We start from the raw sequence: 542,192 nt of genomic DNA, 5'->3' as shown, positions 1-542,192 counted from the left end.
CTCATAATAGAATAAAAATTCTTGTGAGATGAGTGTACAGAACATCTGACTGGTAAAATTGCACATGAGACTTTTCTTCTATATGAACTAAGATATTCTATCAACAGAAAGTTACATGACCTCTATTATTATGTAGACACAGTTGTAGTATAGGACACTTCTTTTTCTTAAGCGTTTGTCCTGCGTGGTGGCACGGCCCACTGAGTGGAGTCGCTGTTTGCAATTTTGATCGATTGTAGGCCATTTCTGGGTGAAGATTCACAGTCTTCAGGTCATTGTGTGGGGTGTCGGCCCATCATTGCCTAGGTCGTCCCTTAGGTCTCCTTCCGATAACTTCCATTGTGTATGCTGTCTTTACAGTGCTATCATCCTCTGCATACATCACATGTCTGAACTACCATTAACGGGTTTCTCGCATTTTCTTCTGGGTTGGTACGACCTTGAAGCGTTTCCTGACAGTGTGGTTCGAAATGTGATCCAGTTGAGTGACACCACCTGTTCACCTAAGTATCTTAGTGTCCATGACATCCAATCGTCGTTCTGTGTCTTTTGTAGCTGGCCAATACATGGTGCCATAGGAGCTACAGGACAGATGCGAGTGCAGTAGATCTTTGACTTCAGGCAGTCCTTAATCTGACGAACACAGGTAACACCTGTTGTCGTTCGCCACTTCATACAGCCGCCTGCGTCCTTGCATTGACCTCATCTGCTAGTTGGCAATAGCTAGAGATTGCAGAACCGAGATACTTAATTTTTGTTACTATTTGTAGATCTTCCACATCAACGTTGATGGTTTCAACTTTTTTTTGTCTGAGCCACAGACCGTGTCATGTGAGTCTGCCAGTCCACTCTTGTGAGTGGTGCTAGAGGTCAAACTTGTTCTCCAGAGCCAACATGACATTGTCATCATAGAGAAGTGTCCTCATTAGTGGCATGTGTATATCTGATGTGACAGTGTCCATCACAAAAATAAAAAGCATTGGTCATAAGGTCGAGCCTTGGTGGATCCCAACTATGAAGCTAAACTCATTTGACAGTTCTGCAGCTGCTTGGACACAGATCCTTGGTTCTACATACAGAAGCTGTACCTAGTTGACAAGGTACTCTAGAATGCCATGATTGCCAAGTACTAACCAGATTAGGTCATATAGTCCACAATCAAAAGCCTTGTCCAGGTCTAGAAAAGCAAGGTTGTTCTTTTCGTGGTATTTTTCAACCAGCAACCACACAACATAGATTGTGTTATGGGGTAATTCACTAGTTACAAACTGCATGTCCAGACAGCAGAACAGAGCCATCAAATGTTTTCAAGGATTGTGTTCTGGAGAATCTTGTAAGATATACCATATTTTACAGACTATAAGACACTATGGACTTATTTTTAAGCACTTTTATTAAAAAATAACATTTTTGCCATTTTCAATATTAGATTGCAAAGCCAGACCAAAAAATTGTTAGATCATAAAACCGAACTGCCGTTTAAAACCAATGAATATCGTCACCTTCCATTTTTGGTCATTTTGTATTCAGTCTTCTATTCGCACATTTAGTCTTCCTCATTTTTGTCAGTTTTTCTTTACCATCCCACCAATTGCGAATGGTTTTTTCAGTTGGTGTAGGATCAAAATGCTGCTCAGCTGCATTGTTTCCATGTTCTTCTACATATGCTATACCTTTCAATTTATAGCCCACATCACAAGCATACCTTTTATTTTTTTCCATTGCAAAAGTAGCTTCCAACAAAAATAACATACTGTTACCAATAACGAAAATCACTTTCAGTTCCTGGCACTGTAGACTGCAGTGACACATCATAGGCTAGACAGTGTTCTTGGTTTGTGATCTCAGAGCAGGAGGGAGACAGTGTTAGCTAGCTTGAGAATCTCCACAACTCATGTTCATTGCATTGGTGCACTGCTACTGCCAGTTGAATCAATTGTTGCCAGATAAGGGTAGGTTTCCCGCAGCTTCGAATATATGGCCATTTTTAATACTAGTGGGAATTTTAAATCAAACACTGAAGATTTTTATATTAATTTCGAGTATAAGATGCATCTGAATTTTGGAGGCAATTTTGCAAAGAAAAAAGAGCGTCTTATAGTCGAAAAAATACGGTATTTCAGTCAACTCAATATAATGACACTCCCTAGTCTTTGCATGTATACCTGCTTAATAAATGACAAAGAAAATATACAGATATTTAATCCAAGAACGATAGTACATATACACAGTACTAGAAGCAACTGCATATGAGACATACCGTGTTAAAGGCTACTATTGATACATAATAGGCATAAATAACCAAGACTGGAAATAAAAAACAAGCTTCACACAACCAGTAAAAAACCTCACTCTACGTAAACATAAAGTAATATTAGAGGTATGGCTTAAAATGCGGCACAATATTCATGAAAGGAAACTGTAAAAGTAACATGAGGGATGTACATAATTAGGGAAAACTTCTAAGTACTAGTAAAAAAGAGTATTGTAGCTGTGTACTTATTTAAATCACATCATAATGTACTTTTTCTTTCAAGTAAAATGTAAATATACCATCATAGAACATAAAGAAAGTCTGTGCAGATCTGTTGTTAATAGCAGATATATAATGGAAGAGGTCATATATTTATTCAAATATAATTTTGTAGATTTGTAATGAGATATACTAGAAAGCAAATTATGTAATTAAAGTCACCAATTTGTAAATATCTTAAAACTGTGTATATTTCACTAAAAGCTGCATGTACATATGTAATTTCAGTTGACAAAGCTAACTGCATGGGAAACATGCTGAAAGGCTAATAAAACAATGTAGTTGCACTGTTGGCCATGCCTGATGAGGCAGAGAAATATAAAACTCCACCTTTCGATGGAAACAATCATAGTAAGAGGAAATTTCGAATTGAGATATTTTTACATGAGATGGATCTGATGAACTTTATTCAAATGCAATATTCTGAAATGGTCTTATATGGGAAGAACGATACGGCAGAAGTTTTCACAAAGAAAGGCAAGCAGTTCACAATATCGAAGCAATTGGACAAGTCATAGTCTCAAATCAGACATACAACTGTGGATAATTATCTGGAGTATATAAAGCTGATGTTAGCTCATTTGATCTGCGCTTGTTGATGTGCAATGTTTATAAGCAGAGAGAAATGGAAAGCCATTGTTAATTTGAAAAACATCGCTAATGATGAAATTTTACTGAACAAATAACTTGCTTACCGATCGTTTTCTGCAATTAGAGAGATGCAAAAGAGAGTTACGATGATTCAGAGCCAAATCACAGGGCTAGAAACATTGTAATCAAATATGTTGAATCTAGTTTTCTTGAAGAATCGTCTTTTGGAGGAAAAAACAAAGTGGAAAATTGTCAAGGAAGACCATATTAAGTAATCAAGTGTTTTATTTTTGCTGAATTGGGATGTACAATGAAGTCTGCTAACAATATAGGTTCAGAAAACATAGGTATTAACCATTTATTGTTTGTGTTATAACTGTGGGCTGGAACACCACAAAACATAGATTGTAGGAGGGGGGAGGACAGAAAACGCAGCTTGGAAACGAAAACACGTTTATGCTGGCGCTGCCTTTGATGATCAAGATAGGAAAGAGAATAATTGCCGTTTCCCTGCAGCTAGACACAAAAATTCTGCAACACGAAATGATATTAAGTGGTATTTGTATTTGGATTCTATATAGCATCTAATAATTAGTAATATATGGTTGAAAAATGAGAAAAGGTTGTCGTAACTAATTATAAATTTACATTTCCAAATCTGGAACATCTCTATGTGCAAAATGTGTTGGGGGAACTGAAGTTTTAAGTGAATAAATGGCAAGATTTGAGACTTTTATTTGAGTCATTTTCTCAGTTTCAAGCCTCAGCTATAGCCTGCTGTAATTGTGAACCAGAAGGTCTGCGAGTAGTTTCTGAGGACTGTAGAGGCATTATCCATAAGGTTAATGTGATGTCTGTCACTGTGTGGAGAATTGAGTCAAATGTGCACATCTAAAGTGCACATTCGTATGTCCATATTCCAAGTTAAGTAGGCCACGACCTTTTCAATGTGGTTTTCGGGATGTAAATTTTCTTGGAGTACCAGTACTGTGTTATCTCATGTTTGGTTCTTTATTATGGAATAATGCCATATGTGCTAGAAGTTGAAAACGTGCACTTGAAATGCAACGGACAGTGTGTGGAATTAAACACTTCGTTCCAAATCTCAGCGGAAAAGATTACTAAAAGAAAATTTCTTTAGCAAACTGACAAAAATAACTTCATTGTTCTTCAAGGCATTAATACTTGACTGTCAGAAAGGTGGAAATCAGAAATCTGTTTTGTTTTCATTTGACGTGAGAGCAGTAAACGAAGAGGAAACAGCAAAATCACTAAACATAAACACGGGTCACGTTGAGACTACCCACTTCCCCACTGTAACTCAGACTGCTCTGCGCATCAGCCCCGGATCTATGATGTTTCCAAACCAGTGCAATTCCCCGCCACTCCCTCGACCGTTTGAGATAGGACGTCAATTTTTTTTAAAAAAATCGAGTTTTCAAAAATACGTTCATTTTGTAGCGCACATCTTTCTGAAGAGTCTGATGCATAAAACATATGTGTTTGAGGAAATGTAAGACATGTTATTTGGTCGTAAGTGTGCCAAAGGGCAGTGCCTCGCCTCCTCATGCACCATTCTTCTATCACATGTCACTGTACTTCGTTCCGTGGAATTGAAACGTGTATATTTTGTACTGGATGCCATGAAACCATATTCAGGACAGTGGAAATTAAAATGTCCTGTGGTGCCTCTCCTTCTTACAATCGGCCGGTTTGATAATCTATCCCTCATTTAAAAAAAAAAAAAAAAAAAGAACTCTTCAGAAAATTTACACTCTTTATTCCCTAACAGCTAACAACTTGCTGCTTTGAGTGATATAAAATTAAATATAGAATACATAAACCCAGTAAAGACATGAGACAAGCAAGACAATACACATTTCTTCAATCCTTAGCTCCTAGAATTTTTTTCTCTCTAATCTTGCTACACCTTTACATGGCGTGCTTTCATTTCTGCGAAAGAATCTATTACCTCATCAAAGTTCGTCAAACGTTTTGCGACATGAAAAGTCGAAATTTCGTTGTATAATACTCAAAAAGCTGATAATGCAAACAGGGCCCAAGGCCGGTTTGGTTACCCGATCTGATTATGTCTATTTTGTCACTGTCTGCTAGGTAAAACAAAATAGGCCTTTGTAATGCTGCAACAATTGTAATACACACCAAATAAACGAGACTGTTTTGGCACAAACGGTCTTTTTGTAACGACAGAATATAATTCACAAAGTACCAATATCAAACGCCTATTAGGCCTACTACAAGCAAAAAGCATTACGTTAGGAAATAGTTTCACACTTCATTCATACGCTCTAGTATCTCAAGTATGGGATCGAAAAGAAATAGTACGAAATTTTTATACAAACTTGGAATCGTCATATTGTTCCATAATTTGTGTGATGTCCCCAATTCTTCTCCTTCCTCGTTCTAACAAACAGTCTTGCTTTCACGAATTCTGTAACTATTCCTGCCAATGTCAAAGCTTATTCGCAGGTTAACTCCACTAACTCTGCCAGAATCACCGTTTTAGTTATCCTGCGATTATTCTCCGGTTAGGCGTTACTAAATGTTCGTACAACGCGTTTTCCGCGCTTCTTCCAGAATAGAATTTAAAGCGGCTGCTAGCCGGAGACTGTACAACTGACCCTTACTAGTATAGCGATCTGGCCAAAAATTTTCTGTAAAAATTTCATTATCTTGGATACACTGAGAAGGTAATACGTAATCTTTCTTATCTGTTATTCGTTTATTTCCACTCCTGTAGTCTGAATCTACGGATTTCGCTAGTAATTATAACAATGCTCATCATTCACAAACTCAATCAACCACACAATCAGACAGCGGTTGGCATTCATCTGTTCGGTCTTACTCTGCTCAGCTCGTATGGCCCCTTTTGTCTGTAGGAAAGTTTGTTTCTACATGCGATGAGGATTCCCCTGACAGAGACATCATGTACACTATGCACGTATTCACAAATCAACTTATGATTCATTCAGAAATCAACTTAGAATGTGTTCAAAAATGTTCAAAAACCGACAGGGATGCGTTTCAAAGTCATATGAACAATCGATAGACTAACGTGCACTGGATGCTAGTCGCTTTGTGAAACAAGGTTTTTTCCCCTCAGGGTATGAATTTGTCCCCCACCCCCCTCCTACAACTGGGCCTGCTGCGCAGCTTGGGCGCTCCAATAAAATTTTTCCCGGTAGCATCTAGCTGCTTGCTGCGACTGCTTACACAGCCAAAAGCCACATTTCTGTAGCCCAGGCTGTTCCAACCGAGCTCCAGGGAGCCGGAGCGCTCCGGAGCGTTCACTGCGGCAGCTCGGAGCCCGCGTGGAGGGGGAAAGCTAACTCACGGCCCCCTTGCCGCATGCAGCCGCAACTGACGCAATAATCCGTGTTCAATGACAGCTATGACTAGCCGCGGGAGCCCTGTACCTCTATTGGAGGATACCTCTCTGTTCATTGAGAGGGATGGTCGTCCGCAGTGTCTTGTATTTCACAAAGTACTTAATTCTGCGAAGAGGTACAATATACAACGACATTATGCACGTCTTCACGCAGCGCACTACGATCAGGTAGAAGGGGTTGCACGCAAACAACTGGTAGCCGGGCTTAAGAACGACATACCAGGAGGAGTAAGTTTAAGAACGGTTTCGTAATACGGAGGGTATCAAAACATGCAAAACAGTTTGTCTTCTGTAATGCGTTTATAATTTTCAGGTGAATGAGAGCGGGGAAAACACTACTGAATCTGCAATTCGAGTATGCTACAGGGTCGCTCACATCATTGCGACGAGTGGCAAGCCGTTTTCGGTGGGACCACTCGTAAAATCGTGCATGGTAGCAGTTGCAGAATGTTTGTTTCCAAGGGAGATGTATGCAATTGAAGGGGTTTGCCTGTCGAAGCAAACAATGTCTCGTCGAATCCTGGACATGGCAGCGGATTTAGAGACACAGCTCAGGAAAAAGGCGGAGAGCTTTTTTGCATTTTCGCTAGCGCTTGACGAAAGCGCCGACATATCGGACAGTGCTCAGCTTGCAGTCTTTGTGCATGGTGGCGACATGGAGCTGCAAGTAACTGAAGAACTCTTGGATGTGGTACCACTCGATTTCACCGCAACATCACGTGACATTTTTGAAGCTGTTTGTGAATCAGTGGACAATATAAATTTGCCGTGGGATAAGCTCCATTCTGTAGCGTCAGACGGTGCACCACAAATGATCGGGTGTCACCAAGGTTTTGCTTCTCGTGTGAAAAATAAACTCGGGACGAATTCGGGAATGACATTTTGACTCTTCATTGTTTTATTCACCAAGAGGCACTGTGTGCTGAAACAGTAGAGCTAGGTGGCGTAATGAAATATGTCGTGAAGTGTGTGAATTTTGTGTGGCGTCACGGTATGAATCATCGCCAGTTCAAAGGATTCCTGAAAGGTATGGAAGCGGAGTATGGGGATATACCTTACCACAGTACAGTTCGTTGGCGGAGTCGGGGAAAAGTTCTTTATGTTTTCTTTGCCACTCGTGAGGAAATATCCCTTTTTCTCGAAATGAAAGGGGAAGAAATGCGTTGTCTGAAAGATATAAAATGGATGTCAGACCTGGCGTTCCTATCTGACATAACTATGCATCTGAATGATTTAAATCTATCATTGCAGCGCAGAGGGCAGCTAATCGTTGACATGCAAGACCAGATCAAAGCGTTCATGGAAAAGTTACGTTTATCTGAGAGGCAGATGAGTAATGGACATTTAATGTTCTTCAATCGTCTTGCTTCTTTAAAACTACCTGAAGGTACTACTTTCGGCGATTACCAAGCAAAGTTAAATCAGCTCATCACATCGTTTGAAACACGATTCCGAGACCTCACTAGTTTGGAAATTGAACTTAAGGTGTTCAGCACCCCTTTTTCAGTTTCCCCTGATGACTTGTCGTCACTTCAATTGGAGGTTATTGATTTGTAAAATTCAACTTTGTTGAAGGAGAGGTACTACAACACGTTGGATTTGTCACGATCGTATCTTTCATTAGAGCAAAAACACTTCCCAAGCTTCACAACAATGCCGCTCAGATCATGTGCATGTTTGGATCTACGTATTGTTGTGAGCAGCTTTTCTCAGCAATGAACAGAGTAAAAAGCAAGGAACGATCGTTTCTTCAGGATGCAACAATGAAGGCTATCCTCCGCATTAACGCTGCGAAAACTTTGACGCCTCTTTCCGATCTTGTAATCAAAAGAAAATGTCAAGCTACAGAGGCCCAATAAATTTAGTACGCTATTTCTTGTAAAACAGTTGTTTCTTATTTATTTCCTGAACATCGTATTTCCTGGTGTAGAATGTCACCGCGTCTTAGCAGCTAAGAGTATGAGGTTGTCGATCTTGTAAGACGCAACTGGCACATCACAACACTTGCCTTGCCGCCTGCCTCAGCCAGCCGTGCCACGTGCCGGCGTGCCGGCCCACTTGACTGGTCACAGCGAGCGACACGGCTCCCTGGAGCAGGGAGCGCTCCACGGCTCACAACGGAGCCGACGGGCTGGAACAGCCTGCTGTAGCCAGAGGCGGGAGAAAGTACTACTCAACTGCACATGCGCATGATCCCGCTCGTAACTGCTAAAACGAATCTAATGTAAACATTTGTGACGTCACGCTCATCGGAGACAATTTGTTGTTAAGGAACACTGCATAGTCTTCCTAAAGCCTTTGATACATTTTGCTGTTGGCAGACGCTTGTATGAGCACTGTGTTTTGTTGCTGTATATGGTGCATTTCCTTTGCAATTTAAGTTTTATTTTCGTTTTTTCTCTTGTTCATGTTTTATTGCTGCAGTATTATTCTGCAGTAGCGAGATACAGTAATATCCTTTGTTAGAGTATCGGCTCTTGCCAGTCAAAATCACAAAAATTTAACTCAATACAAAAACAATGAAAAATTCCCGGAATCCTAAAAAATTCCCGGGTTTTTCGCGGTTTTCTCCCGGATGAAAAAATTGCCGGGCTTTTCCCAGATCTCCCGGTTGTCCCGGGTCATATACACCCTGAGTACACCATGTTGAACAGATTTGATGAATCATTATTTGTTGAATATTAATGGCTATTATGTTTTCTCTAAATTTAAGTTAATGAAAAAAGTCAACATTTAGTACAATACAAGATATTATTTCTCAAAGAATAACTTCCAGTTAAGCTCAACAGAGCTGTTACAAAGGTCAGTACTATGCCTGGTTAGACATAAAGCTGATTATTTGCTTCTGGTGCCAGGATATTGTTACTTAAATATTCGGGTGTGGTGCTATGGAAAACTGGCAAAAAACACAGAAGAAAGTTTCAACCTCATGAAATATTTACTCACAGAAGTAATTTACAAAACTGGAGATTCAATATTTGCGTTGGTACTTAGTAAACTACTGTGACATATGTTTCCATGTTAATTTGGTGTTCAGAATACTGTGGGTATGAATTATCATTTTCCCTGCATATGAACTGAATATTGGTTTCCTGGCAATATCTCCTATGGCGTAAATCTGGCCATCAATCAAAAATATACTATTGCCTGTGGTCAGGTTTACTGTAGCCTTCTTCCCCTGGAGTTAATGCAGTCCACAATTAACATATTTACAGTTTTATTAGGAACATTCTCATAGTTGCCACATTTCCTATCATTAACTTCAGCTCTGGTGGTCTAGTGGTAAAGTGCTCTACTGGAAACCGAAACGTCACAGGATCAAATCCTGACTGGATCTTGGATTTTTCAGTCTGCATTTCAATCTAGCCTTCGCCTCCTAATGATGTGAGGAATAGCCAGGAACGAAATGTAGTTCGGATTCCACATTGAACTGTAGATCCCCTGCCGCAGTTGGATAACTGGCGGAGGTTATGATACACAAGTCGCCGAAGTAGCACCCAATTGGAAGACATGCACCAGGTCAGTGAGCCGCAAGAAATTATTGATATTGTTATAACCTATACACAGCCATTTAATATTTTCGGATTGCGATCCAAAGGCTTGTACAATTACTGACATGCAAGATCGCCATTTCCACTGTTTTACATAACCTTCCATACAATCCATATGAGACAACACTAGCTACAGCACCTGTATCGATTGCAACCACCACATACATGTCCCCTATTACAGAATATATCACTGAGTGAGGGACTACCTGAGGTAGATTCTGACAACATACATTACAAGAACATAATTCTTCTCACATATCTTTTCCATTGTCATACCAGATTAGTCTAAATTTTTCAAGTACCCCTCTCCCATTCTTTGACCAATCATTCAGGGCTAGATGTGGTCCAGGTTAGTTTTCCAAATGAGTAGCCAGTGGTGAGTTAAGTACCCTCTTCCATACATTTTCGTTTGAACTACACTGAGGTGACAAAAGTCATGGGATATCTCCTAATATCATGTTGGATCTCCTTTTTCTGGGTGTAGTGCATGCAGCCACTAGATGTGGCATGGACTCGTTTCAAGTCCTGGGCAGAAATATTGAGCCATACTGCCTCTACAGCCATCTATAACTGCGAATGTGTTGCCATTGCAGATCTTGTGCACGAACTAATCTCTCGATTGTGTCCCATAAATATTTGATGGGATTCATGTCGAGTGATATGAGTGGACAAATCATTCTCTTGAATAGTCCAGAATGTTCTTCAAACCAATAGTGAACAAGTGTGGCCCAGTGACATAACATCATTGTTTGGGAACATGAAATCAATGAATGGCTGCAAACGAAATTTCCAGTCAATGGTCGGTTCAGTTGGACCAGAGGACCCAATCCATTCAATATTGAGATCTTCAGTCCATGAATTAGTGGGGTCTGTGCCACACTCTTGGACCCTACCATCAGGTCTTACTAATAGGACTCATCTGACTAGGCCACAGGTTACCAGTCATCTAGAGTCCAGCCAATGTGGTGATAGAGGGACAACGGAAGCAATGTCGTGTTGTTAGCAAAGGCACTCGCCTCAGTCGTCTGCTGCCATAGCCCATTAATGCCAGATTTCGACACAATGTCCTAACGGATATGTTCGTCCTTGTCCCAGATTGATTTCTGTGGTTATTTCACTCAGTGCTGCTTGCCTGTTATCACTAACGAATCATCGCAAACGCCATTGGTTTCAGTCGTTAAGTGAAGGCCATCAGCCACTGCATTGTCTGTGGTGAGAGGGTCTTTACCATGACCAGAACTCTCAAACAAACTGAAAAATCTGATCTCATCCATCAGTAAATTAATAATAACACAGATAAAGCACCAAGGTTTGCATCAAGAAAAAATGCTGCTGACATGCAATCAGTACACATTTACAAAAACAATCTTGTAGCAATTCTGTAATTATTATGGGACGATAGAATTACAATTTACTGATGTACCACTTTATAGCACCTTTAAATGGTGAATCACGCTGCGGCTGAGACATAATCTATTGCTTGATAGAAGCATTCCTTCTGAAAGAATATAAATATATTCGCATGATCTTACTGCTTCACTGACGCCATTCTCCTTCATTCTCTCTGGATTCCCCTTTTATGGATATTATCTCTATTTTGGGTTTTATTAACATTTAATATCATGAAGCAGACAGTGAAATTGTGTTAATATACAAGAATAAGGTACATATAAGGGTTTTAAGCGTCTCAAGAGGGCGCTAAATGAAGTAAGTCTCTGCTTATTTTGCAAATGGAATGTATAAGTGCAATATTCTGTCCTCGTCATCTGGTGTTGGTAGTAATTATTCATGGGTATCTCTGTGTTCAACAGTACTATGACAACAACTATCATACTAAAAAAACTGAAAAATTCAAGTGCAGGTTCTAACTATTCACTAACTATTAGCAATATTAGACTTCATTACTGGAAATCACGCCAGACAAGCTAATAAACAGTACCTACTTTAATATTTATCTACCACACAGAGAGATATAGTTTAAGTATTTCTGTATGCCATAAATAACTCATTAATTCTGATCATCCAAGGAATTAAAGCAGAAATTACCTAATATTAGATTTATTACACAATCAGATTACATCACACCTTTCGTAATGAGCATAAGAAGAAGAGTGAATAATATATTATTATAGACAGCATTATGTTATATCCAAGGAGAGCCAACCAGTTACACATCGTTAACACAGGAAATATTTCATGACTGTTCATTATATGTGCCAAACATCACTGTTACTGTGCACAGTGCATCAAATGTTGGGAGCTCCAACATTAGGCACGTAATGGGGCCTCTTAGGAACATGGCTGCCAAGGAGGGGAAGGAACCCAATGTGCATACCAGGGGGAGTCATTCTGGATCTGGAATGGGTGCTTCTGGATTCCATGAAGAGTACAAGGTGCAGGTGGTGGTTCATGTCGGTACAAATGACGTGTGTCGCTTTGGATCGGAGGAGATTCTCTCTGGTTTCGAGTGGCCAGCGGAAACAGTAAAGACTGCCAGTCTTGGTTGCAAGACTAAGGTAGAGCTCACCATATGCAGCATCGTCGATAGAACCGACTGTGGTCCTTTGGTGCAGAGCCGAGTGGAGGTTCTGAATCAGAGGCTCAGCCTATTCTGTGACCGTGTAGGCTGCAGATTCCTTGACTTGCGTCATTGGGTGGTAGGTTTCCGGGTTCTGCTTAATAGGTCAGGAGACCACTACACACAGGAAGCTGCTACACGGGTAGTGGGGGCTGTATGGAAGCGACTGGGCGGTTTTTTAGGTTAGAGGGTCTCAGGAAAGCATAGAAAAGCCGTCCGAGGAAACCATAGAAAGGCCATCCATCTAAAACGGGGCCGGTAAAACACAGTAAGGTAGTTGTAGAAACGATCGGTATTGTAGTTGTAAATTGTCGTAGCTGTGTTGGGAAAGAACCAGAACTCCAAGCCCTAATAGAGAGCACTGAAGCTCAAATAGTTATAGGTACAGAAAGCTGGCTAAAGCCAGAAATAACTTAAGCCGAATTTTTTTCAAACGATCTACCAGTGTTCAGAAAGGATAGATTAAATACAGTTGGTGGTGGAGTATTTATTGCTGTAAGAAATATTTTGCCTTATAGCGAAATTGAAGTAGATAGTTCCTGCAAAATAATATGGGTAGAGGTTATACTTGACAATCAGAATAAACTATTAACTGGATCCTTTTACCGATTCCCCGACTCAGAAGGTATAGTTGCTGAACAGTTAAAAGAAAACTTGAGTCTCATTTCAAACAGGTAACGCACTCCTACAATTATAGTCGGTGGTGAATTCAATCTACCCTCCATATACTGGAAAAATTATATGTTTAAAGCCCGTGGCAGGCATAAACCGCATCCAAAATTGTACTAAATGCTTTCTCAGAAAATAATGTTGAACAATTAGTTTATGAGCCCACTCGAAGCATAAATGGTTGCGAAAGCATACTTGACCTCTTAGCAACGAATAATCCATGGCTAATAATGAGTATAGTGACGAATTCAAGTATTGCGACCACAAGGCAGTTGCTGCTAGGCTGAATACTGTAACACCGGCAACCATCAGAAAGTAACCCAACGTATATCTATTTTAAAAAAGCCGATAAAAATGCTCTTAACGCTTTTTTAAGAGACAGTCTTTACTCCTTCTGATCTGATCACGTAAGCGTAGAAAAGCTGTGGAATAATTTCAGAGAGATACTATCGATGGCAATTGAGATATGTATCACATAAATTAATAAGTGATGGTAGTGGTCCCCCTTGCTACACAAAACGGGTCAGATCGCTGTTGCAGAAGCAACGAGAAAAGCTTGGCAAATTTAAAAGAACGCAAAATCTCCAAGATTGCCAAAGTTTTGCAGAAGTTCGAAATATGTGTACTTCAATGTGAGATGCTTTTAATAATTTCCAGAACGAAACACTGTTTCAAAATCTGGCAGAAGACCCAAAGAGATTCTAGTCATACATAAAGTACACCAGAGGCAAGATGCAATCAATACCTTCACTGTGCGATAACAAGAAATCACTGATGGCAGTGCCACTAAAGCAGAGTTATTAAACACCGTTTTGCGAAACTCCTTCTCCAAAGAAGATGAAGTAAATATTTCTTAATCCCAATCAAGAACAACTGCTAAGATGAGAAACATAGACGTAGATATCCTTGGTGTAGCAAAGCAGCTTAAATCACTTGATAAAGGCAAGGTCTCTGGTCCAGGTTGTATACCAGTCACGTTTCTTTCAGATTATTCTGATACAATAGCTCCATATTTAGCAATTATGTGCAACTGCTCGCTCACAGTAAGATCTGTACCTAAAGACTGGAAAATTGCTCAAGCCACACCAATACCCAATAAGGGAAATAGGAGTAATCCACAGAATTACTGGCCCATATTGCTAACGTCGGTTTGCAGCAGGGTTTCGGAACGTATACTGTATTCGAACATTATGAAGTACCTTGAAGAAAACAATTTATTGACGTATAGTCAGCGCAGATTCAGAAAATGAAGGAATGAGTGCTACCGACAGGGGATTTTAAAATTGATTCCATATTTTTAGATTTCTAGAGGATTTTCGACACTGTTCCTCACAAGCATCTTCTAACCAAACTGCGTGCCTATGGAGTATCGCCTCAGTTGTGCGACTGGATTCTTGATTCCCTGTTAGAAAGGTCACAGATCGTAGTAATAGACGGAAAGTCATCGAGTAAAACGGAAGTAATATCCTTCGTTCCCAAAGATAGTGTTATAAGCCCCCAATTGTTCCTGATCTATATTAACGACATAGGAAATAATCTGAGTAGCCATCTTAGATAGTTTGCGGATGATGCTGTCATTTAGCGTTTTGTAAGCTCATCAGATGATCAAAACGACTTGCAAAATGGTTTAGATAAGATATCTGTATGGTGTGAAAAGTGGCAATTGATCCTGAATAAAGAAAAGTGTGAAGTTATTCACATGAGTATTAAAAGAAATCAGCTATTCTGGAGTATGGGACCCTCATCGGGTGGGACTGACAGATGACATCGAAAAAGTACAGAGAAGGGCAGTTCGTTTTGTATTATCACGAAATGATACGTGAATTGGAGCGGCAATCATTAAAACAAAGGGATTTTTCCTTGCGATGGGATCTTCTTATGAAATTTCAATCACCAGTTTTCTCTTCCAATTGCGAAAATATTCTGTAGACACCCACCCACATAGGGAGAAATGATTATCACGATAAAATAAGAGAAATCAAGGTTTGTACAGAAAAATTTTAGTATTCGGTTTTGCCGTGTCCCGTTAGAGAGTGGAATGGTAGAGAGACAGCTTGAATGTCGTTCATTGAACCCTCTGCCAGGCACTTTATCGTGAATAGCAGAGTAATCACGTAGATGTAGATATAGAAATCTAAGAAACAGGTGGAACTTTCTTACAAGGTGACATACAAAATGTGTGCCACAATACCTTTATTGTTTGTAGTTCCCTTGCAACTTTTTTGGTCGTGATCAATTTAATCAGTTTAGGTTTTCCGTTGGTGAGATGGTAGATCTTATTCCCACTGAAGTTCTATTCCAAGCCGTCAACGATCTCTGGACACGTTTTTAAGAGCTGTTTTCTCCAGGTCTAGGCTGTGCCACTGGTATAAGGCCAAGATACACCTCCAGTCCCATGGGTATGTCCCTCACGCCAAGTTCAAGCTCGACCACCTCTATCGACAAGAAGTGAACCCATGTATCTCATCTAGTTCATGGGCCTCCATTTTAGTAGTGGTGTACAAACCAAACGACTTCCTGGGATTAAGTGGAGATTTTCTTCTTTTTTTCTTTATCTTCTTCTTCACTTCATGTATTAGGTAAATTGCTTGTTAAAGTACTCCATCACTCGTATGGTTTTCCCACATTTATTCTTCCAGTGCATTTACGACTGGGAGTCTTTACTGGAAATCTTTCTGCACCCATACATTCTACATGTTCCTCCCATTTTCTTCTATTTTCCTTTATTTTTCGTTTAGGTTACAGATTCCTAAATCTTTCCTTACATCCTTATTTATTTTTTTTATCTTCCATTGTACATCCTTCCAATCTTCTTAGAAATCTCATTTCTTGAGACTGTATTCTACTTTCTTAATGTCTTATTGTTGTACATGCCTCACTTCCATAAGTGAGGGTTGGTACCACTATCAGTTTATAAAACTTCTATTGGATATCTTTCCTGGCTTTATACTGCAAACTATTTACGATGGTTCCATGTATGGAAGTAAATTTATTTAATGTGAGTGATGTCACATACTAGATATTTAAAATGTTTTACTTCCTACATTTTTACTGTTCAAGACTATTTTAGATCTTACTGGCTGTCTGCCCCTAAATGCTATCACTTCCATTTTATCTACTGACAATATTAGGTTGTAATTTGAGGCTGCCTGTTGAAACATTTAGACTCCCATCTGAAGGTCATCTTCATTCTCTGCAGTCAGAGATAGCTCAATACATTTAGTCTAGTGTCACAATCTAAAAAAAAAACTCCTTTGATGATCAACATTCTCATTTTGGTGTTTCTGTGCAGACTCTCCACAGCATTTCTCAGGTTAATATCTATTTTTAAAAAGGCTGACAAAAATAAAACTAACAGCTATCGAGATGTAAGCCTCATGGATTCAGCCTCTAAACCCTGAATGTTATATTTAAAAAAATCATGGAAAAACTAATATCTGAAGAACAGTCAGGTTTTAGAAAGGGACAATCAATTATTGACAATGTCCTTACACTATAAAACACAAAAGTGACGAGAGTTCAATAGGGAAACCGATATTACTTTTGTGGACTTTTGTACAAGCATTCGATTGTGTGAATAGGGAAATGCCATGGAATATCATAGCTCAACGAAGTTATCCACCTCACCTGACAAATGCTATTAAAGATCTATAGAGAAACATCGAAATTGTGGAGATTGTATAGGAGCTAATTTTCAGGTAACGACTGACACTTATTCGATTCCACCATGCTCTGAGGACCTCTTTCAAAATTCATTGCATGTTACTCCAAAATCAATTTTTTGGAAGTGTGCTTGTGACTTCTTTTGGAACTGGACTCCAAACAAGTTCTCGTTTTGAAAACCTCATTCGGGCTCTACTGACACCAGCAGCTCTCTTTTGGCGTTTCTAGTTCTGTCATGTTGTAGCTATCTCGATGATATATTCGTTAAGGGGTCTAACATTTGCGCGCATCTCGAAAACCTAAGCTCGCCTCATGTGCAGTTTCAAGAAGTGTCAGATTTGTCAATATCTGTTTAAGTACTTGAGTTTCATTGTAAATTGAATATTTCCAACCAAACACCACGCAAAGGCCATAGATGGCATACCCCCATCACAGAAGTTAATAGAACTATAATCCTTTATGATCAAGGTGAAATACTACAGAAAGTTTATAGGGAATCTAGTGCAGATTTCACAACCCCTCAGCGCCCTCTGAGAGAAGGTTGTTTGGTTGCCTACATGTGACAATGCATTCTGCATGCATAAACAGGTGCTACAAAAGGTGCCTTGTTTCATGCCATACTTCCCCTCTCACCCAACAGCTTTCGTTTACTAAACGTTAAATAAGGCGCAACGGAACTTCCCAGATAGAGGAAGAGGCCCTTGTGGAGTACAAATTTCACATCTACTTCTGCAGTATTAAAATTCCCTCTAGTGATAAATCACCAGCCTTTCCTTGCTTTATTTGGCTCTTATTTATCATTGCCCAACAAAATGGAACAACATTTGCAGGAGTAGGACATATAAAAAGTCATCTCAGACAAACCAACACACTAGTACATCAGTGCATATGACCTTCCATAGCTCCTTGCTGGCCCCAACGCAGAATTTGGCCAACAGGAGGTTATGTCTATTACATCAACTCCAAGCCCCTGTTTGCTTTAAATGCTTTTCCAGCCATGGCATCTGCCATTGCTTCAGAATCGTGAAAGGACGCATGATGTGTGGTATCACATATCGATACAATCCCACAGAGTAATAATGTTGTTAATGGAATGGCAATTTTCCATCTGGCGCCGACAGCAGTCGTGGTGGATCTGGCAGGTCCAATGGCTTGCGTCCACAGAGCCACACCTCCAGCAACTCTGTACCACAAGCACCCTCTGTTGTTGCGATACAGGACAGCCCCTCACCTTACTTGCACTCAGAGCCACCTCGCCACGTGACACTATGAAGACCTCATCTAGTTGCGGTTCCAACACCATAGTTCATGTTTTGTACATTGGAACTCTTCCTTGTTGACACTGATGAGCTGGACTCTGTTTCTGGCTGCACTATTTGTAATGAGTTTTCGTTCGTTTGGAGAAATATAAGTTAGGTAATTTTTCTATTTACAGTGTTAACTTGATTGCTAATTATTTCTGCTCCTGACGAACCTTCTTATGACAACAGTTGCCACAACTTTCTAAAGCTCACCTCTTCTTACCATTGTGTACGATGTTGTACACTTCGTGATGTGCCAAAATTTCAAATGGGTTTAGTAGAAGTGGTTGGACCACCTGCCTCCAGGATCAAAACCATCGTTCATATACTATTTTGATTTGAAAAGCGGGCTGTCAACACAGGATGGTATCCACCTATTCACTCACATCCTTGCACTATTTCGTTCAAATCATTGAGATGTCAGGCAGATAAATACCTAGGCCCACTGCTGTGGTTACTGTCGACAAAGATATTGAGGTACTCGCCCATTTACATCCCAACCCTGCCACCCGGCAGACATTACCTCCAAAAGTCTTTTCATTCTGGCGCCAGCCTGCTGCTCCTTGAGAATAGATTCAAGTAAGCTTTGCAGATCCTTTTCTCAACTTTATGTGGCTACTTATCTTTGAATTGATCTCAGAGTTTCCATTTGCCACCAGGGTGTCTTCAGCTATGACACAAGAGACAATTAAAGCACTTGCACATGTGTTTGTCTGAAGGTCTACCAAGCATCATGGTGATTATTAACGCACAATTCACCTCTGCCCCCTTTTTAGCATGCAGCATCTCCCCACTATTCCTTTTCATCCTAAGTCTAATGGAGAGGAGAAGCAGTGGTTCAAACTTTTAAGGAAAAGATGACAGCTGCAATACAGTCTTCTTATAGTGAAGACGCTCTAACCGTTTTTTTCCCTAGTACATACAGAACAACGTTTGTCACATACAAGTATCTGGTGAAACTTCTGCCTAGCAGACAATCTCCAACCATCCTCCACCTCCTCTGATTGCAACAACGCCAACATCACCAGCTGTATTGAAGTAACTCCCATGGTATGGTATAGGTGCGGCCATTCAGATGGCCTCTGGGATGAGTCCTTGCTATCAGCATGGTCGCACAGCGTTACCACCTTTGCAAAGTGGACTCCAAGAGACTCCAGTGGTGGCTCCACCAAAACCAACTGCATTACAGGCCTTAGCCTGGGTCATCTTTCCGCTATGACCTGTGGCTGAGACCATAAATGTGGCACCTGGCGTTTCATCCTCCCTTGCAATCATCTTCAACAGCATCAGTAGGAAAACCATAGGCACCACCACTGCCCTGAGGGAACCATGAAGTTGTTCCCTGCATCTACATTCAAAACAGCTCCTCATATCCTGCTTGGCTAGCCATACCATGATGTCGTCGCCAAGCTGATGCAGGATAATGCCCCCTCCTGCAGCGTAGTCACAAGTAAGGTCATTTTCGGCCCTATATGCCATTTCAGGGTTGGAGAACTGCAGATGATGTAACCAGCGAGTCAGAGAGCGAGGCTATGTATTTGCTCCCACAATTGGCGCGTCATATAGTTGCCGCCGTTGAATAAGCAGCTGAGCAGCAAGTCGTATACTCCTAGCACACTCGTTTGTTACATAGTTTAATTCTTAATTTCTTTGCGTGTTTTTGGTACTTGCATTGTTTAATTCATAAATTTCGGGCGTATTATAGTATTTGAGAGTGTAGCATCGCGTTTTAGTACCTGAATAGTGTAATTTCGCTTAGTCTCCTTCCGCCGCCGAGCAGTGTCAGCAGTGCGCAAGTAGCAGCATTACTGCATTTACTAGGCAATCTTGTATTTTAATAACCGTTTAAATTTTGTCGATTTGTTTGCGCTCTCTGTAGATTAGTTCAGACGTTCTTTGCAAAACAGTTTTTAGCATGGATAGGGACTGCAACTGCTGTGTTCGGATGCAGGCTGAGTTGGCATCCCTTCGCTCCCAGCTTCAGGCAGTGTTGGCTTCGGTCACACAGCTTGAGGCTGTTGCCAATGGGCATCACTGTGGGGGTCCGGATGGGGGTTTGTCGGGGACGGCCAGCTCGTCCCACGCATCCCCTGATCGGACTACGACTGTGGTTGCCCGGGATACTGCCCGCATTGAGGCTGATTCCTCACCTGTGGTAGAGTTGGAGGTCGTTTCAAGGTGTGGCAGGGGGCGAACGACATTCCGGAGGGCTGAACGGAAAGCCTCTCCAGTTTGTCTGACGAACCGGTTTCAGGCTCTGTCTCAGGCTGATACTGATCTTCGGCCTGACATGGCTGCTTGTCCTGTTCCAGAGGTTGCCCCTCAGTCTGCAAGATCCGGGCAGTTGCAGAGGGTGGGCTTACTGGTAGTTGGGAGCTCCAACGTCAGGCGCGTAATGGGGCCCCTTAGGGAAATGGCAGCAAGAGAGGGGAAGAAAACCAATGTGCACTCCGTGTGCATACCGGGGGGAGTCATTCCAGATGTGGAAAGGGTCCTTCCGGATGCCATGAAGGGTACAGGGTGCACCCATCTGCAGGTGGTCGCTCATGTCGGCACCAATGATGTGTGTCGCTATGGATCGGAGGAAATCCTCTCTGGCTTCCGGCGGCTATCTGATTTGGTGAAGACTGCCAGTCTCACTAGCGGGATGAAAGCAGAGCTCACCATCTGCAGCATCGTCGACAGGACTGACTGCGGACCTTTGGTACAGAGCCGAGTGGAGGGTCTGAATCAGAGGCTGAGACGGTTCTGCGACCGTGTGCGCTGCAGATTCCTCGACTGGTGCCATAGGGTGGTGGGGTTTCGGGTTCCGCTGGATAGGTCAGGAGTCCACTACACGCAACAAGCGGCTACACGGGTAGCAGGGGTTGTGTGGCGTGGGCTGGGCGGTTTTTTAGGTTAGATGGCCTTGGGCAAGTACAGAAAGGGCAACAGCCTCAACGGGTGCGGGGCAAAGTCAGGACATGCGGGGACCAAGCAGCAATCGGTATTGTAATTGTCAACTGTCGAAGCTGCGTTGGTAAAGTACCGGAACTTCAAGCGCTGATAGAAAGCACCGAAGCTGAAATCGTTATAGGTACAGAAAGCTGGCTTAAGCCAGAGATAAATTCTGCCGAAATTTTTACAAAGGTACAGACTGTGTTTAGAAAGGATAGATTGCATGCAACCGATGGTGGAGTGTTCGTCGCTGTTAGTAGTAGTTTATCCTGTAGTGAAGTAGAAGTGGATAGTTCCTGTGAATTATTATGGGTGGAGGTTACACTAAACAACCGAACTAGGTTAATAATTGGCTCCTTTTACCGACCTCCCGACTCAGCAGCATTAGTGGCAGAACAACTGAGAGAAAATTTGGAATACATTTCACATAAATTTTCTCAGCATGTTATAGTCTTAGGTGGAGATTTCAATTTACCAGATATAGACTGGGACACTCAGATGTTTAGGACGGGTGGTAGGGACAGAGCATCGAGTGACATTATACTGAGTGCACTATCCGAAAATTACCTCGAGCAATTAAACAGAGAACCGACTCGTGGAGATAACATCTTGGACCTACTGATAACAAACAGACCCGAACTTTTCGACTCTGTATGTACAGAACAGGGAATCAGTGATCATAAGGCCGTTGCAGCATCCCTGAATATGGAAGTTAATAGGAATATAAAAAAAGGGAGGAAGGTTTATCTGTTTAGCAAGAGTAATAGAAGGCAGATTTCAGACTACCTAACAGATCAAAACGAAAATTTCTGTTCTGACACTGACAATGTTGAGTGTTTATGGAAAAAGTTCAAGGCAATCGTAAAATGCGTTTTAGACAGGTACGTGCCGAGTAAAACTGTGAGGGACGGGAAAAACCCACCGTGGTACAACAACAAAGTTAGGAAACTACTGCGAAAGCAAAGAGAGCTCCACTCCAAGTTTAAACGCAGCCAAAACCTCTCAGACAAACAGAAGCTAAACGATGTCAACGTTAGCGTAAGGAGGGCTATGCGTGAAGCGTTCATTGAATTCGAAAGTAAAATTCTATGTACCGACTGGACAGAAAATCCTAGGAAGTTCTGGTCTTACGTTAAATCAGTAAGTGGCTCGAAACAGCATATCCAGACACTACGGGATGATGATGGCATTGAAACAGAGGATGACACGCGTAAAGCTGAAATACTAAACACCTTTTTCCAAAGCTGTTTCACAGAGGAAGACCGCACTGCAGTTCCTTCTCTAAATCCTCGCACAAACGAAAAAATGGCTGACATCGAAATAAGTGTCCAAGGAATAGAAATGCAACTGGAATCACTCAATAGAGGAAAGTCCACTGGACCTGACGGGATACCAATTCGATTCTACACAGAGTACGCGAAAGAACTTGCCCCCCTTCTAACAGCCGTGTACCGCAAGTCTCTAGAGGAACGGAGGGTTCCAAATGATTGGAAAAGAGCACAGATAGTCCCAGTCTTCAAGAAGGGTCGTCGAGCAGATGCGCAAAACTATAGACCTATATCTCTGACGTCGATCTCTTGTAGAATTTTAGGACATGTTTTTTGCTCGAGTATCATGTCATTTCCGGAAACCCAGAATCTACTATATAGGAATCAACATGGATTCCGGAAACAGCGATCGTGTGAGACCCAACTCGCTTTATTTGTTCATGAGACCCAGAAAATATTAGATACAGGCTCCCAGGTAGATGCTACTTTTCTTGACTTCCGGAAGGCGTTCGATACAGTTCCGCACTGTCGCCTGATAAACAAAGTAAGAGCCTACGGACTATCAGACCAGCTGTGTGGCTGGATTGAAGAGATTTTAGCAAACAGAACACAGCATGTTGTTATCAATGGAGAGACGTCTACAGACGTTAAAGTAACCTCTGGCGTGCCACAGGGGAGTGTTATGGGACCATTGCTTTTCACAATATATATAAATGACCTAGTAGATAGTGTCGGAAGTTCCATGCGGCTTTTCGCGGATGATGCTGTAGTATACAGAGAAGTTGCAGCATTAGAAAATTGTAGCGAAATGCAGGAAGATCTGCAGCGGATAGGCACTTGGTGCAGGGAGTGGCAACTGACCATTAACATAGACAAATGTAATGTATTGCGAATACATAGAAAGAAGGATCCTTTACTGTATGATTATATGATAGCGGAACAAACACTGGTAGCAGTTACTTCTGTAAAATATCTGGGAGTATGCGTGCGGAACGATTTGAAGTGGAATGATCATATAAAAGTAATTGTTGGTAAGGCGGGTACCAGGTTGAGATTCATTGGGAGAGTGCTTAGAAAATGTAGTCCATCAACAAAGGAGGTGGCTTACAAAACACTCGTTCGACCTATACTTGAGTATTGCTCATCAGTGTGGGATCCGTACCAGATCGGTCTGACGAAGGAGATAGAGAAGATCCAAAGAAGAGCGGCGCGTTTCGTCACAGGGTTATTTGGCAACCGTGATAGCGTTACGGAGATGTTTAATAAACTCAAGTGGCAGACTCTGCAAGAGAGGCGCTCTGCATCGCGGTGTAGCTTGCTCGCCAGGTTTCGAGAGGGTGCGTTTCTGGATGAGGTATCGAATATATTGCTTCCCCCTACTTATACCTCCCGAGGAGATCACGAATGTAAAATTAGAGAGATTAGAGCGCGCACGGAGGCTTTCAGACAGTCGTTCTTCCCGCGAACCATACGCGACTGGAACAGGAAAGGGAGGTAATGACAGTGGCACGTAAAGTGCCCTCCGCCACACACCGTTGGGTGGCTTGCGGAGTATCAATGTAGATGTAGATGTAGATGTAGATGTAGACAATCCTTTGCACACATCATGTCACAAAAATAAACCCTTGGTCGCTGGTACAGGATAATAGTTTTCAGCCCTTCATGCTTTCCAGATATTCTCTGGGTATCATCCTTGTTCATGACTTATGCTGTGAACTTGGACTAAGCCTGGTGTTTACCTCTGGCTGGATTTCTCGTAGTATTAGGATGGTCTGTAGAATTTCGCAGTCATCATCCTTTGCGTAACTACAAGATAGTAGCTTCTGTTGTGCACTAAACTCTTAACCTGTACAGAACCTTTAATTTGTTTTTGTGTTTAGGTAACAGGAATGGAAACACAGCTCCAACAGAATGTTTTACCAGTCGGAACGTAAGTTTATTCCTGAGGTATAAGTTATAATGTGACCATCTGTTTTCCATTGTTGAGACACGATTTAATTCAACCAAAGGCAAAGCTTTAACTCCATACCATTTTAGTTCTTCCACCAGAATTTTGTGAGCTAAATAATCAGAATCTTGACAAGATCACAGTCCATTCCAAAGGGGCAAATGTTTCTTATTTAGTACACAAAAAGAAGTTATTCACATGAGTGAGTCACAAGAAGAATGACTGTAGCAAAACCGACATTCAACAAAAGTAGGTAGCATAAATGAATAGCAAAATGAAGTGTTAGTGAAAATTACATTAGTTGCAGAGTAGATAGTAGCAATTGAAGATACTTTGACATCAAAATATAAGGAAAGTGGACAAGGGATGTTGAAAACTTTCCAGAAATAGTAACCACAACAGAAATGGAGTTTGACGCATGGATAGAACAAACACATGAGCAGTTGATGGAAACGTTTGACGCAAATTTTAGAGGAGAATGGCACGAAATACAGGATAAAACGTTCTACAAGTGGAGAAAGGCACGAGCCAAAGAATTACATGATTTTCGAGAGGTGTTTGATGATTAAAAGACGAGAATGCATGTCAATTTTAAGAATTTATGAGAACACAAATATACAAAAGTAGATGAGATTTATGAAGGAACAGAAATTTTTCAAAGATGCAGTCACAATTGACAAGGGCAACGTGACAGGATGTCAGTTAAATTAAAGCCCAAGTGAAAGAAATAGTTGTCAGTACCATTAGAGCCAGTTATTTGATAATGTAATATAACTGGTCTGAATTGACGCTGCGTTTATGAAATGCCACAAATGGAGAAAACACTACAAGAAACACCACTGGCATGGGAATAAAATCACTTATAATGATGTACATGCTGAAAGATAGTAGGTTACAGTTCATCAGATTTTGCATATTTGATCCTGGAAGGGGTTTTCTAAAAATCATTCCGTGAGTACTGTCGCAAAACAGCACAGAAAATCAGAAGATTAGGTTTTTTGGATGTTATACGGAACGAGATGTTCCATTAAGCCAGAATTCGACATGTAGCAAATGTAACGCCACAGCAAATGGCTCGGAGCTGATACGTCAGTGACACTGTGTGCTGCTATTTCCACACACCCCTGCCAGAACTGTCGTGGCCCTGTCTTCAGTGTGGGGTCAGCTGAGATTATTCGTACAGATATTGGTGTTATCATTCAGTTTATGGTATTACAACTAAGCCAAGAATCCAGTAAGGAGAAGGTAAAGTACAAATGCTGGATTTGCAAATGGAATTTACGTACAACTAACACAGTGGCATCAGACAATGTAATTCACGTAGCACTCGTAAACAAAGACCCATATGTGCAAGACTTTCAGGTAACGAAAGCTGATTTTGAGTATTTGAAGACGTGTGATTCGAGTTCTATTAAAAATTCGATACTTACATTAAAGATGCAGTCCAGGCTCAAGTGAAACTAGAAGTGACACTTTGGCATTTGACATCTTGCGATTATATCATTGCAATATTTAGTCCTATAACGCTTTCAAAAGTATAATTTGAAAGTTTTTGTGTGATATGTTGGATGCAACTTACTATACCCTAAACACTGACTTAAAGCCTAAATTTTTCACTCTTGCAACCATCATCAGTTAAGATGATGAAATATTAAATTTATTATACACTGAATTCTGGTGCTATGATTCATGCAAGTGCACTAAAACCCACTGTAATATAGTTTATTTCATTTATTAAGAGCCACAGAAACCTTTTTATTTCCTTTCTCCAATTCATTAGGCAAATGTTCAAAGGGTATTGAAGGTTCCAGAACTAGAACATGATTATCTTAGTGTACTGCCAGTAATGCATAAATTTTCACCTCTTTAGAATAAAGTGAGTTAGTCTGAAACCACATATCACCTTTAACTAATTAAATAATACCTGCCTAATGACACAAATGTAATCCAACCGTCATATAATACAAAAACATCATAAACCTTCATGATGTAAATTAACCATAATGAGCTCATAGCAGCACTGGCAAAACCTTTATACACCAAAGTTGCTCATCCAACTACTGTAACAATCCACACTCAAAACGACGTATTACGGAAAGATTATTAATGCACTGTGCCACTGAAACTACATATTTTCGTGATACACAAGTGTAAATATGAAAAACATCAAATACAGCGTGTTAGCTTCAAGTATGGCTGCCCCTTCTAATGTTAATCGATGACAGGAGAAGGAAAGTGGCATTACAGAGCTAGAGCGTTTGTGGCACTGCTAAAAGTGATGCCTCAGGAATTTTGCTGTATCCACCAGATTGGTGACGGAACTCGAGTGGTGGCCAAATGGCGTCGTTTTTGTTGCACGTGGAAATCCAGCTGTATGGGCGATAGAATATTGGTCACAAAGAGTGCAATACAAGGTCCACAATGAGGTTTGGAATCCAGAGCAATACAATGTGCGACAGGGCACGTTTCGCACTTATTTTGAGGAATACTTGAATAAAGCAAAGTACGGCGAGCAAGGGATGCCACACTCTGATATTTTATGGACCCTGAAAGGTGTACTGCATTTTGAAATTAGTCAGTAATTGCTAACGGTATAAGATAACTATTTAGAAATTTTTTTAGATGGCAGAGACTTGCTCAGGGAAGATCACAATCAGCTGAATTTCTGAAGAAATTTACCAGTGCAAACAGCCACAGAGGCTGGATTTGTCCATTGCTGGGGGCTCCAACATTGGGCAGGTAATGGAGCCCCTCAGAGAAATAACAGATGGGTCAGGAAAGAAGGTCAATTTACATTCGGTATGCTTGCTGGGGGTCTTGATCGAGGTGTGGAGGAGGATCTACCAGGACCCACTGAATACATTGCGTACAACTGGCTATAAATAGTAGCTCATGTCGGTAGGGATAACGCTTGCCGCCTCGGTTCTGAGGTCACCCTTGGTTCATTTACAGTTTAAACGGTTAGCTGAATTACTGAAGACAAGCAATTTCTCCCGCAGACTGGAAGCACAATACTCTATTTGGAGCATCATACTGAGGAACGATCGCAGTCTTACGTTTGGAGGCGGATGGGAAGTCTAAACCAGAGGCTCAGACGAGTCTGCGTCGATCTCGGGTGCGAATTTTTTGACTTCTGCTATCAGGTGAAGAATTTTATGGCATGCTGAATCGGTAAAGTGTGCACTAGAAAAAAGAAGCAGCGAGTAGATTCCTAGGAACCTGTAAGTTACCGATCACATCCACATGGTGCTGTGTGTGTGTGAGCCTTTTCTTTAGTTAATATCTGAACTTGTTTGAAAGAAATTACGGTTGTGGAGGCGACAACACAGGCGCTCAAACAACATCTGTAGATTTTGCAGGTGAAATGAGCAGCGGTCATTGGCAAGTCAGTAAATAATTGATACAATTGGGGATACGTTGGATGAGTTGGTCGATAGGCGCGGCAGGTAGTTTTCATACTGGGGAAGGCGGCAACATTTATCGATCGGAATAATCTGGATCTCAGGTTACACCGCAGATCAGTCTGTCACCACACCCATTATTTCAGGACGGGGGGGGGGGGGGATAACATAGTCAGACTTTTACATACTGTATCTTCTTTCCATTTCATAATCAACTACTAAACAATATCAAAAGCTGACTCCAAGATAAAATCTACACGCAGCTTATTATCTCCCCATGTCACATTTACCAACAGTTTACCACAACAAATTGTAGTAAAAGCCGTGTTTTGGAGGGATAATTAACGTAGTGTGTGTCAGCTCCGTTGCATGCTTACAGTGTCCGGTATTTTCATGTCTGAACTTCACACATGTAACGTTTTGTGCCCTCAAACTGCGATGTTAATGACCTCGCAAGACGAAACAGTGATGTTTCCACGATGTCACGGATTTGTGCTGTGACTGGACGACGTGAGCAACCTGAGCAACCGGCCTGGAAATGTACCGTACCCAAATGTACAGATCGTATTTACACTTGTGAACTACAAAGATATGCATTTTAAAGTGATATAGTGCAAATACCCAGTCAGTTGCTTTGTGCATAGTTGTGTTAAAATTTTGTGTGCACTCTCGCCTCGATGTACACTGTTTTTGTTCCAGATTCTGGGTGCACCAATTCCTTCACTTTCATCCTGACTGCATGTTCCAAAATTTTACCTGATAAATTGCACACTGAATTTATATTGCGTTGTTTTCGAACTCGTGGTATGCTGCTGTTATTTGCAAGAAAGTAAAACTCACTAAACTCATGCGTAATACACTCGTAAAAAGAAACTTGCTAATAAGGCATGTTACACGTAATCAGCAAGCAAGGAAACTAAAGTAATGGTACGTATTTTGCGCAAGGGATGTATTTCGCGCCCTTTTTCCTCAATCATTCGCGAAACGCTCGCTAGGTGGTGATACGATACCATACTTGAGTGCACTCTGGCTTTGCAAACTCATTCCATCGGTGAATAGAATTGCCAATGACAGAAACGAAAACAATTGTCTAAAACACCATCAAAACAATAATATTAAACGTCGATTAAAGACGCATTAAAGCATAATAAGAGATATACAGAAATAGAGATTCGATAGCGAAGTTTCAGCAACTCTGTTCATTTCCTTTTGATTTAAGCAGTGGAGCGTGAAAATTGTGTTGGTTGGACACCCTCAGGCTGAAACATCCGAGCGCTCAGGACGTCCATAAGAGCTGTACTCCCAGGAAACCACGCCCCCAAACGTCTGCTTTGGCTTGCGCAGCATTCGGTGGCCAATGTACAGTGACCAGTTTTCGTCCAAAGTGCTAGGCGAGTTCATTCGTTTGTTCGGAAGTGGGGGCTGATAAGCGAGCTAACATATTGAATTTTTCCTTAGATATCTACTCGTCACGAATCTCGCTAAAACTGACCTGACGTAGTACACTCATTTGCGATCACGCCGCGCCAGCGATAAAGCCAGAGTGAAATATCCACAACATTCCTCATGTTTCATAAATTCTTTCAGATACCGAAATGAGATTTTGGCAAATGATAACACGCAAAGAGAAGAGTATTTTACCACATCATTATTATATAAAACTTCATTATCTACCATGTTATAACAATAACTACAAACTTTTTCGGTGAAAGAATATAATTTTTAAGAGCCATCGATAGCTGGTGATATGAGAAATGTTATGGATTTTGGAACAACATATGTGAAGACATTACACGTCTTTGTGTACCGAGGATGTGCTTTTTTATAAACTACTGGCTTTACCCCAGTTCCTCGCTTAATAAATTTTTTAAACCACTGATTCAGGATTTTCTCGCAACATGTTAGTGATGTGAGACAGTGTAAAACTGCACTGTGTTTTGACAAAAGAAGCAACTTTTGACATGGCAACCAGAGAAATGTGTAGGTTTTACTCAAAATTTGCCACTCATGATGCTTCTCTGAAAGTTACAAATGGTTAACAAGCCAGGCGAAAATAAAGAGGTTGCATTTTCGGCGGAATTCTTTTTAGATACTAACGAAAGCAAATGTGACAGTAGACCTTTTTGTGTGGTCACCATGCAAGTGTGGACGTGGAGGAGCACTACTTAATATTTACAAAATTGTAAGTGTAGGCTTCAGTTTAGAACGGCACTCTCCTACAGCACTCTGAGCAACTATCACTGCCATTCTCCTCGCGCTTCCCCAGCCGACTGTGCATCTAGCGTCCACTGCATTTTGCGCACATAGAGCTAAGCGAGATTTCAAGGCGCAGCCTTTAGACCAATTACTACCTGTTTGAAAACTATCACATATCAACAGTTCCGAAAACGTTGTTTAAGTCCATGTGGGAAATGTGCGAAATACTGGATTTCAAGGAGCAGCCTTCAGACCAGCTACTACCTGTTCGAAAGACATCACGTGACATCAAGTATGCCGGCCACTGTGACCGAGCGGTTCTAGGTGCTTCAGTCCGGAACCACGCTGCTGCTTCGGTCGCAGGTCCGAATCCTGTCTCGGGCATGGATGTGTGTGATGTCCTTAGGCTAGTTAGGTTTAAGTAGCTCTAAGTCTAGGGGACTGATGACCTTAGATATTAAGTCCCATAGTGCTTAGAGCCATTTGAACCATTTTGAACATCACGTATCAACAGTACCAAAAACGTTGATCGGCATTGTTTAAATCCATATGGGAAATATGTGAAATGTGATCTGATAACTATTCTCTAATACGTTATTGAGAAATGTATTTTAATATACATTCTGGAGCGACTACGCCTCAGAACCTTTAATTACTAGCCACACCTGCGCTCAAAGTATCTATGAAATATTGTGTGAGCTCTTGTAGCCTAAAATAGCAGTTTGTTACAATGATTGATGCCGAATGTCACATTAATTACTAAAATAATTGTTTTGTCTGATCATGTACTGGTAACTGAAAATAGATGTCTGCGAGATCTTTCTTGCCACAATAACGGCCCATCGCCAAGTTTGCCAACAATTCCTCTGGCCTAGGATTTGGATACAGATGTACATTAGCTTGAGCATTGATATGGTAGACTTAAAATCACAAATCCTTAGAGTTCCATTTGGCTTGATAATTACTACCATGGGTGTTGCCAACTGGCTTGATGATACTAGGGATATTAATACTACACTTTGCAATCTATGTAGTTCCACGCACAGTGAAGGGCACCTGATATGCTCTACAAAGCTGAAACTGCTGTCTGCATTAAGGATACATGGGCTTGGAACCCTGTGGCATAATCTAATGTAGGTTCAAACATTTGCTTATATTGTCTATATAAATATCAAGTTATTTGAATGGAATCATAGTTGAAACTAGATTCACTTGATCTTAAATTTGGAAACTAAAAAACGCAAAAGCATATAAGCGCAAAATATTAGCGTCGTCCAAGAGTTTACTACCAGCAGGGTAAATTGCAAAGTGAAATTTTTTTACTTTACCCAGTGAGGATACCGCAGCTGTGGCGAGGCAATGCACAGTACGTGACCAACTGGAATTCTGAGGCTGCTTCATCGATTTCCAGCTTGAGCTCATGCATTTCATCTTTCCATCTGCTGCTGGTATTGGCACCCACAAGATAGCGTGCAGTGCACGGACGGTTGCTGTGTCTTCCACTGGCCAAAGCAAACACTTGCTAGATGCCTGGTTTGCAGCATGCCAAATAGGTGAGGTCACAGAACAGAAAGGAGGTTGTTCATGCCTTGTGTCGCAATCTGGACATGATTTGATTGCACTAACTTCTCTGGTTCTCTTAGACAACGATGCAGAGGAAACGTTTGTATGAGCTTCCACTCACTTTAGGACATATCTATGGTGAAAAAAAACACTTCAATTGTGTGTGTCTACCAAAGGTAAGAGCGATGGACCGCTAACTACAGCTCCAAGTACTGAATACTGGTTGCCAGACTACCGGACGATCAGGTGCTCAGTAAATGGGATGATAACGTTGATTCGTTCTCATCAGTTGATAGCAGAACACGTCGGGGTCATTTACTATTAAGAAAATCGAGAGCAGAAGTATTGTGAAACATATCTCGAGCTGTTTTGTGAGCTCCGGCAATTTTTGACAGATAGCTCAGGATTGAATCAGATGATCTCAAGCCTTCACACTAGCTACCCTATCAAGGGCTAGATGTATAATAACATAATAGACTAATGATTCAGCGTATGATATACCACATTGTTTACAGGAAAAATCACACCTGCATTTCAAGCCTTGCAAAAAATGGTTCAAATGGCTCTCAGCACTATGGGACTTAACTTCTGAGGTCATCAGTCCCCTAGAACTTAGAACTACTTAAACCTAACTAACCTAAGGACATCACACACATCCATGCCCAAAGCAGGATTCGAACCTGCGACCGTAGCGGCCGCACGGTTCCAGACTGTAGCGCCTAGAACCCCTCGGCCGGCTCAAGCCTTGCAAATCAGCAGCCTATGTTGCATATATATCTGCTTACATTGCTTAACACACGAATTAAAACTGAGACTGGCAGATACTACATGCGTTTAGTGACGGCATTAGTTAGCAAACCCCAGACACCAGAAAAGTTCAAATTATTGGAGTCCATAGAGTGAGTGAAGTTTTTTACTGGAAGACAGTAAGAGTGCATTCTGACGTTCAGAATCCGTTATTTGACTTGTCTTGCAGCGATGAACAAAATGATGTATATAGATCTGCCAACACTCATTTGTCTCACTGAATCAAGCAGATGATTAAGAGGGTGACGATGGTGTTACAACTGCAGATTGCCGTTAGTTTTGCAGTAGTTTTAACAGCAATGACTCCTGCTGCAGTTGTTGCTGTTGGAATTCCCAGAGCTTTTCTTGGTCTTGCTGCATTTGCTGCTGTTGTAGCTGCAACTGTTGCTGCCATAACTGTGGAAACTCAGGATCCATGATTCACACTGAATAGCTGCCTGGCGAGAAAGTTATCATTGCTATTTTTCTATCCTGCTCGGCGTACATCGAACAGAATTTATGATTACACACAGTGGTAGCGACAAGGAGACGAATGTAACAGTCATGCAGTTCCTGACGTTAATGAAGGCAGTGTTAATGAATGGAATGGCTAACCAGAAGCAAAGTCCAGAATGCAGCAAAAGTTTTTGCAAGTATATGTATATAGTCCAGGGAGTGATCCGAATGGAAACACATAAACTCAGGCATTGTTGATCATTCTGCTATCACTAGTTTATATCAAAGGCTTCAGAGAACAGCCAGAACGATGGGCAAGTGCCCAGGCACGGTCACGTCAGTTTTTCACGCCAGTTTATGGACACGTGCGATATGCCAATGGCATCAACGGTGCCCTCCATGGGTGAAGCTGTGGGTGTGGCACAAGGCCTGAGTATCCATGATCTTTCCTCCATACCGATACTCGGTCTGCGTGAAGAATCGGAATCACTGTGGGATACTAAAGAAACAAATAGGAAGATTTACAAGTTCAGATGCTAGATAAAGAGATAGTCCCATGATATGTCCAAGAGGAACTCAAACATTTACATACTTAAAAACCTTGTGGTCACCTGCTCTCGATATATAGTAAAACATATCGATATATCGATGTATCGGAGGAAATCGTATCAACGTGCGTGCTTAATGCTTATAAAAATATCGGCTGCACATTGTAAAGATCCGCCAGTTTTAGAGCTGTATATTTAAGTACAAATTTATTATTAGATATTCTGTAAATCAACAAGCGAACAGCCTGCGTAGCACCGTTGAAGCAAGAATTGAAAGAAAATCAATGCACGTTCACACTTGGCGATAATCACTTTGCTAATAATGATAACTGCAAGTGGCACAATAAAAGGTGTACTACGCCTCCACATCGCTGGAAACGGGTTCTACACAACGCTGGTGACTACTTTGAAGGACAGTAACTGGTGCAGACATGGATCTCTTTTGTACTGGTTGTGAATAAATAGTTGCCACTATTTAAGTTCCATCCCTCGTATATGTGGACCTCGGCCAACATAACCTCATTCAAACATTAGTCGATTTGTGTCTGCATCATAAGGTTGTTCTTGATTGAAAATGTCAGTTTAGGAGCTTAATTCTTGTCATTTGCGGTAGGTGTTACTGTTTTGTTTCAATATGAAGAAAACAGCGGCTGAGTCTCACCGAATGCTCTCAAGTACGTGTGGTAAGCACGCTATTAGTGGAAGAATGTGTCGTGCGTGGTTTCAACGCTTCAAGGATGGTGATTTTAACGTCGTAGACCAGCATAGTGGTGGAAGAGAGAACGTTTTCGAATATGTAGAAGTGGAGACATTGCTGAGTGAAGACTCGCGTCACACTCAAGAAGAATTGGCACGATTATTGGGAGTGACACAGCAAGCCATTTCAAAACGTCTGAAGGCTGTGGGCATTACTCAGAAAGAAGGAACATGGGTTCCGTGTGAGCTGAAACCAAGAGACGTTGAATGGCATTTCTATGTTTGTGAAAGTTGCTTCAGAGGCAAAAACGGAAGGGATTTCGGCACCGCATTGTGACCGTGGCCGAAAAATGGGTTCATTACGATAACCCTAAACGCAAAAAATCGTGGAGATATCCCAGCTATGCTTCCAATCTTCCACGTCGTCGGCTAAAATGAATATTCACGGCACCAAGATCATGCTCTGCATTTGGTGGGACCAGCTCGGCGTCGTGTACTATGAGGCGATAAAACTAAGAGAAACAGTCACAGGTGCTTGTTATCGAACACAATTAATGCGTTTGAGCAGAGCATTAAAAGACAAACGTCCGCAATACAGTGAGAGGCGCGATGAAGTGATTTTGCAGCACGACAACGCTCGACCCCACGTTGCAAAAGAGGTCAAACGTACTTGGAAATGTTAAAACTGGAAGTCCTAAACCACCCGCCGTATTCTCCAGACGTTGCTCCCTCTGACTATCACCTGTTTAGATCAATAGCGCATGGCCTGGCTGACCAACACTTCCGATCTCATGAAGAAGTCACGAATCGGATCGATTCGTGGATCGCTTCAAACGATGAACAATTTTTTCGACGCGGGATTCGTACACTGCCCGAAAGATGGGAGAAAGTAGTAGCTAGCGATGGAAAATACTTTGAATGATATATGTGTAACCAATTTGTTTCATTAAAGCCTCAAATGTTGGGGAAAACGCCGGATTCAAAGTTGTACACCTTGTACATATTTATAGAGTCATTTTTTGATGAAATATCTATATTTCGATAAATCGATGTACCGATATTTTATCAATAGGCCTACTCAGCGCTAGTCGGTACGTATTGGCTGTGCTCAGTCCTTTTCGGAACTGCCAGTACGATGCAACGCTATTTCTTCCGACATTAGTTCCAACATTATTCGGACGGCACAACTTTCTTGAGTTCGACAGAATGGTAGTGTCAGCACTCTTTATCCATCGGTATTCGTTCGTGGTATAAAGGTAGTTCACTGGTGCTGTGGCGGCTTGCACAAAAATAGGCAGTCTAACGATCTATCTTTAAAGTTAATGGGTACCACAGAAAAGAAGGATGAGAATTCTCAAAATCTATTATGCATTCGCATAATCGATGGATGCCTCAAATTTGTTATGGAACAACATTAAAACACCATACAGAAAGACATTAAAGTTTTAGTTGACGATAAAAGAGCAAAAACTTACAAACGATCGACAGGCAATTTGTACGGGAATCATTTCTCGTACATCAAGGCAGGCATGGAGCGCACAATGAAAATTAGTGGTTAGAAGAGTAAATTTTCTGAAGTCGCACGCATCATTATATCATCAGCGCAAATATTTTTGATGAAATTGAACGAAGGGTATGGAGACGTTATGCGTGGTACTTATTTTAACTTGAGACAACTAAATATCTTGAAAACGACCATCGTACGAAAAGAATGAATGTTCTAGGTGAAAAGTTAATGTACTGGTATGTAAACAGGACATCTCTGTGCAAGAACTGTTCATCTACTAACCACCCGTCCTGCGTTGGCGGCGTAAACTTTCTGTTTTCAAATGGGAACCCATCATTTATAAAGCATATTCGGAGTCTACGCCAAAAAATACGTACAGTTCACTCACACCATTGTTTCCCATTCGTGGTAGATAGTACTGTAATCGACATATATCAAGTGTGCCTCATTTTACAATTAAGAACTGACGCATTTGATTCTATATTTCATTTACAATGTAAATGTAAACCTTTTTGTTTTGATGCCTGACATTTATGTTCGAAATCTGCTTTAGTGTTGCAAATTTGAATGTGCAGTACCATATGGTTAGCCGTTTTACTGTCTATGTAGAATCTACGTTTAACCTGATCCAGGAACAGCAACGTGAATGTAATATTTTTTTCTTCCCCTAGAGAAGCTTGATATCGGTGAGTTGCCTTGCGTCTCACCATTGGGGTGCTTGATTTCAGTGAGTCCCCTTGTTCCCGCCATTGGCGAGCTTGATTTCGGTGAGTATCTGTCACTATCAGTACAAGGACATTTTACCTGATCACAGTGGTTATGGCTTGTAATCCTCTGCGTAGCGAAAAGCGCGAGAACTACGGCGATTGGATGGAAACAGACAACGAAATCAGTCACCCTGATGCCAGGGTTCGCGGATGGCCATCGAAATCAACCATTCCGATGGTTTGGGTACTCACCACAAACAACCCCGTACGGAACAGAAAACTACGTTACCATACAAGTGGCTCTTTGCCAGAAGTGTCAAAGGCTAGACACATTACTTGTAGTGTACAATCACATTTGGAACACTCAAGTAACCTTTGAGCACCAGTATCAACCGTCAGCACACAATGGTTTACATTTACATCGTAAATGAAGTGTAGAAGCAAATGCGCAGAGTCGTAATTGTAAAAACAGTGACACTGGATATGTGTAGATTTCAGTGTCATCCACCATGAAAGAAAAATAACGATATCGGTAAATACTATGTATTTTTCGGCGTAGAATTCGAGTATGCAATAAAAATGGTGGGCTCCCATTTGAGAATACAAAGTTTACCCCGTGTATTCTGGAGAGGTGGTTTGGAGGTGGCCAGTTGTAGCACAGACGAATGTCACCTTTGCTTTTATTAACTTTTCACCTGGAATAGTTTTCTCGTACTATGCGTCATTTTCGAGATATTTAGTTGCCCGTATATTACTACGAACTACGTTGGTTAAGTCAAGGATCTTTTTCGAATTAACATCTGCTATTGTTGAATTTATGAAGGAAAAAGGAAAGCAGGAACGAAAATTAGAATGTCTGGGATCAACTCAGACCTCGCATCTGAAGGGGACTTTACTGAACACTGCCTACAGTTACAATTTGCGGGCGTGGGCATGCATTTAAAAAGAAAATCACATTGAGGAAGCGAAACTACTGATGGAAAATACCGTCCACTTTCCTACACTCACTGAGATTAAAGGCAATGTGAATATTAAAGAATTCTGGCGTTGAATGAATCACAAGAACTGTTTTCTAAACGCTTTGAAGACATGCGTTTTTGAGCTGTTTTCGAGACAGTTTGGCGTTTTCAGTTGAGAGCATTACTGTGTATGTGCAAAGGGAACTGATTAATCTGCAGTGTAATTCCCACTTAAAAGACAAATCCTTTTACACTTAAACTGTCGAAGAGCTCTTGGTTGTTTTCCTTGAAAATAATTTCCATGTCTCCATATTCGCAGTTGCAAACGTGATACAATGTGTTGTTCCGATTACGTGACAACCTGAGTGACGAAAATCTGCGAAATTGTCTGTATCTGCCCATATATCGACGTACGAGACATAAATTTTTATTGTCTTCAACCAGCCAAAAACTACTAAATAATAATGAAAATATTTTTTTTTTGTGATTTGTGTTGTTGAGAAACGTGAAATATGAAACGAAGCCACAAGCAAGCCATTTAAGTTTCCCCAGAGATTACACTGCCATGAAGAGTGCTCCAGTTTCTCTCGCTCTTTCTCGTCTTTCCCCTCTTCGTGTACAGCCAGCGTTGCATGATAGAGGAAGGGGGAGATTGGCGACAGCAATCCCGACAAGTGTGCAAGATCTTCGCACCTGTGCAGAATTTTCGGCTGTCCCTGATTTAGAAGAACTATGAATTAAGTCTAAAAGAATAGATGACCTTGCATTGGATAGATATGAACCTAATAGATGTACCTAATAGAACAATCCTTGGTATTTGATCACAGTTTAGAAACATCTAAAGATACAAAGACTACTGCATAAATGGTGTAAAACAAAGCATAGGTCTCTATAAATGGGTAAATATTGAAGGAAAAATGTTTGGTTGTTAAGGGGGCATAGCATGAAGCATTCAGTGACTAACGTAGCACAATTTTATCGAAAGACATGTGAATAAATCCAAAGAAATTTAGGTGATTCGTGAAGTTTGTTAGTGGCACGAAAGTTTGTGTCCACAGAATCATGGATAACCCAGGAACTGAAACTGAGGGCGGCAAAGCAAACGCGATGATTCAGCTTTCAATTGTTCCTTTACTAAGGAAGATACACAAGTACAGTCTTAGTTCACATCTTGCACCATTGTAGATATGAGCGATACGGATATTAGTGCCAGTGGCGCTGAGAAAGAGTTGAAATCGTTAAAAGTAAAAGTCTTATCGCCCGATGGAATCCCTGTCAGAGGCTATACAGAATTTGGAGTTTAGTTACCTCCTACTTTAATCACAATATCCCTTATATCCCTTGAGCAAAAAAACTGTGCCCAGCGATTGGAAGTAAGTGTAGACCACAATCGTCTACTAGAGGGGTAGCAAAAGTGATCCACAAGACTACTGTCCTATCTTATATCTGATGTGGAATTCTCGGACATACTCTGAGCTCTAGCTTGACGACATACCTCGCACAAAATGTCCTTTTTCAGTTCAGCCAGCATTATTTCCTAAAAGCTCACTCTTTCAAACTTATCTTGCGTTTTTCTCACATGACATAATGAAAGCCATGGATCAAAGCACTCAGGTGGCTGCAGTATTTCTTGACTTACCGAAAGCGTTTTACTCAGTAACACACTAACGATTATTAGCGAAAGTAAGATTATACAGGATATCAAACAAAATTGGTGACTGGACTGATTATTTCTTTGTGTGCAGGATGCATATGTATGCTTGGACGGAGATTCATTGACAGAATTGGAAGTAACCTCAAACCTGTGTGCTGGAGTTCCTGTTGTTCCTACTGCATATTGACATGGAGGATAATACTAAGAGCAACGTTAGACTTTTTGCATGTGATGCAGTTACCTACACTGGCGAAAAATTGGAATACCCTCAAGAAATGTGTTCAGTGGTACCACTGGTACCAGTGGTAGGTGCATACTGAGGGGTTGCAGTGTTAGTAACTCATCTGTGACTGCCAAATTGTACACAAAGAAGGGCAGTAAGAATGGTCTCAAGTTCGTTTGATTCACGGGAGAGTGCATGGAAGTGTTGAAAAACTTGAATCAATAGACTCTCGTTGTAGATAGACGCAAATTGTCTCACGATTGTCCACTTGGTACGAAGTTCCAAGAACCAGTTTTAAGTGAAGAATTTAGAGATAGTCGACGTGAGATTAGACTAACAATTACAGCACGCACAGAGTCATTTAAGTATTCTTCCTTCTCGCTCTCCACACGCCACTCGAATGGGAAGAAACCTTATAGAATGGTACCATTCGAAGCAATCCTCTGCCTTACACTTCACAGTGATTGCAGTGTAGGTATTTAGGTGTAGATGGAGTGTACTCACGGGAAAAAAGTTGGTCGAAGTGTGTTACTTTACAAGAGAAATACCTCAAACAATAAGCGCATCTTTGGAAAAAAAGTACTTCACCGGCAATCTGAGAACGTTTCACTTAGATCTCATTATGTTCCACACATCTAGTCTATCAAGCAATGCTTCATCAACATGCAAGAAAAGAAGTCTATGTTACTCATGTTTGCTGCTGCAAGTACATTGCGCGCTGCCCATACTGTCATCATAGTTCTCTTTCCAAGTATTGCTTATCGCATGCGGTGAGGCTGGGTTGCGTTATCTTCCTTTCCGCATCCTGGTCTCTTTGAAACGCCACAACTGTGCAGTGTCCAGCACCCTACACTACGTGTTTCCTCGTCGATAGGAGGCTTCTGTTAGAGATCAGAATGGCAAAAATATTTTCAGCGTTATATTACGAATATGTCTTTCAACAACAATGGCGGGTACGTAAGGAATCGGCCCTTGGTCTTGCTGAGTGAACCATTCCAACATCCATTTAGCAGTTGTGGGAATGAATGACTCAATCAAGATGTCAGGAATGTATTTGATAGCTTCTCCTGTCAGTACCTGTCCTGTGTCTTTAATACCGCGCCACCTTGGTGGATAAAATTTAAATAAAGGTTTTTAAGGTTCGGTACCGCAGTCGGTAAAACGGAGTCTTTATAGGCTCACTTCGTTGTCCCGTCAGTCTGACTGTCTGACACTAGTTTTTCTCAGGGGCGGGTAGACGTATTAAGTTGAGATATATGTCACACACTAAGGTCTACGGTTCCTTGGCGGTGCACAAAACTTAAGTTTCTAAGTCAATGCTGTCAAAAGATACGGCCATTTATGTCACATATTTTGATAATCGCGAACTCATTCACCAAAACCCTTGACCTTTGGTCAATTGCCGGCTGGAGTGGCCGAGCTGCTCTAGGCGCTACAGTCTGGAACCGCGCGACCGCTACGGTTGCAGGTTCGAATCCTGCCACGGGCATGGATCTGTGTGATGTCCTTAGGTTGGTTAGGTTTAAGTAGATCTAAGTTCTAGGGGACTGATGACCTCGGAAGTTAAGTCCCATAGTGCTCAGAGCCATTTGAACCATTTTTAAACCTGGTCAATTTATTAGACGCACTGCAGTTTTTAAGCAAATTTTGATTTAAGCCTAACGAATTTTTTTTAATACATGAATTGAGATAAAATGATTGTATGTAGTCTACTTCATAATTAAGGCGATATAACAAACAAATAAAACGTAGTATTTCTTTATTTGTTGAAAATATTTTAGTTCAATAATTACATCAAAAATTAAAATATTGTGAAAGTGAAAACATTAATTTTAATATCTTGTTGAGCCACCTTTAGTAGCTATGAGAGCCTTAATACGACGTAGCATACTGTCGATGCAGGGCTGTACTGTGTCCTGCATTTGTGGACAATGACACCAAGTATAGATGATCTCCAAAAGCTGTGTTTTTGTTGTGATGACATCTTTTGCCACCTATCTCTTCATTAGTTCCCACACATTTTCTGTGGGGTTCATGTCGGGACTATTACCTGCCCAGTCTAGCAGACTGTTAACTTTGGTTCTCTAGCTGGTCAACAGGCCTTGAAATCAATATCCTTTAACTTTTTGCGAACAGTTGAGATTTTATCTGTTACGTTATTGCGGATATGTTTTCTGGACAAATTCTTTTGAGAAATCTTTCTGACCTGGGGTTGAAAATTGGTTTTCTTCCTCATTTATTCTTCCTTCTGGGGCTCAGTTCTTCACCTGAGTCACCTTTCTTCTTTATGCGCCTCACGTTAGCTTCTGACTTTTCCAACCTTCGTGAAATTTCCCCATTGTAATACATCTTCGTATTAACAGGGACTTTGACTTCAGCTTTTTAAGTGGTGAAAATGTCCCCTCTTTTACCCATTTTTAAAAGTCACAATTAGTAATATCTGGCTGTTAAACAATCACTTGTGATGTCGATATTAAGAAATTGATAACCAAAGCGAACAAAGTACTATACCAATTACACGCGATAATGCCACTGAACAGGCCTTTCCTGTAAGCTGTACTCTGCACATTGATACCTACAATAAGTCAACAATCCAATGTCACGTAGCAACAACAGACAGAAAATTCAACAATGTAACAAATGCCCTGAATAATTGCCATAAATTTTCCGATTAATCGCATTAAATATAGTATTCAACACGTAATTATTACAAATAACATTAAAATGTGCAGTGCGTCTAATAATTTGGCCAGGGACTATATAATCATGAAATTTGGCAGGAAGCAAGGTATTACAATACAGCTAAAGGGAAAAGGTAAAGAATTGTTAATCTGAATTTTTATGTCATGTTATCCGACTGTATTTTTTGGCGGTTGGTCTGTTAAGACCTCTTTATCTCGTGATATCAAGTCGATATCTATGTCAGTAAAGTCAGCGGTCCATTTGCGGTGTAAAAAATTTAAGCTTGTGAGCAGTCAAAAGATACGGTCATTTATGTCACATATTTTGGTACCTGTCAGTATAGATATCGATAACAGGCACAAATCGTCGTAATTCTCGTTCCCGAAATGGATGAACTACCTATACACAAAATTAAGTTTGTGCAGAACCCTCGGTGTGCGGGTCCTAACTGCACTTACGAAGGTTTTTTTTTTTTTTTCATTTATGCACCGCTGTACTGGGGAACGCTAATGAAAGACAGTGACATGGGCTTCGAGCATGGTAGCAGTGCAAGAAGTTTTTTGTTATCGCTGTTTGCCTGTCAAGGACCAGGAGTTTGTGCAGTGCACATCATCGTTGCTTACTGTGCGCTAGTGACCCTGTTTAAATTAGAAAACTTGCTATAGTACCTAACAAACTGACACTGTTGAGCTGTTTCTCGAATGAGGAAGATAAGATCGCCGAGGAGCGGAAAATGTAATGGCAGTGGGTATCATCCGCCCCCTTCTCTCATTAAATCCACAAGCAGAACATTAAGCTAAACACGCACTCTTCACAGTCATTTGCGATAAACATGTACATTTCAAACACTACACTCACACGTCGCGAAAGAAGAAAGCTTTTCCAATTACGTGTTGGAACGAGCTCTCACGATCCTCCAATAACCCATTTCCACCTCTCTCTCTCTCTCACTCACTCACCTATCGTTGGCGCAGTTGCATAATCCGCACTCAACTGCTGTCTACATGGTGATTTGGGTTCCTGTAGCCAGACGTTTTAATGCGCTTGTTTTCGTTCCACTACACTCAAAACATGTACTCGTAACATAAAAATTTTTACAATTTAATCCCTTTTGAATTTGAAGGAATCATATCCTTTTGTTCAGCAACAAAGTTAAGAATAGCAACCGATGAATTTGTTGCAACATACATATTCGTATTTGTGTTGTGGTCTTGGTGCCCTCAGTCCGAAGACTGGTGTGATGTAGCTATGGAGAGCTGTCTATTCTGTGCAAGCCTCTTCATTTCCTGCGTAGCTACCGCGATCTACAACCACTGAAAATGAAGTGATCGTACGGCATTGCTGGCCGGGAGACCCCATGCGGGGTGTTCGGCCACCGAAATTGCAAGTCCTTTTTAGCTGACGCCACTTCGACGACTTGTGGCTCAATGATGATGAAAGACATACAACACTCAGTCATCACGAGGCAGAGAAAATCCCTGACCCCGCCGGGAATCGAACCCGGGGAGAGATCGGGACTGTATGAAGGATGTGTAAAGGCTTCCCAGCGAAACTTTTGCAGCTTACTCGGAACAACCTTGGTAACATGTAGTCACAAACCACCTTGGCAACACCGGACCCGCCAACACGTTGCCAAAGCTGCCCCCCCCCCCCTTTCCCCAAAAGGTGCATTTCTGAAATTTTTTCTAAGTATATGTAACAAGTTTTACGATTTTCTAAGTTTTTTTAGTGCTTCAGTACGAAGACTGGTTTGATGTGGTTCTGCAAGATACTCTATCCTGTGCAAGCCTCTTCATCTCCGAATAACTATTGCAACCTACATGCTTCTGAATCTGCTTACCGTATTCACCTCTTGGTCTCACTCTTAGATTTTTATGCCCCCCCCTCAAACACACACACACACACACACACACACACACACACACACACACATGCCTCCTATACTAAACTGGTGATCCCTTGGTATCTCAATACTTGTCCTATCATCTGATTCCTTCTTTTAGTCAAATTGTGCAGCAAATTTCTTACCTCCCTGATTGTGTTCAGTACCTCTTCGTTAGTTACGTAGTATACCCATTCAGTCTTCAGCAATCTTCTGTAGTACCATATTTCAGAAGCATCTATTATTTTCTTGTCCAAACTTATTATTATTCATATTTCACTTCCACGCATGACTACACTCCAGACAAATTCCTCGAGAAAAATCTTCCTAACACTTCAATCTATATTCGATGCTAACAAATTTCTCTTCTTCAGAAATGCTTTTCTTGACATTTCCAGTCTACATTTTATATCCTGTCTGCTTAGGCTCTCAGCCGTTATTTTTCTGACCAAATAGAAAAACTCATGTACTACTTTAAGTGCCTCGTTTCCTAATCTAATTCCTTCAACATCACCTGATTTACTTCTGCCGCATTCCATTATCTTTGTTTTGGTTTTGTTGATATTTATCTCACATCCTCATTTCAAGACACTGTCCCTTCTGAACAACTGATCTTCCAAGTCCCTTACTCTCTCTGACAGAATTATAATGTCATCGGCAAACCTCAAAGTTTTTCTTTCTTCTCCCTGAACTTTAATTCCTATTCCAAATTTTTCTTTGGTTTCCGTTACATACATTTTGTAAGTAGGTTTAATAAAAACGAACCACAGTGAAAGTAATTGTCCAGTGAGATCTGATACAAGAACTACATGGGTTACAAATTTAGGACAGTGATTATCAAAGGAACTTATTACTTGCTATGTTTTAACATATGTCAGAGTTTCAATCATAGCAACAAAATACCTAATGCAGTAAGATCTACAATCAGTGATTCTAAGATACTCAATACCCGAGCAATGCAACCAATAACTAAGATAGAGCACACATTTATTTATACGAAGATGCAACGTAGGTGAACAGAGTACAGCTGCCTATAACACAACGAACAACTCCTGTAATATTGTTAATCAGACACATAAGACTTATTCTTTAATTCTTTATTGTTTACACTGCAGATCGTAGCAAACGAAAGTTGGAAGCAGCAAAAGCTTTTTTTTTCCTTCAGTTTTCGCGCCCTATCTGTGCCTGCGCCCTTGGCGAAGACCTATCTCGTCCCCCCTCGCTACGGCCCTGCCCATTCGATTTCCATACTTTTGGAAACCTGAAGAAAGACATTCGTGGCTGTCGATTTGCTTCGTACGAAGAGGTACATGCCTGGATACGATCATGGTTCCGTAGGTAATCACAATTTTCCACGAAAGAATTGACCCTCTTCTCTCACGATGAGCTAAATGTATTAACAGCTACGGCGATTACTTTTGAAATGATACGCAGTTAACTAACATGTTTCATCCATCGCCTTTCATTTGACTGCCCTTTATAATTCTATCAAAATCACCTGATCCTTTCTACTACATTCCATTGCCCTTCTTTTACTTCTATTGATATTCATTTTTTATAACATCTATTCAACACATTAACCATTCCGTGGAAATGTTCTTCCAGATCATTTGCCTTCCTTGACTGCATTACAATGTCATTGGTAAACCAAAAATTTTTATTTCTTCTCTCTGAACTTTTATTTCTTTTCCAAATATATCATTCGTTTCCTTTACTGCTTGCTCAATGTTAAGACTGAATAACGTTGGAGAGAGGCTGCAATCCTGTCTGACTCTCTTCTCAACTACTGTTTCACTTTCTTCGAGTGTCAGAAATGCAGTTTGGTTTCCGTACAAATTGTAGAAAATTTTTCGCTCCCTACTAGCACCAAAATTTAAAAGAGTGCATTCCAATCAACACTATCCATCTAAGTCTACAAAAGCTACAAACTTAGGTTTGCACTTTTACGGTCTGTCGTCTAAGATACGTCGTTGGGTCACTATGGCCTCGTGTGTTCCTGCATTTCACCGGAACCCAGATTAATCTTCCCCGAGATCGGCTCCTACCAGTTCTTCCATTCTTCTATAAACAATTTGTGTCGGTATTTTGCAACTGTGACATATTAAACTGATGGGCCAGCCGATGTGGCCGTGCGGTTCTAGGCGCTTCAGTCTGGAACCGCGTGACCGCTACGGTCGCAGGTTAGAATTCTGCCTCGGGCATGGATGTGTGTGATGTCCTTAGGTTAGTTAGGTTTAAGTAGTTCTGAGTTCTAGGGGACTGATGACCACAGATGTTAAGTCCCATAGTGCCCAGAGCCATTTGAACCATTTTTAAACTGATGGTTCGGTAACGTTCACATCTGTCAGCAGCTGCCTTCCTTGGAATAGGATTTGTGACATTCTTCTTCAAGCCTGAGGATATCTCGCTTGTCGCCTGTCTGGCACATTTTGTTTACGAGATGGCTGGCTATGCCAAGTATCTCAGTAATTCTGTGAAAAAATCGTCCGTTCCAGGAGATTTGTTTTGGCTAAAGTCTTTCAGAGCTCTGTCAAATTCTTCTTGCAGTATTGTATTTCCCACTCCATCTTCATTTACTTCATCTTCTCAATCCACTCTGACTTTAGGTATACGGAAACAAAAGTAATAAAAATAAATTTATATAATATTATATTCAAATTCATTTCCCTTGTTTAGTCCGTCTGCCACACTCCACCCACCTCTGAGCACTCGTTTCAAACATGTTCAGTCAACAAACTGGTTACTTTTATGTTCACCACTTTCAAACATCTAAGTAACTTACATTCATTAACACAGCTTCATCATTAGCGATCTCTCTCATTTGAATTTTCCGTATTCTGTTTCCTGACCATACAAAAGCCAAAGAAGGTGAAACTCGATTGATGCTACAACACCAAGAACTCTACGTGGCCGAAATATCGGCCATTCCAAGCACGCAAAGTAATAACACACGAGGTACAGATCCTTATTTTGTTCCTACTGTTTAGTTCGAACATAACGAAAGGCATTCTAGAAAGTTTTGAAAAACTGAAGGTGAAAGTTATTTCCTTTTTTCCTCAGGCGTAGTAACTGTTGTCACGTTTTTCAAAAAATGGTTCAAATGGCTCTGAGCACTATGGGACTTAACATCTGTGGTCATCAGTCCCCTAGAAATTAGAACTACTTAAACCTAACTAACCTAAGGACATCACACACATCCATGCCCGAGGCAGGATTCGAACCTGCGACCGTAGCAGTCGCGCGGTTCCGGACTGAGCGCCTAGAACCGCTAGACCACCGCGGCCGGCTGTCACGTTTTTAGCAGAACATATCTAGCGCCCAACGGATTTTCTAATTCATCGAAAAGATGATCGATGTTGTTTCCGATCGCGGCCTTCAAAGTCTTTCCTGTAAATCTACCTGATTGTCTTCGAACTGAACTGCACTGATGCGCCATTACCATTTTGATACGTAATAGGACCGTTTCTACTGGTGACGGAATGTCGGAATTTTAGTATTGTCCAAAACGTTTTCGTTAATACCTGCTATTATTTTTGTATTCGTAGAAATGTAACGAGGCAAACACAGCGCAAAAATTGTACAAATAGCAGAGAATCCTATACTAAATGTGTTGGGATAAGGAATCGTTGTTAGGAAATGAATATTCCAGAGGTAGAGATCTTGAATGCATGTTGCATATGACGATTAGGCATGTGTCTGTAAACTGCGGAAGTTACGTAACAAACAACTACTTGCCACATCACTGTCAGAGATGTGTCTGCCGTGGAGGTACCTTGGAGTTCATCACTGCTTGCACGTGACGACCGTTTGCCGAATACGGAGCACTACTCATTACAAGAACGTGCAATTAAACTATGGTGCAGTAGTGTGTGATGACTGGAAAGCCGACGAAATGTACAGAGAAACAATCACCTCAGGTACTATTCATCACCCCAGCAAATCTTTCACTGCTCGACGAACCTGTAGCAATGTTAGCCACGCCACGTATGCCTTCTTGTGATCGGTAGCTTTAGGGCAACAGATCGTGAAAATCTAGCCCCATCTTCTCTCATTGGATCGTCTATAAATGATCTCTGACTCGAGTTGTGGCGGAAGTGTTCTGTAGTAACTGATAAGGAAGCATGAAAACTAGTTTGGATCTTCCGCTTTAGAATGGGACGCAACCTATCAGTCATTTCGGCGTGTTACAAGGAATGATTTGATTTGTTGCTTTCCTCATCTCCCACGCCAATGATGCGTGGATATCTGTTCCACCCAATTTTTATCACCCCTTCGAAGGCCACAACCACCGGCTACTGTGATGGGGAATTACCCTTATCTCTATTTTTACCCTTCCTTTACTATTACTGATTTTTAGTTAAATGTCTCCAACTTTTATGCACACTTTATATCTTTTAGATTAAATAGTAATAACCTACACAAATCACTAACAGAGCTGCCATTCTTCCACTTCTTTTTGTACTATCACATAAAAATATGAAGATGGTATCTGTTTCCCAAAGAACAGATACCATTGATGACCGTGCAGCTTCACTAGAATTAAATAATGTACATCAGTGGGGACAGCTGAAAATGTGTCTCCCGACCGGGACTCGAACCCGGGGCACACATTTTCAGCTGTCTCCATTGATGTATATCAACATCACCCCTCGGCAGCTAAAGGTTTCGATTTAATTATCATTTAATTCTAGTGAAGCTGCACAGTCATCAATGGTATCTGTTCTTTGGGGAACAGATACCATCTTCATATAGTTAAAATTTTAGACTACCCGGCCATTGACCTTATTCTGTGCGAATGTCTGGGGTGAGTAATGAGTGAATGGGCAAATATCTATTAGGAACACTACGAATGTAGGTTGTGGACAGATAGGAATGTGGGTCCCACGGGAAGCGTGCTAGGGATAAGTCCCTGCAGGCGTACTCTCCTCTGTGCTCTCGGTGGCTCACATGGATAGGGCGTCTGCCATGCAAGCAGAAGATCTCGGGTTCGAGTCCCGGTGGGGGCACACATTTTCAACTGTCCCCATTGATGTATACTAACAACACTTGTCGGTAGCTAAGGGTTTCGATTTAATTATCACATCACATAAAAAATGCGCACTATTTAACGAAATACGGGTATATCCGGACACCTATTTGTGAACATTACACTGAGGTGACAAAAGTCATGGCATAGCTCCTAAAATCATGTCGGACCTTTTTTTTCCCAGCGTAGTGCAGCAGCTCGACGTGGCATGGACTCCAGAAGCCGTTGGAAGCCCCTGCAGAAATACTGAGCCACGCTGCCTCTATAGCCGTCCATAACTGCGGAAGTGTTACTGGTGGAGGATACTGTGCGTGAACTGACCTCACCATTATGTTCCATGGAGGGCTATCTGAGTGGCCAAATCATTGGCTCCAGAATGTTCTTCAAACCAGTCGCGAACAATTTTGGCCCTGTGACATGGCGCATTGTCATCCATAAAAATTCCATCATTGTTTCGCTGCAAATGGTCTCCAAGTAGCCGAACACGACCACTTCCACTCAGTGGTCGGTTCAGTTAGACCAGAGGACTCAGTCCATTCCATATAAGTCAGTATCATTATGGAGCCACCACTACATTGCCTTGTTGACAACATGGTTCCATGGCTGAGTAGGGTCTACGCCACACGCGAACCCTACCACTCATCTGACGAGCCCACGGTTTTCCGGTCGTCTAGGGTACAACCGACATGGTCAAGAGCCCAGGACAGGCGCTGCAGGCGAAGTCGTGCTGTTAGCAAAGACACTGACATTGGTCGTCTGCTGCCATAGCCCATTAACGCCAAATTTTTCCGCGCTGTCCTAACGGATATCGCCGTACGTCCCACATTGATTTCTGCAGTTATTTCAAGCCGTGTTGCTTGTCTGTTAGCACTGACAACTCAACGCAAATACCACTGCTCTCGGTCGTTACGTGAAGGCTGTCGGCCACTACGTTGTCTGTGATGAGAGGTGCTGCCTGAAATGTGGTATTCTCGGCACACTCTTGACACTGTGGATCTCAGAACATTCGCTTCCCTAACCATTTCCGAAATGGGAAGGTCTATGCCTCTAGCTCAAACTACCATTCCGCGTTCAAACTCGCCGCTGTGCGGTCATAATTGCACCGGACACCTTTTCACATAAATCACCTGAGTACAAATGACTGGTCAGGGAATGCATTGCACTTTTACACCTTGTGTACGCGATACTACCATCATCTGTTGAAAGGTGGCTACACTGTACCACTGCGCCAGAGATTGCGCCAAAGAGTACTATTAAGCCGCCTCCACAGTGCTTGTTTAGAGATCGTAGAAGGCAGTGTGTGTTTAGAGTTCATGGCAGTCAGTGCTTGTGGAGAGATCGGAGAGGACAGTGGTTGTTGAGAGTTCATACCGAGATGTGCTAGTGGGCACTGCTTGTCGTGAAATCGGAGGGATATGTTGTAGTAAAGAGTGTTGTTCCATGTTGTATGCAGTTATTTGATGGGAGAGATAGCAGATGTTATTGTATTGTGTGCATTTCGTCAATATATATAAAGGTAAAACTTATAATGTTCCTTTATTAGTTGTGTATCTGAAATAATGTGTCACTACAGGTTCAGTCAACAAAGCATCTGGCTCGTGTTCTTGGATTAGAGTGTAATTGTGATTTTCTTGCGTAATTATAGTTTTTCTAAATTTCTTTTGTCACGTCAGTATAATTGGTATCAAAATTCTTGTCTTGTTGGAAAAGAACCGTGCCAGATGTGGGCGTTGGGTCACACTCCCACATACAGAACAGTTACTCTTGTGCTCATTGGTTTCGTAGATTTTTATAGTTGCTGGGGTCTTAATTAATTAACTGTGTTTACGGAAATTTTCTTACATTGTTCCTTGCAGTCAGATAGCGTAATAATTCTAGTCAGGGCCAACCGTTTACGAGACTTACGTAATCGGACAGACAGTTACTAAAATTAAAAATATTTTCAATCATTTATTTAATTAAGCCCCCATGCACGTGGCGACCGCTGCTTCGGATCGTCCCTTGGATTCTTCTGATTGTGAAAATTGTAGACTGTAGTATTGTTGTAGTAATTTGTAGTTCAGTAATTGTAGTCTGTATTGAATGTGTAGATTTGGTAATTGGCATTCTTCTAATGGTATTTTTCAAATTTATTTTTTGTTGTTGTCTTGTATACGCGTTTGAAAATCCAGTGCAATTATTTCAATTGTTCGATTGATCGTGTCTGAGGGAGACATTGCATGTGAATGGTATTGTTGAGATAAAGAGTCACCGTGTGTAATTTTCGTACAGTGACGAATTTTTTGTATATTTTGTAAATGATTACGCGATCAATGAAAAAGGCAAAAATGATGGATAGTAAGAATGACGAAAATGTTAACATGGCGAACTCGCCAACAGAGGAAAACAGTATGATGGATAATGAAGTGGAAAACAATGTAATAAGTCGGGAAAATAGTCCGGAACCATTTCAAAATTTTTCGCAATCAGATAATTTACAGAATACGAGATTAACGATAGAAGATTCTGAAATAGTATCGAACACAGATAGCTTTATGACCATGCAGAAGGAAGTTAGTTTTGCGGGAAATGTTCGGGGCGAAAAGAATTTTGAACCATTAAATATGGAGCAGTTGATGGGTGAAATATTAAATTTGGGATCTGAATTAAAAACAGTGGCAACACGTTTAGAAACACGGATGGGAACAATGGAAACACGAATGGAAACTTTAGGATCTGAATTAAAAACAGATATGGGAACAATGGAAACACGGATGGGAACTTTGGAAACACGGATAGATTCACGAATAGGGACATGTTTCAAAAATATGAAAGATGAATTAAAGAAAGAAATCAGGGAAGAAGTACAACCGATTCTGAATTCTCACAATAATAGATTAATTGCAGTAGAAATCAGACAAAGGGAACAGGATAGAGAACAGGAAGAAAGAGATCGCGTGATAGTACAGAAATTTTCAGAGTTAAATTTACAACGTGCACAAGACAAGGAAGAAATAATTGAAAGAATTGAGGAATCCGTACCAAATGACAGAATAAATAACTTAACGCAACAGTGTGAACACTTAACTACCAAATGTGTCAATACTGAAACCCGAGTCGCGACACTTACGGAAGACGTAAACAAACAGAAAGAACAAATAGGTGACTTATCGGAAAGAGTTGAGGAGATTTCAGATAAATTGACAAATATTAGTTTACATGGGGACAGAGATTCGGATGATACAGCCCCATTACCATTTGCAGAAACCGAAGAGTATCAGAACATAAATAAGCATGTTGAGAATCAGGGAAAATTTAATGAACGCGTGAAAAAGGAATTTGAGGCTTTAAAAAAGCACGTCAAACAAATAGAAGGCGAAATAGTAGGAAAGGACAGTAGAAGGAACTTAGAATCACAGATAGCAGAGGGGTTTGAAGAAAATAATTTGTTTCATTTACGGGATGCAACAAGAGAGCGCCAGGCGCGCGAACTTTACAATAATCGACATTCGGACCGGGACAGACGCGGTAGGTCTTTGTCGCCACGAGGCGAAAACTTTGATTATAAACACTTTTTGACTGTCCGGAAATTTAAGATCTTCCGCAATTCTAAGAATGACATACATCCATGTGCATGGTTAGATCAATTTATGTACGCACTTCCGCCAAATTTGCCACTAAGTCACAAACTAGAAATTATGTGCAGCTATTAAAGTCCTCAGGGGATTCACTACTCTAAGTGAATATGTGCGGTAGCGAGCATAGGGCCCCGAGCTGTAGTGGTGCTATTTCTCTTTTAGTTTTCTGTACCGCTACCTACTCTTTTACTATTCTTTGCATCTGTCAAACCAGCTCTTCGACTATCAATCTATCTAGTGAATAAATAAACAATAACCGGATATGACTATTTACGTAAATGAGATTTCGAAAATTACTGTTTGAACTTATTAATGTCCTCAGGGGATTCACTACTCTAAAGTGAATATGTGCCGTAGCGAGCATAGGGCCCCGAGCTGTAGTGGTGCTATTTCTCTTTTAGTTTTCTGTACCGCTGCCTACTCTTTTACTATTCTTTGCATCTGTCAAACCAACTCTTCGACTATCAATCTATCTAGTGAGTAAGAACAATAACCAGATATGACTGTTTTACCCAAAAGTGACTTTGTAAATTACCATGTGGAGTTACTGTACCTTCAGCAGCACTCATTCATAGTTTAAACGAAATTTTATCTGTTTATCTTCGTGACAACATTACTTCGTATGTTGACGACATTATTATTGCTAAACGTTCTTGGAGTGAGCACAACAAAATTTTGGATTCATTGTTACGTATCTTTGCAAGAGTTGGCATTACTGTGAACTTAGAAAAATCTGAATTTGGTCGTTCACAGGTGAAATTTCTCGGTCACATTATTTCTACAGAAGGTATTCTTCCTGATCCAGAGAAACTAGATGCTATTTAGTCCGCAATGACATTCTTTTTAAACGAAAATCGGTCGACAACTCCGTTTGGTTAGTTTGTATTCCTGATGAGTGGGTCAATAAATCGATTTGGTATACGCATTTCAGTTATGCACACTTTGGTCCCAGAAAATGCTTTCATAAATTACGAGAAAATTGTTACTTCAGTAATATGGAAAAACGTATTCGATCTGTTCTTGCCAAATGCAAATTATGTCAAATGGCTAAGCCTCCAACGATTTCTCACAGAGCACCGTTGTTTCCTGTCATTCCAGCGAAATTAAAGGAGATGGCTGCAGTTGATTTGTTTGGTCCAGTGGTTCGTTCTACTAATGGTTTTGCTTACATTTTCGTAGCAGTGGAGTTGACATCAAAATATGTGTGTTTTACACCGTTACGCAAAGCAACAGCTCGTTCAGTATCTAATGCTTTCATCAAACATTTTCTTAAAGAAGTTGGTCACGTTGTTAAGGTTATATCAGATAATGGATCACAGTTTCGTTCTAAAGTTTGGCTTCGTACTCTACACCGTCGTAAAATTAAACCAATCTTCATTTCCCTTTTTCACCCTCAATCTAACGCTTCAGAGAGATGGATGAAGGAAATCAATAAATTGTGCCGTCTTTATTGTCATCAGAATCACAGAACTTGGGATCAGTATCTTCATATTTTTCAAAACATTCTGAATGAACTCCCTAATGATTCAACTTCTTTACCGCCTACACTGGTATTAAAAAATAAAGCACCGACAAATCGCATTTCTGAAATCGTTCCTTTTCCACCTACACGGAAACTGCGGCATTCTGAAGTTGTCAACCTGGCTCTACAAAATATTGCATCTGCGGCTGCAAGAAGAGAGAAATCAGCTAAACGTCCTGGTCGTTTAAAAATCTTGTCAGTTGGTCAGAAGGTATTAATTAAGTCTCATCGTTTGTCGCACAAAGGAAAAGGCTTGTGTCGCAAATTTTTTCTGCTTTATAACGGTCCATATAGAATTCGCAAAATTATTCATGATAACACTGTCGAAGTAGAAACTCTTAAATCTCGACGCTCTAAAGGAATACATCATATATCAAACGTTAAAATTTTTGTGGAATAACATACTTTGGAGAACTAACAGCTAGATGTAAACATGCGGAGAGTACAAGGATACCGCGCTGTGTTTTGGCGGCGGCACATACTCAAAGCAACAATCAAGTCTGCGCGCCGCACAAGGCAGTCGTTGACCGCGAACAATTGCTTCCTACGTCACGCGCCTACAGCTGATCGAGCGCTCAGTGCGAATGCACTGACAGCCGTAAACAAATACACAGTCTAATTTCTCCGACTAAATTCTGTATAAAGCTATAAGGACTTGTTGAATTGTGTTATTAACATTCAGTATTTTGCAGGATACGGTTGTATAAAGTATTTAAGAACTTCAGGTAAATTCTGTGCGTGTCCGACGTTAAGACGACTTGCTATCGAGAAAATTTCAGGAAGAATGTAATTTCGAAGAAGAAACTAATAAACTAAAAAAGGGTAACTATTCATTGAGTTCATTTACAGGTAACCTATTTCCACTTAGGTACGTACTTTAGACGTAATTTGCTGCTCGCGATTACGTGATTCATACTTTGTGCTAATTTCATGTTCTATGGATTTACTTGTGAAGCGACGTGCTTGTATACATTTACTGATTTTGACAATTATTGATTAATGAACTGGGTTGTAACTTGTGTATATTATGAATCGCTTGGCTGCTATGCTTTTTCACTGATATCATATTTTCTTATTATGTGTCTGCTGTGCTTATTTATTTAAATTATAATTGTAACTTGATTTATTGTGCTGATGTGTTTAGGTATGTAAGTTATACTTTGTGATTTATCTGCTTGCGCCTTCATGTTTATTTATTAGGATGACATATGAACATTTATTTGCTTATGCTGATATGATGCTAATGACATGTTTACTGCTTTGCGTATGGATTGCATATTTACACATTTCTGTTTTGTTGCCATAACTGCTCTTTAATTTGGTGTGTAGAAATGCTGATATACTGTGTACAAACATAGAGTTTAGGTCACACTACTGTATTAATTATAGATTGTTCGCTTGGCAGAGCCTCGTTGTAGGAATTGTGCTGCATCCACTTGTTGACATTCTGTTCTCCACTGGTATATTTACTCGCTATTGCTTGTTTTGCTTACGCTCAGTGCCTTATATTTTTAAGATAAGAAAATGAACTGCTATCATTCGACGAACGACATTAGTACAAGAAAGTCATAGAAGTCACATGAGCTGAGGTTTTATGGAAGCTGTATAAATTTATGCTAATAGGAAGGAAGCTAACGACATGACATACCAATACTAGGTTTAGACCATTGACAGTATCACACTGCATTTTCGTGAGCAATTGAAATAGGAAGTGACACTTGACACAAAAAATACTCCACATGTTTGCTTCTGCTATGATTCTTGAAGTGGTGTACACACTGTGAAATATTATGATCATTCACACTCCGTAATCGTACTTAATTACTGAGAGTTATTCGAACTAAGTCTGTTAGAGGTCAGGTATGCATTTCTTTTATTTAATGATGGACAAGGAACCAAAATGTATCTTATAATTTATAATGAGTAGAAGATTGGGCTCAAATGGATTACACAGAGGTTGTGTGTTGACAATGTGTCTTCGGATTGTATGGGATGCTGACTTGAAGTTGCATTAGGATTTTATCTGTACTTGTTCGAGGAGACTGACTAGAGGAAAGAGTTGTGATGGAAGTGAGATGATATTGGTGCTGAGGTTTATATTTATCGACGTATTATTGAGGTATAGAGATTATATGAAGTTGAGTTGTTATGGAAGTGAAATGATATTGGTGCTGAGGTTTATATTTATCGACGTATTATTGAGGTATGATTATTGGAGTTTTTGTGGACAAGAGGTAAGGTAAATGATATTAATGATAAGACGTATTGAAGAGGTATTATTGAGGTATGATTATTGGAGTTTTGGTGTATAAGAGGTAAAGTAAGTGAGGAGCATATTTTTTTTGTTGGTCTTATGGAACAAGGAGGATGAAGATAGCAGACTAGAACACTAAAATAGAAAAAAGATAGTCTATACACACACTTTGTTAAATCACTAAGCAGTATATACTTTTTTTTGGAGAGAGGAAGTAATTGCATATCTTGGCTCACTGACAGTTGTTCAACAACAGTACATTTTGATCTGGCTTGGCAAACATTGGTCTTGACATGATGACTATGACGTTGACTAACTATTATTGACTGTTATACATTGCTGCCAGTACTACTTGATACACATGATGAACATCAGATTTTGACAGAATTACATTTACACAATTAACACTATTCAATTACACAGTAGTACTTAATGTGGATGAAGGATGAGTGAGTGTGTTCTGTGTGTTTTCCTTTACTAATCCTACCCACCTATCTCCTAAATATTATTTTATTTGTTTGTAGTGGCTTGCACTGACACCCATGAATATTATAGGTTTACTGGTATTTGTGTATTGTAATAGTTAATAGGATAATTATCTGACATCATTTGTGTGTTTGTTATGATTTGTATCTTACTGTAAAAGCATTTGTATGTGCATTCAAGCTATTGTTCATGCCTGAACTGTCTGATTAGTGAAGATAAATATTCTGAACTGTTACCTGCACTTTTTCAACATGATGTGTGACATTTAGTCATGTTTAATTTCTGCTGATGAACTGTGTGATCAGTGCTAGTGAATTTTATCGAACTGCTTCTGCTGAGAGATGTGACCTTTTGCTGTCTGCACCTACTCAACATTGCTGGGTGCCTCTGATGGATTGCTTCTACTGAACTAATGTGACTTGTTGCTGTGTGTACCTCTGCAACTTTACTGGGTGCCACAGATGGAACTGTTTCTACTGAAATAATGTCACTTGTTGCTGTCTGCACCTGCTCAACATTGCTGGGTGCAACTGATGGACTACTCCTACTGAAATGGTGTCACTTGTTGGTGTCTGCACCTGCACTCAACATTGCTGGGTGCAACTAATGAACTGTTTCTACTGAAAAGATGTCCCCTGTTGCTGTGTGCACCTGATCAACATTGCTGGGTGCAACTGATGAACTGTTTTTACTGAAATGAAGTCACTTGTTGCTGTCTGCACCTACTCAACATTGCTGGGTGCCACTGTTAGAACTGTTTCTACTGAAATGATGTTACTTCTTGCTGTCTGCACCTACTCAACATTACTGGGTGCAACTGATGAACTGTTTTTACTGAAATGAAGTCACTTGTTGCTGTCTGCACCTGCTCTCAACATTGCTGGGTGCCACTGTTAGAACTGTTTCTACTGAAATGATGTCACTTGTTGGTGTCTGCACCTGCTTAACATTGCTGGGTACCTCTGATGGATTGCTTCTACTGAATTAATGTGACTTGTTGCTGGGTGTACCTGCTAAACTTTACTGGGTGCAACTGATGGACTGCTTCTACTGAAAAGATGTCACCTGTTAGTATCTTTTTTTTGTATAAACTAATCATTGAAAGCATTTTATGTGAACATTTGTATGAACTGATTTTTTGTATATTGTATAAACTATTATGTAAGGTCACATGTATGAAAAGAAGTTGTATTGCTTACTGTATTTTATATATTAGGTTAGTAAAAGGTCAGTGCAAAGCCAAAATTTTAACTAATTATGTGATGTTTAGGTATTAATATTATCTTTTGTTTTTGTCTGTATTTTTGTGGACGAATTTGGTGGTATTTTCACCACCAATGCTGGCAAAAATACCATCAAATTCTGGCCTGTGGAGGAGGGGCATATGAAAGGTGGCTACACTGTACCACTGCGCCAGAGATTGCGCCAAAGAGTACTATTAAGCCGCCTCCACAGTGCTTGTTTAGAGATCGTAGAAGGCAGTGTGTGTTTAGAGTTCATGGCAGTCAGTGCTTGTGGAGAGATCGGAGAGGACAGTGGTTGTTGAGAGTTCATACCGAGATGTGCTAGTGGGCACTGCTTGTCGTGAAATCGGAGGGATATGTTGTAGTAAAGAGTGTTGTTCCATGTTGTATGCAGTTATTTGATGGGAGAGATAGCAGATGTTATTGTATTGTGTGCATTTCGTCAATATATATAAAGGTAAAACTTATAATGTTCCTTTATTAGTTGTGTATCTGAAATAATGTGTCACTACAGGTTCAGTCAACAAAGCATCTGGCTCGTGTTCTTGGATTAGAGTGTAATTGTGATTTTCTTGCGTAATTATAGTTTTTCTAAATTTCTTTTGTCACGTCAGTATAATTGGTATCAAAATTCTTGTCTTGTTGGAAAAGAACCGTGCCAGATGTGGGCGTTGAGTCACACTCCCACATACAGAACAGTTACTCTTGTGCTCATTGGTTTCGTAGATTTTTATAGTTGCTGGGGTCTTAATTAATTAACTGTGTTTACGGAAATTTTCTTACATTGTTCCTTGCAGTCAGATAGCGTAATAATTCTAGTCAGGGCCAACCGTTTACGAGACTTACGTAATCGGACAGACAGTTACTAAAATTAAAAATATTTTCAATCATTTATTTAATTAAGCCCCCATGCACTGTTTAGGAGCATATCGCCATTTCATGACTTGGCCAACTCACTGTGATATAGGGTGCGACCATCTTTCGCCTTTATGACGGCTTGAATTCTGCTTGGGACACTTTCAGTGAGGTGCCTGAATGTCTGTCGAGGAATAGCAGCCCATTCTTAGCAAGAAAGGAAACTAGAGAAGGTAGTGATGTCAGACGCTGGAGTCTGGAAAAAAGTCGACGTCCTCGCTTATCCCAAACATGTTCCATTAGGCCCAGGTCGGAACTCTGAACAGAATTGTCCATTTGAGGAATGCCGTTGCCCGCAAAGCATTCCCTCATAGATGTTGCTTTTGGTAGTGTGCATTGTCACGCTGATACAGTGATTGTTTTAGAACTATTCCTCTGCTGTAAGCAGTACACAATGCCCTAAGATGTGTTTATACCCTTCCACAGTCAGCGTTTTTTTTTTTTTAAAGTACAATAAGGGGACCAACCCACAACCACGAAAAACACCCCCATACTGTAATACCAGCTCCTCCATACTTAACAGTTGGCATTGCACATGATAGCGAGTAACATTCTCCAAGCATTCGCCAAACCCAAACCTATCCATCGGGTTGCCCCAGGGTATAGCGAGATTCGCCAATCCGAATCACTCCTTTCCAGTCATCCACTGTCGAGCGGCGTCGCTCTTTAAGCCACCTGAAGCGTCACTTAGCAATGACTACAGAAATGCGTGGATCATTAGGAGCTGCTCGAGCATTGTAGCCCATTCTTTTTAACGTGTAGTCATTGTGTTATCTGGAATGCTAGTAGCACTCTGAAACTTACGAGTGACTACTTCTGCTGATTCCATGCGAGTTTTAGAACCATCTTCCGTAATGCTCGATGGTCCTTGTTCGTTAGTACACGAGATCCGCCTGATCTTACATTAGCTGCCGTTTTTTGCTTCGCGTTTCCATTTCTCACCGACAGTAGACTTGGGCAGCTTTAGAAGGGTTGAAATGTCCAGTATGGATGTGTTACTAAGGGACATCCATTGACTAGTCCACGTTAGGGGCCACTTAACTGTCCTGACCATCCTGTTCTACTATTTCTGCTTCTCCATTGACAACGAAATACTGCTTGCCTCCTTTCATACTGGTAGATCCGTCTCTTGTACGGTATACTGGTTAATTCCATATTACATAGAGGTGTCCACATACTTTTGATCAGGCAGTGCATATGCTCTCCTGATTTTCAACAACTCCCGCCATATAATGACACCCACAGTCATAACATGTTAGCATTCAGATAATTTGTAGTTGACCCAACCACAGCTAAAATATCTCAGAGGATATTTCGCACTGATCTGTAGACAACCTAATTGTGAATTCCGTCAACTGCCTTTAGAGGAGTTATATATGCCAATGTACATTTCAGGTCACAGTTTCATTAACAGGGCATTCTGTCCTTATGTAAGGACCCTCATTGCGACGTCAACACATGGTAGTACTCCACTGTTGCTCTCCGCTGAGATTAGTCAGTTACACATGGCTCCGACTGCTTCTGTACAGCTAGCTGAAATAATACGTTTGCCTGGTCAGTTCGCTCATGCGTCTTCTGAATGAGTAACCATGCACATTAATCGAAAGAAAAATGCTCTAGATCAAAAGTCACCCATTCAATCCTACTTGCAGCATGGGACAGTAATACACTGTCCTGTCACATTAACGTGACCACCCGTCAAAATCCTGAATGACCATCTTTTGCACCACAGACCACTGCAAGACGTGCAGGAACAGAGTCATTGAGGTTCAGGAAGGTATCGACATGGATGTGGACCAGGCCGACTTCACTGCCATGGCCAGCTGCGCTACATTTCTTGGTTGAAGATGCATGGTGTGCACATCCCGATCGAGGTTTATATTCGGCAAGTTTAGTGGCCAGATGAGTACGGAAAGCTCAATTTGGTGCTCTTCAAACCATGCACGTACACTGTGATATGTTGCATTGTCCTCCTAGTAAATGCCATCGGGCTGAGGAAAAACAAACTGCATGTAGGGGTGGACATGATGTTCAACAGTAGAGGCGTACTTCTGTTGGTCCATTGTGCCTTCTAGAAGTCGGGATCACCCAGGAAATTCCACGAAAACATTCTCTAGGCCATAATGCAGCAATGATTGTTGCAAAGTGTTTCCTTTTAGATGTTTCACACAGCACACATCAATGGCCATCTGTCCAATTGAGCATAAAACGTAATCATCTCAAAAGGGTACATGTTACCTCTCAGTGGACGTCCAGCCTTTGTCGCTGATGAACAGCAGCCAGCATGGATGCATGAACCAGGCACCAGCTGCAGCAGCATCTGCTGAACAGTCGTTGAGGAGTCACTGTTGGTAGCCCCTAGAATGGGGACAATGACAGTCCTGGCACACTTTTGATAACAAAGTGAATGCTAATTAATTAAATTGGTCAATTATACCACCTCCCCCATCCATTTAACCTATTGTTATGATAAGACTTTTATGAACCATGGGGGTTGATTTATGATGCCCTGGGGATAGTCTGTCCTTCTGAGAAACCCACCACCCCTCCCCCTGCCCCTCTGGGAAAAGGGGCACATTTTGGTCACAGCCTCCCCAGTTCTGAGGGTCTTTTCCCCCTCCTGGGAACTCCCCCCAGCCTTCCTCCCCCCCAAGAAATCCCCCAAAACCTCACCTCCCCTTCCCACTTCCCTCTCCCCTCCCCTAGCTGTAAATTGGCTGGCAAATAACTGCGTATGTGGTGGAGAAGAAGGATCTCATGACATGTCAATAATATATTGTTCAAATAAATTTGCATATTCTTCATTTAACCGTTTTGCAGCAGACAGGGCTCCCCCACTTGGGTAGAGCTCATGTCTACACCACTCCTTCCTCCACCCCCCCCTCCACTTTGCATGATGTAATAAATGTAAGCACCAAGGAATGGAATGAAGTATGGTATATTAGCTGCACATGTCATCTGAGAGACGTCGGGCTGCTACTGAGGCTCTAATTCTACATGCCACTGCCAGCTGGCAGCAGTGTTCTCGTTGGATCCCATTTCTAAATTGCTCAATCTGTGTTAACCAGTCAGACATGAAGGATCTGAAGACAGAGTGCTCATGCAATGATGATATAAAAAGAGAGATGTGTTGTAGTATGCGTTTTGCTGGTATTTTAGCTCAGTTCGGAACTACGTTACTGGAGTGTCTTAGTATGTAGTCTTCTCCTGAAGAGATACTGACATAATGTGTTCAATTGAGGAGATATTGGGGTTGGACAGAGAGAAGTTTAGTAGGTATATTATCCATAAACACATAGCTGAGGACTGCATCTGCAGCCACATACATCAAGAATGGAAGGAGATGATAATGGATGAGTGTGAGGTGAATACTTTTCAGAAAATAATAGTGGTGCAGAGGGATGGGCTGAAGATACATTTTGCAACTCTTAGAGACAACTGCCTGGGTTGGAGCCATTTGTGTCATGGCTGGTCAGTCCACAGTGCAGAAGACAACTTTGTCCTATTCCACTACCTCAGACAGAATGAACCAGAGGCGTTCGCCTTAGTGTATGGCCCTCATTCAGTTCACGAAACTGCCACAGAGGACACTAGAAAAGGGTCCCCCCCCCCCAACTACCCTCGGGAATCAATAGCAATGCAGGATTCCCCCTTCCCCCACCTGAAAATTGGCAAGAGAATGTTACATCCAGTCACGTGATCATGACATCAAAGGATATAAGGCAGATGCAGTTTCAGTCATATTCAGTCAGTGGAAGAACCATGAAATGCCAAAGCAACTGAGATCGTCACCGTCTCCGCCTCGCAGAAGAAGCATAAAAGTAAATAATATGTTTTTTTTTAGTTCCATGTCTTTGTTCAACTCTGTGTCTTTGTATGTGGATGCTCATTGTTTCATTTTCTTTGTTCAGCGATTTCCAGCATCTCCAGACAGGCAATGACCTCCGGTGCATCCAGACCAGCAGCAGCCATGGCTGGTTGGTTGGGACGTGCAGCGACCTTCGACATGTTGAGGCCAACAGCGGCAGCAGCACCACGGGATCCTGTAGCGAACCTGACCGGCATGTTGGAGCAGGACAACGAGCTGCTATTATCCATCCCACTCCTCCGTTTGTGTAATGAAGACACCAAGCAGTCCCAATTCTCAGAAGAACTGTGCTTGGGGCCGTACACCACACGGTGCAGGTCAGTACTGGCCCTGACATACACACCGTCCTAGAACATTCCAGTGTTACTAAAAGGGCAGATTGTTGATATGGTGGGTGAGAAGCTGCCCTTTCCTTCAAGTGCTCTAATTCTTTTCACTTTAACTTATAATTTATCAGCTAGCAGTTCAAAGCACTTAAATACTGATGTAGAACCATCAATGGACAGTGACTGGCGTCTTTTGTTAGAGATTGAAAATGCGTCGTGAAGTGTTAAAGTGTGGTTTACAGAGTTGGTATGGGATGAACTGTGTCATGTAGAACCCTACATCAATCAACAGATGACCTCCGAGTGTTCTCCATTTTGTCCATCCCTGGTCATTTACTGTACTGGCCTGATGCTATCTGTAATATCATGCAGACAATGTATAGCACTATGTCAGTATAGCTCAACATAGACTGAGTGGTTTAGGTTTGGGAGTCACTTGGAACGCTGCTGGCACATGGTGGTGGCACATGGAACTAGAGCCTCAGTAGCAGCCCACCCTCCATGGCACGCAGATGGATGCTTAGCACTCCGCCCGGTGCCTGGCGGGCGACCCTATACGGTATCGAATATGTTGCACTTAATTCCATTCCTCAGTGCTTACATTTATTATGCCATGAAAAGTGGGGTGAGGGTGGTTTAGACATGAGCTCTACCCAAGCAGAGAATCCCTGTCTCCCGTAAATTGATTAAATAAAGAATACGCAAATTGAACTGAATAATATATTATGGACAGTGATTTGAATTTCTTGTCATGAGATTCTTCCTTCCCGATGCAGACTGAGTCTTTTTCCCACCAGTTTCCAGCTGGGGGACAGGTAAGGGGAAGTGAGGGAGTGGGAGGGGATGGTTGGGGGATTTCCCAAGAGAGGAAAAGAGGCTCAAAACTGGGGAGGGTGTGACAAAAAATGGGATGGCGAAGGAGGAGGGGAGGGGGTTTTCTCAAAAAGATAGATTATAGCCAGGACGTCGTACCACTTATCAGAACAATAGGTTAAGGGGAGGAAGAGGGTTTAATTGACGAATTTAATTAATTGGCATATCAATTTGATATCAGAAGTGTGCCAGACAACAGTTCATCTACATCTACATCTACATCTACAGTTGCACATATGTTCACCATACACATCTCTGCAGCTGTCATTCACCTCTGTTATCTACACCATGGTGCTCCACAGTTGCCTCAGCGCCTGTTTTCTATAGGGCCAGTTTGCCAAGCAAGGTACACTTTACTGACGGCGGCATGTGAGCAGTTTACCAACTTAGACATCTCGGAAATGCTTCCATTCTTGGCCCAAAAGACAATGGTCATGGCCTTTTGGACGTTAGATTAATCACTCTATTTTTGCTTTATGACAACGACTGCTCTGTTTTCCTTGTTCCCTTCAAAAAAAAATTGGTTCAAATGGCTCTAAGCACTATGGGACTTAACATCTGAAGTCATCAGTCCCCTAGACTTAGAACTACTTAAACCTAATTAACCTAAGGACATCACACACATCCCGGCGCGGTCCCGGATTAAAGCGCCTAGAACCACTCGGCCGCACCGGCCGGCTCGTCTCGCCCCCCCCCCCCCCCCCATGTTTTATATACTCTCCAGTACTAATGTTGCCACATACTGTCTGTTACCAGTTATTGCATGTTGACGTCGAACATTGGCAGTGATCACATTAATGTAGCCATACTGTGTCTTATGACTGTAGATATATTCCAAAAGCACAAAATGAATGGGTGTAGTGACATGTGATCTATTAACTGGGCTTGTTGTGTAAAAGATCAGGAATTCTGGTAAAAATTGTGTGTATTCGTAATGCATTTCAATATACGATTTATAATAACGATAAAAACGCACAGAGATCCGATAAGCATGAGACAATTGCCACATGGTTTGGAACACACGAAGAATATACCTACTTATTGCAACATGGTTTGCTGTTGCCACAGTGTCCTTAATGGCACACGGACCGGGCGTCGATAACAGAGCCCACTCTTTATGGAGACGGCTGTAAGGCACAAGTCGACTCCAACACTGCGTGTCTACGAATGAGAAACTGCACTATACCGAAAAGCACTGACCTTTCTTCAGAGGCTGACTTCAGGGAATTAACTGCACTTGCTCCTCCCAGGCTGCCAAACCAATTGGTGTCGCAGGCACGCTCCTTCCTCAGGAACAAAAGCAGAATTTGTCTACGTTAAGTTTCCTGGTAAGGTTTATTTTGTCAGAGGCCTGAGAGTGACTATATCTTTGTCTCCTTCGTCGAGTTTGAACTCAACAGCATCGCACTCGCTTTCTGTCCCACGAAGCGGCCATTGCACCACATTCTCTCCAAAACGCGACCATGAGCCATGACTCGCTAAATGTGCACCATGCCGTTGCTCTGTCATCTATGATAGTTTGAAATCGATAAATCTATAAACGCATGATTGCCTCAATACCACACATCAAGATTTGTGACTACGAATAACAACGATGACGATGCTGTGATTTCAAAAAGTATATCTGCATAAAAAAAATGTTGTAAAGGCAATGGACGGAATTTAATACTGATTTTTCCATTTACACTGAGATAACAAAAGTCATGGGAGAGTGATATTTACCTATTCGGACGACGATTATATCGCGTATATGTCGTGTGACTAGGGCCTCCCGTTGGGTAGGCCGTTCGCCGGGTGCAAGTCTTTCGATTTGACGCCACTTCAGCGACTTACGCTTCGATGGGGACGAAAGGATGACGATTAGGACAATACAACACCCAGTCCCTGAGCGGAGAAAATCTCCACCTAGCCGGGAATCGAACCCGAGCCCTTAGGACTGATATCCTGTCGCGCTGACCACTCAGCTAAGGTATAAAAGAGCTATGCATTGGCGCAGCCGTCATTTGTACTCGAGTGATTCATGTGAAAACCTGTCCAACGTGTTTATAGCCGCATGATGCGAATTAACAGGTAAGGAACGCGAAGTAGTACTTGGAGCTAGATGCATGGGACATTCTATTTCGGAAATCGTTAAGAAACTCAATATTCCGAGATCTACAGCGTCGAGAGTGCATCGGTAACACTTTCATAATTATGGACGGCTATAGAGGCTGCATGGCTCAATACTTCTGCAAGGCACTTCCAACGGCTTGTCGACTCCATGCCAGGTCGAGATGTTGCGCTATGCCGGGCTAAAGGAAGTCTGACGTGATATTAGGAAGTATCCCAAGACTTTGCTCTCCTCAGTGTATTTCACAGCTACTATAGCTACCACGAAACTTGTAATTCAGCGGATTCAAAAATTGAGTAAGAACACCTGTCCATTTATAGAGAAGTAAAATCATTATTCCCCATCTGATGCCGAAGTCTGGCGTTCTGTGCACCGTCACTGAGCTACGGCGATCATGTTATGTAGCAGTGACGATGAAGTCATTACAAACAGAACACAAGATGGATTTGGTGGTGATGAAGATTATGGACTTGAACAGGCTAAACACATATGGTCATCAGTCTTTTGTTCCTCCCCCACCTCTCCCCTCTCCCCACCCCCATCTGCCTGCGTCTAGATTAAGTCTCATGAGCAAATACTAAACGTTTACTAAATTTTTGCATAGTGTGTATCTGACGCAGAGCATGGGTACCAGTCCGGTATTAGGGTAAACAGAAAGTAACGTCATTTGTTTACATTAAACTCAAACAAATAAATTGTTAACAAGATTTTATTTTTTACACACTGATGTAATCACTCTCGTTATCAACTACCTTTTCCCATAAAGTTTGCATATTTTCAGCGCCGTAAAATAAAAATCAGTTGCTTTTTGAGCAAAATATCTGAAGATGGCATTTCGGACACCATCCACTTGGAAAATGTTTTAACGATCGGAAGAAATGGAAATCTGATGGCGGAACGTCGGGCGGGTATGGAGGATGAGGCAATGCCTCTCACGCCAGTTCATTAATTTTTTCCACGATTCGTCTTGCGCAGTTCGGTCTTGCATACGTGTCACAGAATGACGCCGTTTCTGTTGACAATCGCTGGGCACTTTTGCAATAAAGACTAGTTTAGCGATCCAGTTGTTGACAATAATGGCCTCCATTGACATTTTGTCTAGGTTTCAGCAGAACGATGCCGCGAATACACCAACCACACAAAAGCACCTCTCTGGGATGTAAAACTGGCTCAGCTGTATTTCGTGGTGTTTCATTTGGAGAGAGCCACTGCCTTTTGCATTCTGGACTATCACAGAGAATCCATTTTTCATCTCGAGTGATCAAGCTATCAAAAACGCTTCCATATTGTGCTGCTGAAGCAATACGAGGTGTGGCTAGAAAAAAACCGGACTAGTACTGGTGAAACAATAAAACGAATGCAATAAGGCTGAAAGTCGCGTGGCCTGTCACGTGACTCTCGCTCCGCCTACTGCTCGAGTTTCATCTGCCTCCTGCACTCAGTCTGCCCGTGGCGTCTGTTTTAAGTAGTTGACGTTTTGTCTGTGCGTCGGAAAATGTTGAGTGTACAGAAAGAACAGCGTGTTAACATCAAATTTTGTTTCAAACTAGGAAAATCTGCAAGTGAAACGTTTGTAATGTTACAACAAGTGTACGGCGATGATTGTTTATCGCGAACACAAATGTTTGAGTGGTTTAAACGATTTAAAGATGGCCGCGAAGACACCAGTGATGACACTCGCACTGGCAGACCATTGTCAGCAAAAACTGATGCAAACATTGAAAAAATCGGTAAACTTGTTCGACAAGATCGCCGTTTAACAATCAGAGCAGTGTCTGAGTTAACAGGAGTTGACAAGGAAAGTGAAAGTGTTAGGCAGATTCTTCATGAAAGTTTCAACATGAACAAAGTGTGTTCAAAAATGGTTCCAAAGTGTCTCCCAATTGAACAGAAGGAACGCCGAAGAATGATTTGTTCTAACATCCTGGAAAACATTGAAAGTGATCCCACCTTCTTACAAAATGTTATTACTTGCGATGAATCGTGGTTTTTTACTTACGATCCCGAAACTAAACGCCAATCGATGCATTGGAAAACTCCTGGTTCTCCACGACAAAAAAAGCACGAATGTCAAAATCGAAATTCAAGGCAATGATGATTGTTTTTTTTGACATCAAAGGGATTGTGCACATTGCTTGGGTACCAGAGGGACAAACAGTGAATCCGCATTACTACATTAGCGTCCTGGCTACCCTACGTGAGCGAGTACGGAGAAAACGGAACGATTTGTGGAGAAAAAGTCATGGATCCTTCACCAAGACAATGCCCCAGCTCACAGTGCGTTGTCAGTGAAGACGTTTTTGGCAAAACACAACATTCCCATCTTAGATCATCCACCCTACTCACCTGATTCGGCCCCCTGTGACTTTTTTCTTTTCCCTAAAGTCAAGTCAGCTTTGAAAGGAACTAGATTTGAGACTGTTGAAGCAGTAAAAGAAAAAGCGACGGAAGTAATGTATGGACTTACCGAAAATGATCTGCAGCATTGCTATGAACAGTGGAAAATTCGTTTGGAGCGGTGTAGAGACCGAGGAGGAGAATACATTGAAGGAGATAACATGAAATTGTAAATAATTGTAAATAAATGTTTTTCCCAGCATCAGTCCGGTTTTTTTCTAGCCGCACCTCGTAAGCTGCATGTGGTGAATCGGTTAGCTTTGTTTGTCTTTACCATTCTGCCGCAAAGGAAAACACAGACTAAGAGCAGTGTCTTAATCACTGACGGCCGATGTGGCCGAGCGGTTCTAGGCGCTTCAGTCCGGAACCGCGCTGCTGCTACAGTCGCAGGTTCGAATCCTGCCTCGGACATGGATGTGTGTGGTGTCCTTAGGTTAGTTAGGTTCAAGTAGTTCTAAGTCTAGGAGACTGATGCCTTCAGATGTTAAGTCCCATAGTGCTCAGAGCCATTTAAACCATTTTTCTTAATCACTGCGCCATGTTGACAAGCCTGGTTTAACCCAGACAAAACACAAGCCCATAATGTTTCAAGCGAACTAGAATTCTTCCTGGTGTAAATAGTAGGCACGCAACAGCATTCAGCCGTGCTCGGTTCGCCTTCGCTGGCGGTCGCCCGTGTTCCGCTGGTTGTAAGTCTTTTAGACAGCTATCCAATGGAGTTCGCGACCTCTCCGCAGCGGCGCCAAGAGTACAGAGAACATTCACCAGCCGTATGTTTTGGGTTCGAAATGCTAAATTCCTATTGTTGTTGACAAGAGTTATGTGAGTGATGAACTGAAATGAAGATCGTGGTGACAAAAAATATACGCTGTACAGCCAGAACATTATGACCGATTATCTAATAGCCGGTGTGTCCACCTTTGGCACGGGTAACAGCGGCGACGTGTCGTGGCATAGAAGCAATGACGCCTTGGTAGGTCTCTGGAGACGCTGACACCACATCTGCACACACAAGTCACCTAATTGCCGTAAATTTCGGGGAGGGGGCGATGAGATCTAACACAATGTTCAATCACATCCTCCATCTGCTCGATCGAGTTCAGATCTGGCGAGTTTGGGAGCTAGTACTTGAACTGGAACTCGCTGTGTTCCTCGAACCACTCCATCGTACTCCTGGCCTTGTGACATGGCGCATTATCTTGCTGAAAATGCCACTGCCGTCGGGAAAGATGATCGTCGTGAAGTGGTGTTCGTGATCTGCAACCAATGTATGGATGCCCACGTGAAAGTTCTCCAGAGCATAATAGAGCCACCGCCAGCTGGTCTCTGTCCTGCAGCACAGGTGTCAAGAAGCTGTTCCCTGGAACACATCGGATACGCGCACTCCCATGGGCGTGATGAAGAAGGTATCGGGATTCATCAGATCATGGAACAAACTGATACTGCAACAACGTCCACTGCCCATGGTTATGTGCCCATTTCACTCGTAGTTAACGATGTCGTGGTGTTAACATTGGCACATGCATGTGTCGTTGTCTATGGGGCCCATAGTTAGGACAAGTCGGTGCACTGTGTGTTCAGGCACATTTGTAATCTCCCAGTATTAAAGTCTGATGTTAGTTCCGCCACAGTTTACTGCCTCCCTGATTTACCAGCCAGTCCAGCTTACGACGTTCGACATCTGTAATGAGCGGTGGCCGCCCAACCCTCTACAACGTCTGGACATGGTTACACCATGGTTTCGGCACGTGTTGAAAACATTCACCACATCACTCGTCGAACACGCGACAAGTTGTACAGTTTCCGATATGCTGTCCCGAGCCTCTGGGCCATCACCAAGCTGCCCTCGGTCAAACTTTCTTTATTCTACACACGGACAGCACGCTCTCTGATAGTACACGCACCGTGCTTGTTGTGACTAGCAGTCACTCCTAGCCAGTTGACGCTGCAATCGCCTGGACGAGTTTATATCGATAGTAGCTCGGCGGTCATAATGTTCTGGTTGATCAGTGTAGATGTCATACGCGCTTGCGGGATACAAGAGATCCATAGCACAAATGCTGAAGAGAAATAAATATGATTGACGAGAAACTTCCGAGTCATCCAAAGGCGCCACTGCACACGTGAAAAACACAATACGTGCTACCATCAGGCAGGAAAGGAGTGAATAAACATCAGCTTTGTGTTTCTTTTGAAGAGCACCATCAATTTCCTTGTAAGCAAACAAGTACGACTATGTCTACAGGGTAATCAGAAATAGTCTGAAAAACTTTTGAGACTGTTGTCGGAGAGTTTCTACTGAGAATTAATTATTAAGAAAAAATTCGATACGTTGCCCCGTTTCCGAATTATACACCACTGAAATTAGCCAATGAGGTCATTGCGCGCTCAAATTCAAGCACTAATACTTCGGGGTGAAAGGAATGGAAAGAAAATGGAATGGAAAAGAGATGGGAGGTAAATAATGGTTTCCAGCCGTACAGAGCACTGCAGCATTGCAACGATAAAGAGTTGAAATTGTTGCCAGACAAAGACTCAAATGTGCATGTTCTGCTTCTCTAGAATGGTTGTCCTAAAAAGCCTTTTTTTTTATTAATGAAAGGCACTACCCATCTTTTATACAGCACGTACTGTAACCACTTTTTTATTTTTAGACGCTAACCCATTAGTCCCCTTTATTTGTTCTATATTTTTATAAAGAATTGAGTGTTCAGGTTTGAGGCGGTGGAGACATTGTGGGCAGGGGTCGAAACTCGAGGCCTGACCATGATGTCTCCCCCTTCCAAGCATGTAAGGGTTTAATTAAACAAAACATCTTTATTTCTACAAGCCTAAATGCAATAGAAAGGCCATCCTCCTGGCAGAAACAACATGAGACATTACACTCGAACAAGGCGAAAGTCACTATTAACAAGGTGCGGATAATAATAATGATTATGAAGTTTAGCTAAGAAGTGCGGGGCCGTAGATAAGGGGGGAAGGAGGAGCGAGACTTGCAGGCATCCCCCTGCTCGGCAAATGAGGCGTGGAGGCAGAGTGCGCAGGGGTCAACATGGGGCAATGAGCAGTGTGCTCTGGTATAGCGTTTACAAGAAAGAGGCGCGTGTCCATGCGCCTACTCTGCTGTGGTTTACGATATATAAATGTAGCGCGGAGAGTCTCAGATGTCAGTTGGGGGGGGGGGGGGGAGGAGAGTATCGTCCGCGTGTGGCACCATCCAGCTGAGCGGGGATGACGTACAGAATGCGCGAGGCAATTGGTGAAGAAGGTGCGGTAGCGAGGTCGTGCTCGACTTCATTGTGGGTGGTTTGTAAGTACTGCCAGAAGTCAAGGCGTGATTTATCGCCATCATTATATAGATAAGGGATTGTCCACCCCTTGATCCATACAACCGAATGATTTTTGGTGGCGGGGAAATAAGTACCTTGAGGATGTACAAAAGTCCATGGGTCAATCGAGCCCGGCGGAACGCGAAGGTAGCACGCAACGAACTGTGGACCTACTTTCCAGACGTCACTAGTCGCAGACAAGTCAGGTGGTGGGCGTCGCCATCCATGAGGTGGCAAACTGAACAAAGCGAAGAGTCCATTAGTGCGATGGCGTGAAGACGTTGATTTGTGGCGAATACGTTGGTGGTAAGAAAACGCTGGTGAATATGACGCCAAGCCGTGGACCACCGCGTCGATGGATGTTTGACTTCGACGTTGTTGCTGGATGTGTAACAAAGCAGTGGGGTGTAGAAGTCTTTGGTTCGAGGAAGACGCCGTCCTCGGTAAGTGCGTGTGAGCATAACTGAAGTCGACTATGAAATCAGAAATGTGTGTCAGATGGTGCGTGATCTGACCGACTGGTACTGGCGGCGACATGGTCGCAAGCTTAAGAATTTCCAGTGAGCTTCGAGTAAGGAAGGCTGCTTGTGCTGATGGACATCTACAAAGACGCCGCTCGGAGTCGCTCATTGACAAGGCCCAGGTCCCCCACTCGAGGGGGTCGGTGAACGTTTCGTAACGGACCTTCACGAGCGCACCGGCCGTAAGAAACTATCCGAACGCGGCCTGGATGCTGCGTCCAATAGTTGATGGGGAAGTGAGTACCCGCGCGATGTGGACCATTCTGGACGCCACATGTTGATTGAGGTACTTGGCCATCTGGATACGTTTTTCGCCAGACCCAAATTTTCTACTTCCCACTCGCCGCACCACAACAACCACCGCCAATTATTCCCCTACTTTCAGATTTCTGGTTCCTGTAGGAGTTCAGACGGTGGTTATGCTTCTGCACGGAAACCTTTCATCAAACAGCCTTCGCGCCCATAGAATGATCGATACGAGTGGTGTCCAACAGAACAGACACCACTCATCTCTACAAATACGAGCAACCTGCCGGGTGATATCGCCAAACGTGTAGTTTCTTTGGTCTCCTCAAACCGAACAAACGTAGCTTTTGCTCCTCTAGCTTAAATTTATAACTTCTGAAAAACGCACCTTTTAACTGGTAACAAGCATTTCAACAAGTGGTAACTCACGGACCCACAGACGTCTGTGAGTTGTCACTTTTTAGAGAGTGCAAATGCTTGAATTTACGCGCGCAACGACTTGATTGACCAACTTCATTGTTAAACAACTCGGAAACGGCGCAACGTATCGAATTTTTTCTTAACAGTTATTTCCCAGTACAACTTGCCCTGCAGCACCCTTTCAAACACTTCAGCCTGTTCCTAACCGTCCTGTATATTATGTTGATTAATATTAAAAGTATACAAAGGACATGATCATCCTCGTTGATGAGCTGCATGGTGGCTGTAACTATACAGTTGATATTTCACTGTTATATAGGAGGTTTAATGTAATAATCTAATAAATAAAAGTTGTTTTTCCGCTGTCACGCTATCTCCCCTTTTGAAAATTATACAGCCTAACAAAACAAGTGAAGCAGCAGCAGCCAGAAGATGTGGTCAGATGCCAATGTACACACTGTCAGTAGATATGTAAATGATTAGTGTTGCAATTCTCTGTGAGACGTTAAATGGCTACCGGATACAGAGTGTTGTCCGAGTCTAATGTTGTTACCAGTTCTGGTAGGGTATACAATAGGCATGAAGAGCGTCACATGTTGAGTGATCCCTGTGAAGGATACGGAGACGTCGCGTAATCGTGTGTGTAGATAGCGTTATCAGTACCTGATAGAGTTTGAAAGGGGCCTCATTGTGGGTCTCGGTTTGGCCAGCTGGTCGAATCGAGCAATAAACAGATTTATGAGGCCTGAGGTTGGACTGCATGGGAACTTGAGGGCAAGCATACTAGTCGAACTGTTATGGGCTACCATAATGGAGGGTCGCCATGTCATACATCAAGAGTATTGTAACCTCTTCACATCTGCACATGCCGTCGGAGAGCAAGTAACCGACTCCCAGCAATATTCTCGTCATCCTGCACCACTGATCGGAGACTAGCAGTATCCGGACTAGGGAATTACTGTTCCATACCTAGGCTGCCGTTAACAACGATTGTATTTGCGGTGATGTAGTGACCAGCTAGTATTGACTGCTGACGAATTGTGTCGTGTTATGTTCAGCGATGAATCGCGGTTCGGCACTACCCCAGATGACCATCGTCGGCTAGTATGTCGGCGTCCTGGGAAGAGAGCCCATTCTCCCAATTTTTGGAGAGGCAGAAGAGTGTTAATCTTGGAGTCTTGGTGCGGGGAGCCGCTTATGACCCAGGTCGCGGCCGGTAGTCATAGGGGAACTCTGAGGGATAATGGTGGGTCACAGACATCCTGCATCACACGTGTTACCTCTCATCCAACAATATCGTGAAGGCATTTTTTAATAGTGCAATGCTCATCCGCACGGCTCGTGTTTCCATGAACTGTCTGCATGATGTTGAGCTACTCCCGTGGCCAGTTACATCACCGGATCTGTCGCCAACAGACCCTATGTGTGACCAGCTCCGAGTCAACTCTGTCCAGTGCCAGTACCTAGTATATCAAGGAGCATCACTGCAGTTATGGCCCAGCTTGCCTCGAGAGACGATACAGCGGCTTTATTACACCCTTCCCATACGAACCAGCGCATGGGTGCAGGCCAGAGGGGTGCAACGTCATACAGACAAGTGGGCACACACTACCGAATTCTTTGTTAATTTGATTCGATTTTATAATTGCTGCAATAGCACGACTTACGCTCTCACTTACGAAGTTTCACTTCGTTATATCCTTTCTTTCGGGGTGTTCCACTATTTTTTTTTTTTTTTTTTTTTTTTTTTTTTTTGACACAGCATATAAAGTAGATTTTATCAAGTAGCCTCTGTGAGAGGTCGTATGTATATTGTTGTTTGCATATTTCACATCCCATTAATCCTATTTTATTGACATTGTCTTCCCTACAAGCACTTTAATAAAATCCTTGAAGCGCTTCGCATAGGTCACTTGAGACATCAGGAACTATCTGAGGTATAGCGGTTATTGAAATGCGAAATAATTGCTGACGTAATTGTGTCTCCAGCTGTTCGTAACAAGAGTGTACATGCTAGCCACTCTTCAGGTTATGCTGATCGTCGGTAATCATTGTTCTGCTATTATACGGCCTTCTCAGTCATATAAATGGAAATTAAGTCGCATGCTTCTTGAAAGAGCGTAGGTGAAAAATGTGGGAGACTCGCACCGCCGTACGAGGCAAGGTCCTAATGGAGGTTGTTTGCTGTTGCTTTCTTCCGACCGTAATGGGGATAAATGATAATGGAGATGACACAACAAGAGTCGGTCATATGAGGGCAGGTGAAAATCCTTGACTCTGCCGGGAATCGAACCCGGGATCCTATGCTCGGGAAGAGAGAACGCTACCGCGAGAGCACGGGAGGCTAAACTGAGAGATAAATGTAAGGAATGACTGAGCTGCAATTCAGTGTTAAGAGCGTTTCTACCAAGGGTTCACATATACGTTCAAATTTAGATAATTACATTCTTCCTTCCCTACGCCATTTTGCTTGCTTTGACCAAAACAGTTCGCTCGCCCTAGAAAATAATCGCATCTGAAAATCAAAGTTTATGTGACGATGATTAGCGCCAGAAAAAAAACAACGCTACGTTCGTAGGATTGGTACGCTATCTTCGTTTTCTCTTGTTCTCGTCCGATATCTCAAATATAAACGTTTATTCATACATACAACAGAACTGCAGTGAACACCGGAAAATCGTCTGCGAATGCTCGTTCGGTTGTGTTCGCTCCCATTAGCTCCTGTAAAGAAGATATAAGATGGTACCCTCAGTTGTTAGTTTCTAACTGCTCGAAGCTTTTCTCAAATAGGAAAAAAAGAAACATTCAGAACAATTTCACAAGAATCTCTGTCTTTCAAGCCAATTTTATTCGCATGAGTTACCCATTCTATCACTGGCAAAACAGTCTACTCCTATGAGAATAACTTGACCAGAAACTTACCCACGATGTGGTCCAAATTTTCTCCGAAGTGCTTTGTCATTGCAATTCCCGAGACAGGTGGTCTACAAGTTGAGGCCTCTCTAAGGCCCCCGGAAACGAGCTAACCTGTTTGTCGAATGAGCCCTTGTCTAGCAGAGGATTTGTCAAACAAGCCTGTACACGTACTAACAGTCTGTGAGTTTAACCTCACTTTGAAGCAGAAGCTGTTCGTGTTCAAGAATATTTTGACAGTAGTGAGAATGGCCACAAATGCCAGACAAAGCGGTCCTGGCATTGACTTTGGTAAAGTGTTTAAAGATGAAGAAGAAAAGAAGAGGCTAGTCCAGGGAATGGCTTAAAATAAGAGATTTACCCATGAAAATTTGCTAAATGGAATATTACTCTCAGAACCCGATAATTACATCAACTTTCTTCGCATAGACAACGAAACTTTTAAAAATTTATTAAGGTCCCTATAAAAGAGGAAGCTAGTCTGTCAAATTCGCTCTTATCTATCCATAGATGTGTCAAACAAGCCCGTACACGAACGACAAAGCTTGTCAATTTAACGTTACATTTGAAGCAGACGCTTTTCGTATATCCTGTATTTTGGCGCTAGTGGGAATGGCTACAAATGCAGAAAAGAATTGAGTCTGACACTGTGTTTAAAGAAGAAGAAAACAGGGAACATTTTAAAGTGGGAACCACACACATGAAAACCTGTTACTGGAAATGTTACGTTCAGAACCCAATTATGACATCAACTTTTTGCGGTTGGGCAGTGAAATGTTTAATAACTTGTTTATAGTTACTTCGTCCTCACATTGAAAGAGAAAACACATGTTCCGGTATCTGAAAAGATATTCTTTTCTACTTGCTCTGCTAATGACAGTGCATTAAATTACCACAACTCATCATCCATGGAAGCACCGAAGAACTACAATTTCTTTAATGTCATTGCACTCCTTCTCGGATGTTAAGCGTAAAATTGTGATTTTGCCCATAACGTCTTACTGCGTAATATATGGGTGAGAAAAAAAAATGGTTCAGCTCTGAGCACTATGGGACTTAACATCTGACGTCATCAGTCCCCTAGAACCTAGAACTACTTAAACCAAACTAACCTAAGGACATCACACACACTCATGCCCGAGGCAGGATTCGAACCTGCGACCGTAGCGGTCTCGCGGTTCCAGACTGTAGCGCCTAGAACCGCTCAGCCACCCCGGCGGGCTGAGTGAAAAAGATGTGCATTTCTTCCATTTGGAAGCTGTGCCAGCGCTCTTTTGTTTTTATCCTTGACCGTAGTGTCCATAGTTGTAGAAACTCAGGACACAGTGACATAAACTATAATGAAGCAATTTTTCACTAAACATATGCGGCAAATAATTGTCACAAACAACGTCCGTCATCTTGTCAAACTTTCCGTCAATCAAAATTCCTGTCAAATATGTCAAATACGCTCTGTGTTTGACAAGCACGTCAAACAGCACCGTGCAAGGTCGAATATTTGGCAAGAATAGTTGTTTGACAAAACGTTTGATCGTTTACAGGGGCCTTTACCTCTGACCTTACCTCCATACAGATTATTTCACATTGGGAATCTGTAATGACTACGCTAGATGTTATCGAGTTATTCATAGCAATATATTCTCCGCTCCTTTGTAAACGAATCTGCAAATGGAGGACGTACACCTTCCTCGTGACACACCAACGTGACAGAGATGGTCTCAGTAACCAGACATGGCTCCACATATTATTCCTAGTATTGTGCGATAGCAAACGCACGTGGCCTTTCCCTCACTGAGAGGTCTCTGTAGTGAACGCCCAGCGGTTTCCGCAGAAAGCCTCCTTCCTGCGCCGTTGCGGAAGTGGAATGACGTGTGGAAAGCCACACGTAGCGCTCTTCCCAAAAGAAGTCTGTCGTGAGCAGAGGACCAGTGCGATGCTACTGCTTGCTGTCGCGCTGTCTACGCTTGTCTTAGTCGGTGTAAAATCAGGTAACGAATTTTAATCATATCTATGAGCTCTCTTTCTCTCTCTGTGATGCGGGTCGCACCAGGAGAAATTTCGTGATAGATAACCCTCAAAAATAACGTTTCAGAGCAATTTTCAGGAGTTTAGAAAGGTAAAGCAGTCACCATTGCGAAGGTTGGTTTGAACACCACATTGCTTTACTAGGCATGGTTATATTGGAGATGTTACGCCCTTGCATTCTCCTGCCCTTTGGGCTGATTTACCCAGGTAGGTATAGGGTTAGCCCCACCTATGAGCTGACTTACCCAGCTAGGTATAACGTTGCCTGCAGTTTAACACGGGCTGAGAGCCACGGCACAAATTGACATTTAGCACATTAACAAACATTTCCAGAGGTGAAAGACGTGAGAAATATAAGGAATTAAAACGAATAATTGTTTTCGTTCGTCCTCTATCCGTTCCTATGCCTTATATGCATTTCTTCTGATTACGATGGAACTTTCGTGAGTTGTTGCGCGTATGTCCACGAATGTTTCTATGACGCTGAGCCGCTTATCACCCATAGGGTTGGGAGTGAAAAGTAGGTGACATATAAGCATAATTCAGGTATCACACACCACCGGTATAACTATCTGCATAAAAATAGTGTGGAAAAAATATTTCAGCCACCTCTAGAGTTCGGGTGAGCATGAGATAACGTGGCACGTAAAAATATTCGATAACGACCGGTATTGGTATAAAACCCCAGTTTTCGGGATCGCTATACTTACTGGTGACAGTAACAATGATGTCTCACCCGTGGTGGAAGGGGAAGGAGGGAGGGGGCGGACAAGGACATATCAGCATATCTCCGTAACAATTGAAGGAATTTATGCGGCGGCTTGCGGAAAAGTAATAGGTCAGAATGTTTTATTCTGTTCTCGATACCGGTTGAGGAATTACATGTCGTGCACTTCCCACCTTTCATGTCGTGCACTTTCCCACCTAGATGATGTAAGTTGCAACGCTCTGTCGATAGCTCTGTAGCAAGTAACATGGCGGTGTGCAACGTAACTTTGTCGGTGCGTGAGAAACAGCGTGCTGTAATTGAGTTTTTTACCGCAGAGTGCTGTAATTGAGTTTTTCATCGCAGAGAACGTGTCTCCAATTGGAATCGACGGAAGAACGAAAACTGAGTACGGTGATAATTGCGTCGACATCATTAAAGTGCGACGTTAGGTTGTTGGTGCTCGTAATGAAGGAAATAGTGGTGCTAAACTCAACGTGGAAGACAGAGTTCGGAATGAACGAGCGCGTACGGCAAAAAGACAGAGTTCTGAATGAACGAGCGCGTACGGCAACCGGTGAGACTCATCGGAATCAGGTTGATGAACTCATCAGAGAAAATCGTTGGATAACACGGACACGGCTCTATGGTAAATATGGCATGTCACGAGATTGCAATACAGAAAACGATCACGAAAACAAGAGAGTATCTATGGAATGTCGCCACAAAGGATCACCGACGCCAAAAGAGTTGAAGACCATACCATCAGTTGGCAAAGTCATGCTTACAGTGTTCTGGGATGTCCAAGATGTGATGCATTTGAAATCCATGCATCAAAGCACCATCATAACTATGTAAGTTACTGTGAGACCTTCGCAATGCTGAAAGCACGAATTCGAAGAGTTCATCCACACATGGAGCACCTTTACCTTCTGCGTGACAGAACCAGTCCATACACGAGTGCTGCGACATTTGTAACAATCCGACGCCTTCGGTTGTTATCGATCTTCCTCCAAGCAGTCTCGACTTGGCCCCATACAATTTTCATCGTTTCCAAAACTTAAAGAACACCTTCGAGGTCTTAATTTTGATAGTGATGAAGCGGTGCAAGCAGACGTCAGAGGTGAGGTTGTGGCTCCATCAACAAAGCCACGCATTCTACAGTGACGGTGTCAACAAACCGGTCTCTCGTTGGGAGAAATGTGTTCGTCGCCATGGTGGCTGTGTTGAGGAATAAATATGTAGATATGAAGAATAAAAAAGTAAAATGTTAATAAAGTTTGTTTTATTTAAAAAGCTTCAAGAGTTTCCACGTAAAAAATTCGGAGGCGCTACTTTTCAGCACGCCCCGTATCAAAATTAGCACACGTATTACTTGCTATCTGGGAACATTTATTGTGTCAGTAAGAAAACCCTAGCACTCCTATGGCTGACGGTTCGTGGTGGAATGGGGCGACTTTAAAGCGCAAATCAGGGACACCTGGAGCAGTTTCAACCAAATTTTACTATACATGACACAATAAAAATCCTGCAGGAGTGAGATATTCTTACTAAAGCTGGGGGTGGGAATGATGATGAGAAGGGGTGTCATATGGAAGCGTCTGAAAACAATGTGTTGTGTTCTACAATACATCAGCCACACCCTGTGAATGTGTTTCGGGGCTAAAGATCGTGCCACACAGCTGAACAACACAGATATATTTAACGTTTCTGTAAATGGGCCCCACACGCGAGCGACAGGTCGCAGCGATTCGTCGCATGCGATATCGCCTGCAATTGGTCGCTCGCGTCGACACCCCACACACGAGCGATTTGTCAAGCAATTGCAATCAGCATTACGAACGTCACTGTATCAAGAAGTTTATGGAAAAATGAACTATGTCTAGCAGCAGTTGCAGCTGATTTCTGTATGCCCACGAATACTTGCAGAACGTAAATTTAAAATACACGAGACTTATAACTTACCAAACATGTTTTGAAACACTTTTTTGGGACTTTAGGTTACTTCACAGCATATATTACAATTATCACTGACGCCAAACGGATTATTTAAACTTTTCAGTGCGTCTATAAAGCTCATGTCACGTTTATTAGTCCCCAATTTCTTTTTGCTCGTTAGTCTTAATGTTTAATGGCAAGTATTCAGGCCTACACAATTACCGCGATGTGTCTGTAGAGATGTTGTCAACAGCATCATCACTGATTACCGTAACTCTTGTTATAAATTGTATGAATGAAAATTAACGTATATGAAATGACAAGGACTGTATAAAAGATTACCCCTGAACAATTAAATTAAAAAGTCTCCTTAACATTGCACTAGGTACGTATGTTATTCTGTTTAGAAGCTAAAAAATTTAATAAACATTTAATTATTTGATAAATAACGAAAAACAATAAGAAGGAGCCCATTGTATTGCGACTATTACTGTGAAATTCCTATCACTTCTGCTTCTACAGCACAAGTTTCAAAATGCTGATCACTGCAAAATCAGAGGGTGTATTCTGAATTTTAGCAACTCAGGCTTCCACTTCACTTCTCAGAGTAGTTCATGGTCCTGGGCAACCATAAATTTTAACGTAAATTTCTTACTCGACGTGGGCAAAGCGGAAAGAAACAAAATTGCACAACCACGCTTGATAAACAGAGAAACGAGATGGAGTCTTATTGCCACACATCGCTGCCAACCAGCCAGGCAGCCATATTGCGTGCAAGAATCGCTTGCGATCCATAAGATTGCCTGGGATTTCCATGCGACCAGCAATCAGCGACCGGCTGCTGCGATTTTCCCACACACGTGCAGTCTACGAAGTGATATGTCGCCCATGCCATGGGCGGCTGCGATTCGTTGCTCGTTTGTGGGGGCCTTAAAGGCATGTGATATAAAACAGTGGAGAACCAGACAGCTGACGGCGACAGTCCATTTTCTCGAAACGACAGTCAATTACTGGTGTTTCCTCAGAATACAGCTGAAACTGTGGTGTAAAATTCATCAGAGATACAGGTGAAATATGTGCACAAACATGGGTCAGATCTGTTAAATGTATGCGAAATAAATATATAAGCCTGGAATGTATATGACATATGTGTACGAGGGCGAAGCCGCGGTCAGAAATCTAGTTGATTGCGCGTATTCCCATTATTTCCACCGACATAACATTTGATTTCTAAAGACTGCAGTACCTCATTCGATTGCATTCTAAACAACTATCACCAAGCCCCAAGGTCAATCGCTTCAAGTGTGTGGATTAAATCTGGAAAATCCATGGTTTTCACAGACCTCAATTACATGTTGCATGCTCGCGAGTGAAAAGCTGCAAAATTTATTTGTTTTTACACAAGACAGAAAGACTAAAACTATTGTATGACCCAACGCACTTGAAGAATTTTTTCAAATTTTATTTTATGCACCAAAAGTCATTGTCTTTCATTTATTTTGTGCATGTAAATGTGTCTGCTTTATGCATGTGTACATACTTGGAAGGAAAAAGACGCATTGCAACGAATGCCGGGCACAACTAGTGACAGATAAAAGTACTAGAACTTACAGGGAATCCAAACCGAGAACTTTGCGTCCGTAGCCTACCACTTTACCACTGTGCCACCTGTAACACAGCATTTAAGGTCGTATAAAATTTCCCTGTACAATTTATGATTTGTTGAGATTAAGATAAAGAAAACGACTGAAATCGTTAAGGTGTTCAACCGGATATGTTTACATCGCTGTACAGAAGTACATAATTTTTTTTTAAAAAAAAGGAGAAAATATTGCCATTCATGTTCAAGTAAATTTCAGTTTTATAAATAAATGTAAGTTCTGTGTGAACCTAATTTTAACACTTTTATTTTGTATGACCATGTAGCCTTTCTCTGATCTAGGATGGCGATCATTATAAACAAATTTACATCTTCAAACACAGCAGCCTGGAAACAAAAACCTCTATATAGGTTAATAATGTAAAGAAGACACTGAATAAATTGTAATAACTACCTCGCAATGCAGATAGGCGACTGGATACAAATAATGGATGTAATACCGCACAATAATTTCCATTCATTTAATTACTGCTAGTGGCGAATGAATGGGCTAATGCGTCTTATCCATTTGAATCGCTTACTAGAACTGAGTAACTATTATTGTTCATTGTCTCTATCGTCGAAAAAAATGAGATAAAAGACAGGACTCCACAGATACATTACTGTAATTACGATCTGCGGCCTGCGTAATCTTAGGTTGCCTTTACTCATTGCTAATAGCTTTATTTATTTCAAAATTAATTATTTGATCCACAGCCACATCGGAAACGGAAAATAAAGAAATATTAAAACTTCTGAATTTTCCACTAAAACGCTCGGGTTAACTTGAAGCTTCGACCAAACGTCGGCCTTGAGCTGTAACGTGGTAGGTAACGTCATTCGGTAACGAACAATGTCTCTGGTCGGCCGAGTAACGCGCGAAAACACTAAGTTCATTTAACTCTGGAATAAATATAAATATAGTTTGTTTCAAATATAAAATTTTTGTCCGGTGAGGTGATTCCTTAGAGAGATCGAATCTCAGTTCGTCTGTTGTAGTGATGTGACATTGATCCTTTGTCTTACTTTGTCTTGGGCTGCTGATAGCACTTTGGAACTCAAGAGTGATTCCTTCCGCTGATTTCATGCTCAACGATTCCTGTCCGTCAGTTCTACGTGTGGTCTGCGTGGACTTGGTTTAGATGTGGTTGTCTGTTCGCATTTCCATTTAACAACACATCACCAAAAGTCAACTTTGGCAACTTTAGAAGTGTTGAAATGCCCCCGACAGATTTGTTACCCAGGTGACATCCAATGACTAGTTCTCCCTGTTCGAAGTCTATGAGCTCTCCAGACAGATCTTTTCCGATGTTACTGCTTCTCTACTTACAGCACAATACTCCCCACCTCCTTTTACGTGGCTGGTCCGCCTCTCGTGACATAAAGTGGTCATTTCCGCATTACATAGAGAGAGGTATTTGAATACTTCTGAGCAGATAGTGTACTGAGAAACATGAACTGCATCAACAGTATTACCGAAATCTGAAACTTTAGCAGAAAGTTAGAATGACATTGATTAATGTCATAAACACACATGTTATATTTATTTTCATGTATGCACGTGAACTGTATATTATTTTCGCTTAATGTGACCGGATATTGACAAAAAATACGGGGAATTTTATACACTGAAATAATCGGTGTATTTTTTTAGCCAGATTCTTGTGCCGTTTTCATACAGCACGATAACACAGTCATTTCACCAGCATTATTTCCGCCGTAGTTTCCGTCTGGCTTTCCATATCAACCATTACTTTGTTGCCTCTACATGTGTAATAACGTCTTCAGATCGAGCGACATTTTCTTAGTCTGCAGATGCAGACTAAGAAACCGCGATAGTCTCATCAGTAATCATACGGTCAATTACGTCATTAACTCATTCGTCTGAACATCCTTGAATGTTTTCTAACAAACTGCGACGAGTCAACATAGTAACCAGTTTCTTCATTCAGCGTGCGAACTGCACCACTGGCCCCAGTGGTGGACACACATGGAGGGCGACTCCCCCCCCCCCCCCCCCTCCCACCACGGCCTTGCGGAGCCGCCGAGTTGCCACCGTCGCCCACGCCAGTAGTCAGCCCGCACGCTATTCGTTCGTTTCTTTCGTCAGTCGACTCAACAGAGTCGAGTTATCGAGTAGTTGTACTTTCCTATGTAGCACGCGCGTCCGCGTTATCGTATTTTATACGTTTCTGTCTGGCACATAGATAGCTAACACATACCTACGAGGAAAGTCGCGGTCATTCTAGTGATCTCGAATCGTTATTCTGTCCGGCATTTGTTCGAGAAATGTCGCGAATATTCTACTGTTTTCTTATACAGAGAACCTTCGATATGTAGCTTTATAAATACGGACTGTTCGCCGAATAGGAAGCTAGTTTACATTCAGAAGCAGATATATTTAAGACTGAAGAATGAATAAGGAAAAAGTCGTAGTTGTAGCAACTGCAAGTGTGAACATTAGTCGAGAGCGAGAGTGATCAGTTGATTGCGAAGTATTAATAATAGTAATTCATAGTAATTTTTCAATAAAAATATTGTTACAATACTCGTAACACTATTCTTACTAATAACGTAACTATAGTTGCCCGTACCTAACTCGTAATACGAGTTACCTATGGGAAACTTTGATGCGCACATCTCCAGCAATAGTGACTTTCGAGAAGATTCCTAAAAAAGGTGTTGGTTATTATATAGGTCCTCTATTCAAATGCACTAGAAAGGCACGGAATCGACAATAAAAGTTCCACACACATTAACTGCCTGATGACGTCATCATGGGGAAGCTCGTCCTTATACGTCGTAACTCGACCTTATATGTCGTAAGGTACATATTGTCTTGTTGCTTTCACAGTAGTGGCATAAATGTCCTTAATGATCGTGGTTCTGTTATGCAAGTGTTGTCAGTTTGCCCTAGAGCTGACTATCTCACTTTGCACGTGCTGTACAAAATATTTGCTTGTCTACTTTCATCTATAGCTACAGTAGAAAGAAGTTTCTCAACATTGCGGTGTACAAAGACATGGCTGAGGTCGACTGTGCAGGAGGATCAACTTAATGGCTTTGCTCTGTTGAACACTCACCCTGACAATGATTGTCCTATTGACGAAGTAGTTAACCAATTTGCCAGGGAGAATAGGCGCATAGAATTCATCATTTAAGGAAGAGAACTACAATCGTAACTTTTTTATATCGTAAGATGGCGTTGTATTGTATATGTGTATATTCAGTTTAAATAAAACTTTCTTAAACTTTGCATGTGACTTGATTATTTTTTATTACGGTAAAAGTAAAGGTAGCTCAAGATATCTTTAGCGCCCCCTCCTTGAGGTTTTTATGTATCCGCCAGTGCCTGGACCTGCAGATGGCTGGCCATCTATCTTTTTGTTACCGGATACTGCCACCTTAAGTCTGATGTCAGTTTTAGACTCTCAACAAACGGGGTCAATACAGTACAAATAAATGTTAACTTGTTAAGAGAACCGTGTCAAAAATCACTACACTAAAAAATATAACGATCCGAATGAACCGCAGATCCAGATTAATGAGGGCCGGATAAACGAGGTTTCACTGTATCATAGCTGCAGCGGTCCTAGAGCCATACCTTTAGATATATGTAACCCCTTCAACTAAAGTCTGTTGGAAATTCTGTGACGCGTTAATTGTACCTTGAATAGCTTAATGCACAGCAATATATTAATCAGTTTTAAACGATGGAACGAAGAATTGCTCTCTCATTTCATAATTAAAGGAACATGCATAATGTCATAAAAGTTTTCTAGGTATGGTACCGAGTTACATTATAAAGGAAACTGTTACTGGTGGCACCAACGTTTCGCCCACTGTTACAGTGGGCTTCTGCTGGGTTGAATAGACCCAGAAGAATCCCTCTGTATCTGTGACCAAAACGTTGGTGCCACCAGACATATATTTTTTTTATATATAATGCGGTATCACACCAAGAAAACTTTTATGCGAACTGACTATAACCGAGGAAGTCTAGGCAACTTAAACACGCATAATGCTTATTTTAAGTTTGGTATACCCTATGGAGTACCTTAGATATCCTGGGTTAGGCATGCCCTCCGAGAGCATGAACGAGTAGTTTCACTCAGAACGAATGAATAGCTCAGACAACAAAAACATAACCACCTTCCACACGGAGCACGTCCGGATCTCACCACTGACTTCTAGTATCGGCTGCACACAGTTGACGTCAACAAGTGTATGGGCCTGAAGATGACGTTGTTTTGTTACAACGTTGAAACTAGTTGCCAAAATAAAATCGACACCTTAAATACAGCTGGAGGAATTTCTTCATTTTTAATATAAAACAATAAATACCGGTAGTGTTTCATGTAAAAAGACGAATACATGATTCAACAGACAGAAAGACCACAGACTGGTTTCACCTGAAAAGAAAGAACGAGTAAGCGAAACTACAATAGGCTGTAACGGAAACTACAATAGGTTGTATCGACTACTTTACATTAGGTTTGCCCCACAGAATGGTTTCACTCGGCAGAAATGAATAAACAATAATCCAACCGATACGTAAAGCTAAAAACCACTGAATCGATTGTTTTCATTCAGTTGTTTCCACAGATTGGTTTCATTCTAACGAATGACTGAATAATCAACCGTTACGTTATGCTATAAGGACAAGAGGTTGTCTAGAGTTTCACACGGGGCATTAGTGAAAGGAGTACAGTCGAAAACGAATGGATAGCTTTGAAAGATCAAATAGCGAAGGTAGCAGAGGAAAAAATAGGTAAAAAGATAGGGCCTAGTAGAAATCCTCGGATATTACGGGAGTAAAGAGAAGCAGCTGTATGAATATCAAGAATTTAGATTGAAAAACCAGTTCTAAGCAAAGAAAGGAAAGGTGGAACGAGTATATAGAGAGTCTATACAAGGGAGACGATTTGAAGGCAATACTGTAGAAAGGGAAGTGGGTGTAGGTGAAGATAAGATGGAAGATATGATTCTGCGAGAAGAATTTAACAGAGCACTGAAAGATCTAAGACGATACAAGACCCTGGAGTAGATGGCATTCCGTCATAACTACTGATAACCTTGAGAGAGTCATCCGTGACAAAACCATTCCATCTGGTTTGCAGAATGTACGAGACTGACTAAATACTCTCATAGTTTAAGAAGAATATAATAATTACAACTCGAAAGAAATCAGGTGCTGACAGGTGTGAAAATTACCGAACTGTCAGTTAAATAAGTCGTAGTTGTAAAATATTGACACGAATTCTTTACAGCAGAATAGAAAACGTTGTAGAAGCCGACCTCAGGGAACATCAGTGCGGATTCCGGAGATATGTAGGCACAGGGGGGCAATGCTTTCCTTTAGAAGATAGGTCGAGGAAAGGTAAACCTACATTCATGGTATTTGTAGACTTTGAGAAAGCTGTTGACGACGGTGACTGGAATTCTCTCCTTGAAATTCTGAAAGTAGCACGGGTAAAATACAGGGATCGAAAGGTTATTTACAGCTTGTACAGAAGGCAATTTCTGTACTACTGCAGGTACGATCTACAACTTGGGGAAGACATTTTCTTAAGATAATTTGTTACGTATATGGCTCACTTTTATCATCAGCGATGTACGGGACAAAGCACAACAAAGCCGTGTCGTGGGAGGTCTATGTGAGGAACCTGTAACCTCCACTGCGTTAATGCAACTAACCGAGAAAAGGTAATTATTGATAACTTGTATAAACAGTATTATATTCTTACAGAACTGTGATAACAGTAATGATTTTTTGAAAATAATTTAGTTTCGTGACTAAAGCAGAATCGAATCGTTTAGTTTTTACCCCTCATAAAATTCCATTTTACCCCTCAGGGTGTAATTACCCCCAGGCTGGGAACCGTTGGAACAGAGGCTTTTGGAATGTGTGCTACAGAACAATGCTGAAGACTGGATAGGTAGATCACGTAACTAAAGAGGTGGTACGATATAGTATTAGGGAGACAAGAAATCCGTGGCAGAACTTGACTTAAAGAAGAGATCGGTTGATAAGACACATTCTGAAACATCAAGGTATCACCAATTTAATAATGGAGCAAAGTGTGCCTGCGTGTGTGTGTGTGTGTGTGTGTGTGTGTGTGTGTGTGTGTGTGTGGGAGGCAAAAATCATAGAGGAAGACTAAGAGATGAATATAGTAAGCATATTCAGAAGGATGTAGGTTGCAGTAGTTACTCGGAGATGAAGAGACTTCCATAGGCTAGAGTCGCATGGAGAGTTGCATCAAATCAGTCTTCGGACTGGAGACCACCACATGAACACCAACAGAATGATTCGATTGTTTTCCAGCAACCGACCGTATGGATTGTTTTCATTCGGTCGTACTCATCGCTAATTGCCATAAGTGAAAATAATTTTTTTGAGTCATGAGTTATCTAACTGGTTTGATGCGGCCCGCCACGAATTCCTCTCCTGCGCTAATATCTTCATCTCTGAGTAGCAAGAGCATCCTTCGTCTACAATTATTTGTTGGTTGTATTCAAAGCTCTGTCTTTCACTGCAGTTTTTACCCTTTATAGTTCCCCCTGGAGGTTATTCCCTGACGCCTTAACACATGTCCTATCATTCTGTCTCTTCTTCTTGTCAGTGTTTTCCATATGTTCCTTCCTTCGCCGATTGTGAGGACTGCCTCCTCATTCCTTATCAGTCCATCTGATTTTCAGTATTCTTCTGGAGCACTACGTCTCAGACGCTTCAATTCTCTTCTTTTCCGCTTTTCCCAATATCCATGACTCACTGCCATATAATGATTGCTCCGAACGTACATTCATAGAAATTTTGTTTGACACCAGTAGATTTCTCTAGTCTGGTTTTACATCCTCCTTGCTTCGTCTGTTATGAGTAATTCTGCTTCCAAGATAAAAGAATTCCTTAACTTCGTGACCCTAGTTTTGATGTTCAGTTTCTAGCTATTCTCCTTTATGCTACATCTCATTACCTTTGTCTTCGGTTTACTCTCAGTCCATGTTCAGAACTCATTAGACTGTTCGTTCCGTCAAACACATCCTATAATTCTTCTACACATTCACTAGAGTAGCAAATGTCATCTCCGAATCCTATCGTTTATATCATTCACCCAGAATTTTAATCCAACTCTTGAATCTTTCTTTTATTTCCGTCATTGCTTCTTCGATATATAGATCGAGCAGTAGGGACGAAATATTGCAGACCTGTCTTAACAGTCTTTTTAAGCTGAGCACTTTGTTCTTTGTGTTCCAGTCTTATTGTTTCCTCTTCGTTCTTGTACGTCCCATATACATTATAAATGCGAAAGCTTGTGCCTATGTTTGTTGCTCCTTCGCGCTGAACGGTTCAAATGGTTCAAATGGCTCTGAGCACTATGGGACTCAACTGCTGAGGTCATTAGTCCCCTAGAACTTAGAACTAGTTAAACCTAACTAACCTAAGGACATCACAAACATCCATGCCCGAGGCAGGATTCGAACCTGCGACCGTAGCGGTCTTGCGGTTCCAGACTGCAGCGCCTTTAACCGCACGGCCACTTCGGCCCGCGCTGAACGGCTGGACGGATTTGGAAGAAATTAGTTTATACCCTGAATAGGCTACTTTTAAAAGTGTGTAGTACGAAATACTTATTGATTTGAGGATATAATGCTATATGTGGAACAATAATTACTCTTACAAAAATCAACACACATCAAAAAAGTTTTGCATCACCTCGGTTCTGAGAGTGCTGGAACCTCTACAGAAAATTAGAACAGAGAACATCATAAACTTTATTTCCGCCATACAGTGAGACCTTTAGAGGTGGTTGTCCAGATTGCTGTACGCACAAGTACCTCTAATACCCAGTAGCTCGTCCTCTTGCATCGATGCACGGCTGTATTCGTCGTGGCAACTATCCACAAATTCATCAAGGCACTGTTGGTCCAGATTGTCTCACTCCTGAACGGCGATTCTACGTAGATCCCTCAGAGTGGTTGTTGGGTCACGTCGTCCATAAACAGCCCTTTTCAATCTATCCCAGGCATGTTCGATAGGGTTCATGTCTGGAGAACATGCTCCCGCTCTGGTCGAGCGATGTCGTTATCCTGGAGGAAGTCATTCGCAAGATGTGCACGATGGAGGCGCAAATAGTCCATGAAGACGAATGCCCCGCCAATATGCTACCGATATGATTGCACTATCGGTAGGAGGATGGCATTCACGTATCGTACAGCCGTTACGGCGCCTTCCATGACCACCAGCGGCGTACGTAGGCCCCACATAATGCCACCCCAAAGCAGCAGGCAGCCTCCACGTTGCTGCACTCGCTGGACAGTGTGTGGAAGGCGTTCAGCCTGACCGGGTTGCTTTCAAACAAGTCTCCGACAATTGTCTTGTTGAAGGCATATGCGACACCCATCGGTGAAGAGAACGTAATGCCAATCCTGAGCGGTCCATTCGGCATGTTGTCGGGCCCATCTGTACCGCAGTGCAAGGTTTCGTGGTTGCAAAGATAAACGTCAGGAGTGAAGTTGCGCATTATGCAGCCCATTGCGCACAGTTTGAGCCGTAACACGACGTCCTGTGGCTGCACGAAAAGCATTATTCAACATGATGGCGTTGCTGTCAGGGTTCCTCCGAGCCATACATAATCAGTAGGTAGCGGTCATCCACTGCAGTAATAGTCCTTGGGCGGCCTGAGTGAGGCACGTCATCGACAGTTCCTGTGTCTCTGTATCTCCTCCGTGTCCGAACAACATAGCTTTTGTTCACTCCGAGACGCTTGGACACCTGCCTTGTTGAGAGCCCTTCCTGGCAAATGAGGACGCGATCGACCCGCGGCATTGACCGTCTACGCATGGTTGAACTACAGACAACACGGGCTGTGTACCTCCTTCCTGGTGGAATAACTGGAACTCCGTCTAATAGGCGCTGCTCATGCATGGTTGTTTACATCTTTGGGCGGGTTTAGTGACATCTCTGAACAGTCAAAGGGACTGTTTCTGTGGTACAATATCCACGGTCAACGTCTATCTTCAGGAGTTCTGGAAACTGGGGTAATGCAAAACATTTTTGATGTGTGTATTTACTCTTTGTCTTTTGAACCATATCGTACTGTGAAAATATCTTTATTGTTTAATATTTCCCACATAATACGATCCAACGTAATGAATACAATACTCATACAATCCTCACAGTGTTTAATCCATACTTCCACAGAAGTCCACTGCATTTTAATCGCTGAACGTCAGACCTACCTTACAGCTTCTGAAACGCTTGAAGACACAACGACGGTGTCATTTAAATGCTGTACGCCAGAGAGACGTCATGCCTTAGCATGTGGAACGTGGCAGGCTAGTGAGGCTGTATTTGAAGATGATATGCGAGCGTATTTGCTGGTAACAGGCACACACGTAAGGGCAGATGACGTTGTTGTGTATACAGATAAACTGAAGCAAAAATCATAACACCAAAACATAATTAGCGTAGAGTAATGAAATTTCGGGAAAACATTTGTCTAGGTAACATGTTTAAGTGATTTACATTGAAAGATCACAGGTTAATGTAAGCTCGAGGTAAGCCATTACAAATGTGAAATTTTGGTACACTAATAACCAGTGTAACTGCCAGAATGTTGAATACAAGCATGCGAACGTGCATAGATTGTGCTGAACAGGTGCCGGATGTCAGTTTGTGGGATGGAGTTCCAAGCCCAATGCACTTAGTCGGTCAGTACAGGGCCGGTGCTGGTTATGGATGACACTGGAGTTGTCGTCCAATGATGTCCCACAGGTGCTCGATTTGAGACAGATCTGGTGATCGAGCAGGCCAAGGCAACATGTCGGCACTCTGCACAGCATGTTGAGTTACAACAGCGGTACGTGGGCGAGCATCATCCTTTTGGAAAACACCCCCTGGAATGTTGTTCTTGAACACAACAGGTCGAATCTCCAGATTAACGTACAAAAGAACGCTCCTGCTGTCATACGAAATCGCATCCCAGACCATAACTCCAGGAGTAGGCGCAGTGTGCCTAGCACGCAGACAGGTTGGTTGCAGGCCCTCAGCTAAACTCCTTCTCACCAACACACGGCCATCACAACACCGAGGCAGAACTAACTTCCTTCAGAAAACACAACAGCCCTCCACCCTGCCCCTACTGAGCTCTCGTTTGACGCCGCTTCCAAGTCGCAAACGGCGCTCGTTTGGGGTCAGCGGGATGTACGTAACAGGATGTCTGGCTCGGAGCTGTTGTTGAAATAACCTATTTGTAACAGTTCATTGTGTCACTGTGGTTCCAACTGCTGCTCAGATTGCTGCTGCAGATGCAGTACAATGCGCCACAGCCACACGCCGAACACGATGATTTTCCCTCTCGGCAGCACCGCGTGGCCATCCAAAACCCAGGTTTCTTGCGTCTGAGCCTTCCTGTGACCACCGCTACCAGCAATCATGTACAGTGACTACATTCCTGCCAAGCCTTTCTGCAGTATTGCAGAAGGAACATCCTGCTTCTCGAAGCCCTACTACACGCTGCCATTCAAACTCAGTGACGTGCTGACAATGGCGTCTTCATCGTCTTAAAGCCATTCTTGACTAACATCAACTCACCCTTTTATGGAGTTGCCGCGAAATTTGAATGGATATCATCTTCAAAAATGGTTCAAATGGCTCTGAGCACTATGGGACTCAACTGCTGTGGTCATCAGTCCCCTAGAACTTAGAACTACTTAAACCTAACTAACCTAAGGACATCACACACATCCATGCCCGAGGCAGGATTCGAACCTGGGATGTCATCTCTCAGATGTGGAAATACACCAGCAATTTTCGTTTATGTCGCACAACTCCGTCTTGGCGTCACGATTTTTTTTTTTTTCGTCAGTGTATTATAAAATTTGTGCTGCATCAAACTAGAAATTGCTTATTTTCTCTCTTCGTCGAGTTTGTCTTTGTTACTACTTCACGCTGAAGCGTCTGAATGAATTTTGGACTGGAGACATCTTATACCCTAAATTAACACATAGAGTACCTTTGATTCTGAAAAAAGATCACTGTTACCGTGGGATAGTCAACGTGACTACTGTTCCCATTGGATGGGTAACGTGACTAAAAAGTCATCCATGAAGGATAATTATCAAACGAATGCATTAAGTTTAGCCTAGAGGTTAGGTTTTTCCCTTAAGTAAAGGAATGAGTTGGGAGGGAAATGCATTCCGTCAGTTTTTCAAATCGTCTCAGAATATGGTGTTTAATCGCGGGTAACACCCCGGGACCCAACTAGTATTGTATATTACCCGTCTTTCTCTATAGCTTACTACTATTTTTCTCAGAATTTCCAACATTTTGCATCATTTTACATTGTCTAACGCCGTTTCTAGACTGACGAGTACTATGAGCATGTCTCGATTTCTCTTTGACCTTGCTTCCATTCATTACAAGGCGCAACGTGCCCTTTCCTGGAGGAGGAGGAGGAGATTAGTGTTTAACGTCCCGTCGACAACGAGGTCATTAGAGACGGAGCACAAGCTCGAATTAGGGAAGGATGGGGAAGGAAATCGGCCGTGCCCTTTCGAAGGAACCATCCCGGCATTTGCCTGAAGTGATCTAGGGAAATCACGGAAAACCTAAATCAGGATGGCCGGACGCGGGAATGAACCGTCGTCCTCCAGAATGCGAGTCCAGTGTGCTAACCACTGCGCCACCTCGCTCGGTGCCCTTTCCTGAAACCGAACTGATCGTCATCTGACTAATTCTCAATTCCCTTTTCTATTCTTCTGTATATTTTTCTCGTCAGTAGCTTGGCTGCGTGAGCTATTGAACTGATTGTGCGAGAGTTTTCGCACTTATTTGTCCTTGCTATTTTTGGAATTGTGTGGATGTTATTTTTCCAAAGTCTTATGGTATGTCGCCAGTCACATAGATTCTATACACCAACTTGAATAATCGTTTGGTTGCCACTCCCCTAATGATTTTAGAAATTCCGATGGAACGTTATCTACCCCTGTAATCCAGCTGTAACGTCCCAATGCCTCCGAGTCTTTTTTAAGTATACCTCCTGCTGCTGTGACTCTTCAACAGAGTACTCGCTATTACCAAAATTTATTGCACAACTCAATTAGTCTTTCTTCTCTTTCATTCGTACTGCCAAACCTTTATTCTCCCGTAGCCCTTTCTTCTGTTGCTTCCCCTACAACCGCGTTACAGTCCCCCATGACTGTTAGATATTCTTCCACCTTTACATACTGAATTACATGTTCAAAATCGCCATATACTTTCTCCATCTCTTCATTTGCTGCTTGCGACGTTGTCATGTACATCTGAACTATTATTTTCGACATTGGTTTGCTGTTGAATCTGATGAGAACAATCCTATTGCTGTCCTCCCCTCCTAATCGTATTCATAACGAATTCTACACTCGCTATAAGATTTTCTACTGCCATTGATATTATCCAATATACGTCTGACCAGATACCCTTATCTTCTTTCCATTTTGCTTCACTAACCACACTACATGTAGATTGAGCCTTTGCATTTCCCTTTTAAGATTTTCTAGCTTTCTTATTACGTTCAGACTCCTGATGTTCAGTGCTCCGACTCATAGAATGTCATCACCTCGTTGGTTGTTCCAACTTTTCAACTTTTCTCATGGTCTCCTCCCCCTTGGCAATCCCCTCCCCGAGATCGAATGAAGGACTAATACGGAATCTTTTGCCAATGCAGAGATCATCATGATACTTTTACAAATACAAGCCTCATGTCCTGTGGATACACATTATGTTTCTTTAGTTCAGTGGTTTCCATTGCCTTCTGGGTCGCTGCTGATTCGTCCTCCCCAGTTTCCCACCCCAAGGGCAAGAGAGTGCCCTGGACCTCTGTATGCTCTTCCGCCCTTTTAGACAAGCCCAGTGGCAGGACGAGGGTGACTTCTTATGCTGGAAGTCTTCGGCTGCTATTATTGTTGACTTTTATTCAAAATTTAAGCTTTGGTTGGGTCAGAACCTTGGACATTCTGATTACTAGTCAAAGACACCATCCCTAGAGCACAGATGAATGTATTTACGTAACACTTACACGAAAACTCTATTCACAGACCCTGGCAGGCCCATCGACACCGACCGACCGCCTTGTCATCCTCTGCCAATGGTGTCACTGGACGTGGAGTCAGCACACCACTCTCCCGGCCGTTGCCAGTTTTCGTGACCTAGAGGCTCTACTGCTCGGTCAGTAGCTCCGCATTTCGCCACACAAGGCTGAGAGCTTCCCGTTCCAGTCCTTACATCAATGAAAAAAATCCTTGGCACTACCGGGAATCGAACTCAAATCCTCCTCACGAGAGTCAGCCGCGCCGACTACAGAGCTGTGGAGACGGACGAAAGAAGTAATAAGCGACAGAAGAAAAATTTTGGGCCGATTGGTGATTGAACACCAGAGGATTGGATTTTTATTCTGTTCATCTATGACACCTCTAAAACACTGAAATTTTAAGTACGCAACGATTGTGTGAGCTAACAGAGCCTTTCTCTGGGAGTAGAGCCTTTCTCTGGGAGTAGACTGTTGATAGTACTCCTTACATTCACCTCTTTGATTTGCAGCTCTTATTTTTTTTTCGCGTTTGCAGTTAAAATCTGGCCTCTGTGGCCGAACGGTTCTAGGCGCTTCAGTCTAGAACCGCGCGACCGCTACGGTCGCAGGTTCGAATCCTCCCTCTGGTATGGATGTGTTTGATGTTCAAAATGGTTCAAATGGCTCTAAGCACTATGGGACTTCACATCTGAGGTCATCAGTCCCCTAGACTTAAAACTACTTAAACCTAAGGACATCACATACATCCATGCCCGAGGTAGGATTCGAACCTGAGACCGTCGCAGCAGCGCGGTTCCGGACTGAAACGCCTAGAACCGCTGGGCCACAATGGCCGGCGTGTTTGATGTCCTTAGGTTAGTTAGGTTTAAGTAGTTCTAAGTCTAGGGGACTGATGACCTCAGATGTTGTCCCATAGTGCTCAGAGCCATTTGAACCATTTTGCAGTTAAAATTATTGGATGTAAGTTCCGCCTTTTATGCAAAACACTGTTTCTTTTTGTTGCCCAACCATGTTTCTGCACCTCTGTGCCACCATCAGTGGGTTTTGTTCATTGTAAAATATGAGCGTATTTTAGGTTGTAACTGATCTAACAAAATATGGCCTAAAGAGAGTTTTTTTTCGTTTTTGTTCTTTGATTGATTTTATATTACATGGTTTTCCAGGATCATCTGTACGGTGTCCTGCACTCATAGCTTGACACCTCCAAACCAAACGACGTAAATGTGAATTTTATCAGCGAGTTGACACATCCCATGACTTTTGAAAACGTGATTTTGGTGTGGCAAAATGTTTTGCGTGTATAGTTGTTATTACTCACGTTTTGTTGTGAGTCATTCTTCTTCTTTCCCGTTATAGGACACTCGACACACAAATGTACTTTGATAATTCCGGTTTTACAAACGCATTTTCACTTCGGAAAACGCAGTGTGCACGATATTGTTGTGTGTCCTAATCCCGTCGGCATTCATTTGTTCCCAGATTGAGGTTGGCACCGACTCTGAATTTTGTTTACTTTTATTGATTGGCAAGCGTTGCATGTGAGTTCATATATTTCTGATCCGTTGAATGTATCTGTAGGTATCTCCTGTATTCTGAGATTTGTTTCTGTTTTGTGTTGTCTGTCCTGTATCCTACTTGAAGTCCCTGTTTCTTCAATATTTTGCCTATTCTGTCAACAATTTTATTATTATAGATGAGTATAAGCCATTTTGTTCTGTGTGTGTGTGTGTGTGTGTGTGTGTATTGTTGCATTGTTGTGTCTTGCACGTGGTCATTGTTTGTGTTTTGTGTTGTTCTCTGTTGTGTGAGGTTTTGTGTGAGTGTTGTGCATTCGCTCCTTTTCCGTTTAAAATTTGTTGGTTTAACTTCCCTGTCATGTGGGGCTTGTACATTTTCCTCTGCTATTTGTTTTATTGTGTTTAGTTCCTGTGTGTAATTATGTCTGCTTACGGATGTTCCGTTCAATCTGTGAAGCATGAATCTGAAGCTTGGTTGTTTGTGTGCCACCGAGTGGTTCGACAGTTTGTGAATGGTTTCGGTTTCCTGGCTTCATAATATTCATAATATTTCTTATATTTTGTCACAAGCTGTTTGTGGTTCCACCCGTTTTTAACCTTTCAAAACCAAGAGAGCATTGTACATCACTGATCTGACATTTTGTAAAATTACTTCCACACTAGCAATACTATTATGTAATGGAACAGACGTCCGACGACAACTGTGAGAAACTACCATACAGAAGAGATGTAACAAGTCTTGCACACTGCCTGTACGTCCGACGACAACTGTGAGAAACTACCATACAGAAGAGATGTAACAAGTCTTGCACACTGCCTGTACATGCGTGCCATCTTTAGTCACGCACATGATACAAGGTGTACAACTTTGCTTCCGCCGTTTGCAGATAGGTGACGACAACGTTAAGTAGCGGTTGAAAGAAACAGATCTCAGACGTCTGGCAGTTAGCTTGGACCTCGGTCAACATAATCTCATTCAAACATTAGTCGATTTGTGTCTGCATCATAAAGTTGTTCTTGATTGAAAATGTCAAAATGGCTCTGAGCACTATGTGACTTAACATCTGAGGTCATCAGTCCCCTAGAACTTAGAACTAATCAAACCTAACTAACCTAAGGACATCACACTCATCCATGCCCGAGGCAGGATTCGAACCTGCGACCGTAGCGGCCGCGCGGTTCCAGACTGAAGCGCCGAGAACCTCTCGGCCACTCCGGTCGGCTGAAAATGTCAGTTTACGAGCCTAATTCTCGTCATTTGCTGGAGGTGTTACTGTTTTGTTTCAATATTAAGAAAACAGCGGCTAAGTCTCTTCGAATGTTCTCAGGTACGTATGGTAAGGACGCTATTAGTGAAAGAACGTGTCGTAAGTGGTTAACGTTTCAAGAACGGTGATTTTAACGCCGTAGACCGGCAGAGTCGTGGAAGAGATAATGTTTTCGAAGATGCGAAATTGGAGATATTTCTGAGTGAAGACTCTCGTAAAACTCGAGAAGAATTGGCACGATTAGTGGCAGTGACACTGCAAGCCATTTCAAAATGTCTCAAGGCTATAGGCATTACTCAGAAAGAAGGAACATGGGTCCCGTGTGAGCTGAAACCAAGTGACGTTGAACGGCATTTGTGTGTTTGTGACAGTTGTTTCAGAGGCAAAAACGGAAGGGATTTCTGCATCGCATTGTGACCGGGGCCGAAAAATGGGTTCATTACGATAACCCTAAACGCAAAAAATCAGGTGGATATCCTGACCATACTTCCAAGTCGACGACCAAACCGAATATTCACGGCTCCTAGATCATGCTCTGCATTTGGTGGGACCAGCTCGGCGTCGTTTAGCTACTATGAGATGTTAAAACCGAGTAAAACAATCACAGGTGCTCGTTATCAAACGAAATAATGCATTTGAGCAGAGCAATAACGGAGAAACGGCCGCAATACAGCGAGAGGCACGATAAAGTGATTTTGCAGCACGACAACGCTCGACACCGCGTTGCAAAAGAGGTCGGAACGTACTTGGAAACGTTACAATGGGAAGTCCTACCCCACCCGCCATATTCTCCAGACATTGCTCCCTCTATCACCTGTTTAGATCAATGGCGCATGGCCTGGCTGACCAACACTTCCGATCTCATGAAGAAGTCACAAATTGGATCGATTCGTGGATCGCTTCAAAAGATGAACAACTTTTACGACACGGGATTCGTACACTGCCCGAAAGATGTGAGAAAGTAGTGGCTAGCGATGGAAAATTCTTTGAATGATACATGTGTAACCAATTTGTTTCATTAAAGCCTCAAATGTTGGGGAAAAAACGGCGGAAGCAAAGTTGTACACCTTGTAACAGATACATTATTGTCTCAGCAAATCTGTGCCAATTCTTGTACCTTGTGTTTTTTGCTCGTTTTTGTTGGGATTTTTATTAAAATAGCACTGTTTACCTTTCCCATGTTCTAAAATAATACAATATTTCAAAGCAAACTCAAATTTTACGAATAAAAATTACTCATTCTTTAAAAAGGAGCGCTTTAAGTGACCGGCCGGCGCTGTACACTTCTTCATTTCAATATCGCAAAAATTTGTTAACACAGAATAATACATTTCAACGACTGGAATACAGGTACGTTAATCTGTTGATGCTTCACGAAGACTGTCTAGTGTGTCTTAATAGATAAAACTAATCTCCGTCCGAACAGGCCTTGGAAGGCTCAACGGCACCGACCGGCCGCTGCGTCATCCTTAGCCCACAGGCGTCACCGGATGCGATACGGAAGGTTATGTGGGCAGCCCACCACTCTCCTGGCCGTAGGTCAGTTTACGAGACCGGAGCCGCTACTTCTCAATGTAGTAGCTCCTCAGTTTGCCTCACAAGAGCTGAGTGCACCCCACTTGCCAACAGCGCTCGGCAGACCGGATGGTCACCCATCCAAGTGCTAGCCAGCCCGGCAGCTGTTAACTTCGGTGATCTGATGGGAACCGGTGTTACCACTGCGGCAAATCCGTTGGCTTTCTTAATAGATGTTTAACTTTTTTGACTGGCTTAAAATAACTGTTTTTAAATAACTTTGTCAGAACATAACCTTACATGCTCCGCATAATAACCAGTGACAAGTGGAGAGCTTATTAATCGGATTAACTTTGTAGAGATATCTGATTCACTCGAAATTCGAAAGCTAAGAGATCGCGTCTAGCAGCACTATATAGTGCACGTGGATCCCTTCGCTTGCAGCCTACCACCCTTCTTGCATTTAACCGCAACGGAACTTCGATGCTTACTAGGAAGGTGGAAGTGACTACGTTTCGTACTCCAGTAATTTATGTATCTAAATATATATTCTTGCGAATAACAGCTACCATATGCTTGTTCCTTGAGGCAATGTGGAGGGTATGTTTTCAAATTGGCAAAATATATATTCTTGCGAATAACAGCTACCATATGCTTGTTCCTTGAGGCAATGTGGAGGGTATGTTTTCAAATTGGCACAGAAAGCACAACTGCAATTGGAAAGGGCTTTGCAACCTTCTGTCGCACAACTGGGCATTTTACGCAAGTTTTATGGTCATCGGAGACTCGCATTTACGCAGCAGATATCTTAGCAACAAAGGAGATTATAGGTGACCACGTAAATCTGGATGACAAAACTGTCGTATTGACTGACTGGAAAAACAGACCTACCTTGCAGTACCTACAATGCCAAAGCAGGAGTCTGCGAACGAACAGTGAAACCTTAAGCAAACGTGCGTATTTTACTACACACGTGGTTTATTTTTTTACCCCAGTTAGGAAAAAAAATATTTTCATGAAACTATTCAGGAAAGTGGAACGTATGCATATGCACCACAACATTAGAGTATTTTCAAGAAGTGTTTATCGATTTTTAAGATGTAAACACTCCCCCCATGAACCATGGACCTTGCCGTTGGTGGGGAGGCTTGCGTGCCTCAGCGATACAGATAGCCGTACCGTAGGTGCAACCACAACGGGGGGGTATCTGTTGAGAGGCCAGACAAACGTGTGGTTCCTGAAGAGGGCAGCAGCCTTTTCAGTAGTTGCAAGGGCAACAGTCTGGATGATTGACTGATCTGGCCTTGTAACAATAACCAAAACGGCCTTGCTGTGCTGGTACTGCGAACGGCTGAAAGCAAGGGGAAACTACAGCCGTAATTTTTCCCGAGGGCATGCAGCTTTACTGTATGATTACATGATGATGGCGTCCTCTTGGGTAAAATATTCCGGAGGTAAAATAGTCCCCCATTCGGATCTCCGGGCGGGGACTACTCAAGAGGATGTCGTTATCAGGAGAAAGAAAACTGGCGTTCTACGGATCGGAGCGTGGAATGTCAGATCCCTTAATCGGGCAGGTAGGTTAGAAAATTTAAAAAGGGAAATGGATAGGTTGAAGTTAGATATAGTGGGAATTAGTGAAGTTAGGTGGCAGGAGGAACAAGACTTCTGGTCAGGTGACTACAGGGTTATAAACACAAAATCAAATAGGGGTAATGCAGGAGTAGGTTTAATAATGAATAGGAAAATAGGAATGCGGGTAAGCTACTACAAACAGCATAGTGAACGCATTATTGTGGCCAAGATAGATACGAAGCCCACACCTACTACAGTAGTACAAGTTTATATGCCAACTAGCTCTGCAGATGACGAAGAAATTGAAGAAATGTATGATGAAATAAAAGAAATTATTCAGATTGTGAAGGGAGACGAAAATTTAATAGTCATGGGTGACTGGAATTCGAGTGTAGGAAAAGGGAGAGAAGGAAACATAGTAGGTGAATATGGATTGGGGGACAGAAATGAAAGAGGAAGCCGCCTGGTAGAATTTTGCACAGAGCACAACATAATCATAACTAACACTTGGTTTAAGAATGATGAAAGAAGGTTGTATACATGGAAGAACCCTGGAGATACTAAAAGGTATCAGATAGATTATATAATGGTAAGACAGAGATTTAGGAACCAGGTTTTAAATTGTAAGACATTTCCAGGTGCAGATGTGGACTCTGACCACAATCTATTGGTTATGACCTGTAGATTAAAACTGAAGAAACTGCAAAAAGGTGGGAATTTAAGGAGATGGGACCTGGATAAACTAAAAGAACCGGAGGTTGTACAGAGATTCAGGGAGAGCATAAGGGAGCAATTGACAGGAATGGGGGAAATAAATACAGTAGAGGAAGAATGGGTAGCTTTGAGGGATGAAGTAGTGAAGGCAGCAGAGGATCAAGTAGGTAAAAAGACGAGGGCTAGTAGAAATCCTTGGGTAACAGAAGAAATATTGAGTTTAATTGATGAAAGGAGAAAATATAAAAATGCAGTAAGTGAAACAGGCAAAAAGGAATACAAACGTCTCAAAAATGAGATCGACAGGAAGTGCAAAATGGCTAAGCAGGGATGGCTAGAGGACAAATGTAAGGATGTAGAGGCCTATCTCACTAGGGGTAAGATAGATACCGCCTACAGGAAAATTAAAGAGACCTTTGGAGATAAGAGAACGACTTGTATGAATATCAAGAGCTCAGATGGAAACCCAGTTCTAAGCAAAGAAGGGAAAGCAGAAAGGTGGAAGGAGTATGTAGAGGGTCTATACAAGGGCGATGTACTTGAGGACAATATTATGGAAATGGAAGAGGATGTAGATGAAGATGAAATGGGAGATATGATACTGCGTGAAGAGTTTGACAGAGCACTGAAAGACCTGAGTCGAAACAAGGCCCCCGGAGTAGACAATATTCCATTGGAACTACTGACGGCCGTGGGAGAGCCAGTCCTGACAAAACTCTACCATCTGGTGAGCAAGATGTATGAAATAGGCGAAATACCCTCAGACTTCAAGAAGAATATAATAATTCCAATCCCAAAGAAAGCAGGTGTTGACAGATGTGAAAATTACCGAACTATCAGCTTAATAAGTCACAGCTGCAAAATACTAACACGAATTCTTTACAGACGAATGGAAAAACTAGTAGAAGCCAACCTCGGGGAAGATCAGTTTGGATTCCGTAGAAACACTGGAACACGTGAGGCAATACTGACCTTACGACTTATCTTAGAAGAAAGATTAAGGAAAGGCAAACCTACGTTTCTAGCATTTGTAGACTTAGAGAAAGCTTTTGACAATGTTGACTGGAATACTCTCTTTCAAATTCTAAAGGTGGCAGGGGTAAAATACAGGGAGCGAAAGGCTATTTACAATTTGTACAGAAACCAGATGGCAGTTATAAGAGTCGAGGGACATGAAAGGGAAGCAGTGGTTGGGAAGGGAGTAAGACAGGGTTGTAGCCTCTCCCCGATGTTGTTCAATCTGTATATTGAGCAAGCAGTAAAGGAAACAAAAGAAAAATTCGGAGTAGGTATTAAAATTCATGGAGAAGAAATAAAAACTTTGAGGTTCGCCGATGACATTGTAATTCTGTCAGAGACAGCAAAGGACTTGGAAGAGCAGTTGAATGGAATGGACAGTGTCTTGAAAGGAGGATATAAGATGAACATCAACAAAAGCAAAACGAGGATAATGGAATGTAGTCTAATTAAGTCGGGTGATGCTGAGGGAATTAGATTAGGAAATGAGGCACTTAAAGTAGTAAAGGAGTTTTGCTATTTGGGGAGCAAAATAACTGATGATGGTCGAAGTAGAGAGGATATAAAATGTAGGCTGGCAATGGCAAGGAAAGCGTTTCTGAAGAAGAGAAATTTGTTAACATCGAGTATTGATTTAAGTGTCAGGAAGTCATTTCTGAAAGTATTCGTATGGAGTGTAGCCATGTATGGAAGTGAAACATGGACGATAAATAGTTTGGACAAGAAGAGAATAGAAGCTTTTGAAATGTGGTGCTACAGAAGAATGCTGAAGATTAGATGGGTAGATCACATAACTAATGAGGAAGTATTGAATAGGATTGGGGAGAAGAGAAGTTTGTGGCACAACTTGACCAGAAGAAGGGATCGGTTGGTAGGACATGTTCTGAGGCATCAAGGGATCACCAATTTAGTATTGGAGGGCAGCGTGGAGGGTAAAAATCGCAGAGGGAGACCAAGAGATGAATACACTAAGCAGATTCAGAAGGATGTAGGTTGCAGTAGGTACTGGGAGATGAAAAAGCTTGCACAGGATAGAGTAGCATGGAGAGCTGCATCAAACCAGTCTCAGGACTGAAGACCACAACAACAACAACAACAAACACTCACTCTTCATAATCACAAAAATTAATTCTCACGAAGACATTGTATTCCGGAGGGTTTGTCCTCTATATCTGACTAGAATCAAAACCTATACGTGCTTTGCAAACCGGTTCTTATTCTGGGGACACACCTCACCAAGTCCATCGTCAGCCAGCAGGATAGGGAGGGGGGAATGGCAGCATGAGAAAGACAATGAGGTAAACAAGAAATGCTGTTACAATTTTTAAAACGAATTTTTCAAATTGGCAAAATTTTAAAAAAATTAATTAAAACATTATCTCCTCGAATTTTTTGTAAATTCTTCCAATACTTTACTAGTGAAATCCTCTTTATAGTCAAGAATAAGTTTACTGTGAATACTCATCATTGCTAAACCACTGTGACGGCCTTCTAACATTGTGCACCTCAATCAAGTTTTGATTCTTCTTAAATTACTGAAAGTTCATTCCACCATAGGCCTACATGTTGTGCAAGGGATGGTAATCAAAAATTTTTAACGCTTTCCGTGTTTTAGGGAGGGAGTTACCTGTTTCTTTCAGGACATCAAGAACTGTTAGCTCCCGGGTTTCTGTGTGTTCTGCCAGAATTTTTACCAAAGTTCATTTTATTTTTTACGTTAGACAAATCATAAAATTTGACGAAGGTTTTACAAGCTTCCCTTAAATGAACTTTCGACATGGTAATCATTTCTGCAGGGCGTAACTGTAATAAAACAAACGCTCGGCTGTTTTCATCAGCAAAACGCACTTCAATACCGTTAATAATAGTCTACATAGAGCATTATTAAAAGCCTTCTCCAGAATTGTGACAGACTTTCTACTGAGAGGCTACCTTGATGATGCTGTCTCCTAACTATCGGCGGCATGGTTTTTATTTCTTCCAAACCAAGTTTTTCAGCAATTACAGGAGCATCCTTCATTATTTCGTCTGTGACTATTTCAGGATTATCGCAATGCGTTTGCAACAGTGGCAAAATTAATTTAATGTACTGTGATGTCTTGGCTGCGTCCAAAGCAATGGACTGCAGAATATTTACGACTTGTTCCACCGAAGCTGAACATTTGGATATTACAATTAAGCTAAGAAGGAATGGAAAGCCAGGAGGAACCGATGGAGTTGGCAAGCATTTTTTGCTAGTCGAAGCGTTTCCTTTATGTGATAAGGTTTCTAAGGCTTCCATCGTAACGGGAAAATTCGCCTTAACAACTCTGACGTTATTGTGTTTCTTACTCCATCACGTTTCATATAGTTTGGAAATGTTTGGTATCAACTTCCCTCTCAATGCTGATTCACAGAAAAGTTTAAAAATATCTCTTACGGTTCCCGTAGTGTTCCGAATCCCACGGAGACTGTTGAGATCATTGACGACTTGATTCAGTTTGTGTAAAGAACAGTGAAAGAAAAAAGCCATGATGTACTTGGTTGCTTGAACACCGGTGCCTTTACGGCCACCGCCGAACAACCATCAAATCCCAAACCAACACATTTCACAGTGTCAAGATTTTCTTTTACCAAAGAGACATCGAGTGCCTGTGCAACCGATTTAGCGTCTAGAGCTTTCAGCACAACAAAACTAACAAACAATTCTTCGACCTTGAAGGATTTCTCATAGAAATATCGAAGCCAGTCGATAATTATTCAGTTCCGGAAAAAAAACAGCTGTTTATCTGCTAATAAACTAGACAGTTTTGACTTTATCACTTTATTTTTAATATCTACCTTAAGCACATCCCCACAAATCCATAACGTCACTTAGAATATGCACCGATCGATTGCTTGCATTTTTTTTTCCCATGCTCAATATGCTTCTTCACAGCCATGTCTCCTGCTTCAATTCGTTCCTTGTGTAACCCTTCCATAATTCCTTCTCCATAATGCTTACCTCTCAGAGCAGGGTCATAAGTCCCACAAAATATAGTGTAAGAAATAATGGATTTACTATTTTCGTGTTTTCTTCTAAACTTTTCTGGGAGTATTTATTAATTTGCGCGACCACCGAAATACATGCAAGAACTGCTCTAGAGCCTCCAGTGCTGCTCTACGGAAGAGTGGCTTTCTATGTGCTCCTAGAACTGCTCATACACGTCTTTGAACTTACAGAATGGCTTTGCTATATAAGATCCCAACAGGCCCCTAACAGAATTCGGTGTCTGAGGAAACAAGTACAGTATTTGCAAAAAGTTCATTTTTTGTACCAAGACTATTCCAGCTATGGCGAGTAAGTTTCCAACCAGGAATAACTTTATTTTCGCTTTAAATGCGTGGTATCTTTCACAAGGCTATAATACACAGCACAGATCCAACGACTTTCCACCAGCTCTTTCTTCCGTTCGATCGACAAAACTTATGCTCGATCAAAATATCTACCAATATCATTTTCGCAGCAGCCGTCCAGTGAAGAATCCGTACCTGGTTCCAGTTCTAAACCTGGAAAAAAGCATTATATCACAGATTACCTTGGGAAAGAGAAGGAAAATTTTAGAAGACCTATTCTATTATGGACTCTAGATATGCTATTGATCGTAACTCTCTATCAGTTTATGTGAAAACTGGAAGTTAGTGACTGCTAATGTTTTCACCAAACCCTATCACAAAAATATCTTTTGAACTACTAGATTTTGACGGATTACGAACACAATCGTTAGAAGACAGAGCGCCAGCACCAGGGCTTTGAGTTAGTTTTCAGTACTGAGAATCCCCTGTTGTGAGATCCAGGTTTCCCATATGCATCCTTCTTATTGCTGTCAATCTTCTGTCTTCTGTATTTTTTCTCCAAGTTTACTGAAAAATAAAAACGGAAAATTATAATAAAGGACTGATATTTTATTGTGTTGATTTCCAGTTAAGTGCTTTATCCAGCACACTACTGGGCTCACTTCCTACCTTTCTAACAAAAGAAGTGTTCAAAACTATTTCTTCTTTTTGCGTAACACATGGTAAAATAATGTTAAATTTACTAAGGCTACGAACAATTACTTTCGAATCCTAATCTGTACTATTAGATAACCATCCGATAATTTACTAGCGGCGATTTAAAAACATGTTAGTAGTTCAGAGCGAAGGGGGTACGGATGACGAAATGTGCGTCCACAACTTTCACTTAGATTGAGATGCTTTTTGGATTTAAATTAAAAAGCGTCAAAGGGGTAGAGAAGTAATTCCATCTTACCCCTGAGGTCTCTCTCGTTCTCTCGTTTTTATACTGCTACCAACACTTGCACCACATACCGATCAGCTGCTACGGTAAAATAAGAAATGATACATGTGCATAACGATGTGTCGTGAAAATGCATTGTGGGAACATTCATACTCAAATGTGTTAGACTATTTAGTAGAAGTAATGAATATGAAATTAAGTTGCCTACCGTGCAGCGGACCCGGTTTCGATTCCCGGCAGGGTTGGGGATTTTCTCCGCTTGTGGACTGGGTATTGTGTAGTCATCATCATCATTTCATCCTCATCACCGGCGCGCGAGTCGCCCAATGTGGCGTCGACTGTAATTAGACCCGCACTCGGCGGCCGAACTTCCCCAGGTGGGGCATCCCAGCCGGGAATGCTATACGATTATTTCATTTTTTTGAAATTAAGTTTGCGGTGATACAATTCAATGAGTTACACTGACAGTGCGATAACTTTTTAAGAGCTCGCCTTAGATGGTGTTGAGAGGAAGGGGTACTGCAGTTTACACCATTCTGTGCTGTGCAAACAATGTAGGTACTTGCAGAACCCACTTACTGCAGTAGTGTGTCTACTCTGTGCCAAAAATTTTCATAACACAAGTTTTGGCGGCAGCGAGAAAAGGCAGCAAAAAAGACTGGGTTGGGGGGGGGGGGGAGGGGTGAGCTCTTTAAAAAGTTATCACACTGTACACGCTCCAGGCAGCTACAATCCTGGAACTTCCAGTTCGCTGATGCTGCCAGCAGTGAAAAACGAAGTTCATAGTCACGAATCCTATCGAATTGAATTGTACAGAGCACTGTTGTGTCACGTGCAGATATGGATGGCTCTATGCACACAGACTGTACGTGTATGTGTTTATTTTTTTCTCGTAATCCTTGCTTAAAATTCTTTTACTGAAATTGTCTCACAAATTATTTTTATTACTACGTTTAAGAAAGTAAATGCAAATTGTTGAACCTACCAGCACTTATTTCTTGAAAAAAATATTATCTGAAATTATTAAATTATATCTCAAAATCGCCTGAATCTCAGTCATCTTCTACAAAATCACGCACTATGGGGTACAGCAAATGGTTGTATCGTCATTAAAATTCAGTTGATGAAGCTATAGCTTGGTGATAGTTTGGCTTAATAATCATGAAATATATGAGTATAGAATGTAAATACTGTGACCTACCAAAAACGTTTCTGGTATCCTTGTTGTGTACTTGTAAATTTGTTTGTACCGACAAAACTTGAAACATAAAGTGATTACTTAACCCACCACGCACACACACGAGAATCACCTCACTGATCTAAATTCATTGTTAGCTACAGTAATAATTCTTTCACTACATTATTGTTGAAGCAGTTTCACGACACCTTTTTCATAAACTAATGTTTTTACTTTTGATTACAACAAACTAAGTCCTTAGCCACAGCTGAAGGAAAGATTGTCATGTGTAAAGAGGATTGCCATGTTTTTCTGAACAAAATCGGGATTTTTTACGAAACCTAAACAAAACACACGTAGGCCTCAAATTCAAAACACAATACAGCAATTGCACCTCAATTTTTCTTTGTTGACGTTTCTGCTCACTTTTCAACTACCTTTGTAGAATCTTCCCTTACTACTCGTCGAGAAAACAACGAAACTGCCGATACGTAACCCCGTAGCTCATCTTAAAATCAATTCAGCTTCTAATGCTACATGTTGCAATTCGGAGCCCTCTAGGGCTCACGTAAACACGAAGAACGAAGGCGTATAATGTTAAAAACATTTATTTTATTTAAAAAGCTTTAAGAGTTTTCACATAAAAAATTGTAGGAAATACTTTTCAGCATAATCTCGTTAATCGATGTCTCTGTCCATCACCTGTTCTTCAGCTTACTCATACGTTGTGATAAAGTAAAAAAAAATAAAGACTTCTGCCTAACAAAAACAATTTTTAGTCCCAAACTTGGGAAACGAACTATTTAAAACATAAATTTAAAGTACAGGTTGGTCAATATGTGAGAACCGTCCATCTAAAACAAAGTCGCTGGATGAAACAAACTCAGCAATCAACTACTATGAGCATTGGGTTGGGTAAAACCTAGCCATTGACAAATTATTTCTCTCAGCTCGGCAAGTGTTTGTCATGAGGCTGAAAATTCTTTCTGGAGCTGCTTTGGAAGTCAGCCGCTTGAAGTCAGCCATTCAAGGCATTACCTCTCACTAAGGACGATGCAGTGGCACTGTAAGATTAATTCCACAGTACCTGGCACCAGTCGGTTTCTTTAAACACTCAACTGGGCCGACTTAGCGAAAATCCTTATTTCACTGTGGCTTTGTTTGCGGTAGTAGAAAACAAATGTATTCGTAAAATTTTAGCAGTTGGCATATGCGTTCGGTGTTTTTGGTTTCCTTAAGAAAGTAAATCCAGCAGTGCTTGATATAGTATTGGGGAGAATATGGGCAGGTCATCCAGTTCCTTCTACATTTTCTCCTAGTTTTTCTTTAATTTGGTGAAACACATTCTGCTGGCCACATCAATGAAGCCCTCCGAAATTGGTGTTGGTGCTATCTCCACAAAAAGCGATTAACTATCTAATGGAATCCGTAGTTGCCTTAAATTGTCTAGACAGAACTTTGCAATTGTCTCCAATGTTTCGTTATTCAGCGAATCAAACTTCAGCAGCTTCTGTTGGATTCCGTCAGTTTCAGTAAAATTTTGAACAAAGGAACATCTTTTCAAAAAATGGTTCAAGTGGCTCTGAGCACTATGGGACTTAACATCTGTGGTCATCAGTCCCCTAGAACTACTTAAACCTAACTAACCTAAGGACATCACACACATCCATGCCCGAGGCAGGATTCGAACCTGCGACCGTAGCAGTCACGTGGTTCCAGACTGAAGCACCTAGAACCGCACGGCCACACCGGCCGGCAAACATCTTTTCAGCATTGTGTTTAGATGAGTCGGTGCCTATGCAATACAATGAAACTTCTTGCAATTATTTTTTGCATTTGGACACTTAGCGTGGTGTGAGAATATTGTTAACAATCGCTGTAGCTTTGGTCCCGGAGGTAGACTGCTTTGTGACGACTTTGGGTTCAGGACACTTTACGGTTTAGTTTTACAGTGCAGTCAAGAGAACTGAAGAACTGATGATCTTGACAACTTTATAAGCTGTTAGTTCTGTAGCAGTGACGAGCAATTCTTCCTAGGTATCTTCTTTAATCATGAATGTATAGATTGGCTTTGATGTCGATGCTACCGCGAATCTATTTGTATTATTCTTCATAAAAATGTGATACCTCGCATTTGTCTTACCTCTGTGATTTACCGAAACGAAACAGCTAAAAATTTCACACAACGCTTCCTGATCCGTCGTTCTTTCTTGACAGAAGATCACTCCTTCGTGTAATCATCTAAAAGTGACACTTTCTCTTTCCATCCTACTTCATGCCCTATATATCCGCAGTAAACACTTCAAACATTGCTATAGTCCGATCCACGGACGATGGCGGTTCGCGCATGTCGAGGCACGGACGGGGATCGTATTGTTGACGATTCCAAGCGACAGTTACATTACTCGCATACGCGTGCTTTCCGCCAGGAAAGCGTGTATTCTGCAAATTGTCTCTCGGTTGCTTATGCAGAATTTATCACTTACCACCACAGTCAGCGAGGACAACTCACAACTAGTGATGGGGAGCTCGTGAATGAGTCGTTCAAATGAACGCTTCACTTCCGTGAAGTGTGAACTAACCACTCAATTTCGATGAACTGGTACTTCAAACTCTTCACAGATAGCACACACCACACTTTTTTCTAGTTCACTCACTCTCTGCCCCTCTCCCTCTCCCACTACATCGGCGCTACGTCACTCATCCTCCCTTCACTTCAGTCCTCCCTCCGCTGCCTGTCGACGAATCGCGCGGGGGTTGTGGGGAACGATAGGTTTACGAGTGGTTGGGGTGGTGAGGGGCGAGGGGAAAGCAGCGTCAGCTGCTACGTGCAGTGCTGACATTACTTGTGACTATTTGTGCAGTTGTACTTCGCGTCTACGGGTAGCCTACCGTTGGCAGCGCTTGCAGACAAATGAATATTAAAGATATAAACGAAGGGGCTGGCTGTGTGAGCACGCACAGCCAACATGAAAATAAAAGGTTTGTTAATAACACTGAAGGAGGGATTTTACCTGAAATCGTACCAATGATTACAGGTGACAGTTTACGTTTTGAATCTGGAGGGTTATTATTCTCAACAAAAATAAAATCTACAGGAAAACTTCTGAATAATTACTTAACGTAGGTATATAGACTGTGACAGTGGTAAACATACTCATTCTATTTTGGATTAAATTTTACAAGGAACATAAAATTGGACTGCATTTCGTTCGTAGCCCTATTTTTCAGTTCATGAATACAACAAATAATATTTCATTTGGCAGATAAAGACTTTTTTGGGCGCTTCATGAGAAAATTTCGAGCAAGATTAAATGTAATACCTTCTTTATATGTGACAGGCTTCTCTGTTTATCTTTCTTTTGTCCCCTTCGCCCATGCTCTATTTAAGTTAACTCAGACGCTGTAAGAGCGTAAAACGTTGCGTGCACGTTACTGCATAGTTCGGCCATCTGTTGGTAAAATTATGAAGTATTAAGAAGCTTCATTGTACGAGCGAGGCGAAGCGAGCGTAGCAGCGGCCGAGCGGCGAACTGGGCAACTTCGACAGGCTTCCGTACTTCACGAATGAACTACTTCATTTGAACGCTTCACGGCAAAGAGTGAAATGAATGAAGTAGTTCACTGGAATGAACGAGTTCGACCCATCTCTACTCACAACAAATGGAATCGAAATTCACTAAACAACTTGCTATGATCACGTTTAATGCTCGCATTAGCTACGGCATCCACAGCAGAGCGAACGCTCATTGGCTGTCGGAGAATACGTGACGTAGGTGCGCAGAACAAGCCTAAACTTGACCGCCATCGTTCGGGACTCCAACTTATAACTTGCACTCGCTGTTTGTGTCACGTTTAGAAACAATCGTCTAATCAGATCGTTATTCAAATGGAAGCTACCTGATTCTCCTGCGTAGCGCTTATTAAATATTTCCAGCCCCCTACTACTGGAGAAGTCTGGTAATTGTTCGAATGATGGCGCTAGGTCTAAGGGATAAGGGGCGGGGAACTACTAACTGAGGCGGCATTTACATGTTGCGCTAACAGATAGCGTTACTTCAATTCTTGAACCAAGCTCGTAACACTATTTTGCAAAGTCGGGCCAAATTGGGTCTTGTTGGGACAAAAGGTCCATAACGGTGACAGTCCCGATATATTGGGGCGTGTGGCAATCCTATATTCATCTTTCTTACAAGGAGTGAAACCACTGAGGTATGGCTAAAATGTTCGTTATTTTAATACTGCATTTTAAATGACAATGGAGCTATAGGCCTAGAGGGGTTTTAATGAAATTTCACTTTGTTGTTTCTCCAGTTTGATTTTGAGCCGTTTTTCATCTTTAATGGCAGCAGTTTTCATATCTAACAATAGCTAATAAACACGTGAGAAAATTTGAAAAACATCACAACAATTTCACAACACTCAACCAAGTAATGACATTGTTTATATAGTTTGTTCACGTCTTGAACGAGGGCTCCCTAATAACGTATACGCTGAAGCCCGTAGATGTCGCTGGACTTGGAGCCACGAATGTTTGGTGTCCGGCTGCTGCCAACAATTGCAATCTAACTAAACAGTACCGGTACCATTACGAAATGACTGTCATGCCGTCTAAGACTTTATTGTAAATAGTAACAGTAACCACAGGTGTACAAGGGCGCCTATACTTATGGCCAAGGGGCGTGGCTCTCCCCTATCTCACAAGAAATGAAAAAAATAATGTATTCTGTTGTTTTTCTTTCAAGAAAACGATTTAAAAGTCAGTTTTTAACATAGTTGCATCTGAAAATTTGTATGGCCCTTTACGAGTCACCATCCACTACCAAAACATAAAAAAATTGACCATATCCCCAGAATATAGCTTCCCCCCCCCCCCCTGCAAATTATCATATGAGCGCCCTTGCATGTGTAGTGCCAAAGCTGCTTACCACCACTTAACATGATGAAGTTATGTTGTGAGCATAGTACCCTGAACTTCCTTCCTCTGCTCCCAGCAGCCCACTGAAAACACTGACAGGACGTCGTAAGCAAACTGTAATTGTAGTAATATAATATTTTGACCTTATGCAAAGAAACAACCTTGTGATTTTACAATAAGTTGTTTTTGATTGTTGCAGACGGACCGAGAATAACATCACCGAAAGATGAAACAGTTGTGCAAAAAGGAGAAACAATTACCGTTGTGTGCGAAGGAGAAGGTGACTTGAAATGGGAATATCCTGAATACAGCGGATCAAAGGTACAGTGAAAAATAAAGACTTCGATAGTACACATCATTATTATGAATTAAGACAACGTATTGGTTGCTTACTTCCAGACCTTGGCCGACTCAAACTGTGCATATATATGTAATTCAGATTGCAAACTCTATATGCTAAAGATGCCCTGGCTCATACATTCGCGTCTGAAAATATGTCGACAATCTACAAGTAATGACATACAGAAGAAGCGCAAGAGAAAAGGTGCTAAATGTATCCTAGTGAAGAAGTTTTCTTTCTCCGTCCTGTGTTTAGGACATTTCGGGAATGGCGAAAAGATGTTTTTCTACGGAGGAAGGTAATCTACAGCGAAACGACGAGAAAGGAGGTGTGCGTGTACAAATGATGTATTGGAACGTTGCAGTTCAACTGTCTGTTCTCCTTCCTCGCTGTCCAAGAGAGCTGCTCAAAAACGAACAACCAGAGTTAACATTTTAATTAGGGTACTAAAGAGGCAATATGTTTAGACAAGTGCTGACGCACCTTCTTGTAGAAATAATAAACAGCCAATCACTGGCAGAATGGAAGGTTTATTTAAACCCCTTACCGCGGTTTCAACGTTTATAAAAACGTCTTCAGTGTCTTCAGATACGTTGACCTACATTCGGAGTTTGGACTATTGAGAAGTTCGTGTAACTGCCGCGATGTAGTACTACCGTCCCTTAACTGTTGTTCATTGTTTACTTCCATATTATAAAAACGCTTCCTTTTTCCGCTAGTTTATGCTTTGATTACCGGTATCTGATTTGGACTAATTTTTGTGTATGCCTCGAGTTCCAGATTAAATACTTTTACAATTTACTGATTGTGTCGCTTCTTTTTACTGGCAAGGAAATCTTATTAAACGATTTCTCCTACTTCTGGTCTTCTGTGGGCAGGATTTTGGGAACATAAAAATCTAGTTTCATTAATAGCATAGAATTTATTTTACCTTTACTATGTTTTTCTTCGAACATGTAAGTCTCTTCATACAATGTTACGTAGGAGTGTTTCAGTTAATTTTGCCAAGAGCAATGCCCTGCTCTCTGAGAACAATACTGCTCTCTCTCTCTCTCTGATGTACGTAAACATCTATACTCTGCTAACTACTGTCAAGTGCATGGCAGAGGGTATGTCCCATTAGTTATTAGGGTTTATTCCCATTCCATTCACATATGGAATGTGTGAAGAATGCTTGTTTAACCGCATCTCGTGGATGCTGTAATTAATCTGGGCGAAGCATTGGTGATTGTCATATATTTCTAGAGTCATCATTTAAAGCTGATTTTTGAAACTTTGTAATTAGGCCTAAGTGATCATTCTGCTTCATATCCTGACAAAGCGTTACATTCAGCTATTTGTGTGAGTTAGCTGATTCTGACTGTGACTAATTGATTTTATAGTCATAGGATACCACATTTTTGCCGGCCGGTGTGGCCGTGCGGCTCTAGGCGCTTCAGTCTGGAACCGCGTGACCGCTACAGTCGCAGGTTCGAATCCTGCCTCGGGAATGGATGTGTGTGATGTCCTTAGGTTAGTTAGGTTTACGTAGTTCTAGGGGACTGATGACCACAGATGGTAAGTCCCATAGTGCTCAGAGCCATTTGAACCATTTAGCCATACCACATTTTTTTCTTTTTGTGAGGTGCACAGTTTTACATTTCTGAACATTTAAAACAAGTTACCAGTCGTTGCACCACTTTGAAATCTTATTGAGATCTGATGGAATATACTCCATAGAAAAGAAGGAAACAAATAAGAAAAAATTAAAATGGATAAGAAAAATGGAAAAAAAGTTGCTAAACCAGTAAGTTAAGTCTTCTCCCACATTAAAATAATGAAATGGTGGGAAGTCCAGAGTGGAATAACAACCATATTACAAAAAGGATATATTGCTACTCACCATGTAGGAGATGCAGAATTGCAGACAGGCACAACAAAAAGACCGCTATACATTTAAGCTTTCAGCCAAAAGGCCTTCTTCTGAAGTAGAAAACACACATTCACAAGAGCACAATTCTCTCTCCCTCCCTCCCTCCCCCCCTCTCTCTCTGTCTCTCTCTGTCTCTCTCTCTCTCTCTCTCTCTCTCTCTCTCTCTCTCTCTCTCTCTCACACACACACACACACACACACACACACACACACACACACACATACATGACCACTGTGTCTGGCCACTGTCGCTGGGGACAGTGGTCATGTGTGTTTGAGTTGTGTTAGTGTGAATGCATGTGTGTATTTTTGACTTCAGAAGAAGACATTTTGGCCAAAAGCTTAAATGTGTAGCAATCTTATTGTTCTGCCTGTTTGCGAGTCAGTGTGTCCTCTGTACGGTGAGTAGCAATCTTATCTTTTTCATATTATTGCTAAAGTAATGAAAGGTGATTCTGGAAGCCCTTCAGAGGGAAAGATGTTCTAAACATTTACTTTATTTACCCAGATCAGAGATCAGTCTACACTAGGACCTGAATGTCAAATAACTGAATCTATAGGACTAGAGGAACTAGATCTGAGTAAAATGTTGCAGCCAAGGGTATGGCATAAAATCTGCTATGTGTGGCATATACAGGCTGAAGAAAAAATGCCATGCTTGGTCCATCGCATGCAAGTCCTCATCCAGAATCAACACCAAAGTTTATCTAGAAAAATAATATCAGGTGCCTTTTGAAAACACGTGTGAAAGTGAGGAACTGGGAACACTGACACATCATATTGTGCATTAGAATGTACAGAGGAACATGTGTCACCCCGCACTACTACGTCAACTGTTGTAACTCACTAAGTAGACTGCTGGAACATCAAACTCACATCCAGCTATGGTTTGAATCATCATCAGGTTCCTTTTGTATTTTTTAGATGTCTGTTCTCTAGTTTTCATCGTTTATAAGCAAGACATCATTTTGTCACATGACAATAGCCTATCCCATGACAGTGGAATCTATTAAACTGCATGCACATGCCTACTAACCATGTAGTGTGCAACCATAACTGGTCATGTCAAGTTCATGCAGGGTGGCATCCTGATGGAGTTCACAAAAGATGTCAATATACTTTTGGTGCTGGGTGCATCCGATAACCAAGCTGCTGCTGCTACTTGTGCGTGTGCTGCACAGAAACCACAAAGGCACCATCCCGATAAGAATATTTTTTGGTGCTGGGTGCATGCGATAAACCAAGCTGCTGCTGCTTCTTGTGCATATGCTGCACAGAAACCACAAAGGCACCAGCCCGATAAGAATATTTTTTGTTGTTGCCCGGAGCAGCATCAGGAAACTGGTAATCTACATCCACAAGTAATCGACAGAGGTCATCCAAGAACTAGACATACTCCACAAGCAAAGAATGCAATTCTTGAAACTATCAGCCAATCACCTCAGCAAAGTACCAGTGATACTGCATGGCAGTTGCAGATATCTCAATGACAGTTTTTTAAGTATTGCGTGATGAAGAACTGCATCCATATCATTATACATTAACTCAACACCACCAGCCTGAAGACCATATTCGATGAGTACAGGTTTATGAATGGCTTTTGCATCAAGTGGAAGATAATGAACATTTTATAAATAATGTGGTATGGATTGAAGAAACTAGCTTCACTCGTGAAGGTATTTTCAACCTCCACAACACAGAGCAAGGTGGCGCAGTGGTTAAACACTGGATTTGCATTCAGGAGGATGACAGTTCAATCCCGCGTCCGGCCATCCTGATTTAGGTTTTCCATCATTTCCCTAAATCGCTCCAGGCAAATGCCAGGATGGTTCCTTTGAAAGGGCACGGCCGACTTCCTTCCCTGTCCTTCCCTAATCCGATGAGATCGATGGCCTCGCAACTTGGTCTCTTCCCCCAAACAACCCAACCCAACCTTCACAACAGCCATTGTTAGTCAGAAAGCAACCCACATTTCACTCATGGACATAGCTTTTCAGCACACTTTGGCGTGGGAGGAGTGCTTTTGGCCCCTTACCTATCACCGGACAAGTTGAATGCGCTCCTGTATTGAACATATCTGTGCAATACTTTGTCTGAGCATTAGAAAATGTTCCACTTGGTGTTCATCAACAGCTGTTGTTTCAGCATGAAAGTGTACTGTCACACGTTGGAATGAATGTGTGTTACTATTTAAGTGACGCATTTACAGGGAAATGGATTGGTCATGCAGACCCAGTGTTTTGGCCTACATGTTCCCCATATCCTAATCCAATAGATTTTTGTTTGTGGTGACACTTAAAGAAACAAGTTTACAGTAATCCACTCACGGATGTACAAAACCTAATCTTCAGTAATGACAGAAGCTGGTATGTTGCATAGGGTCCAGCAAAGTATGATCCAGCGGGTGGGGAAGTGTTTGAAAATCAAAGGTGATTGCTTTAAACACCTTCTCTAAAGTGAATGTTGCCCGTACATGTATATACCATATCTGTGAATCTGTGAATACAAGTGTGGGTATCAAACATACAGAATGAAATTAGTGTAGCCTACCTATTGTGTTTTTTGTACCTCATTGGGTACAGATGGTGTTACTATATATCCACTGTTATTTTCTATTGACTTTATTTCTGTCATGGATGAAACAAAGTGGTCATTTCTGTCTGACAGAAGTTCGTATTATGTCTTGATGTTTAAACCTACATCTACATCTACATGGATACTCTGCAAATCACATTTAAGCGCCTGGAAGAGGGTTCATCGAACTACCTTCACAATTCTCTATTATTCCAATCTTGTATAGCGCGCAGAAAGAATGAACACCTATAACTTTCTGTACGAGCTCTGATTTCTATTATTTTATTGTGGTGATCATTCGTCCCTATGTAGGTTGGTGTCAACAAAATATTTTCACATTCGGAGGAGAAAGTTGGTGATTGGAATTTCATGAGAAGATTCCGTCACAACGAAAAACACCTTTCTTTTAATGATTTCCAGCCCAAATCCTTTATCATTTCTGTGACACTCTCTCCCATATTTTGCGACAGTACAAAACATGCTGCCTTTCTTTGATTGTAGATTGTATTTTATTGATCCTGTTGTCTACGTAGCAGCTTATGCATAAGACATTGGACAAGTCAAGTTATAAATATACAGGCTGAAAGTCATTTCAAGGCATACATATTTAAGCTTACAATAATACACTTTACACGTAAGTATTTATATAACACATTTCATAAATATAAATATTCTTCAATGGAGTAGAAGCCGTGATGCTGTAAATATGACTTTAGAGATTTTCCAAATGTATTGACCTCAGTGATAGCTTTTATGTTTTCAGGAAGTTTGTTATAAAGCTTAACTCCCATGTGAAAAGTACCTTTTTGGCACAGTGCTGTGCTGATTTGAGTCATATGTAAGTTTCTGTTTTGTCTGGTAAAGTGCTCATGTATATCACAGTTTTTTTGTAGTCTCTGGTCCTTGCCTATTACATTTAATTTAAAGAACAAAAGGGTTTCCATAATGTATACACATGGTAATGGGGGAATACCAGATTTCTTAAACAGGAGTTTACAAGAGTCTCTAGGCTTGCACTCAAACAAGATTCTAATGGCCTTTTTTTGTAGTTTAAAAGTGCTATTAGCTATTTTAGAGTTTCCCCAGAAGGTGACCCCATATCTAAGACGAGAATGAAAGTACGCATGATATGCATTCAATACTGTTTTCTCACTAGAGCATGATTTTAATGAACAAAGAAGATAACATGTTCTGCTCAGTTCTGCATTGAGATATTCAATATGCTTATTCCATCTGATGTTACTCTGCAGCCAAAGTCCTAAGAATTTGGTTTCACTACTGTTACCAACTGGTTCGTCATTGGTAGAGACTGATGGGATAAACATGTCCTTATTAGGAACATTGTGGAATTTTAGAGCAACGGTTTTCTTACTGTTTATTACAAGCTGATTACTCTGTGCCCAGCTGCTAAGTTGTTTCGTGACCGTGTTTACTGTCTGCTGTAACTGTTCATCGTCGTCTCCTTTTAGTAGAATCGTGGTGTCATCTGCAAATATGATTGATTTGTGTGCATCAATATTTAAGCTTTGATCATTTATGTACAGAAGAAACAGAAGGGGTCCCAATACGGATCCTTGGGGTACACCACATTTTATTTGTTTATAGTCAGATAAGTGATTAGATACAGTTTTTAGTTCAATATTTGTGTGCTTGACGCATACTGCCTGCATACGATTTGTCAGGAAGGACCTGATCCACTTGTTAGACAGACCTCGAATACCATATCTTTCTAGCTTTGATAGCAGAATTTTATGGTCCACCAGGTCAAAAGCTTTTGACAAGTCAATAAAGACTCCTATTGTTTCCTGTTTTTTGTCCATCAGGTTTAGGATAGAATTGATGCACTCATAGACAGCAGTTGTCGTTGACCTCTTATTTCTGAATCCATGTTGTTCATTACATAGGATGCTGTTTTTATTTATAAATTTCATAAGTTTCTCATACATAACTTTTTCCAGTACTTTAGAGATGCAGGAGGAAATTGTGATGGGTCTGTAGTTATTTACATTGTCTTTATCCCCTTTTTTATATACGGGAATAACTTTTGATGTTTTTAACACATCAGGGAAAGTGGCCTGAAGTGAGCAGTCGCATAAATGTGTGAGTACTTCAATTAGGTTTGATGCGCTCTTCTTTAACATTGAACTTTTTTTATGTACTCCATCAGTCCTATCTGGTAAGGATCCCACACTGCACAGCAGTATTCTAAAAGAGGAAGGACAAGTGTAGTGTAGGCAGTCTCCTTAGTAGGTAAATGTAATACTAACAGAAAGAAATGCACAAGACACCACATTGTGTTGGTGTAAATTGGATACAACTTGATGCTTTAACTGAAAGGAAATGTTTGGCATGAATGTGACTCAAACATCAGTGAGTCAGCATATCCGTTCCCAATGGCATTACCTCGTTTCATTGAGCTGATGGGATAGCTCCAGCACAGCGGTGAGTTCATGCTACCTGTTCTTGATCACACTGCAGGCAGTTACAGCATTGCCAGATCATCATTTTTTAAATCACATTTCTGTTAAACTGATTGGTGGCATGTGTGTTTTGCTGGATATGCTTTTGTCTTGAATTGGGATGAGGAATCACATGGCGACATCCAAGTGTGGCATTTTTTCTTCAATCTGTACAATGGTGTGCAATTTTTTTACCTTAAGGTGCAGCAGCAGAATATAAAAACTTATGTCTTCAAAGCAACTAAACCCAATGTGGTGGACTGGCGGGTATGACATATGACAAACAATTCTTACAAGGAAGAAAAGTAATGAACAAAATGTAGCAGTAGATCTTAGAAAGAAAATGAATCTTACAGCTTTGTTTAAATAAATCACTTTAGCATCTGAGTCTTGCAATTGGAGTTTGGTTGTAGCATCTTCATATGACCTCTTAGAAACAGCGTTATTCGAAATAGCTTTTCTCAAAGGATAATTCAACAATCCATGAGTGGACTTCCACGATGGGTCAAAATCACAGGCCGTTTCTGCTGGTATCTGTAAGGGATCGGGCCTGCCGATCTGAATCCATTCGGTTCCCACTAATGTGCAGGCCCTGCCCATTGGATCTGTTATCACCAATCTGCCTGCAGGCCGGATCTGTTTTTGTATGACATAATACAGTGGATTTTTGTGGTTTATCCTTGGACCCAGGACTGCAGTGCTCCTCAACAGACTAGAGCCCATGCCTGATGTATTTCAGGAATTGCGACTGTTTCACTGCAAGCACATTGTGCAGTGTGGCATTTTATAGACATTTTATTTGTTCTAGTACATTTTGGCACTTCAAAAGTAGTTTATATGTTAGAATGTATGGATGATAAGGAGAAGAAAATTATCAGTTGCTGGCGGTTCATACACTATGTACTCATATTTTTCTCTAAAGAAGGATCGCACAATACCTGTAAAATAATAGATATAACACAATGGGTAATAACCGACAATAATAAATATAGTAGAACCAACATTTTATTGGCAGTCACCTATAGTGTTAGTTTACACAGTTCTTCCCCTCCTTCTACACTTCTTTCAAGAGGCCTTTTTTTTTTACTGAGGTTACTTCTGAAATCAGTGAAGGTATTTTAAATCCTCTTTTGTGACTCCAAGGAAATGCATATTTTTGTCATCAAATGTACTCATTTTATTGAAATAAAATAACATCAATAATCTTAATAAAACACATATACCATTTGGCTTGCTTTCTCTATCTAAAAAGAGTTCATTACAAAAAATGTTGATGTTAGTACTTACAATTTTTGCTCACATAAGGAAACACTACCTGCTCGCAATTTATTAGATATTTGCTTTAACTTACCCTTGAGATCTCAAAATTTGACAGGAAAAAATCCTAAAACCTGTCTGGAAATCAGGGAAATACCAGAGAATTTCACTTGGGGAGACTTCTAGCAACCCTGATTCTACACACCAATACCAGATTTTTGAGTTGTGCAGTGAACTCTCCCTGCATCTATTCTTCATTCCCCTGATGCTCCTAGCCTCAACATTTGATAGTTAAGGTCCTCCTTTACATCCTACCAGCACAGATTCTCGATTTCACACCTAGCAGCCTACTATCCAGTTTCTACCACACTCCCCGAGGCAGCACCAGTATCTTCCCCACCCCTAATCTGCTGCCTCACCTCTCAGTCTCTTCTGTTCCAGTACTACCCACACCTGCTGAGATCGCTGCTCACCTCATATGCAATCACAGTTGAACCTTAGCTTGCGAAGATGACAGTGAGCATGTGTATGTATGTGAGCTACACACATGTGAATGTGTGTGTGTGTGTGTGTGTTCATTGTGCCTCTCTGCTTGCTACTCAACCAGCACCTCCTTTATGTAGTGAGTAGCTATCTATCCATTTCATATTGTTGTAATATGATATTTACTTAATGTCACAACTTTACAAATGACCAGTGGAAGCCATAGTGCATTTTGACACAGAAATCACAATACTGCTGTGGAAGGAGGAATTGCAGATGCACTTAGTTTTAGTGTTCCCATATTGCAGAAGCTTCAAATCTACATAAATTGAAATGTATTTTGCTAACACAAAATCTTAGTGAATTGATGTTAAGTAGACAAGCTATGACCATTTTACAGGGTGTCACACATACATCCAGTATGCCTCATGTGCTGGTTAATCATCTCTAATTGAATTGCTCATGAAGTGGCAACACTGTCTCGAAAGTTGGTTACACTGCATTTTATTGGAAAGTTAAGTGTCGTGCTTCACCTGTTGTGAGAAGCTCACATTGCTGAGTTGTTTCAGAAATGTTAAGTTTTTACAGAAATGGAGCAGTTTGCATTAGAGCAGCAAATTGATATTGTGGAGTGATATGTAAAGAGAGGCTTTATCAAAAAATGTTTCAAGTATCCTGGTAGTAAACTCCCCAGAGCCACCAGTAAAATATCAATACAAGAAATGGAGGGCTGTAGGATCTGTTCAAAATGTGCAGAGGAATGGGCAACTGACATTGAGGACCCCTGAAATTACAGAAAGAATTTGCGTGGACATTATAAGAAGTCCCTAAAAGTTGGTAAAGAGGTTATCACAGCAGGTTGGCGTATCTCGTACATCATATCATCATGCACTAAAAGATGTGAGTGTGGTGCATGAGCTGAAATTTAAATTTGAGGATTAGTGAAAAAGAGTTCACTATTGTAACTGGCTACTAACATCAACTGCTAACAGTTACTTGGACCCTTGTTTTACTTCATGTCAGATAAGGCCCAGTTTCATTTGTCAGGTTATGTAATCTTCCAGAATTGCATACACTGGTCGCAGAACAACCCATGAGGAACCCCTCTGCTTAGAGAAGATAGCTGTCGGGTATACTGTTTATGGTGTGCACATTGTTATTGTTGTTGTGGTCTTCAGTCCTGAGACTGGTTTGATGCAGCTCTCCATGCTAATCTATCCTGTGCAAGCCCCTTCATCTCCCAGTACCTACTGCAACCTACATCCTTCTGAATCTGCTTAGTGTATTCATCTCTTGGTCTCCCTCTACAATTTTTACCCTCCACGCTGCCCTCCAATGCTAAATTTGTTACCCCTTGATGCCTCAGGACATGTCCTACCAACCAATCCCTTCTTCTAGTCAAGTTGTGCGACAAACTTCTCTTCTCCCCAATCCGATTCAATACCTCCTCATTAGTTATGTGATCTACCCATCTAATCTTCAGCATTCTTCTGTAGCACCACATTTCGAAAGCTTCTATTCTCTTCTTGTCTAAACTATTTATTGTCCATGTTTCACTTCCATACATGGCTACACTCCATAGAAATACTTTCAGAACGACTTCCTGACACTTAAATCTATAGTCGATGTTAACAAATTTCTCTTCTTCAGAAACACTTTCCTTGCCATTGCCAGTCTACATTTTATATCCTCTCTACTTCGACCATCATCAGTTATTTTGCTCCCCAAATAGCAAAACTCCTTTACTACTTTAAGTGTCTCATTTCGTAATCTAATTCCCTCAGCATCACCCGACTTAATTACATCTACAGCTACATTTATACTCCGCAAGCCACCCAACCGTGTGTGTCTACATTCCATTATCCTCGTTTTGCTTTTGTTGATGTTCATCTTATATCCTCCTTTCAAGACACTGTCCCTTCCGTTCAACTGTTCTTCCAAGTCCTTTGCTGTCTCTGACAGAATTACAATGTCATCGGCGAACCTAAAAGTTTTTATATCCTCTCCATGGACTTTAATACCTACTCTGAATATTTCTTTTGTTTCCTTTACTGCTTGCTCAATATACAGATTCAATAACATCGGGGATAGGCTACAACCCTGTCTCACTCCCTTCCCAACCACTGCTTTCCTTTCATGCCCCTCGACTCTTGTAACTGCCATCTGGTTTCTGTACAAATTGTAAATAGCCTTGCGCTCCCTGTATTTTACCCCTGCCACCTTTAGAATTTGAAAGAGAGTATTCCAGTCAACATTGTCAAAAGCTTTCTCTAAGTCTACAAGTGCTAGAAATGTAGGTTTGCCTTTCCTTAATATATTTTCTAAGATAAGTCGTAGGGTCAGTATTGCCTCACGTGTTCCAATATTTCTACGGAATCTAAACTGATCTTCGCCGAGGTCGGCTTCTACCAGTTTTTCCATTCGTCTATAAAGAATTCCCATTAGTATTTAGCAGCTGTGACCTATTAAACTGATAGTTCGGTAATTTTCACATCTGTCAACAACTGCTTTCTTTGGGAATGGAATTATTATATTCTTCTTGAAGTCTGAGGGTATTTCGCCTGTCTCACACATCTTGCTCACCAGATGGTACAGTTTTGTCAGGACTGGCTCTCCCAAGGCCGTCAGTAGTTCTAATGGAACGTTGTCTATTCCCGGGGCCTTGTTTTGACTCAGGCCTTTCAGTGCTCTGTCAAACTCTTCACGCAGTATTGTATCTCCCATTTCATCTTCATCTACATCCTCTTCCATTTCCATAATATTGTCCTCAAGTACATCGCCCTTGTATAGACCCTCTATGTACTCCTTCCACCTTTCTGCTTTCCCCTCTTAGCTTAGAACTGGGTTTCCATCTGAGCTCTTGATATTCATACAAGTGGCTCTCTTTTCTCCAAAGGTCTCTTTAATTTTCCTGTAGGCTGTATCTATCTTACCCCTAGAGAGATAAGCCTCTACATCCTTACATTTGTCCTCTAGCCATGCCTGCTTAGCCATTTGCACTTCCTGTCGATCTCATTTTTGAGACGTTTGTATTCCTTTTTGCCTGCTTCATTTACTGCATTTTTATATTTTCTCCTTTCATCAATTAAATTCAATATTTCTTCTGTTACCCAAGAATTTCCACTAGCCATCATCTTTTTACCTACTTGATCCTCTGCTGCCTTCACCACTTCATCCCTCAGAGCTACCCATTCGTCTTCTACTGTATTTCTTTCCCCCATTCTTGTCAATTGTTCTCTTATGCTGTCTCTGAAACTCTGTACAACCTCTGGTTTAGTCAGTTTATCCAGGTCCCATCTCCTTAAATTCCCACCTTTTTGCAATTTCTTCAGTTTTAATCTACAGTTCATAACCAATAGATTGTGGTCAGAGCCCACATCTGCCCCTGGAAATGTCCTACAATTTAAGACCTGGTTCCTAAATCTCTGTCTTACCATTATATAATCTATCTGATACCTTTTAATATCTCCAGGATTCTTCCATGTATACAACCTTCTTTTATGATTCTTGAACCAAGTGTTAGCTATGATTAAGTTATGCTGTGTGCAAAATTCTAACAGACGGCTTCCTCTTTCATTTCTTCGCCCCAATCCATATTCACCTACTATGTTTCCTTCTCTCCCTCTTCCTACTGTCAAATTCCAGTCACCCATGACTATTAAATTTTCGTCTCCCTTCACTACCTGAATAATTTCTTTTATCTCATCATACATTTCTTCAATTTCTTCGTCATCTGCAGAGCTAGTTTATTGGCCCCATATTTTTTAATTACACCTTAAACCATGCTAGATATCTAGAGAACTATGAATGTATATACACACAGTTAACAGATGCAGAGAAGCTATCTGCAGTGCTCCAATAAGATGGAGCAACTGCTTGCACTTCCATCCAAAATATGGCCCACTTCACCAATGTGTTTCCTGAAGACAGACTAGTCAGTGGAGACCTCTGGCCCTCAAAGTCACCAGATTTATCATAATGTGATTTTAATTTATGGGGTACACTAAACAGCAAATTGAATGCTGAGAATCCTAGTGCAGTAGACAATCTTAAATGGAACATTACTAGAGAAATTAAAAATACCATGCCTGCAGAATTACAGCATGTTGCAGGGTACATCATCACACGAAATCAGTGATGCCTGGGAGCTCATGGCCACTACTTCCAACATTTCCTATAGACATGTAACTACATGTTTTTTAACATTACTAGTATCTATTCTTTTTAGTTAGTTCATTGTTACTTGAATCTGGGGCATGAGGTATAGCAGTTTTATGTGGGACACTCTGTAGAATGACCAGTAAAAATGCGTGGAACAAAGATTAAAAATTCAGGGATAATGACCATGATGTGATGTGCCATTAAGTCTAGAACAACAAAACATAGTGTCTACTAGTGATTCATTATGCATACAGCGGTGTTATTATTTTTACTTACCTCAGTTCAGTTATCAAAACTGTAAGACTTTCTGAGTAATAGAACCCATTAAATTGTCCTCAACAATGAGTGTTCATCAGAGATAAAAGTTAGGAGTGCCCAAGAAAAGTTTGATAGGACTGCTCTTGTTCTCCATACACATGAATGATTTGACAGATAGGGTGAGCAGCAATCTGTGACTGTAGAATTTCTATTTGGTGTAACGAAAGGCAGATTACTCCAAATGTGGAAAATATAAGTTAATGTAAGAGAGTAGGAAAAACAGTCCTGTGATACTTAAATGCAGCATTAACAGTGTGCTGCTTGACACAGTCACCTCAGTTAAGTAGAGAGTGTCCAGGAGGTAGGTATGAATATCAAAGTGCTATAGAAAATACAAAATGTATTGAAAATGTATTTTTTGCATTAAATAACTTCTCCCATTTATGTATGAAAAATTACTTCCTCTATATGAATACCCGAGGCCATGTGGCTGTGAGCATTGCATTCATTGAAGTTCTCGATGATGCGTTCACAAACACCTGATGGGGCACCATTAATAACTCTTTTAATTTCTTCCTTCAGTTGGTGTATTGTTTGTGGTTTGTTCATGTACACTTTTGATTTCACAAATCCCTGCAGAAAAAAGTCACAAGGCGTAAGATTGCTTGATCTGGTAGGCCATTCCTGGCTGCCACGTGAAGAGATAATTTTTTGAGGGAACTTGTCATTCAGTAGAACTATCATTTCACAGGATGTGTGATGTGTGGGGAACCATATTGTTGAAAACAAAAATCATCATTTTCACAATAAGAGGCTAAAAACTAATCACAAAGCATGTTTTAGTAACAGTTGCTGACCAAATTGATGGCAGCTCCCTCATTTTTAAAAAAGTACGGGTTGATCACTCCCCTGCCCAGAACTCACACTACACAGTCATGTGTTGAGGATGCGTCTCATCTCCCACAGTCACTCACAGGTTTTTGGTACCCCAAATTCTGCAGTTCTGATTATTGATGTACCCACTGATGTGGAAGTGCACCTCACCTGAGAAAATTGTTCTTTTTGTGAAGTTCTTGTTCTCCGCCTGTCAAGCCGAGACCCATTGAGCAAATCGATGTCTCTTTCCATAGTCTGCAGGCTTCAACTCTTGTGTAAGTTGAACCTTGTACGCATGCATTTTTGGATCTTTTGAAAAGATTTCATACAGTGAACTTGGTGATAAATTCAATTGTTGAGCTCATCGGTGAACTGATTTTCTGGGGCTTACGGCCACTTTGTCATTCATGACATTGTGTTTGAACAGCAATGTTTTCTTAACTTTTGAAACAAAACTGGTGGTCTCAAACTTCTAGATCAACTTCCAAATGGATGATTCGGTTGGAGCAGCATTACATCCGAGTGTCACACGCAATTCACAAATGGTTGCTGTGAGACTTTCACTGGTTTTGCAACAACTTTATATCACTTGGATATGCTGCTTAATTGTCATCTGCCCCATGACAAAAATAAACATTAAAAAAACGTTCACTACATAAAAGCTGTCAGGCTACTGATGGGAAGGATCACAGATAACAAACATGAAAAAACCACAGCTGCTAACCATCGTATGAGAAAATGTCACAAAATTCAAATTAATCCTTACTTCCTGGACACCCGGTATCTAGGTATAATGTTTCTAAGCAATATAAAATGGAACAAACTAATGAGCTCAGTTTTATGGAGGATGAGTGGCCAACTTTTGTTACTGAGACAAATTTAAGAATATGTAGCTATATACACACATAAAAAAAATTTTCGTATCACCTCGGATCCCAGAACTCCTGAAGATAGATGCTGACTGTGGGTATTGTATCACAGACACAGTCCCCCTTTGACTAATCCCACCCAACGATGTAAACAACCATGCATGAGCAGCACCTATTAGACAGAGGGGATCCGACAGCCAATCAATTCCAGTCATTCCACCAGGGAGGAGGTATACAGCTCGTGTTGTCTGTAGTGCAGCCATGCCTAGATGATCAATACTGCAGTTCGATCGCATCCACATTGTTACTTTGTGGCAGGAAGGGCTCTCAACAATGGAAGTGCCCAGGCGTCTCGGAGTGAACCAAAGTGATGTTGTGGCGGCAGCACCGTCCAACGCACGAAGGACTGAACTACGGCACTGCCGACACCAGTAGGGGCAGCTGTACCGTTATGCGGAATTTCGGCAACGGTGCGTCGCACACCGGACCGCAAGGGAACAAAGCTGCCACCAGTGCGAGCTAGTCGACGCGACGCGACACACGTCCCCCCAGTTCTTCCGCCGCGGACCACGTGCGTCGAGTCAACGTGACTCCGCCGTAAATGCGTACGCGCGGTCGTAAACGCAGTCGCCGTTAAATTGTCTTTCGTTTCTTCGCGGACGTTACGGCGCTTCCAGTCGCGCCAAGAGCAGAACATTCTGTGACGCGGTCTTTTGTCTCGCTCGGTCCACGCGGTCGCGCCACGGCTCGTCACTGGAGTGTACACCCTCCGGGATCGGTGACCGAGCCGCGCCGCCAGTGCAACGCGCCTATGTAGACGGACATTAGCGAAGTATATTATTTGTCATTTATTGTAACGGCAGGAAAAATAAATGTGTCCTGTCCAGAAACCGGTTTAGTCGTTTATTGCCACAAAGCCTCTCCCATGAGCATAGTGCGTGGGCGCAGCGATAAATGCCGGTTCACTGCACATGAGCGACTGTAAGCGGAGATACAACACGTTCCCGCTTCACTGGTGACCCCGACGTGATCTGAGGCTAAAAAAACACGTGGTGACAAACGATCGTCGGTACGAGAGACGTGGAACCGCGGGTAGGCTTGCGCGCATACGCCCGCGCCGAACAGTGCTCCGTAGTAAATTTTTTTTTTTAACTAACTTTTTTTGTATTGCTTTTGTGTGCGTATATTTTGATCGCGGACTGCTTAGTGTTATTTTTTTTCTTTTCGTGTGTTTCCCTTGTGTTATTTTCACTGTGTGCTTTCCTCTTGTACGAGGATTCGACTCTGAACTAAGATGGCGACACTAGAGGAGTTGCGAAAGACCGTCGAAGAACTGCTCGCACGCAACACGAGGCTAGAGAATGAGCTACAGGCACGGACTACACGCGCAGACGCCGCGCAGCCGCAGACAGCTCAGGACAATGTTAGCGCGCAAATCCCCGCCACACCGACGCCTCCTACGACCGCCGGAACGCCGACAAGCGCTGGACAGGCATTGATCAGGCTGCCTCCCTTTTGGCCGCGCGACCCCGTGATGTGGTTCAGCCAGGTTGAGGCGGTATTTATGAGCAACCACGTGACCTGCGACCTGGCGAAATTTGGGCACGTAGTGAGCCAGCTGGACCAGAACTATGCGGCCGAAGTGCGGGATATAATCACCGCCCCACCGACGCAGTCGAGCTACAAACGGCTCAAGGAAGAGCTGATCCGGCGGATTTCGTCGTCAGAGGAACAGCGTGTGCACCAACTGCTGCGGCAAGAGGAATGCGGCGATCGGAGGCCCTCGCAATTCCTGCGCCACTTGCGGAGCCTCGCGCAGTCCGATATGGTGCCAGATTCGCTGTTGCGCACTATCTGGGTGCGCAGCCTCCCAGCTCAGGTGCAGGCAGTGATAGCCGCACAGACGGAGATGCAGCTGGACGCCGTCGCTAACTTGGCCGACAGGGTGCACGACGCGCTGACAACGGCGCCTAGCACCGCGGCTGCGGCAGCTTATGACTCCGTCCCCCCCACCTCCGTGGCGGCCAGCGCCTCCCGCACCCGCATCGGATGCCGACCTGCACCAGCTAGTGCAAAACTTGACCGCACAGGTGGCAGCTCTCTCGACGCAAGTCGACCGGTTGGCGCGCTCGCAGCAAGAGGGCAGCACGCGCCGCAGCGGCAGCAGACCGGGCGACAGGCGGCGTGGCTCGCGCAGCCGGCAACGCAGCAACAGCCGCTCCAACGGTACCCCGCCGACGTCACACCACGCACAAAGCGGCTACTGCTGGTACCACGCCCGCTTCGGCAACGAAGCAACCAGGTGCCGCGCTCCTTGCTCGCACCCAAATGCCAGCTGCGACCGGACCTAGGCGCACCCGGCTGCAATATGATATCGAAGCGTCTGTTTGTTGCGGAACGGGGGGCAGGCGTGAGGTACCTCGTCGACACGGGTTCGGACCTCTCGATCTTCCCCCGTTCTATGTTACGAGACCGCAGGCGGGCCGAGGCACTCTGCCTTACAGCGGCGAACAACTCCACTATTAAAACTTACGGCACACACAGCCGCAATATAGATCTGGGCCTACGGCGCACGTTCTCGTGGACTTTTACCGTGGCCGACGTCAATGAGCCGATCCTGGGCGCAGACTTTCTCGGCCACTACGGGCTACTAGCCGACATCGCAAACGTCCAGCTCATCGATGCCACGACTAAGTTAAAGATAGCGGGACAGCGCCGGCAGGCTGCATACTACAGCGTTAAACCTGTGAAGTGCCCCGGACCGTACGCTGACATTCTGGAACAATTCCCCGACCTCACCCGCCCAGCCGGTGCACCGAGAGACATCAAACATTCGACGGTGCACCACATTATAACCACACCCGGACCCCCCACATCGTGTCGCCCACGTCGACTCGCGCCGGACAGACTCGCAGCAGCAAAGGCAGAGTTCGAGGCCATGCTGCGGCAAGGCATCGTGCGACCATCGAGCAGCCCATGGTCATCGGCGTTGCATTTAGTGCCCAAGAAAGACAATTCGTGGCGCCCGTGTGGGGACTATCGCGCCCTTAATTCGCGAACGGTGCCGGACCGATACCCAGTCCCACACCTTCAAGACTTCAGCTACGCCTTGGCGGGCTGCGCGGTGTTCAGCAAGGTTGACTGCGCAAAGGCGTACACCCAAATTCCGGTGGCGCCCGAAGACATCGAAAAAACAGCCATCGTAACGCCCTTTGGGCTTTTCGAAAGCCTGTTTATGACTTTTGGTCTTCGGAATGCTGCCCAGACTTGGCAGCGGTTCCTGGACGGCGTCTTGCGAGGCTTGCCATTTTGCTTCGCGTACCTCGACGACATCTTGGTGTATTCCAAGTCGTCCGAACTCCACCGCCGCCACTTAACGACCATCTTTCAGCGCCTGAGTGAAGCCGACATCGTCATTAACCCCGCTAAATGCGAGTTCGGCGTGACGGAAATTGAGTTCCTCGGCCATTTAATTACGCCCACCGGATCGACACCGCTACCGGAGAAAGTTAAGGCAATACAGAACATGCCGCGTCCGCAGACGCACAAAGAATTACGACGCTACCTCGGCATGTTGAACTTTTATCGTCGACACCTGCCCAACGCCGCAGCAGTGCAAGAGCCGCTGACTAAGGCGTTACAAGGTCCTACCTCAAAAGGAAAGACCCTCGTGAATTGGACAGACGCAATGGAGCAGAGCTTCACGGACTCAAAAAGGAATCTCGTGGAAGCGACGCTGCTCGCGCACCCGGTACATGACGCGGACATAGCTGTAGTCGTGGACGCCAGCCAGGCCGCCATCGGCGCGGCGTTACAACAGCGCGTCGGCGGGAGTTGGCAGCCTCTCGGTTTTTTCTCCAAAAAGCTTTCCGATTCGCAACGTGCTTGGAGCGCTTATGACCGAGAGTTGCTTGCGGTGTACGCGGCGGTGAAATACTTCCGACCGTCCATAGAAGCCCGACAGTTCATCATTTTCACCGATCACAAACCCATTACCCACGCGTTCGAGAACAACCACACTAAGTGTTCACCGCGCCAACTCCAGCAGTTAGAGTACGTGTCGCAATTCACGACTGACATTCGACACATTTCGGGGATAGACAATATCGTCGCCGATTGTTTGTCCCGAGCGTGTGCCGTTATTTCACCCCCTGTGAACTTTGAGGACGTGGCCCAAGTACAGGAGAGTGACGAAGAACTACACCGATTCCGTCACGACACTTCCAGCGGCCTGCAACTGGAGCTGGTGCCTGTCCCCGGCTCCGCACGGAAGATTTGGTGTGACACCTCAACCGGCACGCACCGACCGTTTCTCCCGGAGAAATTCCGACGCAGTGCCTTCGACCGTATCCACGGACTGTCACACCCCGGCACCAACACCACTGCGACGCTCGTGGCTGCGCGTTTCGTCTGGCCCGGGCTTCGGAAGGACTGCCGCGAATGGGCGCGCACTTGCACGTCATGTCAGCGCGCCAAAGTCGGGAGGCACACCCACGCACCCGTGGGCACCTTCCTGGACGCGACACGACGATTTGCACACGTCCACGTGGACCTCGTCGGCCCGCTTCCTCTCTCACAAGGCAAGCGGTACCTCCTAACAATGGTGGGCCGCTTCACTCGCTGGCCGGAAGCAACGCCCGTCGCGGACGTCACAGCCGAGACCGTCGCCACCGCATTCGTCGACACCTGGGTGGCACGCTTCGGATGTCCCAGTCACGTGACAACTGATCGCGGCCGCCAGTTTGACTGCGCGTTGTTCACGCACGTCGCCAGACTGTGTGGCACCCGGTTACACAGGACAACCAGCTACCATCCGGCGTCGAATGGCATGGTCGAACGGTTCCACAGGACTCTCAAAGCCGCTCTAACCTGCCACGACACCTCATGGCCAGAGGCGCTCCCACTGGTGCTGCTCGGCCTCCGAGTTACGCCGAAGGAGGAGATCGGCGCGTCACCTGCCGACCTCGTTTACGGGCAATCTCTGACAATCCCGGGCGATTTTGTCGAAGATGCAAGTCTCCCACGCGACGCCGTGGCACCCACTCTGGCGGAACGTCTGCGCAGTCACATGGCCGGCCTCCTAGCGCACGCACCGACGCGGCACGGCACCGGGAAGATATTCATCCACGCCGACCTGCAGCGCTGCACGCACGTCATGTTGCGTACCGACGCAGTACGGCCACCTCTCCGACCGCCCTACAGTGGGCCGCACCGCGTGATCGCCCGAGGAGACAAAACGCTGGTCCTCGAGTGCAACGGAAAGCCGTCGACAGTGTCAGTCGACCGCGTCAAACCAGCCTACGTCTTGCCCGCTCCATCAGCCACGCATTTCTTCGACCCGGCAGAAGCTCTGTACACGGACGACACTCCCTCTGCCAGCGGTCAGACGGAACCCGCACCCGGAGCCGCCGGTGACGCACAGCTGCAGCCTGCTGTCATCGCGCCGCCACGTGCGCCTCCCTCCACCACGCCCAGGCAGCTGGTACGGCCGCCCGGACCGCGCCCACCACAGGCGCACCGGTCGCCCCCACCACAGCCGCCAGCGGACTACGTCACGTGCGCCGGCCGCCGCGTCCGATTCAAACGGCGCGCCACGACACCCAAACCGGCAATCACGCGTCTGAGCTGCCGAACGCCGTCAGAATTCGGCGCCCACGAGCCGCCGTCCGCTGTAGAGACCCGACCTCCAGCTGCAAGTGCCTTCGGCCGGTAACTCCAGTCGAGCGTTCGTCACAGCTCCTGGACCCGCGTTCGCGTCTTTTGCCTCCGCCGCGTCGGGCGTTGAGGCCGGATCGGCACCCGCGCCTGCTTACCTCATTCGCTTCTCCGTCGAGCTCCGGACATCGCGCACCACACCGCCCGGCTTGTCCGTAGTAGCTCCCGGACCCACGTTCGAGTTCCGACGGTACCGCACTCGCGCAAGCGCCTTCGAGACGTCGCCGCCAATGACCTGCAACGCGCGCCTTCACGCGCATCGCTACGGACAGTCGCAGCCAGTGCCTGCTGCCGCTGTCACTAGCCGCCAGCGCGAGGACACGCCCACCGCACGCTCGCCGGTCCGGCGCGCTGACGTCACGGGCCGCCGCCCTTCCGACGCCGACCGACCCCCGCCAAAGCTGCCGCACTGCCATCACGCAGTGCACGAACTTTTAAACACACGCACGCCACCGAACGATCGCCGCGTTTTCGCAGCTACGGAGCTCCGCTCTCCAAGGGGGGATCTGTGTGGCGGCAGCACCGTCCAACGCACGAAGGACTGAACTACGGCACTGCCGACACCAGTAGGGGCAGCTGTACCGTTATGCGGAATTTCGGCAACGGTGCGTCGCACACCGGACCGCAAGGGAACAAAGCTGCCACCAGTGCGAGCTAGTCGACGCGACGCGACACACGTCCCCCCAGTTCTTCCGCCGCGGACCACGTGCGTCGAGTCAACGTGACTCCGCCGTAAATGCGTACGCGCGGTCGTAAACGCAGTCGCCGTTAAATTGTCTTTCGTTTCTTCGCGGACGTTACGGCGCCTCCGGTCGCGCCAAGAGCAGAACATTCTGTGACGCGGTCTTTTGTCTCGCTCGGTCCACGCGGTCGCGCCACGGCTCGTCACTGGAGTGTACACCCTCCGGGATCGGTGACCGAGCCGCGCCGCCAGTGCAACGCGCCTTTGTAGACGGACATTAGCGAAGTATATTATTTGTCATTTATTGTAACGGCAGGAAAAATAAATGTGTCCTGTCCAGAAACCGCTTTAGTCATTTATTGCCACAAAGCCTCTCCCATGAGCATAGTGCGTGGGCGCGGCGATAAATGCCGGTTCACTGCACATGAGCGACTGTAAGCGGAATACAACACGTTCCCGCTTCAATGTTGTTCTGACATGGAGGAGATACAGAGAGACAGGAACTGTCGATGACATGCCTCACTCGGGCTGCCCAAGGGCTACTACTGCAGTGGATGACCTCTACCTATGGATTATGACTCAGAGGAACACTGACAGCAAGGCCACCATTTTGAATAATGCTTTTCGTGCAGCCACAGGATGTCGTGTTACTACTCAAATTGTGTGCAATAGGCTGCAAGATGCGCAACTTTTCTTTAGATGTCCATGGCGAGGTCCAACTTTGCAACCAGAACACCATGCAGCATGGTACAGAAGGGCCCAACAACATCTACATCTACATTTATACTCCGCAAGCCACCCAATGGTGTGTGACGGAGGACAGTTTATGTGCCACTGTCATTACTTCCCTTTCCTGTTCCAGCGCGTATGGTTCGCGGGAAGAACGACTGCAGGAAAGCCTCCACGCTTGCTCGAATCTCTCTAATTTTACATTCGTGATCTCCTCGGGAGGTATAAGTAGGGGGAAGCAATATATTCAATACCTCTTCCAGAAACGTACCCTCTCAGAACCTGGACAGCAAGCTACACCGCGATGCAGAGCGCCTCTCTTGCAGAGTCTGCCACTTGAGTTTGCTAAACATCTCCGTAACGCTATCACGCTTACCAAATAACCCTGTGATGAAACGTTCCGCTCTTCTTTGGATCTTCTCTATCTCCTCCGTCAACCTGACCTGGTACAGATCGCACACTGATGAGCAGTACTCAAGTATAGGTCGAATGAGTGTTGTGCAAGCCACCTCCTTTGTTGATGGACTACATTTTTAAGGACTCTCCCAATGAATCTCAACCTGGCACCCGCCTTACCAACAATTAATTTTACATGATCATTCCACTTCAAATCGTTCCGTACTCATACTCCCAGATATTTTACAGAAGTAACTGCTACCATTGTTTGTTCTGCTATCATATAATCATACAATAAAGGATCCTTCTTTCTATGTATTCGCAATACATTACATTTGTCTATGTTAAGGGTCAGTTGCCACTCCCTGCACCAAGTGCCTATCCACTGCAGATCTTCCTTCATTTTGCTGCAGTTTTCTAATGCTGCAACTTCTCTGTATACTACAGCATCATCCATGAAAAGCCGCTTGGAACTTCCAACACTATCTACTAGGTCATTTATATATATCGTGAAAAGAAATGGTCCCATAACACTCCCCTGTGGCATGCCAGAGGTTACTTTAACATAGACGTCTCTCCATTGAGAACAACATACTGTGTTCCGTTTGCTAAAAACTCTTCAATCCAGCCACACAGCTGGTCTGATATTCCATAAACTCTTGCTTTGTTTATCAGGCGACAGTGAACACCTTCCGGAAGTCAAGGAAAATGACATCTATCTGGGAGCCTGTATCTAATATTTTCTGGGTCTCATGAAGAAATAAAGTGAGTTGGGTCTCACACGATCGCTGTTTCTGGAATCCATGTTGATTCCGACAGAGTAGATTCTGGGTTTCCAGAAATGACATGATACAAGAACAAAAAACATGTTCTAAAATTCTACAACAGATCGATGTCAGAGATATAGGCCTATAGTTTTGCACATCTGCTCGACGACCCTTCTTGAAAACTGGGACTACCTGTGCTCTTTTCCAATCATTTGGAACCTTTCATTCCTCTAAAGACTTGCGGTACACGGCTGTTAGAAGGGGGGCAAGTTCTTTCGCGTACTCTGTGTAGAATCAAATTGGTATCCCATCAGGTCCAGGGGACTTTCCTCTGTTGAGTGACTTCAGTTGCTTTTCTATTCCTTGGACACTTATTTTGATGTCAGCTATTTTTTCGTTCATGCGGTGATTTAGAGAAGGAACTGCAGTGCAGTCTTCCTCTGTGAAACAGCTTTGGAAAACAGTGTTTAGTATTTCAGCTTTACGTGTGTCATTGTCATCATCCCAGAGTGTCTGGATATGCTGTTTCGATCCACTTACTGATTTAATGTAAGACCAGAACTTCCTAGGATTTTCTGTCAAGTCAGTACAAAGTATTTTACTTTTGAATTCACTGAACGCTTCACGCATAGCCCTTCTTACACTAACTTTGACATCGTTTAGCTTCTGTTTGTCTGAGAGGTTTTGGCTGTGTTTAAACTTGCAGTGAAGCTCTCTTTGCTTTCGTAGTAGTTTTCTAACTTTGTTGTTGAACCACGGTAACTTTGTTGTTGAACCACGGTGGGTTTTTCCCATCCCTCACAGTTTTACTCGGCACGTACCTGTCTAAAACGCATTTTACGATTGCCTTGAACTTTTTCCATGAACACTCAACATTGTCAGTGTTGGAACAGAAATTTTTGTTTTGATCTGTTAGGTAGTCTGAAATCTGCCTCCTATTACTCTTGCTAAACAGATAAACCTTCCTTCCCTTTTTTATAATCCTATTTACTTCCATATTCAGGGATGCTGCAACGGCCTTATGATCACTGATTCCCTGTTCTGTGCTTACAGAGTCGAAGAGCTTGGGTCTGTTTGTTATCAATAGGTCCAAGATGTTATCTCCACGAGTCGGTTCTCTGTTTAATTGCTCGAGGTAATTTTCAGAATGTTGGCATCACAATCTCTTCACTGATGAGTGTCCCATATGCCTTCAACCAAACAATTGTCAGAGACGTGTTTGGAGGCAACCTTATCAGACTGAACGCCTTAAACACACTATCCAGCGAGTGCAGTGAGGTGGAGGTTCCCTGCTGTTTTGGGGTGGCATTATGTTGGATTGATGTACGCTGCTGGTGGTCATGGAAGGCGCCATAACAGCTGTTTGATACATGAATGCCATCCGCCGACCAATAGTGCAACCATATCGACAGCATATTGGCGGGGCATCCACACCAATTCCACCCCCATCATGCACATCTTGTGAATGACTTCCTTAAGGATAAAATACTGATCGACTAGAGTGGCCAGCATGTTCTCCAGACATGAACCCTGTCGAAAATGTCTGGGTTAGATTGAAAAGGGCTGTTTATGGACGACGTGACCCACCAACCTCTCTAAGGGATCTACGCCGAATCACCATTGTGGAGTGGGACAATCTGGACCACAGTACCTTGATGAACTTGTACATACTATGACATGACAAATATTGGTATGCATCAATGCAAGGCGATGTGCTACTGAGTATTAGTGGTACCAGTGTGTACAGCAATCTGGACCACCACCTCTGTAGGTCTTGCTGTATGGTGGTACAACATGCAATGTGTGTTTTTCATGAGTAATAAAAAGGCGGAGATGATGTTTATGTTGATTTCTATTCCAATTTTCTGTACAGGTTATGGAACTCTTGGAACCAAGGTGATGCAAAACTGTTTTGATGTGTGTATGAAGGACAACATTCACAGAATGTCTGTGTGACCCATTCTTGGGTAAAGCTTGAGTGTTTGGGATTCCCACCAGCCCACATTAAAGAAAGTCATTGAAGCAATTCAGAGGCAAGATTCTATACTTATTACTGGTTACTGGTATGTTAGATCAACATGTGTGTATTACAGAAATGCTATGTGAACTCAACTGGGCCTTCCAGAATGGCAGAAGATGTTCTTTCCAGGAAACACTAGCGAGAAGGTTTAAAGAACCAGCATTTGCGACAGACTGCAAAACAGTGCTACTGCCACAAATGTACATATTGCGTATGGATCACGAAGACAAGATAAGAAACCAGGGCTCATACAGAGGCCTATAGACAGTCATCCCTTGCTCCATTTGTGAGTGGAATAGGAAAGTGAATGATTGCTTGTGTTCTGGGTGGTTTTTCCATAACTCTCCAAATTTTCTAAATCCCACCAGCCATTTTCCCTCATCCCTCTTCCTTTTCCTTCAATCCTTCTGCCAGGAGGAGCCACTGGCTCCAGAAGCTTATGTATTTACATATATTTTACATGAGTTTCGCCTTGCTGATGCTTGGAGAAGAAATTTGTATGTAGATGTAGTGTCTAGAGACTAATACTTCACATTGGTGAGAAAGAATGCAGTTATCTTGTATTGGTATCATGTAGCAGCACATAATGCAGCATGGAACATCTTTCATCATGCTGCTTAGCATTTACATGATTGGAATAAAGCTGTCACATGTTGCCTCATTACGGACTGGGATGCTAGCATGTGCGCACACACATACACACACACACACACACACACACACACACACACACACACACACACACACATGTTTATCATGACTGTATGTAGTCTATATCTGTGCTTCACTTTTATGAAATTAATTTCACTGGTCATGTGCTCAATGTCACCACTCAAGTGTGTTAGACTTAATGCACAAAGAGCAAGCTCTGGAAAGTTTTTAAAATAGTAAATCTTTCTCATTCCTGAACGTTTTTTTGTCTCCGAAATATACTGCATTATTGTGTTTTTAAGTTCTGGTGTTAGAGCTGAAAGAGGTAACTTACACATTTTTCATCTTGTTTTCTGTATATCATTGCAAGACACTACTTGGCAACTGTGACAGGAGAGAAAGAAAGGGGGGAGAGGGGGATGCATTTGTATACCTCTGCATATCAGGCATTGTTGTGAGGCACAAGGAGAGAAAGTAATGTAGTGATGTGCCATCAAAGTTATAATACTTCTACTCAGAACAAGATATTTAGGCTATGTAAAATGTCTACATCTAAGTATGGAAGTCCTTCAGGATCACTTTCTGTTTAGTAGGTACTGGGTCCGTAACTGATCTGACCTCTTACATACCTAAATATGTTGTTGTATATGTAGTAAATTTATCACTTTAACTCACAGCAGTAGCAGATAGGTTACTTTTCTTTATGTACATTCTGTCCACATGGTAAAACAGTAGACCTTTATGAAGCTGACATTTTCTGACACAGTTGAGTTATCAGAGCTGATTAATAACTATGTCTTTGAGTAATATCTACATTAGAAAAAAGTAAGAGATTTTCTAATGGACATCTTGAAGAAGTACAGATTTCTTTTCCTCTATATGCCTTAGATCAAAGTATAATTTTAAAGCTTACCACTGTTTGACAGTTCTTGTTACATTGCCTGTGACACTAATCATACTACCTTAGATGGATTTTGTAATTAGACAGCTTAAAAATGATTGCAATTTGTGTAATTTTTTCTGTCTTTTTGCACTAGTACTAAAATGGACTTAAATGTTGTGTGCCAGACCTTAACAATGTTGTCAGAGAAATTTGATGCTTTACAGACTTATAGATTAAATGATTTGCATACACATTTTATCATCCCTGTACCTGGGTAGATATCATTAAAATAAGTCATTAAAGAAGTTTTTGACCCCATCATGACATTGTACCAATCAGCTGCAAAACCAATAGTTTTACACTGTAGTAGGTAATTGATTGTACAATGAAACAAAATTTTACTCACAACAACTTCCTCAGCTCTCTTCAGCTCTCTCATTCTGTCCAGGTGCAGAAATACTGCTCAGCTGCCAAAACATGCTCATTATTCAGTCTGAGCCTTTATCAAAATACCTAATCATAATGCAGGAACATTGTATGGCTTCTGTGTCAGTGGGTTCATCAGTTAACACCTTAGAGTTCATTGAACAACAGTTTCATCAATTCCTCTGTGCTATTTGTTGCATAACTTCTGTCCTACAGAAAAATGACAGTTGAACCGAAGACACTATACACATTAATGTAATGAGAAGAAATCCTAATAAATGAGAAAGTGAGATGTACCCTCTCCCATGCACCTCATGTTGGTTTGCATAGTATAAATGTAGATGCAGATGAGGTGACAAAAATCATGGGATACCTCCTAATAATGTGTTGAATCTCCTTTTGCTCATTGCAGTCCAGTGACTCAATGTGGCATGGGCTCAACAAGTCTTTGGAAGTCCTCTGCAGAAATACTGAGCCATGCTGCCTCTATAGCCTTCCATAATTGTGAAAGTGCTGCCAGTGCAGGATTTTGTTTACGAACTGACCCCTTGATTATGTCCCATAAATGTTCGATGGGATTAATGTTGTGTAATTTGGGTGGCCAGATCATTTGCTTGAATTGTCCAGAATTTCCTTCAAACCAAACATGAACAATTGTGGCCCAATGACATGGTGTATTGTCGTCCATAAAAATTCCATTGTTGTTTGGGAAAATGAAGCCCCTGAATGGCTGCTAATGGTCTCCAAGTAGATGAACATAACCATTTCCAGTCAATGATCGATCAGTTTGACCAGTGGACCCAGTCCATTTCTTTTAAACACAGCTCACACCATTATGGGGCCACCACCAGCATGCATAGTGCCTTGTTGTCACTTGGGTCCATGGCTTTGTGGGGTATGCGCCACATTTGAACGCTACTGTCAGCTCCTACCAACTGAAATTGGGGCTTATCTAAACAGGCCACAGTTTTCCAGTCATTTAGAATGCAACTGATATGGTCACAAGTCCAGGAGAGGTGCTTCAGGTGATGTCGTGCTTTTAGCAAAGGCACTAGCGTCGGTCATCTGCTCCCATTGGCCATTAATGCGAAATTTTACCACACTGTCTTAATGGATATTCTCTCAAAGTGTTGATTATCTGTTAGCACTGACAACCCTACACAAAAGCCACTGCTTCTGGTCATTGTCTGTTGTCCATGGTGAGAGGTAAGGCCTGAAATTTGGTATTCTTGTCACAGTCATGACGCTGTGGATCTCAGAATATTGAATTCCTTAACAATTTCCAAAATGGAGTGTCCCATGCATCTTTCTCTAACTACCAATCCACACTCAGAGTCTGTTAATTCCTGTCACGTGGCTGTAATCATGTTGGAAACCTTTTGAAATGAATCAACTGAATACAGATGACAGCTCCCCCAATTCACTGCCCTTTTATACACAATATTGCCACCATCTGTATATGTGCTTATCACTAATCTGTGACTTTTGTCATCTCAGTGTATTCAGTCTGAATCCCATGGCAATAAAATAGCCACATTTTTAAAATTTCACATAAACCAAAAACTCAGTTGGGATACCCATATGGGAAACTTATGTAACTGGCTAGCATGTGTAATCTTTCTGTCATATGAACAGAGGAGCTATGACAGTAAAGCTCATATTTTGCATTGTTACACTGTCACCTGAGCTATGGAATGCTAATATGGGGTAATTATTTGTGCTTGAAATTAGTGTTTGAGTGGCAAAACAAAGCCAGCATGTGAATCATAAGTCTTAGGCCATATGAATCATTTAAAGATTATCTCAAATAACTTTATAGTGCCAGTATATGGCCTGTACATCAATAATTGCCTTGACTGTCTCATAGAAAACCTAAGTAATGATATGGTTATAATAGAGGGAAACATTCCACGTAGGAAATATATATCTAAAAACAAAGATGATGTGACTTACCAAATGAAAGTGCTGGCAGGTCGACAGACACACAAACAAACACAAACATACACACAAAATTCAAGCTTTCGCAACAAACTGTTGCCTCATCAGGAAAGAGGGAAGGAGAGGGAAAGACGAAAGGATGTGGGTTTTAAGGGAGAGGGTAAGGAGTGTGTGCGAGTGTATACCCGTCCTTGTTTCACCCTAAGATAAGTCTTTCCGCTCCCGGGATTGGAATGACTCCTTACCCTCTCCCTTAAAACCCACATCCTTTCGTCTTTCCCTCTCCTTCCCTCTTTCCTGATGAGGCAACAGTTTGTTGCGAAAGCTTGAATTTTGTGTGTATGTTTGTGTTTGTTTGTGTGTCTGTCGACCTGCCAGCACTTTCATTTGGTAAGTCACATCATCTTTGTTTTTAGATATATAAAACCTAAGTAAGTATGACATAAGCAGATCAACGTATGAGCATAAAATGAGATGTGGGCAAAAATTAATATTCCGTATGCAATGCTCACAGAGACTCATAACAGTGACAAAAGTCTTGGTCGTGTCTCCTCCAATAAATAGCCAGATAGGACCTACATAGCACCAATACATACATTTAAAACCAGCATTACAAAATAGATGAAAAGTAAAGATTTTACAATGTTGAAGAATTTGAAGAATGTGTGACAAATGACCTATGCTTTTTGTGCAAAAGAAATATAAATAAAAAAGAAACTTTGTTATACAACTGTAATTCATGCAGTATATAAATTTTATTACTGTTGTGTAAGCCTACTTATTGAGATGTATTTAAATATTTATCGGCTTTATCATCCAACTAATAATGCACTGCAATTGTCTTGTAAGTGCTTTTATCAGCTAATAATTTATTGTTATTAACAACAACCTCATGCCAGCCCCCACCCTGTCACCACATAGAGGTGGCAAGGAGTAACCTGCTTCTAAGGGAAGCAGCAATTTTAGGGGGGGGGGGGGGGGGGAGTGTGTGTGAAAAGGGGGAGGAGAATTAAAGTGAAGGGGAAAGGACTATGTAGGTGTGATGGTATGGCAGAAGTTGTGTGTAGTGCTGGAGTGAGAGCAGAGAAGGGGATAGGCAGATGGAGGACAGGGACTAGCAAAGGTTTGTGTTACAGCTGCAGTTGGCAACTTACATCTTTCATAATATTTTCTATATGTCATTGCAGGACACTGCTTGGCAACTCTAATAGGAGGGAAAGAAAAGGGGGGATGCATTCGTATCCCGCTGCATATCAGACACTGTCCTCCACTTGCCTGTCCTAGTCCCTGCTCCCACTGCAGTTCTACATATGCCTCTATCCCACCAACACACCTACTTGGTGCTTTCCCATTTTCTCACCCCCCCCCCCTTCTTCCCCCACTCCTTCCCCACAGCCTCCAAGTGCTGAAATAAGCAGACCTGTACCCACTACGTCTCTGCATACTCCCAAAGGCAGCACCAGCATCAATGACAACTTGTATCCCACTATTTCTCCCCTCCCTACACCACACGTCTTTGGCAACCCAGTTACCAACTCCATAAAGAGTGCTGCTTACCTCAGATGCAGCTGCAACTGCAGTAAGGCCTTAGCACCCAGGGACAACAGTAGACATGTGTGTGTGAGTTATGCTTGTGTGAATGTGTGAGAGTTTTCTGTGTCTGATGAAGGGCTTAGTGTGTTAACTGAATTGTCTAGTATTCTTTTTCATTCCGTCTGTCTGTGACTCAACACTACCTCTATGTGGTGAATATCAGTGTATACTTTCCATATTGCTATTATTCATCCTGGATTTTCCATTGTTTTCAATCATTGTTATTGCCATTTACCTAATCATGCAGTGTATTTATGTTATCTTACTTTCTTGTACTTCAAACAATGTAATGAAAGAGATAGATAGCTATGCACCATAAAGACAGGCACCGAGTTGCAGACAGGTACAACAAAAAGACTGTTACGCATTTAGGTTTTGACCAAACCTTTTTTCAGAAAAGGAGACTGTTGTGCCCTTCAGCAATTCAATATGTCATCTTTACGGTGACTAGCAGTCTATATTTTTTATGAAAAGGAAGTTTGTACTCACCATACAGTGGAGATTCTGAGTCGCAGATAGGCACAACAAAAAGATTCTCACAAATTAAGCTTTCAGCCAAAATTAGATCACACACACACGCACACACACACACACACACACACACACACACACACACACACACACAAATGCAACTCACACACATGACTGCAGTCTCAGGTAACTGAAACCACACTGCAAGCAAGCAGGACTGGGTGGGGGTAAGGAGAAGGCTGGGATGGGAGGGGGAGGGCTAGTAGGGTATGGGTGGCGGACAGTGAAGTGCTGCAGGTTAGACAGAAGGTGGGCAAGGCGCGAGAAGGGGACGGGGTAGCAGAATAGGAGAGAAGTAAAAAGACTGGCTGCGATGGTGGAATGAGAGCTGTGTAGTGCTGGAAAGGGAACAGGGAAGGGGTTGGATGGGTGATGACAGTGATTAACGAAGATTGAGGCCAGGAGGGCTTCGGGAACATAGGATGGATTGCAGGGAAACTTCCCACCTGCGCAATTCAGAAAAGCTGGTATTGGTGGGAAGGATCCATGGGGCACAGGTTGTGAAGCAGTCATTGTAGTGAAGGCTGTCATGTTTGGCAGCATGCTCAGCAACAGGGTGGTACACTTGTTTTTTGGCCACAGTTTGTCAGTGGCCATTCATGCAGACAAACAGCTTGTTGGTTGACCACATAGAATGCAGCACAGTGGTAGCAGCTTAGCCTGGAGGTCACTACTGGTTTCACAGGTAGCCCTGTCTTTGATGGGATAAGTGATGTTTGTGACCAGACTTTCCAGTCTCCTCCCACCTTGCAAAGTCTGACCATCTGGCCGCAGAGAAGCATTCCCCTCGTAACTCTGTACCACCCAGTGTAGTGGTTCATGTCATGTGATAGTAAAAGATATGTGGCTGAAAAAGATATTATTTGAAGCATACTTGCACGCAACTAACTGTGAGAAAACAGCATTATCACTGATGCTCTCTCTATCCCTTGAACAAAGAGAGCTTTTTTTGATGTAACTATTGTAAAAAGATATAGTCCAGCTTCTGATCTTAATAAGTATGGACAAATGTATTATGGCTTAAGAGAGAAGGCATTATTGCATCTTTAATTGAAAGGTATTTTCTGATTTTATGCAAGAATAATAAGCCAATAAATCAATTTCTCGGCCGCGTAAACAAGTTGTGTATTGTGTAAATTATTCTCCGTCTTATGGTTTCACATTTTCAAATATCTGTGCATGCCTATGAGACATTTTTTTGGACTGTGGAAGCTCGAACCTCCAAACTCTACACAGTCATTAATTTAAAGACTTTTAAACAAATCCACTTCGATGAACTGTCTTCCATAGAAAGGAGAATTGAACCGTAGTTAACGTAGACTACAATTCCTGCTGATTCAGCACGCAGTTCAATGACTGGCAGAGACATCGAGTACAGCATACAGTCATCATGCAGCAAATGTATGAAAATAGTATGCACTATAAATAATTAATTATTGTTTGTTTTGTTATTCTCTACTATACGCTGCACGAGATATATATTTATATATGTTTTACCACCATAGGCCTTTGTTATTAATTTACTGTATAATTACAAACTCATATAATGTAACATGACAACTCCTATATCATTGTATATGATATAAAATGGATGCTCAATAAATAACAAATAACAGCAGATCTCTAGTCTACCATGCACAATCCCCTGAACATGAATGTTGTCTTCTGAGATCTGTTTGGTTATTTATTCATTTTAAAGACCTAAACTCTTTTCTTAGAGAGACTGAATACTAAAGAACTAATTCCTTGAAACAGTAATAGCAATAATAATTCAATCAAGGCAGTAATTAAATGAATAATAATAATAATAATAATAATAATAATAATAATAATAATAATAATAATAATAATAATAATAATTATTATTATTATAAAAGCAGTTCATCAAGATTACTTTTTGACCCTGAAAGGAACTTTTCAACACAGATCTCCATACGATAACTGGGTTCAGGTTGAAATAGTGACTCCTCTCACAAATAATCACATCTCAGTAAAATTATAACAATTTACCTTTCACATGAGAGGGAGTTACACCAGGACTGGCACAACTGAATAACATTCTCCACCAGGTTTTTGGCTACCTTTCATTGTGCCCTGAGATGAGAAATATCCTCCCCAGTAATCTAACCATCCCTCCCACAATGGTATTCTGCCATCCACTGAACCTACACAATATACTTGTCAGCCCTACACAACCTCTGCTCCCAACCCCTTACCTCATGGCTCATACCCATTTAATAGACCTAGATGCAAGACCTGTCCTGTACATCTTCCCACCACAATCTACTCCAGCCCGGTCACAAACATCACCTATCCCATCGGAGGTATGGTTACCTGTGAAACCAGTCATGTGGTCTACAAGGTAAGCTGCAACCACTGTGCTGCATTCTAAGGGGGCATGACAACCAACAATTGGTCTATCTGCCTGAATGGCCACTGACAAACTGTAGCCAAGAAACAAGTGAACCACCCTTTTGCTGGTCACTCTGCCAACCATTTTGCTGATCACACTGCCAAACATGACATCCTTCATTTCAATGACTGCTTCACAGCCTGTGCCAAATGAATCCTTCAACCAACACCAGCTGTTCGGAATTGCGCAGGTGGGAACTTCCCCTGCAATATATCCTCCTTTCCCATAGCCCTCCTGACATCAACCTTCATTAGTCACTGTCCTCACCCATCCAATCCTTTCTCTGTTCCCTGTCCAGCACTACACAGCCCTCATTCCACCATCGCACCCAGTCTTTTCACTTCTCTCCTCTTTCGGTACCATCCTCCCCCCCTCCCCACCTCATGCCTGCCCTCTGTCTAACCTGCAACACTTGACTGTCTGCCACCCCTACCCTTCTATCCCTCCCCCTCCCTGGCCCAGTCTCCTCCTTACCCCCACCCAGTGACATCCCCCGTCATCCACTAGTGCTGCTGCTCACAGTGTGGTTTCAGGTGCCTAAGACTGTAGCTGTGTGCGTGAGTTATGTTTATGTGTGTCATCTATTTTTGTTGAAGGCCTTACTGACCAAATGCTTAATTTGTGACAGTCTTGTCGTTGTGCCTGTCCGCTATATGCTGAGTAGCAACTTTCCTTTTTGTAATATTGTTATATTCCATTCTGGATTTTCCATTGTTTACAGGGGCAGTGGCAAGTGGGGGGGTAAGGGGGCTACAGCCCCCCCCCCTGTCCCCCAATGGAGTATCATATTACACTGGATAAAATTACTTCAGAAATCAGTGGATATATTACTTCAACAGATTCAATAATTTTTAATAATTATGTAGCAATATAGGTTGCAATGTATTTCAAACACATTTTAACAAAAGAATAAGATCCTCAAATAGCTTACTTTCTCAACCAATAAATATAATATAATTTAAAATGGGTGTCTTATTATTTATTAATACACATTTTTTACACTGAACATCAAAACAGTTACCAAAAACTACTTTAAGCAAAACCAAATTTTAACAATTTGCCAGTGAAGGACCCCAACTCTACTTTTGTTAAGCAATATTCCATTCCCCCAATCCCCCCTCCCTCTCCCCCTATTAGCCCCCCCCCACCCTCCTTGACCAACTTCTAGAATCACCCCTGATTGTTTACGTCTATCTTTATTTTTGTGTATTGTTGATATTCCAACTTGAAATTTATTGTACTTACACATATTTGCCTAGTTGTTTTGTTAAATGATATCAGTTGCATGTAAAATGTTCAAATATCAGTAAAAAATTTGTATTTACCTGAGTTTGAATACATAATTTTACATTTGTTCTTGTAGGAATGAAATTGTAATTTCTGAATTACGACTCCTGTTCCAAAAGCCTGTTTCTAGCTACAAGTCTTTGAAACATGTATTATATATTTAGAAATATCCTCAGACTTGTCAAAGACAAAATTATGCTATTTTAATTTGGAAACTATTTACGGTAATAGGTAGGTTTAATGTCTGCTACACTGTGAATCATTATAGGGGGAGGGGGGGGGGGGAAATTACTGGAGGCAAAATTATGACAGTGCAATTTGGAGACTGATATTCCATTGATGTCATCACTTAATCACTTACTTTGTTACTTTTAATTGAAGCAAGGCACTTTTGTTTCAGGTGAATGTAACCAATGAGCACCACAAGACAATTCTGAAGAGATATCAAGCTAATTATCTAGATGTTGGGTATTACATATGCTACACAGAAAATAACTACAATAAAATAAAAAATCAAGTATATATTTATGTGAAAGGTAATGATACTAAATACTTATTGGTCATAAATTTTGTACAAACTATTGTGCAATGCATGGCAGTGCACGTGCTACAATATGTCATCGGTATTGAGTTAACAAGCCATATTGTGACTTAGATTGAAGGCTAAGTAAATATTTTTTTATTAAATTGTGCCATGACTCTCTCATTCACTGTTCACTTCTTTCATTTTAGACTGCATTAATAATATTTAAAAAACATCAGTGATTTACAGTAGGCCTGACTTATTTGTCACTTATATTTGTTACAACTTTAATAATGATATATTATTATAATTATTCATGTTGGAGCCCTACTGGACTATGCAATGTACAGTGTGATACACTTTCAGAATTTGTTTTAGCTCTCCTTTGCGTCTGTAAGACTGTCATTCTCTTGGAATGCGGTTTTTTCCACTTGTCAGAACAAGGTGTACCCATCTTCTTGGATATTTCTGCCTGGCCCAACCATCCAATCACGAATTCTCTGCCTAAATATTTTCCTGTGTGGTACACTATGTTGTGTTATTCATGCAGTCATTGGATCTTCTTTTGCTGCACCCATCCATTTTATTTTTACAATTTTTTGTTGCTTTGAGTTTCATAGTATTCCACAACCTGCCTGGTAAATCTTATTTGTTCCATTCTTTTAGAATGTCTATAGAAATTTAGGCTGAATTTTTTCATATCTGAATATATGTTGGCATACTTTTCAGTTTCTTTGTTTGCTCGTTGTCTGTACATTCCTTCTTCAGTATAATTTGGATTTTAAATTTCCTGATTACTTTTGTTCTCTCTTTTGAATCTCTTAAATATCTCTCTTTTTGTTTAAAGCCAAAATAATGACATATATAATAAACTATCTGTTAGTCATAGTTGTGCTTGTGTATCAGAATTTTTGTTATGATGAGCAATGGTGAGTAAGAAAGGTACTGTAGGTGCAATAACATCAGCTACTCTCCTGTGTCTGCCTGTTCAGGTAAGCATAGCTTGTGATCTGCACTCCAATCTCCCCTTCCAAGCTGTCGCGATGCAGAATGCATCAGCAGGTGCAGCATCGCTACTGAGCACTGTGTTCAGAGGGGCACAGGTAAGAGCACACACCTGTCCATCATGCTGTTGCATTCAGCTGAAGTAGCATTCTTGATGAAAAGTCTGGAGCTCTTGGTCCTCCTGTTGAGTCTTTGTGAGTTTCAAAAAATCTGTAGGCCTCGATACACTGCTGACATGCAAGAGACAGTCAGCCACTACATTGTTAATGCCATAAATGTATTTAATGTCCATAGTAAGTACAAGGTGATTGTATTATTGAGTTGAGCAGTTGTTGCTGTTTCATTTGAAGGTATAGTTTAACAGTTCATGATCTGTGTGGATTGTGATTTCTCTTGTTTCTATCTGTGGCTGGAAGTAGGCACTGACTCATACACAGCCAGGAGTTCAGGTCGTAGGTATTCCACTTCTCTTGTGACAGTGACAATCCACACGAGGAGCATGTAAGCAGTTGCCACAAACCATGTGACATTGTTGCAATGTAGCACCAGTAGCTGTTTGGCTCGCGTCCACCACTAGCACCAAGAGATTATCAAGTTTTGGGTGCATGAGGAGTGCTGCGTTTGCCATGTTTTGCTTCATGGCATCGAAAGTGAAGCACATCTTGTCAGTCCATTTCACTGGGGTACTGCCTCTAACTTTTGGCCTGGTAAGTGTTACATTTATATGAATGCATAATGTCTGTTCTTTTGGACATGTCTGAAAAAACAGACTCCACATGGTATCTGCAGCTGTGATACATACAGGTAAATTGAAGGTGGAGGAGAGAGAAAGAAAGGGAAAGGTAATGAAGTATTGATATCATCTGCATCAGGACTTCATGCAGAATCAGCGGTGATGAGTGAAAATGGTTTCCAGACCAGAATGTAAATCCAGGATCTCCTGCTTACTAGGCATTTAACCAATGCACCATCCGGACACAGTGTTTATTGTAATTGAGTGGACTATCTTAGTACAGGAATGTGAGTCATATGGGAATGTGGGTTGGCTGGGAGGCATTCCAAGATAATCGACACAGTTTTGATAGACATTGTGTCTGGATGATGCAGTAGTTAGTGCAACTGCTTAGTAAGCAGGAGATCCTGGGCTCAGATCCTGGTCCAGCACACATTTCCACTTGTTGCTAATGATTCCACATAAAGTCCTGCTGCAACTGACATCAACAGTTACCTTTCCTTCCCCCCGCCCCCCCCCCCCCCCCCCCTCCACCTTCAATTTACATAATATATTTCACATCTTTGATTCTGTGGGTGTCTATTCTTTCACATATCTTTAAAAGAATTGACTTTTGAATAACTTTTTCTTCTGAAGGGAGAGATTACACTGGATTAAGAATCCTTTGTTGGTGAATAACTGTGATTATTTAACTAGGTTATACAACAGACTGTTACAGGCAATGAATAGCTGGTTTGGAACACAATAATGAAATTGTTCCAAAATGCAAAAATACTCATGAGTCAGAAGAAGCTAATTACTGGTTGACAGTAAGCAGTAAGAGAACAGAACTAAAAACAGTGAACATACAAAAAATTCACTCTCCAAGGAATAAACAACACATAGAAAACCACAAGAACATAAGCAAAACACAGTGTCCATGGTGGCTGGCATTATAGCTGCTTGATAGCTGTGATTCACTTATCACCATGCACATGCGCCACTACACCACAGAATACAATTAACATCTCTGGTTGGTATAAATCATGACATCGTCATGCAACATACGTAGCCGATGATACAGGGCTATTGAAGTAGCTATACATTACAGAACATGTACATTATGCAACAAATTGCATAGAAGTATGGATTAAAAACATTGAAGATTGTGTAAGAATTGTGTTCATTTCTTCAAACCACATCACAGTGTTCATTTCTTCAAATCGCATAACATACAAAAATATGATAAAAATCAAAAGTTAAAGATTAAATAGCTTTTTCAAGATCAAATGTTTTTTCCTAATTCATGTAATATTCTTCAAATGAAACAGTATCTTGTATTATACACTTTCTAAAGCAACTGTGTTCTTCCTCAGGGTTAAAGCTACTTCCTTACCGAATTTCACTTAAATTGTTTCAGCAGATTAGTCATGAAAATTTAACAAACAGAGCTACTTTCACATTTCTAATATCAGTATGGATAAAATTTTCAGTTATGATGTTTTTTTCCATAATCCAATTTTGATGAATTAAAGCCTCTATAGTGCTCCAAGCTATGCTCAAGTTACCTGTGAAAACCCCATGAAAATTCATGTGATAGTTTGGAGATAAGCACGATCAACAGACAGATATGGCAGCTTTAGATAAAATTTAAATCACAGTATTATATTCTGTGATTTGATTCTTCTGAAATAAAGCCTGTATGGTGCCCCATGCTATAGTAGAGTTATGTGCAAAAACTCATGATAATTCATCTAGTAGTTTTGGAGAAGCATGTTCAAACAGGCAGACATGGCAGTTTTACATATTTATTATTGGTATAGATATGTGCACGTACTGCAGAAATTCACATTTTCTATCTCTACTATGCTGAGCTGACTAATGTTACCTGTTGTGGCCAAAAAAAGTGTGAATTTTAATGTGCAAGGGACTAGACTTTATTAAAGATACTCACATGAAAGCTATAAATAGTGTTTCATTATTTTAATATCTTGACCACATAAATTCTTCAAAAGGATAGTTAAAATTAATACTATCTTGCAGTTTTAGTACGACCAGTTGGTTATTAGTCAACAGTGTGGGAAAATAGGAAAAGTATCATAACATTGTAAGTGATTTTGTTTTACGCTAATTTTGTGACTTTTTCTGTGACATCATTTCTTTATTTACTATTCCTTTGTTCGTCTTCAAGAGGCTGAATGAACGTGGTTCAAGACATACAAATTCCAAAAAATGTCGTATGTTGGATTAAGGAAATTGTCCCCCCCACTCACTCTTTCTCACTCTCCCTCCCTCCCCCCCCCCCCCTCTCTCTCTCTCTCTCTCTCTCATACACCCACCCACACACACACACACACCCACACCCACACACACACACACACACACACACACACACACACACACACACACACACACACACACACACATATTTGTGTACATGTGGTCTACTTACCAAGTACTGCAACATGAGGATATGTACCTATGGTGACCAGCTCAACCAGCCCATTCTCATATTCTCATTGCTTAAACCTATCCGAATATGTGTAGGATACTCCAGAGTGAAGGATTGCAAATCTGACACAACTACCATGTACTTCAAGTCTTGGTAATACATTAATTGTTGGAATACAATCACGGAAGTGCTGTTGTACATGTCATATTGCAGTATTCCACTATATGAGCATGGAGACTCCCTGCACATTGAAGAGGTAGGTCAGATCGTTGTAGTTGGTAGGTTAGATGGTGAACGGTGGAGACGGGGGAGAGGGAGAGGTGGGGGTGAGTGGAAAAGAAAAGAAGTAAAAAGACTGGGTGAATTAGTGGAATAGAGGTTTGCGTAGTGCTGGAATGGGGACAGGGAAGGGGCTAGATGGGTAAGGACAATGACTGTTGAAGGTTGAGGCCAGGAGAATTACAGGAACATAGGGTACATTGTAGCGAGAGTTCCCACTGCTCAATTCTGAAAAGCTGTGTTGGTGGGAAGGATCCATATGGCACAGGCTGTGAAGCAGTCATTAAAATGAAGAATGTCGTGTTGGGCGGCACGCTCTGCAACATGGTTGTCCACTTGTTTGTGGCCACAGTTTGTCAGTGGCCATTTTTGCGGAGAGACAACTTGTTGATTGTCATGCCCACATACAATGCAGCACAGTGGTAGCAGCTTAGATTGTAGATCACATGACTGGTTTCACAGGTAGTTCACAGGTAGTTTGAAGTTATAGGTGATGTTTGTGACCGGACTAGGTGGTTGTACATGTAGGTACATCCATGTTGTACTTGTGAAAGACCTACTCTCCTTCTCCCAGTTTTTGCAATGGAAACACTTCCTTGTCACTAATTTGGAGGGATTAGCAACAAAGAAGTGTTTCCATTGCAAAGACTGGGAGAAGGCGAGTAGGTCGTTCACAAGTACAATGTGGTTAATCTTTTGTGTAGTGTTGAAAGTGAGGCCTTTGGATAGAACTGAAACATCTGTGAGGCTGAGGATTTTCATGGAAAGGTTGACAACAATGTTCCAAGAGTGTTTCAGTGCTGGAGTTGGTGGATTGTTTGTAGGAAGTTTTGGGGAATGTGGCAAGTTGAAAAGTTCAGCTATGCAGGATTTGGTTGCTATGAGTAGTTAAAAAGGAGGAACACTGTGGGTAGGATAGGGCTTGGATACTGGTGCCTGAAAGTGGTAGCAGGATGTCAGGAGGTTGGATAATATATGTTCATAGTGTCTGGAATTCTCTTCCAGACGCTGAAGAACAAGGAATTCGATTTCAGAGATGTGATGTATGCTGTAGGGATTGCACAGTAATGGTACATTGGAGCAGAGTTGGTTCTGGGTTGCCTGTGTCATGGATATGTGTTTTTGCTGCACCAGGATCGTGAAGGACAGGGACTGGAGGCATCTGAAAAGGTGAAAGTCATTGTGAAAGGAATTTTTATTGCTAGCCCATTGGGCAGGATTCTATTGTTTAGGCAATATTTAACCCTTCTAATACCGAGTATTTTTTGTTACACTGAGTACCATTGGGGTCTTTAGTGACCCCCAGCGGAATTTATTTCTTATTAAGGATAGTTTTAATAATGGTAGAATAAAACCACATTCCTTATTTTTTCCATAATCTAAAACATGATGTCAGTGACATTACATTAAATTAAAATGCATATCTTTTTAAATTATTTATTTCCGTAAAATTTACAAACGATTCTCATGAAACTACAAACATTTTTGATTAAATTCCAAATTGACATTTATGACGCATTACGCTTATAGTAATAAATTGCAGAGTGGTTTTTACACACAGAACATCCACATTTTGAACATTTATCGCTGACTTTTCTATTCTCAGACCTTTTACAAAACGGACACCTTCCTCTTTTTTTCTGTACTGTCGATAGAAGTACTGCAGAAATAATTTTGTTGGGCTTTCTTCCAATGAGCTGCTTTCCTAATTCTATGAGAAATGCCCATCTCTTGTAGTTGGTTCTTTCTGCCCAGGCTGGTGTAAGATGTAGCCATATGATAAATGCATTCAGTGCACTGATATCAATCATGTTGTAAAATAATACCATTGGCCACTTTCTGCTCATCCTCTTTGTAGTGTATGTTCTAACCAGTTTGTCCATGGTATCTACTGCTGATTTTGTTTTATTATAAACCAGAATCATTACTGGCTTGCATTCTTCACGATCTTCCACTTCCTTCCTTGAATGCATTGTACTGAGCAAAGTTACAACTTTTCCCTTTTTTGGACAATATGAAACAATTGAAGCATGCTCTTGGAATCCAAAAATAGATGAATATTTGACTTGACCTTTGGTCTGAGTGAAATCTTGTGGTAGTTCCACTTTATTTTTTCTAATTGTTCCTAAGAGTGTGAGATTGATTTTCAGAAGTTCTCTCGCCAAACTAAGGCTAGTGAAAAAATTGTCAGTTGTTACATTTCTGCCACTGTTTTCTAAGCTTTTCACCATATCTAAAACAACATTCTTGCCTTGACAAACTTCAGGAGATTCATTTTCTTGTCGACCCGTGTAAACTTGGAGATTGAGAACATAAGCCGTTGCACTATCACATACAACCCATAATTTCAACCCATATTTTCATGGTTTTGAAGGCATATATTGCCGAAATTGACATCCACCACGAAATGCCACAAGTTGTTCATCAATCGTTACGTTGCTGTGAGGAACATATGCTTCTTGAAATGTGTGTACCCACATTTCAAATAGTTCTCTAATGGGGGAGCCAGCTTGTCAGAAGCATGGTTGCAACGTCTCACATCTGCGTCATCAAATCGGATGCACCTTGAAATTTGCGTAAAGCGATTTCTAGCCATTGCTTCACTAAAAATGGGTATACCATCCTCTTTGTTCCACAGATGTGTAACTGCTTCATTATGGGCTTTGTAAGCACCTGTTAGGATCAAGACACCGATAAAGCACTTCATTTCAATGGGATCTACTAGTTTCCATTTACTACCGTAAACAAGAGTACCCTCTTTGTTAGTCCACTTTAGAATTACATCAACAATGTTTCTCCTAAGAAACAACTGAAAAGCTGATTCTATGGAGTCTACATTTTTCACTGCGAGTTTTGTTGGGCCTGGCTTTACTCGCATTATGTTCCATCTCTCTTCTCTTCCACAAGCTCTTCTCAACTCGTGTTTGTGCCACAATTCTTCTTTGTTTTTAGACCTACACAAAATTAAAAAAATTAAAAATACAAAGGGTATATCTTGGCGCAAGACCCTAATGCACATTTACAAAAATACAATGTGTACTTACACATAACAGTCAGAAATATGTGTTACTTCCTGTTCAGGCTGGACATCTGCACTGTCCAAATCTTCTTCTGAACTTCCGTCTGATTGAGGAATATTCTCTTCTAAGACATCAATTTCTCCATTGCTGCTCGAGACATCAGAAGCTATATTGCTGATATCACTATTTGATTCTCCAGTTAGAGGATTATCCTGCAGTAATATTTCAAGCACTTCATCTTTGGTAAGGTGACGAGACATTTTGCACTAAATGCAACACACACAATAGTAGTCTCCACTTGTATGGAACAAATAACTGTCGGCTTATAAAGTATTGGCAACAATCACACGTTACAACAATATTTACAAGAATAAAACAAAGGAAATACAGCAACAGTTACGGATTCAGTGCAGCATTATTGGGTAATAATACCGCAAGACAGAAATGGGGTCACATTTAACCCCAATGGTATTCAGTGGTTCTCTCTTCATTTTCTGCAAAACTAAATATTTTCAAAAACTTATATTACTATATTACGAACCCATTACTTAATTCAGGAAAAGTCTGAATTTTTCATAATTTTTAGGAATAAGAAATAAGGTATATTTTACAGAAAATTACGGCCTGGGGTCATTGTAGACCCCACGGTATTAGAAGGGTTAAGCAACAGGATGTGGGACTGGGTTTTAATGAGGGAAAGGGATACATTCCTGAACTGGTGCAGAAAAGTGGAGCAGGGGTCTATAGTGGCAGGAATTGCATTGGGGAACTGGGAAATGATGTAGGAAATGGGCAAATGAAGGTTTTAGGAGGTTGTATGAGGTGCTAGATAGCAGAAATGATGCTAAAAATACCTACAGACACGAAAAAATATGCAAGAATAAGTGAATATAGACACTAATACGTAAAAATATGCACAAATATGCACCAATACATGAAAATGCTTAAAAATACATGCAAAGAATACTCAAAAAACACGAGGAAATAGGATCAAAACAGATGGGATGAGAATTGTTACATCAAGATTCACAAGTTCGTGTGCATAAGTACGCGTTGAAAATAACATATGCAAGTATGCGAGAATGAGGTAGGAAATGGGATCAATAAGAATAAGTCAATTATTGGTGGGAAGAATTTTAGGCTTGAGAAGTCTCACATGAGAACTCAAAAGAAAAACTGTGTGCAGTTCTTGGAGAAAGGCACAGGTCATACCTGTCTACAAGAAGAGTAGTAGAAGTGATCCACAAAACTACTGTTCAATATCCTTGACATTGATTTGTTGTATGGTTTTAGAACATATTATGAACTTAAACTTAGTGAGGTATCCTGAATAGAGTGATCACCTCAATGCCAGCTAGTGTGGATTTCGAAAACATCGATCATGTAAAACCCAAGTCACACTTTTCTCACGTGATGTACTGAAAGCTTTGGATCAAGGCATCTAGGTAGATGCAGATTTCTTGATTTCCGAAAAGCATTTGACTCAGTACCACACCAATGCCTATTGTCAAAATTACGATCATATGGAGTATGAAGTGAAATTTGTGACTGGATTGAGGACTTATTACTGGGGAGGACGCAGCATATTATCTTGGATGGACAGTCATCATCGGCTATAGAAGTAACTTTGGGTGTGCCCCAGAGAAATGTGTTGGGACACTTGCTGCTCATGTTGTATATTAATGACTTTGGAGAAAATATTAATAGTAAATTCAGGCTTGCAGATGATAATCTACAATGAAGTACTATCTGAAAGAAGCTGTATAAATATTCAATCACATCTTGATAAGATTTCAAAGTGGTACAGAATTAGCAACTTGCTCTAAATGTTCAAAAATGTAAAATTGTGCACTTCACAAAAAAAAAGGACCATAGTATTGTATGGCTATAACATCAATGAGGCACTGTTGGAATCACCCAACTCGTACAAATACCTGGGTGTAATGCTTTGTGGGGATATGAAATGACATGGCCACATAGGTTCAGTCATAGGTAAAGCAGGTGGTAGAATTTGGTTTATTGGTAGAATCCTGGGGAAGTGCAAACAGTCTATGTAGGAGACTGCTTACAAATCACTTGTATAACTGGTTCTAGAATATTGCTCAAGTGTGTGAGACCCGCATCAGATAGAACTGACTGGGGATATTGAACCTATGCAGAGCAGGACAGCACAAATGGGCACTGGTTTGTTTTATTTATGGGAGAGTGTCACAGAGATACTGAAGGAACTGAATGGTAAGACTCTTGAAGATAGACTAAACTATCCCGAGAAAGTCTATTGACAAAGTTTCAGGAATTGGCTTTAAATGCTTACTCTGCAACCCCCTGCATTGGGATTGTGAGGGTAAGATTAGAATAATTACTGAATGCATGTAGGAATTCAAACAATCATTCTTCCTGTGCTCCATATGATATGGAACACGAAAAACCGTAATAATTGGTACAGTGGGTCATAGCCTCTGCCATGCACCTCACGATAGTTTGCAGAGTATAGATGTAGATAGACAGCCATATGTTATGTGCAGACAAGATGGTTGATACAGTGTGGTCTGAGTGTCAGAGAATGAGAGGTTTTTATGGGGGGAGTAGAGAAGGTATTAGTGATGATGACACAGAAAAACTTCACAGGGTTGTTGGGGGGAAGAAACAGCATTAGGCAGGGTCAAATAATGCAGTCTGGTTTGGAATATCAACAATTTTGAAAAGGATAGGTTGCTACTCACCACCCTGTGGCTGAGCAGCAATATCGAAGCTCTATCCTACCCACTGTATTCCTCCTCTTCAGCTCCTCACAGCACCCAGGTCTACATAGCTGATATTTTCAACTTGCCACATTATGCAAAATTTCTTACTAATGCTCCACCAAATCAAGATCGGAAACACTCCCAGAACACTGTTGTTAACCTTCCCACCAAAGTCCTCAGCTCCACAGAAGTTTCAGGCCCTTCCAGAGGCCTCACCTTCAGCCTTACACCCAAATTTAGTGATGCTGGGCTTGTCAAAGACCTGCTCTTCTTTTTCCGCTCTCTGCATTGGAAACACTTCTTCATCACTCATCACCAACCCCTTCAACTGAAGTCTACCTATTCCCAACATTGAACCTTGTCTCTCCCTGTTCATACAACCATCAAACTTTGATCCTCTCCCCCCCACCCTCCCCCCCCACCTTCCCCTTCCCCAAGTCTTTTTGTAAGAACACTAACCTTTCAGCAGAAGGAAGGAGGGCAGCTGTACACAGCCTAAAACAGATCCTCACCTAATCATTCTACCTGCAGACAAAGGTTTAAACAGGGTCACTATGAATTACAGGGATTACCTGGTGGAAGGCCTTTGCCAGTTGTCTGGCTCATCCACCTATAAACTCTTCCAGAGTATCCCAGAAGTCCAACATAGCCTCCAATCCTTGCCTAAGCCTTAGACCCTTCCCAGAACCTGTCCTCTGAATCCATTTCCCTCCACACCCCCATGATGCCCTGCAGACACACCTTCTACATGCTCCCCAGAATCCACAAACCACAGAATCCTGGATGCCCCATTGTAGCTGGGTGTTGGATGCCCCATTGTAGCTGGGTGTTGTGCCTCATTGACTAACACCTCAAACCAACTGCTCAAAATCTAGCTTCCCACGTCAAAGATACCAACCACTTCCTTCAGCATTTCTCCATCATCCCCACCCATTTACCTCATGGATCCCCACTCTCCCAATGCCGTTCATACTCCAAATGAACTGCCAAATTCCTCCTCAGAACTACTTCTCCTTTGAAAGGAAGGTATGCAAACAAATCTGTAGTAGAGCTGTGAGCACCTGCATGGTGACCTCCTATACCAACCTGTTTATGGGTCACCTAGAGGAAACTTTCTGAACATGCCAAAAACCCCAAATTCCTGGTCTGGTTCATGTTCTTGGATGATATCTGCATTATCTGGACTCAGGGCCAAGACACTCTATTGTCATTCCTTTACAACCTCAACTCCTTCTCTCCCATCTGCTTCATCTGGCCTTCCTCAACCCTGCATGCCACCTTTCTGAAAGTTGACCTCCTCTCTGATGGTTCCATCCGCACTGCTGCCACCACTCGCCACCAGTGCCTGCATTTTGACAGCTATCATCCCTTCCACACCAAAAAATCCCTGCCATACAGCCCGGCCACCAAGGTACGGCATATCTGCAGTGACAGGAATTATCTTGCGCAGTATGCTGAAAGTCTCACAAATGCCTTCACAGACAGGTACTGCCACCAGGCCTACACCACAAACAGATTTCTTGTGCCATATACTCACACACCCTCAATCTTCCCACCACTCCCAAGAACCAGCTGCGTAGGAGTGCCCACCTCATTACTCGTTTCCACCCTGGACTGGAACACATTCATTGTCAGGTCTGTGATTATCTATCTTCATGACCTGAAATGATGGATATCTTACTTATGATCTTCCCCACCCCTCCTAAAGTGGGGTTGCATCACCTACCCAACCTCCACAACATCCTAGCATCCTAGCCCATCCCTATGCTACTACCAAGCCCAGCCCAGCCCCATGCCACAGGGATCTTATCCATGTGGAAGACTAATTGCAAGACCTGCCCAGTCCACCCATTCAGCACTTCCTATTTCAATCCTGTCAAAGCTTATTGTAACCCCTTAGAGCACCTGCTATCTGTGAAAGCAGCCCTGTCATTTACCTGAAAGCAGCCATGTCATTTACCAGCTCTGCTGCAATCATTGCACAGATTTTTATACTAGTATAGCAACCAACCAGCTGTCTACCAGGATGAATGGTTACCGCCAAACTGTGGCCAAAGGCAGTGTCTCCCACCCTGTGGTACAACATACAGCTGTATATAACATACTTGATTTTAATGGCTGCTTCACAATCCAGGCCACCCGGATCCTTCCCTCTGGCACTAGCTTTTCTGAACTGCTTGGATGGGAATTATCTTTACAACATATTCTCTGCTCCCAAAATTCTTCTGGCCTCAATACACAATAACCTGCAGTCCCCACACTCTCCACCCAACAGTTTCTGCCCCATCTGTCCTATAAACTCCTCCCAATTCACATCCTCCAACCTCACCATTCTTCATCACTGCCAGTGCAACCACCATGCTTTTTTTCTCTGATCCTGTCTTTTCCTCCTTCCTGTGCCACCCCCCCTCCCCTCCCCTCCCCACAGCCTCCTAATACTGTGCCTGGGAGCCTTGGTGTGCCACCTTTTGCAGTGCTCCAGACAGTGCTCTTCTGTCCAATACTCTGTTACTCCTATCTGCTGTAGTGGCCAGAGATAGCAGTCATTTGTGTGTGAGGTGTGCCTGCGGCTGAAAGTTTAGCATCTAACAGTCTTTTTGTTATGACTGTCTGCAGCTCAGTGTGTCATCTTTACAGTGAGTAGCAATCTATCCTTTTTATACTGTCTGCAACTCAGTGTGTCATCTTTACAGTGAGTAGCAATCTATCCTTTTTATAAGTGTTGGTATTCCAACCTAGACTTTCCATTATTTGATTTTCTTGATTCATTAGGTGTGTTTCATTCAGAATGTTTCTCCAGGAATGTTCAAAATTCTACATTATTTACTTTGTTGAAAGGGATGTTGGCTGAAACTAATCCTTTTGCAGATATTTTTCAGTAAATTATTGTTGCCATTGTTTCCACTTCTGCTTGCAGGGAGTGCTTTTGGAAATGGTGTTTGGATCTGGAGATATTTTTATTAAAAGCATTTCTGTGGGCAGCTGTTTATAAATGTGGTATCTGGAATTTTTTCTCACAGGGCACCTAAGACAGTGGTATAAAAATAACTTGAGTTTATTTTTGTGAAATAAAGACGACCACTAACTCAAAAATTGCATTGATTTTTAAAATATTATGAAAATACAAAAATAAAATGTCTTGTTTTTCACACACTTGGCACAGTACTATATTTACATCTCTTGTTAGTCTAGGATTTCCATCAATCCACTGTTGAAGTAAATATGCATACTGCTCTTCTCCTTTGGCATTATAATAGTCTTTCTCCTCTCACTAATATTTCAAAAGTTCTGAGTAACAACACAATTTTAAAAGTTAACTAAAATGATACTTTTTTATTATTGAAAATGTAATTTTTGTGCCATGTTTGTAACATGATACAAACCATATTGATGGCTCCACTGAACTTTAAAGGTTTGCTGTATTATTACTGAACTTTATTTAGTTTCTTAAGATGTTGAGTGACATGTTTCAGGAACTGCTTATCATTGACAGTTATGTTGTCCTCATTTTTTGGCGCCCTTTTATGGATTTAGAAACATGATAGATAAATTCTTCTGTGCAAACAGAGCAATAAAAAAGAATTTGCTTCTTATTTTCTCTTCTTCTTATAGTATGGCTGTAAAATATTTTTATTTCATGAATCATTGCTGTAGAAGTAAAACATGTGCATAAATATGAGTGAATTAGTTAAATATGCACTGTAAACCCATCTGTGAGGTGTGATCAAAAAGTTACAGGAATCTTTAATTTTGTGGTCTGTATACATGTGATTTTCAAAACGTTTTTATTTTCATTGGTACGTACGTTCATGACGTATGTTTGCATTTTCAGCTGTTTTCAATGTTTAGTTGATTGTTGACAGTCAAAAATGCTATACGTGTATGTGAGTGCTCATTGAATTTTTACTTTCGAAAAAGATGCAATAAAGTGCAGCACCATATTAAAAATGTTGATTATGGTCTTTGGAAAATCTATTAAGAGTAAGACAGGAGTTTACAAGTGGTATAAACATTTCAAAGAGGGTCGGAAAGATGTTGAAGATGATGACCCCCTGGATGCCCTAGCACATCAGTTCCTGATGACTATGTTGAAGAGTTAGAGAAAATGATTCTGGAAAATCTTCATCAGATAGGTTGCTGATGATGTCAGTGTATTCTTGCCTCATTCCAAGCAATGTTTTGGGTTTTTTGGTGTGAAACATGTAGCAGCAAAGTTTGTTCCAAAATTGTTTGATTTCAACCAAAACCATTGTCGCATAGACATTGCTGAATCAAGTCAACATTGATCCAGATCTTCTAAAGTATGTTAAAACAGTTGATGAAACATGGATATACAGGCATGATGTTGGAACAAAAGCGCAATTGTCCCAATGAAAACTGCCTGAAAAGCTAACACCAAAAAGTTTGACAAGTTTGAGAACTTGTGAAAGTTCTTCTTACTGTTTTCGTCAATTGCAATGGGATAGTGCATGATGAATTCCTGGGTTATGGAAGTGAGGTCAGTAAGTAATACTGCCTGGAAGCTACATGTCATTTACATGAAGCAACCCAAAGAAAACGATCAGCATTGTGGCAAAACTGCTCGTGGAAATCTCATCACAATAATGCTCCTACTGACACGACAACGCATGTTCATTTTTTGGCAAAAAACAAAACCATTATGTAGTGTATTTGCCAGACATGCCCCCCTAAAACCTCTTTGTATTTCTGAGTCAGAAGAGAACCACGAAAGGACATCATTTTGTCATCATTGATGAGATAAAAACAGAATCGCTGAAGGGGCTGAACACTGTCACAAAATATGATTTCCAAAAGTGCTCCCAACATTGGAAAAAATGCTGGAACAAGTGTATTATAACTGAGGGGGACTACTTTGAAGTGGACAAAGTTGACATTGGTGAATAAATAATGAGTTTTTAAGAAAAGCAGAAAGCACTGTCACTTTTTGACCACACCTTGTGTATGCATTTATATGCAGTTAAATGCAAATATGCAGAATTTCGAGCTCTGTTCATTAAATTATTACCACTGACTGCTTTGAGTTGCTGGCAAATTTTTTCCAGTTTCACATTTTGAGCTTTCAGAAATCAAATAACATTCCTTAAGGCACTGTCATAGGGATTTTAAATCATTTTGACCACACACCAACTGCACAAGGCCAACTTCTTGCGACCTCCACTCACAGCATTATGAACACACTTGTCATACAAGCCAGTTGATTCTTTAAATAGAAAGAGTTGATCTGCACAGCAGAAATGTGTGACTGGTCTTTTGTTTAAATTCAGCGATCACCTGGTTTAATCAATTGTCGGTGGAAGAATATAACACAGGAATTCTGAATCTTGTGACCAGATACAGCAAATGTTTAAATTTAGCAGGTGATTATATAGAGTAGTGAAGGAAGCTTTGTGTATGTAACAGAATTGTTTTCTCCAATAAATATTGTATTTTGCATTTTGTATAATGAAACTTTTTTGTTTTCAGGATGACCTTCATATAAATCATTTATCAATAAAATTTTATCAGTAACTAATTCCTGTGACTAAAATAAGTAATAGTTGCATGTTGTTAACTATTTGATCTTGGTAGTCTTATGGAACACTTTTGCTCAGATTGTTCAGAGGCAGTGTGGTTTATTGTTCTCTAAAATTTTGTTATTATGCTCTACCAGATGAACAGCAACCAATTGCTATGGCAACTAAAAGAATATTTGTGACCGTTGAACCATCAGGAACTGTCATAGTACCCTGCAGACCTACATCTCCAGATGTCAAATTGCACCTTATTAAACTAGAAGAGGCTGCGGAGGTGAGTATATCTATATTTAGTGTGTCTTCTGCTATAGAGTTGTATAGAATTTCACAGAAATTTGCAAATTATAATATTAAAGACTAATTCACTATTTGTGAAACTAGACTTTGTTGGTGTATTATACTGCTGGAAAGCTCTCAGGTCTCTAGGTGGCAGTGGTGAGATTCCGTGATGTTTCGACAAGTGTTATTATCTGGTAGAGAATTATGAATATGATGTTCATCAAAAACTTTTCATGGCTCAGTACTGCCACCCTGCTGGAGACCCAATAGCTAATTGTCAGTAATCAGCAGTTTGTCATAATATCTTCATTGCTAACATAAAAGGGTGTGGGGAGGTTTGAAAGCTAGTTGCACCCATCAAATAAACTCTTGTAAGGTGAGGAGCAGTGTGGTGGGAACATGTTCCCCCTTCCATGTATTCCACATGTAGTGCTGGCACTGTATGTATGCTTTGTGCTTCATACCAAGCATCTACAAAACTAGTACTGATTAAGAAAGTAAGAAAAGTTTAAAGCTTTTTTGAACAGTGGAAAGTTGATGATGGAGTAGCTCCAGTATTATGAATAGGGTAGATTGCTATTCATGTAGAGGAGACACTGAGTCACTGACAAGTGAGAAAACTGTTATATGATTAAGCTATTGACCAAGAGGTCTCCCTCCGAAGTGAAAAGTACATGCACATTCCCACAAGCAAAACAGGTGCACACACACACACACACACACACACACACACACACACACACATGTCCACTCTCTCTCACCACTATACAATATCCCTGTCAGTCTCTTCTCCACCCCTGCTCACAGCTCTTTACCTCATGGCTCACATCCATGAAATACGTCTAGATGCAAGGCCTGCCTTATACATCCCTCCACCACCACATCTCCACTCCAGTTACGGGCACCTCCTGTTCCATCAGAGGCAAGGTTGCCTGTGAAAGCAGTCACATTATCCACAAACCAAGCTGCAACCACTGTGCTGCTTTTTACAAGGGCATGACAACTAATAAGCTGTCTGTCCACATGAATGGCCACTGATGAACTGTGGCCAAGAGACAGCTGGGCCACCCAGTTGTTGAGCATGCTGCCCAATACCACATGCTTCACTTCAATAACTGCTTCACAGCCTGTGCCACCAGGACCCTTCCTACCAACACCAGCATTTGATTGCAGCTCCCATGAGGTACTGTTGCTGTCCACAGTCCAACCACAGTGGCCAGAGACAGTGGTCATGTGTGTGTGAGTTGTAGTTGTGTGAATGCATGTGTGTTTTCTACTTCAGAGTAAGGCCATTTTGCTGAAAGCTTAAATGTGTAACAGTCTTTTTGTAGTGCCTATTTGTGACTTAAGGTCTCCTTTATGTGGTGAGTTGTTGTCTAACCTTTTCATATTGCTAAAGGTTCTTTAAGTTGATGAGATGAAGATAGCACCTGTGATGGATTTAGAATTGACTCATAACTCATTTCAAAACAGGCAAACTCACAGTACAACAAGAAATTCACTACATAATTGAAATTACAGTACTACAACCATCTTGTCATTTTGTTGGATGTATAATGTCTTCCAGTGTTTACTAACTCATATCAATAAAAGTATGACAGATAATATAGTCATTATTTCTATGTTCAGTGTGTTTGTTCTCTGCTTAAGGTTCTCCCTGAAGATGACGAACGAATCACTGTCAGTAAGGAAGGCTTTGTTATTCACAGTGTATCTTTGACTGACAATGGAAATTATGCATGCTGTCTATATGGGACAGATGGTCAATGTGATGAAACACATAGTTACGTCATTAGTATAAACGTGAAAAGTAAGTCCAATCTTTTATAACATAATTATCATACTGCATCCATCTATAATAATATTTTGCTGATGTTCTAAGCTACTGAGTCACAAAAGCCTTTAGACATGTATATATATAAATAAGATTTACTGTTATTGTAAGAGAATGGTTTCTTATTAACACTTTGAGGTCCAGCCACAAAGAAGAATTTCAGTCTTACGCCATTACTTAGAATGTTACAGGCATATCAGGTTACCAGACAATCTGTTATTATGAGGTTCTTCCATTTTTTATGTAAATAAAAAAATTATTTATTTACTTTTTATTTGGAGTAAATAATTCTTCATTTTTGGATTCAAAACTGTTACAAATTATATTTTATGGAATAAATATTAATCTGCTCAAAACATGGCATTGTCGTAGTTTCTTTAGTTATGTTGAATTTCATGAATTGAGCCTCCAAGCTGAAGCATCAACCAACAATAGTAATTCATCTTCCTTTCTCTAGTGTCTCCAGTCTGATTCAAGCATGAATTGGAGTGTGTTCTTGACAGTTAGTCTTCCCTACAAAATTAGTTTCAAATTAAAAATGTTTGGTGCCAAAGAAGATCCATCAAAGACTCTTCTGCAAAAGAGTGATATTCAGTTATTAAAAAGTGCTGGCAGTTCAGTGAAATAAATTACAATCAGTCTGAATATGCTTGATTAGCCTTGAGCATGATAAATTGGTACTTTTTGTGCAGTATGTACTTCTGCTCTATTAATATTTTGTGCACTCAACTAAGCATATGGAAGGGCTACATATTTTTCATGCAGTATATACAGGGTGTATACAACCCGGGACAACCGGGAGATTTGGGAAAAACCCGGGAATTTTTTCATCCGGGAGAAAACCAGGAAAAACCCGGGAATTGTTAAGAATTCCAGAAATTTTTCATTGTTTTAGTTTTCAGTTACATTTTTGTGATTTTGACTGATAAGAACCAATACTCTAACAAAGGATATTACTGTATCCCGCTACTGCAGAATAATACTGCAGCAACAAAACATGAACGAGAGAAAAAATAAAACGAAAATAATAAAACTTAAGTTGCAAAGGAAATGTACCATATACAACAACAAAACAGTGCTTATACAAGCGTCTGCCAACAGGAAAGTGTGTCAAAGGCTTTAGGAAGACTATGCAATGCTTTATAACAACAAACTGCCTCCGATGAGTGTGACGTGACAACTGTTTAAATTAGATTCGTTTGAGCTGCTGCGGGCGGGCTTTTGAGCATGCGCAGTTGAGTCGCGTATGAGTCGTACCTTCTCCCGCTTCTGGTTGCAGAAGTGTGGCTGGGCGCCACTACTTAATATTGCCTCGGCTCGGAAATATAGTAAATCTGGGGCTGATGCACAGAGCAGTCTGAGTTGAGGTGGGGAGCGTCCACATGACCTGTGTTTACGTTTAGTGATTTTGTTGCTTCCTCTTCGTTTATTGCTCTCACGTTAAATGATAACAAAACGGAATTTCGTGGCCAGAAGCTATCAAATGAATTAAAATACGTTCCCATAATTCTAAAATATGTTATTAGTTTCAGATTTTATTTCCACCTTTCTGACAGAACAATGAAGTTATTTTTGCCGGTTTGGTAAAGATATTTGACTTTTATTAATCTTTTCTGTTGAGGCAGTCAATTTATTTGAAACAAGGAGTTTAATTTCACACTATTGGCTAGTTTCAACTGTTCGCTGCATTTCAAGTGCACGTATGGCATTGTGCCATAATAAAGAACCAAACATGAGATAATACAGTACTGGTACTCCAAGAAAATTTACATACGAATGTGCATTTTAAGCCGAATTGTGCGTTTTAATATGGTTGACGAAATTCCGACGCTCTTGAACTATCATCTGATGTCTTGTTTATTTTATGCCATATGTAAGATCATTTAATATTTTACACGTACGAACATATGGCCTTCCTGCGTCATCGTAGCTGCGCAAGCGCGGTGACGCCTGTTATTTGGCGTTCTCTTGCAACTGCTGAAACGAACCTATTTCTAATAGGTCGTGGGAAAATATTGCGAATGATGGTTTGAAAAGCGTTACATTCAAAGCAGATTTCCTTTTACGCAAGATGAATGATGTGCGAGAATGCACGATGATTTTCTTAAATTACAAAGCGTTTGACTCTCATTTAAAAATCAACTCTTTGAGGACGACCATTTAGAAGAATTTCGAGCCCAGAAGATCAGACATTTACGTCGTTTTACTGGCACATTTGTGTGATGTAGCTGAAAGTGTAACATGAGCAAAAAAGATCAACATTATATATGGAAGCTTAGCTTCTCTTCCTGCTTATTAATCTTAGAGACCAATATTATATGTGAATGCTATGTATATTAATTTAAACCATTAACTTTTCTTACTTGTGTGTTCGCACTACTTACTGATCCTGCTATTGGCTGACTACATCACATGTCCTATGCTGTCATCAGCTGGCGAGATCACGCGGCAGGAGCTATGACTGTCTTACAAAAGCGCATCGCAATCTCGATTTCAATGTTTCGGAAAGTAACATGCGGTGTTCGGTGGAATTCAAATTTATACCTTCGTAATACGAAAATATGCAGCGTACATGTTGCTGCACATCAAAGGTCTTTCAAAACGTGTTTTCCCCACTCTGAGTTTCATTTTCTAAAGTACCAGGAAATTCTACTCCTGCATATAAAACCATAGGACTGATGAGTTTCACAGTGCTGAGGAAGAGTATACTGTCACTTAACACGGAAAAAGTGTATTTTCATCCAGGAGAAAGTGTATTTTTAACCAGGAAATCCGGGAAAAATCTGGGATTTTTTTTTCCTTGTCCATCTATACACCCTGTATATATCTGTATTTTAGTTTTGAAAATATTGTTATATGCAAGTAATGAGCCATCACTCCACTTTTTTTAAATTAAAAATCTGGCAACCCCAATGGCACCTATGCATCTGATATATCTTAAAAGATAGCACGCTTCAAAAGAGACCAAGGTTCAAGGTTTATTTTTCATATTTACTTTAGTTCTTTGATACATTACAACTTTTGAAATAATGCTGACAGAAATTATAACTATTCCCCTTCTTTTTTTAAAAAAATAATTTGGCACTTTTGTATGGAGAATTGTAAAGTATTCTGGCATGCAGAGAGTATGTTGCGTACAGGGCAGTACTATTTGTTTTTTTTTGTGCTTGTTTTGACAGTAAATTGTTTCATCTTCTCCAAATAAATCTTGGATATCCATGTTGGGAGCTATTTTGTCATGAGATTCATCTGTAAAAATGACAAGAATAATACAAATAAAACAGAACTTAATTGCATTGTGTTGATGCATAAGTTTTTAGCATATTCCCAAAAGGTTAATAAACACAAAAAATACATATAACAGACTTTTGTCATTAATAATATATTCTCCTTCATTATTTACAAAAGTCTGCCAATCCTGAGAAAACTTTATGATTCTGCGACTATAGAAATCAAGTGGTTTTGAGGTGAAGAACTTATCGAGCCATAACATTATCTTTTGTGGATACATGCAAATGTTTATATGGGAAGTTGCTGCTTTGTTTAGGCTCAACCATTCCTTTCTTTTCTTTATGATAGCAAGTAGGCACAATTTCTCAGTACCTGTGATGATATAGGGTAGGAATGATTGGTGATGTTCAAGAGCCAATTGATGACAAGCAAGGAGGGATGCATGTATCCAATTTTTGAACCTTCCTCCTTGCATGAATATGTAACACAGTGATGGAATGGTCACAGTTCATCACATTTGACAATTATCGAGTACACTAATGTGGATTATGCATTTAAACAATCTTTATCAAACCCCAAAGATCTTCCTGAACATGGAGAGCCACTAACATCAAAATGATCCTCCTTAAAATGGGAAAACCATTTTCTTATTGTGCTCTGCCCAATGGCTTTACCCCCATACATGGCACAAATATTTTTGACTGCTTGTGCTGCTGTCATCTGTCTGTTAAACGAAAGCAGAAGAATACATCGGGAATGTTCCAATTTGTCCACTTGGCACGTCATTTTCTAGTGTCCACAGTTCCTCTCATGATCTCAAAATGACAATATGTAAACTCACATAGCAAAAGTGAACTACAAATAAAATATGACATTTGATAAGTAAACCCACTGGGGGGGGGGGGGGAGGGGGTGGAAGAGTAGTGTGTGTGTGTGTGTGTGTGTGTGTGTGTGTGTGTGTGTGAGAGAGAGAGAGAGAGAGAGAGAGAGAGAGAGAGAGAGAGAAAGCTACGAACTTATGCACTAGCCTAAACAGCATCAGTATCTGTAGCAACAATATTGATGACAAAAAATTGTAGCGGGCTGCAGTTTATCTGAATATGAATCTTCTTCAACACAATTTCCACTCAGATATTTTTCTTTGCAATCTGGATTGATCAATCAAACATTGGCTTAGTCAATCTTGGCAGTGACTGTTATGTTCATTACTTTTTCTTTTGAAACAATTCTAGAAATTAACAACAGAATGCAGCACCTGTCAAGGGACTGGTAGGGAGACATATTTACATTGTTCTCATATCAAATGGGTCCATTTTTCGAGTGATAGACAGCTCATATGTCAGAGAAATTCCAGTCCAATCTACCTACAGCTGTGGTCTTTTGGACACAGTGTTGTGGTCCAAGACATGCTGAGGCTTGGTCATCAGTATGTTAGTTTATGTATGTCATACATATAGGTTAATAACTAAATATCACATTATCCAGTGAACCAGCAACCCACAGTAACTATCCAAAATACTTTGGCATAATGATATATGAGAGTAATTCCAAAAGTAAGGTCTCCTATTTTTTTATAAATACATTGACCTGTTTATTTCTACAATGGTTTACATCAGTTTACAGCTAGAACATTTAGCTACTTTTTGATGTAATCACCATTTCTGTCGATGCATTTTTGTAGATGCTGTGGCAGGTTTTGTATGCCCATGTCATACCAGCTCGCCACCATGCTGTTCAGAAAGTTATGAACCTCTTCTTTCACCTCGTCGTCAGAGCTGAATCACTTTCCGGGCGAATGTTCTTTTAACCTAGGGAACAGGTGATAGTCACTGGGCACCAAGTCAGGATTATAGGGTGTGTGGGTGATTATGTTCCATTGAAAGTGTTGCAGGAGAACAACGGTTTGCAGAGCAATGTATGGGCGAGCATTGTCATGGAGAATGTGTACGCCCTTGCTCAACATTCCTCCTCTCCGGTTCTGAATTGCCCATTTGAGTTTTTTCAGAGTCTCACAGTACCTGTCAGCATTAATTGTGGTCCCAGTGGGCGTAAAGTCGACCAACAGTCCCTTTCCGACCCCAAAATATGGTTGTCATGACTTTACTGGCAGACTGTTCCGAGGCTTTGGTGAAGAAGGATGCTGCCACTGGTGTGATTGTTACTTGGTCTCACGTGTAAAGTGGTATGCCCAGGTTTTGTCACCATGACAATTGGCTCAAATGGTTCAAATGGCTCTGAGCACTATGGGACTTAGCAGCTGAGGTCATCAGTCCCCTAGAACTTACAACTACTTAAACCTAACTAACCTAAGGACATGACACACATCCATGCCCGAGGCAGGATTTGAATGTGCAACCGTAGCGGTTGCACAGTTCCAGACTGAAGTGCCTACAACCACTCGGCCACATCGGCTGGCCCATGACAATTGAGTCCAGAAAGTTGTTGGCTGCAAGGCGGTGAAGAAATGTGTGGGAAGCATCAACTCGGCGCCGCATGTGGTCCTCAGTCAGCGTGTGTGACGCCCATCTTGCGCACACCTTCTGGTAGTTCAATGTTTGCGTTAAAATTCTGTGAGTGGTGGTTCGGGAAACCTCAGAAACCAACGTGCATAGGTCATCCAGGGTGATCTGCTGATTTTCATGCATGCTTTGCTCAATGTTCAACACTGTCTCCTCAGAAATTGAAGGTCTCCCACTCCTTTGTTCGTCATAAATTTCAGTCCGACCAGCTGCAAGCTGTCTACACCACTTACGAATATTTTTGACATCCATGCACGACTCACCATACACTTTCATCAATTAGTGATGGATTTCAATTGGCGCGGTGCCCTTTGCATTAAAAAACCGAATAACTGCACAATTTGCACTTGGCAGTAACATCCAATGGGAGCTCCATTCTCAATGGCTGCCAAGCCAAGAATGAGCATCTCAGCGAGGCGTGCACACAGCCCATGAAGCACTCTTCATAACAGAGTGACCAACTGCCACACAAACAGAGTTCTGTACTTGTTAAAAAAATAGGAGACGTTACTTTTGGGATCACCCTCGTAGATGCATATATATACTCTTTTTTGATTTGACTATTTGCTAAAATTCATTCAGTTATTCTTTGTGTTCCAAACATATCATCACAAAGGAGTGCTGTACCTCCAGGGTTGAGGAGACATTGAAGGGATTCTTTAAAAGAGCTATCAGAAACCAATTCTGTATGTTACATCACCACTTTGGTGATAGCTGTGTTCCATTTGTCCTTATGCAGTTATTAATAAACATAACAAATTACCATTCAAATGTGGTTGTGTGTGTGTGTGTTTCCTGTAGCTTTTGGGCCCAAAGACGGACACTGACCAAAAGGTCAGTAGTGTATTCAGCCTTGTTCATGTGCACTTTGCCTACACAGTGCTTCAACTCCATGTTTAATTGTTACTTTTACTCCTTCTGTTATTTGTTACATTATTAAAGTATTCATCCACAGAACGGACTACTCAGTTCCAAAATTAATACTTCACTATCTATTATCATCTCTGATGAGTAGCTACACATTGCATACTCTCTATTAACATCTCTCATAAGTAACTGTACACATCGAACTCAGTGAAAACACATACCATCCTTACAGCTGATGTCAGGACCAAGATGATACGTCAGCTGTAGGTAACACACGATGTTCACTGTATATACATTATGTGATCACAAGTATCTAGACACCCATGTATAATGTGGAGCTGACAGCTAGAAATGAATGTCAGACCCAGCAGTATAAAAGGAGATGGGGAGTATTGTGTAGTCAGCAGAAAATTGGTCACAGATGAATGGGTTGGTCAGGAGAGCTTAGTGACTTTGAATGTGGACTAGTGATTGGATGTCACCTGAGCAACAAATCCATCAGGGACTTTCAGTCCTTCTAAAGCTGCCCAAGTTGACTGTTGGTGATGTGATTGTGAAGTGGAAACAGAAAAGAACAGCCACAACTAAACCAAGACCAGGCATGTACTGACTGGTATCAGGTTGGTTGTAAAAAAATTTCATAAAACAAGCAGAAGGAATCACTCATGAATTCCAAGTGCTACCAGCAGTGCATCTAGCACAATGATAGTGTGTAGAGAGTTAAAAAGAATGGATGCAGTAGTTGAGAAGCTCCTCATATACCTCATATTTCTGTAGTCAGTGCTAAGCAACAAAAGAAATGGTGTAAACAGTGACGTCACTGACTGGTAATAAGTGATTTAGAGTGATGAAGCATGCTGTTCCCTGTGGCCAACTGATGGAAGGATTTTGGTGTGGCAAAAGCCTGAAGAACAGTTCCTGCCAACATATGTAGTGACATCAGTGAAATATGGAGAAGTTGATGTTACAGTGTGAGGGTATTTTTGATGGTCAGGGTGTTGCCCCATTATTGAACTTAAGAAATCACTAAATGTGGAATAATATGAACATATTTTATGGCATTTTGTACTGTGTACAGTAGAGAAACAGTTTGTGGATGATAATTGTTTTTATCATCATAACAGTCCATTGTGTCATAAAGCAGAATCAGTGAGTCAGTGGTCTGTGGACAATAAAATTCCGGAAATGGACTAACCTGCCCAGAGTTCTGACCTGTACCCAATGGAACACCTTTCAATGAATTAGAATGTTGACTTTTTCCCAGCATGTGACATCACTGTCTTCTCTGGTTTCAGCTCTTAGGAAAAAAGGGCTGCCATTTCTCCACTGACACTCAGGTAGCACATTGAAAGTGTCCCAAGCAGAGTTCAAGCCATCTTGATGGTGAATGGTGGAGAAACCCTATATTAATGTCCACTGATTGGTGTGCAGATGGTTTTGACCAGATAGTGTGTGTATATGTATATCTTCTCAGATTTGAGTTTCTGGACTTTAATTGTTTTAATTTTCTGCGCCTGATGATGGTACAGACACTTCGACTATGTCACTGTTGCAGTCTTGAGTAGGCTGGAACTGAAATGCTTCCACATGTATGGAACTCTTCTCAATAAATAAATATAAAGCATCTCTTCATTCAATACAATAATGTCTTCTAATCGAAACTTTACAAAATAGGGAATATCTCCAAAAACTGTATACATCAATTTGGCAGCTTGTTATGTGAATGAATGACTGAATAAATGAGTGAATGAGCAATATCCACATTCTTCTTCTGTTTTGCATGGAACTCTCGCAGTATTGTTACATTGTGAGCATTTATACTACATCACTTTAATGTGGAACAATGTGGCAGGTAACATACCCATAAGCACATGCAGGACTTCATCTCATGGAGTTATTGTGATCATTGCCCTGCCTAGAAGAAGCACAGTGGTCCTCCATACATTTTTTATGTGCAAAAACAGATAACAAATCTCCATTCAGTTTCATACTCTTGATTACTAAATTGCTATGTTACTTAAAGACTGCGATTGTCATTTATCTGTTAGGTAGATGTCAGGTTACACATCACTCAACTAGAATGATATTAACACCATGTGTTCTCCTGCTCGAACAAATGAAGTCACAACAATTATATACATGTAAGAATTAAATATTCATTACTACATATAATTGAATCCTTTAGTACAATGTAAGTGGATAGATAAAAGATCTACTCACCAAAGGCAATGCACATATAAAAGGTATTAAAGTATGTAAGCTTTGGGAGCCAGTGGCTTCTTCTGGCAGAAAGGTTGAAGGGCAAGAAAGAGGGGTGAAGGAAAAGGACTGGTGAGGTTTAGGAAAAAGCATAGAGTTTGGAAAAGTCACTTAGAACCCCAGGTCAGAGGAGACTTACCAGATGGGGTGAGAAGGAAAAACTGATTGTTGATTTCTTGTATTTGTGTGGTGTCTGTTCTTTCAGACTTGTCTGAAAGAACAGACACCATTTTTGATCCAGCAGCCATTCCTTTGTGTCTTAATCAGCCTTTCTTTCTCACCCCATCCAGTAAGTCTCCCTGACCCAGGGTTTTAGGTGACTTTTCCAAACTCCACCCCTTTTCCTAAACATCACAGTCTTTTTCCTTCACAGCTGTTCCTTATCCTTCAACATTTGTGCCAGAAGAAGACGCCAATGACTTTGAAAGCATGATAACTTTAATATCTTTTATATTTGTGTTCTCTTGTCACCACTTTGTGAACAGATTTTTTGTCTATTTGCTTACATTATAATTTCAAAAACTGATTATTATCTTTGATGAATCATTTAGTAGTTATTTTTAATGCCATACATAACGTCTCTGCCTAACTCTGGAGACTATGTCACTAGTTTTTTGTTGATTATCAGTTCAAAACTCCTAATCGTATTCTAAGTGTTAGCCTTAGCCACATGGCCACAAATTTTGGTAAGGAGGATCATGTGATTATAGCAGGTCGAGCAGGAAACAGCCTGGCTAAATACAGAAATTACAGCAACAGGTGTTACCTGATTGGAATAGGAAGAACAACTCCACACTAAAGTATGAGCATGGAGGATGTAAAGCACAATGCCCAGCCATTGGGTAGCACTGCTGTGGGTCATGTGAATACAGACTTGAGCAGACTGCTGCTGACTGAAATGAAATCTTATATGAGTGCAGTGCCTATGCTGTGTCAGCCTACACCTGGATAGTAAAGGGACAGATAGGTTGGCTGAGTTCCTTGCAGAAAATGTATGGGGGGCCACTATCACACACAGCCAGATTCCTGTGTTTATTGATGACAGAAACCTTTTTTTTAATGTTGTAGTCAAGAATCAGGCACCTTGTTATGAAAGAAGTTAAAACAGTGGATGAGCCCCACAAAATGCTTAAGAATGCTCAGAAAGTAATATTAGCTTATTTCATCAAAATATTAGAGAATTGAGTAATTAGATAGAAGAGCTTCTTCTCTGTTTGGAAATTTTGGAGAGACCTAAAATGATAAATTTCATGGTTGAGCACCATGTAACCATAGAGTTAGAGAAGTTAAATGTAAAAGATTACATTCTAGTATCTTACTCATGAAGAACTAATATAGGTAAAGGAGGAGTTGTTACATACGGGGTTTCATAAAGTCTCTCCGCAGTGCCGTAAAAGTATTATTGAGTGGTTTTCTGGGAATGGTCTCACCTGTAATTTCAGAAAGACACAAAATATTCAGTTTTCGATGTCTAGAGGTATGATACCAATGGTAAGTGTAACACATGGTGAGGAAATAGTAACTAGGGTTGAAATGTCAAAATTTTAGGTATAAATGTTAATCAGAATTTAAACTGGAAAAAACACATTTAGGAACTCCTAAAACAAGTTAGTTCAGTCACATTTGCACTTGTAATCTTGAGGAGAGACAAAGCAGTAATATGACTTATTTTGTATTTTTTTCTTGCAATAATGTCATATTGAATAATGTTCTGGGGTAACTCAACTTTAAGAAAGAAAGTCTTAATTGCTCGAAAATGTGGTGTAAGAGTAGTATGTGGTGCTCACCTACGATCATTTTATAGACATCTGTTTAAGGAGTTAGGCATTTTTATTACTGCTTCTTGATACATTTATTCTCTCATGAAGTTTGTTGTATATAATCCACTGCAGGTCAAAAGGAACAGTGGTGTGTACAATTACAGCACCATAAGAAAAAAAGTCATGCATTATACCAGATTAAGGGTGTTGTTAGCACAAAAATAGGTGCACAGTGCTACCACCAAAATTCTGTCACATATCCAATGATATAAAATGTCTTATGATGGACAGCTAAGGTAGATTTGAAAACAAATTGGAAAAGTTTCACCTTGACAACTCCTATTCTATAGAAGAATTTCTGATGAACGTGAAAGTAACTAACTAATTTAATACCATAGTCACAGTTTCTAATTGTTTATAATGATGATGTGATCATATATGCATTCACACTTTTTCACCCTAAATCAAATTTATGGTTTCCCTTAATACCGTCTTGTTTTGTTTTGTTGGTACATAATGTTTAGTTCTCTTTTTAATCATGGCACAAATATATAGACATCTAAGTTTATTCTACATAGTATTTATTCATTTTTTTCTTTTTTATGTATAAAACATATCATTTCATTACCATTCATTGCACTTATCTTTAATCTACTATTGATTTCTGTTGACTGACTCTAAGTATTGAAAAACACTTTTTATGTTAAATAGCTCTGACTATTAGCTTCTGAGTACTGTATACCATTATTCCTCTATCCACTGAACTTACATTAACTTATTGTCACCCCTCATACCATAATGCTTTTTTAATCATTATTATGAGGGGCAGTCAAACGAAAATGAGACAGATGGAAAAAAGGGAGTAAACTGTCTATTATTTCAAAAGTAATTGACATAACTGCTAACTACAGAATCATGATTGAATCCAGGTGAGCACCTGTTTGTCCAAACAAATTCAATGGCCATAAATGTCTTTCTTCAGGTATTCATAAATATGGAAATTGCATGGGGAAAGTTTGAGACCATATGGAGGTTGTCTAAGGGCTTCCAAGCTTAACTTCCGTACCTTTGTTATACATCCTTGGCATCATGTGGGTGGATGTTATTTTGCAACAATGGGGCCACACATAATCACTATGCAACAACAGGAAAGGAAAATTGTTACTAAGACAGTACAATCTCAAACCGATAATGAGTGCTTCCGATGAAACAGGCAAAAGATTTTACAACCAGGTACCAAAATCGATTAAGGTGATAAAGGAATCAAATTTATTTAAAAACTGGTTGAAGTGTATTGTACAGAGAAGTGTATATGCAGTGTGAGTGAGTATTAAATATCAAATTAAATATTAGGTCTTATATTGTAAGAGAATATATGTTAACAGCCACATATGTTCCTATAAAATGTAATCCTGTTTTGTTTACTGTACATTTATTTTATATGTAAAATTATATGATACATCTGATACTCTCAGCTTAAAATCATCAGCTCGAGTCCATGGGCAAAGAATAAATAAATAGTTTATGGACACAACTTGTGCATGGTTTAGGAGCCCTTGAAAGTTATCTGAACCTTAAAGAACTAATTTATTGTGTTTGTCAATGGGGTTTGAATACACCCATTCAGAACAGATACTGGAATCTCAACTATGCCTGCTAACTTCTTGTTTTTTAATTTTTGCGTTGTTTTACTGACTTCAAATTGTGCTGTGGGAAACAACTTTATTGCACTTGCTATGCAGGTCATTGTGGGTACTGCTGTGTTTTTGGAAGATTTTGCTCCAGTTTCTTTGCAATACTATAGAAATAGTCATTCACAAAAACTGCCAATTCCCAAGGATTTCCAATTATCCTACCCTAATTGTTGATTTGTATATTATTAAACTGATGCCTACTTCTTCTTATATCTTATGACATTCCACACTACTTTGCTTTTATTTTGGCATTGAATGACCTTCTTGTGGCAGGCAGTAACCTCCTCTATGTTTCTTTATACCCATGATAGTAATCTAGGTACTGTAAATTGGAACAGAGACATTTAAATATCTGGGAGGACTTTCTAATACCCATATTTATCCATTTATTTTTCTTAGCTGTGTCTGTAGAAGCAGCTTATTTTGGAAATTTCTCCTCGAAAATTAATTTTAACACTATGCACAATCTAGTGAACTTACCATTTACATTGTTTTCCATGTAAACTTCGCCCCAGTTTGATTTCCAAATGCTTTAGAAAAAGTATGTATCTTACATCCCAAGGAGATCCTTTTATAGGTTTGCAGTCTTGTGGGCTATACAACACCCATTTTTAGCCTTACTATCTGATAGAAATGATCAGAAAGCCCAAAGTCTCTGGTAAGTATTTTACAATTGCCTGTCAGTAACTAAGTACATGGTCTAAGACTGATGCTGAACTTTTTAATACTCTAGTAGCAGCGTTTATCATTTGTGCCATGCCAAAAGTGCTCAAAATGTGTAGAAAATTATTACTAATTTCACATGTGTTTTAATATTCGCATCTCCATACATTATTATGTTAGTTTTGGGGGCTGAGACTCTTTCCAGGACTTTGCTTGATTTGTAAATGAAAACATTCGCATTACCACTAGTCACATGGCACACACTCAGAATAATGAACTTCTTATGGGTGTCTGGCTTTGTTAGTTCAATGGCTACCAATTAAAATGTTTATCAACACTAACTGTGATAGGATCATACCTAGTAAGTACACATCCCTCCATCCCCTTTAATGTAGTTCTACAGTACCAACTAGCACATTCATATAATGATAACACTATATGCTGAAATTTGTTATCTCTCCACCATTGCTCTGTAACGCATATCACTGCACTGTTCAATGACTGTACTTCAGCTTGAACCTGGCACACATTATTTTTAATGAATGGCACATTTTAACAAATAATAGATAATTCCATGCAAATTTCTGTGATGTTTGCACACTCTGATGTGGAACAAACTATCTTCTGGGCACATGAGGTAAGTTCTAACTTGGTTGAGATTCTTAGAAGGGAGGAGGGCCTGTTGTCAGGGTTTATTGTAAAAATGGCCTATTCCTTTTTATTCATGACAGCAGACATTTGGCCACGTGTGGTTTCACACCCACCAGTTGCAATCTTACTAATTAATGCCAGCAATCCCCTTGTCCCAGTCCTATTGAGGTGCAAACTATGTCAAGTATAGCCCAACCTCCCGGTAGGCCCCAATGCTACCAATGTAATGTACACCCCTCAGTACCCATCAGTGCCATATCTAGCTCCGCACCAACTCACTGAACAGCACTGCCAAGATGATGCTGATCATCCTGCTGGAATAGCTCAGCCATACTCACATTGGTGTTACCAGCCAAGGAAGTTTTATCTTACTCCTGACACCTGTGTCATGCCCCGTCCTTATCCAGTCTCTTCCCTGCCCCACTTACCATCATTACAGGATCCTCCTTTGTAAAATTCTCACATAAAGGTCCTAAACCTTATGTTGTAACCCCTGTCCCTATCCAGTCTGTTCCCTGGTCCACCCACTATCAGTACAGGACCTCCCTTTGTAAAATCCTTACATGAAGGTCCAAAATCCTCAGTCAACTGATCTAGCCCAACATTTGGCTTGAAAATGCTGGTGACCTGATAGCCTTCCCTAACTTCTCTTATTGTGGGCTTACACCTCTGCCATGACTGCTACCTAGTGGCAGTACTCTCTTTTGTGCTCTTCCTCCCTTCCCACTGGCAGATCGCATCCTCCCCATGCTAGCTTCCCCACCAATTCCCCACCAACTGCCACGCCCCCCCCCCCCCCCCCCCGGACCCCCCTGTCAGCGAAACCATTTATTGCAGCTCCTACAATGCGTCACACTACTTACTTTCCTGTGAGGATTTCCACAGTTTACGCCCAGGGTCAAACAAATATCTAAAGCAATGGAAAAAAAGAATCTTATATATGCAAAACTAAACAAATATTACAAGATATATTATGTTTATTTCACTATAAAGAGAATGTACCCTTAGACAGTGTGTTGTGATTGTTACTAACAAATGTTTGACAGAAGGGCAAAACATGAGATATTTTTTTAAATATAATGCAGAGATGCCAGTTCTTCACCTGAGAGGTGGATGGGGTGGGAAGGGAAAGGGGGGGGGGGGGGGGGGGGACACACTTGTCGCTATTCACAGCAAAAGGTTTGTATAAATATGACTGTGGATGTGTGCACGATTCATTATGAGTGTTTAGTTCAGTATGTAAAAAAATGTAAGGCCTAAATAATGATTATCAGAAGCTCACTGTATAGACAAATCTTCAATGTGATAACCTCAAAATGAACTGCAAAAGGTACTAAAATATGAAAAAGACAAACGAGAACAAAAATACAATCAAAACTCAGAACTTATGTTTTGATGAGCACTATAATCATGCTTGTCACAAAGTTTACATGGACTTCATGCAGTTTACTACTTCTAGATTCAACCTATTACCTTTACATATTCCTCTTTCCTTGCTTTTGAAGTTCAGCAAACTTGGCTTCAGGAGAACTTTGCTCTATTTCTTAATTAGACTTAAGATACATTTTGTAGATTTATCTAGTGGGTTATGTAAAGTATGGCATACCTTTTCATTCTCTAACCTTGACTCTTTGGTGTAGACATCAAGTTTCATTGTACCATGGTCTACAATATCTACATTATTAATGTTCATTCTTTTTAATTCATAGTATTGAATTGTTTTTAGCTCAGAATTCGAGTTAACATTTCCTTGTCCAATAAAAAACCGTTCATGTTTCTGCGGGGCCATTTGTCTTCTCTGTTCCTATACAGATTGTCAAGCTGTCCTAAATAGCTTTCGGTATCACTAATCTTATTCAGATTTCTCACCAGCATGGTATCTGATGCCTGCACGGGTAGGCAATTCCTTAATGCTGTAATAATGAGAAGTCTTTCACCAATGGGGTAATCTAACAGCTTAGTGTTATCTGTAGGCCACTCAAAAAAGCGTTTATTTCCTCCCCTCTTCCTTTCATGTGGGCTAGTGTCTAACGGTTCTAAGGCGAATTTGGATTGGTCCTGTCTAGATCAATATTTTACCTTAAACCATGTGCAAAATTTCTGCCAATCAGGAACTCATCCCTCATGCCATCCCATTTAATTATCTGATAATAAATGGAATCTTTCTTTAATGAAACTTCCTGGCAGATTAAAACTGTGTGCTGGTATGAGACTTGAACTCGGGACTTTTGCCTTTCGCCGGCAAGTGCTCTACCAACTGAGCTACCCAAGCACGACTCACGACCCATCCTCACAGCTTCAATTCTGCCAGTACCTCGTCTCCTACCTCACCGAGTTCGAGTCTTGGTCCAGCACACAGTTTTAATCTGCCAGGAAGTTTCATATCAGCGCACACTCCGCTGCAGAGTGAAAATCTCATTTTGGATCTTTCTTTTATGACTTAACCAACTGGGAAAAGTGGCCTAAGGTCTTTAAAACTAGGGTGGGATGTACTACTACTGTAGTACTGATAACTTTTGGTGTTGATGGAGGCAGCTGGAACATGCTGGTGAAATTCTGCAGTGCCATGCAATGTATTGTAGGTGAGTTGATTCAGCACCAACAGGATTGATTCAAATTTGATTGTGGTTAAATGTCTTTGAAGCCCACCCAGTTTGAATTATCGTGCCTCCAGTACAAATAATTTTGCCTCCCCCCCCCCCCCCCCCACCCCCCCGAGGATTCATATGTTGTTGTGTCTGTGTCTTGATTCTTCAACTTTCATCTTGTGTTCTTCATGATCTTTCTTCAGAATGATCTTCTTTCTTCCAGATGATCATCTTTCTCAAATTGTTTGTGCTACTTTCCAGTTTGTGCCCCATATTCATGTCCTGTCATATGGGCGACATAGCCAGCACGAATTCCAATAACATTGATCATGTGAAAACCAACTCACACTTTTCTCACATGACATACTGTAAACTTTGGATCAAGGCAGTCAGGTAGATGCAGTATTTCTTGATTTCTGGGCAGCCTTTGACTCAGTACCATACCTAAATTTATTGTCAAAAGTATAGTCATATGGGGTATCCAGTGATATGTGACTGGATTAAGGACTGTTTGGTAGGGAGGATGCAGCATGTTATCTTGGATGGAGAGTCATCATCAGATTAGAAGTAACTTCAGGTGTGCCCCAGGGATTGTGTTGGGACCCTTGCTCTTCATGTTGCATATTAATGACCTTGCAGACAATATTAATAATAGTCTCAGATTTTTTTACAGGTGATGCAGTTATCTACAATGAAGCACAATGTGAAAGAAGTTGCATAAATAATCAATCAGATCTCAATAAGACTTCAAAGTGGTGCCAAGATTGGCAGATTGCTTTAAATGTTCAGAAATGTAAAAATTGGTCACTTCAGAAAATGATTTAACATAGTACTCTCTGATTACAAAATCAATGAGTCACTGTTGGAATCAGCCAACTCATACAAATACCTGGGTGTAACACTAGGGATGTGAAACTGAACAATTGCATAGGCTCAGTCATGGGTAAAGCCTGTGATAGACTTCGGTTTCTTGGTAGAATTCTGGGAAAGTGCAATCACTGTAGAAAGGAGATTGCTTATAAAGCATTCATGTGACCAGTTCTAGAATATTTTTGACATTTGTGGGACCCATTCCAAATAGGACTAAGAGGAGGTGTTGAAGGTATAAAGAGAAGTGCTATAGCAAGAACAAACACGATTTATGGAACATAGTACATTAGAGACCAACATGTAAGATATGAAGAGGTACTGGTTGCGTGAAGCACTGAACACATTGACTGGAAAACAGTAATACAAGTTATAGAACAGGCCAAGTACTCATCTGCGATGACTTAAATAATACTGTTTCTTTGGTGGCTCACCAGAGTGTGCCAGGATGCCAACCCAGGTGGCTTCTGTAAGTGGGCATGTGAACTGATGGATGTGTGGTCTCTGAAATCATGCGTGTCATGAGTGAAGGCACATCACTCTGCCCTTCTAGGCTGTGGCAAAACCACATACATACGAATGTACATACATACCGAACAACACTTGGCACAGAAAAATAACGGTACAGAAAAAATGCATACTACAGAAAAAAATCTCTGGTACTGATAAAGCACTGGTCTGAAAAAGCACTGGTACTATGAAGAAAAGAAGCACTGATCTGACAAGGCACTGAGGTTACAAGTCATGAAAAACGCCAGTGATGGCACTGACATCCATTTGATCGCCCCATAATGGTGACTGCTGCAGCTTGTGGCAGGCAGGCACTGGCGAGTAGGGGTGGAAGTGATGAGGGGGTGGTTTGGCGCACCATCTCCCAACTTGTGAGAGGCCATAGGCCAGGACTGGGGATGGTCAGCAGTTAGCACCAGAGGGGTCAGCGGGGCATTGGAGACTGCGTCTGCACAGGACTTAGCAACAGAGAAAGCAACAGCTGCAGCATCAGGTGTGGTGGGGCTCCACTGGAGGTCACAGTTGAGGAGTGGGGGCAGAGGCATCAGACAGTGATCTGCCAGGCAGCAACCCACACTGTGTCTTGAACCGGATTGTCTGCAAAACAGGAACAGGTGTTGGCAGTGGCAGGGGTGAGGGAGGCAGTGGCTTTTGAGAACAGACCCCACTGTGTGCAGCTGCAGCTGGCAGAAGTGACAGGAGTATGGTCGATATGCAGGTGCAGTCCCCACGGATGCTCGATGATGGCAGGAACCCAGTTTGGCTGGTGGACAAAACCACAAGCCCAGGCAGGTGCACCCAGCCGGAACCTTTGCAGAGCTGGTGAAGCAAGTTGACACAGTGTTAGTTGCAACAGGTAAAGGTGGGTCCATGGTTGGCATCCATGTAGCAGCTCTTGTCTCCCACAAGAGTGAGATGGTATGATCTCAAAAAATTGTCTAAAGCAGCTCCACAGGACCTGTTGGTTAATTCTTCTGCATTTGACTTTTAAATGTCCGAACCATGTATTTGGCTTCAACATTAGACTGAGGATGAAATGGGGGAGCTGTAAGATGGCTAACACCACTAGCCTGACAAAAAGATGCAAATTCTTGAGAAACAAACAGGGATCCGTTATCGGTAACCATGGTACACAGAAATTAGTCAATTGCAAAAATCTTAGACAGGAACAAAATAGTGGCCTAGTCAGCAGTGCGCATCTCCCACATCGCTCCCTACACTCCTCAGAGTATGGGACCTCACCATCATCATACAAATGCCAGTGGGTCAGAGTTATGGCATGAGAGGTCCCCCAATAACTGGCACGCAGAAGCCGCAGTACATTATGGCATAAGGTAATGTGAATCAAACTCCGGGGTGCAGTGTCCTCTGTAGCTAACAAAGGAAGCTTGTCAAACATGGAAAGGTGGTGCTCTAGAGAGCAGTAATTATGCAAGGGATCTGAGGCATGGCCTGGAGGTTTTTCTTGCCAGCCGTGCCACACAAAAGAGAGGACCTGACAAAATACGGGATCTATGGCGACGGCTGATGCTGACGTGGCAATAGTGAGGGGAAAATCATTGTGGTTCTCATTATCTAAAGAGAAAAAAAAGCAACTAATCAAACACTGGGTCCAGCCCAATTGGAAAGCAAGATAAGGCATTGGCATTGGCATGTCAAGCCATCGGCTGGTAATGGATCTGATAATGATAACAGGAGAGAAAGAGAGCCCACTGTTGCGAACGATGTGCCACATTGTCTGGCATGGAAGCAGATGGGTTAAAAAAGGCAACGAACACCTCATGATCTGTGATTAAATGGACCTGAGGACCTAAAAAGAAGACATGGAATTTTTTGAGCATGAACATAATTGCTAAAGCCTCTTTTTTAATTTGAGAATATCACTGTTGAGTGGGAGTTGAAGTCGTAGAAGAATAAGCAATCAATTGTTCATATCCATCAGCATATTTGTGCACCAAAACTGTGACAAGACCTTGCTGAGAAACATCTGTAGTCAACAGGAGATGCAGACCCAACTGAAAAGTTGCCAGACAGGGGCAGATTGAAGCTCAGATTTAAGAAGCAAGGCAAACGCTCGGTCATGACCTATGGAACAGAAAAAAGGCACATTTTTATGCAAAGGGACCTGCAGCGGCTGAGTAACAGTGGAGGTGTCTGGTAAAAACTTATAGTAGTATGCTACTTTACCCAGAAACACCTGCAGTTCCTTAACGGATGTCAGCCGCAGCAAAGCCACAGTTGTGTCTACGTGGTGATGCAACAGCTTGACTCCTTCACAAGAAATCTCAAAACTTAAGTACTCAATTTATGGCTGAAAAAATTGAGATTGAGAATTGCAGACTGTAAAATGGAAAGCAACGACTGGAGATTTTTTAGGTGGTCGTCAGTGGAAAGACCCAAAACAATAATATCATCAAGGAAATAGATGCACTGAGGCAGAGCAGCTGTCAGCTGTTCTAAAAAATTGCTGAAAAATTGCAGGTGCACTACTGATGCCCGAAGACAAGCATTTTTATAGGTGTAGGCCGAAAGGTGTATTAACAGTGAGAAGGCACCTAGTGGTCTCATCCAAGGGGAGATGGAGATACAGTTCCGATAAGTCAACCTTGCAAAAGAAGTGGCTGCCTGATAATTCTGTGAGCAACTCATCAGGTCAAGGCAAAGAGTTTGTATCTATAACAGACTGTGTATTAATTGTGACACTGAAGTTACCACAGAGAGCAAAGCATACCTGTTGGGCTCTTAACAATGACCAGTGGAGTAGCCCATTCACTGGAAGGCTGAATGATGTTGAGTGTTGTCAAACAGTCTAATTCGATCTTGACAGAGTCATGTAACATGACAGGCATGTGCTACACATAAAATATATATATATATATATATATATATATATATATATATATATATATATATATAGAGAGAGAGAGAGAGAGAGAGAGAGAGGGAAACATTCCACATAGGAAAAATATACCTAAAAACAAAGATGATGTGACTCACCAAACGAAAGCGCTGGCACGTCGATGGACACACAAACACAAACATACACACAAAATTCAACCTTTCGCAACAAACTGTTGCCTCATCAGGAAAGAGGGAAGGAGAGGGAAAGACGAAAGGATGTGGGTTTTAAGGGAGAGGGTAAGGAGTCATTCCAATCCTGGGAGCGGAAAGACTTACCTTAGGGGGAAAAAAGGACAGGTATACACTCGCACACACCCTCATATCCATCCGCACATACACAGACACAAGCAGACATTTGTAAAGGCAAAGAGTTTGGGCAGAGATGTCAGTCGAGGTAGAAGTGCAGAGGCAAAGATGTTGTTGAATGACAGGTGAGGTATGAGTGGCGGCAACTTGAAATTAGCGGAGATTGAGGCCTGGTGGATAACGGGAAGAGAGGATATATTGAAGAGCAAGTTCCCATCTCCGGAGTTCGGATAGGTTGGTGTTAGTGGGAAGTATCCAGATAACCAGGATGGTGTAACACTGTGCCAAGATGTGCTGGCCGTGCACCAAGGCATGTTTAGCCATAGGGTGATCCTCATTACCAACAAACACTGTCTGCCTGTGTCCATTCATGCGAATGGACAGTTTGTTGCTGGTCATTCCCACATAGAATGCGTCACAGTGTAGGCAGGTCAGTTGGTAAATCACGTGGGTGCTTTCACACGTGGCTCTGCCTTTGATCGTGTACACCTTCCGGGTTACAGGACTGGAGTAGGTGGTGGTGGGAGGGTGCATGGGACAGGTTTTACACCGGGGGCGGTTACAAGGGTAGGAGCCAGAGGGTAGGGAAGGTGGTTTGGGGATTTCATAGGGATGAACTAAGAGGTTACAAAGGTTAGGTGGACAGCGGAAAGACACTCTTGGTGGAGTGGGGAGGATTTCATGAAGGATGGATCTCATTTCAGGGCAGGATTTGAGGAAGTCGTATCCCTGCTGGAGAGCCACATTCAGAGTCTGATCCAGTCCCGGAAAGTATCCTGTCACAAGTGGGGCACTTTTGTGTTTCTTCTGTGGGAGGTTCTGGGTTTGAGAGGATGAGGAAGTGGCTCTGGTTATTTGCTTCTGTACCAGGTCGGGAGGGTAGTTGCGGGATGCAAAAGCTGTTGTCGGGTTGTTGGTGTAATGGTTCAGGGATTCCGGACTGGAGCAGATTCGTTTGCCACGAAGACCTAGGCTGTAGGGAAGGGACCGTTTGATGTGGAATGGGTGGCAGCTGTCATAATGGAGGTACTGTTGCTTGTTGGTGGGTTTCATGTGGACGGATGTGTGAAGCTGGCCATTGGACAGGTGGAGGTCAACATCAAGGAAAGTGGCATGGGATTTGGAGTAGGACCAGGTGAATCTGATGGAACCAAAGGAGTTGAGGTTGGAGAGGAAAATCTGGTGTTCTTCTTCACTGTGAGTCCAGATCATGAAGATGTCATCAATAAATCTGTACCAAACTTTGGGTTGGCAGGCTTGGGTAACCAAGAAGGCATCCTCTAAGCGACCCATGAATAGGTTGGCGTACGAGGGGGCCATCCTGGTACCCATGGCTGTTCCCTTTAATTGTTGGTATGTCTGGCCTTCAAAAGTGAAGAAGTTGTGGGTCAGGATGAAGCTGGCTAAGGTAATGAGGAAAGAGGTTTTAGGTAGGGTGGCAGGTGATCGGCGTGAAAGGAAGTGCTCCATCGCAGTGAGGCCGTGGACGTGCGGGATATTTGTGTATAAGGAAGTGGCATCAATGGTTACAAGGATGGTTTCCGGGGGTAACGGATTGGGTAAGGATTGCAGGCGTTCGAGAAAGTGGTTGGTGTCTTTGATGAAGGATGGGAGACTGCATGTAATGGGTTGAAGGTGTTGATCTACGTAGGCAGAGATACGTTCTGTGGGGGCTTAGGAGGTTGATGGAGTCAGGTGAAAGGTTTTGTAGGGGGCCTAAGGTTCTGAGGATTCCTTGAAGCTCCACCTGGACATCAGGAATGGGATTACCTTGGCAAACTTTGTATGTGGTGTTGTCTGAAAGCTGACGCTGTCCCTCAGCCACATACTCCCGACGATCAAGTACCACGGTCATGGAACCCTTGTCCGCCGGAAGGATGACGATGGACCGGTCAGCCTTCAGATCACGGATAGCCTGGGCTTCAGCAGAGGTGATGTTGGGAGTAGGATTAAGGTTTTTTAAGAAGGATTGAGAGGAAAGGCTGGAAGTCAGAAATTCCTGGAAGGTTTGGAGAGGGTGATTTTGAGGAAGAGGAGGTGGGTCCCGCTGTGACGGAGGACGGAACTGTTCTAGACAGGGTTCAATTTGGATAGTGTCTTGGGGAGTTGGATCATTAGGAGTAGGATTAGGATCATTTTTCTTTGTGGCAAAGTGATACTTCCAGCAGAGAGTACGAGTGTAGAACAGTAAATCTTTGACGAGGGCTGTTTGGTTGAATCTGGGAGTGGGGCTGAAGGTGAGGCCTTTGGATAGGACAGAGGTTTCGGATCGGGAGAGAGGTTTGGAGGAAAGGTTAACTACTGAATTAGGGTGTTGTGGTTCCAGATTGTGTTGATTGGAATTTTGAGGTTTTGGAGAGAGTGGAGCTGGAAGTGGGAGGTTGAGTAGATAGGAGCTGGACTCACAGTGAAGAAGAACTCCAGATTTTCCTCTCCAACCTCAACTCCTTTGGTTCCATCAGATTCACCCGGTCCTACTCCAAATCCCATGCCACTTTCCTTGATGTTGACCTCCACCTGTCCAATGGCCAGCTTCACACATCCGTCCATATGAAACCCACCAACAAGCAACAGTACCTCCATTATGACAGCTGCCACCCATTCCACATCAAACGGTCCCTTCCCTACAGCCTAGGTCTTCGTGGCAAACGAATCTGCTCCAGTCCAGAATCCCTGAACCATTACACCAACAACCCGACAACAGCTTTTGCATCCCGCAACTACCCTCCCGACCTGGTACAGAAGCAAATAACCAGAGCCACTTCCTCATCCTCTCAAACCCAGAACCTCCCACAGAAGAAACACAAAAGTGCCCCACTTGTGACAGGATACTTTCCGGGACTGGATCAGACTCTGAATGTGGCTCTCCAGCAGGGATACGACTTGCTCAAATCCTGCCCTGAAATGAGATCCATCCTTCATGAAATCCTCCCCACTCCACCAAGAGTGTCTTTCCGCCGTCCACCTAACCTTTGTAACCTCTTAGTTCATCCCTATGAAATCCCCAAACCACCTTCCCTACCCTCTGGCTCCTACCCTTGTAACCGCCCCCGGTGTAAAACCTGTCCCATGCACCCTCCCACCACCACCTACTCCAGTCCTGTAACCCGGAAGGTGTACACGATCAAAGGCAGAGCCACGTGTGAAAGCATCCACGTGATTTACCAACTGACCTGCCTACACTGTGACGCATTCTATGTGGGAATGACCAGCAACAAACTGTCCATTCGCATGAATGGACACAGGCAGACAGTGTTTGTTGGTAATGAGGATCACCCTGTGGCTAAACATGCCTTGGTGCACGGCCAGCACATCTTGGCACAGTGTTACACCATCCTGGTTATCTGGATACTTCCCACTAACACCAACCTATCCGAACTCCGGAGATGGGAACTTGCTCTTCAATATATCCTCTCTTCCCGTTATCCACCAGGCCTCAATCTCCGCTAATTTCAAGTTGCCGCCACTCATACCTCACCTGTCATTCAACAACATCTTTGCCTCTGCACTTCTACCTCGACTGACATCTCTGCCCAAACTCTTTGCCTTTACAAATGTCTGCTTGTGTCTGTGTATGTGCGGATGGATATGAGGGTGTGTGCGAGTGTATACCTGTCCTTTTTTCCCCCTAAGGTAAGTCTTCCCGCTCCCAGGATAGGAATGACTCCTTACCCTCTCCCTTAAAACCCACATCCTTTCGTCTTTCCCTCTCCTTCCCTCTTTCCTGATGAGGCAACAGTTTGTTGCGAAAGGTTGAATTTTGTGTGTATGTTTGTGTTTGTTTGTGTGTCTGTCGACCTGCCAGCACTTTCATTTGGTAAGTCACATCATCTTTGTTTTTTATATATATATATATATATATATATATATATATATATATATATACACACACACACACACACACACACACACACACACACACAAACAAATGCAAGCGGACTCTTTCACAGTACGGTGGGCCTGAAAACTGGTAGCATATCTGAGCCCAGGGTAAAACAAAGATGAACATTCAGAGCAGAAGGATTCCAGCTGCTGATATGGAACTTGATCTGACACTAAATTTACCTCATTGGAATGGAGAAACTGTAAGTGTCAAAAGCATCTAACCCTAACAGGTCTGCAGTATGGGAATGATCCACAACAAGGAAGGTGAGAGGGCCAACAACAGATTTTTAAGAAACAGGAACAGAGATTCATAATTAGTATTCTTGACAAATTTACGACAGCTCAACCTACGTAATTCTACAGCCCAGGCTTGGCAAGATTGGTTTGGGCATTTCTAATGATAGTAAAATTGTATACACTTCATAATGACATGCATTCTGTCACAGTAATAGGTTGAGAGAAACTTGCACATTTCATCAAATGATTATCTGGCTGCTTCTTGCAAAGATGCAACTTGGGTCAACAACTGATAACTGCAGGGTGAAAGCCAGGAAAGAAGAAAAAAACCTTACATAGGTTTGCATCGCCCAAGCAAAAAACCTGGAAATGTTGGCATTGCCATGACTATCAGGAGTCCCAGTCTTCAGCTGATTCATCATATGCCAGAAAGGTTGATGGCTGAACTGCAAACACATGGATGCCACCTAATTGAGAATGGTGGTGAGAGCGTGCTGTTGTTCTGTGAAAGCTTGCTGGTCGGCAGTGATACGTTGGAGTATTTCTTCCATCTATGTTTGTCCGGTGACTTAGCATTGATACTAACACATGGAGAAAATGCAACCCTCACTCGTTGCCAAGTTTGCTATAGCAAGAACAAACATGATTTATGGAACATAGCACTTTATAGACTACACATAAGATACAATGAAGCATAAGTTGTGCATAACACTGAACACGTTGAATGGGTCACAGTAATACAAGTTACAGAATAGGTTGAGCATTTGTTTACAATTGCTTAAATAATACTGTTTCTGTGGCAGCTGACTTGAGTGCACCAGAAGGCCAACCCAGGTGGCCTCTATAACCAGGCCTGTGAACTGTACGAACGTTCAGTATCTGAAATTGCATACGTCATGTATGAAGGTACGTAAAGAAGGGTGGCATGAATGGTCACAGGTTTGTTTCATCCATGGGAGAATGTCACAGAGATACTGAAGGAACTGAACTGGAATACTCTTGAAGATAGACGTAAACTATCCTGAGATTGAGTCTATTGACAAAGTTTCAAGAACTAGCTATAAATAATGATTGTAGGACTGTGCTACAATCCCCTACATATTGCTCACAAAGGGATTGTGAGAACAAGATTACCGTAATTATTGCATGCAAAGAGGCATTCAAACAATCATTCTTCCTCAAGATAGTTATTCTTCCTTTTCTACGTATGTGAATGGAACAAGAAGAAATGCTAATAACTGGTACTGTGGGACATGAACTCTGCCATGCACCTCATGGTGGCTTGCAGAGTATAGATGTAGATCTAATTGTAGATGTAGATGTTTACATGTATACGAGACATGTTAAATGACTGTGGTGCGCAGTTTGAAATAATCTGAGTTTAAATTAGTTCCTCAAATTAACTCAAAGTAGTATTTTATTTTCTATAATAATGTACAGAAGGGTATGGTTGAGAATTATGAATTATTTAGGAATAGAGGAGATGACTCTCCAAAAGGTAGAAGCACTGTGTCATCGATAGGTACACAATCAAACATACACAGCTTGTCTAGCTTTTTCTACTGTAGGAAAAACATGCACAAAAACACACACACAATAATTTTTTATCTCCTAGACATTTCTGATCACTTACTACATTCAGGCAATTTTATGTAATAGTTTCACTGTTAGATAACTTACATCAGTTGTAATCTCAGTTTGTTGTGATCATGCAAAACCAGAGATGAAAACAGTAACTTTTTTGTGTTAGTGTTAAATTACTTGTGATATGAGGTCTGTTCAAAAATTTTTTAGAGCATTCATAATTTTGTGCCATTGGTGAGTTAAAGTGAAATATGGTTCGCATCCCTCATATACCTGTGTTCAGTGTGTAACTGCCGGAAGTTTCATTGTTGTATGTCTGTCAGTTATTGTTCAGTACTGTATTGAGTATAACAATGTGTTTCACAGTTTGCAAATTTATGTTCAGTGCTGTACTGAGTAGAACATTGTGTTGCACAGTTTGCGAATTTTGAGACAGCAGAGTAACAGGAGCAACATGTCTGCATTAAATTTTGCTTGTAACTCGAGAAAACCTTTACAGAGACACACCAAGTGACAAAGGAAGCCTACAGTGATGAGTGCTTAAGCCATAATTGGTGTTACAAATGATTCACACAGTTTAAAAATGGCTGGACGGAAGTTAAAGATGACTCTCGTTCAGTATGCCCTTCGATGTCTACTGACGACTCTCATTTCAGGAATGTCAACAAAACTGTGCATGCCAATTGGAGACTGACTTTATGAGAGGTTGCAGAAGAATGTAACATTTCAGTTGGATAATGTCTGAAATAGTGACACAGCATCTGGGAATGCATCATGTTGCTATCGAGTTCGTCCCACGGCTCATGAGCCAAGACCAGAAAGATATTTTCCTTTAAATCTGTGAAGAGCTTTTGGATTGTACAAATGAGAACAAGATGTTCCTAGAGAATTGTTATAGGTGATGAGACGTGGGTCTACAGTTATGTTTTTGAGATCTAGATTCAACCCTCACATTGGATCGGGAAGGGTTCTCTAAGACCAAAAAAAGCCTGTCAGGTCAAATGTCAAAGCCTTGCTGATAGTTTTCTTTGATTCTAGGGGACTAGTTTGTCAAGAATTCATGCCATAGGGACAAACTGTTAATGGATGGGACTTGATGTGAAGCCTGTGAGAAAATGTGAGAGTGGCCTGAAATGTGGTGAGACAATTTATGGCTCTTGCATCACGATAATGCACCCACACATTCATTCCTGTTGGTGTGTGACTATTGCACAAAAAATGAAATCACTGTGCAGTCTCATCCACTGTAATCTCCAGACCTGGCCCCTGTGGACATTTTTTTATTGACAAAATTGAAAACCCTGTTGAAAGGACGAAGATCTGCAACAATAGATGAGATAAAAGAAAATTCACAGACAGTACTTTGCACAATCCAGTAAGAGGTGTACAAAGACTGATTCTGGAAGTGGATATGGTGTTAGGGAGTGGTGTATCAATTGTGGAGGAGAGTATTTTGAAGAAGACCATACACAATAAGAAAAATCCTAAGCATAGAAAAATTTGTGGACAAAGTTCTGGAATTTTTTGAATAGACCTCTAACAGGGAAAAACTGATAAAAGATGCATAGGAACTGCATTTTTGTGTATGGATGCAGGGGGAGTTGGACACTGTCCGTAAATATGTGGAACTCTAAATGTAAACGTAGACTTCCGTGGCTGTTGTCACAGTCAATAAAATTCTGTTGGTCAAGGTCAATAGGCTCTAGGCTGCTGTCATCGCATTAGGGCACCTGTGACAGATGCTTTGTGACCTCTGAAGCCTATAATGTCACCTGGGATCCCCTGCTGCCACTGAGCCTTCTGATTCACACATTCCAGCTGGTTGACTCTTACCTGAAGGTAACTGGTGAACAGTGGTGGGGCAGAAGTCTCTGGGAGGAAGAGGAAATTGGAAGTCAGCCACACAAGTGCCCCCTTACTTATTAACAACAGATTTGGGGTATTGCCTACTGCTAAAAGTACATATGAGCCAGCACTGAACAGCTCACCTGTTGGGACTGTGGCTGATGTCCCTGAGAGGTCTGGACAAGAGCAGAAGGTGAGATTGCTTGTCACTGGGGGTTCCAATGTTAGACTGATGATGGAGTTCCTCAGAAAAATAGCAGGTAGGTCAGGAAAGAAGGCCAGTGTCAACTCCGTTGCTTGCTGGTGGGGGTGTCTTGTCTGAGATGTGGAGAAGGCTCTGCCAGGAGCAGCTGAGAGTACTTGGTATCCCCAGCTGCAGATCAATGGCTTACGATGGCCTGAATAACACCTACTGCTTCGATTGGGAGGCCATACTTTGTTCCTACAGGTAACTGACTGCTTTGGATGAAGACAGCAAGCCTTGTCCATGGGATGGAAGCAGAACTGTTGTCTTGCAGCATCATTCCCAGAACTGATTGTGGTCCTCCGGTTTGGAGCTATGTGGATGGCTTAAACCAGAAGCTCACACAATTGGTAATGGTCTTGACCTACACTTTTGGGTGGATTGTTGTAGGACCCCTCTTAACAGGTCAGGCTTGCACTACATGCAAGAAGTGGATTTTAGGGTAGCTCATTAAATATGGCATGCATGTCTGAGTTTTTTAGGACAGAGAGATCGCCCCCTTATACCCTATAAAATGTTTCCTGGTTCCAGACAGAGTAGGATTTGTGATAACGGTTTGGAGATAAAAATGTTGGTATAGTATTAGTTAACTGCAGGAGTGTCTGTGGGAAGGTTCTGGAATTAGTTTCACTTATGAATGGTCATAATACCCACATAGTATGAGGGGCAGAAAACTGGCTTGAACGATTTGTTAATAGAAATGAAATTTGAAACTCGGTTTGTAATGTATATTGCATATTTACAGCCATAAAAATACAATAATAACTAAATATTAGTGCAGATTCATAATGCAAAATAGTTTGAGTGAAGATAAGAATTAAAGATGGATCAAATGTGATCATCAGATCCTTTGAAGACCTCCTGCCTTAGCAGTGGTTGTGGCAGCACATTTGAGGTGAAACTTAAAGAATATATTTTGTATAAATTTTCAGATCGTTCTGTAGTACACGATGGGGTAAATAATAGTGGCCTGGAGAACAGAGTTCTAGGATACAAAGAAATGTGGCAGATGAAAGGAAATACAGTACTAACCTGACTATAGCAGATGTTTAAAGTGACCACCATTTATCTCTTAGTGCTTTTGGACCATGGTTAGCAAGTTGCTGAAGACAGATCAAAGCTGGGTTGCTGGAATTACTACAATCTTATCTGAAATGTTCTGCTGCGGTTCTCGAAGACTATGAAGGTTGTTGCGATACACCTTAGACTTGAGGGATCCCCAAACAAAGTAATTGCACACTGACAGATCAGGTGACCTCTGCTAACAACTCTATATTGTGCAAATGTGCTCCAAGGTATGGCTGGCTGTGAGGGCAGTTGCTCCATCATGTTGGAAGTAACTGTAGGTCTTTTTTCCTCCATTAATGCTGCCACAAATGGTTTCGAAATGGTTCACTTTTATTTGCTTCAGTCTGATTAGGGGAAGTAGTAGGGACAGGAAATCAGGTGAAATTGTTTTACATACCTTACCAGAAAACTACCTTGAGCAGTTAATTAGAGAACTGCCTGGTCAAGATGAAATGTTGAACATGCTGCTGACAAACATACCTGAACCTTTTGACTCAGCTGTAGAACAAGCAATCAGTGATCATAAGGTCATTACAGCTTCACTATATATGGCTGAAAATAGGAATATAAAGAAAGGAGGGAAGATCTTTCTGCATAGTGAGAGCAACAAGAAGCATATTTCATATTACCTGAGCTGTTAAGATGAAAATTTCATCTCCAGCACTAAAAATGTTGAGTATCAGTGGATAAGTTCAAGAGCATTGTACAATGTGCTTTAGAAAGGTATGTGCCAAGTAAACTTATAAGGAGTGGAAGGTGCCTGTTGTGGTTTGACAGGCATTTGGGAAAAGCTGCTACAAAAGAAGAGAGAGCCTCACTGCAAAATCATTTCATTGCCATTGCCATTGAATCTTTGGCTAAGGCAAAGCCCCAAGCAAAAGTTATAAAATATTAAAAAAAGTAAATAAATAAATTAAATGTAGCCAAGCCTCACAGGCAGCAAAAATGAAACAAAACCAAAACTGTTGTAAGAAGAGGTGTGCATAAAGTGTTCAACAAATTTGAAAGTAAAATTCTGTCTACCAGTTTGACAGAAAACACTAAGAAGTTTCAGTCTTATATTAAACTGATAAATGGACCAAACCTGATATCCCCGGCCACTCTGTGGCCATAATGGCATCAAGACAGAGGATGACACAGGTGAGATTTACTTGCTAAACATCCTTTTGAAAACACAGAGCAAGAGGAGGAGTTCCTGGCAAATTTCAAGTCTGTGCACTTTCATTTCAGGAGTCAGCATCCAGGGTACCCATCATGCACACATCTTCCAATAGCCAAGCAAAGCAATAATGTGAGCCACATGTTCTTGTGAAATGCTGATTGTGCTTGCAATTTCTCTCTGAGTGATACGATGATTGTCCTGAATCAATTTGTCAACATTTTGCTTGTGAAACTTGGTGGTTGCTGTCACAGGATGTCCAAATCTTTTTTTGTCATGCAGGTCAGATGTTCACCCCTCAATATTCTTTAAACTTACTCACCCAACAATGCACAGTACTCACATCAGCACAATCACAATAAACTGCTTTCATTTTCTGATGAATCTCCTTTGGGGTTACACCTTCTGCTGTCAAGAATTCAATGACTGTATGTTGCTTAAATCACATTGGTCGACTGTCTGCGCAGGGTTCCATACTTTACACTGTATCAATACAACTGTTCAATGCTGAAGCTTCCCGCCAACTGGAGCTGTGGGGATGAGGCTATGGAACAAGCCAGTACCTGCCGCATACCAATGCTACCGACTGTTGGAGAGTTACGAAGGTGGAGGCATTACTTTTCAGTCAACCCTCATAGAATATGCTTTAAGTACTTGGCCCTCCTCTAGCAGCAGTGTACCATATGTTTTGAAGAATGAAGTGTTCATGATGACTGGAAAAAAGCATGGTTAATACCATTTTCCAAGTAGGGTCATCGGACAGGTGCACTAAACTATAGGACTGTATCTCTGATGGCAATCTGTTTTAGAATTTTCCAATATGTTTTATGCATATTCTTTGACTTTATGAAGGCTGTTAATACAGTCCCAAATGGCTGCCTAATAACAAAATATGACTGTACAGAATGTCATTGTGACCATGTGATTGGATTGAAGAGTTTATAGTAAACAACACACAGCATGTCATTTTCAAATGAGAGAAGTCTTCAGGCATAAAAGTAACTTTGGGAATACCCCAGTGGAACGTCATAGGATCATTACTTTTCACAGAATATATAAACAACATAGTAAACAATGTTGGAAGTTCCATGAGGCTGTTCATGGATGAGACTGTTGTATACAGAGAAGTTGCCACACTAGAAAAGTAGTGAAATGCAGAAGACCAACACTTGATGCAAGGAGTGTCAATGAACATTCAACATAAACAAATGTAATGTATTGTTTGTACATAGACAGGAAGACCCCTTTATTGTGTGATTACACAATTGGAGAACAATCACTGGAAGCAGTTACTTTCATAAAATATCTAGTAACATATGTGTGGAATGCATTAAATTGGAACAGCCACATAAAACTGGTTGCAAGGTAGGCAAGGCAGATGTCAAACTCCTGCTCTAACATTCTTATGCATGAATGTATTTTGGATTATTCTAGTTTCTTTGGCAGAACTTTAGGGTCAACAGTTTCAAAGACCTTGAATGAATCTAAATATAATTTTATGTTGTTATCATATTTCTAGTGACTGAAGTACCACTTCTGTTAACTTCACTATCACTAATTTTGGTTATTCTGTACACTGAATACTGGGAAACCAGCTCTGCTTTGCTGAGGAGGTTGAATTTGTTTTGGTAATTCATTAGTCTGTCTTTCACAACTGATTCTACAATTTTTGAGAATTTTCAAAGCACAAATATAGCTCGGTAATTATCTATGTCCTCTGCTAAACTTTTTTGTAGAGGAGTTACGACATTTGCTTGTGGTGGTGGTAAGTTCCTATGGGACCAAACTGCTGAGGTCATCGGTCCCTACATTTGCTTGTCTTAAATACTCCAGGAAGTTGACTTGAAGGGATGCATTTATTATGTTAGGTAAGGTAGGTTGTAGGTGTCTGTGCATACATTCAGTACACAGAGTGACTATTATTTACAGCTGCTAATACTTTATTTTGTAATGTTTGTACTATTTTCCTGACATCAAGCTCTGTGCAGTAACAATATAATTTTGCTTGCTACCTAATTTCAGTGAATTTTTGTTTTAACTCTTCTGCAATACTGGAAAAATATTCTGTACAAAACTTTGGAGTTTCCGTGGATCATTTACTGACCTATTCCTGTACTTTGGCTGTAAGATATTACGCTTCTGTGTGTTTCCTCCCATTTTACAATCTTCCAGATAGGTTTGCTTTTTTTCCTTCAGAATTAAATATTATTTTATCATTACAACTGCTCAATATATCTGTTTTATAGGGAACTTACGTAATAAGGACATAGGAGGACTTTTGAATATCTGAATTTAAACTAAAGGTATCTGATGTTACAAATACAAGACAACTTCCAAGCTGAGAATGAAATTTATATAAACTGTTTTCTTTATAATACACAATCTCTGCATAAAAGATTGATGAAATTAATGTACTACTAACTGAGGAGCTGAAGAATTGGGAAGTCTGAGTAACCTGCCCTTCCTTCCTTGTTAAATTTCCCCAAACTATCCTCTCTGTGGAAGGAACTGTTAGCTCCAAAGGCTAGGTAATGTGTAATTTACTGATATGTCTGTTGGCACTACTAGACATTTTAACACCTGAAGGTAAGTTTTGAACAGAAATTCTGTGTTGTAACTTAATAGCACTGTTTGATACAAATATGAGTAATTGATTAAACTGTAATAACATACACACTTTACGTAAGTACTTATAGTTCATTGGGCAGCTACATCAATGAAATATTTGTTATAACTCTAAACATAACATAAAACCAAGCTTATAAATTTAAATAAGGCATACAAAAGAATAAGAAATCAAGAGGATTTATTTCTGTATGTATCCTTTTATTCAGTGACTGAGCAGAATCAAAGGTACTACAAATATGGCCTCAAGTATTTTTGAGTTGCTTAAAATCTTTGGTTGCTTTTCTGGTTACAACAGTTTCAAGCCCATGTGAAATGTCCGTTCTCAAAGAATACCATTGTGTTTGTGAACATCACAGTTCATTCGCAACTTTTACATCTGTACATTAGCTTAGTTTGAAAGAATGGAAGTGTTTCCCAAAGACTGGAAGTGTTCTCATCATGTAAATACAAAATGAGTGAAGTACTTACATTAAACATTGCTAAGGCAGGTTTACAAGGCTTCTTCATTCTGCTTTAATTGGCTTTGTTGAATAAGCTTTCAGTGTCTTTCTTGAAATGTTATTGAGATGTGGTAAGATTTTGTGTTTTATAAAATAATTATATTTTTGTTTCTCTCAGAAAATATAATCAGAATGACAGGGGCAATGTCAGAGGTATTGAGTCAGTCACACTGCTCCTAACATTTATTATATTGTAGATAACTGCTCATTTTGTAAAAAAGATGTAAATACATATTATATAAACCAATAAATAGATAAAGAAATCCTGATCTTGATTTAGATAAGTAGGCAGCCCAAGAAATAGCTAAGGTAATAAGTGTTATATTTTGATTATCAGTGGACACTTGTGTTTCCTTTGAACTCAAGAATAAACCTTGCATTTTTGTTTACAGTGGTTTTTGTTATTTACAGAGACACTTGGTTCCTTACCTTTGCCTGAAGTGTTTGGTCCAAAACATGCAGTTGTTGGCAGTACTGTAGCAATGTTTTGCAATGTCACAACATTGGCATCAGCTCAGCTTCTACAACTGAAATGGATAGTATTGAATGAGACTTACATTAAGGTAAGCCATTGTCTGGCACTGTAGTGTGTAAAGGACAGTGCCATAGACTAATCTTCAGGTGTGTAAAGTGATGTTCAAGTAGGATAAAAACCAGATATCTAAATTTATGGTTTCAGTGACTGATTTAGTTCATCTTCTTTATATAACTCCAAAACAGAGAGAAGAAAGAAAAGCTGCACTTGTGTGTAGACAGAAAATGGCTGTTTTACAGCTAACCAAAGGCTGTAAGGGATAGTATTTATCTTTTATTTTAGTTGCATAGTCCAGTGATCTATTAGAGTGTGCAGGCGTGTAAAAGTGTATGCAGAATTAGTCAAAACATGTATTACATTTATGGATGTCATTTACATTACATTACTTTAGATAAATTTAATTTGCATCTCATTAGTTTACATACATATCATTTACAATTACACAAAGAGAAAACGGCCCTAATTATGATTGATGGAACACAATTAGGAGATCACATAAAAATCAGTGTGTTTTATCTAGAAAGAAAAAATAGTATTAGAAGTTCTAGAGCATGAGCAAAACGTTAGTTTTACCTTGTACAACAAGAACTGGAATAGGAAAAACATTGCGGGAAGTGTTCAGTTTGTATGTGTTTAAAATATAATCCACATAATAAAAAGTTTTTTCAAGAGAAAACTCTTTTAATTTACTTTTGAATGGTTAATGAACTTGTAGGAACTTACTGTCACTTGGAAACATGTGTGGCAGAGGTGTTTTGAGCATATCAGCAGTATAAGCAGGAGAGAGGATGCAACCTTGGGGAACACTTAAGTGGATGGAGGATACAGGAATAGGTTTTTGTTAATAGTGACAAAGTGTGAGTAATTAAACAGGAAGTGCATAAGCCTGGAATTCGAAAATGCTATCAAAATGCCATACAATGTCATAGGCTTTCTCCAGGTCGAGGGAGCTAAAAATAGGGTTTGGCAGGAGATGGGGTGGGGGCAGGACAGCTATAAGGATATGAGGTCTTGGTAGGAATGTGGGCAGATATAGCATCTCAAAATGACTGCTGCAGGAAGAATGTGGCATGAGAGATCTCTTACTGCTGCTGGAAGGTCAATGAGAGGTTTTCAATCTGGATGTCTAAGTGGCATTCCAGCTAGTGTGGTAGTAGTCTTGGATAACCTGTGTATGGAGATTGAGATGGATTGCACTGGGAAGAGACAGGATGCAGAGGATGGTTAAGAGAACAGGTAGGTGGTCACTCCCAATTGGGTTGAGGACGACTGCAGTGAGGTGTCCAAAGGGGTTGGGAGAAGCTGATATGATATCTGGAGTGGTGTTACTATCAGGATGGATGTATTGTGGGATGGAGAGAATGTCACTTTGGAGGGAGTCTGTAAACTGATGGTGGAAAATGTGGATCTGGGTAGGAATTCATAGTGGGTGAGGTGGTTAGGTCGGATGTGGGTGATGACACAGGTAAAGGTTAAGGTTTTGAAGAAGAGAGTAAGGATAAGGTGTTCAATGGGAATATTCTATAAGGTTTTGAAAGTTGTGGCTAAACAGGGATGTTCTTTTGGTAGTCATTTGCAGCTTTGCCTCTGGCCAGTGATGTAGGATATAGGGAGAGATTCAGATGGAGTGATAGGATTGGAGGAAAGTCTCATATAAAAGCAAGGCGTGGATTTTTGTTCTGAGACAGGATATGCATAAAGAGGTGTTTATTTGTTTAGATGGAATGTGTGTTACAGAATATGATTTATAGTGCTGTCCCACCACGACAAAGTATTGGGAGTGGTTTGCATGGGTATGGAGTAGAGGGGAATTTAGACTAGGGTGTCAAGGCAGGTGAAGACAAAGTGGATCTGTTTGTGTGAGTAGGTGGCTTGGGTGTTGAGATGGAAGATGGAGCAGGCAGTAAGGGAGGTTTGTTGAAAGGTGTGTAGGCAATGAAATCTATGGACATTTGGCTATATGATCAACATGAATTTTATAATGTCATCAACAGTGGGAGGTGGGTGAAGGTAATAGGCTTATCAGTGGGACAATCTGGGACAGTGAGTTCAGTTTCTGGCAGGTTGGGGTTTGGCTTCCCATTTCATGGAATAGGTGGAGTGGGAGTTGATGCAGATATTGATGGTAGGAGGGGAATCAAAGTTAGGGCACTGTTTAAGAAAATGAGGGGTGTTACACTGTGGACAGGTTGGTAGGTTTTTGCCATTGCCTGTGAGGTAATCATTTTAGTGGAAATGTTTTTGACAGTGGGGCAAATGAGAATGAGATTTGGAAGTTTCAGCCTTGTGGCAGCAGTAGTACATACATCAAGAAAAGTTTCGCATCACCTTGGTTCCAAGCGTTCTGGAGCCTGTATGGAAAACTGGAATAGAGATCAACATAAAAATCATTTCTACCCTTTTTAGTGCTCATGAAAACCACACGTTGCATGTTGTACCACCATACAGTGAGACCTTCAGAGGTGGTGGTCCAGATTGCTGAACATACTGGCAGCTCTAATAACCAGTAGCATATCCTCTTACATTGATGCATGCCTGTATTCATCATTCATCAAGTTCATCAAGGCACTGTAGGTCCAGGTTATCCCACTCCTCAATGGCAATTCGGCATAGATCCCTCAGAGGGGTTGGTGGGTCACCTCGTCCATAAACAGCCCTTTTAAATCTATCCCAGACGTGTTTGATAGGGTTCATGTCTGGAGAACATGCTGGTCACTTAAGTCGAGTGATGTCGTTATTCTAAAGGAAGACATTCACAAGATGTGCAGGGGGGTGTGAATTGTCATCCTTGAAGACGAATGCCTTGCCAGTATGCTGCTGAAATGGTTGCACTATCAGTCAGAGGATGGTATTCACATATCGTACAGCTGTTATGGTGCCTTCCATGACCACCAACGGCGTACCTCAGCCCCACATAATGCCACCCCAAAACAGCAAGGAAACTCCACCTTGCTGCACTCACTAGACAGGGTGTCTAAGGCGTTCAGCCTGACCGGGTTGCCTCCAAACAGGTGTCCAGCGATTGTCTGGTTGAAGGCATATGCGGCACTCATCGGTGAAGAGAAAGTGATGCTAATCCTGAGTGATCCATTCGGCATGTTGTTGGGCACATCTGTCGTGGTTGCAAAGATAGACCTCGTCATGGATGTCAGGAGTGAAGTTGTGCATCATGCAGCCTATTGCTCACATTTTGAGTCATAACACAACATCCTGTGGCTGCACAAAAAGCATTATTCAACATGGTGGCATTGCTGTCAGGGTTCCTTCAAGCTGTAATCCATAGGTAGAGGTCATCCACTTCAGTAATAGCTCTTGGGTGGCCTGAGCGAGGCATGTCATCGACAGTTCCTGTCTCTCTGTATCTCCTCCATGCCCGAACAACATCCCTTTGGTTCACTCAGAGACGCCTGGACACTTTCCTCATTGAGAACCCTTCCTAGCACCAAGTAACAATGTGGACATGATCAAACTGCGGTATTGACGGTCTAGGCATTGTTGAACTACAGACGACATGAGTAGTGTACCTCCTTCCTTGTGGAATGACTGGAACTGATCGGCTGTTGGACCCCCTACGTCTAATAGGTGCTGCTTATGCGTGGTTGTTTACATCTTTGGGTGGGTTTAGTGACATCTCTAAACAGTCGAAGGGGGACCATGTCTGTGGTACAATAGCCACAGTCAACATCTATCTTCAGGAGTTCTGGAAACTGGGGTGATGCAAAACTTTTTTTGATGTGTGTATATCAGGGCTCACTCTTTAATGAGATGCTCTTATGGTGGAGGCAGACAAGTTAAGTGAGGCCAAGGACACATTTATCCAGAGGCCTTTCTGGACTTCTACATTATGTGGTTCTTCAGTTCAGATTCCACTTCCACATCAATGATTTCGTGGATAATCTTTGTGATCACGGTGGTGAGGGTTGAAGTGCAGCAATGAGGTTGAGGTTGTTTTGTCCAGGTTATGGTGGTGAAAGATGGTATGGAAATGTGGCGGATTTTGGAGCAGAGGTCAGTGCAGAATTTGTGCTCCAGGGACTTTAGCTATACCGAGTCTTTCCTTGGGATGTGTTGGACTTGGAAATTTGGTACGTGTTTTTTGATGTTGAGGGTAAGGGATTTGGGTTTGAGGAATTTTGCATGTGGGTTGGAGAGGATTAAGGCATGAAAGTCAGGGAGGGAGGTGTGGGGGTTGTGTCCATGTATAGAGTTTTATCCATCAAGTATTCAATAGGAATATGAGAATGAGTATAAAACATATTGTCCATAAATAGTTAAAAACCAGGGATTGCTTATGCAATGTAACTAATGAATTAGGAGTAAGTAGCTACCAAAGATGAGGTTTCCTGCAAATATTATTCCACAAAACTTCAAAATAGCGAAATAAAATCAACTGTTGTGCTGTGCTCCTGTTGCTTGTCATTGTCAAAAGATGCCAGCACTTGTGTAAGTGTTCTTAATTCAATTACATTACCACTCTTAGTGTCAGACACAATGGACCCTTAAATTTGCCACTTCTGAATCGTTCTGTGATGCTTGTCAAGTGTCACAATATCTGTTCAATGTCTAAAATGTCTGCAAAAATACACTAGGAATGCAAAAACTTGCATCATCACAATTTTATTTTCACACACACACACACACACACACACACACACACACACACACACACACATCTCCCAAATTTCTGCCTAAAGTGAACTTTCAAATTAAGTGCCCCAAGGCTATTTTCATGCCTAAATAGTTACAAATAATATGCTAAACAGACAGTTGACATTTCATGTTAGACCTAAATTAGGCAAAACTAATCAGACCTGGCATATAACTTCACAACTCATTTGTTGGCTAGAATACTATGCTAAGTAGGCAAGTGCTCAAACAAGTTGGCAGTCTGAATTACTGTCAGTACTGGAAGAATGTAATTAATTCCATTGTTTAAGTTTACACTAGGTGTAAGGCACAGTATAGACTCAAATTAAATATTTTCACATCTAAGTTGTTCTGTGGTGCTTGTCAAGTGTTACAATGGTATCTCCACATTACAAAAAAATGGTTTTGGCATTTCAGTCTGGGGCTATGTTATTAATGGTTCATGGAATGAACTGTCATTATCTGAGTTTTTACAAGTACTTCAGTAATTTGTTCCTTTAGGAGTCACCATTTTAGGGAGAAGAAGATAATGCATGAATATAGTTGATGTTATTAATAGGCTAATGTTGCTTTTAATACACATTTGAACTAGGTCTTCTGGGGATTAAGTACGAAACAAACTTTCAAAGAATGAAGCAATATTTACCAATTAGAACTATGGTGCTGAGGATCACTACACTGTTTACAGACTGTATTTGCTATAATCATCTACTAAATAGTACAAAAAAATCTAGTAAAAATATGCATTTTAAAAACACACAACATAGCCAAATACAAACAAACTGCTGAAATACTATTTTAGAAAGGAATGAAGGAAGAGTTTTTATGAGATCATTTTTGCAATGTAGCACTACATAGTTTTGTAATACATGAGAAAACTTCATAATATGAAATTTTTGCATTCAATGTAGCCAAAGACAATGGTGAACCAGACACAGATGAGAGATTTATAGAGGAAAATACAATTTTTGCATCAAAATAAAATTATTTATCATAATTGATAACAGTTTAGAGTGACACACACATGAACATTGCCCATTGTATTACAAAAGTATGATTACAGAGCTTATTGACACTATTTAAATAAATTAAAAGGTACTCAATGACCCTAGTTCAATTTTTGTAACCCACATTGAATTCTTCAAAATTCAAAAACATGATTCTACAACATTGCAAAACACCTATGCCCACCATTGCTAATGTAAGTTAAGACTTCCACTGTAAGAGAATTAGCAAAGTAAACCATGTTATCCCTACAGCGTTGTCACTGACAACTTCTTATGCTCACCAAAATCAGTTTCAGCTAGTTCACCATTCATATATACATTTATCCAAGATTGGGATGTATTTTGCATACCGTTATGTTCAGTATGCCTACTACCAGCAAACACTTTTAGTTTATATATCTAATGGTGATTGTCCATGCCAGTAACATAAACTCCAAGGAAGCTGTTGCTGCTGAAACATACAGGGAACACTTTCAGTTATTTATTGCACAAGAACCAAACTTTGTACAGATATCATACATATGTCATTTTGTAGAGAACCCCTGAAAGTTTTTTTTTAATGTATACCATCACAGCATAGTTTGGTAATTTGCTGATAGTCAGCACTAGTCGCAAACGTGGCGCGTTAAGGTGTGGAGTGATCTTTCTGTGTGTTGGAGTTTAACAAAAGCAAGTGTGCTACAGCTGTTCAACGGATGTTTAGAACCAAGTACAGAAGAAGCCACCAACAGTGATGGCCGTTTACCACTGGTACAACAAATTTGTTATGACAGGTTGCTTGTGAGCGGCAAAGAAAAGTGGACGTCCCAGTGTGAGTTAAGTGAATGTGGAATGCATACGAGGGACATTCATAGGAAGTCCAAAGAAATCAGTGTGTCATGCATTCCATGAACAAGAATTTGGTGTGTCATGCATCCCACGAACTCGGAATGGGTCCAATGACAGTGTGGAAAGTGCTGCGACAGAAGTTTTTTTTTAATGTATACCATCACAGCATAGTTTGGTAATTTGCTGATAGTCAGCACTAGTCGCAAACGTGGCGCGTTAAGGTGTGGAGTGATCTTTCTGTGTGTTGGAGTTTAACAAAAGCAAGTGTGCTACAGCTGTTCAACGGATGTTTAGAACCAAGTACAGAAGAAGCCACCAACAGTGATGGCCGTTTACCACTGGTACAACAAATTTGTTATGACAGGTTGCTTGTGAGCGGCAAAGAAAAGTGGACGTCCCAGTGTGAGTTAAGTGAATGTGGAATGCATACGAGGGACATTCATAGGAAGTCCAAAGAAATCAGTGTGTCATGCATTCCATGAACAAGAATTTGGTGTGTCATGCATCCCACGAACTCGGAATGGGTCCAATGACAGTGTGGAAAGTGCTGCGACAGAAGCTGTCTACAAAACCATTCAAATTCGAGCTAGTGCAGAAGCTCAATGATGACGACAAAGACAAGTGTTTTGAGTTTTGTTTGCAGTTGCAACTATTGAATGAGAATGAGGATGGCACTGTTGATTGCCTAATTTTCGATGACGAAGCCACTTTTCACATTAATGGGAAAGTGACCAGCCATAATTGTCAAATCTGGGGTACAAAGCATCCGCACAAATGCATTGAATTTGAGCATGATTCCTCTAAGGTAAATGTTTTTTGTGCCTTGTCACATTGAAAACTGTATGGGCCATCCTTCTTTGCCGAGAGCACTGTCACTGGATATTCCTACTTCGAGATGTTGCAGCAATGGCTGATGCCTCAAATGAAATCGGACTGTCTGTTCATCTTTCAGCAGTATGGGGCTCCACACCATTTTCATCATGAATTCCATGGGTACCTGAACATGGAGCTTCTGCATCAATGGATCAGCTGTGCTACAGAAGGGGACAGCTGTTTCATGAGATGGCTTCCCCGATCACCAGATGTCACTCCGTGTGACTTTTTTCTGTGGGGACACATTAAAGATCTGGTGTATGTACCACCTCTACCACGTGATGTAGGCCAGCTCTGGGAGAGAATACAGGAAGCAACAGCCACAGTCGACAATGCCATGCTGGGATGGGTATGGCAATAATTTGATTACTGTATTGACATCTGCCAGGTCACTCATGGTTCGCAGATCAAATGTTTGTAAAAAAAAACTTTTAGAGTTTCTCTTTGAAATGCAATATAAATGACATCTTTACAATGTTTAGTTCTTGTGCAATAAATAATTTAAAATGTTCCCAGACTTTATGTACACCCTGTATTTCCCCCATTACCATCATCTTAGTTCAGTCAGCAACATAGCAAGGACCTGGCTCAATTGAGTAGGTACATCATTATTTACCTAAGCACTTCTCTAAGTAGTGACTGGAGATCCTGCTGGATTACTGGAATGGGGTCACTGGCAAGGTTTGTAGGTGGAACTATCTGACAGTTGGTGGAGTCATTCCACCAGGTAATCCTTGCTGTTCAAAACAACGGTGGTGGAACCTTTGTCCACGGATAGGATTAATAGGTAAGGATTTAAGGTTACACAACCCCTGCTCCCAATCCCTCACCTCATGGCTTGTACCGCTGGAGTAGACCTACATGCAAGACCTGTCTCATACATCCTCCACCACCACCTACTCCAGTCCGGTCGTTAACATCACCTATCCCATCAAAGGCAGGGCTACCTGTGAAACCAGTCATGTGGTCTGCAAGCTAAGCTACAACCACTGTGCTGCATTCTATGTAGGCATGACAACCAACAAGCTGTCTGTCCCCATGAAAGACCACTGACAAACTGTGGCCAAGGAACAAGTTGACCACCCTGTTGTTCAAATGTTCAAATGCATGTGGGTTCTTAAGGGACCAAACTGCAGAGGTCATTGGTCCCTAGGGTTACATGCTACACTTAAACTAGCCTATGCTAAGAACAAAACACACACCCGTGCCTGAGGGAGGACTCAAACCCCCAGCGGGAGGAGCTGCGCAGTCAGTGACATGGCACCTATAACGGCGCAGCCCCTCCACGCAGCTCTGTTGTTTAACAAGCTGCCAAACTGCTTCACAGCCTGTGCCATATGGATCATTCCCACCAAGAGCAGCTTTTCTGAATTGGGCAAGTGGGAACTTTCCCTCCAGTACATCATATGTTCCTGTAACCCTCCTGGCCTCTACCTTCATTAGTCATTGTCCACACCCATCCAGCCCCTTCCCTGTTCCCATTCCAACACTTCCGAGGTGTCATCCCACCACCACACTCAGTCATTTTATATCTCTCCTTTTCTGCTACTTCCCCTCCTCCCCCCTTTCCACCTCTCTCCTGCCCTCAGTCTAACCTGCAGCACTTCACTGCCCAACCCCCCACCATACTATCCCTCCCCCTCCCCGCTCCAGCCTTCTCCTTACCCCCACCCAGTCGCCACTCCCATCATGCACTGGTGCTGCTACTTGCAGTGTGGTTTCAGTTTGTGCCTATCTGCGACTCAGCATCTACGCCATATGGTGAGTAGCAGCTTTCCTTCTCAAATATTGTTACTGGATTTTCCATTGTTTGATTTATGCTATATTCTAATTTATGCTGTCATACAGTGGAATCTACAATGCTAGGTAAGGAAGGTGATCATTGTTGACACAAACAAATAGGCATTCAGAACTGAAACAGTATGGAAAAATCAGAAACTGATGATGTTTGTGCTGTAACTGGACCTTGTATGTACCATAACTTGACTTTGGGTGCCAAACAGTGGATATTTACTTGATTTAAAAACTGTTTTGTAACACCAGTAGCTTATAGTGTGTATTTGCAAAGGGTGTGAGCTACTGGAGATGTCAGGTACTGAGTTTACCCTCCATGTTATTGCAAAACTGTAACAAGTTGCCTCATATTACAGCAAAACTGCAAGAACTTACCATCCATCTTACAACAAAACTGTAACAAGGTGCCCTGTGTTATGCACTGTGTTACAGTGAAACTAAAAGAAGTTGATCTTTGCGTTACAGCAGAACTGTAATATGTTACCCCATGTTACAAAGTTTTCTGGTGTAACAGTTCTCCAGTGTAACTGATTTCCTGCGTAACCATTTTCTGGTGTAATTTTCTTCCAGTGTAACCATTTTTCAGTGTAACAGTTTTCCAATCTAACTGCAGATATTATGGGTGGTTCAATAATAGTCAGGTGATGTGATGGCTGCCATTACCCTGTACATGCATCTCACTTTGTCTCAGTGACATACGACTCTCTTGGAGACTGAACTTACACAGATGTCAGCAAGTGTAATCATGATGTCCACTAAGTAAGTTGAGACTTGTTCCAAAGCAAAAGTGAATTGTCAGCCAGTTGAGATTTATCAATGTCAACAAATCGGGATTAGTCTCAACAACCAAAACGGGATGACAGCGACTGGGGGTGTCAGCTCGTAGGGGTGTCAGTTACTGGGGGTGTTGGCTATTAGGAGTGTCATCTTCTGAGGTGTCACCTAATGGGGGTGTCAGCTGCTATGGATGTCAGCTACACTCTTGAAACTTTAAAAAGTTCCCCCAAAACTGTAACAAGTTGGCTCAAACCTGTGGGAACTTGCTCTGAAACAATAACCAGTTACCTCAAACCCTTATCAATGTGCACTAAACTATAAACCGTTGCCATTACACACCCTTCCAATCCCCCCTCCCCCACCTCCAAATACTATCAGATTGGCAATGATACTGTAACTCATTACAGTTTTAGCACAACTTGTTATGCCTCTGAGGCATAGCTGAAACACCCAGTAACTAATACTGCCAGTAGCTGACACATCCAATATCTGATATCCTAAAAGCTGCTACCCTAACAACTGTCATCCACAGTGGCTAACACCTAAAGTAGCGTACACTTCGTTTTGCTTGCTGGAACAAAACTTGACTTGTTCACTTTGACGAGTCTCAATTTTCTGACTGTTTGCATTTACTTGTTAGAACAATTTGCAACTTAATCTGAACAAGTCTCAACTTGCTTAGTCAGTGTTATGATTAGACTTTCTGATGGCTGCACATTTGTATTGGTGCAATCTCCTAGCAAACCGTATTTCACTGAGTCAAGATAAATACGTGTGCAAAGGATTGAAAGTTACCATTGTCAACAGACCATCCTTGCCCCACTGAACTATATGTGTGGTTACAGTGGAAAATAGTTGCAATGGAAAATGGTAACAGTGGAAAACATTTGCAGTGGAGAATGGATGTACTGGAAAATTTGTGTACTGTAAAATTATGTAACATGGAGGAAATTGTTATATGAGGGACATTTCATAAATAATGCACAGGTTGATATTACTGTGAATTGTTTGATGCAACAGCAATGAAAATTACATCAGATGTAGTTGGCAGCTTGAGGAAGAAGTACATGTTTTTGTTTTTTCAGTGTGTACTCTAACATATAATTGCTAAGAAGTAAAAATGGACCCTGCAGTGGTCTTATGTACTGTGATTGTTTAAGGCCGGAGGTCATACATACAAAGGAAAAACCTGACAGAAAACCACAGTATGTTAAGTGAAGTTTTTGGTGAGTTTACAACGGACTGTAGTGAAGTTCCACATTGGGTTAATCATTTTTGTGGTGGTTGTATGACCATAGACAGCAATCCAAGACTCAGAAGGCCAAAAATGTCAACTGATGAATGAAGTGTGAAACTAGTAGCAGATGCTCTTGAAGAAGATCGCAGTGTGGCCCTCCAGCCCAGGCATGAGTCCAACAGACTTCAACTTGTTCCAGAATTCGAAAAACCCTTTGTGTGGATGTTATCTTTCTTTGGGAGAGCTTTCTACCAACATTAACTGAGCAATTTGACAGGTGAACACAAATGGTGTCCTGGATGGAATAATAGAGCTTCTGAGATGTTGGGATTCAGTCATATTAGAAGCAAGGAGACTGCACTGAATGACTGTAAAGAGATATTGAAAAAAAATTAATGTGTAAGTAAAAAATAATTGATGTGCTTTATTTACAAAATCTCACTCATAGTTTTGCTGTACATGGAGAGCAACATCTTGTAGTTTCACTGCAGCATGGGGCAATTCAGAATGAATTTTCACTCTGTGCTGATTTGAAAGTTCCTGGCAGTCTCAAACTGGTGCTGGAGTGGGACTTGAACCTGGGACATTTGTCTTTTGTGGGCAAGTGCTCTATTGAGATATCCAATAATGACTCTCAACCCGCCCTCACAGCTTTACTTCCACCAGTATCTTATCTCCTACCTTCCAAACTTCACATAAGTTCTTCTGCTTACCTTTTGGGACTAGCACTCCTGAATGAAAGGAAACTGTGGAGACACAGGGCCATTAAAGTTGCTGCTTGGGGTGCCAAGCTGAGAGGGGTGCCAGGTGCACTTAATTACAAAATTTGTATACAAGGCACATCATAATTAGTAGGGAAGCTGAAATGGTTGTAAAATAATAGAAGCAAAAAGAATACCGGTAAACATGAGTCTGCAAACAAACTGTTTGTGAGATAACTGTGAATATATTGACACAAGCTGCAAGTGACTTCAGTGTCAAATATTGTCCCAGCTAGATAAAATACATTTGAAAATAAAACTTGCCAAAGAAGTCTCCATCTATTTGGGCTCTAGTTTCACTAGTGGCCTCCCTTAACAAGTAATACAATACTATTTCAGTGCATAACCTGTCAAAATTTACTGTGCAGCCATACCAGTCAAAGCAGGTGTTTTGCATTGAGTTATGGATTCTTTCAGACATCCTGAGATTATATCATAAAGATCATATGACTCACGGCACCAGTTCTTCAGCCATATCAAGTGCTGCACACTTCATTTCGCCCCAGACAGAAAAATCCAGAGGGTTGCCAGGTGGCCTTGGAGCCCAAGGTACAAGCCATGCTCTGTTTGCTCTTATGGTCTGTCATAGTAAAAGATTCAGCATTCTCTACATTATTTATATTTTCCAGACATCGGATGATGGAAAACTAAAAGGTGCGTGCCTGTCTCTTGAAATTGTGTTAAGCAATGGTGTTGAATGTGACATACGTGGGAAGATACTAATTGATCAAGATTTGATTTTAGCAACCATTCCTCCACAAAGCTCATTGTTTAATATTGTAAAAAGAAGTTATATTGATCTTTTTCCCAATACTTCTGTCAGCTTGCAAATCCTTCGAAAACTCAAGTTGATAAAGACATACCTTGTGTCAATACTTTTGCAAGAATGTCTGCGGACTTTCAACTTCAGCCATTGAAAGCAATATACTGAAAATGGATTAAGTTTTTATTTCTTAAGATTTTGCTAGTTTAAAGGCTGGAAAAGTTCCATTGTGATGTTTTTATCCAAGGAACAAATTGTCAGTACATATATGAAACAACTATAGTAGCTATGCATGGCTTTGTTATAGAATATATCTCTTTCATATCACGCTAAAATTTGTTTCCCTTTTCAGTCACATACATAAAAATTTTGACCACTTTTATCAATTTTCAATTAATTTCATGGCAAATTGTCTGAACTTTAAGTACTCACTGGTGTGTCTTCTTCCCCTGTAACGTGGGACTTTCACAGTCAGAGAGGTTGTGATGAAAAATTTAATAATTTGTAAATTACAGAAATTAAAAGCTCTATCAACAAACTATAAAATTTATATATGCATTACATTAAATAAAAATGGATTAGTTTTTCTTTTTATATTTAGCACCGGAATAAGATTCTGAAATTTATATGTTACATACGACTGCCTGTGTTGTACTTATTGTTAAAATTGTCTCCATAATCACTAGATTTAGTTTTATTTTGATGCCCAAAAGTTAAAGGAAAAAGAAATAATACGTAAAGTATAGGAGGAGGTTGGGGTGCACATCAATTGATATGTTGCTTGTGTGAAAAAATGTTCTTGAACTGGCACTGCTTGGAAGTTATGAGACGATGTATTGGCAGAAGTAAAGCCATGAGGGTAGGTCATGAAAAGTGCCTGGAAAACTTGGTTGGTAAACAATTGCCATCAGAAGGCAAAGGTCCCATGTTGGAGTCCCAATCTGGCACACAGTTTCAGTCTCCTGGGATGTTCTGAATCAGCATACACTCTGCTGCAGAGTGACAATTCATTCTGGAAACAACCCCCCAAGGCTGTGACAAAGATATATCTCCATAATATCCTTTCTTCCAGAAGTTCTAGCCCAGAAAGATATACAGGAGAGCTTATGTGATGTTTGTGAGGTGGGAGATTAGGTACTAGAGGAGGTAAAGCTGTTAGGGCATGTAGTGAGTCGTGATTGGACAGTTTAGTTGGTAGAGCACATTCCCATGAAAGGCAAAGTTCCCCTCTTCTGAAACACAGCAAAGTGGAGTTCATCCTGCTGTTGCTATTCTACTGCTCTTAAGTAACTAATTTTTTCTTCAGATCTGTTATCTGAATCTATTTATACATACAACTGTGTAGGTGTTGTGTCCCTAAAAATGCCAAACAAACGTTCACACAATGTTTCAGCTAAGTATATGTATGTTTTAATTCACAGTCTGTTGATTATATTGATGTATTTAGTTTAGATTGAAACCACAGTGATTAAGAGGAATTGGTAAACAGAGTTGTTAAATCACTGTGTTATATGAAAATTAATGTGAGTTAATCAATAATTTTGAGATGTTTGACGCTACCCATTACAAAATGTTGATATTATGCTTTCTGGTAATCTGTTACATTTTTCTGAAAACAATTAACTTAAGTAATATTCACAACTGAAGTTTGAACACACCCAAAATTACGTTTGCCATTTGAGCCAGTTGCTTGTTAGATTCCAGGATTTGACATTATATTTTTTGCCCCAAGTTTTTATTCAGTTAAGTCTCTAATTAAGAATTTGAATAAATTACCCAAATTTCAAACTCAGCAGTATTACATGTCAGTTGGTAATCTACCATGGAGTAATACAGTGTGTTAATCAAATAGTACTGTGAACTTTTACACTTTTCCAACCATCCATCATTTTGTTAAAGCAAATCATTATTGGAATCTTTAGATCATCAACACTGGTTAATATTCAGTCTTCAGTTGTATAAAGTAGTATATATCTGCTGAGATCACAAAAATTTAGTATTCCAGGCTATGAATACTTCCTCCTCCCCCTCCCCATAAAAAATAGTCAGTCAGAGGAACTCAGTCAATGTGTTAACATCATGCACTAACTCCTATTATCTTTTATTATCTTCTTTGATTCAGTGAATGAGTAATTACCATTCCAGTGGTATTTTGATGTCACCAACATGGACATCTGTTTCTCTCTATTGACAATCAGAAACTTTATTGTATTCAGTGACTATGAAATCAGAAACCAGCTTTGTGGTATTCATCTGCTGGATTGCAAATGTGTAAGTTACTGCAAACATTTTACCACAACTATCATGTTAATTAGTTATTGAAAACATTATTCCTGTAATTAACATATTATGTGAAACCTGAGATTGGTCGTTATGTTGTTATAAGTTATAGTAAACTGGAAAAGGAGTAACACTATGTCAATAATGTGTTGAATACATTATTTGATGGTTAGCCATAATACAAAGGACATCTGGAGATGACCTACTGTGTGAAAATACAAATCACAGTTAAAATATATTTCAACTTGAGTCCTGGATTGGCACACAGTTTTAATCTTGCAACAAGTTTCAAATCAGTGCACACACTGCTGCAGAGTGAAAATTCCTTCTGGAAATAATCCTCCAGGCTGTGGCTAAGACACATCTCCCTCCTCGAATACTGGTTTGGCAAGGTGTGCAGGAGAACTCCTGTGACAGTTTGGAGCTAGGAGATGAGGTACTGGTGTAAATAAAGCTGTGACAGTGGGTCATGAGTTGTGCTTCAATAGTTCAGTCATAAAACCACTTGCCAGTGAAAGGCAGAGAATCCAGGTTCGACTACCAGTCCTGCACATAGGTTTAATTGCTAAGGATGTTTCAAATCAGTGCATAGTCCACTGCAGAAAGAAAATTAATTCTGGAAACAATACTGCAGGTTATGGCTAAGCCACGTCTCCAAAATCATTATTTCTCCAAGGAGTGCTAGTCCCATAAGGCATGCAAGAGAATATTTGGAAAGTAGGTGAGGCACTGGTAGAAGTAAGCTCTGAGTGCAAGTAGTGAATCATGCTTGGATACCTGTCAGTAAATCAGTTGCCTACAAAAGGCCTAGGTCCCATATTCGAGTCCCAGACCAGCAGACATTTTTAATGCACCAGTAAATTTCAAATGGGGATAACTTTTTTTGCTGTAACATTGAGGACAATTTGTTACAGTATTGCTTTAACTTGAGGCAATTTGTTATTGTTTTGCTGTAACACGGAGGACAAACCTGGCAGCTGACACCGGCTGCACTTGGAAACCATCGGCTACTGGTGTTGCAATACAGTTTTCAGATCCAGTAGCTGACTGCCATTGTTAAGTTATGAGACATGCACTATCAAGTCATGCCACATAAACTGTAAGCTTTTCATTCCATAATGCCATATAGAATAATGTTTTAGGGTAACTCATCTTTAAGAAAGAAAGTCTTCATAGCTCAAAAACATGCTGTAAGAATAATACATGGTGCTCAGGCATGATCATCTTGTAGACGGCTGTTTAAGGAGTTGGGCATTCTGTCTACTTGCTTCACAGTATATTTATCCCCTCATGAAGTTTGTCACAAATAATCCACTGCAGTGCAAAAGGAAGAATGATGTACGTAATTACAATACCAAAAGGGAAAATGACATTCATTTCTCCATAGTAAGTCTGTATTTAACGCAAAAGTGGTGCAAAATGCTGGAACTAAAATTTTTGATCACTTACCTGGGGATATAAAATGTCTGAGAGACTGAAGTAAAATGTGAAAATAATGTGGAAAAGTTTCTCCTTGACAACTGCTGCTATTCTGTAGAAGAATTTCTATTGTAGTATAGTGCAAAAGGTGATGGGTAGGAATTACTAACTCATGTCTGTATGTTTAAAAAAATTATAAAGTTTCAGCATGTAGCCATATTTACAAATTAATTTGCAGTATGAATGTAAACTGACTTGTTCCATATCATTGCAATTTACCATGCAAAATGATCCACAGAACATGAAAAAATACAAACCAAATAACTTTAATCAAACAGTGGAAAATCCAGGATGGAATGTAACAATATTATGAAAAGGAAAGTTGCTACTCACCATATAGCAGAGATACTGAGTCGCAGATAGGCACAACAAAAAGACTCTCACAACTAACTGTGGCAGTGTTGTTTCAGTTGCCTGAGACTGCAGTCGTGAGTGTGTGAGTTGTGTGTGTGTGTGTGTGTGTGTGTGTGTGTGTGTGTGTGTGCTGTCGTACATTGTTGATGAACACCTTAATGGACGAAAGCTTTATCTGTGACAGTCTTTTTCATATTATTATCACAAGCTAACTAACTTTTGGTTTTGGAATACTATTTTAGTTCTGAAGTATTATTTGCTTGTATCAACTATCACTGCCTTGCGTGTTTAACATCGTAGTTCCCACACAAGTTAGTATAATCAGCAAAAGATAACAATGATTTTGAACTAAAAGATAAAATTAGTACCTCGGCATGGAGTCATTATAATGTTTGGGTGACTTTGAAAGTGGGTATCTGAAAGTACAGCAACCCTCATTTCCCATCTGTATGAATACATGTTACTACTGTTCAGTACACTACATCACTGAAGACTACCTAGAGGAATAAAGTGCTTAGCGGAATGATGATGAACCTTTTCCACTGAGCCATATCCTTGCTAAGTTGCCAATTGAACCAAGACTGGATAAGATGATAATGCTGGTACTGAAAATCACTATTTGATGTATCAACAAAAATCATTTGCTGATGGTTGGCATTATGATAATATTGCTATGCTAGAGACATTCCAAGTATGTAAAGATCTATAGATGAATGGTGAATTGGCTAAAACTGCTTTTAGTTAGAATAAGATGTTGATGGTGCTAATGTTGTGGGAGTAAAATTGTTCCTTTTAATGACAATCTTATGAAAATGACAGAATGCTACTCATCATATAGCAGAGATGTTGAGTCACAAAAAGGCACAACAAATAGATTACAGAACACATAAGCTTTTGGCCAGAAGGCCTTCTTCCAGAATAGACAACATACACAACATTGGTGCAGCTCATACACAACATTGGTGCAGCTCACACACACATGACCAGTGTCTGTGGCTGTCGAGGCCAGACTGTGAGCAACTGCAGACAATGGCAGAAGCAATCTGGGTGGTGGGGCTAGCTGAAGTGGGGATAGGGAGGGAGAGGTAGATACAGGTGGAGCTCAGTAAAGTGCTGTTAGAGGGAACATGCAGGCATGAAGTGGAAAGACTGCAGGGCAGCTGGGTGCAGTTGGGAGGTCAGATGGTGGGGGGCAGAAAAGGAGGGAAGCAAGAAGACTGTGGATACACTTGTGGAATATAAAACTGTGGAATGGGAACAGGGAAGAGAATAGGTGGATGAAGGACAATGACTGATGAAGGCCGAGGCCAGCAGGGTTATGGGAACATGGGATCTATCACAGGGAGAGTTCCCATCTGTGCAGTTCGGAAAAGCTGTTCTTGGTAGGAAGGATCCAGATGGCACAGTCAGTGAAGCAGTCATTAAAATGAAGAATATTGTGCTGGGCAGCGTACTTAGCAACAGGATCGTCCAGCTGTTTCTTGACCACAGTTTGTTGGTGGCCATTCATGTGGACAGACGGCTTGTTGTATGTCATGTCCATGTAGAACAAAGCACAATGATTGCAGCTTAGCTAGTAGATCACAGGACTGATTTTATAGGTAACACTGCTTTTGATGGGATGGGTGATGCTTGCAGCTGGACTGGGTAGGTGGTGGTGGGAGGATGTACGGGACAGGTCTTGCATCTAGGTCTATTACAGGGATATGAGCCATGAGGCAAGGGTTTGAGAACAGGGGTTGTGTAGGGACGGACAAGGGTATTGGGTAGGTTTGGTGGGTGGCAAAATACCATTAAAGAGGAGGGATGGGGAGGATAGTGGGCAGACATTCCTCATTTCAGGGGACTAGAATCCCTGGTGGAGAATGTGTTTCAGTTGCTCCAGTCGTGGGAAGTACTGAATCACTAGGGGAATGCTCCTTTGTGGCCAGACAGTGGGTTTTAGATGGGGTATGGGAGACTGGTGAGATAAGGCACAGTGGATCTGTTCCTGTAAATGTTAGGAGAATAATTATGGTCTGTGAAGCCTCAGTGAGATCCTTGGTATTTTTTGAGAGGGACTATTCATCACTACAGATGTGATGACCTGGCTGTATGGAAGGGACTTATTGGTATGGAATGGGTGGCAGTTGCAAAGTGGAGGTATTGTTGGTGTTTAGTAGGTATGAGAAGGATGGAGGTACTGATGTGGCCATCTTTAAGGTATGGGTTAACATCAAGGAAGGTGTCTAGTTGGGTTTAGGAGGACCATGTGAAGCGAATGGGGTAGAAGGGGTTGAGGTTCTGGAGGAATGTGGATAGGGTGTCCTCCCCTCAGTCCAAACCACAAAGATGTCATCAATGAGTCTGAGCCAGATGAGATGTTTGGGGCCTAGGTAGTTAGGAAGGATTCCTCTAGATGCATTATTTCAGTAATTCTTATTGACAGTTGTACTTTAAGCTGTAAGTTGGTTCAACAATAGTACCATCTGTTTTTGTAATGCTATAGAACAGCAATATTAACAGCACACTTTGTGGAGCCCTGGGGCTGTGCAAGGCCTCTGCGAGGGCTCCACCAAAATACCATCAACCAAAAGAACAAAGCACATACTAAGAAACAACTCTTCTATATCTACGTCTACACTCTGCAAACTACCTTGAGGTGCATGGCAGAGTGTACGTCCCATTGTACCAGTTATTATTCTTCCTGTTCCATTCATGTATGGAGCACAGGAAAAATGATTGTTTGAATGCCTTTGTGAATACAGTAATTATTCTAATCTTATTGTTAGGATCCCTATGTGAGCAATATATAGGGGGCTGTAGTATATCTGTAGTGTAATTATTCAAAGCCAGTTCTTGAAAGTTTGTTAATAAACTTTCTCATGATAGTTTATGCCTGTCTTCAAGAGTCTGCCAGTTCAGTCCCTTCAGTATCTATGTGACATTTTCCCATGGATTAAACAAACCTGTGACCATTCATGCTGCTCTTCTCTGTATGTGTTCAATATCCTCTGTTAGTCCTCTTATGAATGTCATATCAATGTTGGTTATTTTTTGCTCAGTGTGTAATAGCCAAAAATGAAACAAGCAGCATAATAAATCTACAATAGTGCCATGATCAAAGCATGTATGAGTAGGTATTTGCCGACTCAATACTCATCACTATACACCACACAGTGGTGTTGCTGATGTGTTCTTTCTTTCTCTCGCTCTCACACTGCCTGCTGTGTCATCTACACACTTCACGAATATTCCACTACATTCTTTCTCCGTCCCTCATCCAAAACCACCTTGAACGACATTTTAGGATTTTGTTCACTGCCTAGGACTACATAAACCCATACTGTGGAGCACAGAGTACAGTTCCTACAATGCACTGTCCTTCACTTCGACATGGCGAATTCCCAGTTGGCAGTATATTCAGTTAATATCTGTTATTGAGTACACTTGTAAAAATCATTATCTTGTGGCAGTATTATTCTATGTTTACCAAATTGTAAAATTAAACTGTTGATTCTAAAAGATAGAACAGAGCATTGGCTTAAAGGTGTTGCAACAAAGTCTTACATCAAAAATTCAAAGGTGATTCACCCAGAAGATGCAGCATCGGCCTCAATGATTTCCAATCAAAACTATGAGATTCAAGAAAATGATGTACTGACTTGAAGCCTGACAGTTAGCCTTCTACCGCCGAGCAGTGTGTCAGCAGTGCGCAAGTAGCAGCAAGTGGCTTATTTAGTGTTCGTGTAAGTGTAGTAGTCAAGTTGAAAATTTGAGTGTCTCAGCACACTTGTTTAGTTAAATCTGTCAAATCATTGTGTAGTTTCGTAATTAGCAGGAGCAGATTTGCATTTTAATATCTGTGATGTGTAAAGTCGCGTAGTCGTCTGTCATTTGTATATTTCTTTCAAATAGTCTTTGTATGTTACTGACAGTACATTTAGCCTTCTGCTGCCGAGCAGTGTGTCGGCAGTGCACAAGTAGCAGCATTACTGAATTTACTAGGCAGTCTTTTATTTTAATAACCATTTAAATTTTGTGTCAAATTGTTTGTGCTCTCTGTAGATTAGTTCAGACGTCCTTTGCACAACAGTATTTAGCATGGATAGGGACTGAGACTGCTGTGTTTGGATGCTGGCTGACTACGGCTGTGGCTGCCCGGGATACTGCCCACATTGAGGCTGACCCTTCACCCGTGGTAGAGTGGGAGGTCGTCTCAAGGTGTGGCAAGGGGCAAAAGACATTCTGGAAGGCTGAACGAAAGGCCTCTCCAGTTTGTCTGACGAACCTGTTTCAGGCTCTGTCTCCAGCTGATACTGATCTTCGGCCAGACATGGCTGCTTATCCTGTTCCAGAGGTTGCCCCTCTGTCTGCGAGATCCGGGTGGTTGCAGAGGGTTGGCTTACTGGTAGTTGGGAGCTCCAATGTCAGATGCGTAATGGGGCCCCTTAGGGATATGGCTGCAAGGGAGAGGAAGAAAACCAACGTGCACTCCGTGTGCATACCGGGGGGAGTCGTTCCAGATGTGGAAAGGGTTCTTCCGGATGCCATGAAGAGTACAGGGTGCACACATCTGCAGGTGGTCGCTCATGTCAGCACCAATGATGTGTGTTGCTATGGATCGGAGGAAATCCTCTCTGACTTCCGGCAGCTATCTGATTTGGTGAAGACTGCCAGTCTCGCTAGTGGGATGAAAGCAGAGCTCACCATCTACAGCATCGTCGACAGGACTGACTGCGGACCTTTGGTACAGAGCCAAGTGGAGGGTCTGAATCAGAGGCTGAGACGGTTCTGCTACCATGTGGGCTGCAGATTCCTCGACTTGCGCCATAGGGTGGTGGGATTTCGGGCTCCTTTGGATAGGTCAGGAGTCCACTACACACAGCAGGTGGCTACACAGGTAGCAGGAGTTGTGTGGCATGGAGTGGGCGGTTTTTTAGGTTAGGTGGGCTCGGGCAAGTACAGAAAGGGCAACAGCCTCAAAAGGTGAGGGGCAAAGTTAGGACATGCAGGGACCAAGCAGCAATTGGTATTGTAATTGTAAACTGCCGAAGCTGTGTTGTAAACTACCGGAACTTCAAGTGCTGATAAAAAGCGCCGAAGCTGAAATTGTTATAGGTACGGAAAGCTGGCTGAAGCCAGAGATAAATTCTGCCGAAACTTTTACAAAGGCACAGACGGTGTTTAGAAAGGATAGATTGCATGCAGCTGGTGGTGGCGTGTTTGTTGCTGTTAGTAGTAGTTTATCCTGTAGTGAAATAGAAGTGGATAGTTCCTGTGAATTATTATGGGTGGAGGTTATACTCAACAACCGAGCTAGGTTAATAATTGGCTTCTTTTATTGACCTCCCGACTCAGCAGCATTAGTGGCAGAACAACTGAGAGAAAATCTGGAATACATTTTACATAATTTTCCTCAGCATGTTATAGTCTTAGGTGGAGATTTCAATTTACCAGATATAGACTGGGACACTCAGATGTTTAGGACAGGTGGTAGGGACAGAGCATCGAGTGACATTGTACTGAGTGCACTATCTGAAAATTACCTCGAGCAATTAAACGGAGAACTGACTCGTGGAGATAACATCTTGGACCTACTGATAACAAACAGACCCAAACTTTTCGACTGTGTAAGAACAGAACAGGGAATCAATGATCTTAAGGCTGTTGCAGCATCCCTGAATATGGAAGTAAATAGGAATATAAAAAAAGGGAGGAAGGTTTATCTGTTTAGCAAGAGTAATATGAGGCAGATTTCAGACTACCTAACAGATCTAAACGAAAATTTTTGTTCTGACACTGACAATGTTAAGTGTTTATGGAAAAAGTTCAAGGCAATCGTAAAATTCGTTTTAGACGGGTACGTGCCGAGTAAAACTGTGAGGGACACGAAAAACCCACTGTGGTTCAACAACAAAGTTAGAAACTACTGCAAAAGCAAAGAGCGCTTCACTGCAAATTTAAACACAGCCAAAACCTCTCAGACAAACAGAAGCTAAACGATGTCAAAGTTAGTGTAAGGAGGGCTATGCGTGAAGCGTTCAGTGAATTCGAAAGTAAAATTCTATGTACCTACTTGACAGAAAATCCTAGGAAGTTCTGGTCTTACCTTAAACCAGTAAGTGGATCGAAACAGCAAATACAGATACTCTGGGATGATAATGGCATTATATGATAGCAGAACAAACACTGGTAGCAGTCACTTCTGTAAAATATCTGGGAGTATGCGTACGGAACAATTTGAACTGGAATGATCATATAAAGTTAATTGTTGGTAAGGCGGGTGCCAGGTTGAGATTCATTGGGAGAGTCCTTAGAAAATGTAGTCCATCAACAAAGGAGGTGGCTTACAAAACACTTGTTCAACCTATACTTGAGTATTGCTCATCAGTGTGGGATCCGTACCAAGTCGGGTTGACAGAGGAGATAGACAAGATCCAAAGAAGAGCGACGTTTTTCGTCACAGGGCTATTTGGTAAGCGTGATAGCGTTACTGAGATGTTTAGCAAACTCAAGTGGCAGACTCTGCAAGAGAGACACTCTGCATCACGGCGTAGCTTGCTGTCCAGGTTTCGAGAGGGTGCGTTTCTGGATGAGGTATCGAATATATTGCTTCCCCCTACTTATATCTCCCGAGCTCCCAAGGAGATCACAAATGTAAAATTAGAGAGATATGAGCATGCACAGAGGCTTTCCGGCAGTCGTTCTTCCCGCGAACCATATGCGACTGGAACAGGAAAGGGAGGTAATGACAGTGGCACGTAAAGTGCCCTCATCCACACACCGTTGGGTGGCTTGCGGAGTATGAAATAGCTGGATATGGGTGGGGTATGGTGTAGCGCTGCTTGTGGCAGCATGCAAGGACATTGTGGGAACAGAACTGGGCTGCTCGGTGCAGTCAGGCAGTTTGGGCTGGTGGGGAGCGGGGGAGGGAGGTGAGAGCAGAATAGGAGAGAAGTAAGGAAGCGGAAAAGACTAGTGGGTGCATTAGAGGAATAGAAGGCTGTGTATTGCTGGAGTGAGAGCAGAGAAGGGGTAGGTAGGTGAAGGACAGGGCTACGGGAGGTTGAAGCTGGAGGATTATGGGAAGACAGGATATAATGCAGCAAGAGTTCCCACCTGGACAGTTCAGAAATGCACTGGTGTTGTTGGTAGGAAGGATCCAGATGGTGCAAGTTGTGAAGCTGTCATTGAACAGAAGTATATTGCATTGGGCAGCATGTTCCACTTGTCTCTTGGGCACAGTTTGACTGTGGCCATTCATGTGGACAGACAACTTGTTAGTTGTCATGCCCATGCAGAAAACACCACAGTAGTTGCAGGTTAGTTTGTAGATCCTATGATTGTTTTCACAGGTAAACCAGCCTTTGATGGGATAGGAGATGCCTGTGACTGGAATGGAGTAGATGGTGGTGGGGGGATGTTGCAGTTCTCTCATATAGGTCTGTTGCAGTGATATGAGCCATGAGGCAAGGGATTGAGAGCAGGGGTGCAATAGGGATGTACAAGGATGGGTCACATTATACTATGCTAGGAGGAATGGGAAGGATAGGGATAAGATATTCCTGACTTCAGGGTAAGATGAGAGGTATCTGAAACCTGGGCAGAGAATGTGATTCAGTTGCTCCAGTCCTGGATGGCACTGAGTCATGAGGCAATTGTCTCTTTCTGGCTGGACAGTGGGTATGTGAGAGATGGTAAGTGATCAGCAGGCTTGGGAGTTGTTGGGAGGGTAATTTTGGGCTGTGAAGGCTTCAGCAAGACCCTTGGTGTATTTGGAGAGGAACTGCTTTTCACGGTAGTTTTGATAACCACATGTGGCTAGGCTGTATGGAATGGGTGGCAGCTGTTGAAGCTGACAGGATGGAGGTACTCATGTATCTGTACTTGAGATGGAGGTCAGCATCGAGGAAGAGAACCACATGAAGGGAATGGGGAAGAAGGTGAAGTTCTGGAGGAATGTGGATATGGTATCCTCACCTTTGGTCCAGATCACAAAGATGTCATCAATGATTATGAACCTGGTGAGGAGTTTGGGATTCTGGGTTGTTAGAAAGGCTTCATCTAGATGGACGTGAATAGAATGGTGCCATGTGGGTGCCTATTGCTGTACCACAGATTTGTCTGTACATGATGCCTTCAAAGGAGAATTAATTGTGGGTGAGTATATTGTTGGCCATGGTAACCAGGAAGGAAGCTGTAAGTTTGTAGTCACTTGGGCATTGGGGGAAATTAGAGTTCAATAGTGCCAAGGCCAAAGTCATTGGGGATATTAGTGTAGGGGAGGTTGCATCAAAAATGACAAGCAGAGTACCGTGTGGTAAAGGAAGAGGAATCGTAGAGGCGCAAATGGCTCTAAGCACTATGGGACTTAACTTCTAAGGTCATCAGTCCCCTAGAACTTAGAACTACTTGAACCTAACTAACCTAAGGACATCACACACATCCATGACCAAGGCAGGATTCGAATCTGTGACCATAGCGGTCGTGCGGTTCCAGACTGTAGCACCTAGAACCGCTCGGCCACCCCGGCTGGCAATTGTAGAGGAAATGGTTGGTGTCTTTAATATAGGAGGGTAGGTTGCAGGTAACAGGCTGAAGGTCTTTGTCCACAAAAGCATAGATTCCATCAGTGGAGCATAGTAACTGGCCACAATGGGGCGTCCTGGCTGGTTGGGTTTATGGACTTTAGGAAGCATGTGAAAGTAGGAGTGCAGGGAGTGGTAGGGGTGAGAAGAGAGATAGGCTCAGGGTAGAGGTTCTGGAATGGACTTAAGAATTTGAGAGGAGCTGGAGATCCGGTTCAATTTCTGATATGAGGTTGCTATGAGAGGGTTTGTTGGTGTATGGATCTGCTAACTGGCAGTGTCCCTCCTCCAGGTAATCTCTGTGGTTCAAAACCATAGTGTTGGTGACTTTGTCAGCAGGTATGATTATAAGATTGGATCGACTTTGTAGGTGGTGTATTGCAGTGCTTTCTGTGGATGTCAGATTAGTTGCCATGTTGAGGGATTTGAGGAATGATGTGAAGAAAGGCTTAAGGTTAAGCAATTCTGGAATTTTAACAAGTGGTGATGGGGGGCAGTGGGGGTGTATCTGGGTTGGATGTAGGAGTGAAATGAATTAGTCTGGGTTCAATATTGGTCTTAGGTTGAGTCTGATCGAAAGGGTTGGTGGTGAAACAGTTTGTCCACTATAGGGTCTGGAAGAAGGAGATAAGGTCTTGAACCAGTCCAGCATGATTGAATATGGGAGTAGGGCAAAAGGTAAGGTCTTTGGGAAGGACTGATACTTCTGTGGGGCTGCTTTGTGAAAGAAAGTTTCAGGAATGTGTTTGGTGCCTGTTTAGTTTCTGGGTTGTGTGTAGTGGTGTTAGGAAGTTTTTGAGGTTGTGGTTAATGTAATATGTCTGTGAGCCAGGGTTTGTTGTCTTTGAGAGGATGTGGGTGAGTCTTAGATACTCTTGCAGAGGTGGCGAATGATGGTAGTTCAAGGCAGGAGTAGAATGTGAACAAGTTGGAGATTAATTGAGGTGGCTTTGTGCATGATGCTCTAGTTTCTGGAGGGAAAGCATTTCACTGTGTGAGATGGGGTGCAAGAATTTAGGATTGCAGAGCAGGAGAATTTTACAGCTGGAGAGCAGGTATTACAAGGGTATTTCAGCCTGATTTACATGGTTTTACTGGTTTAGTTTGGTGAGGGTCTGAACAGGTGGACGTCATTGAGGAAGGAGGGATACAGCCAAAGATGGGTAACTTGTTGTCAGACCATTTGGAAGGATTCCATTAGCTAGACAATAACACAGAAATGGTATGTGGGACTGGGTTCTGGCTAGGAATAGGGAAACTTGCTGTATTTGCACAGATGGAAAGAGAAAGGATCCATAGTGGAAGATGAAAAACACTTAAAAATATGTAACAATACCGGTTATAACTCATAAAAATACGTGGGGAAAACTCACAAGAAGTCCAAATTGATGAAATGGGGGAAAATAATGAAAGCTCAGAGAATAGGTCAAAAATGAAAGGCAAAAATGTACTTAAGTTGACATGGAAAAACAATGAGATCAAAGAGAAAAATAAGTAAAAAGATGATAATAGTGGGATGCAGGTCAGTGGGTAGATATGTTTGAGGAAAGGAGACTCTCTTTCTCTTTCTCTCTCTCTCTCTCTCTCTCTCTCTATCTATCTATCTCTCTCTATTTGTTTAGTCAGTTCTGACTCTCTGTGACCCCATGAACCAAAGCATAGCAATTTTGTGTGTCCTGCACTTTGTCCCGTAAGCTTTCCACATTGGAACACTTTACTTCTGTAATGCCATTGATACATCTCTACTTTTGTAATGCCATTGATACATCTCTACTTTTGTAATGCCATTGATACATCTCATCCTCTTAGGTCCTCTTCTTCCAGTGCCTTCCATCTTCCTCAGTATTAGTGTTTTTCCAGTGAAATGTGTCTTCTAATGATGTGTCCAAAAGTAGGTCAGCTTTTTTTTAGTATCAGACCTTCCAGGGAGCTCTCTGGTTTTATTTGCTCTAATATTAACCTATTCATTCTCTTTGCAGTCCATGGGACTCCAAGAAGTTTCCTCCGACACCACAATTCCATGGAGTATATTCTTTGCCGCTCTGCCTTTCTAATGGTCTGGGTCTCACATCCATACATCCCAACTGGAAAAACCATAGCCCTTACAAGATGAGTCTTTGTTGCTACAGTTATATCTCTACTCTTTGAAACCTTGTCAAGGTTGCCTTCTACCAAGCAGCAAGCATCTCATGATTTCTGCAGTCACCATCAGCACTGGGAACTGAGATAATTGAACGCAGACACTACCTCTATTGTTTATTCTGCTATATGCCATGAAATTATAGGTGTGGTTGCCATTTTTTTCCTTAACATTCACCCTAAGACTAACTTTTTCACATTCCTGCACCAGATGTAAATGGTTTAGGTGAGATTAGTATGTGGAATAAGGAATAAGGTGGGAGGGGTGGTGATGGTAAGGTTGAGGTTAAAGATATTTTTTTATCTTAATGTTGGAATTATTACTGCATTAAAGTCATGTTATGTTTGCAAATGCCTTTGATTAAGTGTGTTATAATATGGTAGCATAAGCGCCACCATCAAGTGAGAGTTACTGAAAAAATTAAGTGCAATGGTGGTAGTATTATGTACACAAAGTATAAAAGGGCAGTGCACTGGTGGAGCTGTCATTTGTACTCAGGTGATTCATGTGAAAAGGTTTCTGACATGCTAATTGTCACACGAAAAGAATTAATAGAATTTGAATGCAGAATGGTAGTTGGACATAGACACATGAGACAATCCATTTCAGAAATTGTCAGAGAATTCACTATTCCAAGATTCATACTCCAGAGTGTGCCAAGAATACAAAATCCCAGGCATTACCTCTCACCACGGACACTGCAGTGGCCGACAGCCTTCACATAATGATCGAGAGCAGTGCCATTTGGTAGAGTTGTCAGTGCTAACAGAACAAGGAAACCGCTTGTAATAATGACAGAAATCTATGTAGGATGTATGACAAATGTATCCATTAGGGCAGTGTGGTGAAATTTGGCATTAATGAGCTATGGCAGCAGATGACTGATGTGAGTACCTTTGCTAACAGCATGACATCGCCTGTAGTGCCTCTCCTGGGCTTGTGACCATATTCGTTGGACCCTAGATGACTGGCAAATTGTGACCTGGTTGGATAAGTTCTGAATTCAGTTGTTATTAGATGATGGTGAGGTTAGAGTGTAGCGCAGACCCCATAAAGCCATGGACCCAAGTTATCAAGGCGCTGTGCAAGCTAGTGGTAGGTCCATAATGGTGTGGGTGATGTTTACATTGAATGGACTGGGTTCTCTGGTCCCACTGAACCAATCATTGAATGGAAATGATTATGTTGGCTACTTGGAGACCATTTGCAACCATTCATGGACTTCATGTTCCAAAACACAATTGAGTTTTTACGGATGACAATATGTCATGTCACCAGGTCACAATTGCTCATGGTTGATTTGAGGAATATTCTGGACAATTCAAGCAAATAATTTGAACATCCAGATTGCCCAACATGAATCCCATCAAACATTTAGGGGACATAATTGGGAGCGCAGTTTGTGCACAAAATCCTGCACCTACAACGCTTCCACAATTATGGTTGGCTAGAGGTTGCAGAGGACTTACAACAAGTTGTTGAGTCCATGTCATGTCAAGTTGCTGCACTATGCCAGTAAAAAAGGAGGTCTGTCATCATGTTATCATCACCTCAGTGTGCGTGTTGTTACTTTTAGTTACTTCCTTGCTTGCTTATTGTGTCTGCTTGATAGAGTGAATTATTTCAAAGTTTTTTTTGTTAGTTGAGGAGCATTCTGATGCTTTTTGTAGCATGCATCTAATATGGAACTGAAACAAAAAACATGTTCTTTTAGATGTAAATGGAAGTGACAAGAAATTTGTAAGACCCTTGTGCATGACCACATTTATAATAGATTCTCAGCCTTTTCTTGCCTTGAAACCATAGGCACCTCTGTGCAGCACAATTTAATTTAATTAACCAACAGCTTTTGGGTGATGTCTATGTGCCTTTTAATCACTAACATGCTGAAAGATGTCACATTTTTAACTGTTAATTTCATTACATGATACATTCATATTTGTTAACATAATTTTAATGTTTTTAGCCATTTATCTACAAAAATTATTATGTTTCAAAGGGATCAACTATAAAAGAAATGTCAGTTATCAAAAATTAAGAGCTAATTTTATTCAGAATACCAATTTATTTCCTTAAAAATTGGAACTATTCTTCATTTACCTAAATCATATTGAAAATTTGACATTCAAAATGCATTGAGCAAGGCAGGCTAGAGTGTCAGCTTTACTGTGAGAAGTTTACTTGCTCTGGAAGACCTATGACATGACTTACTGAATTATGTTGGCAGTGGTGAACTGAGGACTTGTTATAGCTAGGCTTTTGCTGTCTTGGTAATGAAGAAGTTCCTAAAAGGCTTACCTGAATTTCACAACCATTCAAAAATTCTGAGTGCACCCAGTAGCACACATACCATACGTCTACCTTTTATCCACTTAGTTTAGAACTTCATTTTATAATCAAACACTCAACATTTAATATGTATATCACAAAATGAAAATGGTATTCCTTGGGAAACAAAACCAATTGACAGACTGGATATTGTTGTTGGGATGGTGCACACTTGACAATATGTAAGTTGATGGTTCTAGTTGAGGGAGTCCTCCAGAGAAGATTGTTTCCAGATAATAAACTATGTAATAGATGTACATTAGTAGCTTTTTGAAGAAAAGGTGTCAGTAAGGTCCAGTTTTGTCTTCCAAATTGAGAGTAAGCTGCATAGTTTGTCACACTATGTAGGTAAAATGTCATCTCCACCTCATCTGGTTTTCCTCAGTCCACTGTAAGAACATTCCAGTCATAAAGATGTATTTCAAATGTGGGTCAGTGTGTGATTAAATTTAGCATTAATAGCTTTAATATAATGACAATTCATTGTTATTATGCTATGCATATTAAGTTTCCATGATTTCCTTGTCTTTTGTTAATGTATACATTCAGATTTACCACATCCCGGAAGGATCTCCTTATTGGTAGCTACAGAACATGATGACTGACTGGAAGAATGAGTCCTCATTTGTGTAGGTCAGTCATTGATAACTTATATATGTTCTGCAGTTTTCTAACATCAGGCTCTTTGATACTGATGGGGCATATGATTGGGGCAACTGTTAAGTTTATTAATTGTTGAGGCAGTTTGTTGGAGCCCAGCTGTGCTAGATTATGATGAATTACACCTTTGTTGGCTATTTTTTAAGTTTTCTTTTACTTCCATAATTCTTTCTTGATGAAGTAAATGTTTGCAAGTAGCAGTTGCATCAGTTAAATATTTGTTTAATTAGACTGTTTTTTGGTTGCAGACTGGCCATGTAAAAACAAAGTCATTAGAAAGAACACGAAATTATGGGGGTGTATCAGAAAATGTTTACGAAGAGGTAATAATTATCTCAAATATCACAACTGATGATGCAGGAGCCTATACATGTGAGGTCAGAAATGATAAAAATGCACAGAACAAATCTATAGTGCTCCATGTGCGTGGTATGTATTTAACATGTTTATTCTCTGTTTCTTACTGTTGTGTAACGTAGATATGACATTTTCAGCTTTCTTATGTTTTACTTGATAAGTATTCATATCTAAAATAAATAAACTTTATTTATCTGGAAATTATATAAATAATTAGAGAGAGTAGGTTGACTAGACACAGCAATAGCCTCTGTTCTCCAAAATATTATGTCAGTGTCTTAACTAATTTAATAACATTATGAATAGGATAAATTATAAAATAATTGGATACATACAGAGCCAGTGACTCCTTCTTCTGGAAAAATGGTTGATGGTGGTGATGTTTGGGTGTGTGTGTGTGTGTGTGTGTGTGTGTGGGTGGGTGGGGGGTGAAGGGAAAGGAACTGGAGAGGTTTAGCAAAAGGAGTAGAGTTCAGAAAAGTACCCCAGAACTCCTGACCATGGGAGACTTATTGGACAGGATGAAAAGGAAAGCTGATTGTTGGGGACTCCACTGGGTGAGATTTTGAAACCTGAGAGTAATGTGCAAGACAGAGATTACTGCTAAAATATCATGCACAAATTAATAACAGTGAAAAGTTAAGTGCATTATATGTAACAGAGGTGGGAGGGGCATGGCGAAAAACAGACAGGTCAGAAAATGAAAGCCGTAGAAAACTGCTACGCAGTGCCACCAACTCTTGTTGTATGACTTCTCTATCTGCAGAGTGCTGAGGGCTGAAAGAGAGCTTCAAAGTATTCAAGCTATTAAGTGATGTTAATGTCTTCCAATAACTCTTCTGTGTTTTGTCACTCAAATAAAACAATTAGAATGTTGGGTGAGTTAATCAGAACAATATCTCTGAAGAGAGTCTTAGAGCAGAACAGAATAGAAGCTCAGAATGGAATGGAATGACATTTATCTTAAGCCTCTGTCAACTGTTTTCCATATGTTATCACTGTTGGCAGTGACTCTTGTTCTCTTCTCTCCTAGACACCAGCAAGGCACAATGACAAAGTATAAGTGACACAACCACAGCAGGTGGGGATGCTCAATCACCAATCACACTTTGCTGATACCCTGTGCTCACAATTCTTTCGTTGTCTCTGCACATAAGTCAAATCAAAGCATATGAAGTGGGAAGTTTTCTACTTACAGTCTATAAAAGCAATGTTTTTCGACAGACATTTTTTATCAGCTTGAGAGGAAGAAGTGTCAAGTTATTCTGTATGAATATCCACCCCAGGATGAGCAATGTCATGTAAAATAACTTACTTAAGTAATTACAATTCTTTTATAATCTTTAACTTCTTGTTAAACTGTTATTATTATCAAAGTTGAAGTCTCTTAAGAATGAGATCCTTTTCCATTCACACACTTATAAACATGTCTGATCATACTTCTTGTCTCAGTTATTCCACTTTGTGATTACTTTGGTTTAACAATAGTAGACATCATAGTATTTCATTTTGTGTTAGACAGGATTTATTACCCTAAGGGGACAGTACTGTGTCTTTTCAAAATCCTCGTTTCTGTTTTTAGATTACTTGTTAAAATTGCAACTTTTCTTACACCATTACTACCATTCAGTTACTTTGTATATATGTTGCTACATTTTTTAAGTAAAGAAAACTCGTGAGAGAAATTTGTCCTATTTGATCAGGCTTGATCATTGTTTCATTACTTCTTCTCAAAGGTAATTTTTAAATTGTTGTCTATAAAAGCACAAGATTCTCAAATAACATTGATATAGAAAAGGTCTAAGTCATTATTTACAATAAGGAGTTACCTGCTGTCATTTTGTTCTGTGCTACTTTCCAAGATTTCAGATCTCAGATTTGTTGTATGTCAACATGTACTGGATCAAAACTTCAAGGAATCAGTCATTATCCAGGTAAGTCTACTTGCTTTGGAGTGTTTTGGAGGATACTTTGTTAGAGTGACTCATAATCATATTGCAGCTTCCTACCTTTGTAAGATCTGTACTTACAGCTTCTTCAGTGGGCTAATACTGTGAACATATAGGGTGACAATTATTGAACTATATGAAATAAAATCATCATAACTTCTGAACAGTTTGCGTTAGGATGTTCAGACTGCATGGTTGGTCACGGGGCAGGCTGGGAATTATAATGTGCATGGTTTGGTTTAGCAATGAAGCCCGCTTTCATTTGCATTGGGTCACCAATAAGCAAAACTGGCACATTTGGGGACTGAGAATCTGTATCTTGTGATTGAGTAGTCTCTTCACCCTCAGTGGGTGACTGTGTGGTGTGCAATGTCCAGTCATGGAATAATTGGTGTGATATTCCTTGATGGCATTGTGACTAGCAAATGGTATGTGAAGGTTTTGGAAGATGATTTTACCCCCATTATCCAAAGTGACCCTGATTTCTTCAAGATGTGGTTCATGCAAGACAGAACTCAACTCCATCAAAGCAGGAGAACATTTGATGTCCTGGAGAAGCACTTTGTAGACCACATTCTGGCTCTGGAGTACCCAGATGCCACTGGTATGGGCCTTGACTGGCTGCCATATTCTCTGCATATGAACACATGCAACTCCTTTTTGTGGGACTATATTCGAGACAAGATGTACAGCATTAACCCCAAAACCAGTGCTGAGCTAAAAATAACCATTCTGGAGGTTGTCGATAGCATCAACGTTCTGACACAACAGCGGGTCATGCAAAATTTCGCTATTTGTCTGTGCCACATTGTCGCCAAGGATGGCAGGCATAGCATATCAAACATGACATAACCAAAATCTGAATATCAGTCGTCTCATTTACTAGTTCAATGAAGTGTGTGCACACCATAGTTTGTAATTAATTTAAGTTTCTTTTCATATAGTTCAATAATTATCACCTTGTACATTGCCATCTTCACATTGTGAATGCCTTGCCTATCTTTTATTATTCCATACAAAAGCAATTCATGGATTTACCAGACCTTGGCATAAGACATCCCCTCCATGAGCGCACATACCTTTTACTCTCAATCGCATTCATAATACCATTCAGGTCATTCCTTCCATGGATTCACATGACCAAGGATTAGACCCTCCATTATTTTACTTTAATATAATGAGAAGGATAGATTCTAATCATCATAGAGCAGAAATGCTGAGTCGCTGAAGTGCACAACAAAAAGACTTGTGGAAAGATAGGTTTCAGCCAACAAGGCCTTTGTCAAAAATAGACACCACATACCCACCCAACCACACACACACACACACACACACTCATACACACACAGACAGACACTCACACTCATGCAAATGTAACTCACACACACTAGACCACAGTCTCTGGTAGCTGGAGCCAGACTGCAAGCAGCAGCGCATTATGGGACAGGCAACTTGTTGGGGGTAAGGAGGAGGCTGGGTGAGGTGGAGAAGGAATAGTAGGGTAGGGGTGTGGGACAGTAAAGTACAGCTTTGAGCATGTAGGGACGAAGTGGAGAGTGGGGCAGCTAGGTGCAATCGGGAAATTAGATGGGGGTTGGGGGAGAGAGGGAGGGGTTAGTGATAAAGGAGAGAAGTAAAAGGACTGGGTGCATTGATGGAATAGAGGGCTGTGTAGTGATGGAATTGGAACAAGGAAGGGGCTAGATGAGTAAGGGCAATGACTATTGAAGTTTGAACTCAGGAATGTTACAGGAGCCTAGGATATATTGCAGGGAGATTTCCTACCTGTGCAATAAAGAAGAGCTGGTGTTGGTGGGAAGGATCTAAATGGAACAGGCTGCGGAGAAGTAATTGAAATGAAGGAAATCATGTTGGGTGGCATGCCCAGCTTCTAGGTCACCTCTGGGACAGGTCTTGCATCTGGGAGTAATACAGTTATATGAACCATGAGGCAAGGGTTTGGGAGCAGTGGCTGGGTAGAGATGGGTGATGATATTGTGTTGGTTCAGTGGGCGGCAGAATATCACTGTGGGAGGAGTTGGAAGGATAGTGGGTAGGATACTTCTCATTTCAGGGCACGACAGGAGGAAGTCAAAAGCCTGGTGGGGAATGTAATTCAGTTTCTCCAGTCCTGGGTAGTACTGAGTCACAAAGGGTATGCTCATCTGTGGCCAGACAATGATACTTCGGGCAACTCAAAAGATAAGGCTCAGAAGATCTGTTTGTGTACAAGGATGGGAGGGTAATTATGATCTGTAAAGACCTCAGTGAGATCCTTGGTATATTTTGAGAGGGAATGCTCGTCGCTACCAATGCAACAGCCATGGGTGTATGGAAGGGACTTCTTAGTATTGAATAGGTGGCAGCTGACAAAGTGGTGGTATTGCTGGTGGTTGGTAGGTTTTATATGGACAGTGGTACTGGTATAGCCATCTTTGAGGTGGAGATCAACATCAATGAAGCTGGCTTGATTGATTGAGTAAGACCTTGTGAAGTGAATGGGGGAGAGGGTGTTGCAGTTCTGGAGGAATGTAGATAGGATGTTCTCACCCTCGATCCAGATCATGAAGATGTCATCAATGAATCTGAACCAGGTGAAGAGTTTGAGACTCTGGGTGTTTAGGAATGATTCATCTAGGTGACCCATGAATAGGATGGCATAGGATGGTGCTCTACGTCCACCCATAGCCATACCATTGATTTGTTTGTAGCTAATGCCTTCAGTGGAGAAGTGATTGTGGGTGAGGATATAGCTGGTAATGGCAACTAGGAAGGAGGTGTTTGATTTGGAATCCATCATGAATTGGGGAAAGATAGTGATCAGTAGTGGTAAGGCAACGGGCATTAGGTATGGCAGTGTGAAGGGAGGTGGCATCGATAGTAATCAGCAGGGCACCATATGGTAAAGGAACAGCAACTGTGGAGAGTCGGTGGAGAAAATTGTTGGTATTTTTATATAGGAGGGTAGGTTGTGGGTAGTAGGTTGAAGCTGTTGGTCTGTGAGAATGGAGATTCTCTCTGAGCACAGTAACCAGCCACAATAGGGCATCCTGGGTGTTTGGGTTTGAGGGAGAAGTTCGGGTTGGTTAAACCAAACAGCACCCGTTTTGCAGTAGTTCATTTGTTCAAATAAGCACATGCAAGGCTCACAAAGAACTGAAGATGATGGAACAGCCCAAAGACAATGCTCAGAGTCCAAAGACAATGCTCAGAGTCCAAAGACAAACGCATATTGCTGCTGGTGTCGACCTCATCAGCATCACATAGCGCACCCCCCCCCAATACGGAGTACTCTTGAGAGGCCGGGGGGGGGGGGGGGGGGGGGGGGGGCTGACTAAAGCATCGGCAAGGGTGGTCTGCGGGAGCCGGACCACGGTCAGCTCGACAGCATCGTTGGGGAGCTGTGTGGGTAGATGTCGTGAAGGAAGGTTCGGCCACTGAACCTGGAAGTCGTTGAAGTGTGCCGGGCATCATACTGGGTGTGCTGGTCGTGCGGCGACAGGTAGACCGGCGGTTTGCAGGTGGAACAGAGCGACGATGATGATGTCTCTGGAGGGCGTGGCGATCACACGAAGCATGTCCAGGTCGACATCGGGCGGGAGGGGAACACATTTCACCAGGTGGCAGGGAATGGCTCAGGTTATGTCATGAGCACTTGATGAAGAGAATCACATGACAAACAGTGTATAGTCATGCAGTATTATTGAGATGTCGTGAATTATGTACAGGGGGACAGGCACAAACACCTTGAACGAGGGCACATTCAAGATGGGGGGGGGGGGGGGGGGGCGTGAGAAACCTCGACAGGGCGAGGCAGGCTACGGTGGAGAGGTCGAAGGGACCGGCGGTGAGTGCGTTATTGTAGGTAAGCTCGATGTGGGGAGCATTCAACGGAGTGTGTGAAACTGGAGTAGAGGGCATGGTTAGAGGAGAGCTCGATGATTGGAGCTAGAAGTCACTCGACCGAGTATGTAAGTCCGACGTGGAGGGAGTGGTTGGAACGTCTTGAACCACGACAGTGAGTGGTGGCCTGAAGGGGGGGTAGGAGAAGGCTCGACATGACCAGGCTGAAGTCTGTTGAGAGAGACTGTAACAGCTGAATCTTTCATCTGGATGTCATAGGTGTTGGCTGAGTGCCGGAGTACTCGATACGGGTTGGTATATGGGGGTTGGAGGGGATCTCGCAATTGTCCAGAGATTTCGGGACGTGAACCTTAGGGCGGGAATGGCTGGCGGGCAGAGGGATATGGAGGTTGATGAAGTGATGTCTGACGCGGTCCACGAAGGAAGGTAAGTCAGACTGAGGGAGAGAAGCGGAAGAGCTCACAAGTTCGGCAGGGAGAACAATGTTCTGGCTGTATACGAACTCAGTTATTGTGCCTTTGAGGTCTTCCTTATAGATCTCATGAATGCCGAGTAGCACAATAGATCTCATGAATGCCGAGTAGCACAAGGGGAAGGGCCTCCATCTATAGAGAGCCGTGGCATCGAAGAGCCGCCTTGAAAGTGCGGTGCCAGTGCTCGACTAGCCTGTTACTTTGCGGGTGATATGCTGTGGTATGGATGTGCCGGATGCCGCAAATGTTACAAATCCCTTTGAACAGGGCCGACTCAAATTGTCTGCCCTGGTCAGTCATGATGATAGCTGGACATCCGAAACGCGATACCCATGACTCGATGAAAGCTGGAGCAACAGTTTCTACCGTAATGTTGGGGAGGGGGACAGCCTTGACCCAGTGAGTTGTTCGGTCGATAGATGGGAGAACATAACGAAAGCCGTTACAGGGCGAAAGAGGGCCAACAATGTCAATATGAATATGCTGGAAACGCCCAGGAGGGATCAAAAAGGCGCCGTGGGGGGTGGGGGCAGTGAAGTGTGCCTGTGTACTTTGCAGTGTTGGCACATGATGCAGGAGCGTGCCCATTGCTGGCAGTCCTTGTTGGCATTTCTCCACACAAAGTGCTCCGCTATGAGGCAGGCAGATACACGAAAACTGGGCTGGGCTAAATTATGCAATGCGCTGAAGACAGCTCGACGGAGTGTGGTTGGGATGAGGGGGTGTAATGTGCCCATACTGTCGTTGCACCAGATCTCACCAGAAATGCCAGGGAAGGTGGTGCGGATGAAGTGTAGTGAAGAAGTAGAGTCTGAAATCAGGTTTTGTATTTCCTCTTCAGTGGGTTGGAGGTTAGGCAATTCAGAGAGGTCTAACGTGAATGGACGGCATCGACTCGTGAAAGGAAATCAGCAACAATATTGTCAGCACCCTTTAAGTGTCTGACATTGGTGGTGAACTGAGATATGAAGTCAATGTATCTGAAGCGGTGAGGAGGCGGGTCAGTTGGCAGGTTGGTAATGGCCGCAGCCAGGGGTTTGTGGTCCGTTAAAACATAGAAAGGGCGTCTCTCAATGTCAGTTTAAAAATGTTTAATCGCTCCGTATACCATGAGCAACTCCCTGTCAAATGCGGAATATTTCCGTTGTGCATTGGTGAGCTTGCGCGAGAAGAACTGCAGAGGCGAAGTTTGGCTATTGATTGTCTGGTTAAGGACAGCGCTAATGGCAGTATCGCTCGTGTCTGTGGTGATGAAAAGCTGCGCATTGGGATGAGGATGCGTGATGCAAGAAGATTTTTGACGGTAGTGAAAGAGCCAGTCATAGCAGGGGTCCATGGAATGGGCTGAGATCCAGAAGTGTTGGTGCCTGCTAAGGCGTCTGTCAGTGGAGCCTGAATCTCCGCAGCCTGAGGTAGATGTCGGCGATAACAGTTAACCATCCCCAGAAAGCAATGGAGCTCTCTGAATGACGTAGGTCTGATTAGGTTTAGTATTGTTTGTACTTTCTCAGCGGGCGGTGAAATGCCGCTGGCAGAGACCCGAAAACCAAGAAAAGTGACAGTGGCTTGATGTAACTGCAATTTGTCCTGGTTGGTCTTGATGCCTGCTGCCGCGAAAGTGTTCATAACAGTTTGCACATGTTGAATGTTGTCCTCGACGGAGGAGCTGAACACAAGAATGTTATCAAGATATGCAAAGCAGAATTTTAGGTCGAATAGCACTTCGTTGATGAAGTGTTGCCAGGTCTGAGTTGCGTTTTTCAGACTGAAGGGCATGAATCGAAACTGAAATAACCCGATTGGGGTGGTGATTGCTGTCTTCTCAATGTCTTCAGGTGCCATGGGTATCTGGTGGTAGGCCTATTTGCTATCAATGACTGAGAACGTGGTTGCACCTGCGAGGGAACTGGTAAAGTCGGTAATGTTGGGTATGGGTTAGGTGTCCATAATTGTTCGTGCATTTAGTCGATGGTAGTCTCCGTACATGTGCCAGGACCCGTCTTTCTTGGGTATCATATGTATCGGTGTAGACCAGCTACTGGCAGAGGGTTCAATGACACCGAAGCTTAGTAGTTCAGAAATCTGATTTTTAAGGTCGGAGAGGCGCTTGGGACAAAGTCGACTCGGTTTACTGGAGATCAGGGAACCTGGCGTGAGGCGAAGCTTGTGAACCATGCCATTGGTGATGATGTAAATATTTCTGGCGGCACAGGAAGCGGTTTGTTTACAACGTGTGGCTGGCGGGGCAGGTGAGGCGTGGTGCTGGTGTTCAGAGCCATTCGGCAGATCCGACGGGAACCGAGACAGCGAAGTGTCCCAGGAGTCAACGTGACAAGATGGCCGCTGGCCCAAAGCAGTGGCACCGTGGTTGGGTGAGCTCGGTAGAGCTCGTGAGCCGTTAGTGAGTCCATTGTTCGAGGGCGTGGCCTGTGGCAGCACAGTTGCGGGCGAAAGGCTTGGCGCGAGTGCACTGTTTGAGTTGTCAGTGGCAGTCGCATGGCGGCGCGCAGGAGCTGAAGTTGCAAAGTTTGAAGTGCTGTCTGTGAGGGGCAGGGTAGGAGCCATCAGTTAAGGAATACATGACCATCATCGCACATGCGCACTTGTGTCTGGCCAAGTGTCAAACGCTGCCATGTTAGGAGGGTGTGGCCCTGCGGAACTGTCAGTACATGTTAATGGTAGTCTTGATAGCACAGTTGCGAGGGGTAGTGGGAGGTACACACACGGAGGCTCGATTGCTAGGATTGCAAGCAGATTCGGCGCACTTACTGGCCTTGCTTTGTCCTTGCTGTAGTGTCTGTAATTCCTTTGTTGCATCGCAGAGCTGGAGCTGTTTCAAGGAGCTGGAGGGAGAGCTCGAAGTTTTCCTTGCGTAGGCGAGCGACGTGTTCAAGCTTGACAAGGCACTTGTGTGTGGTTTCTTGTAACGCTGTCAACAGAGACGAGTATGTACGGATGAGATGAGCCCGGACTGATGTGTCACGGGGGTGGGGTTGCTCAACGGTGCACAGGGGATGTGAGTCTGGGACGGATGATGAAACATGGTGTTTCAGACTAGGTCCAGTTAAAGTTTGTGGTGTCGCAAGAAGTCAATGCCTAGTATAGGTTCGTCAATTTCGCACACTAAAAGAAGTCCACTCAAGTTTGCAGTTTGTGGAGAGTGAGACGACGTATGAAGTTGAACCTGAGCATTGTAGTTTAGTTGAATTCGTGGCTTGCAGTGAAATATGAGGGCGGATGTTCGACGACGCTAAGGACATAGACAGCAGCGAAACATTGGCGCCTGTGTCCAATAGGAAAAGGTATCTCGATGAAATGTCTTTAATGTAAAGTCATCTACAATTATCCGGTCATTCCCGGACAGAATGGAACACTGGGGGGTGCCTGTAATGTTGTACACAGGAGGCGGCACCCAAACCTACCTGCAATTGGCGTTTGGGAAGTAGCAGGGTGGTCTGCAGTTCCGTGCCGCCTCACCAAACCAAGTGTGGAAGTAACATTACGGGTAGTGCGGTTGCATTTCCTGTGGAAAGTTTGTTGCCAATGGCGGTGGCCGAGTTTCAGTGGCCGCAGCAGGTTTGGTTGCAGGAGGGGGTGTGACCGTGGGCTGAGCCGGTGACGTCCCAGTTGCTTGTTTACTGCTTTCCGGAGCAAGTGGAACGGTCAGCACAATACGGCCCCGGCCGCATCCGGCCGCAGGGTGATGAGCCTGAACCTGAGACTTGTCGGGTAGGCTGTGGCTGGCGAAATAGAGCAGTGATGCATCGTGTAGCTTGTCAGCAATTGTCATTCTTTGCTCGACAGGTTCAGGAGACCTTTGAGCCAGAACAAAGCGGATGTGAGGAGGTAGTTTTATCTGACCAGATGGCGAGGAGAGCTGTCTCAGAGAATAGATCGGCGCCGACCTGGGCACGTAGCCATCTCCAGAGTTGGGAAGGTTTGTCATTGCCTAGTTGCTCGATGTGGAGCATTTGCCATATTGCTGCCTCAGTTGAGTGTGCAAGCTGACTTAGAACTGTGTTTTTGGCTGGAGTGTACCATATAGATGAGTCCGGGGCATCGACCAGGTCAGCAATCAAGTTTTCCTGGTCGTGCAGGTGGGTGATGAGGCACAGAAACCTGGTTGACTCGTCGAGTTTGTAATGGTTGAACACTTCGTCCACAATTTTGAACCAGGTTGTTGCTCTGTCGGGATTAAATGGCGGCAGTGTCGGTAACCATTGTAGAATGTTCGGAAGGGCAGGTTGAGTTGAGTTCATTGGGGCACTGCCTGAATCGAGCTGTTGTTGCTGTACTATTCCAGGAGAGTGTGCCTTTAGGGGATGTGGCAATGACGGCTGTTTGGGTGGCAGCATGAAGGTGACACGTTGTGGTTGAGCGTGATCCGTTGCGATGTGGAAGGCCGACATGGGTGAGACACCATAATGTGTCAAGTGCGGTTGCGGAAGCTCAACATGGTGCGGGTGTGTTCGGATTGACGTGTCACAGAAGACCGACGTGGATGAGGCACCGAGATGTGCCGAGAAAGGTAGCGGAAGCTCGACTGGAGCCGGCGCGGGGTCGACAGGTGAGAAAAAGTTCAAAGTTTGAGAATGCGTGTTAGTCCATGGAAAGCTCAACGTATGATCAGAGCCGGGGGCACCTGTGTTGCAGGGAGGCTGCGGAGGTGCGGGTTGTCCAGAAGCACAGGATGGGAAATGATGTTGAACGCGGGACGGAATGTGTGAATGTTCACTGTTCATAGTCACTCCACTCAAAACGGTGTGCGAATAAGGTGAATGTCACGGCACAAAACGCTGAGGCATAGCAGTGGGACAGAGGTGGAGGTCAGGCACAGAAAACAAGTTATTGTTCCTGTTGCAGGCCGAGGTAACGAAGTAGGAAGGCATGTGCTGATGCTGAACCGAAGCAGGTGTTGGCGTGGTCGGATGCTGAGGAGGTAGACCTGTGACTGAAGCAGTTCCGGCCACATGGCAGGTATCCGCGTGGTCCTGCACAGATTGCGCGCGTGGCAAATCATTGTCCTGGCAGTGGTAGGTTGTCCAATGAACCATTTACAGATATCGGCATTGGTTCCGCACTGCACAGAGATCTGTAAGAGGTAACTGCACAGTCGATGAGGGAGGGCACATGTGGTGGGAACAAAGGCATTTGGTAGCCAGAGTCATGCGCACTCCTAACCTCACTTATTGTTGCAGGCTCGAAAACGTCCGGCGAAATCAGTGAGTGAGAGACATCGTGTTGTAGTCCTGGCAGGTGTACATCATCCGCAACACGATGCATGTCGATCACAAAATCCGGCATTAGATGCTGGGCCGAAGTCAATGTTCGAATGCTGTGTCGATGTAATACACGCGAAAATAACCGACGCGGAGGTCGCGGACACCTTAATATGGCGAAAACAGAAGACGTTACAACTCAGGATCACAAGTGAGGGAGAAGTTCGTGTTGGTGCACTAAACAACACCCATTTTGCAGTAGTTCATTTATTCACCTAAACACATGCAAGGCTCACAAAGAACTGAACATGGCGGAACAGCCCAAAGACAATGCTCAGAGTCCAAAGATGATGCTCAGAGTCCAAAGATGAATGCATATCGATGCTGGTGTTGACCTCATCGGTGCCACAGGTTCATGCACTATAGGAAGTATGTAGAAGATAAGAATGTGTGGAATGATAGGGGCAAGGAGAGAGAGATGGACAAATTTGCAAATTATTTCAGACATAATTCTACATTATTTACGTATTTTTACACGTTTTTCCACCACCATGGACTCTTGTTTCTCACATCTGTGTGAATTCAAAAAAGTTTCCTTGTCCCTAGCCAGAACTCAATCGCACATACTGTTCTTGCATTGTTGTGTGGCTCATGGAATCCCCCCTAATGGCTTTACCATCAAATTACCCATCTCTGGCTGTCACCCCTCCTTCTACAATGACCTCAACCTGTTCAAATTCTGCCAATCCTTAGTCCTCACCAACCATATCAATTGATATTCAAAACGATATCAATCAGAATCAAACCTCCTTGCAATACCTTCTCTCAGTCCGTAAAATTCTTCTGCTATGCAATACCAAATTGCTGGATCCCGTAACACACAATGAAACTCTTGTCCTCCAGGAACTAGAGCAGCATGCACAACACCACCTCAAAAACCTCTACAACCTGCTCACTTACACTCTTGCCTTGGACTACCACTGTCCACCACCTCTACAACAACCTCCAAACCTCCTCCTTGTACCCTCATAGTTGACAAATCCTATCTCGCAGACTTACTACATTTACCCAACCCTCCAAAACTCCCTCGCACCACCGCAGAGAATCCAGAACCTAAAGAAACTTGAAATACAGTCTTGAATCTTTCATCCAGAAGCCAGAGCCCTGCAAAACCATCAGTCCTTCCCAAAAGCCTCAGGATTTATTAAAGACCTTCTCTACTTCTTCCGGTACCTACAGTGGAAACTTTTTTTTTTTTTTTTTTTGCCACCAACCATTCCAATCAGACTCAACCAAAGACCAATGATGAACCCTGCCAGATGCAGTTCACTCCTCCATCCAATGATGATCCACCCCCACTGTCCAGAAATCACACCCTGTTAACTTTTCAGAATTTTTTAATCTGAAACCTTGCTTCACCATCATTCCCCAAATCCCACAACATACAAACTAACCTTAGACCAACAGATAGATCCACAATCTACCACCCAAAAACTGATCCCGAACTTATAATCCTACCTACTGACAAAGGCTCCACCACTGTTGTTTTGAACCAAAAGGATTATCTGGCAGTAGGATTCTGCCAGCTGTCAGTTTCATCCACCTACAAACCCTGCCACATTGACACCATTCCAGCAATCCAGCAGGATCTCCAGTGTCTCCTCAGATCCTTAGGCCCATCCCAAAACCTCTCCCCAGAGTCCACTTCTCTTTTCACCTGTACCATTCCCTGCACTCCTATCTTCTACATGCTTCCTAAGGTCCATAAATCCAACCACGCTGGCTGCCCCATTGTGGCCTGTTACTGCGCCCACACTGAGAGAATCTCTGTTCTCATAGACCAAAACCTTCAGCTTATCACCCACAACCTACCCTCCTATATAAAAGGTGCCAACCATTTCTTCCACAGGTTCTCCACAGTTCCTGTTCCTTCACTACATGGTGCCCTGCTCATCAGTACTGATGCCACCTCCCCTCACACTAACATCACTAATGCCCATGGCGTTACAGCTATTGAACAGTATGTTTCCTAATGCATGATGGAACCAAACCAGCAACCTCCTTCCTAGTCGCCATGACCAACTATATCCTCACCCACAATTACTTCTCCTTGGACGGCATTACCTACAAACAAATTTGGGTTATGGCTCTGGACACCTTCGTGGCACCACCCTATGCCAACCTATTCATGGGCTATCTAGAGGAATTCCTTGTAATCACACACAATACAAAACCTCTCACGTGGTTCAGTTTCACTGATGACATCTTCATGATCTGGATCGAGGATGAGGACACCCTATCCACATTGCTCCAGAACCTTGACACCTTCTCCCCCATTCGCTTCACATGGTCGTACTCGACCCATCAAGCCACCTTTGTTGATATTGATCTCCACTACCACTATATCAGTACCTCGGTCGATATCAAACCTACCAACCACCAGCAGTACTTCCACTTCAACAGCTATCACCCATTCCACACTCCCTTCCACGCAGCCTCGCCACCCATGGCTGTCACATCTGCAGTGATGAGCAGTCCTTTCTGAAATATACCGACGATCTCACTGAGGCCTTTACAGATTGTAATTACCCTCCCAACCTTTTACGAAAACAGATCTTCTGATCCTTGTCTTTCCATTCACCAAAAGGATCACAGTCTGGCCACAGAGGAGCATTCCCCTTGGGACTCAGTACCACCCAGCACTGGAGCAACTGAATAACATTCTGTGCCAGGGTTTTGTCTACCTCTCGTCATTCCCTGAAATAAGGAATGTCCTACCCACTATACTTCTCACTCATCCCACAGTGGTATTCCACCGCCCAACAAAGCCCAACAAAACTACACAATATCCTCATCCATCTCCACACAATTCCTGCTCCCAAATCCTTGCCTCATGGCTCGTATCCCTGTAATAGTCCTAGATTTAAGAGCTGTCCCATATATCCTCCCACCACAACCTACTCAGTCTGGCCACAAACATCGACTGTTTCATCAAAGGCAGTGCTACCTGTGAAACCAGACAAGCGATCTAGAAGCTAAACTGCAACCACTGCTGTGCATTTTATGTGGGCATGACAAAGGACAAGCTGTCTGTCCACATGAATGGTCACCAACAAACTCTGGCCAAGAAACAACTGGACTATCCCGTTGCTGAGCATGCTGCCCAACATGACATTCTTCATTTTGATGACTGCTGCACAGCCTGTTCTGTTTGTTTGCTTCCCACTAAGACCAACTTTTCTGATTTGCACAGGTGGGAACTCTCTGTAGAATATATCCTACGTTCCCATAACCCTCCTGGCCTCAACCTTCATTAGTCACTGTCCTCAACCATCTAGCCCCTTCCCTGTTTCAATTCTAGAACTAAAAGGCCCTGTATTGCACCAATGCACCCAGTCCTTTTACTTCTCTCTTTTGCACTAACCCTTCCATCTCTTCCCCACCCTCCGTCTAATCTCCTGACTGTACCTAGCTAGCCCACTCTTGACCTCGTCCCTGCAAGCTTCCAGCATGGCGCATACCATACCCTGCTATCCCTCCCCATCACTACCCAAACCTCCTCCTTACCCCCACCTGCTTGCCTCCCCCATAATGCACTGCACTTGCAGTCAGGTTCCTGCTGCCAGAGACTGTGGTCATGTGTGTGTGAGCTGCATTTGCATGTGTGTGTGTGTGTGGTGTGTGTGTGTGTGTGTGTGTGTGTGTCTGTGTCTATGTTGGCTATTTGCAACAAAGGCATTGTTGGCCGAAAGCTAACTTTCCGAAAGTCTTTTTGTTGTGCATTTCAGCGACTCAGCATCTCCCCTGTACGATGAGCAGCAGCTATCTTTTTCATTATATTGTTTCACTCCATCCTGGGTTTTTGATTGTTTCAGTCTTTTGTTTCATCAATCATTCTTCTGGCCTATACCTACATAAAAATGGGATCACCCCATCTTTCTATTTTTAACTGTTATGCTCTGCTTGTGGCTCTTAGTTTTACAACTTTCTGATAAAATTTCTGTATAGCCAGGATGGTCACAATGAAAGTGTCTTCCCTAATTCCTTCTTATGCAACCTTACACAATGCCATATTTCATATTGATTTTTCCCAATTCTACATTACAGAGCCTTCTCACATGTTATCCTTGTCAACGGCATATCAGCCATTACCTCTTTATTGTTACCTGATTATTATGTTTGTGTATTTTTATCATCAGAGGCCGAGCGGTTCTAGGCACTTCAGTCTCGAACCATGCGACTGCTTCAGTCGCAGGTTTGAATCCTGCCTCGGGCATGGATGTGTGTGATGTCCTTAGGTTAGTTAGGTTTAAGTAGTTCTAAGTTCTAGGGGACTGATGATCTCAGATGTTAAGTCCCATAGTGCTCAGAGCCATTTTAACCATTTGAATCATCAGAGCAGTCATATTGCTCTCACACTAAAAGAAAATCATGAAAAAGTAGAGTGTGGGGTCATTGGAACTTAGAGGTTCTATCTCACTTGTTCTTTGTATCTTTATACACTTACTCACTATATATGTGATAAGGTAGTTTATCACCTGCTGCTGAGAATATTCCTACATCTGTTGTTAATATTTACTTCTTCTCTTTTAGTAATTACAAAACTCAAAACACTTACTTAATAGCTCTTTAATTCATCCACTTCACATTACATGATGTACCTGTAGCACTTTTTTTATGTGTACATTAATCTTTTATGCACTAGCACACTCGTAACAGGGGTAATTTTGCTTCTCATTCATTAAAAAAGTGCTTTGCACTCAGTGCCCTCTTGCTAGCGGCAACAATACTTCTATCGACTGGAGCCCAAGAGCTTGTGTGCTACATTATTCCATTTACACTGATATGTTAATGCAACAGCTTCTCTTTTAGGGGAGAGCATTAATTTCCTACCATACTTAACATCTTATATTGTGTAACTTCATGTATAAAAGATATCTAAAACACAACCATTATAAGAGGAGAAAGAAGGTAGAATATTATACATATAAAACATACCAAAACACAAGTGTTTAGTAAAATAAAGCTTATAATCATTATTCACAAATGTATGTTTTTTATTCTCAAATAGCAGGCTTTCCCTGTCACTTTCATGCTTTAGTATAGTACATTAAGGGATGGAAATATATTACAGACCACAGGATAGTTGAAGAGGAAGTAATTCCTTCATGTAGAACTTAATATGAAGTAATGAAGCATTTAATTTGGGCTGCTGACAGATGTCACTCTGTCAAATTTTCAAAAGAGTGCAAATTATCCTGGAGATTTATTCACTTGACAAAAATAAATAAATAAATGATTATAAGGTTATTTTACCCACTTCTACCCAAATAAAACTAGTATCAGTATCTTATTACTAGTTAACCGCATTCCTTCCAAGGTAAATCACATGCTATTTTTCTTCATAGCAGTGCTGTCAGCCCACGTAGGTGGTGTATACACATCAATAAAATAAATCTTCAACACTTATAATATCTGTTTATTGTTCAATTCTGACAAAGTGAATACTAGGTTCAATAAGCAGCAATGCCTTCATGCTCACAAAAGATTTGTTCAACTTCAGTCCTATGTCTTATGCTGAGCCAGCTGTTACATTTAGCACTAAACCTTCTGCTACAGCAGTCAAAAACAAATGCATGCATAATAACATTCCTTAGATTACATACGTACATAAACTTTTGCATATCTTTCCATGCAAGAATCCATAAATAATGAAATATGACTAACTTTTTCTCAGGTAAATAATTAAAATAATGAAAACGTATAAATCTCAATAATTAGTTCACAAAATAAAGATACTTCCCATTCTGACACTGATTATGTGAGTAAGACCACATCAGCAATGACCCTGTGTACACTCAACAGGAGGTAACATAATCACCACTGTAGTTAGTGGAATAGGTACACATGAAGTTTATTTCTGTTCTTCTATTAAATAGTATAGGTCGTATATGTGTGTATTTCTCATCCCCATTCCATAGAATGCTTGTCATTTTAAAACATCTATTCCTAATAAACATATTTTTCTCACAATAGTAGTTCATCTAAGAACTTAAAAAATCCACATTCATATATTAAAGATTCGCTGAAATACTCATTGGCTTGTACATTCCTGTTAATCACACAAAAAAATTCATTTCTAGTAAGTCTGCTTCCTAAACAAGTAGTGAAACCAAAAATCAATTCCTCATTGACATATTCATTACAAGCTAAGTATTTCTCACATGTAGGTTTTTGATAATTGTATACTCCAGTATTTTCACTGTAATGTACAAATTGGTTTTCCACAGTATCGCCCAAAGAATTGTCTGTGGTGGTAGCGTGTCCTGCATGCCATTGTACTTTTGGTTCAATTAGTTCCTGTTGGTTCTACCCCAAACTAGTCAAAGCATTTGTGTCACTTGTTATACCAAACAATTCCTTAGTATATTATAATGCATCTACTTAATTTTGCTTGTATGAGATTTGCCTGTTTATGGTTTGGAACTCCTGAGTGGATAGTTTCTCTGTATGATTTATTTTACACCTACCTCTTTGAACTGCTCTTGGATCTATTTTCAGACTAAATTGCATCGTTTTTCCATTTCCAGCTGTTAATCTGTAGGCAATCTGTCTAAAGTCACAGCTGTCTTGGAAATTTTGCTATTTGAAGAGTCCACTTTTGTAACTAACTTCGATCTACAGGCCTTAATGCTGTTTGACAGTTCATTGAGTTGCTTTAACTTTTCTGTTTGAGCTTTCTCAACAACTAATAATTCTTCCATTTTGTGGGCAATGACAGGCATACAGTAATAACAACAAATACTCATTAAATAGCACAGGAATATCATTATGTGATTTTGACAGGACTGCACAACACAGTAAAAATATATATCTACAATTTCTCACAACAATTCACTAAAAAACTTCTCAGTTTGGCACTTTTTACAGGTAACATAATGGGACATACAGGAAGCAGTACTGCAGTGCTGATGCATTGTGCATGGGCGAAGCAGTGTTGCATTGAGTAGCTGTGTAGTCAGCTCACCAGCTGCCACGCTGCGAAGTGAAGTAGTGCTGCCATTATGTTGGTTGGTTGCTGCAGAGACACTCTGCACTTGTAACCTCAAAATCAGCACTCAAAATTCTTCTGAATCATCAGTACTGCTTCTTGACTTGTATGCCAAAAGCTTTTACTCAAGCAAATGAGTATATTTTGCTGTAGATATCATTGCTGTTGGCAGCTATATTTGGTTCTGTGCAACAATCCAAATTCCTTTGGTTTTCACCAAATAGAATTTATTTTTTCTTAAATATTTCAATTACTTTGGGTGAAACTAAAGCGTCTGCTTGCCTATATATCCTTCACTGTTTAACTCATTTTCTCTAAGCAATTTTGTATTTTCTTCCATTACTTTTTGCAAATTCTTCTTTTTTTAATTAAACGCTCTTTACTTTGCCCCTCTTATTCACATCCTGCCTTTGTGGCACCAAAACAGAATGTAACTTCATTGTTCTGCAGGTGGATTAACTCCAGAATGTGTGTTACCTTCCAAATGATCTGTCACCCTGATGCTGTTTTGGATACTTTTTATCTCAGCTATTTTCTTGATGCGGTGGACATGCTCTGCAGTGCTACCAACTCCTGCCATGTGACTTCTTCTCCATCTGCAGAGAGTCAAATGCTGGAAGAGAGCTTGGAAGTATTCAATCTACTAAATGACGTAAACATCTTTCAACAAATCATCTTTGTTTTGTCACTCGAATACAACAGTTAGAATGTTGGATGAACGAATCTCTTATTAATCAGAATGGCAGCTCTGAAGAGAGCCTTACAACAGAACAAAATAGAATCTCAGAACAGAATAGATTGACATTTCTCTCAAGCCTCTGTCAGCTGTTTTGTAGGTGTTGTCATCGTCAGTAGCACCTGTTGTTCTGTGGCTTCCAAAAGGCCGCCAAGCTGTTATGCCAAAGTGTAAGTGATGCAAAAGGTACAAAAATTGCAGTGAACATTTAGTTAGCAAGAAACTACAGTTAACAGACACTAAAACAGAAATGTTTATGAACAACAAATTTGGGAAAAAATGCAGACACTGAGCAGAAACTGACAACAGTATTGATAATAAATTAGCAACAAAAAATGCTACAATTTGACAGGAATCAAATTACCAAATCTACATTACAACAGAAAAAATCACAATAAAAAAGATCACTAAAAAAACAATAAACTGAAAATAGTACAGTAAGGAGATTCTAACATAGAACATGTGCACATAACAATATATATTAGAAAGTACTCTGTTTTGACAGTTCTACTGCCTTTTTATATTTTCTTTCTACTTCTTTCCATTTAACCCTTTCTATACTTCATTTTTGTATGTCTTCCATTGTCAGTTATCACCTTTATGCTATTTACTGATACATATTTATCAATATTTTATCTTAAACGGTAAGGATGTAGAATGATGAGCCAGGACTTACCTTAAGCTAGTGAAATTTCTAATACTATTTACACAAAAATGTGAAAGTAGAAAATACTATTCTGTCATTTGGAACTTGTTTATTCTTCTTCAAGTAAGAAAGAGGGACAGACAATGTAGGATCTGAGTGTCCTACTGCTTCTTTGATAACTTCCCCAACCAGTGCGTCTTTCGTCCTTGCGTTATGAACACATGTATTCAGAGAGCTGGGAATAGCATTTTCTACTTTTAAGGATTTATATTTAAATGATTAGGATTTTCTCTCTCGAAGGTATGTAATGGCTAGCTGTTCTGTTTCCTCGTACTTTAACATTATCCTCACTTCAGTTCCTACTGATATCTTTAACCACCTTTCAGTACAAATTCAAATCCACCAAGATATATATTGAAGTTACATGTGGGAAATAACATTATAAGCTGTAAAATTTACATATAGGATACCCTCATCCATTTCTGCATTTTATGTGTGATATATGTACATAACAGGCATAAAAAGACTTGTCAGGGACTTGTTAGTTATCTAGTGGAGGCTTATTATCTAATAAAAAGCTGCTGATGTAACTGGAACTCATAACTATCTGAGAAGTAAGAACATTTGACTCAGTTTCAACATCAGTCAACATTTTTGAAAGATGCAGCTGTCAATAATTATTTAAATAATGAAATACTCCACTAGTTATGTATTTTTTCATGCTTAACACCACACATGTCGAAAGTTTTTTCTCCTTGTCAGGTGCAAATATGTACATAAGTATTTTGAGTGGTGTTTGAATATGTATTATTCTGTGTCTCTTGCAGTGTAGTCATCTTTTTGAGGTTACCAAGTACTGTGCCTCCTCAGTTCTGTGGAAAACCACGCACAAGCAAACTATCACTCACGTTGTTTGTTTGTGTAACATCACAAATAATAAATGTGTAAATACTGCACTTGACAACAAGAATAAATTCTTGAAACACGTTTCACTCAGCATGGAAAAAATACATAACTGGCACTATGTTTAAATTAAAAACATTTGAGCAATGCAAAGTGAATGACGGTGTCAACTAATGCTACAAGTGGCCAAATGCCAAAACGTGTTAAGTATGGTTCAAAAAAGGAGTCATGATAATCACAATCGTGAAACTGCATTTGTGTAATAGGGACAGTTAGGAAATACTTGTAATTGGTCATGATATCTTTATTCAAACAAATCTAGTTACTCCCATCAGCCACCACACCAAGTAGAGCTTGGCAGCGGCGGGAGATATGGCATGAATTGTTCCAACGTCTACACATCTATCACTTCAGATCTGCTGAGTAGAGTGCCCTGTTGTCAAGACACTTAACTATGTAAAATTTGTAAACAGTGCAGGGCAGCCAACATCATGCCAGCATCATTTTTTTTCTCCCTGAACAATTTTTCGTGATGCATAAATCGCAAGAAAATTATAAATATGTTGAAAGTCTGGTGCAAATTAACAGTGTGCACATAGGAAATTTGACAAGAATGATAAAGAGATGCTGTAAAGAGAGGGAAAATGTTAAATCTGGAAATATAAAAGTGGGGTTATGTGTAAGTATCCTTGTTGGTGGATAAAAGCATTGAAAATACATAAAATATGTAGGTTTATCTTAAAAACTCATAAAATATGGAACCAAATGAAGTGTAATAAAATGGTATGAATACATAATAGAATAGATGTGAAAATGAAAATGAGATGGGATGAAAGTCAGAAAAAAAAATAAACACATCTATGAACATGTACTCTAAAAGCCCCAGTTCCACAGAAATATCAGTGCTTTTCAAAGGCTTCACCTTTTGCCCCACTGCCAAATTCAATTACAGATGCAAGACCTGTCAGATAAATCACTCCATTACCACTTACTCCAGTCTTGTCACACATTTCCTACCCTGTCATAGGTAGGGCCACCTTTGAATGTGGCCATGTATTCTACCAACTTAGCTGCTACCACTGTGCAGCATTCTGTGTGGGCAAGACCACTAAGAAGCTGTCTGTTGAGATAAAAGGCCACCACCTAACTGTTGCCAAGAGACACCTGTGCCATTCATTTGCCAAGCTTGCTGGATAACACACTATGCTAGACTTCACAACAGCTTTGCAGCTGGTGCCATGAGTATTTTTCCTAACAACAACAGCTTTTCTGAACTGTGCGTGTGAGAACTGTCCCAGATTGCTACTCATGCAGTTGGGCTCAATAATATGTGTGTTGAGTTGTGCATGTATGAATGTTTGTGTGTTTATCTAAAAGTGGAGGGCTTTTAAATGTCTGCTGCCCAGTGCCTCTTCCCTGTGGTAAGTAGCAATCTGTTGTAACTCCTTTTGTTGTTATTCCATCCTGGATCCTCCATTCTCTGACTTCATGTAATTGAAGGGTAACAGGAGTGATTTGCAAAAGCATCATTCAGTGTGATGAGGTCTCTCAAACAGAGTGATCACCAAGTGACTTTAATCCCGATAACATCGGTCACTGAAAACCAAACTGGTACATTTCTCATGCAAAATCCGTACAATCTGGGACCATAGATGCAGTATTTCTAGACTTCCAAAAAAACAATTCCCAAACTAACACACCAATGCCCATTAATAAAAGTGTGATCACTTGAGTACATGAGTTACGAACTAAACTTTGGACATTGAGAGGAAGCACCATGTTATCTTAGATATAGAGTCTTTGACAGATGTAGAAGTAATTTCAGGCATGCCACAGGAAAGTGTGTTGGGTCCCTTTCATTTCATGTTGTTTGTTAATAGCCTGGGAAGCAATATTAAGAGCAATGGTAGCAGTAAGATCAATAAGGCAGTTGCGTGTAATGAAGAATTGTATGTAAAAAAATTGCAAAAATGTTCTTTCTAATCCTGATATATCAAACTGGTGCAAATATTGACAGCATGAATTAAATGTTCATAAATGTAAAATATTGCGCATCACTAAAACAAAACTTAAGCGCCTATAACTACAATAATGGTGAGTTGCAATTAGAATGACCAACTTGAAACACAGAGATCACATAGGATTGGTCATAAGTACAGCAGGTGACAGACTTTGGTGCATTGGTAGTATATGTGGTAGCTGTAAAATGAATCGGAGATTTGTCTACCAACAGCACAACTTTTAAATATTTCCTTGTCATTGGCTTTCAATAACTTATTTAATTAAAGGGATAAACAAAATAATAGTAATAGCTGTTTATTATCTAAATGTGCCACTGTCGACACTGTGGTCTTCTGGAACTAATGTCTCTAATTTTTCCATTGCGAGGGCATCACATGAAACCAGTGTTCTCCTTATTGATACTTGAGAGAAATTTTGTGGCTCATGCAGTTATTCACATTATTGATATTGTCAATGTCTGAGTTTCTTTAACTAACATTTATCATAGAGATATGGAAATTTGAGGATGATCTATACTTCATCTTTGTCAGTCATTAAGTCATCTCTCCCTTTCTTTTCTTTCTTTTTTTTGTGATGAAGGAGTAAGTGATAGAAGCAATTACTGTCTCCATATCACACGAGGATTAAAGTCACATATGTGTATGATAATGGAAAAATCCTTGCTTGAATATAGATAATGGAAGCAGTAAAAACAACAGCTCACTATACTGTTCAAGCATGGAGCGGTCAGTAAATGTTTATACTAGACTAACAATCTGTTGTGCCAGTACAACATAGTCTGTCATGTGAAGTGGGCATGCAAATGTATGTATGCATTGTAACAATCTGTTGTGCTAGTACAACGTAGTCCGCCATGTGAAGTGGGCATGCAGATGTATGTATGCATTGTATGTGTGTTCTGTTCTAGTTACTTCTGAAAAGGACATTATTTGAAAGCTTAATGCCATATTCAGTCTTGTTTATGTGCCCATCAACCACTCAAAACCTCAACAATATGGTGGCTTGTTACCTTTCCACCTTCTGTTATTAACAGTCACATGTAAAAGATATTTAACATGATTTGTCTGGTATGGATGCACTTTCTTTTAATAATTTATTGCAGTTGTGAAAATAAGGAAATTTTTGTTACTTTTGGGTGACAATATTTTAAAACAAATGTTTTGTAGATTTTCAGGTGAGCCTTTGAAATTTAAAAGCAATTGTTTTGTGGATTTTCAGGTGATTCTTTTGTTGATGTCTCATTTTCTGCCACAAAGGACATAACTGTAGATGATGGAGAAAATGTTACATGGGTGGCATATGTTGATGCATTTCCAAACAAATTTTCTGTTGTGTGGAAGAGTCCACAGGATAAAGAAATTGATCCTGTTTTGCGATATTCTCTAATTACAAACAGCAAAGAAATCAAGTTTTCTATTCAAAATGTAACAACCAAGGATCAGGGTAGATACACAGTGGTTGTTCAAAATTCAGGAAGTGAATTCATTTCATATCCAACACTGACAGTACGTGGTGAGTATAGTGAATTTATCTGCTGTTTCCTGCAAATTAATTCGATTATGAGTTTGTATCAAAATGGAAGGTACAAATATTAGATCCATATCATAATACACTCTAAGAAAAAAGATGATGCACCATGAAGGAATTATCCAAATGGTACAGAAATTGGTAGATGTGCTGTGCATGTACAGACAAACAAATGATTACAATTTCAAAAAACTTGAATGATTTATTCACAAAAAAAGAATTTCACAAATTGAGCAAGTCAGTAATGCATTGGTCCACCTCTGGCTCTTACGGAAGCAGTTATTTGGCTTGGACTCGATTAATAGAGTTTTGAGATGTCCTTCTGATTGATATCATGCTAAATTCTGTCCAATTGGTGTGTTAGATTGTCAAAATGTTGTGCTGGTTGGAGAGCCAAAACCCTTAATGCTCCATATGTTCTCAATTGGGGAGAGATCAGGTGACCATGCTGGCCAAGGTAGGGTTTGACCAGCGTGAAGTCATGCAGTAGAAACTCCTGCTGTGTGTGGGTGGGCATTTTCTTGCTGAAACGTAAGCCCAGGATGATGTGCCATGAAGGGCAATAAAACAGGGTATAGATTATTGTCGATGTGCCACTGTGCTCTAAGGGTGTTGCAGATGACAACTAAAGGTGTCCTGCTATGAAATGAAATGGCATCCCAGACCTTCACTCCTGGTTGTTGGCTTGTATGATGAGCAGCAGTCAAGCCAGTATCGCTGCTGTCAGGAGCATCTCCAGACACATCTTCAGCCTGGGATCTCATTGGCTGGAGTTGAATTGTTTTCAGTGATGAGTCCCTTTCAAATTAAACCTTGATGAGCAGTGAAATCATGCCCGCAGGTGCCCCAGACCTAACTGTCATGCACCATACAGTCTGCCAACCAGAAGTGATTGTCTGGTTGTCATCCACGGCACCCTTACAGCACAACAGTACCTCAATGATATTCTATGCCCTGTTTTATTGACTTTAATTGCAAGTCATCCTGGCGTTACATTTCAGCAAGATAATGCCCTCCCACTCATGGTGAGAGTTTCTAATGCTTGCGTTCATGCTTGCCAAACCCCCCTTGGCCAGCAGGATCACTGGAACTCTCTCCAGTGGAGAACGTTTTGAGTATTAAGGGTAGGGTCCTCCAACCAGGTTGGGATTTTGATTATCTAACATGCCAGATGGATAGAATTTGGTATGTTATCCCTCAGGAAGACATCCAATAACTCTTTCAGTCAGTACCAAGCCAAATAATTGCTTGCATAAGGGCCACAGGTGGACCAAAGCATTATTGACTATCTCAATTTGTGACACTCTTTCTCTTAACTAAATCATCCAATTTTTCTGAAGTTAAAATAATTCGTTTGTCTGTACATGAAAATATCACAACTACTGATTTCTGTCCCATTTGGGTAATTACTTCATGGTGCTGCATTATTTTGTCTTAAAATGTTTAAATAATTTACATGTTACTTTGTGGGGCACAAAATATTTTGACTGCATTGTGCATTTTCATCATTTAGTTGTTAAACTTATTCCAGTTATATTTCTTATGTTATTTGTGATGGATGAACTCTCACACATGCAAGCAAGAAGTCTGCAATGCAATAGTATTTAGAGGAAATAGCTCTGCTCTGTTGTGTGTTCACATGCCTCGTCAAGCACAACTTTACTTTTCTAGGATTTCTTTGTTTGGCATTGTTTAACATAATTGCCATGTTAAAAGATGCCAGAAATCTTAAGAAGGTTTTCTCCAAATTAAGACTCATTGTGTGACAGAGACTTTATGAGGAAGTAATTTAGTTAGTTAACTGCATGTGCTATAGATCATTTGAACAATGCTTTTATTGAAATGATGTGCAACAAGTCATAATTTGTCTGTGCAAATGGATGTATGATGAAGGGCTAGAGGCTGATTGATGATGAGAACTGTAATTGGCAAGTTGCACATCTATTGTATGATGGAATCTGCACATATGTAATGTGAAAATTGTAATTTTTCCTGAAACTTAGGTCAATGGCAGATAATTAAAAAAGTGAGGAAGCATATCACACATTTCAGAAAAGCAGTATTAACAATTGTTGCTTAGTCTGTCAAAATGAAATTTTCCAATGACATTTCTGACCTCCACATTGGAAAAAAGGAAATATTTATGTTAATGGCAGAGATCATGACAAAAACTAATATATTAGACCCATATCTGTTTCAGTAGTTATGTAGAATAAAAGATGCTTGCACAGAACAGGATAGTGTTGAGAGCTGCATCGGACCACTCTTTGGGCTGAAGACTGCAACAACACCTTCATGCTGCGGTAATGCAAAGCAGGCATTGTTTCCATATTAATTTAATTTCTACCCTGGGTCTGCAGAGCGGGTAACATTATTAAAGGTGGTAGCTTGATTGTTCCAACCAAGTATAACCACTTTTCATTGGAGGAAGCAGCAAGTGTGACTACTATTAATTTTAGCAATAAAAGCTGTCTCCACGAGAACACAGAAATCAACATCATTGTTTTCCACTGGGAGAACATATTCCAGAAATTCTTGGCAACAGCTCTTATTTATAAACTGACATATGAGAAAATAACATGTCAAGATGTTTTGTCTGATGGATGTCAACTCAGTCTGACAGCTGAACATATGATTTACTTCCAGAAGTAGCAAGCAAAGAAAAACACATGTTACTGAAGATAACTAATACACACACTAAGATGTTCCCTGCCAAATATGCTGGATGCATGGAGGGGGATTTTGTGTATTAATTGTGAGCTGTTGTCTAGTGTCCTGCTGTTATTGGCTTGCTTATCTAAAGTATCTCTTCCCTTTCAGTATATTCTTTCTTCTTTTTTTGGACTTCATGCCCTCTGCAGTTTGCCCTGTGCTGAAAATGGAATTGTGCCTATCTGTTTCAAATAGACCACTAAATAACAGGAGCTACTCTTTGAAGAGGTACATATATTCTTCCAGTTCATACACTCTCAGAACATTCCATATAAGAACTGTCTATAATTATTATTTGGTAACTAGATCAAGTGATACAAATAAATAGACATCTCAGAGCCAACTCTCTATGAGACTTTAGAGCAGGCTGACTCTCTTCTCTCTCTTCCCTGACAGAATTCATTGTCATGGTGTGTGCAATTCCATGGAGCACGGTGTGTATTTGAGGCAAGGGTGCAGCTGCGTGGAGTAATCATCAAACCAGCAAGTGCCACAAAGCATCACTAAACTACCAGCATCGCCCCAACTTACAGAAACGCTGTATCCATCCACATTCAGTTACTTGCACAGATAGTACAAAATCTCCACAGAGTTTATGGGTCCAAACTTACTAAACAATCAAACAAAAATAAAACACATGTTTGGCAATCATTATTCACTGGTACTATAAAGGCTATGCAACACATCATTTCACTGAAGTTACTTCACAACACTTGTCTGCATATAAAGTGAATGTAGCAAAAATTTGAAGTTCCTGCCAAGCTACGTGGGAGCGAATCATATAGCAACACGAGCACAATATTTCTCATAAAAGTACAGATCACATTTAATTATTAGTATGTTTGAACACAGAGTTGGATCTCTTTGATGCTCAGCATGAAGACGCATTTTCTAGAAGCATACAAGGAGACTTATGTCATTTAAGCCCTTGTACTACATACCTTCAAAAGGCTATTACGAGGTGAGGTAGAATGAAAAACCATTTAGTGCTAAGAAGTTCCTCCATGCTAGTGAAACCAGCAGATAAATAGATAGTTCAGTGAGTTTGTCAAGAGTAACAGAGTATGAATCTCTCCTCTGTGAGTATTTTGTTATAACTTAAAAGAAAAAGAGGTTGTAGATAAAATGAAATAAGGAGAGCAAGTAGATTACAGTTCTTATTTAATTGTTTGACACTGAAAATATCAGAGCATGTGGATTCATCACCTTTTCATATTTAACATGAAGACCTTCAACTTTAATGACTATCTACATTCTGTAAGGAGGGAGTGCTGTGTGGTGGAGATATGAGTAAATTCGTATATTATGCCATTTTATCAGATGCAGCGAATATGACGTTCCAAAGGCACTCTAAGATTTTTGGCATAGAGTCTGTTCAGTTTTCTCAGATCCATTTTATTTCTAACCATTAGTTTTGATGGCATACAAGTCTGGCATAGAAGGATACATTCAGTAGAGTAATCAAATTGTATTTGGTGAATGATCATTGTTTGTATGTTTATGGAGACTGATCCTGCTGTAAGCAAATTATTTCCTCTGAATTTAGTTTTTGCTGATTAGTTAGTTGAAATTTCATAGATTATTTGCTTTATTTCTTTAAAAATGATATAAAGAAGCGAATTTCTAGGCAATGTATATGATTTCTTTTTTTGTATAACTGCATGTGCTCATTTATATAATACTAGATGGCACAGTGCCTTAAGTCTAGTAAAAATTGACATGTTATTCTTTGTCTCTGCTCATGTTATATGTGAAACCCACAATAAATTATGAAGAAAACATTTTTCTTCTATACTGTAGATGTAAGTAACCTAACAAAGAGTAGTAATTATTTAATAATCAACTAACAGTCAATCTAGAATAACTACCTAATCTTGTACAGTATGAACAATAAAAATCCACAAAGAAAATGCAACTATAAGTTAAACAAGGAGAAATGAATTTAATAATCAAACATATAATTAAATTAAATATTGGAAAAAATAATTAATGATACAATCAGATAAAATAAGAATAGTTCTCTCCTTAGAATGACATTATTGAAATTTTGGGAGTACCTATATAGCCAACTTTATTTGGACCTATACTGATATGAATAAAATTGGAAACCTTAACATTCTAATACAGTACAAAAAGCCACTCTCATCAAAACACAAATAATTAAAAGAATACATTTTCAAACAAATATGAATAAATTATTAAGCATAAATAATCTAGAGCAGTATTATGAAAATGATAGTTGCTACTCACCATGTAGGGACATGCCGAGTCAGAGAAATACACAACAAAAAGACTTTCAGAAAGTTAGCTTTCAGCCAACAAGGCTTTTGTTGAAAATAGACTCTCTCTCTCTCTCTTTCTCTCTCTCTCATGCAAGTGTAACTCACACACACATGACTGCATTCTCCAACAGCTGGAGCAAAACTACGAGTGGCAGTGCATTTTGGGGAGCCAACTGGGTGGGGGTAAAGAAGAGGAATAGACGGTGAGAGGGAGGGATAGTAGGGCAGGCATGGGGACAGTAAAGAGCTGCTGGGAGTGTGCAGTTACGAGGAGGAGAGTAGCGCAGCTAGGTGCAGTCGGGAGATTAGATGGAGGGTGGGGTAGAGACGGGGTGGGGGGTTATCTGAAAAGGAGAGCAGTAGAAGGACTGGGTGCATTGCTGTAATGGAGGGCTGTTTAGTTCTGGAATGGGAACAGGAATGTGGCTAGATGAGTAAGGACTATGACTAATGAAGGTTGAGGTCAGGAGGGTTATAGGTACTTCGGATATATTCTAGGGAGAGTTCCCGCCTGTGCAATTCAGAAAAACTGGTGTTGGTGGGAAGGATACAGACAGCACAGGTGTGCAGCAGTCATTTAAATTTAGAATGTCATGTTGGGCAGTGTGCTCAGCAACAGGGTGGTCCAGTTGTTTGTTGATGGCCATTCATGCGGACAGACAGCCTGTTCTTTGTCATGCCCATGTAGTATAAAGCACAGTGGTTGCAGCTTAGCTTCTAGATCACATGTCTAGCTTGACAGGTAGCCCTGCCTTGATGGAACAGCTGATGTTTGTGACCAGACTGGAGTAGGTTGTGGTGGGAGGATGTATCAGACAGGTCTTAAATCTAGGAATTTTACAGGGATGTGAGCCATGAAACAAGGGTTTGGAAGCAGGGATTGTGTGGAGGTGGATGAGGATATTGTGTAGTTTTGTTGTGTGGTGGAATACCACTGCGGGATGAGTGAGAAGTATAGTGGGTAGGACATTTCTCATTTCAGGGAATGACGAGAGGTAGACAAAACCCTGGCACAGAATGTTATTCAGTTGCTCCAGTCCTGGGTGGTACTGAGTCACAATGGGAATGCTCATCTGTGGCCTGGCTGTGATGCTTTGGGTGACTGGGAAGATAAGGGTTGGAAGGTCTGTTTTTGTACTAGGTTGGGAGGGTAATTACAATCTGTAAGGGATCAGTGAGATCATCAGTATATTTCGAGAGGGACTGCTCGTCACTAAGACGCAACAGCCATGGTTGGCTAGGCTGCATGAAGGGACTTCTTGGAATGTAATGGGTGGCAGCTGTTGAAGTGGAGGTACTGCTGGTGGTTGGTAGGTTTGATATCGACAGAGGTACTGATGTAGCCATCATTGAGGTGGAGGTCAACATGGACCAGGTGAAGTGAATGGGGGAGAAGGTGTTGAGGTTGTGGAGAAATGTGGATAGGGTGTCCTCACCCTTGATCCAGATCATGAAGATGTCATCAGTGAATCTGAACCAGGTGAAAGAGGTTTGGGATTCTGGGTGATTATGAACGATTCCTCTAGATGGCCCATGAATTGGTTGGCATAGGATGTGCCATGCAGGTGCCTGTAGCCCATACCCAGCTTTGTTTGTAGGTAATGACATCCAAGGAGAAGTAATTGTGGATTAGGATATAATTGGTTATGGTGACTAGGAAGGAGGTGGTTGGTTTGGATCCTTCTGGCACTGGGAAAAGTAGTGTCCAATGGCAGTAAAGCCATGAGCATTGGTGATGTTAGTGTAATGGGAGGTGGCATCAATAGTGACAAGCAGGCACCATGTGGTAAAGGAACAAGAACTGTGGAGAGTCAGTTGAGAAATTGGCTGCTATCTTCTATATAGGCTGAAGGTATTAGTCCATGAGGGCAGAGATTCTCTCAGTGGGAGACAGTAACTGGTCATAATGAGATGTCCTATGTGGTTGGTTTTATGGACTTTGGGAAGCATGTAGAAGGTAGCAAAGTGAGGAGTACTGGGAGTTAGTAGAGAGATGGACTCCAATGAGAGTTTCTGGGATGGGCCTAAGGATTTGAGGAGAGACTGGAGATATTTCTGGATGCCTGGAATGGGGTCACTGTGGCACGGTTTGCAAGAGGAAGAATCTGACTGCTGGCATAGTCCTTCTGCCAAGTAATCCTTGTGGTTCAAAACACCAGTGGTGGTGTCTTTATCAGCATTTAGGTTTATAAGGCCGGGATCAGTTTATAGGTGGTGGATTGCTTATCTTTCTGTCTGTGTAATGTTAGTTTGTATGTTGAGAGATTTTGGGAATGGTGGTTAGGCAAGATTCAAGGTTAAGAAATTCTGGAAAGTTAACAAGGGGTGATTTGGTGGCAGTGGGGGTGAAATGGGTCAGGAAGGTTAAAAATTGGTCTTTGGTTGAGTGTGATTGGTAGGGTTGGTGGCAAAAAAATGTTTCCACTGTAGGGTACAGGAGAAGGAGAGAAGGTCTTTAACAAGTCCTGTGTGATTGGTATGGAAGTGGGGCAAAAGGTGAGGACTTTGGGAAGGATTGATGCTTTTGCAGGGGTCTGGCTTTTGGAGGAAAGCTTCATGACTGAATTTCAGGTCTGTTTAGGTTCTGGATTCTGTGTGGTGGTGGGAGGGAGTTATGTAGGGTGGGGTAAATGTATTAGGTCTGTGAGACAGGCTTTGTCAGCTGTGAGGGTGCATGGGGGAGGTTTGGAGGTAGTTGTAGAGGTGGTGGACAGTATAGTAAGTGAGCAGGTTGGAGAGTTTTTTAGAGGTGGTGTTGTGCATGTTACTCTAGTTCCTGGAGGGCAAGAATTTCAGTGTGTGTTATGGGATCCAGGAATTTGGTATTGCATAGCAGAAGAATTTTACGGGTGGAGAGAAGGTATTGCAAGGTGGTTTGAATCTGATTGGTATGGTTTTGCTGAACGTGTTAGTGAGAGCTAAGTATTGGCAGAATATGAAAAAATGGTCATCATGAAAAGAAGGGTGGCAGCCAGAGATGGGTAATTTGATGGTAAGGCCATTTTGGGGGATTCCATGAGCCAAGCAACAACACAAGAACAGTAAGTGCGGATGGGTTCTGGCTAGGGATAAGGAAACGTCTCTGTATTGACACAGATGTGAGGTGCAAGGATCCATGGAGGTGGAAAAAATGCAGGAAAATACATAAGTAACATAGAATTACACCCAAAAAAATTCTAAAAAGTACATTCAACCACATGGGAAAGATCACAGAAAGGTTACCCTACTCTCCATTTCATCCCTGCATGTTCCTAGCAGGACTTTACCATCCTCCACATGTACCCTGTTATTCCTCCTCCTCCCTGTTGCAGCCTCCTTCTTACCCCCACTCAGTTGCCTCTCCTGTAAGGCACTGCTGCTTGCAGTCTGGTTCCAGCTGTGACTGTGGTCATGTGCGTGCACGTTACATTTGTGTGTGTGTGTGTGTGTGTGTCTTTTGTCTTAGTTTTGACAAAGGCCTTGTTCGCCGAAAGCTAACTTTTCGATAGTTATTTTGTTGTGCCTTTGTGTGACTTAACATCTCTGCTATATGGTGAGTAGCAACTATCCTTTTCATAATATTGTTACATTCCATCCTGGATTTTCCATTGTTTAGTAATCTAGAGCAATGAGTTCACTATTCAACACATTACTTTGCCAAAGTAACACTGATATGTAATGGTAATCACTTTATAACAAATATTTCCAGATACTGCTCATACAGATGAGAATTAATTTCATGAAGACTGAAACTGGTCTGGCTCACTCATCTGAAGTTACACCATATTCCAAATTATGAAACATTTCTTCTTCATGAGAGGAATGGGTGGACATAAAGACCTAATTGTTTGCCTCCTCTGGCCAAAAGTTTTCTTAATCAAGCATCCGGGTTGCAATTTTTTGTGTCAATATGTACTCTCTGTAACAATTATCCTGTTAACCCTGAGGTAACTTATGCACTCATAAATCAGTTATAATAGACACAGTAATGGAGAGTTTACTTTTTCTTATGCCATCCCAAAAATTTATTTTATTTAAATATGGAGGAGCCGTAAGAAAACTACACGAAATTAAATTATCATGCTCTTCACAGTCTTCAGTTCAATGAGAAAAGTGTACAACTTGTAACTTCAAAATTAAATTCCCTTATTTAATAATGGGCTGTTGATTTCTTGTCAAACCATTCATTCCAGACCCTAATTAAGAGATTAACAACCATGCCAAAATTATATAGAAAAAAACAATGCCTCATCAAAACTTTGTCAAGTATATGTATTTTATTTTTAATCTTTTTGGGAGTTACTTGAATTTTATTTGTTTCTATTGTTATATCAGTAAATAAAACAAATATATGTACAGTAGGGGTGGGGTTGCTGTGGAGAGATTGGAAAATGAAAATGGGAAAGGAAGAGAGCAGCAGAAGAATGAATTTATTTGATTTTGGAACAAGAAAATGTTTAATCTGAGCACAAGTTGGAAAGTCTGTTTCCATTTTCAAAGTTAAATATGACACATCTAATGGATGATATTTTATCTCCTGATTATGTCTGTCTCAAATCAGGAGCAACTCATAACAGCTTCATGATGAACTCCCAAAAATGTGCCAATAGATCACCAGGCACAAAATAAATGTTGCTTAGCCTCAATAGAAGCAGGGTATATTTCTGTGGAAGAATAGAATAGAAGAGAATAGCGTGAAGGGATAATGGAGAAACACTTTTACAGTGTCAGTCCTTTTTTGTCTCTTTGTAATTTTTTGTCTTGTTTTTCCTTTTTTGTTTCATTATTTCTTCTCCTCTTTGCTCTTGCAAGCCTTGTGCACATCTAGTGCTACCTAAAATCATTTCTTATTGTTTTTTATTTGTTTCATCCCTATTACTTCATTCATTGCCTCTGACCTTCGTATGCGTTACATTAACTTAATCTTTTCACCTGTCTTGCAGAATTAGTCTAAACATATCTGTATTATCCAAAATGCTTTATAGTTTGATCTCGCCTTGAGATAAACTTGTATTCCTTTTATTTTTCTTTCATTTGATCTCTAGTATAATTTAGTTTTCCACGATTATTGCTTTGTTGCCTCTAACCTATGCCAATGAAGCCACTATAGCATCTTTTGTAGCTAATGAGAAAAGTCATATATGAGTACCTCTGCCTGACTTGAAGTTTCAGTTTTGATAACTCTTTCTTAGTTAAATACTGAGTAATGAAGAGAAAAGCCTTTTTACATAACCAATTATAGCATTTTCTTACCCAAAAAGAATTATCTTCACTGATAGCATTACATTTTTCTCTCATTCTGGAATATACCTTACGTAAACATTATTTGTGTTTAGTGAATTGATATCATTCATAAAAAATAATATTGAGATCATCTTCCAAAATTATTGGGATTTTGGAAACAATAATGTAAGTAAAAAGATAGACTGCTACTCACAGTAAAGATGACACAGTGAGCTGCAGACAGGCATAACAAAAAATTAGATACATATTTTGCTTTTGGCCAAAGCCTTCTTCAGGAAAGGAAACATGCTCACATTTGGTCACACAAGCAAGCATACCTGACGCTCACATAACCACAATCTTCGGCAGCTCAGACCAGAATGCAACTGTCATGTTGAATGGAAGCGGCAGTCTGGAGAGGGTGGGAAAGGGGAAGAGATAGCAGGGTATACGTGGGGTGAGGGTAGAGCTCTGTCTGGCAGAGCATTCAGGGGCTGGGGGCAAGCATGACAAGACTCCCAAGTGCAGCATCAGAAGGCCGTGGAGCAGGAGGGGTTGGGGGGTGGGGGGAAGGTGCGGAAAAGGAGTAGGGAAGGGGAAAGACATGTGGATGCTTTGGCATAGGGCAGCACACAAATAGGGTGAGGGGATGTGAATAGGGAGGAGGTGATAGGATAGATGGTGGTAACTTACTGCTCCATACCCTCTACAGAACAGTTTCTGCCTCATCAGTCCTAATGCCTCCTCCCTATTCACATCCCCTCACCATCTTTTTGTGCCACCCTATGCCAACTCACTCACCCAGCTTTCCCCTTCCCAGCTCCTCCCCTTTTCCACTCCCCCCCCCCCTCCCCACTGTCCAATCCCCCTCCCCACCTCCCTCCTCACAACCTTCCGAAGGTGCTCCTGGTGACAGTTTCATCATGCCTCCTTCTAGTCCCTGCACACTCTGCCATACAGCACTCTTCTCCTCCTGCACTTATACTTTGTTAGCCTTTTCCCTTTCCCACCCTACCCGCATTGCTGCTTCCATTCAACATGATATTGCAATCCAGTCTTAGCTGCTCAAAATGGTGGTCATTTTGGCATGAGATGTACATGCATGTGTGAATGAAATGTCTTATGTTTCTGTTTCTCAAGTAGACTTTGGCCAAAAGATAAAGGTGTAGCAGTCACTTTGTTATGCCTGTCTGCAATTCAAAGTGTCATCTTTATGGTGAATAACAATCGCTCTTTTTCCTTATATTGTTGATATTCCAACTTGGGATTTCCATTGCTTGATGCTATAAAGAAATAAATTATTATCTGGAATAATTACCATGGATGTAATAGACTCAGGAGGTTGTTAGACAGCAAAGGCTCTTTCTTGATAATTTATCTGCATTTAGTGTATGTAATTTGCTTTCTGTTTGTATTTTCAATATAGTGTTCATTCATTTTATGATTTCACATAAACATTTTGTTTTTACAGGTAAGCCAACAACGTGGATTGTCAACAATCAGAAGAAAATATTCTTAGCTGAAAAAGAAACATACATAGTGAAGTGTGAGGTGGCTAGTGGTTCCAGCTTTGTTATTGTTTCCTGGAATTTTACTTCATGCACTAGTGAATCTGCTTGCACAACCAAATATTTAGAAACAGAGGTATAATACCTAATACAGTTAATGCTTCATCTGTGTGTGTGTGTGTGTGTGTGTGTGTGTGTGTGTGTGTGTGTGTGTGTGTGTGTGTGTGTCTGTACACGTGAATGCACATTCACATGTTGACTGCTTCAGTACTCCCTTAATTTCTATTTGCTTTTCATAGTACAACTTTTAAGATGAAATCACCTAGAAACACAAAATACATGTATGAATGCAACACCTATACATTCATAAACATGATTAAGTCTTTAGCTAGTAGATTAAGGCAAACTGAGACTGGTGGGCAGGCAAGAAAAGGATATTGATATTAAATGACTGGACTTTTATATTTTCAAGAGCAACATTAATTTCAGAATGCTGCCAAACAAGGTTAATCTTAATATGCTGATGGACCATGAAATTGGTCAACAAATGTGACCAAACATTGTTGCATGGAGTTGAAAATATCCTGAATGGTGTGCTGTGGTATTCCATCTCCTGCAGCTTGCACCAGAGTGTGCAATACCTGCAGATTGGTGACTGTGGGTGGATCCTTGAGTGTGTACTTCATAGAACCTCATTCTCAATTTGGGAGAAGACTAATTGTGTAGCTGGCCATGGCAGAGCATTCGCAGGACATAAATTGACCTATTAAAGTTATGCATAGGGCTTAGCTTTCACGAATGGTGGTGCCATTGGTACCAGGACATCCAGAATGTATCACATGGCTGTTATGATGTCCTTGAGGAACCACCAATGGTGATTGGTCACCAGATTATCTCATGAGTCATGACCCATACCAGAATACCAGACTGTGGTACAAGTGATTTGATAGCACAATCCACTTGTCATTACTTCATGGCATTCTCAACTTTGCCTCCAGACGTGAGCCACAGTGGTAGTCACCTTCCAGGTTACTGAAAATGACCCAATACCAGTCTACACAGCATTATGTCCATCATTTGTAATACTAGGTAAACCACTGATGTAATGGTCAGAATATGGAGAACCTCACATTCCTTCTTTGGAATTTGCTGAAGAAAGTGAAGAAAAGTGACAAATGAAATTGGAGCTCACCAGAATATTGTCTGAATCTTCATTAAAGCAGACCTGCCAATATTAACAATTTTTTCAGTGCAGGCTGTACAGGCCTCTCAATGGAACTTATTTCTGTCACTGGACCCACAGACTGCCATCTACAGAGGGTGATGGTGGTGTCCAACAGCCATGTGACACAGCTCTTCACAAATGCATATTGAGTAAGTGAACTGGTGTTGGAACACATAGCCAAGGCATAGTGAAATACAAGTAATGCCTTTAGTATGATACTGAACATAATGGCTAATACACCTATTGATGGTCCTCATATCAGAGCCAGTGTACCCAAGATCTTATCTCCCTTTTCTGTCACTAAATGCATTGCTGACTGAGAAAAGCCAGTGCTGTGCAACATAACTGCTGCATTTGAGGTGGATATGTTTGGTTCCTCCGGGTACAACTTTTCGTATGGTTGTAAATGTGTTTAGGAAACATGTAGACACACATGTGTCTGAAATGACTCAGGGTAAAAATTTGATCATAAAATTCTAAACATATCAAAATTTCTTCTTTGGACTCAGATGAAAAAAAATAAATAAAAGTAATGAATTAAAATGGAGCACTACAGAACAGTTTTTGAATCTTCAGAGACTAGCACAAAATCCAAGAGATTTGATTATCTTTGTTATTTGCATTAAATTCATTCTCAGTTTATACAGTTCACCAAAAAATTGTGCATTCTAGCATGCTGCCATCTCTACCCCCCTCCCCAATTTTTTGTGTGTTGTTTTTTGTGTTTGGCACAAGCTTTTCATTCGTCTGTAATCACAGAATGTAGCCTCGACAATATTACTTATTTGGAAGTTTGATAGATTTATCTCTTGTATTGAATCTTATAAGATTGATGAATAATTATTTTGCAGCAAAGGAATAATGCAGATGGTGTGAGGAATGGATCTTTTCTGACTTCCACGTACAAATTTTCATGTGAAATACCAGGAAATCTGTCTTGTATTGCTTCAGATGACTATGGAATAGGCAGCAACACCATTGAAATTATTTGTGAAGGTAAATTATCTGTATTTTAAATTACTGTCTTTCCATTAGAACTGTCATGAGGAGCATTCAATAAGTAATGCAATACTTGTTTTTTTGGCCACTTTTAGTTGGAAAATGCAGAATTTGTTGTGGGACATTGTGGAATATTCCCACTTCAGCCCCTACAGTTTCATGAAGGTCATAATGCTATAGTAGCCTTCAAAATTGTGTGTGTAATGGAAGTATGTTCCAAGCAGAGAGCTGTCATTGAGTTCCTTTTGGTGGAAAACAGAGCTTGGCAGACACTCGTAGACACTTGCAGAATATCTACAGAGTCCTGGCTGTGAACAAAACCAAGGTGAGCTGTTCGGTGAGGTGTCTTATCATCATCACAGCATAGTTGTGCAAACCTGTTTGATCTCCTACATGCTGGTTGGCTGTGCACAGCCATGACTCCTGCAATGTTGGAATGTGTGGATACTCTCATTTGAGGTGATTGATGGGTCACAGTCAGACACCTTGTGCTCATCTGGGTGTTTCTGTTGGTAGTGCTGACAAACTCATTTACCGATTGGGGTACTCAAAGGCATGTGGCCACTGGGTTCCTCACTGCTTAATAGAAGATCATAAAGAGCAACAAAGGATCATCTGTGCAGAATTGCTTGTGCATTATGAGGCTGATTGTGACAATTTTTTGTCTAACATCATCACAGGCAATGAAACAGGGGTTCATCACTTTGAACCAGTAAATAAACAGCAATCCATGGAGTGGTACCATACCAACTCTTCTTCAAAGCAAAGGTCAAAGCTATACTCTCAGCCAGTAAAGTTATGATGACAATCTTCTAGAACTCTGAAGGAGTTATTCTGTTTGATGTCCCCCAGCATAGTGCAGTGATCAGGCCTGAAGTTTATTGTGCTACCCTCAGGAAATTGAAGAAATGACTTCAGCTTGTTTGCTGCTAGAGTAATGCAAACAACTTCTCCTTTTCCATGACAATGCAAGGTCTCACACAAATCTGTGCACCCAAGAGGATCTCACAAAACTTCATTGGACACTTCCTACTCATCCACCCCACAACCTGGATCTCATACCTTCAACTTCCATCTGTGAGGCTCAATGAAGGATGCACTCTGCGGGAAGCAGTATGTGGATGATGGGTAGGTTATTGATGCAGCAAGACATTGGCTCTGACGTTGACCAGTAGAGTGGTACCATGTGGGCATACAGGCCCTTCAGTAAGGTTGCATGAGGCCACACCATTGAATAGTGGTTATATTGAAAAATAGGGTTTTGTAGACAAAAGACTGGGGAATAATATGGTGTATTGGAATCCTGAATACAACCAACCTGCTTTCAGAAAAAATGTGTTGCATTACTTATTGAACGCCCCTGTATATTGTAAAACAGCTAACAACATAATCTGTTCATTATGAATGCCTGCTGCCACCCCACCCCCCAAAAAAGTGGCTTGGGGAAAATAATAAACAGTAAGTCCTCTTGAATTAGTTGTTGCAGTAGTGACTTCATAGGTCCAGATCTCATCCTAGACATGAAGATTCCACAAAACCGTTAATGCTGATGTTACTGATGTAGGTTTGCAACACTACTAAGTCCACTAACTGCTGTAACTATCAAATGCTTTACAATGCTTGCAAGACAATTTAAAGATCTGAAATATCAGATAATTCATGCAGCACATCTGAGATAGCTAAAACATACAATCAGATATTTTCAAAATCTGCTTGAATAACTGTGATTAGAAGAACAGCTCTCTACTGAAGTAGAAAAGTAATATTGTGGTTGTATTTCATATGCAGAAAGTAAGTATTAAATATGTTATTTAAGAATGGAAGGACCAGATTGGAATATCAGCAATATTATTAAAAAATAGGTTTCTGCTTACCATATAGATGTCACATTGAAAAGGATACAGACACAATGAAAAGTCTGTTACAAATAAGCCTTGTTCAGAAAAGAAAAACATATGCACATTCAAACAGGCAAGCACCTCACACATATGTGACACCTATCTCTGGCTGCTCGAGCTAGAATGCAATTGAAACATGTTGAACAGGAACAACAATCTCGCCGGCCGCTGGTGGCCAAGTGTTTCTAGGCGCTACAGTCTGGAACCGCACGACTGCTACGGTCGCAGGTTCGAATCCTGCCTCGGGCATGGATGTGTGTGTTGTCCTTAGGTTAGTTAGGTTTAAGTAGTTCTAAGTTCTAGGGGACTTATAACCTCAGCAGTTGAGTCCCATAGTGCTCAGAGCCATTTGAACCATTTTTGAACAACAATCTCTCATAGGGTAAGGGTGGGAGAAAAGGGATTATTGATACCTGGTGGAGTGTGCAAGGTTAGAAGTGGTAGAGCAGCTCTGGCAGGTGCAGCATCAGCTGGCTTTAGGTGAAGCAGATAGGGGAAAAATGGGGTGTAGAAAGGAGAGGAGTAGAGAAGAGGAGAAGATCAGTGAGTGCTGGAAGAGAGCAGCACACAATGAGAGTGAGAGTGAGAGGAGGTGAATTGTGAGGTGGTGATAGGGCAGAGGAGGCAGAAACAGTTGGATGGAGTGTGTGGTGATAATAGATTACCATAGGTTGAGGCTGGTATGATTTCAGGAGGGAAGAATGGGTTGTAAGGATAACTCCCATCTGGTGCATCTAGTGCATAAAAGCTAGTTGTGGAGAGGAGGTTCCAGGTGGCCCGGGTTGTGAAGCAGCCTTTGAAATCCCATCTGCACAGTTCAGGAAAGGTGGTAGTGGAGGGGAGATTCCAAATGGCCCAGATTTGAAGCGACTATTGAAATCAAGCAAGTTATGTTCAGTTGCATGTTGTGCCACAGTTTAGCATGTTTCATGATTGTTATATTATCAGGTCTTGCACTGACCAGTGCCCTGACACTCTTCTCCAAGATGAGCAAGGTATGCTCTGTCAGTTTATCTGAACATCTCCACATTGAAACTGACTGGTATGTGGTATTACCCATACCCAAGCTCATAAGCTTTGGGTTTTTCATGTCCTGCTGTGTCAATGGTGTATCATGAGTGCAGTGGTTCAGAAAAGAAACACTGCTGCAAGAGTCAACTACAGAGTGTAACAATGCGTTAGTGAGACAGGGGCACTGTTAGCTATCACTGACTGTGACGGCACATAGACAGACCACAGAAATTCAGTTCTGGACAACAACAAATGATGAGCAGTGATATCATTGCTAAGGCCACTGCCCGTATGTTTATTCCCACTCACCACAGATTAAAAGTCACAATGATAATTATTGATGGAAGAACATCACTGCTGAATGCTTGAAAAATGGAGAAAGGTCACCTGGACTGATGGATCACAGTACTTATTGGTATACTCCTCTGGCAGGGTACAGGAACATATGAAACCACGTGACACGGTTCGTCTTTCTTGTCAGTAGGGCTCTATCCTGCAGATGGTAGAGGTATTCTTGTTGATGGGGGGATGTTTACATGTAATGAAATGAGACGCTTGAAATTTCCATATTTCTCACTGGCTAGTGAAACAGGAAATACACACATAAATATACATGGTGATTATGGGGAATGAATACTTGAAATTCCATATTTCTCACTGGCAAGTGAAACAGGAAATACACACATAAATATACATGGTGATTAGGGGGAATGACTGTCCAAATGAGGATACTACTGCAAAAATTTTGAAAAAGCACATATGTTTGTAATAAATGAATTTTGTGTAGCACTCATAAAGTTTGAAAATGTGCAATTTATTGCTATGGGCATTATTTTTGATACAATCAGTGAAATCAGTCTTCAAATATTTCCTTCTACATTCTTAATATAATAGAGGGAAACATTCCACGTCCTCCAGCAGGGATACGACTTCCTCAAATCCTGCCCTGAAATGAGATCCATCCTTCATGAAATCCTCCCCACTCCACCAAGAGTGTCTTTCCGCCGTCCACCTAACCTTCGTAACCTCTTAGTTCATCCCTATGAAATCCCCAAACCACCTTCCCTACCCTCTGGCTCCTATCCTTGTAACTGCCCCCGGTGTAAAACCTGTCCCATGCATCCTCCCACCACCACCTACTCCAGTCCTGTAACCCGGAAGGTGTACACGATCAAAGGCAGAGCCACGTGTGAAAGCACCCACGTGATTTACCAACTGACCTGCCTACACTGTGATGCATTCTATGTGGGAATGACCAGCAACAAACTGTCCATTCGCATGAATGGACACAGGCAGACAGTGTTTGTTGGTAATGAGGATCACCCTGTGGCTAAACATGCCTTGGTGCATGGCCAGCACATCTTGGCACAGTGTTACACCGTCCGGGTTATTTGAATACTTCCCACCAACACCAACCTATCCGAACTCTGGAGATGGGAACTTGCTCTTCAATATATCCTCTCTTCCCGTTACCCACCAAGCCTCAATCTCCGCTAATTTCAAGTTGCCGCCACTCATACCTCACCTGTCTTTCAACAACATCTTTGCCTCTGCACTTCTGCCTCGACTAACATCTCTGCCCAAACTCTTTGTCTTTAAACATGTCTGCTTGTGTTTGTATATGTGTGGATGGATATGTGTGTGTGTGCGAGTGTATACCCGTCCTTTTTTCCCTCAAGGTAAGTCTTTCCGCTCCCGGGATTGGAATGACTCCTTACCCTCTCCCTTAAAACCCACATCCTTTCGTCTTTCTCTCTCCTTCCCTCTTTCCTGATGAGGCAACAGTTTGTTGCAAAAGCTTGAATTTTGTGTGTATGTTTGTGTTTGTTTGTGTGTCTATCAACCTGCCAGCGCTTTTGTTTGGTAAGTCACATCATCTTTGCTTCTACATTCTTAGTATCATCTTGATGTCTCTTCTACCCCTTCATACTATACCGTATTTTGCTGCATTCAAGGATGTTGGTATGCTGTTTTCTGCTTTATTCTTCACATTTCCATCTTCCTTTTTCTGTTCATTGTTCTGATATTCCAGTTCTTTTTCCTATGTATGTGGATCATCTTATATGACAAGTACACAGAGATTTAATAGTGGACATACTCTGGAATTATTTCTATTAGCAAAGCAATCTATATTTTATAAAGATGGTAGCATTCCAGTGGGACTAAGAAAATCTTTATTTGTAGCTTTCTTTTTTCCTTTTATTTTCGTGATGTGTATTGGATACAGCTGCTTTACATTCAAGGACATTGTATTATTACTTGGACCCCAAAAAACCCTCCTTCATTGTAAACTGAAGAATAAGGATTGGTGAATCCAAATGTACAATTACTCTTTTAAGCATTGTTTCTTCTTTACCGTGTGGAATCATAGGTAAGGATTTTTTCTGCTTTAGGAATTTGGCCTTAGAGGCATATTTCACATCCCTTTGGTACTTTTAGTGAACACACAGCCAGTGTAGGTGGTAGTCAAAGTTAATAAATCATAAATTATCAGGTTGTGATTATTTTGTGACTAAGCAAAGTTTCTTACAGCATGGAAAATGTAATAAGTTAAAATAACTAAAAGGCTTCAACACAACAAGATCATTTTGTACATCTTATATGTATGATACATCCAGGTCCTGACATAGGGATAGAAATTGTGAATTTTAATGCAGTTAAGGATTGTGTATCTGGATTTTCATTTTTGGTTTCTAAGTTGTTTCTAATGGTCTTACAGTTGCACATGAAGTGAATTTGCACAGATGATACAAATATAAGAAAAAAGAGAGTATCTCTGCTGTAACAGAAAGAGCAGTTACTAAAATATTTGGAGGTACTAGCAGATGGTTCAAGGCAAACAGCAGTGTTTTTAGAACTCCTGCTCAGTGTTTGCCAAAGAATTCCAGGACCTATGATTGTAATCTATTTAACAGTGAAATACAATAAGTGGATAGTGTCTAATTTTTTGTGCTATAACTCTAACACAATCTGAAGCACTAAACTTGCATTATAGACTTAATTAACTGTCCTACTTCAGCATACCTATGCAACGTGCATGACTGTAGGTGTGTTGCACTTTAGTTTAAAGCATCTCCAGTGGTCAGGTTTTTTGTTACTTATGCCATTCTTCAAGCTTGTCTACACATAAGTGGTAGATTTTAGCCCACGCCACATTCACTAACACTAAATACATTCATGTTTTTGTGTTGTGAAGAACTAGTGCCATCTCATATTGTACACTTTGTTTTGATGAAAAGAAAATTCTTCCTGAATTTGCTTAAAAAATCTCACCTTATCATTTTTTATGACATTTCATTTATTAGTTTTTGCAACTCTGTGTAGTGATCTTCCACTTTCTCATATGAATATGAGGACATTGAGACCTAGATTTGAATGAATTTTTTAGTTATTTGGTGTTCTCACTGAGATTCTCTAAAGTTCTCCAATACTGTTTTTAATTTCCTTCTTTACAAGAAAGGCTGCACTCTGACTTGCCTTTATGCTTTGTTGCTCTGTGATAAAACTGATATCCTGATTGTAATTCTATAACGTCTTTATTTTTACACACTTATGATAACTCTTCTGTATCTCATTTGATGTTATTTAACTCACCTAGGTCCATTAACTTATTGGTCATTTCCTTGGGTTCAATAATTTATTGTTCCAAGCTAAGAAGTAGGAGAATCAGTTGAGTTTCTGAGGTTGATATTGTTTAATTTTCCAAACATTATCTAATAAAGTTTAGGTACAGAAGTAACTGATCTCAAGCCATTGTGTCAGTTCCCTCAATCCACTACTGCCAATATACTTTCACCCAGGTTGTTATACTGATATCCCATGCATGTGGCAGCCCTACCCATTGTATGCTACCTTTCCAGAGCCTGAAATGTTTGGCAAAACACAAACAACAATGTTAAACTTCAGAATAACTATGCTCACAACAGCCTCAGTCCCAAACTGAGTGTTCATCTGATTCTCAGAGCCAGGAGTCAGCAATGAAAGTATCATCATGTTTCAGTAGAAACCACAAGTTATATTGTCAATTAGCAGTATATTAGTCTGTATTTGACTTGTTATACATGTTAGTCTAAAAGTTTGCAGATATTTGCACAACTTGTGATCTGCTGTGCAGGTCTGTGAGCAGTCCACCCTTATTTGTTCCCTATACATCAATGCAACAAAATTATTACCTTATGTGTACTAATACCTACACGTAGTGAACACCTGGAATAGACAATTGGGTCTATACTGGGCAGTCCCCTCAATTCTCACTACAGGGACCATTTTTACAGTCCTCGGAACGGTCAATTTTGCAGCCACCTGTAATTGTGATGTTCATCATTGTTTTTTGGTTTGTCTGTTGAGTGTGTTCCATGGAAGTATAGAGATTAATTCATTGAATCTTGATATGAATTAAAATATTTGGAGCAATGTTCTTGATGCATTCTACACCTACAGAACGCTTATTGCTGTGTGGATTTATTAAACACATGACAATAAATAAGAAAATATTAACTTACCTCCAGCCATTGGATTAACATTCTTATTGACCAGCACATTTACATTTCTTTTTAGTACTGTCTGCTTATGTGCTACAATACAATTTCTAATGACAATATCAGGAAAAGGATAGTTGGTACTCAACATATAGTGGAGATGCTGAGTTGCAGATAGACACAACATAAAGAGTATCAAATAAGTAAGCTTTCAACCAAAAAGACCTTGAATTGGACAACACACACACACACACACACACACACACACTCACACACACACACACACACACTCATGCAAATGCAACTCATGAACACATGGCCACAGCCTCTGGCTGCTAAGGCAAGACTGTGAGCAGCAGTGGATGAAGGGAGAAGCAATCTGGCTGGTGGGGCAAAGGAGGATGGGCCAGAGGGGGGGATAGCAGGGTAGGGGTGGTGGATGGTACAGTTCTGCTTGTGGGAGCATACAGGGATGAGATGGGGAGAGGGTAGGGCAGCTAGGTGCAGAGTCTCGAGGTTAGACAGAGGGTGAGGGCAGTGGGGGGGGGGGGGGGGGGGGTGGACATCAAAAGAGCAGAAGAGGAGAGAAGTAAAAATACTGTGGGTGTGTAGTGCTGGAATGGAAAAAGGAAAGGGGATAGGTGGGTAAAGGACAATGACTAATGAAGGCTGAGGCCAGCAAGGCTATGGGGACATGGAATATGTTGCAAGGAGAGTTCCTGCATACACAGTTTAGAAAAGCTGGGTTGCTGGAAAGGACCAAGGTGGCAGAGGCTGTGAAGCAGTCATTGAAATGAAGAATGTCATGTGGGGCAGCATGCTCAGCAGTTGAGTGATCCAGCTGTTTCTTGGCCACAGTTTATCAGTGGTCATTCATGCAGACAGACAGCTTGTTGGTTGTCTCGCCCACTTAGAATGCAGCACAGCTGTTGCAGCTTATGTTGTAGATCACATGACTCGTTTCACAGGTTGGCCTGCCTTTGATGGGTTAGGTGACACTTGTGACTGAAATGGAATAATTGATGGTTGGAGGATGTATAGGACAGGTCTTGCTTCTAGATCTATTACAGGGAAATGTGCCATGAGGCAAGGGGTTGGGAGCAGGGTTCTGTAGGGATGGATGAGGACACTGTGTAAGTTCGATGGATGGTGGAATATCACTTTGGGGGGGGGGGGGGGGGAGATGGGAAGGATATTGGGTAGAACATCCCTAATTTCAGGGCACAATAAGAGGTAATCAAAACCCTGACAGAGAATGTGATTAAGTTGCTCCAGTCCTGTGTGGTACTGACTCTTGAGGGAAAAGTTTCTCTATGGCAGGATGGAGAGTTTTGGGATATGGTGGATGACTGGAGAGATGAGGTATGGGAGGGATGTTTTTGTATAAGGTTGGGAGGATAATTATAGTCTATGAAGGCTACAGTGAGACCCTAGGTGGATTTCAAGAGGGATTTCTTGTCGCTAAAAATGCAATGGTCATGGGTGGCTAGGCTGTATCTAATGGGCTTCTTGATATGAAAGGGGTGGCAGCTGTCAAAGTGGAGGTGCACTGTTGGTTGATAGGCTTAATATGGAAAGAGGTACTGATGAAGCAATCTTTGATGTGGAGCTCAACATCAAGGAAGGTGGCATGTTGGGTTTAGGAGACATGTGAAGCAAACGGGGAAGAAGGTGTTGAGGTTCTGGAGGAATGTGGACTGGGAATCCTCAGCCTCAATCCAGATCATGAAGATATCATCAGTGAATCTGAATGAGGTAAAGGGTTTGGGATTCTGGGTGGTTATAAAGGTATTCCTCTAGATGGCCCATAATTAAGTTGGCATGGGATGGTGTTACGTGAGTGCTCATAGCCATACCCCAGATTTGTTTGTAGATGATGCCTTCAAAGGAGAAGTAATTGTGGGTGAGGATATAGTTGGTTATGGTGCCAGGGAAGGAGGTTGTAGGTTTGGAGTCCATAAGGCATTGGGAAAGGTAGCATTCAGAACCAGTAAGGCCATGGGTGTTAGGGATGTTAGTGTAAAAGGATGTGGTATCAGTAATGACAAGAAAGGCACTATGTGGTAAAGGAAAGGGAACCATAGAAATTCGAGGAAGGGAATGGTTGGTATCATTTATATAGGGGCGTAGGTTGTGGGTAGTAGCCTGAATGTGTGAGGCCAAGGCTTTTGGAGGAAAGTATCAGAAGTATCAGTCCTTTCCAAAGACCTCACATTTTCCCCCACTACTAAATTCAATCATGAAGGAGTTGTTAAAGGCTTTCTTTCCTTCTCCCAATCCCTAAAGTGCAAACACTTTCTTGCCACTGACCCTACCAATCAGACTCAAACAGAGACTAATATTGAACCCCGACTGACTCATATCACTTCACCATCCAATCGAAACTAACCCCCACTGCCCCCAAATCATTTCCCTGTTAACTTTCCAGAATTTCTTAACCTTGAACCTTACTCGACCATTATTCCCCACATCACTCAACATGCAAGCTAACCTTACATTCACAGAAAGAACCACAATCACAACCTAAATCTGATCCTGACCTTATTACCCTACATACTGACAAAGGCTCCGTAACAGTTGTTTTGAACCGCAAGGATTATCTGGCAGAAGGACTCCACCAGCTGTCAGATTCATCCACCTAAAAACCATGACACAGTGACCCCATTCCAATAATCCAGTAAGATTTCCAGTCTCTCCTCAAATCCTTGGGACCATCCGAGACCTCTACCAAGAGTCCACCTCTCTCCTTAGCCCTACCACTACCCTACTTCTACAGCATCCAACCACCCAGGATGCCCCATTGTGGCCAGTTACTGTGGCCCCACTGAGAGAATCTCCTCTCATAGACCAGCACCTTCAGCCTATTACCTGCACCCTACCTCCTATACTGGGTGAGCCACTAACAATTGCCACCAAGAATAACTCCAAAAGTATGATAGAAGCTGAAAAGTTTGCAGAACAAAAGTTGCATGGGACAACAGGGGCCATAATTTGACGTTGGTTTTTTGTTGCTAGGTGGGGTCGCTACAGAGATATAAAGGTCAACTTTGATTTTTTAAATGGGATGCTATAGTTTGGTACTTATTTTCTGATAGTGGCTATCGAGGCGAATCCAATGATGTGTAACAGTAAGGTCTTTGATGGTCAACAAAGGTCACAAAGGTGACATGAACGTCTATTTACAGAGGAATCTTCTTATCATGGATTGAGTGGAATGCCTTATCACTTGGCACTTATCAAAGCACATGCTCTGACAATTCTCACTTGCATATGTTCAGGTGTAGTTGGAACATCTTTATAAACAATGTCTTTTACAAATCGCCACAAAAAAAATCCAGAGGCGTCAAGTCTGGTGAAAGAGCCGACCATGACACATCTCCTCCACATCCATTCCAATGATTTGGGAATTGTCTCTGCAACTCATTTCTTCCCATCAGAAAAAAATTTGCCGGACACCCATTGTGTTGATTCCACATTCTGATCCTTGTTGCTAAAGTTCTTCCAATAACAGACCTAATGTTTCTTGTGGTGTACTTCCTACCATTAAGATTTCCTTTGATGAAATAGGGGCCTATAATTCTGTTGTCCAGAATCCCACACCATACATTCACTGACCACGGGTTTTGATGTGCAGGTTTCTGCAGCCAACATGGATTTTCAGTTGCAGAATAATGCATGCTCTGCAAATTAACATTTCCATAGTTCGTGAATGAAGCCTAATCAGTAAATAAAATCAAATTTATAAATGTCTCATCCCTCTGAATCTGAAGTTGAGCCCATCGGCAGAATTCAGTGCGACACACACAATCTGTACCAGCTAATGCTTGGTAGAGATGGGTATGGTAAGGGTGATATTTATGATGATGCAGAACATGAACAACACTACTCTGGCTCATGCCAGATTCCCTTGCGATTTGACGCGAACTAACACAAGGATTTTGAACCACAGTGGCAAGAGTACCAATTTCCATTTCCTTGTTAGTAACTTTCCTTTGCCAGATATTTTACCAATGCATTAAAGATCCAGTTGTTCTCAGTTTATCGTACACATATTTAAATGTATGACATGTAGGGTGAGTATGTTGGGAATATCTTTCAGCATATAAGTCTCTAGCTCTCACTGAATTTCGTTTACATTCTCTGTAAATGAGAAGCATAAAGACTTGTTGTTTGATGGAGTACATCATTCACATTCACTTGATTCGATGATACTAGTCTTAATGTTCCCAATAGTGTTGTTTTGTGAAACTGTTGAATGGTGTTTACATGTCAATGACATGTTAAATGGATACGCTATATTCAGTGAATATTTACTATTTCACAATATACGACAGAGAATTGTCAGGGCATGTGCTTTGATAAGTGCCAAAGTGATAAGGAATACCTCTCAATCCATGATATGAAGATTGCAGCACTGCACTGATACCAATGGTCATCACTTCGAACACCCTCTATAAATGGACATTCATGCCACCTTTTTGACCTTTGTTGACCTTCAGAGACTTTACTGTTACACATCATTGGATTCATCATGATAGCTGCTATCAGAAAATGAGTACCAAACTATAGCATCCCATTTAAAAAAACGAACTTGATCTTTATATCTCTGATGGAACCCCACCTAGCAACAAAAAACCAACATCATATTATGGCCCCCGTTGTCCCATGCAACATTTGTCCAACAAAGTTTTCAGCTGCTGTCATACTTTTGGAGTTATTCTAGGTGGCAATAGTTAGTGACTCACCCTGTATAAAAGATACCAACCATTTCCTCCACTGACTCTCCTCAGTTTCAGTGCTTTTACCACATGGCACCCTGCTCTTCACTGTTGATGCCACCTACCTTTACACTAACATTCCTAAAGCCCATGGTCTTACTGCTATTGAGCACTACTGTTCCCATTGCTTGGTGGGTACCAAACCTATGACCTCCTTCCTAGTCACCATGACCAACTATATCCTCACCCACAATTACTTATCCTTTGAAGACACCATCTTCAAACAAATCCACGGTATGGCTACAGACACCCATATGGCACCATCCTATGCCAACCTATTCATAGGTCACCTAGAGGAATCCTCCTTTTTAACCTCCTAGAATCCCACACCTCTCACGTGGTTCAGATTCATACGTTATATCTTAATGATTTGGACGAGGGTGGGGACTCACGATCCACATTCCTCCAGAATCTCGGCACCTTCTCCACAATTTGCTTCACACGGTCCTCCTAAACCCCACCAACCACCTTCTCCAATGTTGACACCCACATCTAAGATGGCTTCAGCAGTACCTCCAGCCAAATCAAGTCTATCAACCAATAGCAATACCTCCACTTCGACAACTACCACCCATTCCCTACCAAGAAGTCCCTCCCATACAGCATAACGTAGCCACCAGTCGCATCTGTTGCAATGAGCAGTCCATCTCAAAATATACTAAGGGACTCACTGGGGCCTTCACAGACTGTAATTACCCTCCCAACCTTGTATAAAAACAGATCTCCTGTGGCTTATCTTTCCAGTCATCGTCCACCTGCCAAAGTCCTAGTGCCTTGCCACAGAGGAGCATTCTGCTTGTGACTCAGTACCACCCAGCTTGCAGCAAAATGAGGAATGTCCTACCCACTAGCCTTTCCACCCCTCTCAAATTGCTATTCCGCTGCCTATTGAACATGCACAATATCCTTGTCAAACCCTACACAACCATGCTCCGTGTCCCTTGCCTCATGGTTCACATCCCTGTAATAGATGTAAGACCTGTCCCATATGTCTTCCCAACACCACCTGTTCCAGTATGGCCACAAGCATCACTTACCCCATCAAAGGCAGGGTTACCTGTGGAACCAGTTACGTGATCTACAAGATAAGCTGCAACCACTGCGCTGCATTCTGTGTGACCATGACAGCCGACAAGCTGTCTCTGGTTCCATGAATGGCCACTGACAAACTATGGCCAAGAAACGGCTGGACCACACAGTTGGTGAGAAAGTTGCCCTGAACAACATTCTTCATTTCGGTGATTTGTTTCACAGTCTGTGCCATATGGATCTTTCCTGCCAACACCAGCTTTTCTGAATTGTGCAAGTGGGAACTCTCCTTGCAGTATATCCAACCTCGTGTGACTACACTGTTGCTGAGAACACTGCCCCACACAACATTCTTCATTTCTGTGACTGCTTCACAGCCTGTACCATCTGGATCCTTCTCATCAACACCAGCTTTTCTGAACTGTGAATATTGGAGCTCTCCTTGCAATATATCTAACATTCCTGTGACCCTGCTGGGATCAACCTTCACTAGTCATTGTCCTTTATCCATCTGTCCCCTTCCCTGTTCCCTTTCCAGCACTACACAGGCCTCTATTCCACCAATTCACACACATTCATTTTACTTCTCTCTTTGTCCACTACCCCCACTCACTCTGCCCTCACCCCTGCCCACTGTCTAACTTCCTGAGTGCACCTAGCTGCCCTATCCTCTCTCCATTCTCATCCCTGTATGCTCCCACAAGCAGCACTTTACCACTCCCCACCCCTACCCTGCTAGTTCTCCACCTCCCCCTTCCCATCCCAGCCTCCTCCTTACTGCAACCATCCAGATTGCTTCTCTGATCATGCGCTGCTGCTTGCAGTGTGGCCTCGGCAGCCAGAGACTGTGGTCATGTGTGTTTCAGTTGTGATTGCATGAGTGTGTATGTTGTCTAATTCTGATGAAGGCTTTTTTGGCTTAAAGCTTACTTGTTTGACAGTCTTTTTGTTGTGCCTATCTGCAAGTCAGAATCTCCACTATATGGTGAGTAGCAACTATCCTTTTCATAATATTGGTCTTTATTCCAACCTGGATTTTCCATTGTTTAATACATTTTTTAATAAGTTAAATTATGTTTAGTGCACATAGTTTCTGTAGTTACATGTTTATATAATATGTAGTTTAGTAGAACTCTCTTCCTCTATCTCATACCTTTCCCAACAATGGACTGTTTTAAATTCACCACACCACATACCACCTCAGAAATCCACTCTGCCAAACAGGTCCACAGTGTGTGGGTTGATAGTATGTGCTTATTAATGAGTTGAATGCTCATATATATATATATATATATATATAAAAAACAAAGATGAGGTGACTTACCGAACAAATGCGCTGGCAGGTCGATAGACACACAAACAAACACAAACATACACACAAAATTCAAGCTTTCGCAACAAACTGTTGCCTCATCAGGAAAGAGGGAAGGAGAGGGGAAGACGAAAGGAAGTGGGTTTTAAAGGAGAGGGTAAGGAGTCATTCCAATCCCGGGAGCGGAAAGACTTACCTTAGGGGGAAAATAGGACAGGTATACACTCGCACACACGCACATATCCATCCACACATACAGACACAAGCAGACATATTTAAAGACTTTAAATATGTCTGCTTGTGTCTGTATGTGTGGATGGATATGTGCGTGTGTGCGAGTGTATACCTGTCCTATTTTCCCCCTAAGGTAAGTCTTTCCGCTCCCGGGATTGGAATGACTCCTTACCCTCTCCTTTAAAACCCACTTCCTTTCGTCTTCCCCTCTCCTTCCCTCTTTCCTGATGAGGCAACAGTTTGTTGCGAAAGCTTGAATTTTGTGTGTATGTTTGTGTTTGTTTGTGTGTCTATCGACCTGCCAGTGCTTTTGTTCGGTAAGTCACCTCATCTTTGTTTTTATATATAATTTTTCCCACGTGGAATGTTTCCTTCCATTATATTGATATATATATATATATATATATATATATATATACATGGCCTTTACAAATGTCTGCTTGTGTCTGTGCATGTGTGGATGGATATGTGTGTGTGTGCGAGTGTATACCTGTCCTTTTTTCCCCCTAAGGTAAGTCTTTCCGCTCCCGGGATTGGAATGACTCCTTACCCTCTCCCTTAAAACCCATATCCTTTTGTCTTTCCTTCTCCTTCCCTCTTTCCTGACGAGGCAACCATTGGTTGCGAAAGCTAGAATTTTGTGTGTATGTTTGTGTTTGTTTGTGTGTCTATCGACCTGCCAGCGCTTTTGTTTGGTAAGTTTCATCATCTTTCTTTTTATATATATATATATATATATATATAAAAAAAAAACAAAGATGAGGTGACTTACCGAACGAAAGCGCTGGCAGGTCGATAGACACACAAACAAACACAAACATACACACAAAATTCAAGCTTTCGCAACAAACTGTTGCCTCATCAGGAAAGAGGGAAGGAGAGGGGAAGACGAAAGGAAGTGGGTTTTAAGGGAGAGGGTAAGGAGTCATTCCAATCCCGGGAGCGGAAAGACTTACCTTAAGGGGAAAAAAGGACAGGTATACACTCGCACACACACACAAATCAATCCCAGGATTGGAATGACTCCTTACCCTCTCCCTTAAAACGCACATCCTTTTGTCTTTCCCTCTCCTTCCCTCTTTCCTGATGAAGCAACCGTTCGTTGCGAAAGCTTGAATTTTGTGTGTATGTTTGTGTTTGTTTGTGTATCTATCGACCTGACAGTGCTTTTGTTTGGTAAGTCTCATCATCTTTGTTTTTAGATATATTTTTCCCACGTGGAATGGTTCCCTCTATGTATGTGTGTGCATGTTAGTGTCAGTGCATGATTGTGCACTGTATGTGTGTACTCTTACAAAATACCTTCCACTTTTGCTGTGTAATGAATTTTATGTATCATAAGGTTGTTGTTGTTGTGGTCTTAAGTCCAAAGACTGGATTCATGCAGCTCCCAAGCTAGTGTATTCTGTGAAAGCTCCTTCATCTCTGCATAACTATTGCAACATACATCCATTAAAAACTGCGTACTAGATCTGAACCATGATCTCCCTTAAAAAATTCTTGTTGCCTCAAGATGTGTCCTATGAACCAATTCCTTTTTGTAGTCATGTTTTCCAATACATTTCTACTTTCCCCTGTTTGATTCAGTGCTTCCTCATAAGTTATTCAGTCCACCCAACTAATCTTCAGCATTACTCTGTAGTACAACATTTGAAAAGCTTCTATTCTCTTCTTATCTGAACTGTTTATTGTAGACATTTCACGTACATATTTAGCTGCACTCCAGACAAAAACCTCTAGAAATAATTTCCTAACATTTACACTTATATTTGATGTTGGTAAATCACTCTTGTTCAGGAATGCTTTTCTTGCTATTGCCAATCTGCGTGTTATATTCTCTTTACTTGGGACATCATCAGGTATTTTGCTACATGAATCTGCATGTTATATTTCCTTTACTTCAGCTATCATCAATTATTTTGCTGCTTGAATAGCAAAACTCATCTACCACTTTAGTGTTTCATTTTCTAATCTAATCCCTTCAGCATTATCTTATTTAACTGGGCTACTTACCATTATATTCTTATTTTACTTTTGTTGCTGTTCATCGTACAACCTCTTTTCAAGACACCATCCTTTCTGTTCAGCTGCTCTTGCAAGTCCTTTGCTGTCTTTGATACAATTACAGTCATCACCAAATCTCAAAGTTTTTGTTTCTTCTCCTTGAACTTTTATTCCCATTCCACATTTCTCCTTGGTTTCCATCACAACTAGCTCTATGTATAGTTTGAAAAACTTTGGGGGAGGCTATGAACCTGCCTCACTCCATTAAGCAAACTCATAAGGTATGTCATAGGGTCAGTATTACCTCATGTGTTCTTACCTATCTCTAGACCCAACCTGACCGTCCTTGAGGTTTTTTCTCTATCTATTTTTCCATTCTTCTGTAAATAATTCATGTCAGCTCTTTGCACTCATGAATTATTGAACTGGTAGTGTGGCAAAATTCACACCAATCAGCAGATGCCCCATGTCATTAAATATTGTCAGCATGGTAAATGATTTGTGCAGTTGTGTTGCTAGCTAATGTACTGTATTTTTAAGATGATTGTACATTCTTCTTCAGAAAGAATAGTTCTGAGTTGCTCATAATTATATGTATAGTTTACTGATTTTTGCTGCCATCTTATCTTGTTTATTTGACAAATCTGTGCTGGTTTGTTTCAGGTGTTACAAATGCTGAAGCTCTTACAGCTGGTGTGGTGTGTGCTGCGTTTGTACTTATTAGCATTGTAGCTGTCCTAGCATTTAAACTGATAAAAGAGAAGGTAAGTACACATCCCAAGTTGATATTAAAAATTTCTAAGCAAAGGAGTTGGGAGAGGTTATGCAATTACAACAAACATGAAACAATTTTCCACATTCCATATGTTATGTTCTTTAGTTTAACAACACAGTTTTGGGTTTTGCTGGAAGTGACAATTTGTAAGTGACCGTTCACTTTAATTAAGTGCACGGTGATAATCTTACGAATACAAAATATTGGACTGAACTTGTAGGGTAGTTGTTGGTTCATGTGTATGCTACTACAGTTAATGTCCAGTCAATGTTGTGTGCTGTTTGTGATGGGATGGATGTATGTGCCTTGAACAGATTGTATTGTTGTTGTTATTATTATGGCTTTTAGTCTGCAGACTGGATTGAGGCAGCTCACGCTGCTAGTGTACTCATATCCTCTACACGCTTCTACATCTCTACATAATTACTACAACCTACAACCATGTGAACCTTCTTATTATATTTCAGCTTTGATCTCCTTCTGCAAACTCCCCCCCCCCCCCCCCCCACTTCACTACAATATCCATTGACAATTCCTTGATGCTTCTGGATGAGTCCTATCAACTGATACCTTCTTTTAGTCAAGCTGTGCCATAATTTTCTTTTTTCCTCAGTCTTGTTCAGTACTTATCCATCTAATCTTTAGCATTATTATGTAGTATGTCATTTCAAAAACCTCTATTCTTTTCTTCTCTGAACTGCTTATTGTCCACATTTTACTTCCATACAAGGCTGCACTTCAGATATGTTTCTAGAGAACCCTTCTTAACACCTAAGCTGATATTAGATGTTAACAAATTCCTCTTTCTCAGAAATGTTTTACTTACTATTGGTAGTCCGCCATTTATATCCTGACTACTTAGCTATCATCAGTAATTTACTGCTCAAATAGCAAAACTCATCTACTTCTTTTAGTTTCTTGATTCCTAACACACAATTCTCTCACCATCACACAGTTTAATTCAGTTACATGCATTTTCCCCTTTTTACTTCTGTTAGTCTTCATCTGATAATCTCTTTTCAACACATGATCTATTCTTTTAAGCTGTTCATCCAAATCCTTTGCTGTCCCTGACAAAATTACAGTGTTATTGGCAAATTTTAAAATTTTTATTTTGTCTCCATGAGATATAATCCCCTTTCCAAATCTCTCTTTGTTTCCTTTATCGCTTGCTCTATTTACAGATTAAGTAACGCTAGGGATAGGCTACAAATTTGTTGCACTTTTGTCTCAGCTACAGCTTCCTTTTCATGTCCTTCAACTCATACTACTGCAGTCTGGTTTCTGTACAAGTTTTAAATAACCTTTTATGCCCTGTATTTTATCCCTGTTACCTTCAGAATTTCATATAGTGTAGTCCAGTCTACATTGTCTAAAGTTTTCTCTATACCTACAAATCCTGTAATTGTAGGTTTGCTTTTCTTCAGCCTATCTTCTGGGATAACTGTTAAGGGCAGTATTGCCTCATACAACCCTACATTTCTCCAGAACTGAAACTGATCTTTCCTGAGGTCAGCTTCTACCAGTTTTTTCCATTCTTCTACAAATATTTTGCAACAATGACTTATTAAACAGATGGTTCAGTAGCATCCACACTTGTCGGGACCTGCTATTGGATTTAAACTTTCTTTTTGAAGACTGAGGGTATTTCATCTGTTTCATATGTCTTGCACACCAGGTGGAGTAGTTTTGCCATGGGTGGCTTTCCCATGGGTGGCTTTCCCACAGAACTCAATAATTCTGAGGGAATGTTATCTATTCCAGTATCCTTGTTTCCTCTTAGGTCTTTCAGTGTGTTGTCAGATTCTTCTCGCAGTATCATGTCTCCCATCGGATCTTCATCTACTTCTTCTTCTCTTGCTATAATATTGTCCTCAAGCCTGTTCCCTTATATAAATGCTCCATGTATTATTTTCACCTTTCAGCTTTCCCTTCTTTGCTTAGTACTGGCTTGCCATCTGAGTTCTTGATATCCATACAGCTGCTTCTCTTTCCTTCAAAGGTCTAATTAATTTTCCTGTGGATAACATTTATCTCTCTCCCATTTTTGCGTGCTTTTAAAGCCTTCCAGTTTCGCTCTACCCATTCCTACTTAGCCATTTTATATTTTCTGTCAATCTCATAATGTCTACATCTGTATTCTCTTGTGCCTGTTTATTTGTTGCATTTCTATATTTTCTCATTTTGTCAGTTGAATTCAGTATCTCCCATGTTATATCTCTATGTTATACCTATCTTTTGAAAATATTACAATCTAGTCAGCCACTATATATTTTAAAATTTTGAAAAAATATTTATTGTTTTTATTTAATGTTTCTACCACATTCCATAAATGTTTTAAATTTTTTAATTGAACTTAACCAAACAGTTTGTCATAGTAGTAGATGTCACTTTTCACAGTGAATGTCATATCATGTTCAGGACCTTACTTGCACATCAGTATCTCTTTAAAAAGTATGTTGTGATTAAAAGTCAACAATAATTACTGAAACTTGCATTTTTTAAATATTTTGTGGTGCTCATAAAGTAACCCCCAGCTTAGTAGTACATGCTATTGAAAATGCTTTGACATTGCTTAAAAATGCATTGATATTGCTAAGAGTGTGCTAAAAGATATTTTCAGATTCTGGACCCTACTCACAAATCAGTACGCCCCATACCCATTAATGCACGTCGTGGAAAATGTAGTGGTATTGCTAGGGTAAAGCCATACAGTAGAGCTACATGCTCTCGAGGGCAAAAAATATAACAGCTGTAGTTTCCCGTTTCTTTCAGTTGTTCTCAGTACCAGCATAGTGAGGCCATGTTGGCTAATGTTACAAGGCCATGTCAGTCAGTAATCCAGATGGTTGCCCTGAAGCTATGAAAAATGCTGCTGCTCCTCTACAGGAACCATAGATTGGTCTGGCATCTGCACTATACCCCTACGTTGTGGTTGTATGTTCAGTATGGCTATCAGTATCACAGAGGCACACAAGCAACCCCATCTCTCCAAGATCCTTGGTTCAAGGATCCATGGTTCAGGGGGCGTCAACATTCTGTATAAAGAAGGTTTATAAGTGACCTGATCTCCTGGATAAAAGCCTTGTGGTAAACAGTTAAGATTGCCCACACCAGCAAACCTAACATGTGTAATATGAAGAATGAATTAAAGACAGAAGGTTATTCTGAGAGTCTTGGAAGAAATTCTATCAGTGTCAATAACTACTTATAATTGACTTAAGGAAGTCACACATTGAATTTTATGGCTGGTTTGTAAATGCTAGTGCATTATGGACTTATATAATTAAGGGAATACTTTAACCTTATTTTGATTGGTGTGATTTGGTTTTAGCTTATCTATAATGGACAAAGAGATTTGCTTACACATTGCTTCTCAGGATAGTTACATGAGGCAACAGTACTCCCCATACTACTCATAAGTTTAGTGAAAGAGACTTCATTCAAGCATACCAGTCCCCCCATGAGATCTGCAACAGATAAGAAGGTAACAAATAATGTGGAGGTGTGTGGTAGTAATCAAAACAAAGATTCTGCTGGTAGCTGGTAGAATTAAGTTGGGCATGTGGAGGTGATTGTGAAGTAGATAATTGTCGTTAAGATAGATAGGCCACATCTGTGGTCTAGTGCTTCAGTCTGTGCCAAACAGCCATTGTTTTCAGATGTGAGTTTGGGTTAGATACACAAACAAAGCTGCCTGTTTTGTTTATCCCAAAAAGAAGGTATGTGGTTTCCACTATGAAGTTGTGATATTGAATATGAATATAAAGGGCTATATACTGTATTTTACAGACTGTAGGATGCACTTTTTTCTTTGAAAAATTGCTTCCAGAATTCAGGTGCATCTTATACTCAGAATTAATTTAAAAATGTCCAGTATTTGATTTAAAATTCCTGCAAGTCTTAAAAATGGCCATATATTCAATGCCGCAGGAAATGTATCCCTTCCTGACAACATCAGATTCAACTGGCAGCAGCAGTGTTCCAATGCAACTAACATAGTTGCAGGGCAGGGATTCACAAGCTTGCTAACACAGTCTCCCTCCCACTCCACCATCACCCAGAACACTGTCTGGCCTATGATGCATCACTGCAGTCTACAGTGCCAGTCAACTAGAATGGAAACTGATTTGTGCTTTTGGTAACAGTACGGTATTTTTGTTAGTAGCTAGTTTCACAGAGGAAAATAAATAAATAAATAAAAGGTATTCACGTGATGTGGTCTATACATTTGAAAGTAATAGCATATGCAGAAGAACTTGGAAACAGAGCAGCTGAGTGGCATTTCGGTCCTCAACCAACAGAAAATACCAATCATGATTGATGGGCTAGTAAAGAAGAACTGAAAAAAATTAGGAAGACTGAATGTGCAAACTGAGTACTGAATGCAAAATGGTCAAAATTAGAAGACAATGTATTGAAATGAATTCAAGGAAACCATCAGAATGTCATTGGAATTAATACAAAAATGATTCAAATACACACTCGTAAGTTAGCACTGCAGTGTAGCTTAACAGGCTTATAAGGTGTAGATGATTGATGCTACAGTTTTATGAAGCATTGTGGGCTTAGCATTTGAACCAAATCCAAAGTATCTCAGAAAATGTGACAAAAATATGAAGAGAAAATATTATCTTTCAATTATTTATTATTCAACATCAAAAGAAAACCAGTGCACAAACAAGCCAAATAGCGAATATAGATGACATTCCTCTGGCATTTGATGTGCTGAGTAGCCGAACTATTGCCATGATAAGTGCTAAAAGTGTAACTACAAAAATAAGTGGACATGAGGAAATGCACTACACTGTAGGCCTTTCATGTTGTGCTTACTGTACTAAACTTAATCCAGTGATGATTTTCAAGCATAAAACAATTCCAAAACCTTTTGAAACCACCAAGTGTTGCGGTTCACATATAAACAAGGATGAGATGGATGAGGCTGGTAGGAAATTATGGATTAACAGAGTGTGGAAGAGATGGAAAGGTGCTTTATTGAAGAAGAGTTCTTTTCTTGTGCTAGGTCAGTTTAGTAGTAATTTGAAAAATTCTGTGAATGAGAATTTGAGACAGGGAAATACAGAGCTTGCTGTTATTCTGGGAGGATTTGCTTCACAACTGCAACCACTTGATGTCTCATTAAATAAGCCATTTAAAGTGTGTATGAGAGAGAGGAATGGAACAAATGGATGATGGATGGAACCCAACATGAAATCACGCTGAAGGGAGCTTTAAAATGAGCTAGAATCATATAAGTGTGGCAGTGGATAAAAACAGTCATGCTCTAGAGAGAGAGAAAGCATTACTGTTGACTCATTCAAGAAGTGCGCACATATAACACTCATGATGGCAGTGAAGACCACCTTATATATGAAGAGGACAATGCTGACTATGAAGAGGAAGAAGAAGAAGAGGAAGAAGAAGAAGAAGAAAGTTCAAATAACAATTTTCAGGGATTGTAAAGGTCAGTTTGGCTTTATAAACTAAGATTTCTTTTTAGTCTTGCTTTGTACTCTAATAATAAAAATTATAAAAAATATTATTTTTTTAAAAATTGCTTGAAAATTAAGGTGCATATTATATCCCATAGCATCTTATAGTCCTTAGGATATGGTAAAACACAGAGTACTCTGAAATGCATGTTTATAGAAAATGTACTGAACCAAAATCTTTTTTGATACAAAGCAGTTCATCTTTTAGATGACTATATTGTGAAATTCAATGTGACCTCTTTTTTTTTTGGGGTGGGGGTGGGGGTGGGGGGGGGGGGTGTAGAGGGTTATATATCAAACAGGAAGTCAGAACAAATTTATCAATTGGAGCTGAGTTCGTACATCAAAACAAAAATAGTAGTCATGTAATAATCACCACTATAGAATTAAAGAATTTGAATGTCAAAATTTTGTAACTGCACTGGAACCAGTGTGCGATTTGCAGGGGGGGATGGGGGGGATTTCCCCCCCTCTGCATAAGACCATCCCCTCCTCTGGTTTTAGTTTATGCATCCCAACTTGGGATGTTTATTTCCCACGCACTGGAGTAAAACTTTACATATAATTTAAATTTGTGGAACCAAACACTGAAAGTTTTTATTAAGTCTTACTATTAATACTATTAATATGTTTCAGTTTTCTATCATCGGAATAAGTACAACTTTTCGCAAATGTGCCTCTACTTTTTGAATTCTCCTCGTATATCTGTACCCGTATGTAGATGATTTTGTAAATAAGCTTTACCTATAATGTACTTTTAAAGATATAACAAGGGATGGCTTTTCTGATAGTGCATACGTGTCAATACTGAGTTTTGGCATTAACATCTATTTATAAATAGCTGTTTAACCATGCGTAACACCACGGTCCAAGCTAGTAACATATATAATTCTACTAACCCCCCAAGACATCCCCCCCCCCCCCCCCCACTGGTAAAAGCACAAATCGCACCCTGACTGGAACAATATAAATAAGTTATTGATAGTGTAGTCTTAAATTATGGGACAGCTATAGAGAGCAAATGCAAGAAATTGGCAGGTAGTGTCTGATACAAGGTAGACAGTGGGACAAGAAAAATAAAATTTTTATTAGAGGACAAAATGCTACTCAACATATAGAGGAGATGTTGAGTTGCAGAAAGGCACAACAAATGAGTGCTAAAGATGTGAGCTTTTGGCCAAAAGACCTCCTTCTAAAGTAGACTACTAACACACATTCATGCAAGCACAACCCACACACACATGACCACAGCCTCTAACCCCTGGGACTGGACTGCGAGCAACTGCGCGTAATGAAAGAAGCAGTCTGGATGTTGAGGGGTAAGGAGGAGGCTGGGGCAGGCAGGGGGAGGGATAGCAGTGTAGAGGCAAGGATTGTAAATTGTTGCTTGTAAGGGCATGCAGGGACCTGGTGTGGAGGACAGGGTAGGGCAGCTAGGTGCAGTTGGGACAGAGGGTGGGGGAGGGGGGGGGGGTGGAAGGATAGAAGTAGAGGAGGGAAAAAGTGAATGCAGTTGCATTAGTGGCAGCTGTGTAGTCTGGAGTGGGAGCAGGTAAGGTGATAGGTGGGTGGTGGAAAGGGACTAACAGAGGTTTAGGCCAGGGGAGTTATGTGAATGTAGGATACGTTGAAAGTAAACAAGTAACCTTCTGGCCCAAAAGCCGAATTAGAAACATACATACATGTGTGTGTATGTTGTCTAATTCAGAAGAAGGCCTTTTGGCAAAAGCTTACTTGTTTAGCAGTCTTTTTGTTGTGTGTCTGCAACTCAACACCTCTGTTATACAGTGGGCAACAATCTATCCTTTTCATAATATTGCCATTACTAAGCATTTTTCATTGCTGGGTAAGTTGCAGGGAGAGTTCCCCATTGTGCATTTCGAAAAAGGTGGTGATGTAGGAAAGATCCAGATGGCACAAGCTGTGAGCAGTCATTGAAGTGAAGAATATTGTGTAGAGCAACATACTCAGCAACTGGGTGGTCCAGCTGTCTCTTGACCATAGCTTGTCAATGGCCATTCATGCAGACAAACACCATGTTGGTTGTCCTGCCCATGTAGAATGATGCATAGTAATTAGAGCTCAGCATGTAGATCAGCATTCAAAGATAGCACTACCTTTGATAGGACATGTGATGCTTGTGATGGGACTGGAATAGGTTGGTGGGAGGATGTATGGAACAGGTGTTCCATTTAGATTTGTTAAAGGGATATGAGCCATAAGGCAAGAGGTTGGGAGCAGAGTGGGGAAGGGATGGATGAGGATATTCTGTAAGTTCTTTGGGCAGTGGATACCACAGTGGCTGGGATGGGAGGTATAGTGGGTAGGAGATTCTTCATTTCAGGGCACAACGAGAGGTTGTTGAAACTCTGGTGGAGAATGTGATTCAGCTGCTCCAGTCCTGGCTGCTACTGGGTCATGATGGGCATAGTTCTTTGTGGCTGTTGGTGGGACTCGGTGAAGGTGGTACACGAGTGGAGAGACAGGGCAAGGAAGATCTATTTCTGTACAAAGTTCGGAAGGTAATTTCAATCTATGAAGGTCTCCATGAGACCCTTGGTATATTTTGAGAGGGACTGCTTATCACTACAGATGCAATGGCCACATGTGTCTAGACTGTATGGAAGGGACTTCTTGGTACAAAATGGGTGGTGCAGTTGGGACAGATGGAGTGGGAGGGGGGGGGGGGGGGGGGAAAGATAGACTTGGAGGAGGGGTTCTGGGATGGGCCTAAGGAGTTGAGGAGAGACTGGTGGTTCGTGGGTTTGATATGGACAGAGGTACAGGCGTAGCCATCTATGAGACGAGGACCAAGTGAAGTGATAGAGGAGAAGGTGTTCAGTTCTGGAGGAATGTGGACAGGGTGGCTTCACCCTCAGTTCAGCAATGAATCTGAACTAGGCAAGAGACTTGGGATCCTGGGTGGTTAGAAAGAATTCCTCTAAATGGCCCATGAATAAGTGGGAATAGTATGGACCCATGCTGGTGCCCATTGCTGAACCACAGATTTGTTTGTAGATGATGCCTTCAAAGGTAATGTAATTTTGAGTGAGGATATAGTTGGTTGTGGTGACGTTGAAGGAGGTTGTAGATTTGGGATCATAGGGCAATGGGCAAATTAGTGTTAAATAGTGGCAAGGCCTTGGGCATTAGGGATGTTAGCATAAAAGGAGGTGGCATCATCAGTGACAAGCAGGGTGTTGTGGCAAGGGATCAAGAACTATGGAGAGTCAGTGGAGGAAATGGTTGGTGTCTATTATATAAGAGGGTAGGTTACAGGAAATTGGTCTATGAGAACAGAGATTCTCTCACTGGGAGCACAGTAATTATCCGCAATGGGTCATCCTGAGTGGTTGGTGTTGTGGACATGAGGAGGCATGCAGGAGGTAGGTATGTGGAGTGTGGTAGGGGTGGGGAGAGAGATAGACTTGGAGGAGAGGTTCTGGGATGGGCCTAAGGAGTTGAGGAGAGACTGGAAATTCTGTTAGATTTCTGGAATGGGGTCACTGTGGCAGGGTTTGTAGGTGGATAAATTTGGCAGAATCCTTCTGCTAGTTATCCCTGTAGTTTGAAACCACAGTGGTGGAGCCTTTGTTGGTAAGCTGGATTATAAGGTGCACAAAAATCGCCTGCACTTTATCTCTCCATTGACCCAACCAACTCCCAGATCCCATGGTCTGGCCACAAAGGAGCATTACCCTCATGACTCAGTATCACTCAGGACTGGAGCAAATTAATCACATTCTGCACCGGTGTTTTGACTATCTTTTGTCATGCCTTGAAATGAGGAATATCCTACCTACAATCCTTCCTACCCCTCCCACATTAGTATTCTGCTGCCTACTGAACCTACATAATATCCTAGTCCATCAGTACTTCAGTACTACTCCCAACACCTTCCATCATTGCTGTTATCACTGTAACAGACGTAAATGGAAGACTTGTCCCATACATCCTCCTTTCACCTCCTACTCCAATACAGTCACAAGAAACACCTATCACATCAAAAGCAGAGCTGTCTGTGAAAGCTGTCACATGACCCACAAACTAATCTGCAACCACTGTGATCTGTTTTATGTGGACATGATGACCAACAAACTGCCTGTCTGCATGAGTATGGCCACTGGCAGATTGTGGCCAAGAAACAACTGGACCACCCAGTTGGTGAGCACCCGCCCTACACAATGTTCTCCATTTCAAGGATTGCTTCACAGCCTGTGCCATCTGGGTCCTTCTTAACAACACAAGCTTTTATGAATTGTGCTGGTGGGATCTCTCTCTGCAGTATATCCTGGACTCGACCTTTGTTAGTCCCTGTCCTTTACCCATCCGCCCTTACCCTACTCCCACTCCAGCACTACTCAGGTGCCACTAATGCAAACATAGTCTCTTATCCCTTCCTTTACTTCTCTCCTTACTTCCCCCCGCCCCCACCTGCCCCTCCCCCCATACCCCTGTTTGACATCTTGACTTCAGCTAGCTGCCCTAACCAGGTCTTACCATGTCCCTGCATGCCACTAAAAGGAGCTTACCGTCCCCATCCCTTTGCTGCTTCATAGCCTGTGCCATATAGATCCTTCCCACCAACACCAGCTTTTCTGAATTTCACAGGTGAGAACTCTCCCTGCAGTGTATCCTACATTCCCATAACCCTCCTGGCCTCGACCTTCATTAGTCATTGTCCTCACCCATCCAGCCCCTTCCATGTTCCCATTCCAGCACTACACAGCCCCCATTCCACAATTGCTCCCAGTCCTTTTACTTCTCTCCTTTTCCTAGCTGCCCCACCCTCTCTCCACCTTGTCCCTGCACACTCCCCAGCAGCACTTCACTGTCCCCCACCCCTACCCTACTATCCCTCCTCCTCCCCACCCCAGTCTCCTCCTTACCCTTATGCAGTTGCCACTCCCATCTTGCACTGCTGCAGCTGCTCGCATTGTGGCTTCAGCTGCCAGAGACTGCAGTCATGTGCCAGAGACTGCAGTCATGTGTGAGTAGCAACTTTCCTTTTCATAATATTGTTAATTCATGTCTGTCATTTATGGTGCAGTTGATTCTGATGTTAACAGCTGCTTAGTGACATGTTTCATTTGTTACAAATATTGTATTACTTGTTTGTTTTCCATTTATTAAAAAGTTACATTATATTATAGACAGTTTCTTGCCTCAGCTGAATAACTTTTACGGGTTTTCTGCAGTAGTGGTTGTCGTTTTTTATTTTTCTTCATTTTTAAGCAGGCATATAGCACCTCAAAGATCATACCAGAAACTTTATTTGTGTTTCAGAAACTACGAAAAAAATTAAGTGAAATTGGCCTTGAAAATTTTGTGGAAGGAGCACCAGAAAGTATGAATCCAAATCTTCCTCTGGATGAACAGGCAGAGTTACTGCCATACAATAAAATTTGGGAGTTCCCCCGTGAAAAATTAAAATTTGGTAAGTTTGTACCCGAAAGAAGCAGTAGGAAAGAATTAATAAAGAAAATTAGAAATTAAGATATCTATATAGGTTGATATTCTTTTACATTTCTTGATGCTGTCTGTTGTAATGGCCAGCAGATGGAAAAAAATATTTTCCATTGACTTCATTTTTTTTTTAATTTTTATTTTTTTTTGTTGCTCTTGAGTATCCAATGGTGTAGCATGATAGCTAAAATGCCTAAACATGTATGTGAGAGAATTTATAAACTTGGAATTTATAAACATAGTAATGAAGATCAAACAATGTATTTTTGCAGGTCAGTATTCTGCCCACTCTATAACTTTCTCTACATGTTCCATTCACAAATGTATTTAGCATTATCAAAGGCACTCTTTCAGCTGACTAATCAGATTGTATTTTTCACATTCTCTTCCTGTGTATCAAGTCATGCAAACTATGATTATGATGATATTAATCAAACAAACACTATTTTTGCCTTATTTAACAAATTTTATTATGGTTACAGCACAACTTAGGTTTCAGATTACAAGTCCATTTTCAGGTACATAATTGACTTCAAAGATGATAAAGCAAAGATAAACATGATGATAAGATAAAGGTAAACATCTCAACTTCTTAATGTATTGATCCTTGGCTCAATGTAAAATTGCTTCAATGACCATTTTTTTTGACCAGTTACATATGGAATTACACAATTTTGCAGTTACAGTAACATGACAAAAATAACCAGGAATAGAATTTTGCATTAGCCTAGAACTTGAAGTTTTACTTCTATCCAGGAATTGTGATCTCCAGAATGAGATTTTCACTCTGCAGCGAAGTGTGCGCTGATATGAAACTTCCTGGCAGATTAAAACTGTGTGCCCGACCGAGACTCGAACTCAGGACCTTTGCCTTTCGCGGGCAAGTCCTCTACCATCTGAGCTACTGAACCATGACTCACGCTCGGTCCTCACAGCTTTACTTCTGCCAGTATCTCGTCTCCTACCTTCCAAAGTTTACAGAAGCTCTCCTGCGAACCTTGCAGAACTAGCAATCCTGAAAGAAAGGATACTGTGGAGACATGGCTTAGCCACAGGCTGGGGGATGTTTCCAGAATGAGATTTTCACTCTGCAGCAAAGTGTGCACTGATATGAAACTTCCTGGCAGATTAAAACTGTGTGCCTGACCGAGACTCGAACTCGGGACCTTTGCCTTTCGCGAGCAAGTGCTCTGCCATCTCCTCGCAGGAGAGCTTCTGTAAAGTTTGGAAGGTAGGAGGCGAGATACTGGCAGAAGTAAAGCTGTGAAGACTGGGCGTGAGTCATGCTTCGGTAGCTCAGATGGTAGAACACTTGCCCGCGAAAGGCAAAGGTCCCGAGTTCGAGTCTCGGTCGGGCACACAGTTTTAATCTGCCAGGAAGTTTCATATCAGCGCACATTCCGCTGCAGAGTGAAAATCTCATTGTGGAAACACCCCCAGGCTGTGGCTAAGCCATGTCTCCACAGTATCCTTTCTTTCAGGAGTGCTAGTTCTGCAAGGTTTGCAGGAGAGCTTCTGTAAAGTTTGGAAGGTAGGATAGGAGATACTGGCAGAAGTAAAGCTGTGAGGACCGGGCGTGAGTCGTGCTTCGGTAGCTCAGATGGTAGAGCACTTGCCCGCGAAAGGCTATTGTGATCTCGTCTTAAAAAGGTCAATAATGAAATTGTGTTTGCTTGGTTTAATAGTAGGTGTGGGCTATACATATATGGTTTCGAATTTCTTACTGACTGTGTTTTGTCCCCTTTTCCTTTATGTGTGAGACTTCTACATCTATTTTTATCTGTGGTTTTTGTTAAGGCAATGTTCTGCAAAGGCTGAATCAGGCTTTATTTTAAAAGCATCTTTTGTGGTCACTGTAACGATATGGCTTTTCATACATTTTTGTGTGCTAGGATTGTGAACAGTTCTCATGATCTAACATATTACTATGACTGGTATGAAATTATGATCATTTCTCATATTTTTTTGTTTCCTGTGACTCTGTATTACCATATGAAGTTGCTAATAATTTTGTGTCCACTTCACTATCTCCATGAGATTGGGGGCTTAAATTAATTTTAAAAAAGTTCAAAACTGTTAATCCAAACTGCAATACAGGTACCAACTACTTGGCTGGCTTCCTTCATCATGGAAGAAATCAGACTAGCTCTTCATAAAATGAAATTAAGGAAAGCCCGGTGGAATAGAATAGAATAGAATAGAATAGAATAGAATAGAATAATTTTATTGTCGGTAGGCCATTAAAGCAATAGACAAAGTCATCCATACAATACAATACAATTCATGTTGCAATAGAACAATAGGTTTGTTATTACAGTGAAATATTACAATTGATGAAATCCTACAAAGTCATACTTGTTGTTGTTGTTGTTGTGGTCTTCAGTCCTGAGACTGGTTTGATGCAGCTCTCCATGCTACTCTATCCTGTGCAAGCTTTTTCATCTCCCAGTACCTACTGCAACCTACATCCTTCCGAATCTGCTTAGTGTATTCATCTCTTGGTCTCCCTCTACGATTTTTACCCTCCACGCTGCCCTCCAATACTAAATTGGTGATCCCTTGATGCCTCAGAACATGTCCTACCAACCGATCCCTTCTTCTGGTCAAGTTGTGCCACAAACTTCTCTTCTCCCCAATCCTATTCAATACTTCCTCATTAGTTATGTGATCTACCCATCTAATCTTCAGCATTCTTCTGTAGCACCACATTTCGAAAGATCCATTCTCTTCTTGTCCAAACTATTTATCGTCCATGTTTCACTTCCATACATGGCTACACTCCATACAAATACTTTCAGAAATGACTTCCTGACACTTAAATCTATACTTGATGTTAACAAATTTCTCTTCTTCAGAAACGCTTTCCTTGCCATTGCCAGCCTACATTTTATATCCTCTCTACTTCGACCATCATCAGTTATTTTGCTCCCCAAATAGCAAAACTCCTTTACTACTTTAAGTGCCTCATTTCCTAATCTAATTCCCTCAGCATCACCCGACTTAATTAGATTACATTCCATTATCCTCATTTTGCTTTTGTTGATGTTCATCTTATATCCTCCTTCCAAGACACTGTCCATTCCATTCAACTGCTCTTCCAAGTCCTTTGCTGTCTCTGACAGAATTACAATGTCATCGGCGAACCTCAAAGTTTTTATTTCTTCTCCATGAATTTTAATACCTACTCCGAATTTTTCTTTTGTTTCCTTTACTGCTTGCTCAATATACAGATTGAACAACATCGGGGAGAGGCTACAACCCTGTCTCACTCCCTTCCCAACCACTGCTTCCCTTTCATGTTCCTCGACTCTTATAACTGCCATCTGGTTTCTGTACAAATTGTAAATAGCCTTTCGCTCCCTGTATTTTACCCCTGCCACCTTTAGAATTTGAAAGAGAGTATTCCAGTCAACATTGTCAAAAGCTTTCTCTAAGTCTACAAATGCTAGAAACGTAGGTTTGCCTTTCCTTAATCTTTCTTCTAAGATTTTCTCAAAGAAAGTTATTGACTGATTCTAATATCGTGTGCAAAAACAGATTCAGTGTGCTATCAGAAAAAACGAACAGACAAAGTGAAGCAGATATACAAACGAAAGTTTCGGAACTGAAAACAACAAACGAAAACAGTCAACGTAAAAAACAAGATGCTGGCATTATTTATTTATTTTCTGATAGTCATGGAAAAGGACTGGCAAAGATCATGAACGAAAAACTAATAAATGAAAGTGTTATTGGATTTGTGAAGCCAGGTGCTCCACTGCGAGAAGTTACTCAGCATATTGACACACACAGTAACCATGGAAGTTGTAACTCTTGCATTATTTTAACTGGCGCAAACGATGTCTACAAGAACGAGGCAAAATTCGCTTTGCGATCTTTAAGGGAAACATTGGCAAAAGTTATGGACATGAAAGTTTTCGTAATAAGCATCCCTATGAGACATGATCTCATCAAAACATCGTGTGTAAATGCAGAAATCGAAGCAACTAACCGAAAGTTCGAGAAAATATGTAAGCTCTTCAGCAATGTGACATATATTAATGCAGACAGTCAAAAATGAGAGAATTTCACTACCCATGGATTGCACAGAAACAAGAAAGGGAAAGTAGCACTGTGCGATGCAATCATGGAACAATTAAACCGAAATCAGCCAGGCTTAGTGCAGCCTCCAATTGCAGCAGCAGCAGCAGCAACGGAATCACCAATTTCAAATGAAGAGAATATTACTCCAATGACTTCAGGAAGTGTTGAAGCGGCAAGAAGAGGATCTCCATCTAGCCTGGTTGCGGTTCCTCAAATTACATCTCCAAAAATTACAGCAGAAACACCATCACACAAGTCAACTCGCCCAACACGAAACAGGAAAGAACCACAACGTTTTTTATGGCAAGTGATTCCAGAGAAATGTTGATTTCATCTTCTAAAACATCGCTCTGGAAAGAAAACTTCAATTGTAAAAGTGTTAAAAATGATATGTCATGTGCAGCTGTCGAACATAAGGTAGGCCAAAACAACCTAGTAAATAAGTCATCGTTGAAATTTATGCTCCTGCACCAAAATGTACAATCCTTATCAAATAAAGTTAGTGAGATAGAAATATTGTTATCAGATGAACTAAAAGAAGTGTCTGTTATATGTGTTAGTGAGCACTGGTTATCCAAAAATACGTTACATCACACAAGGATAGAGGGCTTTACCCTTTCATCTTTTTTTTGTAGGAAAACCTCCATGCATGGAGGAACATGCATATATGTTAGAGAGGACGTCAAACACGAAAATTTAAAGTTCACTAACCAGCTAGGGGAAGAGCAAAACTTCGAAATTTCTGCTACAGAACTGACAAATTTAAATATAATTGTTATTTGCATATATAGAAGCCCAGGTGGAAACGTAACTACTTTCGTTGAAAATCTTGAGAAGGCACTTAACAGTATAAAAATAGTTAGTAAAACAACCATCATATGTGGTGATTTTAATATAGATTTCAACAAGAACTCAAAAGACAGATTAAACCTTGAGGCCTTATTAAAAACCTACAACATACATACAACTATCAAATCCCCCACCAGAGTCACCAAATCGTCTAGCAGTGCTATAGATCAGATACTAATAAATACAGATAAATATTTATACAAATCTGGAAATATGAATACAGGTTTCAGTGATCATTATGCACAGTTTATTGAATTCCCAGTAGACACTGCAGGAAATACTGAACAACAAATGACAAGAAAAGGTAGAAATTTTAGCAAGCACAACCTAGAACACTTCAGGCACTTACTGAAAAAAGAAACATGGAATGATATAGACAACTATGAGGACACATCTAAAAAGTTTGACATGTTCATGGAAATATTCTCCCATTATTTCAATATTTCTTTTCCAGTTAAAAACCAAACATTAAAAACTAAAAAAAGAAATGTTACATGGCTGACGAAAGGCATTAAAATATCATGTGCTGAAAAGAGGAGACTTTATGAAATCTCAAAAACACAAAATGTTACAGAAGAATTTCTGGTGCATTTCAAGAATTATAAGAGAGTGCTTCACAAACTCATAAAAGAATCTAAAAAAACAACAAATGATCACCATATAAAAATGGCCAGGAACAAAATGAAAGCCATGTGGAAGATAGTCAGAGAACAAGTAGGAAATGAGACCTCCCAAAATGTAAATCTCCAGGTAATCCAAGATGGCAAAAAAATTACAAATCCGGAAGAAGTAGCCAATGCTTTTAATACATACTTTGCAAATATTAGTGAAAAATTACTATCTGACATAAAATCTTCAAATAAAAATCCTGCTACAACACCATCCAATCAAAATAGAAACTGCAACTCCCTATTTCTTACTCCAACCAACCCTAAGGAAATTATACTATCAATAAGAGAGTTAAAAACAAAATTTTCAACAGGTGTGGATGAGATTCCAGATTATGTCATTAAAAATGTGGGGGACCTCATTGCAATACCATTAGCCCACATTTTCAACAGTTCATTAACAAATGGAGTCTTTCCTTCCTGCTTAAAGACAGTGAAACTAAAACCACTGTTCAAAAAGGGTAAGAAAGAAGACATAGCCAATTATAGACCTATTGCCTTGCTATCTACATTTTCTAAAATACTAGAAAAAATTTTTCATAAGAGGTTGCTAGATTTTCTAGAAAAGTGCAAAATATTATCCACAACTCAACATGGCTTCCGGAAAGGCCGATCAACAGAAACAGCAATATATGAATTTCTGGGTGAAGTACTTGAAAAAATTGATAGTGGACAAAAAGTAACTGGCATATGCCTTGATCTGTCTAAGGCTTTTGACGTCATAGACCACACTCTATTGCTGCAGAAGCTTGAAAGAATTGGTATCAGAGGTATGCCTAACAGCTGGCTTAGATCATATCTTACTGACCGCAAGCAAGTGGTAGAAATACATTTTCACAAAGAAAATAAATCAACAAGACATTATTCTGATTATAAAGCAGTAAAATATGGAGTACCGCAGGGCTCGGTACTTGGCCCCATCCTATTTTTGATATATATAAATGACCTAACATCAGCCAACCAGTACCATAGCACTATCCAGTTTGCAGATGACACAAGCATATTAGTCAGCGGGAAGACTGCAGAGATACTACAGACAAGACTATCTGGGGCATTAACAAATGTTGTAAACTGGTTCAACCAAAACAAACTAATAATAAATAAAAGCAAAACAGTAGCATTAAATTTTCATAATATCAAGAGAAACATTGAAGAGGATATAAGAATTCAGATGTCAGACACGGATATTGCAAGTGTGCCTAATACAAAATTTCTGGGGATCTGGCTACAGGATAATCTTAGATGGGAAACTCACATTGACAACATATTAAAGAAGCAAAGTAACATGTGTTATTTAATGAGAGTGCTAGAAAACTGCTGTCATAAGGACTGTCTAATGACAGTTTACTATTCTAATATACATTCTGTCCTAAAATATGGGATCACTTTTTGGGGTAACTCGCCATCCTGCCTAAAACTATTCAGGATGCAAAAAAGAATAGTGAGAATCATGGCTGGAATAAAAAGGAACAAACCATGTAGGCCATTATTTAAAAGGATGGGGATTCTTCCACTTCCATGTATTTTCCTATTTGAAAGTGCAATGTTTATAAAGAAATATACAATAACAAATCCTAGTATCCTCCCCAAAAATGAAAATGTTCATCATCATAATACAAGACAGAAAGCTGACTTTCATGTACTCCATACAAAAACCAGTTTGTGCCAAAAAGGAACATTACACCATGGAAAAATTATCTACAATAAATTGCCAAGAGAAATTAAAGTAATGACAGATGTAAAAAATTTTAAAGCAGCATTAAAAGAATATCTGTTGACACATTGCTTTTATAGTGTGGAAGAGTTCCTCCAAAATCCTCGAGAGTCTAAGTGATGATTATGCAAATACTGTAACCATTAATATTGGCCTATAAATACATTCAGATGTAATTCTCAAGTTTATATTGGGGTTCAAGTATAAGTTGTATAGCGACTTGCCCAGTATATGAAGTAAAATTCTGTGAATGTAATTCTCTAGTGTACATTTCAGTTCATAGTGTGGAAGAGTTCCTCAAAAATCCTTAGAGCTTAAGAGAGGATCATGCAAATACTTTAATCGTTAATATTGGCTTATACATGTATTCAGTTGTAAACTTCAAGTTTCTAATGTGGTTTAATTATAACTTACACATTGACTTGCCCAGTATATGAAGTGCTGTAAAATTTTGTGAACATAATTTTCTAGTTTCTAAAGTGTTTTAATTGTAAGATATACTTTGACCTGTCCAATATCTGATGTGCTGTACTGTACATATAAGATTTACTGGACCAATAAATACAATACAATACAATACAATACGATTAGTTGTAAGGTGAGTATCGCCTCACGTGTTCCAGTGTTTCTATGGAATCCAATCTGATCTTCCCCAAGGTCGGCTTCTACTAGTTTTTTCATTCATCTGTAAAGAATTCGTGTTAGTATTTTGCAGCTGTGACTTATTAAACTGATAGTTCGGTAATTTTCACATCTGTCAACACCTGCTTTCTTTGGGATTGGAATTATTATATTCTTCTTGAAGTCTGAGGGTATTATGCCTGTTTCATACATCTTGCTCACCAGATGGTACAGTTTTGTCAGGACTGGCTCTCCCAAGACCGTCATACTTGTGACACAATATAATTCCTGTTGCAAAAGAGCAATAGATTTGTTATTACAGTGTAATATTTTGATTGGTGAAATCCTACAAAGTCATATTTATAATACTATATAATTCCTGCTGCAAAAGAGTAATCTGTTGGTTTTCAGTGGCATCCATACTGACTTCCTCATATACAAGAAAATGGCTTCCCATATTTTCCACCGATCTCATGCTAACAGATAATGTTCGCCATCAACTCAAGAGAGCTAAGATCATAGACGTCTTAAAATGAGGAAAAATGAATGATTCATCCTAAAGCTGTTGACCATTTGCACCACTTAGCATGATTGACAAACTTTTTGAAAGATTACTCTACCACAGGATCAGTCTTGAGATACTTAAACATATCCCAACTGAACAACTGAATTTTGCCCTCACTGAAGCTGCTCAGATCACATTCTCTCATTAATGATGTGATACAAACAGGCTACTAGAAACAATTGAAACCCTCACCCATGTTTATCAGCCTTAAAGCAGCATATGACACACTTTGGAGACAAGTCATGATATTAAAATTAGTGAATGCATTCTGCTGCAAAGATATCAACAACCTTGTCAGTGCCACACTTTCTGACAGATGTTTCCAAGTCATCACTGGGTACTTAAATGAAGGTGAACAATGCTCTTTTGCAGGCATGTGCTCTGGATCTCCTGCTTATTCAGCCTTTATATAGCTGATATACCAAAAACCACCTCTTGGAAGTTTGAATATACCAATGATTTGGCCCTGACAGTATGTTGTAATCATTTACATTCCACTGAGGACATCTTGGTGAAGGATGTAAAAGTTAACAGGAAACACTTTAGCCTTTGGAGTTTTCAATACGGTGCCAGATAAACAGAAGTATCTACATTCTACCTCAAGAACAAATTAGCCAACTGAGAACTCAGTGTTTACTTTGAGTACTAACTACTGTACCACAGTGAACACCCAAGATGTCTAGGTGTCATCCCAGTTAGATCATGGTGCTTCAAGAATCATTTGTCAAACACAGCTTTCAGTTTCAGACCTCTCAACAACATCCTGCATAAACTTGCTAGCACTTCAGAAGGGTCTTCTTGTACCATGCTACAAACTTCAACTTTAGGTCTAGTTTGTCTGGTAGAAAGTTGCAAACCAGTTTGCTCAACGATTATCACACTATTTGCCTTGATGTCCAACTAAATCAAACCATGTGCTTTATAACAGGCACAATAAAGACATCCCAAACCATTGGCTGCCAATATCAAGCAATAAGACTCCTTCCCATCCACAAGGAGAGAAATCATTCAGTAGAGAACTCAAAAAAATTGAGAACAACCCACTTCTACAAACCCACTGAGACAAACCTGACAGTGGCAGAACCAGACTGCATTGTAGAGGTTCACTTCTAAAGAGGCAACAATTTTGTACGGAAAGAGAAGTGTACCAAACATGCATCACCTACCTTTCGTAATATGCAATGTGACAAGCATCACAAAATCTGGTCTACCTTGAACAGAATTTGAACAAACTGTGGCGGATGCACTGACTCAATGTACAGAAGGGAGAAAATAACTTCTCCCAAGAGTGATTGTGGAGCTGCCAGCAAACCATTAAACATATAGCTGAAGATTGCCCATTAGCAGCTTTAACTGGTGACTGCTCCGAATTCCTGCATGCAGCTGAAAAAGTAGTAGAATTCATCAGCGGTACAGATATTTGGATGTAGTTGTGTTTCCATATATTTTGTTGTTTTATATATCTTATTTAATTTTATGTCTGCTACCATAGCTGAGTGGATAGTGTGCCAGCTTGACATGCCAAGGGGCCTGGGTTCTATTCCTGGCTGTGTTGGTGGTTTTCTCTGCTCAGGGACTGGGTGTTTGTCATCTTTGTCATCATCATTTCATCCTTATCGACACACAAGTCGCAGAAGTAGTGACGTCACCTCAAAAGCCTTGCATCAGCTGATCACGTCTACCTGCCAGGAGGCCCAGGTCACATGAAATTTAATTTAATTTTATATCTGTTGTTAGTTTTTCCTTTTATATGACCTGCATATTTTATATCCACATTTAATGCTTATTTGTAGACTATTTGTGTTTCATTAGTTCATGCTGTGCTGTGCCATGCAGTAAATAAATAAATAGTCATTTTTATATTTACGGTATTGACAGCAGAAATTATTGTAGCTCCATTTCAAAAACATAAGTTGATGTTGGTATCTCTGAAATTAATTTAGCTATGACACGAGGCTGTATATAATTTAGCGAAGACTTTCTTACAATTCATTGAGGTGGAAATAGAATTTATTTATTTTGTTTATTTTTGTCTAAATACATTTCAATGTTGAATTACATTGCAATGTTTGCAAACAGTTAATAGGTCCAGAAATATTTGAAGTGAACAGCTTAACTAAATCATCCAAATCACAACTGATATCGGTGACCATGAAACTGAGGCAACAGTGATTACCAAAATACAAAAGGCAACTAAAACAAGTAGAAAGATATATGTTGTTGTTCTTGTGGTCTTCAGTCCTGAGACTGGTTTGATGCAGCTCTCCATGCTAATCTATCCTGTGCAAGCTCCTTCACCTCCCAGTACCTACTGCAACCTACATCCTTCCGAATCTGCTTAGTGTATTCATCTCTTGGTCTCCCTCTACGATTTTTACCCTCCACGCTGCCCTCCAATGCTAAATTTGTGATCCCTTGATGCCTCAGAACATGTCCTACCAACCAATCCCTTCTTCTAGTCAAGTTGTGCCACAAACTTCTCTTCTCCCCAATCCTATTCAATACCTCCTCATTAGTTACGTGATCTCCCACCTAATCTTCAACATTCTTCTGTAGCACCACATTTCGAAAGCTTCTATACTCTTCTTGTCCAAACTATTTATTGTCCATGTTTCACTTCCATACATGGATACATTCCATACAAATACTTTCAGAAACGACTTCCTGTCACTTAAATTTACACTCGATGTTAACAAATTTTTCTTCTTCAGAAACGCTTTACTTGCCATTGTCAGCCTACATTTTATATCCTCTCTACTTCAGCCATCATCAGTTATTTTGCTCTCCAAATAGCAAAACTGCTTTACTACTTTAAGTGTCTCATTTCATAATCTAATTCCCTCGGCATCACCCGACCTAATTCGACTACATTCCATTATCTTCGTTTTACTTTTGTTGATGTTCATCTTATATCCTCCTTCCAAGACACTATCCATTCCGTTCAACTGCTCTTCCAAGTCCTTTGCTGTCTCTGACAGAATTACAATGTCATCAGCGAACCTCAAAGTTTTTATTTCTTCTCCCTGGATTTTAATACCTACTCCGAATTTTTCTTTTGTTTCCTTTACTGCTTGCTCAATATACAGATTGAATAACATCGGGGAGAGGCTACAACCCTGTCTCACTCCCTTCCCAACCACTGCTTCCCTTTCATGCCCTTCGACTCTTGTACCTGCCATCTGGTTTCTGTACAAATTGTAAATAGCCTTTCACTCCCTGTGTTTTACCCCTTCCACCTTTAGAATTTGAAAGAGAGTATTCCAGTCAACATTGTCAAAAGCTTTCTCTAAGTCTACAAATGTTTGAAATGTAGGTTTGCCTTTCCTTAATCTTTCTTCTAAGATAAGTCTTAAGGTCAGTATTGCCTCACGTGTTCCAAAATTTTCATGGAATCCAAACTGATCTTCCCCGAGGTCAGTTTCTACCAGTTTTTCCATTCCTCTGTAAATAATTCGCATTAGTATTTTGCAGCTGTGGCTTATTAAACTGATAGTTCAGTAATTTTCACATCTGTCAACACCTGCTTTCTTTGGGATTGGAATTATTATATTCTTCTCGAAGTCTGAGGGTATTTCACCTGTCTCGTACATCTTGCTCACCAGATGGTACAGTTTTGTCAGGACTGGCTCTCCCAAGGCCGTCAGTAGTTCTAATGGAATGTTGTCTACTCCCAGGGCCCTGTTTCGACTCAGGTCTTTCAGTGCTCTGTCAAACTCTTCACGCAGTATCGTATCTCTCATTTCATCTTCATCTACATCCTCTTCCATTTCCATAATATTGTCCTCAAGTACATCACCCTTATATAGACCCTCTCTATACTCCTTCCACCTTTCTGCTTTCCCCTCCTTGCTTAGAACTGGGTTTTAATCTGAGCTCTTGATATTCATACAAGTGGCTCTCTTTTCTCCAAAGGTCTCTTTAATTTTCCTGTAGGCAGTATCTATCTTACCCCTAGTGAGATAAGCCTCTACATCCTTACATTTGTCCTCTAGCCATGCCTGCTTAGCCATTTTGCACTTCCTGTCGATCTCATTTTTGAGACGTTTATATTCCTTTTTGCCTGCTTCATTTACTGCATTTTTATATTTTCTCCTTTCATCAATTAAATTCAATATTTCTACTGTTACCCAAGGATTTCTACTAGCTCTCGTCTTTTTACCTACTTGATCCTCTGCTGCCTTCACTACTTCATCCATCAGAGCTACCCATTCTTCTTCTACTGTATTTCTTTCCCCCATTCCTGTCAATTGTTCCCTTATGCTGTCCCTGAAACTCTGTACACCCTCTGGTTTAATCAGTTTATCCAGTTCCCATCTCCTTAAATTCCCACCTTTTTGCAATTTCTTCAGTTTTAATCTACAGTTCATAACCAATAGATTGTGGTCAGAGTCCACATCTGCCCCTGGATATGTCCTACAATTTAAAACCTGGTTCCTAAATCTCTGTCTTACCAATCTATCTGATACGTTTTAGTATCTCCAGGATTCTTCCATGTATACAACCTTCTTTTATGATTCTTGAACCAAGTGTTAGCTATGATTAAGTTATGCTCTGTGCAAAATTCTACCACACGGCTTCCTCTTTCATTTCTTTGCCCCAATCCATATTCACCTACTATGTTTCCTTCTCTCCCTTTTCCTACTCTCGAATTCCAGTCACCCATGACTATTAAATTTTCGTCTCCCTTCACTACCTGAATAATTTCTTTTATCTCATCATGCATTTCTTCAATTTCTTCGTCATCTGCAGAGCAAGTTGGCATATAAACTTGTACTACTGTAGTAGGCATGGGCTTCCTGTCTATCTTGGCCACTATAATACATTCACTATGCTGTTTGTAGTAGCTTACCCGCACTCCTATTTTTTTATTCATTATTAAACCTACTCCTGCATTACCCCTATTTGATTTTGTATTTATAACCCTGTATACACCTGACCAGAAGTCTTGTTCCTCCTGCCACTGAACTTCACTAATTCCCACTATATCTAACTTTAACCTATCCATTTCCCATTTTAAAGTTTCTAACCTACCTGCCTGATTAAGGGATCTGACATTCCACGCTCCGATCCGTAGAATGCCAGTTTTCTTTCTCCTGATAAAGACGTCCTCCTGAGTAGTCCCCGCCCGGAGATCCGAATGGGGGACTATTTTACCTCCAGAATATTTTACCCAAGAGGACGCCATCATCATTTAACCGTATAGTAAAGCTGCATGCCCTCGGGAAAATTACGGCTGTAGTTTCCCCTTGCTTTCAGCCGTTCCCAGTACCACAACAGCAAGGCCGTTTTGGTTAGTGTTACAAGGCCAGATCAGTCAATCATCAAGACTGATGCCCCTGCAACTACTGAAAAGGCTGCTGCCCCTCTTCAGGAACCACACATTTGTCTGGCCTCTCAAGAGATACCCCTCTGTTGTGGTTGTATCTACGGTACGGCTATCTGTATCGTTGAGGCATGCAAGCCTCCTCACCAACGGCAAGGTCCATGGTTCATGGGGGGAGGAGAAAGCTATATAGGTTCAACAAACTAGATAAAAGAGCAGTAGTGTCCTACATCAATGAGGAACTTGAATTTTGTAGTAGGACTAGGAATCAGGTTTAAAGGAATAGTTGATTAAGCATTGGATAGATATGTAGCCAGTAGAACAGTTCATAATGAGAGATACCCCCAAGGTATAAAGTCACCATACAAAAACTTCTAAAGAAACAGAGACTACTGAAAAATAGGTGAAAAACAAAGCATAGGGCTATAGATAGAGAGATGCTAATAAAAAGTGTTTGGCCCTCTAGAGAGTAATGCATGAAATCTTCAACAACTACCACAGCAGAATTTTGTCTAAAGATGTCTCACAAACTGCAAAGAAATTCTAATCATATTTGAGAACTGTTAGTAGCATAAGCACGAAAGTTAGCATCCACTCACTCATATGGATGAAGTAGGAACTGAAACAGAGGACAGCAAAGCAGAAGGAGAAATGCTTTACTCCACTTTCAAATATTCCTTTACAAAGGGAAACCCAGGAGAGTTGACCCAATTTAATCCTTGTACCACTGAACAGGTGAGTGAAATAAGTGTTAGTGTCTATGGTGTTGAGAAACAACTGAAATCATTAACATGAAACAAGCTCAAGGATCCAGTGGAATTCCTGTCAGATTCTATACTACATTTTTGACTGAGTTAGTCCATCTGTTAACTATAATCTATTGTAATCCTCTCAAATAAAAAACTGCATCCATTAGTTCAAAAAAAGTATGGGGTCACACCCATTTACAAGAAAGGTAATGGAAGTGATTCACAAAACTACCATCCAGTATCCTTGATAGTGATTTGATGTAGAATATTAGAACATATTCTGAGTGCAAACATAATGACATATCTCAAACAGAATACCTCCTCAATGCCAACCTCAGAGATTCCAAAAACATCAGTTGTGTGAAACCCAACCTGCATTTTCTCACATGACATACTGCAAGATTTGGACCGAGGCAATCAAGTAAATGCAGTATTTCTTGATTTCCAAAAAGCATTTAAGTCTGTGTGCCACATCTATTCTTATTATCAAAAATACAGTTGTATAGGGTATCAAGTGAAATTTGTGACTGGATGGACGATTTTTTTTGTGGCGAAGACACAGCAAGTGAAAAAAATGAACTGGCAGACTCTTAAAGATAGATGTAAAATATTTGAAGAAAGCCCACTTCGAAAGTTTCAAGAACTGGCTTTAAATGACGACTCTTGGCATACACTTCAACCTCTGACCTGCTGCCATCTAGGGTTTGTGAGAACAAGATTACATTAATTTCAACATGCACAGATGCATTTAAATAATTATTCTTCCTATGCTCCATATGTGAAAAGAACAGGAAAAATATCCTAATAATGGGTAGAATGAGACATACTCTCTGTCATAAACTTCACAGTGGTGTGCGAGTATAGCTGTAGATGTAGATACAGCACTTTGGTTATTTAGTAATTCAGCTAGTAATAGGAGAGAAAGAACAGTTGCTTAACATAAACAAGGAAGTAGCAGCTTACTTCAATGCAGCAACATTCTTACTGATTTCACTGTGTCAAATTTTGATGGTATTACAGAAATAACTTCTTGGAATTTGGGAATAGTTAATCATTAATGGTGTTTCTAACAGTTTCTTTAATTTATTATACCTTGACTTAGTTCACATCCCTGTAGCCTACTATTTATGGGATGCAGTGAATGAATAGTGAAATTTTTAATATCTTTATTTGTTCTACAGATGCAACTAATGTCTGATGCAAACATGTGTTGCGCATACAGTCTCATGAGTTTTGTAATACCTATATTGTGTGTGACCATAAAATTAATATTTGATTTTGATGCATTCACTTTGTGTTAAACCATGTCTGAAATCTGTGACTTGTTTATTTATCATGAAATATGTTTCCAGAATGAGATTTTCACTCTGCCTCGGAGTGTGCGCTGATATGAAACTTCCTGGCAGATTAAAACTGTGTGCCCGACCAAGACTCGAACTGGGGACCCTTGCCTTTCGCGGGCAAGTGCTCTACCATCTGAGCTACCATAGCATGAGTCACGCCCGGTCCTCACAGCAGATACTGGCAGAAGTAAAGCTGTGAGGACTGGGCGTGAGTCGTGCTCCGGTAGCTCAGATGGTAGAGCACTTGCCCGCGAAAGGCAAAGGTCCCGAGTTCGAGTCTCGGTCGGGCACACAGCTTTAATCTGCCAGGAAGTTTCATGAAGTATGCTGATTGATGCTACTGTTAGGAGTTGCTCATTGAACTTGGTGGTGAGTGCACGAGTTCAACCACAGTTGCAATGTGGAAATGGTTTTCAGTCATTGTTGTAACATTTCATCTCCTAATGTTTGGGCATCATAAAAGGCTATAAGACACACTATTTTCAAACTTACACTAGCTCAGCATAATGAACTGTTTCCACATATCCATGCAATAGTTGGGCTGTGACATTATCAGGCCACTGCCTGAGATCACGAAATCAGACCATTGTGTGTTACAGAGCTTGTATTATGGAAGAATTGGCACTGTTTGCTTTATTTAGTACTAATGTTCACAACTTGTCTAATTTCAGTCCCTTCTTCTCTTCTGTTTATGCTGTTTTTGTGAATTTGTATTTCTGTTGCCTCTCTGTATGTCCCATCTTGGCAAAGATTGCAGGTAGATTAATCTGTAGCACCAGAGAAATGAATTTGGTGGTCCCTGGCCCCCAAAAAAGAGCTGCTACTGCCGATATAACTTGGTTGCCCAGATGCCAATTGGTCTTGCATTTGTTATGATGGATACTAATGCTTCTTTCAGAGGTTCCTGCATGCCATTTATTCTTAGAACTGTGCTCCTCCTTACATATGGATCTGTCAGTTTCTTTCTCACTGTATCATGACTTGTATTCATTTTGTTACATGATGTAATTATCTTTATTTTGTAATGTCTTTGCCTCAATGTTTGTATTATTATCTCTAATATTTTGCAGTATGGCTTGTAATGAGCTATAGCATCATCAGAGCTGTTTCTAACCAACACATAAAGTTTGGTTTTTGATCTAGAAGATAGCTTTACTCTCTGAGTAATCCATGCTTTTTTGTAGATTTAGGTTTAATTCGACAAAATCACATAATGGAAAGGTCAGGATGGAATGTAACACTGGTATGAAAAGGACAGCTGCTATTCACCATAAAACAGAGATGCTGAGTTGCAGATAGGCACAACAAAAAGACTGTCAGAAGGGAGCTTTCAGTCAACTAGACCTCCTTCAGAAACAGACAACACACACACACACACACACACACACACACACACACACACACACAGACACACACACTTCACACACATGTAACCATTGGCATTTGTTTGAGTGTGTGTGTGTAAATTTTGTCTATTTCTGACGAAGGCCCAGTTGGCCGAAACTCACTTCTGTCATTCTTTTTGTTGCGCCTATCTGCAACTCAGCATCTCCGCTGTATGGTGAGTAGCAACTAGCTTCTTCACAATATTGTTAAGTTTAACCTGGGTTACTTTAGGAGGAAAAAAGGTTTCAAATAATGTAATTCTCTGGTAGAAATCTTTTTAACAGTTGTGAAGGCATACATTTCTGTTTGATGATATAGTAAGTAACATTTTTTGACTTTACTTTCATTCATCCTTTCTGCAGGGAAGCAACTAGGTTCTGGAGCTTTTGGTGTTGTAGTAAAGGCTGACGCATATGGTATTCTTGAACCTGACAAAATCACGACAGTAGCAGTGAAGATGGTAAAACAGAATGTTGATATCACATACATAAAAGCTCTTGCTTCAGAGCTTAAAATTATGTGCCATCTTGGGAAACATCTGAATATTGTGAATTTATTGGGTGCTTGTACTGATAATCTTTCCAAAAGTAAGTTGCTATACCTTCTGTGTAAATGTTTAAATTTGTTGATATTTATTGTAAAAGAGCAATGTTCTTCTTTCATGAATTTTGCTTTATCCTTGCAGGAGAGCTTCTGGTAATTGTAGAATATTGCAGGTTTGGTAATTTGCACAGTTACCTGATTCGCAATCGAAAGAACTTTATAGATCAAATAGACCCAGGAACAGATAGCATAGACCCAAGTATCTGCATAGAAATATTATCACGGCCAGAAAACAGTCAAGGATCAAGTAGGTAGGTAGCATACTTTTAGAACAGCAAATGTAATGCTGCCATAAATAGAGATTTTAACATGGTGATACTCGTGTAAAAAACTAAAATTTTGTCTGAACACGCCTTGAAGGCCCAATGGTACTGAATTAATTCCATGTCATCCTCAGCCCATAGGTGTCACTGAATGTGGATGTAGGTGGGCATCTGGTCAGCACACTGCCATTGTCAGTTTACAAGACTGGAACTACTACTTCTCAGTCAAGCAGCTCCTCTACTTCCCTCACGTGGACTTACTGCACCCCACTTACCCGCACTGCTCAGCAGACAAGGACAGTCATCTATCAAAGTGCTAGTCAAGCCCAACTGTGCTGAACTTCAGTGATCTGATGGGAACTCCTGTTACCAATGTGGCAAGGTCTTTGGATGATAATGCTTCTGTAACCCATCATTTTCCTCAGCACAGAACATAAAAAGTTCTATTTGTTCATTCAGTTGTCTTGTTTCACAAATTTCATCATGAACAAGGGATGGGGAGTGAGCCAAGCCCAATATTAACGAACAGAATCAGCTGTTGGAAACTGCATTAATAATTAACTATTTTTAAATTATTGTGAAGTATTTACAGTTCTACAGACATCATGTAACACAGTAAAAGAATCAGGAAAGTGGGTACTTTTTCAGTTACTTTTAATAGCTGCTATTATATCTCCTACTTTCAGCTAAACACCTACATGATAATATTGATATTTACCACCTAACTACAGTTACCTATATTGTAACAATAGAGTTCTGTTTTCAGTGAACTTGTAGTTGCTCACACAAAACATGGATAAACATTAACAGCTCAAAAGACTTTATTGAACTGACAAGACATAAGAGAGATGCTCAAAATTTATGTTGTTTTCACAGAGTTGTTAACCACACTACTGTTTTTAGATCAGACAAATTCTCTCTATCACTCTTGTTGACTTCTCGCATTGTCAATGTTTGACCAATGATAGGTTGCCACAGTAGGCTCCTTCTTTTGAATGATGAATGATCAACTGTGCAATGTTGCGAGGGGGAAAACATAGCTGAACCGCTTCTATGTTGAAATGGCCTTACCAGCTGTGCTATTACACTCTGGGAATGCAGGGCAACACTGGGGCCATTTGTTCATCTACTTAAAACTCTGCTTGTGGAATCCATAGTCTGTGGGAATGTAAGGGAATTTTGGGCATATCTTCTGCCCTGGTCAAGTAAACAAACCTCCAGAAGCTTCCAGCATCTTAGTTGGAACTTCGTTGTCACAGGTGGCTGCTGGGTCCGATGATGCAGTTGCTGGAGGAGGTGTCACTGACAGAGGTGTCTCTGAGTATGCTCATCAAAAATATGTCCATGCTGATGGAAAGAGTGGTCTTCCTGGTACATGCAGGTTAGTATGTTTGATTTTCTGATCTGCCTGACTAATAAAACCTGGTGGAGGTACAGCTTCAAGTATTAGTAAGTCTCATCCCACAGATGTTGCTGATGTAACTGGGTCGTTGGCATCTTGATTTGGAGAAACTCTGGGGATGTTGTCCTTGAGAGTTGCTCGCCTGGTAAGGTTTGAATTGAGGAAACTACGTGTGGCTTTTCTGAAGGTTCTTTGTCTGTGAAGCACGCTTGCTTCACTCTCTCTGTGGAGATCATTATAACTTTACTGTCTTGAAGTATTATGAAGGTGTGCAAATGGTTCAAATGGCTCTGAGCACTATGGGTATGAAGGTGTGCAAGTTGCAGTATAATATCCAATATGGCTCAGCACATGGGGACAACAGTGATGGCTTAACTGTATCAAAATGTAACCAACTGTGCAAACAGCTCTGTAGGTTCTTGTGAAAATTATTTGCTTTTTGCCATGACAGAATGTTGCTGGTGGAATGAGTCACTGCATTGTGTGCTACAGCGTTTGTGTGAACTCTTGCAGTGTGTGGGCTGAGGGTGTAATTGTTTCTTGGCTGTTTATGGTGTCCACAGGAAAATGAATTTGTTGTTCATAGACTAAGTGACTCAGGGCAAGATCCATATCAGTTTCTATAGTCATCCTTAATTGCCCACAGGATGGTAGCTGGCAGTTTTGAGGGGGAGAATCCACATAGTTCTATGAGCTTGGTAAAAAGTGAACAGTCAAATTGTGACCATGATCTGTGGTCACTGTGGCCAGAACTTCAGATCTTGTGATCCATGTGCAGATGAATTCCTTAGCCACTAATTATTGTTTACAAGTATTTGTACCCATAGGAGTAGGATAGTAGCCCTACTATATCCAGATGTACATGCCTAATCTTGTTTTGGAGGTAACTATATCACAAATAGGTGTGGAAATGTGACAGATAACTGTTTTGTTGACAGAGTTAACAAGCTCTTGCTAGCTGATGACACTGTTTGTTGGCACCTTACTATGTAAAGTATTGAGTTATAGTGAATGCCTTAGGGAAAAAATGGAAAAATGCACCCACCTTCTCTACTAATGTTGATAATGGTAAATTATCATGTGCTACCAAAATAATACTTATACAGTTGAGCCATATCATATGTGATGCATCTTCTGAAAACAGGTTCTGACCTGCCAATTTATGTAGGTGTCATACCAATTCCATTGGGCTTCTAGTTCTGATGGCCACTTCATACAGGTTATGTACTTAGTTCCTTAGGTATTGACAATTGCTTTGTAACTGTGTCTTTAAAATTTTGATATGGCTACTCAGAGATGGGCCGCAATACTGTCCTGTGACACTTTTAATCAAATTTTCATTCATGATGGCAAACTTAAGCTTTAATTTGTCTTTGTCTTTACACACAACATATTCTTGAAAAATGGCAACACTCTGTAGGAAGAGTTGTCCAGAAAGTTGGTATCCATATTGAACAGTTGCAGCTAGTGATGATGTAATTGAATTGTCATATTTGTGACAAAATCATTCACAAAACTGGGGAAATGCAGTTATACTGATGTTCACTTTCTTCTTGTTTGAAGGTAAACTGGTGTGGTTGCGGTTACTGTTCCTCCATTTTCATCACAGAATGGTATCTTACCCAATGCGGAAGAAATAATTTCTGAAAAATGGGTTCACAACTATAGTTACTCACCTCAGCCTAATACTAAACAACTCCAAAAACTTTACTGAACTAACAATGCATAAGAGATACACACACACACACACACACACACACACACACACACACACACACACAAACTCACTTCTGATGACTTCTCACACGGTCAAAGTGTACATACATTTAATCACCTTGAACATTCTGTGTTTCATGCACCTTAAAGGAATCTTCTAAATTTGAATCTAGAGGCATATGATACTATACTGTTTTATATGTTTATTACAGTTGCAATAGATAGGAATTACCTGGCATCATGGATGTAACCAGAATGTAATCTGAAATCATAAACAATGATCTCATTTATATCCACACCACTTATTGGTTACCAGTATAATAATTTTAGTCACATCGTATTAGGTTTGGCTGTTGTGAATTTCAAGTTAATAGCAATTTTCTCAGGTTTACAGAAACTTTTTCTAATACTCTCAATATTTCTGTTTTCTTTTACAAAATTAAAATTTTGGTGCATACTCAGCAAATACAACTCACATAGCATCTCCTTTTCCATATTACTCCTCAGCAAGATTTAAAGCTACAAAACATGCTGAATGAGTGTTCTATAGCTACAGTGATGGGCAGCATTATCTTTAGAATCAAGAGTTCTATATCAGTGAAGAAAGCATGAGTTTTCATGCTGTAAGCTGTAGGGAGACTCAAGTATTTAATGATTTAAGTAAGTCTAATTTTGGTATTGCTAATGAACACTTTTAGCAATAATTATAAAAATTTAATGATTTATTACTCCAGCATCATACTTATGTACAAGCAGCATGACACAAATTTGTACTTCAAATTTCATTTCAATGTTTCATAGCTTTGGAAACAATTTCTCAGTGAAATGATCCATGTCTTCATGGCATTTCATGAGTATGTCAAGGATTCCATTAATATCCTCTCCTATCTTGGGCAAACCCATTCTCTTTGTCTGCAGTGCATTAGCCACTGGTTTCAATACTTCTAGATACTGTGCTATTATAACTAGCACCAAAAAGACAATGATTTCCTAACTGCTGCATGCAGCTGGTAAGTTGAGTTTCTCTTGGAATAAACTCCCTGAAAAAGTCATTTTTTCATTGCTTTGCTTCTGCTTTTTTCCATTGTTAGCTGGAAAACTCATCCGGCATAAAGGCCAGGTCATTTTGGTGGCAGCCACTGTTCTCTTCAGTTTTAGAATGGCTTACTGAAGCATTTGTGTGGGAGGAAGATTTGGATTATGTAATAAACATAAACTGAAGTTTTAAATTAATCCTGTAATTCCACACACACTCCCCATGCCCAAGGAATGTTTCCTGCCACCATTCTCTAAGTTCTACAGTGTGTCTGAAATCGCAGAAAAATAATTTTGATTATCTTTGGAGTTCTTGAAAAATTAGGATGTAAGACTTGATGTCAGTTGTATTTTATGGTTATTTACGGCAGTGTGCTAACTAGAGTTTTTCTGTAGATTCATTAATTTTACTGCAGGGTAAGATTATTAAATTGTTCGACTCATAAGATTCCACCAAAATTCTAACTCTTCATCAGGAAACCACTCATATTTACATAAACTCAAATTAATGCACAATGCATTATGAGTCTGAAAGTAAGAATATGTGCAGTAGATTTAAGGGATCAATTATAAAATTCTAGTGATTTTTTTAAACATTGAGAGTTGTTAAATCCGTGGTTATTCCAGGGTTTACTGAATTGAAACCACATTTCTAGATGATTTCTCGTATTGATGATACCAACACGGTTGTTTTCTAGCTCATGATCTTTTATTAATACATATGTATCATCTGCAATAGTGGGAATTAATGAAGTTTGGTGGCAGGAGGAACAAGACTTCTGGTCAGATGAATACAGGGTTATAAATACAAAATCAAATATGGGTAATGCAGGAGTAGGTTTAATAATGAATAAAAACATAGGGATGAGGATAAGCTACTATTAACAGCATAGTGAATGCATTTTTGTAACCAAGATAGACACAAAGCCCATGCCTACCACAGTAGTACAAGTTTATATGCCAACTAGCTCCATAGATGATGAAGAGATTGAAGAAATGTATGATGTGATAAAAGAAATTATTCAGATAGTTAAGGAAGACAAAAATTTAATAGTCAAGGGGGACTGGAATTCGATAGTAGAAAAAGGAAGAGAAGGAAAGGTAGTAGGTGAATATGGACTGGGGTTAAGGAATGAAAGAAGAAGCCGCCTGGTAGAATTTTGCACATGGCATAACATCATAGTAACTCTTGGTTTAAGAATCATGAAAGAAGGTTGTATATATGTAAGAGGCCTGGAGACACTGGAAGGTTTAAGACAGATTATATAATGGTAAGTCAGAGATTTAGGAACCAGGTTTTAAATCGTAAGACATTTCCAGGAGCAGATGTGTACCACTGTAGATTAAAACTGAAGAAACTGCAAAAAGGTATAAATTTAAGGAGTTGGGACCTGGATTTGGATAGGCTGAAAGAATCAGAGGTTGCAGAGAGTTTTGGAGAGAGCATTATGGAACAGTTGACAAGACCACGGGAAAGAAATACAGTATAAGAAGAATGGGTAGCTTTGAGAGATGAAATAGTGCAGCCAGCAGAGGATCAAGTAGGTAAAAAGATGAGGGCTAGTAGAAATCCTTGAGGAACAGAAGAGATGTTGAATTTAACTGATGAAAGGAGAAAATATAAAAATGCAGTAAATGAAGCATTCAAAAAGGAATCCAAACGTCTCAAAAATGAGATTGACAGGAAGTGCAAAATGGCTAAGTAGGGATGGCTAGATTACAAACGTAAGGATGTAGCAGCATATATCACTAGGGATAATATGGATACTGCCTACAGGAAAATTAAAGAGACCGTTGGAGAAAAGAGAACCACCTGTATGAATATCCAGAGCTGAGACGGAAAACCAGTCCTAAGCAAAGAAGGGAAAGCAGAAAGGTGGAAGGAATGTATAGAGGGTCTATACATGGGTGATGTACTTGAGGGCAATGTTATGGAAATGGAAGAGGGCATAGATGAAGATTAAATGGGAGATATGATACTGCATGAACAATTTTACAGAGCACTGTAGGACCTGGGTCAATATGATACTGCATGAACAATTTTACAGAGCACTGGAGAACCTAAGTCGAAACAAGGCCCCAGGAGTAGACAACATTCCATTAGAACTACTGATAGCCTTGGGAGAGCCAGCCATGACAAAACTCTTCCATCTGGTGAGCAATATGTATGAGACAGGTGAAATACCCTCAGACCTCAAGAAAAATACAATAATTCCAATCCCAAAGAAAGCAGCTGTTGACAGGTGTGAAAATTACTGAACTATCAGCTTAATAAATCATGGTTGCAAAATACTAACAGGAATTGTTTTCAGATGAATGGAAAAATGGGTAGAAGCTGTTTTGGGGAAGATCAGTTTGGATTCTGTAGAAATTTTAGAACACGCAAGGGAATACTCACCCTACAACTTATTTTAGAATGTAGGTTAAGAAAAGCCAAACCTACATTTCTCGCATTTGTAGACTTAGTGAAAGCTTTTGACAATGTTGACTGGAATACTCTCTTTCAAATTCTGAAAGTGGTAGGGGTAAAATACAGGGAGTAAAAGGCTATTTACAATTTGTACAGAAACTAGAGGGCAGTTATAAGAGTCAAGGAGCACGAAAGGGAAGCAGCGGTTGAGAAGGGAGTGAAACAGGATTGTAGCTTTTCCACAATGTTGTTCAATCTGTATATTGAGCAAGCGGTATGAAAACAAAAGAAAAATTTGGAGTAGGAATTAAAATGCATGGAGAAGAAATGAAATCTTTGATGTTTGCCAAAGACATTGTAATTCTGTCAGAGACAGCAAAGGACCTGGAAGAGCAGTTGAACAGAATGGGCAGTGTCTTGAAAGGAGGATATAAGATGAACATCTACGAAAGAAAAACGAGGATAATGGAATGCAGTTGAGATCCGAGGGAGTTAGATTAGGAAATGAGACACTTAAAGTAAGCCAGGTAACTGCTGATGATCAAAGTAGAGAAGATATAAGAAGAGAAATTTGTTAACATCAAGTATGGATTTAAGAGTCAGGAAGTCTTTTCTGAAAGTATTTGTATGGAGTGTAGCCATGTATGGAAGTAAAACATGGACGATAAATAGTTTAGACAAGAAGAGAATAGGAGCTTCTGAAATGTGGTGCTACAGAAGAAAACTGAAGATGAGGTGGGTAGATCACATAACTAATGAGGAGGTACTGAATAGAATTGGGCAGAAGAGGAATTTGTGGCACAACTTGACTAGAAGAAGGAATTGGTTGAGAGTACAGATTCTGAGGCATCAAGGAATCACCAGTTTAGTAATTGAGGGAAGCGCAGAGTGTAAAAATCGTAGAGGGAGACCAAGAGATGAATACACTAAGAAGATTCAGTAGGATGTAGGTTGCAATTGTTACTCGGAGATGAAGAGGCTTGTAGAGGATAGAGTGGCATGGAGAGCTGCATCAAACCAGTCTCTGGACTGAAAACCAAAACAACAACAACATCGTCTGCAAATAAAACAAACGAGGCATTTATAATGATGGGTAAGTCAGCAATGTAGAACAACAAAATGCATTTTAGAATAGAGCCTTGAGTGACACTTTGTGTATTGTTATGCATTTTGAAGAATAGTTGTTTACATTTGAAGAAATATTTACTCTCTGTTTCCTATTCTATATGTATAAAGTGAACAAGTGTAGAGAGCTACCCCTGATCGCATAACTGTCAGTTTTATAGATAAGCGGAGCATGATTTATTGAACAGAGGTGTTTTTGAGGACACAAAAGAGCTTTACTCTTCCTGTCTGATGATGCTTATATTGTCAACAGACATATTAATTGTATGTACAGTACTTCTTCCATGGTGAAAACCAAATTGATTTCTCAAAATAATCACATACTCTTCAATAAAATTTTGAATCTGGATGGCAAAAGCCTTTTTAGATTCTTTTGACAGGGCTGGAATAAGAGAGATGGGATGATAATTTCTCATATCCTCTCTTGATGCTTTTTTGAACAGCAGTTTTACTTCTGCAACGCCTTTCAGAAATGTCCATGTCCAAAAGATTGGTTTATTATTATAGATACTGAATGTCCAGTTATTTTACTCACAAATTTCATGACAAGGAGCTTTGATCCCCAGTTCAGATTTCACAACTGACCACACTGCCATTAATTTTTCTCATGTCCTAAAATTTATCTATTATTTGTCATTTGACAACTTACTTAACTATAATTTTATATTATCTAACATATTCATCCAAGTCAGTTTTTCCATTAGTCTTATTTCCTTATGTAACTCTCTTTTCTAAGCGCAGTGGTTTTTATACTGTTAGTGACTCATTTTAATTTTTTTGTTGCTTTGTTAAAAAAATGTTTTAGGTGGAAATTCTTCATTGAAAACACTTGCTACACTACTTAAAAAGGCTCCAGAATTTGCAATGCTTGAAATATTTTGGTTGAAGTGCCATTCTGTCTCTTTCAGCATATCATTAAATAAAATAAAGTTTTCATGATGAAAGTTTCTGATTAAAAAGCCTTTTTTACATGGTTGTTCCCTGCTTTCTGTGGACAGCTCAGTGAATAAACCTGAATGATCGGAAATTCCTAAATCCATACAAAATTTACATGCATCATGAAACTGTTGTCAGTATATGTAGCTGACTGAGCATTTTCTCTTGTATGTCCAAATAAATTTAATTTGAAACTGTATTTTTTATTAAGTCAATGAATTTTTGAGTGCATTGATGTTGAGATCTGCAGCAATTAGAATTTTTTCTTGTTTTGTTTACTGAGGTGTTCTAGCAAACTTTGAAATATTCATAAGAAATTGTCAGTAAGTTTGAATAATACAACAGAAATATAACTGCAAGAAAGAAACTGATATTTCTTTGGCATTGATGCCATACATTTACTTTCAGGTCAAAATCCAGGTCTTCAATATCTTCAGATACCCATCAATCTAACAGCAACAGCGGTGTGAGGTATATTCCATCATCCACAAGTGATACAAGTGAACATGGTCAAGTCAGTTTCAACCCAAGTGGTATGCAACAAAAGTATCTTTATTTATAATTTATCTTAGTATCAGTATTGTACCTATACTCACAGTACTTAAAGACTTTGTAGCACCAACAACGACATAAATAAGGTGACAATGTACTTGTGCTTTTATAAATACAGAATTCCTCCTTGGAAACCTAGTAAGATAAAAGACGACAATTAATGCCACTTAAAATTTGATATCAAAACTAGTAATTATGCACAAGTTGATGATGAATGCAAGCAATGTAACTGGACTTCTAACATACTAGTGCTTCAAGTTAACATACTAGTGCTTCAAGATGCTTTCCCATGTATTTATATTCTGTGGCCTCTAAATTTGCACCTTATCTTCTGAAAATAATTACTTATTCATTACTTTGTAACTGTGTAGAAAAGTTTTGTATGTCTTTAGTCCTTCAGTGTGTAAATTTGTGTAGCTTATTGTTTTCAGCTACTACTGTGATTTCTGTATCTAATAATCTTTTTCTAAATTGTTATTAGATGACAACACTATCATTTTTACCAGTTATTTTAAAGATTCGTGATAATGAATCCATTTATAATAAGGGGCACTATGTTTTAAATACAGAGGCAATGAGGAGCAAAGAGGCTCAAGTCTAGGTGACAATAGATCTATTCAGGGACAATACTTTCCATAGTTTGGAAGTATCATTGGACTTCACAAGTTCATCCCGATATGTTATTCAGTTAAACTGTATTACGAGTTTTTTTATTGACAATAATGCTACAAGCATTAAAGTGGTGGTACAAGTATTGTCTTTTTGGGAATATAATATTAAACAAGAAATACCATAAATGCAAAGCATTTTTAAAGGCAACAAAATCTGAAGATTTATCCTTTTGGATAGAAAATTTAGCTATATTGGTTTTTATATGCCTCTTCCCTTGTTGTTTACATATTACCATAAAATCCTAGAACCATCACAGCTTTGACAGCTACACCTTAATTTGTAATGTTAAAAAGTATGCTTCAACACATAGCTTACACTGGAAATGTGCTTTTCATTTACTGAATAAAATTCATCTTCACTGATTGCCATTCTGATGTTTCCCTCATCTACGTGGCACTTACATCAGGACCTGCTGAGTCCTTATCCTGTTACTTGCAAGTGTGGACCTAATGTTGTTGCCTACTTTGCACTTTCAATGTGACACATTTCACCCATATTTCAGTTTTAGGTGATTTATGTTACACCATTATTCTGAACACAGACACAGAGTATTATTTTTATTTAAAGAGACAAATTACAAGTTTTAAAAAAGCAATGCATTTCAGTAGTTACACAGGAGGTACCATGACAAATAAAGGGAGACCATAGAAGTTACAAGAGGATGTAGAAGTTAAATAATTTTAATTAGAAAGAGGAGGGTCTGAAGGCAAACAGTATCTGGATTACAGTTCTGAAGATGATGTATACCAATTTTCCATCACGATATAGAGGAGACATTGAGTCTCAGGCAGGCATAAGGAAAAGGATACTAGTATTCAGTCTTGAACTTTCCTTTGCTTGATTTAGTCTTCCAGCATTGGGTGATATAAAAAGTGGACCACAACAACTGACAGTGGTCAGTTGCTTTCGAGTATTCAAAACAGATAACATCATGCCTTTGCATGGGATCAAATGGCAACAGAATTTTATTTCCATCAATTAGCCAGGGTGTGCATTGGACGTTCAAAAAAGTTTCTACTCTCCTTGAAGATGTTCTCTACAGACAGGAACAAAACATTGAGTATGAAAGTGACATACATTTGGCTATGGAAAAATAGGCAGGAATATTTTAATAAGTGTGACATTTCCAATCCTGAAATTTTACATTTTATGTATGTCTGTGTGTTTTTTCTCTTGTCAGTCCTGGAGAAGCACATTGCCCAGAATCCCAGCAATGTTTTCAGTTCTGTTTACATGTCTGTCAACCACTCAGTGCCCCAGCTATGTGGTGATGGTTACCTATACTTTTTTCATTACATATTATAAGCCCCTACTGTACATGTATCTATACTCACCATTCTTACAGACTGTGTTGATACTAACAGAGATATAAATAAGTTAACCATTTTCATCAGTAGCAGCCATTTGATACCCACTGGAAAGTAGCCACCTACAGAGCTCTTCAAGCCTTAATTCATTCAGTCTTCATTATTAGATGGCTTGTGTACAAATTATTATCATCTTATTCAAACATAACTGATGGTTTCTACTATTTTCTTGTTGATGTGTTGATTATAAATAATTTTAGCCTTATTGTAACTGATTTTCACCCCTCACTTTTTCAGTTAGTTGTTGAAGTTTATGGGCACTAGGAGAAAAGAGTGCTATATCATTAGTGAAACATAAGTTTTTCTTGAAATAACTGGATTAATAGATCTGTCTCAAACCCAAAAACCAAATCTTTATTATTACTCTGATAAACACTAAACTATGAAAATCAATAAATTACAAAGAATAAGCAATGGTGATGAATTTCTCAGCTGTCTCAACTATCATCTCTGGATAACTGCCACTGTAATACATTGCCACAGTGCACCCCCCCCCCCCCCCCCCCCCTTTTTGAGGATGGGGCATGCAGGTACCATTGTGTGGCAACTGTCTGTCTGGAGAATGTGGCTGCTGTTTCTTCTCTTCTGACTGTGCAAATCTTCTTCTGAAACCCTGGTGCACCTGTAACCGTTGGACATGTTGGATAAATGTGACATCCAGCTCAGGAGAACACTGGTCTGCACTGTCCTGTTGTTGATTGAGGTGTCTCACTAGGTGCCACAGCCAGTGCCCATGGCTTGCTTTGCTCTTTTAGAGGCTGGGGTTGATTGGCTGCTGAGGCGTCTGGAGTGTAGGGGTGCAGAGGTATGACTTTCCTTCCTGCCCGCTTTCTCTGTCTGCCTGGACTGTGTGTTCAACTGGCTGCTCGTCCTCTTCCTTCTCACACATCTGTGAATTACTTTTCTCCTCATTCATAAGGACCACTCTATTATCTGGTGTTAATGTGTCTTCACCTTGTTGCTTATTTGTGGTTCCGAGTGTTGTAGGCTGCTCTGTGTCCTCATCCTGTGCCACATATCCTGGCTTTAGTCTCTCTGTAGATACTGTCGTGGCCTTGCCTTCTTGCTCTATGAGAAAAGTATGTGTCTTATGGTTTAAGAGTCAGTATGGTCACACATATGGCGGGCACAATGATGGTTTGACTGCATCTACTCATAATCACACGTGAATATTGATGAAGTGCTCTATGAATAAATACAGGTCTTATTCTGTGAAGCACAGGAGCCTGTGGGCGAAGTTTTTGCATTGAATGTCATAATTTTTGTGAGAAGTTGGTTAACATGCATGCTGAAAGTATCATTGTATTTTGTTGTTCTATGAAGTCAGCGGGAATACAAATTCCGCTGGCCAGGAACCAGTTGACTTGGTGCTAGATTGATATCAGCTGTAACAGCTGTTCACAACCCAAGCAGCACTGTCAGCAAAGCTTCAGTCCATGTCTCCTAATGACACATGAGTGCAACTTAAAGAGCTCTGTGGAGTCTTTTTACTGTACCATTGGTGGTAGGATGATAGCTTGTAGTCCACAAATAGGAAATTCCACATAATCTTGTAAGCTCCGAAAAAAAGTTCACACTGAAACTGACATCCCCAGTTGGTTGTCAGTTGGGACTCTAAATCTGGTGATCCTTACACTGAAAAAATTCCTAGCCACTGTATCTGGCTTCTGGCTAATGCGTAGATCAGTCAGTCATTGTAAGTAAATACATATATCCTTCTGACAAGAGTAATGGTCCCACAATGTCTACATGTATACGAGTAATTCTTGTTGCTGAAGTACTGATATTACCAATGGATGCATAAACGTGCCATACAACCTTACATTGTTGACACTGTAAACATTCTCTTGCCCATTGTTGAAAATCTTTGTCTGTGTTTGGACAAGTAAAACGCTTAGAAACAAATTCCTGGATGTGGTAGGTCAAGAACCATGTGAAATATGGTCTTACTGAATTGTTCAGTAATGTTAGGGTGAATCTGACTGCATGCTGTGTTACACCAAAATAACATTTGCGTGGCCGGTACATAAATTTCTTTCAATTCATAACTCGAATTTTTGTCTTCCTTTAAGCTGTGCAATTCTTCATCCACTTTTAGCTGGCTGTGAAATTCCTTGAATCACTGTACATGCTCTTGATAGACAGTCTGCCACACTGTTGTCATAACCACTGATGTGATGTATGTCCATTGTAAATTGTTCTATGAATTCCAAATGTCTGATGCAATGTGGGGAACTCTCTTGGTGGGCATTGACTGGTGAGCAGTAGTCTGTATAAATAGAGAGGGGTCTTGCCTCTGTATCTGTACAGAAATATTTTACTGCTTTGTACATTGCCAGTAACTCCCCATCGGTAGCTGACCACAGATTTAAGTTGGTGTCAGATTTCTTGAAAAGAATTCCAGTGGCTGCCATATCCCTGCCTGCTACCTGCTGCTGCATTGCTACACCAATGGTGTACCATTAGATCCACCTCTGCAGTATGACTTGGTTGACATAAAAGAGTAGCCAATACCAAAGAATAATTGAGTTTAGAGAAATTTCCTGTCATCTGCCGTGACCATGTCACCTGATGTTTACCACTGGTATGTTTCCCTGGTAGCACTGCATTAAGGGGCTCTTGAATCTCAGTGAGATGCGGCAAGTGATGCCTGTAAAAATTTATCTATCCCGAGAAATGACATAAGTCATGGTACATTTCTTGTTGGTGAATATTTACTATCGCTTGGATGTGCTTTGGAAGGGGTCTTATACTTTCTGCTGTTACCTCATACCTCAGGAATTTGATGTTCCATTTTGCTAATGTACACTTATCAGGGTTAAAAAGAACATCAAATTTTTGCAAACGATTGAATAATTGTCGTAAGTGTCTCTTGTGTTCTTCCTCATCTCATGAAAACACCAAATATCATTGATATAGGCAAAACAATATTTTAATCCACATAAGTCCTCATCTATGAATCACTGCCATGTTTGCAGAGCATTCTGTAACCCAAATGGCATAAATTAAAAGGTATTATAACAACTGTTTTTGGAGTATCACAGGGAACCATCGGAATCTTGGTGTACGCATTATCACAATCTATGGCACTGAATACTGTTGCCCCCTGCAACATGCCCTTAAAGTTTTGAATGTTTGGTATTGTTAAACAGTCTGTCTCTGTCCTGGCATTTAATGTTCTGAAATCACCATGAGGTGTACAGGTTTTGTCTTTCTTACTCACCAGATGTAGTGGCGATGCCCAAGGGCTGTCCGAACGATATACCATTCCTGTGTCTAACCATCTATCAAAGTATTGTTTGGCTGTTGCGTACTTCTGTGGTGCTAGGCAGCAGTACTGGGTGTAGACCAACAGAGCAGGTATAGTTGAATGCTGACTCTGCTTCCGTTGCGTTGTCAGAGTGATAAACTCCAGGTAGTCATGCAACATTTGTGGAAATGGGTTGTCATCCTTAGCCATGATTGTTGTTGTTTAAAATTCCACCAGTTTGATGGCAGGAATCTTGTGTGACAAATCACTAGTAATTAGTAGTTGATTTAATATATCAGTTAGTAACATGAAATTTTCTGGGAAGTCTGTTCCCAGAATGGGATGGGCAACAGCAGCCACAATGAAATTCCATGTTCCTTAAATCTCTGGACTTAGTGTCACTGTCATTTGCTGCCTTCAGCGTAAACATTTGCCTGGGTTACATCATCCCAAAGCACTGTTGTGGCAGAATGCTAATATATGATCTGCTAATGACAAGATATTCTTTCCCATTCAGAGTGTCCTTGACAAAAATATGCCTGTCCTTGGTATTGCTGAATTGTTGATTAGCACTTTGCACAACAGTCACATTGTGTTGCTCCTGTCTCTCATTTAGATTTGTGGGGTGATTACATTATGTAAAAAAAATTGTGGTTGATAATGCCCCTTATCGGCCACTCTTGAAATTTGGGTACCTGCATGGTTGTACACACTTCTTAGCCCATAAACCAAACTTGCTGTGATACCAGCAGCACACTATCAAATTTTCCCTTCTTGAACATGACCTGTGGTCGTACTGTTGAGATAGCCACATCTTCCTTGGACACGGACTAGTGATTAGTTCTTATTCCAATATCGTAAAGCAGCACTGTAGGTTTGTCCACACAGTTTGTATTCTTCTTTTTTAATAGCTTCCACCTTCCTCTCTCCTGTGCTGTCTTCTTGGGGTTTATCCTCTGATTCCCCCTTAACTCTGGCACATTTCCTTGATGTTGTAGTCGCTGGTACAAACTGGGACTTAGTGTCCACTTCTCCCACCAATTCTGATAGCAACAAGTTATTGTGGGCTGTCAGTATTAATCCAATATTTGTTGGAAGACAGTTAAGCCAAATAGTACATAATGGTTCATCTGAATATAGACTATATCCAGTTTACAAAAATGTAGCTTAGTTTGTCACTGTTGTTGTCTACATTATACTGTTGGAAAATGTTGTCCACTCACGTAAATCACTCTTTTTGTAATGTAGTCCAAAATTTCAGCAAACAAAATGTTGTAGTCTTACTTTGGTAGCTGTAGTGAATCGCTCATTTGTGCCGAAGACTACTGTACACTTGTATCTTCCCATTGCTCTGCCATCATTGCACTATACTGCTTTTTATTTGTGACTTGCAAGGTATTCTTTTTTTGTTCAGAGTCACCAATGTATCTGCTCATTATTCTCTGAAATAACTGGGTTAATAGATTCATGTCTTATCCAAAAACCAAATCTCTGTTATTACTCTGATAAACACTGATCTATGACAACCACTAAATTAAAAGAATAAACAATAGCGGTGAATTTTTCCTCCATATCAATTATTGTCTCAGGGCTGCTGTCACTGTAATACATCGCCACGTGTTTATTTCCATCAATATGAATTTCTTTCTCTGTTTCCTATTGTAGGAATCTGAAATTTCACATATAATTACAGTCCAGCCTGGATTTTTCATAATTTCATTTTTTATGTTCAGTGTCATCAGATTTTTTTAAAATCTCTGTATTTCAGTTGTTCTCATTTATTAATGACAATGCAGGTACAAGATATGTTAAATTCTTTGTTATTCCCTGAAGGAAGTGTGCCTCAGCCTATGTACAGACCATCATTCAGAATGGAGTGGTTCAGAAGGAAGTGACAACAATTTTCTCTTGCTATATGTATTGCTTCTACTAAACAAGAAGGAACAGACACACTTTTATAATTTTCACATTAGGTCTGTCTGTGTACAATTGAACGAAATGAATATTCTCATGTCATACAGGTTTCACCTTTATTTGTAGAATAGGCATCATTAGTGGCCTGAAATATCAACACCGTGCATTCAGCAATATTATAAGGAAAGTTGCTACTCACCATATAGCGGAGATGCTGAGTCGCAGATAGACACAACAAAAAGATTTTCACACTTAAAGCTTTTGGCCAGTGGCCTTTGTCCACAGTAGACATACAAGACACACACGCACACACACACACACACACACACACACACACACACACACACACACACACACACACTCATGCAAACGCAGCTCACACACATGACTGCAGTCTCAGGCAACTGAAACCACACTGCGAGCAACAACACCAGTGCATGATGAGAATGGCGACTGGGTGGGGAAAGGAGGAGGCTGGGATGGAGAGGGGGAGGAATAGTATGGTGGCGATGACGGACAGTGAAGTGCTGCAGGTTGAGCAGTGGGATGGGGAGAGGTGGGGAGGAGGGGCGGGGGGGAAGTAGCGGAAAAGGTGAAAAATAGAGAGAAATAAATAATAAAATAAATAAATAAATAAATAAAAAAGACTGGGTGTGATGGTGGAATGATGGCTGTGTAGTGCTGGAATGGGAGCAAGGAAGGGGCTGGATGGATGAGGACAGTGACTAACAAAGGTTGGGGCCAGGAGGGTTACGGGAATGTAGGATGTATTGCATGGAAAGTTCCCACCTTCACAATTCAGAAAAGCTGGTGTTGGTGGGAAGGATCCATATGGTGCAGGCTGTGAAGCAGTCATAGAAATGAAGGATATGATGTTTGGCAGCGTGTTCAGCAGCAGGGTGGTCCACTTGTTTCTTGGCCACAGTTTGTTGGTGCCATTCATGTGGACAGACAGCTTGTTGGTCGCCATGCCTACATAGAATGCAGCACAGTGGTTGCAGCTTACCTTGTAGACCACACGATTGGTTTCACAGGTAGCCCCGCCTTTGATGGGATAGGTGATGTTAGTGACTGGAGTAGGTGGTGGTGGGAGGATGTATGGGACAGATCTTGCCTCTAGGTCTATTACAGGGATATGAACCAAGAGGTAAGGGGTTGGGAGCAGGGATTTTGTAAAGATGGATGAGTTTATTGTGGAGGTTCAGTGGATGGCGGAATACCACTGTGGGAGGGATGAGGAGAATAGTGGGCAGGACATTTCTCATTTCAGGGGATGAGAAGAGGTAATTGAAACCCTGGAGGAGAATGTAATTCAGTTGCTCCAGTCCTGGGTGATGCTGAGTTAAGAGGACAATGCTCCTCTGTGGCTGGACGGTGGGGCTGTGGGAGATGGTGGGAGATTGGAAAGATAAGGCATAGGAGATTTGTTTTTGTACAAGGTTGGGAGGATAATTATGGTCAGTTAAGGGTTCAGTGAGACCCTCGGTATATTTCAAGAGGGACTACTCATCACTGCAGATGCAATGACCATGGGTGACTAGGCTGTACAGAAGGGACTTCTTGGTATGGAATGGGTGACAGCTATCGAAGTGGAAGTATTGCTGTTGGTTAGTAGGTTTGATATGGATGGAGGTACTGATGTAGCCATCTTTGAGGTGGACGTCAACATCTGAGAAGGTGGCTTGTTGGGTTGAGTAGGACCAGGTGAAGCAAATGAGGAAGAAGTTGTTGAGGTTCTGGAGGAATGTGGATAGGGTGCCCTCACCTTCAATTCAGATAGCAAAGATCTCAGGCGAGGGGTTTAGGATTCTGGGTGTTTAGGAAGGATTCCTCTAGATGGCCCATGGATATTTAGGCATAGGATGGTGCCATGCGGGTGCCCATAGCTGTACCCTGGATTTGTTTGAAGGTAATGCCTTCAAAGGAGAAGTTATGGTGGGTGAGGATGTAGTTGGTCATGGTGACTAGGAACGAAGTTGTTGGTTTGGAATCCATCAGGCGTTGGGAAAGGTAGTGTTCAATAGCAGTAAGGCCATGGGCATTAGGAATGTTAGTGTACAGGGAGGTGGCTCAATAGTGACGAGCAGGGCACCGTGTGGTAAAGGGTGCAGGAAATGGTTGGTATCTTTTATATAGGAGGGTAGGTTCCAGATAATACGTTGAGGGTGTTGGTCTATGAGAGCGGGGATTCTCTCAGTGAGGGCACAGTAACCAGCCACAATGGGGTGTCCTGGGTGGTGAGGTTTCTGGAATTTAGGAAGCATGTAGAAGGTAGGAGTGCAGGGAGTGGTAGGGATGAGTAGAGAGATGGGTTCCGGGGAGAGTTTCTGGAATGGGCCTAAGGATTTAAGTAGTGACTGGAGACACTGCTGGATTACTGGAATGGGGTCACTGTGGTAAGGTTTGTAGGTGGAAGTATCTGACAGCTGGTGGAGTCCTTACACCAGGTAATCCTTGCAGTTCAGAACAACAGTGCTGGAGCCTTTGTCCGCAGGTAGGATTATAATGTTGGGATCAGTTTTTAGATGGTGGACTGCAGTTCTTTCCGCAGATGTAAGGTTAGTTTGCATGTTGAGGGATTTGGGGAACGATTGTGAGGCAAGGTTTGAGGTTAAGAAACTCTGGAAAGTTAACAGGGGTTGGTTTGGGGGCAGTGAGGGTGGATCACAGTTGGATGGAGGAGTGAACTGAGTTAGGCAAGGTTCAATATTGGTCTCTGGTTGAGTCTGATTGGTAGGGTTGGTGGAGAAAAAGTGTGTCCACTGTAGGGACTGGGAGGAGGAGACAAGCTCTTTAACAAGTCCTGCATGATTGAAATTTGGAGTGGGGCAAAAGGTGTGGCCTTTGGAAAAAGACTGATATTTCTGTGGGGGCTAAGGCTTCTGGAGGAAAGTTTCATGACTGCACTGTGGGTCTGTTTAGGTTCTGGATTCTGTGTGATGGTGGGAGGGACTTTTGGATGGTGGGGTAAGTGTAATAGGTCTGCAAGACACGGTTTATCAGCTATAAGGGGGCGTGGGGGAGGTTTTGTATGTTTTTGTAGAGGTGGTGGACAGTGGCACTCCAAGGCGGGAGAAGGAAGTGAGCAGGATGGAGAGCTTTTTGAGGTGGTATCGTGCATGTTACTCAAGTTCCTGTAGGGAAAGAGTTTCAGTTTGTGTTATGGGTTCCAGGAATTTGGGGTTGCATAGCAGGAGAATTTTGTGGATGGAAAGAAGTCACTTAGCTACTGCAAGGAGGTTTGGGGTTGGTTTATATGTTTTTGCTGGGCTATGTTGGTGAGGGCTAACGATTGGCAGAATTTCAGCACGTGGAGGTCGTTGTGGAAGGAGGGGTGGCAGCCAGAGATGGGTAATTTGATGATAAGGCCATTAGGGAGGACTCCATGAGCCAAGCAACAATGCAGGAACAGAATGTGGGACTGGGATAAGGAGACAGTGGTGATGCAGATGGAAGGAACAAGGATTCATGAAGGTGGAAAAATGTGAAAAATTACTTGATTTCCATTGTTTCATTGTACATTCAGGTTACTCAAAATTCTGACACTTTCTGATTTTCTACAACAAAGCATTTTTTTCTTTTTCTTGCAGTGTTTTTATTGTGAGGTGGCACAAAGAAAATTCATTCCATTCAGTTCATTATAGATGGAGCTACATAAAAATTATTACACACTACTGAGGACAACAGGACAAGACGGGACCCACTTCTGTGTTTCAGAGTTCATGTTGACATAGACAGATTCTATGCGGGAGAGGACATGGCATCTTCAGTCATTTTCAGATGTGCTTAAGTTTAAACTCAAAACAACTTGACAGTGTGATACAGTGAAAACACAAAATGGGTACTGTAGTTGTGCCACACACAGTGTGTTTGTTAGGTAGTTATAAAATCTTTCAGATCCAAGTTAATACTGATTAGTTTCATCTGACTTGTGCTGGATTTTTTCGAATATTTGCAAAGTATACAAAAATAGGAAAAACACCATGAAGACATTATTGGAATGGGAAATTGGTAGATGTGTGATGTACATGTACAGATGATTACAATTTCAGAAAAATTGGATGATTTATTCAAGAGAAAAAGCTCCACAAATTGTGCAAGACAAAAACACATTGGGCCACCTTTGGCCCTCGTGCAAGCAGTTATTGGGCATGGCACTGATTGATGGAGTTGGATGTCTTCTTGTCAGAGATATCATGCAAAATTCTTTCTTGCTACTGCGTTAGATCATTAAATTCCTGAGCCTGTTGGAGGGCCCAGCTCTTGGGGAGAGATCTGATGACCTTGCTGGTCAAAGTAGGGTTTGACAAGCATGAAGACAAGCATTAGAAACTCTCACTGTGTGCAGGAGGGCATTGTCTTGCTGAAGTGTAAGCCGCAGATGGCTTGACATGAAGGGTGAAAAAGGGGTGTGCTGTGCTGTAAGGATACTATGGATGACAACTAAAAAGGGTCTTGCTATGAAAAGAAATGGCACCCCAGACCATCACTTCTGGTTGTCAGACAGTATGGTGGGCAGCAATCAGGTTGACATCCCATCACAGTCTGGTACACCTCCAGATACACCTTTGCTGGTCATTGGGGCTCATTTCAAAATGAGACTCGTCTCTGAAGACAATTCTACTCCAGTCACTGAGATCTTAAACCAAATATGCCTGACACCACAGCACAGAGATTTGGTGGTGTATAGAGGTCAGTGATAGTGTAGTGGCCACTGTGAGCACATCCTTGTCGTTGAAGCACCAGTTGCCCGTCAGATCAATTATAATGATGAATCTGGGGCTCTGAGTGCTTCTCTGTCAATTATTCTGTCCTCACATTCTGTCATCTGTCCAGATCAACGTCTTCCTTCTTGTGCTGTGCTTAACAATGGTTCACCTATTCCCAGTGCTTTTTTTTCTAAAAAAAAGTTTGAGGGTGCTCCGACATTGGATATAATGCAGCGAAAATTACTTATAACTGAAGCATGGGATATCACCCGCCTGCTTTTAGTCATGTTGTCATCAACATGTAGAACTAAAAAATAATGGTGTCGGACTCTTCAGTTGACTTTACAGCTCAAATCAAGCAGGCGATACCAAGAAACACTCAAACATATAAGGGAAGATGGCATCGAACACTTCAGTTTACATCGCCTCAAATGAACATGCAATTCCCACCAACCCATGAACAATAAAAGAAAATGGTATCGTACACTTCAATTGACCCAATTTTTAATACAGCTGAAAATTTATTTAACCATAAAACTACAGTGTGACTTACATTAATAGCATTACAACAGTTTCCAAACTGACTTCATTCAGTTCATGGCTGCTGTAGTCTTCACACCTTCTTATTTTACTCTTGCTATCAGTAGCAAGATGTCTGTCTTTCCTGAACCAAGAGCATACATAGTCCATGGGCTGGAACAACATCAGTGGAGGACCAATCAACTTTATGAACATCAGATTGCTGACTGTGGAAAGATGAAATGAAGCTCTTGTTGGCGAGATGATCAGATTCATTTGGGAAAACCCATGTTCACATTCACTCATTGATATAGGAACACTTTTCAGTGCATTCTGAAGAGGAAGGAGGGATGCTGGAATTTTCTTCTCCATCAAATACTCCCAAATATTCTACATATTTTTCTCTCTGGAAGAGCAAAACGACTACATAAAGTTTTGATATTTGTTTCACTATATGTTATTCTTGGATTCTCAGGCCAATTTGACGAGTCCAAAGCTTTCACACATTCAGAGAGGGCAATATGATATTGTAAAAAAATTACTTTGTCTACAAGAAAGTTTAGGGGTACACATCCCCCAGTGTTCCCCCAGAAAAATAGCACTGCCTATTCCCGGTAACGTTGTTGAATAGTGGAATCACACTTATTCAAATGTTGAGTGTTTCAGCTATTACTCCAACTGGTTTCTAAGATCCCAACTACTCATCTATTCTCAAACACTGACATCTGTTATATATAGATCTGTTTATATATAGATCACATGCCTGTCTGTGATGCAGAGTTACTGTCCAATAGAGAAAGGGAATGAGATTCACAGGGATTTTATGCCAAGATATCAACATGTTCCCTGTTTACTACCCTTGCCAGCTGCACAGTGCAACTGCACTGCAGCACCACTCATTTATCCGAGGCCACCAAGATTTACAGTTTTGCATTTTCTGTTGATACCTGTAGGAACAGCAGTTTGTGACCCAATTTGTGTAACTCCTTCTTGGTGTGTCTTTTTTTCTTAGAGGTATTTTCTTATTTTCTTACCTTAAAAGCAATATTAAAATATGAATTTATAAGCAGAACAAAGGACTAATATTTCATTTCAGGGAATATTGCTTGCTGGTTATTTACAAATTGACTTTCATTAAAATCTGCATGTGACAAAGTAACACATTCTGCTGGTGATGTCTGGTTGAAAGAGACTAAATGCACAGGTCATCAGTCTCTTATTCACCCACTAGGACCAAATCTGTGTACCCAGTGTGTCTGTGTCTAGAGTTAGTCCTACATGCAACTGTAAGAACATTTTCCAAATGTTTGCATAAACTGTGTCTGGAATGGTAAGTGGCCAGCACCCTGGTTTTCACCTAGTGGGATATGGAAAACCACCTAAAAACCACATCTTGGTCAAGTGGTTCTCCAGACCTTATTGTTAGTCCATATAGTGGATTCAGTCTGGATTCAGGTAAGTGAAAACTTGGACTTGATAGATGACTGTTGAAGCAAAGCAGTCAACAGTGTGCAACAGTTGGGAATCAGTCACACACCAGTTACATCAGTCTTACTCAGACATACTGGTCCCAATAAACGTTTATTCATTACTTCAGTAGTCTGCCAAATTATTATAAAACCCCTCTAGCAGTTTGAATGCATCATTGTGTATTATAGTCACCCAGCACTCACATATGCAGTTGTTAACTAACCTCCATGACCACTTGTGCATTATCAGATCATTAATCACAACAGACCAGTTAATGCTCTTATCACAGTCTTTTTGATTGTACAAAGGATCAGTGAAGAATTGCTAGATAGAAACTTCTGAGTTTTCATGACACATTGAAAGAAATGCTAACCACATCGTAAAACCAATGCAACATCATAAATTGAGAGGAAGGCTAGTGAGACCATAATACTGATGCAGTCCCACTTATATGCTGAGGTTGTCACAACTGATTAGTCTGTTACAGTTATTGTGTATCAGCTAAACAGGGCTCTTGACTGGAGTGTTATAGCATCAACAATGCTACTGTGAGCATAGCATGCCAAGGTTTGATGTTGTTCACATGTCTTGTCATACATTTCTGGCCTTGAGATTCTAGAATACCATGAGCAGGGTTGTAGGAAACCATGGTGTCACATATTAGTTTCTGGAAAGTTGGTATTCTGGCACAGATGGAAGACTGTTAGGACTAGAGGACCAAGAAAACTTGAAACAATTCTACAGGGCTTGGCATAAGCCTAAGATTTCTTTTGAAAGTAAACAAAAGATATTTCATGAAAATCATTCAGTTATGTGAAGTAAAGCGCTCACATAGACTTAGAAGATTTTTAGGAAGAGTCACAGAAACTGATCAGTGATTGTAAATGATACCATAAGATTATAATGGGAGATTTTAAAATGGAAATAGTGCAATAACTGAGGAATTGTTCTTCTGTATGAAATTTTTGACCCAACATTAGAAATGACAGAGGCCATACACTGTTTTAAAAGGAAAACTCTTTCGAGTAAACTATATCTTTACATAGTGACAGGATGGCTGGTCAGTATTTATCTTCTAGACTTGAAATTGTAGTACTGTTAAAACACACTTGAAAGTTAAAAAACCTATTTCCAATGAAGTTGACTCTCTCCTCAACTGTTGTATAATACAATTTAAAATAAACATCTCTAGGTATGTACAGCTATAAAAAGGCAAGAAAGAAAGTCCCTCAGTACCTGCTTGTTGCTGCTTTTTGTTGGATTTGGTGCTTGTTGAAAATCAAGGCTTGCTGGAAACAGTTGTTTCAGGAAGGAATATGATCAGGGCCGATTTTGAAATTTGAACACTGCTGCTACAATCATTCATTTTACTTTCATCTCTACATGTATATTTCCATACGATTCCACAGATCAATCTCCATACTATTACAAACATCAATCAGCTCACTTCCAGACAAAACCAGCCTTTTTCACAGTTCAACTGTTCACATAAAAACTCATCAATCAACTGCTTGTCATACGCATATCAGTAAGAGCAAAGATACAAGAAGTCACAGTTCAGCGATCTTGAAGTACATTATCTTTTTATTCAAACAGTTTCATATATAATTAAATACTTCTTTTATGGATATTGTCAGATTACTAATAAAAATACATTATAGAAAGATGGTGATAATTTCAAACATGATTATTATTCTGAATTAAATTGGAAGTATGAAAAATAATTACATTGTCTGAAAATAAAGCTTATGATAATATTCATGTGTTATTTCTTTTTATGAGAAAAATAAGAATAAGTCGAGTTATCACAAGCACAATAACTATGAAATTATGTGTATCTGTCATCTAATTTTGATGAATGCCTTACTGACCGAAAGCTTTGTTTCTGACAGTCTTGTTGTTGTGCCTATCTGCAACTCAACATCTCCACTATATTGTGAGAGCTACTTTCCTTTGCATAATATTGTTAAATTATGACATTAATCACATTGGATTGTGTCATGAATTTAAACTGAGTTTTTGTATTCTACAATACATGTTGGAGACAGGAGCTTTGACCAGTTACATTACACTGGCTCTCAGAATTATTAGTTCCTTCCTCAGGGAGAAAGCAAGGATAGGTTGCAGAAGGTTAGAAAGGAGGGACAAATGACTCAGACACAAGGTGAGAGGGACTCACCTGACAGGTAAAGGCAGTGGCACAGAAATGTCAGCCAAGGAAAGAAAACAAAAGAAAAAGCTATGACAAAATACAAAAAAAATATAAGAACACCAAATAAATATGAAAATGTTGACCTGACAAAGACAGAAGAGAGAAACAAACAAAGATCTTGCAAGTATGAAGAAAGCAAAAGAAAAGAGAAGGTCAGATAGAACAAGGCAGCTGCTAAAGATAACTATCACTCTCCTCTCCATAATGTACAATATTTCACTAAAATTATCACCATGCCTTTAGATAACTATTGCTTCTAATCAGCAAAGAAACAGTATAGCTTGTGATGTAGATATAAGACAACTGATGATATGTATGAGTGAGTTAAATCACAGAATAGAGCAATAAGTAACAACTAGCATTTTCCCATGGAGTAATAGATTTTGACAAAATTTTCAAGTGACTTTGATTAAATGTGTTCTTACAACTCTTGAGAAACAAAAAACTGATTAAACCTACATAAAAATACTGAAGAACGTGTATGTCAATGCAACAGATTCAGTTAGACTTCATCAGAATAGCGACAATCGCAGAATTGTAAAAAGAATCAGGTATGGTAATTTCCCTATTGCCAAAACTATTCTCATTGTTCACAAGAAAAGTTTTCAGGTCCTTGAACTGGAAAAATGAATGAATATGTGTCAATGGAGCATCTCTGAACCACCTTACTTATGCTGCTGACATTAGAGTAGACTACACGAAAAAATAGAAAACTAATTATATTTGGGGATTTCAGCAATGACTTTGCAAGTGAGTCCAGACAAAAAACTGCTTTACTGAACCTCTTAGCAACTTTCAATTTAAATGCTAATACAGAAACACCAACTCATATCACAAAAACCTCATCCACAATCCTTCATCAAATATTTACAGATGTGCCCTTGCAATATTCAACTCAAACCCACAACACGGGCTTTGGGGAGCCCACAGCCCAAGAAATTAGTATAAGATTAGGAAAACAGTTTGCTTCAACTGAATGTCTTAAAACTACATCTAGGAAGTATAACGACCAGAATATACAACATTTCCTTAACTACCTGAGTAAAGAAACTTGGGAAGACATCTATGAATGTAAAAGTACAAATGATAAATTCAACAAAATCCTAAATAGTTTTAGCTATTATTTTGAACTTTGCTTTCCTTTCCATAAAAAGACAGTCACAAAAAGGGATCTGAAAATAAAATGGGTCACAACAGGGATACAAATATCTGCAAAGAAAAAGAGATTACTTCATGTAATATGCAGGCAGCACACCACATCCCCAGAATTTGATTCCTATTTTAAGAATTAGAAAAAGATTTTAACTAAAGTCATAAAAGAAGCAAAAAGAATTGCAAATAATTCCTTCATAGCAAATGCACCAAATAAAATGAAAGCCACATGGGACATTGTAAGGCATGAAACAGGAGTCAAATGGAGAGAATACCATAATATCAAACTGAAAGGAAACTCTTCTGTAATATCTGATCCCCAGTAGATAGCAAGTAAATTTAACTCATATCTCTCTGAGGCAGCTGAGAGTCTGGTGAAGCAAAACTTTCAATATGCTGCCACTGCAAATCAGATTAAAACTATCCCTAGTGACAAATCTCTCTTCCTATATCCAACAAATGAACAGGAAATGCTAGAAACAACAGAGGAGCTAAAATCAAAATTTTCCTCTGGTACTGAAAACATACCAGACCATATCATTAAAAAATATGCACCCTTAGTATTTAGGCCCTTGCTAGACATATGCAATAGTTCACTTTCTCAGGGAATCCTCCCAGAAAGGTTAAAAATAGCTAAAGTGAAGCCACTGTACAAAAAGGTTGAAAGAACAGATATAACAAATTATAGACCAGTATCTCTACTATCTATTTTTTTTAAAATGATTGAAAAAATCTTTTATAAAAGACACGTAGATTTCATTGAAAAAAATAAACTTTTCTCAGCTACACAGCATGGTTTCCAAAAATGTAAATCCACCGAGACAGCTATTATCAATTTCCTAAATGAAGCTTTAAATGCATTAGATAAAATAGAACGCATAGCAGCAGTATTCGTAGATTTTTCAAAAGCATTTGACATCATTAACCATGGTCTATTGCTTAGAAAGCTAGAAAATGTTGGTGTCAAAGGCCCAGCATATGAATGGGTAAAGTCATATCTAAAAAACAGACACCAAATAGTTCAAGTCTTGTACAAAGAAGGAAGAAATTTAATTTCCTAGTGTGTTAAATATGGTGTGTTGCAGGGTTCCATAATGGGACCAATCTTGTTCTTGCAGTTTGTAAGTGACTTGGAACCACCCAATATGTCGAAGATACAAATATACTTATCAAAGGTAAGACCCCAGAAGAGCTCCAAAATGAAATAAAAAATATCATTTCAGGTGTATCTGAATGGTTTACAATGAACAACTTAATATAAACACACATAAAACAAACACTACGCATCTACACACAGTGCAGAATAAATAACCCTTAACTGCAACCATAGAACTGTTAGGCAAAAGTCCTGAAATTGTAAATAGCACCAAATTTCTGGGAGTTTGGATCCAAGATGACATAAGATGGCAGAAACACACACAACACCTATGTAGTAAATTAAATACCATTTATTATAGTATAAAAATTCTTGCTGGATGCATATCAATGCAAGTCATTAAAAATAAAAAATGCACAGGCAGATCACTACTAAGATATGGTTTAATTTGCTGGGGAAATTCACCACCCAGCAAAAGCTGTTTTATTGCACTAAAAAGAATTATAAGAGCCATGAAAGGCACAGCACCTCGATCTTCAGGCAAACCCTCATTTAAAAAACCTTATATAGGCCATTACCCTGCCTATATATCCTAGAAACAATAATGTTTATAAGGAAAATCATAGATGAAAATAGCAAGATTGCCCCAAAAAACCAAAATACCCTTTTATACAACACAAGAAATAATCAAGATTTACATAAGCAGTTTTCACATACAACACTAAAACAAAAAGGACCCTTGCAAGCTGGAAAAAAACTGTATAACAAACTACCTAAAAAAATTAAAGCAATATCTGGCGTGCATAAATTCAAAACTGCAATGAGTGACCACTTGCTACAGAATTGCTACTATAGTGTTGATGAATTTTTATCTACAATGTAAATAGGTGTAAAATCTAAATAGTTTATACAATTAAGGCCAAAATAAGAAATTTGTACATGTAGATTTATCTGTGTATTATATGTAGTCTATTACATATATGCGTACCTGATAATCAAGGCCGAAGTAAGAAATGTTTATGTGAAAAATTTATTTGTGTATTTGTGAAATGTTATTCCCATATGTTAGACTTATATTGCTATATACTGGAAACCATACAACAGTTTTCTGTTAAACTTTATTGCAATTATTTCATTATGTTCTCCTGTACAAAGTATGATTCACAGGATCAATAGATACACAATATAATACAATACAATAATGAAGTCGACATCTACAAATACATTCATACTTCGTAAATGACTGTGGTGTGTATGGCAGAGGAAACTTCCCATCAGGGTTTCTTCCAGTTCCATGTGTGTGTGTGAGAAGAATGAGTGCTTAAATGCCTCAGTGCATGCTGTAATTAGTATTACCTCATCTTTGTGGACCTACAGTAGTAGTATGTAGGTTGCTGTAGTGTATTCCTAGACTCCTCATTTAATACTGTTTCTTGAAAATTTGTTAGTAGGCTGTTGCAGGATTGTTTGCATCTTATCTTCAGCAGTCTGTCATTTCAGGTTTTTCGGCATCTCTCTGATGGTCTACCGTGGATCAAATAAACCTGTGACCATTTTTGCTGTTCTTCTTTGTATACATCTAATATATCCTGTTTATTTGGTATAGGTCCCATACACTTGAGAAATATTCTAGGGTCAGTGACACATGTATTTTGTAAATAGTCTCATTTATAGATTGACCACATTTTCCCAATATCCCACCAATGCAGTGAAGTCTGCTAGTGGCCCTTACCTGAGGCTAAGCCTATGTACTCATTCCATTTCATATCTTTATAAATTGTTACATTCAAATTTTTTGATGAGTGTACTTGTTTCAGCCATAACTCTTTGATATTGTAGTCATAAGATACTAGGCTTTTGCTTTTTGTGTAGTGCAGAATTTTAGAACCTTTGTGCCACTTTAAAACTTATCAATATCTGGGTGGATAATAATTCATGCACCTTCATCAGACAATACCCCAGTCTAGATAATCCAAGATTTCTAATCCAAGAATATCTTGATGTCAGTAATAGTCTATTAGATTTAAATTTGCAACATTATCAACAAGGGTTCCTACACACTTCCCTGGGTCAGACCTGAATTTACTTCTACATCTGCCAGTGACTCTCCATCCGAGACGACATGCTGTCTCCTCCTTAACAAGAAATCCTCTACCTATCAAAAAATATGTTTCTACATCAGTACTCTGAAAACCACATTACGATGCATGGCAGAGGTTACCCCATACCATTACTAGCCATATCCTTCCCTGTTCCACTTGCAAATAGAATGAGAGAAAGACAACTCCATATGAGCCCCAATTTCTTTAATCTTATATTCATGGTCCTAACACGCAATGTATGTTGGAAAAAACAGAATCATTCTGCAGTCTGCTTCAAGTTCTGTTTCTTTAAATTTTGTCAATAGTGTTCCTGCTGAAGAATGTTGCCTTCCCTCCAGGGATTCCCATTTGAATTCCTGAAGTATCTGTGTAACATTTGCATCTTGTTCAAACTTACCAGTAACAAATCTAGCAGCCTGACCTCTGAATTGCTTCAATGTCATCCTATACTCTGACCTGGTATGGATTCCAAACACTCAAGCAATACTCAAGCAGTACTCAGACTAGTGTGCTAGATGCGGTCTCCTGTACAGATGAACCACACTTTCCTAGAATTCTCTGAATAAACTGAAGTTGACTATTCACCTTTCCTACTACTATGCTCAGATCCTTGCTCCATTTCATATCACTTTGCAATGTTATGCCTAGATATTTAAACAAATGTAACTGTGTCAAGCAAGGCACTGCTAATGCTGTATCTGAACATTATGGGTCTGTTTTTCCTACTCATCCCCATTAACTTACAGTTTTCTACATCACACCAACTAGAAATTTTGTTTAAGTCACTTTGTATCCTCCTGCAGTCACTCAGTGAACACACTTTACCATACATAACACCATCATTAGCCAACAACCCCAGATTGCTGTCCACCCTGTCTGCCAAATCTCTTATGTGTATAGAGAATAACAGTGGTCCTATCACACTTCTGCAAAATGGCTAAGTAAGGATGGCTAGAGGACAAATGTAAGGATGTAGAGCCTTATCTCAATAGGGGTAAGATAGATACTGCCTACAGGAAAATTAAAGAGATCTTTGGAGAAAAGAGAACCACTTGCATGAATATCAAGAGCTCAGATGGAAACCCAGTTCTAACAAGGGAACCTCCCCATCGCACCCCCCCTCAGATTTAGTTATAAGTTGGCACAGTGGATAGGCCTTGAAAAAATGAACAGATACATCAAGAAAACAGGAAGAAATTGTGTGGAACCATGAAAAAAATAAGCAAAATATACAAACTGAGTAGTCCATGTGGAACATAGGCATCATCAGGTAGAGTGTAAGCTAAGGGGCGCCGTGGTCCCGCGGTTAGCATGAGCAGCTGCGGAACGAGAGGTCCTTGGTTCAAGTCTTCTCTCAAGTGAAAAGTTTACTTTCTTTATTTTTGTTAAGTTGTGATCTGTCCGTTCGTTCATTGACGTCTCTGTTCACTGTAATAAGTTTAGTGTCTGTGTTTTGCGACCGCACCGCAAAACCATGCGATTATTAGACGAAAGGACATTTGATCGCAAGGTCATAGGTCAACTGATTCCTCCACAGGAAAACACATCTGATATAGAATATATGACACTGGTGACGGCATGTGCGTCACATGACAGGAATATGTTGTCGACCCACCTAACTTGTACACTTGGCGAATGGGTAAAAAGATTCTTCTACCTTGCCCGATTTAGGTTTTCTTGTGGATGTGATAATCACTCCCAAAAAAGTGATGAAAACATAAGAGTTTGTCACATAAACTGCAACAAATGAGTGCAACAGTTTCACAGTCACACAGTTTTCCCTGTGCTCTGTCAAAACATATGTTTTTAACGTTTATCAAATTTTTCCGTGTGTAGACCGTCAAATCCTGCATATGTCCAAGCACATCTGAACATGTCCTGGAATTTTGGAGAGCAAAGTTGATTATGTGTCAGTGCCTGAACTTTGATAATTGACACATGATCACGTAAACAATACTGCTCTGTGCACCTGTGCAGTTTCGCAAAATCATAGCATCTTTTCACAAAGTGTTTCACTTGCCGAAAACCAAACACATCTAATATAATAAAATAAGAATATATAGTTATATAATAAAATAAAAAAATAAAAAATTTTAAAGTTTTCACACGAGGGAAGACTTGAACCAAGGACCTTTCGTTCCGCAGGTGCTTACGCTAACGACGGGACCACGGCGCCCCTGACGTCACATTCTACCTGATGTTGCATATCTTGCACATGAACTACACAGTTTGTATATTTTGCTTATTTTTTTCATAGTTCCACACAACTTCTCCCTGTTTTCTCGATTGATCGGTGTTCATTGCTTCAAGGCCTATCCACTGTGCCAACTTTTAACTAAATCTGAGGGGGTTGCGATGGGGAGGTTCCCTTGTAAGCAAAGAAGGGAAAGCAGAAAGGTGGAAGGAATATATAGAGGGTCTATACAAGGGCGATGTTCTTAAGGACAATATTATAGAAATGGAAGAGACTGTAGATGAAGAAGAAATGGGAGATATGATACTGCGTGAAGAGTTTGACAGAGCACTGAAAGACCTAAGTCGAAACAAGGTCCTGGGGGTAGACAACATTCCATTAGAACTACTGACAGCCTTGGGAGAGCCAGTCCTGACAAAACTCTATCATCTGGTGAGCAAGCTGTATGAGACAGGCAAAATACCCTCAGACTTCAAGAAGAATATAATAATTCCAATCCCAAAGAAAGCAAGTGTTGACAGAAGTGAAAATTACTGAACTATTAGTTTAGTAAGCCACTGCTGCAAAATACTAACATGAATTCTTTACAGACGAATGGAAAAACTGGTAGAAGCCAATCTCGGGGAAGATCATTTTGGATTCTGTAGAAATGTTGGAACATGTGAGGCAATACTGGCCCTATAACTTATCTTAGAAAATAGATTAAGGAAATGCAAACCTATGTTTCTAGCATTTGTAGACTTAGAGAAAGCTTTTGACAATGTTGACTGGAATACTCTCTTTCAAATTCTGAAGGTGGCAGGGTAAAATACAGGGACCAAAAGGCTATTTACAATTTGTACAGAAACCAGATGGCAGTTATAAGAGTGGAGGGGCCTGAAAGGGAAGCAGTGGTTGGGAAGGGAATGAGACAGGGTTGTAGCCTCTCCCCGATGTTATTCAATCTGTATATTGAGCAAGCAGTAAAAGAAACAAAAGAAAAATATGGAGTAGGAATTAAATCCATGGAGAAGAAATAAAAACTTTGAGGTTTGCTGATGACATTGTAATTCTGTCAGAGACAGAAAAGGACCTGGAAGAGCACCTGAATGGAATGGACATGGTCTTGAAATGAGGATATAAGATGAACATCAACAAAAGCAAAATGAGAATAATGGAATGTAGTTGAATTAAATCGGGTGATGCTGTGGGAATTAGATTAGGAAATGAGACACTTATAGTAGCAAAGGAGTTTTGCTATTTGGGGAGCAAAATAACTGATGATGGTCGAAGTAGAGAGGATATAAAATGTAGACTGGCAATGGCAAGGAAAGCATTTCTGAAGAAGAGAAATTTGTTAATATCGAGTGTAGATTTAAGTGTCAGGAAGTCGTTTCTGAAAGTATTTGTATGGAGTGTAGCCATGTATGGAAGTGAAACATGGACGATAAAAAGTTTAGACAAGAAGAGAATAGAAGCTTTCGAAAAGTGGTGCTACACAAGAATGCTGAAGATTAGATGGGTAGATCACATAACTAATGGGGAGGTATCGAATAAAATTGGAGAGAAAAGAAATTTGTGGCTTAAGTTGACTAGACGAAGGGATTGGTTGCTAGGGCATATTCTGAGGCATCAAGGGATCACCAATTTAGTATTGGAGGGCAGTATGGACGGTAAAAATCGTAGAGGGAGACCAAGAGATGAATACACTAAACAGATTCAGAAGGATGTAGGTTGCAGTACGAACTGGGAGATGAAGAACTTTGTACAGGATAGAGTAGCATGGAGAGCTGCATCAAACCAGTCTCTGGACTGAAGACCACAACAACAACAACAACAACAACAACACACTTCTCTGGGACACTCCTGATTCAATTCAATTCAATCTCTTTCTTGACCTGTTAGCAATATACATTGTATGGATGTTGTCAATTACAATATAATTCCTTATATTTAATTTGTTTCAAAAACTTGGATAATAAATACAAATATTTTATATCAGTATATATAAATAGTATTACTTTTCCATATTCAGATATTCTTCAATGTTATAAAAACTATGTGTTAGTAAAAATTGTTTAAAATCTACCTTTAATTTATCAAATACTTTTAATTTTCTGTATTGTAGCAGACAATGCACTAAAAAGTATTTTAGGCTGGTAGTTTATATTTTTTTGGTAGAGTGCTCCTTTGTGGGTGTCTGTGAAAATCATCTCTGTTCCTTGTCTCATGTTATGAATCTGATTATTTAATGCTGAAAATTCCTGGTGAGTTTTCAGAAAGCTGACCCATTCATAGATGTACAAGCTAGGAAGAGACATTATTTTTAATTCTTTAAATATTTCCCTGCTTGGCACTTTACAGGGAACCCCTTTCATTATTCTAATAGACCTTTTTGGAAGTTTGAAAGCTTGTTGTGCCATACCTGTATTTCCCCAGAAGATCACACCATGTCTAAGCAGACTGTTCATAAAAGCATAATAGGTACACAGCAATGATTCAGTGTTGCAACAGTCTCGAAGCATTCTTAGCACATAGCAGCATTTACTTAGTTTTTTTAGTCAAAACTTCTAGATTTTTTTCCCATTTCAAGTGCTCATCCATCCATATACCTTGGAATTTTGTGTATGGAGCTTGTGCAATAACATAGTTTCCTAACTCAGCTTTTGCTGTTCTTCTAACTTTACTTTTAATATTACTGAAATTCATCAATACCATTTTATCCTTATTTATGATCAAAGCACTATCGCTAAACCATTTTCCTGTCTCATTTATTGTCCTAGAGACACTCTGCTATAGATTATCTTTGGTGTATCCTTTTATGAAAATGCTAGTGTCATCAGTGAACATCACCATTTCTGCAACTGTCAGATGGTTTGACAAATCATTTATAACACAAGGAATAAAAGAGGGCCTAACACAGAACCCTGGGGCACTCCAGAACTAATTTTTTTTTAATCTGAAAGATACTCTTTGCCTTCATGACATATTTGTACTTTCTGTAGTCTATCGGAGAGATAAGGCTTGAACCATTTGAAGGTGAGTCCCTGGGCCCCATAAGATTCTAGTTTCATAAGCAATAAGTCATGGCTTAGTAGATGAAATGTTTTATATAAATTTAAGAATATCCCGTCCCTTAATTCATTTTTGTCCAAGGCATTTAGGACCATTTTCATGAATTGGAAGACTGCCATTTCTGTGGGTCTGTTCTTTCTAAACCCATTTTGAGCATTATTCAGTATTTTATTTTTATTCAGGAAGTCATCTAGCCTTTCATACATTACTCTTTCAATTACTTTAGAAAAACCTGGCAATAATGACACTGGCCTATAATTATTTATGTCAGCAGAGCTATCCTTTTTGTGAAGTGGCTTTATTATGGAGAGTTTTAGTTTTGATGGTACCATAGTCCCTGATGAACATTCGCCATTGACGACAACATACTGGGTTCTATAACTTAAGAAGACCTCGAGCCACTTGCATATCTGTGAACCTATTCCTTATATATATATTTTTGTTTGTTTGATCATACTTTTGTTTACAAGCCTTGGTGTAAGACTGAGTCAAATGGTTTTTTTGGAAGTCAAGAAATATTCCACCTACTTGGCTGTCATGACACTTATCTTTCAGGATGTTATGTGACAAATCCTCATATGTTTTCCAAATCCATATTCATTTACTTGGATGAGGTCATCCTGTTCAAGATACCTTTTATGTGTGGTCTCAGAATATGTTCTAAGATTATACAGCAAATTTATGTGACAGACGTCAGAGGGTAATGTGATTGATCACTTCTGCTAACTTTCATTCCGACTGGTATTACTCATATTTCTTGCAGCTGCTTGGCATTGTCTTTTGTTTGAGGGATCTACAGTTTCCGTAGAGAATTTCTTAGAGATTCCTCTATGTTGTGGAGCTCTTTTCAGTTGCAACTATTGCATCTGTTTCTCAATGCCACTGACACTAATATCTGCATTGCTCATTTTTGCATTAGTGAATTAAACTGGGGCAGTGCTCTAGGATTTTACTTTGTAAAAGAACATTAGAATAGACATCAGCAATTAGGGTTTTGCTTTGGTATCCTCAATTTCAGTTCCTATATCATCCATGACTCTCTGCGCACTGATTTTGGTGCCACTGACTTGGATTTCTTTGGGTTTTGTTGGGGTCCTTTGGGAAGATTCTTCTGTGGTAGTCATTGAAGGCTCCACACATCTCCATTTTGATGATCAAAATTGTTTTGTTTAGCAGGTCTCTAGCTCTAACCATATGCTTCGTTTTACACATTTTATGCAGTGATTACAGCAGAAGTTTTGTTGCAGGGATTGTATACCATGGAAGGTTCCTCCTATTGCATAGTGTTATCCAGTATTTGGTCATCTATTCTGCTTGAGACATAGTTCCTGTACATGTTACTGCCCAGTGCTCAGTACTTCAAGTTCCTGTTTGAGATATGACACTTCCACCTCTTTATCTAGTTTACTGAATATCTAAACCCATCTACTTGTTCTGTTGGCTTTTGTACTTTGGAAATCATTGTTCCTACAACTGCCTTATGGTCACTGCCATCAGTTTCAATTTGGACATCCACAGAGAGGTCTAATTGTTACCATTAGTTACACTGTATTTCCACATTACTGTTCTACTGAACTGCCTGTTCTAGATAGTTTTCAGAGAAGGCATTTACTAATGTCTCTTAGGATGTCTTGTCATGACCATCACTTGCGAAACTGTAATTTTCCCAGTTGATGGTTGGATGATTAAAGTATCCTCCAATGATGTGACAATGATTATGAAACATACATGCTAGTGAACAGCAGTTTTCTCTCTTGATACACAGTCTTCCCCAAACAATCTCACATGCAGCTTCTATTTCTATCTTGATGAAAGTGAGTTTGTTGTCTGTTATGATGAACACACTACTGCCATTTTCCTGTTCACCTATCTTTTTGATTTATCGCAAAAAACTCACTGCTATCAGTTTTGTGGTATAGCTAATTTGTGGTACCTAATGTTACTTTTGGATCACCTACAATTTTTTTCAGTCTCTAGGATTTTAGTGCTTTGGCTACTGGTCACTAGTATTTTAATAGTCTCATCTGTAGGCAGCTTTTCCTTCAATCTTGCCCTAATAAATTACACTACCATAATAATACAATACAGCTATCAGTATCTTGGCTGTATGGAGAGTCAGCTTATCTGCCTATGACATTGGAGCCCAGATGACAGGCATCATTCATTCCAAATGATGTCACAATGTGCAACTGGTCCATCTTTTTCTCTCAATAGCCACTGAGCAATAACTTCCACATATTGAATGAGACCTACATGCATGAAATTGAGCACAAGATGGTCTTTGCTATCTGTTGCTTTCATTTCATATTCATCATCATCATTTAAGACTGATTATGCCTTTCAGCGTTCAGTCTGGAGCACAGCCCCTTATAAAATTCCTCCACGATCCCCTATTCAGTGCTAACATTGGTGCCTCTTCTGATGTTAAACCTATTACTTCATAATCATTCTTAACTGAATCCAAGTACCTTCTCCTTGGTCTGCCCCGACTCCTCCTACCCTCTGCTGCTGAATCCATGAGTCTCTTGAGTAACCTTGCATCTCCCATGCGTGTAACATGACCCCACCATCTAAGCCTGTTCGCCCTGACTGCTGCATCTATAGAGTTCATTCCCAGTTTTTCTTTGATTTCCTCATTGTGGACACCCTCCTGCCATTGTTCCCATCTACTAGTACCTGCAATCATCCTAGCTACTTTCATATCCGTAACCTCAACTTTGTTGTTAAGGTGACCTGAATCCATCCAGCTTTCGCTCCCATACAACAAAGTTGGTCAAAATATTGAACGGTGCACAGATAACTTAGTCTTGGTACTGACTTCCTTCTTGCAGAAGAGAGTAGATCGTAGCTGAGCGCTCACTGCATTAGCTTTGCTACACCTCACTTCCAGTTCTTTCACTATGTTGCCATCCTGTGAGAATATGCATCCTAAGTACTTGAAACCGTCCACTTGTTCTAACTTTGTTCCTCCTATTTGGCACTCAATCTGTTTATATTTCTTTCCCACTGACATTACTTTCGTTTTGGAGATGCTAATCTTCATACCATAGCCCTTACATTTCTGATCTAGCTCTGAAATATTACTTTGCAAACTTTCAATTGAATCTGCCATCACAACTAAGTCATCCGCATATGCAAGACTGCTTATTTTGTGTTCACATATCTTAATCTCACCCAGCCAGTCTATTGTTTTCAACATATGATCCATAAATAATATGAACAACAGTAAAGACAGGTTGCAGCCTTGTCTTACCCCCGAAACTACTCTGAACCATGAACTCAATTTACCGTCAACTCTAACTGCTGCCTGACTATCCATGTAAAGACCTTTAATTGCTTGCAAAAGTTTGCCTCCTATTCCATAATCTTGTAGAACAGACAATAACTTCCTCCTAGGAACCCGGTCATATGCCTTTTCTAGATCTATAAAGCATAGATACAATTCTCTGTTCCACTCATAACACTTCTCGATTATTTGCCATAAGCTAGAGATCTGGTCCTGACAACCTCTAAGAGGCCTAAACCCACACTGATTTTCATCCAATTGGTCCTCAACTAATACTCACACTTTCCTTTCAACAATACCTGAGAAGATTTTACCCACAACGCTGACTAAATAGATACCTCTGTAGTTGTTACAATCTTTTCTGTTTCCATGTTTAAAGATTGGTGTGATTACTGCTTTTGTCCAGTCTGATGGAACCTGTCCCGACTCCCAGGTCATTTCAATTATCCTGTGTAGCCATTTAAGACCTGGCATTCGCTGTATTTGATGAGTTCCGACTTAATTTCATCCACCCCAGCTGCTTTATTGCACTGCAATCTATTGACCATTTTCTCCACTTCCTCAAATGTGATCCTATTTCCATCATCATTCCTATCCCATTATACCTCGAAATCTGAAACATTACTGATCGTATTTTCACCTACATTGAGCAACTCTTCAAAATATTCCCTTCATCTGCCCAAGGCATTCACAGGATTCACCAGCAGTTTTCCTGACCTGTCCAAAATACTTGTCATTTCCTTCTTACCTCCTTTTCGAAGACTGCTAATTACACTCCAGAATGGTTTACCAGTAGCTTGACCCATAGTCTCCAACCTGTTTCCAAAGTCTTCCCAAGATTTCTTCTTGTTGTTGTTGTTGTGGTCTTCAGTCCTGAGACTGGTTTGATGCAGCTCTCCATGCTACTCTATCCTGTGCAAGCTTTTTCATCTCCCAGTACCTACTGCAACCTACATCCTTCTGAATCTGCTTAGTGTATTCATCTCTTGGTCTCCCTCTACGATTTTTACCCTCCACGCTGCCCTCCAATACTAAATTGGTGATCCCTTGATGCCTCAGAACATGTCCTACCAACCGATCCCTTCTTCTGGTCAAGTTGTGCCACAAACATCTCTCCTCCCCAATCCTATTCAATACCTCCTCATTAGTTATGTGATCTACCCATCTAATCTTCAGCATTCTTCTGTAGCACCACATTTCGAAAGCTTCTATTCTCTTCTTGTCCAAACTATTTATCGTCCATGTTTCACTTCCATACATGGCTACACTCCATACGAATACTTTCAGAAATGACTTCCTGACACTTAAATCAATACTGGATGTTAACAAATTTCTCTTCTTCAGAAACGCTTTCCTTGCCATTGCCAGCCTACATTTTATATCCTCTCTACTTCGACCATCATCAGTTATTTTGCTCCCCAAATAGCAAAACTCCTTTACTACTTTAAGTGCCTCATTTCCTAATCTAATTCCCTCAGCATCACCCGACTTAATTAGACTACATTCCATTATCCTTGTTTTGCTTTTGTTGATGTTCATCTTATATCCTCCTTTCAAGACACTGTCCATTCCATTCAACTGCTCTTCCAAGTCCTTTGCTGTCTCTGACAGAATTACAATGTCATCGGCGAACCTCAAAGTTTTTATTTCTTCTCCATGAATTTTAATACCTACCCCGAATTTTTCTTTTGTGTCCTTTACTGCTTGCTCAATATACAGATTGAACAACATCGGGGAGAGGCTACAACCTTGTCTTACTCCCTTCCCAACCACTGCTTCCCTTTCATGTCCCTCGATTCTTATAACTGCCATCTGGTTTCTGTACAAATTGTAAATAGCCTTTCGCTCCCTGTATTTTACCCCTGCCACCTTTAGAATTTGAAAGAGAGTATTCCAGGCAACATTGTCAAAAGCTTTCTCTAAGTCTACAAATGCTAGAAACGTAGGTTTGCCTTTCCTTAATCTTTCTTCTAAGATAAGTCGTAAGGTCAGTATTGCCTCACGTGTTCCAGTGTTTCTACGGAATCCAAACTGATCTTTCCCGAGGTTGGCTTCTACTAGTTTTTCCATTCGTCTGTAAAGAATTCGTGTTAGTATTTTGCAGCTGTGACTTATTAAGCTGATAGTTCGGTAATTTTCACATCTGTCAACACCTGCTTTCTTTGGGATTGGAATTATTATATTCTTCTTGAAGTCTGAGGGTATTTCGCCTGTTTCATACATCTTGCTCACCAGATGGTAGAGTTTTGTCAGGACTGGCTCTCCCACGGCCGTCAGTAGTTCCAATGGAATATTGTCTACTCCGGGGGCCTTGTTTCGACTCAGGTCTTTCAGTGCTCTGTCAAACTCTTCACGCAGTATCGTATCTCCCATTTCATCTTCATCTACATCCTCTTCCATTTCCATAATATTGTCCTCAAGTACATCGCCCTTGTATAGACCCTCTATATACTCCTTCCACCTTTCTGCTTTCCCTTCTTTGCTTAGAACTGGGTTTCCATCTGAGCTCTTGATATTCATACAAGTCGTTCTCTTATCTCCAAAGGTCTCTTTAATTTTCCTGTAGGCGGTATCTATCTTACCCCTAGTGAGATAGGCCTCTACATCCTTACATTTGTCCTCTAGCCATCCCTGCTTAGCCATTTTGCACTTCCTGTCGATCTCATTTTTGAGACGTTTGTATTCCTTTTTGCCTGTTTCACTTAATGCATTTTTATATTTTCTCCTTTCATCAATTAAATTCAATATTTCTTCTGTTACCCAAGGATTTCTACTAGCCCTCGTCTTTTTACCTACTTGATCCTCTGCTGCCTTCACTACTTCATCCCTCAAAGCTACCCATTCTTCTTCTACTGTATTTATTTCCCCCATTCCTGTCAATTGCTCCCTTATGCTCTCCCTGAATCTCTGTACAACCTCTGGTTCTTTTAGTTTATCCAGGTCCCATCTCCTTAAATTCCCACCTTTTTGCAGTTTCTTCAGTTTTAATCTACAGGTCATAACCAACAGATTGTGGTCAGAGTCCACATCTGCCCCTGGAAATGTCTTACAATTTAAAACCTGGTTTCTAAATCTCTGTCTTACCATTATATAATCTATCTGATACCTTTTAGTATCTCCAGGGTTCTTCCATGTATACAACCTTCTTTCATGATTCTTAAACCAAGTGTTAGTTATGATTATGTTGTGCTCTGTGCAAAATTCTACCAGGCGGCTTCCTCTTTCATTTCTGTCCCCCAATCCATATTCACCTACAATGTTTCCTTCTCTCCCTTTTCCTACACTCGAATTCCAGTCACCCATGACTATTAAATTTTCGTCTCCCTTCACAATCTGAATAATTTCTTTTATTTCATTATACATTTCTTCAATTTCTTCATCATCTGCAGAGCTAGTTAGCATATAAACTTGTACTACTGTAGTAGGTGTGGGCTTCGTGTCTATCTTGGCCACAATAATGCGTTCACTATGCTGTTTGTAGTAGCTTACCCGCATTCCTATTTTCCTATTCATTATTAAACCTACTCCTGCATTACCCCTATTTGATTTTGTGTTTATAATCAGTCACAAGTACATAACAGCAATCTCAGAAAGGTACCAGTTAGCTGAATGTAGTCAATTGCAGTCATTGGATGCTGCAATTATCTGTTTGGCTTTGTTTCTTTCTTCAACATAGCTTTCTCTGTCTACCTGAGTTCTAGTATGTAGCCATTTTTGATACGCCTTCTTTTTCCTTTTACAGGCTGCCTTCACTGTGTCATTCCACCAAGCTGTTTGCTTCATCCTACTTTTACACACTACTGCTCCAAGACATTCTTTAACCACTTCTAGTACTGTGTCCCTGTACCTTGTCCATTCCTTTTCCAATGACTGCAATTGACTACATTCAGCTAACTGGTACCTTTCTGAGATTGCTGTTATGTACTTGTGACTGATTTCCTTATCCTGAAGTTTCTCTACTCTTATCCTCCTACATATGGACCTGACCTCCTGCACTTTGGGCCTCACAATCCCAATTTCACTGCAGATTAAATAATGATCAGTGTCATCAAAGAATCCCCTGAATACACGTGTGTCCCTCACAGCCTTCCTGAATTCCTGATCTGTTATTATGTAGTCAATGACAGATCTGGTTCCCCTGCCTTCCCAAGTATACCGGTGAATGTTCTTATGTTTAAAAAAGGAGTTTGTGATTACTAAGCCCATACTGGCACAGAAATCCAAGAGTTGTTTCCCGTTCCTGTTGGCCTCCATATCCTCTCCAAATTTACCCATAACCTTTTCATACCCTTCTGTTCGATTTCCAATCCTGGCGTTAAAATCACCCATGAGCAGAACACTGTCCTTGTCCTCTGCTCTAACAACTGCATCATTGAGTGCCTCATAAAACCTATCCATCTTATCTTGATCTGTCCCTTCACAATGTGAATATACTGACACAATCCTAATTTTCTTGCTAGACACTGTCAAATCTATCCACATCAGTCGTTTGTTTACATACCTTATTGCAACTACGCTGGGTTCCATTTCTTTCCTGATGTAAAGCCCTACACCCTATTGTGCAATTCCTGCTTTGACTCCTCACAGGTAGACCTTGTATTCTCCCACTTCCTCTTCTTTCTCACCCGTTACCTGAATGTCACTAACAGCTAAAACGTCCAGCCCCATCTTACTTGCAGCCTCTGCCAGCTCTACCTTCTTCCCAGAGTATCCCCCATTGATATTAATAGCTCCCCATCTCATTACCATTTGTTTGCCAAGTCTTATCTTAGGAGTCCCTGGTTTGTCAGTTAGAGGTGGGACTCCGTCACCTCCAAAGTTCCGAGGCATTTTGCTCTGATTGTTGCCAGCATCATATTTAAAGTACCAGGGAAGCAGGTTGCTAGCCTTACTTGCCCCGAGTCCCATCGGGTTTAAACCCTAACGGTTGAGGGACTAACCGGTGGATATGGTAGTCTTTGCCGTATGAGCACAAAGGTGACCACGACTCAGAATATGTCCGAGATGCCCAGCCTCATTCCAAAGTAACTGGTATCCCGACTGTCGGGACCACTTACTTGGCCACTCATACGTTGCCCATGGTTCATGAACTAGGACATGACTACAGCAACCCACACCATGAACCACGTTGCTTTCACTTCCCTAAGGAGATTTAAATAGTACAGTCGAATCATTGACAGTTAAGAGAATTTCCTCTTTTGCATTACATTCTGCCAGAAAAGGGACCAGTATGTTTTGAATTGTGGGAAGTGTGTTTCATTGGTTCATATTCAAGGGGGGACAGCACCTCAAACTTATTGGTTAGAGGGAAGAAAATACTCTGAGTTTTCCCTGGCCCCTGCCTCCTGTGTGTAGAGCTGCTAGACCTACCACTGGCATGCCACTCACAATCACTTATACAAGTGTTAGTAAGTCATTTATGTCCTGTGCAAAAGATAGTATACAAGGGAGAGGATAGTACTTGAGGTAATTGTGGCAACTTTGGCACATATCTCCTTATAATCCTCTTGACGAACTACTCAAAGCATCTTTCAATCACTTGACAGCAGTCACAGCAATTTCCAGTTGCTTTCATCTTGTGTCAAAGCTGGTCTGTGGGTGGTGCTGTGTTGTACACAAAAGAAAGCAAGGAACTTTAAACTCAACATGCTTATTCTTTTTTAATTTCTGGATATGTTATGCTACAGGGAACACGGGTTCCCTTTAGAAACTTAGGTTATTAACAACAAAGAAAGTGATTTTCTGTTATGAAAACAGAGAAACTGGGATAAAATCTCAGGTTTTTTAAATTTATTCTCAGTAACAACATTGCAAAAACCATAAATTTATGACAAATGCAGACAATAAATACTGATGTCGAAAGGCAAACTAAATTTAACACAATGTACAATTATAATATGTGTAGAATACGTTATTGTGCCACAGTAGTCAACTTAGGAAGAACCTTGTTTGGGTTTCAGTTGTACATTTTCAAAAACTTCTGTAGAACAAAGACATCAACATGTGGGAAAAAGGTAGAAGTATGAATTTAATCCCTTGAATACCTACACTGTGATTTAATTGGAAACAATTTCCCAAATCAGATACTCCCGCTGAAATACATTGAATATATGTCTGCATTTTTAACTGTCAATTTTCTATGAAATACATTATGCCAGGCACTTATAAACTTCCGAAAATATACTTTTGTTCACATAGATATAAATTAAATTAAGGGACTGAATCTCTGAACAAGGATACTATTGCCAAAATTGTATAAAGCACAAATTTGATTACAACTGATAATATTAGTACAGAATGCAGTTTTCATTGCATACTACATATGAAAATACACAGTATATCATGGCAGATACAAGAGTTGTGATACAATGAAAGAAATGTGATGGATAAACAACAAGAAAAGTATGTTGAATTTCTATGTAAAATGGGATTTAGATTTTCGAGATTATGATCACTTTTGTGCACAAACTAAATACCAGAAGTCATATTATATACACAAATTATCATGCTTCTTTGTGGCATCTTCTACACTAGTGTGCCAAAAATTAACAGTGATGCGTTAGTTTGTCCCACTGAAAGCAATGTAAATCATGAAGCACAACACCACACTTCCTCTACATGAGGAAGCTATCCTCAGGACACTGTGTTATTTATTCCTCATTCAGATAAACTTCAACAAAAAGTGTAAAGTACCTAACAGACCAAGTTAAAGTGAGCCCAAAAAGCAATTACTTGAAGACTAATGTAATGTATCTCTAATATATCCTAAAGAAAACAGTACAAATTAACAGTGAAGTCATACACATTCAATACATAATTATTGTATTTAGGACAGTTGAAAAAATGAATGGATGGAATACAAAATAAATAAATAGAAGAGGGAAAATGCCATGTAACACATTTGGTAAAATAAATAGGATTTTCAAAATCAAACTTCCATTTGTGTCTCCAACAGTGACTTTACAATGTTTGTGCCTTACTAATTTTGATTTATAACAGTGATTTGTGGACTTTCAGTGGGAAAAACTATTAGAAAACTAAGAGTTTCTCTGCAAGCAATGTAGAGATGTATGTTGGGAATTACTAGGAGAAACAGAAAGACAAACTAATGGAGCAGTGATGAGACAAGAGTCTGAGGTAGAATAATGACTGCAATGAAAGTGAGCTGAAGGCAGATGGTATCTGTCCAAGTGAACAGGTGACAGATGAAAAAATAATGTTGTCAGTTGGATTTTAAGAAACAACTAAACACAAATATGATCATCTAATGATAGGGAAGTGGATTACATTAGAAAACATATATTAACTGTGATACTGCTCTCATTATGCTCCTGGTTCCTTGTAGACTTTGTTGAATCCTAACTGCCTAGGACTGCCTAGGACAGAACGATAGAAAAATTATATGTTTTCCCATTGTTTGATGTTGAAATGAGCTGATGGAAATTTATGTTTTATTCGTATCTTACATATTCTTTGTTATTCAGTGAGTGGTGGCAGCAGACCACAAGAATGGTGCTATTATTATAAGTGTGATGATGCTGGTAAAGTGAATCCAGTATGTACGCATGACCTTGTATGCTGGTCATACCAAATAGCTAATGGAATGGATTACTTAGCTCAGAGAAAGGTAAATCAATTTTTTTGTAATAGGAAGTTTATACCAACATACATTTCTTGAACATTTTTCGTGTTAGCTTCTTTGTTGCCTTTTTTGTAGGTGTTACATGGAGACCTGGCAGCTCGAAACATTCTACTGGCCGACGGGAATGTTGTGAAGATCTGTGATTTTGGTTTGGCAAAGAATATGTATCGTTCCAACATATACAAAAAGAAGAGTAGTGTAAGTCAACACTTCAAAGTGAACACCATTACACTATTAAACTATATTGGATTGAAAGATAAGCTGTTAATGCTATTAACCTTTTCATGATTATTTTTAATTGGGTTTCACATAGCAGAGAAATGAAATTAAGGTTTAAGTCAAGATGAGATAATTAGAAATGGAATCCAAGTTCAGATTCCCTATTACAGAGACAAAAACTGGTTATGACATTTTCACAGAAGCTAATCTGTGTTTCGATTGAAATGATTTAGGGAAATCATGGAAAAATGGAGACCACATAGTCAGGTAGAGATTTGAACCCTGCTCTTTCCAAATGATAACTAAAATCCTTAACTGATGTGCCTTTGTGTTTAACTGAAAAAAGAAACCAACAGCACCACTGAAAATGGACTTACTAGATTTTCTTAAGCAAGCAGTGTGTACTCCCCAAGCAATAGTCAGTTTTGAAAACTGAACTCTTAAAGAGAGCATAAAAATGTTATCTTGCTGAAAACCAGCAGCTCTTATGACTTTTTAGGCATTTCAGCCAAAGTAGTGATATTCTTTTTCATCAGTCAATGAGTCCAGCTCCTAGAATCTTTTTATTATTTTGCTGGTCTGCAAACAGGATTGCTTGCATATTTTTCTGCTTCAACTCAGTAATGTCCTGGAAAGATTATTTTCTAGCCAAGTGTAGTAAAAGTATTATAGGAACTAGTTAACTGAACATCCCACAGAAAAGCTTTTTAAGGGACATAGGGGATTCTTAGATTCTTGTGGCAATATGTTTGCTGTCCAGTAGTATATGTGATTAAAAATAATAGTGAACTTGGTAGTAACTGTGGAACTGACTACAATACTAGATGTAAAAGTAATTTCCATATGGCCTCCACATCTGTGTCTACGATTCAGAATGGAGTTATATATTATAGTCTCTAACAGGTTGCTGCCAGAGGTCAGGCAGTATTTGGGGTGCAGGGGCAGGGAGGGAGAAATGACACAGAATTGCTGGCCAGGCTTACTTTTCGGACATGGTATTACGATACTACTTATAGACACAGTAAAATACATACACTATTCTACCTTTTTGAACCAATAGTTCCTTCCTTGAGGAGGAGAGAGTATTAGGTTGGGGAACATTACAAGGGAAGGACAAGTCCCTCAGAGTCTAGGATGAGAAGGACTCATCTGTTTTTTGGATGATTGGAGACAAAAATTAAAAAAGGGGCAGGGGTGTTGTACAAAGAGGGTAGGAGGTCAAAGATAGTACAGTGGTAAGCACTGTGCCAGCTTCAGTATGGAGATGACGAGGAATAAAACATGGAGAATAAGAGGAAGAGAAATGAACAGTGAAATTAAGGTAGATTAAAGAAGAAAGGGAGAGGGGGATAACAAAGATGAAAAAGTAAATGCATAATGAAAATGAAGAAATAGTGAGAAAAAATTAATAAAAAGTTTATATATATGTTCCTCCCTCCAGAGTTCATGAAAACTAATGTCAGGAGGGAGCATCCAAATAGCCCACATGATGTAACTGACAGGTTTAGTGGTGGTTATTCCTATATAAAACCATCTGCAGTAGACACAAATTACTTGATAAACAGGATGCATTATTTCACATGCTTCTCTGCCTTTGATATCGTAGGTAGTATTTACCAATAATGATACTAAAGCAGGTGGTATCGGGATTGTTCACATGTCAGGTTTTACAGCAGGAATGATTACAGGTAGGTATAATGGTTTGAGGATCTCATATTGTTTGACTAGGATGTTACAAAGATTAGGAGGGTGATGGCTTATGACAGAGGGTAGGATAGGTAGGATACAAGGGAGAGAGAATCTCATGTCAGGGTTTGACTTGAGGAAGTTGTAGCTTGGCAGAGAAATATGTCGAGGCATTCAAAGACTGTGGGATGCTGGGTGACAAAAGCAGTGCTTCTGACATTTTTGGAAGAGCTTTATTAGTCAGAGTAGGAGGATACTTCATGGGAGATTTTTTTTGCAAACTGGTGTGTGGGGTAGTTGCGGCAGAGAAAAGTTTGGCAGAGGTTGCTGGTGTAAGTATCGAGCAAACCGTTGGTGGAGCAGATGAGTTTAGCTGTCAAAGTGTATGTATTGTTGCTTGTTGGTTGGTATTATATGAGCTGAGGTTCGTTGTGGGCTTCAGTGAGATGGAGGTCAAAGAAGGTAGCTTTTGATTTGGAGAATGACTAGATGAATTTCAGTACATAAAAAGAGTTAAGCTGTTGCTAGAACTGGAGCAGTTCTTCACCATGAGTCCAGACCACAAAAATGTCAACAGTGTATCTGTACCAAGCCAGGGGGTCAAACTTTTGGATCTTGAGGTGTGCCTGTGCCATGTGGCCCACAGAAGAGTTAGTGTACTACGAAGCTCTTTTGGTTCTCACAGCATTCCCCCTGATTTTATTATAGACCTGGCCCTCAAAGATGCAGTAGTTATGGGTGAGGATGAAATTGTATTGGCTGACAGTAAACAAGCTTTTAGGAAGACTTTCAGGTGGCTGTTGGGAGGTATATTGTCTTAAGGCTAAGAAATCATGTGTTTGGGGATATTGGTGTAATGCAGTGTCTCATCAAGAGTTAATTCCAGGTGTCCAGGTGGGAGAGGGGTGAGAATGGATTTGAGGTGTTCTGGGAAGAGGTTGGCATCTGTAAAAGACAAGGCAAAAATTGGGCAAGAGACTCTATGTGATGGTTTGGAGGTTTCAGTTAACCTGTGATGAGATTTGTTCTGTGGGAGCTTCGTCTTAGGGTTTTCAGGACTTTCTGCATCTCATTCTGGATGCAAGAAATGGGGCCATTAGGAATGGTTTTGTATATCAAGGTGCCTGAGAGCTGACATTGGACCTCTGTCACATATTCTGATGGTCTACTACAACAGTAGCATAACCAATGTCTGGTTGATGGCAGAGTGGTCTACCTCCAGGTTATGGATACCTTGGAACTTATCTTGAGTAATGTTTGAGGTTTCAGTGATAATCCTTAGGAAAAATCAAAAAGCAATGAAGGAAGTGAGTAATTCCTGCAATGAGAATTCAAGAGAAGGAGGAGAAGGATCCAATTTGAGATCTTGGTTGTAATCATTCCAGGAAAGATTCAGTGCCCACTCTGTTGGTTATAGGTTGGTATTAGAGTAATGAAACCATGTGGCATACTGGGTCAGCAGCAGCTGTTCCCCGTCACTTGCTGTCCCTGTGGTTTGGTCCCAATCACTTTCAAGTGGGCTAGCATCCAGTGGTTGAGACCAAACAGCTGAGTGGCCCCTTCCATACATCTAAGGAAATATGGTGGATAGCTACACATTCCAAGGCATAGGAAAGAGCATCATGTCTGCCCACACTACAATGTCATAGCCTATGCCCACGTGCATGAGTTTTGCATGGCTTTACAAGCCACATATGTGGCTTATTGGTGCCAATGTACTGTCCCTCTCTCACTGTACAACTTAGACGCAACAGTGATTTACTCCGCATTGGTACACAAACAAGATCTGTGGCTACTTTCTAAAACCATATTCATACACACAGCAGAACAGTTGTAGCAGTAGACCGAAGAAAATGGCTGTTCTGTACTGTTGATGTGATCATATACACTTCATGTGTGGATCCAAAGAGATCAGATGGAAAGAGAAAAATATGATTTTATCCACTAGAATATTGGAAAAATGTATGAATTACAAAAAAGAAAAATGTTGTATTCTTTTTGATCCCTACAGCCTGCAACACAGAGAAACATACAGTCACAGAAATAAAAATTCTGCTACCCAGTGGGCGTGACTGCAGCAAGATGTGTCATACTGGGAGACAAGGACCTCATTTGTTGAGCCCTAGACTGTTAGAATTTGGTTCTACTCACCAATTTGGGGATGTTGGTGGGGGGTTTCCGGATTCATTTGGTCAGATGGTGAGTGTGGGTTGCACAAAAAAAAGGGAGGGGGTGGTCAACCTTGAATAACCAATTGTTAGATGTTATTTACTTCTTCTCCACATTGTTGAGTATTAATAAATGGAATTTTTCATTGAAATGGGCAAGATTTTTTTTGCTCATTTTGATTTTTTCTGTTTTCAATTTTTAATTTTCAGTGTTGACCTCATCTTATTGGTTTATGGGTAAAACTATTTTTGTGAGTATTTTCTAGCTTTATTCTGTAGCTCATTGGATACATTTTACATACTCTAATGAAATATGCTTACCTTTTGGGTGTGGGACTTATGTACCTCCAAAACAGTATTAAGTGGTTAAGATACAATAATTTTGGTGTACTTTTTGTCAAATTTAGTTCTTCAAGTGTAACACTTTTTCAAACTAAATAATGGCAATTTTAGAATCTTATCCACTCTTGGGTAAATTTCTGTGGATGTCCATGCTCAGATGTTAGGCTTTCAACTCTTGCCTCCTCTAACTACTTGTCTCTATCGGATGTTACAAACCAATTTTCTTGTCACTCAGCCTCTTTCTTGGTTTCTCTAATGGTATAGTGCATATGCTCCATATGGTTCATCATTATTTTAGATATTCTGTTTTCTGATGTTCTTATTTTGGCACCTACCTGTGAAAATAAAATAATGGCTTTAAAAGAAAATGAGTCTCTTTCTCCCTCACAACTGTGTTTGTACCACAGATTAATTCTTGAGTATGAACAAGCTGTTGATTACAGTCCTTTCAATAGTCTTAAAATGTAATTATTCTTACTGAGTCTGTATGCCTGTGGTTCAATTAACATGTTTCCAATCATAATGTTTATCAAGAATGTGAGCTACAGAATACACATTAATGAGGAAAACATTATGACCACCTGCTTAATAGAATGTTGGTCTACCTTTGGAAGGCAGCACTGCAGCGACTCTGCATCATACAGATGTGACAAGCCCTTGGTAGGTTTCTGGAGGCATGTGGGACCAGAAGTCGAAGCACAGGTCATGTAATTCCCATTAGGTACAAGCTGGTGCTTTGTGGGTGCAGAGTAAGTGCCAAATGTGTGCCATCAGTTTCAGATCAGGTGAACTTGTTGGCCAAAACGTTATGTGATATCACTGTAATTCACCTCAAACAACCAGCTTGTTATCCTACTGTACAGATCATCCTACTGCAAGATGTTATTGCTTTTGGGGGAAGGCACTAAACATGAAGGGATGCAGGTGGTCTGCATCTACATTTATACTCCACAAACTGCTTTTCTGTGTGTCTGTGTTGGAGAAGTTACTTTGTATACCATTATCACTCCCCCTCCCTTTTCCAGTGTGTAGTGGTCACAGGAAGGACAAACAGTTGGTAAGGTTCCATGTAAGGTTATATCTGTGGTATTTCCTCAAGAAATACATAGGAGGAAGCAATATATTGGTCGACTCTCCCAGGAACAAATGCTCTCAGAATTTTAACAGTAAAGCTCACCATAATGGAAAATGCCTCGCTTGCAGAGTCTGCCACTGGAAAAGGCTGAGCATCTCCACAGCAGTTCTCTTCTTTGGAGCTTCTCTGTTTTTTTCCATCAATCCTTTCACTAACTGATTCCAAACAAACAAGTAATATTCTACCATCAGTCAGATGAGGATTTCATAAACTACCTCCTTTATGGATGGACTAAACTTCCTGAAGCTCCTTCCAAAGATTCTGTCTGTCAGCTGTCTTACTTTCAATTTCTTTTATGTGTTAATTCCACTTTAAATTAGCCGGCCGGAGTGGCCGAGTGGTTCTAGGTGCTACAGTCTGGAGCCACGCGACTGCTACGGTCGCAGGTTTGAATCCTGCCTCGGGCATGGATGTGTGTGATGTCCCTAGGTTAGTTAGGTTTAAGTAGTTCTAAGTTCTAGGGGACTGATGACCTCAGCAGTTTAGTCCCATAATGCTCAGAACCATTTGAACCACTTTAAATATTTCTGTATGCATATTCCTCAATATTTTTATGGGTGCCTCAGGTTCCAGTGACTGTTACATAATCAAGTAATCATTCAATAATGGGTTTTCTGTTTATTTACACACCTCATGTTACATTTGTTAATGTTGAGGGCCAACTGCCAATCCCTGCACCAAGTGTTTATTCTCTGTAGTTCTTTCTGCGTTTCACTGCAGTTGTCTAGTATTGTGACTTCTCCATGTATAACAACATCCTGTGCAAGGAATCTCATGGAACTTCTGACAGTAACCATCTTTTTGTATTCTCTCTACTGAGAATGAGATGTGTTGTTTTGTTCTTACTCTTCAGTCCAATCACCCAGCTCGGCTGATATTTTGTTTGTTAGGTGGCAGGGCAGAACTCTATCAAAAGCCTTGCAGAAATCAAGGAGTATGGATTAACCTAGGTTCTGGTATTCACTGCTTTCTGGGTTTGTGGACAAACAGAGCAAGTTTTATTCCACACGATCATTGTTTTTGGAATCCATATTGATTCCTAGAGAAGGAGATTTTCAGTCTCCAAAAATGTCATAAAATGTGTGCATAAAATATATTACAGAATTCTACAACATAGTGACATCAAATAGTCCACTGTTATCATGATGCCTTCAATTACTATCCCAAATCTGATGGAAGCTGAAGTGAATGTCCCCTGTAGCTGATGCCTGACATCATCCCAGATGTGCCCCGTCAGGCCCATATATATGCCACAGTGAATGTTTTGAGCAGCCATATCTGAACGATGGTGTATTTGGACATGACCAACAACATGTTGTAATAACAAACACCATTCATCCAAGAAGGTGGCACACACTGATTCATGGTCCATTATTCCCCATTGCAATCATAATTAATGATGTAGCTGACTCAACATGGGGACAAATATGGGAGATCTGCTGCTGAGGCCCCTGTTCAGCAGTGTGCACTGAACAGTGTGTTCTGACACACTTGTGTCTGCACCAGCACTGTACTCTGTCATCAGATCTGCCACAGATTGCCTTCTATCCTGTATTACAGAGTGGGGAAGCCTAACATCCAAGTTCTGACATGAGAGGTGGACATCCAACACCTTGTCACCTATTCATAGGTTCACGATCCTGCAGCTATTTTTCCATATATGTTCATGAGAGCAGCATGCTAACAAGCTTTACAGCTTCCAAGATTGTTGCTACCAAATGCCAGGCATAACAATCATCCCTTTCCCAAAGCTGCTTATGTCAGGGAATTGCCTCATTTGCAGCCCATATCAACACTAAAATAATTCCCCACTCATCTCTGCTGTGCACTTACAGTTTCCTTACCATGACACAAGTGCACAACACCACTAGGTGGCATGTAGTCTTGTGATGTGCAGTGGCCATGAAGTTTCTGCTCATCATTGTGTAACTTGCTAGCTTCCCTATTCTTAGCACATGAAATTAGCCAAATGATTTTGCTGCCTCTTGCTCACCTTTCATCTCATGTCATATACCATCTGTGTAGCTTGAGTAATGAAATTTCCATGTTGTATGTTATAGTTGACCACTCTATGTGGAAACAATATAGTTGTCTATCAGTCATGATTAAGGATCAGTTGTTAACAAGGTGAAAGCATGTAGGTAAAGAAAGTTCGATAAATTTGACATGCCAATTACATGACAGTCTTTCATATTGGCAGCTGAAAAACAATAATCACTAAAACTAAATAAATATTTTATATTAATCCTATACCTAATTAAAGTGGTTTGCATACTGATATAATTGTACCAAGCTAGAGCTGTGGACCACTGATTAGAAATATAAATATATTAATCTGAGACATAATCATATGTGACATCATCACTAATTAAGAATATCTTTTGTCATTTAAACTCTCTTTGGCTCCGTATTGCTTATTTCATAACCATGTCTCCATATTGTGTGGCGAATGTGTTTGCCTCCACTTTAAGTATTCCTCTTTTCAAATTATCATAAAATATTTTATAAACAAATTGTTAACTTTTAGGGACCACTGCCATTTAAATGGATGGCTATAGAAGCCATAAAGGACCGCATATTTTCAACACAATCAGATGTGTGGTCCTATGGTGTGACTCTGTGGGAGCTCTTTTCTTTGGCAACGACACCATACCCAGGTGAACAAAATTAGTACTTTATTTTTTATGAATTTACCATCTAATAGAAACTAATTAAGCTGCTTTCTTACTACAGGCATGGAGCCAGATGAGAGATTACTTCAGAGGTTGATTAATGGCTACCGAATGGAAAAACCACAATATGCTACCAACAAAATGTAGGTGAAAACTTATGTAGTATCATTTATTATGACTGTAATGGAAAAAGGTCACATGAGTTAAATCTGTTCCATTATTTTTCACAAAACCTGAGTTACCTAGTATCAATCCTATAGCCTGTGGTGAAATATTTATTTATCGATGTGGTGCTTTATGGGTCTGTGTGGCAGCTGATGCACTCTTCTGCTTAAAAAGAGATTTTATTATGCTTTGCCTGTATCATATAATGTTTGTATAAACTAAGTCAAGATTTTTAATTGCCCACAGAAATGTTTCATTTTGGATATAGTGCTTTCTATGTGTGTGTAGAGGTATAAATTCTTTACTGTGATATGTACACAACATATTAGAAAATGTACCCGTGTTGGTTTTTATAAAAGAAATTTAATTTTTAGGAATTTTTTCCCTGAATTTATTTGTCTGGACTATCATGTTACATTGAAATGAAACAAGGGTGATAAACTGTATAGATAAGAAGAGAATGAAAATTTTTGAGGTTTATCATTTGAGAAGAATACTGAAGTTTAAATGGATAGATCAGAGTGAAATAAATGTACCACACTACTTGACTAAAAGAAAGAATTGGTTGCAAGGACACACCTAGAGGCTCTAATTTGGTAATTGAGTAAACTATGGTGGTAAAAATTGTAGAGGGACAACATTGTAGTATGGAAAACTGCAGCAAATCTGTCTTAAAACAGAAAAATACAACAGCTTCTGTGTGACTGAGCTCTTGTCAGAAAACATCAAATACAGGGTGAGTCAAGAAGGATTTTATAACTTAGGAATGATACAGAAATTTATCGATATAACTTACAGAATCGGTGAGTGTGTCATATTACAGCAGACAGCCTCAAGTTTGATTCATGTAGTGCATCATTACCCATTCTGCCACAAGGAGCATCAGCTTAGCGCACAGTTAAAACTGCTACTGTCACTGGTGTAGAGTGTGCTCGCTGTGTGTTTTGGTTCCATGAAACAAATTCTGTAAGTGCTGTTCGGCATAAATTTCACACCAAATATGCTAAATAACCCCCAAGCAGGCCTACAATTTCCTCTTGGCATGAGAACTTTCTTGAGATGGATTGTTCAGTATGACATGATAAATCACCAGGTCACACATGTGTTGATGATTATTGCTTATCGGGATATGGTTGAAAACTTTTTAATACTGCAGATTGATGAAGATGTCTGAGATGGGATGGTTTACTACCAGTAAGATAGTGCACCACTTCATTTCCTCACAGAGGTTTGATGGTCCTTGATAATTGCTTCCTAGGTCAGTGGATTGGCTGTGAAGGACCAGTAACATGGCCACCTCATTCCCCAGACTTGATACTACTGGATTTCGCTCTCTGGGATTTCATTAAAGACCATGTGTATGTTCCTCCACACCACACGTTTTAGCCACCCTGAAAAACCGAATCTATGCTGCCGTTGCACAAGTTATGCCTGATTTGCTTCAATGAGTGTGGGAAGAAATTGATTACCAGTGGGATGTTCATCACATCACAAATGGTAGTCACATGAATCCAAAATGAAACTTGACACTTCTATGTCAATCTTGAGGTTGTTTGCTATAAAATGACCCATCTATCAATTCTCTAAGTTATCTCAATAAATTTATATATCATGCCAAATTTGTAAAATTTGTTGTGACCCACCTTGTATATTATTTTGTCTGTATTAGGCCAACTGCTGCATACAAGGCAGTACAAGGAGCAAATTTGATCATGGGACATGTGATCAGCCTGCCACCAATCCCTCCACCCGTCATTGTCAGTAGATGAATCCTGATGATGCTAGTCCTCCTTTATTTAAGCAGCTCCCAATTTGCCCTCACAAGGGCTGAATGAATGGAGCCTGTACCAAACCTCTGTATCTCAGATAAATTTTGGGAGGTACCAGGAATTGAACCCAGATCCTTCCACACCAAAGGCAGTGATGCTAACCATTCGGATACTCTGGCAGTATTCTTTTCTGGTTCTATACTTTTGATTAACTTGTAACCATGATTTACTACAAATCCCTCGAGCAGAAAAATGTTCACAGCACTCTAAAGAGAACACAATAGAACTGAATCACAACATTATCAACTTGAAACAAATTAATCTGGTCCTGCATGGCTCCTGAAATTGCTGATCCTGGGAAACCGAACTGCAATCATCATGTACAGTATCTGAAGAAAGCTTGATAGAGTTAATCAGGTAAATTTGGTGTCTCTAAATTGAAATATTTCAGTTGAGACCTCTTAAATAAATTTCTTCATACTGAATTTCTACCATGTTTTGGAGCCAAATAGACAGAACAGATAACTAATTTTGGGTATACTGTAGGTAAATGTAAACATCGTGCACTATTTAATAAGAGAGAAAAGCTAAGTGCATTGTATGTAACAGAGACAGGGAGTGGATGGCAAAAAATAGACAGTCCAGAAAATGATAGATGTAGAAAACACAAGTGGAGTGAAGAAAGGAGTGGTTACTGTGAAGAAATGCTGGGATGGAAAGTAGTTACTGTGAAGAAATGCTGAGATGGAAGAAATTAACATAATTTAAGGCCAGTTGGGTGACGAGAACCAAGGACATGTTGTAGCACTAGTTCCCACCTGTGGAGTTCTGAGAAACTGGTTTTTGGGGGAAGAATCCAGATGGCGCATTTAGTGAAAGAGGCACTGAGGTCACGACGTCATGTTTTAGAGCATTTGCTGCAACGGGATATTGTGTGTTGCTGGTATGTGCACTCTGCCTATGACTATTCATCCTAACTGACAATTTGGTGGTAGTTGTGCCTATGTAAAAGGTTGAACAGTGTTTACGTAACAGCTGATAATGACATGTGTCATTTCACAGGTGGCTCTCCCTTTGATAGAATATGTTTTGCCAGTTACTGGGCAATTGATTAGTTTTTTGGCCATACTATACCTTGATTAATTAAAATTTGTCAACTTATGTCACCCAGCCTGAATTCTCAAGTGATCAGTAACACATTTTGCCGAGATTGATTTGCACAGTTTGTAAACAATGCTTCAGCTGTAAATAAAATTTAGCATTTAAACACCACATCAGTTTGCAAGTTTTGTGGACACCATTTAGACAACTGTAATTGATTCTGAAAGTCATTGCCAAGAAGCTGTTAGTTTTAAATATGTAGTGGATGGAATGTGTTTGAATGTAGTATTCACAGAATACTCATTAGGCTAATCCCACTTGCAAATTCAAGGTGACTTCTAGTATTTGGGGATTGTTATGTTACCACTGCTAAAATATTAGTTGAAAGCCTAAAGAGCTTCATGTTCCCAGTTGTTACTACAACAGTAGAGCACAGACTAATGGGTGTCAAGTACACAGGTAAACATATGAACCATACTAGGATTATGTGTTTGCTTATGTGTAGTAGGTTAAGGCTGGTGTTTGTGGGATCTCTTCTCTTTGTGATGGAAGAGTGATTTGAAGAGCTGGTAACCAGTTACTATTTGATTTCATTCAAGTTACACATATATTATCACGTTGAAATCAAACAATAAAAAATCCAGGATGAAATAATGACAGTGTTACGAAGAAGATAGATTGCTACTCACTATATAGCGGAGATCTTGAATTGCAGACAGGAACAATAAAAATCCTGCTAACAAGTAAGCTTTTTGCCTAAAAGGGCTTCTTCTGAATTAGAAAACATACACATGGACATTCATGCAAACACACACACAACCACTGTTTCTAGCTGCTTTAGCCAGAGGCATCCTTTATACTTATCCTGTTCTTTCTACCACCACATGTCCTTAGTTTTAACTTATCTAATCCACTCCCATTTTCAAGTTCTGAAACCCATCTACACAATTAACTCATGAAATATTTCATGCACTGGTTCATAGAATACCAGATTTGTTTTTTTCTGGTGACAGCAGCCTCCTGAGTAATCAGCTATGGGCAATCTCAAAGCTGTTGATATTCATCTCAAAATTTTTACTGTACATGGATGTGTTGAGTGAAAATCTTATCCATCAGTGATGTCATTCATTGAAGAGTGGAAAGACAAATATTAATGATAATGGCAGTGTTGGCCATTCCTCTGTAGCCAGCAGCCGAATGGTACAGAAAATTCATTAAAATATGTTTCTCAATATCTCAACTGTCAGACACCTTTTTTTCCAGTTTTCTCAGTTTTACATGAGATTGTGACTAAATAATTAATGTACCACAATTACTGTGTATTTTTTTAATGTTTTTGTGTGACAATGCTCAGCCACACTCTACCTGGCAAATATAATAATTGTGTCAGTTAAAACAGTATGTTTTTGCACACATGCCTTGCAGCCCAGACTTGACTCCAAGAGATTTACACCTCGTAATGCATATGTGAAGGTGGTTGACTACTAATGCTGTGGCTCCAGTAGAGAACTTCAAATATCCTGCCATGGCCTAACTGCAATTGCAGGGAGCAGAAGAATATGTGGTGGGAATTTATCAACTTGTCAAGAGATATTACGAATGCTTAAATATGAGTGGTGGTTATGTACATCTACATCTACATCTACAGCCATACTCTGCAAGCCACCAGACAGTTCTGTCGGTTCTCCCTTCTATTCCAGTCTTGTATTGTTCATGGAAAGAAAGATTATCGGTATTCCTCTGTGTGGGCTCTAATCTCTCTGATTTTATCCTCATGGTCACTTTGCGAGATATACATAGGAGGGAGCAATATACTGCTTGACTCCTCAGTGAAGGTATGTTCTTGAAACTTCAACAAAAGCCCAAACCGAGCTACTGAGCGTCTCTCCTGCAGAGTCTTCCACTGGAATTTATCTATTATCTCTGTAATGCTTTCACGATTACTAATTGATCCTATAATGAAGCGTGCTGCTCTCCATTGGATCTTCTCTCTCTCTTCTATCAACCCTATCTGGTACGGATCCCACACTGGTGACCAGTATTCAAGCAGTGGGCGAACAAGTGTACTGTAACCTACTTCCTTTGTATTTGGATTGCATTTCCTTAGGATTCTTCCAATGAATCTCAGTCTGGCATCTGCTTTACCGACGACCAACTTTATATGATCATTCCATTTTAAATCACTCCTAATGCCTACTCCCACATTGTGTGGTTTCAATATTTTTCTAATAAATGTGATTCACCTGTCCAAGTATTTTATTTATAGCCTTACTGTCAGGATAACCCTCATATGAGTATCATACATATCATACAACAACACTGTCCACAGCTCGTGGTCTAGTGGTTAGTATTGCTGCCTCTGGATCACGGGGTCCCGAGTTCGATTCCCAGCTGTGTTGGGGATTTCCTCTGCCTGGGGACTGGGTGTTTGTGTTGTCCTCATGATTTCATCATCATTATCATTCATGACAGTAGCTATGTTGGACTGTGAAAAAAATTGGACCTTGTACAAATTGGGACTGTGTACGGGCGTGGATGTAGTTGAGTGCCCCACAAACCAAATATCATCATCATCATCATCATCATCATCATACAACAACATTAAAACAACTTACTTAACTATTTGTATGTGTGTTTCAGATATGAGATTATGCTGAGCTGTTGGCACACTGACCCTAATAAAAGAGTGACTTTCTCGCAGTTGGTTGAAGAGTTTGGAAATATCCTGGGAGAGAGAACCTTAACTGTGAGTAAATGAAAATGTTAGAGTTCTTCACATTGTTTTAAAGTTATAGCTTTTGCATTAGTGTTAAATAATAGGTAAAATAATCATTTTCCTATGCTGTATATTTTATTAATTGTCAAAAAGTTACTTTAAAGTTCAGAGAAAAGGTCCTCAGATGCTTTCTGTTGTTTGGTGATGTAAATCTTGAAACAAAAACTGTGTACTCTAGTTATTACACATTTGTATATGGATAACCCTTCTAATATGAAAATTAAATATTTGTCTTCCTATTTTAGCAGCCACTAACAAAGAATTGTTAAGAAAATGCTGTACTTTTTGGTGCTTTTTAATGATATGTGCAATAATGTTAAAGTGACATAAGTATTTATATGAAAAGGAAAATCCCCTTAATAAAACTACAAAATTACACTGAAAAAGATTAGCTGGCCTGGACATACCTTCGGCAAGTGAAATCCCAGCACTGATGAGGAACACATTTAAAACACTAAACGTAATTTTTGGCATTATTAGTTTCTTCTGCAGAGAGTAAAGGGAGTGCACAAAGAGTTATAAAGCCTGCCAAGATTTTTCTAGAAACTCAAAGTTCATTAACTAACATATTATTGTAGTAAAACTACTGTTTTTTTTATTTTTTTATTTTATTTTATTTTATTTTTTTTTAGGGGGAGGGGAGGGGGGGTCGGTAGAAAAGGTAATATGCTCTTTAGAAAGACAAGAATAAGGGTTTTCATATAATGTAGGTTAATCCTAAAACAAGCTCTTATTAGCAGGGTCAAATTTTTAACCTCAAGTGGTTTTGGTGAATAGTAAATTTTGAATACTTTATTAAATAAAATGTTTCTACATGAACTAATTGTAATGTCATTATCAGCAGGATGTAAACTATATGCCAAATAATAATGTTTGGAAAAATACAGATGAAATGAGAATTATGTAAACGATTTATTGCAGCAAAATAGCCGTTATAGTTATACATTAGATTACAATCATTTGAAAGTGATTTACAAGGATGTATTGAGTGTCTGCATAATTCTTAGTAGTAGATTACATTCAGTGCAGGTATTATAACAGATTATCATTTGAACCATTTATTGCATAGTCTCTAATTGATCTGGTCCTCTTGTTGCATATTTCTATATGGTATCTCTCACAAGACTGTCCACATAGTGTACACTTGCAAAGGTTTGACGGTTCGTGGTATGTTGTATTTGCACAAATTTCATGGTGGAGTCCGTGTACTGCGAGTCTTGTATGTACGTGTATCATCTCAAAATTTGCTGCTGTCCAAGTGCGGTCGATCATGGCCCCGGATCCATAGAATTCCGTTGGTACTTCCTCTCCTTTCCTGAGTAGTGATCTTAGTAGTTTCCCCGATGCTGATGTGTTGGGAAGTAAGAACCTTGTCCTTAGATCCTCAATGACGAAAGATTCTCAGGCAAAAAGGTAGACTAATCTTGATCTTGTGGTTTTTGCTACCCCTGATGCTCTTTTGATATAGGTTGCTTTTACTCTTTTTAATGTTTCTAAGTTCTTTTCATTTAGGTGTATCTATATGATTTCTATCCCATAAGCCAGTATCGGTATTATTTTTGATTTGAAGAGTGCCATAGCTGTGTCTAAATTTAGTGTTCTGATGGAACTTACTTCGTTTATCGCTCTGATGGCCTGTGTCGCTTTCTCTGTTGTGTGTTTAGTGAAGCACTTTGCGGATGACTGGAGTGTTATCCCTAGATATTTGCAATCTTTTATGATAGATATTTGCTTTCCTTGTAGTGCAATTCTTGTCATTTTTGGGATTTGCCCGCCTGGTCTGAATACCATCATTTCCATCTTGTCGGTGTTGATTACGAACTTGTGTTTTGTGCACCATTTTTCCACGTCTTCTATAGTCTCCTGTAGTTTCTTCAAGTTTTTTGAGCCTATCACAATGTCGTCCGTGTAGTCATATGCTTCAACATCTTCATCATGAGCGATTGCCATAATGTCCTTTGCTGCCAGAATGAACAGGAGCAGGATTAGTGGGTCTCCTTGGAGTACTCCGTTTGTTTGCCTTATTGGTTCAGACAGGTCGAGGTTGTCCGAGATCCTTATCTCGTTCCATTCATTTATGGAGTTTATAATCCTCGTCCAGATGCTGTCTCTTCCCAGTGTTTTGTTGAGCATCCTTTTTACTAATGATCGATCGAGGAGGTCGATGGCCTTTGTGAAGTCTATGAATACAGCATAATGTTTTTGCTTCTTATCTATGGTTTCCCATGTGTTTTTTAAAAGCAGCTCCACTGCTGTAATAGTGGATCTTTTTTCCCTGAACCCGAACTGAGATTCTGGGAGGTGGTCTTCCAAAATGTGTCTTATTCTTCATGTGATTAGTTTTGTGAATACCTTAAAAGGGTTGTTTTCCAAGGCTATTCCTCTGTATTTGTTTGTGTCCTTTGGGTCGCCCTTCCCTTTGTACATTACCCTTACTATTGATTTTCTCCACTGGCCTGGGATTTTTGCTATAAATTTTTGTCCAGGTTGGTGCCAGCAGATGGGCTGTGTCTTTAAGCTGTTCGTTGTAAAGCATGTCCGGTCCTGCTGCTTTCTTCCTTTTTGTTAATTCAATGATCTTTCAGACCTCATTTGGAGTGAGTGGGGACCAGGCTGGCATCTCTTGCGGTGTGAGCTCTTGACTTGCTATCTGTGCTCCTTCTCTACCATCTTTGTTGAGAATGTCTTTGAAATGTCTCGTCCATTCTTCCATGCTTATATAGTGTGACTGTGCCTGCTTTCGGGGGCGGATTGCAATGAATGGGTCTCTCCTGGCTTCTTCAGCTAGTCTTCTCCCTCTTCTTCCCTATGTGCCATTCTCTTCTCCCTTGTTAGTGTTTTGTAGGATCTTCTTTTCTCAGCGTATGTTTTTAGTAGTGAGTGATTATCTGTGTCCGTTTTTAGTCGGTGTAAAACTTGGAGTACTTCTTTTATTTGCTGATAACACTCTTGATCGAACCATGGTTTAGCTCTTATCACTTTCCTGGGGGTAGTTGCTTGTTTTAAGAGTTTCTCCAGTTCAAGCGCTGCCTCCTCTACATTTGAGTTGTCGATTAAGGACTCAATTTGTTCTATCTGGTCATGGTATTCTTCCACTTTCCTTGGATTCAGTCTCCTCGAGAGCAGTCTCTTCTCTTGGTTCTCTCTTGCCTTCCAATCACTTTGTATGGCTATGTTCATCAGGATATGTTTTCTTATAGGCATGTGGTTTGCATTCCAAAGTGGGCTTATGTCCCCTTTTATGTTTCCTCTTATGAGGGTGATATCAATAGCACTTTTGCCATTATGGCAGAAGTACGTAGGGACATTTGTGTTGTTTAGCAGTAGTGATTTGATTACTAATTTTGTTTTGTGATTCTGTACATCCAACCAACAGTTTAGATCCCCTGCTATAAGCAAAGGGATGTCTTTCTTGCTGCGTCTTATTTGTTGGCCCAGTTCATTGATTATGTCTATGGCCGATTCGCTTGGCTGGAAGTAGGTTGCTAATATTGTGGTGTGTTTTACTTCTATTACAATGGAGTGATTTAGTTCTGTTGTCGCTATAATTGGTGTTATCCACGGTTTCAGTAGGACTGTTATTCCCCCTTGGGGTCGCCCCCTTTCCCTTGCTTTGCCAGCATATTTATGCTATAGAATTTCGGGTGTTGCCAATGATCTGTGAGAAAAGTTTATGAGAATTATGATAGTTAACATATGATGACAAACCTTATCTGTGATTCACAGATCATTCATGATACACATTACTGTTCCTCAGTAGAAATACTTTTATTAACTACAAAACTGACTGAATGAAAATATCTCAAAGAAACATGAAGAAATGTATTTCCGCTTCAAGAGCTGTGCATATCACATGTTTAAATCGATGTGAGTCATGTATTTACAATTGCTTGTATCATACATTACAGCAAGAAAAATGTGTCGGGTACCTTCATAAACATTCATATCAGTTACTTCAATCACAGAAGTTTATCTATGGAGACTGACAAAAATGAACTTAAAAGCAGGAAAACATAAAATGCAGGAATGTGAAATCGGGGTTTTACTGTATTTGTATTGTTTGACCTCTCTTGATGATTTACAACAGCTTATACCAGTTGAAAGTTAATGAGTAAACTTAGAATATAGGTGTTCTGAGATGTACTGTAAGGTGAATAAATGCTATACACATCAGCTGTTTAATTAATATAAGTCTTCCTAAATCATAGGATATGGCAAAACACTTAAAATATTTCACAAACATTGCATGTTACTAATAACATTTACTATGCATGCGATGCAAATGTGACTTTTTTGGTTGGAAGTGACTGCCTGAAACTGGTTGTGTCAGTAAAATAAAACCTATTCAAACTCTTATGTTGCTGCTTACAGTTGTCTTCAACAATTTTTTACAATGAGATGTTCTACAGACAAAGTAAGAAAGAAACACAACAACATAAAGAAGAAACAAAGAAATATTCAAAGAACAAGAAGAAAGTACTATTGCACAGCAACTGGATTAGAGAAAAAGCTCCCAAACAATGAACAGTTGATGATGTTTGGTTTGTGGGGCACTCAACCGTGCGGTCATCAGTGCTTGTACAAAGTCCCAATTTGTTCATACTATTTTTTACACAGTGCAATCTAGCCACTATCACAAATGATGATGATGATGAAATGAGGAGGACAACACAAACGACCAGTCCTCAGGCAGAGAAAATCCCCAACACGGCCAGGAATCGAACCCATGGCCCCATGATCCAGGGACAGCCTCGCTAGCCACTAGACCATGAGATGTGGACGCAGTGAACAGTGCTTCAGTTCCTGTGGTGATGGCAAATACACTGGTTGGACCATATAGTAAGGATAGCTGGTGATAGGATGCTGAAATGAATAATGAAAGGATGATTATATTCCAGCAGAAAGGAGTATTCAGACAAGAGCTAGATGGCTGGAAAGTTTGTTGGCTGACATTACCAACATGGAGATCTTAGCCTGGAAGAGAAAAGAAGAGAACAAGGATGTATGGATGCAGAGTGTTGAGGAGGCCAAGATCCATCAAATACCATAGCACCAAAGAAGAAGAAGATGACAATAAATTCTCATAATTTGGACTTTCCAAGAAAAACCATTGGAGAGACTAACATGTCAGTGACAGCACAACAGAGGCCTACAACTCATGGATACTGGTTAGTGCAAGAAATGGAGTGCTGAAATCCCTCTCAACAGATGGCTGAAGTGGAGATGAAGTTGGTTGTCAGTCAGGCACTCCTGATTCTGGGTAATTATGTGCAAACTCTCTGATGTGTAAAGTGTTTTACAGCTGAGCATATAGAAACATGGGGGAGTATTGCAAGTGAAATAATGGATGTACCTGATCAGCCACCATGTCTACATATTATTTCATGTAACGGACAATAGGAGATACATATATGTTTGTACCTCATCTAAAATTTGCAGTAAATGATGTCATTGACTCAGGTAGTATCAAAAACAGTCCAGATATTGCACAGTCTGTCATATTCTTATCTGCATTTTGTAAGTTAATTGAGAAAGTTATTTACACTAGATTAATTAAAGTCTTGAGTTGACACAGCCTAAAATTTTAGAATCCAAACGACTTTATGAAAAGTAAGTCAGCTTCATTTGCTACACGACAGTTAATTGACAAAATAATAATTGCCATATGAAACAGGTTATATATTATAGGAGTGTTCCTTGATCCTGAAAAAGTATCTGATTGTGTTGACATCATGATACTGCCTGACAAGTTGTGGAAACTGGATTTTTGAGGAACTGGTTATGAAGTGATAAAATCATATTTGAGTGACAGATCACAATTTGTCTTGCTAAAAACTAGCAGTGGGTCACTCAAATCTGAAATTACTATTATCCTACAGTCTCAAGATTCTGTATTAGGACCCCTTCTTGTTTTGTCCTTATACAGTTCCCCAATCCCTAAGAAAATATTGTGTGCTGATGGTACATCCACTGTTTGCAAACACAATACAATATTTCAACGAAATTTATATAAATGGAAATTCAATGAAGACTGTTATAGTGAAATTCAGCACCAAGAATCAGATGCAATCTGGTATGAAGTTATCCATAAAAAATGATACTCTAAAGAAGGAAAACTGGACAGAATTCTTGGGAATCACAATACAGGACAATCTCAAGTAGTACATACAGATTTCTTAGCTAGTAAGGTAGCTAAAAACATTATTATCAAACATTGTAATGATTGGCACATATTAGAAATTGCATATTATTTATTATTATCATCAAATTTGAGCTGTTGTTGTTGTTGTTGTGGTCTTCAGTCCTGAGACTAGTTTGATGCAGCTCTCCATGCTAATCTATCCTGTGCAAGCTCTTTCATCTCCCAGTACCTACTGCAACCTACATCCTTCTGAATCTGCTTAGTGTATTCATCTCTTGGTCTCCCTCTACGATTTTTACCCTCCACGCTGCCCTCCAATGCTAACTTTGTGATCCCTTGATGCCTCAACACATGTCCTACCAACTGATCCCTTCTTCTAGTCAAGTTGTGCCACAAACTTCTCTTCTCCCCAATCCTATTCAATACCTCCTCATTAGTTACATGATCTACCCACCCAATCTTCAACATTCTTCTGTAGCACCACATTTCAAAAGCTTCTTTTCTCTTCTTGTCCAAACTATTTATCGTCCATGTTTCACTTCCATACATGGCTACACTCCATACAAATACTTTCAGAAATGACTTCCTGACACTTAAATCAATACTGGATGTTAACAAATTTCTCTTCTTCAGAAACACTTTCCTTGCCGTTGCCAGTCTACATTTTACATCCTCTCTACATCGACCATCATCAGTTATTTTGCTCCCCAAATAGCAAAACTCCTTTACTACTTTAAGTGCCTCATTTCCTAATCTAATTCCCTCAGCATCACCCGACTTAATTAGACTACATTCCATTATCCTTGTTTTGCTTTTGTTGATGTTCATCTTATATCCTCCTTTCAAGACACTGTCCATTCCATTCAACTGCTCTTGCAAGTCCTTTGCTGTCTCTGACAGAATTACAATGTCACGGCGAACCTCAAAGTTTTTATTTCTTCTCCATGAATTTTAATACCTACTCCGAATTTTTCTTTTGTTTCCTTTACTGCTTGCTCAATATACAGATTGAACAACATCGGGGAGAGGCTACAACCCTGTCTTACTCCCTTCCCAACCACTGCTTCCCTTTCATGTCCCTCGACTCCTATAACTGCCATCTGGTTTCTGTACAAATTGTAAATAGCCTTTCGCTCCCTGTATTTTACCCCTGCCACCTTTAGAATTTGAAAGAGAGTATTCCAGTCAACATTGTCAAAAGCTTTCTCTAAGTCTACAAATGCTAGAAACGTAGGTTTGCCTTTCCTTAATCTTTCTTCTAAGATAAGTCGTAAGGTCAGTATTGCCTCCCGTGTTCCATTGTTTCTACGGAATCCAAACTGATCTTCCCCGAGGTTGGCTTCTACTAGTTTTTCCATTCATCTGTAAAGAATTCGTGTTAGTATTTTGCAGCTGTGACTTATTAAGCTGATAGTTCAGCAATTTTCACATCTGTCAACACCTGCTTTTTTGGGATTGGAATTATTATATTTTTCTTGAAGTCTGAGGGTATTTCGCCTGTTTCATACATCTTGCTCACCAGATGGTAGAGTTTTGTCAGGACTGGCTCTCCCACGGCCGTCAGTAGTTCCAATGGAATATTGTCTACTCCGGGGGCCTTGTTTCGACTCAGGTCTTTCAGTGCTCTGTCAAACTCTTCACGCAGTATCATATCTCCCATTTCATCTTCATCTACATCCTCTTCCATTTCCATAATATTGTCCTCAAGTACATCGCCCTTGTATAGACCCTCTATATACTCCTTCCACCTTTCTGCTTTCCCTTCTTTGCTTAGAACTGGGTTTCCATCTGAGCTCTTGATATTCATACAAGTTGTTCTCTTATCTCCAAAGGTCTCTTTAATTTTCCTGTAGGCGGTATCTATCTTACCCCTAGTGAGGTAGGCCTCTACATCCTTACATTTGTCCTCTAGCCATCCCTGCTTAGCCATTTTGCACTTCCTGTCGATCTCATTTTTGAGACGTTTGTATTCCTTCTTGCCTGTTTCACTTACTGCATTTTTATATTTTCTCCTTTCATCAAGTAAATTCAATATTTCTTCTGTTACCCAAGGATTTCTACTAGCCCTCGTCTTTTTACCTATTTGATCCTCTGCTGCCTTCACTATTGCATTCCTCAAAGCTACCCATTCTTCTTCTACTGTATTTCTTTCCCCCATTGCTGTCAATTGTTCCCTTATGCTTTCCCTGAAACTCTGTACAACCTCTGGTTCTTTCAGTTTATCCAGGTCCCATCTCCTTAAATTCCCACCTTTTTGCAGTTTCTTCAGTTTTAATCTACAGCTCATAACCACTAGATTGTGATCAGAGTCCACATCTGCCCCTGGAAATGTCTTACAATTTAAAACCTGGTTCCTAAATCTCTGTCTTACCATTATATAATCTATATGATACCTTTTAGTATCTCCAGGGTTCTTCCATGTATACAACCTTCTTTCATGATATTGTTTAAAATAGGACTGTAGATTCTAAATCTAAAACTTCAATATTTTATGCGACATATTTGAGAAGTAATATATATTATGTTCTGAAATTGTATTATTCTAGGCACTATTTTTTTAAATTTGATATTGAATAAAATTCTATTATTATTATTATTAGCTGTGTGGTACTGTGTGTGGACTCCTATGCCAATTTTTTCGATAGCCTGCTGGTGAGAGGAACCTATCACCATATGTATTAATACAACCATGAATTATCCTTTCAAGTGAACATGTTGTGTGGCTTGAGTATCAAATAGTTATGTTCCTCTAAGAACAGCTACTGAAAAGTGCTTGAGCATCAAACACTCTGGAAGATTCTTTACTTGGGATGCTTTAACACTTTTTGAAATTCGTTATTGGACAATCAATAATTGTTAAGTGCATGAAATAACAAGACACCTATAATGCCCATATCTTTAATGCATTACGAAATATCATATTCATGATCCATGGAACTAGTATTAAGCTAATCTAATCTAATCTAATCTAATCTAATCTAGTCTAATAGACAATGCTTTTACCAGATGAGCATATGTACATAATGAACCTTCATTAAGTATTTCACAATTTCACTGTTGATAAAAATTGTTAATAATTTATAATAACATTGCTATGCAATATTCATGATTATGTAAGGAATGATTTCATAGGCTAAAGATAAGTGACATTACCTATTAGTTTAGAAGCTGTACTGAGATTTCAAGATGGCATCAATGTCTGGGGAGGTATTACAATGTAATATTAAATTTCACAATCCAGCAATCTTTTAAATGAACAAGCAGAGAGTTTAATAGCTTTAACATAACATTTGAAGTTTATTAATCTTTTCATATGACAGTCAATAGTTTTTCCAAAACATCACAGATAAAAACCAAACATAACACTTCTGGACTCATTGAGAATGCCAAAGGCATTGTATAAAACAATCTGAAAATGAGGTGCCACAAAACTGGACTGAACTACCTGTCACAACAATCTGACACTCTTGGTGTCAAAAACAATATAACATTTAATGTTTAAATGTTTGAGTCTTTCGAATACATGCCATAAGTCAAAATATGATTTAGATAACTTCAGTTTTTTAGGTTACCTAACAAATTTAAATTATGTACTATTTTCCAAACACTTGTATTTATGTAAAGACTTTTAGTAGTAATAGCAAATAACGAAGGTTATAGATTTGTAAATATAAAATTAGGAACTTCTTGATACTTAACAATATTGATATCATTTTCATAGTAAAATAAATAAAAATATAAATGGAAACAGATATTTTGTTTGTACATAAAACTGTAAAGCAAAAACACTGAAAATGATGTAGATTTATTTTCAGAGCATTTGCTGATAATAATGCAGCTGCTGATTTTTGTGGTGTATAATCAGTACATAATAACATACCAATATGTAAATAATAAAAATATATTGACAAAAAAAATTTCTGACAGTCAGAATACTCTATGAACAACTGCAGATATGTAATATGTGATTTATGCAAGAAAATCAACTGAAGTCTGTCTGAAGTAAAAGCAAAAGTTCCAGTGGTGTTAGATGCATTATTTGCTATATATAGATTTCATAAGAATGTGGCAAATTTAAGCAAACCAGGAGCTACATTAGTTGAATTTTGACCAAAATAAAATGTGAAAACAATTATCTCAGCAATGTTAGAGCTGTATGAAAATGCATACCAAAGATTTTGTGGACCAGTTTATTACTGTAGATGAGCCTCCTTACCTGCAGGTCAGACAAGTTAAGTAAGTCATTACTCATGGCTTTGTGTGAGAGAGCTTTCTTCTCTTGACATATGTCACAAATCTGGACATAATATGCATGCACATGTTGAGAAAAAAGTGGAAATTTGGCCTGAAATTGGGTAAATGTGTAAGATGAATAGATTTTTGTTCAGTTACTACAGCTAAACAAAGGAATGATGAGATCATTCAGCTGTCCTTTAGAGTGTTTGTATTGTTCAAGTTGTGAAATGCTTCTGGCTCTGAAACCTCATTTGAATCAACAAAGAGAAGATATGTACTTCCTTTAATTTCCACATAAGATTATTTTGTGACTATAGAAAGAACAATTTGGGTTCTGTGTTGTGAATATATTGTCTCTCTGTCTCCACATCTGTTAGTGTGTTTAGTGTAGTGTCTGCCATACATTCATATTCTGTGTGTCATATATTCATATTCTGAAGAAGAAAGCAAGGTTCAAAGTCTGAGCTAAGCATTCATTTCATTATTTATGTGCCAGTCAACAGCTCAACACTTCCTCTGTGTGATGACCAGTTGTCGTACAACTGATGTATTCCACTCATGACTTTCCATTATCATATTAAGACATCTTTCTGTGGTATAGACCAATGTGCTGATATAAGAACAAAATATTATAAAAATTAGCCACAGGCTTTCTTGATAATCAGGCTGAAGGGTTAAAAACTTGACCACAAAACTATCTTCTGCAGTTTACTTGACTTCCAGAGTGAAAGAAGCAGTATCTTGTTAAACTGTAGCAATCTTTTACATTAGCATATATTGCTTTTACCTTGTTGTGAATCTTGAGATAACTTCACTCAGAAAGAACAAAGGAATCTTGGAAAGACTTGTATCTACAGACTGTCACTGTCATAAGTGTATAGTTACTCTCAGTTACAGTGAGCAGAATATAAAAAGGGAATGGAGGAAACACATTAGGGTACTAGCACATCATATGTTACTGCTGAAAATACTCAGAGGGTGTTACAGGTTTCTGCATTGTTATACGTATCTATATGGCACCATCAATCACTTGTGAGTTGTGGACTTTCTTCACTTTTCACTATTGATACCATTCTTTAAGCTCCATTATTGTAAGATTTCATATGTTTTGTCTCATTCACTCTCATATAGTTAACATTCTGTAAATTAAGCACTAAAGGAATAAGGGCAGATTCAAATGGAGTGTGCTTCTATAATTACATACTCTCCATTCAGATGTTATTACTATTCTATTATTTACAGTATTTTCTTTTATAAACTTAACCAGGCATTTTTTCCAGCATTATCATAACTTAAATGATGAATACATCAGCATGAGTCCAAAACCAGGATCTAATGGAGATGACTATCTTGCCATGGCTGCTGCACCTGATTATAATAAATTACTATCACCAGTGGAAGGTGAAAATCATTCATATATAAATAGGTAAGAAAACAAAATTCCTGTGTAACTGTTCATACACTATGCTATGAGAAGTATCAGGACACCTATTACTGAAAATTAATATGTGGTGTGCCCACCCTTCACCTTTATGATCCCTTGAACTATGCTGGGGGCACTTCCAATGAGGTGTCTAAATATCTTTGGAAGAATGGCAGCCCACTCTTCCTCAAGAGCTAAAACCAGAGAAGCTGTGATGTTGAGTGCTGGTGTCTGGAGAAAAGTCACATTCTAACTCATCCCATTGGTGTTCCACTGGGTTCAGGTCTGGACTTCGATAAGGCCATTCCATTTCAGGAATTCTGTTGATCACAAACAATTGCCACACAGCTGCTTCTTTATGATAGGGTGCTTTAAAATGCTGATACAAACAACTGCTGTAGCTGTACTGTTCCTCTACTGTATACACTACACAATGCTGTAAAATGTGTTCATATCCACCTGCATTTAGCATTTTCTTAAGCACAATAAGGGGACCATACTATAATCTCAAAAAAACATCCACATACTGTAACATCACCTCCTCTTTATTTCATTGTTGTGCTGTATGGCACTTGCCATGAGTGTATCTCTTGCTTTTCAGTCCAGTTGGCTAGAGGTTTAGTTTGAAAGACCTGTTGGTTTGATCTGTCACATGCAGGCTAAACATGCGGTGACCTATTGCATAGGGCGTGGGATGTGTGGAGCTCCAGTCATGGAATGGAGGCAGAAGATGGTTGGGAGTGTACTTTGGTGAGTTGTGCTGTGAGCCACCTTGAGGTTGTGGTGCTAGTTTTTCTGTTGCTTAAAGGGAATTCTTTGACAGTTGTCTTGAGTGGTTTGGGACTTGCATTCAAATGTGAATTTGGTTTTAAGTACTGCACAGATCAGCTGGGCTGTCATTGTGTTTGTTAGCTTTGTAGCGGCTTATTAGCTGTGCAGGTATTGATTTCATTTCAGTCGATACAGTTTTTGATTGAAGTTTCATGGGTTTTAAGTCCTACCATTGTGCTCATTAGCTTTGTAGCCATTTGTTTGTTTACATTTGCCAGTGGTTTTAGGTGCTGCTCTTATCAGCTGGGCAGATTTTTCTTGTTATATTTTAATCTGGATTTAATTGCTGCACAGCTCAGGCTAGCAGTTTTTGTGTTAATTTTTGAGGCTGTAGTTTGATGTTGGTTGTTGCCACGGCAGTTTTGAACTGGAGGGAGCTATTGCTGATATATATCATTTCCGTTAAGGCTGTAGTAGTAGGTATTTGACTCCATGAAGATTATACTTCAGCAGTTATGAAAGTGTCCTTTATTAGTGGATTGAAATTCATTTGTATAGAAAAGCTTGGATGATAATAGTTTTAGAATGCTGTGAAACAATTATAGTTTAAGAATGCTGTGAAACAATTATATCCTTCATCCCTGCATATCTGAAATTAGTGTGTGCTCTAGTCACTCAAGCAGGTTGTCATTTCCTGCCATGCAATTGGTTGTTGAAATAAGTGACTGTTAAGGTACTGTAATTGGGATAATTCCCCAGCCCTTCCTTCAAGCATTGCTCATGGGATCAAGCTTGGGTTACATCATTCGCACTGTACATGATGGCAGGTAATGTTTACCAGACATTTGCCACACCTTAAGCCTTTCATCAAATTACCACAGTGTATAGAATGTAATGTTCCCGTTGTATTTCATGCTTTAGATTTACCTCACGCAGGAAATACTAAATATTATTATGATTGCGTCCAGTGACTTAGGTGACCATGGATGCAGCAGTCTCAGATTTCTTCACCTAACTATGCAGCAGCTGCTGGGTGGAGGGGGGAGGGGGGGGGGGGGGAATGATTCAGAACAATCCCTACTTTTCTTGAATTCTTCAAAACTACTGTAGTAATCTTCCTGAAACAAAAATTTGATTCAAAAACACTACTAACAGACTCATATTTCAGAATGAGAACTGAGTGTTCTGAATGACTGATTGGTATAAATCTACAATAGAATATTCATTTGTCTTCCAAAGTTTATATACAGTCATTGTCCTGTTCGAAGGTTTATTCTTGAGATGACTCATTTCTCCTTTGTAGGCTGGCAATTCAGAGAGCATCAGTATCACACCCATGCATATACTCCTTCTTGTGAAGTTATTACAATTGTCACATTGCCTTGAAGACATTTGTATCTCAACATGGCTCACCAAACGAAAATAAGTAATAAATTCAAACAGTAGTTTTGCTATCCTATATAATAGTTTATTTGTTTTATCATTCACAAGTACCATTTGTTGGCAAGGCACAGGTGGGTGTAGTCATAACTCTTCTGGAACCACCAGCGTAGCTCATCACTCCAGTTCACTCATTTCCAGACATCCACTGTCAAGTGTCACTAGCATTGACTACAGAAATGTGGGATATATGAGGAACTACTCAACTGTTGTAACCCATTATTCTTTAAATCTCATGGACAGCTATCACAGTCATCATGCTAACTAGAGAGCTGTTAGCATTTTCGAACTCATGAGTGATTTCTTCCATTGATTTCATGTGATTATTTTATGACCACCTTCTGTGATGCTCAACGGTCGCTCTCCATCAGTACATGAGGTCTGTCTGGTCTTGGTTTACCATGGTTCTTCCTGTGTCTTTCCATTACACAATCACATAATCAACAATCAACTTGGGCAGCTTTAAAGGATTTGAAGTGCCCCTGATGGATTTGTTACTCATACGACATCTGATGACTAGTCAATGTTTGAAGTCACTGAATTCTCCTGACCAAACCATTTTGTTGTTACTGCTTCTCTAGTGACAACACTACTCCCCACCTTCATTTATCTGGTGGGACTGCCTCTGTGACATCTAGTTGTTATTCCACCTTACATAGAGGTGTTTCAATGTTTTTCGTCATATAGTGTGTGTGTGTGTGTGTGTGTGTAATTTTTACAACACCAATGCCTTTTAGCTTTCTTTGCCATGAAAATAAGCTGTATTAATTGTAGCCTTCTAATTTATGAGGCATCATTCTTATTTCATATTTAGATTAATTCCTTATTTCATATTTAGATTAATTTGAAAAGTGGTAGTGATCATAAGAGGTAGACATTATTATTAAATCAAGAAGTGTATAAGCTATCTGTATGAGAAATTTGTCTTTTAAACAGAAAAATGTCATATCATCCATCTGCCTTATGTCTAAAATATATAATTACAGTTATAGTATTTTATTTATCAGGATGGAATTGTGTTTGTTTAAATGTTTCTATTTTTCCAAACAGTAACCCATTGTCAAGTGAAAATCCTGAAATTGAACATATAAGAGACTACACTGATATGAACTGTGCATCACCCTCTGGTTATGATGTCAGCAGTATTGATACAGGCTTCCACAGTGATGGTTCACAGAATACAACATATGAAGCCAGAGATGATAACAGCAACAAAACTGCGAAGCTGGCAAATGTTAAATTATACTCTCACACAAAAGATTCTCAGAAAGATACTGAAAAGCAAAATATTTCATCAGAAAATAATGGAATCTCAAACCCTGCATATTTTCACACCTCATTGTAATTCTCATTACTCTGTAAGTAATTTATTTGTTGCTACTGGTCTTTTAAAATCTGAATTTCTTGTGAATATTTGCTTCAAGATACCACATAAACCATTGAAAGTGCAACCTGTTGCATTAAATGAAAACAATAATTCATTTTAAAACTTTTTCTTCTGATGGTTGTGATACTATGTATGCATATTAATTGAGCATAATAAGAAATGTGTCCACCTCCATAGCTGAGTAATCTGCATGGATGACTGTAATACAGATGTTTTGGGTTTGATTCCTCATACTGCCAGGAATTTTTCCTTGGTGCGACGTAAAGGGTGCACTCAGCCTCAGGAAACCAACTGAAGAGCTACTTGACCAATTACTAGGGGTGCCAAGATCAAGAAGTCCAACAATGACTGGGAAAATGGTGTGCTGACCACATGCACCTCCATAGTGCATGCAATGCCACCAATGGTAAAGGATGACTTGGTGGTTAGTCAGGCCCAGTTGGCCAATCTAGGAATGCAGAACCTTACTTTTTTATAATTAGAAATGGAAGTATATTTCCTTGGTTGCTTAGATGAATGAAATAAACATCTCTCATTCATTATTTTAGCATGTGTGTTGCTTACTTTCAGTTGCCAGTAAACAGTATTGTGTATTGTGTCTTTTTAAAAGATATTTATTTTATAGGAGAAACATCTGATGTTTAGAAGTATTTGATGTTTTATTGTAGTTTATGATGTGTGGCAATGAACCTCAATAAATAAATTTAAATGTAAAACTGCTCAGTTGATGAGTATCTCTCAAGCAAAAGATGTATTTTAAAGAAATAATATTTCATTTTTTATAAAATACTAACTTATAGAAGATGAATGTTAATAAATGTCATGTTAAATTCTTTGCATGATATCTGCATACAACATTAAATATTTATTGCCATTGTTGATTGCCCACAAAATGCACAGAATGTATAAATTTGATATCTGCATACCACATTAAATATTTATTGCAATTGTTGATAGCTCACAAAATGCACAGAATTTATAAAATCTTCAGAGATCTATTTAATAATTCTCAACTTGTTCCAGGCTGAGTCAAAACGTTATGACCTGCTGCTTAACTGCATCTTGGTTCACCATTTTAATGAAAAACTCAGTGATTATGCCTGGCATTGATTGTCAGAGACACGTGAAACTAAATCTCTATAGACTGGTCATGAAATTCCTGTCCTAGATGTGTTTCATTGGGTTCAGATCAAGTGAATTTTTTGGCTAAGGCATCAATATGAATTCATTATCATGCTCCTCAAACAACGGTGGCATGATTCTGGCCTTGAGACACTGACAGTTATCCCATGGTGGCATTGGAACTGGGGAAGACGTCAAGCTTGAAGGGATGCAGGTGGCCCGCAATAATGTTCACATAGTCCACACTGTCATGGTGCATTTGAATAGTAGCAAATACCCTGTGGAAGTCAAAATAAACATTCCTCACAGCATAATATCACCTAAACCAGCCTGCGTACCTGGCACGGTACACGTATTGAGCAGCCATTCACCTGGATGACAGGATCTCTGAACATGGCCATCAACCTAGTACAAAAAATAAACATGCTTCATCCAACCAGGCAACCTGTTTCCATTGATGCACAGTCCAAGCTCAGATATCTTGCAATGCTGCAATCATAATTGATAGCTCTGGGCACACATAAGGGTAGTCTACTGTTGAGCCCTATGTTCAACAATATGTGCTGAGATGGGTGCTGTGAAATATTTGTGCCTGCCCCAACACTGTACTCTGTCATCACATCATCCACAGATCACAGCTTAACCTGTGTTACAGAGTGGGTTAGCCTCTAACCTCCATGTTTTGTGAAGAGGCATAGACACCCAACACCTTGCCTACTTGTGGTTTCACCATCCTTCAGCCACTTTCCTTATGTGCTCAAGACAGCAGCATGCAAACAGCCAACCAGCTTAACCATTGCTGAGATGCTCATTCCCAGGGGCTAAACCATAACTATCAGCCTTTGTCAAATACATTTATGTTAGTGGATTTTCTCATTTGCATCACATATCATTGTTAGAATTATTTTTAAGAAAAATTTCTTATTATAGTCTCAGCTGCAAATATTCAAAGTTGGTTGTTAATTTCAATCACAAGCAATGATTTTTTTAATGTAAGTATTTTATCTTCAAGCATTTTGGATGCTGTTGATGCTGACAGTTTGTACAATCTGAGTAATATATAATGTTACATACAATAATAATAAAGAAACAGATAAATCATGTAGATTTGCATACAAACATACAGTGAGTATAAATTAAAATTTTAGATTTTCTTTTGCACAATCAGAAAAAGAAAGCTTTCCTGTTAAGCCAGTTTTGTAGAACATTTCTGAATGTTTTTCATGAGGTAGTGTGCTTCTGGTGGCAGTGCATTGAACAGTTTTACATGAAGATATAGCTTATGAGCTTTGTGTAGTCTTGTAAAGTGTCAGCCAATTTTATTTGGAACAGGTATTGTGACAATGAAATGATTGCCTTAATTTACAGCTCTCTTGATTTTCATTTGTGTAGACTACAGCCTACATCCCATAGTACAGTGATTCCACATATAGAGGTGGAGTGATATGGAAGTGTGGAGGGAATGAGGTTTGCGTAAAAGTGGTGGCAGAGAATGGACAAACAAAGTCTGTGTTACGAAACCATGTTGGAGTGGAGAATAATCAGATTCATTTGCTTGCTGTATACCCGATTACACATTTAGATCTGTGAGGAGAATAAATTTTATAACTGATTTGTTCAGTCATCTGTGTGAAAGATATCTTAATTTAAATATTGACTTGCTGCATCAGATGTTCCACAGTTTTATTCCATTTAATGCTGGAAGGCAAGAACTACTGACACAATTTTGTGAAGACATCAAGTACAGTTTGTCTCAAAAAGATGATTGTCCATCAACAAGGCCATTGAGACTGCTTACAATATTATGAATATGAAGATGGTATCTGTTCTTTTGGACATGTCTGAAAGAACAGATACCGTTGGTGATCTTGCAGCTCTCAAAAAATGAAATTACAATGAAATCCAGACCATTAGCTGCTTAGGGGGGTTGATAAATATCAATGGGGACAGTTGGAAACGTGTGCCCCAACTGGGATTCAAACCTGGGATCTCCTGCTTATATAGCAGACACTCTATCTGACTGAGCCATCGAGTAGACAGAGGATAGTGCGACTGCAGGGACTTGTCTCTGGCATGCTCCCCATGAGACCCACATTTCCAACTTATTGTCCACACACTACGTTTGTAGTGCCTCTGCCCACTATACTCATTACTCAGCAGTCAATCTACCAATTCCTGTAGGAGTTTGAGCAGTGTGACATGCATCCACACTGAAGAAGATCATTGGCTTGTAAGCCTTATCTATATGAAGATGGTATCTGTTCTTTCGGACATAACTGAAGCAGTTATATTTGCTTGACAACTCCTGTGAAATTTTACAATACATTTGTTTGGATGTATCCAAATCACTCTGTGCAAAAAGAATTACTAGTAGCAAGAGATTAATGCAAAATACTACAGTGTAAATGGTCAGTACATTGTCATATTTTTTGCTGAAGAAGACCACTGTGAGTGTAAACTAACATGTTCTACAGTACAGTTAGAGACCACAGCTGTTATCCACAGAACAAGCAAACAACTTAGATCATCTTCGAATAACTCCTGGGAGTACTGCCCTTTAAGCGCATCAAAAATGACAGCTATCTTGACAGGTAATTCTCTCTGTTATTTTAATACATTTTCCAATCTGTGCCTTGAAAATGACATGTTCTTACCTTTCAAAATTTCAGAGTTTTTGACAAATTTATCTAGCTGCATCCTCATAAGTGCAGAGTAAACACTGTGAAAAGCTTGAAGTTCACAACTACCAAAATAACTAGATGATTCATATTGGGCAATAAATCGAAAATTATTGGTATGTCACTCATAAAAAGTTAATGTCTGCATAATTCTGAGAATACAAATTTCCAGTCAATAAAAGCCAGAATGTTTTCTCATGCTACAAATGCAACATATTTTGAAACACAAAAATACTTTTTCTTAACTCATGAATATTTAAAAACAAGAACTATTATTACCTTATTTTGTTCCCAAGTCTACATCACAGTAACGCCATCATGACTGCTATCTGAGTCTGTGTCCAAACAATTCGACTACAACTCATGATGATAGGTTCAAGGTTTATATCCATCTTCACCTCCCTATCAAAGTCATCTTCCTGGAGCTTTGCAGCGTGCTGCACACAGTCTGCCCATTCTGAAGCAGATATGTTGTTTATTGCTACACACAAAAGTGATTCAGCCTGTGCCAAAATTAAATGAATCAGGTTATACTGGCAGTGGTACAGTGATAAACACAGAACTGTGTGACCACATTCACATCCAAATAAGTCAAATTCATATGTTTTCTCACATGTCTTGTTTAAATTAATGAACTGCAGGAGTTCAGTATGGTTCTGGCTAATATTATGCATAGTATATTTATTTTTAAGTCCCAGCACAATATCCATATTCCTGGTTTTTGTGCTCGGTGTTTTCTCTGTCACAGTTGAGTGATAGCTGGCATTGTCCATTATAATGACAGATTGCAGTGCCAGGTATGGCAAGGACTGTTCAGTGAACCACTTCTAAAAAGTGACAGCGTTCATTTCTGAATGATAGTCACTGCCATTTTCTCTCAGAAACAAATCCAGAAGAGACAGCACACAGAATAATTATTTGAGAACCTTTTCATATGGGAGCATTAAAACTGCCAGTACCATCATTCATTTTCCAGCAGCTTTTCCTGGAATGTTTTTGATTCACCCATGTTTCATCCAGGTAATATACTTCTACATCTACATACATACTCCACAATCCACCATACGTTGCGTGGCGGAGGGTACCTCGTACCACAACTAGCATCTTCTCTCCCTGTTCCACTCCCAAACAGAATGAGGGAAAAATGACTGCCTATATGCCTCTGTACGAGCCCTAATCTCTCTTATCTTATCTTTGTGGTCTTTCCGCGAAATGTAAGTTGGCAGCAGTAAAATTGTACCGCAGTCAGACTCAAATGCTGGTTCTTTAAATTTCCTCAGTAGCAATTCACGAAAAGAACACCTCCTTTCCTCTAGAGACCCCCACCTGAGTTCCTGAAGCATTTCCGTAACACTCGCGTGATGATCAAACTTACCAGTAACAAATCTAGCTGCCCGCCTCTGAATTGCTTCTATGCCCTACCTCAATCCGACCTGTTAGGGATCCCAAACGCTCGAGCAGTACTCAAGAATAGGTCGTATTAGTGTTTTATAAGTGGTCTCCTTTGCAGATGAACCACATCTTCCCAAAATTCTACCAATGAACCGAAGACGACTATCCGCCTTCCCCGCAACTGCCATTACATGCTTGTCCCACTTTGTCTCGCTCTGCAATGTTATGCCCAAATATTTAATCGACGTGACTGTGTCAAGCACTACACTACTAATGGAGTATTCAAACATTACAGGATTCTTTTTCCTATTCATCTGCATTAATTTACATTTATCTATATTTAGAGTTAGCTGCCATTTTTCACACCAATCATAAATCCTGTCCAAGTCATTTTGTATCCTCCTACAGTCACTCAACGATGACACCTTCCCGTACACCACAGCATGTTTTGAACTAACTTCTATTATTTCGTGCATCTTTCTCAGGAATGTGGCACATGCTGCACCCATCTCACTTCATTCTATTAAAAACCATCTCCCATCATTACTTTTAATGTATTTGAAATCAATGGCTTCCAAAATTCTTTGCATTGATGACATGTTTCCTTTGAAGCCAGTTTTCTAATTCATAATTTTAAAAAGTTTTTGTGAAGTCAGATATTCACCAGTAATATCCATTTTAAAACATCCTTGTCAAAACCATTGATTTGTGTTACAGGTTTTTTGTGATTTCGATGCTTTCCAGGTGACACGAAACCAACTTCTGCTGATGTTACTACAGCTCTGACACTTTCTTTTATAATTCTCTGTACACTTTTTTGCCTACACCACATGCTTCTGCAGTCCATTCTTCTATCTTCAAAATGTGTCTTCAACATGTGGCTATGAAAAACTTTATAATAGTAGTTGAGGTTCACTCACATGTTTTAAGTATGTGTAACAGGTATTTGACTCTTCATAATTTAGTGCATATAGAATCTGTGTCAAGGTTCCAAATTAATTTCCAATAAGTCTGCATCCAGAAGTTCAACTGACTTACAATCATTGTTGGTATCGCATAGATTAAAAATTACATTTTCAGTTTTATTCTGGTTTACAGTTAATTCATTGTCTTTAAACTCAGCTACTAGAAATTCTTAAGTTGACTTTGCTTTGTTACTTCATCTCCTCTACGTCATTTCCAGTTGCAATGAAAGTGGTACCAGTATCATCAGCATATGGAACAGATTGGCATGGCATGGTAGATAGAGCATTAATCTCTATACATAGAAGGCAATGTCCTCATTGACTGACTTATTCATCATTGCACAACCCAAACCGCTAAGGATAGAAACTTGAAATGTGGAGAAGGTGTGGATTTGATACTGTAGTTATCATTTTAGAAGGGATTTTTCGAAATACCAACCCTAAGGGGGTGGAATAGGGGATGAATGGTTTTTCAGAAACATGTAGCTATTAAGCCAGTGTTGAAGCTTGACCTATGAAAATTGGTGTTTGATTTCTCAATCAGAAATAAAGAAATACGTATTTCAGCATTTTCATAAATGAGGGTGAAATGTGGGTGAAAGTTTTTCAAAAATATATCATTATTAAAGAACTACTAAATTTTTTTTTAAAGCTACGACTATGAACATTGGTATTTGACTTCTCAGTTACAAATAAAAAAAAATACATGTTTCATTGTTTTCGGAAATTGAACCTTCAAGGGAATGAAATAGGGGATGAGATTTTTTATGAAAATATTGTATTATGAAAGAATTTTTAAAGCTAAACCTATGAAAATTTAAATTTGGCTTCTCAGTAAGAAATAAAAAAATATATGTTTCACTGTCTTTGGAAATTCAACCCCTAATTGCGTGAAATAGGGTCAGACTGATTCAATGACTCATCATCGGCCAGCCCAAACTGCTAAAGATAGAAATTTGAAGTTTGGAGAGGATCTGGATCTTTTACTGTATGCATTGTTTAAGAAGCGACTGTCCAAAATCCCACTCCTAAGGGGATGAAACAGAGGATGAAATGCTTTTTTGAAGTATGTCACTATTATAGGAATTTTGAAGTTAGAACTACAAAAACTGCTATTTGGTTTCTCAGTCAGAAAATAAAAAATATATTTCCAGCATTTTTGGAAATTCATCCAGTAATGGAGTAAAAGAGTGGATGAAAGTTGTTTTTAAAGTAAATAGTTGCTAAAGAACTGCTAAAGGATTTTTAAGGCTACATTTGTGACAGATGGTATTTGACTTCTTGCTTAGAAATTTAAAAAAAAAATTGTGTCATTGTTACTGGAAATTTAACCATAAGAAAGTGCAATAGGGGATGAAAATGTTTGAGAAAATATGTCATTACTTTACAAAAATTGTAAATATAAATTTGTGAAAATTGGTATTTCACCATTTGGTTAGATATAAATAAATATTTGGTAGGGGATGAAAGCTGCTATGGAAGTATCTCTACAAGAACACAAAAGGCATAATTAACAAATGCTATCTCCAGCTATCAGAATCGTTTTTTGGTCAAAACTACATTTGGGAAAGAACATGCTTATATGGCCTCAATTAGCATGAAAAGCTTAGAAGGTGTTGTAATTTGTGAACAACATGAAAATGCAATTGAAGAAAAACAAAAAAAATCTCTGCAAGCCATACAGTCTACGCAATCGAAGTAGTGGGTGCTAAGCTAGTATATATTATAAAAAAGGATCCCAGTATGGAACCATGAGGCACACCTCTTGAAACATCTACGAATCGAGAGCTCATAGCGTTAAACTGTACCTTCTGTTTCCTGTGTCAAGATAGGATTGTACAAGAGGGAGTTCTGTCTCTCAAATGCCATAGCAACTCAGTTTATCTGTTAGAATCTAATGGCTCTCACATTCAAATGCCTTGCTTAAGTCAATCAGTAGGGCATCAACAAATGATTTTGCTTCAAAGGCACTCATCATCATCATCATCATCATCATCATCATCATCATCAGTGTTCTGCCAAAAGGCAGGTTTTCACATGGTAGTTCTCCAGGCTGTCTGGTCTTCTGCCATCCTCTTCAGGTCTGCATAATTTCCTCTTCCCTTTATGTCATCTATCATCTTGTATCTCCTTCTTCCTCTCAGTCTTCTCCCACAAACCAATCCTTCCAAAACATCTGGTTAGCAATGAATGTGCCAACCAGTTCTTTTTCCTTTCTCTTACAACCTTCAGCGGACATCTTCTCTCACCAACCCTTTCCAGCACTCTTTCATTACTCACTCTTTCCATCCAGCTTATTCTCTCCACTCTCCTCCACATCCACATCTCAAATGCTTCTAACCTTTTTTCATCCTCTCATCTCAGCGTCCATGTTTCTGCCCCATATAGTGCCACACTCCAGACAAAACATTTACCAGGTCTTTTCCTTAGTCCTTTATCTAATTTTCCACATAGGAGTCTCCTCTATGTGCTGAGTGCCTCCTTCACTATGGCAATTCGAGTTTTCACCTCCTGTTGACAGGAGTTATTGTGCTTCCAAGATATTTAAATTCACTTACTTGGCTAGTGGTAGATTGTCCTATTTTAATATTGAACAGTCTGCGTCTTGTACTGATGACCATACTCTTTGTTTTTGCTGCGTTTATTTGCATCCCATATTCCACACAAGCTTCATTCAGATCTTTCAGCATGTTATTCACTGTCCGCTCACTTTCTGCCACTAATACCATATCATCAGCAAATCTTATACATTCTATTCTCTTTCCACCAATACATATTGCTCTTTTCCCATGTAAGCTTTTCGCAAAAATCTCTTCAAGGTATACATTAAACAACAGTGGGGAAAGGCAACAACCTTTTCTAACACCTCGTCCAATGCTGCTTCCTTCTGACATTTCATCTCCAATCCTTATCCTTACTTTCTGGTGTAAATACAGGTTCTGTATCAGTAGTCTCTGTTTCCAATCTACTCCTTTCCTCTTCAAAATATCCATCAGCTTGTTCCACTGAACTCTGTCAAAAGCCTTTTCTAAATCTATAAAAACAGCAAAGATTTCTCAACCCTTTTCCATATATCTTTCCCCTATAGTTCTTAACAGGTCAATAGCATCTCTTGTTCCTTTTTCTCTTCTAAATCCAAACTGCTCCTTTGCAATCCCTCTATCCAACTTGCCATATAACCTTCTATTCAACACTCTCAGCAAGACTTTAGCTGCATGAGAAATTAGACTGATGGTCTGGTGCTCTTCACATTTTTTGGTGTTTCTCTTTTTCTCTATTGGTATCATAACTGCTGCAATGAAGTCCTCAGGCCATTCCCCTTTGTCATATATCTCGTTACAGAGGTAGACTATTTCTTTTCTTGCCTTGTTTCCCAGACTCTTCAACAGTTCTGCTGGCAAATCATCAATTCCACATGCCTTCCTATTCATCATCTCCTTCAGCACCTTTTCTACTTCTGCTTCCAAGATGGAAATTCCCTTTCCATCATCCAGCGCATATTACTCTTCTTCAACCTTAATTTCGCATTGCATTCCATCCCCTTTATAAAGACATTCAATATATTCTTGCCATCTGTTCAAAACCTCCTGTGGTTCTTCTGCTAGAGTTCCATCCGCTCTTTCTATTTCCATGTTATTCCTCTTTCTTTTACATTCAAAAACTATTTCACTAGCCAGTCTATACATCATTTCATACTTTCCCTCTCTCTCCATTTTCTCTATTTCATCACATTTCTGTTTCATCCATTTTTCTCTTCCTTCTTCAGTTTCTGTTCTTAATTCATTATTCAGTTTCCTGTACCTCTTTTTGCCTTCTTCAGTTTCTATACTTTTCCACTTTCTCCGCTCTTCCATCTTTTTCAACATGTTTTCTGTTATCCATTCTTTCCTGGTGCTTTGGGATACTCTACTTCCTAGTACTTCTTTGGCAGAGTCCATGAGTCCTTCCCTCATTTTTATCCATTTGTCATTAGCACTTTCATGAACACTATCTGTTTGCCATTTTTCCATAAATCTGTTCTCTAAATCTGATGCATTTCCTATCTCTTTGAGTCTTTCTATGTTTAGTCTTTCCTTTGCTTTACCTCTCCAGACTTTTTTCAACTTCACTTGTATTTCTCCCATCACTAGGTTGTGGTTTGAATTTATATCCGCTCCTGGATAAGCTTTAGCATTCTTCAAACAGTTCCTAAACCTTTTTTTGTATCAGGATGTAGTCCAACTGATATCTTTCCCCATTCAAATTTGATATCCATGTGTAACATCTCCTTTTATGGTGTTCAAATAATGTGTTACCCACTGCTAATGAATTTACTTGTATTAATACCAAATCTTTTGAACTACCCTTCAGTCGTATCATAATCAGTCTTCCATCAATATATTGTACCTTCATTACCTTATTTTTCAACTTTTGCCCTATCAATATTCCTACTCCGTTTTCACCACCCTTGATTTCCCCTGAGTAAAAGAGCTTATAATCTCCACTTTCTATCTCCTCATTCTCTCCCCATCTCATTTCACACAAACCGAGGGCATCTAATCTGTTCCTTTTCACCTCCTGTTTTGCATTCTCTAGCTTTCCTGCTTGCAGTACTGTCCTCACATTCCATGTTTCAATTCATATCTTTCCTCCCTTCACTGGCCCTTTCTTCCTTTCAAATACCTCTACTCTCCACGTGTTCCCCTCCCGGAGATTTGAATGAGGGGAAGTTTTAAATCCGGAATCTTTCACATTGAGAGACATACCGTGTACTGCTTGGGAATGTAATGTGTTAGTTTCCCGTTACTTTCCACAAAGACAGTAGGATGCCCAGCCTAAAGTCAGCTGCTCACCACAAGTCAGACACTGCCTGTAGCTGCCCCTCTGGGGTTCAGTCGCTACTTGTACTCTTTTTGTACCCAAGGAGAGAAGATGCCTCTTCCGGCACCTCCGCCGTACCAAAGTCCATCTTCTCCACCTTCACTGCCGTTGAATTCTTCACCGTATCCCTGAAAAGGGGCCCTCACGAGGTACTAGTACCCGGGCCAGGTGAACCAAGGTTTTTTAATGAGGTGTTACTCCTCCCCCTCCTCCTTTCTTGCCGGCCGGAGTGGCCGTGCAGTTCTAGGCGCTACAGTCTGGAACCGAGCGACCGCTACGGTCGCAGGTTCGAATCCTGCCTCGGGCATGGATGTGTGTGATGTCCTTAGGTTGGTTAGGTTTAATTAGTTCTAAGTTCTAGGCGACTGATGACCTGAGAAGTTAAGTCGCATAGTGCTCAGAGCCATTTGAACCATTTGAACCTCCTTTCTCAACCGGGCTTGGGACCGGCTATGGCAGAGTTTCAAAGACACTGGGTACTGTCAAAACACTTTCAACAGCTTTCAGCTTTTATCAACACATGACTTGTATTTTTTTTAATGAAGAGAGCAACTACTGTTATCTTTAAGCAGGCTGGAAAGGAACAACTGGTAAAAAGCCAAATTGTTAGTACACAAAGTGGTTTCAGTACAATGTCCACTACCTTTTTGATAACCAAACTTGGCAGACCATACAAGTCTTCTGATTTTGGGTCGCTGAATTTTGTTATAGCTACTGCAATGTCTGCAGCAGCAATTTGTGGCCCCTTGAATGTAGATACTGGAAGTTTCAAACAACGGAAACTCCAGATAGGAATATCAACAATGTATGAAAAGACAGATTGCTACTTACCATAAATAGACACATCAAGTTGCAGGCAGGCACAGTTAAAAGACACTCACATATAGCTGTCAGATACAGTCTTTGTCAGTAAAAGACACACACACACACACACACACACACACACACACACACACACACACACACACACACACACACACACCATTCACACACTCACATGAGAAAGCACACCTCACGCACACATGATTGCCATTCCAGCATCTCAGGCTGGAATGCAACATCAAGTGGGATGCAAGCAGCAACCCAAAGAGGGTGGTGGAGGGGAAGGGGAAGGGATAGTAGTGTATGAGTGGGTAGAGAGACAAATCTGTCTGGTGGAATGTGTATGTATTAGACAGCCAACAGGCACAGTGTCAGGAAGTTGTGGGGCAGGGAGGTCGGGAGAAAAGGGACGAAAAAGGAGAGGAGCAGGCAAAGAAGGGCAGATGCATTGGCAGGGGGGTGCAAATAAACAGAGCGGGAGATGAGAATGGGGAGGATATGATAGGATAGGTGGAGTGGAAACTGTTGGTGGGGGGCGTGGATATAGTATGTTACCATAGGTTAATGCCAGGATAATTACAGGAGTGGAGAATGTGTTCTAAGGATAACTTCCATTTGTGCAGTTCAGAGAAGCTGGTGGTGGAGGGAAGAATTTTTTTGGAACACTTTACTAAGTTCTTCAGCCATGTAGTCTTTGCTTACAGTGACTTTCTTAAGAGTGGCTATTTTGTGTTTCCTTCCTCACTCACTTAATGATAGCTGAAGTGGTCTTTCAATCAAGGAATGAAAAATTGACATTTTCTAAGAATGCCATGATCTAAAAGCTATAATGATATCTGTGCAAGTGGGTTATAAATGCTATATCCACCATCTTCTTTAGATGTCAGCAAAATTGATTACCCCTTCACATTCATGTCCAACATTAAATTTTGCCTTAGGCAGAAAGCACTGAGCTTTGCAAGAACCTCATTCATTTCATTACATTTTATTTTAATATAAAGTGGGATCATCAACGTATCAGTAACAATACAAGTGCTGTTCAAAAAGTGTTTGACTTTTATTTATAAAATCAATCTTTAAACAGATAAAATTTTTTAACGCTAGTCAACTTCAAAGCAGGCCCCTTCAGATTCTACACACCTCTCCCAAAAGCTGCTGGCACTGCTGGAAGCATCACTGGAAAGTCTCTTTTGGTATGGTGTGCAGCTGCTCTGTCGAATTCTGCATAATGTCTTCCCTGTTCTGAAATATTTTACCTTTCACTGTAGGGAAAGGTGAAAAACCACTCTGTGCAAGGTAAGTGGAATAGGTAGTCTGGCAAACCACAGCCAGGTTGTATTTGGACAAAAAAACTTTGAATTATTTGAGAATGATGAGGGGTGCATTATTGTGGTGAAGGTGCCAACTGCCTGCTTCTCACAAGTCCGGCCATTTGTATCTCACTGTTTCACAAAGGTGGCACAGAATATCTTAGTAGTACTCTTTATTGATATTAGTAGTTTCCAAGTTGTAGTTCTGATGGACAACGTCACTGGAGTCAAAGAAGACAGTCATCATGACTATCACATTGTGCGGACCTGCCTCACTCTTTTGGTTCTGAGAAATGATGGATGCTTCCAATGCAGTGACTTGAAGTTTCTTTCTGGATCATACTCACGAACCCAGGATTCATTACAAGTGATCACTGTGTTAATAAAATTTGGATTACTGCTCACAATATCCAGCATGTTCTGTGCTATCTTCAAATGAAGTTGCTTATGCTTTGTTGATAGTAATTTTGCCTAGATCCTCCTGAGATACAAATGTTCCATTAAAATGGAATGAATGGATCCAATACTAATTTTAACCTTGTGTATGAGTTAATTGACTGCAATCATCACCAGGACCCTTATGTGATTGATAACAATCTCATTTGTGGATGTTGAGGATCTATCTGAATGTGTTTCACTCTTCACTGATGAGTGGCTATCTTTGAAGCAGTTGTACCATTCCTTTAACTGTGTGGTACACATCTTCATCCACAAATACTTGCTGAATCTTGTAGATTGTTCCAACTTGTGAATTGCCAAGGTTAAAATAAAATTTGGTGCAATAACTTTGTTACACTTTTTTTCCTGTAATTTTGCGTGCAACGCAAAATCCAAAGAGTACCACTTAGATGTGTTCACTTGTCAACAGCTAGCCAGTGACTGGTTGTTTCTTCAGTGCACTATGCTTGCCTACAAACATAGAGAGTGCACACACCCTGATAGCATTAAATAAGATCAGATACTTTTTCAACAGCCTTTGTATGTTATTTTGTTAGCTGACTCTGGGTTTTCATCAAAAAATGTCTACTTTATGCATCATCCATTATTAAAATTGTGCCAGGTTTGGCAGTGAGAGCCACTTAAAATTAATGACACAGTGTCTCAAAATTAATAAGGAACGTCTTGCATGTGACTTGGTCCTGAAGTATGCAAGAATGAGATAAAAAAATGAGAAACCAACAATGCAGACAGTATATAGAAAAGTGAGGTTTTGTGGACAAAGCTGAGATTAGAGAGGCTGATGGTAAATTATGTATTCCATTATTTTTGACCACAATTGTCTTTGCCATCCTTTTTATAATCAGGAACCACCCTAGATAATTTCAGCTCCTCTGGAAAGTATCCCTCTGATAAACATTTATATATGCTATGAGTCAGTGGATAAACAATGGAATCAATGACTTTCTTCAGAAAATTGGAACACATGTCATAAATATTAGCACTATCTGATGACTTAAATATCCATACCATTTTTAATACAGTACTAGGCATAACCACAGAGATAGTGAGAATATTGTTGTAGAGTGTCCCATGATAATTTTTTCTGAGTTCTGATGGACTTGTAACATGTTTACTGATGCCATTGCTTACTTCCTCCACAGATTTAATAAAATAATCAACTGTGGTGGAAAGGCATTGATTTCAACCTTATGTGATTTTTTGGCAACACTATTATGAGATTCCTAGCAGCTTTGCATTTATTATTAGAAGTCTCACTGTACTGGGCATTGTGCATCTTTTTGGCTTCAATAACTGCTGTTTTATTATCATTTCTCCATCTTACATACAAAGATTTTCCATTTTCAGACTTAGTATTATTGCCTATATCAACAGCATCAGTACATGATATTTCATATCTGACAGTGTTTGAGTGTACCAAGAATTTTTCTTTTTTGACACCTTCTTTTTACAACCTCTGTCTGTTACTTTACATTTTCTAATGGAAACACTATCACTAAATATTTGCAGAAGTGAGTTAAAGAAACATTCAAAATTTATGTTAGATGACTCACTGTTTGATAGACAAGGATTACCACCATTTCTCTGGCAGAACCAACCTCTTTCTGCAAGGGTTTTCCTGGAATTGTACATTTATCCAGTGGTCATTGAGCTAGTGATCATCATTTTTAAACTGGCCATGTCACCACTAAGATTGACTTAGCTGATCCTGTTACCATATATTAAAGACATTGTGGTCAGAAAAGGTAGACATTGTTACATCACATTGAGCTTGGGTGCATTTAAAATTAACAAATGTATTGTCTAAGCACACTTGTTCCCTACTGGGTTTATTGTTAACACACTGTGGATTGAACTGTCGTGAAAGGTTTTTCAAATCACTAACACTGTGCTTATCACTTGACATGTCAAAATCAGAATTTTTCTACTTGGAGGGCACTGCCAAGCAGTGGTATGAGAACAATGAGGAGAAATTCACAAGCTGGGAAGTATTCCAGGCAGAACTGGGCAAGTATTTTGGCGACACATGATGACAGAAGTGCAAGGCTGAAGATAAATTGAAGTGCAGGGCACAACATCCAGGAGAAACTACAGCATCCTACATTTAAGACGTCTTGGAGCTGTCTAAAATAGTGGATCCTAGAATGAAGGAGGAAGATAAGGTTGCAAATCTCATGAAGGGTGTTGCAGAGGACATGTATCAAGCCCTACTCCTTAAGGAGGTTTTGACAGCAGACGACTTCATAAAATGTTGCCAGTATATCAAGGTGACGGGGAGGGGGGGGAAAAAAAAAAAAAAAAAAAAAGAAACATGCAAGGAAAAAAAAATTATGCAAGAAGGCTGAATGGCTTCCAAACTTTGTATCAATGTCTGTGATGGAGGAAGCAACTGATTTCACAACTGTTCTTCATTAGATAGTGAGAGAGGAATTTCAGAAAGCACCTGGATTGCACAGCGAGCAAAACACCGAGATGCTTCAAGAGGTCATAAAGGAGGAAGTGGAACAGACATTGAACCCAATCTCTCGTCCTCAATTTCCCTTTAAAACGGTGAAAAAGCCGAGACACAGGTAGAGTTACATTCCTACAATGCTGCATGAGGAACCTGTTCGGGCACCAAGGAAGACTGACATCTGGAGGACTCAGGGTAACCAACCAGTATGTTTCCACTGCAGACGACTGGGACATGTGGTGTGCCATTGTTGAGAAAGGCGGCGGATATTCAATAACACCTGTGCTAGAAGACAGCAGACCGATCTTAGCCAATGCCAACTCTGGGATGATAAAGATGAACAAGAAGATGTGCGGGCAGGACAACGTAGGTCACCATTGCCGCAAGCTAGCCGCTGGAGAGGGTGCTCCCCAACATGCCGATCAAGGTCTCCATCACCGTTTAGAAGCACCAGCCGATCACCTAGCTGCCACAACCTGGAAAACTAAAGAGTGCAACCTTCATTGGAGGTGAGGCCACTGAAGAGAAAAATCCTCCACCTTTGATCACTACAAAAGTGATAGGAAACTACATCGATATCCTCATTGATGGCTGACCAGCCCAAGCTCTTGTGGACTCTGGAGCATCATATTCACTCATTTCAGAGAAGTACCATTGCCAGTTGCAGAAAACCGTATTCATCGATAACAAAACATCTCTGCTGAAGGTGGCTAATGGCAAATATGCAAAACCTACAGGAAGATGTACCATTCGTGTGGGTATAAGTGGCCATACACAGCCCTCAGAATTCATTATCTTACAAGAGTGTGGTCATGATGTAATTCTCGGATGGGACTTGCTTCTCAGGCAATTATAGATTGTGGTTGCTTAAAGATTATGCTATATGAGATGAGATACTGTGGACAGGAAGATGCGCATACGAGTGTTTGGAGACTGTGTGCTGGATGAAGTGATCATTCCTGCAGTCAGCGCTAGAAAGTTAACAGTCACGTGTCATGCCATGCATAAACCCATGGATCTTGTAGTGGAAAGTAAGAGAAGCATACCACTGAAGAATAACTTGGTCATCCCAGCCTCTGTCATCTCGTTTAAGAACGGATTTGGTGAATTGTGGATAGTTAATTGTCACTGAGAACCGCAGATCCTTCCAAGGCACATGTGCGTAGCAAACGCTGAGCCATTAATTGAAGAACAGCTGAGCATCATAGAAACCTCCTATCCCGAGTCTGTGGGCAAAATTAGTGCTACCACAATGAGACAAGATCTTCTAGCCTGACGATCACCAGATCTCACTAAGGAGCAACAGAAGAAGCTACTTGCCATTCTTCAAGAGTTCTCTGAATGCTTCAATCTACAGGTGAAAAGCAAATTAGACAAATCGATGGTGAAGCACTGGATTAGCACTGGAAACCATCAACCAATAAGCCAGAGAGCATACCACGTGTCAGCAATGGAATGTTGAATAACTCACGATGAGGTAGAGAAAATGATGAAGAATGACATCATCCAGCCTTCACAGAGCCCATGGTTGTCACCAGTGGTCCTTTCAGGAAGAAGGATGGCAGTTGATGCTTTTGTGTTGATTACAGGAAGCTTAATAGGATAACTAAAAAGGACGTTTACCCTCTTCCACGAATTGGTGATACACTAGATTGTCTGAAGGGGGCTAAGTTTTTTTCAACCATGGACATGTACTCGGGATACCAGCAAATCGAAGTAGATGAGGGTGATCGTGAGAAAACTGCATTCATCACCCCTGAGGGCCTGTATGAGTTTAAGCTAATGCCGTTTGGCTTGTGTAATGCACCAGCAACTTTCAAACGGATGATAGATAATCTTCCATGTCACCTGAAATGGACAATGTGTCTTTGTTATTTAGATGACATTAAGGTGTTCTCAGAGACATTTGATGGACATATAAAGAGACTGAGGGCTGTTCTTAAGTGTCTCCAAGAAGGTGGACTGAAACTTAATCCAAGAAAGTGTTTCTTTGGAGCAAAAGAAATCAAAATACTCAGACACCTTGTGTCAAATGAAGGTGTGCGGACAAACCCAGAAAAGGTGAGATCTATAATGGAATTTCCTATTCCTACTAGTATTAGAGATGTGAGCAGTTTCCTCTGATTATGTTCTTATTACCATCATTTTATCAAAGACATTTGTATCAAAGCCAGGCCACTCCAAGACTTGTTAAAAGCTGATGCTAAATTTATCTGGGGTAGTGATCAACAAGATTCTTTCGATGTGCTGTGAAAAGGTCTGAGGACTGACCCTGTACTTGGTCTGTATGATGAGAGAGCACCTACAGAAGTAGACACAGTACCAGTGTACCAAATAACAGGTTGAGAGATGAAGGAAATCATAATATCTGATCCTCTTACTTAAGCGGATTGTGAAAATACTGTTCCCTTGCTAAGAAGGAAAATTCCTTGGACGTTAACTTGAAAGGGAGAGGAATCACCGTGATATGGTTTCTCATGGGAAATCACTTGCTGCCGTTACCTCACTCAAGCCATCGCCAGATATTCTGCATCCTAAATTTCACTGGAAGACAACTGTGAGTAGTGAAGCCATGTATGCAGCGAGGGGATTTTGGAGGGTTGTGAGACAGGCTTTGTGTGTAGTGAGCAGACAACAAGACTCTCGCTAATGAGGCCATTCCTTGAATATGATGATGATGATGATGATGATGATGATGACGAGCTCCTATACTCCGAGAAGCATAGGGGACAATGCGGGAGACCTGCACCGCCATCTAGGCAAGGTCCTAGTGGAGGTAGTTTGCATTGCCTCTTTAATGAGGACGAATGATGATGATGAAGACAACACAACAACACCCAGTCATCGCGATGCAGGGAAAATCCCTGACCCTACCAGGAATTGAACCCGGAAGCCCGTGTGCGGGAAGTGAGAATGCTACCACAAGACTATGAGCTGTGGACAACCTTCCATGTATGGGTGCCAGATTAGTGGAAACGTTGGATTATAGATAGTGTTTGAAATTTAGGCTGAATACATAGGGGGTATCCTTTATCAAATGTAAGATACATTCATTTTCAATTATTTATTGCACAAGAACTAAACATTGTATAGAAGCCATGCATATTGCATTTTGAAGATAAACCCTGAAAGCTTTTTTTAGAAATGTTTGGTATACGAACCGTGAGTTACCCAGCAGACGTCAATATGGTAATCGAATTCTTGCCATACCTGTCCCAGCATGTCACCATCAGCTGTGGCAGTCGCTTCCTATATTCTCTCCCAGAGCTCTGCTACATCACGTAATAGTGACAGTATGTACACCAGATCTTTAATGTGAAAATAGTCACACGGACTGAGATCTGGTGATCGGGGTGGCCATTTCATGAAACATCTCTCCCCTTCCATAGCATGGCTGATCCATCGATGTGGCAGCTCTGTGTTCAGGTACCGACAAACATCATGATGAAAATGGAGTGGAGCCTATTCCTGCTGAAAGATGAACGTATTGTCTGATTGCATTTGAGGCATCAATCATTGCTGCAACATGTCCTAGTAGGAATATGCAGTGACAGAGCTCTCTGCAAAGAAGAATGGCCTGTATATACACTCCTGGAAATTGAAATAAGAACACCGTGAATTCATTGTCCCAGGAAGGAGAAACTTTATTGACACATTCCTGGGGTCAGATACATCACATGATCACACTGACAGAACCACAGGCACATAGACACAGGCAACAGAGCATGCACAATGTCGGCACTAGTACAGTGTATATCCACCTTTCGCAGCAATGCAGGCTGCTATTCTCCCATGGAGACGATCGTAGAGATGCTGGATGTAGTCCTGTGGAACGGCTTGCCATGCCATTTCCACCTGGCGCCTCAGTTGGACCAGCGTTCGTGCTGGACGTGCAGACCGCGTGAGACGACGCTTCATCCAGTCCCAAACATGCTCAATGGGGGACAGATCCGGAGATCTTGCTGGCCAGGGTAGTTGACTTACACCTTCTAGAGCACGTTGGGTGGCACGGGATACATGCGGACATGCATTGTCCTGTTGGAACAGCAAGTTCCCTTGCCGGTCTAGGAATGGTAGAACGATGGGTTCGATGACGGTTTGGATGTACTGTGCACTATTCAATGTCCCCTCGACGATCACCAGTGGTGTACGGCCAGTGTAGGAGATCGCTCCCCACACCATGATGCCGGGTGTTGGCCCTGTGTGCCTCGGTCGTATGCAGTCCTGATTGTGGCGCTCACCTGCACGGCGCCAAACACGCATCCGACCACCATTGGCACCAAGGCAGAAGCGACTCTCATCGCTGAAGACGACACGTCTCCATTCGTCCCTCCATTCACGCCTGTCGCGACACCACTGGAGGCTGGCTGCACGGTGTTGGGGCGTGAGCGGAAGACGGCCTAATGGTGTGTGGGACCATAGTCCAGCTTCATGGAGACGGTTGCGAATGGTCCTCGCCGATACCCCAGGAGCAACAGTGTCCCTAATTTGCTGGGAAGTGGCGGTGCGGTCCCCTACGGCACTGCGTAGGATCCTACGGTCTTGGCGTGCATCCGTGCGTCGCTGCGGTCCGGTCCCAGGTCGACGGGCACGTGCACCTTCCGCCGACCACTGGCAACAACATCGATGTACTGTGGAGACCTCACGCCCCATGTGTTGAGCAATTCGGCGGTACGTCCACCCGGCCTCCCGCATGCCCACTATACGCCCTCGCTCAAAGTCCGTCAACTGCACATACGGTTCACGTCCACGCTGTCACGGCATGCTACCAGTGTTAAAGACTGTGATGGAGCTCCGTATGCCACGGCAAACTGGCTGACACTGACGGCGGCGGTGCACAAATGCTGCGCAGCTAGCGCCATTCGACGGCCAACACCGCGGTTCCTGGTGTGTCCGCTGTACCGTACGTGTGATCATTGCTTGTACAGCCCTCTCGCAGTGTCCGGAGCAAGTATGGTGGGTCTGACACACCGGTGTCGATGTGTTCTTTTTTCCATTTCCAGGAGTGTATTTCAACATGCCAAGGCACAAAAAGCATTTACCTTTGGGGAATCACACTCAAATTCAATGGATTTGTGTGGATTCTTTGTACCCCAGATGTGACGATTATGCCTGTTCACTTTCCTATTAGTGTGAAAAATGGCTTCGTGACTAAAAATTAAGTGATCAACAATGCCACCCCCATTCTCATTCATTTGTTGCAGCTGCAAACAAAATTCAAAACGCTTGTCTTCGTCATCATTGAGCTTCTGCAGTAGCTCCAATATGAATGGTTTCATAGACAGCTTCTGTCGCAGGACTTTCCACACTGTCATTGTAGCCAATCCACATTCACACTGGGACATCTGCTTCGCTTTGCTGGGCACAAGCAACCCGTTATAACGAATTTGTTGCACCGGTGGTAAATGGCCTTCCTTGTTGGTGGCTTACCATACTTGGTCTCTAAACATCTGTTGAACAGCTGTAACACACTTGTTTTTGTCGAGCTCCAACACACAGAAAACTAGCTCCACACCTGAACTCACCATGTTTACAACTAGCTCTGACTTTCGGCAGATTACCAAACTATGCAGTGGCGGTATACATGAACTAAAAACTTTCAGGGTTTCTCTTCAAAATGACATATGTATGACATCTGTACAATGTTTTGTTCTTGTGCAATAAATAATTGAAAGTATTCCTGGACTTTGTGTACACCCTGTATAGTAGTATCACTCTCTTGAAACGTGTCCTACATTTTTAGCTGCCTCAGTGAGGATGCGCAGCAGCGGTGTCTGTTTCATGCAACCACTTTTGATCATTAACATCAGTACAGTCTTTGTTTTGCATGCACCAGTCTTTATTTAAACAATTTGATGCAGTACAGCCATCCAGGCTGTTCATCATGAGATCTGGGCTACAAATGACCTAGTACACAGTACTGCCACCAGAGGGTACTGTTGTCCATTTTGTTCTGTGACGTAATCCAAGATGGTGGGGGAAAATGGCGGCAGACATTGTCTCGACCAAAAGATCTAGATTCCAACTGACTAGTAGACAGTACTGCCAACAGAGGGTGCTGTCATCCCTCCCGTAATACAATCCAAGATGATGGGGGGAAATGGTGGGAAACAGTGTGGTCTCCATGGGGTCTGGAGTCCAACTGACCTAGTACACAGTACTGCAACCAGAAGGCGCTGTCGTCCATTCCGTGACTTAACCAAAGATGGCGGTCCGGAGTGGGGGAAAACGGCGGGAAAAGACTCTGCCTGTGCCTTTATTTTGCAGACAGTGTCTCCACCATGAGATCTAGAGTCCAACTGACCTAGTACACAGTACTGCCACCAGAGGGTGCTGTCATCCCTCCTGTGACATAATCCAAGATGGTGGTCTGGAGGGGAAAATGGCGTGAAAATAACAGTCTGCACTGGGCTGCTGGGGAGAGTAAGGAAGCAGTGTACTTTATTTACTTTCGAGCAATTTCTTTAGGGATGGATATTCAAAGATAGTATATTTACCACAATGATACAAAACACACGCTCTGACATGCTGGGGGTCATGCCACACGGCCCACAGACCAGTAAACTACTCCTAAATAACACTCTGCAGACAAGCCAAAAACTACGAAATTATCTAAATAATTTCAGTACAGACATGCAAACTCCTACTAAATAATGTAGTACACAGATGTGCAGACACGAAATCAACTCGCAAACTGTCCAAATACTGCATAGCACAGCGTACAGATCTGCTAGCAAAATAATGCAACAGTCACTCAATTAACGTGCGCATGCACTGCCCACCACCCCCTGTCCACAAGGCGGCACAGGAGGCTACCGGCAGCCCCCACAAAGTGACAGGGCCATCAGCTGTCAAACCATGCACAGGTGCCCTCAAGAAAGAGGCCGTGACATCCCTTTCGTACTTGACACCTGAGAAGTTCCTCTCGAAAATATGTGATCATCTAGGTACTGTTGCTGACACGACCGGATGGGAGAGAAGACCTATTTGTAGAGTGCAGGCATTCCAAGGGAGGGCGCACGTCAAGGCCACCGCTGGATGCAAGCCAGTGCAAGCCATTGCTCTCATGCCACTGCTGCCTGCAGCGAGCAGGTGAAAGTTGCTTCTGTTTTCAGGTATACAGTTAGAGTTCTTCGAGTGTTATACTAATGTCACAGAACTCCAACATGTGCTCACACCGGTCCCATATGCGAGACACCTCTGGGCAGCACATGTGTTTTACCATTGCTGATGTGATACCTGGGGATACTGACGTCGCCAAATAGCACAGGGTGCATTGTTCCTAGCGCAACATGCGAGATGCGTCTCACTATTCTTAACTGCCCAGCGTGACTGATACAGCGCCACGAAGTGCACATGTGTAGCTACAAACCATCGCAAGTGCATCTAACAAGGTTCTGAATCTTATACTGATGTCACATGGCTATGTAAAATAAGAAACGAGTCGACCTCTCGGAAATTGTATAGAGTCCCTTCCTTGATGTCTCAGCTTGTATGCACAGAAATTCTTGTCCTAACAGAACCTGTTTACAAAAATAGCGCAGAATAATGTCGAATGCAATCTTCCTCGTGGTCCTAAAGTGGTACCCTGTCCTTCACATGTTACCCTTCCTGTTTTCAACACACACAAACGTTCCCACTGCTTTGTAGAGACTCCTATATCCCAGCACAAAAGGATATCTTGTGAATGAGCAGCCGAATTACTGATGCCACTGGTATCGAAGCACCATCCGCCTTTTATTTTTTTTCTTTCCTCAGATGAGACTTTCAGTGGGAAAGAAACTATTTTACACAGATTGCAATATTGCACCGACAATTAAACCCTGCAGTGTGCCCCTACATATCTCCAAATATGGAAAGACTCTTACTCAGTTACACTGCTCTCCCACTGAGGACAGGAGCTTGAATATTAGAGCATGAAACCGATATCCAACCCAGCAATATATCACCGCATACCATGTCCATGTAGTAAACATACAATTCCTATCCTGCACCATACAAATTTATCCCTTTTACATCATTTGTACATATACCGCAAAGAAAGACAGCATAGTATAAACCACTGGCAGCACTATATATTTGCCTGTGATATCAGTGGTCATCCACAACCGATGGGTGGCCAGAGCACCCTCAGCTGACCGAAGTCACTCTTAGAACTGTTCTACAAATTCGGGTTTGCTTACCCTCAGCACAAACGCGTTACTGTTTCTAGTCCAGACCTTCTTGTTTGCTTGCTTTTCTACACCCATCTCCAGACTATGGGATTACAAGAACACATCTATTTTTGCATGGTTTGCCATAATATTGTACCATTTTCGAGGTACATCTCGATGTCAAGCACACAGCAATAGCCTACTGATCATTTGTGCAACATAATTCCGAAGATACAGACTGGAAATTATTTCTCTACAAACCTGAAACTTTAGTGCTTATCTTCTCTGTGAAGACATTTGCGAGAGACCTCAAAACAAAAAGAGGAAACTGATATTTCCACACATGAATCCCGATGCCCATCGTGTAACAGATTCCAAATCATCCCTATAATTTACAAAGTCAAACGCATATGCCACCTGCTAGAAGCACACACCACAATCCATACTCCCACAACTAAATAAAGACGGGAAATGTGAAGAAACAGACCATTTGACAATTTACATGGGAGGGAATAATGGCCCAGCACAAACGCACATCCATATTGACTCTTCTCAAATTTCCACTTGATCACAAAAGCCGTCCAGCACATTCTAAGTATCAGTTCACTATTTGGCTGTCTCCATCATTCAGATGGCCTCTGCTGTTAGCTGGAAACGTGAATCATTCCCACCACGGGCCACACATAGATGGAATCATCCTACGAAGTTGGTCACATATATATTTGATCGCTATACATACAATTAAATGTTACGATTGCAATTTCAGTTGAATGACATTCGACAATGAACGAAGTATCGGAAACACACCCTGCTGATGTCTGTGTCTCTGGAGTTAGAAATATCTGTACCATTCTTATGACTTGACATACTCATCCCTCTGCTATCACAGTATCCCACATACATTCATACCTTAATTTTTGCACATCTCTGACCACAAACACATACTTTATAAGCCTCATGCTCAATGCGAACCTATCACACATCCCCTACTACTACTAAGTATAATACTTCACCAATAAATGATTGCCTACGATACGAAATAATACTGAGACAAAACAGGCGATTGGTGGACATGTCTCACAAGGTTTTCATTCAAGTGGTACCACTCTGTCTTAGAAAGATAGGTGTAAACAGCCAGATGTTAAAAAACCTGATCACAACAACTACTGCATGTTACTTTCACAAGCGGTCTTGATTCTACAGGTGCACACTAGTATCCATGTTAAAAGCTATACATGTTTTATAAATCTCAGTATGATATTACCTCTGAATGAGATGGTTTTTCTATCCAGACAAATACTGCGACAGTGATTGCTGGAGTGTATATTATCATACCAGCAGCCCAATTACGCATAGTCTTCGTGATAAAATCGCTGAATGTTGAAAAAGATTCGGCTGCGAAACGTGGTATGTAAGCAGTATTTGCAACTCCCACACGCTGCTTGATATTTCTCCAGTACGTGTAACGTATTCTGTCTCGATACCATGTCAGAGGTCCTACGATATGTCCACTGAGTTATAGGCGATAACTGATTGAGAAGGATCACAAACAGTAATAGATGGTGTGCTAATTGAGGTCGTAAGAAATGTACATTAGCTTTTCAGATGTCTAGTGTTACGCTATCCTCTAGAAATCATGTCTATGATTTGGAATCAAGTCCTTCCATTCAACCACATACGTGCATTGGATCACAGCCACAAGTGAATCCTATTTCTGCCACTCTCATGTCTCGAAATGAGTCACCTTTCTTTAACCTATCTGCTGAAGTAAAATTCCAACCTGGTTTTAGTCACCCCCTATGCATCTTGCAACTGCCCCCATTTCTGCAGCTTTGAGCATGTGATTGTTCCAATCTAAGTCGGAACTGAGCAGAAGTCAGAGGAAGCCATATCCACCACCTCCTGGAAACCATGTAAAACAGAGTGTCCTGCGTTAGTGCGACAGGACCATGTTCTACCAATTCGGTGGGAATGTGCACATTGTGGTTCACCCCCAAACTACATACAGATACTACAGTCTGACGCAGATTCACATCTATTAGCCAAACATGCTATCATCGTTATTCTGTGCCATCCAACAGAGAAAAAATTATGAACCATTAAAGCTCCACTAACTTCATCTGATATAGAACTCACCTAGACGCTGTTGCTGATGTGATGATGCATAGTTGCAGTGCGGGTCCAGTGCGGGTAGAGAGATGTTGCAATGCTTCCCAGAATAGCACAGGGTACATTCCTCCTTGCAATCCTAACAGGGCACCCCGTCCATCACTAGATTTACCTGTCAAACTACTTCTGCTGCTGCTGCCAGTGTGGGACGATCCTATTAAATATACAGCGTTTGACACCATAGCGGCCACACTGTTTCCCACCATTTACCCCAATCATCTTGGATTACATCACACGAGGGATGACAGCACCCTCTGGTGGCAGTACTGTGTACTAGGTCAGTTGGACTCTATACCCAGGCCAGTGAAACATGTCACTTGACAGCTCACATGTGGTTGGCTACACTGCGATTGCGAGGTTGCAATAGCTGCCATGGCACACACCTACAACTCTGAAGTATGTTTTGTAAATGTAGCTACAATCAACGGTTATACGTAAGTGCAACAAAGTACGTTTTTCTAACAATGGAGAGGACGACGATGGAGACAAAGCTTTTGATAGAATATGAAGCTGGGAAATGAAAACACCCAAAGTTAATGACAATATCTATGAAAAGTCGTTCCAAATTGTTACTGTAATAGCTGCATGTAAAACATCATATAATAAAGTAAATCTAAGCATGCCAAATAACACGCACTCATAGAAAGAAATAAAGCAAAACATGCATAGCCTACCAGATTGCAGAGAGAAAGAATGAATTCTGTATACATTTACACTCACCAATTTACGATGTCAATGGCGCAATTCCATCCAGTTCTCCTTCACTATCATCCTAATCGGCGTCAAAACCGTCGTCGTCGTCGTCGTCATCATCATCATCATCATCATTAATTGTTCGTTTTCATTTACAATGCTATCTATAGTCTGTGTTTCTCTTATCAGTTTAGCAACATGGTCTAATTTTTTCCTCCATGAGGTATGTTATAGTAAAAGTCTTGTTGTTACTTCTAATGTACAACTTAACTTCGCTCCAAACCAATTCAATTGGATTAAAATGGCCATGATAAGACGGTAGCCTAATTAGCAAGTGACCCTGTTTGCTTGCAATTTCATCTACAACATATTTAGGGTCACAGGCTTATTTTGTTTTAAGAGCGAGTATAACAGCAACTTTGTCATGCTCATGTCCGCAGCAATGTCTCTCATCTGCAACCACTGCACCATAGCTTGTTTATGGTCCCTAGTGGTGGGAGATTTATCTACACTACTGGCTATTAAAATTGCTAAACCAAGAAGAAATGTAGATGATAAACGGGTTTTCATTGGGTGAATATATTATACTAGAACTGACATGTGATAACGTTTTCACACAATTTGGGTGCGTAGATCCTGAGAAATCAGTACCCAGAACAGCCACCTCTGGCCATAATAAGGGCCTTGATTGCCTGGGCATTGACTCAAACAGAGCTTGGATGGCACGTACAGGTACAGCTGCCCACGCAGCTTCAACACGATACCACAGTACATCAAGAGTAGTGACTGGCGTATTGTGTTGAGCCAGTTGCTCGGCCACCATTGACCAGACGTTTTCAATTGGTGAGAGATCTGGAGAATGTGCTGGCCAGGGCATCAGTCGAACATTTTCTGTATCCAGAAAGGCCCGTACAGGACCTGCAACACGCGGTCATGTATTATCCTGCTGAAATGTAGGGTTTCGCAGGGAGCGAATGAAGGGTAGAGCCACGGGTTGTAACACATCTGAAATGTAACGTCCACTGTTCAAAGTGCCATCAATGCCAACAAGAGATGATTGAGATGTGTAACCAATGGCACTAGATACCATCATGGCAGATGATACGCCAGTATGGCAATGACGAATACACGCTTCCAATGTGCATTCACCACAATGTTGCTAAACCTGGATGTGACCATAATGGTGCTGTAAACAGAACCTGGATTCATCTGTAAAACTGACGTTTTGCCATTTGTGCACCCAGGTTGCGGATAAGATGCCTGTCATCTCGACTGCTAGTGATACGAGGCCATTGGGATCCAGCACGGCATTCCGTATTACCCTCCTGAACCCACCGATTCCATATTCTGCTAACAGTCATTGGATCTCGACCAACACGAACAGCAATGTCGCGATGTCATAAACTGCAATCGCGATAGGTTACAATCCAACCTTTATCAAAGTCGGAAACGTTATGGTACGCATTTCTCCTCCTTACATGAGGCATCACAACAACATTTCACCAGGCAACGCCGGTCAACTGTTGTTTGTGTATGAGAAATCGGTTGGAAACTTTCCTCATGTCAGCACGTTGCAGGTGTCGCCACCGGCGCCAACCTTGTGTGAATGCTCTGAAAAGCTAATCATTTGCATATCACAGCGTCTTCTTCCTGTCGGTTAAATTTCGCGTCTGTAGCACGTCATCTTCGTGGTGTAGCAATTTTAATGGCCAGTAGTGTAAAATCACGGAATGGTACAGTGCATTGTCCATCACAAACACTGTCAGAACACTAAACCAGAGCAACAAATTTTTAAACCACCGTGGGTGGTCCACATCCCCATGATAGTCACCGGTTTTTTCGATCGAAAAACTAGAAGTCCTTCAGGCACAAAGCCGTTTGAAGATCTTGCATGTGTAACAATTAATCGGGATCCTCTTCCAGTTGGCTGATGACAACTGCTATTCAGAGTGTCATCTGTCCAGCACTTCTCAACTGATACTCCAGCGTTGACCCAGGTTTCGTCTAACCATATGACTGAGTGTAATTCCTTTCCTACAGTTTTGTGTAAGAAAATAGCACGAGCTGCAACGACATGAGCTTTTTCTAGTAACAGTTTTCGTCCATCTAACTTTTTAAAACGGAATCCCATACTTTTTAATATCATCTTAAGTGACGTTTTCCTACCTGAGAAAAGTTCACTTTCTTTTTAAAAAAATTAACAACTTCGCTATTGTGGGGTACTCTTTCCTTTTGTAGTATCTGTATATGTGCTGACGAACTGAATTAGATTGGAAAGAATCAATATCTGTAACATGATGAGGCTGCTTTTTTTTCTTTCACGGAGTACATAAAATCACACTGTTTCTCCCACAGGGGCTTTCTTCCACACTATTTACTTCAGTGTCTTGTAAGTCTTGAAGTAGCACTCCTTTCCTTATAACTGTTCTTTCACTGAATCCTAGAGTTTTCGAGGTACACTCTAAAACTTTATCAACAGGAATCAATGCACGCCCATGAACAGAAACAAATTCTTTTTCTTGCTTGTAAAAATCACGCATCCTCCATAGCAATTCCAATGCCTGACTATTTAATGGCACTCCATGGCTTAACAGATTGTCGCTTGGTTAACAACATCGTTTTGGTGACATTGTTTATCAAACAAAAGCTGTAGTCAAGGCGGTAACACAACACAACAGCAGGCGTTTGCGCACTAACATACAATGTTTACACGGAAGCCGGCAATGTGGTAGTGTCGATGCCAGAGCCAGATTTTTTTGGTGCTGTTATTTGTTCAGAAGGTGTGGCGCCTCCCGATACTTGTTTGTTAGTTATAGTACCAACTGTACGGTGCTTGGGGAGTGACCTTGAAGTGACATGTTTCAGTGGCCCGGATCTAGATCTCTTGGTGGAGACACTGTCTGCCGCCATTTTCCCCCACCATCTTGGATTATGTCACGGTACACACGACGACAGCGCCCTCTGGTGACAGTACTGTGTACTAGGTCAGTCTGACTCTAGATCTCTTGGTGGAGACAGTGCCTACCGCCATTTTCCTCCACCATCTTGGTTTATGTCATGGAATGGAATGGATAACAGTGCCCTCTGGTGGCAGTACTGTGTACTAGGTCAGTTGTAGCCCGGACCTCCTGGTGAACACCCTGGATGGCCGTACTGTACCAAATTGTTTAAATATAGACTGGTGCATGCAAAATAAAGACTTGTGTCCAGCACAGGTCAAATCCTTCCCCGCCAATCCCTAGGAAGAGGTGGCAGTCGCATGACTTAGGTGAGTGGAGGTAGCGCAAGTGTCCTATTTTCTCGCCATTTACTTGGTTTGGTAGAGGTGTGTTGCATTGTCCTGATGGAAGTTGAAATTCCCGCCATTTTCTGTGTGAGGGGAAGGGAGGTTTGGCTCAGGTTAGTGGAGGTAGCACAATTGACCTATCTTCCCACTTAAATTCAAACCTCCCGCCAAAATACGCCATCTTGGATGTCAGGGCCACCGTCTTGGATGACTTTATCGCCACCATCTTGGATATCGATACTTTGTGGCTTTGTACCAATACTCTTGTGCCGTACTTCTGTAAGTGAGATTTCCACACTCTTAAACATCCCTAGGTCCACTTTTTCCGATGTGATAGTGAAGTGTAAAGATGAAGGGACACATACAGCACAAAAGTGTACAGGCCGACCTCGTCTGTTGACTGACAGAGACCGCCAACAGTTGGAAAGGAGTGTAATGTGTAATAGGCAGACATCTATACAGACCATCACATAGGAGTTCCAAACTGCATCAGGATCCACTGCAAGTACTATGACAGTTAGGCTGGAGGTTAGAAAACTTGGATTTCATGGTCAAGCTACTCATCACACCGGTAAATGACAAACGATGCCTTGCTTGGTGTAAGGATCGTAAACACTGGACGATTGAACAGTTGAGAAACATTGTGTGGAGTGACAAATCACGGTACACAATGTGGCAATCCAGTGGCAGGGTGTGGGTATGCCCAGTGAACGTCAGCTGCCAGTGTATGTAGTATCAACAGTAAAATTCGGAGGTGGTGGTATTATGGTGTGGGCATTGTTTTCATGGAGAGTGCTTGCACCCCTTGTTACTGTGCATGGCACTGTCACAGCACAAGTTTCCGTTGATGTTTTAAGCATGTTCTTGCTACTCACAGTTGAAGGCAATTTGGAGATGGCAATTGCATCTTTGTGTATGTGAGTTCCTAAGGGACCAAACTGCTAAGGTCATCGGTCCCTAGACTTACACACTACTTAAACTAACTTATTCTAAGTAGAATACACATACCCATGCCCGAGGGAGGACTTAAACCTCCGGCGGGACTGGCCGCGCCATGCATGACATGGCGCCTCAAACCGCAGGGCCACTCCGTGTGGCAATTGCATCTTTCAACATGATCGAACACCTGTTCATAATGCACAGCCAGTGGCAGAGTGGTTACACGACAATAACATCCCTGTAATGCACTGGCCTGCATAGAGTCCTGACCTGAATCCTATAGAACACATTTGGGATGTTTTGGAACGCCTACTTTGTGCCAGGCGTCACAGACCAACATTGATACCTCTCCTCAGTGCAGCAATCCGTAAAGAATGGGCTGCCATTCCCTAAGAAACCTTCCAGCACCTGATTGTATGTATGCCTGCAACAGTGGAAGCTGTCATAAAGGCTAAGGGTGGGCCACCACCGTATTGAATTCCAACGTTACTGATGGAGGGCGCCACGAACTTGTAAGTTGTTTTCAGCCAGATGTCCGGATACTTTTGATCACATAGTGTATGTTGGGCGCAAGCAGTGATCTGTGGAAATTTTCTGCACTCGTAGAGCAAGTTGTGGACGTATGTATAGTATAGACGGAGGTCAAGCTCGACACAATCTGAGAGCAGTGGCAGCTGACTGACCATCATCCAAGGAAGAAATCCAGACACATGTTGCATCTGATGTGCTGCCAAGGATCTTGGCTTGGAGCAGAACTACGATTACATGTGACTCTGGCCAGGCTACCAATGACATTATGATACCACTAAGCACAGCTATCCCATTGTCGTAAAAGAGTCAACTGGTGAGTGGAATGGCACTCTGTTGTCTTTAGTGATGAGAGTAGGTTCTGTCTGTGTGTAACTGATGGATGTACACAGAGTCTTTTCCGGAAGGCATTTGCCCATGACAAACTGCTCCAAATCCTAGCTTCATGGCATAGGGAAGCATCAGTTACAACTCATGGTTCACATACGGTGTTTCTGCAGAGTTATGTAATCAGTGTCCACTACATTTTACATGTTGTTATTCCCATGCTATGGATATTTCTTCGACAGGAAGATGATATGCTTTACCACTGGGATAATGCACGTCCACAATGAGCTGCTGAGACTCAATATGCTCTTTTTGGTGTACAACAATTAACCTGGGTAGTAAGATCAGCAGATCTCCCAACAATTGAACACTTACGGGACATTACTCATTCTCCAGAGCCTACAAGAACCGTTGCCAAATCGTAGCAAAAGGTGCAGGGTGCTTGGGACAATCTATTGTAGAATGGCAGTCAGCACATTTACAGTTGTTTGCATGACACGCCTGCATTGCCGCCAGTGAGTGATACACAGTGTACTGCTGCAGCAGTTTGGGCACCCTTCACGGTGACAGATGTGTTTCATTTGGTCTCAATTTGTTATCATATACACTTACAATGATGGATTACCTGTTACATCAGTTGTCAATACACTAACCTTTTGCCTGATGGTGTTGCATTTTTCTCTGCTAGTATAGAATGAAGCACCTTGAAAGCTGTTTAATATTGTAATCCAGTTCATTTTAACTTTCTCAATAAAGTGTTTTGGGGAAAAAGGTTTTGTTGAACATTAATAAAGTACAGACCCCACACATTATCGACTGAAGAATTTTAATATTCGATGCTTAGATTTTTTTATTTGAGAGTACTGAGCAGATATTCAAACGGTTTCCTTCCAGTGACAATGACGTAAAAAAAGAAAATTTAAAAGAAATTGAGACACAGGGTGTATAAGTGGGCAAGGAAAAAAATTCCAGTACTTATTTCCCGGTTAAAAATATACTTTTTCCCGGTGAAAATACGTTTTTCCCATGTTAAGTTACAATTTACTTTTCCTCGGCACTGTAAAACTTCTATATCCTTTGAATGGTTAACATTTTATATATCCGCTTAGAACTTCCTGGTACTTTAGAAAGTTAAGTAAGATCTTTGATGTGCAGCACAATGTACGCTGCATATTTCCGTATTATGATAACAGAAGTTCGAATTCCACTAAACACAGCACCTTAGTTTCCGAAGCATTGAAATCGAGATTGCGATGCGCTTTTGTGAGCCAATCATAGCACATGCCACGTGATCTCGCCATCTGATAACAGCAGATTTTCAGAGCTCACGACACATGATGTAGTCAGCCAATAGCAACATCACTGTTAAACAGCGCAATAGAGTGAACACTCAAATGGGAAAAATTAATGGTTTAAATTAATATATATAGTGTAGCTCAAGAAAAGCTAAGCTTTCACGATAATATTGGTCTTTTTTGCGTTGTTACACTTCACGATACATCACACAAATGTGCCAGTAAAACTTTAAATAATTAGTTAATGACAAATTTCTGGTCTTCTGGGCTCGAAATTCTTCTAAGTGGCTGGTCCTCGAATTGTTAAATTTTAAATGAGAACAGAACGCTCTGCTATTTAAGAAATTCATCCAACATTCTCATGCCTAACATAATACATCTCGTGTAAAAGGAACTTTACTTTGAAGTACCGCTTTTCAAGCCACCATTTGGAATATTCTCTGGCGACCTGTTAGAAATGGGTTCGTTTCAACAGTCGCCAGAGAGGAGCAGAAACAGGCGTTACTGCATATGCACAGCTACGATGACGTAGGAAGCCCGTATGTTCGTATGTATCAGACGCGACTCCAAGAGCATCGGAATTTCGTAAACCATACGAAAACGCGTAATTCAACTTAAGGTACACATACATATGTCCATATTCACAACGAAGTAGTCCCCAACCTGATTTTTCAGTGTGGTTTTCAGGATGTAAATTTCCTTAGAGTGACAATGCTGTATTATCTCATGCCAGTTTCTTTGTTGTGGCTGTCAGAAAATGAGAACATGCACTTGAAATTCGGCAAACAGTTGAAACTAGCCAATAGTGTGGAATGAAAGAATTATAAATTGACTGCCTTTGCTGAAAAGATTAATAAAAGCCGAATATCTTAGAAAGTCGACACAAGTAACTTAATTGTTCTGCAAGGTGCTTAATGCTTGGCAGACAAAAACGTGGAAATAAAATAAAATCAGAGAATTGAAACTGGCCTATTTTGGAGTTTCGTAATTATGTGAATGTATTTTAATTCACTTGATTTATCACAGCCACATAAATACGTTTTGATTTCATTTGACGTGAGAGGTTGAAACGAAGAGGAAACAGTAAATTCATTAACAGCCACACTTCGAGTAACCAGAAGCGAGAAAAGATACTGCTTACACGCGACTCAACTGCACATTCATATGAGCTACGGTATTATATAGTCTTTGTCCTAAAGCCTTTGACACATTTGGCTGTTGGCAGACACTTTTGTGTGCACTGTGCTTTTTGTTGTTCTTAATGGTGTATTTTCTTTACAACTTAGGTTTATTTTTTTCTCTCTCACTTATGTATTGTTTTTGCAGTGTTATTCTACTGTAGCGGGATGTAATATTTTTTGTTAGTGTATCAGTTCTCACTAGTCAAAATTATAAAAATTTAACTGAAAACTAAAAAACCAAAAAATTCCCGGAATTCTAAGGAATTCCCGGATTTTTCCCGGTTTTCTCATGGATGCAAAAATTCCAAGGTTTTCCCTGTTGTTCTGGGTTGTATACACGCTGAGACACTTAAACCAGTCTGCGTTAGAAATGAAAGAATTCCTTCTATTATCAGACTTGTATTAATCCTTAACTCACGAAGTGTGGTCTCTCAGACCGCGCGAAAATTTTCAACTCACTCTCCAAGGCCAGTTGTGGTGGAATGTCTACACTCCCCCTACTCTCCTTAAATTGCCAAGCTTACGATGTTTTGCCGTCGGTTGCATTATTGCCTTCTGTGTTTATTGCTGACACGTGTTATTGGTAGGTGTTGGAGTCTCCTAGACCGCACCTCATGAACTGTGTAGCTGATTTTTCAGTACAGTACCGTATAGCTCAAAATGTGCTAGCACTCAATGTGTCATTTTTAACTTTCCCGAGTTTGATGAAACTGTTAGTTGGTCTATAGAGGAAGGTGTCAGTGATATAGATCAAGAAATAAACGAAAAAGGCGACGATTTTACATTAGCCAGTTGATCACAGTTCTGCTATCAAACAAGAATATCATTCAGAAGAAGAACTTCAGGGAAATTATGAAGGGGATCGCTGTCTGTTTCTTCAATGAAATATTTACCTATTGGGCGGAATTTTTATGCGCAAATTTAAACCCTGGAGTTTAGTTTTATTTGGAAATTTATTCGCTACAGAGGTTGTATAACTTCTCAGAATGTAAAATTCAGTACTCTAACAGTCCATTTATGTGTACTATTTAAAAGAACCAGGGTGGCTGGAGTGGCTGAACAGTTCTAGGCGCTACAGTCTGGAACTGCACTGCCGTTACGGTCACAGGTTCGAATCCTGCCTCGGGCATGGATGTGTGTGATGTCCTTAGGTTAGTTAGGTTTAAGTAGTTCTAAGTTCTAGGGGACTGAAGACCTCATCAGTTAATTCCCATAGTGCTCAGAGCCATTTTTAAAAGAACCACACAAAATTATGTGCTTTTGCGTGATAAACAGTAAAATGCTGCAGGCTTTGTTTAGTGCAATAAAATAAAATAGAAGCATTTAATCAACACTTAAATAATTGTAAAATTAAATGTTATATAGCACAAATTAAAAATTTCAAATGATTTTTGCCTTAAATCTTGGTTTAAACATAGGGGTCCCAGAGACCTCACCTCATGGTATACATTACAGAAAAGTCACCTTGTGAGTTAATGGTTAAGGTTTCCAGGCATAACCAAAAATAACATTCAATAAATTGACGCTCAGAAGGGGCTATTGAGAAATAAAGAAGTATGAATGAATACTACAAGTCCCACTAGTAGCAATCTAACTGGGTATCATACCACTCTGCATAGTTGCCAGATTTATTCAAGATGGGGGATCCAAGATGGCAGCTATAGCTCTGGCAACATCGCACTGACGTCATGGTGGAAATGCAAATTTTGGCGAGAAAATAGATCATCTGAGACACCTCCACTAACCTAACTTGATCCACCTCCACCTGGAAAATTCAAATTTATTGGCAGTGGTGTCAAGTTTTGTGTGTTCTTGACGTACAGAGACCAACTGAGCTAGTTCACAACACCACCACTAGAGAAAGCTGTTGGCCCTCACCCACACCCTCTCCCACCTTCCCCACCCCTTCCTTTCCCTCCCTCATCTGGACATTGGTGGGGAAAGGACTCAGTCTGTGGTGGGCTGCAGGATAGGATGGCTGCAAGACTTTATTTTGTATGCAGTGCTGTATATCGTTTATTTAAACAATTTGAGTTGCCATTGATCAAGCAGTAGACAATAGCTCCATCCAGTGTATTTACCTTAAGGTCCAGAGACCAAGTGACCTAGTTCACAACACCACCACCAGAGGACCCTGTTGGTCTTCCCCTTCCCCTGCTCCTCCACTGCTGTGATGTGTTCCAAGATGGCGGCTCAGGCCAATACAGTGGGAAATTAGCTGAGTCTGTGTTGAGCAGCTGAATTGGCAGGGCGTCATTATGGTAGGTTAATATAGCGTGCATAAGACATTGTTCAGATAATTTGTTTAGGAATAGTGCTTATTTATTTCTGAAATTGCAATATACCTCGAGATTGACACTGGTGTTTAGCAATTTAGACAAACAATTGCGGTATTTTCTTTTCATTCAGATCGCACTAAACATATATGAAAACTTTCTTGCACGCACTCTATGCACCAGAGTCGCAGGCACTGTCAGAAGCCATACACTGGGCCACTCCACACTGACCACCGGCCATCGACTATTACAGGGCCGTGTTAAGCACATACTGCTGTGTGGGGAAATACCGTAGCCTTCCTCCACACTGATTCACTTTCTTTCTTTGTGGCACATAGATACCCCTTGTCACTGTTCTGAAGTTATTAAATCTGGTGTTTAAGCAATGTGCAAAATATTGTCACATACATATCTTGAAGATGTCACAAAGCTCTGCAAATGATGCTGCTTCAGAAAATGTGCCAAAGGAAATATTAATTGAATACATATCACAAAACTAATAGTCGAAACACACTTGCACACAAAGCACTGTGAGAGCTGTAGTTGGAGTTGCGATCGTCTCCATACTGTGGAATTACATGAATATTTACTTTCTAAGCTATGTGAATGAGAAATGATTCGTCAATCGCGAATTAATTTACTGGTTTCGAAACCAATTTCAGATGCAACATCTGATTTTACACCCAAAAACGATGATATTTGCAAGGCGAAATAAATATCTCTGCAATTCTTCGTAGGAGCTCATCACTTATCGAGTTCCAACTGCTTGTTTGAAGGCACTGCCACGAGAGTCCTACAGGTCCTGCGTTGTTCATCATGACTTTTCTGAAACGTAGAGTAGGCTTAGTTTATATTTGCTTCTGATTTCTTCGATGTTAAGGCCCTTAATTTTTATTTTCCTCTCTTATCAGTGCACACTAGTGTCTGGGCGCTGACGGGAAAATCACAACAATTACATATCTAAAATTTCATGAGATATATCAAAACCCGCAACGGTTCATGAAAAAAAAAAAAAAAGAACACACAAACTGAATTAGCAGCACTGTCCTACAGACGAGAAAAATGGCTGGAATTTTCGGTGAATTTTCGATGTCCTATAACTGCTAAAGCCACAATGGCGGGTGGGGGTCAGCGTCCCACTTGTCAGAACCAGAGGAGGATGGTCTGCTTGGACTTGCCTCTGAACACTCGAAAAAAGAAGACATCACGTGACTCTCAGACGTCACGGAACTTCCCATACATACCTTGCCCCTGTCTTTGGTCGATCTAGCCTGCGCCCCACACAAAGTATGTCTTGTGACTGACATCATAGAACTTCCTGTGAATGGAGCATTCTGACTGATTCTTACTGAATTTACCCGCCAATTTGCTGTTGCCGGTGTGGGAGCATTATCTATCACATTCTGCAGACGGACAAATACCTATAATTTCTGCGGCAAACTGTTTTGTACAGATCGAAAAACATACAGCAGTCATATTGCACTGACAGTTAAACCCTGCAAAAGTGGTCTACAGATCGTGAAACTCGGAAACTACCGCCAAAGACAGTTTCTCAATTACACTCTCTGCTACTGTCGAGGAAAGCTAGAATTTTTCGACGTAAAACCGAACTCCAACCAGGCTATATCACCACAAACGATTGTACCACCGTACCATACGACAACATTTCTGCATCGCGCATATAGCTATCGACCACCAAACACTAGTACGTATAATGCAAATATAGACAGATCCCAAAAGAACATAAGCATACGCACCGTATATAGTCGCATAACTGGTTACACTCCGAAATGGTGTACAAAGGCTAGGCTGGTTCTCCCAGCACATAGGTGTCAGCTAATGGCACAGTCTCCGATCTGGCCTGCTTGCTGCCGGGGTTTCCTCGACGAGTTGCCATCATCTCCAGATTCTGGGATTACAAGAACATTTGCTTTCTGAGCACTGTCGATGAGAAATGCTTAGTTAATCGCGAATTGATTAACCGATCTCAAAATCGATATCAGCTGCAGTATCCAATTTTACACGCCAGAAAATGACGTATTAAGAGCATTTTTATGCTGAAAATTATCGAGTAGCAAATGAAAAGTTCCGGAATTTCATGTATTTTCACGTGGTTTACCAAAATATCATACCATTTGCGCGATAGATATCAACCTCACAGCAGTATGCTACTGAGCGCTTGCACAGTATAATTCAGAAGATAATGTGTGAAAATTAGATCTCTAGAAAGCCGAAATTTTAGCGAGGTCATTATGTGGGACGTGCTGCAAACCACTGAGTAACCAGAAATGTACCTCGCTTGCAAAGATCTTTACTTGAAAATTTGAAAATACAGGAAACTGGTAGTTACACTTGCATTTTTTAACGAATACCGATGCCAATGATATAACAGATTCCATATCATCAATGTACTTTACAAAATCAAAAAAGGTTTTAATACTCATAATTGTATATGTTTTTCATGTCTAGAGAACCAGAAAATGTCTCTTCCACCAGTTTTTCACCATCTAGATGCACACAACACGCATCACAATCGATGTTCTCTCAACCAAATGAAGACAGGAAATATGTAGAATGATGGTAGAAGCAAACAACTGATCAATTTACGTCGAGCACAAGCACTCATCCATATTGAATCTTCTCAAATTTCCAAGGAGAATACTTGCAACACACAGGATAACGAAGGCTGCCCAAGACATACTGAGTATTAGTTCGCTGTTCACCCCCTCTAGCGGGCGACACGGTTAGATCAGCTGCACGTGTATCCTAGCCTGTCCAGTTCGAGTGGCTCAGTGACAGGTCCTGCCATAAGTTGGAAATGTCAGTTCGTTGCAGCCACTGGCTACCTCTGCCATACACCCACACAGGAGGCACAATCGTTCTAGGAAAACAGCCACATATTTATCAGTGTAATTACAATTAAATATTACGATCGTAGCGCCAATATGGAGACATTTGACAATGAGGGAAGTATCAGAAATACCTCTCTCTGACGACTGTGGCTCTGGAAATATCAATACCTATACCATTCTTATGACTGGTCATAATTTTCCGCGTAAAATCTTTCATCCCCCTTACAGCTCCCTTGGGACCAGACAAAGCCATTTTCTTTGCACTTGTCAGAACACTGACCATAGAACTTTACACCACAACACACACTTTATAAGCCTGCTGATCACAGCGAATGTATCAACATCCCCTACTAAGTATAACACTTCGCCTATAAGTGAATGCTGGTGACACCCAACATACTGAGCGAAAATCCGTATTGGATGGATGTGCTTCATTTGTTTTTCTTACGATTGATAACAGCATGTCTTAGAAAGAAAGACATAATCGTTTTATAAGCGTCCAGCTATTAAAAACACAACCACAGTGATTATGTTACTGTCACCCTGCATAAAAAGATATCTTGGTTTAACAGGTGAACACAAGTACCGCTAACGATATCCATGTTAAAAGTTATACAAGCTTTATATATCGAGGTATGCTACTGCTTCCAAATGAAGTGGTCTTCCACACAAATACTGCGACATTGAATATAAATGGTGATCGCTGGGATGTGTATCAACAGACCGAAAGACGTGCGCATGTCGCCGGCGGTTTAAGCTTGTAATAAAGTTACTCTTCTCATCGAATTTAGAAAGTAATTCGGCTAAGAAATGTGGTATTAAGCCGATATTTGCAACTCCATTATTCCTCCACTAGATATTTCTAACGCTAACAAACGGCATTTTTATCACATTCTATCTCGATGCCATGTAGGAAGTGTAACAGAGGTTCTGCGATACACCCACTGGATTATAAGTGAGGGCGGCTGATGGTTGATTGAGAATGATCACATGCAGTAGATGATGTACTATATGGGGAATCACATAAAAAATGCAGCGCTAGATTGAAGTAATAAGAAATGTGCAAAATCCTATGACCAATACACTGGTTTTTCAGATCCATATCAGTTGTCCAGTAAATATGCTGCCTGCCATTTGAAATCAAATCTCTCCGTTCAAGCACATACTTGCGTTGGATTCTATGGAGATGTCTTTTAATGATTAAAGTACCTAGTGAATCACATTAATGGCACTCTCACATCTCGAAACGAGTCACTTTTTTCGAACCTATCTGCTAAGGACCTCAAACAGCAAAACTCCAGTGCCACTTTAGACAGTCCCTCTGCATCTTGTAACTGTCCCTCCTTCCCTGTCCCACCCTCCTTGTAGCATTGTGCATGTGATCGTCCCAATTTAAGTCAGAGCTGAACAGAAGTCGGAGAGCGCTATATTTACCACCTTCTGCAGCCCATGGAAAAACAGGGTGAGCTGAGTTAATGCGACATGACCGTGTTCTGACCACTTGGTGGAAATGGGAACATGTTGTCGTAGTGAAGAAAATAAAAAATAATAACCTTAACATCATTGAAACCAGAGGCAAATATAAACTAAGCCTACTCAACGTTTCAGAAAAGTGATGAATACTAGAGCAACTCTAGGACTCAGAAATTTTTCTCTCACTGGCAGTACCTTCAAACAAGCATTTAAAACTCGAAAAGTGGTGAGCGTCCTATTTAGAATTAGAGAGATATTTAAAATCGTCGTTTTGGCGTGTAAAATCGGATATTGTAGCTGATATCGGTTTCGGGATCGGTAAATTAATTCGTGATTGACGAATCATTTCTCATTCACATAGCTTAGAAAGTAAATATTCATGTAATTCCAGAGTCTGTAGATGGTCGCAGCTCCAAATACACCTCTCACAGTGCTTTGTGTGCGAGTGTGTTTCGAGTAGTAGTTTTGTGATTTATATTCAGTCTGTGATGCGAATTGTTTAATTAATATTTCCTGTGGCATAGCTTCTGAAGCAGCACCATTTGCAGAGTTTCATGGCATCTTCAAGATAGGTATGTGACAATATTCCATACATTGCTTAAACACCAGACTTAATAACTCCTGAAGCAATCTCCCTGCGCAACAGGGACTCTTAGCGTGGCTCTGTGGTTGTCAATGGTCGGTGGTCAGTGCCACAAGCCTGGCGCATGGCTTCTTCCAGAGGTCACGACTCTGGTGCATGGAACGCATGAGAATGTTTTTCACATACATTTAATGCGATCTGTAGCAGTATAATTACATGGTTCCCTTCACAATCAGAATAAAAAAAGGAGCGCTTTTGTTTAAAATCGTTTTAATAGTTCAAATACCAGCGTCCGTTTCGAGGTGTACTGCGATTTCAGAAGTAAATAAACTATGTTCTTAAACAAATTATTTAAATAATGTCTTATGGACGCTATATTAGCCTACAATCGTGAGGTCCTCCCTGTTTGGCAATTCGATCCAGACTGAGCGAATTTCCTGACAATGTCCAGATGGGTCAGGTGAGTGTAGCAAAGGGGGAGAGGTGTGGGATGTGGTGAGGGATGGCCAACAGAACCGTCTGGGGGTGATGGTGGTGGTGGTGGTGTTATGAACTAGGTCAGTTGGTCTCCGGACCTCAAGATGAATGCACATAACTTGATGTTCTTGCCATTTTTTTTGTTTCCCAGCATTTCCAGGAGTGGGGGTGATGGAGTTGTGTTAGTGGATATAGCCAAATTTGAATTTCCCACCATGATGTCAGTGGGACGTTGCCATATCTGTGGCCGCCATCTTGGATCCGCCATCTTCTACATCTATATCTACATCCATACTTCGCAAGCCACCTGACGGTGTGTGGCGGAGGGTACCTTGAGTACCTCTATCGGTTCTCCCTTCTATTCCAGTCTCGTATTGTTCTTGGAAGGAAGGATTGTCGGTATGCTTCTGTGTGGGCTCTAATCTCTCTGATTTTATCCTCATGGTCTCTTCGCGACACATACGTAGGAGGGAGAAATATACTGCTTGACTCTTTGGTGAAGGTATGTTCTCGAAACTTTAACAAAAGTCAGTACCGAGCTACTGAGCGTCTTTCCTGCAGAGTCTTCCACTGGAGTTTATCTATCATTTCTGTAATGCTTTCGCGATTATTAAATGATCCTGTAACGAAGCGCGCTGTTCTCCGTTGGATCTTCTCTATCTCTTCTACCAACCCTATCTGGTACGAATCCCACACTGCTGAGCAATATTCAAGCAGTGGGCGAACAAGCGTACTGTAACCTACTTCCTTTGTTTTCGGATTGCATTTCCTTAGGATTCTTCCAATGAATCTCAGTCTGGCATCTGCTTTACCGACGATCAGCTTTATATGATCATTCCATTTTAAATCACTCCTAATGCGTACTCCCAGATAATTTATGGAATTAACTGCTTCCAGTTGCTGACCTGCTATTTTGTAGCTAAATGATAAGGGATCTATCTTTCTGTGTTTTCGCAGCACATTACACTTGTCTACATTGAGATTCAATTGCCATTCCCTGCACCATGCGTCAATTCACTGCAGATCCTCCTGCATTTCAGTACAATTTTCAATTGTTACAACCTCTCGATACACCACAGCATCATCTGCAAAAAGCCTCAGTGAACTTCCGATGTCATCCACAAGGTCATTTATGTATATTGTGAATAGCAACAGTCCTACGACACTCCCCTGCGGCACACCTGAAATCACTCTTACTTCGGAAGACTTCTCTCCATTGAGAATGACATGCTGCGTTCTGTTATCTAGGAACTCTTCAATCCAATCACACAATTGGTCTGATAGTCCATATGCTCTTACTTTGTTCATTAAACGACTGTGGGGAACTGTATCGAACGCCTTGCGGAAGTCAAGAAACACGGCATCTACCTGTGAACCTGTGTCTATGGCCCTCTGAGTCTCGTGGACGAATAGCGCGAGCTGGGTTTCACACGACCGTCTTTTTCGACACACATGCTGATTCCTATAGAGTAGATTTCTAGTCTCCAGAAAAGTCATTATACTCGAACATAATACGTGTTCCAAAATTCTACAAGTGATCGATGTTAGAGATATAGGTCAATAGTACTGCACATCTGTTCGGCGTCCCTTCTTGAAAACGGGGATGACCTGTGCCCTTTTCCAATCCTTTGGAACGCTACGCTGTTCTAGAGATCTGCGGTACACCGCTGCAAGAAGGGGGGCAAGTTCCTTCGCGTACTCTTGTGGAAAAATCGAACTGATATCCCATCAGGTCCAGCAGCCTTTCCTCTTTTGAGCGATTTTAATTGTTTCTCTATCCCTCTGCCGTCTATTTCGATAGCTACCATTTTGTCATCTGTGCGACAATCTAGAGAAGGAACTACAGTGCAGTCTTCCTCTGTGAAACAGCTTTGGAGAAAGACATTTAGTATATCGGCCTTGGTAAGTCCGTCATCCTCTGTTTCAGTACCATTTTGGTCACAGAGTGTCTGGACATTTTGTTTTGATCCACCTACCGCTTTGACATAAGACCAAAATTATATTGAATATATCTGGTAAAAATTAAGAGTGGGGTGATGCCCACTTTCTTCCACTAGTCCTGGTAACTTACAGAAGTGGAATGCCTTTGCTTTTATCTCACTCGCAGGCCTGTCATTATTTAAATTGCCGACACTGGATAAAGACTTAGAAAACCCCAGATATTTGGGCTAGATCGGAATATTTTCGCGGACACATATAGTCTGTCTACGATAATTTGACCGATGGCTACAATGTTCCATGTGTTGAGCATTTTCAGACGATTTGAGTGTATTTGTATCAACATAAAAACAGATAACTTTCTACTGAGCCAGGTATAGTCTTTTCAAATAAGACAGTGATGTCTGAACCACTAGTCTGATGTTTCGAATTACCTTTACGCTTTTATGTGTTTAAGTGGTCATTTACGTCACCCATATTTGCAACGTAAATGGTTGTTGAACAAATTGTGCAGACGACATCTGAGTCATAAATTCCTCTTTTTCACATTTGATATTTGCTTTGCAAATCGCTATTAAATGTACATTTACGTTTTGGAATTTTGCATCTAGAAAAAAAATACAGTGCTGTTATTGCGATTTTAGGCCACATAACAGTTAGTGTTAGCACACATACAAGTAATAGAAATAGAGAGGGACAAATAAAACCATAACGAGTTAAAAAGTCTTAACGAGCGGAAATGGTACAAAGAGACTTACATAAGTCGGTGTACTGCAGTATCGTGATACTATGTTTGTAGCACAGACATGTGGAGTGAAACGTACACTTGCACAATTGGCTTCCATGCATACAACTGTCTGGCAGATGGATTGGCTTTGTGGTGCAATGGGAAACGTGTGTACTACATTCTGACCCATGAACGATGGCGGTTTGCGCAAGTCGAGAAACAGAAATCTGTAGTATTGTTGCCAGTTCCACAGTTGCAGTACAAGCATACTCGTAGTTTGCGCTTAATGAAAGGGTATATCCTGAAAAATACGTGTCTCATGTGCTTCTGTATGATTTGTCGCTTACCACTACCATCAGCCATGATAGCTCGCAACAAACGAAATAAAAATTTGCTACATAACTCGCTAATATTATATTTAATGCTCGCATTGTCTACGACATTTACAGCAGAGCTCTGAGAGCACCAGTGAACGCTCATTGGTTGTTGGTGCAGAAGAAGGCTAAAATCAGCCGCCATTGTTTGTGGCTCCAACTATAGCGAATCCGACAATGCTTCAAAACTGCTAAGTATGTATGGGAATTGGATGTGTGTCCTCTTCTCTGTCTCCCCTGTCTCTCAGTTCATCTTCTCCTCTCCTCTCTCTTTCTCCATCTCCTGCTCTTTCCCCTTTCTCTGTGCATCACCTCCTCCTGCCTCTCCCCGTTATTCTCCTCCCCCCTCTCTCTGTCCACCTTCTTCTTCCTCCTCTCCACGTTCTTCCCCCTTCGCTCTGACTTTGAACCCTGTTGGTGTTTCAAAGGAATTCCTAATTGGGAACTGAAGTCGCTTAAAATTAATGGATATGGGATATGAGAGGGATCTCTCCATGTGCTAGATCTGTGAGGATAGTAGCTTCAGTAACAATATTTTTCATGCTTTTAATCTGCAAATGAGTAGAATTACAAATTTTCGATTAATTCAGATTCCATAGCAGTACTGTATTCTAATCAGCCAATAAGGCATAAATACAATTTTCCTGTTTTCTGTCAAAATCGACTGCGAGGAATAAAACAAAACAGCACAATGTTGGGTATACAAATTTTGTCTGAAATTATAAGTGAGTAGAAAGAAGTCAAATTGGCATGGTGAATTCATTTCACTGTGTATGATAGGTTTCACTGCAACACCCCTTTTCAATGCTTATTTTGCTTTTCGTGATATGGTTCTCTCTCTCTCTCTCTATTCGTTTAGTCGGTTCCGACTCTTCGTGACCCCATGAACCGAATCACGCCACTTTTTCCTATCTTGCACTTTCTCCCGTAGACCTTCCAGGTTGGAACACATTGCTTCTGTGATGCCATCGATCCATCTCATCCTCTGACGTCCTCTTCTTCTAGTTCCTTCAATCTTCCCCAGCATTAATGTTTTTTCCAGCGAGGCATGCCTTCGCAATGTGTGTCCAAAGTAGGTCAGCTTTTGTTTTAATATTAGACCTTCCAGGGAGAAATCTGGTTTTATTTGATCCAATATTGATCTGTTGGTTCTCTTTGCAGTCCATGGAACTCTAAGAAGTTTCCTCCAACACCACAATTCGAAGGAGTCAATTCTTCGCCGTTCAGCCTTTCTAATGGTCCAGGTCTCACATCCATACATCCATACTTCACAACATGGTTCACATAACCTCAAATAAGTAACGATTGATTCAATACTCTCAATGTTGAACTTACCATTCAGTTCCACAATCATTCGTATTCGGCTGCCATGGTCTACAGCAATGTGGGTCTCATGTAGTACGTTACACAGTTCATACAAACGAACGTAATAACGAATTTCTTCTTTTCCAGCAGACACCGGTGCTATCAGTTTCTCTTCACCTCCGATGTTGAGAACATCATATCGCTTCAAACGTCTGTAGTGAACAGATTTTTTATTGGAAACGATTTTTGCAGTTTTCGCTTCACTTAACAGACTATTATATTGCTCAGCAGTGACATAAAAATTGTTGTCCTTCTTCTTATTCACTGATTCAATTAAAAGTTCGTAAAATATGTTACGCACAACATCACTCATTCTGATGCAAAGCTGCAGAAGAAACAACACTTAAACGAGTCGCAAAGATGACAGTACGCACGAGCTCGACACTGACTGATACAACGCAGCGGTGAGCAGACTGAGAACTCATAATTGCCAACAAAGAAACCTATCTGAACACAAAATTGGTAACAATGAAAACTGTCTGAACCTGCACGACGGAGGCGGGATCTTCGATCCAGCTTTTACCAATTTGCATTGGTAAATCCTAAGATTTACCAATGTTTCTTGATAAACGTTCGAAATCTATGCATATAACGACAAATTTCGGACTTTTACCACATCGCGATTGTAAATCTTAGGTTTCATCTGTTAACTCTAGGATTTACCATTTATCTTACTTTTACAGTAACACACACACACACACACATACCATACGTATTAGAAACGTGTAGCGGACGTCTGCGTGAACATCTGAGCATTTATTGGTGTAATGTGTAAAAATCTGGAGTAAATCGGTTAAAAACTTTCCGAGATTTTTGGTAACAACCTTAACCTACGAGTCGTCTTGGTTTAGATGTATGTAGGTATACTGTCTACAGGGTGTTACAAAAAGGTACGGCCAAACTTTCAGGAAACATTCCTCACACACAAAGAAAGAAAATATGTTATGTGGACATGTGTCCGGAAGCGCTTACTTTCCATGTTAGAACCCATTTTATTACTTCTCTTCAAATCACATTAATCATGGAATGGAAACACACAGCAACAGAACGTACCAGCGTGACTTCAAACACTTTGTTACAGGAAATGTTCAAAATGTCCTCCGCTAGCGAGGATACATGCATCCATCCTCCGTCGCATGGAATCCCTGATGCGCTGTTGCAGCCCTGGAGAATGGCGTATTGTATCGCAGCCGTCCACAATACGAGCACGAAGAGTCTCTACATTTGCTACCGGGGTTGCGTAGACGAGAGCTTTCAAATGCCCGCATAAATAAAACTCCTTTCCTTGTGATATCACTTGGATGAAATGACACTCTATCCACTACTGGAAACACTAAGTTATTTTTCGGTTTGTCTTAGTTTTTTAAACTTGTATTCACAATGTGCCACTTTCTAACATAGCATTGTATTCATACCAGGACCAGAATTCATCTAAATCTCAAAAAAAAAAATTTATGTAGACTGTTAAAGCACCTGATGATGAAGCCCCAAGGCTCGAAATATACCGTGCATTGAAATAAAATCACGATTTTGACTGAAGGCAGTTATTCTTCATTTTACGCAAGTAATACAGGCACAGAAGAAACACTGTATACTATGAATGAAGTTAAATCTGTCCTACTGGATTATTGTTTTATATTTTGACATTGTTTTGTGTTAGTCTACAACATTGGTGGCCAAATTTTGTAAATTGCTGACAGGTAAGCAAGAATTTCTGAAGAAGGCAATAATCACTAGACCTTCCTTGGAAAGCATATGAAATTATTGTAAGTACATAGGAAAATTTATTTAATATTTTCAGTTAAGGTATGCCTAATTTAGGTAAGCAAGAATTTCTGAAGAAGGCAATAATCACCACACCTTCCTTGGAAAGCATATGATATTATTGTAAGCACATAGGAAAATTTATTTAATATTTTCAATTAGGGTGTGCCTAATTTAGTGTTTTTGTGAAAGGGAAATCAAACACATATCTTAACCATGAGTCTTACTGCTGTTAAAAACCAGAAAATTATTTCTTACCTGCTGTTACGTGATGCCGAAAGGATTATCGTGTAAAAAAGCACAGAAAATCCTTCAACCTGAAGTTTTTCCTTCTGATCCTGGTTTTGAGTTTTCAGTCTCTAAAAATGAAAGAAAGAATTTGAAAAGGCATCTCTCTGAGATGGACAACTACTCTGAGAGTGTAGGTCAACCGATCCTCCACCTACTGAAAACAATCACGTGTAAATGGACAGGAGCTGCCGTTCCTCGTACCTTGCCAATGTGGGTCAATGTTGTCATTCCGTCTCCATCGAGACGCGTTCAGGCCCGTCACTAGACATTTGCCGTACTGAAAAATCAACCTCTCTTACTTTATCCAGATGCCTAATGGATAAAAGGCTGGATCATACGGTTTTCCAGACAAATATATACGCTCAGCAACATGAAAACAGATACATGTCCTGCTCAAAGATGGAAATAGAAGTATTTTCGGCATTAAAATGTTGATAAAGATAACAAAATCACCAAGTTACAGAGACTGCTGGTTTTCACATTATGACCTGAAACTAATGCCAGTAGATTACTGCTTAAGCTCGTTTGTCTTTCACACTCACATGAACGACTTGCAATCTAATGTCTAAAGACAGTTACTGACTTGTTCCATAGGTCATTTTTATGATAAACGTTACGATGTGGAACTTCGCAGTAATACAAAAAAATGCTTCATCCATTTTTTAAAAAACGCATCATCAGGAAGATTTGCTGCCGGTATATAATTTCTTACCTATTACAGTATCTACAAAGTTAGAAAATATGAAAAGTTTGTCTGTGTCAAAGACACAAATTTCGTGCGACACCCGTTACAGGACTTTGTACTGCTCCTTATTAGAACGAGCTGAACCTTTTTTCTTTCTGTTTTTCGGTCAGTTTTTGCGCCCCTTCTGTGCCTGCAGCCTTGGCGGGGTCCTGTCTCGCCACTACTTCGTTACAGCTCTGGTTGAGCTGAGATAGAGATGCCAATTAAAAAAAAAATTAAAATAGCTTCCACAATTTTTGCTGTATGTACCGAAATTTTTAAGCTCCGTCTTCCAAAAAAAATTGGACCTGCCCATGCTGCACCAGTCTATTTGTTCGGGCGTCGTTGAGTAGGCTAATAAACGTTGCGTATTTAAACTATATCGTCCGAAAACACAGTGCATCATTTGCTTCTTTTTTTTCCTTTTCGCAACCGTCTTTGAGATGCAATTTATTCCCTTATATAACACGACACGTCTAAATCGCTCGGCGAGGTAAAAATACGTTACAGTTACAAACAACTGGATTACAGTCCTGAGTTGCGGCGTGTAATGTGACAACTAAGCGGGCGTTCTTACATAATGGCTCAGTAATTTACTTCCAAGTGTGTCTGCTTCTACTACAGTCAGAGTTCCCTCAGTTTTGCGAGATACTTTGATGACAGATCCCTGTTCATAGCGACGATAAAGACCATGGCAGAGCAACAAGAGAATTTGGCCGCTGTACTCCACAAAAAAGATGACATTCGTATAGTAAGTACCAGTGTTAGCTTAGAAAAGTTTTATTTTAAATTGACAATGGCAAACCTACCTGTTTGGCCTGCTATAGCTTTCACTTTCTCTCCCTGTTTCCGTAACGTATGTCTTATTTTCAGATGGTTATCAAAATTACGAACTTACCTGACAGAATATGCTAATTACTGCATCAGACCTCATATAGCATGATTATTCCGTCCATAAGGGGCGGCATTATGACGACTACGACTGTTGATAAATACAATGAAACAGTTTCTGTATCAGCCACTCGTTTATTTTACTACTATGCGTTTCGAAGGTTCACACCACTGTCTTCAGGTGGACAATTGTTTATTTACGTGGTTGCTGTTGGTAAAGAGTACAGAATCATTTCACATTAGAAGACCAAGGACAGTGCAGGCTATTTTACGTCTTTTGCTAATAATAAAATTTGTTTATTTAGCAAAAGACGCAAAATGACCTACACTGTGCTTGGTCTGCTACTGTGGAAAGACGTCTGTGCTCTTCACCAACACCAGCCATGCAATTAACTATGCTCCATCTGAAGATGATGGTGTGAACCACCGAAACGCAAAGGCAAAATAAACAAGTGATTAATGTAGAAACTGTTTTCATTTGCTCATATAGCATACCGTATAGCTGCAAATCATCGTGGAATGCGTAACTACAGCTAGTATACATAGTTCACAGAAATTCTATGCCATTCAGCAGGCTGTGCAGTACTTAGTTTCGTTAACGATGTTGTGGTGCGAGATACACATCAGATTACCTGCCCCCAACATAGTTGATACTGCTGAAACAATATGTTGGGGAGGGTCACATCATCCACATCGTAATAACTGCATTGAGCCAAGTTCTTCGTACAACCTCGTCTTTGAAGATGTTGTTCCCATTACACCTTTCTTTCAATCCAGCACTAAACATTGCTGAATATCTGTTGTTCAGTTATTGTGGTGCATTACGCTTTGTTAGGCAATGCATCATTATACACCATACACAGAGGAAAAAAATGAAATGCTTGTTCGGTTCCCGTGTACCAGCACCAAAACTTTCATTATTTCACAATTCAACATTTACAGAGTAAGGTTAAAGTGCACAAAACCTGAACGAAGGCAGGTGTGAGTGAGCAAACTAGATGCTGGATGAGTAATAACAGTTGTAAGTCCTCGTAAAATCGTAATCAGCATTGCAGTTAATAGTCTATATAGCAGTCTGCAGTCTAGTCCACCAGAGAACAACCAAACTCCAGTGATGTGTCACGAAGACGTCAACTGCATTCACTTGATGATCGATATATTCTGTGGTGGGATCGATGTTGTTATCTGGGCAACAGACAAGCTCCTTCGTCCCAAAGTTCGTCGGTAAGAAACGTCCAAGATGGTGACAGAGACGACGAACCAGACGAGGGCGAATGTAGGTGGATATCTCGCCCAATGGTTCTGTCAGCAGAGACTGCATATCGACGCCCAAGGTTGGCAAGGAGATCGGAGGTGCCTCATCCATTTCCACTTCCAAAGGTGGTTGGCTGTCTACGGCGTTGAATGAATGGGCAGCAGAATCAGTGCAGCAATCCATGGAATACCGTGCCATCTTGTACTTGTCAGTGGCGTTTTCCCGCAAGACTGTGATCACATTGGGGCAATTAACCGACGACAAATATAGGTCGAAGACGGCTGAAATCAGTATGCAAGTATCTCTGCAGTCATAGCGCAACCAATATCATCGTCTTAACTTACAGACTTCAAAAATGATCGGCGCATTTAAATCAGTTCTTTTTCTGACGTTCCCACACGCATAACAGATTGTGATAAATAGTGCGAGCCACGACAGAGGTATCGTCAAATTTTATGTGGTGACCATTTTCTAACGCATGCTCAGCTTACGCAGATTTCTCTGGATAGCGTAGGCGATAATACCTCTCATGTTCTTTCCTGTGTTGTTCCGCAGTGCACACTGTTTGTCCGATGTACTTCTGGCTACACTCACAAGGTATTTCGTAGACTCCAGGTGTTCTGAACCCTAATGCGTCTTTAACTGGTCTCAGTAATTGACAGATTTTCGTTGGAGGCCTGGAGATTGATTAGATCTTGTGTCTTTTCAACAGGCAGCTTATCCTGACCGACAGAGAGCCACAGAATGGCAGCGAAGCAAGTTTTTTTCCTGCTCCTCGTCGGTGGTCTTATTATGATATTTCCCAGAAATCACTTCTTTCACTTGATGGGTGCTGTAGCCGTTATTCCTGAAAACCTTGCCTAGGTGGCTCAGTTCATGGGGCAGGTTATCGTCGTCTGATATTACTCTTGCACGATGCACCAATGTTTGTAATACTGTGCGCTTCTGTGCTGGATGATGATGGCTGACGGCGTGCAGGTACAGGTCTGTGTGTGTGGGTTTTCTGTAGACGCTGTGGCCAAGGCACCCATTTCGTTTACGGTGGACAAGAACGTCGAGGAAGTGCAATGCATTATCTTTTTCCAATTCCATGGTGAACTGGATATTACTGTTGATGTCATTGAGGTGTCTAGTTTCTCGCGTCCGTGTGGCCAAATGACGAACGTGTCGTCAACGTATCGAAAGAAACACTTCAGCTTCAATGGTGCGGTATCTATGGCAATATCCTCAAAATTCTCCATGAAGAGGTTTGCAGCAGCTGGAGCCAACGGGCTACACATTGCTACGCCGTCTGTCTGATTGTAATACTGGCCCTTGTACTCGAAATAGGAGGACGTAAGAATGTGCATAAATAGCTCGATCACGTCACTTACAAAGTACTGGGAAATTAGATCCAAAGCGTCTTTGATTGGCACATTCGTAAACAGCGCTACTACATCAAAACTGACCATAATATCATCCTCACTAAGGCGTAGATGGTTGATTCTACTGATAAATTCTCCTGCGTTTTGTATATGATGTTCGCAGTGTCCCTCATGTGGAGCAAGGAGCTTGGCCAAATGCTTCGCCAGCTTGTATGTTGGAGAACCTATTGTCGACACAATAAGGCGAAATGGCGTCCTGTCCTTGTGTATCTTCGGTAAACCATAAGCATTAGGTGGTCTAGGCGCCTGTGGGAGAAGATTCTTAACCACACTGTCCTCCACTGAAGATCGCTTAAGAAGTTCATATGTTTTTCCCTACCATTTTGATGTCGGGTCGCGTGGGAGCTTCCGTTAAGTATCTTCGTTCAGAAGTGCACAGATCTTCGTATCATAGTCCTCGAACTCCATAATTACGGCGGCATTGCCCTTGTCAGCAGGAAGTACCACAATGCTTTCATCATTATGTAGTGCTTGAAGGCCGTTGCGCTCAGCCCTAGTCATGTTGGATGCTGCTAACTTCGCCTTTGTCAGTATACGGCTGATTTCTTGCAGTATTTTGTCTGCTGTTTCATGTGGGAGCTTGTGGACTGCCTGTTTAACACCGCTTATTATTTCACAGACAGGAATGTCCCTTCGATGAAAGTGCGAAATTAAGTCCTTTCTTAAGTACCGACGTTGCACCCATGTCTATATCTCTCGCCGTCAAGTTGATGATGGTGCGTGAATACAGACGGTGGCTTGCAGCTCATCACTGCGTGGGATCCAGCGATGGCGCGGTTGAAGAGGGCACATCGAATGCCGAATCAAAACATGCCCATATATGGCAATGTCACAGGTACCAGTGACGTCACAGCCGGCAGCTAGCGTATATAAGGGCGCACCAACAGCCCACTGGTAGTCATACCACTTGACAATGGCCACAGAGAGCTTGGCTGAAAGCTTGTGCAGTTTTAAGCAATTGACGCGGTTGGAAACCCAAGAACATTTTATTCAATGTTATATATATAGTAGTCTGGAGCCGAATCCAATAAAGAACAGCTACGTTCCAGTAGCCGATTGCTAGGATGATGTTAACAGTCTTCACTTGGTGAACGTTACCTCCTGTGGCAGAATTGATGTCATTATTCGGGCTAGATACAAGATTTACAAGGGTGTACAGAGAGAGAGGGGCAAGGGTTGGCAGCTGCCTCCTTTCCCCAATGGGAAACAAAAAATGATATTTGCAAACCAGTTTCACATCCTGCCTCTCCACAGAGTAGACATATCAGTACAGAACATGGAATGGATATTACTGGTAGCAAGTGTACCCAGAGTAATTTGAGACGCTATTCCAAGGTGGATGACAGTTTGTTATATATTGTCCAACCCTCTCCTACCCCCTTGCCACCCAAATATAGCTTCCTATCATTCCCACTATTAAATGCCGCAGATGACAATGATTTTAATAATAATAACAAAAATAAAGGCAACATTTTAATATGACAATAGTAACATGTTCACTTCACATATAACTTGAGTATAACATTCAAGAACTTGCAGTTCTGAGAAATTCAGTATTTGAAAGTCTGACCTGGTGGTCTACTAGTAACGCACACGCTTGGAAACTGAGAGGCTACATGATCAAATCCCTGTCGAGCCATGGTTTTTCAGTCTGCCCTTATTTTGACCTTCACCTGCCAAGTGAAGGGAGGAATTGCCAGGATGACACGTGAATCACATTCCCCTTGGACTGTAGGTCCTCATTCTCTGGTTGAATAACTGGTGTTGGTTGGAGATGAATAAATCGCTGAGTGGCATCCAGTCAAAAGACTTACATTTGGCCACATAAAATTACGTCAATCAGTGAATAAGTAAGCTTCTCTATTTTATTTCTCTGCAAAGTAAGCTGTTCCCATGACATATAAGGTGAGTTCGACTGGAAGGTGTTGACAATGCTCACACAACCTTGTGATGCGTATCTTGCCAGTACACTGGAAGGTGCATGGAGTTAACATCAACAAAGTGTGTCTGCTTCTGAGCTGCACTCTTTCATTTGTTTTTTCACAGTAAAATGGCTGTCCACGGTCAATATCCATCGAGGGTTAATCTCTGTCCATGCAGAGGGCTGTATGAGCATTCAAATGGCTCAACATTGGCGTTTGTAATTTGTGGAAGGGCACACACATGTGCATGACGAATAGAACACACAGAGGTTCACTACAGTGGATCCCATTATTGCAGTTCTCATTATTGCTGAGGGAGCTCATTGCATTACCACTGACAACATCCTAATACAGCTACCCCCTGGAACTGCAATTGACCACTCATACATCAAAAATATCCTGACAGACCACCTTCACTACTGCAAAGTCTGTGCAAGATGAGACTCACGTTTGCTGAGTCATTTTTACAAACAGCAACGATTGAAGTCAGCCAGAATATTTCTGAAAATGAATCATAGAGAGAAATGCTCTCCAAATGGCTTTTCCCTGGGGACAAGCTCTGGGTCCATCATTCGACTTGTGAGACAAAACGTCAAGGTACAAAGTGAAAGAAACCTGTCTAAAGGGCCCCAGAAGAGCCAAAGATCACAGATTAATCAGAGCAAGGTATTGTAACCACCTTTTGGGACTGTCAGGGGGTTTTGACCATTTAGTACCTGCCTTGCAATGCAGAGGTGCTGCAATGTCTTGAGGAATCTGTGAGCTGCCACCAAAAGAAAATGGCCTGGACATTTGCCTCAAAAAATTCTCTTCCTTCATGACAATGCTCGGCCTCATACAACTTGAATGACTCACATGGAGCTCAAAAGATTCAACTGGCAAGAGTTCTTGCATCCTCCATATTCATCAGACTTTGCCCCTGGGTGATTCTCACATGTTGCTCCAAGACAAAGGTCATATTGGAGGTAAGCACTTCATCACCGATGATGAAATCAAATTAACAGTGAACAGCTAATTACAGGTACATTAGATGATCTGGTACAACAGTGGTTTGGAAGAACTTTTGTTGAGTTACTGTACCAAAAATACTTGGAAAAACATGGCAACTATGTGGAAAATTAATGGAGGCATTGTACAATATCAATAAAATAATTTCAAAACGAAAAATTATGTGTTTTATATCATCAAAAAAAATTTTGCTTCACCTCAGTTCTGAGAGTTCCAGATTCTGTACGGAAAATTGGAATAGAGATCAACATAAACGTTATTTCTGCTCTTTGTATTGCTCATGAAAACCGCACACAGCATGTTGTACCACCATACAGTGAGACCTTCAGAGGTGGTGGTCCAGATAGCTGTACACATTGGTAGCACGTCCTCTTGCATTGATGCATGCCTGTATTCATTGTGGCATAATATCCACAAGTTCATCAAGGCACTGTTGGTTCAGATTGTCCCACTCCTCAACGGCGATTCAGCGTAGACCCCTCAGAGTGGTTAGTGGGTCACGTCATCCATAAACAGCCCTTTTCACTCTACCCCAGGCATGTTCGATAGGCTTCATGTCTGGAGAACAAGCTGGCCACTCTAGTTGAGCAATGTCATTATCCTGAAAGAAGTCATTTACAGGATGTGCACGATAGGGGTGCAAATTGTCCATGAAGATGAATACCACACCAATAAGCTGCCGATAGGGTTGTGCTATTGGTCGGAGGATGGCATTCACGTACGGTACAGCTGTTATGGCGCCTTCCATGACCACTAGTGGCGTACATCAGCCCCACATAATGCCACCCCAAAACAGAAGGGAACCTCCACCTTGCTGCACTCACAGAACAATGTGTCTAAGGAGTTCAGCCTGACTGGGTTGCCTCCAAACATGCCTCCAACAATTCTCTGGTTGAAGGCATATGTGAGACTCATAGCTTAAGAGAATGTGACACCAATCCTGAGCTGTCCATTCGGCATGTTGTTGGGCCCATCTGTACCATGTTGCATGGTGGTGTGGTTACAAAGTTGGACCTCGCCATGGATGTCATGAGTAAAGTTGCACATCATACAGCCTATTGCGCACAGTTTGAGTCATAACATGATGTCCTGTGGCTGCACAAAAAGCATTATTCAATATGGTAGCATTGCTGTAAGGGTTCCTCCGAGCCATAATCCATAGGTAGTGATCATCCTCTGCAGTAGTAGCCCTTGGGCGGCCTGAGTGAGGCATGTCATCGACAGTTCGTTTCTCTCTGTATCTTCTCCATGTTCAAACAACATCACTTTGGTGCACTCTGAGATAATTGGACACTTCACTTGTTGAGAGCCCTTCCTGGCACAAAGTAACAATGTGGACATGATCGAACCATGGTATTGACTGTCTAGGCATCGTTAAACTACAGACAACACAAGCCCTGTACCTACTTCCTGGTGGAATGACTGGAAATGATTGGCTGTTGGACCCCCTCCACCTAATAGGCACTGCTCATACATGGTTGTTTACATTTTTGGGTGGGTTTAGTGACATATCTGAACAGTCAAAGGGACATATCTGAACTGTCAATGTCTATCTTCAGGAGTTCTGGGAACTGGGGTGATGCAAAACGTTTTTGATGTGTGTGTGTGTGTGTGTGTGTGTGTGTGTGTGTGTGTAAAGCATTTGTCCAAAAACTTGATAAGTAGCTGTTTCCTGTAATTGATTTAAGAACTATAATAGTGACAAAGTTTCACAACTTTCGCAACACATTTACACACTACAGAATCTAAGTGAGCACTCAACACTAACAGTATTCCATGTAGCATTGCATTTACGGACAAAGTTCTGCAGACTATGGTTAGGCGAGTGGGTAAAGAAATGGAATGCTGTTTCTTTCTGTAGCTTCCTTGTATGCTTGGGTAGTATGTCTTTTATTGTTTTCCAAAAGTTACCTGAGTAGGTTGCATACTGACATATGTAAAAATATAAACACTTTTCTTAGGGGATGTATTTTTTTATGTATTACTACACAGGGCCCAAAACTGCAACAAATTTGAGTACAGAAAGTATCTGTCCAACAACAAAATACATGTTAATGTGACCACTGCCTGTGTTCAACGTCAACACGAAATATCCTCTCACAGATGACAGGTGGCAACACTAGCAGTGGAGGGTATATAAAGCGTGTCGGGGTGTGTGGTAAACAGTGCAGTCATTGTCGTAATGCAGGAACAGAGTCATTTATCTGTCATGCAAATGGATGCAATCATTGGCTTTCAGGCCAAAGAGGAAGCATTTCCAAAATGATAAAGTTTTTAAATTGTTTACATGCTGCAATAGTTATAAGTTCACTGGCCATGGGAAAATGGAGTTACCAGACATTCACTATGGCAACTGAGGTGCAGCATGGGACATAGGTGACAGGGGTGAATGATGGGTGTGGAGATGTGTACATGTTAATAGATGTGCAGCTGCTGAGCAAATGACCACCCATATGAACCAAGAGGCTACCAACAGTGTTTCCTCAATGACTGTTCAGGAAATGTTGCTGCATAAGATCGTCCTCAGCAGGCACATGTTTCATGCACACATGCTGACTGCTGTTCATCAGTGATGAAGGCTGGAGATTGCATGCCAGTACCACAACTGGACTCCTCTGAGTGGTGACAGGTGACATTTTCACAATGAATCACGTTTTATGCTTCATTGGACAGATGCTTGTTGGCATCTACGACATGAAATGTCTGAAAACAAGATGACCAAGCCAGAGAAGGGAGAGTTATAGTCTGGGGAATGTTTCTGTGGCATTCCCTGGGTGATCTCATCATTCAGGAAGGCACATTGGATCAATACAAGTATGCATCTATCCTTGAGAACCACGTCTACCCCATCCTGCAATTTGTTTTTCCTTGGCATGTTGGCATCTACCAGCCAGGCAATCAATAGTCTGTGGAACCACCTTGATCACACTGTTTGTGTCATGGATTCTCAACCAGGAAACCTATCACAGCTGGCCACGGCAATGATGAAGTCCACATGACTTCACATCCCTGTCGGTACCTTCCAGAACTTCATTGACTATCTTCCTGCTTGTCTTGTGCAAAAGGTGGTTGTTTATGCATGCAACAGTTGGTCACATTAATGTGAACAGACAGTTTAATTTGTAAAAATCACATGCAAACCAAACAATCTCAGTTAAGTACAATGTACATTGTATTTAGCAGGCACCTACTACAAAAAGATGGCATTACTGTAGTTGGTCATTATTAATTATAGTTTGTCAATATTTTTGACTTTATTTTGTAATAAATTGTGCTCTTTTACATCCAATCCTCTCCTGGCTCAGATCCAGGGTATTTTTTACCTTTATCACACCCTTTTCCCTGCAGTATATAACCCTACCATCTTGCAGGCCTGTAGTATAGTAGGCAAGGAATCTAAGTGGTCATATCATCATTTGACAATCATGAAATTAGACTTTGAGTTTATTAAGATTTGCAGCTCTACTATCATTGATGGGAATAAATGAAGTAAAATTCTTTTGCGAGCAATTGATGCACTGTATGCATTTTCTAATTGACAAATCACAACTGTACAGTACACTAAAGATAGTCATTATATTAAATAATGAATGGCTTTCCCAGTCATACTGGCAGTAAATTCTATTTGCTCTTTCACTCAATATGTCCCATACATCCCATCCAGAAGGAATACTTCCATGAATGTGGAAAGATCCCATGCAAAGATAAACAAACCACAAGGAAGTCATAGAATCTTAATCCATATACTGCTTTAACAGCTTTAATACTAAAATAAAGAATGATCATAAATTTTTTACATTCATAATTCTTTGCTCCAAAATTTAGCCTTATGACATTGTGTTAGCTTAATGTGTCACAAACATGTCATAATAGTTTCACTGTTGGCAATCGTGACTGTGAGAGGTGGGCAAGCTAAGTCCAGTGTCGCCTACTTCGCCAATGGAGGTGATGTGTGATGAGCAATATGTGGCTTTGAAATTCTGCTTTCATATCGACAACTATTCCATTGAGGCATATGGATTGCTACAGGAATCCTATGGAGAGACTGTTCTTCCCTACAGCACAGCTCATAGGTGGTTTAAATTGTTTAAAGCAGTGACACAGTCAAATCCAGAAGAAGATGTTCCTGCTCTCCACCTTTTGCTCTTGCAAAGGGAAACATCAACACTGCTACTGTCATTGTGAGAGAAGGTCAACAAATAACCTTACAAACAATTTCTCAAACAATGAAAATTTCATTGAGTACCACCAACAAGCTGAGAGAAAATTTACACATAAGACATTTTTGTACACTGTGAGCTCCAAAATGGCTGATTCCCAAACAAACAAGTCTATGTGTATTTGAAGTTGATGCTAGAGGAAGATCTGGAGTTTCTTTCTAAGAAAATCTATGCTCATGAAACTTGGCTACTTTGTTATGATCCTGTGAGCAAACAGGAAAACTCCTTCATCACCACCCCCCAAGAAAACAAAAGTGGTTGCTTTTGCTGCAATTTGCTCATCTCACTTTTTGATATTCACAGAATGGTTTATCAGCATGTTGTGTCTGCACATACATCAATCATTCAACAGTGGTACAGGGATCCCCCAAAAACTTTGCAAGTCCATATCAGATAGAAAAGATCACATATCTGTAAAACAGGCTGAATCCGGATGCTGCACCACGATAGTGTACAGCTGCAAATTGCAAATGCTGATATTGATTATCTTCCAAAAGTCAGTGTGATGCTCACATTTTGCCATATGTGACTTTTTTCTATTCTCTAACCTGAAGAGAAGCACCTTCGGCAGATGTTTACTATCATCAGAAGCAGTAGCAAAAACTGCATAGATGATTTTGAAGGACCTTTCAATAAATGGTTTCCAGCAAGTTTTTCAGACTGGCAGAAATGCAAGTGCATTGCATCCAAAGGATATTATTTTGAGAAAGACCATCAAAATTCCAATGATGAGAAAAGGTATGTTGTCAAAAAAAATTATGATCATTCTCTGTTGAATGTTCCACATATCTATGCTTAAGTTAGTTAAATTCAACCTGGTAAGTTGGGAAGAAAGCTGCTACTTTGAGATAAGCTATTGTTTAATGTCATATTGGCAGCTTAATGTTTACTTCATTACTCTGGTACTTTTCAAAGAAAGCAGTTACCTACATCTGTAAATAGAGAGGTCAGTTAACAACATACTACTCTTATGCAGCTCCTTCAGTAAGCTCTACAACTTGCCATGTAGCTATCAAAAATTATCAATCCTGCAGGAGTGGCTAGTGAGGCACACTTGTAATTTTCTTCTGAATTTGGTGGGATTTCAAATGTTAGGCTTTATTTTAGGTGGAAGCTTGTTATTTGTCCAGAGATCATGATATAGGATTTTCCTTCCTATTACAATGAAATATGAATAGTATCAGCTGAAATATACAGACAAATACATACAAAGTTTTTCTCCTAAATGTCATCAGGCACACTTTGTCTGGTGTTTCAGCAGATATTTACAATTCTGTTGCGCTGCAAAGTGAGGAGACATCCCTATGGGAACTCGAGGACAGGTGATGGGCACCTACTCTGGGCCACATTTATGTTGTTCAGGGAAATGTCATAATCCACATGCCAGGAGATCTAAAATTTGATATGGGCTGTATAAGGAAGTGGCAGAAAAGGCTGACAACTCTATTTTGGCATGGGTCTATAAAATTACAGGTTCATTTTAACTACAGAACAGAGTCAAAATTGCCACCACATCAAGAAATTGGTATAATTTGCAATAAAAAATGTGACAAACAAAATAATCAAAGATATTCAGAGTAGTGAGCAACAGTCTGGAAAGCTTGTAAGGGTGCTGCAGGGTACGTTGTGCTGAGAAATAATTTTTAAGGAAAAATTCAATAAACTGCACCATTTCTGAGTTAATTACCATTGAAGTTGGCCAATCAGGCCACTGCATGCACAACTTCAAGTGGCACACCAGAGACAGTGTTGCCAAACATATTCTTCATTTGGTTTCCTAACAAGAGAGTGATACAACGATTACATGTCAGCAAGGATCGAGTCTAAGGCAAGGACTGAGCAGTCTCATATACTATCAGCCACATTCTGAGAATAATGACATCAATTGAGTATGGTGGGCCACTTCAATTTGGTCATGCAATTCCCTCATTGGCTAACTTCAGTGACTTCAGTGCTAATTAACTTGGAAACAGCACATCATATCGAACTTTTTGTTAACAGTTATTTCTCAGGACAACATACACAGCAACATCCTTGCATGCTTTTCAGACTGTTTCTGACCACCCTGTTCACTGATTGCTAAAGTCACAGTATTTCCTATTGGGCTCATCACTGTTAAATCTGCAGTTCCGTATAGTCACTAATCATTATTGCTAGAAATGTTTGAGAATTCTGTAACAAATAAAAAGCCTGTATCCAGTTTCTGACACAGGGCAAGTGTCACCTTCTGCTCCCCCCTCCCCCCCAAATCACCCCTACTCCACCCAAATCCCTTGTGGATGCCCATGACCCCAGGCCACGTAGAGAATTATGTGTTTCTGGGCTGGTATGTTCGTAACTAGCAGCATTCACTATGGTGACCTATGGAAGTGTGCCAGAGTTTGTGGAGCATGTGTATGAAAGCAGGCATCACAGATGACCACCTCTTGTAGGTAGTTGTGTGCATGTCCACCTTATGCATCGATCAGCAGGGTCACCACATAGAGCATCTTCTGCACAAAAAACAGGTCAGAGTTCATAACTGTAATGTGTAACTGTATCATTTAGAATCATATAGTTATCCCATCAGGTCCAGTGACCATTCTCTGTTGAGTGATTTCATTTGGTTTTCTGTTCCCTGGTCATTTATTTTGATAACTGTAATTTTTACTTTTGTGTGACGATTTGAAGGATGAACTACAGCATGATCTTCCTCAGTGAAACAGCGTTGATAAAAAATAAGAAAGTTTAGTATTGCAGCCTTCTCTGTATCATCCTACATTTAGGTGGTTATATGGGCTCAGAGTTTCTAAAGAGGTGGGTTTCATCCAGCTACTGATTTGAAACAAAACTAAAACTAGTTAGGAGTTTCTATCAGATGGGTAGCTAGAATTTTATCTTCGAATTCATTGAATGCATCATGTGTGGCTCCCCTAATGTTAATTTTAGCTGTGTTCAGGTTTTGTTTACTTATAAAGTTCTGGCTATGTTTAAATATGCAGTGATGCCCTATTTGCTTTGGTAGTAGCTCTCTAAATGACTGTCAAACCACAGTGAGTCAATCCCATCTCTCACAACTTCACTCGGTACATGCCGTGGTAGCAAATGAAAAAGAACAAATTTATTACACTTCCCCCCCCCCCCCCTCCCCCCCCCCCCCCACACACACACACAGTATTCACTGTTAAGCTTACATGAGTGCAGTATATAAAACAACAATATGTTGAGTACTCACCAAACTTCTTTACATAGGATTAAAGCAATCAATCATTTTACTCTGCAGTCTGTTTGCTCAATACACTCTTTTTAAATTATGTTCTGTGTTCATTATTTCATTTGCAGTTTCAGTGCTCCCACCGCTAGATTCATAGAATATCTTCACAATTCTAGTGGTTTGTAAAGTGTCATTCACAATAAGAATAGGCACTTTATTTCTTTCTTCTTCCTCTTCTTCATCCTCAACCTTGCTCACTTCATGGTCACTTTGGACCTGATCCTTCACTTCATTTGCAGTTTTGTCTTCAGTTTGTGCTTCAGTTGTAATAAGGTCATCATCTAGTCACACTGATTGAGAATATCACAGTTGGTTCTAGCAGCAATGCAGATAGTGGCTGATCTTCGGTGTAACTCACTGTTTCTTATGTTTTTGTGGCATTAATTCCTTCAGTTGTGATCCCTGCATGATGGAAACAGTTCTTGATGGTTTGGGCTGTGACCCACCTCCAAACTTTGGTAATACATCTGATCGCTTCCATCACTGTAATAGAATAATTTTACTTTTTACTTTTCCTCAATGCATTCTATCATTTTCAGTAATATGAGCTTATAATAGTAGCATTCCAGATTCCTGATTATTCCTTGGTCCATGTGCCACAATATGCTTGTCATATTTGCAGGAAGAAAAACAAGATTACTACTCCCCAGATCAGAGAGTGCAGGATGTGCTGGGCAGTTGTCAACAAGAACCAATATAATTCTTCTCTGACTTATTTGAGCTTAAGAGAGTTCAGAGGTCTTCAAAGACTTCTTATTAGCATTGTAGTGCACTGGTAAATTTTTTACATGCCTAAAATTCCTATATTTTTTGATGTATTGTTGTAAGTTTTAACTGTGCAGTGAGTATGGATACATGGTGGTTGTATTAAAATACACACATTTTAACTGTTGATAAATATAATACGGAAAACACACACATACAATATACATAATGCCCCTGCTGTCACACAACATTCTTCTCACAGATATGTTTTTCTGTGCCCTAATTGAACTTCACTAAAGAAGCACATAAAGAATAGAAAAGCATACACTATAAACCCTTGGTTTCTGAGTGCTCTGGAAATGGTGCTGAATTCAAATGATGGTCACAGCCTGAAGTAAACCTAATTACAACATTTCCCCTCAGTGGGCATCGTAAGAGAATAGCTTGTCATTTTCACATTGTGAAAATACATTATGAAACATAATAAAACAAATGAGACAAAATTTAATGAGCAGGTCTAGGATCATGAAATAATACTCATTTTAATCCTAACATGTCGCTGAATCTCTCAGTTTTAATAGTGCTAAGACCTTTAGCTAAAAAATCTGCAGCATTATCATCATTTGACACATACTTAAACTTAAAAACAAACATCATTCTTCCTGGTACACCCATTTTCTTGGTAATGTCAATGGTACCTGTGTTGTCAGCACTAGCCTGCAGGGGTAGTCTATCAAATTCAGAACACTTGATCTCATGTAAAAGATCTACAGACCATTCCACCCCCTTGAATTTCTCAAACATTGCAATGCAATCAGCTTCTAGTGAAATTGGCTACAATGGATAGCCTTTTACTCATCCAGCTGATTGCTGCCCCAGCTAACGAAACTATGTACTGTGTTGCAGATTCACTATGACCTGGACCATTTGCCCAGTCAGCATCACTGAATGCACTAGGATCAGAACAACTGGCATTGAAACATGAGCTCAAATCTTTAGTTTGCTGCAGGTGAGAAAACACCATTTTTTCTCTGGTCCAATGAGAAACACTTGATTTAGAGTTGAACTGATGCATTCTTCCTACAATGAAGGCAATATCAGGTTGAGTACATGTGGATACATACAAAAAACAACTCACTGCCTTTTGGTACAAGTTTTGGTCAAAGGGCTTACCATTTTTTTCACCAAAATGGTTGTCATTACATGATGTAGCTATGCCCTGGCAGTCATGCATTTTAAACTCTTACATTGCCTGGTGAATGTAACTAGTTTGGCGTAATTTCACTTGCCCATGGGACTGCTCAGTCTCAAATCCTAAAATAAACAACATCTTGTTCATTTATTTAATGCTAATGTGAGATTTCAAAACATTCTCAAATTTTTCAATCCTCTCTTCCTCACCTGTTACAACAACATCATCAACATGAACATAACCTTTCTAGTTTACTTAGCTTGTCATGTTGAGCTGGCTCCTGTTCTTCTTGTCTAGGATCTGCTTCTTGCAACCATTATACAAAAATCTGGCATCAGGTCTTCACAGTTGATTTGAACTAAATAAATTTGAAGATTGTTGTCGCAGCATTTTTCTTATGTAAATATATTTTCTCACATTTTAGTACATCACACAGTAGTCTGATTTTTCACATCAATAAAGCCAAAATTATATTATTTGCACAAAAAGACAAAAATACATCTGATCACATCAGAGGCAAGCTTATGATTCTCTCACTCTGCAGAAATAACTATGTTCCAAATGGTTTACAATTTTTCTTAACAAATGAATTTCTACTAGTTTTCATTACATTATTAATGTCGATTATTATTTCATAAATGAATCCAGACATAAATATTGTAAAAAATACAGGGTTACATAATCAATAATAGAAATGTTTGTGTATCATTAATTGGTAATTTAAAATGTTTCAAAAAAAACTGTACATTCAGAACTAGTACTCATTGACTATAACATCGAAATTAAAATATTTTATAAAGCAATTCCTTTTCATAAATTTTAGCTTGAAATATAGCATACTGTGTATAACATTATATGAAAGTTTTCAGAAAAAACAACTGACATAATATTGAACTGTCCAAAATTTCAAAAATAATTCTGGTATCAACAAGTACTGTTGAGGAAAAGTAATGCTAGAGGAGGATGTCCTATTACAGCCCCAATGATCAAATGATTAGAGAAGAATATGCAATGATCCTTTTCACATTGTTCCAAACCTAACTTTTCATCACAGCACAAACTCTTATTCAATAGACACACTTTCTTCCCCACACTAGACAATTTTGGTTGCTCCATGAAAATGATGCCTTTTATGGGGCTATTAAGAAAAGCAGTTTCTACATCAATGTGTTTGATTTTCAATCCCCTAAGTACTGCAATTGCTAGCATAATCCTCAAATAACCTTGTCCTATTTTGAGCTGTAGCTTTCCCAGTAATGTTTTCCAAACATTGGGCTATAACCTAGAGCTACTATCCTTGCTTTACATTTAGTAATCTTATCTTCACTGTTTCTCTTTGTAGTAAACACCCACTTACTTCCTAGAACATAATCAGGTTTTGATCTGTTGACAAGTTTTCATGTATTGTAGTGTTTTAGGCTACTCATCCCTGACTCCATGGTTGCATGCCACTTGACCCTGTGAACTGAGACTACAGCCTCTTCTACTGATGTTGGATCAGATAGATTCACTCAACAAATAGTAACAAAAGAATGTGCAAAGAGACACTAACCTCACTTCTTCAGCTTCACTAGATATGAAGACCATCATAATCCTACTTCATTTATACACTTGAAATTTCATTTTCCAACATGCTATCACACTAATCACATGCATCAGTATCTCCACTGCTGGTAACTACACTGCCTTTGGTATCATATCTGTCTTCTTCTCCAACCCTGGATTGACTCCCGACACCTCGAACAGCTGTTGATTCGGGTGCATTGTCTGCTACTGGTTCTGCACTCCTTGGTGGTGTGTTGTCGCCATCTGTTGACTGATCAGGAAAGTTTAACCACACCATTTGGTATTGTCTGCTATTACATTATAGGTGTGTTGGTCAGCTGTTGCCATCTGCTTCATGATTGTTTACTGTAGCCTCAGAGGGAATACTCTCTCATCAAAGATGACATATCTTCTCAAAAGGATTTTTCTTTGTCCAAGACTCCACAGAGGATATCCTTTCAGTCCTTCTTCTACTCCAAGACAAACACATTCTTTTATTTGTTCCCCAAGTTTTTCAGACTGTTAGTGTGCCTGTCCAGGATCTGCAGCCAACCACTTTGAGCATTTTCAAGTCCTATTTAAAAGTTCTTTCTGATTCCAGACTTCATACAGGATTTTTTCGTCAAGGGATCTTGTTGGGCAGCTATTTTGGATATAGCATGCCAAAATCAAAGCTTCTCACCAAAAGTTGTTGGGCAAACCACCTTGGTGTATTAGACACCTCACAATGGACATAAGTGTTTCATTCAGGTGCTCTGCTTTTTTGTTGGATGTGGTGGAGTAAACAATGTTTTTCTGGTGTAACATGCTCTTTTTCTTGAACAACTGTTCAAATTTGCTGTTGATGTTCTCAGTTTCATTGTCTGACTGAAACTTTTCTCCCTGTCTCGCACTCTGCACATCCCATAAACACTACAAATGAGTTAGATACAACACTTTTTTATGTAAGTACTTTCACTACTGAATATCTTGAGTGATCATCTAGCTAAGTAGCATAATAATATTCTCAAATTAAGGAGGTCTGTCTTATGTAGCTCACATCACTATGTACCAATTCTAGAACATTTTCAGTAGTAGTTTGGCTTGGTTTGAAAGGCTGTCTACTTATTTTATCTTGTATATATACTTCACATTTTTCTTTATATTTCGTGACTCCACATACTTCTGTGTGTTCAAGTCTTTGATGCCACAAAATTTCTTCCTGTCTGGCTGTTGCTTCATTTACCACTGTTTGATGTGTTTTGTCATTTTGGGGCATTGCTATATTGTTATTCACTTTATGATATTCATATTCCACTAAGTAGATATCACTGCCTGATGATCTTTCTCTGAACAATCCCTTCTCATGAATAGAGGCACAGTTTTTGAATTAATGCACATTCCTTTCTTGTCTATTTATATAACAGACAACAAGTTGTTATCCAATCGTTTCACCAGAAACACTTCTGTTAGTTGGATTGATTTATCCCCACATGACTTTGCTGCTTTAATGACAACACTTCCATTACCAGTTACTTTAGTAACTTTCCCATTAACCAGTTTCACTTCTTCAAAGTTGCCCATCGCTAAGTCCTTCAGTATCTTCTGGTGTGTGGTCATATTATGTGACACTCCTGCATCCAGGACCCACACTTTTACATCAGCATCTCCTCCACTTTTGGTCACTGTAACAGCCACTATTTTATCTCCTTTAGCACTTGCACTTAAGTCTTCACTGTTTGGATTATACTTACCTCTGTTGAGATTGCACCCATTTGTCCCACATTCTGATTTCTTGGGAGCACTCTGATTGCTTGCTGCAGCCATTCCTTGTTTTCCATGAAAATGTGGGCACCCCATGACAATGTGGTCTGCTTCATCATAGCAGAAACATATTCTGCTTCTACTAGCTGTGTTCTTATCATTTTCTTGGTTTTGTTTATGATTTTTATAGTGGCTTTGGCCAAACTTGTGTTGATTATGACCCCCACCTCATGTTGCATACATGCCTTGGCTTCTTCTCGGCTCTTAGTGGACTTTGAAACTGGTTCTATGCGTTTCTCTTCTAATTATAGTCTGTTGATGACAAGGTCTGTGGTCATTCTGCCTTTGTCTCTTTGTAAACTTCTAATGAGGCATTCATACTTCTCCAGAGGCAGTACTAGAAGCACGAAGACTGCAACTATTTTGTCATCAAAGGTAAAGACCCACTGCTTTACTTTATGGCAGCCAATATCTTTGTTACATAGTCATCCATAGTCACATTGTCTTCTTTCTTCATATTTACTAAGTCCCTCATCTTGGACATAATGTTAAGAAGCCCACTGTTGAAGTGTATTTTATCCAATTTCTCCCACACTCCCTTCACTAGTTTTAGAGGGCTAATTGTCTGTAGGTAAGAGTCTTCAACCAGCATTAGAATGATGGACAAGGCCCTCCCATTTTTCTTCATTTTCTCCATATCTAACTGATTATAATGTGCTCCAAACCCAGATTCTATGGCATCCCATGCCTCACAAAGTTTTATCAGTGAACAAACATTAAATGATCATGCAAAATATTTATTGCTGCACAGGCAGTCAATCTTCATAGATGGTTCCATCATTCTGAATTGTTTTACTCATCACCAGCTAAGGTAAAACATCAGATATGTCATCTTCATCAGTTCTTGTACCTTGGTTTCTTAAACATGCTCACCACACCTGTCCACTGGGGCCATAACCTGTTGTAATGTTTATAAGTAAAGCACGTTCTGATACATGGAAGTGGGTGGGCTGTTTAATTAAAATGCACACATCATCACTGTTGATAAATGTATTATAGAAAACACACGCATGGCACCACCATTCCACTACACTCTTCTCAAAGAGCTGTTTTTTCATGTCTTACTTGAACTACGTTAAGGAAGCACATATAGAGAAGAGAAGCATACACCAGAAACCCTTGACTTCTGAGTACTTTGGAAATAGCACTGAATTTGAATTATGATCACCATGTTAAGTAAACCTGATTACAACATTTGAATATCATGAACAATTTTTTCTTCTCAGTTCCATCTGCATTAGCAAATACTAGAACCAGTTTCTTTTTCTTTATATAACTTGCCATCAACACATTTTTAGCCCAGGAATTTTAGTATTTTGTCAGGTGTTAATTTAAAGAAAATGCCAGTCTCACCTCTATTAAAGATGTCACAGTCTGCATATCCTTCATGAATTGTAGGCCATACAGTAGTGAGCGATTGTTGGAGTGATTCAGTATTCACACTGTTGGACTTCACCACTAATTTTTCCATAAGTAATGCAGCAATATTGCTTAAATATGTCAATCCAGCCACTGCTGCACACAAATTTCTGATATTTTAATTTCTTGGCAAATTCTTCTGCTGTGGCCATAAGGAGAGGTCCACTAATGGGTACAGTGATGCTTCTCTGGTGGTTAAACCACTTAAGCAGCACTCATCCCTATTGCTCCTTTCAGCTTTTTGTAACTGCTTAATTTTAGATCTATTTTGTTCAACCACTTAAGCAGCACTCATCCCCATTGCTTCATTCAGCTTTTTATAACCGCTTAATTATAGATCTATTTTGTTCACACACAGTGACAATTTTATGCTTTTTTTTCCAAATTATTTGGACTGTGGAATTTACATGGCCAAATTGGTGACACATGTCAACCTTTTCAACTCCATTCTTGATTTCATGAATGAATTTCACTTTTTCTTCCAGTGTTAAAACTTTTCTTTTAGTGGACATGCTGTTCTACAATGCATGCCCTGCATAACAAAAGATCTTCACGTGCACTGTTGATGAGTTCTATGATTATCACCACCACTGTAGTATGAACGCACAAGGGTAACAATGAGGTGAGGAGTCTATACTACACTTGTTCTTGATGGAAGGGCAGGGAGAAGAATATTCCAAGTTGTCATATTACAACAAAAAGATTTCCATTTACCGTACATTGATTCTTGGAAAATGTTGTAGCTAACTGGGGCTGAAAATGACATTGTATGTGAGGTACATGCATGTACATTTGTCATATTAAGCAAGAATGAGAAGTACGTCCCTTATGAGGAATACGGTTGTACCACAGAAATCACAACATTATAGCCGAATTGCTGTTGTAACTGATGTATCTATAAGAAAGTTGAACTAAACAGTTATATCTACATCCTCATTGCAACATAAAAACATCTAACTTTAATAATATCTGTGTTTCTTGGTGTTTCAATTCCAAAGAAAGTGTGTCTAATGACAATATTATGAAAAGGATATTTCCAGAATGAGATTTTCACTCTGCAGCGGAGTGTGCGCTGATATGAAACTTCCTGGCAGATTAAAACTGTGTGCCCGACCGAGACTCGAACTCGGGACCTTTGCCTTTCGCGGGCAAGTGCTCTACCATCTGAGCTACCGAAGCACGACTCACGCCCGGTACTCACAGCTTTACTTCTGCCAGTATCTCGTCTCCTACCTTCCAAACTTTACAGAAGCTCTCCTGCGAACCTTGCAGAACTAGCACTCCTGAAAGAAAGGATATAGCGGAGACATGGCTTAGCCACAGCCTGGGGGATGTTTCCAGAATGAGATTTTCACTCTGCAGCGGAGTGTGCGCTGATATGAAACTTCCTGGCAGATTAAAACTGTGTGCCCGACCGAGACTCGAACTCGGGACCTTTGCCTTTCGCGGGCAAGTGCTCTACCATCTGAGCTACCGAAGCACGACTCACGCCCGGTACTCACAGCTTTACTTCTGCCAGTATCTCGTCTCCTACCTTCCAAACTTTACAGAAGCTCTCCTGCGAACCTTGCAGAACTAGCACTCCTGAAAGAAAGGATATAGCGGAGACATGGCTTAGCCACAGCCTGGGGGATGTTTCCAGAATGAGATTTTCACTCTGCAGCGGAGTGTGCTTCGGTAGCTCAGATGGTAGAGCACTTGCCCGCGAAAGGCAAAGGTCCCGAGTTCGAGTCTCGGTCGGGCACACAGTTTTAATCTGCCAGGAAGTTTCATATCAGCGCACACTCCGCTGCAGAGCGAAAATCTCATTCTGGAAACATCCCCCAGGCTGTGGCTAAGCCATGTCTCCGCTATATCCTTTCTTTCAGGAGTGCTAGTTCTGCAAGGTTCGCAGGAGAGCTTCTGTAAAGTTTGGAAGGTAGGAGACGAGATACTGGCAGAAGTAAAGCTGTGAGTACCGGGCGTGAGTCGTGCTTCGGTAGCTCAGATGGTAGAGCACTTGCCCGCGAAAGGCAAAGGTCCCGAGTTCGAGTCTCGGTCGGGCACACAGTTTTAATCTGCCAGGAAGTTTCATATCAGCGCACACTTCGCTGCAGAGTGAAAATCTCATTCTGGAAACATCCCCCAGGCTGTGGCTAAGCCATGTCTCCGCTATATCCTTTCTTTCAGGAGTGCTAGTTCTGCAAGGTTCGCAGGAGAGCTTCTGTAAAGTTTGGAAGGTAGGAGACGAGATACTGGCAGAAGTAAAGCTGTGAGTACCGGGCGTGAGTCGTGCTTCGGTAGCTCAGATGGTAGAGCACTTGCCCGCGAAAGGCAAAGGTCCCGAGTTCGAGTCTCGGTCGGGCACACAGTTTTAATCTGCCAGGAAGTTTCATATCAGCGCACACTCCGCTGCAGAGTGAAAATCTCATTCTGGAAACATCCCCCAGGCTGTGGCTAAGCCATGTCTCCGCTATATCCTTTCTTTCAGGAATGCTAGTTCTGCAAGGTTCGCAGGAGAGCTTCTGTAAAGTTTGGAAGGTAGGAGACGAGATACTGGCAGAAGTAAAGCTGTGAGTACCGGGCGTGAGTCGTGCTTCGGTAGCTCAGATGGTAGAGCACTTGCCCGCGAAAGGCAAAGGTCCCGAGTTCGAGTCTCGGTCGGGCACACAGTTTTAATCTGCCAGGAAGTTTCATGAAAAGGATAGTTTTTACTCACAATATGTAGTGAAGATGTTGAGTCACAGGAAAATACAACAAAAAGACTGCTAAACAAGTAAGCTTTTGGCAGAAAGTGCTTCTTCTGAATTAGACTACATACACATACACATTCAGGCAAATGAAATTCACACAAACATGACCACTGTGTCTGGCTGCTGAGGCCAGATTGCAAGCAACTGTGCATGCTGGGAGAAGTAGTCTGGGTGGTGAGGGTAAACGGGGCTGGAGCGGGGTGGGAAAGGATAGGAGAGTGGGGTGGGTTATGGTAAAGTGCTGTTTGTGGGAGCGTAGAGGAATGTGGCAGAGTGGGGGGGGGGGGGGGGGGGAGAAAAGAAGAGAACTAAAAAGACGTGGTAGAGTAGAAGGCTATGTACAGCTGGAATGGGAAAAGGGAAAGGTATTATGTGGGTGAAGGACAGTGACTACCAGAGGTTGAGGCCAGAAGGGTTACATGAACATAGGATACATTGCAGGGAGAGTACTCATCTGCTGAATGCAGAGGCGATGGTGTTGTTAGGAAGGGTCCAGATGACACAGGCTGTGAAGCAGTCATTGAAAAGAAGAACGTTGTGTTGGGCAGCATGCTTAGCAACTTGGTGGTCCAGCTGTTTCTTGGCCACAATTTGTCAGTGCGAACACACACCTTGTTGGTTGTCATGCCCATATAGAATGCAGCACAGTAGTTCCAACTTAGCTTGTAGATCACATAACTGGTTTCATAGGTAGTCCTGCCTTTGACTGGATAGATGATAGTGGTGACCAGACTGGAGTAGATGGTGGTGGGAGGATGTATGGGACAGATCTTGCATCTAGGTCTATCACAGGAACATGAACCATGAGGCAAGGGGTTAGGAACAGATGTTGTATAGGGATGTACAAGGATATTTGGTGGACAGTGCAATACCACTGCAGGAGGGGTGCGGAAGATAGTGGGTCGGACATTCTTTGCTTCAGGGCACAGAGAGAGGTAGTCAAAACTCTGGAGGAGAATGTGATTTAGTTGCCTCTGTCCTGGCTGGTACTCAGTTATGAGGGGACTTTGGGGGATGGTGGGTGACTGGATAGATAAGGCAGTGCATGGGATATCTGTTTCTGTACAATATTGGGAGGGTAATTATGATCTGTGAAGATATATTTTGAGAGGGACTGTTCATCACTACAGATGTGATGGCGACTGGTGGGAAGGCTGTATGGAAGGGACTGTTTGGTATAGAATGGGTGGCAACTGTCAAAGTATTGCTAGTGGTTGGTGTTGGTTGGCTGATGATTGGGGTGTCCTGAGTGGTTGGGTTTGTGGACTTCAGGATGCATATAGAAGGTAGGGGTATGGAGAGAGTTAAGGGTGGAAAGATAAATAGACTCTGGGGAGCAAACCTGGGATGGGCCTAAGGATTTGAGGAGAGACTAGAGATCTTGTTGGTTTTTTGGAATGGGGTTGCTATGGCAGGGTTTGTATGTGGACAAGTCAGATGACAGCTGGTGGAATCCTTCCGCCAGGTAAACCCTGCTCTGCAAAACAACAGTGGTGAAGCCTTTTGCAGCTGGTAGGATTATAAGGTAAGGATCAGTTTGTAGGTGGCAGATTGCAGTTCTTTCTGCAGCTGTAAGACTAGCTTGCATATTGAGGGATTTAGGGAATGATGGTAAGGCAAGGTTGAAGGGTAAGATATTTTGGAAAGTTAATGGGGGTGATATGGGGGCAATGAGGGTGGATCACGTATGGATGGAGAAGTGAACTGAGTCAGAAATGGTTCAGCATTGGTCTTTGGTTGAGTCTGGCCAGTAGAGGTGGTGGCAAGAAAGTGTCTTGGGAATGGAAGAAGAAGAGAAGATCTTTAACAAATCCAGCATGTTGGAATTTGGGAATGGGGCAACAAATAAGCCCTTTGGATAGTACTGATACTTCTGTGGGACTAAGGCCTATGGAGAAAAGATTCATGATTGTGTTTCAGGTCTGTTTAGGTTCTAAATTCTATATGATAATGGGAGAGAGTGTCTGAGTGTGAGTGAATGTAGCAGGTCTGGAAGGTAGGGTTTGTCAGCTATGAGGGAATGTGGGGGAGTTTCACAGCTATTGTAGAAGTAGTGGATAGTGGTTGTTGAAGGTGGGAGTATGAAGTGAATAGGTTGCAAAGTTTTTTGAGGTGGCATTGTGCATGCTGCTCTAGTTCCTGGTGGGCAAGAGTTTCAGTGTGTGAAATGATATCCAGGAATTTTGGACTGTACTGCAGGTGAATTTTATGGATAGAGAGGAGATGGTGGTCACAGTGGAAGGAACCTTTGCAACCAGAGAGGGGTAATTTGTTGGTAAGACCATTAGGGGGATTCCGTGAGCCAAACAACAGGCAGGAATAGTATGCATGATAAGGAAACTTTTCTGTATTGGCACAGATGGAGAAGCAAGGATCCATGGTAGAGGATAAAACTGTGTAAAAATACGTAAATAACATATAAATATGTGCGAACAAATTCACAAAAATATGCAAAAATATGTGAGAAACATCACAAAAGAGGGTGGGATGGATGAAGTACGAAGAAACAAGATGAAACCTGAGGGAATAGTATGATAGCAAAAGGCAAAAATGAACTGAAAGTGAAGTGAAAACACAATGAGAATAAAATTAAAAATAAATGACTAGATTATAATGTGGGCTGGGTGTTGGCAGGTGGATATGGATGCAGAAGGGAAACAGCAGATGTGAGTAGATTAGGTGAGGTTAGTGGGTGCAATCTGCAATAAGAAAGGAAAAATAATGGTGGGTATGGAGGAGGGATTGGTAGTAGGGCTGTTGATAAAATATAGACATACTGATATTTTTCTGAAATATATCAGTATACATGAGCAATAATTTTCTGAGTGATGTAATGATATATCGATATCAAAAGCACAATCCAATATTTCTATTTTATATTATATTTTTTCACTGTTTTCAATAAATATTTGAAGTTGTACTTTTGGAATTGTATTACGACATAATTTTACTTTCAATGTGTGAAGGAGTCTTGTAACTTTTTGAGCTTTCATTACATCCAGTCTTTCTCTTTTACTGTGTGAAGCAAGTATAGATGGCACAAAGAAGAAGTCAGATAGCACTGGTGGATGCCAGTGTGAATGGGATAACAAGATGTCCGATGTGAAGTAATAGCACACCAGTTGCACTGGAAAACAATTTTTAATGCAACTGGTATGCTATTTCTTCACCTTGACATTCTTTAAAAACTGATGAAGAAATATCTAAATGACAAGATTGTTCTTGGCGATGGATGGAGATACGTGAGAGGAAATGCTGACACAATTGGCGCTTGGTGCTACCAACAAAAACTGCAGTTTTGACACTGCAACTGCTAGGTCACTGGCGTTCACAGAAATGAAAAGCACAGGAAAGTCAACAGTAAGTGTTCCAAACAAATCCGATACGTGATGGAACCAAATGATGGACCCATTGGACACATTTTATTGTGCCACTTACCTGCAGTTACCATTGTTAGCAAAATGGTTATCACTAAGAGTGTGCATGCATCATTTTCCTTTGAGTTCTTGCTCTGAGGGGGATAAGCAGGCTGCTTACCTCTTGTTGATGTACAGAATGTTTAATACTGAATCAATACATAAATATACAGCTATAAAACTGGCAGTATATTTACAATATGCAGCTGATTTTGTCTGGCTGGTACATAGGTATTCTTTCCATCAATACATCAGTAACATTTGTGAATATATCATGGGTCTATATTGATATTTTTTTAAGTATCGATATATTGGGTTCCCGATATTTTTAAAAATATCAACAGTTCCAGTTGGTAGAATGATGTATAAGTTTATGTAGCACAGGAAAGTGTGAAAAGTAACATGAAAAAATTTGTGAGAGTAATGCAGGAAGACTGATCAGTGTGAAGGTCTAGGATTAATGATATCAGCAGGAGCGATGTGGGACACAAGATGCTGGATCAGCAATCAGCGTGGTCTTGTAGCCATGTGTTGTGTGCCAATGAGACAGTTGATGCAGTGTGGTTTGTAAGTCAGAGCATGCAGTGCAGTGTGAAATGTGACAGTGAAATGCAGGCAAGAAGAGAAAGAAAGGAACAGACCCTGAGTATAGTAATGCATTAGAAAATAGTAACAAATAAAAACAGCACTTGGTTACAGGGTGGAAGAAAAGCCTGTAGGCAAAATCCAGCAATGGAAAATCCAGGATGGGATAATAACATTATTATGAAAAGGTTAGATTGCACACATATACACATTCAGACAAATACATCTCACATACACATGACAACTGTCTCTGGGTGCTGAGGCCAGACTGCAAGCAACTGCTCGTGGTGGGAGAAGCAATCTGGGTGTTTGTGGTAAGGAGGAGGCTAGGGTGTGGAGGGGTAGCAGGGTAGAGATGGGCAGTGTTAAAGTGGTGCTTGTGGGAACATACAAGGGCAAGGTACAGAAAGGGTTTGGCAGCTAGGTACAGTGAGGGGGCTAGATGGACAGCAGGGGTAGGGGGACAGAAAAGGAGAGAAGTAAAATGCCTCTGGGTGCATTGGTGGAATAGAAGGCTGTGTAGAGCTGGAATGGGAACAGAGAAAGGGGTACGTGGGTGAAGAACAGTGATTAATGAAAGCTGAAGTCAGGAGGATTATGGGACTGTAGGATCTTGGATTTGACAGGAAGAATCCAGAATGTACAAGCTGTGAAGCAGTCACTGAAAAGAAGAATGTTGCATTTGGGCAGCATGCACAGCAACTGAGTGGTCCAGCTACTTCTTGGCCACAGTTTTTTGGTGACCTTTCATGCCAACAAACAACTTACTGGTTGTCATGCCCACTTAGAATGCAGCACAGTGGATGCAGCTTACGGTAGCTTGCAGATCACACGACTTGCTTTACAGGCTGTCCTGACTTTGATAGGATAGGTGATGCTTGTGACCAGAATGGAGTAGGTGATGGTGGGAGGATGTATAGTACAGGTCTTGCATCTTGGTTTATCACAGGGATATGAACCATGAGGCAAGGGGGCAGCAAGCGGATTTGCGTAGGGATGGATGGGGATACTGTATAGGTTCGGTGGGTGGTGGTATACCAGTGTCAGTAGGGAGGTAGTGTGGGGAGAATAATGAGTAGGACAGTGCTCCTTTCAGGGCACAAGAAGAAGTAGTGAAAACTCTGGACTTTGGGGGATGGTGGGTGACTGGAGAGGTAAGGTAGTGCATGGGAAATCTGTTTCTGTACAAAAATAATTACGATCTGGGAAGGCCTCAGTGTAACCCTCAATATATTTTCCAAGGGACTGCTCATCGCTACAGATGAAATGACCACAGGAGGTCAGGCTGTATGGAAGGGACTTCTTGGTATGGATTTGGTAGCAGCTATTGAAGTGGAGATATTACTGGTGGTTGGTAGCTTTCATATAGCTGGAGGTGCTGATGTAGCTATCTTTGAAGTGCAGGTCAACATTAAGGAAGGTGGCTTATTGGACTCAGGAGGAGCAGGTGAAGCAAATGGGGCAAAAGGTGCTAAGGTTCTGGAGGAATATGGATAGGATGTCCTTACCCTCAGTCCAGAGCATGAAGATATCTCAATGAATCTGAACCAAGTGAGGGATTTGGGATTATGAGTGGTTAGAAGAGATTCCTCCACATGGCTTATGAATAGGTTGGTAAAGAATGTTGCCACATGGGTATCCACTCCTGTACCCTGGATCTGATTGTTGGTAATACCTTCAAAGGTGAAGTAATTCTGTCATGGTGATCAGGAAAGAGGTTGTATGTTGGGAAAGGTAGTGTTCAATAGTGGCAAGACCATGGACATTAGGGATGTTAGCATGAAAGGAGTTCACATCAGGAGTGAAGAGCAGGGCACCATGTGGTAAAGAAACAGTAACAGTGGAGAGTCAGTGGAGGAAATGATTGGTATCTTTTATATAGAAGGGTAGGTTGTGAGTAATAAGCTGAAGGAGTTGGTCTATGAGAGCAGAGATTCTCTCATTTTGGCCACAGTAACCAGCCACAATGAGGTGGCCTACATAGTTGGCTTAGTGGAATTGAGGAATCATGTAGAAGGCAGGAGTGCTGCAGGAAGTAGGGGTGAGGAAATAGATAGATTCTGGGGAGAGGTTTGGGTATGGGCCTAAGAATTTAAAGATAGACTGGTGACCCTGCTGGATTTCTGGAATTTGCTCACTGTGGCAGGGTTTTTAGGTAAACAAATCTGATGGCTGGTGGAGTCCTTGTGACAGGTAATCCTTGTGGTTCAAAACAACAGTGGTGAAGTGTTCATCACCAGATAGGATTATAAGGTCAGGATCAGTTTTTGGACAGTGGATTGTGGTTCTTTGTGCAAATGTTGAGGGATTTGGGGAATGATGGTGAGGTGAGATTTGAGGTTAAGAAATTCTGGAAAGTTAACAGGAGATGATTTAGGGCTATGGAGGTGGGCTACAGTTTGATGGAGGAGTGAACTGGGCCAGGAAGGGTTAGGCATTGGTGTTTGGTTGAGTCCAATTGATAGGGTTGTTCCTAACATGTTGTTGTTGTTGTGGTCTTCAGTCCTGAGACTGGTTTGATGCAGCTCTCCATGCTACTCTATCCTGTGCAAGCTTTTTCATCTCCCAGTACCTACTGCAACCTACATCCTTCTGAATCTGCTTAGTGTATTCCTCTCTTGGTCTCCCTCTACGATTTTTACCCTCCACGCTGCCCTCCAATACTAAATTGGTGATCCCTTGATGCCTCAGAACATGTCCTACCAACCGATCCCTTCTTCTGGTCAAGTTGTGCCACAAACTTCTCTTCTCCCCAATCCTATTCAATACTTCCTCATTAGTTATGTGATCTACCCATCTAATCTTCAGCATTCTTCTGTAGCACCACATTTTGAAAGCTTCTATTCTCTTCTTGTCCAAACTATTTATCGTCCATGTTTCACTTCCATACATGGCTACACTCCATACGAATACTTTCAGAAATGACTTCCTGACACTTAAATCTATACTGGATGTTAACAAATTTCTCTTCTTCAGAAACGCTTTCCTTGCCATTGCCAGCCTGCATTTTATATCCTCTCTACTTCGACCATCATCAGTTATTTTGCTCCCCAAATAGCAAAACTCCTTTACTACTTTAAGTGCCTCATTTCCTAATCTAATTCCCTCAGCATCACCCGACTTAATTAGACTACATTCCATTATCCTTGTTTTGCTTTTGTTGATGTTCATCTTATATCCTCCTTTCAAGACACTGTCCATTCCATTCAACTGCTCTTCCAAGTCCTTTGCTGTCTCTGACAGAATTACAATGTCATCGGCGAACCTCAAAGTTTTTATTTCTTCTCCATGAATTTTAATACCTACTCCGAATTTTTCTTTTGTTTCCTTTACAGCTTGCTCAATATACAGATTGAACAACATCGGGGAGAGGCTACAACCCTGTCTTACTCCCTTCCCAACCACTGCTTCCCTTTCATGTCCCTCGACTCTTATAACTGCCATCTGGTTTCTGTACAAATTGTAAATTTGTAAATTCCTAACATATTTACCAATTAATCTTGCATTTTTGTGATTCCTTTTCAAAATTTTTGTGTTCAGATTTAATTTAGCCACAGTTAAATATACAATATGTTCAATGAATTTCATTACTAACTATTGGGATGACTATAGTGAAACCAATAATTAAATGATTTTTTAATTGTTTTCATTTCCATTACATTGGTAGTACATACTATCTGATCTGTCAAACGAACACTGGCCAATATTACTGATTTGAATTTTTTCAGGAAAATAGGCCAATTCCAGAGCCTGGAGAGAATGGTAAGTCTTATGTGAAATTTTTAACGTAATTTTATTTCATCTAATTAATAACATTGACTAAAAAATAAAATTTTTGCAAACACATAAATGTAAAGAAAAAATACTTTGTGAAATTAATGTAGCAGCAAATAATGGGGTGACATGCATTTAAAGAATGCAATAAACACACAAATTTGTACACACAATGGCCTGATTAGCTAACTTCAGTGCTAATTAACAATTATTTCTCAGCACAATGTACCCTGCAATACTCTTACAAACCCAGACTGTTTCTGAGCACCCTGTGTACAGGTAGTTTCAAGAGGAAAGGTAAATATTTTAGGAGGTGGTAGTATACACGAATTGCAATGGAAAATGCTGTATAACATGCAACCAATTTTTATTGAATACAGAGATACAGCTGGGATCAGTGCATTTTCATGTCATTTGTTGGTACACCAGTTGCTATGGGCATATTTATGGAATGTCAGCAGTAGAGTGTTGATGTTCACACTGTGAAGTTGTGCTTTAGTTTACATTGAAATTTTAATTGTGATTTGTTGGCCAAGTCTACTGTATTGTCACACGTAAACCTACCGCGCTTATTTACAAATGCTGAGTATGCCAATGTGGTATTCGTGTAGGGTTTTATAATGGAAACGCTGCTGCTGCTTGTAGAGAATATGACATAAAATTTCCTAATCACAGACTACCAGATTCAAGGGTGTTTACACATGTGTTCAATACACTGTGTGACACTGGTACAGTGCCCAGCAGGCCTCTATTGCATCTGAACATGTGAATGAACAGACTGTGGGTGAATTAGAAGACATTCAGTCAGCAGAATGTAGTTCTTCAACAAGCACACATAGAATTTTTGTAAGTATTTGTTCCACAAACAAGAGTATGGTGGACATTACATATGCACGGGTTCCACCTGTATCATTTAGAGCTCATTCAACACCTTCAAGTAGAAGATAAAGATAGACAATTGGAATTTTGTCATTGGATAATTGAAAATCATCATGTGATCCCGCTTTTACTCTTCATTGAAGAAGCCTCTTTCACTCATGATGACATCAATAACACTCATAATTCACATCAGTGGTCTGAAGAAAACCAAAATGCCATTGAGGAGACACATTTTGAAGCACACTTCTCTGTAAATTTGTGGTGCATTTTGATAGACAATCAGTTGATTGGGCCTGTTGCAATACCATATCATCTTACAGGACTCTGTTACCTACATTTTCTTGAAAATGTGCTTCCAGTATTATTGGGAGAGAGTCCTTTGGCTGCAAGAATGTGTTTGTTCATTCAGCATTATGGGGTTTCTGCACATTGTAGTCATCAGGTGACATGCCATTTAAACCTAATATTGGTCAGTATACATGGGCACGTTCCTTGGCCACCAAGGTCTCTCGACATGACACCCTTGGATTTTGGCCTGTGGGGATGGTTGAAAGACAAAGTCTACAAAGAAAAAGTAGCCAAAAGAGCCTATTTGATCATTCAGATTGTAAGTAGTGCAGCCATCACAAAAGAATACAAAGATGACCTCAGAAGAACCACAAATGGTGTTATCAAGAGAAGTCAAAAGTGGATTGAATTTGGTGGTGGAATTTTTGAAAATCAACTGTGAAACTCCTCATTTGCCTTTGCTTTAAGTGATTTTACATACTAACAGCTGTATCTCTTTACTCAATAACAATTAGGTACATGTTATATGGTATCTTTTATTGCAATTCGTCTATACAACCACACCCTAAAATATTTACTATCGCTCCTGAAACATCCTGTACAACACTTCTAATTCTCACAACAAGAAAGCAGTAGATACCCAGAACTGTATCAATGCAACTTCTACAGCAACACTTAAAATTGAACAAATTCTTCTTAGCTTAGCTACTAGACTGAAAGTGTCACTGTTGTCTACACTGTAGCATTGAGGAAACCCTTCCTGACAAGTCCTGTTTTATATTTCTCTTCACTTTCATATGGATTAGTCTTTACATGACAGACCAACTTAAATGACACATCTCTTACTACATTTGGTATAACAGTTAATTCCCAAGTCTAATTCTCTTGTAGTCACTTCATTTCATTTTCCATACATTGCTCCTGGTGAAAGCTTTGTGCTGTCAACAGCTTCTTCATATGACTCTGAATTTCCTTTCATTACGTCAATTATCTCTTCAGTGAGCATTACAAAGTCAGTAAGCCATGAAGCCTTCATTAATGTTGAATGATTTCAGTACTGTTTATGAGATTGAATAAACAGTTCCTCTTCTCTGTTACCAGCAGGGTTCTCTTAAATTTTAGATTTATCAGTCCAAGATTGTGTCATTGAGCTATATAGTTTCCTTTTTTATTTTGCTTAATATGCTATGATGACAATTTGAATTTGCATTTGAAAAAATTGGGTTCAATAAAAGTAATTATGTTTTTACTGCCATGAAAGAAATGTTTAATTATTAACCAATAAATTTCAGACCTAATTAACTCAAATAAAAATTTTTTAATTCCAAAATTTTATGTCACTCATTATGACTTCATATGCTAAGTAATAGAAAATTTCAATGTTTAAACAAACTGTTACATTATTATCATATCTGATTTAATATTCTCTATTGCAAAAAGAAATAATAATAATAATAATGCAATGACACACGTTTTATGTAATATAATATATGTAAATAATGTACAGAACCAATAACCATGTTTCATATTAATTGCTTGCAATTTCAAGCCAAGTTCCTACTTTATCTATTGAAATGTATTGTGTAATTCCAAATTAATTACTTATCTTAAAGTATATATGAAAACTGGTATCAAACACTTTATAAACAAATTTTAACCTATGCCAGTATGCTTTAGAAGGTGATACTCAGAGGCTAATAGCACCCTACACAGCACAACAGAACACTCAAATAAAGAAGCTGATTTCCCTGCAGACATAGGGGCAGAATTGGTTGGAGTGTCTGTTTACATTCTAAAGCTATTAAAATATATGTTAAAGTCACCACATACTACAACATCACACCTTGTTTTATGCAGCTTATTGAAGAAAATTTCCATTTTTTCTAAAAATACCTCAAACTTTCCCGTTGGAGAGCAGTACACTGTAGCTATTATCAAACCTAATTTTGGAATTTTTATCATTGTCATCTCAAAGTCTTTTTCACAACTTAGGGAGGTTGCATTATCTATATTATAGTAACCTCTATATTATATTTTACATATGTGGCTACACCTACATAGTGACCACTAGGTCTACAATAGTACTCAGCCAGAGTGAAATTGTGTAGGCAGACAGGTTTAATTAAGTTCTGAAAAACACATTACAGAAATATCTTCTAGTTCATGCATTAGTAAAATATTTAGTTCTTCTACTTTATTGCTTAGGGACTGAACATTTTGCTGAAAGATCTTTATTACAGAATTTGTGGGAAAATCTACAGTACCACCTACCTTCAGTTTAAATGTTTCTTGTTTGTGTAATTTGTAGCTACTGCTTTTGGCAGTAAAAAATCATTCAGATGAGGAGGCTGCCTGATGTTTCTTCTAGTTGGGTGAGATGAGTCTTCCCTAGTGATCCATTTCTCCAAGGTACTCTGATCTGCAATCTTTTTGTGCTTCTTGTCACTCTTGTTTACAAGATGGCAGATTTCTTCAGTATTCAGAGATGAGAGTTTATCCACTTGTCTTAGGCTACTACAATCTTTGATGAATATAGGATTGGTTTCTGGGAAAAATATAGAAGTGTATTTGTCAAAAATTATGTTGGTTTTTCAACAAATTCAAAGCATTGGTAAGATAATGCATGATGGTTTGGTAGCTGCAATCATACTAAGTGGGCTTCCAGCAGATTTTCAACCCTTAATTATGATAATTGAGCATTCAGTTATCAGTACTGCTAGTGATTTAGTAAGTCAGCAGTAACTCAGTAATTGGCAAAACATCAGTTTGCTTTGGAAATTGAAACTTCAGATTCAGCATTGCCTGCTAGAAAGTCAGAAGTCAAATATCGATTGTAATATTTGAAATTCTGAGTCATTTACATGTTATTAATGTCAGAAAATAGTTCATAAGATCAGTGAGTCCAGATCTAGAAAGAAAGCAAATAAATCATGAACTTCTGTGAATGCCTTGAAAACTAAAAATGAAAATGCATCAGTGGCTCTTATTGCATCTTCCTGTCATGGTGATAGCTGGAACTTAGATCCTGGATGTAATGACATATTATGAATAATAAAGATTCCTTCAATAGTTCTGATCTGATCATAACTACAAACATTTCAGTAGTAGATAACAGCAATCTTGATGCAATCACAGGTAGCAACGTTCAGCCTGAAGTTACAGTTGCTGACAAGAATAAGCAGATGACTAATAATCCATTAATGAATGCATTTATTAAAGGAAAAATTGGTTGATGGGCTGAATTGGATGAACATCAATTAGCATCAATCAGTTCTTGCATAAAAGGAAAATGGTCTTGGCAAACTTTTCCTAAACCATGAAGCAGAAGAGTGAAAGAACTATTTAATACAGAATGTTCTGATGTTTATGGACCAAGTACCTATCTCAAACCCTGATAGATTCCAAACCAACAACCTCCTTCCTAATCACCATGACCAATATATCCTCACCCTTAATTACTTCTCTTTCGAAGACATTATCTACAAATAAAGCCAAGGTACAGCTGTGGGCACCCACATGGCACCATCCTATGCCAATCTATTCATGGGCCATCTAGAGGAAACCTTGCTAAACACCCAGAATCCTAAATCCCTCATCTGGTTCAGATTCATTGACGACACCGTTGTGATCTAGATTGAGTGTGATGACACCCTGTCCACATTCCTCCAGAAACTCAACAGCTTCTCCTCCATATGCCTCACCTGGTCCTACTCTACTCAACAAACCACTTTCCTAGATGTTGACCTCCACCTCAAAGATGGCTATATCAGTACCTCTGTCCATAACAAATCTACTAACCACATCCAATACCTCCACTTCGACAGCTGCCACCTGTTCCATACCAAGAAGTCCCCTTCCATACAACCTAGCCACCTGTGGTTGATGCATCTGCAATGATGAGAGGTCCATCTCAAAATATACTGAGGGTCTCACTGAGGCTTCTACAGACTGTAATTATCCTCTCAAGCTGTACAAAAAAATCTATTCTGCCTAATTGTTTTAGTCTCCCACAATCTCTCAAAGTCTCACCATCCTGCCTCAGAGTAGCATTCCCTGGTAACACAGAACCACCCAGGACTGGAGCAACTGAATTAATTCTCTATCAGGGTTTCTACTACCTCTCGCCACACCCTGAAATGAGAAATTTCCTGCCAACTATCCTCCCCACACCTCCCACAGTGGGGTTCCCACTGTACGCTGAACCTACACAATATACTCATCCATTCCTATACAACTCTTGCTCACAACCCCTTACCTCATGGCTCATATTTCTGTAAGATGCAAGACCGGTCTCATACATCCTCCCAACACCAACTACTCCAGTCTGGTCACAAACATCACCTGTCCCATCAAAGGCAGGCTACCTGTGAAATCAGCCATGTAATCTACAAGCTGGGCTGCAACCACTGTGCTGTGTTCTATGTGGGCATGGAAGCCAACAAGCTGTCTGTTTACATGAATGGCCACCGACAAACTGTGGCTGAGAACCAAGTGGACCACGCTGCTGCTAACCACACTCAACAACACGACAATCTTTTTGTTGTGCGTATCTGCAACTTAGCATCTCACCTATATGGTGAGTAGAAACTTCCATTTTCATAATACTGTTACATTCCATCCAGATTTTTCTTTGTTTGATTTTTGTCTGTTTTACATTATGAAGCAGCCTGTTATCTTTGACCCATGAATGTAATTGATCAGTGGTTCTATCTATAGCCGAGTACAGTTTCTTCTGTAGCAGATATGAGAACAGTGGTCTCATCGGCAAGCAGATGCATTTTATTCTCTGATAAGCTATGTGGAAGATCATTTATGCAAAGTAAAAACAACAAGGGGCCTAATACTGAGCCTTGAGGAATGCCTTGTTTTATGGTTTGCGTGGAAGAATGTGCAGCACTGGTTATTCCTGAGCACTTGATTTCATGTAATTCAACACACTGTTGTTGATCTTTCAGATAGCTTTTAAACCAATCGTGGGCAGAGCTTCTTATTCCATAGGAATACATTCTTGCAGCATTATGCTATGTTTAGCCATGTTGAAGGCATAGTTCTAGAAAAATACCTATAGCTGTAAGTTTTTTGTTGCCAAGCTCCAGAAAAAGATCTATTAATTCATGTAATGTAGTTTTCTTTCCTTGGAAGGGAATCAGAGCAGGTGACAAGATATTTGGTTTGTTTGGAAATGAATTAAGTCCGATGGTCATTATGTATTCAGATACTTCACCAAATACTGAGAGCATCACAACAGGATGGTACATGCTAGGATCTTGTTTACTTCCCTTTTTATGAACAGGTATTATATTTGAAATTTTGAGCCTACTTGGAAATGAACCATTCAGGAATGAGGAGTTTATTGTGTGAGCCAGTAGTTTACTTATAAAGTTACTGCAGTTGTGAAGGAGAAGGAACTTGAATTGGTCTTGTCTAGGAGATGATTTAATCTTTATTTTGTTATGAATCATTTTTTCTATCATTGTTTCTGATGTTGGCAATAAGAACAGTGTGTCACAGTATAAATTTGGTTCTAATTGTATGAGATGATTATTTTTGAGGCAATTAGCCAGGCTTTCAACTGTTTTTGTGAATTAGTGGTTGAATTCAACTGCTGTTTCCTTTTTGTGGAGGAATGATTTTCCATTTACTTTTAGATTAATATCACTTAGATGTTGCTTTCCTCTACTAGAGTTCATATAAATGATTTGTGGCATGAATTTGCTGTTATTTGATGCCTTTTTTAGGAGTTTGTCATTCTTTGGCTCCACTAATTACATTCCTAAATATCATTTTACATGAAGTAAAGTATTTCTTAAATTCTTCACTAATGCCTAGTTCAGTTGTGCTAATAGAGAAAAGTTCTCTTTTCCTTTGATATGGTCTGATGATTCCTGGGGTGATTCATTTGGAGGGTGTTCTGTTGTTGTTAATACTTTTCACTTGTAAGAGAATGTAGGAGTTAAAATAATGGCAGAAAATGTCTAGGAATACTTCATATTTGGTGTCTATGGTTTGAGCCTCATATACATTTTGCCAGTTTTCTTTCCGAATATCAGAGAGGTAAGTGTGCATATTATTTTTATTGAACTTTCTTCTCTGTACAATAAGTTTTTTTTTATTTGAGGCTCATTCAATCTCAAATTAATTTGCATAATTAGTTCATTATGGTCTTAGAACCCTAAATTTACAGAGGATACTGTGCAACTGATGTTAGTGTCTACTTGTTCCAGACAACTAATACTATGGTTTTTTTCGTCTGGTCTGAGATTTGACCATCAAGTCAAGGTTGTAGCCACTCATAAAATTTTTTAAGCTTAAATGGCTAGTTCTTCTGAAAGAAAATTTATGTTAAAATCACCCATATGAAAATAGTATAATAGTTTCTTTTACTTAATTTTTCTATTACTAATGCTGTTTTTTGTAGATGAAGCACATGGTGCCATATGGTGATCTGTAGGCCTTATTATATAAACATTCAAGTCTGTAAGCCCAAGAGCAGACAGTTCTATCTCTTTTTCAAAGCTACATGATTAGCATACGTCTTGTGGTGTAGCTGTAATGTTGTCTTTTACAAATATTCAGCTCCCACCACCTCGAAAATTTTTCTTGAAAAGTCACTCACAAGTCTGAACTGTGGTAACACAACACTTTATATTTTTAAAGATCTCATAAAGTGCCCAGTAACACACAAAATCATTGCTTCTGACAGGTCACTTCCACTTGTAATTAAAATTTCTAATTCATTTAGTTTACTTTTGAACTGTTGTACATTATGAAAATAATCCATTAGTTCAAGGGATTTTTTGTTAATTTGCACTCATACATTGATGAGATTTATTGCACACTACCTTTTCAATTAATTCATTGAAAGCATTACAGTGAATCTCAACCTCTTTTGAAGATGCTGTTTTCTCTTTTCTTATAGGAGGGTAAGAAAATCCTCCTCCATAAGTATATTCTGCCATGATCTTAAATTGATACTAACAGGTGGAGCTTCTGGTGCTTCTGAACTCGAATCTGCCGATGCTGTTGTTGCTACTTGTGGTTTCCAGGTCCGAGCTTGGCTGTTATTTAGATGTTCTTCTGGAGAGGCATCTTTGTGGGTGGATTGGTGGGTCTTTGGGGGGACAGGTGGAAATGTGCGTGGTGGTCCTTCTGAGGCAGTATCTGCTGCTGTTGTTGTCTTTAGTGCGTCCGCTATTGTTTCTGCTGACAGGTCCCAGCTTAGTTCTTGATTAGATGTTCTTCTGTATGTGCTAAATGGATCATCCATTTAACAGATAACTGCTACCAGCAGTATAAATTTAAATTGAAGATATGTAATGCCGTAAATATATTACACAACTATCAAGCCATGAATGAATCTGATCTAAGAATTTATCACCATCATGTACAATTCCTATGTAATAAGATTGATAAAATTAATATACTTCTAACAGATAAGCTAAAGGACATCTCAGTAACAAGCATTTCTGAACTGTGGTTCAATCCTGAATTAATTTCATGTACAAAAATAAATGAGTTCATTTTGTCTTATTACTACTGCAGATATAATAATGTGCAGAGTAGGTTAGCACTTAAGATAAAAGAAAATATAAATTTTACTACTCTAGCAGACATAGCTTGACAACATAAATTAATTCAACAATTACTGAACAAAGAAAAATGGCAACAGGTTTATAAAATTGATAACCTAACTGAGAAATTTATTACATTCATTCATATATTAAGCCATGACCTTCAAGCTGCATTTCCACAAAAACTTGTACCTATAAAGACAATGTAGGAAAAGGTAGATTGTGGCTCCCCACAAACATAACACACACACTAAGTTGCAGGCAGCCACAATTAAAAGACACTTACACATAAGCTTTTGGCCACGGCCTTCATTGGAAAAATGGAAAAAGAAACATACACCATTCATTCACACAAGCAATGACACCAAATGCACGCAAGACTGCCACTCCGCCAGCTTGGACTAGAATACAACTACCACGTGGCATGGTAGCAGCAATCTGGAGGGGGCGGGGAAAGGGTAAGGTAAGATCAAGAGTAAGGGGTATGACAGAGGGGCTGGAAACTGTTGGGTGGAGGGTGTGGAGACAGTATGTTACTGTAGGCTGATGTCAGAATAATTATAGGAGCAGAGAATGTGTGTAAGGATAACTCACATCTGCACAGTTCAGAAAAGCTGATGGTGGAGGGGAGGATCCAGATGGCTCAGGTATCAACACTGTTATGTTCAGCTGATCCTAGTGGCAAGGGGTTGGAATTGGGAGTGGCATAGGGATGGAATAGGATGTTGGCAGGTCAGCTGGGCAATGGAACCCCACTTTAGTAGGAATGGGAAGGATCTCAAATAGAATTTCCGGGCATGATGATAAGTAAGCAAAGCGCTGGTTGTGGTTTAATTGTTCCATACCAGGATGCAGAATAGGAATATGGACATGGAAATAACATTAATAATTGCATGAATAATTGAAAAAATTGATTGGAAAGAATAGTTGAGAAAATTTTGAAGGTCATTCATGTATTTGTGCACAATCTTGAGTGAACTTTAACTGATACCAATATCAACAGATCTTTACTATCATTACATTCAAGGTTAATAAACATAATTTTCATTACATACTGTTGCTTCCAGTAGTGTGTGGTACCAAATAATCACCACAACCATTGAAACTGTTGATCTACCTGTTGTTGTTGTGGTCTTCAGTCCTGAGACTGGTTTGATGCAGCTCTCCATGCTACTCTATCCTGTGCAAGCTTCTTCATCTCCCAGTTCCTACTGCAACCTACATCCTTCTGAATCTGTTTAGTGTATTCATCTCTTGGTCTCCCTCTACAATTTTTATCCTCCACGCTGCCCTCCAGTACTAAATTGGTGATCCCTTGATGCCTCAGAACATGTCCTACCAACCGATCCCTTCTTCTAGTTAAGTTGTGCCACAAACTTCTCTTCTCCCCAATCCTATTCAATACCTCCTCATTAGTTATATGATCCACCATCTAATCTTCAGCATTCTTCTGTAGCACCACATTTCGAAAGCTTCCATTCTCTTCTTGTCCAAACTAGTTATTGTCCATGTTTCACTTCCATACATGGTTACGCTTCATACAAATCCTTTCAGAAACGACTTCCTGACACTTAAATCTATACTCGATGTTAACAAATTTCTCTTCTTCAGAAACGCTTTCCTTGCCATTGCCAGTCTACATTTGATATCCTCTCTACTTCGACCATCATCAGTTATTTTGCTCCCCAAATAGCAAAACTCCTTTACTACTTTAAGTGTCTCAATTCCTAATCTAGTTCCCCCAGCATCACCCGACTTAATTCGACTACATTCCATTATCCTTGTTTTGCTTTTGTTGATGTTCATCTTATACCCTCCTCTCATGACACTGTCCATTCCGTTCAACTGCTCTTCCAAGTCCTTTGCTGTCTCTGACAGAATTACAATGTCATCAGCGAACCTCAAAGTTTTTATTTCTTCTCCATGGATTTTAAAACCTACTCCAAATTTTTCTTTTGTTTCCTTCACTGCTTGCTCAAAATATACACATTGAATAACTTTGGGGATAGGCTACAACCCTGTCTCACTCCCTTCCCAACCACTGCTTCCCTTTCGTGCCCCTCGAATCTTATAACTGCCATCTGGTTTCTGTACAAATTGTAAATAGCCTTTTGCTCCCCGTATTTTACCCCTGCCACCTTCAGAATTTGAAAGAGAGTATTCCAGTCAACATTGACAAAAGCTTTCTCTAAGTCTATAAATGCTAGAAACTTAGGTTTGCCTTTCCTTAATCTAGCTTCTAATATAAGTTGTAGGGTCAGTACTGCCTCACGTGTTCCAACATTTCTACAGAATCCAAACTGATCTTCCCCGAGGTCAGCTTCTACTACTTTTTCCATTCGTCTGTAGAGAATATGCGTTAGTATTTTGCATCCGTGACTTATTAAACTGATTGTTTGGTAATTTTCACATCTGTCAGCACCTGCTTTCTTTGGGATCGGAATTATTATATTCTTCTTGAAGTCTGAGGGTATTTCACCTGGCTCACACATCTTGCTCACCAGATGGTAGAGTTTTGTCAGGACTGGCTCTCCCAAGGCTGTCAGTAGTTCTAATGGAATGTTGTCTACTCCCGGGGCCTTGTTTCGACTCAGATATATCAGTGCTCTGTCAAACTCTTCATGCAGTATCATATCTCCCATTTCATCTTCATCTACATCCTCTCCCATTTCCATAATATTGTCCTCAAGTACATTGCCCTTGTATAGGCCCTCTATATACTGTCTATAAGTTCTTAAACACACACACCACAATATTTTTAGTATAAGTAAACCAAGTTGAAAGTTACCTATCAAGTCTGAGTCATTACCTGCACATTAATTCCATTGTGTTTATTCCTGAGTGTGACAATGTTAATGCAGGAACACTCCTCCAGATATGATGTTAATTATTCTTATGTAACTCTTGAGGCTTTCCCGGCGAGATTTTGACATGTGGAATAATCGGGTCTACCGCAGGATGTTTGTGTCGCTCTGGCACAATATTTCGGTCACGTAACCCATTGCCTTCTTCAGGTGCTACCTGAGACTGCCATATTGGAGGATCTTGTCCAGTATTTATGCCCAGAGGGCGCTATGTACTCTCTTTCCCATCCGCGCCCGCCTGGCACTGCAAAGAGGCTAGATGTTGTCTGTGCAGCTAATGAAGGACATATTGAACATTTATAATGGATTTTTATAAAGTTCTGTCTTTTCTGAGTAATTTAGTATGCAATTTATTGGTGTTAAGCCCTTCTTTCTAATAAATAACTCTACTTAAAATCAGGTCATTCTTTTTGGGACACACTGTATAATAAATTTACAACTATATTTACTTGAGGTATGGTTTTTTTCTTATGTTTATATGGTAAGTTTATATGATACCTAACACTCTACAAGAATTTATCTTTCTTCGCTTTAGAATGTGTCGGTGCATGATTTCCTGGAAGAAAAAACTTAATACTAACTTAAAACTAAATCTTCATAGATAATTGTATGGCTGCTAATACTTTATTCATGTATTCAGCCATCTATTCATTCCCTGCAGTGTGCAGTTTTGCTATCACAAAACTTATTTCATTTCACATGTGTCTCTCTACTTGCCTTATTAATCTGAAAGATAAAGTGTTTTAGAGGCATGGTGCGACAGTTTGCCATTTATACTGTACTCGTTTGTTTACCTTCAGCAAGACTTTTCTTGTCTATCAAGTATGATTCGTGCATGCACTTTCTATATTTAGGTATGTAAATATTGTACAAGTATGTTTAGTGCATGCACTTTCTATATTTAGGTATGTAAATATTGTACATATGTAGATATAGTGTATATAGTGGCAGAGCTTAAGTAAATACGTTGTAGTTTAGCATACCTGTCCTGTGTATATAATCCCTTAGCTTGTCTTTGTGTGAGTGTCTTGTGTGGGTATTCACAGTTGCAGTATAGACTCTCTCACGTCTCTGTTTCTTTGATAGGCTCTAAAATGCTGTTGTGGGCTGTATCTTGTCAGGGTTGTTTGTTTTGGGTGCTTCAACACTTCCAGCTGTGCCTGTCTGGTGTGCATGCACTTGTTATTTGTTGATTAACTTACTCCCCAATGTGCATGCGCTTCGTTGCTCTGATACCACTTGCATCATGCTGAGTTGTGTATTGCATTGCATGCTACCATGCGTTTCACATCTTCATTTATTTGTTTACAACTGGGCTATGCACAAAGCAAAGCGTTGTATTTAAGTACCATTGTCATCTCTAGATACTTAAAAATAAAATTCTTACTTGTTGCAACCACTGATCTTATCAATTAAATATTTGACATATAAGGAAAAATACAAGCAAAAATTTTCCTTAACAACTAACAACATATTTTCTGGAATGTGGCTTTCCAGCAGCGACTTGCCAAAAGAAAGCACTGGCAGGTCGATAGACACACAAATAAACACAAACATACACACAAAATTCAAGCTTTTGCAACCAATGGTTGCTTCGTCAGGAAAGAGGGCCTTTACAAATGTCTGCTTGTGTCTGTGTATGTGTGGATGGATACGTGTGTGTGTGCGAGTGTATACCTGTCCTTCTTTCCCCTAAGGTAAGTCTTTCCGCTCCCGGGATTGGAATGACTCCTTACCCTCTCACTTAAAACCCACATCCTTTCGTCTTTCCCTCTCCTTCCCTCTTTCCTGATGAAGTAACCGTTTGTTGCGAAAGCTTGAATTTTATGTGTATGTTTGTCTTTGTTTGTGTGTCCATCGACCTGCCACCACTTTCGCTTGGTAAGTCACAACATCTTTGTTTTTTTTAAAAAAAAAAAAAAAAAAAATAAAAAAAAATATATATATATATATATATATATATATATATATATAATAGAGGGAAACATTCCACGTGGGAAAAATATATCTAAAAAGAAAGATGATGAAACTTACCAAACAAAAGCGCTGGCAGGTCGATAGACACACAAACAAACACAAACATACACACAAAATTCTAGCTTTCGCAACCAATGGTTGCCTCGTCAGGAAAGAGGGAAGGAGAAGGAAAGACAAAAGGATATGGGTTTTAAGGGAGAGGGTAAGGAGTCATTCCAATCCTGGGAGCGGAAAGACTTACCTTAGGGGGAAAAAAGGACAGGTATACACTCGCACACACGCACATATCCATCCACACATACAGACACAAGCAGACATATATATATATATATATATATATATATATATATATACAACTTAGAGAGTATACAGCCCTTCTTTCAATACATTTTCAACATTTTCAAGACTTTGTGTGGGTATAGACCCTTGTTATTACCCATTTTCATGTGTCCCAATTGGTATGCTCCTGGGTAGGTGATTTTAGTAATTATGTATGGTCCGCTGTATAGTAGTTACCACTTACACTTCAGTTTTCCAATTTTTGTCAATTTGGGATGTGTTCTAAGTAACACCTTTTATCATATAAAAATTGTTTTGCATGTTTCAATTTACTGTCATAAATTCCTTTCCTGTAATTAGGCCAGGATTCAAATTTGATTACTGCTTGTCATATTTTATCATCCAATGATAATTCGTGTATCGTTATCTTGGGAAAATGTTTCTCCCACTCGTCTACTTGTTTGCAATGGAACATCAGCTCATTTGGCGTAAATCCAGTGGATGCAGTGGGAGGTTGTTAATAACTTTTGAGAAGGGAGTGACATATTCAATCAGCTTCATATGTTTACAAGATATATAGGTCCTTAAAAACCTGTTGAATTCCTTAAACACCCTCTATGGGGGATGCTTCAGGAAGAAATTTGGATACTAAAATGTGTTTGATTTGGTTAGAATCCACAAATTCTTTCCATTTACATCCAACAAAATATTAGGCATTATCTGTTAACATGACTTCTGGTTTTCCCACTCTTACAAAATAATCCTCTTTGATTTTTATTATAACTGATCTGGCTGTAATGTTCTGTACAGCACACAAATTTATGTATTTGCTGAAAATATCATGCAGACCTCCTATATACTTTATGCCATTATTACCTCTATAATAGGGTCCATACACACCCAGAGATACCTTTCCTAGAGGTTTTTTAGCCACAATGGGATGCATTTCAGTCTGTTTGGAGATGTTAGAATGTTTAGTTTTCTGGCAGACAATACACTTTATTACCACCTTTAGTACTCTTCATCTAAGGTTGGGGAAATAACAATATTTACCTAGTTTATCAGTGCACTTTGCAGTGCCATAATGGCCCCAAATATTGTGTGTGCTAGATAAAATCATCCACATATTCCTCTGGCAAACATGCCCACCATTATTCTTGTTCGAGATGGTCCCTATGGAACAGAACACCTTTGTGAATAGTGAAAACCTCTTTAACTTTTCATCACCATAAGTTTTACTCTTGCCTTATTCCAGCGTGTGTCTTTCTGCTGTAATTGCTCAAGGTGTTTACAAATGTGTACATAGTATGGTCGGGAGTGTTTTGTCTTCCATAAACTTAGCTCTTATTTCACCTTCCTGCTCTAAAAGATTGTTAAAGCCTGAAATAAGTTCTGCAGAAATTTTTACGAAGTCTCAGACGGTGTTCAGGAAAGATAGATTAGGCAGGATTGGTGGTGGAATGTTTGTGTCTGTCAGTAGTGGTTTATCTTGTAGTGAAGTCGAAGTAGATACTCCGTGTGAATTGGTATGGGTGGAGGTTATACTTAACAGCTGAACTAAGTTAATAATTGGCTCCTTCTACCGACCCCCAGACTCTGATGATATAGTTGCTGAACAGTTCAGAGAAAATTTGAGTCTTGTAACAAATAAATACCCCACTCATACGGTTATAGTTGGTGGGGACTTCAACCTTCCCTCGATGGCCATAATACTAGAAACAGAACATCTGTAGACGTACTATATCATAGATTATCAAAATTGCATAACTCTTACCTAGTTCTTGGACTAAGGATGTTTAATAGACTAAGTGCTGACTTTAAAGAAATGCCTATAAATATCTTTAAAGCTAAATTATACAAGCCACTAGTGAACAATCCGTTTTACACCATTGATGAATTCTCTGAAGATGAAAATACTATATTCTAACATGTACCTATTTTATGTAAACCAATTTACATCGATATAGTAGTTTATATAGAAATATATGCTCTTGACTTTGTCTATTGCTGTAATCAGCTGAACGACAATAAAATTATTATTATTATATGTTGGCAAAAATACTTGTTCAAAACCGGTGGTAGGCAGAAAACGTCTTCCGAGATTGTCCTAAATGCTTTCTCCAAAAATTATTGCGAGCAGTTAGTCCACGAACCCACGCGGATTGTAAATGGTTGCGAAAACACACTTGACCTCTTAGCCACAAACAATCTAGAGCTAATAGAGAGCATCATGACTGATCCAGGGATTAGTGATCACAAGGTCATTGTAGCTAGGCTCAATACCGTTTCTTCCAAATCTACCAGAAACAAACACAAAATAATTTTATTTAAAAAAGCGGATAAAGTGTCACTAGAAGCCTTCCTAAGAGACAACTTCCATTCCTTCCGAACTGACTATGCAAATGTAGACGAGATGTGGCTCAAATTCAAAGATATAGTAGCAACAGCAATCGAGAGATTCATACCTCATAAATTGGTAAGAGATGGAACTGATCCCCCATGGTACACAAAACAGGTCTGAACGCTGTTGCAGAGGCAATGGAAAAAGCATACAAAGTTCAGAAGAACGTGAAATCCCGAAGATTGGCTAAAATTTACAGACGTGCAAAATTTGGCATGTACTTCAATGCAAGATGCCTTTAATAGGTTCCACAATGAAACATTGTCTCGAAATTTGGTAGAAAATCTGAAGAAATTCTGGTCATATGTCAAGTACACAAGCGGCGAGACGCAGTCAATACCTTCTCTGCGCAGTGCCGATGGTACTGTTACCGACGACTGTGCCGCTAAAGTGGAGTTATTGAATGCAGTTTTCTGAAAGTCCTTCACCAGGGAAGATGAATGGAATATTCCAGAATTTGAAACATGAACAGCTGCTAGCATTAGTTTCTTAGAAGTAGATACATTAGGGGTTGTGAAGCAACTCAAATCGCTTGATAAGGGAAAGTCTTCAGGTCCAGATTGTATACCGATTAGGTTCCGTTCAGATTATGCTGATACAATAGCTCCCTACTTAGCAATCATATACAACCACTTGCTCACCGATAGATCTGTACCTACAGACTGGAAAATTGCACAGGTCGCACCAGTGTTTAAGAAGGGTAGTGGGTAGTAGGAGTAATCCATCGAACTACAGACCTGTATCATTGACGTCAGTTTGCAGTAGGGTTTTGGAGCATATACTGTATTCAAACATTATGAATCACCTTGAAGGGAACGATCTATTGATACGTAATCAGCATGGTTTCAGAAAACATCGTTCTTATGCAACGCAGCTAGCTCTTTATTCGCATGAAGTAATGGCCACTATCGACAGGGGATCTCAAGTTGATTCCATATTTTTATATTTCCGGAAAGCTTTCGACACTGTTCCTCACAAGCGACTTCTAATCAAGCTGCAGGCCTATGGGGTATCGTCTCAGTTGTGTGACTGGATTTGTGATTTCCTGTCAGGAAGGTCGCAGTTCATAGTAATAGACCGCAAATCATCGAGTAAAACTTATGTGATATCAGGTGTTCCCCAGGGAAGCGCCCTGGGACCTCTGCTGTTCCTGATCTATATAAATGACCTGGGTGACAATCTGAGCAGTTCTCTTAGGTTGTTCACAGATGATGCTGTAATTTACCGTCTAGTAAGGTCATCCGAAGACCAGTATCAGTTGCAAAGCGATTTAGAAAATATTGCTGTATGGTGTGGCAGGTGGCAGTTGATGCTAAATAACAAAAAGTGTGAGGTGATCCACATGATTTCCAAAAGGAATCCATTGGAATTCAATTACTCAATAAATAGTGTAATTCTCAAGGCTGTCAATTCAACTAAGTACCTGGGTGTAAAAATTACGAACAACTTCAGTTGGAAAGACCACATAGATAATATTGTGGGGAAGGCGAGCCAAAGGTTGTGTTTCATTGGCAGGACACTTCGAAGATGCAACAAGTCCACTAAAGAGACAGCTTACACTACACTCGTTCGTCCTCTGTTAGAATATTGCTGCGTGGTGTGGGATCCTTACCAGGTGGGATTGACGGAGGACATCGAAAGAGTGCAAAAAAGGGCAGCTCGTTTTGTATTGTCACATAATAGGGGAGAGAGTGTGGCAGATATGATATGCGAGTTGGGATGGAAGTCATTAAAGCAAAGACGTTTTTTGTCACAGCGAGATCTATTTACGTAATTTCAGTCATCAACTTTCTCTTCTGGATGCGTAAATATTTTGTTGAGCCCTACCTACATAGGTAGGAATGATCATAAAAATAAAATAAGATAAATCAGAGCTCGAACAGAAAGGTTTAGGTGTTCGTTTTTCCCGCGCGCTGTTTCGGGAGGGGAATGGTAGGGAGATAGTATGATTGTGGTTCGATGAACCCTCTGCCAAGCACTTAAATGTGAATTGCAGAGTAATCATGTAGATGTAGATGTAGATGTAAGCCTTGTGGTGATCAAAAAGAGTATCAGCTATCATGTTCTGGTTTTCTTTTGTACACTATTTCAAAATCGAATTCTTGAAGATACATACACTACCTGGCTATCCATTGGTGTAGCAATTTACAAGTTAACAAAAATGATAGGGACTGATGGTCACAGTATACTTTTGTGTGTTTACCCCAAAGGAAGTATTCAACCATTTTAACTTTTTTGTGGTTTTTACTCATTTTTTAGAATTTATTAAGGTACCTCAGCTGTTACAGAATCTTATTTGGGTCAAAATTACAAATATGCCTTTGAATAATTTTTAACTTGAACCATTCCTGGAACCAATTTTCCTCACAATGAAGTTACTACAAATTAGTGTAAAATTTATAAACAAGGCTTATTTGCACCAGTATTTAACATTAATGTATTGGAAATTAAATGTAACTCATTTTTGCCAATATGCAAACAGGTGGTATACTTTATTATTTCCAATGAAAAATACATTTGCTACTTTGTGAATATTACTTACATTGCATGAAATATTGGAAAGCGAGGTGAAATGCAAAGTGGCACATTACAGGATGAACAAACATATTTTGTTCATTTTTCAGCGTCTTTTGTGCTGCAAAACCTACACCGCCTCCTGGTCTTTTGCTCCTTGGGAATATGAGACCAGACATTCATAAGCCTTACTTCCTGTGCCACTGCAGTGACACCTCTTTTGCTAGAACAGAAAGCAGGTGATGGGCCCTTATTCATTCTTGATGAAAATCCATTTATCAACTGCCTTGCTAGTCTCATTTGAAATGACAGCTGGTTTGCATTTTGTCTTGACAGTTGAAATAGTACATAAGAGTTGACGATAGCTAAGTCAACAAAAAAATAAAATAGTCAGTGCCACCATTTTACTGATTGCCTACCAACCATATACCTTTCTCGTATCTGGTCAAAATGATCTACTCAACCCATAGTACTATTATAAACATGTACTACTTCAGGACATGAAATGCTGATTGTGGATCCATCTTTCAATTTTCTTTTGATGAATGCAACATCTTTAGGATTATGTGGAGTGGAAAGGAGACAGACTGCTTTGCTATCTTGCCACTTAACAGCAGCAACACCAGATGTGACAGCAAATGTAAACTCTCCACGGTTTAGACTTGGTAATTTACTCACCGAAAATGGAGGTAGGCCTTTTCTGTTTCCTCTGACGGTACCACGGCTATAAAGCCCCATTTTCTCAGTTCCTTCATTAGTCTAAATGTTGAAAAGAAATTGTCAAAAACCACAGTTCTATTGGAATTAAAAAATGGTTTACAGAGTTCCAGCACTACTCTTTCACACATTTGGCAATCTTTGAATTCCCCTCCACTGGCAGCAGATTTACCTGTGTAGACATCAAAATTTGAAATAAACCTGTGTTTGCATCAGCAAGGCACCAAATTTTGTAACCTCTTTTTACAGGTTTCATGGGCATGTACTGTTTCAGGCTTGTTCTTCCTTTGAATGAAACCATTGACTCATCAACTGCAAGTGAAGTAGAAGGGTGATATACATTCAAATGGTTTTTGTTTAGGGCTGAGATAAGTGGTCCGATTTTGTACAACTTGTCATAACCAGGATCTTTTGTTGCTGGCTGAAACAAATTATCATTGCAGTGAAGGTTCTCTATTATTTTCTTATACTGAACAAGTGTCATAACATTCGATACTGCATTTACATTTAGATATGGATCTGAGCTCCAGTAACTGGGTGCTTCAGGTAATTGGTGAATACCCATTACTATGATAATACCCAGAAAAGCTTTTATTTCCTGAACTGTGAGTTCCATCCACTGTGCACTATTCTTCTGTCTGGCATACAAATTTGTTTGAAAGCAGATCTCTTGCATCAATTAATCGTCAAATAATTTTTCAAAATGCACAAGTTCATTGTCTGCCAAAGCAAAGTTTACTGTTGGTTTTGAGTCGAACACTGAGGGTAAATTTAGTTCTTCAAAGTGAGTTACATTATCATCACAGTGAGAATCTGTAAATTCACCAGTTTCATCATCTTGCTCAAAATTCACTCCACTTTCACTCGCAACACTGATGTTTTCATCCATCAACGAATCTAGTTATACACCGTTGTTGACAATCTGTTCCATATAATTGTGTGTCCATGTTTCTAATGGTGTGCTTGGAGTAAACTAATGATCATGAGATGAAAAAACCTCCTCTAGATCATCATCATCAGCTTCAATGTCCGATTCTTCTGGATTATCTGGCAGTGAAAATAAAAAAATCCAGGAGCTCACTGTCTCGCAGATTCTGCATAAAGTAACAATAATATGTCTTAGTTCTAAACCACATACTGTACTTTTATTAGCACAAAATGTTACAGAATAAAGCTGTTTCTCTGAAATATAAGTCCTACAACATCCTAACATAAAGGAACTATAGGGTCACACAATGGTTACTGGGACACATGTGTCCCACTAACAACGCTAAAAAAATATTTTAGAAGTAAAATACGTTTTAGAAAGTGTAGTTGTCATTTGTAAATATCTAAGAAATTGAAAATAGCAAAAATACTTACTTTGGACATTTTTAGTAGTCAGAATACGACAAAAACTGTCTTGAGACACAAGAAATTGAAGTTTTGAAGCGGAAACTCACACGACAACGCACTGCAACAGTCATAGCCTTCTATAGACTGAGAATTCCAGTGTCTCGATTTTTTTCTGAGTTCAGAAGAGATGCCAACAGATGGCAGGACTGAACAGAAATATGCAACTCACTTCCCTGTGTTTTAAATAAGGCCCAAAATTAGTGGGACATATGTGTCTCAGCAACCATGAAAGGGTTAAAGGATCAAATTACAGCCAAACCCTCCAACCCCATAACCAAACATTAAATTTCAGCTTCGGGTAAGATGCGACTGTTAAAGCTAATTACTTTAGGGATGAGATTTTCCTCTTCTTCTACCATTTGAAAATGGCATGCACCCAAACCTTGAGAAGATGCATTGGTGTGGAAGCTAAACTCCTTCTTCACGTCTGGTTGAGATAAAATATTAGCATTTAATAAGGCTTGCTTATTGTTCTTGAAATCAGTTTGACATTGCTTGTCCCATAACAAAGGTCTGTTTTTCTGGAGAAGATTGCATAAAGCATCACTGTTCTTAAGTTGGTTAGGGATGAATTTCCTGAAAAATGAGACTAGGTCTAAGTATGCCTTTAATTGCCTATTGTTTCAAAGAACAGGACTGATCCTAATGGCATCAAGTTTTTTAGGATCTGGCAGTGTGCCTTCCAAAGAGATTATGTGTCTTAAAATTTTTATCTTTTCTTGTCTGAGATAAGATTTCTTGGGATTTGCTGTTACTCCATGTTTGGCCCAAGTGGGTGTCGTGACTAAAAGGTCATCCATGTATACTGTTACCTTACTCAAAAATTTGGGTCCTAGCACTTTTTCCACAGCAGAGATAAATACACCTGCACTTACATTCAGTTCAAATGGTAATACTTGAAATTTGAAGCTCCTGCCCTACATATGAAGATGGTATACTTCTGACTTTCTTCAAGTAGTTTTATTTGCCAATAAGAGTATCAGAGATCAAGTATAGTAAGACATTTAGCATCAGGGAATTTCATAAGTGTTCCTCTAAATTGTCTGTATTTGTTTCTACTGGTACAATGATCTTATTAATGTTACGTGTGTTGAGGACTAAGTGCACCTTGCCATCTGGCTTACTCACAGCCCAAATAGGACTACAATAAGGGGAAAATTATGGTTGTATTATGCCCCATTGAAGCATCCTGTTAGTCTCTTTTCTTACTGCTTCCCTCTTTGGCCATGGTATAGGATATAAAGTAGAACAAAAAGTTTTGTGACAACATACTTCCATTTTGTATAAAACATACTGGTCTTTTTTCAAATACATGTATATAAGCAAGTATCAGTTCCCTAAGTTCCACTTTATGTTCTTTAGACAAGCACTTTTATTCACCTACCTTCATGTTTATTGTGATGACATTTACCTCTTCTGTTACCGACTGTTCATTGTTCTATGTGTTGATAAACATGACTATGGGATTTGCCAATTTAATCTCAAAGTCATGAGTAACTTCAGTTTTACCTCTATCAGTACTCCCCCTGATTATGTCCATTGCAAATAATTATTTTCATTCCAACTGATACACTTATGTCTCATGAAGCTGAAATCAACAAAATCTGCATTTTCAACATTTGGAGAGTTATCCCCTTTTAGCAATAAGCAATTAAATTATCTCACAGAATATATTAATTCAAAACTGAGCTAGACCTACTATGTTCTATGCTCACTACAATTCTGATGTACTGTACTGATAAAACTGTAAATAGTGCATATCATTCCTCCTTTCATTCTATTGCTAAATATGGGGTCACATTTTGGGGAAACTATAAAGCAGTTATCAGTACAATCAAACTATAAAAAAAGATTTTTAGAATCAAGTCAGATGCAAAGTCATGTGAAGCATTGTTTAAACTTTCTGCTATTCCTCCTTTACCAGGTATTTATATTATGGAAACTCTTATATTCTTTAAAATAAATGTAATAGGTAAGGACAGTAAATTGATGAAAACTGTGATATTCATGACCACTTTACCAGAGAAAAGAAAAACGTACATATGACCAAAATCAGTTCATCCCTATGCCAAAATGGTTCTTTCAATGTGGGTGTTAAACTTCATAACTAACTTCCTCAAAACATTAAAGCAAATACTGAGATCAGAATCCTTAAAGTCATATTTGCAGAGTCACTGTGTTTACTCCATTGAAGAATATTTAAATGTATGAAGCTTATTAGATACATATTTAAGTGTATGAAGTACATTACTTGTAATTTTAAATATGTAGCAACTGGTGTGCTTAGAATTAACTTTCATCTGCATACATATAAACCTACTTGTCCATAGTATTATGCATAAACTGCTTTTGTAGGCAACAAGACTAATAAAAATACAATGCAGTATAAAATTCATTTCCACCTGTCAATAAGGAAGTACTGCTGATGGTGAGATACACATGATGTGAGTGATCTCTGCAGCAGTCTATATCTCATTTTTGTAGGAGATCTTGTTATTATAATCACAGAAAGGTTCAAATTGGAGTTCTACATTAAACCAGTAATTGAGAAAGACACGACATACTTCACTTCTAGACAATGTGAAAATTAAACAACCATAATTTGTGAATGTTATATACATGAATTCAAGTAAATTTCAGTGTTATGTTCAGGAAAAGCAAAATGTCCTTCCTTGTCTTTTGCTCAATTCTCCTTATACTCTGAAACTTTCAGAAAGGTAGCCCCAGTTTACTGATAACTGATATCATTCGTAATGAAATGGAATTTGCCATTAGGTTGTGGTTGTGGCTTTTCTCACAAGTATCAGAGTTGTATAAGGGAAGACCATGAAACTAATTCTGTCCTTACAATAAATGTTAAACAAAATATGAAAATCACATTTAAAGGGTAATATAGACAGATTATTTTTAAAAAGGTAAATCTTTTAAACATACTAAAACTGGTAATTTTATTTCTATATTCACACAAAGACAGTTTTTTAAAAAAATTCTGTAACATTATTGAATCAGCTGTGCTTGCATAGATATGTGTAATTCCTTTGCCTACTGTGCATTAGATCATCATCATCATCAACCATTTGGCATTCACTTCCAGAAAAATATTTCATACAGACTTCACAATTCAGTACAGTCTTCATTTATATGCATAAGTACATGTTGTTCCTGCATGGCATTTAATGTCACCTACCTATCTTCCACTGTGTTTTCATCTCATTATTTTACTGTCCCTCAGAATTTCTGTGATCAATCTAACATCTATTTGCATGGCTACTTGTTCCACTTATGTCCACTTCATTTACATTATGATTTTGTACAATATGTCACTAGTGCAGATAAGCTACAGCAACTAATTGATGAACTTAGTATAACAAGTTTGAAGGTAAGCCTGAAAGTCGATGACAGTAAGGATAAATTAGTGTACAATCAACACATCAAAAATGAAAAGGTGCAAATTAACATGAAGTCAAAGAACGAACTGATGAGTTTTTGTATTTAGAGCAGCAGAAGACACCAACTGGCTGGATGTGACAAGAAACAAACAGAAGGTTAAAAATGGCATGGAGAGCATTTAGGAAACAGAGAGAGAGAGAGAGAGAGAGAGAGAGAGAGAGAGAGAGAGAGAGAGAGAGAGAGAGGAGGAAACGAATAAAATGGGAATGAAACAATCTGTAGTGCATAACATAATTATGTGGAGTCATATGGATATGTACAACTTGGAATAAAATTAATATATTTTTAAACATTTTTGTTGGGGTATTTGCACACAAAACAGTAGTCAGAAGTACAAAAAAGTAAGGATGCTACGTCCAACAATGGATATCTCATGAATGGAGTGTATTATAAAAAAAAAAACGTTAAACTAATTATTCAGATAATAATTGCACACTACACTTGGCATCCCTAATACATAATAATAGAATAAACGAAGGCCTTTCAAAATCAGTGATAAAAATAAATGATTCAGATGTGCAGCATAAATCTATTTTACAGTAAATAACCTTCCTGACAATTTGTTCAACCTCACAAACATGAGGATTGTAACATGTGAATAACAAAATGTTCTTCTGCTTGTGTCTCAGAGGTGCTCCTAAGAATGTCATGTGTGGGAATATGTGGTTCTGATGTCCATTATGTACAGCATGGCCGTATTGGAGACTACATAGTGAAGAAACCTATAGTTCTTGGCCATGAAGGAGCAGGAGTTGTCTTTAAACTTGGATCTGGTGTTAAAAATCTAAAAGTTGGTAAGTTTCCTGTCAATATTTTCTGTGGCAAGTAATGTTGGTGTGTTATTATTATTTTAAAAGAAATTCACTTGGTTTGATTTCTTAAATTATTATTATTATTCTAAAATTAGTACATGTTGAATATCTGTGTGTATATATGTTATGAGGTACCTAACATTTATTTCCTGCTGGACAGTTACTATAAGGAGTGACCAAAAAATTTCCATTTGAGAGTGCTGTTGCAGCATACATGCAATGTGCCTCTGATGTGGGTATATAAGTGCCAACATGTAAACAATGGATTAGTGTGGTATTTGTGTCTTTCCAACATGCATGCAGTAAATGTGGAAATTTGAATTGCCAAATGCCTTCAATCAGGACAAAATCGCTGTTATTCTTTTCTTGGCTGCCAAAGGGCAGACACTGCTAGACATACACCAGAGAATGAAGAATGTGTTCGGAGTAGCATGTCTCTTGAAAACCATCACTGTCGAATAGTGTGCCAAGTTCTGTGCTGGTCATGATTCAATACAGGACACTGGTTGATCTGGGAGGCCAACCTTATTAACGCCAACTTAAGGAAAGACACTCAAACACCCACCCTATAATCCTGATCCCTCCCCATGTGATTATCATTTCTTCCGTTATTTATAAAAGGCCTTGAAAAGTCACTAATTCCTGTTGGATGAGGATATGCAGTAGGCAATTATGGACTTCTTTACACAGATGGATGTGGTGTTTTAGCAGACACATATCTTCAACCTAGTGCATCAATGGGATGACTGCTTCAATGTTCATGGCAATTTCACATGATTGCCATACAACTTCTGGACTGTACTGTCTTCAAATAAAAACTTTTTGATCAGCCATTATACATATGATGGTTTCTTATTTTAGAAAACTAGTTTTGTGTTCTCTTATGTAATATTTTAGGTGTCTAAAAGACAAATAAATAACAAAAATTTTGACATTTTATTTAAATGCTGTATTTGGATTAGATAAAAAAAAGACAGGAAAATTATAATTATGTTAGGAGTGATATCAAAAAGTCTGAAGCTGTTTATCTTGCTATGTTTATCATGGAGTCATCTTCCATGGACCACACAAATCCATTCTGGGCCAAAGATGGATTACATGATAAAATATCCAAGTTTCAGACTTAAGCATTCTGTCCTGTCACAAAAATTAACATGAAATAGGAAGAGATGAAAGATATCATCAAACCAGACAACAGGCTAATGATTTTGTGACAATATTTTCATACACTGCCATTAATTAGCTAAAAAGCATTCTACTCATTTCCTACAACCATTATGGACTGGAACAACTAGGGTTTTGACTATATCTTTATGCCCTGTCACAACTTGAGAACATTAAATTGCTTTTTCAACAACAACCAAATTGAGAATCCAACAAAGAGAAACAAAATGTAACATAGAGAAGAATGGAAGAGCAGAAAGTGCAGTAAACAAAGTAGTCATGGATGTTCTAGGAAAGAAAGTAAAATTTAGGAGAAATAAAGGCATGAAGATCTCGACTGAAGAAATTCAAGATGCTTTTGAGGAAAAATATATAGCATACAGAACACTTTTAGGCAATTCTAGAGCATAGAATCAAGAAGTGTATCAGATAAAGAGAAGTACAGCAAAGGAAACTTGTAAAGAATAGCCATTAAGATCAATAGGATTAATTCATTTCAGAATTGAAAATGATGTTGACACTTTTTCTCTCACAAGATGATGAAAATGTCACCTAAAGAAAAGAAAGACACTGTGACACTAAAAGTGATTGATGAGGAATCCTGGAACTCATATTATGGAAATCTGTGGTATGAAGATAAGGATTCTAAGGTAGAGATATATACAGATGAATCTCACCCGATCAGACAATATCTCTCCTGAGGAGTTTATCAACATGATCAAAGCCTTAAAAACATAAAAGCAGAAGGAATGGATGGGATTAAGGCTAAGTGCTGGAAATATAGAAGAAGTCTCTTGCATGTTAGTTTCTGCTGAATATGTGCTAGAGATAGGGAAGAATAACTATGAACTGACTAAAATTGAAGCTCATTCCTATTTACAAGAAAGGTAATGGGAATGAATGTGAAAATTATGTGGTCATCAGTTTGCTGGACAATACCTAAAAACATACTCAAGAATAATTAATAGTTGGCTTAAGGACATGAAAGAGGCTATCATCAGCAAAGATCAGATGGGGTTTAGATGGGGCCACTCTACAGTAAATGCCATTTTTGTATTGAAACAAATGATTGAGTAAAGGTGGAACCAAATTTGGAAACTCTCATCATCTTCACTGATTTTCAAATGGAATTTAATGATGTGAGTGGAGATATGCTCTGGGAAATTTTGATCAGAAAAGGTTTGTCAGATAATCTATTAAAAGCAATCAAAAGTCAGTATCAAAACATTATTGTGTTTATCAACACAGGGAAGCAACTGACAGCACCAGTAAAAACAAATAAAGGATTTAGACAATTTTGTTGTCTCTGCTCATCACTTTTAATATCTTTGTGAAGAAGGTCATAGTGAGATGGAAACAAATCTTTGAGTGTAGTATAACACTCCCCCCACTGTATAGATTAAGTAATATTTTATATGCAGATGATATTATTGTCCAACAGACAGAAGATAATTTAGAAAGGGAGCTCTAATCTTAAGAAATATAGCAGTAGGATATGAGCTGATTATAACTCCAGATAAATCATACATAATGGCATTTATGGGAAAGAAATGAAAAGATCCAAATTTGAGATAAATGGCAAAATATTGAGGTGGGTACCCACCTTCAGCTATTATAAACTGCTTCCATCATTTCAGTTATAAATATACAGAGACACACATGAACTCAGCTTACCAAGACTTATTTTCTTAGTTAGATAGATTCCCATGTAACAACCAACAGTAAACAAAGAACTGTCAAAAACTAGAACTAAGAGTACACATGAAGCAAATTTGGTCAGTCAGCCAAAGAATAACACATGTATCTGCAATCACTGTCTGAATTTTGTGCTCCACACAGAGCTCCACCCCCCCCCCCCCCCCACCCTCCCCACCCTCCCACCTCACCCCCACCCACTGATTTATCAGAAAGTGAAATAAGTGGTCCAACTACCATCTAAAACATTCATATTTCATTACATACTACATGAATATGTAATAAAAAATGGGGTTCCTATTTAACAGTTTGACCTATGGCAGCACCATCTAGTGGTCCAACCATAGTGCTATCTGGTTTCCCCCTTCAAGCTAGAGAAATTTTGTTCTTTGTAGTTTTTTTTTGTTTGATGCTTATTTCATGAGATATTTGACCCGGTCATGATCAATGGACCACCCTGTATAATAATACCCTTCCGAAGGCAGAAGTGGGCCCATGAGGTCTATGTGAACATGAGGCACACAACTTGTATCAGAAAATTCTCCCAGCAGCTTGAATACATGTCTGCCAAATTTGAATTGTTGACATGCTATATGTGCTGTTGACAACTGGCAACAGCCTTTTTTAATACTTGGCCACCCAAATTTCTCTGTCATCAGTTTAATGGTGGCATTACCACCAGATAAGGTCCTTTGTGTCAAGCAGCTGCATTTGTTTGATCTGGGCCATTGTGAAAGTATTGTTCAGCTGCTCATCTACAGCTTGTGCTGCTCTAAATTGATCATAATTTATTGTGAAAGAGATTGTGCTGACTCTAGAAAAACAATCAGTCACCACATTTTATGCACCTCTTAAGTATCTCTGCATTCTCTTTAAGAGGACTAATACTGTGTGAGAAAATGGTCATCTGTTTTAGATGCAGAACACATTTTGTCTCATTTGTTACCAGGCCATATTTACATATCCTGTTGAACACTACCTTAAAGTGTTCCTCATGTCATTCTGCTATCGTCAGAAATATCAAAATATCATCCAGGTACATGAAACAGGAATCCAAGACTCTTAATACTTTGTCTACAAACCTCTGCCTTTAAATCAAAATGGCATGAATTGATATTCAAAGAGCCTAAAAGGCATTATCATATCAGTCTTGAAAATATCTTCCTTTGCAAATGGAATCTGGTTAAAAGCTTTCTTCCAGTCCATCATTCCCAAAATTGTAGCTTCATCTAAAATATGTGTGAATTCACTTGGGTTAGGTATGGGGTAGCACTCAGGGATTATTTTTACATTTAGAGTGCAGTAATCCCTGCAGGACCTCCAGATGCTGTCTTTCTGTTTTTGCTATATGTAATGATGATACCCACAGATCTTCATATGATGCCTGCCTGTAATATGTCTTCATTTTATTTCTTCACTGCCAGGAAATGGTAGGGTGCTAGTCTCCATGGTCATGGAGCATGGAGAGAACAGTTGACCAGTTGTCATCTTAATGTAATGCATTGTGGTATGCAATACTTTCTGACTATCTCTTGTGTAGCTCTTCGGCTAACCAAACTACTGGCTGAAGTGAAAGCATTGTTAGCGTTTCTGCCTATAGTACTCATTACCGCTTCACTGTTCCTCTTAATTTGCACTGTATTTAGCTTTACCTCTAGTCCTTAGTGGTGTATGAAGTCTGCACCTAATATCAGTTCATTTCCAAGCCAGTAAGAGCCTTTATTTGAACTTTTTACTGAAGCCCATGTCTGATGTCACATCACACTCAGCATAAGCTGTGATGGGCAATTTGTTAGTTGCTTTAAGGTGGATAGTTGCATGCACCACTGTGGTCTTATTTTGCCTGAATGGCAGCACACTTATGTCTGAGCCTGAATCAGTAAGATAGCACCAACTTGCCTTCTTGTATTTTACTTACAAATAGTGCCTTAATGATATCAGGCAGGCATACTTCAGTGTTTGAATGGATGTGATAAATTTGTCACAAATAACTGGGCTGATCTTTAATGAGGGGTCTTGGCTACAGCTGATTATTGTCACCACTGGTATCTGCAGAAGTAGCACCAACTCCTTCGTCTACACTTTGATGCTCTTGTGTAACGTGGAGCTTTCTCTGCCTACTACTGGCTATTTAGGCCATTTGGGAAGGAGCCATGAGATGCACACCTCATGGCCTGATCACCAAAAGGCTTGTGGTACCCAAAAAACCTCCATGTACCATCTGGCAGTCTGTTTGATTCTACTGCCTGGATGAATACCCCTCTTCTTTATCTTTTCTTGTTGCAGATCCACTTATTTGATGCCAGTGCCAGCAATGCTTCTGCACTGCATCCATCTGATAGTTCAGACAAGAGCTGCTGTTTGATGTTTGTCTGTTGTTTATCCTGTATAGCTGCAGTCTCTACAGTGGTCATGTTGTTAGCACTTGTGTTACTGTTGAGATACTCGTCTGCCCCGCTATAGCATGCACCTTGTCTGCTGCTGCCAGCTCAGAATTACCATCACACTTCCCACATGTCACTACCATAGTTTTCAGTGAAAGCAATAGTTGTGTTAGCCATACACAATAGTTGTGTTAGCTGTACACATTATAGTGTTTGATAAGACATTGCTTCTCTTCCATTATATTTCTCAGATGTCACCAGAATTGAGATGGCATTCTGTTGCCAATACACTTAAATCAAATCATTTATTGCATTCATTGGTCCAATGACTTACACATATGTCAAACCAAATTGTCTTTCAAGTGTAGTTACTATTGTTGTAAGGGTGGGGGGCTCTGAGCTCATAGAAATCTTGTATCATTGCTCCATCGTAATCCGTTATATTACCAAGTACAATAGCAAGATAATTTTTGGGACCGCTAAGTCTGAAAGCTAGGCTCTTGTTCTCCATGTTTTGAATGATTCCACCTCTTAATGGTTACTATACATTCATTCATGTATGCACTTCAATGCCATTTCTCCACTTTTCCTTCTGCTGTAGAGCTCCCAGCATCAGTTTCTAATTTTCCCATTTCCTTGCATCACCACGTATAATTCAATGAATATTCATTTATCATATATTAAAGAAAATTGTTTTTGCAGTATCTCAAATTTTTATTTTTGAAACATCAATGTTTATTTATGTGTAATCAAACAGACATGTTCCTGTTTTTACTCACACTAAGTATTATATTTTAAATCATCACATAAGATCCTTTACACTTATAATTACAAACTGAACATCTAGTTTAATATTTAAGTTTGTTGTAACAGTAATTATATGATAATTTACAAATTCTGTTTTAGTGTAATGATTATAGTTTAGATGTTTTTTGGGCTGAAAACTTCTGACAAAATCTTCAGAGTTTATGAAGACAGAATACTTGTTTTGGATAGTTATATGCACCAAAATTAGCAGCAGATTTTTTTGTTCCCACACACAGAAATGTTTTTCAGGTGACCGTGTTGCTGTGGAGCCAAGTATTCCATGCAGAAGATGTTACTATTGTAAGCATGGAAGGTACAATTTGTGTACAGATATGTCCTACTGTGCAACACCACCTGATGATGGAAATCTTATTTATTATTACAAGCATCCATCTGATTTCTGTCATAGGTATGCAAACTTAATATATGAAGCTCAGTTTTTCAATCTTAGGATTTGCTAGAATTTTATACTTGAAGGGTAACATGTATCCTGTATTTATAAAATTAATAATTGTGACAAGTGATGAAACCACATGTTATCAAACAAATAAAATTTATAATAAACATCAAGTTGATTGTTCCATATCAGTACCCTGAAACAAATTATGAAATTTTGTGGTTTAAATGTCTAAGGGAAAAAATAAAGGTAATAGAGTCTATATAAACTGACACAATGTTTTGAAATGAAGAATCAGTGACTGAACAAATGTGCAGTACAATTCAATGTTATATTCTGGGATAACTCAATAGTTCCACTCAGTAAAGTGGTAACTTTAAGTATTGAACAAGGAATATGAATGAAAGTTAACTTAAATTCCCATTTAACTTCCATTCATGGCCTTTTATTTTTATTATTCTTTTATTCATACATAATATTTCATAGATTGCATCCCTAATGAGTTCAAGATGGTAAGGCAAAAAATGAGATTGTAGTTAGAAGTTGTTGCTTATGTAGGTATGTTTTACACGTTGAAGCCACTAATCCACATTTAAATTTTTTATTAAATAAATATAAAGTCAATGACTGATAAAAATAGATCAAGAGGTGATGGCAATAATCCAATTTTTTTTTATGTGAAATGTCTCACAACTTTCTACAACTGGACATAATATATTCCTAAAGTCCAAAAATCTTTTTAAAATTGAAAATTAAGCAACATACATTGTAACATAAATTTTTAACTGCAGGCAGGGTACTGTAAATAACTTAATAGTACATCTCTTGTCACTTGATGGAGAATAAACAGTATCTTCATTCTTTATGTGTTGGATATAAAGTCCAAATCAACTACAGTAGAAACAACCAGTATGATATCGGAACAGATGTGAAACTCATTCATAACAAATACTGTAACTCTTAATCTCAGCAAAATTTCTGTTTAAGAACCTAAACATGAATAAAAACAGCTTGCTGTTGTCAGAAATAGAAGTTATTGTTCATACATCAAGTCACATTAACCAGCCCATGGCTTAACTAGTCAGATTGCTAAGTATGGAAACCTCCACCAACTTAGCCCTTTACTCCCCCCCTCCAGCCATTGGCTTTATAGTTCCATAAGTTAGGATAATATGGTGTACTTTTAGTTTTATATATATATGTCTGCTTGTGTCTGTATGTGTGGATGGATATGTGCGTGTATGCGAGTGTATACCTGTCCTTTTTTCCCCCTAAGGTAAGTCTTTCCGCTCCCGGGATTGGAATGACTCCTTACCCTCTCCCTTAAAACCCACTTCCTTTCGTCTTCCCCTCTCCTTCCCTCTTTCCTGATGAGGCAACAGTTTGTTGCGAAAGCTTGAATTTTGTGTGTATGTTTGTGTGTCTATCGACCTGCCAGCGCTTTTGTTCGGTAAGTCACCTCATCTTTGTTTTTTATATATATATATATATATATATATATATATATATATATATATATATATATATATATATATATATATATATATATATATATATAAAAAAGATGATGTGACTTACCAAATGAAAGTGCTGGCAGGTCGACAGACACACAAACAAACACAAACATACACACAAAATTCAAGCTTTCGCAACAAACTGTTGCCTCATCAGGAAAGAGGGAAGGAGAGGGAAAGACGAATGGATGTGGGTTTTAAGGGAGAGGGTAAGGAGTCATTCCAATCCCGGGAGCAGAAAGACTTACCTTAGGGGGAAAAAACGACGGGTATACACTCGCACACACACACATATCCATCCACACATATACAGACACAAGCAGACACATGAAAATATGTCTACTTGCGTCTGTATATGTGTGGATGGATATGTGTGTGTGTGCGAGTGTATACCCGTCCTTTTTTCCCCCTAAGGTAAGTCTTTCCGCTCCCGGGATTGAAATGACTCTTTACCCTCTCCCTTAAAACCCACTTCCTTTCGTCTTTCCCTCTCCTTCCCTCTTTCCTGATGAAGCAACCGTTTGTTGCGAAAGCTAGAATTTTGTGTGTATGTTTGTGTTTGTTTGTGTGTCTGTTGGGGAAATAAATAGTTTACCTCATGAAGATAAATAATGACCAACAGTTCTGTGTCTTAATTTACAAGGGTTTCCTCAACTGAATTTTGCTTTTGACACAGTGGATCACCTTTTTGGCATCTCCTTTCCTTCAGTTTGTCTGTGACCTGGTATCTGGGCCTGTCATCTTTTTCATCATTTGGATTTTTTTTATTAATAATGTTCATTGGGTAAACAATATTGGCTGGTGTACTAGTAGCTGTAAAGAAAAAATCCTCATCCTGTTTTTTGAGGACCTCCTTCAGTCTGTTGCTTGAATTTCTGCTGTCTGAAACCAGATCCTTTTGTAGGTCTGGAAACCTGATAGGTTGACATGTTTATTGAATAACATAGATGATGAAGTGATTTGTATGTAATTTTCATATTTAATAGTCATAGATGTCTTGTTGCCATCAATTATAATGTTCACTGAGTGAAATACATTCCGTTTGTACACAACTCAAATTTACAATTTGTCCAATAACTGAGCACAATAGAAAAACTTTTTTCCCACCAGCAACCACACAACCTCACTTGCACTCCATTAACATCATTTTAAAGTACTTCAGTAAAGATATAGTCATACTAAGATCGAAACAAAGAACATTAAATCAAAAATAATTTACAAAAAATGAAATTCACTCAACAGCACAATAGAACAATTATGATAACATATAGTCACACAAATAAAGTTTACCTTTTTGTAGTCCAGTAATCTTATGAAATTTGATTTTTAATCACAGGGCTTAATTGTTTTAGTACAACGTATTTTACTATACAATCAGAGTTTAAAACTTTTCAAATAAGATCGAAAAAAAGGATAAGATTGTAAATTTGAGAATGCACATGGTCCTGACTGATTATTGCATGTTACACAGTCTTTATGATCTGCTTAATTAACCTCTTTCTTTGTATGATAATGATTTTGCTTGATTTGGTTACCTTTTTAGCATTATTTTTTGTTTATTTAGAGATATTTTTTCTTGATTTGGTGAACATTTTTCAGTGAAGAGCTTCTGTAAAGTTTGGAAGGTAGGAGACGAGAAACTGGCAGAAGTAAAGCTGTGAGTACTGAGCGTGACTCGTGCTTCGGTAGCTCAGTTGGTAGAGCACTTGCCCGCGAAAGGCAAAGGTCCCGAGTTCGAGTCTCGGTCGGGCACACAGTTTTAATCTGCCAGGAAGTTTCATATCAGCGCACACTCCGCTGCAGAGTGAAAATCTCATTCTGGAAACATTTTTCAGTGTTTAGCAGTCAATTTTTTGTTGTATTGATATTAACTTAATTTACATAATTTCACTCCCAGTTTTTCCACAAATTTAAGCCCTGAGTCAGTATAGCTGAAATGAAACATCTGTCTTTTCTGCAAAAGTAAGCAATAATACTGAGTTCAGTAGGTAACTGAACATCTTGCAGATAACTCCTCAAAAATCTTCTACATTACATTTTTTATCAATAAAGAAAATAAATTTCTGATTAAGTATGAGTTGCAAAAGAAGGAAGTACCATATTTACCTAGTACAAGACGAGTCTGAATATAAGATGATCCCCATTTTTTTAACATGCTTCTTGATAAAAAATTATTTTAACATATTCTGAGCAATTGAAATTATAAACTGTTTTTATTGACATAAAGTACCTGGCAAAAAGTTAACATTATACCTATTCCAAACTTATCCCAGTTGTAGATTGTCTATTTATTGATAATAAATAAAATAAATTTTGATAATAAATAAAATCAATAAAAAGAAATGGTTTACATTAATTTTCAAACATTCTTTTCTAGCTTTTTGCTTAATACCCCTGTAGTCTGTGGTATCACTACTTGTAATCAACTTCATAGTCATCCTAAAATCATCTTCATCATCATCATCATCATCACCCTTATAGCATGGCTGTGAAATTTATATCTTCATTGTCGTAAGTATATGGCTGTTTCTTTCAAATGCACACATCAAAAAAGTTTTGCATCACCCTGGCTCCCAGAACTCCTGAAGATAGACATTGACTGTGAATACTGTCTCACATACACAGTTGTTTTGACTGTTCAGAGACGTCACTAAACCCACCCAAAGATGTAAACAACCATGCATGAGCAGAACCCATTAGATGGAGGGGGTCCGACAGCTGATCAGTTCCAGTCATTCCACCAGGAAGGAGGTACACAGCTCATGTTGTCTGTAGTTCAACCATGCCTAGACAGTCAATACAACAGTTCGATCACATCCGCATTGTTACTTTGTACCAGGAAGGGCTCTCAACATGGGAAGTGTCCAGGCACCTTGGAGTGAACCAAAGTGATGTAGTTTGAACATGGAGAGATACAGAGAGACAGGAACTGTTGATGACATGGCTCATGTAGGCTGCCCAAGGGCTACTACTACAGGGGATGACCATTACCTATGGATTATGGCTCAGATGAACCCTGACAGCAATGCCACCATGTTGAATAATGCTTTTCATGCAGCCACAGGACATCGTGTTATGACTCAAACTGTGCGCAATAGGCTGCATGATGTGCAACTTTACTCATGACATCCATGGCAAGGTCCAACTTTGCAATCACAACACCATGCAGTGCAGTACAGGTGGGCCCAACAAAATGCTGAATGGACCGCTCAGGATTGGCATCATGTTCTCTTAACCTATGAGTGTCGCATATGCCTTCAACCAGAGAATCATTGGAGACATGTTTGGAGGCAACCCAGTCAGGCTGAACGCCTTAGACACATTGTTCTGCAAGTGCAGCTAGGTGAAGGTTCCCTTCTGTTTTGGGGTGGCATTATGTGGGGCCGACGTACGCTGCTAGTTGTCATGGAAGGTGCCGTAACGGCTGTACCATATATGAATGCCATCCTCTGACCAATAGTGCAACCATATTGGCAGCTTATTGGCAAGGCATTGGTCTTCATGGACAATTCGCACCCCCATCATGAACATCTTGTGAATGACTTCCTTCAGGATAACAACATCACTTGACCAGGGTGGCCAGCATGTTCTCTAGACATGAACCCTATCAAACATGCCTAGGATAGATTGAAAAGGGCTATTTATGAATGATGTGACCCACTAACCACTCTGAGAAACCTATGCCAATCACCCGTTGAGGAATGGGACAATCTGGACCAACAATGCCTTGATGAACTTGTGGATAGTATGCCATGATGAATACAGGAATGCTTCAATGCAAGAGGATGTGCTGCTGGGTTTTATAGGTACTGGTGTGCACAGCAATCTGGACCACCACCTCTGAAGGACTTGCTACATTGTGGTACAATATGCAATGTGTGATTTTCATGAGCAATAAAAAGGGCAGAAATGATGTTTATGTTGATCTCTGTTCCAATTTTCTGTACAGGTTCGGGACTCTAGGAACCAAGGTGATACAAAACTTTTTTTGATGTGTGTATATTGCTATTTCTGAGGTTGTTGTTATGGTCGAAGCTCAGAATGTAGCTGTTTCTTTTCTGAATAGATATCAGATTTCACCTCTATACTGACATGAGGATGTTACAATATCTCTTTCTTCAACCATATCAAATGTCCACTGTTCTGTCATTGGCTGTGGTAGAACCAGCAGCTAACACTTTCCCTTTCATTCCCTTCATTCATCATGGTGATGAAAACAATGCAGCAAGAAACACATAAATATGTCACTCGCCCCTCTCTAAACTTTTACTATCTTCTGCATTAATGAATACTACCAACAGGTGTTTGTCCAGTTTTAAAGTCAATTAAATTCCATCTACAAATGGATTCAGGCAAACTGCAGTTTAAATGTGGTAGGCATTTACAAAAAGTCAAAGTACTTGGTGTAGGTTCCCATGGTTGGCAACACAATTAAATTTGCTGCTTGCTTCCCTCCCCACCACCATCCTAGCTCTCAACCAAGCTAGTGTCACAGTTCTCCCTCTAAACCTTCTGTAGTACTAAGCTTGAGCAACTGTGAAAAACAGACTGCAATATCTTCTAGTGTGTTAGTCATATGAAACAACACAAAATGGTTCAAATGGCTCTAAGCGCTATGGGACTGAGGTCATCAGTCCCCTAGACTTAGAACTACTTAAACCTAACTAACCTATGGACATCACACACATCCATGCCTGAAGCAGGATTCGATCCTGCAACCATAGCAGCAGTGCAGTTCAGGACTGAAATGCGTAGAACATCTCGGTCACAGTGTCCAGCTGAAATAACACCAACTAACACATAAATAACAGACTGAAAATAATGATTCAATTCCATTCTTGAACTTTTGCTCGTCCCACAGTCTAGTCATGTATGTTGGTACTATCCCCATGACGGGTGTTCCCGCTGTAATTTATTTTCATAGTAGCAATTAAAGTCAGTCATATGATTTATTGTTTTGTTAAACATTTCATTCTGGATTAATTTTCCTTCTTGTTTCAACTGAATGACACCGTCATGTTCTAAAGCTGATTAAAAGCGGGTAAAAGTTTTACCTGGTTTGCTAATATGTGAAAAGTGACCAAATTCCTCATTTGTAATCCACTTAGTAAATCTTTACAGTCTATCATAACCAAGTATATTGTTAGTCTGGTTTCCAAATCAAGTAAGATTTTTTGAAGGACAACATTTCTGTTTTCGAATGTCATCTTTACTTGAAAAGTGGCATTAATGTTTGTATATGGCATCCATACATTTATGAGAATGTTCATTATGAACCAATGCAAATAAACTAAAGTTTGTAAGATGATAGAATTTAATGCTGTTTCCTCCTGTGTTTTACAAAATTGTCAAATTTTAATCAAGCAATAGACTGTTGTAGTGGCTGGTTCACAGTTTCTCACGTATCTCTTGCAGTAGTGCCATGTGAGTCCATGTCGTGTGATTGTTCAAGCAATGTCCAAACTGTATCAAGAGCTTTAGCACATATGGAAATCTCAAGCCTGTTGGAAAGCAAGTATTGTTTGCTGAGCAATGCCTTTCCAAATTCTTCATAAGAAACCTACATGTTGCCTCAATAGCCAAAGCTTCATTTCTAAACACAAGAAGACTCCTACAAATGTAAGATCACTTCTGTATACTCTTCTAAAAAATGTAAAAATATTATGAAAAAGAAAGTTGCTACTCACCGTATAGAGGAGATGTGGAGTCGCAGATAGGCACAACAAAAAGAAATCTGTCACACATAAGCTTTCGGCCAGCAAGGCCTTCATCAAAAATAGACAACAGACATACAAGCACACTCATACAAATGCAACACACACACACACACATGATTGCAGTCTCAGGCAACTGAAGTCACACTGCAAGCAGCAGCACTGGTGCATAGTGGGAGTGGCGACTGAGTGAGGGTAAGGAGGAGGCTGGAGAGGGAGGGGGAGGTATAGTAGGGTAGGAGTGGGGGACAGTGAAGTGCTGCTGGGGAGTGTGCAGGGATGAGGTGGAGAGAGGGTAGGATAGCTACATGCAGTCGGGAGGGTAAACTGTGGGAAGGGGAGAGGTGGTGGGAAGGGGCAGAGTTAGCAGAAAAAATTAGAAGTAAAAAGACTTGATGTGATGGTGGAATGAGGGCTGTGTAATGCTGGAATGGGAAGAGGGAAGGGGATGGAAGGGTGAGGAAAATTACTAACAAATGTTAGTCATCTCATCTCTACCCACTATTTATGAAGCTGTTAAATATTTCTGCCTGCAAACTGTAGCTCACCTGTGACAATTTACACTGACTACAAACCAGTAGTGTCTCCCTTCCAGAACACCAGCGACAAATGTTCCCCTCACCAATTCAGACATTTAGAGTTTGTCATTTATTATGGATGTGCACCGTATAAAGGAACAGATAACATCATTGCTGATTACTTTTTTTGCATCTGTGGTTTATCATATTCCATGAACTACAAAGAATTGCCACCATTCAGACTGCAGATTCATAACTACAGCATTTGTTGACCAACCCTTCCACAGGACTGTGACTCAACCAACTCCCAGTGGCCAAGACCCTACATCTCCCCAAAACATTGCAAAGCTGCATTCGACAGTGTTTCAATCTGTCACACCCAGGAGAAAACACAACTGTAAAGTTACTAGCCAACCATTTTGTGTAGTCACTGATTAATGCTTGTGCATGGACTTTTTCATGTATTCAAAGCCAGTGATGCAAAATGGGATGATATGTACATGCTAACATTGGGCACTGTAAAGGCTCTCCAGTGAGACTGCCCCATGTCCTTATTGATCTCATAGACCTCCTTCTATCTTCAGATGACTACAAATTCCTTTTCACAATGTCAGACAGATGTAATTGATGGACATAAGCTACACCAATCACAATTGTTTCTTCTGAGAGAACAGCAAAATTGTTGCCATAGCATGATTCAGTTGCCTTCTCCAAGTCACTAATGATCAGTGCTGGCAATTCAGATTTGCTTTAGGCCAAGAATTGTTCAAGTTATGTGGCTCCTAGCATCATCATATAACAAGCTACCATCCCACCAGCAATGGGATGGTAGAAAGAGGGCATCAGATCTTAAATAAAGTTCTCATCTGCCACTATGAGAAGTGGGTGGAGGCCCTTCCCTGGGTCCTTTTAGGCCTTCTTGTACCTAAAAGCTGGAAATTGGAGCATCACTAGAAGGAATGGTGTATGAGGACCCATTATGCATTCCAGCAGACTATTTCTCCTCTGCGCCAATGCTATGCCCAGCAGAACTCCCTCAGTTGGTGCATCAATTCCAAAATCATATAGTCAAGATCTGACACCCACCTGCATCATGCCACATTTAACATGTCATTTCCATCCACAAAGCCTTGGATGACTGTACTAAAGTCATACCTCACAAGGACATCATTAGCTTGCTGCTCCAACCACCACACACTGGCCATTTTCTGATGTTGTGATGAGGAGACCACACCATGAAGATGTTGCAAAATGGCTCTATAGAGTCAGTGTGATTCCCACCTTAATCATTACAACAGACCACACTGACACCATACACACCAAGCCCAAAGATGCTCATGCAGATCTCAGCTGTGGTTACCACCCCATCCCCTCCTCCTTTTCATCAGCCAGTAGATATACTGTCTTCATTGCTGTCTCTGCAGAAGCTGGTCATCAAATAAAGTTTATATTTCCTTAAATTTCAGGTGCTCTGTGCTATAGGGGGTTGGGGACACCCTGTGAGACCAATTGATCCAGCAATTTACTGTAATGGATGTTACTGTTGATACAAAATTTATTTTTGGAATGACTTTCAGTGTCAGGTTATCCTATGTCTGGAAATGTATATGTGTGTAGTTAGATATAAAAAGTAATTTTGTACAATTAAATACTTTACGTATTATTTTGTGAGGTGTACAAGTCTTACTCACACACTAAACAAGAAGCAGCAGATAAAACGTCTTCTAAATAACATAACTAAAAAAGTGCCTTTTTGTAGTACCGTAGTATCTTGCTGTTATTTGTATACAGGGTGTTACAAAAAGGTACAGCCAAACTATCAGGAAACATTCCTCACACACAAAGAAAGAAAATATGTTATGTGGACATGTGTCCGGAAATGCTTACTTTCCGTGTTAGAGCTCATTTTATTACTTCTCTTCAAATCACATTAATCATGGAATGGAAACACACAGCAGCAGAACGTACCAGCGTGACTTCAAACATTTTGTTACAGGAAATGTTCAAAATGTCCCCCATTAGCGAGGATACATGCATCCACCCTCCATCGCATGGAATCCCTGATGTGCTGATGCAGCCCTGGAGAATGGCGTATTGTATCACAGCCGTCCACAATACGAGCACGAAGAGTCTCTACATTTGGTACTGGGGTTGCGTAGAAAAGAGCTTTCAAATGCCCCCATAAATGAAAGTCAAGAGGGTTGAGGTCAGGAGAGCGTGGAGGCCATGGAATTGGTCCGCCTCTACCAATCCATCGGTCACCGAATCTGTTGTTGAGAAGCATACGAACATTTCGACTGAAATGTGCAGGAGCTCCATCGTGCATGAACTACATGTTGTGTCATACTTGTAAAGGCACATGTTCTAGCAGCGCAGGTGGAGTATCCTGTATGAATTCATGATAACATGCTCCATTGAGCATAAGTGGAAGAAACTAAAATGAGCTCTAACATGGATATTAAGTGTTTCCAGACACATGTCCACATAACTTTTTTTCTTTATTTGTGTGTGAGGAATGTGTCCTGAAAGTTTGGCCATACCTTTTTGTAACACCCTGTATAATCATCTACAATCTTCCTTTTTATTGCTGTTCAAATAGCAGTTTAATGTAAGTTTATTGTTGATACAGTCTACAGAGTAGTTTTTGTTATTTATTTCTCTATTAATTTATGCCTTACTTGTCCCATATCTCTTTAATAATAGGTTCTAGAGAATGCAATAAATATATGAATGAATGTATATATGGATGCATGGATGAAAAGGGAGTAAAAAAATATTTCTCTGCTCTCAAGCGGTGGCTCATACTCAATTTTTTATTAGACTCAACTCTCAAATACCTAAAAGTAAACAACTTTGTGTAAAAATTAGATGAATGAATATGGTGATCCTTGAAGACTTGTAGGTTAAAGATTAACATATTGTCTTACATGTATGTAACATATTTTTGTGTGCTTGTTGATACTAGTACATCTTTTTAGGTACTGATGAGGGCATATGCAGTAAATCTTAATTTAACCTTTATTACAGGTTACCAGACAATGTCTCATTAGAAGAAGGTGCTCTTGTACAGCCACTTTCTGTAGGAGTTCAGGCATGTCGTAGGGCTGGAGTCACATTGGGTTCTACTGTTCTTATCACAGGAACAGGACCTATTGGTCTCGTCACACTTATTGCGGCAAAAGCAATGGGTGCAGCCAAGGTGCTTATGACAGGTATAACAGGAGATACGTTTTGGTAAACTGACAAAAAAGCACAAATTGAGGAAGGTCCATGGATCACTGTAAAATTAATTCTGAAGCATCTAGTTGTAATGACCTTCCATTAAGTGTCAGTACGAAATGTTTATCTGAAGTGAACTTAGTACTAAGCAGTAATAAAGTTTGGTGTCCTGAAGTTGTTTAAGAAATTACCAAAAATATGGTTTACCTAACATGTAGTGGAACAATAATAAATACCAGTTCTTTCCCTATTAAGGACTATACTGATTTGTTGGTATTTACAAATTCATAGTTTAAAAAATTTAATTTTAATATATTTTCAGCAACAGTTAACATATTTCTACACAAGAAATTTACATGTTAAATATAGCAGTGGAAAGTTATGTAAATAATTTAGAAGCAAAAGTAACAAGTTACTCTAGCACCTGGAGTGTTTGTACAGTGCATGACAATGATGATGATGATGATGATGTGGAGAAATCCATTCCTTGAATAACTAAACTTTTATGGAATTAATGACATCTCTATTTGATGAAGTCTTTCCTTCATAGCAAAAACCAGGTCACATCAATATATTGCACTACAGGAAAAAAACTAAACTCAGAATAAGAGAACACATAGCTTGATGTATACTGATCAAGGACACTACTTGGTTACACTGAGCACTACTTAGATGATACTTAAATAGTCCAATAACTGGTTCACAGCAATCACTTTATGTCTTATTCTCACAAAAAATCGTAGAATAATATTTCAAACAAGAAAACATGGCCTGCTGATACCACAAATAGACAAAAATGATCATACACTAAATGCAACACTATACGTAAAATGCCAGGTGGACAACAAACTAAAAGGATTCAACTCCTAGATAAACTAAGGAAGAATTTTTGTTCAGCATATTTTGCACATAGAAGTGTCTCTCAGTGTTTTAACTTGAAAACTACAATGCTCATTTCGTAAACATTCTCACCATGTTGTCTTATGCAGAGTGTAATGAGTATAAGTGCAGATATTTTTATATATTATACCTTAATATCTACAAGCATCAGTGTGTCGGTTGTTTTTTCACTGTGTTGAACATCTTCCTACAAACACGTCACATAATTTATTACCTGATGTTTTCTGCATGGTCATAACTGCACCACTAAGAAGACTATGCCTGTCAGGATAGACTAACCATTTTGAATCCACACATCCATATTTCAATGCCTGACATACTACCAAGGGAAAATAAGCATTAATGGGTTGTTCTTGCCATACATACTGGACAGAAAAAGATACAACTTGTAATACCTATATTTATTAGTCTGCAAATGATGTAAATACTGATTAATTTTCTGAAGTACACTGTTCTCAGTCCCTAGTAGAAATATCTGCACTTATACCAATCACACTCTTCGTAATCATCATCTTGAGGGAAACAGGTATGATAAAGGAAATATTTTAGCAGAAGTGAGCAAGGAAAGACTGTGTAAATTTAACAGTCATACATCTTGCATAGCACTCATTGAAGATGTAGGAATTTTTATAGTTCTTTCACCATTTGTTTACCCCTGAATTAAATAAGTTCTTTTTATTGTACCATTGTCACACATTGGTGCAGGGTCAGTGTGGTTATTAACATATTTGCCCTGATTCATTTGAGGGATGGTGGGATGCACTTCCTGTCCCCATCCCTTCTCTCCCCCCCCCCCCCCCCTCCCCATGAGGTTGGAATATGTGTACCCAAACTGTCTGTGTGTAGTGCTATTCATGTGAAAGTGAGCAAATGTTTTCTAAATGTTTATGAAACATGAAACTGAACATATGTACCAGCCTGATAGTCATATAACGGTGTTTGGGAAACTGACTAAAAATCACCTCTAGGCTGACTGGTACACTGACCCTCATCCTTAATGTGGCAGGTGGATTTGATCCAGGGCCAGTGCATCTCCCAAAATCCTGGAAGTGCTGCTGTAACATCCATGCGTATCTGAGTGAGTCTCCTAAATTATGGAAGTTGTTAGTTATAGAATCAATTTCACCTGAACTGTGGTGTACACACTCACAATCAGGACAAATGATTTTCATGCAGATTTTGATACCTTCTTTATGCTGGTGCAGAGATCTTCAACAAAGTTTTGTCAGGCATGAAGGAAGAAAATGAAACCCCAGTAAATTCAAATAAAAATCAAAAGTTAACACTTTAGACATCCCTTCTACACACAATCATATTATCTAGGTTCAAGGATTGGAGATACCTGTTATTTCTGTGATAAGTAGTAATGTTCATTGTTCACAAGCCTGTGATGAACAACAATGTGATCAACTGGACCAGGCTGTACAACTCTGCTCCATGGAGCACATTTACCTGTGGACATCTACAGCTGACTCACAGTCCAGGTGTAGATGACAGGCTACCTGCAAAGGGGTCCTATTGTACTGCATTCATGCTGTATTCTGTCATATGGATGCAGTCTCTGTCATTGACATAATAAGTCATTACAATCATTTAAATATGATTCTTCAAGAGAAAGGTTTTACAGATTATCTATGTGTGCAATAAAATTAATGTATTTATGGATGAACACCATTTGTTTGAAAGGCAGCTTGGCACAACTAACATAACTTTTTTGAAATGTCTTATGTTTCTACAGTATTCTCCAATCATGTTTCATGGATTGCCAACAAGAGAGAAGATTTCAGAAACTGCATAATCTAGAAAATGGACTGAAAGTTTTTGGCCTGGCCAGAGTGGCCAGAGATAGTGGTCATATGTGCATGAAGAGTGTTGCTAGTGTGAGAGTGTGTGAGTTCTCCTTTCAGAAGAAGGCTTTGGCAAAAAACTCAATTTGTAATGTCTTTTCATGGTGCCTGTCTACAACTCAGTGTGTTATCTTTATTGTGAATAGCAATCTATCATTTTTATAATATTGTTGTTATCCAAACATGGACTTTCCATTGTTTCACATCTAAATAACATTTGGCTGTGAATAGCTTTTTCTTATCAGTAAAAAAGAAAAACTAGAGAAAGAGTCCAACTTCATGATCCAACACTGAAGAGCAGTCCATGCCCTGTGGTAATACGAAGTGGTGGAGATAGTGGTCACATGTGCTTAAGGTGTGCTTGCTTGTGCGAATGTGTGTGGGTTTTCCTTTCTGAAAAAGGCTTTGGGCAAAAGCTCAATGTGTAAAAATCTCTTCATTGTGCCTGTCTCCAACTCAATGTGTCATTTTTACAGTGAGTAGCAGTCTACCATTTTCATAATATTGTTTATTTTCCAACCTGGAATTTCCATTGTTTGGTTCCTCAGTTTTCCTTTTGCTAAAATATAGTTGATCTGATATTTTTTGGCCCCTGATACTGGCAATGTGTTCTTCATTCTCATATAGTTCTCAAAAAGTACATTTGCAGTGACTAACACTTGTGGGTTTGTTAGTCAAGATTGAACTCCATTATTGTCTTCTCTAAATTCATCTATGTATGTATTCTGGTTGTTGAGTACCCATGATCTCCAAACACACACACACACAAACACACACACACACACACACACACACACACATTCTGATCTCCCATTACGATTAAAGATTAAAAAGTCTGTTTGATATCTAATCAATTTGCCCACAAAAGTTTGTTTTCTGTTAGCTGCAGATTTCCCTTTACTCTGTTGCAAATTTTCCCATTAGTTATTATTACTACACCTACTCTATTATTAACAGACCCATACCTTTTATCCTGAAGGAGAGATTTCTAGGATGTTGAATGAGTCAAGTTATACATTAACAGGCACAAGTAGCCATTGCTGGCTACATTCTGTAAAATATACTAACAACAGATTAATGCTAATCTACTAACACTGATAATAATGGACATTACTCCAAGACTGCTTTATACAAGCATATTCTGAGGAACAGAAAAAAAACAACTGCTTTTTTTGTTTATATTATTCAGCTTCTGTTTTTATGTAATGCTTCAGACAAAACATTCACTTTGTGGAGACCGCTATCAGCTGTCCATATGCTGGCAGGGTCAAGATATGTTTAATGCAAACATTAAAGCTGTACAGAATTTACATCCCTAAGTCAATATGTGTTGATGTGTTGTTGGAGTGGCTAATGAGGTACTGTTCTACTTTTTTTTTAATGTCTGGAGATTTTCAGTTTCTTGCCTGATATCTACAAGCAACCTGTTATAGGCCTTAGCACCAGAGTATAAAATTCCATTCTGAGCCCTAGATAGGAATGTATAGTATATGCTGCAATTATTTTTACTTCTAGAATTGTTGTAATGAATCCACCCTAAATTCAGTTTTGTTATTAACCACTAACACCATTAGAGAGTGTATCTATCGGCTTGTAAAGGTGAAGGATCTCTGAGTTCCTGAAGAGGCTTTGCAAGATGTCCTATTATAATCTTTACACAATATTCTTGTTGCATGAAGAAGAAATATTTTCATGAATTTAACTTTAATACCTTGGATGATTATGTCATAGGACAGCATTGAGTGACAGTATGCAAATTATGCTGGCAATCCTGTCTGCCTGTCAACAGAATGAGAGAGGCTTTAACTGTAAAGCAGACAGAACTGAGCTTTTTTGATAGGCTTATCCACATACTGGTGCTACCTGAGTTTATTATCCATCTGGATGGCCAGGAACTTCACACATGGAATCTTGTCCTGTTTGTATCCATTCATCTCTCTTCTGACACCTGTAACAACAATGTTATGAAAAGGGTTGACTGCCCACAACATGCCTCCTCCTTATCGCCACTACTCATGCCAGATTGCTTCTACCATCTGGCATTGTTGCAGTCTGTAGTCTGGCCACAGCAGCCAAAGGCAGTGGTCATGTGTGTGAGTTGTGCTTGTATGAATGTGTGTGTTTACTTTGGAATAGTCCCTTTTGGCTGAAAGCTTCAATGTATGGCAGTCTCTTCAATGTGCTCATCTGTTAGTCCATCTTGGACTTTCCATTCTCTGGTACCTATAAGCAATATTTATTTGTTTGGAATTACATTATAATCTTATTAGTTCCTAAAATGTGTGTTGTTTCCTTCTTATTTCCACTTTCAGAATTTTTAGTTTCCAACTTTTCCTCATGTCATTAATGTTCTAACATTCCACATGTCCAAATACAGCTAGCAATTGCTTTATTTTGTGTTTTTATAGTTCCTCCCAAACGGTCCCTGCCCAGAAATTCGAATGTTGGCCTATTTTACTTGCAGAATACTTTACCCAGTAGGGAGCCAGGTCATTATCTTCCACATCATAGAATGCCACCTAGTCACTGTTGTCCCGACCAGGTGCACAGAAATGATAACAGTTGCCATAACAGTCTCATTGATTTTGTTGACTGTGACTACTGGAGTAACTGTGACCTTTCTGTAGGGTGAAGTGTCTTTGTATACCAATCCAACAGAGAAAACTGCTTCTGTTCTGTGAATTGTACTCAAAGACCAATGCAGTCATTGCCGTAATTTTGGCAAGGGGCCCTTAAAACTTACTACCAGATAGGCCAGAGGCACCAAGCTTTTTAAGGATATGCTGCTCCTCCATCATTCACCCTTTAGCCTAACTTGTAACAGGCAGAGCCTGGGCTTCCAAAGTAGGGGTCAGTTTATCAGGTTTCATTTGTCGTATCACTCATAAAGGAGGTAGTTCTTGAAGTGAATCAGTGTCGATAAAGCAATTACATACAAAACGTTATGAATGAATGGATGATTTTATTTAAACAGTGCTGCATTTTTTACTTCACTCTTCATTTCTTGATAGTGAAAAAGTAAAAATAAATGTAATAATATTCCCCCAGTTTTTATTGTTTATTTCCAGATTTTCATGACATAACTCCAAAATTTCAGAAAGTGTCACAAAATAAGAATGGCTACACACTATTCAGCAATTTTATGTGCAGAAAATGATGTTGAATTATGAAGGAAGGAAGGTTATGGTTTAACATCCCAACAGTGACAAGATCACTAGGTACAGAGGTAAATTATATATGAAATTGTGGCATTGATAGGTCATATCGGCCTTGAACATGATCTTTGACTGAGATCAGACATTCGAGCTGCCATGTAATTCTAGGAGTCTGCTTTGATGTCTCTTGCCTTGTACATGTGTACGACTACTGTGGAAATATATATTTAAGTGTAGATATTAGTGGCACAGTTTGTTCAGTATACCTCTACACACATCGTGTTCCTATACTGGTGCCCCGAATTTTGCATGTCTTCCGCGATTACCATGCTGGGTGTTGTAGCATCAACAGGTTATGTGCACACTGCCATAGCTGCCTCATGCAATACTTTGTTCAAAGATTTGGAAGCTCAACAGTGATTGCTGGACCTCTTCGTTCCTTCACCAACGACCAGTTCTACACTGATTCATAGCGATTCGTGATCTCCAGCCACGTTAACCTCAAACTTTGTTGCTCTACAATGGTCAAGTGCTACACTGCTAACACAAACAATAGCCTCTGGTTTTGTGTTGCCAGACTGTGATCACCAATGTGTGGAGTTTGTAGTGAACAATATTCAGAGCTGTGCACCTACTGTTCGACTGTATAATGCTCAAAGTGATCTACATTCGCACACATATTTTGACTCTCAATGGGCCGCAACTACAGTTACTGAGTTTGCAAATTAATCAAAGACATTTGAGTGCTCGAAATTCTCCATATTCACCTCCCAGACCAGTCACTCAAGTTTTCAACCACATCGGTTTGAGTGCACCATTCAGTGCTTCACCTTCCAGTGGCATCTTACCACACCGAAGTGACTTTCCGCAAGTTCCACCAGTCATTTATAGCAAGGGGGCCTGGTTCTGGCCACTCTTGTCTCCTCATTGCAGACCAACTGTATTCACTGCTTTGACAATACCAGCCAGCTCACCACTCACCGCTAGTTGGCACAACTGCTTCCCCTTACTGGCCATCAGTTGGCAGGGGCAGGGCTCTCTCCACCTCTGCACCTTCTACATCGCCTAGCAGCATCCATTCGCTCTCTCCACTGTCCGAGCATTCCAGGATCACCCACGCACCATATGTGCCAGTATACACGACAGAACAAATCGACGAGGACCAGCCTCCTCTACTGCCGTAGTCACCACCACCACCACATCCAGCTCATCTATACTGTTGGTACCACAAGGTTTTCGGCGAGGATGCCAAGAAGTGCTGGTTACCTTGCCAGCACCCAAACGCCGACTGCAGGACCTAAAAGCCTCCTCATCCATCCTGCTGAGTGGTAGCTTGTATGTGACAGACATTTTGTCACGGCTCACTTTCCTAGTCAACACTGGTGCTGACGTGTCTATCATACCTACATCGATGGCTCCCCCATTTTTTTCATCAACAAGGTCACTTCTATGAGCTGTTAACACATCAACATTACAAACCTCAAGCACTGTCAAAGTTACAGTGCACCTATCTCATTCTCTGTGTTTTCTGTGGACTTTCTACATTGCCGACATAGATGATCCAATTCTCGAGATGGATTTTTTGTCTCATTACAACTCTCTCTGAACAGAGTTCAGGGCTCAGTGCTACACCATATCACTAACACTCAGATACTGTGCTCCTGCACTTATGTTCCCCGCTCTGCTTCTCTCGTGACATGTGAGATAGTATGCGAATGCTCCACCCTTGTGGGCCACATTGTGACCTGTGTAACTAATCTACTGTCAGAATACGACTTGGTGGCACAAGTCCGATGGGACAGTGATGAGCTGAAACAACACATCGCACACACCTACAACGAGCTTGTCGCAGCTCATAACTCGCTGCTAAAACTGCAGTCCACAGTTCCACCACCTAGTCAAGCTACTCTGTCTGACACTAGCTTGGACACTCATCAGGTTAGTCCAAACACATTAATTGCGTGTGATGATTCATGTCCAGTAGACTCTGCAACCCCGATGCGCTCGCCACGTTCAGTGCTTTCTGTTTCAAACAGTGCTTCTGATGACAGTCACGCAGGTGACACAACCATGCACATCACGCAAGCAGCCTCCCCATTTGTTCAGCCATCGCTGTTCCATATGCGATGCCAACGCTGCTCTCACTCGTGCTGGTTATCAAGTCCAACGTTGACAGCAGACACTCACAGTGTGTTGCGACCCGCTCCACACTGCATGCACAGCCACCCTCTCCACACAAGTACATGCTGTGCTCACGTATTAGGCATGTGACATTTGGGCTGCCCTTTCCCACTTGCGCTAACGACTACGCCTCATCGTGCCCTACTCGCCCCAAAACTTCATGTGAGGACAATGATCAGTCTTATGTGCAGTTCTCAGTTTCTTCCCTCACTGATGGAATGACACAAAAGGTAGTTACCGCTGCCAGGCCCCCTATTAGGCACAAGGTTAGATGCCTCAACCCTATTAAATTGCACGTAGCCCTGCAGCCAATTAGCAAACTATTGGAGGCAGGTATCCTGCAACTGTCAGACAGCAACTAGTCTTCACCGATTCACCTCGCCCTCAAACATGATGGTTCTTTCCGAATGCGCAGTGTTTACAGACGTCTAAACACTTGTACTGTCATGGACAATTACCCCATGCCTAACATACATGATTTCACTCATATGTTATCAGGCGCTACAATTTTCAGTGTTATTGACTGTAAACATGCCTGCCACCAGATTCCTGTAGCACCGGATGACATCCCTAAAACAGCTATTATTGCACTGCTTGGTTTGTTCCAATACAACTTCATGCCATTTGGCCTGCAAAATGCAATGCAAACATGGTAGCGATTCATTGACTCCATCTCACAACCAGTCAAGTTTTGTATTGCATATCTGGATGACATACTCATTTACAGCAGGTCATCTGAGGAACATAAAAGGTGGTGGTGGTGGTGGTTAGTGTTTAACGTCCCGTCGACAACAAGGTCATTAGAGACGGAGCGCAAGCTCAGGTTAGGGAAGGATTGGGAAGGAAATCGACCGTGCCCTTTCAAAGGGACCATCCTGGCATTTGCCTGAAATGATTTAGGGAAATCATGGAAAACCTAAATCAGGATGGCTGGAGACGGGATTGAACCGTCATCCTCCCGAATGCGATTCCAGTGTGCTAACCACTGCGCCACCTCGCTCGGTGAGGAACATAAAAATCATTTATCCATGGTCCTCCAGACCTGGAAATCCAACGGCGTCAAGGGTCAACAAAGACAAATTCCGTCTTTCTTGGGTTTCACTATCTCCACTGATGGAATACAGCCTCCCAAATCTCGTGTGCAGGCCGTCACATCAATGCCGCCCCTTGCTACTTACAAAGAACTCTGACATTTCCTGGCCACAATAAATTACTACCGCCATCACCTGTCCTCTTCCACCACCATGCAGGCCCTGCTGACAGACTTGCTGTTGGGTAAACAGTCTTCATGACTCAAACCCATTCACTGGACTGCACCTATGCTGGAAGCCTCCAATGCACTAAAGACTTCTTTAGCTCACGCCGTGATGCTCGCCCACCCTGACCCCTCGGCCGAGTTTTTCATCACCGCGGATGCCAGTGACATCGCAGTGGGAGTGTTGCTACAGCAACAAAAGGCAGACATGATTTCCCCTCTTCATTTCTTCTCTAAAAGCTATCAACAGCTCAGAAGAAATACTCTGTTTTTGATAGAGAACTTCTTGTGATCTACGAGGCTGTCAAACACTTCCGCCCTGACATGGAGGGTCGCTCATTCTTCATCCTCACGAATCACAAACTACTTGCAGACACTTTTGGGAAGACCCACCCCCTCGGTGTTTCCGCCACTTTTATCTAGTCTCCCAATTCACAACCGACGTTTGCTACATCAAAGGCATGGACAACATCACTGCAGATTTTTTTTCATGAATCAGTACTATTTCATGTATCATAGACTTATCCAACCTGGCTGCCCTACAAGCCTTTGAAGACGGATCTCAAGCTCTCCTCTCAGATCCTCAAACATCCCTTGTATTTACCAGTACCTTACACCCGTTGCTCCCACCCCCCTGCGCCCACAGGCATTCAGTGCGCTGCATAACCTCGCTCTCCCTGGCGTCCACACCACTACATGCTCATCTCTGAGTGTTTCTTTTGGAAAAATATAAAACTGGACTGTCAGACCTGGGCATGCAGCTGCATCCCCTGTCAATGCAACAAAATCAGCTGCCACACCACCCCACCACTAGGCAGGTTCAACATTCCCCCAGGTTGATTTCGGCATATACATATTGATCTTATCGGTCCTCTTCCACCACCAGAAGGCCACAGATACATTCTGTCCACAATTGACCACATGTCCCGTGGGGCAGAGGCTGTTTCTTTACCAAACATCATGGCTGAGACTGTGTTTCATCTACTCATGGATTACTAGGTCAGTTGTCCAATCGCCATCACCACCAACCAGGTTCAGCAGTTTGTGTCTTCCCTGTTCATCATTTTATGTAACGTCTGCGGCATAAAGAAAATTCATACCACAGCCTACCACCCACAAAGCAATGGGCTTGTAGAATGGTGGCACCGCACTTTGAAAATATCCCTCAGGTGCCACGACTGCCTCTGGTCCGAAGCCCTTCCATTGGTGCTCCTCGGCCTCCGCTCAGCTTTCAAGCCCGACTTACAGGGAACTACCTCAGAATTCACTTTCAGGGAGAACCCTGTCCTAACAGGGGAACTCATCCAACCGCAGGTACCCAAGGATTTTCTGCCCCCTATCCGGATTTCATAAGTCACATGCACACTCACTTCAAACAAGCGTGCCTGCACCCACCTATCAGACACTCCCCGCCAGACACTTACATGCCAACTGCTCTCAACACTTGCTTCCATGTGATGCTGAGAGACAATTCAGTCAGATAACCTCTGCCCCTTTAAAGTCCTCTGGCGGGGCGATACAACTTACGACATCATCGTCAAAGACTCTCCCCAAACTGTTTTGTTACACCGACTCAAACCAGCATTCATGGACCCCGATGGCCCCCTGCTGGCCCAGTCAGATTCTTCTAATAACTCTCCCGCCAATCTCTCTCCTGCCATGGAGTCTGACAATGTTTCTCCTTGGGCCACCATACCGGTTTTTTCACCCGGCGCCTCCCTGTCGCCATTCCCGAGTTTCTCGGACATGTCAATCTCCACCCTGTGTGCGGGTTCCACTACTACCTCACAGACTACGGAGACACCCTCTCCCATAGCCACCCTGCTCTGCAACGTATCCCCACTCCACGTGGACAACATTTCAATCATAACTCTCAATGATCGAGTTCTCATTCTACTCACAGACACCGCGACCTCACCACCCGATGACCAGCCAAATTTCAGTGTTGCACATAGCCTCTCTCTCCCTTGTGAGTGCGACCTGATGACAATCCATGCCTTCACCTTACCGGATGGCTCAGTTAGCATCCGGGCTTGCCACACCTACACACCGCCATCCGCTGTTCCGCCCGCCTGTTCACGGACAGGCTGCCACATTGTCCGCCCTCGCTGGCTCAATAACTTTGAGGTCGCTCCCCCTCCGCACCCCGCCCTGTTTGAGGTAGAGGTCCCGGTCATGCGTCTATCACCTCGTACAACCACCAATAGGGTCAATACCCACACTTTACACTTTATCCAGCCAAGACTCACCTGTGGTACTTCGTACTGTTGGGGGCGGGGGGGTGGGGAAGGGGGGGGGGGGGGTCGAGGTCATATCGACCATGAAAAACATCATCTTTGACTGAGATCGGACATTCGAGCCGCCATGTAATTCTAGAAGTCTCGTTTTATGTCTCTTGCCATGTACATGTGTATGACTACTGTGGAAACATATGTTTATGTGCAGATATATGTGGGACAGTTTGTTCAGTATACCTCTACACCCATCTCGTTCCCATAAAATAAAACATAACTCTCAGAATAACATATGATCAAAGAATTAATGGAATTTAGTTAGATGGATCAACCTTGCTCTTTAGTTTTGGATGAAACTTGATTTGGAATGTTTCAAAGATAGACATTTGACTAAAACTGGTGACAGTAACAGAACATGTTTAAGAAATGTATATTATTAAATAATTTCAAGAGTTACTTTAATCCCTGAATTTACATCTTATATTTCAGATGTTGTTGCTCATCGGCTTGAGATAGCAAAGACATTTGGTGCAGACTACACACTTCAAGTCTTCCCTGGTGAAAGTGTAGTGCAACAGTCAGCTAAGATATGCTCCCTGCTGACTAAGGCTCCAGATATCACTATTGACTGTTGTGGAATAGAATCTACAGTCAGACTGGGCTTAGAGGTACATTAAATACACATTTTATTCATCATAAATACCAGACAGACATGTTTTCTTCACTTGTTCGACTGAAATTAAATTTAACTTTTAAGCAATGAAATACCTGTGTTTGGCAGTAAATAGGAAAAGGAAACATAAACTCACTTCTCTTTCCTTTCTTAGAGTGTAATTATGTTTTGATACAAAAGTTACGATGATATATCGGCAGTTTCAATCAAAACAAGTCAAACTTGGTACTGTATGAAATGAAAATTTCTATGTTCCACTTACTATTAAACATTTTACTTTCTTAATTTATGAACTCTATTGATTTCTTACCAAACATTTTTAATATTATTTTCACATTCTGTCCCTGACAGTGAATTCAAGAAATGTTATTTGGTTGCTTTTGATGCCAAAAATGTTTACTTTAGAACTATCAAGTAAGTTTTTAGTATTCTGAGCAGCAATAAACCTGCCTTCAATTTCTTATGGCAGGCAACTTGCACTGGTGGAAAACTGGTTATTGTTGGATTGGGTGGTAGCTCCATGAAGCTTGAGCTTGGGAGAGGAATATTTCGAGAAGTTGACGTTTGTGGTGTGTTTCGTTTTTGCAATGTGTAAGTATATAAATGGACCAAGTTCAGTGTTATTTTATTAGTTTCATAATTTAAAACTGTTTTAATATATTCAGTAAACTGAATTTACTTTTTGTGATTGTTGCAAACACAGACATAACAAATGAAATTGTAGAACAACAGTAGTGTAAAAATATCTTATAAATGTAAATAAAAGACACCAATTGTTTTAGTAACTATACCTGTGTTCAACGAAATCAGAAGTATTGATGAGATTTCTTTATGTTTGATAACAGCAATAAAACATTTATGGATGTAATAGGTGAAATACAAGTTCTATTAACTGTGATGGTATATTCAAATTATTGACATTTTTCTTATCTTCCTTTTCTTACAAAACTCGATGTCACTCTCTATGGAGAATTAAAAAACATAATCAGATCTTCTCTTTCATTTTATCTGTGATAAAAATCTAGGTTACAGAAAAGCTGCAGAGAAGTTTATAGAGGCTTTGGGGTGACTCCAAATTATAGAGAATCATCATGTAGATCACAACAGTTTAAAGCTACATGGAGTAACTTGCTAAATAGTCATGATGACAAGTTGTTGAGGTCCCAGTTAGAGAGAAAAAGTAGTAATTTTACACTGTTTGTGGAAATTAAGGTATAATGGGCTACCATCCATGTTGAGCCACTTTTCTTTTCTATTTGTAGATATGTCCTCAACACTTTCCTCTGTCCTGTCATAGTATGTTAGATGATCATAGTTTTTGTTTGAGTGAATTGTTACAAATTTTTTAAACACATTGTGGCAATGTATATGGAGTTCTACAGTATGTAATCTTGTTTACGTAATAAATAAAAACTTGAATAAAGATTAATAATCTATGGTATTAAGAAAAGTTGTATGTTCAGTCAGTAAAAATATTATCTTTCAAAACCTACCCTATATAATTTGTGATAGAAATTTACATTGGTCACTGTATTTAATAAAGCTATTCCTATATTACACTGCTTAGTAATACCTAATGCTTGTTCTAACTAGATCACAGCATCTACAAGCGTTAATATAATACTTTAATTGTCAACCAGAATAAAGTAAATCTGCAACTATGAAACTAGATGATTATATTAGTTCTTCTCCACGCATTTGCCCTTCAATGTAATACATATTTCCCAATAACAGATGACCTGATAGGGAGAAATCTACATTGTGACTGCTCAGGCAATGTTCCACCTCAAAAACCACCTCATTAGCACAAAAATTGATAGCTAATAATCACAACATATGTGACTCTTGTTCTGTGGAGAAAGAGCTGTGGTATTGTTGTGGAGCAGAAACACCCCCCTGGATATCTTCCCAAGATATCCCATAACCTCATCAGGAGAATTTGATAGTATGCTAATGTGATTGTTTGCACATTATGACTATAATATGTTAGCACCACACTATGGCAGTCTCAAAAGACACAGGACATTACCTTTCTCAATGATGGTTGGGTCATTGCCATTTTTGATGGAGGTGAATCCACATGTTCCCACTGTTTGCTTTACTCCTTCACGTTAAGCTCATAGTGATAAACCTAGAACTTGTCCATGGTGATTAAGTGGATAAAGAAATCATTTGCATTGACCTGCCACAAGTGCAACACTGCTAGTGCTGCTTTGATTCAGCAGGCTTTTTTAAATGGGTGCAAGGAGCAGATGGTGACCTCTACTATGTCCAAATGTCATGCAAGATGTTGGAAACTGATCAGTGACTGATTTTCACTTTATTGCCTTGCTTGTCACATGCAGCTCTTTGGGTACCAGGTTCTACACTCCTCTTGCCACTCCCATTTCTTCACAGAGAAATGCTCTGCTACTTCATTCTTCATCATTCAGATTTGTTTGACCACAGTGGCAGCATTAATAGCTTCCAAGCAGTGTCATATAACACTTTGTCAGTATTTACTGCCACCAACTCAGCATGGTTTTTTTGCAATGTTGTTCCCCTTCAAATGAAGAAAAAGAATAAATGCATGATGCTCCACTTTATCAAAGTGCTGTGTTATTCTGTTTTGGCTCTTCTTAAGGCTTCTTTTGGTAATATGGTATTTCAGTGAATACCAGGATTGCAGAAATATATCTGTTAACAAAAAACCTTAATTACATAATTTTATTTGTTCATTGTAGTATTTAAAACCTTGTGACTGTTCTTCATAAACATTAGCAGAATTTTAGAGCATGTAAAACACTAGAAATTTGGAACAATAAAGTGCAAAAGCTGTCAATAGAAACAAGATGGTTTCTTGGATTTAAATTAAAATTTATTGCAGTGTCAACACGAACGCTTTGAAATTAGAGTTTGATCTTTAAAATCTGAGTGATTACACCACATACCCATGCAGTACAAGAGATAATTGTTAGATTTAGGTTCCACATACCATTTGCACTATCAATCTTAATGATGTGTAACAAGTCATTTTGCATTCATATTACACAATCATATTTAAATACTATATATAAAGATGTGAATTAGTAATTTCTACCCAAAACCTTTCACACATTATGTAGAAATAAATTATTCTACAGGATGGAAGCAGTTGCCAAGGAGAAACTGTTTCTGTTTGTTTTCAAATTTACCTTGCTGTCTGTCAGATATTTTATATCATAGGGTTAGAAATAAGAAATTTTTGTGGTAGCATTTGTGCACTTCTTTTTGTGGAACAATGAATGTAATGACAAGACATCAAATTCTTACACTGTGCATGTTTCAATGTGGATTTTCCATTGTTCAGTTGTTTTGTTTAGTTATCTGCATATTCTATGGATCATAAATGGATCTCTTGCCTTAATGTGCTCCACATATAATTGGAGTGCCAAGAAAGCCTAAGATGTGATGGCATGCCAAGTAGCTTCTGTCATACTCTACACAGTGGTTTTGAGTATATATAAGTTGAAGAATAAGTAGTCTTGCAATCATAGTATGACTTCAGGGGTCCGATGTGGACACGTACTACAATGTATTGGTTATGAACTGCAAACTGAAACTGAAAGACTTGCAAAAAGGTATGAAATTAAGAAGATGGGATCTGGATAATTTGAAGGAACAAGAAATTGTTGGGAGTTTCAGAGCAAGAATTTGGTAATGATGAACTGAAATGGGAGAAATAATTATAACAAAAAATGATTATATAGTTTAGACAGGTGAGATAGTGAAGGCAGAAGAAAATTTCATAGGTTAAAAGTTAAGGGCTAGTAGAAATCACTGGATACCACAGGAGATACTGAATGTAATTGCAGAAAGGAGAAAATATAAAAATGAAGCAGGCAAAAGGGAATACAACCATCAGAAAATGAGATTTGGCAGAAAGTGCAAAATTGCTAAGCAGGAATGTCTAGAAGGTGAGTGCAAGGCTGTAGAAGCATGCATAACTAGGGAAGAGATAGATCATGCCTATAGGAAAATTAAAGAGATCATTGGAAAAAAGAGAAGCAACTGGATGAATATCAAAAACTCAAATGGCAAGCCTGCACTAAGCAAAGAAGGGAAACCTGAAAGTTGGAAGTCATGTATAGAATGTCTATACAAGGCAAACAGACTTGAGGACAGTGTTATAGAAAGAATAGAAAAAATAAGAAAGATGAAACAAGAGATATGATACTGTTAAAAGAATTTGACACAGCACTGAAAGACCTAAGTAGAAACAAGGCCTCTGGAATAGATAACATTTCCTCAAAATTATTGAGATCTTTGGGATCCCGTGCCATTACATAAATATTCCACCTAATATGCTAGAGATAGGTAGTAAGTGAAATTCCCTCAGACTTGAGGAAGAATGTAATAATTATAATTCCAAAGAAGACAGGAACTGACAAATGTGAATACTACCAAATCATAAGTTTAATAAAACATGATTGCAAAATATTGGCATGAATTATTTACAGAAGGATGGAAAATCTGGTAGAAGCAAACCTTGAGGAAGATTATTTTGGGTTTCAAAGAAGTTTAGGAACACATGAGGAAATACTGACTCTAGACTTAGGCTACATGATTTGTTGAAGAAACACTAACATACATTTACAGTATTTATAGATTTAAAGAAAACTTTTGAAAATGTTGACTGGACTATGCTATTCTGAAAGTAACAGGAATAAAATACAGGGAGCAAATGGGAACTATACTGCAATAATAAGAGGCAAAGGGCATGAAAAGGTAGTTGAGAAGGGAGTGAGACACAGTTGTAGCCTATTCCCAATGGTATTCAGTCTGTACATTGAGCAAGCAGTAATGGAAACCAAGGAGAAATCTGGAAAGGGAATTATACTTCAGGAAGAAGAAATAAAGTCTTTGATGCTTCCAGATGACACCATAATTCTGTTAGAGATAGCAAAGTATTTGGAAGAACACTTGAACAGAACAGATTGTGACTTGCAAAGAGATTAACAAAAGTAAAACAAGGGCAATGCAGTGTTATTAAATCAAATTTGCAATACTGAAGGAATTACATTAGGAAATGAGAAAATAACAGTAATAGTTGAGGTTTGCCATTTTGGCAGTAAAATACCTGATGATGGTCAAAATTGTGAGGTTATAAAATACAGACTTCCAACAGCAAGAAAAGCATTTCTATAAAGAAGAATCTGTTAACACTGAATATAAATTTGGGTGCCTGGAAGTATTTTCTGAAGGTATTTGTCTTGAGTGTAGCCTTTTACGGAAGTGAAACATGGACAAAATGCAGTTCAGACAAGAAGAAAAGAAAAGTTCTTGAAATGTGCTGCTATAAAAGAATGCTGAAGATTAAATGGATAGATAAAATAAACAAATTAGGAGGTATTTAATCAAAATGTGGAAATGAAATTTATGGCAGAATTTCATTAAAAGAAAGGATTGGTTGATAGGACACATCTTGAGGCATCAAGGAATTGACAATTTAGTAATGGAAGGAAGTAAATAAGGATGTTAGTGGGGTAAAAATTGTAGAGGAAGACCAAAGTTTGAATACAGTAAGCAGGTCATGGTAGTTATGCAGAGACAAAGAAGCTTGCACATGGTAAACTAATATGGAGAGCTGCATCAGACCAGTCTCCAGGCTGAGGACCACTACAATATATGAAGACATGCATGAAAAAATGCACTAACCCACAGTTTTTTTAAAAAATGGAGGAAAAGAGGATTTTGTAAATTAGGCTGCAAAAAGAATATCAAACTATTTTATTCTTTTTTTTTTAACAGAAATTCAAACAGATAAGACCAGTTAATGTGTCTGATCAGTCATAGCCTTCAAAATGTAACTTAACATAATTATTGATTGTTGTTGTTGTTGTTGTTGTTTATTGAGCACCTATTTTATCATGTACAATGATATGGGATTTGTCATATGTTACATACAGAAAAAATATGAATAACAACATATTATTTAAAAACTATCAGTGAACAATCTGAATTAAATATATGGGCAAAACAATTATAGCTTACATGATATAAATTTGTAACAATATAGGACACAAATAAGTTACATATATTTTGTGTATAATGGACAGCAACAAGAAACAATGATTATAACACTCTATATTGACAGATTAATTAATTTTTGTGTGTACATAAAAGAGTCTACCCCACGACACAAGTTTGTATATGAGTAACTTATAAGATAGGTGAAGGCACACTATCTTTCTGAAGAATTCATATATTCACTAACACTGTAAAAACTATTACTGATTAACATTCTTTTGAGTTCACTTTTAAAACTGCTCAGCTGCTGAATCCTTTTTATTTTTAAGGGAAGAGCACTATAGAGAAGTTTTGGGTGGTATATTGCACTCTTGTTGTAATGGGCTTTCTTATGCACTTCTCTGTGAAATTCATTACTCTGTCCTGTTGTATAGTCATGGAACTCACTGTTTAAAGAAGAAAACTGGGAGTGAGACTTCAGAAAGCATATACTTTCATAGATGTAAATGGATGGAAGAGTCATGATTTTACACTCCTGGAAATTGAAATAAGAACACCGTGAATTCATTGTCCCAGGAAGGGGAAACTTTATTGACACATTCCTGGGGTCAGATACATCACATGATCACACTGACAGAACCACAGGCACATAGACACAGGCAACAGAGCATGCACAATGTCGGCACTAGTACAGTGTATATCCACCTTTCGCAGCAATGCAGGCTGCTATTCTCCCATGGAGACGATCGTAGAGATGCTGGATGTAGTCCTGTGGAATGGCTTGCCATGCCATTTCCACCTGGCGCCTCAGTTGGACCAGCGTTCGTGCTGGACATGCAGACCGCATGAGACGACGCTTCATCCAGTCCCAAACATGCTCAATGGGGGACAGATCCGGAGATCTTACTGGCCAGGGTAGTTGACTTACACCTTCTAGAGGACGTTGGGTGGCACGGGATACATGCGGACGTGCATTGTCCTGTTGGAACAGCAAGTTCCCTTGCCGGTCTAGGAATGGTAGAACGATGGGTTCGATGACGGTTTGGATGTACCGTGCACTATTCAGTGTCCCCTCGACGATCACCAGTGGTGTACGGCCAGTGTAGGAGATCGCTCCCCACACCACGATGCTGGGTGTTGGCCCTGTGTGCCTCGGTCGTATGCAGTCCTGATTGTGGCGCTCACCTGCACGGCGCCAAACACGCATACGACCATCATTGGCACCAAGGCAGAAGCGACCCTCATCGCTGAAGACGACACGTCTCCATTCGTCCCTACCTTGTAGATTTTGGTTGTCTGTTGCCTACTCCTCTCTGAATCATCATTGTACCTTGTCTTGACAAGATTCATATTTACAAAGCCAGATATATAATAATTTGTAAGTTTGTGCTTAATTAGATTCCACAAATCAAGAAAGAGCTTCTTCCCTGTGTCTGCAGGCGCAATATCAAAGCATCTTCTTGCACAACACACAATCTGTACCTTGTGATTTTAGCCTTTCCACTATGCCTTTATAATTCCTGTATTCTTTACCCCTGGTTTGTTTCTTCTTCTCAGCTTCTTTGCGCCAATTCTGTAGATTACACTTCCACTTTTGATAATTTCCACTGATTTCCACAATGTGACCAATTTTTTCCATTTCTACACCCATTTCAGTTAATATTTGTGTTCTGAACTGAACACTTAAAATGCTCTAAATTTGGTTCACAAATTTATTAGATTAAATATTGTACAAACCTATTGTACAAACCTTACATTTCATGTTTACACTTTTTTTTAATTCCCATATAATCATCCTTAGCTTCAGTTCATTAACTTTTGTCTGTTTATCATTTGCCATAGTGTTGGCTGTTCTGTTACTCAGCTGGTCAGCTTTTTTTGACTAGGGTGAGACTGGAGTGCTGCAGAAGGGTAGCCTGTTTTTGACATAACAGAATTGATATCTAAAGAAATGCAAGAATTCTCTGTGCTGCATTGCACCCCAATGTGATAGTTAGGGGCTAGACAAATGTAAACATTATTTGTTACCATATCCAGCAACAGATAGCAGTACTTACCTCATTCTTTTTTAAATTTGATGGTTAGCACATTTTTCCAAACATTTCTTCATGTATTTTCAGAAATTCTTACGTGGAGTAAGAGTTTCCAAGTACTTACAACTTTAGTTTGTGTTTGAAGGTATTTTATCATGTGTTAAAGTGGTAAAAAATGTATGGCTGATTACCTTACTGCTTTCTGTCCAATACTAAGGCTGAATGAATAAATCATTTCTCTCTCCAAGTTGTGGCGCATTGTTGATGGCAAATTTCAAATATTTTGAAGGATGCAGAGGGTAGTGGTTTAGAGGCTTGTTTGCTATCTAGGAATGCAGGAGAGAGGGATGGCAGTTATAATAATAGCAGCCAGTGGAAAGTGGTCCTGCTGAATCCTACATGGGGTTGTCAATTTGAAGGGGGTGACTGTCAGAGGAAGGGGAAAGTGTTGGGTGCAGGTACAGTGACAGTGGGTTACCTGAGTCTGAGGTAGGATGATTACATGAGTAGATGATGTGTTGTAAGAATAGCTCTCATCTGTGTTGCTCAGAGAAGCTGGTGGTGGATGGAAGGATCCTGATGGCTCGAGTTGTGAAGCAGCCAATGAAATTTAGCATATTATGTTCCGCTGCATGTTGTGCTACCAGGCAGTTAACTTTGTACTTGATAATAGCTTGTTGGTGGTCATTCATATTGATGGACAGTTGGTTGGAAGTCATACCAACATAAAAGCTTGTGGAGCATCTGCAGCAGAGTTGGTATATAACACATAGCTGCCTTCACAGGCGGTCCGGCTTCTGATGGAGTAGGATAAGCCTGTGACAGGACTGGAGTAGCAGGCACTGGGTAGGTGGATTCAATAGGTCTTGTACCTTAGTATGCCACAGAGTGTTTTGTGTTGGTATGACTACCAACCAGCTGTCCACAAGGACGAATGGCCACTGCCAAATTTATGCCAGGAATAAAGTCGACCACCTAGTGCCACAACATGCTGTTTCACTGATTGCTTCTCACTCCAAGCCATCTGGATCCTTCCCTCCACCACCATTTTTTTAAACTACACAGATAGAGGTTATCCTTCCAAGAGATCTTCTGCTCCTGTAGTTGTCCTGGCCTCAGTCTCAGGTAAGCCACTGTCCCTACGCCCTGCACCCAACAGTTCCCCTTTCCTCCATCCTGTCACCACCTCCCAGTTCATATTACCACATAGCCTTCAGCATGTGCCACTTCCCACTGGCCACTACAACTATACCTGCCACCCCTTACTCCCAATTTTCAAGCTGCAAAATTGGCCATCCTCTGAGCCACCAACCATCCATCCTCAGACACTCTCCTTACTTCCCACTTCCCTCTCCCCCCACCCACCAAACTAAATGCCATCCCCACAACAACCAGTCAACCTGCTGCAAATGGTATTGGTACTGTCAGTCTAACTGGAAGCATGTAGGAGCATAGGCGTGTGTACGAGTGCGTGTGCAAGTGTCTGTATGTTTATGTCCTCTAGCTCATGAAAGGATAACTCTGACAGTTAGCAAGTTTTCCACCTCTTGTGTGTGCCCATTGACAAATCAACACTTCAGATTTTTTGTGAAGTGTCTCCTTTAATCCTAAAGTATTTACGTTCCACTAGAACTTTCCAATAGCATTTGTACTGTCTAGTGACTCTCTTCCTTCTAAACCTCCTGTTGTCACCCCTTTGTTACCATCTGTGATCCATGTCCTGTCTGTCTCTCCTCTATTATTTGTCCACATCTTGTCATATGAGTTCCCACCCATCTTTGATATGTACTTGCTTTGCCCATGCAGAACCACGTGGTCACATGAGACTTTTGTGAGTACCTTCAGCACCAGTCATGGCAATCATGACTGTGCCACACACTGTTCAAAGCAACAACTGGATCACAGTTATAAAACCTTCCAACAACCAACCACTACATTTAACCTCCGAATCTGCCATCCCTTCTTACACAATCCTCCTCTCAGAACTTTATGTGTTTTGGTCCCCGCACAATTTCCTCCTCCTTTTCTCTCAACAAACTCATGCTGATTATCCTGTTCTCACTATAACCTTCTAATGCTTCCATTTGCCCATTTCCTGCATCATTTTGCATTTCCTAACATCATCCCTACCCCAAAACACATGTGCTCCACCTTTCCGTGCCAGTGCATAAAAGCAGAAAAGTACTTCTTTTCCTGGCTAAAACCCAGTCTTACATCCTGTTCCTTAAATGCTCTCTAAACAATGTAATCTCTCCCCACCCCCCACCCCCTCCTCCCACAATGATCTAATCACATAAACCCCATCTCTGAATCTCACTCCTCATTTCACAAGCTACAACCTTCACCTTTCCAGTCCCTATCCCTTACAATCCTGATACTGCAAAAATACCTCTCCATGGCACAAACATCCCTGAACCACCTCTAGTCCATCTACAACAAAGTGTTACTGTGCAGTCCTCATTAAATACACAACATCTCTGAAATAGAAACCCTTGTGGATCAACACCTGGAGGAGCATTCCAGACATCACCTCCATAAACTGTCAAACTGGCTGAAAACCTACTCCTGCCTTGGGGCACCACTATCCAATGTCCATTCTTCTCAAAGCAAACTCCCTTGTCCATCACTCATAGCACTCAGAACCTGTGTAGCTGCCCTCTTCAATTTACCACATCCTTTCAAACTGTCTCCCAGCACCCCCACAAAAACCATAACTCAAGCAAGCCCAAAATATTGTTGTTAACCTCTCCATGAAAAACCTCAGTTCCACAGAATTTTGATCCTACCTGAAGGCCTAACATTCAGGTCTACCCCCAAATTTAACCACACTGGACTTGTCAAAGGCCTAATCTCCTTCTCCTAATCCCTACAGTGAAAACACTTCTTTGCCACCAACCCATCCAACGAAAGCTAAACCAATCCCAACATTAAACCTTGCTCTCCCAGTTTATACCACAATCCAATAATGACTCCTGCACCTCCCCCTCCCACTTAACCACTTTGTAATCAGCTTTCAGGAGCTCTTTACCTCCAATTGGCCTTACAGTCCTTCCCAAGCTTGTTTACTCAGAATGCTAACCTTTCAGCAAATGGAAGGACAGCCATACACAACCTGAAAACAGATCCAGACCTAATCATCTTCCCTGCAGACAAAGTATCCACCACTGTTAAGAGTTGCAGTGACTACCTGATGGAAGACCTCTGCAATCTGTCTGATTCCTCCACCTACAAGCTCTGCTGGAGTGATCCCATCATGGAATAAAAATATAAACTCCAAATCCTACAGAAAACTATAGGCTCTTCCCAGAACATCTCACCTGAATCCATCTCCCTTCTCATCCCAGCAACACCCTGCACATGCACCTTCTATGTGCTCCCCAAAATTCGCAAACCAAACAATCCTGAATGCCCCTTTGTAGCTGTATAATGTGCCCCCACTGAAAGAATTTCCACTCCTGTTGAAAAACACTTCCAACCAATTGCTGAAACCTAGCCTCCCACATCAGAGATACTAGCCACTTCCTTCACTGACTTTCCACCATTCTCACACCTTTACCTCCCATATCCTTATGTGACACTGCTGATGCCACCTCCCTGTACACCAACATCCCTTATGCCTGTACTCTTGTCATTGTTGAACACTACCTCTCCCAACACCTTTCAGACTCCAAACCAACTATTTCATTCCTTATACACCTTACCAACTATATCCTGACCCACAACTACTTTTACTTTGAAGGGAAGGTCTACAAACAAAGTTGCAGCACAGCCATGGACACCTGCATTACTGCCTCCTATACCAATCTGCTTTAGGCCATCCAGAGGATACCTTCCTAACCTCCCAAAACTTCCAACACGTAGTCTGTTCAGGTTCATTAATGGTATCTTCATGATCTAGACTCAGGGCCAAGACACCCTATCCACATTCCTTCACAACCTCAACAACATTTCTCCAATCTGCATCACCTGGTCATCCACTACCCAACGTACCACCTTCCTGGATGTTGATGTCCACCTTGCTGATGGCTCCATTCACAACTCTGTCCACATTAAACCCACTAACCACCAACAGTAGCTGAATTTTGACAGCTGCCATCCCTCACACACACAAAAGAACCCCTCTCTTGTAGCCTATCCATTTGTGGACATCATATCTACAGTGATGACAAATCCCTTGTCCAGTATGCTGAAGGCCTCATAAAGGCCTACACAGACAGACAATACAAAGGCCTAGCTCATAAACAGATTTCCCATGGCATAACCTTACAGACTCCCAGTCCTGCCACCACCCCCCAAGAATTAACTACAAAGAGCACTCCCTCATCACCCAATATCACCCAGGACTGGAATAACTGAACCATCAGTGGTGTTCTGTTACCCAACAAACCTACACACATCCTAGTCCATATCCATGCCACACCCACTCCAACTCCTTGCCACAGGTATCAACTGTGGCAGACCAAGGTGCAAGATCTGCCCATCCACCCACCCAGTACCACCTACTCTAGTGCTGTAATAGGCTCCTCATACACTATCAGAGACTGGGCCACTTGTGAAAGCAGCCATGTCATATACCAACTCTGTTGCAAACACTGCACAGCCTTTCATCTTGGTATGAAAGCCAACCAGCTTCCACTAAAATGAATGGCCACTGCTTCACTCATGTCAAAACAAAGTTGACCACCCAGTGGCACAGTGTATAGCTGAGCATAACATGCTCAATTTCAATGGTTGCTTCGCAAGCAAAGCCATCTGGATCCTTCCCTCCAACACCATCTTCTCTAAGCTATGCAGAGTGCACTATCCATACAACACATTCTCTGCTCCTGTAATTGTCCTGGCCTCAATCTCAGGTAATCCACTATCCCTGTTCCTACCACCCAATAGTCTCCTCTTCCTCCATTCTGTTACTCCCTCCCAATTCACATCCACATGTAGCATTCAGCATGTGCAGCTTACGTTCAGCTACTACAACTATACCTGCTAACCCTCACTTTTGCATTCCTAGCTGACAAACCAGCCTCTATCTGAGCTACCCCCAGTCCCTCTCCTTACCTCCAACATTCCTCTCCCTCTACCCACCCCATGTGACACTACCCCCACCACAGCCAGACCACCTGCCGCAAATAGCAATGGCCCTGTCAGTCTAGCTGGCATCATGTACAGATATAGTTATGTGTATGCATATGTGTGTGTTTAAATACTCTAGCTCATTAAAGGATAACTCTGGAAGCTAGCAAGTTTTTCTTCTTCTGTGTATTCCTATCAATGATTCAATGCTTCTGCTTTGTGGTGAGTGGTCTCCTTTATTTCTAAAGTATTTACAAACTTTGTATATTGTAATATGCTGTATAAAATTTTTACATTGTTAGGCATATGTTTTGAAGAGACAGGACTCTTGAATTTATCTAAAGTTCTCATGGTAATTTATAATCAGAATTTGTTTCTAAGATGACTTGTTGTGTAGTGCTAATGGTTGAGTGGGACTAATATTCTATTTTGTTGCAGGTATCCTGCGTCTCTGGCTTTAGTTGCTTCTCAGAAGATAAATGTTAAGGCTCTGATTACTCATAACTTCCATTTAAAGGACACAATTAAAGCATTTGAGACTGCTATATCTGGAGATGGCAATCCGATTAAAATCATGATTCACTGTAATTAATATCTTACTCAGTTTGAAACTAATCTGTTACTGCCATTATATTACATTAATCCCCTAACACCAGGCACTGCAAATTTGCATCACACAAATGTGATTCTAATAAGTGGAAGGGCGACTGTTTCTGAGCACCAGTGCTGATAAGTGTATATTCTATATGCAACTACCAACACTTCTGATGTGTGCTGCCACCTCCTGAATGTTTTGGGTACTTCTAGAGTGATGTAATATTTTGTTTTTTTCCTTCCATGATGAAACTTATTCAGGTATGAAGGCATTAGTACAGTTGCTGTATTATAATAATCCTTTATTAAAACAGTAATTTGTTGTATTCACTGCTTTAAGTTAGTTGAATATTCTCTGTAAAGAATTAATAAAGATTAAATAAATAAATCATACAAATAAAAAATTAGTGAGACATTTTATTTTCCTATTATGTCCACAGTTTTTATTGTACCGGTGACACACATGTAAAGTACAGCAAACAGTAGATATCAAAAACTATATATTTACTAAAACTGTCAATGTAAAGAAATATACATATTTTTTGTTTTCCCACATATCTCATAAGACACTTTTGTGAGCATTACAACTGCAACTTTTGCTTCTTATGACTCTTTCACTATTGATATCCTTCAGTTATTGATCACACTCTTGTCAGTGCTCAGATGCTGTGTTGTTAAGTATTTGACGGCATATTTCTGCTGTTCTGATAATGTTTTTCCTTACATTCAGTTGTACTGTTCCTGATCTTTGAATTGTCTACCTCTCTCATCATCAATTCCCCTTATCCCATTTTTTAAAAAT

General features: G+C 40.4%; 2 protein-coding genes across 3 annotated transcripts; both read left to right on the top strand.

Moving 5' to 3' along the window:
• Positions 1–77,671: 77,671 nt before the first annotated feature.
• On the top strand, positions 77,672–392,958 carry LOC124804951 (mast/stem cell growth factor receptor kita-like). 2 transcript variants are annotated; one of them, XM_047265338.1, is made up of 23 exons: positions 77,672–77,763; positions 113,315–113,436; positions 148,736–148,871; positions 164,742–164,878; positions 166,534–166,693; positions 201,095–201,246; positions 231,965–232,145; positions 256,155–256,448; positions 268,131–268,303; positions 270,244–270,388; positions 287,799–287,899; positions 298,689–298,839; positions 316,532–316,756; positions 316,855–317,023; positions 326,068–326,192; positions 362,693–362,835; positions 362,926–363,048; positions 370,928–371,057; positions 371,134–371,215; positions 376,748–376,853; positions 388,542–388,687; positions 391,946–392,253; positions 392,523–392,958. In XM_047265338.1, exons 1-22 carry the CDS (start codon positions 77,709–77,711, stop codon positions 392,238–392,240), a joined length of 3,351 nt encoding a protein of 1,116 aa, XP_047121294.1. In that variant the 5' UTR covers positions 77,672–77,708; the 3' UTR covers positions 392,241–392,253; positions 392,523–392,958. The 2 variants fall into 2 exon arrangements, with proteins under 2 accessions (XP_047121294.1, XP_047121293.1); XM_047265337.1 differs by having other exon boundaries at positions 392,460–392,958.
• A 49,428-nt stretch (positions 392,959–442,386) lies between these two features.
• LOC124805263 (sorbitol dehydrogenase-like) lies at positions 442,387–541,635 on the top strand. The gene is made up of 8 exons (XM_047265774.1): positions 442,387–442,508; positions 472,856–472,889; positions 497,866–498,030; positions 504,348–504,507; positions 515,269–515,453; positions 527,522–527,700; positions 528,175–528,296; positions 541,235–541,635. Exons 1-8 carry the CDS (start codon positions 442,449–442,451, stop codon positions 541,386–541,388), a joined length of 1,059 nt encoding a protein of 352 aa, XP_047121730.1. The 5' UTR covers positions 442,387–442,448; the 3' UTR covers positions 541,389–541,635.
• The last annotated feature ends 557 nt before the right edge of the window (positions 541,636–542,192 follow it).

Source organism: Schistocerca piceifrons, chromosome 7, assembly GCF_021461385.2.
Source record: "Schistocerca piceifrons isolate TAMUIC-IGC-003096 chromosome 7, iqSchPice1.1, whole genome shotgun sequence".
NCBI lineage: Eukaryota > Metazoa > Arthropoda > Insecta > Orthoptera > Acrididae > Schistocerca > Schistocerca piceifrons.
Note: the sequence above shows the minus strand (reverse complement) of the source record. Positions and strands in the feature narration are given on the sequence as shown.

Bases quoted from the DNA above. Each gene is read 5' to 3' on its own strand.
- LOC124804951 (XM_047265338.1), top strand. From the start codon at position 77,709: ATGCTACTGCTTGCTGTCGCGCTGTCTACGCTTGTCTTAGTCGGTGTA. The intron at 256,449-268,130 runs GTGAGTATAGTG...TTGTTTTTACAG, and splicing joins TCCAACACTGACAGTACGTG to GTAAGCCAACAACGTGGATT. The intron at 371,216-376,747 runs GTAGGTGAAAAC...TGTGTGTTTCAG, and splicing joins CAATATGCTACCAACAAAAT to ATATGAGATTATGCTGAGCT.
- LOC124805263 (XM_047265774.1), top strand. From the start codon at position 442,449: ATGGCAGAGCAACAAGAGAATTTGGCCGCTGTACTCCACAAAAAAGAT. The intron at 442,509-472,855 runs GTAAGTACCAGT...GAATTTTTTCAG, and splicing joins AAAAAGATGACATTCGTATA to GAAAATAGGCCAATTCCAGA. The intron at 515,454-527,521 runs GTATAACAGGAG...CTTATATTTCAG, and splicing joins AGCCAAGGTGCTTATGACAG to ATGTTGTTGCTCATCGGCTT.